The sequence below is a fragment of the Dromiciops gliroides genome, chromosome 3 (genome assembly GCF_019393635.1).
Source record: "Dromiciops gliroides isolate mDroGli1 chromosome 3, mDroGli1.pri, whole genome shotgun sequence".
NCBI lineage: Eukaryota > Metazoa > Chordata > Mammalia > Microbiotheria > Microbiotheriidae > Dromiciops > Dromiciops gliroides.
The window spans coordinates 577,168,440-577,745,155 of NC_057863.1; the positions used below are offsets into that span (position 1 = coordinate 577,168,440).

The 576,716-nt window shown below is 35.8% G+C and overlaps 2 protein-coding genes and 1 pseudogene across 7 annotated transcripts; 2 read left to right on the forward strand and 1 right to left on the reverse strand.

Annotated features, from left to right (window-relative positions):
• The first annotated feature begins 10,558 nt into the window (after window positions 1-10,558).
• TRPC4 (transient receptor potential cation channel subfamily C member 4) lies at window positions 10,559-270,842 on the forward strand. Of its 3 annotated transcripts, none has more exons than XM_043998714.1 (11): window positions 10,559-11,181; window positions 95,922-96,325; window positions 132,916-133,434; window positions 211,181-211,517; window positions 230,140-230,279; window positions 238,629-238,942; window positions 245,476-245,671; window positions 250,176-250,385; window positions 264,577-264,618; window positions 264,744-264,833; window positions 268,567-270,842. In XM_043998714.1, the coding sequence occupies exons 2-11, from the start codon at window positions 95,948-95,950 to the stop codon at window positions 269,281-269,283; spliced, it is 2,943 nt and encodes a 980-aa protein (XP_043854649.1). In that variant the 5' UTR covers window positions 10,559-11,181; window positions 95,922-95,947; the 3' UTR covers window positions 269,284-270,842. The 3 variants fall into 3 exon arrangements, with proteins under 3 accessions (XP_043854649.1, XP_043854648.1, XP_043854650.1); XM_043998713.1 differs by lacking the exon at window positions 10,559-11,181 and adding an exon at window positions 12,245-12,689; XM_043998715.1 differs by lacking the exon at window positions 10,559-11,181 and adding an exon at window positions 12,246-12,689 and having other exon boundaries at window positions 250,176-250,370.
• Window positions 270,843-303,207: 32,365 nt separating this feature from the next.
• Window positions 303,208-304,407, reverse strand: LOC122747975 (annotated as a pseudogene).
• Window positions 304,408-360,085: 55,678 nt separating this feature from the next.
• Window positions 360,086-406,063, forward strand: POSTN (periostin). Of its 4 annotated transcripts, XM_043994985.1 has the most exons (23): window positions 360,086-360,231; window positions 361,691-361,789; window positions 368,843-368,907; window positions 371,189-371,346; window positions 372,136-372,300; window positions 373,293-373,439; window positions 374,212-374,353; window positions 375,708-375,920; window positions 377,206-377,340; window positions 378,911-379,059; window positions 381,906-382,042; window positions 384,287-384,417; window positions 386,428-386,558; window positions 386,705-386,807; window positions 387,290-387,357; window positions 387,969-388,014; window positions 391,636-391,716; window positions 394,933-395,013; window positions 395,792-395,881; window positions 397,045-397,125; window positions 397,459-397,542; window positions 403,396-403,437; window positions 405,136-406,063. In XM_043994985.1, the coding sequence occupies exons 1-23, from the start codon at window positions 360,113-360,115 to the stop codon at window positions 405,171-405,173; spliced, it is 2,505 nt and encodes an 834-aa protein (XP_043850920.1). In that variant the 5' UTR covers window positions 360,086-360,112; the 3' UTR covers window positions 405,174-406,063. The 4 variants fall into 4 exon arrangements, with proteins under 4 accessions (XP_043850920.1, XP_043850922.1, XP_043850921.1 ...); XM_043994987.1 differs by lacking the exon at window positions 397,459-397,542; XM_043994986.1 differs by lacking the exon at window positions 391,636-391,716.
• Window positions 406,064-576,716: the final 170,653 nt, after the last annotated feature.

The window sequence follows — 576,716 nt, forward strand, 5'->3', positions numbered from 1 at the left end:
AAGATTCAATATTCAATAGCATATACTTAAAATGCCTTTGAAAAGTCACTTAGTTTACAAAATCGGGTTTTTAAAGAAAAGCAAAAGAAACAAAAGTAAAAAAAAAAACAAAGCAAAACCAAAAACCAAAAATAAAAGGCAAAAGATTCGCTAAGCACCCTTTTGTGCTCTTAAAGAATTTAAAGGTGTGGTGAATTCCAGGTCTTTTCAGTGCCTTTCAAAAGTCAAAACAAAACAAAAAGCAAAAAGGATAAAAAAAAAAAAATAGGTATAGGGTAGGGAAAAGGGTGGGAGAAATTGAGGTGGGCCAGAAAACTAGGCCATGTGCTTCAGTGCTTTTGCCTGTGGAAGGAAATGCTTGTTAAATTTTAAGGTATTTAAGCTGCTAGAGTTTGGGGTATGCCACATTGTTTTAACTGGTTCCCCAATTCTCTGCATGCCAAAGTGGCAGGGGTTTCTGAATTGTCATTGATCTTTCTAATGCTGTCATAATGTTCTTTATGGTAGAAAATGTGGAGTTCTCTAGCATCAGTTTTGTCTGTGCCACTGATTTTCAATAAAGGCTGATTTAATTGATGAACCACAACATTCAGCTGATGCTGCTTAGCAAATGCTACAATTGAATCATTTCCTCCCCACTTTCCAAATTTCTTTAATTCATCAACATATTCTTCAAAAGGGGAGTCATTTACTATAAAAGACTCAAACTCTTGTCTATGGTTAATCATATAAGAAGCAGCTTCTTGTCTGTGTCTGAGATGATTTCTACAGTGACCTTCTAGCTGGTCTGCTAAAGCCCTAAAAAGGCAATTTCCGTCTCCTGATACTTTACGAAGACTGAGTCCCAAAGCATTTAACTGATCAGTGGGATTATTAAATGGGAACTGCCTTTTTCCTCTGAACTCTCTTTGCTCTTTAACAGTTGCTATCTTTAGGGTTTTTACCTCTTTAGCGTCTACCTCAGGTCTATCTGAAATCTCTTCACCTATGAATGGTGCAGGCTTTATATGAGAGCAATGAATCCATGAGTCTTTTTCACCAATTTTAATGGCAGTAGGAGTTGTCAATAATACCTGAAAAGGTCCTTCCCAGGCAGGTTGAGTTCCACTGGTTTTCTGAAAATTCTTTACATATATTTTATCTCCTGGGTTGAAGTTATGCAATGAAAAGTCTAATGGTCCTGCCTGGACCACAGCTCCTGCCTCATGGAGTTCACGTAGCCTGGTCTGTAATTCCTGTATATAGGAAGCAACAGAAGTATCACCTCCCACCAGTGATGTATAAACTGGGGAAAAAGTTTTAGCTTGGATAGGAGGGTGACCAAAAAGCATTTCATAAGGAGATATATGAAGTTCTCCTCTTGGTCTACTTCGTAGATAGAATAATGCCAATGGTAGAACATCAGGCCATTTCAAATGGGTTTCAGTACATAATTTGCCAATCATACTCTTAAGCTCTTTATTCATACGTTCGACTTGGCCTGAACTTTGTGGATGGTAGGGCGTGTGGAATTTTGGAGTCACTCCCAAGAAAGAGTAGATTTGGGATAAAATCGAATCAGTGAAATGTGTGCCTTTGTCAGAATCGATGCGGGCTGGTGGGCCAAAACGAGGTACTATCTCTTTAAGAAGAATTTTGGCAACAAAGGCAGCTGTGGCTCGGGGGCTGGGAAAGGCCTCCACCCACCGAGTGAGCTGATCAACTATAACAAGGCAAAATTTATAATGTCCTGCTTTTGGCATAGTAATATAATCAATTTGTAAGTGCTCAAAAGGTGTATATGCTAGAGGACGCCCTCCATAAGCTTTGGCCTTAAAAGCATACTGATTATAAGACTGACATGTGGAGCAGCCCGAGCAGATTCGAGATGCTGTATTAGTCACACCTGGTGCTATCCAGGTTCTCTTAATAGAGTCTACAATGCCTTGTGTACCAAAATGGCCTTTTCTGTGAACAGAGAGGCATACCTGGTGGTAGAATTTCCGGGGAAGAAATGGCTTACCTTCCGGAGACACCCAGATGCCATTGATCTGTTTCGCCTTAAATTTCTTTTTCCACTTTTCTACTTCAGAATCGTCATAGGTTAGGTTGGAAGGAATATCCTCAGAAGGTGAAAGGTTAAATACATGTTCAGGAGCTTCTAATGCAGCAAGCTTGGCTGCAGAATCGGCTCGTGCATTTCCCTTTGAAACAGGATCACTATTCCCTGTGTGGGCAGGGCAATGTACAACGGCTAGGGAAGAAGGCAGTTTTAGGGCATCTAAGAGGTCCTTGATAAGGTCCCCATTGGCAATAGCCTTGCCCGAGGATGTTAGAAAGCCTCGTTGACGCCAAATCATACCAATAAAGTGGCATATGCCAAAGCCATATTTCGAGTCAGTAAAAATGGTGGCACTCTTATCTTTAGCTATATTACAGGCCTGTGTAAGAGCCACAAGTTCAGCAGCCTGTGCACTAAAATGGGAAGGCAGAGAAGCTGCCCAGAGGGTGTCATAATCAGAAACTACAGCAGCTCCAGTAAAACGGGTTCCCTCTCTCATAAATGAGGAACCATCTGTATAGAGGACAAGATCAGGATTTTCTAAAGGTGTATCAAAAAGATTGTCACGGGGTTTTTCAGCCATATCAACTAAAGAAGCACAGTCATGCAACGGTTCCCCCGAGAATGGTAAGTTAGGGAGTAGTGTTGCTGGATTAAGAACTGTGCAGCGTTTTAAAGTGATATTCTCATTACCTAACAGGGTTATTTCATACTTAGCCAGCCTTTGATCTGAAAAGGCTTGTGTCCTGTGACGTAGTAAGAGAGCCTCCACTTCGTGAGGGCATTGCACAGTTAGAGGGTTACCTAGGACCAAATCAGAGGCTTTTTCTACCAAAAGCGCTGTGGCCGCCACTGCTCTAAGGCAAGGTGGCGCTCCAGCCGCTACAGGGTCCAGCTGAATTGAATAGTAGGCTATAGGACGTTGGTTAGGCCCCAGTGACTGAGTCAGGACTCCAGAAGCCACCCCCCTTTGTTCATGCACAAAGAGAGTGAAAGGCTTACTATAATCTGGCAGTCCTAGGGCAGGTGCTGATAACAAGGCCCGTTTTAATTCTTTTATGGCTGAGAGATGCTGGGGATCCAACTGTAAACTGTCTGGAACAGAACTTTTTGTAAGAGCTATGAGGGGTTTAGTAATTTCACCAAAAGAGGGTATCCATTGTCTACAGTACCCAGCTGCTCCCAGAATGGCTCTCAACTGCCTCTTAGTAGTGGGGGCAGAGAGTTGTTGAATGGCCTGGACTCTCTTAGAAGAGACAGAGCGAGTTCCAGCAGCCAAAATAAATCCTAAATATTCTACCTGGGGCAAACACCATTGTACCTTTGTCTTGGAAACCTTGTGTCCTCTCTTGTGCAGCTCCAGCAGTAAGTGACGGCTATCTTCCTGACAAATTTCAGCATTAGGAGAGGCCAAAAGTAAGTCATCAACATATTGTACTAGTATGGAGCCCTTAAAGGTAATAGAGGCCAGATCCTGCTGTAAAATTTGGGAAAATAATGTGGGACTGTCTACAAATCCCTGTGGGAGTCTAGTCCAGGTCCACTGTCTATTTTTCCAGGTAAAAGCAAATAAATATTGGAAGTCCTCATGTACTGGTATGGAGAAAAAGGCAGAGCAAAGGTCTACCACTGTGAAACATGTAGATTCATAGGGAATCGATGAAATTATCGTAGCCGGGTTTGGAACTATGGAATGTCTAGGAATAACATAATTATTAATCGCTCTAAGATCTTGCACAAAACGATAAACAGGTTTACCATCTGGCCCAGGCTTGGGTTTTTTAACTGGCAAAATGGGAGTATTGCATGGAGAGTGATGACATGGAATAATAATACCCTGGCTTTTCAAAGCCTCAATTATAGGGGTGATCCCTTCTATTGCTTCCCTAGACAATGGATACTGTGGAATGGAGGGGGGTGGTCCCCCCTTAACTTTAAAGGTAACAGGCATGGCAGACTTAAGGAGCCCCACCTCATTAGGGGATGAGGCCCATAAAGACTCAGGAATGTCAGAGGGGATTTTGGATACCTCCCCTGCTGTTCCTTGAGCTTCTGTAAGTAAAATTGGTAATAAATGAACAGTATCCTCTGGCAATTGTAAGGAGACAGCCCCATCTGGAGCACAAGATATGGTTGCTCTAAGCTTGCAAAGGAGATCACGACCTAATAAATTTACAGGGGCATCAGGCATGAGTAAAAATGAATGTTCCACTGTTAAGGGCCCCATAGATACCATGCGAGGATTCAATTTTGCCACTCTCTGGCTCTTTCCTGAGACTCCCACTACATTCAAAAATCCTACAGGTCTACACCCAGCATCTGGTTTGCTTACTAATACTGATTTAGAGGCTCCTGTGTCTAGCAGACAATCATAATAAGTCTCCCCCACTTTTAAGGTGACATGTGGTTCATTACTCTGGGGAGGTGAATGGACTGGCACAAGTGCATTCAAAAAATCCGGATCTGGGAATATATGGCTTTCATTATCTATGTTCCATTCCTCCCCAAGACACCATCATTCCTGTGTCCTCTTCTGAGGGGGGTCTTGGTTACCATTATTCTGGTACTGCCTTTCTGTATTCCTCCAAAAAGATCTATTTCTATTTTGATTTCGCCTGTAATTAGAATTAGAATTTCTTCTCCAAGTCCTACATTCTCTCAATTCATGCCCCTCCTTACGACAGTAACAACACACCTTAGTGTCCTTGTTCCGGTGTCCACATGGCTGACTAGGAATCGCTGGTGCCAGAATGCTCTGTTTAGGGTGATCTGGATCTTCCTCACGTGAGTCAAAGACATAATTTGCAAGTTCCTTAATTCTATCTACTGAGAGATTTCTCCAGTCTGGACATTGTTTCAGAAAGTATCTGCGTATTTCTGGCAGTGAATTATAAACAAATGTGTTGAGAATGATACAGGAATCTCTTAAATCTACTGGATCCAATCTGGTGTACTGTCTAGCGGCCTCACAAAGTCTATCATAAAATCTGTTTGGTCTTTCATTAGCCTCCTGAGGTAGGCTTAAAAATTTCTGCCAGTTTTCCGGTTTTCTAGAGCAAGATTCCATTCCCTTCAGAAGTGTTTCTCTAGCATCTTTTAATCTTTGGAAATCCCTATCATCATTATAATTCCACTCTGGATCCTTTAGAGGCCATTCCACATCGGCCTTACCTTTCGCAACAAGGGCATTTCCTGCTGAGATAATATCTGTAATCTCAGTTGGGGACAGTAAAGTTTCCAAAAGGCAAGTAACATCAGCCCAACTGGGTTGATATGCATTAAATATAGTCCTTAACTGTGAAATTACAGTGTTTGGATTTTTCTCAAAACTAGGGATGATTGATTTCCATGCGCTCAAGTCACTTGGTCTAAAGGGGCTATATTTTCTGACTTGAATTGGCACTCCCTTCTTACTATGTTCTATAGCTTCCTGCAGAGGGAGTAGTTTCTGCTGATCTGATTCTGAATTTGGATCATCTCTAGTAGAAACAGCCATTTTGAGGTCTCTCTCCATATGTGAGAGTTTCCCCCACATCATAACAATGATAATAACAAAAACAATGATAATAACAAAAACAAAAAAAAAAACAACAAAAAAAAATAAAATCCTTAGTCGTATGAACTATGGATGTGGTATTAAAAGGTATTTCAATTGCAGGCATAAAATTTCTACTTATATTAAACGTATTTTCCCAAAGATTCTCACGTATACTATTATACAAAAAACTTTTTGCTGCCTGAATGAGGAAAAAACCAATAATGTTATGAAGGACCATTGAGTAAACTATTCCTCTAAGTCGGGATGTTATGCTGTCCCAATACATTCCGATGAGAAAAATCAAAGGGATGGTAGAATATTCGAGCATCTTGCCCTTTAAACTGGGCTGGCTTTTCTGTTTAAAGCAAGACTTTTAGAGGCTTAAAGTCTTTAAGGGAGACTAGACAAAGGGAAAGTCCGCGGGGGGGGGGGGGGGGGGGGGGTATTTGGAAAATCCACCGAATTAGCCGGCTTATGGCCAAACTAGGGAGGGTGGGAGGGTCCTTAAGGTCCCTTCGGGGTCGCCAAACTGTGAGATTTAAAATTGGATATTAGATCATAAATCTCCCCTACTTAACCCTTCCCTTAACTCATCTCCCAGACTAGTAAATGGAAGAAGCTTCTGGTTTTCTAGATAGAGCCTTTATTGTATATAAGGTGTTGTTGATTAGAAGGATAGGAAAACAGAAATACAGTACAAATCGTCTTAAATCTAGGCTTAGTCTATATTCCTTATAAAAACTCACCAAACCGATTTAGGCCACCTTTGGAGTGAGTCAGACCGTCTGTGCCGCGCCGCCCGGAGTCCCGCCAAGCCGGCAAAAAAAAAAGCTACTCCCGTTCTCTCCACCCCGGAAGTCAAAAAACCCGGCAGGCAGTCTGACATGCGCAGCAGGCGGACTGTACCCGGCAGGCAGTCTGACATGCGCAGCAGGCGGACTGTACTCGGCAGGCAGTCTGACATGCGCAGCAGGCGGACTGTTCATCTCCTCCCCAAAAGGGTGGTCCTTGAAAAACTGGCGTCTTTCAGTTATCCTAACCGACTGTTAAAAACTTTCATATTTTACCACAAAGGGAAGTAGAATAAACATGTTTAAGCTATTTTCCATCTACCTTTCCCCAAGGGAGACTTTAATTCTTTCTGGGAATGGAAGCAGGAAGTTGGGGCCAGTGGCCAGTCTGCTTCCTCAGAGAGAGGGGGGTACCAAGCTGGAGTTATATCTATCTGTTCCCTTAAATATTATTAGGCTATGTGATATGGTTGGGTTCAATTTAACTTCTGATCACTGTGTCATGATTGGGGGAAAGGAGGACACAGAGCTCTATAACAGATCCATAATAAACACATATAGCAAATAGCAAACAAATTCAGTTATATAAATTATAACAAAACAGAAATTATTGAAAGTATACATGGGTGAATATAAATAAATTAAAATTTAAATAAATTAGAAAAAAGAAAATATATATGGGAGAATACATGCCAGACAATAAAGTGTGATGGAGTTCTCTTATTTGGAGTAAGTAAAGTCAGCTCAACCAAGAGAAAGTTTTCCAGATCTCCAAAGGTAAACTTTCTGAAGTCTCTACTGTAATTAACTAGGATAGGGACATGATGTAGACTGCTAGCTCCTGTCATATCTTCCCAGAGTCTTTTTTCTTTAGCAAACTAAAATGAGGTTGATTTCTTCCATATTCCTTCTTGAAGCTGGAAGCCAGAAGGTCCCAAAGCAACTGGCAACCTCACTCTCACCCACTCCATCCCATCCCTCATGAATGTCAATGCATTCATCTCCCTCAGTGCCATACTAATGGACGTTACACTTATTTTTATAGTTGTTTAACGTTTCCAAATTATTTCCCTCACAACACTTAATTTTGCAATATAGTTCTTCACTTAAAAAAACAAAACCTTTTAATCAAATTATGTTAATGCTTTCTCTTCTGACATTTCCAAATATAGGCTACAAAGGAATTTAGGTTGTTGTTTAGTTATGTCCAACTCTTTGTACCCATTTTGAGGTTTGTTGACAAAATACTGGAGTGGTTTGCCATTTCCTTTTTGAACTCATTTTACAGATGAGGATACTGAAGCAAATACGGTCAAATGAGTTGCCCAGGGCCATATAACTAGTAAGTGTCTGAAGATAGATTTGAATTCAGAAACATGAATCTTTCTGATTTCGGGTCCCATACTCTCTCCACTGTGCCACCCAGCTGCTCATATTAGGTTCATATAGGATTAAACATTTACATGGTATTCTGCTTAATCCTGAACAAAACAATTTGTGGTGAAAACATACTGTCCTCCATAGGATCATAGATTAAGAGTTGGAAGGGGCATTTAAAGTCAATTAGCATAGAACCTCCTGTTTTTAGAGCTAAAGAAATAGCTTGACAGAAATTAAACCAGCATCACACAGTTAGTGAGTAACTGAGGCAGTTGAATTCAGGCCGAACTTAGACCCAAGCCTAATCTCTATTCATTATATCACATAGCTTTCTTTTACTTTGACTTATTTTAGAAAATTTGATTGAAATAGCAAAATTGATTTCCTAAACTACCATATCCTTAATGTTAGACTGAAGAAAGATCCACATTTAAATTTGGGAGGGGCATAATATATGCTTCCATGGGATCCAATGACTGCCTCAAATCAATTGTTTCTTCATACAGTTCTAAATTATATCTGCCCTTTTGTATTTCAACAGTTTTGTCCCTTATTTTCACTTTTCTTTAAATACACTCAAAGCAAGCTCCTCTAAACCTTCTCACAGATCACCCTATCCTTATCATCCTAGGTAGACAATCTTTATTCAAAAAGGTCATGCAATTCCATCTATCACTGATTTTTCTAATGTTAACTGGAAGAACAAACTCTAATTGCCATATCTTGTTTAGATGCTTGCTTCTTCAGTTACTACCATATACTATGCACCAGTCTCTTTGGTTTTATGTGATGGAAATATGGCAGTTATTAATTAATTCATCTTTCTGTTGACCCATGCCTCTCAGCTGGTAAACAACTAGAGAATTTCAAGAGACATCCTTGTTTTCTAATCTGCTATGCATAGATAAATGATAAAGAGATAGAGAGATAGTTACATAGATAGATGATAGATAGGATAGACAGGCAGATAGTATAAATATAGATAAATCAATATAGTGATATAAATCTATCTCTGTAACATATGATTATATGGCATTAATTGAATTAATCAAGGTTATCTAATCATGGCTCACTTAATTTATTCTTTCAAGCATATATTCATTCATTCATACAAAAATATTTATTGAGCATTCTGTAAGGCATTGTGGTACATGTTTCAAATTATAGTGTCTTGCTCTTAGCAAAAGTGTCAATAGTAGAACATGTGAAAAGTGAAAAATTTCAAATTATCCATTATCTTGTGTGACAATGTCTCTAAGGTATTATAGCTATGACAGAAAATGTTTAATTTCTGTTTAAAGAGAGTCCCAGGATGCAAAAAATTTATTAGAATCGTGTTGTAAGTAACTGGAAATAATATTGTGCATGAAGCCAAATACAATGAAATTCTTATAAATATGTCTATGGATAGGTAGATATTCCAGATAATTATTTTATTTCTAATAAAAGCATGCTTCATTTCACATATGTCTTCATCATTTAAAAACCAGCTTTATCATCTCTTTCTAAGGTGGGACTAGAAAAATACTAAGTCACGATGGAAATATTTTATTTTAAATGCATTTTGAAGCTACATTTGAAACTAACCTACCAGTTTGTGAGATGTTCATTGCACCCATTTAATATTTTACAATGTACATTTTTGTTCTCAAGGGCATATCTTAACTTGAAACTTTCTATCCTTTAATTCCAAAACTGCTTCTTTCAGTCTGCAATGACTGATATAATAGTGCTTGCTAGCACTTTCAACAGATTCATAATGAGTTTTACCATCATCGCTAATCATTTTGGGTCCAATATGAAATCAACAGTAGATAACCTCATGAAAACACAGAACATATTTCTACAAGACTCTATATAGCATTCCTCTTACCATAGGGACTGAAGTATTTTCTCTGCTCTTAGACTGGAAATCACATGTACTTTCTTGATTTTTTCCCCTTTATGTTTAATCTTTTAAAAATGTTTTATAAGAATATGCCCTCCCAGTTATTAAAAAAAAATAAATGAAGAAATAGGCAATACAATCTGTCAAACATATGATGGTGCATCTGAATGAGGAAAGAAAAATAATTGTAATGAATGAATAATGGGGACTTTCATGTAAGTATGAAACAACTAAAATGAATCATTTTTCTAATTTAGTAATAAAAATTCAAAAGATTTGACATGAGAATTTATTTTCCTTTGAGGACCATATGGTGGTCTAACTTTTAAGGAAGACAAAAGTCCAGCCATTTACTTCTCTGAAGTAACTATTTGATACATTCTATTCTATTTCATTTAGAGCTTTATTAATTTTAAAATTTAAATTATGTATACTAATTAGGTAACTTGGACATTATGGGAAAACACTCCTTTTTAAAGAAAATGAATTTTTTAAAAAAAAAACAATGTTTTTTCCCACATGTTGGACAATCATATAGGTAGTTTTTTTTCTTATGCTGAAAATGGAACTAAATTTATTGAATGTTATACATACTTTATATGTTTCACTACATATTTTCTAGAGAGGAAAGTTAAATTCTGCATAGAACAATGCATAGGATGTCGTTTTCAGATACACTGGCCATTTATTTTATTTATCTTAAGGAGGGAAGAGAAGTAAGAATCCAATCTTCTTTTTCAAAACCCTTCAGTACAAAGCCACTTTTCTTTTTTGGTCCCAGAATTTTTGAAGCAACATCCTAAAGGTGGCGCTCTTAGAAATTTACCATGGCAGAAAAAGGGGTGTGGGGGTGGGGAATCCCATCAGGAAAGCAATTTAGCGAGGCAATCTGAGGAGATCAAGGAGGAGAAGAGCGAATAAGAAAACTAGCAGAAAAAGGCGGTAGGCGAGTCATTGTATGAGATGCTCTTCAATGACAGACGTCTGTTCTGACCAAAACAAAAACCAAAACAACAAAAAACCACAACAAAAAATTCCAAACCCTCCAAACTATCAGCCCAGGTGTATGAGGCAGGGAGACAGATAATCTGGAGGAGAATTCTCCAACTCTAGGGGTTTTGGTGGTGCACGGCTGCTCTGTTCTTGCCTCTCCACCTTAATTCCAGCAGAACCTATTCCATGGGAAGCGATTGGTACTTCTCGCAGAAGGGATGAGATTCCCAGGAATAATAACGTGTCACGGAAGACCACGAGAGGATAATTGGTCACTCATCTGTTGCACTAGCGCAAAGCCAAGGGAGCCGTCTCCTTGGATGGAAGTGATGAAGATCATTTAGAAGGCTAGGACTTGGAAGGGACGAAGGGCATTAAAGTAGAGGCGGGAAAAGGGGGATGGTCAGAATGATTGCGAACCCAGATCCAGTCTGTAATTCCACATTTGAAAATGGAATTCCAAAAAGATTCTCCTAGGACAAGAATGAGGAACAAAAAGCTTTGCGAATGAATGGCTCAATGGACATCTCCAAGACACCTTTAAAGCCAAGTAAGTTCTTGCCAACTTGGCAAGGTGTGTTCTCTTTCTCATTCGGATATTTAAATTCGGAACCTGTGTGTTAACATAAAAAGGGACTAGCGAGACGAATGGGATAACTTTTTATCTAGGTAGCTCACTATGTGCAGCGCGCACTCACATCTATCTATACACACCCATGTCTCTCTCTCTCTCTCTCTCTCTCTCTCTCTCTCTCTCTCTCTCTCTCTCTCTCTCTCTCTCTCTCTCTCTCTCTCTCTCTCTCAGACACACACACACACACACACACACACACACAATACACAAACATAAACACCATCCTATTCCGGTTTTCACGAGTGGGAGGCAATCCCATGATATTTAAATATCGCACCGGGGAATATAATGCTTTCTTGTACTGTTGTTAGGGGAAAATAGGTTTGAGGAAAATAAGTGGGGATAGGGGAGAGAATGGGTTGGCTGTTTATAATTTATTCATCGAGACCCCTTAAATTGTTGACACTGTGGAAGCTGCTTCCTCGGGGCTTGCTGGTGGTGAAGTCTGACACCTTGAGGACAAGGGAGGGCTTGCTAAAAAACCGGGAGAAGACGGGGTTTGGAGGGGGCTTCTCGAGTTTGCGTTACTAATCTGTATTGCTCTGCGTCCCCTGGAGACCCGGTTCTTTTTGGAAATCTGCTTCTAACTGTTTATCCTGGCTAATGGAAGTTCACTGGGTAGGTGGAGATGCAGCGAACCTGACTATATATGAACCAGATAGCTGCCCCCTAAATGTCTGAATCAGCTACCTGATTCAGGTTCAGGTTCACCCCGGAGTCTGCCCAGCTCTGGATAATGAATGGCGTGGGAATGAATTCAGCTTGGCCACGGCGGGGTGCCTTAGTGCACAGTGGACACTTAATACCTGTTGGTCTAATTGCCTTGAAATGGTTTGGTCGAGAGCCTTTTCAAGATTAGCCAGAGGTGAGAGTGATTGACAAGGGGTGGGGGGTTGGGGCATCAACAGCTCGGGCTATATAGAGAGCATGTGGTTGCCTACTTGGGGTATGGCCAATCCAGTCGGTAGGGCAGGGTCCCGGCTTTCTCCCAACCTTCCAGTCCAAGTATGGGATGTGACGACATTTAGTCAATCACCCATCTAAGTGCAAAGATAGACGAAACCTTCTAATCTGTTTGCTTTGGGAACTGAGATTTTCCCGCTCAGGACTTAATTCGTCCCGTCCCCACACCCTACCCCCATCCCCACCCATTTTGGACTGTTTCCCTCTCCTTTTTTTCCTTGCCACCCATGGCATTGCAGCCTGATAAGCTGTACTACCCTCTGTTCAGTGCCAACTGCGTGGGTTGTGACTTCATGTGTTTTCCTTGGAAAACCGAACACTCAGAAACTCAGCGGAGATTGAGGAAATCCCAAAGGCAGCCGCAGTCGGGGGTGCTTTCACAAGTCACAGCTGCAGACAACGTCGCGCAGCTGGGGATGTGATTCCGCCTGAGAACTGACCCAGGAACAGCAACTTTCCAGGTAAAAGGTGCATTCTCTGACCGCTAACTAGGAGTATGGGGAGAGGCGGCACCTGATAGTCTCTTTATGGAGCACTATTAAGTTTTCCCAGGCTCTCTCCAGAGACTCAGAGGGCTGCAAGCCCCCTCTGACCCCAACCCCAAGCCATCCAAGGAGGTTATGGGCTAAGATGGAATGAGGCTTTCTCCTCCCCCTCCCCACTCTTTCCTCTCTCTCTCTCTCTCTCTCTCTCTCTCTCTCTCTCTCTCTCTCTCTCTCTCTCTCTCTCTCTCTCTCTCTCTCTCTCTTCCCCATCGCTCCAGCCTTCTAACCCCTGGGTGAATCTATTTCAGTACTGTGCTCTCATCAGGGGAAGCTTTGAAGAAGTCAGCCTGCTCCTCCGCCCCTCTTTGCTTGCACTATCGCTGGGCATGCCATCGCATAGGCTAGAGGAGTTTCCTGACTTTTAAAAGAGGGTGGGAGGCAGCCGAAGGCAGAAAACGAGAGGAATGGAGTGCCCAGTGCGACTTATATGGTAAACAAGGAGACTGAAGGAATTCAGCAACGCTTTAGGGGCTTTAAGCTTTTTTCAAAATTTCAGGGTCCATGGGCTGGTTATGGTCCTGCGGGCAGTGTACCTAAAACAGTAGGTATAAAAGAAGTCCAAAAAATTGACGTTGGAGGAGAGAAGAGAGTTAAGTGGCCAATATCTTCTCAGACTTAAACCTTGCGTCATTTTTATTCCCATGTGTCTGTCAGGGAGCAGAAAGCACTCTCTTCTGTTACTGGGACTGGAGCAAGCGGTTTCTCGGTCGCATGGCAACTGGCAGTGAAATTAAACCCGAGACCCTGCCTCCTGCTTCAGCGAATCACTTGGGTTCGTCACCTGTCAATAAGGATTCAAACACAAGGATATTTGGGGTTGGGGGAGATGGAATCATGGCAGTATTCATTACCGAATATTAGGTTCCTACCTAATGAAATGCTAGGGCCATGAAACTTTAAAGTAAAAAGAGAGATGCCCTAAGCAGTGAGGAGGAAAATACTTTAAAGCAACGTTAAATGGTGTTTTGTTTTGTTTTGTTTCTGAAAGATAATCCTGAATAGATGACTCAATGTCCCCTTTTGTTGGCCTTTGGTTTCAAACATGCTCATCAGAAAAAAAAAATAGTACTGGAGAGTTTCTTCATAGTTGTTCAAAGGGAGTAGGATAATCTGGATTTCCCTACTAAAATTAGTCAAGAACATTTCTGTGTGTGCTTAAACACAGAACATAGGATGTACTCTGCTATTGGGATGTAATGCTCTTTGTTTTTGAGTACTCATGTTGAAAACATAGATTATTGAGGTAGCATAGAATATATTGAAAATACTATATTTTCATTAGTTTCATGGTTAATGGAAGAGAGAATGTACTGCCTCCACTTATGTTTCTTTCTATCCTTACCCAGCTTCTAGTATAGTCTTATGCGTTGCAGGTATTCAATGAATATATGATGAATAAATGAACAAATGAATGAATGTGTATGAGATGACAGAATGTTTCTGGGTGAAAGGAGAGACAAGTAATCATTGGGAAAATTGAGTAGATGATGTTGGTACAATGAAGAATTTTTTTAAAGTGTTCTAGTAAAAATAAATGCAAATCAGTGTAACAAGGACTATTAAATGAGAATCACACATAGAATTTCAGGAAAGGGCATGAAAAAATCTAGGAGTATTAGCTGATACCATGGATTAGCATTATACCTCTAGAATTAAAAAAGCACAATTCAAAGGTTCATAAATAGAATATCATTAAGCAACTTGAAGATAATATTCTCATTCTACATAGTCTTCTGGTTAATCTGCTTTGTTGAGTCCTCTTAGAATAACAGACATTTAGAGTGCTGTCCCCAAACTACACTCACACACACACACACACACACACACACACACACACACACACACGTAAATATTAAAGTAGACTCAGAAAAAAGTCAAATAGTGATTAAATGATTAAAATGTTGCAATTAAGTTCTATTTGAAAAGATGAAATAAAAAGATACTTTCATAATTGGGAATTCTTTCTCTCCAAGAATGAAATGGGCCTTAACTATGGTATGGATAATTCGGTTAAAAAGACATAAAGTATAGCTGGATATATGAAAAAATAACAGTTTGCAAAGTCATTTTATTATCCTGTTTTCTTGAGAAGTCTTTAATTAGGATAGTTTTTTTAACTGGAGAAAATTAAGTAGTATTATTTTAGAAAGTATAAGGTTTTTATTAGATATTAAGGTCCCATCAACCTTAGAATTTTATGGTCTAACTACTCCCTTTCCTTCCCCCTATAGAATGGCATACTTTTTTTTGTTTGTTTGTGGGCAAGGAGGGTTAAGTGACTTGCCCAGGGTCACACAGCTAGTAAATGTCAAGTGTCTGAGGCTGGATTTGAACTTGGGTCCTTCTGAATCTAGAGCCAGTGCTGTATCCACTGCACCACATAGCTGCCCCCTAGCATGGTATACTTTTTTAAATTTTTTTTTTAATTAAAATTTTTTTTTTACATATAAGGTATTTTATTTTTTCCGTTACATGTAAAGATAGTTCTCAACTTTTGTTTATACAAGCTTTACAATTTCAGATTTTTTTCCCTCCCTCCCCTCCCTCCCCCCTCCCCTAGACAGCAGGTAATCTGATATAGGTTATATCTATATATCCATATCCATATATATATATATATATATATATATATATATATATATATATATACATAACATTAATCCTATTTCTGCATTAATCCTGTTACAAGAGAAAAAATCAGAGCAGTGATGCAAAACCTCAAAATAGAAAAAAAAAAAACAACAGCATGGTATACTTTTAAGAAATTAAGACTGAGAAATCTGGTTGAATAGCCATTTCATGACTTTTAGCTAAGTTTGTTGGAGTTGAGAAAGTGTTAAGTGACCAAATAATCACATGAGCCAAGAGTAATAAGATCCCCTGTTAGTCATTAGATCCAATTAGAACTTGTTCTGTATAAGAAAGTCTTTATTAGAACATTATTTAAATTTTAAAATAATACTAAAGTAAAGCAATATGGCTGGCTATAAATCAATCAACAGATATTTATTTATGGGCTAGTATGTGTCAGGGATTGAACTAGATGCTTATAATACAAATAAAATACTAAGATACTCCCTGACCTCAAGGACCAAGAAAAACATGAGTATAAGTCTTGCTTCATTGTCACTTAAGTAAATTAATTAACCACTCAGGGCTTCAGCAAGTCTTGAAGTTAGAGAAAAGTGAAGAGACATCATCAAGAGAGATACCCAAGCTAGTAAAATCACAGTTTCAGAATCTGTTTTACTTCACAAATCCTAGAAGTATAAATTTAATATTTCTACTGAGATTAAGAGTATTTAAACCTGTGTTCAAGGTTCAAGCATTCTGTGAATTTGGATGGGAAAAAATTAACACATCTTCATTTTCTCTTACCTCTAATTAAAACTTAACCATTTCCTTCAATCGTGATTAAAAACTAACGGTATTCTGAGAAAGGGTCTAGAGGCTTTATCAGACTACCAAAGAGGTTCTACACACACACACACACACACACACACACACACACACACATGATTGAGAATCTCTGATTTAGAGTAAATATTGCTCATAAATGCCTTAACGTCAGGGATTATATATCTTTCAGAAGTGTACCTTTAGACTTTAGAATAGTTATTGGCACATACTGAGTACTTAGTAAATGCTTTGAAATTTATTAAATATGTTTTCCACTTAGAATAATATTAGAAATGGACTTTGACTTAAAAAAAAAGCCATACCTCTGATTTAATTCAGGAATAGAACTCCTGGTGAGAACACTCCCTCTACTAATGCAGATCAGCAACTATTTTCCAATTTAAAATCTTCAAGAATTGCCTGAGGCTCACCAAAAGGTTAATTATATTCCCAGGATTATACAGTTAGTATGTGTCAGAGCAGGGATTTGAACCTAGCTCTTTGAGAGCCAATGCAAGTTAACTATCCAATATGCCAGCAGTCTTCCTCAATGGTATTAACCTTACCATTTGTTCCAATAACCTCATTTTACGGAACAGTGGCAGAGCTGATATTCAATCATAGGTTCCTGGACTCTACATTCAGTATTATTGTTTTTTCAAAGCTGCAGAGCCATTCATTCAAAATTATTTTTTATAATTTAGCTACCAGTATCTTATTTCCACTTGCTAAATCCAAAGAAACTTAGAAATAAGCCTGAAACAGTCTTGAAAATACCCTGTTGTGTCTACACTTAAATGAAACTGGTGGAGTTTAAAACTTCACTATTTAGAATTTAGACTTTGGAAAAATTATTCAAATTGAGTAGATAAAAAAAAAATGGACTTCTGCACCAGAGATTCTCTCTCTACTTAACTGAAATCAACAGCAAAAGGAGCTCATTATTTACTGAGAAACTGTCAAAGTAAACGCACTATTAAAACCTTGTTGCTGTGCAATAAAGCTTGTTAAGTGGTGGTGATTTTAATAAGGCTATTAGAATAAAACTACTTTGAGAAATAAATTATAAGAAATGTTCCTTGTATGGTTTTTGGTACACATTTGAAATCAACAAAATATACTATGGCAGTTTAGAATATAGAACTAGTGTTTTGAAACTGAGAACCCCAAATCATTTCTCCACATCTAAATAATTCATGTGATAGCAGATGTGCATAATTTGTTTGCCAGATAATGTGGAGAAAGCTAATTATGCAAAGGGATAGATTTCAATAATAAACTAATGAACAGAAAGAAGAGAATTATTTAGGATGTTAAACAATAATGATGCTATATTTTTTAGTCTTTTATGTATGATATTATTTATTTAATTTCAAAGGTAATCTCTAGTTTCTTGTGAAATTTAAATTTCTTAACTTTTGTTTTTAAAATATATTAGAATGTTATTTTAGAGTATATGATACAAACCATTTGAATTAAAATATTCTTCCTTTTGCAATATCTTTGAGACAATATATTTGTCAAATATTGGTAGAAGTTGATTTTACATATATATGTATATGTATACATATACACACACACACACATGCACACACACACACACACAAACACATAACATAAAGTAAAGCCCAGGGAGATTAATTGACTTAAACTTCAGCATCTACATCAAATGATTCTTTTAAATTAAACATTTCCAAAGCATATTGATATTATTCTGTTTTATTTAGAGGTGAAAATGAGTAATTTGAATACATGGTTCCTTAAGTTAGTTAACCTGAAGATGATGCCTACTAATATTGGGTTTTTCTTTCCTCTCTTTTTAAATATTAACTTTGAAATACAATAGTGTGATACAACATTATTCAAATTGCTTCTTGAGAACCTACAGATAATTTTTGGATGCAATTTTAAACATGAAATCTGAAATGTTAGTTAAAACCTTAGTTAAACAACATATCTCAAAATCTTTATCTAGGACATGACATCCTTTTTTTTTTTAAATGGCAAGGACAATAGAATGAATCAAATATGTATTTATTACATTTTGCTCCCTGAAGTTTTGCATTGCATTTATGAAATCTCTTGAAAGTCACTTGATGTGATCTGTGTTAACAAATAACATCAGTGATAAAGTTTATGTAATACCAAATTAGAAATTATTAAGATATTAAAGTCTATAAGGCAAGTATCTTTCCCCTTCAGGTCACCTAAAAACAAAGAAACAATAAAGGTAATCACTATTAAAGAAGAGAAAGTTTTCTTTTTTAGGATTAGCCACAAGAACAGATTTTAACAAGTCCTTTCCACTTCTATCCTGATTACTCATAAATACATGAGCATCATGGATATTGATTCTTTAACCCATTAGTTGTGATAATACCCTAAATAAACATAGACAGCATGAACTACTGGCCAGAACACTGGACTCAGAGTCAGGAATACCTGGATTTAAATCTACTCTCAGAAATTTACTAGATGTTTAATCCTGAGTAAGTCACCTAACTTCACTGTACCTCAGTTTCCTCATCTGTAAAATGAGGCTTGGTGTACTCCATGACTTATAAGGACTCCTTATGTTTCATATCTATGAGCCTATAGGACTTTTCCATCATGAGATTGGCATTTTGTTATATAAACAAATACGAAAGGAACAGAATTTTATTGATACAAAACCTACTAAAGACATCAGCACAATTATGGTACCTCAGAAGGTTCAAAACATTACCTAGAAGTCAAAAAATCAAACCACTACATGTCACCAGAGTAAACTGGACAACAAAGGCTACCTACAAACAGTCTTTAAATTATATTACCGTCAAAAAACAGCTGCATAATCTGTGTGATGCCACCTGTTGAAGCTAATAACTAACTTTGTACAGACCTAAAGCTGATTTATCAACAGATTTATTCTTCAAAAGAATACTCTTTCTTGAGCTTGATGGCAAATAATGTCCATGGAACTAGGAATAGGGTAAAGAGAGAAAGGTGGAGTGAAAATGATCAATCTCTAGTGGAAGAAATTTAATATGTATAATTTCATAATCATGTTAGATATTAGATACTTGCTTCTGAACAGGAGCAATAAGATTTTAAATATTCTGGAATATGAATAAATTTATTAGACATACTTCTCTGCAACACAAGTGGGATTTCTTAAGACCAATAAAATTTTAATGTTATATCTAACTGATGATGTGAGAAAGCTCTGGGTATGTTCATTCTTAATTTGCTACTCAGATTGTTATTGCCTGATTTCACCACACACAGCTATATTGTGGAATATCAGTTTAATCAACTAGTATTTTGATGGCCATTCCATTGGACTGCTTTCTAAAATTAATTTTAAAAGAAATATCCTGGCTCATTTTAGACATATTGGAAATTAGCCATATTATACAAAACAAAACCAAACCCTGATTTGATTATTATTTTTGGTTAATAAATGAATTGCCTTCTATTATCCTCTACCTTAGAAATGGTGAATTTTCTTATTAGTAAAAACTGCAAGTAATCAAATTATTTGTAATAGCATTACAGTGCAGTCTGTACAACTGGAGCAAACGCTAGATGTAATAGAGATAGGGAATTCTAGAACTAGGTATCTGGTTAAAGGATCATTCTACAAACAAACAAAAAACCACAATCAAATACATTACTGATTTGATAACAATTTCATCTTTTTTAAAAAATAATTATTCAAATGCTTATTAATATTTGTCACCTTCCTGAGAGGCAGAGAGGATAAAAAGATGGCCTATAAACAAGTAAAACACAGGTTCAAGGACTGCTTCTGATAAACTGGCAGTGAGACCCTGGGCAAGTCACTTAACTTCTTAGTGTCCTAAGAAATACTCTCTCCCCCTTTCTGTTAATTCATTCATTTATGGCCTACATTAAAAAAATTTTTTTTGAGTTCCACATTCTCTCCTGCTTTCTTACACAACTGCTACCTATTGTGAAATCCAGCAATATTGTATCAATTAAGTATGTGGCCATGCAAATTATGCTTCCATATTAGCTATTTTGCAAAACATAATACACACACACACACACACACACACACACACACACACACAGAAGAAACATCATACAGGAAGTAAAAATAAAAAAGAGCATGCTTCAATCTGCAGTTAGAGTTCGTTAAATCTCTCTCCAGAGGTAGAAAGCAATTTTCATCATGGGTACATTGATATTATCTTTGATCATTTATTAATCAAAATGGCCAGGTCCCTCACTTGGTCTTCTTTACAATATTGCTATTATTGTGTCCAATGTTTTCCTGATTCTGCTCACTTTACTTTGTATCAGTTCATAGAAATTTTCCCAGGATTTTCTAAAACTATCCCCATCATTTCTTATAGTATACTAGTATTCCATCATAATCACAACTGATTAAACCATTCCTCAATTGATAGACATCCTCTCCATTTACATGTGAGATTTAAAATGGGATATTAGATCATAAATCTTCCCTACTTAACCTTTCTTAACAGTCGGTTAGGATAACTGAAAGACGCCAGTTTTTCAGTTATCCTAACCGACTGTTAAAAAACTTTCATATTTTTTTACCACATACAGTTCTTTGTCACTACAAAAAGAGCTGCACTAAATATATTTGTATATATAGGTCCTTTCTCCTTATCTTTGATCTCTTTAGGATACAGAACTAGTGGTGGTATTGCTGTGTGAAAGCATACGCACAATTTGATAGACCTTTGGGCATAGTTCCAAATTGTTCTCCAGAAGAGTTGGACCAGTTCACAACTCCATGAGGAGTATATTAGCGTATCATTTTCCCACAGCCCCTCCAACATTTTTTATTTTCCTTTTCTGTCATCTTAAAAAACCTGATGGGTGTGAGTTCGTATCTCACGGGAGTTGTTTTAATTTGCATTTCTCTAATCAATAGTGATTTAAAGCATTTTTATGTGACTATTGTTAACTTTGATTTCTTCTTCAGAAAACTTCCTGTTCATAACCTCTGGCCATTTATCAACTTTGGAATTGCTCTTATTTTTTTCTACAAATTTGATTCAGTTACCTAGATATTTGAGAAATTAGTTCTTTATCAGAGAAACACTGAAATTTCTTCTCCCCCTCCATTTCCTTCTTTCCTTCTAATTTTGGCAATACTGGTTTTGTTTGTGCAAAAGCTTTTTAATTTAATATGATCAAAATTATTCATTTTACTTAACATGATCATCTCTTCCTCTTTTTTTTTTTGGCCATAAACTCTTCTCATAGATCTTCTCTTCTCATAGATCTGACTGGTAAAATTGTCTAGTTTCCCTAATTTGCTTAGGACTTTACCCTCTATGTCTAAATCATTTACCCATTTTGACCTTATCTTGGTATACTGTGTGAGATGTTGGTCTAGTCTTACTTTCTGCCAAACTGCTTTCCAGTTTTCCTAGCACTTTTTGTCAGATGATGAGTTCATGTTCCAAAAGCTTGGATCTTTGGGTTTATCAAACACTAGATTACTATGGTAATTTACTGTTGTTTATTGTGTATCTAGTCTACCCCATTGAGGAACTACACTATATCTTAGCCAGTGCCATGTCTTTTGTGATTACTACTTTGTAATACAATAAGAAATCTGGTACTGCTAGTGATACTGCTCCTCAGGGCCCTTGCACCCTTGTGATCAAAAGTGTTCTTCCCTGGACCTCTCTGCCTTATGACCCAGAAGTGGATATAGGCAATGGAGTTGCCAAATAGTGCCCTGTCCTGCATCAAGTATCAGCACGTGGATACCCTGTAGTTTCTTTATGACCATTTACCAGAGCTCCCAAAGCTAATGTTGCCACTTCCAAGGTCCTCCACAGTGTTGCTGCCACATGGGTCAGCACCCCCCCCCCTGCCCAGTGTCACAGACCTCTCCTTCTGACCTTCTAAGTTGTCTTGGACTGGAAAAAAAAGTCTTACCCCAATTTTTGTTGGCTATGTCACTCTGGAATTCAGTTGGGGTGGGGGTTATTTCAAAGTTGTTTAGCAGGGAATATTAGAAGAACTCATTTGCCTCCTCTAGTCTGCTATCTTGGCTCTTTCCCTCTAAGTTCCTGATAACAATTTGACTTTTCAGAGTTAGAAGTAATGATGGCAGCAGCTGCTATTTGGTTCTTGATTTTAATCAATAAGGTAAAAATTAATTTGTGAAATTATGGGAACCCTGGAAGGAAAACAAAAAGTGACTATGTCATCTTGGAATTCACAAATCAAAGGGATAGGAAGCCAGGTAGTCCAACACAGAGGTATCAAAGCACAGTGGACAGAGCTAAAAGCTAATCATCACAGGACCTGGATATAATGCCTAACTCGGTTTCCTACTAATTATATTGTGTTGTTCAGTTGATTTTTAGTCATACCTGACTGTGACCTCATTTAAGGTTTGATTGCCAAAGATACTGGAATTGTTTGCCATTTCCTTCTTCAGGTCATTTAGGAAACTGAGTCAAACAAGGCTAAGTCACTTGCCCAGGGTCACACAGGTAGTAAATGTCTGAGACTAGATTTGAACTCAGTAACAGTCTTTAAAAACTATGATAGTGGTAGTGGTAAAAGAAGTCACTTGGTGGAAGATATGTTCAAAAGCATAGAGAAGAACAGTGAATAGGGCATGGTCCACTTTAGACTACAATGGACATGACTGGGAACTTTATGACATAAGGTTAAAAATGAAGTTGCAGAAAATATGTGGTGGGTCATAAATGCTATCATGAGGAATTCATTCCTTATTCAATAGAAAATGTGAAGTCCCCAAGATTAATATCTTGGTAAAAAAAAAGTAAAATGATTTTTGGGCAGTTATGTAAAGAATGAATTGGGGATAGAATAGGTTACAAGCAGAAAGACTAGCTAGGAAGCTAGTATAATAATCTAGAGGAAAAGAGATGAAAAACACCAGGGTTGTTAACAGCAAGGGACATATAGTTTATAAAATTTACTGCAGAGATTGAATCACACTATTTTAGGTAAAGAAGTAAAAATCAAAGATTAATCTGAGAGCATAGTGGTGCTATTAATAGCAAAAAAAAAAAAGTGTTAGGAAGGAGAACTTGTAGGAAGGGAAATGATGACTTCTATTTGGAACAGGTTATATTTGAAGCGTAGGAGACTATCACTAGGTAGAGGTCCAGGAGACAATATATTCAACATTTTACATTAATAATTTCAATCTGGAAAGAATAAAATAATCCCTCAATTATTTAAAAAAAAATGAAGATTTGAATCTCAATATGGGCATGGATTCTGTAAGAAAGTTCCTAACTATTTTAAATGAGTTTGAATAACTAGACCCAGGCAAGCTGTATATGAGACTACTGGCAGTTGTGATCTAGAATCATTATCAAAAATGATAAATCATGGAGAATAAGAAAGGAGGTCATGGAACTTGCTGTGTAGTCAACAACTCTATTCCTCTGGATGCTGCCTCAGGACTTTCCTGGTTCCCTGGCAACATTTGCCCAGAAACCTCTGGGAAATTGTGATAATGCCTGTTGATTCTTTGTGAATGTTTTTTTCCAGCTTAAAAAAAAATCAGTTCTCTTAAATAAACAGAGGATGTGCTGCCCTTCATATGATCAATTTAAAAGGGGCAGCTAGATGGCGCAGTGGATAGAGTACCGGCCCTGGAGTCAGGAGTACCTGAGTTCAAATCCAGCCTCAGACACTTAACACTTACTAGCTGTGTGACCCTGGGCAAGTCACTTAACCCCAATTGCCTCACTAAAAAAAAAAAAAAAGAAAAAAAAAAGAAAGGTACTAGGAGATATCCCCAGGACAGGGGAGAGAGGGAGAGAAGATGGGGGTTGTGGAGGAGGAAAGAAGTTAAAGATCAATAAGTTTAACATTAATTCACAACAAAATTCTGTATCGGAAAAGTTTGAGATAGTTTGGAAAAGAAAAGGCAATTAGTAGGAGCATGAAGAACACTAATCTTATTTTCTTTGGTGATCTTAGATATGTCACTGGAAATGGCTTTCATAATAAGCCTCCATGGTACTACATGGTACAATATAGAGTGTAGTGGACTTGGATTGCAGAAGACCTACCTTTGGATCCCATAACCCCGGGCAAGTCACAATCTTTCTGAATATCACTTTATTTATCTGTAAAATGAAGAGGGGGTAGTAGACTTAATGGCCTCTAACCTTAGTGAGTTAGGTGGCATAGTAGATAGAGTATTTATCCTAGAGTCAGGAAGAACTGACTTAAAATCTGGCCTCAGATTCTAACTAGTTATGTGACACCAGGCAAGTCACTTAGTCTTTGTCTGCCTCAGTTTCCTCAGTTGTGAAATGGGAATTATTGTAGCATCTACTTCGCAGGATTGTTCTGAAGATCAAATGCCATGTTTATAAAGTACTTACACTGCCTGGTACATAGCAGGAACTTAAATACTTATTCCTTTACTCTTCCCCCTTCTAAACTTAAATATATGTTCCTATGATTTTTTATATGTGCACAAGATGATGGAATGATAGTACTTTTAGTATATATTACCTTGTAGCCTCCACTTTTTCACTTTCCATTTATTTTATGTTCCTCTGTATCATGGCTTCAAACACTACCACTAGACAGAAGCTACTCTCTTCAAATTTACTGGTTGTCTCTTTATTGCTATGTAACAGGTATGATCAGGGTAGTCCCTCTAGTCAGCTTTTCTGGACATCCTCCCATTCAGCAAGAAATTTGCTCTCTTGTTCTATGCTTGAAGCTACTGCCAACGGCATGGAGGGGAGAGAAATCTCTTATTTCCTACCTATTGGGAAGTCTGAGGGAAAGTTGTCAGAATCCCAAACAATATGCTCACCTCTATTTCTCTGTCTCTGTGTCTGTATCTGTTTTTCTCTTTCTGTCTCTGTCTGTCTCTCTCTTTCTCTGTGTCTGTGTTTGTCTGTCTGTCTCTCTCTCTAAGTCTCCCTTCTGCACACAGCTACCAAAAGAATCTCCCTCAAACACAAGTCTGCTCAAGAAGCTTTGGTCCCTCACTATGACCTGGAATCAATTATAAAATACAAACCGCTTTATTTAGCACTTGAAACCTTTTACAATCTGGCTCCAGCCTACCTTTACATATTAATTTTGCCTTACTTCCCCTTCACAATCTCTACAATGAAGCCATGTGGTTCTGCTTGGTAATCCCTATCCAATATATTCCATTTTCTGCCCTCATCCTTTTGCATGGGTTATCCCAGTGCTCCTACTTATTGCCATCTCTTGGAATGCATAGCTCCCTTCTAGTCTTAACTCAGCTATATACTTAGCCTCATATATATAGCATTCCCTGATTCTTCTAGTTGTTATTACTCTCATGGCAAAAATCAATTTGTATTTGATTTGTATTCATTGATTTGGGTACAAATTGTATCCAACAGATTTGAATCTCTTTGTCAGTAAGGACTGTTTCATTTTTCTCTGTATTCTCAATGCCTAGCAGAATGCCTTTGCATGCATTAAACACTTAATAAATGCATGCAGAATTGTTCAATTGAATGCATGTATAATAAACTTATAGATGATTCAACGTTGGAGGGAGGGATAGCAAATATAATAAATTATAGAATTAAGATTCAGAATTATCTAGGTAGCCTGAAATAATAAAGCAAAACCATCAAGAGGATGTTTAGCTGGTAAATGTGCTGAATTTTACATTAAGGATTTTTTTTAATGTACAAATAAAAACTATGAGAAACTTGGACTGGTGATATAGTTCAGGATTAAAAAGACCTGGGACTTTCAGTCAACCAAAATTCTATAGGAGTCATCAGTATGATTTAGCTACTGGAAAGCCTAATGAAAAATTAGACCACAATAATAAATCAATCAAACATTTATTAAATTCCTAATATATGACATTCTGGGGATACAATAAGGGTGAAAAGAGTCCTTGCCCTGAAGGAACTTACAATCTAATGGGGGAGAAAACATGCAAACAAATATATAAAAGAGCAAAGAATATACAGGATAAGTACAAAATAATTAAAAGAAGGATAACACTAGGGAAGGCTTACTGAAGAATGTTCTAATCAGGGAAAGCAATAGTCTTATTGCACTCTGTGCAGCATTTGGATTTTTGTATTTATGTCTGGGTAGAGCATTTTACATGGGGCATTTTACAAATTGGAATACATGATCTGCAAATCATATCATTTCAGGAATTTTTGGAGGAATGTTCAACCTGGAGGGAAAAATGAGAGAAAATGAGAATATTTGTTTTTAATTTTTATATTTTAAAGACTTGATGTTCCTATTTTGCCCAGCCTGGAGGTAAAGGGGCTACTCATGGTTACCCCACTCTTACTGCCATAGGAGCTTGGGCCTACTTCATTCCTGACCTGCACAGGTTTGAATTTTGTTCCTCCATAGACAGCCTGGTGGCCTTCTGATCCTGGGGGGCTTTTACCTTATTAATGGCAAACAGTTTGGATACCTGCTTGGCACAAGTTACTACATCTCACAACTCCCAAGAAGAAGAGATCTACCAGTGTCAACTTTCCTAGGAACAAGGAATTCAGACACACCATACCTGTTCTTGTCAGTAGTTTTCAAATATTTGATAATATGTCAGGGAGAAGAATAAAATAGTATTGTTGTAGTATTTGGCATGTAATCAATGAGCCAAAGTTATAAAGATGCACATAACACAAGTGAAAAATACTTCACCATTCAAAGTTGTTCAATAGTGGAATAAAAAGTCAACAACTGAAGTCATGAATTCCTTATCACAGGAAACGTTCAATTAGGAGCTAAAATTGCATATGTGTCTGACCTAGATAACCCTCATGACCGCTCCCAACTCTGTTTCCAAAGGAAAATTAATGGGAAAAATATAATAGTACAAAGTAAATTTATTCTCTTTAAGACTCAAATTTTTGAAGAATATAAGGCAAGGACAATTTGAAGAAAAATAATTTAAAATATATTGCTTAAACCATCATAGTTTTAAATCAAGAGAAGGAAAACACAAAAATTGTCAATATAAATATGTAATTTGTTGTTCATTTGCTTCAGCTGTATCTACCTCTCCATGACCCCATTTCCTTGGAAAAGATACTGGAATGGTTTTCCATTTCCTTCTCTAGCTTATTTTACAGATAAGGAAACTGAGGCAAACAGGGTTAAGTGACCTGCCTAGGGTCATACAGCTTATAAGCATCTGAGGCTAGATTTGAACTCAGGTCTTCCTGACTCCAGGCCCAATGTTCTATACTTCATATCACTTAACTGTCAATAAGTATGTGATACATATATATATATATATATATGATATGTTTATTTTTATTTTATACACACACACACACACACACACACACACAAGCATAGTATTTGGAAAAAATACAAGCACTTCCCAGACACAGAATTTTGAACAGTTTCATAAAACAGATTTTGACAATTTACACTTATTGAGTGCCAACTTCAGAAATCACCTCCAAGCAAAAATTGAAATATGTAAATCAGACATGACTCCCTGAGATAATGTAGGTGACATTCATCAAATGAATGCAAATCCATCTTCTCCCTTGTGTTTCATTGTAATGTGAAGTGTTTCTGAGAGTGCCATAAAAATATTGATTCTAGTGTATTTAGATAATTTTCTTGTCTCTGTAATTAAGTATAAATATTTTATTTCACAGTTCCCTAATAACTTAGTGGGCTGATGTTTGAGCATATTTGTTTATATAATGAAGCCATTTATACTAACTGGTGCTTTACATGTTGATCTTCACATCATTTCCCCATGTAACCAAAGTAATTTTATCCATCAAAATGTGATGGTCATGATCACAGGTCAACTGTGTATTGTATAATGCTTATTTCCATAGAATTATGCAGCCAGTTTATTATGGTTTCTATTTAAGTGGTTCTGCATTGGAATCCTTAAGGGAAGGTATTGTTCCAGTTTACTAAAAATTTACAGATATCACTCAAAGAGGGCAAGTTAACATTTTTCTCAAAAATATGAAACTGAAATAAATGAAGCTCAAGGCACTATTTGCATATTAATTGCCAAGGTATTAGCAACAATTTGGGTGAAAATGAAGAGATTCAAAGTCCCACAACCTCAATAAATAAAGGCAGAACACTTGGGAATGAGATTTCCTATAGTGCAGGCACATGTCTTCAGTTCCACTTCCCTCACCCCTATGGTGCCATAGTCAATATCAGCACTGGCAGAATGACACCCGAGTTACAGATTTCCTGAATGCTTGCTGAAAACAATGTTTTATGTCCCATTTGTCACTATGGAACATATTTTTCAGGTTTTTCCAACAGGGCAAACCTTTCTACTACTGTTAATATTCCACTCCAATCTATACCCCTTCTCTATTTCCTATTCATTCAGTCTTATGATTATAGATGTCAGCAGAGTGTGCCCATATTCTGAGATTCTGTCATATTCTCGTTCCTCTCTCTGTTTTCATTTGCCTGTTTACCAAGCCTTGTCCTCTCAGTCTGATGTATTATCAACTACCATATTATTTTTTGGATACTCTGATTTTTTACTATTTCTTACCTGCTAAACTGAAAAAAATCAGTATGATTTCATCCACTATGAATTCATCATACAAAACTACAAAAGGATTTCTCTGCTCCTTTGAACCTTTTTCCTCATATTAAGACCATCCAAATTCTCTGTCTTTTCATGGGCAAACTTCTTGATTAAATTTTATGTGTTTTCTTGTCCTCCAGTCTTCCAATCCACCTGACTTTTGTTATTGTTGTTTTCCTCCTTTTTCAAGAGGACCAATGACATCATGGGGAGTCTTGAGTTGAACATGAATTAGATTTAAGTGAGACAGAGTTGTGAAAATTCATCAGCATTACTCTCTCCTCCAGAGTCATCAAAGTCCAGTGGCAGAACCAAAGTCAAAATGACTGGGGATGGCCTGGAATGCAGTGAATTACCTTGGTGTCTTCCACATCTGGTCAAGCTCTAAGCAGCCCCCTTCATGGCCATTGGGACAAATTGTTCTGATCTGTACATTCTCCATAGTCATCTCAAATATATTATTTGTCCCTCATTTCATACCCAGTAAATCTTCCCTTAAAAGAAAGAAAAAACTTAAGCAAAAAAAACCAAAAAAACAAAACCCTGGCATATCCAGAGATTTATGCAATATTTTGATGTTCACAATCCCCTACCTCTCCAAGGAAAAGAAGAATGCACATTGTTACCTATTTTCCAGGTTAATTTCTTCATCTAGATTTATCATTATAATGATATATAATTAATTTTGTTTTCTTGTTCTTTTGATCCACATTGTCATTATGCATGTTACTTTTCTTGATTTTTCTTGCTTTATTCTACATCAGTTCACAAATGTCTTCTGATGTTTCTCTAATTTTTTCCTATCTGTAATATCTTATAAGGCAATAATGTTCCACTATCACCCTATAATCCTATGTGCCGGTAGTATTAACTGAATACCTTTCATTCATTACATGGTGCAGCCAAATGACCTATGTATTTTTTAGGCCAACCAGATAGCACAAGGGAAAAACTGCTGGGCCCAAAGTAAGAAGAGGTAAAGTCCAGCCTCAGACATTTAAAACTGTGTGACACTAGTAAAATCACTTCATTTCTGTTGACTTCAATTTCCTCAAATGTAAACTGGAGATAATAGAGTAGTACCTACCTTTCAGGATTTTTGTGAGGATGAAATGAACTACTATTTGTAAAGTACTCAGAATAGTGCCTAGCACATAGGTGCTCAAAAAAAATCTTGTTCCCTTTTTCCTCCCTACCTCCCATTTTTTTTTAGCATTATTTAAAATTGTTTTCTATAATTTTTTTTGGTAAGGCAACTGGGGTTAAGCAACTTGCCCAAGGTCACACAGCTAGTAAGTGTTAAGTGTCTGAGGCTGGATTTGAACTCAGGTCCTCCTGAATCCAGGGCCAGTGCTCTATCCACTGTGCCACTTAGCTGCCCCTGTTTTCTATAATTTGAAAATGGTCCAATTCACAGGACTTTAAATAATTTATTAGTGTGCCTTTCTGCTCATATCCCTTCTAATATTTCTAACTTTTGTCATTTTTACCACTTATTGCCCGTGCAGTAAAATCTGAGTGTTATTTTAATTTTCTTTCTTGATTATTTTTCCTTTGCTATTAGGGATTGGAATATTTTTAAAATTCTTCCTTTGAAAACTTCTTGTATCCTTTGATTATTTGTCATTTAATGAGTGACTCAGTTTTACAAATTTATTAATTCCCTATGCATCTTGTTTAGTAGACCTCCATCATAGATATTTCATATTATTTTTTTTCTGATCTACAGCTTCCACTTTTATCCTAGACTCATGGAATGTGTGCAAAAACATTTTGATTTCTTTTAATCAAAATTGTCTACATATTATTCATTTTATAAAAGATTTCTCCCCTGAGATTCAGTTGTCAAATGTACCTTCTATTTTTTTGTGGACTTTTCAATGATGTGACATTTTATATGTAAGTTTTGTGTGCAATATTTATTTCTTTGCTTGTTTATTATTTACTGTGTTATGTGTTATAAGGTATTGGTCTAATTTCACTTTTTGCTATTTTCCCCATTTTCCCTAGAAGTTCTTAGTGAATAGAGAGTCCCTCCCCTTACTTGTACTATTTTTTTTTATTTTTGCCTTTTTTGTGTGTTCCACTGATGGATGTATTTCTCTATTTTAACTATTACCAAATATAAAAACTGTTGCTTGATAATATAGCTTACAATAATATTACATATAATGCATTCTAAAATATAACAGTTTATATTTATTGAGATCCTAGACCTTTGCTTTCCTCAAATGAATTTTGCTATTATTTTTTGTTGTTCTATAAAGCGACCCCTTTGGCAATTTGATTGATGTAGAATTAAATCTATAAAATAAATTATGCAGTATTGTCCTTTTAATCATGCTGACAAAGTCCCAACATGAGGAATGACATCTACCAATCATTTATCATTATTTCTCTAAAGAGAGGTTTTTCTTTATTAATTGTATTGTAAAGGCTTTAATGATGTCTTGATAGATTGAGTTCCATGAGTAGGTATGATATTATTATGATATTATTCGCATCCCCAACTCCAATCTCCATTTTCCGTCCCTTACCCACCTCCTTTCTCAAGGAATTCAGAACCAGACTTACTCATCTTCCTCTTCTTCCCAACACCTGCCCTTTTACTAGGAGATGTTTACATTCTTGTGGTTGTGTTTCCTCAGACTCCCAACCTCCTATTTCCCTCAACCTCCTTATATTCTATAAACTACTCCTTCAATCCAGCTCAGTCACACAAACTGATAACACACTAAATCTTACTTTACCCACAAGTGCTGCTTCCTTAATAAGAAACTGACATTTTCCTATTTCATCATAACCTCCTGTTATTCCACTTCCCTCTATGTCTTACTCTTCCTAAACCTATTCTTTACCCTCATCCAGACCTCCATTTCTCAGTACTTCTCAAGACATTATCCCTGCCCTTTACTCTCTTCCTTTTCTATCTTTAAACCAATAATTAGCCATTTCAACTCTACATTGTCTTCTGCTCATGACTTGCTATTGCTTTATCTTATAATCACCCTTCTCTTGACAAACCTCAGCCCTGTACTACTTCTACCATCCATCTATAGCTTTCCCCTCCTACTACTAATGAGCCTCTTTATGAGAATCTAGAGCAAATCTGATAAATATAAATAAGTACATTTTCAATTCATCTTAGCCAACCTCAACTAGGCTCTTGCTACAGCAAGGCAGTCCTTTCACCCCTCCTTAATTCATTTCCCATAAAAAATTCTTCATTTTTTCTCTTCCCCCTGAAACCCTGCACACCTTGTCTTCCCCGACATCTCTCTCAAATGAGAACCCAAGATTGTCTCCTACTTATCCTATGCATATCCTGTTTTATGTTGCTGTTTGAATGTTGTCTCTAACTTTAGAATGTGAGCTCTTTTAGAACAGAGACTGTCTGTTGCCTTTCTCTGTATAAACAATGCTTAACACAGTGCCTAGCACTTATTTTGTAGTTGTTCAGTCATCCACAACCCACTTTTGTGGTTTTCTTAGCAAAAGTATTGGAATTGTTTATCATTTCCTTCTCCAGCTCATTTTACATGTGAGGAAATTGAAGCAAGCTGAGTTAAGTGACTTGCCCAGGATCACACAACTGGTAAGTGTCTGAGGCTATATTTGAACCCAATGCTCCCTGACTTCAGGCCCAGAATTTTATCCACTGGCCATCTTGCTGTCAGTAGGTACTACTGAACTATTTTCTACTGAAAAATTAAGGCCATTTGTCATGAATTTCTTCTGACCTCCTCTTAATCTCAAAACCCCTTGATATAATTTCCCTCTCTATCCTTATTTCTTTCAGTAGTTTATTTCTTTCTGTTTCTAACAAACAGTTGGATTTTATCTTTTCCAAGGACAACCCAACTAGTTATAATCTCATCCCCTTTCATTTCCCATCTTCTCTAGCAGATTGCATCCTATAATCTTTTCTGTCTCTCTTTGCTGTCTTTCTCTGTGTATATGTGTATATCTCTCCTCAATATTCAGTAATGATATAGGCCCTAGCCCTCTTTCTTTGCTTTATTACTTGCTGAGTTGAACTAGAATTTTTGCATCAAAGGAGGATGATAGTGTTTTATTTCTCAGATTTTGAGGCTAATTAGTGTAACAGGCATTAAAAATTTGATAGCATTTACTTGTACATTTGTTGCAATCAAGGCTCCATACCTTCTCCTCAATAGTTACTTATGGGTTGTTAGTTCCGCTTCCTAAGGGTGAGTTGTTTAAAATTATTATTTCATATTCTTAAAAATTGGAATATTTTGTAATCTGTAGGTAATCATTCATTTCCTTTAAATTTTGTATTTGCTATCAAGTTTGGATGTTCTGGGCATCTAGGTAGTACAGTAGATAGGGCGCAACACCTAAAGTCAGGAGGATATGAATTCAAACCCTAATTCAGATACTTATTAGCTATGTGACCTGACCAAGTCACTTAACTGCTGTTTTCTTTAGTTATCTCATCTGTAAAATGGGGATAAACATAATACCTACCTCTCAGGGTTGTTTTGATTATCATATGAAATAATCATTATAAAACGTATGGAACCGTGCATGGCAAATAGTAAAAACTACATAAATGTTAGCTATAATTTATCATCTCTGTTTTCCTTCAAAGATATGAAGCTTATGAAGTACCAAATTTGAGCTCCCTCATTTTCCCCATTTCTATGTTAATGCATTTGTAGGTCTTACCTAAATTTTTCTTCCCTTTTATATTCATTCTTTCATTCTTTTTTTTTTTTTAAATTGTTGATGATAGTGAAGTGGGGACTTCTGCTATGCATCACTACTAGAGATGTTATTGTATGAAGTAAACAATAATGGTTGTTATGACTCACTCAGTATCCCAAATCAGGAGGCCAGTTCTCTCTAAATATAATAAGCTGCCCTTTGTTGTGACAATTGTCCAAAGGCCAATAGATCTTTTCCTCAGACCCTTGTTCCCTCCTCACACCCCAAAGACATCCATCCCTTTCTGAGTACTTACTTCCTCCAAGGACACACACACACACACACACACACACACACACACACACACACTAAATAATTAAATAAATGATCAGCTAGCTAGCTAGCTAGAAAAAAAAACAGTCCCTTTACACTGAAGAAAAGAAAAATCTCTTTTTTCTGTAATAAAACACACACATACTCTGTGTTAGTCTATTTATCTGTCCTGAAAATTCTGTGAATTGGGGCAAAGTCAGTTCAGTTGTGAATATGAATACCACTGCCCTATGATTTCTTATAACTGCTTATGTCTTAGAAATTTTAGGCATATATGTGTATATGTGTGTGTATATTTATGTATATACATATGCATATATATCTGTATACACAGACATATATATATGCCTAAAATTCCCAAGACATATATCTATGTCTCTGTCTCTGTCTCATCTCACATGCTTCCTTCCTGAAAGTTGCAATATATTGACATAGATAGCTAGGCATTTTACTGTCTCTCCCCAGGTTCACATAAGGCGAGAATATAATAAATATTAGACAACTAGATTGTATAGTGTATAGACCAATGGACTTGGAATCAAGAAGGCTAGAATTTGTCTCAGACATTAGCTCTTACCCATGAAAGCAAAAATATTTATCAATCTCAGTTTCTTCATTTGAAAAATGTGGATAAGATATGATACACTTAACTCCCCCCTCTCCATATATATGCATATATGCAAAAACACATGCATATACATAAATGTGTATGTATGTATTGTAAAGAATTAGTTGTTATTTGAGGTTTTTATGCCTCAGCATGCACTGGCCTGGGGCTCCGCAAACTGCATGGTGCTCCACCCACTGGTTGTAGCAGTTGCCTGGGCTCTGGCACCTCAAGTCATCACCACTCACCAATGCCTACATGGGCCTGGAAAAATTATAATGATTGCAAGCCTAGTGAGGGCAGTTATGTGACTGTCATAGTGGCCATCCCATTGGCTGGGGCTGTGTGGGGTGTTTCTAGGTCTGGGGAAGGAGAATTGGGCATTCTAGGTAGAAGCTGGGAAGCAATAGATGTTCTGCTGTGTATTTTCAGCTGATTCCTGGGCGGTGGTATTTTTTCAGGTATTACCATTTCCCTTTCCCCATTTTATTTCCTTTCCCTTGATCCTATTTGTGTTTTTCTTTAAGTTTGTTCTTGTTAAGAGCCACTTAGCTAGCACTCCCCAATTAAAAATTGGTCCCCACAGTATGTATACATGCATGTATGCATGTAGCATCTAGGTAGTACAGTAGAAAGAGCAGTAGGCCTAGATTCTGAAAGACCTTAGTTCCAATCCATTCTCTGAAACTTAATTAGTTATGTGACTCTGGGCAAGTTATTTAACTCCATCTGACTCAGTTCTTCACACATAAACTGTGGAGACATTGAAGAAAGAAATGACAAACCACTGTAGTATATTTCCTAAGAAAACCCAATGGATAAATCCTTGGGGTAAGTCATGAGTCAGGCAAGACTGAACAGCAAGTATATATGTGTGTATGTATATATATATATATATATATATATATATATGTATATATATATATATATATATATATATATATATATATATATATATATATATACACACACACACACATATGTATATATTTCTTTTGTAAACCTTAAAGTACTACATAGGTGCTAGCCATTCTTATTTTTATTAATAAAATAGGATAAATAATGATATCCATATAAATGATACTATGTATCATTAGTATTATAATATGTCAAAGTGTGATTCTATGTCAAACATAAAAGGTAATATTTACTTAAGCAATTTCTTCAGTGATATATAAATAAATATTTTAAGTTGATATTGTGAGATTTAAAATTGGATACTAGAGCATTAATATCCCCTCTTTAGCCTTTCCTTTAATTTATCTCCCAAACTAGTAAATGGAAGAAGCCTCTGGTCTCTAGTTAGAGCTTTTATTGTTTGGTAGTTACAAGGTGATGTTTATTAGAGGGATAGGAAAGTAGAAATACAAAACAAATAGTCTTAAGTCTAAGCTTAGTCTATATTCCGTATAAAACTCACCAAAAGCCCAAGGCCACCTTTGGGGGGCGGAGAGCTGAGTCAGGCACGTGCTGCTAATGGCGAGCCGGGCCGAGTCGAACTCCAGTCAGCGTCTGTCTGAGCAGCACAGTCATCGGACCAGGGGAGCAGGAAAGAGACCTCCCACTTCCCTTCTCTCCTTGCCTTTTAAGCTCGCACCCCAGAAGTGGAGTGCTTAGCAGCCAGGCTGGCGTGCGTAGCCCATGCATGGCCATTGGTCTCCTCCCCGAAAGGGTGGTCCTTCAAAAACGGGTGTCTTTCAGTATTCACTAACCGACTATTAAAAACTTTTTACCACAATATTAAGTGAGCATATGGTGAGGTAGAATATACATACCATGAAATTATCCCATATTTATACATAATATAATACTTTAAAAGTTTGCAAAACAATTTACATACTTTATATTCTTTGAACCTCACAACAACCCTGTAAGTGCTATAAGTATTATTACCTCCATTTTACAGATAAGACAACTGAGATGCTCCAGCATTATTGATGTGCTTGTGGTAGGTTACACAGCTATTGTGAAGAGCTTGCATTAACTGAGAAGTGGGTACGCATTATAAAATCACCATTCATAAAGGGAGATTGAAAGGTTATATAATTCATTCCTTTGTTTTCAGGCAAGCTTTCACCTAAACTATCTAATTAAGGCAACGAAACCACTGTCTTTAATGTTTCAAGCAAAAGTATCCTATTATCTCCATTAGTAACACATTCCAGTGTCTCTCAGAGCTGTTTTTCTCATTGTGTAACTTAAATCTTTTCTATTTCATCCTCTCTTATCTTTTTATAATTGGTGATGAAAAATTGGTGAGAAGATGAAAGAAAGATGACTTTAACCTTAAATATTCTTTCATCAAATAGAGAAACAATGTGGTACAGTGGGGGTTGGACAGGAAATGGAACTCAAAGAGAAGACTGTATTCATATCCTGGTATAAACTATTACTAGCTATGTTACCACAGCTAAGTGATGTCAACTCTTTGAGCCTCAGTTTCCTTATGGTAAAACTGGAGTAAGAATGCTTGCCCTATTTTGCAGTCTTTGTTATTATTGTTGATGTCTGGGTCCATTATAAGGCAATTGTGTTAGCTATCCTGGGATGAATATCTTAGCTTTCATTCAATGCAAGTGCTGCCGAATTTCTCTATTCAAAGAGTATACCCAGAATCTGAAGGAAATCCTTAAGTAAAATTAAACTCTTTACAATCTTTCAGAGTAGATTTTGTAGTATTTCTATTGACCATTCATGCCCAAACCCTATAGCTTGCCCATTGTTTATTCAGAAACATTAATTTTCTCTGGGCCACTTAATTACCAAATTGCAATTCCTGTCTGTTGCCTTTCCAGAAGGAAGAAGATAGAAAAAGAAAGTGGAGAAGAGAGAAAGAGAAGTGAAGGAGAGAGAGGGGGAGGAAGGAAGGAAGGAAGGAAGGAAGGAAGGAAGGAAGGAAGGAAGGAAGGAAGGAAGGAAGGAAGGAAGGAAGGAAGGAAGGAAGGAAGGAAGGGAGGGAGGAAGGGAGGGAGGGAGGAAGGGACAGATCAGAAAGTGGAAGCTTTCAAATGTGCCCTTTTTACATGTAGCACAAATAACTGCTAGCAAATGGAACACAGCTGTTTGCTTGCTGGTTCAACTTAACCTGACAGTGAAGTGTTTTGGTTCATAATGTGCAAAACACTTGATTCTGTGAATTAATTTTATTTTGAATCTGTGTCTCCCATATGTTCTTAAAACAGATATAATACCCATATTTCAAATAATGTGGCTCTTACATAAAGAAAAGACAATTTTAATCAATAAATATTTTATTATCGAAAAATTTATGATAAAAACTTCTAGAGGAAAAAATGTCAAAAATTTTACCAGCTTGATCACTCAGTGATGCACAATTATAGCCTAAGTTGAAAGCACAAATTGCTGAGATATATTTAATGATCTTCTTCCATTTGGCCTATTTATATTTTTAAAACATGCTATGAATAATAAAAAAGTAGTTTAGGGGTCTCTTGGTCTTTACCATTAGGGCCCATACCTGTGATTTCATTATTATTAAGAATTCCTAGTATAGGCTCTTCTTCCCTTGATGCAGAGCCCCAACTCATCTGTAACTTTATAGTATTAGAATGCTGTCTGGGATTCTGAGAGTTTGAGTGACTTTGTCTTTTGTTCAGATAGCAAGTAGGTGACAGACATAGGACTGGAACCCACGTTCCTGAGAGACAATCTCTAGGATCACCGCACCATACACTTAGAATTTTAAGAGATCTCAGAGATTTCTGGTCTAACCTTCTAATTTTACAGTATGAGAAACGGGGATCACAGAGATGAAATGACATGTCCACAATCACATTTGTTTTGAGTGACAGAGCTGAGATATGGAGCAAGGTCCTCTGGCTTCAAATATGTATATAGTTTGCTACCTACTAATAATAGTCAAAATACCTAATATCTCAATAGGTTTTAATGACCATTCTGGCTTTATTATTCCAGAGCAAACCTGGCTATATCTCCCTCTCAAGGCTCTGTGGGTTCCCCTCACACATTGGGGTGTTTCTTCTCTAATACCATTAGCTCAAGCCCCTGTTTTTAGTTTATTCTCCCTAATGTTAACTTTTTGGGACTCATGCCCTCTGTTCCATTTAATGAATTAACATTAACTTGCTTTTTCTTTTTACAAAGCCATATTATCTTCTAAAATACAGGAAGGGCAGAAATGTCAATACCCCTTTTCCCCAACATTTCAGGAAGCACACATTCCCCTCTACAACCTCTTCAATCTCTGGGGAGAGTGAGCTCTGACTTAAGGCATTAGTCCCACCAATTGAGGCATCACTATTGAGTAAGTCCTTGTCTTAGGTACCCATGGACTGGGTCCCAAAGTTCACTCCTTCCCTCTTTGGGTATTGATAACTAGGTGACTACAAATCCTGCTATAAATTCCAGTTCCAGACCTCTATTTTGAATTCCCTTCACTGAAAATGACAAAAAATTACCAAGATAAAGAATGGAGATTTGTATATATCTACCTCTTATAAAGAGAGGCCTGAATCTTTTTATCTTACAGCATTGTCTCTCTTCTCTTATCAGAACACTACTAGACAGGAAGAAGTAAAACTAAGAGAAAAGATTTAATTCAACTAGTATGTTTTGATTAACCCCTCCCCCACTCACACTCCAACTTTGGATATGCAGCTAGTCAAAAAAATTTCTCTTCCCCAAGTGGGTAGTAGATTGGAACTAATCATAAAACATCTATTTATTCCCCAAAATCTACATGAGGATTGCATCAGTTGAGTCTTCTATACTGCTCATAAAGGCTGCGATCACTAGCCAGTTACAGTGCATTTCATCTAATTCTCAGAACAAGCCTGCAAAGTAAATGCTTATTATCCTCATTTCCCCAATGAGAAAACTGAACCTAAGAGAAATTAAATGACAAGTTTGAGATAAGATTCAATCCTAGGTCTTTCTACCTCCAAGTTCACCTGTACTACACTGTCTCATTCTTGTTTCTATTTCTTTTTTCCTATCTCTTTATCTGTTTCTGTTTCTTACTCATTTTTAAGATTAAGTATATAAATAGGGAGAGGATAGATCAAGGACACTAAAAAGCTCAGCTTCCTCTACTATACTTTTCAAACTTCTTTTAACGTCAACAACAACAACAAAATGGAATTGGAAATAAGGACCAGGGTCACTTGGATTATATTCAGAATGAGAAAGAATTTATGAGGAATTAAGATAAAGCAGATATATTTGAAATTACACAGGATTATATATATATATGTATGTTTGTATATGTATATGTATATATAATACACGCATATACACAAATATATGTATATAGATAGATAGATGGATAGATACTGAAAGATGACCTGCATTATTATGATATTACTTTTGATTCACTTAAAAGAGAACCCATTAATTTATAGAAGTATAGAATGCAAATTATATAACCATACATTTGGAGACTTAATGACTGCACCCAACTCTGTAGTAAAATATTTAAATTACACAATTTTTTGAGAATGTTACAAAGTAGGGAGCAATTTAGATCCTAGAATAATACAGAATTCAAAAATCTATAAATGCCTTATTTGAAATTCCAAGTATTTAAAATAGCTTCATTGATATCCATATTTAAGAAGCTTTGTCTTCCTACCTCAAATTCAAATTCTCCAAGAATTCATTGAGTGAAAGGCACTATGTTAGGTATCAGGGATAGAAAGATGTCAATTATTTGAAAAACTGTACAATTTCAAAAGTTTTACTATTAACTTCTGTCACTGCCCATTGGCACAGTTTATGTTTTAGCTTTATTTCTTACTCTGGAGGTACTTAAAAAGAATTACAAAGGTGGTTTATCTCCCTTTTTAAAACAGAGATCACGCTTGCTTTTATAGTTTTACCTTAATGTTGAAAAAGCATGTCAGAGTGGTTTTAAAAACAATAAGTTCTTTATCCATCACACATTATGATTGATAAGCAAAAGAAAATATGACTTGGTAGTTTGACATAGAAACTGTAAAGGATTATGAAAACCCTTAAGCTCTTACCATTCTGTCAGTATAGCACTGTTATTTTTGTTCAAGTGCCAAGTCTCTCCTATCCAAAAATCACTTAGTTTAAAGGTGTTTCTGAATTAATTTATAATGACTCCCTAATAGACTTATTACCATAAAATGTTGGCATACAAAGAAAAACTCAAAGAAAAGAGGTTTTTGATTCTGAAGCATGCATGCCACTAACTGATCAATAATGAAAATCATGGTAATAATTAGGTTTGTGACTACAGAAGTAAGGAAATGAAAGCAGTAATAAGTAATAAGAAGATTATTCATTGCAGAGCTGGAGGAAAAGGGTTGAAACCCCAACTGTGCTACTTTCTGTTTATGTTATCTAGGATAGGCTATTTGACCATTAAAGGGTCTTAATATCCATTTAATATAAGAAGTTTAAAGTGAGGTCTCTAAAGTCTCCAAAATTCTATGACCCTATTTTAGTGCTATGGTGTGTGTGTGTGTGTGTGTGTGTGTGTGTGTGTATGTCTGTGTTTGTTATTTCTAGTTTAACTTTATGCAAATTTCTCAACCAAGCCTTGCAATAAGTTTTGATTATACATATATATATACATACACACATGTATATATTTATATGTATATATATGTATATATTTATGTATATATGTATATATGTGTGTGTATGTGTATATATATATAATCACCACAGACAGCAATCTTAACATTGCTATATATTCTGGGGGTGAAGACAAGATGGCGGAAGAAAGGCTGTAACTTTCACGGCTTTCCACTCCTCCAAACAATGCCAGAAGACAATTCCTGGAGTGGCAAAACACAGAAAAGAACAGAATGAGATCATTTTACAGCCAAAGATGGCTTAAAAGGGCAACAGGGAAGCTCTGCTGTACCAGGGTAAGAGAGCACAGCCAAGCCTTGTACATCTAGCCCCAGGCAGGCCACACCTCCAGAGCCTCATAATCATTAGCATCAGTAGCTACTTCTGGAACTCGGCTCACAAACCAGTGAGAGAGTCCAGCAGTTGGCTGGGGGAAAATAGGGGTCCCTGTAGGAGCTGAGGTGGAGTGCCTGTGTTCTGAACCAGAAAGCAGTGGCCCAGTGGGAAAGGAGCACAGGTGCACTGAGCTTACAACCATACTGAATAAGATTTTTGCTTCTGGTTTAAAAAGTAAGCAGGCCCATGGTTACTTACAGGCCAGGTGAGCTGAGAATAAGCCTCTCCTTAAATCATACCAACTGAGACCACCTGAAGCTTGGGACAGTGCATCCTGGAAACAGTGCCCCACTTTTTAAGAGCAGTTACAAGTCAAGAAATAGGCTAGGATAATGATCAGGTGGCAAAAGATTCAGAGCATTGAAAGTTTTTTTGGTGACAAGGTAGAGGAAAATACACCCTCAGAAGATAACAAAGTTAAAGCTCCTACATCCAAAGCTTCCAAGAAAAATATGAATTGGTCTCAGGACATAGAAGCATTCAAAAAGGAATTTGAAGATAAAGTAAGAGAGGTATAGGGAAAAGTAAGAGAGGTAGAGGAAAAAATGGAAAGAGAATTGAGAGTGATGTGGGAGGTTCATGAAAAAAAAAGTAAATAGCTTGAAAAGCCAAATTGGTGAAATGGAAAAGGAGGTACAAAAGCTCTTTGAAGAAAATCACTGCTTAAAAATTAGAATAGAGCAAACAGAAGCTAATGACTTTAATGAGATATCAAGACACAATAAAGAAAATCAAAATGAATAAAAAAAGAGGGCAATGTGAAATATCTCCTTGGAAAAACAGCTGACCTGGAAAATAGATCCAGGACTAATAATTTGAAAATTATTGGCCTACCTGAAAACTATGATCAATCAAAGAACTTAGAAATTGTCTTCCAAGAAATTGTCAGGGAAAATTGCCCTGATATTCTAGAAGCAGAAGGTAAAATAGAAATTGAAAGAAGCCACTGATCACCTCTTGAAAGAAATCACAAAATGAAAACTTCCAGGAATATTATAGCCACATTCCAGAGCTCTCAGGCCAAGGAGAAAATATTGCAAGCAGCTCGAAAGAAACAATTTAAGTACTGTGGAGCTACAGTCAGGATAACACAAGATCCAGCTGCTTCTACATTAAAGGACTGGAGGGCATGGAATATGATATTCCAGAGGGCAAAGGAACAGGGATTGCAACCAAGAATCACCTACCCAGCAAAACTGATCATAATCTTTTAGGGGGAAAATAGGACTTAAATTAAAAAGAGGACTTTCAGACATTTGTGATAAAAAGACCTGAACTTAATAGAAAATTTGAAATTCAAATACAAGACCCTAGAGAAGCATAAAAATATAAGCAGGAAAAAGAAATCATGCGGGATGTTAAAAGGTTAAACTGTTTACATTCCTACTTGGGAAGATGGTACTTCTAACTCATAAGAACTTTCTCAGTAGTAGGGCAACTAAAAGAAATATACTTAGACAGAGGGCACAGGTGTGAATTGGTTATGAAGGGATGAAATCTGTAAAGTATTTATTTTTTGTTTATCCTTTTTTGTGTGTCTGTGTGGAGTAGGCAGGGTGTGGTGGTTTATGTCTGGGGCTTGATTTGTGCTTGGGGCCTCTTGGGGTTTATCCGCTGTCTCACCTAGCTGCCCCATGATAACATCTTTAAAATAAAATGAAGGGGTTAGAGGAATGCACTGGGAGGAAAAGAAAGGGAGAGGTGGAATGGGGTAAAGTAGTTCACATCAAAGAAATAAGAAAAGGCTTATGGAATGGAGGGGAAGATGGGGAAGGAGCAAGAGAGTGAGTGAGCCTTACTCTCATAAGAATTGGTTCAAAGATGGAATAACATACACACGCAAGGCGGTATAGTAAAATATGTTGCCATACAGGGAAGTGGGAGAGGAAGGAAATATGAGGGGAGAGGTGAAGGAAGGGAGGGCAAATTGTAGGAGAGGGGAGTAAAAACAAAACACTTTTGAGGGGGGTTGGGGTGAAAGAAGATAAAGTAAATATCAAGGGGAGGGAATAGGATGGAGGGTAATACAGTTAGCAATAGTAACTGTGAAAGAAATGATGAGCAGGATGCTATCAGAAGGACTTAGAAAAAAGCACATCATCTACAGAGAAAAAATTGATGGTATCTGAATACATATTGAAGTATGTATTTTTTGTTAGTTCTTTTGTCTAAAGTTATTTTGTCTGTTTTCTTTCATAACCTGAATAATAGGGAGATGTTTGGCATGACTACACATGTATAACTTATATTGAATTTCTTGATTTCTTGGGGAGGGGCAGGGAGGAAAGAAGAAAATTTGGAATGCAAAGTTTTAAAAAATCAATGTGAAATTTTTTTTTACTTGTAACTTGGGGAAAATTCTAAATAAATAAATTTATTATTATAAAACATTAACATACATTCTAAACCAACTGACCATACTATCACGTAACAATGAAATTCAGATAAGTTAGCTTCCTGGATATTTTATCTAAAAGAATATCAACAAAAACAGTATTAATTTGGTAGCTAGAATTTTAAATCACAAGTCAGCTGTTTTTCATGTATTGACAGACAACAAATCCCCCAGACTTTAAGATATCCTGGAGAACATAGTCTATTAACTGCCCAGTAATTATATCATTATCACAAATAGAACTATTACCCACAAAAGCCCAGATATAATTGTTCCATCACAATCTAAGAACAATGTTTTAAAATAGATATAGACATAGCAAATACTCAACCTCCATGTTGTTAAGGGTTAAAATTCTAGCTAAATTGTCTAAAATATCTAATGAGTGGTTGCCAATAAATTATAAGCTTTAGCAAGAGTTAGATTTTTAAGCATTTATTAAGGAGAATAAGAATTTGGTAAAGAGAGAGAGAAAGGCCTAGATTCCTATCTATTAAAGGGAGAGCACATTTCTAGCTCCCCTCTCCACCAGAGTCCAAAGGAAAGAGCCCCAGAGTCAGCGCCAGTCTCTTCCTTCCTCCTCCCACTAGTCCGCGTCACTTCCTCCCGCCAAAGAAAAGACTCCTGGTCTTGCCCTCAAAGACCTTCGCTTCATGGGCAGAACTCTTCTACAGTAAGTATCCAGCAGGTGGCGTTATTCCAATTGTTACAATGTTGTGTGTAATGAAAGGTTTTCAAAATATAGTGATCCAGAAGAGGAAAAAAAAATTATTTAGGAAAAGGCGAGGTATATATCATATCCTATCTGCTAGGAGCTGTGCCAACGATGATTCAAGTGAATCTAAAGGTGCACTTGTCCTAATATGTTATCATCATCATTGTATTACATATTCACACATTTTACATTAATTTTAAAATTTTTATTATTAAACTACAAAGAGTATATATTTTAGACCTATATAATATTTATAGAACATCAATTACAAAATAATAGCTGCAAAATAACAATTTTTTCTCGATTCCTCATCAGTAAAATGAGCTGAAGATAGAAATGACAAACCATTTCAGTTTATTTGCCAAGAAAATCCCACAGACACAACTGAAACAACTGAACAACAAGAATAATACATTTTCTCAGGAACATTTTTGCTTGAACCCCATGGAAACTCTGAGAAGATGGTATGATAATAACACATAATAATAACAATAATGAAATACCTCAGCACTGATTGGGATAGCATTCTGGCCAGTGATATGTAGCTGTTTCGATGCATACAAGAATTAGATGGGGTATCAATGTGTTACAGCCTGACCCTGCTTGAATTTTTAAAGGTTATCAACTTGACACAAAGAAGAACAGAGAGAGGGGGCCCTCTATCATGCTCCTATATAACAAGAAGGCAAGATACATCAGATTGAATACGAAACAACAATATTCTATTTCCTGTTCATTTTTTGCTACATGTTGCTGACCACTAAAGGGGGCAAACCACACAAGTACATGAAAATGACATAAAATGTGAATTTATTATTTGAATGCTTTTATCATGTGCCAGTACTACATCATAACAAAGTCAGATTTAATGAGATATTGCCAATGCTGTTTTTGTCAACAGTACTCTTTTCTCCAAGTTATGTAAAAATATTGCAGGTCATTTTAGTGCAATCAAAGAAATAACTTCATTTCTACCCTCTAATTAGATTAAATAAGAGTAGAATTGAAGGAGTGCCTAAATTTTAAGAAATTTCCATTACCTAAAGGAATTAATAAAGCCTCTCAACATAAATAACAGAAGGATTAACTAATAATACAACAAATGACAAAAATAATGGTGAGGTATTGAATGATTTTCAAAATGAGATGGACGTACTTGGAATGAAATTTTGAAGTCTTCTTTTTAATGGTGGCAAAATCTAACTAATCAACTATTCCAAAGCAGAGCAATTTTTAAAAAAGCTAGGATCTACTAAAATTATTATGAATGATTGAATTATTCCCTAGGTTTTGACAGAATGTTAACACATTTCAGGACATAAACATAGCAGTGTATTTTGTGACTATTTCTAGGGTAAGAACAATAGAAGAAAAAAAGTAGAGTTCTCTAAAAATACTTTTATAAACTGGTATCAAATAGTACCATGATAGAAAAGATTTCAAAAAAATGTGAAGATATAGGGAGATTGAATGAGTATTGAGTTTCTACACAGTAGACAACTTTATATAAGTATATTCCTAGTTAAAGGCAATAAAAAAGAAGTGGAAAATAAATAAAAGTAAATGATATATTTATGATAATCTCTAATTAAAACCAAAAGTCAAAATTTTAAGGTGATAGAAAAAGTCAAAGCAGGCAAAAGATTCCCCCCCCCAATAACATATCTGAAATTATACTAAAAAAGCTCAAGAAGCAAAGGAATTAGAGGTGAGAGAAAACCCTCAATGAAGGAAAATGTGGAAAATTTCTGGTCATCTATATGTTGGACAAATGTCTGATATAGTAAAAGCACATGTTGCACTAAAAATAAAAAGTCTTCATAACAATAACATAACCAATTACAGAATGGTTGTGTTAAGGGAATTGTTATAAGCTCAAACACTTCATAGCCATGTAAGAATTAATAGCAAAAATTTTCATCAATTCCCTTTCCAATGTAAAATTGATGTCATGCTTCTTGGTGTCATTTGTTACCAAAACATCAGAACAACAGCAACCCCTTTATATACAAACCAATTACACATTTATATACTTTATACACAATATTAAAAGGTTCATAACTCGAAAGAGTCTATAAATACTTTCAAGAGAGCAATATGTTGACCAAAACAACAAAAAAAGGAAGTATCACAAAATTCCAATGAAAGGAAACATAAATTTAGTAGTCAACAAATCACCCCAAAGCACAGTGATGTTTGTATTGCCACCATTGATAATCACAAATCCTTGAATTCAGTTTGAAGTACACACTTGTGGATAAGTCATGCATGTAAATATTATTGTCAAATAGATCCAAGTATAATGATGTACACCCAGAAAAAATGTTCCCCAATTTAAATACCATTGAATTGAACTGAATGTGGTTTATATTTGATTGAGGATTAGGATGAAATTAAGACTCAAGAGTGAAATCCAAAGACAGTCCATGTACAATATTCATATGAACTCAACCAATAACATATTGACCAAGAAGTATTGAACAAATATCTACGTCATAGAAATGTTTATAGCAATTATGGAGTTGGGGCAGCTAGGTGGCGTAGTCACCTAGTAGTAGTAGCATAGTCCAGAGCACAGGCCCTGGAGTCAGGTGGACCTGAGTTCAAATGTGGCCTCAGACACTTAACACTTACTAGCTGTGTGACCCTAGGCAAGTCACTTAACCCCCATTGCCTCACCAAAAAAAAAAAAAAAAAAAGAAAGGAAAGAAATTATGGGGTTTATGGTACCAATTCAGGATCTGAAATTACAGGTTCATCTTTAAAGAGCCAATATAGATTGGACGATTAAGATATCATCATCATTATTATTCACATTTGCTGTGCATTGATCCTTGGGTATCCAGCTATTCTCTGAAGACTGTGATGTTCCATAACTTACAGTCATACATCATCCATGCACTTATACATTTTGCTTTAAAGTTGCAAAACTCTTCTACAAATATTATCTCATTTCTCCTCACAACAATTCCCACTGGAACAGACAAGTCAAAAAATGTTTTTTAAGGTCACAGCTAAGTATCTGAGGGTGGATTTGAACTCAGATCTTCCTGAATTAAGGTCTAGTATACCACCTAGGTACTCTACCAGTACTGGGAAATATTGAAGCTAAATAACATGACATCCTTTGCAATGTGAAAATATCTAGAGAAAAGTTCCCAGCATATTTGGTATCTTAATATAAGGATAGGAAAATATTTTGATCCTGTACTTTCTTTGGTACAGGGGAATTCTAGATGAGAATATTCCCTTTGCCAATGTAAATCAGAAACTTTTCTATAACCTAGAGGCTTAGAGAATTGTCTAGCATAGTAAGAGATTAAGTGTTTTCCCCAGGGTCACACAATCAATTTAAATCGAAGGAAGGACTAGAACCCAGGTATTTTTATCTCTGAAGAAAGCTCTCAATTCACTATTACATGCTGTTTCTTACCATAAGAATATTTGCTTAGAAATCCAGACAGGCACTTTTGCCATCAAGCTGCTTTGTCTGTATGCCTCTAACTAGAGCAGAGAAATGTGAAGAAAATGCTTTGTAAGCTAGAAATAACTCAGTATCACAAATATTGCAAAAGGAATATATCAATGTCTATTTTTATGTTTTTATTTTATTTCAAATTTAAATTTTCCCAAATTAAATATAAAAACAAATTTTAACATCTATTTAAAAAACTTTTTGTTCTAAATTCTCTTGCTCCCTCTACTCCCCCTTAAGAACTCAAGCAATTCAATATAAGTTATACATGAGTAGTCATGCAAAACATTTCCACATTAGCCAGGTTGAGAAAGAAAACAGACAAAAACAAAACTTCAGATAAAGAAGCTAACAAAATAATTAAGCTTCAATCTCTATTCAGATACCATTAGTTCTTTCTCTGTAGATTGATTTCATTTTTCATAAGTCCTTCAGAGTTGTTTTGGATCATTGTATTGCTGAAAATAACTAAGTCATTCACAGCAGATCATCTTACAATATTGCTGGGTTTTTTGTATACAGTACATTTCACTTTGCATCAGCTCATGTAGGTCTTTCCAGGTTTTTCTCCTAGCATGCTGTTCATCATTTTTTAAAGTAAACTACATTTCTATATAGTAAATTAAAGAGAGATTTTCTTACAATAAACCCATGATGTTGATTATTGCAGCAACAGTAATAGATAACATTTATATAGTACCTTATACCCGACAAAGAATTCTCTTCACAATAGCCCAGCAAAGTAAGTACCATATGTTTCATCATCATCATCATTCAATCCTCATCTTCATCCAATCATCAACACATCAATCATTTAATCATCTTACATTGCTCTTGCCTCTGCTTCAAAAATTTTTTCACAGTTACTATTGTTGTGTTTCTCTCCATCTTTTTCCCTCCCCATGATATTTATTCTTTTTTCTATGTTCTTTCACCCTATCCCTCCTCAAAAGTGTTTTTCCATCAATGCCTATAAACACCACTTTTTTTTCCTATTTAGCCCAAATATGTCCTGTTTGAGTTGGATGGTAATAATTTCTTCCTAACCCTTTACTCTAAAGTCTTTATTTTCCTTCCATGATTATTATTAGGGTTTTTCCTTGACTGATTATTTTACTTTCTTTTCTCTAGTTTCATGATTAAGAGAAAATTACATGTTAAACTCTCTATTTTTGTCTGAGATTTTTTTGCTTTTCTTTAGGTCATGGGCAATTCATGTCAATGCCCTTACGTTGGGTTTCATATGTTTTATCCATCATTACGCCTTGCATTTGAGAAGGCAGGCATTACTAATCTACTTTCATTTTTTTAATCTTTTCATGCAAATTATTCCTTACCCATTGGTTGTTAAAATTTACCTTTTTTCTCCCTCTTCTACTTTCTATAGTATCTTTTTTTATCTATGTCACTATATTTATCTAATAAATTATTATTTTCTAGTCAGCTATTCTTTTTCCTTTCACCAGGTAATCCTAACCACACATTTTCTATTCCTAAAGCTTATGTGAAACTTCTTTTTTCTATGGTTTCTAAATCATTATATAAATATCTCTCAAACTCTACTCCTACTCACACAAAATCAAAATCCCCATGTAACACTCACATTTCTCCTCACAAGTGGTCACTCTATTAACCTTCTTCTACTCATCTTCTCTTTGGGAAACCTCTAGGCAGTTTTTTTGTATTGAAAAAATTCTGGCTTCTGCGTTTATTATATTTTCTTCTGCAGACAAGTTGCTTCAACTTTCTGAGTCTTAGTTTCTTTATCTGTAAAAAGTGGGGGGTACGAATTCTTAAATGACTCCTCTCATAGGGTTGTTGTGATATGAGTCTTTTATAGTCTTCACATGTTTTAAAGGTTGTCATGGAAAATAGATTAGAGTTGTTATGCTTGTTTTCAAAGGGGACATGCATGGGCAGCTTTATACTTTGTGAATACCTTCCATTTTTGCATATAGAACCATGAACTTTTATTTCATATAGATTTTTTTAAAGCATTTATTAAATTTAACACAGAAGTACCCAAACTCCCCATTTAGCTTAGTCTCTTCTGAACTTTTTTGTCCTCTCTCCTTTATTTTCCCCCCTATACATTCCTGGATCTTTTGTTGATGCTATAGAATTTGTATGTTTTATATTACTTTGATGTTTAAATCCATATGGTGTCATGGTAAAGGCAATCAGTTCTGCATATTTCTGAGGATAATGTTAGCTACAATCTTGCTCATGATGGGGAATAGAGAAGTTATATGGTAGTTGCCACACTCAATGCTTCACTTTATTTCTTAAGGATGGTAATAATCATGGCACCCTAGAAATCTTCTAGTTTTCTTCAGGGGTTCCTGTGCTAAACAAAATCTGCACAAAAGTCTAATTGGTCACTGCTCTTTTTTCAGCAGTTTCTGTTCACTTGAGCTCATTTCCCTTCAATAAACTTAAGATTTTAACAGGATTTCTATTATCTTGGAGTTAAGAAATAGCTTCCTAGGGACAGCTAGGTGGCACAGTGGATAAAGTACCTGCCCTGGATTCAGGAGGACCTGAATTCAAATCAGGCTTCAGACACTTGACACACTTACTAGCTGTGTGATCCTGAGCAAGTCACTTTGCCCTCATTGCACAGCACAAAAAAAAACAAAAACCAAAACAATAAAACAAAAACAAAACAAAACAATGAGAAATAGCTTAATAGCTTCCTGGTAATAAAGGTTATCCAAAACAAAGATGAGTTGCCTGAATGGTTGGTGAGCTACCCTTCACTGGGTGATCACTTGTCAGTGAAAATAACCACAAACATGCACTATTTAGAATTCTATGGTACTCTTGGTTTATAAAATACTTTCTTCTTGGTCCAATAGGTGACCTCCAAAGTCCCTTCCAATTCTTACATTCTGCAATTCTGTGATAGAGCTTAAAACAGAGTATAAATGTGAATGGTTATCAACCCTGATCATTCTTATAATTTAATCCTTATTTCTTTGCTGTATATTTCCTTATATGTACCCATTTTCTGATCTGTTTCTTATTTTCTACTTGTATTTCATATTCAGTATGACCATGCCCATTACTAAGGGAAAATATCTTACCATTCTAGTTCTCATTTGGGGCCAGACTATAGCTTCTTTGTATTCAATCTTAGATCTAATCATTTCACCACTTTTCCAGTCTCTATACTGTTTCTCTCTGGCTACCCCTTTTTTATTTAGTTTATTTGTAAAAAATTGGAGGCAATCAGGGTTAAGTAACTTGCGCAGAATCATACAGCCAATAAATCCTCTGAAGCTAAATTTGAACTCAGGCCCTTCTTACTCTAGGATCGGTGTTCTATATACTGCACCACATAGCTACCCCTATTCAGTTTATGTTTTAAAACTTATCTTCTTTCATAAGCAGCAACTCTGCTAAAAAGTTATTATTGTTGTTATTATTCCCTAAAGTCCTTGTAATTTTCCTGTGGAATTGGACAGATATCCTCATTTTAACAATAGATATATAAAGCACACAGAACTTAAATGAACTACTCAAAGTCCCACAGTCCATTACACATATATACCAGGTCATTTGAGTTCCAATATAGTATCATGCCTCTGCCACTCTATTACATCTGGGTAACTTTAGACAGATGGCTGAACCTCTCTCATTCACTACTTTACAGTGGTTCAATGGAACCAGCAATGGTGGAAGAGTCAGAGAGCCTGGTTTCAAATCTTACCTCTGTCTGCATGAACAAGATCCTGGGCCTCCATGTTTTCATCCATAAAATGAGACTATTGGACTACATGGCCTCTGAGGTCTCTTCCAACTTTAGCTATGAGTCTAATGAGAATAGAATGAGAATAAGACTTTCATAACTCATCTCACAGGGTAAATAAAATGGAAAGTATTTTGTAACTATTAAGCTCCATATAAATGTTAGTTCTTCTCCTTCAACTCTTCTTTAGCAGCTTTCTTATGCGTACAATGTTCTCTTTTTAGCCTATTTATGTTCTAAAAAGTCAGCATGAAAACTTAAGATAAAGACAGATAATAATATTCTTAACCAGAAACTTTTGGTTCCTAGGCCAGAATTCTCCTCCTCCTCTTCCTTCTTCCTCTTCTTCCTCCTCCTCTTCTTCTTATTTTATTATTATAATTAACAATAGCATTTATATAACACTTTCCAGTTTAAGAAGCATTTCCCATGCCTTGTTTTATTTGAAACCACAGTGTTACAAGAAAAGAGCTATTATTATTCCTAATTTATAGTTGAGGCAACTGAAGTTTAGAGACCTAAATGATTTGTGCAGTCATATAGTTACTTGGGGGAGCTAGGTGATACAGTAGATAGAGAACTGAGCCTGGAGTCAGGAAGATTCATCTAGCCTCAGACACTTAATAGTTGTGTGACCCTGGCAAGTAAGTCACTTAAGCCTGTTTGCTTCAGTTTCCCCATTTGTAAAAATTAGCTGGAGAAGTACAAAACACTCCAATATCTTTGCCAAGAAAACCCCAAATAGACTCACAAAGTGTCAGACACAATTGAAAAACAACTCAATGAAAAACACACTTACTCAGTTCCTGAGGAAGGATTTAAACCCAGGTGTGCATGATTTCAAATGTAGGATCTTGCCCGTGACTCTAAAAATAATAACCTATAATAATGATGTATATCTTATTTTAATTTTATGGTTTTAAATTAACTTTAAATATTACATTAAAAATTAACTTACTATAAGTCAATTATATTGCTATATATGTTATAAGTCAATTTATCATATAAGTTTGATCTGTCTTGAATACCTGTTTGACAGGAATAAGCTGTTAGAAAATTAAGAGTAACTTCTGGTAAGAAGGTCTCACATTAAAGAAGTTCTTTTACATGGACCCTTATCAGAATGTTAGATGAAGCTCCAATGTACTAGTAGAACATGAAAGGCTCTCTTGGAGATTCTAATTTCAAATTCCCTGTGACTCTGGGGAAAATCCACTTGACAGAAACAATCTGAGAGAATGTTTTATTTGAGTACCTGGATGTCGAAAACAAATCTTTTAAAAATGCAAATTTTCTCTTAAAGTTATTTTATTCTTAAAATCTTTTTTTTAAATAATTGAATGGCAAAGATACAAAAACAACTAATAGCCATTTCCCTACATATACAGTTTCTTGAAGTAATTAATTATAACATTCCCATGAAATCATTACTCGTAACTAACTGAAGATACTTTTTATTACACATTACCAGTTTGTATATAATGCAAAGAAGGTTTTGACATCAAGGCAATTTATTTTTCTTGAATTGAGCCCATTTATTTGGAACACTGACTTTCAAAGATCTATTGCTTGGTAAAGCTGGAAAGGTTTGATTTTGATTTCTTTTAGTGCCAGGTACCTTGCAGCTAAAAAGAATGAAGTCCACTAAATTAATCATTGGGGCTTCTCCAGACCTGAACCTGTATCCTCACTGGATTCAGTTTCTAGCGTTAGAGATTTGAATGGCATAAACTGTCAGCAGAATTTTTCAGGTTGGAGAACAAAAATATCAAAACGCAGAAAAAATTGATATTCAGTTAGTCTAAGGTTAAATTCCTTTTCTATCTGGAAGTTGCATTATTGATAAGACCGAGTCAGTAAAGAAATTACGGTATAGTCTCAAACTAGATACATTTGCATGCATTGCTTTTGAAGTCAGTTTTTGTTAACCAGCATATCTGGAAAATCAGATTTTATGATTAATAGTAAATTCTAATTAATGGAGGCTGAGAAGCAGTAAATACTTGACATTGTATTTTCACAATACCTGGCATAAATATTAATTCTACATGTAGAAGGAAGAAAAGTGTAGGCATCAGCTGTTATTAAATCATATTCAACCAACATTTATTGAAATAATAATACTATCCAGCATTTTATAGTGACTTAAAGTTTATAAAGTATTAAATATATCTCATTTTATGTTCACAACAACCTTGGAAGGATGGTGCTATTATTATCACCATTTTATAAGTGAGGAAACTGAAGCAGATAAAGGTTAAATGACTTACCTAACGTCACACAACAAGCGTCTGAGGCAGAATTTGAACTCATCTTTTCTTGACTCCTAGTCCAGTACTCTATCCACTATGCCACTTATCTGACTCATATATGAAAGCCATGCTACTCTTTGTAAAGCATGTTGCTGCATGTATGTTGTGAAAAATTTCATTTAATTTGACAAAGATTTATTGACACCTATCTGTGTCACATATTAGCTATGTGAACATGGTAAAAAAAAATCACTTAACCTCAGTACCTTCAGGCAACTCTCTCTGTCAGAGAGGAGTTACTTAATGGCCTCTTTGGTGAAGATTCTTACCAAGGGCTCCCTATATTGGTGGAATCGTAGATCTACCTAGCCCATCTACCTCACTTCCCTAACCCAGGCTGACATGTGGCCTGCTTAGACAAGAAAAAACATATTTTTAACAATGTATGATGCTTTGTTTATATAAATGACATTTATGGAAACAGCTTTTCTATTGATCTATTATTCAAAGTTTGAAACTCATTGACTGTCAGTGTATGAATCCCCTTCTTCATCATTCACTTTGTGCAAATAAGTCTCTGACATTATGGGAAGTGTTATAAAGGAAGTAGAATACATGTTTCATGACTTTAGAGATTTCACAATCTTTCAAACTGTTTTCTTAATAGGTTTCAGCTTTCACCTTTTAAGTAAAACTTTAAGCTTCACACTTCTGATCACCTTTAACAGTTTCCTGGTTATAACAAACCCTTACCTTTTGTACATCTCCCAATCCTGACCCATCAGTGTAATATCAAAAATCATTTGTTCTGACTAGCATTTTCTATGAGCTATGATACAGCTCTAAACCAGGAGAATTTTCCAGTCCTAATAAGTCATAACTGTTATATGCGGCTCTTGGCCAAAGGGCACATGGGTTACTCTTCTGTATGCAGTCTGATTTGAGGGCAGGACCAAATATGGGTCAATGGGAGGGAGCTGAATCATCCATTGTCATGGTGATTTTGTCATAGCTTTCCCAAGATGGCCTAGTTGTCTTCAGGTTCCTTCTAGTCATCTTTTCTATATACTAATTTTAACCTCCTTCTTGGTTCCTGCCTCCTCATGAGAAATAGTGTGGATGCAATAGTACTTGAAAAATTCTTTGAAAACTGAATACTAGATGGGTGTAATTTGATCTAACAGTTCAAGGATGGACAGGACTTCAACAGTTGGACTGCAAAAGTGGAAGGAGGTAGGATTAGGAAACAACATGAACAAAAATAAAATGGTTGGATCTGTATGGACAAATTGGAGTTGAGTAGAGAATGGCATGAGTGTTAGAAATAAGCATGATATAAACCTGGAAAATTTAGATGTTACTAAACTGTGTTGGGTCTTAAGTGCCAGTTTAAGCTATTGGGTCTTTAGTCTCTGCTCTATTACTTGGGCGGTTTTCTTCTTTAGAGTTTATGAGACAGTCACATTCAATACTTAGAAACGACGAGAAAATGAATCTCTAAAGTAGAATTTCAAAGACAAAGACATAGGTGCTTCTGAGGTCAGCTAGAATTTGTTCCAATATTTTAATTAACCAGAGAAAGCTTGATAGGAACATGGTGACTCTACTGCTTCCATTTCTTGCCCTTTTTACTCCAATTTAAAGGATCTACAATTCCTGTGCAAAAGTGGCACAAATCTCTACTTTTCTTCCTCCTACCCATTTCCTATCAGCTGCTGCATTCTCTTCTCCAGGGTTTACTCCCTTTTAGCTATGTTATCATAAGATACTTTGGCTATGTATATTTTTATTTTCTATGTGTTCTGGATAGCCAGCTCTGATTTCTGATCTTTCTCTACTATCTGAGGAGACTAAATACTTTTTTAATTCATCAAAGGTTGTCACTCAGGAGTTGCTGATATTTTAACTAAGAAAATTGCTTGTGTTCAAATAATAGATATAATCATATTCACTCTCATTTTAATTTTTAATGTGAAAGTCACAATGGTCACCAGTAATGGCACATAGTATAGTTTTGATGTGTTTGTATTATATATATATATATGTGTGTGTGTGTGTGTGTGTGTATAAAATACAAACACTTAAATTATATATATATATATATATATTCCAGTGGATTGGAAAAGATCAGTTGGTGTCCCAGTCCTAAAGAAAAGCAATGCAAAAGAATGTTCAAATTGCCAAACAGTTGTTCAGCAGGCTGGATTTCAAAAAAGGAAAGGAATTAGAGATCAAATTGCCAACATTTGTTGAATTATGGAGAAAGCAAGGGAGTTCCAGAAAAAAATATTTACTTCTGCTTCATTGACTACACTAAAGCCTTTGTATTTTGTGGATCACAACAAAATGTGGCAAGTTTTCTAAGATTTGGGAGTTGGTGCTTGACTCCTGAGGAACATGTATGTGGTTTAAGATTAGGAAAAGATGATAATGTTGTATATTGTAATTTATTTTTTTTAACATATATGCAGGGTACACCATGAAAAATGCCAGGATGGATGAATCAAAAGCTAGAATTAAGTTTGCCAGCAGTAATATAAACAATCTCAAATATGCTTATTTTGATAGCCAAACGTGAAGAATTAAGAAGCCCTTTTTTGAAATTAAAATTAAAAGAGTGCAAAAGTTTACTTGAAGTTTAAAGTAAAAAAAAAAACTAAGATCATGGCAATTGGTCCCATTACATCTGACAAATAGGAGAGGAAATGGAATCAGTGTTTGATTTTATATACTTGGGCTCAAAGAATAATACAAGGACTTATGAAAAAATGCAATCCATCTACAGAGAAAGAACTGATGGTAGCTGAATACAGATTGAAGTATATATATTTTTTATTTTTTGTTACTTCCTCTTTCTGAAGTTTTTTTGTCTGTTTTCTTTCACAACTTGACCAGTGTGGAAATGTTTTGCATGACTGCACATGTAAAACTTATATTGAATTGCTTGAGTTCTTAACGGGATGGGTGGGGAGGGAGGGAGGAAAGGAGAGAGGGAGGAAGAGAATGTGGAACGCAAAGTTTTAAAAATTGATGTTAAAATTTGTTTTAACCTGTAATTTGGGAAAAACTGAAATTCTAAATAAATGGAAAAAATAAATACAATGAAAGCTGAATGTGAGAGAATTTATGCTTTTGAATTGTGGTTCTGGAGAAGACTTTTGTGAATTCCTTGGACAGCAAAGAGATCAAATCAGTCAATACTTAAAATGAATTAATTTGAACTATTCCCTGGAAGGTTAAATATCGAAGCTGAAGCTTAAATACTTTGGAAACATAATGAAAAGAGAGGATTCTTTGGAAAAGTCCCTGATATTTTGAAAGATTGAAAGCAAAGGGAAAAAAGAACAGGAGAGGATGGATAAAAAGTGTTATATAACAAAGAACATGAGCTTGGACTGACTTCAGGATATAGTGGAGGACAGAAGGTCCTGGTGTGCTATAGCTCATAGGGACACAGAGAGTCAGGCATAACTGAATGACTGAACAACAATACATACACACAAACACACATAAGCTATTGTTCAATTATTTCAGTCATACCTGACTCTTCATGACCCCATTGGGGATTTCTTGGCAAAGATGCTGAAATGGTTCACCATTTTCTTCTCCAGGTCATTTTACAGATAAGGAAACTGAGACAAACAGGATTAAGTGACTTGCCCAGGGTCACACAGCTACTAAGTTTCTGAGGCCACATTTGAACTCAGGTCTTCCTGACTATAGGTCCGACACTTCACTGTACCACCTAGCTGCCCCATATATACATATATACCTACGTACATTTAATTATTTACTATGTTAATCAAAAGGGGGAAGAGGGGTAGCTAGGTAGCACAATGGATAAAGCACTGGCCCTGGATTAAGGAGGACCTGAGTTCAAATATAGCTTCAGACACTGGGCACTTACTAGCTATGTGATCCTGGGCAAATCCCTTAACCCCAATTGCCTCACCAAAAAAAAGGGGGGGGGGAGAAGAGCATTAAATCATTTGCATCTTTTCATTTTTCATTAAATCTCTTAATAATATTTATGATAGCTCAGGTTTATTCTTCTGAGGTAGTAGGCTTGGTACATTCTCTGGATTTTGCTACTTTTAAACATCATCTTGTATTCTAGTAGAAGTGAATGTCCATTGTTGCCAGAGCTAAAGTCATTGAAATAATTAGATATAAACACCTTGAGTGCTAGAATTGTTTTGTTTTCATTTGTAACCCCAGGGTCTGGAACTCCTGAATGTAGCCCAAACCAGATTAAAATATAATTAGGAGGGGCAGCTAGGTGGCAGTGGATAGAGCACCGGCCCTGGATTCAGGAGTACCTGAGTACAAATCTGGCCCCAGACACTTAACACTTACTAGCTGTGTGACCCTGGGCAAGTCACTTAACCCCCATAGCCTCGCCAAAAAGAAAATATATAATTAGGAAATATATAACAAAATAAATAAAATACAATACAATATGGATGACATAATACTTAAAAAACATGTTAATGTGCAGCCTGTAAGGATCCTAATGTATAGTTTAACCATCCCCATTTCTATTTGAGTTTAACAACACTAATGTAAGAAACCCATAGAATTAGCAAATTGGGTGTTTTAATTTTGAGAAGGTTTGGCATTAGGTCTGCTCCTCTAATATGTTCTGATGATAGCTCTAAGATCCTGACTTCAGTCAATGAGTCACCATTTTCATAATTCTAGATGTTACTTTATTAATATTCTGATTCCCAGAATAGCTTGAAGCATAACTACCAAAGGGGCAAACCCATGGCAAGCAAATGGATCTTGTGATTATCAGATCTACTCTATACAGAGCCATATTGTTGTAGGAAGATTAAAAAAAAATTTAAGAAAAATATGATACTAATTCACCATTCTAATAAGACAAGATAATTAGTTTCAATTGCCACATGTGTTTTTATATTTATATCTTAATAATACTAAACACATTTCCTTTGATGTATAAGTAAACATGTATTATGTGTTATTTAGCTTAGAAATTTTAATGTACTATATAATATGAATAACTTAAAGTTCAGAGGTTGTTAGGCAGATTTTTGAATGTAGCACTTGGCCTCAAGTCAAGAAAACCTGAATTCAAATCCAGCATCAGATACTTAATATCTATGTCACCCTGAAAAAGTCACTTGACCACAGCTTTTCTAAGTTTTCTCATCTGCAAATGGGAATAATAATATCACTTAATTTCCAGGGCTGTGTGATAATACTTGTAAAACACTTAGCACAGTCCCTGGAACATAGTAGGTCCTTAATAAATGCTTGTTCCCTCCCTGCCCCCTACTTCCCCTTCATCATCCTTAGTTTATAATATTCTTCAAGGATCATTATTTGAATCTGCAATACCCTAATTGCAAGACAGATTTATGAGCCATATTTGGCTCCATCACATACGAGACACAATAAAATCTATTTGAACCAGATGCCTGAATTAATAAATAAGCAACCGGTTGCTGAAACCCTAGAGCCTCCTACCTCTATTTTTTTCTAAACCAAGAGGCTTAGATTCTATTCAAATAAATAAGCATTTATCAAGTACCACCTATGTGTAAGGTTGGCTTTAATTCTGGGCTTTTAACTTTTTTGATGTCATAGACAGTTTGGTGGCAGTCTAGGGAAACCTAGGGGCCCCTTCTTCCCTTCTCAGAATTAATGTTTAAATTACACAAAATGTATAGGATGACAAAGGAAATCAATTATATTTAAATGTAGTTATCAGAATATTAAAATAATCAGATCAGCCCTAGGTTTTATATAGGTATACACATATATGTCTATAAATAATATATGCATGTATACATACCAACATGCATGTGTAACTGTGTAGCTATACATATATTCATATGTGTCTGTGTATCTACACACATGCATGCATTCTAGACCAGTGACTTTATAGTTAGAGAAACTCTGTTAATGCAAATTGACAACTCTAGTTGGTAACCTTTGGTCCTGGAGAGTTGTTTAGGGTGGCAGCTCTCTCTATACTATGCAAAAGTGCCTCAACTTAATATGAAATATGGTTTCTAATTATTGTAGAATTATAGGAAAGCTTTGGAGTGTTCCCTCAGCCCTTATTTGGTCTCTTTCTTCCTAGTCAAGTCTTCTCCCATCCCCAACAATGAAATCCACAGGACTCAAGTAAAACATACTGTGATTACATGTTTTGTGAAGCATAGTATACTATAAAAATTCAATTATCACTTCTATGCAGATGATTCTCAGATCTATTTTTCCAAACTAACCTTGTTCCTGACCTGCAGTCTTGCATCTCCAACTGCCTATGGGCCATCTTGAATTGGATCTCTTACAGATATCTTTAATTCAAGATATCCCAAACTAAATTCATATCTCTCCCCCACCCCCTCTCTTCTTCCTAACTTCCTTATTAATGTCAAAATTGACAACAACCTTTCAGTCTTCCGGGCTCACAAATTAGCTATCATCCTTGATTCCTCACTCTTTCTCACTTCCTCTATCCAATCATTATCTGCCATTTCTTCATTGCACCTCTCATATAAGGTTTCTTCTCTCCTCTGACATGGCAAGCATCACGGTACAGGTGCTCATTATAGCACCCTGGACAACTATAATAGTTTACTGGCTCATCTTCCTGCTTCAAGTCTCTCCCCACTCTAATCAATTCTCCACTCAGTTGTCAAATTGATCTTCACCAAGAAAATGTCTGATGGGGTCATTTTATCCTATATATCTTACTTGTATCTAGGTATATAATAGTTTATGTGTTGTGTCTCCTATTAGACTTTGCTCTTCTTTAGTTTAGGAAATCTGTGTGTGTGTGTGTGCCTTTTTTGGTATCACTAGGACTTTACATAGTGCCTAACATATAGTAGATGTTTATTAATGTTTATTTACTTGACTTGATATACTCCTCATGGGATAATCAGTTAAACCATCTCCCTTTTTCTGTCTTCACTTTCAGATGGTTTGAGGGGCAATTCTGAGGCAGCTGCCTCACCCTCTTTAGGTCAAACAAAAGATCTACAGAAATGAATTGTGTGTTTGAGGTCTTCCTAGACTGAGCTCTGACTGGTATAATGAAACACAAGGTAATTCAGGGAGATGAATATTTCAAGTTTCTCACCAAACATAGAGGTTTTTTTAAGAGGTTGCCTCCCCTGTTTCACCATTGGATTCGAATTCAGAATAGTTCTACCCTCTCAGGGGTTGACTTCCAGGCCATCCCTATTACACTTTCTAATTCCAGTTTCAGGTTTTAATTAGATTTTTAGCTCACCAACCATAGCTTTCAGGATGGAATGGAGAGACAGCAGCCATTCACTGGACAACCCCAATAAACATATCTTTTATTTTAGCCCTTCCATGGAGAAGAATGTTTCATTGAACATACCTCTAAGTGATAGAAGGGTAACAAAAGGAAGCAGGATCTGGGTAGACTTATGCATGCAATGTACAAATATCATCATCCCCTCCATCCTTTCAAATATAGTTATTACATGAAGTACTCACCTGTCCTCTCCTCTGTTCTCAGATTATCTCCACTCCTAGCCCTAATGTCAGTAGCAGTCTGAATAGATAAAAGACCTACTGTCGACACTAGTTATACTTGAAGAATATATCATGTCACCATTAAATCATGTCTTTGCCTAACATCCTTGGTTCTTTTAGTTGATACTCATCTCTCTGTACCTCATTTACTTCAACTTTCAAAAAGGAGGCATCGTGGTAAAGTAGGAAGAAGATTGGCTTTAAGAATTCAAGGTATGGGTTCAGAACATATATATATATATATATATATATATATATATATATATATATATATATATATATATATATATATATATATATATGGCTCTTATGGGCAAGTCTTTTAACCTCCATGAGTCTGTTTCCTTATTTGTAAAATGTGGGGGTTGTTCCAGATGACTTCTAAGGTTCCTTCCTGCTCTGTATCTATGAGCCTATGAAGGAATTGAATGAGCTAATATTTGTAAAGTGCTTAGAACAGTGCCTGGCACATAATATGTACAATATAAAAGTTGTCATTTCTTATTTTTAAGGACTCCCTTTTAGCTCTAAGCCTATAATCATGATCCTATGACCTCTCATTGGCCTGATCACCATCATATGGAAGGACTAAAGTTTGCCAATATCCTTTCTAAAATTGGGCACTCAGAATTGAGTTCAGTTCATCAGTTCTGATCTGAAAAAGGTATAGTAAAACATTGTTTCCTCATTCTAGACACCCAGATCCTATTAATGTGGCCTAATGTGACATAAGACAGACAAGGGAGGAGGTACCTTACGGGAGGATTGAATGTGATTCACATATCCCTCCCAGGTATAATTTTGTTTCCATTTATGGCAGCCAAGTGTCTTCTGTATAGATATTCCAGGAGTTCCAGAGGCTATTGGGAGTCAAGAATGAAATCTCCCCAAAGTGTGCTCCTGTTTTCTCTTCTCTTCACTCAAATATACCAAACACTTCCACCAGCTTTTTCACTTTCCCCTTTAACAGGAATACCAAGACCTCATTCTATACTCCAAATTTGTCTTTCAATTGGAAATACAAAATAGTATGTCTCTGCAATTTTTGGAAACATTCCTCTTTCCCTTCAGATTTACTGAAGTTGAGATTCTCAGTCCTCTATGGCTTTTGCTGCTAATTGTCATAGCAAATTTTTGGTTCAGTGCACTGAGGGAGTTGTTATCAAGGGCTCCCAAGTGATGGTTTTGTTCTGTTTTGTTCTGTTTTGAATAGCAGGCTTTCTTTGCCTTGTCTTACTTATCAGAAACAGCTTGCCAGGGTAAAATTGATCTGCAGTGCTAATGGGAACTATAGAAATCCAACTTCTAGTCACTCATTCAATGCCTCTCCTTCCTCTCTTCTCCCATCTTCTTCTTTCCCCTTCTCTCCTCTCCCCTCCCCTCCCCTCCCCACCCCTCATTTCCCCTTCCTTCTTTTCCTCTCCTCTCTGCTCCTCCTAATCTCCCCTTTCCTCCTCTGCTTTCTTCTGCTCTCTCTTAACATCCCCTTTCCTCCTCTCTGCATTCAAATGCTATTTCCTGTTTGTAACATTAAATATCACTTTTGAAATAACATTAGTTATTAGAAAGTGTTCCCCCTCACTTTGTATTCTTCTATCTTGTATCTTCCATGGATTAATCTAATCTGCATAAATAACTTTGCATGAGGTCTTACCAACATCTCCAATCTCTATATTATCTTTCTCTGTAAAACTGTGTTTGAAACATGTTAAAACTTGTCTGGTGATTTATTACTTTGGGGATTCATAAAATTAGATACTCAGTCTTCTTCCCTTTTAAATACAATAATTTTCATAAGATTGATTCTGTGATAATGTTAATATTGAATTATAGTTATAAGTGAATACATTAGAGTATTAGCATGTAATTAGCACAAGTTTGTTAACTTGAAATAAAATATATATTGAGCTTCTTTCCCCCATTGATCCCAATAAGATACGGGATATAGAAGAGAGAAAAAACATCTTTTTCTTCTTTTTTTTTATTTCATTCTTTCGGCAACATGTTTCAAGTTTCTAGTGAAATATAAAAATAGTTCTCAAGAAATGTGAATAATGACTTCCTTCTTTGCAACCTGAGAAATATGTACAAAAAATAATTCTTCTATTTCTTATGAAACTTGAAAGATAGTGAATGAAAATCACGTGTCTTGGCCCATTTCTTCAGGAAAACCGGATTTGTTTCTTCCTCCAAATATTTTATTCCCTTGTCCTCTCCAGATATTATAATAATATATTATTTTAAAGGTTAATATATATGAAATCATACAGAAAATATTTGTTTGTACAGTTCATACATACAAATCTTCCCAAATTAATGTCATTATATAATGTAGAAGGTGGGATTTCAGTTGGGACTTAAAAGAAGGCAGGGATGTCAATAGTTGGAGTGGAGGAGGGAGTATGTTCTAGTCATGAGGGATAGTCAGAGAGAATGGTAAGAGCAGTGGTATGGAGTGTCTTAATGGAAAAGCCAGCAATTCAGTGTCACTGAAGAGTGTTTTGAGAAGTAAGATGTAAGAGTACTGAAAAGGTTGCAGAGGGCTAGGTTATAAAAGACTTTAAGTATCAAACAGCATTTTGAATTTGCTCCTGGGTGGGGTAGGGGGGCATTGGAATAATGATAATTTATTCAATTTATGTCATTTTATTCCTTTTTGAATTTTTATGAATTCTCTGCATGTATTTTATTTTAGGTCTTCTCTTGATAAGTTGTGTGTGTGTGTGTGTGTGTGTTTGTAGTAGAAAAGGACTATAATGTACCCTGACCATTAAAGGATACCCAATAGAATCTCTTTCTAGCAATCAGAATGGAATCCTATTGAAAGAATATGATCAAAGGAAGCCACTAATTAGGGGTTTGACGTGATTGGACCTGCATTTTAGGAAAATTACTTTGGTGTCTGAATAGAGGACAAATCCAGGAGAAACTTGAGGCAAGGACACCTGTAAGCAGACTATTGCATTAATCTAGGTGTGAGGTGATGAGGGCCTGCACTAGAGTGATGTCATTATCAAAGCAGAGAAGAGAAGGGAGAGTATGAGACACATATTGCAAATGTAAAATACACAGGTCTTGAAAACATCTTGGATATGGAGGTTGATAGATGGTGAGGAGGATCAGTCTTATATTGTGAGCCTGAGGGACTGGGAGAATGGGATTGTCCTCTACAGTAAAAGGGAAGGGGTGTTATGGTTTATAAAGAGAAATTAGTTCTTGGGATGAAGTATAAAGGCACCCAAGCTATAATTAGATTCCCTAATGTGATATAGGAAGTATCTCTCTTCTTTATCACCACACATAGGGTTGGTGCTATGTATATTTTTCAAGGGGAGATTGGAACAATGGTAGTTTTATTCCAGTAGAGCCTCATATTTCATCCATTTTGAATTCTGATGCTTTATACTGACAATATATTTAGATTAGGTTTTCTTTAAACTAGTTTTTTGTAGTAGAAAAAGACTATAAAGCTCCTAACTGTTAAAGGATATTCAGGAAAATGTTTTATCTGGAAATCAGAATGGCATTCTATTGAAAGATGATAAAACCCAATGAAATCATGATCTCAGATAGTCTGGTAATCATTTAAATGTGACTTTAAAGATGACTTTAGGTCGACAAGGCCAAGGTCTTCCCGACTCCAGGTTCAATTCCCTATCCACTTTGCTACCTAGTTACAAGAAGTGGTCAAATCAGATTTTGTTGAAGAGGCTGCCCGGGGGAGCAGCTAAGTGCTGCAGTGGATAAAGCACTGGCCCTGGATTCAGGAGGACTTGAGTTCAAATCCTGCCTCAGACACTTGACACTTACTAGCTGTGTGACCCTGGGCAAGTCACTTAACCCTCATTGCCCCCCCACCAAAATATATATAGGGGCATGTAGGTGGTGCAGTGGATAAAGCACTGGCCTTGGATTCAGGAGGAACTGAGTTCAAATTTGGCCTCAGACACTTGATACTTATGAGCTGTGTGACCCTGGGCAAGTCATTTCACCCTCATTGCCCCACAGAAACAAAAACAAACAACAAAAAAGAAGAGGCTGCACAGGTATTGGGACTTAAAGGAAGGGAAGTGAATGGATGACTGGGAAAATGCTGATACCATCAAAAAAATAGATAAATAAGGGGAGAACTAGGAAAAGCCCCTTGGAGGAATATATACTAGGAATGAATCTTTTTTTTAAATCCAGGGATTTGGAACTGAGGAAAAAGAACATTTCAGGGATGGGAAACAGTCACAGGAAAATCATGGAGATGGAAGATGGAATGTCATGTGGAGAATCAGCAAGTAGGCTTGAAAGTGAGAAAGGTGTGAGATTATGAAAAAGATTAAATACCAAACAAAGAATTTTATGGATGATAATGGAGGTAATAAGGAGCTATTAGAGAGTTGGCATGATCAGAGCTATGTTTCAGGTAGCAGCTGAGTGAACATTGACTGAAACAAGGAAAGTCTTGAGGCTAGAAGACCAACAGAAAGCTATTTTCTTTTTATTGAATGTTCATTTTTTATTTTATTATTATATTATATTTCTTTAACCGATCTGGTTGATCTGGTTGAGAGGTGATGAGACCACTGTCGGTAATTCATAATCTTAGAAAGATGCCTGGGGCACTGGAAGATTCCATGACTTGCTAGTCATTAAGAAGAAATCAAATAGGTGCTAGAAATAGGACTTGAACCAATGCCCTTCTGACTTCAAAGTTGGCTCTCTATTCATTATGCCATGCTCTCTCTTAATATTCAACTGTGTGTGGGACATAACTTGAACCAGCTCTTGAGAGCTAATTGTTAAACTTTCATTTTGCTTTGGAAATTGGCAAAGGGCATATGTAAATCAGGGTTTGATTTATTGTTTGCTTACTTTCAACAGTTAAAGTGATGTAAAAAATATTAATAATGCCGCTGAAACTTTAAAAATGTCTGTAATACAGAATTTTGAAGAGTTATTGAATTAAGGAGCTGGTTGTTAAACATTTACTAGCACATTCCTGTTCATGTATATAACATATGTCTTTGTGCATATGTGTGTAAGGTAGTGCTGTAGTACAATGTTAATTCATTTTTATTCCCTTTGATTTTCTTAATGTTTTGTTCCTTTTTAGTCCCTGCATTTGTATGCTGCAGTGATTTCTGCAAGGACATTTGGCCTGGAATAATTTTTTGTAATGTTAAACCGTCTAGTAAAAACTGGCTTCTCCTATGCCACTTTTTTGATGCCTGACACAACAGCCATGTGCTTTATCCAGAGATATAATTCAATGCTCAGAATTTAGGACTTTTGTTCCTCCCGGCTGCATTAATTTGCACCTCTTTTTATAAATTCTTTTGTCATTTTCAAGTAACTGTCTTGTATTCCCAATTAGATGATGTAATTTAAATTAATGGTCTGTGTCTCTTTTTCCTTTTGTAATACTACAGCGCCCAGCCTGAGACTGGCATTCAGTGAACTCTCTGGAAATATTCTTTACAGACTCTATCTAAGATGATGCATAGTCATACCCACGGCATAAGCGAAATAGATGAGGATAGGTTGGATTTGGGAGAGGGAAGTGAAGGCTTCTCTGTCAGATTTTCTGTAGACAGTCAGTGTTTCCTCCCACAGACTAGCTTTTGTTTAGGGAAATGGCTATATTCATTCATTTCAAGGGGTTATACTCATTTCATAGTACCCTTCTGATAATAGCTCACACTATGAAGGCCCAGCCTGCTACAGTCTTCCTGTCCACAGAAACAGGTGAATGATGGGAAATGATTACCACTGATATTTTCCCCAGGAGAATAAAGACTGAAAGCTTTGATGGTGCCTCAGTCTCTTTATAGCCACAAATAAAACATTTGCTGCTGCCACCGTGTCTGGAGACATTTTCTTAAAGTTATTTGCTGACAACAGAAAGAAGATGAAATGCTTGACCTGTTGAGGCCTGATCAAATAAAATACTTTGGGTGAAGATATTTTTTTCTTGTAAAATAAATGCTGTCATGTCTTATGACTTCGACATATTTATGTCCCATTTTGTTAATTAAAAATCTTGGTAATGCACAAGTAGATTTTTTTTTCCCCTACAAAGTAGGTGCCGACATTTACTTTAGCCCTGAAAAGTAAGGAAATGCTTCTCCTAGAACTATTAACTTAAGATGTTTCCTAATCAGAAAGTTTAGGTTTATATGTGTATTCATCATTGTAGCAGAGTATAAAATCTGAATTTTTCAATAAGAAGGTAAATTTGTTTTTGTTTCCATGAACTTTCTATTGCACTTGTTTTGGTATACTTTAATTACTATGCCTAAATATACCATATATTCATCATTTTTTATAATATCACATTAGCTACCTTTTTGTTCATGTTTCTTAACAAATATATTTTATTTCGTTCTTTTTTGATATTTTTTTTTTGTGGGGCAATGAGGGTTAAGTGACTTGCCCGGGGTCACACAGCTAGTAAGTGTCAAGTGTCTGAGGCCAGATTTGAACTCAGGTCCTCCTGAATCCAGGGCTGGTGCTTTATCCTTTGCACCACCTAGCTGCCCCTCATTCTTTTTTAACAAATATATTTTAAAGAAGCTTATCATGAGGTGGGGCTCAGAAAGATGAATTTTTCAGTAACAGCAACTATGTGTGACTATCTGCTTCTGTGTTATTAAAGGGTTGTAATATAGTTTTGTAGATAGAGTACTCATTTATAAAATTTTGTTTTCCTATATATTGATAAACTGTATGTTATCTACATTGTATAACTTAGTCATTTCAGTAATTGATATATAATAATTGCTTAATGCATTATTGTTGAACTGGATATGCTTTAACCTCACAGAATATCAAAGCTGAAAAGGACCTGAAAGCCCAGTCCCTTACCCAATACCAAATTCTTTTTATAGTAACCCTGCCATGTGTTCCTTTAACCCATGCTTGAATACCTCTACTGATTGGAACTTATTGTTTCACAAGACAGCCATATACAGTCTTGCACAGCTCTAATTGTTCTTTATTCTTAACTGAAATTTCTCTCCCTGTAATTTCCATTCATTTTCTTCTCTAATGCTACCCAAAATAGGTCCAAGTTCCTTCTCACAAGACAACCCTTCAAATATTTGAAGACAATAAACATGTCCTTCTAAGTTATCTTCTCTCCAAACAAAATATCCCTAGGTAATAGGGCATAGCCATTGTTCTATCACCATACTGGTCTCCTCCAACCAGACATTCTTCAGTCTGTCAACATCTCCTTTAGAAAATCCTGCCCAGGACTCCAAATTGACCTCTACTTTTCTAAAGGTTGTGGAGCACTTTATTTTTATTGCTTATATTGTTTCTCTTTTAATGAGGAAGTATAAACAATGTACTTTTATTTTTCTTAACATAGAAAGTAAGCTGGGAAACTTCATTTGTTTTTTTTTATTCATAACTAGAGGAAATCCTCATTTCTCACTAATTCACCTGAAGGTTTTTTGATTGGTTCAACATATTCTTTGTTTTACCCACTTAGAGTCACATCTTGCTAGAAAGTTTTGTGCTTCCTTAAGGTACTAAAAATTAAAGTTCCTAGAGGTAAATATTGGGATGGGAGTAACCAATTAATATTTAGAGTGTGTAATAATTCTTCACAAGGTGCTAAAATCACAAAATATGAAGAAATAATTAGAGACCCTGATTCTGATTACCATTTTTCAAATACCAAAACTTTTTAACATCAAATTTCAGTTTCCCAAACTTGATTGCTTCTTAATAACATAAAATAAAATTATCCAGATATTTTAAAATTGTGAAAATAGAGTTAAATGAAACACTTTTGCTATTGAATTCCATAATGACAGGTGTGCATGTTATTGTAAGAATATTCCTCTGATTTTATGTATGACTCTTGACATGTTTATACAACAGTTGGACTCCTTGCTACCTCAACCACTGAAAGGTAGCTATAAAATCAGGTGTACACCAACAAAGATGCAGTAAAGTCACTATCATAAAGTCAAGACACTTTGTCAGGGAAACAGTGGAGCCCCACCAATATTCTCATATAGTATTTGACTTGGACAAAGGATAAAATTAAAGTAATTGACTTAATAAGCTTCCAAAATACTATACTTACTGTTGTGCCAATACAGTGTTATAGAAACGCCATTGGATTATGAGTTAAAAGTCCTGGTTTCAAGGCTAACCTCTGTTACTTACTAGCCACGTGGGCATGGACAAATCACTTAACTCATCTAAGCTTTACTTTCCTCATTTGACAAGTGGGGATGAGTGGATTGCAAGGGAAGCAAATTGTAAACCATAAAATTCCAATTTGAATGTGACTTGAGAGAACCATATTTTCAAAGTGCTGCATTCATTTGTATCCCCCATAGTGGCTAGCAGAACTTTGCTGGCCTACATCAGTAGAAACCACTGCAGTCTTATTAGTATAAGGCTCATCAAAGCACCATTGGATTTAAATGCAATGGAAATTGGAGTTTTTTACTGTAGTTGCTAACTGTAGTTTCTGCTAACTGACCACTAAGTAAATTGTATAATAGACATTTGAAGGTTTACAAAGCACTTTCCTTGCATAATCTGTGTTTATCCTACAACTATAACTGTTCCAGCTGAAAGCCTAGCTAGTTGAACATGGGTATATAGGACTGGAGCAAATCACAGCATGAGACAAGCATCTTATCATTCTCCCCCAGGCACACACATTTTTCTTTATTCAGGGGAAATAAGATAAAAAATTGTACAATGAAGTCAGTTTGAGGAACATTGCATAAAAGAGCAGAGTGATGGGGCATGATTTATTTGGAGGAATAAATGGATAGGATGTTGTAAATTCCTCTTCAGATGTGGGTTAGGCTAGATGAATTCTAAAGTCTTTTCTACTCTGAGATTTCTGATTTTCTGTGGCAATTATTATATCTATTTGGAGAGGGGAGGGGGATTGCTATATACGCACTCAGATTTTAGAAGTTGCTCAAATCATTGGGCATAATGAACCCTACAAAGAATATAGTGTATAATTTGGGAAAAGAATATTGTTGCTTTTGATCTGTATAATTGTTTGAACAAAGTATGAGAGTAAACTGGCTTGGTGAATTAAAGATAGATGAAAATGTTGAACAAAAAAAAAAAGGTTCAAATAAAAAAAGATGTAATTTTACCTTTACAGGTTTATAGCCTTTATATTTATATCTTCTGCCAATTTGAAAAGCATGTCATATCTTCCCTTTCAGAATATTAAATAATGACCATTTAGTAGAAGTTTGGGAATAGCAGGGTAGATAGGGAATTGCCCCCAAAGTAATTCCTGATCATTTATAAACTTAGATTTATTTTTTCCATGAACAACTTTATCTTGCTTTTTAAAAATAACAACACCTTATAAAAAGTACATGATCTATCTGTGTTGTAATCATATATAGGGACGAGTAGCAAGTGGGATCTAGGCTATAGGACAGCAGGTGATATGAAGGAAGGCTATAGCCAGGGATCCCGGTAAGACCAGCAAAGCTAGATTAAAATCAGAAGAGTAAAAATGGGAGCAAGGGCAAAGGGGCCTTTATTCCAGTCATGAGTTTGTGTGTGTGTGTGTATTAATATGTATATATGATACAGATTAGTGGTGATGGATAGATAGATATAGAAATGGAAAATACCAATTATATTTATATACATATATAACCACCAATCTGTATGTATGTATACACATACCAATCTGTATATATACACATACATATATGTACACACACACACATATATATATATACATATATATATATACTATGTGTATATATATATATACTATGTGTGTGTGTGTGTGTGTGTGTATATATATATATATATATATATATATATATATATATACTATGTGTATATATATATATATATACTATGTGTATATACATAGTATATGCTGTATATACTGTATGATATAGCAAGTGATGCAGTGATGCTTGGAACCAGAAAGACTCATCTTCATGAGTTTAAATCTGGCCTCAGACACTCGACCGCTGTGTGACCCGGGCAAGTCATTTAAACCTGTTTATGTCATCTGTAAAATAAGCTGGAGAAGAAAATAGCAAACCACTCCAGGAACTCCGTTAAGAAAACCCTAAATTGGGTTGCAGAGAGTTGGACACAAGTGAAAAAGGAGAATAACAAATGAAACATATAAATATATGCATATGTTCCATATATTATATATAACATGTATGCATGCTATAAATTATAGTTATATATACCACATATAAGTATATAAATATAGACATACTATATATAATGCATGTATATATAACATATATAGATATACAAATCATATGAAAACATATATGTCTATTTTATAGAATGCTTTAAGTTTTACAAAAAACAGTTTTCAAATATTATTTCATTTTATCCTCACAACAACCCAGGGAAGTAGGTGTTATTATCTCCATTTTACTGATGAAGAAACTAAGGAAGATAGTAAGTGACTTGCCCTGGGTCAACACAGCTACTAGGTGTTCGAGGCAGGATTTGAACCTAGCTATTCTTGACCCCAAGTTCAGTGTTCTATTCATGGTTCATCTAGCTCCCTAGAAGGTCCCAAAATAGAAGTTTAACTGATAGCATAATGCATGTATAGAATACCAATAAACAAAGTCATAAATGGGTTAAAAAATCCACAGTATTTCCTTTTGTATTGTTATTGAGTCATTTTAGTCATGGTTTGCCATTTCCTTCTCCAGCTCATTTTTACAGATGGGTAAACGGAGGTAAATAGACTTAAGTGACTTGCCCAGGGTCATACAGCTAGTTTGTGTCTGAGGCAAGATTTGAAATCAGGTCCTCCTGTATTTACCTAGATTTTAACAAAAGTATTTGAGAGTGGAATGGAAGACAATTGTTTGTCTCTGTCTCCCTAGCACCCAACACACTGTCTGGCACAGAATAGGCACTAAATCAATGCTAGCTGAGTTTAATTGAATGCCACATTGTATATAAATGCCATAGGACCCCTTCTAGATTCCTTTCTAAGACTAGTCAAGACTGGATGCAGAATTTGGGGTGATGTGGAACCCAAAGCTTAGTTGTGAAGTATATATGCAGAAACTGAAAGAATGCTATATTATCTTCAGAGATTTAACATGAGACTCTTTAAATGGATGGGGGAAGAGGCCTGAGGTTAGAGGAAGGGAGTATTTTCTTAACTTTAGGAACATATATTATCATTGACTCATACCCCCAAAAGGAAGAAATAATTGGGTACAGTGAATAGGTTTTGTTTGTGTTTAAGTTTATGACACTGTTTTGTTTCCCAAAGTGATTGGGAAATATTATAAATAGTTTTATTGTTTGTTTTGTTTTTGAGCAAAAACTAGGCTCTTTAATGGAGGCAAAAGGTTTGCAATCTGGGCTCACCACGTAGCCCAAAAGTTCTGGAGTGCCCAAGTGGGGAAGGGAGAGTCCCATGGGAAACAGCCTCAGAAAACTGCTGTGCAAGTTTTTTTTTAATGTAGTATATTATTTTCCCTAATATAAATACTTTTTTTTTAAAAGGAAGGATATATACATATATATATATGTATATATATATATATATATATATATATATATATATGTATACACACACACATATATATATATAAGCTGCTAGGCATCATCAGGTCAAATGATGTGAGGAATCACAGAGAAATCACTAAGAAATTTACCAGTGCATTAGTTACTAACAGAGCAGCTTCCAGCTGTCAACCATTGCCATGTTTATGGTTATGCTATTTTATAAGAAATAATTCTGAAATTCCAACCCACAGTTACCCAGCACTAGGAGACTGTCAAAAAACAACTTTTCTTTCTGGTAAATCATGAGATTAAGTTCTCTTTCCTGCTTTCAGGTAAGATTTTAGGAATACCAAAGTGCAGTGCAAATGTCTCCATGGATTTAGCCTGTAAGGATAAGGTTTTTTCTTACATTCTATGTCCATAGCACATATCACAGCCTAATTCTGTTTCCATCTTTGCCAATAGCTAGTTCCCTGGGAGTTATGAGGCAAATGACTAGGCTAATCTTGGTCTGTCTCATCAAATTTTAAACTCAGTAATAGCAAAGGACTACAGCTTCTACTTATTTTGCATTATGTCCCAGTGCTATAGAGTGCTATAGTGCTATATGTATAATATAGTATTACACACACACATATACATATACACACATATACATAGACAGAATTATGTGCACATACATATAAATAGGTGTGTATGTATATGTGTTGTTGAAATTTTATATATAGTTTAATCTGCCTGTCTCCTACAAACTAAATTAATAAACAGATCAGAGAAATTATAATATTTTATAATATCCCCTACAATTTATTTCCATACCTGTCCTCCTACAAAAATAATAAACAGGTCAGAGAACATGGCTAAAAACCAGATCAGAGAACTTAATGTCTCCTACAAAATAAACCAGATCAGAGACAGAGAGAAAAAAAAAATACCAATTGAATTTTGTCCCAAGAAGAATCACAATCATGTGGAGACCCTTCCAAAAGGGCTCAGAGACCCCAAGTTTTCTAAGGGTTTTTAAGATTTCTTTGCTCACAGGTTACAGAATAACTTCATTAGCATGATACAGATCAACACAAAGCAAATATTACAAATGTAAATCAATACAAATCTGTTTAGATTATGTGGAGACCAGAAGAGTATTATCAAAGACAAGGAGGTCTAGATAGTTGATCAGGAGAACAATAAGGTTCATTCACTTTCTTGGGGAAGAAGATAATGAATAAGAATTTCAAAGGAACATTTCAATTTATTTATTCTCTTGGAGAAACTAAATAAGGACTGTCTGGTTTCAGTTTGAAGTCTTTGAGCAAAGGGCATTTTGCTCCTATTAATCCAGGGTCTCATAAAATCCATTTGGATAATAAGGCAGATCCATCAAATCCAGGTGATCTATACGTTCATATTAACAGTATATTAGCCAAAATATCGCTCACTGAGAAAACACATGTAAAGTGTTTTGTGAACCAGAATAGGAACAATTTTTACATGTTTAAGAGTTATGAAGTACAAAATTTTTACATCTAGATAAAACAATTAGCAATCTTCTACAAGATGAATACATAATTATAAAATGTATTATTTTATTAATTACATACCTTAGTAAAGGATCATCTCTGGTTTCAATATTGCTATACATCTACCGAATGCATTGTCTTTCTTTATGAAACTTTAAATATTTATTAATGCTTTTTAAAAAATATCACAGGCATTTCTGAATATAGTCATCACTTCTATCCCCCCACTCCCATACCCACCCTCTAATATTTTTTAGTAACAAAGAAAAAGACCAACAATTAAACATAGCCAACCAAATATACTGACCACATTTGACAGTTAACACAATAACCCACACCCATAGCACTCCATCTCACCAAAGAAAGGAGGTTCATTTCTTATGTATTTTATTTAGCTAAGACTTCTTATTGTCATTACATAGCTCTCTGTTAATTTTATAACTCTTTTCATTTATATTTTTATAGTTATTGTGCATATTATTTTCCTCATTCAGTTTAATTAACTCTGCATTCATTCATACAAGCTGTTAACCTGGAAATTAATGAAACAATCAATATAGGAGAAATAAGGTATTTAATCAGGGCAGAAGAGCTATAGCTCTGAGTATCACAAAGTAAGATGCTAGGAATACCCAAAGCTGGGGACTGAGGACAGAGCTTATATGGGGTAACAGAACAGAGGGAGCTATGAGAGTGCCCTTTGGAAAATAAGTTTCTCACTTGTAAATGTACCTTTTTACATAATAACCTAAAGTCCAGGAAGTAAACTTGAGAATCTTTGGGAGGGTTTAGTTTGTTTGGGGGAGATCCATGTCATGGGGTGCAGAGCACCCCAGAAGTTCTCTGGGGTACATCAAGGAACCTTCTCCTTGAGAAACTAAACCAGAGGACAGATAACGCCTAGAGAGATAAGCTGAACCAAATCAGACTGAGCTAGTTTTGGATTCCTACCCTTCATTCTGGTCTCCCTTACCCTGGGGAGATAAATTTGGGTGTGGCTGCGACCTTTGTGTAGCCACCCCTCAACCAATTCTTCTAGTCACTACCAGTGGGGGATGGTCCTCCACTCCTCACCCAATTCCCCCAGCTACCACCAGTGGGAGATGGTCCACCCTCACTAAAGGAACTTTCTACAAGCAGATGGTCCACCCCCATCAGGCCTCTATAAAAGTACCTACCAGCCTCCTGTTCGAGGAGATTTGGTACCTCTGAGCCATGTGCTTTGCGCTAATCTCCCCATGAGAAGTCCAAGGATTTCTTTCATGGTTTCCCTCCCCCCACCCTTCCCTTCCCTTGCTCCTAAATAAACTACCACCTTATTCTAACTACTTTTGTGTGCTAGAGGGTGTAATTCTTTAAAGAGGAATTCTTAAGAACCCCAACCCCGTACCCCATTTTCCCCCATTACATTTACATGTCAATAACCTTCCAAAATAATCATATGCAAAAATTTATTTTATTATACCTCTTTTGATGAACACATACTTATTTCCATTTCTTTACTTCCATAAGAAATCTTACCAAGAAAATTTTGGCATGTATGAGACCTTTTTTTCTGTCTATGACATATTCCTAGCAGAGAGATAGATGCCTGGGTTTAAAATAATTAATGATCTCTCATATTGATGTGGGACATGGGTTTAATTGATCAGATTGTGAGGTGTCCCAAAGAATTACAAGACTAAGTGACTCAGTTTCCCAAGTTTTATTGCAATACTGTGAGTGACCACAGGGAGACCACCAGGGAGGTGTCTTGAATAGGTGGAAGAAGAATAATTTTATAGTGAGAAAAAGGAGGTTATCTCCTCATTATCTTAATCTCCTCCTTGTGGGTTGTTCTTGGGAGGTCTTATCCTAATTTGGACTTCCTGGGGTCCTAAGACAACCCACAGGGTGGGTACCTTTTTCCTTGGAGGTATGTTTTTGGGGTTTACATATCATGAGGTGAACCTAAGGACAAATTTGGCCCTTTATGCACATGTTCCTAAAGACATGCTTAAACTTGTCAGACCCAGTGGGTATATCTGTTGATGGTATCTCTTTACTTAAGATCTGGTTTCTAAGTGCCCTTCATTTAGGAATATTAATAACTATTAATGGTTAATGGTCCCTGGTTCCAAAGGTTGGTCATGCCAGAGTGGTAGTGGGGATAAGCTCCCACTCTCTATAAAATGCTCTAATAGGGTGCATTTCAAATAGCCTCTAACAATCGAAACCCAACTCTTGGCCTTCTCGTGGCAGAACTGTTTCCACTAACAGGAGAAGCGGCGAAGGCAAGTCACTGGCACCTTAAAACCAGTTGCTTCAGGCAGGTGGGGCTTGTTAGCCTTGGCAGGCAACCTGCCTAGGGGAAGGAAACACTGATTTTAAACCTCCGCTCCCTTGCAGCTATACCCATATATGGGAAAGGCTTCAGGAGTTAACCCCAAGGAAAAATCAGGAGTCCAAGTCCCTTAGGCACTTGGATATTAGACATCACATCCCTCTGGCAACTCCTGCGGAGGCACTGGTACCAAACTGTATTGGCTCTGCCTCTCCTTTGGATCCACCAATGTTGCAGAGAGGGAAAACCTGCTGCATGGGCAATAGCTTGTTTTTCATATTGATCCACCCAGGCCAGCACCCTGGAGAGGACACTCCAGCTACTCCTCATGGGGTAGATACAACACGGGATGTGGCAGTTACCAGTTATAAGTCACTCAGGAGCTGTGGCTCCCGTATCAGACTGCACAGCCACACTGTGGCCTGTGGCTCTTCAAGGCGCTGATCCATCCATGGTCATCCGTGACTGGTGGAGGCCTACTAGGTCCCTGGTTACTGTCTCTGTTAATGGTGTTGGTTGATAGGGACAAACCCTCTTGGTTACTGTAAGAACACAAACTTTAATTTCTCTGTTAATCCTTTTAGGTACTATTGATAGGTTATCTGTTAACCCTTTTAGTCTCTTCCATCAACATAATTCCAAATTATTTTCCAGATATATTGGATCATTCCACAGTTCTATCAAATATATTAGTGTTTACCTTACCAGAGCATCTCCAACATTGACTTCCTCATTCTTTGGCTATCTTTGCCAATGTTCTGGGTATGAGGTAAAACTTCAGTGTTATTTTAACTTGATTTTCTTTTATCTTTAGTGATTTGGAACAATCATTCATATTGTCACTTGGAAATAGGTGGTGGGGGTCCTTAGGTATTCCTCCATAAAGAATTACAACTCTCTGTACACAGTCCAATTAGAATAAAATGGTCATTTATTTGGGCACTAGAAAAAGTGCCCTAGAGGGAAGTCTAAGACTTAGCCTCAAGGGAAGGAGATGGCTTAGAAATGTTGTCCTTCTGTAACAGAAGAAAGGCAAAAGCTTTTATAGATAGATGGGGTGACCACCTGGCAATGGAAATTTCCTTTTCAGGGTTGGGAAAGTTTGAATGAGGGGTGGGTTGGAAAGAACTTGAATGAGAGGTGATGGTCCTGACTTCTAGAGTTATCTCTCTCCCCTGGCACAGCTCAGGTAGCATCCATGCCTAATGGGCTTATCTCCACATGGGGTGGGAGAGGCTTGAATGAGGGGTGGTGGAGTTGTCTTTGTCCAGGGCTAGCTTACCTACCCTTACTTCTCAGGTGTGTCTGTCCTTTAGTTTAGCTTGTCAAGGAGAAAATTTCTGAGCTACCCCAGACCCATATCAACATGGTTGTTTAGAATTTTCAGTTCTTTCTTTGGGAATTGTTTTCTCATATCCTATGACCATTTATCTTCTGAGGAATGGCTCTTGAACTTGGTTATGTTCATTGCTTCTATATCTTGGATGCATCAAACATTTATCAGAGATATTTGATGCAAAGATTTCCCCCAACTGATAGTTTCACTTCCTATTCTAATGTTCATTGATTTGATATTACTTATTCAAAAACATTTTCAATTTTATGCAAACAAAATTTCTTATTTTATTGTTTGGGAACATATCAATCCATTCCCTTATTAAAAGAATTCTGCTAACTTTTTTTTTTTTGGTGAAAGTTGGCATCTTCAATTGTTCTGCCTTTTTATGATATGACTGTTTAGAATTTTCTTTGGCTTATGGTTTGGGGGTTGCCTCATTCCCTAAAAATATACATAAAATTTAAAAGAGAGAAGAAAGGGCTATAAATAATAACTTAAGAGGGTTTTTTTCATTACTATTGTAATTTTCTTTTAAAATTTCTCATTCTTTCAAGTGAAACAAAAGCATTTGGAAGTATTCACCCCAGGCTTTTCAATATAATTAGGTAATTTAATTTCACAATAGTGCCCTTAACTCTTCTTAGAAACCCAAATTCGCACTCAGTAAAGAGCCAACTGGTGCATGACAGACTCTTAAGAACAGAGAAAAAAGGAGACCTTTATTCAACTAGCTTGGCTTGAAAAAAAGTAATAATATCATTGGACTCAAAAAGATCTTAAAGACCATGTAGTTAAATGCTTTCATTAAACTACTGTAAGAGTTAGGTGCCTTTCTGAAGGTTGTGAAGAAGCTAATTAATAATATAGTTAGTATAAGAATAATGGTGTTGTGATCCCTAATCCCATCAATAATTCTATCTTTCAGATTTCTATCTCATAGGTACAGCTTTTTTCAATAATTGACAGAATGCTGATTGATAAACCAAGAAAAAGAAAAATGCTTAACTATTCCTTTTTCTCTAACATTTATGATGTGTGTGTGTGTGGGGGGGTGGCTTTAATTGATGGAATTGATCATGAGGTGTAAAAAAGAATTACAAGACTCAGTGACTCACTTTCCCAAGTTTTATTGGAATACTGTGAGGCTACAGGGAGAATCACCCAAGGAGAGAGGTGTCTCAGTTTGGGAGAGAGAAAATAGTTATATTTATAGTTAGAAAAATTTATCTTCTCAGTATCTTAATCTCCTACTTGTGAGAGGTTCATAGGAGGTCTTATCCTAATTTGGACTTCCTATGGTCCTAAGACAACCTCCAAGGTTATTATTATTTGTTATTACCTTTTTCCTGGGAGGTATGTTTTTGTGATTTACTCATTGTAAGGTGAATCTAAGGACACATTTTGTCCTTTCTGTGCATGTTCATGAAGACATGCTTAAACTTGTCAAAGCCAGAGGGTCTCTGTGTTTATGATATCGCTTTGCTTAAAATCTGGTTTCTAGGTATCCTGTCATCTAGGAATATTAATGACTATTAATGGTTAATGGTCCCTACTTACTGTCTCTGTTGATGGTATTGGTCCATAGGAACTGAATTCTCTAGTTATAGTTCTGTTGATAAGAAAATAAACCTTAGTACCTTTTAGGTACTATTGATAAGGACTCAAGCCTTAGGTCATCTGCAAACCCCTTTTAGCTACAGTTGCTAGGTTATCTGTTAACCCTTTCAGGCTCCTCCATAATTTAGATTAAGCTGAACAGTACTCCCACATACAGAAGAGTGTCTTCCTATATTTTAGTTGTTTTTTTATTTGTATTTTTATTTGTTGTTTTATTTGTTTTTGTTTCTTTGTTTTGCGGGACAATGAGGGTTAAATGACTTCCCCAGAGTCACACAACTAGTAGGTGTCAAGTATTTCAGGCCAGATTTAAACACAGGTCCTCCTAAATCCAAGGCCAGTTCTTTATCTACTATGCGACCTAGCTGCCCTCCTTCCTATATTTTAAAATGAGTCTATGTTTATTCTGATTTTCATTTTGCTTTACATTTCTATTTATGTGTCAGATAAGATAGTGGCATCTAATACCTTCCTGCATTCCTATGTATTCTATTATTTCAGTAAGAATAATTTACAGTTATCCTTTTTAAAATTCCGTGGCATTTTTTATTCCTTACCCTCTCATGAATTCTCTAGAATACATTCCCAAGAATGTGAATTTTTGATTAAAACAGCAGGCTGCAGAAGAATATGTTCCATAATTTTTTTTCCCTGGAGGATACTATCTCATTGTCTTTTCCCTGTGTCCCTTTTAGGGTCAAAATACCCTCCCTTTATTTCTTTAAAAAAATGTTTTGATTGCTTTTGTTTTTATATTATTTTACTTTTCTACATTACTAATATCTACAGATTATCCTACCCTTTGACAAGCCTTTTGTAACCAAATAAAACAATTAAGCAAAACTAACTATTCAGTGACCTTCCCCCCATCTGAAAAAACATGCAGAATGTCAAGTCTATAGCACTCCCCATATCTCCAGGTGTGTTGTTGTTGTTGTTTTAATTTACAGAAATCTATTTTTTCTACCAATTCCATTCCTTTGGGAAAACAAAATAAAGAAAAGAAAAACAAATTCCTCATAACCGTTAACCTGGAAATTAAAGAAATAATAAATATAGGAGAACTAAGTTCTTTAATCAGGGCAGAGGAACTATATCTGTGGTATTGCAAAGCAAGACACTAGGAATATGCAAAAATGAGAACCCTGGACAGGGTTTATATGGGGTAACAGAATAAAGGAAACTAAAAGACTGCTCTTGAGTCAGGAACAGAAACTACTTAACTACTTAATGCAAATGAACCTTCTACATAATAACATAAAGTCCAGGGAGTAAGGTAGAGAATCATTGGGAGGCCATAGTTGGCTTGGGGAGAGGTCCATAACTCAATCAAGAGTCTGGAATTGACAAAGATTAGTTAGCCAAAGGCAATTCATTTGCCATGAGAATGGGGAGTAGGTAGGGATCAGTCAGTTCTCAGTAAATTTGTGGTTATCATAACAAATATGCATATAAAATAAAATGAATTTCCTCATTGGTATACAATTTATACTATAAAACCAATATTATAAACCCAAATAGTTTTGAAGAATTTTATAAACAAATAAAAAATGAAATGAAGCAAAATGTGTGTATACTGTTAACCTGGAAATTAATAAAACAATCAATGTAGGAGAAATAAGGTCTTTAATCAGGACAGAAGAGCTATAACACAGAGTATTGCAAAGCAAGAATGCTAAGAATACCCAAAGATGGGAACTGAGGGCAGGGTTTATATGGGGTAACAGAACAAAGAGAACTATGAGACTGCCCTGGTGTTAAGTATAGAAGCTACTTAACTCTAAATAGAAACTATAACTCTAAATAGAAACTATTTAATGTAAATGGACCCTTTTACACAACAACCTAAAGTCCAGGGAGTAAGGTGGGGAATCTTTGGGAGGGTATAGTTTGTTTGGGGGAAGATCCATAAGTCAATCAAGAGTCTGGAATTCGCAAAGTTCAGTTAGTCCCAGGCAATTCATTGGCCTGGGAATGGGGAGTGGATGGGGATCAGTCAGTTCTCAATAAATTTGTGGTTATCAACATACATATGTACATAAACAACATATTTAATATATATTCTGAGAATCTATCAATTAGTGGTACTCTTTTTATTTGAGTTTGATACCACTGCTCCAAAGTTAAAGTCAATATTTAAGGTTGAAACTAAAAGAAGTATGTGGAAGAATTTTATTTTTTTAATCTCTTTATAATAATTATTTGGATTTTCCCCCACTATTTCCCCACTGTCTTTGAGATGAATACTGTGTGCCCTTTAACAAATAGATTCAAATTTGTTTAGATTATCACTTTGTTTCATTTTACATTGTTTGTATCTTTATGTTTTCTTCTAAATCTTGAAAATAAGCATGTAAATAGATGGATGGATACATAGATAAAATTATTAAATATTTAGTATGTGTTTTTCTATCAAAACATTGGGGATATCAATATAAGCAAGAAAGCTTCAGTCCTTAAGGAGTTAATATTCTCTTTTAAAAAGGCAACATATCAAGGGATGCTGTAAATTTGGGAGGGAGCAAGCACCTAGCAAATCTGAGGCAGTTTGAACATGGTAGCTGAGAAGTGATATGGAATCCTGGTCCTGGGCTAGATAAAGTAAAATCTCACCAAGCAGAAATAAGGGTGGTTTCAAGGGCAGAATCCAATGTTCTTGGGAGGAGGAGATGAAGATTGATTATTGAAGGAAGAGGTGAAAGAAATTATTAAAACATTGATCCTACTTTCCCTTGAAGTCTGTATGTACTTATGGGAGAGCATGTCACAGACTTTTGAGGAGATATTTTGTATACCCTGTTATTAATGTTATTAACTATAATAAATACTCTTCTGAAAGCTAGTTAAGGCTGGCTAACTGAAGGACCTGACTGTCAAATTTTTAGATGGAAAACACATATGTGGGGCTTAAACTGATATCATTAAGAGTAACCCTCACCTCCAAGGGGTACTTCTTATACCCTGAGAGAAAGATGTAGGGAGCCAAGCTCTGGAAACCAAACTCATCACTGCAAGTAAGTGTTTTGGTTGAGTGCTCGAGTGCTCTATACATTCAAGTTAGAATAAATTTTTAAAAAAAGAATTGTTAAAGACTGCAAAAATGACAACATATAACTAAAATGTTGTCCTTAAATTTATTGGAAAGTCATATGTAATAAAATAGTTCTAGAAGAATAAGAAGAAATATTTTTAAGACTGATTTCCAGGGTAAGAATAATATACTAAATAATATACACTATGGAGAAGATCACAAAAATGTTCAATAAATGCTATCAAATGAATGGTACTTACATTGATTTTCTTCAGTTAGATTTTTTTTTTACTGCTTTTACCTTTTGGCCAATTGTGATTGTTAAAGTTATTTTTTTCAGTATTTTTTATGCCACCTTTGGAAATCTGTTAATTCTCTTCTCACAATTTTCTTGCACTGCTCTCATTTCTCTTCACAATGTTCCTCTACCATTCTTACTTATTTGATTTTTTAAAACCATTCTAATTTGATTATTAAAATCTTCCCTTCTTCTTTTTATCTCCTTCTTTAGCTCTTCTAGAAATTCTTGTTGGACTTGTATCCAAGCTGCATTGTTTCATTTAGGAGATGTTTTCAAGTCATTTCTTCTTCTGAGTTTGTTTTTGAACTTTCCTTGAATACAATGTCTTCATACATGTTTGACCTATTCTAACTGCTCCTCCCATCTTTGTTTCCCTTAATGGCACTTCTGTTTCTTCATTCAGGTTACAGCCCAATCATGGCAGCTTTATTCTCTTTGATGGAGAACATAGTTTGTCACTGAAATCTTTATAAATATCTTTAATTTTTGTCAGATCATTGTCCTTCCAGTTTCATCCTTGAATACAAATGTTGAATCAAATATTCATATATCTAGACTTGGATGGGGACGTTAAAAGTCATCTTGTTTGTCCCCTCATTTTACAGAGAAAATTTAGACTGTCAAAGGCTAACTGACTTTATCAAGATCACACAGTTCATAATCAGTACAGGTGATATTATAACTAAGGCCCTATAGCTTAATAATAGGCCGCTTTCAATTTTTAACAAATTTTAAACATAAACCCACCGTACCAAAAATCATTTCCATTCACAGAGCACAATACCAAAAAAGGATTTTATATGAAACCATAAATCACTCTTTCTGTTTGCTTTTTTGAAAAATGTCTATAATAAATTTTACATTTTACTTCCAATACTCTTTTTTTTTTTGGTGAGTCAATGAGGGTTAAGTGACTTGCCCAGGGTCACACAGCTGGTAAGTGTTAAGTGTCTGAGGCTGGATTTGAACTCAGGTCCTACTGAATCCAGGGCCAGTGCTTTATCCACTGTACTACCTAGCTGCCCCTACTTCCAATACATTTATTTTCTATTCTTCTGCATTTCCTTTTGTATATTTCTTTTTTTTTTTTTTTTTAGTGAAGCAATTGGGGTTAAGTGACTTGCCCAGGGTCACACAGCTAGTAAGTGTTAAGTGTCTGAGGCCGGATCTGAACTCAGGTACTCCTGACTCCAGGGCTGGAGCTCTATCCACTGTGCCACCTAGCTGCCCCTATCCTTTTGTACATTTCTGACCACTTAAAAATGCTTCAATACCTTCTTTTTTGGAGTATCACTATCATTAACTAATACCTTGTCACCCTCTCCTTCCCCCAATTAATGAAAAGGGGAAAGAAATCAACCTTGAAGCAAATTAACATTGTCAAACAAAATGAATTCTCAGAAAGCCAATGGCCAAAAATATGATTTTGGACCTTATGTTCATCACCTTTCTGTCAGAAGGTGAATGACATGCTTCTTCAAAGGTCCTTGGGAAACATGCTTGAGGGAAAGGGACTGCACTTCTAATTGCATTTATATATGGACTTCCCAATGGGGAATCTCTCAGAAATGTAGTCTTAAAGGATTTCCTTGGGAACTGAAATGGCAAATGACTTGCTCAGAATCACCAGCCAGTACATATTAGAGAAAGAACTTGGACACACATCTTCCTTGCTCTCAGGTCATCACTTTATCATGCTGCATCTCTTCACTCACACGTAATTGTCATTAATATTTCAAAAGTGACACAGCTATCATTAGTAAAAATGTGTTTTTTTCTTTTAAAATATTATACTTAAGTTTTAGGAAAGTAAGTTGTGGAATATTCAAAGGTGGGCCATTTTTCTATGAAAACAATGTGATACCCTAAAAAGTATTCAAATTACAAAATAATTTTGGGTCTGTTCTCCAGGTTGGGGGGGGCACCAAATGCTTGTGGGTAAATAATGGACATTGTTAATATGAAAGAAAGGTAATTTTTAAGAATTCAGTACCTGGGGCAGCTAGGTGGTGCAGTGGATAAAGCACCGACCCTGGATTCAGGAGTACCTGAGTTCAAATCCAGCCTCAGACATTTCACACTTACTAGCTGTGTGATCCTGGGCAAGTCACTTAACCCCCATTTCCCTGCCCCCAAAAAAATTCAGTACCTGTGTGTGTATATATATATATATATATATATATATATATATACACTTTCCTATTGTGCAAAATAATTATGAGAATAATCTATACATATATTCAGGATATGATTTATGAAGGTATGAAAAAGGAATAGGCAAGCTTTCTTTAATGATATTCTAGAGTAGAGAACATTTATACCATCATAGATTGAATAAAATATAAATCCCTCTATGTTTATTATTTGTTAGCTGCAAAAAATCATTTGTTTTAGAAGTGGAAAACCTTGACAAAGGATATCCTCCAACAAGCTATTTTTCATGCATATATTAAAATCATACAACATTATTTATAGACAGCATAATGGCTGTAACTTTGATTAAGTTCTGATTATAAATATCAATTGAGTTGGTTTTTAAAATTTTTTGTTTTTTGGTCAGGCAGTGAGAGTAAAGTGACTTGCCAGGGATCATACAGCTAGTAAGTATTAAGTGTCTGAGGCCAGATTTGAACTCAGTTCAAATTTGTACCACCTAGCTGTCCCCCTCAATTGAGTCTTAAAGCAGGAAAACATATGCTTACCAAAGGCATTTATTTATATCATAAAAAATTTATGAATTTGGTCTACCAACTGCACCAAAGCAGGATTCTCTATAGATAGTGAGGTTCTCCACATATCATGACAGAAACTGATTGCATCAATATCTGGAATATTATAGTTTCCTGTAAGTTAGTTATTCAATCATTTTTTTTTAAAGTTTCATCTAATAAACACACAGAAAAAAGTAGAATGATGAATAATATATTTAAAACTCTGCTCATTATATTACCCCTCCCCCACACAAAAAAACTCTTCTCTTCCAAATCTCCCTAATTTTATCAAAGGTACCACCCTCCTTACAGCTTCAAAAATTCTTCATGATCCTGAACTTTTTACTCTTCTTCACCCAATACATTTAATATGTGGCCAAATCTTGCTATTTCCACCTTCATAACAGCTCTCACATCTGATCTCTTCTCTCCACTCACATAGCTACCAACTTAGTTCAGGCACCCTTCACCTCTCACCTATATTATTATAGCAGTCTTCTAATTAACCCCTAATCCTACTTCCTAATTCCAGTCTATCCTAAAAATTAAAGCCAAAGTAATTTTCCTTAAGCAAAGATATGAACTTTTTACTCCCCTCTATTCAATAAACTCAATTGGCTTTTTAATTTCTCTAGGATAAAATAGAAACTTTGTGCTTTAACTATGAAAACACTATACAACCTGGTCCCAGAGTATGTTTCCAACCTCTTTGGACATTATTCCATCCCCTGTTCTTTGAAAGTCAGTAGGTGCATTCTTTCTGTTCCTCACACACAATACTTCATTTCCTATCTTTGTGTTTTTTAACAGAATGTCCCACAGGGCTGAAAAGTACTTCCCCCTCTCATATGCCTGTATTGTTTAAAATCTAGATTGTGGGTTCTAATCTGCCCCGCCCCAGTTTTGGGGGGAAAGCTGGCTAAAATCACTGATAAATTCAGCAAGAGTTTAGGCTTTTAAGGATTTATTAAAATATATTATATGTTAGTGAAGAGAGAGAGAGAGATTGAGAACAGATTCCTTATAGCATAGAAAATCCTAGCTTGCATCTAATCGGTATAGCCAGAGAGAAAAAAAAAAAAACTTCCTTTCCTAGCAGCCCATGTGAATCAATCCCTCACCATACCAAAAGTCCTGGACAACCAGGGGGACCCTCCTTTTTCTCCCATCTGCCTCCACGCATTTATTCCTCACAAAAAAGAGACTGCTTCAGCCAGAGAGCCTCCACTTCCTAGTTCCTGTCTCCCTCCCCAAAAGAGGAGGTCCTTCAAGCTGATTGGTTGAGAGTGGTCTCTTGCTAATGTCAGTAGTACACCACCTTTGAGAACAATGCATCACTCAGGGCCAGACAGGTGTGGTCTCTATCCAATCACCCTTAAGTAGGTACTTAGTTTCTCAGTCTCACCCAATTCAAACAATACTAAATCAATCCTCAGGTAGGACCCCTGGGCATCTGCCAAATCCCATTATTTTATCACATGCCTGATAGATTCTCTGCAACTCATGTACCAACTTTTACATACTTTCCTAATTCCCAGCCCTCCCCACTGTTATCTATCTCCCTTCCAAATTCCTTAGTGTTAAACTATTTTATACATATTTGTATTTATTCATTTTATGTAAGGATGGAGTAAGTTGGGTAAATCACCTCAGGAATCCCACATTACTTAAAGTAAAGTAAAAGATAAGATAACTTCAGCAGAGGGAGAATTTCTCAATCAAGCAAGCAATAAAATTCTTTAGTCTAGGTATGAAATGTCTTCAAGAAATGATGTTGATGAGAAGCATGCTCCTATTCCATGAGGAAATTAGACATGACCTATGGGTTATCTAAAACCTAGCTTCTTAAACTGTGGATCATGACCTCATATGAGGTAGCATAACTGAATATGGGGATCATGAAAAATTTGGCAACAGTAAAAGGTTATATATACCAATTTTATGTAGCTCTATACCTGGGGTCATGTAAAATTTTCTCAGGCAAAAGGGGGTTGCAGGTGGAAAAAAGTTTAAGGAGCCCTGAGCTAAAAAATGAAAGATTTATACAGATCCAAACTTATTCTAGTTATCTGGCAGAGATTCAGACTCCAGAAAATATTAAAAGAGAATAAAATGTTCCAACTACACTCCTTGAAGAGATTCATTTGAAGATGGGAGAAATGAGAGAAGGAAGGAGCGCATAGTGTCTATTTCTCCTCCACAGGTTACCTAAATGGCAAAGGAGAGATGCATTGTAGATATAAGTTTACTGTAGCACACACACACACACACACATATATATATATATATATATATATATATATATATATATATATAAAACCAGTAAACGCTTGTGCAGGAAAAGCAATGCATAAATAGGATTGAAGGGGGCAGCTAGGTGTGGCACAGTTTATAAAGCACCGGCCCTGGATTCTGGAGGACCTGAGTTCAAATTTGGCCTCAGACACTTGATACTTACTAGCTGTGCAACCCTGGGAAAGTCACTTAACCCCCATTGCCCTGCAAAAAATCAAATTAAAAAATAAATAAATAGTATTGAAAAAATAGAATTCGAAAAGAATGTGAGCTATTAGTGAAAGCAAGTAATAATATATTCCATTGTATCTTATAAAATGTCAAGAGAGGAAACATTTATGGGAGCACATGGAGACCAACAGTGTGAGAATGTATGGATGTGTTGCAAATTGCACCACTGGAAGGAGTACCCACATCACTGAGATCACAAATAGATCAAAGTAGCAACATATTGAATCAAATAGTTATATAAATGTTTCAACTAATATATAATGTTTATTGAACAAATGAATGGATGACCCCTATTCACATACCTTTCCTACATTTATATTTATTTGTTAGCTAGGATAGTTCTGTACAAATTTCCATTTCTAACCATCAATATATGCATCTTACTTACTGTTCTAGGCTTTCTGGCCACATCTGCACCCATGATATATGCTATGGATTAAGGCATGAATTGAAAGGATAATGCTTTTCTCCTACCCTCTTCACAAAGCATAACAATGTTGCAGGGAATAAACCAAAGGAAAAAATATAACACACTGACAATAAAAAGGATTGTATAACAAATATGAGAAGAAATGTTGCTTTTCTAGGGTAACATGTCCATTTTGTATGATAATATGTCAATACTCCTCTAGCATTTAAGCACTAATTTTATGCCAGATAACTATATAGGAATAGTGATGAGTGTCTGAGGCAGCAGCACATGGTATATTGTAATATTAACAGGACCATGTAACAGGCCTCTCCTGGAGTATAATAGTGTGGATCAACTAGCAAATAGCTACACTATCATAAAGAATTCTTAAAAATCAAATTGGTATGTTTTCTTTAGTCACAAATCTTTTATTACCCATCATGGGATGATATATTTAGAGCTGGCAGGGACTTTAGAAGCCATTGAGTCCAACTATGACATGAAGAGATAAGGAAACTGAGGAAATGGAAGGGTTAAGTGATTTACGCGGGGTCACATGGATAATCAATATCTCAGGTGGGATTTGAACCCATCTTTCTGACTCCCATTCCAATTCTCTACTCACTATAGCACACTGCCTAGGATCTAAGGATCCCTGTAATTTCCAGTTATTTTCCACTACAAAGAGACCTACCTTTAAATTAAATTTATATTCAAAGTTATAATTATTATTTGTGAATTTTCCTCCTTACTTTGACTATTTTCCTTCTAAGGCTTTCTTTTTACCCCATCCCAGTTCCCTTATCTTCTCCCTCCCATTCTCCCACTCCCAATCCCACCAAACCCTCCAAGACTGCCCTCCACCCTCTCCCCATCCTCTCAAATCCCAATCTATATATTCCTCTAAAAGTCCCTCTGCAACTCTGACCTCCAAGTTGTCTCACCTCTCTACGTGATCAGAAGGCTTCTACCAGTTTCCATATGTCTATATTGTTTCCTCTTCAATGCAGATGAGAGTAAGGTTAAAATATTACCAGCCCTCCCCTCCCCCAACTACTTCCTTTGTATTCATCCTTTCACCCCCAATTTTTATAATGATTGCTTTCTTTTACCTTTTTGCTACCCAATTCTGTTTTTTAGAAGCAACTCATCATATACTATTCATCCCCAACTTTTCTTTCAAAATAATAGTGATATCATGTTCATATATAGCTCTTTAATCTTAATGAATTCCTTATAATTAGTCTTTAATGTGTTCTTTATATTTCTTAGGGATCTCTTCTATTAAATTTCCATTGAGTTCTGGTCAAACACCTAAAAGTCTTTCGGTTTGTCTAATGTCCATTTTTTTTTTCTCCATTCAGGATTATACTCAGCTCTGTATATTATTCTTGTACGCAACCCAAACTCTTTTGCTTTTCAAAATATAATATTCTAACACCTATGGTCATTTAAAAAGTAGAAGCTGCTATGTTTTGTGAAATCCTGACTGCATTTCCACAGTATTTAAGTTTTTTTCTTGTTCCCAATATTTTTTCCTTGATCTAGGAATTTTGAAAGTCGCCTATGACATTCCTGTAAGTTTTCCTCCGGGACCCTTCTACAAAATCTCCATAAAGAAGAGATTCTTAACCTGGTGCCTGTGATCATTCTGTTTTTCTTTTTTTAATATTTTGATAATTGCTTTCACCAGTCCAACAGAGGGATCCATGATAAACAAACAGTTTAATTATCTCTGACACAAAGAATTTACCCAATGTCCTGCAACTCTTGATTATTTTATAATTCCATTTAAACTAGTTGAACAGATGGGGCAGCATCAGTTGTTCCTTGTAATCTTTATAGTGCAGGTCTACTTTTTCAGTAACAACTGCGTTCAGTGATACTCTTGGATCCAAGACATTGTTTGAAATATGTTGCATCTTGATAAAAACTAGTTGTTATTATTCTTAACATTTATATTCTTTAAAGTTTGCAAAGAATGTTATATATAATCCTTCATTTTTCTACTTACAACAAACCTGTGAGATAGGTACTGTTATTAAACCCACTTTAAAGATGGAAAAGCTGAGTCAGACAAAGTTTCAAGGTCTTGGCCAGGGTCAAACAACTCATAGTATGTGAAACAGGATTAAGTTTGGGGTCTTGTTGACTCCAAGTCCAACAATCTGTCTGTCTCTGATATACGCCCATCATCTTTTCATTCATTTCCCTCATTAAAAATAAATCTTATCAAAATAAGGAGGATGTATTTTTATCTTTTTCATTAATTATATTTACCATTAATTATCCTATTGTTCATCAAACTTTTCAGTTTCTCCTATGCTTATTTCTAGGTTGAAGTCGTTTTCTATTTCATCACATATAGGTAAAACCAATTTTATATTTATAAGAAGTAGAATTTCAAAGATTTGTCCCTATTCCCTTAAAAGACAAACTTCCCTAAAATATTATGGCAATTCTGAAGGCACATCCTATTGAGTGAAGCAATGATTTTGCTTTTTGTCAATTTATCATGAGGAGAGAATAAAAAGAAAAGTTGCAATTCCCTATGGGTGGAATGGAATTTCTTGACCCTTTCTCCTTTCACAAAGTATATCATAAGGCTGCTGACCTGAGAATGATTCTTTTGTTTCCACTTTGTAGGTCAAGCCACTCTGTGTACCAGATGGTTTATTTTTTTTCCTAACTTACCATCCTGTAGAATTTCTGCAATTGCTGATAAGTGAAAGTCAATTTTGGAATCCAATCAACCTTATCAGAACTCTTCACTATATATTATATACTTCTCAGGTTTGAAAACTTCAAATTTGATGTTGTACCCTTTTGATAGTTTAATTCTGAAGATCACTAAAAGATTGCTATATAGCAAGAAGAGGTAAATGATGTAGCTCATAACATTTTTAGTAAGGAATATGATATTCCATTATCAGTAGATATTTATTTTCCATATAATCCTAGTATTTCATCCTTAAACAAAAGTTAAGACCGTATAATATTGTTTGATATAATTGTTTTTAGCATTTCAATTCTTTTTTTTTTTTTTTTGCGGGGCAATGGGGGTTAAGTGACTTGCCCAGGGTCACACAGCTGGTAAGTGTCAAGTGTCTGAGGACGGATTTGAACTCAGGTACTCCTGAATCCAGGGCCGGTGCTTTATCCACTGCGCCACCTAGCCGCCCCCTAGCATTTCAATTCTTACAAGATGTTTTTGCTCAAATCTAGGAGAATAGAAAAAGAAAATTAGTGTTAGATAATCTCAACATTTATTCTTTAAATACTAACCCTTGCCCTTCTGCTTTCATTAATCCTTACCTCTGTTAATGAGTGTTCTTTACTATACTCAGAAAGACAGGCACTGAAAGCTTAAGTGACATGCCCAGCACTTTTGCATTGTCTCTAGCATTGACTAGGATGATGCCAAGTCCTGTGGACTATTTTGTCATACATTCAAAGGCTTACTTGACAAACAATATGATGATGATGTGAAATTACCAAAATCAGGCATGTAGAAGTGGCTTCTGCTTGAGGTTTTCACAAGAGGTATTTCAGTGAATGTTGTGAATGTTGGATAACCTCATGTTGAAGGACTGTAAGAGAGATTATTATATTATAGTCGTTTTAGACTAGGTAGCTATGAGATTCTTTGTTTTGTTTGTTTTGTTTTGTTTTTCCATATCACTTGTGAGATAGCTTTTATTCCATTACTTATTTATTGTATTTCATTGATTGCTTTACCACTACTAAATCCCCTACATTAAAGCTAAGAAGTTTTTGCTGTTGTTGTTCAGTCATTTCAGCTGCATCCAACTTTTTGTGACTTCATTTGGCATTTTCTTGGTAGTGATACTAGAGTTATTTTCCAATTCCTTTTCCAGTTCTTTTTTTTTTAATCTTCTGGGCAATGAGGGTTAAGTGACTTGCCCATGGTCACATACCTAGTAAGTGTCTGAAGCTAGATTTGAACTCAAGAATACGCATCTTCCTGATTCCAACCCCAGTGCTCTATCCATTGCTCCATCTAACTACCACTAAGTTCAGAAGGGGAACCATCTAAATACTTATCTATATTTTACCATATAAAATTGTGCCAATTTCACCTCACAACTTCCCATAATCATATAAAGCAATCAAAGTAAATTATTAAGCATATAATATGGGTCATGGTTTTGGATATATACCCATATGTATGTATATAAATATACTTATACATGCATACATTTATGTGTGTGCATATACAAGTGAAACTATAACTGCACTCAAGGAGCTGAAATTCTATTGTAGAGATACAACATGTTCATAGATATGTAAATACAGTATGTACACAAAATGAATACTAAGAAATTTGGTCAGGGTCCATTAATAACTGGATGAATCAAGAAAAGCCCTTGAAGAAAAAGATGCTTGAAACGAGTAAATCGGGAAAGGAAATAGTGGTTCTAAAACATGATAAGACAGGGAGAAAGTAAATAGATTCCCTGGCCTTTTCTCAACTCTAAGTATGGAAAGCTATTAAATTCATTTCCTTCCTTTATAATCCAATTCAGATGTCACTTCGCTAAAAAAAGTTCAGACTCCTAATCCCCAAGTTAAAATGATTTTTCTCTTTATTTTTTTAAACTGACCCAATCACCTCTTATCTTGTATGTTATCTTCCTCCACCAGGCAGAATTATGTTCATTGAGAACAGGAAATATATCTTACTCTTTTAGTTTTGTATCTCCAGTACTTAATAAATGTGTATTCATTTGTATTCAATAAGAAGCAAAGTACATGCAAATAGACTAAAATGCAAAAAATGAGGGGGAAGGGACATTTTCACCTTCATATAAAGCTGTCTATGCCAACCAACTTCAAAGATTTACTGTGAATGAAGGATTTATTTAGTTAAGGAACCCCAAATTCAAAGATCAAAAGGGACAATATTCAGGATACATATTAATTACAGAAAGAGAACATAAAAATGCAAGAAAGGAATCATTATCTTAGATATCACTGAACATTATTTCAATGTCAGTGAATGATATTACTGAAGATTTTCTTTGTGAAATGCCCTACCTTAAGATCACACTACAGTAATTATGGAAAGTTCAAAACTCCAAAATATTAATGAAATGGGAACACTACCATGACAGTTCAAAGTTTTGCCCCTGGCTATACACAGGTAACTATTTCTAATGCTGCCACTGAAAGGGAAATTATCCCTATTATTCTCTACCATTGCCATATAATTTAGCAATCTGCACAGAATAATTCTGTGAATGCATTTTTCATATCATGGTGATTATATCACATCCTTAATACATCAAATATTGAAATTGTCAGACATTCAAGGATTCACTCTTGTGGGATAAAGGGTGTTCATTTTTAGTTTTATTCAGCATCTCTATGAATCTGCACAAGTCATGTAAACACTCTGTATTTCACTTTCTATATCTATAATCTGTGGGTGGTAATATTTCCATTATCTAATTCATGAGAATGTCCAGAGAAACGCTATAAAAATGTGAATTGTAATTAAAACGAGTCACCGAAATACTGAACTGATTTTGCTTTAACAGAACAAAATTGATATTGGAAAGTCTTTAAATAAAATACATCCTATAATAACCTATAAGAGTGGGGTCGTGGTTCAGAAATATTCTTTCCTGGCCACATGGGTTAGGAGATTTAGTGGAATTTTAGAATAATGCCATATTGTGAGCTGGCTGATGGTGAAGGCAGAACATGACAATCCAAAGTCATAGCAGGAAAAAAGAGTACAGTCAGTTAATCCAAGAGGTACAATATAAAAGTAGAGTTTCAGAAGACAAACAGCAACTGAGTTTCTAAGAAAACTTGACAAGCAAGTCAGGGAGAGGAGATATAAAGGCAAAGTTTGAGAGGCTTGAGAAAATATAACACTAAACCTACCACTGGGACAGCCAGTTATATCAAAGGAGTACTGGTAGGCTTTTCTCTTTTCTTCTTCATAGTCTGTAGCTGCCACTGGCATGTAATGGATAATTCACATATAACCCCATTTGGGGTGGGGATGGTGGGGATACTATATCATCATCCCAATCCGATGTAGGTTCCAACAATTATTTTTCCTGTTAAGATAATGTCATTTTAGAGGCTATTTTAATGGTCTATCACCTTAGCATCTTAAAAGTAATGCACTGAATAAAAAATGTACCTACATTATGCTTAATGTTCCTGTATTTTGATGGATTCATTATGGTCCTGAAGCTAAGAAGATACATCAAGGGATGAAAGGGAAATTTGTCATAATTTACTCTCTATGGATTTGGTCCTTTGCTATCCACTCCCTTCCTTTGGGAAATTAGATTATTTCAATCTTCCTTTAGAAATCATAGATACCTTGCTTTGCTCACTAAGAACATCATGAACAGCAATTTAGCATTTCCTCCTGTGAATTTGCTTGAAAAGAGGAAAAAAATATGACACTAAAAGTTCAGAAAAATGATTAACATCAAAGTTAGATAGCATTGGAAAATGCAGCCAGGGCTGAAGCAAATTGCGTCTTCCAAATTGATTTTTTTATAGGCTTTGGAAAATTATTTTTCTAAAATGATGGTAATCCACAATTTCAAAAGCATCTTAAGAGTATAGAGATTCATCTTCTTTGAACATTATATCACATCTGCACACAGTAGTTAATAAATTTATATTAAATTAGATCGGCTTCATGTCCAAATTAATTATTCAGAAAATTTCTTGATACAATTAACTGTGACCTGGCTTAACTGAGGGACTACATTCAAGATATAGACTCTGGTTCCTTAGAAATTCTGCCAACAAGTAGTTTGCACAAGTATACAGACCCATCTTCTGTTTAATTATGCTACATGAATAACTTTCATATTATATTTCAAATAATTTGTCAGACATCAACCACTTTGCATGCTACTTGGATGATGGCTTTTCAATGTACATTTCTAAATAGCTGAAAATTAATTAGAGTGACAGTTGTGGTATGAATTTGCAATTTCAGACAGTGAAAACATTTAAATTCTTTATTATAATATTTATATTATTTGTTTTAAAAACAAACTTTTATTTGATGTTGGTGTAAAAAAAAGCTTTAGATGATTCCAACAGGGTATCATGCAGCTTATAAGAGCCTTCTTACTAATATTATGGTTTGTGTTGTGTTTTTCATGTGTGATTTCAGATTCAGAGAAATAACATGGCATAAACATGGCTCAGTTCTACTACAAAAGGAACGTCAATGCTCCCTACAGAGATCGCATCCCTCTTCGGATTGTAAGAGCAGAATCTGAACTCTCACCATCAGAGAAAGCCTATTTGAATGCTGTGGAGAAGGGGGATTATGCCAGTGTCAAGAAATCCCTGGAGGAAGCAGAAATTTATTTTAAAATTAATATTAATTGCATTGATCCCCTTGGAAGAACTGCGCTTCTCATTGCAATTGAGAATGAGAACCTAGAGCTTATTGAATTGCTCTTAAGTTTTAATGTTTATGTTGGAGATGCTCTTTTACATGCCATAAGAAAGGAAGTTGTGGGGGCTGTGGAGCTACTATTAAACCACAAGAAACCTAGCGGAGAGAAACAGGTATGTGCAGAATTAACTGTCATTAATCATGAATCTTCCAGATTCTGCAGGTGTTAAAGTACCTATTGATCTTAAGGATGGTCACGAATGAAATATGAGTTATTAGATAAGAAAATGCTTGTATGCATATATGTGTGTGTGTGTGTGAATATAAATGGATCTGTGATTTCATCTTAGTGTGTATGAACACAAAGACTCAGCCTTCCGTGTTTATAGATCACAACTGAAGCACACCTTCTATTCTTTGCCAATCACAGCCACGTTTTCTCATATATACAATACAGGGCATCTATTCAGGGTTCTAGGAGCATTCCTCTTTGACAGTCTCTTGACATTCTATAGGTACAATTGGAGAAGATATGACATATATCAGTTTTCCTTTACATTTGCTTCATTCATTGCCCACCTTCTTTCCTAGTAATTCATCAATGATGACAAACTATATGCCACTTCCTCTGAGTAATTCTACATTGGTAATATATTACAGTTCATTTTTTATTGCCATGAATCACTTTGTTGCCTTTTGAATGACCAAAACTTTTATTCTTCCAAGTTTGCAGCATTCCATGACTCATAGTTTTAGATGATCCCCAAAAGAATATGAGTATTTAAAAGAAAAATGTAGCTTCCAATAAAATGAATACCATTCAAAAGTTAGAGGCTGTTTTTTCATTTTTTTTATTCCCAGGGCCTTGAACATGTGTTCAGTCATTTATAAATGTGTCCTAGTCTTTGTGACCACATCTAGGGTTTTCTTGGCAAAGATACTGGAGTTATTTTCCCTTTCCTTCATTTGCTCATTTTACAGATGAGAAAACTGAGGCACATAGAGATAAATGATATTTCCCAGGGTCTCACAGCTAGTAAGTGTCTGAGGCCAGATTTGAACTTAAGAAGATGAGGCTTCCTGACTCCAGGCCACCTAGCCCCCTCCCATAAAAGATACTGGGGTGGATTGTCCTTTCCTTCTGCAGTGGATTAAGGCAAACAGAGGTTAAGTGACTTGCCCAGGGTCAAATAGCTGTCAAGTGTCTGGAGGCTAGATTTGGACTTAGTTCTTCCTGACTCTAGGCCCAGCATTCTATTCACTGAGCCACCTGGTTGTCTTGCACATACTTAATGCTGAATCAAACAAGGGTATTTGTTTCAAGAAGAAGCATGCAATCATTAAATGTACACATTGCCATTTCCAGGTTTTCCCAATCAATCATTAACTCCTTTGAGATGAATGGTATTGATATTTACAAACATATCACAGTTCTAGTACCTGATGTCTGTAGACTTCCTGGTCATTCCCTTTTCTTCCTCAATGGGTTCAGTACATGGCTCACAATTTTTCTCCCCATACCAACTTCTTACATCATACCAAGAGATTTCACTATACATATTTCACTCTCTCTCTCAAAACTCTAACCTCCTTACTTGCCATGACCTACTCCTTCATCCCACTTCAGTCATACGGAAAGATAGTTATACCTATGATATTGCCATCAACCAAAAATTTACAACCTCACATTCAAGAATTCACATTCAATTGATATAGAAATTGATATCTATATCTACAGATAACCTGTTGGATGTTCATCTCTCCCTTTGCCTTTCCTTACCAAACTCTAATCTTTGTCTGCACCGTGGCCTCTAATCTCTTGAGCCTTAAATGTATTTCCATGTCATACTCCATACACTAGCCAGTCTCTACTTTTTTCTGTCTTGATTCCTTGGTGAACCAATTTAATTCTACACTGTCTTCATTTCTTGAATCCCTAGCCCCCTTATAATTTCACCTATTAAACCCTGCCAAACCTCACCTTTGAATCATTCCAACCATTTGCTACCTTTGTTCCATCATGTATACTTCTGAATAAAAATGGAGAGAATCAGACAACTGTTCTGATAGGGCCCACTACAAATTTACATTACACAACTTCAAATGGGCCCTCACTGGTCCTGGACAATCCTTCTATACTTACCTTATCAACTCACTATCCCACTCTCCACAGTGGCTTTTCATCTCTCCTAAAACTTCTCATGGCTTCTCCTCCAACTTATCCTCTCAGCTGAGATCTCTTCCTTATTTTATAGAAAAGTTGAAGACATTCACCAAGAATGCCCTCTTCTCCATTCTTTCTCATCTTCTATCACTCAGATGTTCTCTACCACTTCCTTGTCCTTTATATATGCCTTAAGTGATGAGGTGGGCTTTCTCCTTACCATGGCTAACCCCTCTACCTACTCAAGTAATCCTATTCCTTCCGGTCCCCTCTGCCAGATTGCTTCCTCTGTCATAGCCACTCTTTTACTTTTTTAAAAAATCTCTCCCTCTTTACTGGCTTGTCCCCCTATTGCCTATAATCATGTTCATGCCTTTCCCTAGCCTGAAAAATATCTTCACTTTACCTTTCCATTCCACTAACCATAGTCCTATATCTCTTCTTCTCTTTATGGATAAATTTCTTGAAAAGGCCATCTATAATAGGCAACTCTACTTTCTATTCTTTAACTCTCTTTTTAACTCCTTATAATCTGACTTATGAAAAATGTTCTGACTGATCTGTTATTCCACCAAAATTGTTCTCCACAAAGTCATCAATAATTTCTTAGGTATTAAAATATATTTTTTTCCTTTTTTTTTTTTTTTGGTGAGGCAATTGGGATTAAGTGACTTGCCCAGGGTCACACAGCTAGTAAGTGTCAAGTGTCTGAGGCTGGATTTGAACTTAAGTCCTCCTGACTCCAGGACCGGTACTCTATCCACTGCGCCACCTAGCTGCCCCTAAAATATATTTTTAAAAGTTTATGGATCAGGGCAGCTAGGTGGCATAGTGGATAGAGCACCGGTCCTGGATTCAGGAGGACCTGAGTTCAAATCTGACCTCCGACACTTAACACTTACTAGCTGTGTGACCCTGGGCAAGTCACTTAAGCCCAATTGCATCAATAAAAAAAAAGTTTATGGATCCAGGGGGCACCTAGGTGGCATGGTGGATACAAAGTTAAGAACGTTTAAGTCTAGGCAATGCTTGTTTTGCTTTATTTTTGTTTTTGGATTACCTCATGTATAATAAGGATAGCTACAAGCTGATTTGAATGAATTGGGAAATGTTTAGACTACTTTTGCCACAGACTTTCCTTCCCCATGCAATATGAGCAATGTCATTTAGTACCATATCTAAGGCATACACTTATGTAGTACTCAAAACTTTCAATATCTTTCCTATCAGCAAAACATAAACAGAGATTATTTTTTCCTAGTAATGGTAATAAAAGTATTGAAAATTTGCTTGTACTATGGTTAACAGGATGTTATTGATTTTCATGGAATAATGGTATATCTTAGGACAACAACCAATATCCAGAGAGAAGAACATTAAACTTAATTTTAATACTTACTACTAATATAATATACAGTCTCTATTTTCCAAAGGATATTAACCTATGGATTTCCATATTGCTTGTAAATGGCTTGTTTCTTTCAATCAAGCCAAAAATCATTTGTGTTTGCTATGGTAATTGGGCATCTGGGAAAGATATTTGCTATTATGTGAGTTTGCCTTGGAAGAAATTCAGCTACTGAGCAAAATTCTGTTCTCAGAAATAAGTGCTGGCACCTTGAAGGCATTTTGTCTGAATCCCTATAATTAATCAAAGACACTAAAGGTTTGGATCTGTCAGGAATCTGAAAGATTCCAGACCATGTGTGTATCTGGCAAATTTCTTTCATGTCTTGCCTGTTAGCCAAGCATTCCTTTTCTATTTGTACATTCTTAGTTTCCATTTAAATGAAGGTATAAGCGGGGAAAAGTATCATGTCTTTTTAGTTGACCTTTGTAATCCTGAAACAGTGATTCACACACTTCACAATTCTTAGTATATTGGTATGGGAATGATAATGTGACAATATGAGTTGCTTTTTGAATAATACACACCATGTTTTCCCAAGGTTTAGGGATACTTTAAGACCCAGTAGAGTGTAACAGCTCATCTATTGATAACAACCTAAGTGAGTTTCTTGCCCTTTTTGTGTGTGTTATGCACCCCTCTGGAAGTTTGGTGAAGCCTATAGACAGACCACTTTTCAAAATATTTACTTGAAATGAACAAAATAAGATATAAAGATTACAAAGGAAACATTCTATCAAAATACAATTATTAAAATATGTTTTAAAAATTATGTAGCCATTTATATATATCCATGGATCCCTTGGGTGTCCATGGAACCCATATATATAGTGAGGGGGCAATGGGGGTTAAGGGACTAGCCCAGGATCACACAGCTAGTAAGTATCAAGTGTCAGTGACCAAATTTGAACTCAAGTCCTCCTGAATCCAGGACCAGCGCTTTATCCACTGTGCCACCTAGCTGTCCCCTGAACCCATATATTCTTAATATCACCTTCCATAAGTACCCTAGGTAGTGTCAGACATACTCTTTCATGATTATTTTTTAGTCATATACTTAGGTGATATTATGTTTTAGGATGCCAAGTCTATCATCCCAGTGTCTCCAGCAGTTCATTTATTTATTCCAAAAGGATTCTGATGTTGGACCCATGCACCCCCCACACCCCTTAAAAATTATATCAAGTATGCTATAAGACTTAGGATAATTTCATAGTCTTTTCAGATGATTCTAGTTCATGTCATTATGACAAAAATTGTATTTATGTCTACCCTGTGAAGCCCTGAAAATGTTTAAGCAGTTCTTTTTGTTGTTAAATTTCATGGGGCCTGCTGATGCCAACAGATGAACACTGAAATCAGTAACTGACATATCTAGAAATAAACATTGCCCAAGAAGCCTCCAAAAAAATAAAATAATCCTATGATAGAATACACACATATGTATGTATACATGCATGATAGGGTCTCTTTAGTAGAAGAAATCATATTCCCTAGGAAGATACCTAATGGGAGAAGAACTCTTTTAGAAAATTATCCCAAGTCAAGGTCCACAATCTTCCTTTTCCCTAATATTCTTTCTCTTCATTGAGAGAGAATAATGTGTTATTCTGAAATCTGTTATTGGTTTTCCTATTTATTATTTAATAAACATTTTTATTTAAAGTTCTGATTTCTAAATTATATCCTGCCCTCATTCCCCTTCCCCCTCACTGAGATGGTAAGCAATCAGATTTAGGCTACACATGTAGAATTATGTAAAACATTTTTATAGTAACAATTGTTTATGAGGACTCAAATAAAAGAAAAAAAAAGAAAGAAAGTGAAAAATAGTTTGTGTTCAATCAATATCATTTCTATACCTGGAGGTGGTTGTATGCTACATCATTAGTCATTTAGGATTGTCTTGGATCATGGCATCGCTAAGAATAGTTAAGTTATTCACATTTCTTCAAGAAACAGTATTGCTGTTATAGTGTACAATGTTTTCCTGTTTCTGTTCCCATCATTATATATCAGCTCATGTAAGTCTTTGTAACGATTGGAATAACGCCACCTGCTGGATACTTACTGTAGAAGAGTTCTGCCCATGAAGGGAAGGTCTTTGAGGGCAAGACCAGGAGTCTTTTCTTCAGGAGTCAGGAAGTGACGCGGACTAGTGGGAGGAGGAAGGAAGAGACTGGCGCTCAGTCTCGGGCTCTTTCCTCTGGACTCTGGTGGAGAGCGGAGCTAGAAATGTGCTCTCCCTTTAATAGATAGGAATCTAGGCCTTTCTCTCTCTCTTTACCAAATTCTTATTCTCCTTAATAAATGCTTAAAAGTCTAACTCTTGCTAAAGCTTATAATTTATTGGCGACCACTCATTGGCTATTTTAGACAGTTTAGCTAGAATTTTAGCCCTTAACATCTTTCCAGATTTTTCTGAAATCATCCAGTTTGCCATTTCTTATAGCACAATAACATTCCATTACAAATTGTTTAGCCATTCCCCAATTGATGGACATCCCTTCAATTTCCAATTCTTAGCCACTACAAGAAGAGATGCTATAAATAGTTTTGTAAAAATAGGTCCTTTTCTTTTTCTTTTTTCTTTTTTGGGATGTCTTTATAATATAAACCTAGCAGTAGTATTGACAGATCCGAGGGTATACACAGTTTTCTATCCCTTTGGGCATAGTTTCAGTTTGCTCTCCAGAATGGTTGGATCAGTTCACACCTTCACCAACAGTGGATTAGTGTCCCAGTTTTCGACATCTCCTGGAACATCCAACATTTTCCTTTTTTTTTTTTTTTTCATATTAGCCATATTAGGTGTGAGACGGTACCTCAGAATTGTTTTAATTTGCATTTCTCTGATCAATAGTGATTCGGAGCATTTTTTTTCATATGATTATATGTAGCTTTGATTGTTTTGTATGAAAACTGCCTGTTCATATGCATTTATTTATCAACTGGGGAATGACTTGTATTTTTATACATTTAACTCAGTTACCTATATTTTTAAGAAAGGAGGCCTTTATCAGAGATACTTGTTGCAAAAGTTCTTTCCCAGTTTTATGCTTTCCTTATGATTTGGCTTACATTGGTTTTGTTTGTGCTAAAACTTTTTAATTTTATGTAACCAAAAGTATCTATTTTATATTTTGTAATGCTCTCTATATATTCTTTAGTCCTAAATTCTTCCCCTGTCCATAAATCTGACAGATAAACTATTCCATGCTTTCTTAATTTACTATTCTAATTCCTTTAATCTTTCTTCTTTTTTTTTGTTTGTTTTTTGAGTGGGGCAACGGGGGTTAAGTGACTTGCCCAGGGTCACACAGCTAGTAAGTGTTAAGTGTCTGAGGCCGGATTTTAACTCAGGTACTCCTGAATCCAGGGCTGGTGCTTTATCCACTGCGCCACCTAGCTGCCCCAATCTTTCTTCTTTTATTGCTATAGCCAACATTTCTAGTACAATATTAAGTAATAGAGGTGATAATGGGCATCCTTGCTTCACCCCTTATTGTATTAGGAAAGCTTTCTAGCTTATCCCCATTAAAGATAGTGGTTTTAGATAACTTTAGATGAATAGTATTTATCATTTTAAGGTAAATTCCATTTATTACTATGCCCTCTAGTGTTTTTAATAAGAATAAATGGTGTATTTTGTCAAAAGCTTTTTCTGCATCTATTGAGATAATCATATGATTTCTGTTGGTTTTGTTATGGATATGGTCAGTTATCCTGATAATTTTCCTAATATTGAACCAGCCCTATGTTCCTGCTATAAATCGTACCTGGTCATAGTGTATGGCCCCTGTGATGTATTACTGTAATCTCTTTGTTAGTCTATTGTTTAAATATTTTGTCTCAATATTTATTAGGGAAATTGATCTAAATTTTTCTTTCTCCATTTTGGCTCTTCCTGGTTTGGGTATCAACACCATATTTATTACATAAATGGAATTTAGTAGTACTCTACCTATCTTCCCAAATAGTTTATTCAGTATTGAGATGAATATAGATATAGACATAGATGTAGATATACATATACTAAATATATAGTGTGTATATATATATATATATATAGTATATATCTAGTGTACATATAGTATATGTGTATATATGATATACACACATATATGATACACATATATATGTGTATACACACATACTTACACGCACATATATATGTATATGTATATGTATATGTATATGTATATGTATATGTATATGTATATGTATATGTATATGTATGTGTGTGTGTGTATACCACTGACTGACCTTGAAGCCTGTGAGAAAATAATTATTAATAATGGATTTCTAGGAGAAACCCAGACATTAATTTTTGCTGCTCTCTCCCCCTCACACCAGAAACCCGCATGGGCTGAGTTTATCTTAACCAAAGGAATGCACATTGATTCTTTTGATTAGCTAGGGAAAGACGTACCTAGAGTAGGACCTTATCCTCTCTAAGACCACCCCTCAATTCCTGTCAATCAATGGAGATAAATGATGCTAATCACTTAGCTTGGATCAATGTATATTAATCCATCTCTACCAAAAGAGGATAAAAAGACTGGACCATGAGAAGCTTGCTCTCTTTTACTCTCCACATACATTCTCATCTCTCTTATGGCTAGCCCTTTTGGCTCCATATGCTGAGTATGTAATTGTTTACGCTTGTAAGCCTGTGGCTAGTGGGGAAGTTGGGGAGCTATGTGGTTAATACTTTAATAATATGTGATATTAATTAATAATAAATGCTTACTGCCAAAACTTGGGCAATAGTCATTATTATATAAATAGCAATTAATGTAGCAGAAATAATAATCTTAGTACACCCAGCCTAGTCCCCAAATAATTTAAATAACACAAGCCCCTCATACTAGTACCAAAAATCATTTTCTACTACCTCCTACATGCAACTTCAAATCTAGTCAAGATCTTTTCAGTCTTCCTGACACTAACTAGAACATTTTGGCCTCACTACCTTTATTTATGCTGCTTCCCTGCCTGGATGGCATACTTTCCTCCCATCTTCCAACACCTATACAAATAATACTCATACAATAAAACCCAGCTCAGGTCCTCCCCATCCCACCACCATGCTATTCATCTCCCCATGAAGCATCACCTAACTGCTTCAGCACCCAGTGATCTCTCCTTTCTCTAGCTACTTATTATATTTAAGGCTTATCATGCCACACCTATTAGCATTTACTCCTATGTAGCCATTTATTATTTGATAAATGTTTTATTTTTGTTATCATGTTATAACCAATTAATTTATGAGTTCATTGAAGACAGAGAAAAAAAGCAATATGACACAGAGTGGATAATAAATTTATCCTACCCATCCTTCAAAATCAAATGCAGCCTTTCCCAGGAGACCCCCCAAATCTGACGCCACCCCTGGCCAAATCAGAAGTGAGTGAATGACCTCCCTACTCTATGCCTCATATCATTTTACTTATAATGGTGATAGCACTTGTAACTAGTATTACATCTATTCATATACATATCTTATCTTGTTCACAAGAACCATATTTGAGTTACATTTTTATCCTCCATAGAACCTAAGACAGTGCTTTGAACATAGGACACACCTATTAAATGATTCACTTCAATTCAATTTGATAAACATTTTTGAAAGTGAAAATGAAATTTAATTTAATTACTAAATGAGTCAAAAAACATTTAAGTACCTTATTTGTGCTAAACCCTGAACTGTTTGCCAGATTTAATGTAATTTAGTAGAAATAACTCATTTTTCATTGGTCAGCTAGTTCAGCCTTATCTGATTACATGTCCCTTTTTTTTTTTCTGAAGACCATATCCTTGGAAATATGACATTTTCAATAATAACTGTGAGTCACTTAGTTACTAAGAGAACTAATCTGAAACAGGGCCATAAAGTGAGGAAACTGAGGATTGTCTCTAACAACCCTGACTTCCCTCTTAGATTTTCTTTCTAAAGCAGCTCTGTGAGATGAAAGTGAGAAAATGCATTCTTCCAACCTTTTCCATGTCAATGAAAGCTTAAATCATGTTCTAATCGTTTCCTGTATGATATACTTTCATCTGGGAAATCAGGCAAAGCTGCAGAAAATTACACCACCTCCTATCATCCAGTAGCAAGTAGAAGACAGCTGTTAAGGTGATCTATGTGGGACCTTCACAGGAAGAAGAGGAATATGCTATAAGGAGTGGCAGTCAATATGAAATTTCCTATAAGTGAGTGCTTGGAAGCTGTCAAAATGACTAATTCCATGCAGCAGCAAATGAGAGCATTTAAAGGCAGCTACAACACAGGTAAGATTGTCAAGGCACAACTTACTGGAAGAACAGCCATTATTGAAACTGCAAAGTATTCTCTCTTGAGAGAGTACATTTTAAAGTAAATGAATATGCTAAATTATTAGTTAGTTTAGGGTGATTTGGTCTTTTGAATAATTAAAGAATGGACTATTATAATCTTTGCATCTTTGCCTCTTTGCTTTCTTACTAAAACCAGCAAATTATATACAAGCAATACCTCCATGCCAATTTTTCTCACTATTACTTTTCAGCATAAAGCCTTTGTTATGAAAATCAAATGTATTGAATTTGCTGAAACCTGTCAGAGTCAAAAGCTATTAGCTCCTTTTGGGAACTTAGCAACACAGATAGGAAACACAAACCATCCCCTCTTTGCATTGATTTGGTGTTTTTCCTTGAAAAAAAAAGCACACACATTAAAATGGTTTACCTGAAAAAGAAAATTATTGTTCCTATTTGATAAGTAGGGACACTGAAGAATGGAGGGGGTTACATATCACTTCACTTTTTGGTAGTCATTACTTTATTTCCTACTACCAAGTAACCTAGATGGCAAAGTGGATAGAATGATGGGCCTGGAGTCATTTCAATTCATCTTCTTCAGTTCAAATCAGAAACCAATTAGCTGTGTGGCCCTGGGCAAGTCACTTAACTTCATTTGCCTCAGTTTACTCATCTATCAAATGATCTGGAGAAGGAAATGACATACCACTCCAGTATCTTTGCCAAGAAAACCCCAAATGGGGCTCACAGAGTCAAACATGACAGAACACATGGCCAAAGGAATAGGTACAATTAGACTATGACAGCAGTGATCATTGAATTACCAAGATGTCTATCCCCATCATCTGTTTCTTTCTCCCTTCCTCCCTCCTTCTCTCTCTCTCTCTCTCTTCACACACATACACATATGCATACAAACATATATATACATAGTCATCTATATATCTCTATCTATCTATCTATGTATCTATCTTTCTATCTGTATTACTAACATGTTGTAAGAGTGAGGTTTATTTTTCTCTATTATTATTTTTCTCCTAATTGGAATTCTTCCATCTTCTAAAACATAGCATTGTTTCACTTCAGATATTTTATCTTACTCTATTTTGAGATGAATCGATCCCCCCAAACCCCCCACCCCCCATTCTCATCTATCTTAAATTAACCCTCAAGTCCTGCCTTCTCCAATTTATTTTTTTCTCCTTTTGGAGCTTTACTTATTTCTTCTTTCTTGCTTTTATGTAGTTAATTATTCACCTTTTCCCCCTCTTTCAATTAAAAAGTCAAGTAGTATCTCCCTGTGTGCGTTTTCTAATTTTAAGGTTGGGTCCTTATTAAGTATGGCTATCACTCAATTCCTTTCTTTAATCCTTAGCAGCTTCACTTTACCTAATCAGGTAGGGAAGACCTATCAAAGCAGTTGGGAGTGGGAGAAAAAAAGCAGGCCTGGAGATTATAGTGGAGACATGACAACAGGGGATGATTATATTCCCTTTTTCTTTCATCATTATATATATCATCTTTAAATGCTTCTTGAGTGGCTTCTATGTATAAAATACTGGGGAGGGGGAAGTGTGAGTACAAAAACAGAGTCCCTGCTGTCAAGAATTTTATAGTCTAGGCCTTGACTGCAGAGAAAGACAAAGTTTTTTTGTTTTCTTTTTTTTAATCAAGCATTAACAGAAAGCTTTCATTCCCACTCCTATTTCTATTAATTTCCCAGTTGTATTTTTATCCACAGTAGGGAGAATAATCCCTGAGATATAAGTTATATTCTATGAGATTTTGAAATACAGGAAACAAGGGTAGGACATCAGGGAGAAAAAGAGAGAGTGAGAAAGTGTGCAAAAGTTTGAGAGAGAATGGGACATTATAAAATTGCACTTTTTTGAAATTAGGTAAAAAGGTAGGATTTGAACCCAATTTTGTTGGCTGAGAACAAATATCATATTTTGGTCCATCAACTTTTTGTTCCCATTGCACTGTGCAGACTTTTCATGTGAACTCCAGGATCTCAAAATTCATGGGATCATTATGAAATTATTTTGACATATATGAATATAAATATTTAGTTCTATCAAAGAAACTTGTGAACATTACCTAATTTATTAATTCCTCTAAGTTAGGAAATTAAGAGTAATGAATTTGATAGGAGGTATCTAAAATGCTCATAATTCATACTTTTGTCACACATTTCACCCAAGTGTATCTAAGCATGTCACATAAATAAGCTTAAGCTTTTATTCTCATCAGAATTGGCCTCACTCTGGGCTGCCTCTCATATCTCTGGGCTCATCTTGAACTTCTAATCTTGGAGCAGAATTTTGAAAATTTGCCTCCTAATAAAGCATGAGATAAAGGGTATTTTTTCATTTCCTCTCTCTTTTTTTTTAATCATTACAACATTTCCAAAACTATTTTGACCCTTATATTTGTTAGCGTACTTGTGCCATTAAGTACCATTATTCTAATAGGAGAAATAGCATATATATATGTATATATATATATATATGTATATGTGTATATATATATGTATATATAATGTGTATATATGTATATATATATGGAGAGAGAGAGAGTACATACATATATATGTGTGTGGAGAGAGAGAGAGAGAGAGAGAAAGAGAAAGTACATGCAAACTATATACAAAGGAACTAGAAGATAATCTCAGAAGGAAGGCAAAGACATTGAATGGGTGGGTGGATAGAGGGAGTGGGAAGGCCTTCTACAGAAGGTGGGATTTGAACTGTTTTGAAGGAAGCCAAGGAAGCAAGGAGGGGAGTAAAGAGAACATATTAAGCCTTGGAGTGAGCTTGTGAAAAGAAAAAAAGCTGGTAAGTCTATGTGAAGACTAAAAACAGTGTCATTTTTTGACAATATATGGAGGAAGTAAAGAATAAGAAAATGGGAGAGCTAGAAAAGGGCAAGATTATAAAAGGCATTTAAAGCCCAAGAGAATGTTTCATATTTGGTTATGGAAATACATGGGAGCCACTGAAGTTAATTGAATGGGAGGAGCAAGGTGGTGACAAAGTAAGACCTACACATTAGGAAAATCATTTTGGCATTGTGGTAAAATAATGGAATTAGGCAGACCCCAGGGGTCTGACTTGATTAATTTAAAAGTTCTTGAATTGGATGTGAATGAGAAACTACTAAGTACCCACTTAAGGTGATTAGATTTTGAGCCACACCTGGCCTGCTCTGTTAAACCTAGTTTAATTTGGCCAACCCTGAGAGGGAGTGTCCTCAGAGGCTATGGACTGTATCAACAGAGGACCAATGTCAGCCACACAACTTGAAGGGCCTCCCTTTTGGGGGAGGGAGAAAAAAGTAGAAAAAGGGACTCCAACAGGAAGCAGCTCACTCTCTGGCCCCGGAGGAGCTTTCGGAGCAGACTGGAGTCTGGCTGCATAGAAATTAGGGAACCCTGTTGGTGAGTTCATAAAATCCAACTCTTTTGAATCAGTTGAGCTGAAAGTGAGTTTGGGTTTTGAGACAACCTTTGCTAGAGCCAGGGAGATTATCCATTTTCCTCTTTCCCTATTCCCTTGTCATTGGCTTAATTACTTTCACCTTTGCTGTGTATTTTATTCCCATTAATAAAACCTGATTTGTTTGTGGAGAAGAGGCTGTTAAGTTTCTTATTGGCCTGGGAGAAATAACTAAAAAGGGCAGTTCAGAGGGGAGGAAACTTTGGACCTAGAGGTCCCTCATTATTTTCTGAAACCCAATATTATGGTGAGCCACCCAATTAACTCTCCCCATATTAAATTTGGCCCCAACAGCATTGAAATGGAGTTTGGATTGAATTGAAGAGAGACTTGAGGCAAGGAGACTAACCAACTTTTATCAACTTTCAAACTACTGTAAGTAGTTTGTTGCTGTTCAGTTGTTTCAGTCACATCTGACTCTTCATGACCCTATTTGGGGTTTTCTTGGCAAAGATACTGGTGTGGTTTTCTGTTTCCTTCCACAGCTCATTTTACAGATGATGAAACTGAGGCAAATGAGGCTAAGTGACTTGCCTAGGGCCACATAGCTGGTAAGCATCTGAGATTTGAACTCAGGAAGATGAGTCTTTCTGACTCTAGACCCAGGACTCTATTCAGTATGCTACCAATCTGCCCCTTCCAGTAGTGTAGGTAAGAGGTAATGTGGATCTATACCAGGATGACAGATGTATCAATGGAGAAGAGGGGATATATTTGAGAGATGTTGCAGAAAATGTGCCAACCTGTATCGTTAGAGGAAGTTTTCTCATCTAGGGAATTTCACATACTAATGAAATCACACTTTCAAGCCACATCTCCTCTATCTGTCCCCTCCTAGCCCATGGGGTATCAACTCCATGTGGGAAAATAGTGAGTGAAGTAGGGGAAACATCCACAGTTGCTTCCATATATTTTGTGTGTGGAATTATATTCCCTAAACTCTATTCTAACATTGAATTATTGCATCAATAATCCAAGAGATCCAGAGAAAGGTTTTCTAGATCACTATGCACAGTAGTGATTCACTGAATCCAAGTATAAGACCTAATATAAAGACAGAAAGTGACAGCAGTAGAAGAGATTTCTTTCCCCTCCATATTTGGAGAGAGTACATTTTAAAATGTATTGTAAATGGTAGAATAGAGCTGTTTTGTTTTTGTCATGTTCAGAGCAGAGTCATCATTCATTTTGGAATTGTGGTTAGGTTCACTTTGAGTTTCCATCTTCCCTGAGCCAGACATCCAAAGAGGTGGAAGGGACATCAGATTTTATCCAGTTCAAACCATAACTATACAAGAATCCTTTCTACTCCATATCCAATTAGTTATTTCATAATCTTTACTTGAAAACTTGAAAGGTATTCAAGTGAAAGAAAACCAATTATCTCTGGAGGCTATATCTATCTATCTATCTATCTATCTATCTATCTATCTATCTATCTATCTATCTATCTATCTATAAATCTATCTATCTATTCATTCATTTATTCATTTATTTATTCATTCATTCATCCATTCATTTATTTATTTGCAGTTCTCATTGTTAGGCAGAAATTACTTCCACAGTGTCAATATCTGCCTTTCTGCAACTTTTTTTCCCCCAACAGTTTAGTTCTGTCTGAGACTGAGGGCCAAGTCTACTTAATCTATTAAAATATTTGTCCCTCCTAAATCTTTTATGTAATGTAAATATCCTCAGTTTGTTCAACAATCCTCACATAGAATGTTCAATAGGTTATTTCCCTTACTGATCACATTCCTAAAGATGCCCTCCAATTCACCACTATCCTCTGCCCTTGGTTTGTCAGTTCTGAGAAATAAATAGCTATATTCCTGCCATTCTACAACTCTTGCTCTACCACGCAACCTCTCAATGAGATTTCCAGCTACCACTAAGGGGCTGGCTGATTAGTAAGGAATTATTACATTTACCTGCCCCAGCAGTTCTGTCATGTTGTCTTCTTGCCATGTCACTCATGACTTCCACCCTCCTCCAAATTTCCACCTCCTGCTTTAGGAAATGTAAGCAAATAATTACTAGCATTGCTTCTGGAAAGCAGAAGGTACTATGAAATATCTCTGGGAATATTTTTATTTTTATTTTATTGCCAGACCCGTCCATGAGCACTGAAAATTCCTCAAGCTATGATTGATTCTGTTTATTTTTCATATGTATTTTAGTAGATTGATTCCCGGATACTTGAAGCATTTTGTACTTATTTGGAATTGCATTATACTTTCTATAATTGACTTTTAATTTTGTTATAATTATACAGAAATATAGTTGCTTTTTGAAGGTTTATTTTATGACTTGCAAATTTGATGAACCTATTATCTTTGTATCTTATCTTTTTCTAGTGTCTTTGCTGCTTCCTTAGGATTTTTCCAAGTAAACATCCTACCAACATAATAGTGGTAGACATAATAGTGGTAATTTTTAACTCTTCTTCCCTTATCTTTACCACATTAATTTCTTTCTTTTTTCATATTACTACTGCTACAATTTCCAGAACTATATCAAATAATACTGGAAAGAATGAGCATCTTTACTATTATATTCACTGGAAAAGTTTCTAATGTGTCTCCATTACATTTTATGCTTCCTTTTAGTTTTCTTTTTTTCACTGTTTAGAATTTTATTTTCCAAATTACATGTAAAAACAAATTTTGACATCAATTTTTTAAAACTTTGTGTTTCAACTTCTCTTCCTCCCTCCCTTCCCACTCCCCACCCCAAGGACTCAAGCAATTCAATATAAGTTATGCATGATTAGTCATGGAAAACATCTCCACATTAGCTAGGTTGTGAGAAAAAACAGATAAAAAGAAAACTTCAGACTAAGGAACTGTCAAAAAATATGCTTCAATCTGTTTTCAGATACTATCAGTTTTTTCTATGTAGATGGATTGCAATTTTCATAAGTCCTTTAGAGTTATATTGGATCATTGCATTGCTGAAAATAACCACATGCTTCCCAGAAGATCATCTTACACTATTGTTGTTCTTTTGTAAACAGTACATTTCACTCTGCTTCAGTTCATGTAGGTCTTTCCAGGTTTTTCTGATAACATCCTGTTCATCATAACCTTTATATAGTATCTTAAACTTGACAAAGAATTTTCTTCACAATAGCCCAGCAAAGTAGGTACCATACATTTTGCCAATATAGTCAATCCTCATAACTATTCCCTCCATCCTATTCCGTTCCCATGATATTTACTCTATTTTCTATCTTCTTTTACCTTATTCCTCCTCAGAAGTGTTTTGCTTCTGACTACCCCCTCCCCTGCTCTGCACTCCCTTTTTTCACTCTTCCTTCCTTATCCTCTTCCCCTCCTACTTTCCTGTAGGATTAAATAGATTACTCCTCCCAATTGGGTGTATATGTTATTCCATCCTTGAGCCCACTCTGATGAGATTAAGGTCTTTGAGCTAATTCTGTTTTCTAATTTTTTCTTCCTCCCTCTCTCCTCAACCCTCCTTATGAAATCAAGCAATTCAATGTAAGTCATACATGTGCAGTTATGAAAAACATCTTCACCTTCCTCAAAAGTGTTTTGCTTTTTACTGCTCTCTTCCCCAATCTGCCCTTCTCTCTTTCCCCTCTTCTCCCTGCTCCCTTTATCTCCCTCCCCTCCCACTCTCCCTCAGGGCAAAATATATTACTATACCCACTTGAGTATGTATGTTATTCCCTCTTTAAGCCAATTCTGATTATAGTAAGGTTCATTCACTCCCCTTCTCCTTCTCCCTCTTCCACTCCCCTCCATAAGTTTTTTCATGTTTCCTTCATGTGAGCTACCTCTCTCCCCAGTCCACTTCTCTCCTTACCCTTCCCACAGTGCATTCCTCCTACCACTTAACCCTGTTTTAAAGATGTCATCATGTGTTAGCTAGGTGGTACAGTGGACAAAGCACCAGCGCTGGACCCAGGAGGCCCTGAGCCCAAATCTGGCCCAACCCTGCCTGCCCCACAGAAAACAAGGATAAAAAAAATGCTTTACAAATATCATGCCTTCATATTCAAATCAGACCTTTGTCCTCTGGCTAAGTGTATTCCTTTCAGCTGCCCTAATAATGAGAAAGTTCTTATGAGTTCAAAGTATGATCTTCCCATGTAGGAATGTAAACAGTTTAATCTTTTAATATCCCTCATGATTTTTTTCCCTCTTTACATTTTTATGCCTCTCTAGGGTCTTGTATTTGAAAGTCAAATTTTCTATTCAGTTTAGGTCTTTTCATCACAAATGCCTGAAAATCCTCTTTTTCGTTGAAATCCCATTTTTTCCTCCGAAAGATTATATGCAGTTTTTCTGGGTACATGATTCTTGGCTGTAGTTGCAGTTCCTTTGCCTTCTGAAATATCATATTCCATGTCCTCCAGTCCTTTAATGTAGATGCTACTAGATATTGTTTTATCCTTATTGTAGCTCTATAGTATTTGAATTCCTTTTTTCTAGCTGCTTTCAATATTTCCTACTTGACCTGGGAGCTCTGGAATACTGCCCTCTATTATTTTATTCATTTCAATTTGTTTTACTGTGTCTTGGTTTCTCATAAAGTCACTAGCTTCCATTTCTTCAATCCTAATTCTTAGGCAATTATTTTCTTCAGAAAGCTTTTGTATCTCCTTTCCTATTTGGCTTTTCAAGCTGTTGATTCTTTCTACATCGCTCTCCTTTCTCTTTCCATTCTTTCCTCCACCTCTCTAAATCCTCCTTCTATGTCTCCTACCAATTCATATTTTTCTTGGAAGCTTTGGATATAGGGGACCTGAGGTCATTATCTTCTTCTGAGGGTGAACCTCAATCTTCATTTTTGCTAAAGAAAATTTCTACAGTTCTCAACTTTCTTTGCTTATTCATCTTGCCATCTTTTACTTGACTTTAACTACCTCTTACAGTGGGGCCCTACTTACAAGCTACACTGTCCCAAGCTTCAGAGGGTCCCAGGTGTTTTGGTTTGGTGGAGGGCAGGTTTTTCTTTCACTTGGCCTGTTCTGTGGCCAGAATATAACCTCAAGCCAATTTGTTAATTAATCAGCCAGCAGAACTTTGTGTGCTGTGGTGCTTCTTAGCTCTGAGGAGTCTGCACTCCTCCCCCACCTGGGCCTCCCACTGTTTAAGCTTTCTTCCTGGTTCCCTGCTGGGGTGGGATAGCCCAATGCCTCCTTAGGTCCCACAGACACCCTTCTATCCTCCACCCCACCCCAGTCAGCCTTTCAGCCCTTTCACCAGACCATTAGCTTAGTTCCAGAAGATGTTGGTGGTGCAGCTGATTAGGAGTCTAGGAGTCTAGAGGGTAAGTTCCTCCACTACAACATGTCTGGGGTCTGTGTCAGCATGATTGCAGGGTTGGACTCTTCTTGCAGGCCAACATGGTCCCCTTTAATCTGTGTTTGGCTGGAAAATAATCTCAGCCTGTCTTTTTGTGGGTTTTGTTGCTCCAGGGACTGTTTTATTGCTTTTGCGGGGGGGGGGGGGGGAATTGTGTCAGGATACTGGGGAGAATTAGCATCCTTACTTTACTCTTATATTCACTGGAAAAGTTTCCAGTGTATCTCCATGACATTTGATGTTTGCTTTTAGTTTTCAATATATACTTTTTAAGATATTCAAAAAGGTCAACTTCTGCATAGGGGGACACAGCTGTCTGTCTCCAGCTGGATGGTGGACACTTTCAGGCTTAGTCAAAGCCACTCTTCCCCCTAAATACCCAATTTCCTTTCCCCAAAGCACAGTGTCCTGTCTCAGTTCTCTCTGTTTCTATTATCTGGCCCAGCTCTGCTGCTGAGCTACTGTTCTTTGTTGCTGTCACATCCTGAGTCAATTTCTGTTGCTATATAATAGAGGTACTTGGGTGTCGGGGGTGGGGGTGGGAGTACAATACAGAAGTGAGTTCTATTGCAAAGTCATCAGTCAGCTTGTACCTCTCTGCTCCTGGGAACATCATGACTGGTAAAAAAGTGAGCATATTAAGGCTTAAGAATTAACAATCTCATTCATGGAACAGACTGACACATTCTGTTTTTCATTTTATTTCATTTTTTTCTTTTAAACAAGTTTTCTTGTACAAAATGACAAATACGGTAATGTTTTACATAATCATACATGTATAACACATAATCTGATTGTTTTCTACCTCAGAGAGGAGGGAGAGGAGGTAGGGAAAGAGGGACAAATTTGGAACTCCAAACTATATATAAAAATATTTATTACAAAATAAAAAGAATTAGCAAGCTTATTTGTGAGTTCATCAAGTTTTTACATTGTTTGGAAATATGTAGAGAGCTGAAATTGTTTAATTTCTGGTGCATAATTCCTATTTTGGTATGGTTTGAGAAGTTATGACAATTGGAGAAAATATCTAGTCCTTCATCTTGTTGGTCATGTGACCTAGAAGTCCATCCCATAGCATCTCACCATCCTACTGACATCACCCATCTCCAGCATCCACTACTCTTTATATTCTTCTTTCCCTTTTGGGATATAAGTTCTTTACAAAGAGGTAAGTGTCTCTCTTTTTTATGTGTATTCCCAGAATTTAGCACAGATCCCAGAATGTAGAAAGCACTTAATAAATGCTCATTAATTCATTCATTTTTCATTTCCAGTTAAGTGTATTCTGTCTATGCCTGGATTAGAGGAGTATTATCTCAGTTGCTCCTCTATGACCTCAAAGGAGAAGTACTAAAAATGTATAAATGTTCTTTTTTTTTTTTAAATTAAGACCAATAAAACTACTGGAGTTTTATTTTTTTTATTATTAATTCTGGAGGCCCATCATCACTAAATGGAGAAAAGAGATATATTTTCTCCCAATAGTTAATGAGAGAAAAGTTTAAAAGTTATTTTAAAAATTCAATTGCAACATTTTACACTAATATATACCAAAACTCCATCTAGTTCAATAATCTGTAGCCAACATTTTTCTGAGAGGGTATGGTATCCTTTCAAATGTTAATGGTGAAAAAAAATTTAAAAAGTTAATGGTGTATCAAAAGTATTCTAAATGCCCTATTTTTTTTCTTTGGTATTTTTAGGTTTCTAGCATTAGCATAGAAACACATACAGTCTAGACTGCTTTTTTTTTTTCTTTTGCTTCCCACATTTATCAGTTGCCAGAATCTGTCCGTAGATTGCCTGATTATCCAGAAATACTTCACTTATGACATTGTATTTTACCCTCCCACATTCCCATGGCCCTAGGGCCTATGTGACAGAATTTGAAATTTTGATTATGATTCAATTCAATAACTATTTGCTAAATTGAAATAAAATTAAAATTATACAAAGTCTTGTGCTAATCCACAGTCGCCAGTTTTTCCTTAATTTTTATTAAAATATAACAACCCCAGCCTGTTCTACCACCTGTTGAAATTAGGTGGCCTGATACCTAATTTTGTTAGAGAAAAAGAGGTAATGCAGTTTAATCAATGAATCTGTACCATTTTTCCCCATGGTGTTCCATGCCCAGAGCACATGCCCAAAGTGTCACATAGCAAATGTTTATTTATACCTATGAGGAGAACAAGCAAGTGAATATAGATAAATCCTTGCATATTAAATGCAATGTTGTAGAAATATCATACATTCTGCAGTTCTCTACTTCATCTATTGATTGATTAGCAATGTAACTTCTTGCACCAATATCTGGTAGAAGAAATTAATGTGAGTCAATAAATATTTGATAGTCATTTCATTATCAATTGTCCATATTACCAAGCCTCATTTAGAAAATGAAAAATAGTTGTTAGCCTAGAAAAGAGAAGACTGGGGAATAGTGATTTAGGAAAGGAATCCTCAAGTATTTTAAGTACTTTCCATGGAAGATAGGCTTAAATTTCTTTTTCTTCTCTGTTCAGCTTCAGATGACAGAACTAGGGACAACTGAAAATTTCAGGAGATTTCAACTTCATTTAAGATAAAAACTATCATTTAAAACTTTCGTAAAGTGGAATTAGTTTCCTCAAGAAGTATTGTGTTTCACTTCTTTTGAGGTCTTCATGTGAATACTGGAGGACCACTTGTTAGGTTGTAGAAGAGATAATTCTTCATTAATAGTTCCCCTTCATCTCTGAGATACCATGTTAATGAATCCTTAGGAAAGAGCTTTTTAGTAGTAAAATAAACTTCTCCCCTATGCTTTTTTTTTTTTTTTGCAGAATAGTGTAGCTTAGAGACAACTTTTACAGCCTGCCTTTCCCTTTATAAAGTGTCAAAGGTTCATAAAATGCCGTTACCTGAGTACTAACTGCACTGATAAAGAATAATGAAAACAGGCTGCAGATCCAGGAAGCTTTCCAACCTGTAGCTATCCAAAACACAACTGGGGAAGACTGGTGAAGGCCGGAGCTCTCTCACCTCTTTAACCCTGCCCATCCCTCATACTGGGAAGGGTGTTCAACTTTACCGATAATGAGAGAGTCCTAGACTAGGGCTTCTTAAAACTTTTCCACTCTTGATCCTTTTTTGTCTGAGAAAGTTTTACCTAACACTAGGTATATACGTATATTAAAGAGATATGCATAACCTTTTACTATTACCAATATTTTTAGGACCCCACATTCAGTTACATGACTCCATATGGATGGGGTCAAGACCCACAGTTTAAGAAGCTCAGTCCTGTCCTAATAAGCTTTGGGACAGAGGTTACACTAAAAACCAATTGAATCTATTGGATTATTGTTAATAGAAAGGATATTGCTGGGGACTTGTGCCCTGTATTTCTAGTAGCAGTCATCCACAGACCTACCCATAAAGTCTATGAAACTAGAGGTCCAGCCTATGAGAGAAAGTGAAATTCACGGGCTATAGTAGATAGACACTGTCTAGTTATATTATTTATAAAATTATAAATTTCTCATTTTAGCATAGTTCTTATTGAAAATAATTTCTTATTACAACTATCATGAATATTCTGTATTCTAAAATAATCAAATCAAAAAGAAAATTATCTAATAACTTTCAAATGTTAATGATATATTTTTAAAAAACTGCACTGAAGATTTTTACTCCTTAGGAATGTCTTGGTTATTCCACAAGTATTGCTTAAAACTATTTGTCACTTGCCTATCATACTTTAGTATAGCTAGCAAATGGGAAGATTCAAGGGAATATTGATTCTACTTAACTTTCAACAACTCTCTGGCAAACAGATTTTTCTTCAGCAAAAAATCCCTCTTCATGCAGAGTATATGGAGCTAGCTTCTCCTTCATCTTTGTTGTTGTTATTTAGTCATTTTTCTTTTTCTTTTTCAGTTTTATACTACTCTGTGACCCCATTTGGGGTTTTCTTAGAAAAGATATTAGAGTGTTTGACATTTCCTTCTCCAGATCATTTTACAGATGAGGAAATTGATGCAAACAGAGTTAAATAACTTTCCCTGGGTCATACAGCCAATAAGTGTTTGATTCCAGATTTAAACTCAGCAAGTTGGGTCTTCCTAAGTTGAGTTCCAGTACTCTATCCACTGTACCACCCAGCTTCCACCATCTTAGTCAATAGTTGCTGAATTTATACTATATGTAAAAAATGTGTAGCTTTCTCTACATCACATAGAAGAATTACCATATATAATTTTTAGGTCTCAAATGAATTGGACAATTGAATCCTAATTTCAATGCTAAGCAACTAGGTTTTGTCCACTTTATCATCCTCATTGTCATCATCTCCTTTCTGCTTGCTCTCCCTGTTAGCAATTTTCATGAATTAGAATAAACTAGGAAAAGTACACTTTTAGTCTACTGTCACTTTGGGGAAATACTTTTCTCTTCTCCAAGAATTTTCTAGCTTCCCTATGCCTGTAATACTCTCCCACTACATCTCTACCTACTGGTTTCTTTGGCTTTATTTAAGTCCCAACTGAAATCCCATCTTCTACAAGAAGGATTGCCCAACTCTGCTTAATTATAGTGTCTCCCCTCTTTTAATTATCTCCTATTTATCCTATGTTTTAGCTTATATGCTTCCTCATTGTCTCTTCCATTAGATTGGGAAGTCCTTAAGAGTAGGGATTATGTTTTTCTTCTTTTTATTAACTTTAGTTGCATTAATTGCAGAGTGTCTGCTGGCACATAGTAGGTACTTCGTAAATGTGTAGTGACTGACTGACTTTTCTTGTATTGTAATGGTGTTTTTTTTCCCTAAAAAAATAAATTAGAGTATAGATAACCAAAGTCACTCCCCTAAATAAAATAAAATTAAAAATAAATAAAATAACTTTTAGACAGAACATATTTGCTCTATTTTCCACATATGAAAAGATTATACTTAGTTATCATTGAACAGCTACTTCTTAACTATATGAAATGTTTGAAAAGCCAAATCATGTTTATCTTTAAAATAAAGCCAAGTATGAAACAAGTTAATGATGAATAATTCGTTCTCAAATTATATCATTGTTTCAAGGTAATCCAAGAGATGAATGATTCAAAATTATTACTTCTACTTTTTTATTTCTTCATGTATGAAGCTAATAACTCATAGGATGTGTAATATATTTGATATCTTTACTAGTATAATATTTGTGAAAATGCCCTAATTTTGGTAGTATATATCATTCTAGAAAATACAAATATAAGTAGATATCAATGTGTTCTAATAACAATGAGATACAACTATTCTAAACTTTGCTTTCTCTTTGAATGAAATTAATGTTTATAAAAATTAACACTTTCATAGAATTTTACATTTGCAAAGTTATTTGCATTGATAATTGAAATATGTATTACCAATATTATCCACATTTAACAGATGAGGAAACTGCATTTCAAAATGATGTGCAAATGATCACATGACTAGTAAGTTGGTGGAACTAGACTTTGATTTCAGGTCTTCTGAGTCCTAGTATAATGTACTGTCCACAATATGTATGCTACCTTAGAGAATCATGGAGTCACAGCATTTTGAGAATTGGAAGGTACCTCAGTGGCCATCTAATCCAACTCATGCTCAAAAGGAACTCTTTTTTTTTTTTTTTGTATTTTTTTTTTTTTTTTTAGTGAGGCAATTGGGGTTAAGCGACTTGCCCAGGGTCACACAGCTAGTAAGTGTTAAGTGTCTGAGGCCGGATTTGAACTCACGTCCTCCTGAATCCAGGGCCGGTGCTCTATCCACTGCGCCACCTAGCTGCCCCTCAAAAGGAACTCTTAATACTTTTAATAGCCTATCCTTCAGCCTCTGCTTGAGAACTTCCAGAAAGGTAGAACTCTGAGATAGCTTCCTGAGACATCCAATTATACCTTTGAACACCTCTAACTGTTAAGGAAGTAGGGCTTTTTTGTTTGTTTTTTCCCCAACATCAAACCTAAATTTGTCCCTTTGCACGTTCTACTTTATGCTATTGGCTCTGCCTTTTGGATCCCAACTGAACAAGATTGTGCTTTTTCTACATAATAGCCATTCAAGTTCTTGAAGATGTTATCACATCTCCCTTATTTCTTCTCTTCTTCAGGCTAACCATCCTCAGTTCCTTCAGTTGTTCACCTCACATTGACTCAAGCCCTTTGAGCATACTAATTTGCCTCTTCTGTGAACTTTCTATCTAGTATCCAGAATGGAATGTAATATTCCCAGTGAAGTCTCCAAAAGACAGAGTACAAGGAGTCTAACATTCAATGTTGTTCCTTGGAATTTATGCATCTTTTACTGGAAGCCTCGTTGAAAACCATTAAGTTCCATTTTGAAGAGTTGAGTAATTCTGCTAGAAGCTTTCATTGTGATCTCTGTATACAAAACATTTCTCCAGAATATCATATAATAACACAAATTGCAAACACAAATTGAGACAAGTGGTAATATTCTTTATAAACTAGTCTGTCCTCAAATGGGTTGTTGATTCTGTTTGTAAATTTGAAATCCCTGAACAATGGTTGCTGTGTTCCCAATAATTACACAAGTCTTTGAAATGCCTTAGGTTTAGGCAAAACAGAGACAGTGAGGCAACTTATTATGGCATGTGCTTGGGCCCAAATAACTGCTAGGAAAAAAAGCACATTTCCTTTCAAGGCCTTCTATTGTTAATGAGAATGATTATAGAAGGAAAATATCTGCACAAGAATGCTAGGAAGTACGTTTCCAATATGGAGGCTAAATTCAGTTGCTTTTCATTGCTACATAAGAATAAGATTAACTTTCCCTATGGGAATTTAGATTTAGTAGTTCCCATTCTTGAGGATTTTTTTAATCGCTATCAATAACCAGTCAAAAATGAGCAAAAGTCAACATTTCTGTATTTTATTGCCTCAGAATCACTTTGCTCAAATCTTGCCCTACCTTTGCTGAGGCATATAAGTAAAAGAACATAAAAGAAACACAAAGCATTAAAAGAAACTTAATGGGAAGAAGGATAATAATGTTATATTAAAATGCCCTTAGGTAAATAAAAGCACTATCCTTACAGATTGCACTTGTTTTATACTGAAATTTTGTATATAGTACCCCTTTCATCATTTTCATGTTTCCTTTAAAAATCTCAGTTTATTCCTTTGTGTTCACATATATTGTTTTAGGTACGTCACTCTTTTTTTCCTTATCATCATAATGATTTATGTCTGAAGTGTTATATGTAACTTCTCATCTTGAGCCATCTTCCTTTTTATAATGTTTGGTCATAGGGTGATAATAATCTTTTCTGTCAACTTTCCAAAATCTACTTTCCTAAAACTACATGGTACATATTTGATTAAGCACAGACTTCTCTTATTAAGTGTTATAATCTTTAAGAGGATGTGTTCAGCTTAATTCAGGGATCTCATTATTTACACTTCAATTTATTGGTCAGGATCCAATCCAAAGGAATCATTTACCTCATTGCTTCCTCAGACTTGTGAGTTATGAAATTGGCATTAAGGCAAGTCATGAGTTTATCAATTGCTCTATTTATAGTAGAATTGGACTTGCTATATTTGGAACTATGCTCATGGGATGATCAAACTGTGCATACTCTTTGACCCAGCAATACCACTACTAGGTCTATTTCCACAGAGACTATAAAAAATGAAAAGGATCCACATGCACAAAAATATTTATAGCAACTCTTTTTGTGGCAGCAAAGAATTGGAAATTGAGGGGATACCCATCAAATGGGAAATAGCTGAAAATATGTGGTTTATGAATGTAATAGGATATTATTGTGCTATAAGAAATGATGAGCAGTCAGATTTAAGAAAAAGAAAACTGGAAAGACCTACATGAATTGGTACTGAACAAATGAGTAGAAACAGGAGGATATTGTACAGAATAACAGCAATTGCATGATGATCAACTGTGATAGATTTAGCTCTTCTCAGCAATACACTGAACCCAGACAATTTAAGAAGATTCATGACAGAAAATGGTCTCCACATCCAGAAAAAGAATGGTGGAATATGAATGAAGATCAAAACACACTATTTTCATCTCCTTTTGTTTTTTTTCTTTCTTGAGGTTTTTATCTTTTGTTCTGAGTCTTCTTTCACAACATGACTGATGTGAAAATATGTTTAACATGATTGTACATATATATATAACCTAAAAAGAAGAATTGGACTTTCTATTCATGGATTTCATTCATAGCTGATGTACAATTCCAAAAATTCAGAAGATCTTCTCTTTTTGTCCTTCTCTCTGGCAGATAAGAGGTACAGTGGATTGAATATTCAGCCTAGAGTGAGAAAGATCTGAGTTTAAACTTCATATCAGCCACTTATTAACTGTGTGAACTTGGGCAAGGCACTTAAAGTTCTATTTGTATTAGTTTCCTCTTCTTTAAAATGGGGATAATGATATCACCTACCACCAAGGCTTATTATAAAGATTAAATGAGATAATAATTGTAATGTACTTAGCATGGTGCCCAATAAGTAGTAAACACTATATAAATACCATCTATTATTATTATTATTAATCATTGTTGCATTCTTCACTTCTCTATCTTCTTGTCATAGGTTCTGTTTCAGTGTTTCTTATAGCTTGAAACATTTGAAACTCAGTTAATCCTACCACAAACAATCTTTAATATCCATATCACCTCATGATTTATATGTTACATTAAGGTTTACAAAGCAAGTTCAAGCATTATTATCCTCATTTGGCATATATGTAAATTGAAAGCAAACTGACATGTTTGGGATCACACAGCTATTAACCGTCAGGGCTAGAATGTGAACATAGATTCATTGGTTCCCATGTAATCTCTGATGTTTTCTTTTATATCACACTCCTTTTTAAATAGATGATAGATAGATAGATAGATGATAGATGGATAGATAGGTATTTGTTAATGTTTGCTCCCACTTTCCCTTTCATTTCAATTCTTACTCTCTTATTTCAGATAAACTTTAGCTTTTTCCTTCTTTTCATTCCATTTTTGAGAGAAAACTACTCTAAAAATATCTTTTTTCAGTGGTAGTTGGAATATAACTTCTTCAAGAATAAAGAAAAAACTTCCATATGATTGAAGTTGAAGGAAAGAAAATAGTACTGTAATTTATATTTCCCACAAATCCCCTTGTGAATTCCATAGAATTCTTCATCTACTTCCTTGATGATACTTGTTTTTCCCAAGTACTTATATTCAAGAACAAAACAAAAAATCTTTATTACTCAATTCTATTGTTGCCCATTTTTGTTACATTACTATTATTTCAACAATATCATTAATCTAATATTTTTTATTGTAAATATTTAGAATTTCAGGCTAGTGTGTGCTGGCTTTTCTTGTATTGATAAATAAATGTGTAATGAATTCCAAACAAATGAATTACAAATTTTCACAACATGAGCCATTAGGATGTTAAGAGGAGAGTGGTGGGTATGTTACTGTTGGCTGGCTACAATTGACAAGTAAAATGATTAGTCTGTTTTGTTCTCTACCCAAGGCAAATTTGGCCCATTTATTTGCATTTCTCATTATACTTTTATTATCGTTATATGTGTAATGTATGCCTTAGAGAATGTTTGATTTAGAACTGGAAGGGACCTTAAAGATTAAGCCCAACTACTCATTTTATAGATGAGGAAACTGAGGCATAAGAAGTTTAAGTGGCTTGCCCAGAGTCACACAACTAAGAAGTGTCTGAAGTAGCATTCAATCCCTGGTATTCCTAAATCCAGTGCCTAATCCAACACCTTTCACCTATTTTACCCTCTAAAATTTTTTATCTCTGGGGCTGTCTTATTCCTCTGTCTAGCTACTTTACAAACTAGCACAGAACTTTATGCTTTGTAGATATTCAATAAGCATTTGTCGACTTTATGAATAAATTTATAATTTCAAGATAAAACAGACAGGGATATGCACTAGGAAAATAGTCACAGCAGAAGAAATGAGGCTATGATTAAATAATTTTGAAAATTTCAAATAAGCATATGGTAACTCTGTTCCCAATCCAAAGTCATACCAAGCAGCTTCTTTTGTAGACCATTTGTTATAGTCTGTTATAAAGAAGGAATTTCATCCATATTTGATTGAAGAGAATAAGCACTCACAAATGGCAAGAATAAATATCTCTCTATAGGAAACAACTCCCTAACATTTTTTGCATCAATGTTCTGGAAGGTACTGTTCTGATGATAAAGAGACTTTTTCTATATTTGGCTAAATTAATATGGCATGAATTTCAAAATGTGTTTCTCAGCCTGGCACTGAGTCACTTCAAGATGAAATACATCGATAAACTATGTGGAAATCAAGCAGCTTGTATATTAATGGACCCCTTATGCAAGTCAATCATTCTAATGCTAGGTTGTTGGAAGCAATGGTTACATTAATGTTTCAGAAACTAATGGCTTGTTAAGATAGCCCTGAGTCTTAAAGCTAATATTAGTTTACTATCTCCAAGCAGAATTAAAGCTTTTAGCTACCATATTCATAATATGTAGGAAGAGCTAGTGAAATCTGGTGTCTTCATACTTTTTTTTTTGATCCTCTATTTCAGCCCTTTTATTTCATTTCCTAATAGCCATGCTGAAGGTGGAATCCAAGGATTTTGACAAGTATTGCCATAAATCATTTTTTGTTTTCTTTTTGTTTATTGGTGTCTTGCACCCCTTTCTTATGATTCATAGGCAACATAGCATTGTAGACATCAAGCTGGATTTGGAGTAAGAAAGATTGGTTTTAATTAGCATCTTAGATGTCTCTCTTTAATTCCCCCCTCTAATGGGGGGAAGGGATAGGGACAAGAATGGTTTTCCTTTGAGTATTTACATCCGTTGTGCCTATTATAGTGGGGCTTAATAAGTGCTTAATGATTAATTGATTGATTGATATTTAGCTATGTGACCATGGACAAGTCACAACCTCACAGTGAGTATTTTTCTCTATTTGCAAAGTGAGGATATTCATGTCTGTATTACCTACCTCACCGGGCTATTTTAAGGTAAAAAATAGATAATGGGTGTAAAAAACATTTTGCAAACCTCAAAATAGTATATAAATGTCAGCTATTGTCATTATTCTTAAACAGGAAGGCTTTGTTCTTCCATATATGTGCCAGAATCTTGTCTTTAGGAATTTATTTGTCATGACTGCTTTTCTCTGATTGTGGTATGGTCTTCATCAGCTAGTTTGTGCATACAACATTTTCCAGCATCTTTAGCTTTGCCAAGGGCTAAATTTGAAAGAAAGAAAAAAAGTCTTTATAAGAACAGGAGAAAGTTTAGTCAAAACTATCATTCTATATAACAGCTATTGAGCACCTACAGTCTCTTAGATATTTCAGAACACAGAAAAAGGCATAATTACATGGTTTTTAATGGAGAATAATGGGGAAATAATTGGACATAGAGTGTTAGATTTAAGATGGGTAATATAGCAGATGGGTACAGCAGGGAGAGCAGAAATGTAAGAATCTGGTTGAAGCAAGATATGAAACATGGAACTGAACTGGGCTGGAGCAGGGGGCAATGAAGACTGTTAAAATGGGGGTCCATATTTAAAGCATATTTAAAGACTGGGAAATTAATAAGGATATGTCGATGTGAGTTAGTAAGTCATCCACATGTGTACATAAATTCGTGATAATATAGTTTGAGTGTGACAGCCTCAATGTACTTTTCGTGACTGGGTGTTGACACCAAAAGCTAAAATCATTCAGTCATTATACATATTTGTCCTAGCTACATAATTAGGCATCATGGCATAGAGTATAAGAGAAACAGACTCACTGACAGGATGACCTGGATGGGTGGGTCACTTAACCTCTGATGAGCATTGGTCAAGGGATTGGATTGGTCTGTCGAGGATTTTAGAAGAATTGGAGATTGAAAGGATTGAACCACAGGCTTGGGAGTACCTGGGGAACACTAGGATCATCCTGTTCATTGGTTAATTGATTTTCTATACTTCTTCCAAATGACAGAAAACAGGAAGGAGTAAAATGTAAAGCAATAAACGAGCACTTCAAAACTTTGTTAATTCTTCTCTTAAAATGCCTGGTTCAACAAGAATAAATCCCAGTTTGGAATAAAATGAAGATTGGAGGGGATCCTCATATTTTCATGGCCAATACTATCTTTGTCCCCTCTTTAATATAATATGACAAAGGAATTTTCCTGGGGTAGTGATGTATTGTAATAGAAAGCAAAAGAACAGTGACCTTGAATCAAATTATTTAGGTCATCTGATAGTTGGTTCTGTCATCTGGAAAAAAAGGAGTTGAACCACATGATCTTCAAAGTTTCTTCCAGCTCCAAAATTCTATGATTCTCCCTAATGTCAGGATCCAATACCCCTGCATGAAGTTTGTAGGTTTTCCTCCTATTTCAACAAAGGGATAAATTTGTACTGTGTGACACCTGAAGTTACTAAGTTAGCTATGAGATGCCCACTCTAGACAAACCAGGACAATTATGTGATGTGGTATTGCACATTTTTATAAAGTTTGATTTAGTCTATCTCTGAAGGATAAGATTTAAAATACAGATTTTCTTTAAATTCCATGATGCACATTTTCTTTTACCATTTTCAAGAGTCTTGCTATTTAGTTTTAAAGTTTGGCTATATATTTTTACATTTAGCTTTTATAAATCTTATATATTGACTATGAAATAAAAATATAGAAAGGAACATAAATTTCCATTGGAAAGCAGTGAGTGATTTATTTAAAAAATTTAAATATTTAAAATGGAGTTCAAACTATGCCTGCCAACTGAGAATATCATTACTCTTACTTGATACTTTTAAACTTCATAGTCTTATAGGATCTTGTATTTCCAGCTAAAAAGGACCTTGGACGTCATTAAGTTCAACCCCTCTTCTGAATATTTATTTTATTATTTTTCATTTAATTAGTATTTATTTTCTCTTCCAGTTTCCCCTTCTCTACAACTGAACAAAATAATATCTTATTCTACATTTTTTCAGAATCTTTTTTTAATTTTTTTTGAGTGTTATTCTACATTTTGAGATTTGTTATAGCCTTTGTCAAGAAATGGGTAGCATGTTGTGTCTTTGTGATGGAATAGTAGTTTATTATTTCACTTAGCAAAGTTTTAAGTCTTTCAAAATTGCTTTTCTTTGTAACACTGTTGTCATGTTTTCCTAGTTTTGTTTAACTTACTCTGTCTCAGTTCATATGTCTTCAAGTTTCCTTTAAAACTGTCCATTTCATAATTTCTTATAACTAAATAATATTCCATTACATTCATATATTATATTTGGTTTAACCATTCCCCAGTAGGTGAGCACCCCCTTGATTTTTATTTTTTATGATGAAGAAAGCTATTATAAGTCTCTTTTTAATATGTCCACCATTTTCATCATTCTTTCATCTCTTTGGGGTATATGTCTAATAGTTCAATTAGTCAAAAGACATGTAGGCTTGAGAGCTGTTTTAAGATTTCTTCATTTTATACTTAAGAAAACTGAGGCCCAGAGGAGTTATTGTTTGCCCAGTGTCACTCATTTAGTATGTATTTGAGACAGGACACAGATATTACTGACTCCAGATCTGCCACCTTCTCTACTCTGTCACACTACCTTTCTTTTCTACCCCATGCTGGTGATGCCAGTCCTGTTTTTGAGCCTTTGATCATACTAATTATTCTCTCTAGAATCTCTCCCTTTTCTCTATCACCATCATTTTCTTTCACCATACAAATTCTACCAAAATTTCAAGTATCAACTATCTCAATTCCATCTTCCCTAATCAATCTGGCCTTGATGTGATCTCTCTTCCATTTCACTCATATTCTATTTAATGTCTATAACTTTTGTCTTAATTCTGAAGCATAGAATTACAGGATCAAAGAATGGAGCTGAAAAGTGTCTCAGAAGCCAACTATTCCAAAGCATTCAGGCTACCTAACTTTGGCCCAAAGATGTTAAATTATTTGCTCAAGGGAATACATTTATTGCCTTATATTTTATTTATTTTGTGTCTAAATTTCCTGTCTCTCCTTGGATGTCAGGAGCTGACTAAGGAATGGCTTTTTAAATAATCTCTTAGTTATTTTCATCCACACAGAGCCATTTCAACAGTAAGTGCTGAAGACTACTTATTTTTATTATTTCTGTAATCCTCTTTCTGCTCCCTCTTTATTATTTCTAGTCAGACAAATATAAGAGATCGGGTACATTTTACTCCTGCTCGCTGTGGCCCTTGGCAATTAATCCTGTAGAAACATAGCTTGAAAGGACATTTGGAAGGAGGGATACAATTCCAGCTTTCTAAATACCTTTTGTTATTATCTAGAGAATAAAATGTGACTGTGATAATAGATAACTATTTTCAAGTTCATTGTATGTTTATGATCAATATGTATTTAAATGTACAATAAGATTTAATTAAATGCTTGGGGTATGAAAGATTTTGATGAATCAAATATTAACTGGGAGAGAGAGGAAATAGCCAAATGAATTAGTGCTCTAGTTTTTGTTTTGTGTTTTGTTTTGTGGGGTTTTTTTGTGTGTGGTGTTTTGTTCTAAAGATATGAGTGATGAGATAGCACCAAGATCACACATAACCCACCTTGCTCCATTGACCCTTAATCCCACTCCACCATAAGACTTCCCAACAGATCTAGAAAGTCGATATAATAGAAAAAGTCCAGATTGAGAATTCCAAGAAAAAAAAGTAGAAGTCATTTGACTTGATATAGGGAGATAACAGCAAGATATTCAGATTCTGGAAATGGGGTTCTAGCTAGAAAAGGAATTCCAGCACAGAGCATTACAGAACAGGCACACCAGGTCAAGAAAACATTCCAAATCCCACAAAACATATCTAACCTTTTGTACAGTACAGGAATAGATGCCACCTGTTCTGTTGCTTATAACTCATTTCTGGGTCACAACTCTAGGGGCTGATTGTAGATGGAAACTGTGCTTATGGATGGAGTTCCAGCATGAGAAACAGTTGTGAGTCTGGGGGCACTGAACAAGGAGCATGTTGAGAAGCAAGAATCAACTATTAGCTTACAAAAACAGGAGTAGAACACTTAATTCTTGCCTCCAGCACAGTATGAGCCCTGCAGTAGGGTAACTAAGGCAGCAATTCCAGATAAAAGGTGAGCCTGAAGCTCTGTTATTCTGAATGAGCAGAGATTTTGAGCTGATATACAGTGGCTGAGTTTAGTAGCAATCTACTGGAACTCCAAGCAAGGAAAAAGCTATAGTTATATTGCTCAGAACCAAACCCAGGTCAGGAATTTACTGAGCCCAGACCAGGAGAGCCACAATCAAATTTTTTCTTTGGTCATGCCACTTTGGGAGTGTTGAATACTTGCAGGTCCCCAGTCAGAGCTAACCCTGAAAATTCAAAATGACAACAATACAACAAAAAAGTAGCAGTAAAACCAGCCTAGACTATCTCTTCAGAAAGGAGAGTTATCCTGGTTATAACATCAAGTCCAAAATCAGGAAATAGGTTCAAGCACTGAACACATAAATCAGGCACCTCACCATAAAAAGGCATAATGGTGATAGGACACAAACCCCAAAGAAGAGAATTACTCCAAAATATCTCCAAGCAAACTCTCAAGGCAAAATATATCTTAAGCACAAGCTCAACTACAATTCCTGCAAGAGTTTAAAGAGGAAAAAAATTAAAAAGAAATATGAGCAATGGAAGAAAGAATTTAAAAGTGAGTTAGCAACTTGGCACAAGAGGTAAAAACCTTACCCAGGCAACAAACCTCCTGACAATTAGAATAGATCAAATAAAATTTAATGACTCCATGAGACAACTTATTAAACAAAGTCAAAAGACTGAAAAATAGAACAAAATGTTAAGTATGTCACAGCAAAACCAATTGACCTAGAAAACATTGAAGAGAGATAATTTAAGAATCATTTAATTAATTTAATCAAATAAGAAAATATTTGTAAAATGTTTAGCACAGGGGGGAAGCTAGGTAACACAGTGGATAAAGCACTGGCCCTGGATTCAGGAGGACCTGAGTTCAAATCCAGCCTCAGACACTTGACACTTACTAGCTGTGTGATCCTGGACAAGTCAACTTATCCCCCTCCCCACCCCCACCCCCAAAATTCTTAGCATAATACCTGGCACAAATTAGGTGCTTGATAAATGGTCATTCCATCCCAATCCACTTACTAATCAATAAAAAAAAGAACTGAGATACCATATTTCAAGAAATCATAAAAATTGCATAGATCTTTTAGAGTCAGAGAAAAAAATCTAAAAATGAAAACTTCTGGGAAATCTAGAGACTCCATGTCAATGAAAAAATACTTCAAGTAGTGAGAAAAAAGTCATGGTTAGGATCTCATGCAGATTATAAATCATGATAGGAAAGGAACTATCTTTCTGCCTATATTTGTATCCCCAATGTTTGGCAAAGTGCCTTGAACATAGTAAGCACCTAATAAATGCTTTGTGAACTGTTGAGTTGACTTGAAGAATCTGACACTGAATATAGTATAGAAAGATATCTAGGGGGAAGCTAGGCAGCTCAGTGGATCAAGCACTGGCCTTGGATTCAGGAGGACCTGAGTTCAAATCCAGCCTCAGACACTTGACACTAGCTGTGTGACCCTGGGCAAGTCACTTAACCCTCATTGTCCTGCAGAAACAAAACAAGACAAAAAAAAGATATCTAATTAAGATTGATAACATTATTATTTCTTAAAAAAAATAAATGGCTATTTCAAATAACTAGCTGACTTTTAAAAAGTCACATATATGGTATTAGTGTTCAATCATTTTTTAGTCACTTCCAACACTGTGTAACCCCTTTTGGAGTTTTCTTGGCAAAGATACCAGAGTGGTTTACCATTTCCTTCTCCAGCTCATTTTACAGTTGAGGAAATGGAGGCAAATAGAGTTGGGCAGTGTCACACAGCATATGAGGCCATATTTGAATTCAGCTCTCTATCGGCTGTGCCACCTCGCTGCCCTTATATATGTAGTAAATCCTTATAACTTTACAATGATTCAACCTTTGATTGAATAACTATCCACATTTTTCAATAAATACTCTTGGGTACTATCAAACTTTGCCATGCCTATCACACATTGCAACAATTTCATTTTTATTATGATCATATAATATCACAATTGTCATATATAGAATTTGGAAATCATGTTTGGTTTCCTAATATTTTGTTTACCTTTATTGAGCATTGTTTTTTCAGCCTTCAGTATCTTTATAATATTGGTGACCAAAATACTAAAACATAAATGTTATTATAACCCTGAGAAAAATTTTAAAATATCAATTGCTGGCATTATTGAACGTGAATATTTTGAAATAACAGCTAATTATAAATAAATCAATTTTGAGTATTTCACCCTGAAAATACATTAGAGAGAGTGAACTGACAATAGTGATGAGGGTCTAATAACATATCACTGATGATTGTTATCTTTCATAATGAGATTGAATGCCAAAAGGAGAGAAGATGACCTGTAAGATGCCCCCCCAAAGGAATATCAAAAAGATTTCAATTTAAAGATTGATCAGGTAAAAACCAGGAACAACTGTATATCCATTCATTGACATATTAGAAATGATTTTCTACTTAAAAAGCAGAGTTGGGGAAGGAGGGAAAGACAAGTGACATGGAGTGTTTAAGGAAAAGTTTTAATGGATAAGTTTCTACTATAATAAACTGTTTTTCAATTAAAACACAATTTCTAAATCCATAGTAAAAATTAAATGTGTCATCATGCAAAGAATCTATTTTTGATGTGATTTTATATTGTATCGGGGAGGGGGGGGGAAATGAAAGCTATATCAATTCTATACAAGAGTTGTGGCAAGTATTTTTAATATCATTTATATTTTCCATAGCAAGTTGTTTCAAATGCCAAGACCTGAATAATATTCATTGTTATTCATTATATTTATTTGTACCCCTAGTCCCTTGAACAATATTTGGCAAATAGTAGATGCTTAATAAATGCTTGTTGATTAATTGTTTTTTCCCCTTTTTTCCAGGTGCCTCCAATACTACTTGATAAGCAGTTCTCTGAATTCACACCAGATATCACACCAATCATTTTGGCAGCCCATACAAATAATTATGAGATAATAAAACTTTTAGTCCAGAAAGGCGTTTCTGTACCTAGGCCCCATGAGGTTCGTTGTAACTGTGTTGAATGTGTCTCCAGTTCAGATGTAGACAGTCTCCGTCATTCTCGTTCCAGACTCAATATCTACAAAGCCTTGGCAAGCCCATCTCTGATTGCATTGTCAAGTGAGGATCCCTTTCTCACAGCTTTTCAACTGAGTTGGGAGCTTCAAGAACTGAGCAAAGTAGAAAATGAATTTAAATCTGAATATGAAGAACTGTCCCGACAGTGCAAACAATTTGCTAAGGACCTTTTGGATCAAACAAGGAGTTCAAGAGAATTGGAAATCATCTTGAATTATCGAGATGATAACAGCTTGATAGAAGAACAAAGTGGCAATGACCTTGCAAGACTCAAGTTGGCTATTAAGTACCGACAAAAGGAGGTGAGTGTTTCTGGACAATATTTAATAACCAGATATTTGCTTTGAGTTCCCTAAAGTTTATTGATAGAAATAAATTGTAATGGAAGACTTTTTAATGAATTTATGGCTTTTCTTTTAAAATTTTTAACTGTCAGACACTATTAAGGTTGATTTGAAAAGTTGGAGAAGTAATTAATTAGCCCTTAAGGTTGGACATTATGTTAGCATTGAAATGTTTCATTCTTTTTATTTTTATTATTACTAGTCTGTGTTAAATGCTGGCATCTACCTTAGGATGGAACTGTTTTCTTTGATAACTGAAAAGCCTTAAATATAGCAAATGAGTCAAGGACCATAGCACCCCTACCATACTTTAGTTTAATTGATCTGTCATGAGAATATAGGTTGGGAAAATTTATAGAAGATGATTGCTCTCTCAAGCCATTTCCACATTTTGGGATGAGGTTTTGATTTTCTATCTATTGTCCAAGTTAACAAGTAATTATCCTTCAGGTTCATTATTTATTTTGATCTACTATCTTCTTCAAAAAAGTATGCCATTCTTCAAAGACCCGCTTATCCCTGTCATATGGCAATGTGATGTTGTTACTGGGTAAACCAATTGGTTAGAATAACATAAATGTAAAATTGAGAATGTTTGAGAAAATAACATAGTTATTCATATAAATTTCTTTTCTTGTTTGTTTGTTTATTTGTTTGGATTTTTTCGTGGGGCAATGAGGGTTAAGTGACTTGCCCAGGGTCACACAGCTAGTAAGCATCAAGTGTCTGAGGCTGGATTTGAACTCAGGTCCTCCTGAATCCAGGGCCAGTGCTCTATCCACTGTGCCACCTAGCTGCCCTTAAATTTCTTTTATGAAACCAAAATTTACAATTGGTTACTTCAATTAACCAAAAATAAACAAATCAACAACCCAACCATTAAGTTAAGCAATGGAAACAAGATTATGCTTTGGTGTATCAAAAAAAAAAAAAGAGGGGGAAAACATCTTTTGACTCTGGTTAACTTGGCTGTGCTCACTCTACATATAACAGTATTTTAATTTTTTATTATCTTATTTATTTTTAAAATTTGACATTAATTTTTTTAAAACCTGGTGTTCCAAATTCTCTTCCTCCCTCCCTCCCCACCTCACCCTCAAGAACTCAAGCAATTCAATATAAGCAATACATTAGCAGTAATGCAAAACATTTCCACATTAGCCAGGTTGCAAAAGAAAATAGACAAAAACAAAACTTCAAATAAAGGAACTAACAAAAAATTATGTTTCAATCTGCATTCAAATACTATCAGTTCTCTCTCTGTACATGGATTGCACTGTTCATAAGACCTTTGGAAATGGCTTGGATCACTGCATTGATGAAAATATCCATATCATTCACAGAAGATCATCTTACAATATTACTGTTATTTTGTATATAGTACATTTTACTTTGCATTAGCTCATGCAGGTCCTTCCAGGTCTTTCTGATAGCATCCTGTTCATCATATTTTTTATAGTAAACTTCATTTATATAGTACTTTAAAGAGAGAGTTCCTTACAATAAACCCATAACTTTGATTATTGCAACAGCAGTAATAGATAGTATTTATTTATTTACTTGACAATTTTCTTCACAGTAGCCCAGCAAAGTAAAAAAGTAAATACCATACATTTTGCCATCATCATCATCCATCAATCTTCATCTTCTTCATTCAATCCTCCTCATCATCAATCAGCCTTTCTCATCAAGCAATCCTCATCAGTCCCTCATCTTCCACCAATCATTATCAATCCATCAATTAATCAATCCATCATCATCATCAATCATCATCTTACATTTCTCTTGCCTCTGCTTCAAAATTTTTTCGCAATTACTATTGTTAACTATTTCCCTCCATCCTATTCCCTTACCATGATATTTACTCTATTTTCTATCTTCTTTTACCATATCACTCCTCAAAAGTGTTTTGCTTCTGACTGACCCCTCCCACACTCTGCCCTCCTTTTTTCACCCCTCCCTCCTTATCCCTTTCCCCTCCTATTTTCCTGCAGGGTTAGATAGATTACCCCACCCAATTGAGTGTGTATATTATTCCCTCCTAGATCCAACTCTGATGAGATTAAGGTCTTTGAGCCAATTCTGATGAGTGTAAGGCTCATTCACTGCCCCACTCCTTGTCCATCTCTCAGCTCCCCTCCCCCCTATAAGCCCTTTCCTACTTCTTTCATGTGAGATTTCACTCCATTCTACCTTTCCCCTTCCTCCTCCCACAGTGCAATCCTATACCCTCTCAGTTTTGGCCTAAAGACATCATCATAGGGTAGCTAGGTGACACAGTGGACAAAACACCCACCCTGGACCCAGGAGGACCTGAGCCCAAATCTGGCCTCAGACACAAGACACTCACCAACTCCACACCCCAGGTATGCCACTCAAACCAAACTGCCCAACAAAAAAAGATAAACAAAACATAAATGCTTTACAGATAGCATCCCTTCATAATCATTTACCACCTGTGCCCCTGTCTAAATTTATTCCTATCAGCTGCCCTAATACTGAGAAAGTTCTTATGCATTAGACATATCACCTTCCCATGTGGGAATGCAAAGAGTTTAACCTTTTAAAATCCCTCATGATTTCTTTTTCCCCATTACCTTTTCTATGCTTCTCTAGGGTCTTGCATTTGAATGTCAAATTTTCTATTCAGTTCAGGTCTTTTCATCACAAATACCTAAAAGTCCTCTTTTTCATTGAAGTCTCATTTTTCCCCTGAAATATTATAATAAGTTTTGCTGAGTAGGGGATTTTTCATTGTAATCCCAATTTCTTTGCCCTCTGGTATATAATATTCCATACCCTCTAATCCTTTAATGTAGAAGCTGCTAGATCCTATGCTATCCTGACTGTGGCTACACAGTATTTGAATTGTTTCTTTCTGGCTGCTTGCAATATTTTCTTCTTGACCAGGAACCTCTGGAATTTGGCTATAATATTCCTGACAGTTTTCATTTGGGGATTTCTTTCAGGAAGTGATGAATGGATTTTTTTCAATGTCTAGTTTACCTTCTGCTTCTAGAATATCATAATAATTTTCCCTGACAGTCTCCTGGAAGATGATGTCTAAGCTATTATTTTGATCATGGTTTTCAGGTAGTCCAATAATTTTCAAATTATCTCTCCTTGATGTATTTTTCAGGTCAGCAGTTTTTCCAAGAAGATATTTCACATTACCCTCTATTCATTTATTCATTTGGATTTGCTTTATTGTGTCTTGGTTCCTCATAAAGTCACAAGCTTCAATTTGTTCAATCCTGATTCTTAGGCAATCATTTTCTTCAGAGAGTTTTTCCATTTGGCTTTTCAAGGTGTTGACTTTTTTCTCATGACTTTCTTGCATTACTCTCATTTCTCTGTCCATTTTTTCTTCTACCTCTCTTACTTTATCTTCAAAGTCCTTTTTGAGCACCTCTATGGCCTCATACCAATTCATATTTTTCTTAGAAGCTTTGGATGTAGGAGCCCTGGTTGCTATCATCTTCTGACAGTGAACCTTGATCGTCCTTGTCACCAAAGAAACTTTCTATGGTCTGGACCTTTTTCTGCTTGTGCATCTTGCCAGCCTATTTCTTGACTTTTGACTCAGTCTTAAAGTGGGACACTGCTTCCTGGATGCACTGTCCAGGGATGCACTGTTTAAGGGGTCACAGGTGGTATGATTCCTTCTTAATGTGGGGACACTGCCTCCAGGACACACTATTCCAGGCTTCAATGGGTCCCAGGTAGTAAGATTTAAGGAGAGGTATGTTCTCAGCTCACTTGGCCTGTGTTCTGGTACATAAGTAAACAAAGGCTGCTTGCTCTTTAACCCAGAAATAAATTGCCTGTGCCCCTCCCCAACCTGCAATGGCCACCCAAGACTGTGTTCTGTATATGAGCAAAACCAAAATGTCAAAATTCCACCTCAGTGCCTGCAGAGACCCCTATAATCTCCCCCTGATTCTCCACTAGAACAGGCAAAAGCAGGCCTTTTGTATGTAACACCCAGGGCGGGAAAACAGCACCTTGAAGCAAAGCATTCTCTGAAAAGGCTAGTTATTCCTCTCTTTTATAATAAAGTTACAGGATGCTATTTGCATCTGTTTTACCTAGTCCTAGTAACACTTTTTAGACTGTTAATGTATTTGACTGTAAATTATTTAGCAAAATGACTGTTTTGTAAACTTCAGGTGCATTTTATGATCAGCTAACATTTATTAAAAATCAGTAAGCTTTTTATTATTAAGTAAATTTAATTTGATATAAAATTTATGTGCATATTTAATGTATAGCTAATATAAATATGATTCCAGGGACAGACATTTTTAAAATAACATTGAATTTAGGTTACGAATAAAGAAACCTCAGTTATCTACAGGAAGCTGGGTGGTTCAATGGATAGAGCACTGACCTGGACTCATGAAGTCTTGAGTCTAAATCCAGCTTACTAGATGTGTAACTATGCAAATTATTTCACTTCTGTTTGTCTCTGTTTCCTCCTCTGTAAAATGGGGATAATAATATTACCTACCTCCCAAGTTCATTATTAGGATAAAATTATATAATATACAGGTTTTTTCTATAAACCTTAAAGTGCCAGATAAATGCTAGCAAGCTTGCTATTCAATTTGAGCCTCTCCCATTAATTCAAGGTTTGAATCTAAATTCACTAAGTCACTTTACCTCCAGAGACCTTACTTTTCTATTCTATAAAATAAGGGGGAAAAATAATAAAAAATAAGGGAGTTGAACTAGATGATATCAAATTTCCAAGCCACCTAAGCAACAAAATGGAAGACTAAAGGTTTTCGTTTATCCATATGAATTCTCAAACTTCTCCAAAATAGAAATTATGCACCAAAAATCGAGCACCACTTAAGGTGTCTCTATGATGTAGGACACCCCAAATCCAAAAGGTCAAAAAAATGAATTGACACTCACTGATCCTGGGCTTACTAGCACCCTCCCCTGCCTCCAGTTCTCCTAGCAGTAAGACTGTGCTAGCAGAATCAAGGACCCAACATAGGTTGTGACAAAGCCCACCTCCATTCGTGGCACTCCCTCCCATTTTCTGGTGCTGTGGAGATCTCAGCTCCAGGCTGCAGAAGTTTGTTCAAGCCATTACAGACAGCCTGGATGACTGCAGCCTTTTAGAAACAAAGGCCTGCTAGGGATACAACTCAGTTGATACCAGCAAAGGACTGATGGTGCCAAAGGGGACAACCCTAGCACAATGCTAAGCTAGAAAGCTAAGGAAGAGAGGGAGTGGGAAAGGATACCAGGGCAAGATTCTGTGTGAGGGGAGTTATGCAGCACTCCAGTAAGCCTGAGGGAAAGAGCACAGCATCCAGTTCTGTCCACACAAAAGTCACCTGGGTCAGAGATCTAGGATGATGAACCATAAATAATTGCTCAATATGGGAATAGGCTGAAACCTTTGAAATCCAACCCCTAAGGAAAATACCATCAGAGGAGACACAGTCAGAAAATTAATAAAGAAAAATCGGGGTTGGAGAGACAAATTATGAAAGATCTCAAGGAGAAGAAACTCAAAGAGCTTAATCATGAGCAGAGAAATCAATAGGGAAAACTAACAGCCGAAGAAAATATGGTCTTTGTTTCTGCTAAACAAGTTCAGGCATCTATGAATAAATATGAAAAAACAAAGGAAAATGATACAAGACTTGATGAGGCAGAGGACACTTTGGAATTTGAGGAGAACATACAAACACTACATGCTGTTTCTGAGTGGTACAAAAGAGAATTATGAGTGCAGAATTTATTTTCTGCACAGCAAAAATAATGGACAAAATAGAAAAATTGTAATGTGTGATAGGGATCACCAAAGAAACAAAAGAGAGAAAATTGATTAGTCATAGAAATGAATAGAAGTGAAGGATAATCTAGAAGAAAGGAAGCAAAACACAATAATATTTAAAGAAAATATGCTCATTGTGAAGAAAAGCACTGATTTTGGAAGACAGGAGTTATAGAGACAACCTAAGGATTCTAGATGTCCCAGAGGAAAGAGACAGGACAAAAAATCTTAACATCATCATAATAGAAGGGAACTGACAAGAATTTCTGAACATAGAAGATGCAGTTTTAATTGAAAAAATTCACAGATGATTTCCAGAATAAAGAATAAAATAAACAATGATGTATACTCCAAGATGCACTAATTAAATTTAACAATTTAATTCAAAAATAACAAATCCTGCAAGTGATCAGGGAAAAGACCTGCAAATATAAAGTAAAACAAGTTGGAGTAAAACAAAACTATTCTGCACCCATTAGAAAACATAGAAGAGAATATAATAATGCATTCCAAATATCAATGACACTTAACATATAGCCCAGGATGACATACTCCATAAAGTTGATACTCATACATAAAAAGATAGATGTTCAATAACATTTTTAGAAAGAAAACCAAAATGAAGGGCTTCTTTGCTTCATAAGCACCAAAACAAAACAAAACACACATACCCAGAAACAATTTGAATGAAGAGATAGGAGAAAACACCCTCAACCCATCCCTTGGAGGTGGGAAGTCCATCCCATACTGCATATGTTTTTTGTTTGTTTGTTTGTTTTGGTTTTTGTTGGGCAATGGAGGTTAAGTGACTTGCCCAGGGTCACACAGCTAGTAAGTGTCAAGGGTCTGAGGCCATATTTGAACTCAGGTCCTCCTGAATCCAGGGTGAGTGCTTTATCCACTGCACCACCTAGCTGCCCCATACTGCATATGTTCTGAGACTTTTTCAATGTATCAATCAGTTTTGCTGATTTTTTTTCCTCTCTAAACATACTATTTATTGTATGAGATAGTTCTCTGGGGAAGGGGTATGTGGGACAATTGCCATAATTTAAGAAACAGAAGATAAATAATAAAAGACTTATTGAAAACTAAATGTTAGATTATGTCTAGGGTCTCTTCTAGTTCTTTCACTGTAGGATTTAGCATTAGTAATATAAGTCAATTTAATCCAACAACCATTTATTAAGCAGGTAACCTGTGCAAAGCACAATGTTGATTCTTGGGAAACTAATGTAAGACAGATACATAGACTATTAGCAAAAGATGATATTCTCATGATGGTGTTGGGAGAGAGTGGACAGGTTGCTGAATGTAGAATAAAACTTTAAGAATGAATATATGAGCTTGAACATTTGGACACAAGTCTTCAAGTAGAAGATTAGCTACTAAATATTATTGTCTCCTTTTAATATAGCGAAGTACTTAAGTGAGTTTGAGTATAGTACTTTGGTTTATTTATATTACATACATGTTATAGTTAAAGGTAGACAAAACAAAACATTAAATAGAGGATACAGAAACAAACTTGATTTCATTGATTATCCCCCAAGCCCTCTCAATGAGCTCACATCGTGGCATGTTGTATGTATCTAATCCTGCCCTCGCTCTGATCCTAGGTCCCTATCTAATTCACCTTCACTGCTTTCATGAAGTGAGTTCAGGAATTATAGAAAGAAAAATTCCATAAACTCTAAGATAACATGGTAATGGTTTTCTAAAAATATGGCTTTGAATTAGGCTCGATTAATTTAAACCCTGAAATACTCTGCAAAAATCTAAGAAAAGCTCTTGACATATTTGAATTTCAGTTGTAAATATAGTATCTAAATAAAGCAATTATGATTTATGTGCTCTTCTCTATTTGAAGAGATCAGAAACCATACAGTTACCTATGTAATTGAGGCATCTGGGTGACTCAATGTATAGAGCACTGGACCTGGAGTCAGAAAGACCTGAGTTCAAATACAGCCTCAGATACTTACTATCTTTGTGACCTGGGCGAGTCACTTAACCTTTATTTGCCTTCATCCACTGGAGAAGGAAATGGCAAATCACTCCAATATCTTTGCAAGAAAACCCCATATATAGCATTGTCATGCTATGGTCTACAGGGTCACAAACAGTTTTATTTGACTGAACAACACCTGTGTAATTAATCACTTTAAGGGCACAAATATTTTGGGTCCCCTCTTTTGAAAAATGTCTCTATTCAGAACTCTACTGGTTTACTTATCTGGGTTCCCAACCTCTTTTCCTTGAGTTCTTTGACTCCCTCACCTCATATGTCCAGTTGCCCACTTTCTACTTCTGCTATAACTTTTATGTTTCCTCCTCTTAATTCATATAACCACAACTCTAGTTCAGGCCCTCATTACTGCTCACCTAGATTATTACAATAACCTTCCAATTGGGCTCCTTGCCTCAATTGTTTCTGCTACTTCAGTTAATCATCTAGATAGCTGCTAAGGTGGTTTTCTTAAAAACAAGTCTGACCATGAAATTCTCCTATTTAATAAATTACACTGGCATTCTATTGCCTGTAAGATCACATATGAACACTTCCAAATATTTGGCTTTTAGAGCCCTACACAACCTGGCTACTCTCTACCATACCAAAATAATCTCTACTCCAATATACACACCACCTTCTTACCTTCTAAACTCCAGGTAGATTGGCTTTCTTGCTATTCCTCACATAATCTCCATGACTTTGCATTGGGTGCTCCCACTCTTATGCCTAAAATGCATGACTTTCTACCTTTATCTTAGAATCTTTTGATTTCTTCAGAACCCAGCTCAAGCTCTACTTTCTTTATAAAGTTTTTCCTAACTAATATCCTACCCAGTTGCTACTTAATTCCCACATATCACCTTGCATTTCCTTATTCTATATATATAACTTTTGTCTTTGTATTCCCATTGTCTAACACATGACCTGACATATAATAGGTGCTTAATAAATGTCTGTTGATTAATTTAGGTGGAGTATATTTCTGTGTACACACATTTATGTATATATACATACATATGTGTGTAAATATGTATTCCTGAATTATACTATTTATATATTAATGAATTCCACCAAGGGCTAGGAATAGGGAGTATTCCTGAGATTTCACTGGGATGGGTAACTCTCAAGTAAGGAAACTTCCTTTACCTAAATACTTTCTGTAACATACAGTCAATAAGTTTTCCAAGACTCTCAGAGGTTAACTAATTTGCCTAATGTGAGCCAATATGTGTCAGAGTCATGATTTTAACCCAGGTTTTTCTGGTTTCAGAGTCAGTACTTATTCATTACACTATACTGCCCCTGTGGAGATCTGGAGCTAGGAAAAGAGCAAAAAAGAATAAAATTCTGAAATTGAGGTAGAATAAGGGCATTTAACATGGGGCAAGGGAGGATGTAATGATCAGAAGGATGTTAGTGAGTTTGTATATCACTTCAGCATTTCCTCTACATCTTGAAGGGGGGAAAGTATTACAGGGATGTAAAATGAAGATGCCCTGTGTTATCTTTCATTCACATCATATTTTCATAATGGGACACATTTTCCTGGGTTGAAAATCTGATCCTAACTTACTGTACAGTCATTTCAAGACAGCTGATACATTTTAAATTCATGTTATTATTCTTATTTGTACTCTTTGAAATAGGAAATCCTTCTTCATGAGTAAAACCTCTAGATTAATTTAGAAAATGCTGGCTTCAATGATTTTGTTTAGGGTATTCTGCTAAATTCATGTATTCTAAATGAAACTTTGATTTAGCACAGCTATCATGCAATATAACTGTTTAATACAAGTTTGCTGAAGTATAGTCTTTAACAAGTTTGAAGTTGTGGAGCCCATTATCTTTTTTAAAAGTCCCCAAAGATTGCTTTGCCTAATTAAATTGCTATATTTTGGTTGATTACCTCTTATAGAGTTCCTGTGAGTTTCTTTAAGAGATTGTAATCATCACAATTGGAATTCTAGAACAACATTGCTACTTCTCAAACATCACAAGCCCCAGAATTAATCCAAGTTAGTTATATACGTGACAGTAAAAATTACTGATAGAAGAATCAGGCTCAGCTGCATTTGAGCCCCAGTGACTGGATTGATAGCAATACACAAGCTTTTATTAAAAATAATGAATCATAATTAGGCTGATTTGGGGGGCTGGGTAGGTACACTGTAGGAAATGCCCTGTAATAAAAATGTAGCATACTCTTCAAATCTAATGACTCCTAATATAATCCAAGTTCCTAATCTTGGTGCAATTGGGTTTATGATTTTACTTGGTATTACAGGTCCTTCCCTGGCTTATTGAAATAATCACTGTAATGCAGTGATGACTTAAGGTAACAGCTTGGCAGAATAGGTGTGATTTTCATTGTATTTTTTTTTTTTGCACAAGAACTCTAAGGAACATTAAGACCCTAGACTTTGTTCAATGAGTATATGAAACTTGATATCATGAAAAGATCTGAGAAACAATGAAATCATTTACTGTCTTAAGAAAAACCACAATTTTGGGATATCTAGGTAGTGCAGTGAATAAAGCACCAGCCCTGAATTTAGGAAGATCTGAGATCAAATCTGGCCTCAGACTCGACACTTACTAGTTGTGTGACTCTGGGCAAGTCACTTAATCCTCATTGCCCCACAAAAAAGAAAGACAAAAACAAACAAGAAAACCACAATTTCATCCCCCCACACAAGTGAAATATTTGTTAGTGTTTACAAAAATAAGCTATAGCAATTAATTCAAAAATTAAATTTGAATTCCAAGAAGAATGTATTGTTCCAAAGGACCATACCTGTTTAAATATTCTATCCAAATTAATAGACTATACCTTGAAAAAAGGAAAACAAGAAAAGTTTGACAGAATGACAGAATAATCATTCGTATGATTCAATCAGTATGATACCCCTTGAACAAAAATCTTTAAAATTATATTACCATTTGGCAGTATGTGCATTCTCTTAGCAAGGCATAGAGGACTTACCCCTGACATTTCTTATTTGATTAATGAATCAACACCTCTTTAATTACCTTTCTCAACTACCATCTAACATAATTGTTGGCTATGATACCTTTTTAATGTTAATACTGTTTGTGGTTTTCTTTTTTAAAAAATTATGAAAGTATTTTATTATTTTCCAATTACATGTAAAGATAGTTTTTAACATTTGTTTTTATAAGATTTCTAGTTTCAAATGTTCCCCCCCTCCCCAAGATAGCAAGTAATCTGATATAGGTTATATATGTACAATTACATTAAACATATTTCCGCATTAGTCATGTTATAAGAGAAGAATCAGAGCAAAAAGGAAAAACCTCAAAAAAGAAAAACCAAAAACAAAAGAAATAGTATGGTTCAATCTGAATCCATATTCCACAGTTCTTTTTTTTTCTGGATTTGGAGAGCCTTTTTCATCATGAGTCCTTTGGAACTATCTTGTACCATGGCATTGCTGAGAAGAATCCAGTCTATCACAGTTGATCAACACATAATGTTGATGATACTATGTACAGTGTTCTACTGGTTCTGCTCATCTCACTCATCATCAGTTCATGCAAGTCCTGCCAGGTGTCTCTGAAATCTGCCTGCTCATCATTTCTTACAGCACAATAGAATTCTATTACATTCATTTATCACAACTCATTCAGCCATTCCCCAGTTATTGGTCAGCCCCTCAATTTCCAATCCCTTGCCACCATAAAAAGAGCAACTATAAATATTTTTGTACATGTGGGTCCTTTTCCCTTTTTTATGATCTCTTTTGGAAAAAGACCCAAGAATGGTATTGCTGGGTCAAAGGGTATACACAGTTTTACATGGCTAACAATCCTGTAAACTAACGAAAGAGAGGGGAAAAACATATATTCTTGTTAATTGAAAAAGAAATAAAGATGATATGAAGGAGTGAGGACAAGGCTTATCAAACATCACAACGGAAAGAATAGTCACTGAAGCGGGAAGTTCAGCTGATTAAAAAAATGCATCTTCATTTTAGAAAAGAAGGATTTCAGCAGCTTTGAAAGGAATGTGGTTTGAGATTCTTTATCTTGCTTGGCCACTGTTTGGATAACACAAGCTAATTAAGTACTCTACACTGGACTCTGGCTTGTGAAGTTCAAAAATTGTGTATTCCATGAAGTGGGAGTAAAAAGGTAGATGAGGAGCCCCTCCCTCATTACCCTTACCAACCATGGTTTTAATGCATCCCAAGATTAAGTAGATATTTCTAAGCCTTATGCTATCAGCTACATAGGCATCTCCTTTTCTCTTAAACTACTTTAAGATCATGCTAACAAGAAATAAATAAACAAGCATTTTAAAAGTACCTACTATAGACCAGACCCTATGCTTGCCACTGGGGACAACAAAACATAAATGAAATAGTCCCTGCCCTCAAGAAACTTACACCTGGGCTGGGGGGAGGAGAAAGGGAGGGACAGTGGGTAGAGATTAATTATATATCAAGTAATAATTTTGTTAGAAATATAAGGAGCTTGGGAGCATCAAAAAAGACTCGTGTAGGAGGTATCCCTTTACCTGAGATAGGGATTCTAAGAGATGGAAGTGAGGAGGCCATGCATTTTGGGCATGGGGAATAGCTTATGGAAAGGGAAGCAGGAAGGGAACAATTATTTGTTGAGTACCTACTATGTGTCAGGCACTGTGCTGAGCACTTTACAAATATTATCCCATTTGGGAGATGGAACAAACAGCAAGAAGGTCAGTTTGGCTAAATGGTAGAGTACGTAAAGGATAATAATGTTAATAAGCCTGAAATGATAGACTGGAGCTGGTTGAGAAGGACTCTAAAACAAGAAAAGTTTACATGTGATCTTAGAGGCAATAGGAAGTTTTCGGATCTAGAGAATGACAAGGTCAAGCCTGTGCTTTTAGAATATCTCTATGGCATCTAAATGGAGAATGGATTTTGGAGAGGACATACTAGATTAAGAGAAACCAATTAGCAAGCCATTGCAATCATATGAGTGAGAAGCAATGAAAAGCTGAAGAAAAAAAAGTTTCCCTAATAACCTGCTAGATTCAGAAACCAGAACAGATATTAACCCTTTTGTAACTCTCTGCAGTCAGAAAGAAGGGTGGACAAAGCCAGGAGCATAAAGAATAGTGCTCTTTGCTGGGACAATCAAGCCTCAGTGAGTGTTGGAATAAGAATGGGAACAGAGGAATCAACCTTTTTTTTTTTTACATTTTTTTCATTACATGTAAACACATTTTTATAATATTTTTTTAAATTTTGAGTTCTAAATTCCTTCTCCTTCCTTTCCATCCATCCTCCCTCCTTAAGAAGGCAAGCAATTTGACATAGATTATATATGTGTAGTCATGCAAAATTTTCTATCATAGCTATGTTGCAAAAGAAAATGAAGACCAAACAAAACAAAACTAAGAAGAATAAGAAAAAATTTAAATTTCCTTTTGATCTTTTTGATCAGATTCCAATTGTTCTTTTTCAGGAAGCAGATAGAATTTTTCATCATATATACTTTGGCATTGTTTTGGATCATCATATTGCCTAGAATAGCTGTCATCCACAGTTGATCATTGTACAGTATTGCTGTTACTGTGTACCATATTCTCCTGATTCTGCTTATTTCACTTTCTATCAATTCATGTGTCTTCCTAAGTTTTTCTGAAAACATCCTACTCATAATTTCTTATAGTATAGTAGTATTCCATCACAATCATTTGCTACAACTTGTTCACCCACTCCCCAATTGATGGACATCCTCTCAATGGCTTTGGCTGCATCCCATAAATTTTGGAGGGTTATCTCATTGTTATTGATTATTTCTATGATTTGCTCTTTGATACACTTCTTTAGGATTAGTTTTAATTTCCAAATAATTTTAATCTGTTTTCAATCCCTTTATTGAATATTATTTTATTGTATTATTTTCTGAGGATCCACTTATAATATTTCTGTTTTTCTGAATTTTATTGTGAGGTTTTTATGTTCTCACAAATGCCCAGGCAACATTTACCCAAGTCATATTACTTATTTAAAATCTTTCTTAGAGCTGTCTCTGGTTCATTTATCTTTCTCTCCTCTTACCATACTTCTTACTTCTTTCTGACCCAGAACTAGCTATCTCACAGCTGGGTTCCCATATTTTCTTGTGAATGGAAAATTCTCCATTATTATGTCTAATTAATTCTAAAGGGTAAAACTACTTTGAAACATTTAAATAATTCATTACTCTTTTTCTCACTTTTCTCATGGAAAGTTGTATATATCTGGCCTGCCATAGTCTCTGTAGGTTATCAGATGAGAGTAGGGAAGAGAAAAAAAATGAGTTTAGGGAAAAGGAGAAAAGGAGAGAATCGTGTGCTACCTTCTTTTCCATAGGTCAGATATCACTTAAAATTAATTTGGTGATTTTCTATTATTAAATTAATTAGTGAATATTTGGGTATAAGTTGCTATAGTAATAAATCCCATTTATATATCACTTCCCTCATAACTGCCCAATGAAGGAGTTTTTCAGGTATTTTTATTCCTATTTCATGGATGAGAATATTGAAACCCATAATAACACAATTATCAATTGTGGAATGGTGCCCTGACTCTGGCTTAGAGTGAAGAACAGCAAAAGAGCAATGGCTTTTGAGCCAAAAGACCAGAACCTCAATTATGGTCATCACTTTTATTCCCTTGGGCAAGTGTTGTCTGAGCCTGACTTTTAAAAAGACAGGGGTTAGAACAGATGATGCCTAAGGTCCATCCCAACACTGATTCCTAGGATTACCAGATTAAAAGTAATTGCTTGAATTTATAAATAATTATGTGAAGCAGGCTACAGAGTAAATGCCATATAATGATACACCTCCTCTCTAGGGAGTTCGCTGACTCTTTTTCTCTGAGTGCTGTGTTTTCCTTGCCTTTTGTACCCCCTTTTGTTCCACCTGTGTGCCCTGTACTCACTGTTGCTAGGTGACAGCAGCATGGATGACAGGGTCCCTAATGACCAACCACTGCACACTTGTGTCCTGAACATTTCAGTGCCTGCTCCTGAATTAGAGACAAAGCAAATGTCTGCTCAGTATTCGTCATCATAGTTGACAGAACCATAACAGGCTATTAGTCATTTAAATGAATATGAAAGTCTCACAGCTTGGGGTTTACTTCCCAAGGAAGTTTCATAGCTAATTGAAAGAGCTGTAACCCTCTTCCCTTAAAGCATACTGGAATTAATGCTTACTTTTCCTCTACAAGTAAACCTTGGAATATATATAGCCGCTAACATTTGTGTAAAATGATCACCGTCCCCCTTAACATCACTGATTAGGAAATTCTGACTTTAAAATTCATAAATAATAGGAAACAAAATAGGTTTTTTAATATTACCTGAGACACAGCTATAGTTTTAATGTAGCTTTAAATGACTGTAACAGAAATAATGAATTTCAAAAAAAGATAAACATCTTGAAAACAGTGAATAATAGTTTTTCCTGCTACTTCTACATGATATAAACTCATACACCTTCTGGGCAATCAGCTCTTTCTGCGGTTACTTTAATCTATCACAGAATAAAAATGAGAATAGAAAAATCACTGTACCAGCACTGGAAAAATCCCATTGTGGATTTGACTGAACTTTCTCTTGGCACCCAGAAGTGCTGTTTTCAGGTCAAAGTCACTGCTTCAGTCCTCCTTTACCTATGTTTGTAACTGAGTAAACTAGAACAGACAACTCTTATGTATTCAAAAAGCTAAATACAAACAAATAAACAAAAATCGGGTGTATTTCCACTCTAGGCCCATGTCTTTGTTGGCCTCCCTTAGGTTTCAGAATCACTTCTATCCAGTGATATCATTTAGTCATCCTCATTTTTCCATTTTATTTCTAAGAGTAACTGAAAAATGCCTTAGGTTGACAATATAGATTTTAAAATTTATCCCCAATTATAAAGTCATCATTTCATTCACTTTTGTCCTGAAAATAAAGATTCTACAATAATATACAAAAGTGAGAGGGTGCACTGTGGTAAGTGCTCAGGATACAAAAAAGAGGTAAAAGATAGTGCTCACCCACAAGGCACTTATAATCTAGTGGGGGAAACAACAGGAAAACTATCTATCCAGATCTATCTGTCTATCTGTCTATCTATCTATCTATCTATCTATCTATCTATCTATCTATCTATCATCATCATCAACATCTATCTGTAGTTTGCAATATATATTCAATATATATTGTTTGTATGTTGCTTATGTATGTATACTTACATACAAACATATATAGCAAGCTATATACAGGATAAATAGGAAATAATTGAAAGAGATAAATCATTGAAATTAAAGGGGGTTAGAGAAGGCTTCTTATAGAAGGTGGGATTTTAGTTGGGGCTTAAAGGAAGTCAGAGAGGTCAGTTGCCACAGCGCAGGAGGGACAGTGTTCTAGGTACAAAGAACAGCCAGAGAAAATGCCCAAGTCAAGGAGGTGGAGTTTCTTGTTTGTGTAACAGTTTCATTTCTCTGGAACTCAGTTTCCTCTTCTTTGAAATGAGGACAATAATATTTGTAGAGGACTATGACAGTTTAGTAGATAGTTAGCTGATTCTAGATCCAAGATCTGGGTTCAATTCCTACCTTTAACATGCTAGCTTTTTTATCCTGGGTAAGTCACTTTACTTCTCAGTGACCCCACTCACCCAGTCACCCCTCTCTCTCTCTCTCTCTCTCTCTCATATATATATATATATATATATATATATATATATATATATATATATATATATATATATATATATATATATATATATATATATATATATATATATATAATCTGTTGCAGATCAGGGTCCTGTGTGCATTGGGAGAAAGGATTGCCTCACTAAGAATACCTAACACTAGTAAAATCCTGAGCCTGGTTCGAAAAAAATTAGTTACAATAATATTTACAGTACTTATTTCAAAGGATTACTTAAAGGAAAAATTTTGTAAACCTTAAAGTCATCTCTAAATATGTGTTCTGGAGTCATAAGAATGAGAAAACGTTGTCTAGGTGCTCCTGCATGTTTCTTCTTTTGCACTGGCCTGAGCAGGGGCTAATCACAGGCCCAGTTTTCAGTTTTCCCATGTCTCTCCAGTTTTACAACAGTATTAACTATGTCCATCTAGGGCCCTAGATGAAAGAGAAGGCCTGTTGCTCTCCATGGGTGGCCCCACGTCCCTCCCTCCACTCCACAGCATCCCCTCACAACCATGCTCCACACACACATGCAGAAAAGCATAAAGATATAAACAAGTAAAAAACACCCAGAGAGCAGCTGCATAGAGCATTGTTCTGCTTAGCTTTGGATGAAGGAAGCAACTGCTCCTTCTAAATAAGACCTTGGAAGGATTATGTGAAAGTGCACTAACTTTTAAAAATTTCTATCTCAATTAAATTCAGAAGTATAACAGAAGTGTATGCAGAACTATTTGTTTGGTTTTTTCTTCTTCCCCAGAACAGCAACTGTTTTCCAACTTGGATAGATTGTACTTCATTTTGCCTCTGTGTGACATCATGCCTATAAACACACTGAATTTCCTCAGACAGACCACACAGCATGTATCAAGGTCCCCTGAAACCTCAGGGAGAAGTCCTCCCTCTGCACCTTTTTCTCATTCTCCACTTGAACTTTTTTATTCCTATTTAAAATAGAAAAAAATATTCATAAGTAGAACATAGAAGTGTTGGTAGACATTGACTGAGGCTTGCAGAGTCACTGAGGAAAATGCTGGCAGGGGAGTGTTAGAAATGCAGTTCTCTATCTGGGAGAAGACCTGCTCATATGCTTACTTGCTCCAATGTCTGCCTTGCTACTGTCCATGCATTGAGTCAGATCTGTGAGGCAGGTTTTTGTAAAGCACCACACCTTTTACTTCCCTCTATATTAAAGCCTAGCTTCTTTGAGGAAATTTGTTTAAACCATCACTTTTTCCCTTTCATGAGAGAATGAAACTCATTAGTTTGTATAAATGTGTCATTGCATCTAACTATCCAAAAACCAAAACCAAAACCTTAAATAATCTGGTTTAAATCATCATTGTTGCCAAGTGACCTAACAGAAACGAAACAATATTAAAAATTAAAAATCGTTTCTATTTATCTAGGCCTTAAGGTAGCTAGGTGGTACACTACATAGAGTGCAATACCTTAAGTCAGGATAGACCTGAGACTGTCCAGTCTCAGGGACTCCCTAGGTATGTGACCCTGGGCAACTCAACTTGTTTGCCTCAGTTACCTCATCTGTGAAATGGGAATTATAATAGACCTACTTCATAGGGTCTTTAAAAAAATATCAAATAAGCTAATATTTCAAAAGCTCATAGCATAGTGCATGGCACTAATGGTAAATTTTATATAAATGTTAGCTATGATGATGTTGAAGGCTTTATTAAGGCTTATAAAGTATTTTCCTTATAGATCCCTATAAGATTGATGGCACATACATTATTTTCCCCATTTTATAGTTATGGAAATTAAGGATAAGAAAGGAAAAGTGACTAGTTTGTGGTCATAAAGCTAGTAAGTGGCAAAACAAATATGAATTCAAGTTTTTTGATTCTAAGATCAATGGTTTTTCCATTAAACCAGGTTGCCCAGTTGAAAGGCCCCAGGGATTACAGTACTTAAATCTAAATCCATCTCTTCACCCTATAATCTATGTGACCTCAGGTGCAACTTTTACCCTGTTACGTCTTGGTTCCTTACTCTGTAAAAAAAAAAAAAAAGTTGGATGAGATGATCTATAATTTCTCCTACAATTTTAAGTCCTTTAAACAAGAAGCCCTGGATTTTGGATATAATGTTCCTGGGAGTTTTTTTGTGAGGTTTGTTTGAGGAGTTGACCAATGGATTCTTTTTAATTTTACATTGTCTTATGTCTCTAAGAGCACTAGACAGTTTCCTTTTAAGATTTCTTAAAACATGAAGTCTAGGCTCTTTTTTGGAAGGGTCAGAGAGTTCAGAATTTAGTCCAATAATCTTAATTGTTTTTTCTCCTTGATCTGTTTCCCAGGTCAGTCATTTTTTCTATGAGATAGCTTACATTTTTTTTCTCCTTCCCCCACCCAAACATTTTTACTTCATTTTAATATTTCTTGTTTTCTCAAGGAGTCATTAGCTTCTATTTCATCCATTTTAATGTTCTGGGAGTTGGTTGTTTGGACAAGGTTTTGTACCTCTTGTGCCAAGCTGTTATTTCCCTTTTTAATTCTTGCTTCCATAATTCTCATTACCATTTTTTTTTAGTTTTATCATTTCAAAGATATTTTGTAATTTTTTTTTAGCTCTTGCTTTATTTCTTCCAGGAATTCTAGCTCAATTTGTGTCCATGTTGTGTTTTACATTAAGGCATTGCTTGTAGGTGCTTTGAAGTTATTCTCTGTTTTTATCTTAAACATTGCTATCAGCATAATAGTTGTGTTTTATGGTGGGATTCTATTTTTGTTTCCTAATTCTTTTACCCTATCTTCTGACTTTGGACTTTCTGTTAGAGCCAGCCTTTTTATACTTCTCAAAGGAATGCCTGGGATGGTCTTACTGCTGCTTTCTTGAGGGATTGAATATTGTGCTGTTCTAGGGCCTTAGGTACAATTCAGGCTGGAGACCTGAATGAATACTTTCCATGCTCTCAGAGTTGTCCTCCTGATCTAAGTTCTTCATGCTCTTGCCTGAATTTGGGTCTGAGCAGCAGTATATAAGTTGCTGCTGAATTCATCTACCATAAGCCAGCTGAAAAGCTCTTCTGGTTTAGTATACAGAAATGTAAACTGCCCTTTTGTCTGGGATTCCTGCCCTGATTATTCCTCAGCAGACTTCACACTGGGTAAAATACTGGAACTGAGACTGCTGCCCAATCCCTGGTGCCCAAACCATACTATTGCTACTTGCTTCTGAACTTTCCCCTGTTATTACAAAACCTACAGCTCATAATCACTCCTTACCTTAGAACACCACTCCTAGGCTCAGTTCATCTCATCAGTCCACCCTGGATCTGTGACCCAGAAAATGGCAGTGGGCAATAAAGCTGCCAGTTGGTACCTATCCCTGAACTCTCCAGAGTTTTAGGCCCCTCTGTACTGATTTGGGGACTTCTTTTTCAGTTACCCTGGAGTGTTTTCCAGTTACTATAGAGTGTTCCTTATCATGTACTGGTCAGAATCTGTCCCTATTGTCCGCAGACCTCTTTGTCTACCTCTCTAGGCTTAGCTGGCCAGGAAAAAGAGGAGCCCATTGTATTTTTTCTGTTTCTCCACCATGTTGACTCTGTCCAATCCAACAAATGTATTTTAATGACTATTCAGTGGCAGTTGTCAACAGAATCACAACAGCTAAACTCTTAGTCTTCAGAAGCCATTTAGTCCAGCACATAGCAAACCAAGAATTCCCCATTCAATGTCCAGTCTTTCCTTGCAGAATCCACTAGCTCTTAGATGAGCACATTCCACTTTTGGATAGATCTAAATGTTAGGGAATATTTCCTTATATCAAGTCTAAATCTATCTCCCTGTAGCTTCTTCCCATTCCCATTGCTTTTGTTTCTGACCTCAGAGGTCAAATCTAATCTCATACAAGGGTGATAATCCTTCAAATATTTGAAAATAGTTCTCAAGTCTTCCCTGAATCTTTTCTTCTCTAAACTCAACATCCTGATTTTCTTCAGAATTTTATAAGGAATTTGTTGAACTTGAGTACTAGTATGACTATATGTTCAATTTAAAAGGGGACAATTAAGAAGCAAAAGGGTTATGTGTGTGTTTTGATGTTTACTCAGTGTTCAAGACAGGAAAGGTATTATAAGTGTTGTTGGGATATGCAAAGGAAATGATCTCTATCAAAAAAACAAAACAAAACACTTAGTACCTACGTAAGCCATACAAAAAAGTATTTAAGTAATTGAAATCAAATTGAACAATTTGTCTGTTTGCTTGTAGTTCTTCATGCTCAACTGAGATATTTCCATTACATGGTTTGGCCCATTATCTCTTCAAGCAACTGTTACTTGAAAATTAATTATGTGGTTATTCATTGATCCTCTGTTTAAATCTTTGCTGCTTAGAAGTTGTATGAGATATTAAAATATAACAAGTTAATGATGCATCAACTAATTTCTTCATTTTCCCCCCTTAGGTCTGTTTTTATTCTCTGCTTAATTCTGTCATATCTTTTCTTAGTTTACTCCATTCCTATTGTTCTCACTTCCATTTCATAATTCTGTTTTGATGGGTGACTGGCAGCTAGCATGTACTCTGCTGGGTATAACCTATCTCAGTGGTTGCTATGCTCTAAAGGCAAAGATTTTTATTTCTGTGACCCTTTTCTCTTTTAAAAAAAATGTTATTATTATTATTTTTTTTTGCGAGGCAATTGGAGGTAAGTGACTTGCCCAGGGTCACACATCTAGTAAGTGTCAAGTGTCTGATCCAGATTTGAACTCAGGTCCTCCTGAATCCAGGGTTGGTGCTCTATCCACTGCTCCACCTAACTGCCGACCCTTTTCTCTTTTAAAGAAAAAAATCTGGGGCAGCTAGATGGCGCAGTGAATAAAGCACTGGCCCTGGATTCAGGAGGACCTGAGTTCAAATCCGGCCTCAGACACTTAACACTTACTAGCTGTGTGACCCTGGGCAAGTCACTTAACCCCAATTGCCTCACCAAAAAAAAAAAAAAAACATAAAAAAAAGAAAAGAAAAAATCAATATTCCTTTAGGATGGAAATAGCATCAGCTGTGAGTTAAAGTACTGAGTCTAGTTTCTATGTCATAATCAGATTTAGAGAGTATCAGCGAATATTTGAAAATGATATCAGCAAATGCAATAAATATGTAGAAATGCCTTATTGGAAGAACTGCAATAAGGCCCTAAATAGCTAACCATGTTACAAATGATATGTTCTACATAAATTGTTTTCCAAATAAGTAAAGCTTCTTCCTTTTTCATATTCCCTCAGTGCTTCCTTTAAATTTTTCAACATTTAACATGTTTCTCTAAAATGTAAAGTTGCCCACCTCCTTAGATAGAGGGTATTTACTTTTGATGTATATACTTTTATCATTATGAACATCATTTTTCATGTCTTGCCACAGAGACATATGATATCCTCAAGGACTGTTGAAATATGTCTAAGGCTGCTTGTGCTAATATCTACCTTAGACTATTTCGGGGGGGGGTACACAGGGGGAGGGAGGGAGGCAGGGCAGACCTTATCTTGCATCTCATTGTTTTCTGTATCCTCTTCTGCTGTCAAGTTGTCTATATTTATATCTTTCTCTGCTTCTCAGAGAGCCTTTTTCTATGACTGCAGGCCTCTATTCTCTAATTTGTCATTTTTAATCTACTGTAGTCTGAAAACTACTTAAAATGGTGAAAATTTCAGCAAAATCAGAGAAAATAGTCTCAGAGTATAAGTAAATCTCAGTAAATCTCAAAAATCACAAAAAACCTCTTTAAGATCCCAAAATATGTATAAAATGATGAGAGTTGTAGAAGCATGCAAAAAATAAAGAACTTTGCTCTAAATCTCTAATGAAATACAAATTAAAACACTGAAAATGTACTTCACACCTATTAAATTAGCAAATATAGTAAAAACAAGGAAATATTTCATGTGGGCAAAACTGTGGTAGGCACAAGAGACACCCCTTTTTTTTTGATGGAGCTGTGAATTACAAAATTATTATCCCATTCACCCAGATTCAAATCCTCAAAGCCACCCTTAACTTTTCCTTTTCCTTGACTCACATATCCAATCAATTGCTACATCTTTTTTACATTAATGATATTACATGCATCTATCTATCTGCTTGTGCCTTCTCACTCAGGTACCATCCTATCTTGATCCTTTATTACCTTTTTTTTTTTTGGTGGGGCAATGGGGATTAAGTGACTTGCCCAGGGTCACATAGCTAGTAAGTGTCAAGTATCTGAATCCGGATTTGAACTCGGGTCTTCCCAATTCCAGGGCCAGTGCTTTATCCACTGTACCACCTAGCTGCCCCCTTTAATACCTTTTATGATTCCTTCTTCACTCTCTAATCCATCACACAGCTACCCAAATCATTTTCCTAAGACACAGGTCTGAATATGCCACTCAATGTTCAATAAAAAGGGACAGACCATTTCATTTTTGTCTTTGGTCATATGTGAATATGAAAAGTGCTATGTTTTTCCCTCTAGCAACATAGATTACAACCAATCCATGACTTAGTAAGTTTTAGAGAGTTTCTAGAAAGACATCAATATTAAATGGTTTGTTTAAGGTCACATAACTAATAAGCATCAAAGATAGCATTAGAACTTAGAACTTTCTGGCATCAAGCCCAACTGTGTCAAGCCCTATAAGCTAATGTATATACTCTTGGTCAGATTATAAGACAGACTTGTTATGAAATTTAAATAATTTATAATGATTTTCTTTTTTTGATGTTAAAGACAAATACATACTTTAATATTTTAATATTCCATGGATCTGTGTAGTGATCTATATGGTTACTTTTAGCAACCTATCTAGACTTTCTGTTCTTTCATGATTCTTATCTATCTCTATCAACAAATCTTCCACAGAGGATGATCTATTCAATATGCTAAGGAACTTTCTCTAGAACTTCTTGGTGTAAGGATATTAGTTGAGCATGTGGACTGTTTTATGGCTCTCCCTCACTCTTTCTCCATAGCTGGCACACTTTTCTTGTCATACAACTCTGATGATATCCTCTATGCCATATCCCGTACATAGTTCTTAAGTATTAATATCTTCTAGTCAATATGCATGCAACTAACATATGCCTTGTCATTGTCATTTGGGTGACCTGTGAATAATTATTCAGAGACAGAAATATTTTTGTGACACCAGAAAAATAATAATGTTAAAAAGGTGGATCTTTGTGGTTTTTTTTAAAGAATGTTGGGGGTTATTGAAAGTTATTAAAAACACTAAACCATTTTCCAAATGCAATTTAGATTGATTTCTTTCTTTTGTGAGAGGGGAACCTTTAAGAGGGTATTTTTATCTACCAAATTATATGTTTTATTATAATCAACAAATGATAAACATTATAAGATTCTATATTCTTTCCATTATTTAATTTATTGCATGACTATGACGATATGGTGTGTCCTAGAATATTGCTTGTGAAAAACTATTTCTTCCCTTCTCATTCCTTTGAGTTTTTGTTATATAAATGAGTAGATTAGTAATGTAAAATGTTTGTAAAGTTCAAAAAGTAGTCTTTGAGTTGGTAGCTATCAATATTCTCTTGTTCAATTTTTTCCAATGATGACATTATTTTTTGTTTGTTTGTTTTTGCGTGCAATGGGAGTTAAGTGACTTGCCCAGGGTCACACAGCTAGTAAGTGTCAAGTGTCTGAGGCTGGATTTGAACTCAGGTACTCCTGAAGCCAGGGCCGGTGCTTTATCCACTGTGACACATAGCTGCCCCTAATGATGACATTATTGAAAAATTATTTAGTATTCTCCCATCTTTCAAATATTTTAAGAATCCATCCACCAGTACCATCAATGTTGTTTCTCTTGTGGCAGAGATATCATCTTGTATACCATATCTATTCTACCTACTCTTGCCATTTTAATTTTCTTTAGTATTGTTTTCCATGTAGCACACAGAAGATTTGATCAGTAAACCAGTTAATAAACATTCATCATGTATCTACTATGTGGCAGGTCCTGTCCAACATTAGAGTCCAAATGTGATAACTTTACTTTCATTGATGGAAAATAGCTTCTCATAGTAATGGTAATATGATGTTTTGTCTGTTTGCTAACCATACAATTTAATCTTTAAATGCTGTTTAGGTAATGTGCCTCAATTGTATTTCTCAACAATTTTTTGTAAGATTATTTTCTTTCTTCTTACACTGCATGAAGTGTTACTGCTCATAGGCTTCCAAAATTCTACTCTCCACAAGATTAACAATTTTCTTCAACATTTGATTAATATATTTTGTTTTTATAATATAATAATTACCCAACATATGCCTCCCTTTCTTCTCTCAGAAAGATTTCTTTCATGAAAAAGCAGTTTTTTTCTTTTTTCTTTTTCTTTTTCTTGTTTTGTTTTGTTTTGTTTTGGCAGGGCAATGAGGGTTAAGTGACTTGCCCAGGGTCACACAGCTGGTTAAGTGTCAAGTGTCCGAGGCTAGATTTGAACTCAGGTCCTACTGAATCCAAGGCCAGTGCTTTATCCACTCTGCCACCTAGCTGCCCCTCCCCCAAACACTTTTTAACTATTTATTATTTTTCAGTTACATGTAAAGATAGTGTTCAACATTTTTTTTTGCAGGGCAAAAAGGGTTAAGTGACTTGCCCTGAGTCATACAGCTGGTTAAATGTCAAGTGTCTGAGGTTGAATTTGAACTCAAGTCCTCCTGAATCCAAGGCCAGTGCTTTATCCACTGTGCCATCTAGCTTCCCCAAAAAGCAGGTTTTAAAAATGTCAATAGTCAACCAACATATCTAACAGCACATACACTATTCCACACTCACATTTGTTTGTATATATTTCTTTGTATATTAATTTGCCCATTAGATTGTGAACTCCTTGAGAACAGGGTATTTCTTTTAAACTTTTCTTTATATCCACAGTACTTAGAACATTGTAAGTGCTTAGAAATGTTTGGTTTTTTTGACATAACTTTTTCATTAAAAAAAAAATTTAGGATACTTGGGTTCTTGGCTTGGTTCTTCTATAACTAATGGGATGATAATAGGCAATACACTTAACCTTCTCTACTTCAAATTTTCAATCTGTTAAATGTAGATAATATTTTTCTACCTTTACATTGGAATTATTTTAAAAATAAAATGATATAATCATAACATGCTTTCTAAAATTAAAGGCTTTATGCAAATATTTAGCATTTAATTGTTTTGAAAAGGGGTAAAAATGATTAACCATAAATCTAATCAAGTATTTAAGGTAACTGGAAATTATCAACATGAAACAAATGTGAATAAGAGCTATAAACATCAGGAGAATAATTAAATTATGAGAATGAAGCTACATAAGCCTCGTAAAGAAACAATTATCCTAAATCAAGTTGATTACTTGCTTTAAACTGAATTGCCAAATTGGGTAATAAAAGGAACATGTTTGATGACACTTATTTGTACTTTAATAAAACTTGTCATAGAATGCTTCAGAACATATATTTGTCTAATATATGGCATTGCTATGGATAGAAAACCTTTTACAGTAGAGATGCTAAAAATGATCTGAAAGATCATCAATAAAGCCGTTCCTAAAATCATTGGGTATATAGGCACCACATTATTATTATAGCCTCCAACAGCCATGCCTCATATAGCTATGGTATTTTCAGATTCCAAGATTGTACCTATAAGTAATTATAAAAACACATTTATGTGTGTTTATGTGTATGTATGTATGTGTATATACATACATACATATATATATATATATATACTGTCAATTCTGTTTTTGAAATGTAAAGCCATTGTTTTTCTTTTTTAATATTTTCTTTTTTATTTTCTTTTATTTTATTGGGGAGGGGCAGGGCAATGAGGGTTAAGTTACTTGCCCAGGGTCACACAGTTAGTAAGTGTCAAGTGTCTGAGTCTGGATTTGAACTCAGGTCCTCCTGAATCCAGGGCCAGTGCTTTATTCACTGTGCCAGCTAGGTGCCCCCAAAGCCATTGTTTTTCTGTGGTATCTATGATTCTGGACAAGACATACATAGAAATCAAAATATATATTATATATAAACACATCCTGAGTTTATAATAATATTAATTTTGGTAATATACTACTAACTCCTACATGAAACAAACCAAATGTTTCTAAATGATAACTTTAATAAATCAAGTTAGAAATAAAGCAAGAGTATTTTAAAACTATAAGGAACTTGGAAATATGATTTTCATTCATTTCATTAAGACAAAGAAAGATAAGTATTACCTTTTTAAAAATAGATCTTATTGATGTATTTTCTCTCTCTACCATCCCTTGTAAAAGAAAGAAAATGAAAAAAAATCAGCAATATTTATCACTTAATAATAGGGGGGGGGAAACTGATATTAGATCTAATTTTCTATGGCTGTAGACATCAAGGAAGGAATGGCAGTTTTCTCATATTTTTTCCTATTGTTTTTACAACATTCAATTTTGATTCTATGGATTTATTTTTCTTTCTATTTATATTGCTATAGCCATAGATATTGTTTTCCTGACTATAATTACTTCACTTTCCATTAGTTTAGCTAAGTTTTTTTGATGTTTCTCTATATTCACCATGTTCATTATTATCTTTATAAATCATAATGTGCCCAGATTAATCTCTAAGGTAAAACTGGAGACAACCTTTATTGAAAGCATTTTGGAATTTTTCTAAGGAATTAACTGAACTATTGGACCCAGAGAGTGTCTTGCTAGTCCAGGTTCATAGATATTATAGAAGAAACAATGGCTCATTAAAAAAACCCTGAATTTAATCAGTAATTTTTAAATAGATACAATGAAATGTAAAAAAAAAATGTATTTTGAAATAGATACAATGCCAGCACTTCTCACTGGTACAACTAATCACACTCTCTGAAACTATCTTTCCTTAGATGACTATCATTCCCTATTGGATGCGTTATCCCTTGTCCAGTTTCTCCAATGATTTGGATAACTGCAGGATGGGGAGAGAGATAGTTTCTTCCTCCTCCCCTGCCCCTTAAGAAGAATAACACTTCTAAAGAACTTGGCTCAAACTTTTTCATGGGAATCTTCAAACTGGAACTCTTGATTGACTGATATGACACTTGTCTCAATAACTCTAAACTTGCTACATATACATATATACAAATACACACATATCTATCTATATTCTAAAAAGTATGACTTGATATTTTCATTTTTTCTGTTTAATATTTTCCCATTACATGTAAAACAATTTAAACATTTTTTTTGAAATTTTGAGTTCCAAACTCTTTCCTTTCCTCAGTCCCATTCCTCATCCTTGAGAAGGTAAGAAATATGATATAGATTATACAAATGCAGTCATGCAAAACATATTTTCATATTATTTGTATTTTAAAAGAAACCAGACAAGAAAACCCAAGAAAAATAAAGTTTTAAAAGCTATGTTTTGATCTTCATTCAGACTCCATAATTCTTTCTCTGGAGCTAGATAGAATTTTTCATCTTAAGTCATATAGGATTGTTTTGGATCATTGTATTGCTGAGAATAGCTGCCATTCACAGCTGATCATTGTATGATGTTTCTGTTCCTGTGTACAATATTCTCCTAGTTCTGTATATTTCATTTTGCATAAGTTCATGTAAATCTTTCCAGGTTTTACAGAGAGCATTCTGCTCATCATTTCTAATAGCATCACAATTAGATACCACAACTCATTCAGCCCAATTAATGGGCATGTCCTCAATTTCAAATTCTTTGCTATAACAAAAAAGAGCTGCCATAAATATTTTTGTATATATTGGTTTTTGTTCCTTTTGTTTTTGTTTATCTTTGGGTAATACAGAACTAGTCGCAGTATTGCTGAGTCAAAGGTTATGCATAGTTTTATAGCTCTTTGGGCATAGTTCCAAATTGCTCTCAAGAATGGTTAAATTAGTTCACAACTCCACCAATAGTGCATTAGTGTTTCAATGTTTCCACATTCCCGCCAATATTTGTAATTTTCTGTTTCTGACATATTATCCAATCTGATAGGTATGAGGTGGTACCTCAGAGTTGCTTTATTTGTCATTTCTTTAATTAATATTGATTTAGATCCTTTTACATTACTATAGGTAACTTGCCTATTCTTATATTTTGACCATTTATCAATTGGAGAATTACTTGTGTTTTTATAAATTTTACTCAATTTGCTATATAGTTGAGAAATGAAGCTTTTATCAGAAAAACTTGTAAATTTTTTTTCACTTTTATGAATACTGTGTATTTCCTTCCATCCTATTTCCCCTTATTTATCATTCTCTCTTTTTCTTCTTTCACCCTGTCCATCCTCAATTATTTTGCTTCTGATTACCACCTCCCCCAATTCTTCCTCCCTTCTATCACTCCCCCTTCTTTTATAACATTCCCCTCCTACTTTCCTATAGGGTAAAATAGATTTCTATACTCAAATGAGTGTCTTTTATTTGCTCTTTAAGCTAATTCTGATAAGCATTATTCAAGTGTTCTCCCTCACATTCCCCATTGTCCCCTCTAATATAAAATGTGCCTCTAATTTAGCTCATTCTACTTCCTTTCCCCTTTTCCCAGTGCATTGCTCTTTCTAACTCCTTAATTTTTTTAGATATCCCATCATTTTGAACTCACACGTTTCAGATTCCAAGATTGTACCTATAAGGCTAGATTTGAACTCAGGTCCTCCGGAATCCAAGGCCAGTGCTTTATCCACTCTGCCACCTAGCTGCCCCTCCCCAAACACGTTTTAACTATTTTATTATTTTTCACTTACATGTAAAGATAGTTTTCAACATTTTTTTTTTTTTGCAGGGCAATGAGGGTTAAGTGACTTGCCCAGAGTCTCACAACTGGTTAAGTGTCAAGTGTCTGAGGCTGGATTTGAACTCAGGTTCACCTGAATCCAAGGCCAGTGCTTTATCCACTCTGCCACCTAGCTTCCCCAAAAAGCAGGTTTTAAAAACGTCAACAGTCAACCAACATATCTAACAGCACATGCAATATTCCACACTAACATTTTTTTGCATATATTTCTTTGTATATTAATTTGCCCATTAGAATGTGAACTCCTTAAGAACCAAGGTACTTCTTTTAAACTTTTCTTTATATCCACAGTACTTGGAACATTGTAGGCGCTTAGAAATGTTTGGTTTTTTTGACATAACTTTTTCAGTGACTCTGCAAGCCTCAGTCAATGTCTACCAACACTTCTATGTCCTACTTATGAATATTTTTTCTATTTTAAATAGGAATAAAAAAGTTCAAGTGGAGAATGAGAAAAAGGTGCAGAGGGAGGACTTCTCCCTGAGGTTTCATGGGACCTTGATACATGCTGTGTGGTCTGTCTGAGGAAATTCAGTGTGTTTATAGGCATGATGTCACAACAGCGGCAAAATGAAGTACAATCTATCCAAGTTGGAAAACAGTTGCTGTTCTGGGGAAGAAGAAAAAACCAAACAAATAGTTCTGCGTACACTTCTGTTATACTTCTGAATTTAATTGAGATAGAAATTTTTAAAAGTTAGTGCACTTTCACAGAATCCTTCCAAGGTCTTATTTAGAAGGAACGGTTGCTTCCTTCATCCAAGTTTCCCAAGAATATAGAATCTTATAATGTTTATCATTTGTTGATTATAATAAAACATTTAATTTGATAGATAAAAATACCCTCTTAAAGGTTCCCCTCTCACAAAAGAAAGAAATGAATCTAAATTGTATTTGGAAAATGGTTTAGTGCTTTTAATAACTTTTAATAACCCCCAACCTTCTTTAAAAAAAACGAAGATCTATGTATATTCCTTCTAACTGCCCTAATGATGATAAAATTCTTAGGAGTTATAACTATCATCTTAGCATGTAGGAAAGTAAAATTTTAATCCTTTATGATTTCTCTTTCCTGTTTACCTTTTTATGCTTCTCTTGAGTCTTGTATTTGAAACTTAAATTTTATAGTTAGCTTATCTCTGGTCTTTTCATCAGGAACTATTAAAAGTCCTATATTTCACTGAATATTAATTTTCCCCCTGAATTATTACACTCAATTTTGCTGGTTGGTGATTCTTGGTTGTAATCCTAGATCCTTTGCCCTTTGAAATATCATATTCCAAGAATTTTGGTCCTTTAATGTAGAAGCTGCTAAATCTTGTGTTATCCTGACTGTGGCTCTATAATATTTGAATTGTTTCCTTCTGGCTATTTTCAATACTTTCTCCTTGACCTTTTTTTTTTTCTATCCACTGTACTACCCAACTAAATACGTTCATATACCGACATCTACATGTGCTTATGTACTTGTACATATATATGCACAGATATACATACATATGCATATGTATGAATGTATATGTATTTTTCTTCCAGTCTCCTAGTTAACCACTTTGCCACTTTGAAGAAAATTCTACCTGGACCTCTGTTTTCTTAATTGGTGATGGTCTGCTTAAACCAGTGTTTCAGGGGGTGTCCCTTTACTACTGACTTCATCCTAGAGTGATTCCACCCTACAGATTCATTCTCTGCCTCTTAAACTTTCTTGCCCAGTCTCAGGTTCATTCTCTCTCTTGCTCTCTCTATTACTCTCTCATTTATTTATCCATCTATCTACCTATCTACAGATATCTATATCAAAATATAGATAGATCTAAAGATATTGTCAGATGACATATATATCTAGATGTATCTCTCTGTAGATTTTTCATTTCTTGTTTTCATTTTATATTTGGTCTGGTAGCACACTAGATAGATTGAAAGATGAATAGAGGAAAAATAAGTCTAAAAGTGGAATGTAGCCAGAAGAGTGGAATCAGGAATAAAGCAGAGCATCAGTAGAGCCCCTCCCAAAATAATGGTCCATGTAGGCAGTCACCATTAAAGAAAAAAGGGCCTCAGGCTGGAAATTTCTCTAGAGTAGAAAAGTGGTTAACCAGGAGATAGGAAAAAATCAGTAGAGCATAGTACTAGGAGTGAAGTGGGGCATGTCAAATAATTTCAAAATTTATTTTTATTCCCTTTATCTTTCAAGCCAATATTTTTCCTCATAATTAGTTTGCTCAAATTCTTTTCATGCAACACTTTCCCCCCAGGATCTCCTCCCACCCCCAATTTCCCATTTGCCAATCCTTTATATAGTTTAGGAGTTTTACTTAAATTATTGATTTTTTAAATTATGTAATTTGTTAACTATTTCTTTCCCTCTTTTTTCTTGCCCCTTTTTCCTCTCTATTAAGTGGATAGTTCAAAATTTCCCCCTACTCTCCAATTTCTTATTTGTGGATTTCCTGTACATTTTCACTAAGATGGTTTTTGCTTCATTCTCTTTTTAATCCTTCTCCATTCCAGTTTATTCTGAAATTTACTTCTCTGCTGCATGGTATAAAACATTATGCATTTCATCTTTTTCTGAGGATAGTATAGTGACAATAAATCATTCAAGCCTGGCCTCTCTTCCACCAGTGGCCCTTCCTTAGTGCTAGAAAGTGCTTGATCTTCACACATACTTTAATCTCTGGAATAATTCTAGTACTCATCTAGCCTAATCATTTATAGATGATTCCTAGGGTCTGCCCAAATTTCCTCAGCCTATTAAAACACAATATTTGTGAAATGTCACTCCATTTCATTCAAGGATTTCTTGAACTTATTCTAAAATCTAGAAGTGGTTGATTGAAACTGGGTGTCCCCTCATTAAGGTGTTAGGGCAGGCATCTTGTCCCTTCCTTCAAATTGCATGAAGCAACTTGGCTAATTGATTTACCTTACAAATATAACAGCCTTATATTTTATCTGAATGTGAGGAATATAAATGGAGTTACTTTCATAACGTAACTTTGAAATAAACACTTAATTTTTATGTACTTAACAAAGGAGTGAAGCTTCAGAAGTAGTGACTTGAGATCCCTCTTATAACCAATTTTATGTTAGTACTTTATTAATTATTCTCATCCTATCATTTTTGTGCCTTACTTTTAGGCATATCAATTTGCGAGTGAAGTAATATTGTTTAAAACAATGCCCTGGGGTCAGTCAGATGGCACAGTGGATAGAGCACCAGCCCTGGAGTCAGGAGTACCTGAGTTCAAATCCGGCCTCAGACACTTAACACTGACTAGCTGTGTGACGCTAGGCAAGTCACTTAACCCCAATTGCCTCACTAAAAAAAAAAAACAAAAAAAACAAAAAACAATGCCCTGTATTTGATATTGCCTTGTTCCCCCAATTTTTCAGTATAATTTTGTTGCTTATCTTCTCCTTTCCATCAGTCATGCTTTATTTTCTCCAGCTTCATATCACCTAATTCTAATGCATTTGTATATGGCCAATTACCCCTAGTAGGCCTCCACCAGTCGCAGATGACCATGGATCAGCACCTTGAAGAGCCACAGGCCACAGTGTGACTGTGCAGTCTGATAAAGAAGCCGCAGCTCCTAGGTGACATAACTGGTAACTGCCGCATCCCGTGTTGTAACTACCCCATGAAGAGTAGCTGGAGTGTCCTCTCCAGGGAGCTGACCTGGGCAACAATTACCCCTAGAGGAACATATATCCACATATCTCTACTACTCTTCCAAGATATTGTCCATGGAGGCATAGAACTTAGAAAAAGTTGTTGCCCACTGCAACATTTTCCCTCATATTAAAATATCATGGGATTCACATTTCCCATTATAAGCATATACCTCTTACATCATGGTATTGCTCTTCATTGGGATTCTGTCCAGCTCACTTGACAGCAACCCCTTTGTTTCAGCCTTGTTCATCTGCTGCCTTTCCTATTGTTCTATAGACTTAATTTATTTATTTTTATTGAGAAACTATAGGAGTCATCATTCCTCAGGAATAAGCTTTCTTTTTTTGTTTTTTTGTTTTTGCTTTTTTTGGTGAGGCAATTGGGGTTAAGTGACTTGCCTAGGGTCACACAGCTAATAAGTGTTAAGTGTCAGAGGCCGGATTTGAACTCAGGTACTCCTGACTCCAAGGCTGGTGCTCTATCCACTGCGCCACCTAGCTGCCCCATGAATAAGCTTTCTTAAAAACTAATGTAACAAATGAAGATGATCAATAGATGCACAATAATTTATATTCTAGAAAATATAACTAAAGATCTATGTTTGTTCAAATCTAATATATAGAATATTATATATCCACTATACTCCATATCTTAGAAAAGAAATGGAGTATAAATGTTTATCTAATGTGATATATTTAAATGTCAAGAGTGATAATGGAGGTGTTCCATGTTATAGAAATCTTACATGTGTAAGAATCAGAGTGCTGCCAACCTGCTGAGAAAGATATTGCAGAGAAGCTCTGCCATGAGGAGAAAGTGTGAGGTGGGTGACCTCTGGAGATTTCAAAGCTTAGACTGGAATTGGGAAGTGTTATCTGCCGCCTGTGGGTCGTGTCAATCAGAGTTACCAGCCAATTAGCTTGGAGCTCTGTGTGTGTGAATGGCCTTGTTTCCTGTTTCACAGGAGGCTTCTGGGAGAAGCTGGGAAGAAGCGAGGGTCATTTTCAGTTCTGGAGTTGGGGCTTGGCAGGAGGATGGAGGCTGGCTCTTAGATAGCTAGACAAAGGCTATTTTACCTCTCTCTCTCCCTCCACTAACTTCTAATACACTTTAATAAATACTTAAAAGGCTAAACTCTTGCTAAAGCTTCTAATTTAAGATGACCATTCATTAGATTTTAGACATCACAGCTAGAATTTTAGACCTTACACATGTATGGACTGAACAAAGATATACTTTATATTCATAGTTTGAAATAAAGTGCTCATTTTCACACAGTCTTTTGGATATAAACTAAGTAAAGGCATTAAAAAAGAATTGGCTCAGCTTGATGTGTTCTTTGATTGAATAAAATTATAGCAATGATAAAATTCAATGATTAATTTTAAAGTGAGGGGAATTTAATGAAGGTGCTAATAATAGTTGACATTTAGATAGTGCCCTATTTACAAAGTTATAAGTCCCAGCCTCTTCAACTCTCTGGGTCTCAGTTTTCTCATGTAGATTAGATGATCACATATTCACAGAATTACATAAGTAATAACTCAGGATGCTACCAGTCCTAACAAGCTATAAATCTATTAAAGAACTTTACCTACATTATCTGGATAATCCATCTTCTTGGATTATGACAGAAGATCTGTGAGGTAGATAAGAAGGGCAGTAGTTTTTTTACAATGAAGAAATTAGGGCTCCTGGAACTTATATGATTCTTCTTAGATATCACAGTTCCAAATTGTGTGATATAATGGAAGAAACCCAGGATTTAATTCAAGAAACACTTATTTAGTAAATCCTATGGTCAGCATTGAAGATCTGAGTTCAAATCCAGCCTCAGACATTTACTAGCTTTGTGACCCTGGGCAAGTCACAAACTCTGATTATCTAGCAAAATGGATCTCCTGGATTTAATGGATCCACTGGAGAAGGAAATGGAAAATAACTCCAGTATTTTGCCAAGAAAACTCCAAATGGGGTCATAACAGGTTGGATACTACCAAAAAACAAAATTGTCAGTGATATATATATATAGTAGAGTGATAATATAGTATTTCCTGGTGATACTAATGCAAAAAAGAAAATATTCCCTGCCTTCAAGGATCTTGTGTTTTATTGGATACAACATTAACACATATAAATATGAACTAATTTGAGGAGTGAACTCTAAATAGCTAAGGGCACCTATAAAGGCTTCTCTTTGCTATTAGGTAGCAGGAGACAGTTAGGTGGATAATGGATAAAGTACTGGACTTTGAGTCAAAATAACAGTTAAAATCTTCCCTCAGACACTTACTTGCTATGTGATCCTGGGCAACTTAACTACTCTAAGATATACTTTCCTCACTCTACAAAAAGTTTGTGTTTGTAAAGAAAAATAATGAGTTCTGTTTTTAACATGCTGAGTTTGAGATGTGTATAAGACATTTACTTCAATTCAGTTTTTAATGACTTTGGTAAGTTAATATAAAAATGATATTCATTTCATACTGTGAATATACTTCTTTGTTCATGTATATATAGAATTTCCACAATTTGAATCATATTTAAAGTCATTATGGACTTAAATATACAACATTGATTAAATGTTTATACTTCATTTTTTAAGCTATGAAGCATAGTAGTTTAAAAATGTTACCTCGTGGATTTGAACAAAAAAAGTCCTTTGTGACTAGAGTTCAGGAGAAAGACAGTGTCTGAATATATATATTTGGATATCATCTGCCCAGAGGTAATACCTGATCCCATGAGAGCTAGTGATATCACCAAGTAAGATAATATTGAGGAAAAAGAGAAAAGTAGCCAGGACAGAACTTTGGGGGACAATCATGTTTAATGGGCAAAGAATAGATGAGAATTTATTCAAAGGAAAATAAGGAATTGAAAGATAGGTAAGTGGAGAACCAGGAGAGAAAAGTATCATGAAAGTCTAGAGAAGAGAGAGTATGCAGGAAGAGATACTGATTAACAATTTCAAAATCTGAAGAAAAGACAAGGAAATTAAGGATTAAGGTCATTATATTTAGCACTAGAGAAATCATTGGTAACTATGAAAATGGTAGTTTCAATGATGTACTACCTTACACCTATCTGACTGACTAATATGACAAAAAAAGAAAATAATAAATGTTGGAGAAGTTTTATGAAATTTGGAACACTAATGCATTGTTGGTGGAGGTGTAAACCAATCCAACCATTCTGGAGAGCAATTTAGAATTATGTACAAAGGGCTATGGGGTCTGTAAAGACTTAAGTGGACTGATTTTGAATGAAGTGAGCAGAGCCAGGAGAACATTGTACATAGTAAAAAAAAAAAAAAAAAAACATTGCATGATGATAAACTGATAGATTTAGCTCTTCTCAGCAATACAACAATCCGAGACAATTCCTAAGGATCCATGATGGAAAATGCTCTCCACAGCCAGAAAAAAATGAACTGTGGGATCTGAATGAAGATTGAACCTTCCCATTTCTATTTTATTTTGTTTTGTGAGGTTTTCCCTTTTTATTCTGGTTCTTCTTTCAAAACATGACTTATGCAGAAATATGTTTAATGCGATTGTACATATATAATCTATATCAGATTGCTGTCTATCTTGAAGATTGGGGAGAGAAGGAAGGGAGCAAGAAAAATTTGGAACTCAAGATATTATAAAAACAAATCTTGAAAATATATTTACATGTAACTGGAAGAAATGCTATTAAGATTTAAAAAATGGTAGTATCATTTGAATTATGAGGCTTGAAGACAAACTACAGAGTGTTTAGAAAAATAAAAAGTGAGAAGAAATGAAATAGAGGCAACAGGTACAAATGGCTTTCTCAAGATGTTTATCCAAGCAGAGATGTAAAGATATAGGATGAGAGCTAGAGAGGATACATGGATTAAGTATAGCATTTTTAAAAATGAAGCATACGTGAAAGAAAACAATGGATAGCAAGAGACTAATGATTTGATAGAGAAGAGAAATCATAGTTGTAGCAATATGCTTAAGAAGACCAGAACAGAGGGCAGCTAGATGGTGCAGTGGATAAAGCACTGGCCCTGGATTCAGGAGGACGTGAGTTCAAATCCGGCCTCAGACACTTGACAAATACGAGCTGTGTGACCCTGGGCAAGTCACTTAACCCTCATTGCCTGACAAAACCAAATAAGAGAGACAACACTTTTTAGAAGTGTTGTTAGTAGGGGCAGCTAGGTGGTGCAGTGGATAGAGCACCGGCCCTGGAGTCAGGAGTACCTGAGTTCAAATCCGGCCTCAGACACTTAATACTTACTGGCTGTGTGAGCCTGGGAAAGTCACTTAACCCCAATTACCTCACTAAAACAAAAACAAAACAAAAAAAAAGTGTTGTTAGTGGGTTAGCTAGCGGATTAAGGCAGAGTAGAAGAATTGCATTGATGCAGTAAGATTCCATTTGATAATAGATTTTTGAAAAAAAGAGCTCTAGGGGGCCAAATTAACATAGTTTTGTTATACTCTCCAGCTCCTCTCAGGATTTCATGACTATGAGTGAAGACAGATAATGAGAGTAATTTAGAGTTGGGTTTAAGCAAGATATGTCATGATATGACAAGGGGGCATGGGATAGAGGTCAATGAAGAGTTATACTGACTCAGCAAGGGGTGAAGATAGGTAAAGAGCATAGCTTAAAGAAGAACTGAGGGGTGTAAAAATGGTGGGATAGAGTAAGGACAAAGAATAAGGTCAGATAAGGCACTTGTTAAGATGAAATGATAAAATATTCCAAACAGATCAAGGGATTTTAAAGGTTATGAACATGGATGTAGAATGTAGGTGATAGCAAGACAAGGATATAGTCCAATACTTGATTGTTTAATACTATTTTGAGATATAAAATTACATGGCATAAACTGTTAGATTAGTCTGCCTATTTGATTGGCTAGTCCTTCTAGACTGCCTCATAGCATTCATGAATTCAAGAGCACTTTAAAGAAATTGCTTTGTGATAGTGTAACAAAAATAGAAATTCACTATGAAGGCCGAAGCCACCTTTTTTGACAGCCATCAAAATTAATGTTTGCCTTCAGTCTTTATTTTGAATCTTACTGTGTAGTACCATCTCTTAGGGACTATTTTAGCTAATTCTTTAAGAAATCAGGGAATGACATTGCTTAAGTGATTTAAAAAATATTATTATACTTCCTTTAATTTTCCTTAAGACATTTTTTTAAAACTATATAAAGAAATTAGAAGTTACTTTGCTGATTTTGTCAGCCAGTGAATATGTCTCTTATGTAAGAAATAGCCAAAAGCAATGAATGTTCAGAGAGCAAATAGAAGAGAGTACCATCCTTAAAATAAAATAAAATCCACTCAAACTGAAAATGTTATATTAGTTTGTTGAGCCAGGAATAAGGTATTCACGTTGAACACTATGTCTCCATAGGTTCCTTTCCTTCAGAAGCTTAGACTTCATTTTTTTAAGCACTTCCAATAAACAATGAACCCAGCAGGGGCATACTTCTCTAAAATAGTCCATCTGTTTGCTTTGTAAATCACTGGCAAAGTCCTTGTGTTTGAAGATTGGTCTCTGCTGATTGCAGAGTAGCATCAATTTTGTGAGTTACCTCTCTGCTTTATGTATCTTTTTTGGCTTTGGTGTAACTGAATATCAAGGCCTAACGACTTATAAATGAATCATAGTATGCACAGGCACAATTTTCCTTAATGATAATGGACGCTATGTTCTCAAATGAAAAATGGCAAAGAATTCAGCTCCCTTTAAGCAATTTCAAAGCATTAAGAGTGAAAAAGGACTAGTCATTAATACTTCTGTGTAGCATTCATTTATTAGTTATAGAAGTCTAAGTGGTTCCTATAAAACTATTCAACATTAATATATTTTACTTATTTTCCGGATTTACACACTACATGACAATAGCTAGAGTTGTATACAATTACTATAACTAACAAAAGTTTTTAAAAAAGAATCATTCCAGATCAATCATCGGTAAATAATTCTTGACTCTACTTTCAAAATAGAAAACTAATTTCAGAAGGAAAACAAGAGAAAAACAAAACCAAATGAAGCAAAAAGTCTTATTAACCAACAATCTCAGGCACAAGTCATGTAAAATAAGGAGTTGGTCATTTCTTCTATGTGAGCTACCAATAAGGTCTTCTAAAATATTAAATAGTAGAAGAAATTTTTTTCCTGAAAATCAATCTGCCCATGTAGCTCTCAAAATTACAGATATCATAGTCTTAGAGTTCATTCTTGCAACTAAGAAGAATAGCAACATCATGAGTTACATGCGGAAATATTTAGAAACTGGCTTAAGAAATATTAATGATGCAAAGCTGCATATTTTTCTATCTATATTGAATTTTATTTTTAGTAATGACAAAAGCCTTTTTCAATGGCAAATTAAAGATATTGATCAACACATAAAGTCTTCTGAGTCAGTAGGGGGATTATTAGGACCTAGACTCAATATTTTCTTTTAAATAGTATTTTCCAGAGGAAACAAAAATTGAAGAAAATTAATGGATCCATGTGTTTATTGCTCCAACAGAGTTTGCTTTCCTAATAGCTAGTAATTTTTTAAAGTACTAATAATGTACATTGCTGCAAAATAATTACATTACCAATTTTGAAAGAATACATCCTTTAGCTTTGAAAGTCAAAGTGGCCATTTTAACAGTTTCTTTTGTTCTTTGTATTTATTCATATTGTTGTAGTTCGGTGTAGTTTAGTTTTGACTCTGCTTTCTTCACCTGCCATCATTTCATAAATTTCTTCCCATGTTTTTTTTCTCCTGAATTTTGCATATTTTAATTCTTGATACAAAAATAAATAGCATTACATTCATACTTATTTATTTAGTTAGTTATTTTGTGAGGCAATGGGGGTTAAGTGACTTGCCCAGGGTCACACAGCTAGTAAGTGTCAAGTGTCTGAGGCCAGATTTGAACTCAGGAACTCTTGAATCCATGGCCAGTGCTTTATCCACTGTTCTACCTAGTTGCCCCCCATTCATACTTATTTAGGCAATCCTCTAGTTATTAGGGATATACCCATTAATGTGTTGATGTTGTAGAAAAGAATGGTAGTCAGACCCAGAAATAGCCTTTCAGAACCTAGAGTTATTGCCATGGCAGAATGAGTCAATAGAGAAGTATACCTTCATTTCTCTCCTACTGAGTTGTCACTAAGGATGTCTGACAGCTATCTATTCTCCTTTGTCCCTAAGTTGTCAGTCTTTCATAGGAAATCCTATTTGAAAATGTGGTGGTCCCATTAGCTATTAACCTATTTCAACAGAAGAGATGAAGCCCTGAGGAATTTCCTACTCTTTCTGGCAGTTATGTTTTCTAATCTCCTGCGTGGAAACTCTTGAAGCGTTTCTAGTTATTTTCAAAATGTCCTCCAGCTCCTAGGCAATGGGGTTAGTGTGAATGTAACTGGGCAAAATGGGTCCTCAAGACTTCACCTATTGACAAGATCCCCCTTTCTCACTGAAATTGCTCTGGTTTATTAGCCTCATTATATAACAGGAATTTCCTCCTCAAATAGCTAATGTGAAGCTCAAATGAGATAAAGGTTGCGAAGCATTTTGCAAACCTTAAAGCCCTGCATAATTGGCAGTTATTGTATTATTTTTAATATTATTATTTTATTATTATCATTAGCATAAAGTTACCAGGCTTCTAGTCTTATGTTTATTTCACTTCCTGAGCTTTCTAGTGCATTTTTGCTGAGCTCAAATGATGTGTATAGAGTAATATTCGGACATGCTATCAAATGTTTAAAACCAGGCTCTCTAGAAAAGGAAAATATAAATATATGTATATATATATGTATTATACATGTATATGTTATACATATACATATAGTATACATGTGTGCATACATACTTTTAAATTTGATATACACAATTTATACTTTCTTAAGTCTAAAAAATCAATAAAAGAATCATGTCTTGATTTGTAGTACTTGGAAATTTCTGAGATGTAAATGCTCACAATAAAAAAATTTAACAACTGGTTCTCACAATTGGTTATAGTTGAATCCAGCACGCCCTTGTGTCCACTGGAACAGGCAGAAAATCCTTAAATATAAACAGTATTTTACAGTCTTCATGGATTTAATCAAAGTCATAGAACACTGTATATAATCCATGACAGTTCAAAGCATCTCTTACACTCTCACTACCCCTATGATAGCAATGGGATTTTTTGAACCCAGGAGTTCTAGGAAAGAGACAGATTCAGTAAGCACTTCAAGAATAATGCATTTTATAAGTAGCCAATGGAACATAAATTGAGAGATTTTTAAAATGACTATTTTAATGTGCTTAATCCAGTCTTATGGAAATATTGAACCCAAAAGTATGAATGCAAATTGTTTTAATGAATTTTATTCTTCAATTCATATTCTGTTCATATGGACTATAAACCTAAACCCGAGTCTTTGTAACCATAATGTTATGCAAATACAATATTTCAAGCATATTTTGATTGTTCCCCTGAGACTTCCATCCCATTAAAGTCTTCTATACCAACCAAAAGGAAAAAATGTTCAAAAAATTAGAACTATGTACTCAACAGAAGCAGCTGTTCAAAAAATAAACCTTGTAGCTACCAACTCACAAAGGACAATTTAAAAATAAAAATTTTTTTCCAGCATCCTAGTTTAAAAATATCAAGCTTGTTGAGACTTGTAAGGATTAAAAATAGAACTTAAATGGATATATTGTGTTTATTTGAGATTTAGTTTATTTGAGAAGTATTTAAGGAAACAAACCTTCATATTTGCTAAATCATATCTTTGAAGACAGAACTTCGTCTCCCGCTCCCCGACTTTCCCACTCCCCAAATGACTTCCTCACTTACTAGAAGAGTACAGTGAGTTCAAGGTTCAACCTTCATTTGTATAAAAAACTTGAAAGTTCAGAAGCTTATCTTTGGAGAACTTGGCTAGGAAGTTAGCTGCATTTGTTTTCCTAAGGTTTTCAGTATTTTCAGATTTATGGTGAGAAAATCCTTACTCATAATACTTTGGCCAAGTGTTTTTAAATGAATGAAATTTTCAAAATAAAAGGTGAATTAATTTTGGCTTTTTAAGAATGTTTCTATTTTGGGGGGCAGCTAGGTGGCACAGTAGATAAAGCATCGTCCTGGATTCAGCAGGACCTGAGTTTAAATCCAGCCTCAGACACTTGACACTTACTAGCTGTGTGACACTGGGCAAATCAATTAACCCTCATTGCCCTGCCAAAAAAGAAAAAAAAGTTTCTATTTTTTCCTCAATTACATGTAAAACGATTTTTAACATTAAAAAAAAATTAAGTTCTAAATTCCCTCCCTCCCTCCTCTTTTCCCTCATTGAGAAGGCAAGTACTTTCATACAGATTATAGATGTGCAGTCATGCAAAGTATATTTCCATACTAGCAATATTGCAAAAGAGAATACGGACCAAGAAAAAAAATAAAGTAAAAGTATGTTTCCATCTGTATTCAGATAGTTATTTCTCTGGAAGTGGTTAGCATTTTTTCATCATAAGTACTTCAGAATTATCTTGTATCATTGTGTTGCTGAGAATAGCTAAGTCATTCACAGTTGCTCATAGTACAATTTTTTGTTACTGTATATAATGATCTCCTGACTCTATTCATTTCATGTTGCATCAGTTCATCAGTCTTCCCAGGTTTTACTGAAACCTTCTCATCATTTCTCATAGCACCATAGTATTCCTCACGATCATATAACAACTTCTTCAGGCATTTCCCACTTAATGGGGAATCCCACAATTTCCAATTCTTTGTCATCACAAAAAGAATTGCTGTAAATATTTTTGTACATATATGTCCTTTTCCTTTTTTATTTATCAGTTTGGACTACAGAGCAACAAGTGGTGTTCTTAAGTCAAAGGTTATGCACAGTTTTATAGCCCTTTGGACATAATTTCTTGTGCTCCAAAATGGTTGGATCAGTCTACAACACAATTAAGAGTGCATAAGTGTCCCAATTTTTCACAACCCCTTCCAACATTTATCATTTTTCCTTCTCTATAATAGTAGTCAATCTGATAGGCATGAGGAGGTACTTCAAAGTTGTTTAAATTTGTATTCCTCTAATCAATAGTGATTTAGAGCATTTTTTTTATTTGACTATAGGTAGATTTGATTTCATCTTTAGAAAACTGCCTGTTCATGTCCTTTGGCCATTTATCAATATACAGTGGGTGAATTCCCTTCACCCTTCATTTAAAACCCTAAAGATGTTATCATCTAGCTAAGTGCAATTTGGGCTATAATATTCCAGGGAGTTTTCCTTTTGGGATCTCTTTCTGGAGGTGAGTGGTGGATTCTTTCAATTTCTATGTTAGCTTCTTCTTCTAGAGTTTCAGGGCAATTTTCCCTGAGAATATCTTGGAAGATGATGTTTAAGCTCTTTCCTTGATCATGGTTTTCAGGTAGACCAATAATTTTCAAATTATCTCTCCTGGACCTATTTTCCAGGTTGGTAGTATTTCCCAGAAGATATTTCACATTGCCCTCTTTTTTTATTCATTTGGATTTGCTTTATTGTGTCTTGGTTTCTCATAAAGTCACTGGCTTCGATTTGTTCAATCGTAATTCTTAGGCAATTATTTTCATCAGAGAGCTTTTGTACCTCCTTTTCCATTTGACTTTTCAAGCTGTTGACTTTTTTCTCATGTCTTTCCTGCATCACCCTCATTTATCTTTCCATTTTTTCCTCTACCTCTCTAATTTTATCTTCAAAGTCCTTTTTTAGCACCTCTATGGCCTGAGACCAATTTGTATTTTTCTTGGAGGCTTTAGATATAGGGGCCCTGATGTTGACATCTTCCTCTGAGGGTGCCCCTTGGACTTCCTTGTTACTGAAGAAACTTTCTATGGTCCTCACCTTTCTCTGTCGGCTCATCTTGCCTTTCTTTTACTAGACTTTTAGCTCCTTAAAGTAGGGCACTGTTTCCAGGCTGCAGTATCCCAAGCTTAAGAAGTCCCAGGTGGTATGGTTTAAGGAGAATCAGGTTCTTCCCTCCTCTGGCCTGTTTCCTGGTCCTAGATGACCCCAGACCAACTTGCAAATCAACCAGCTTTGTGTGTTGTGGTTGTTAGCTCCGACGAGCCTGTGCCCTTCCCCGACCTGGGCCACTTCTACTTGAGCCTACCACCTGGTTCTCAGTAGGGGTGTAAAATCCAAGTTCTGCCTTAGCACCAGCATAGACCCCTGTAGTCTCTCCCCTGCCCAGGGCTCAGCCCACTCACCAGTCTGTGAGCTTAGTTCCAGACGACACTGGCACTTCAGCTGATTCAGAGGCTCTGGGGGTCTCCTTCTCTGGTGAGGACTTCCTGAGACTGGATCTATGTCAGGGTGACTGTGGGTTTGGGTCCGACTCCTGTATCAGCACAGCAGCTCCCTCCTTCTGACCTTCCAAGCTGTTCTTGGTTAGAAGATGATTTCAGCACATTCTTCTGTGAGTTTTGTTGCTCCAGACATTTTCCTATGACCTTATTTGGATGGTTTTGGAGAGATTGTGTCATGAGTTCAGGAGCTCACTGCCTTTCCTTGCCATCTTGGCTCCGCCCCCTGCATTTTTTTCTCAAATAAACTCTTAAAGCTTGTGGGACTTGAAGTGATTTATGCTTATTGATTTATTTTCTGCTTATTGACTATAAGGACAGTTATAGAGAAAATATTAGGCTCATAGAACCATAGATTTAGTATTTAAGGGATTTTAGAAGTTATCAAATTTGATATCCTGATTTTATTATGCGTGTGTGTGTGTGTGCGCGCGCGCGTGTTCTTTCTCTGGATGGACATATCATCTTTGTAGATCCTTTTTAGTTAATTTGAGTACTTATAATAGTCAAATTCATTTATTTGCTTAAAGTTGTTCTTAAAACAATATTTCTATCACTGTATACAATGTCCTCTTGGTTCTGATCATTTCATTCTTCATTCTTTCATGCAAGTCTATTCATGTTTTCTAAGATCATCCAGCTCATATTATATAGCACAGTTGTATTCCACCACAATCATATGCCATTACTTGTTTAGCCATTCCCCAACAATTAGCAGTTCTTTGCCACCACTAAGAGAATCAACATAAATATTTTAGAATATATAGGTCATTTTTCTTTTTCCCTAATCATCTTTGGAATTAAATTTAGTAATGGTATTGATGGGCCAAAGGGTATAGGTAGTTTAATAAATCTTTGAGCATAATTTCATATTGCTCTCCAAAGTGGTTGAATCAGCTCACAATTTCACCAATAATGAATAACATCCCTTCCAACATTTGCTGCTTTCCCTTTCACTTATTTTAGCCAGTCTGATAGGTATAAAATGGTATCTCATAGTTGTTTTAATATGTATTTCTCTAATAAATGATGATTTAGAGCATTTTATAAGTATATGAATTGTTTTCATTTCTTCACTGGAAAACTGCCTGTTTATGTCCTTGGACCATTTCTCAGTCGGGGAATTACCTGTATTATTATAGATTTGACAATGTTCTTTATATATTTGAGATATGAAAAACTGTCCATAAATTTTCCCTCAATATTCTGCTTTCTTTCTAATCTTAGATACATTTGTTTTATTTGTAAAAATCCTTTTTGATTTAATCTAATTGAAATTATCCATTTTGCACCTCATTCTTCTCTCTATCTCTTGTTTATTCATAAATTGTTTGCCTATCCATTAGTCTGCTAAGCAATATGTTCTATGTTCTTCAATTTTTTTTTGTAATAGCACTTTATATCTAGGTCCTGTCTCTGTCTTGACCTTATCTTAGACTTCCTAAAACTCAATGTCTTTGTTTGGACCCTTCTGAGGGTAAAATAGTATAAGTGGAATTTTATATATATATATCACAACATTAAAAATCAAAGTATGGACAGCGAGGTGGCACAGTGGATAAAGCACTGGCCCTGGATTCAGGAGGACCTGAGTTGAAATCCGGCCTCCGACACTTGACACTTACTATCTGTGTGACCTTGGGCAAGTCACTTAACCCTTGTTGCCCTGCAAAAGAAAACAGAGCGCAGCTAGGTGGTGCAGTGGATAGAGCACTGGCCCTGCATTCAGGAGGACCCAAGTTCAAATCCAGCCTCAGACACTTAACAATTACGATCTGTGTGACCCTGGGCAAGTCAGTTAACCCCAATTGCCTCACCAAAAAACAAAACAAAAACAAAAAAAATAATAATCAAAGCAAAGCCCCCAATGCTCCATGTGGCATAAGCAAAGTAGTTCTTAAATGCAACTGAAAAGTTTGTTGACAACATGTTATAGGTTTACCTTGGTAGCAGTGATATAGGTAGAGTAGTCCTCCTACCAGCTAAGATATGACACCATATTCAGTAGTCATTCTTTCTCTTGTAAATAATATATCAGGATTTACAATTCTTTATAAAAATTATTACATTGTTATGTTTCTTTTATGCAGCTAAGCAAAAAAGGTAATGTTCTTTACATGTCATCTGTTATAGAGAAATTACAACACATTCCATGCTGCGACGTACATCTTTGTCCACCCAAGAAGCTGTATCAAACAGCTTTTAACCTTCCTTAATGCCAATGGCACATACAAAATCATAGGCAGCACTGGGCACTGTCACTTGGTCTCCTGAACCTAAAATGGGGCCTTGAGGGACTTCTTGACTTCCCTCTGTCATTTTATTGAATCTAGCTCAGTGTTTACAAAGTATAGCTAAAAGCTAATACCTGGCCTCACACTGAAATCTTTGTTTTTAACAGATATCTTCATGCTCCTCTGTAATAAGGACACACTTTTCCCTCTCATTTGGCAATCACAAATGACTCCACAGGAAAATAAGGACATCATAGATAGAAGGGTGGCTTTGGATTCAGGAAGACCCAGCTTCAAGTTCTACCTCTGACATAGACTAACCATGTAACCATGAGCAAGGCATAACTGCTTACAGTTTCCCAGGCAACTCTAAGATTATAAATTTATTATTACTGATTAGAATTAAATTATTGGGGGCAGCTAGGTGTCGCAATAGATAAAGCACTGGCCCTGGATTCAGGAGTACCTGAGTTCAAATCCGGCCTCAGACACTTGACACTTAAAAGCTGTGCGACCCTGGGCAAGTTACTTAACCCCCATTGCCCCACCAAAAACAAAAACAAAAAAAATTATATTACTGATAATTTACTGATCAGAATTTATGGCAGGCATATCCACACAGGGCACTCCCCATACTGATAAAATGGCAAGTCTGAGAGATAAAAGGATCCTAGAAAGACTTTAAGAAGGTAAGACTAAAGTTGAGCCTTTAAGGAAACCAAGAGGTCAAAGGTGAGGGAAAGCCTTCCAGTTCAATGAAAATGCATGGAGTTGAGAGGGGTGTCTGGCAAAAGGAACAAAAGGGAAGCCAGAGTCAATGGATCTAGAGAAGGTAGAGGGGAGTAAGATATAAGTAGATTGAAAATTTAGGAAGGTGTAAGGTAGTGAAAGCCTTTAAAAGCCAAATAGGGATTTTACATTTGTTCCTAGAGAATCATTTCATTACCTCCTAGAGGCAATAGAGAGGCACTGAGCCTGTTGATTAGGGAGTGACATGATCAGACATGCACTTTAGAAACATCAATTTGACTTTTGAGTGAAAAATGGACTGGAGTGAGGAGAGACTTGAGAAAGGGAGGATAACCAACATGCTAATATAATGTTCTAGGTATGAACTGAAGGCCTGCACCAGGATGGTGAAAATGTCACAATCAAAAGAATACCAAACCAGGAGTCAGCAGACCTTATTTATAAACTTCGTTAAATAAAAACAGTACAAGAAGTCAAAGGAAGAAGCAAAATTTTTATTAATATGGGTACTATGTCTTCATTGAGCTAAAAAGAAATGCATACTGTACGTTTTACATTTATAAATTACAGAGTTCTTAATTATCTTATTTGCCAGGTTATTTACCACAAGAAGAACATAATATTCTGTTACAAACTTTTCTGTGTTTTTCTTCACCATAATAAAAACTTATTGTTCTATTCTATTCTGACTGAAATGCACCTTGTCTTTTTTTTTTTCCCCTGCAGGGCAATGAGAGTTAAGTGACTTGCCCAGGGTCACACAGCTAGTAAGTGTGTCAAGTGTCTGTGGTCGGATTTGAACTCAGGTCCTCCTGAATCCAGAGCCAGTGCTTTATCCACTGTACCACCTAGCTGCCCCCACATTGTCTTTTCAAAGAATAATGACAAAATTTTTTAAAACTGTACTTTCCATAAATAAAAAGGATGCTGTTTTAGGCCTTATAATTTAGTCTTTATTCAAAGAATCTGTCCGTCAAATTTTGAAAATAGTTTCTTATTTTATGAAGTTAAGGAATTATATTTCTTATCCTGACTTTAATATTCTTTTTGAACATTTTAATTTATAGTGACTCACATAGAGGCAGTAGTACCCAACTTATTGGCATCCTTTTATTTGGAACTTTTCTGGTTTTTTTTCTGATGATAATGCCACTCTCTTTACTCAACTTCATGGAATCATCTTTGCCCCTGTCCTTTTGCTAATATCTCTCTCCTGTGAGTTGCCAAGTCCTATTTAGACTCTCCATAATAACTAGTTTCCATTCCTTCCACTGCAGTCACATTCCCACCATCCTAATTCAGAGTCTCACTATCAATTGTTTGGACTATTATAATAGTTTTAGTAGAATTGAGGAATGCATTGTACAACTGACTGTAAACATTATTTGAAAACTGAGTTTTGAAAGAGCATTATGACATTTTCCTGACCACTGGTTATCATCTTTTTGAAGAGGATGTTCAGGCCGTACTGGTTTATAATGCAAAATGCCAAGTCCTTATAGTAGCTGAGGTAATTGTAATGAAGAAGAGAGAATGATTGGAACATGAAGCAATGATTCTCTTGATGTTGAGAGGCATCAATCATAAAATCAGCATAGCTACAAATCAATAGGGTCTTTGTCAAGATAAGTGATCATCTGGGTCCTGCATTTTCATAAGTTTGGACAAAATTGGGTTCTAAATCTGGTAGAAGCTGATATTAAAGGAATGGAGAAAACTTGGAGCTGAAACTGCTTAAAAACTAAATGTTGGGCAGCTAGGTAGCACAGTTGAAAAAGCATTGGCCTTGGAGTCAGCAGGACCTGAGTTCAAATCTGGCCTCAGATACATGACACTTACTAGCTGTGTGACCCTGGGCAAGTCATTTAACCCCAACTGCCCTTCCTTCCCCAAAAAACCCCACTAAATGTTAAAAAATTTAAACAATGAAGTAAAAACCTGAGATTACATGTGATTATGGGGCATAGCCACACACCCGAACTTCAATATGGGGATAGCAATTCAGAGGACAGTGATGTTGGAACAATGGAAAATGTAAAGTACATGAATAGAACAGTTCTTGGCCATAGTAACCTCTATATGAAGTGGAATGGGTAAAGAAACAGAGAGAAACAGTGAGACAGAGAGATACACAAAGACAAAGAGAGATAGGTAAAGTGGGGGTGGGATACACAGAGGCAGACAGATACAGAGAAAGACTTCCCATGAGGTTCAGGTGGACCCAAAGCTAGAACATTAGTGAATTCATGTTAGTAGGTAAATATCAATGGCTTCCCAGTTGGAATACCTGCTTTGGTTTAGTATATTTGATCTGCCATCTCATCATTGTGTCAGATAGCTTAAGAAATTATTTCTCAGGATCCTAAAACATATGCTACCTCCAACATGCAACTCTTCTAAGTCTACAGTTTGTCAGCTCCATCTAATCTTCCTTTCTTCATTTACTTGTAGCATCATGTAGCACATAAGGGCTGGATGGAAGAGGAGGCAAAGAATGTGATATTAGATCACAAATGTACCTGTCATTGATGGTGTAGCAGACAGTAGTTATATAAGTGTTGACAGATTTTTTCCCTTTTTGTGTTTGTTTTTCTTCCTGTTTCATCTTTAAATGCTGCTGATATGATCTGGCCCAATCTTGTCACATGCCAAACTTCATTTTCCTCTCTACCACTTCTTACTGTTTTATATGATATCAGAGCTCCTTATCTTCTGCCATCCTCCTCCATAAAGTTTTGCAGATTAGTTTAGATTCTAAATTGCTCTTGTTCTAGTTGTCAAGTCTCTTTGCTTGGCAGAGATTTCAAGTTTCCGTATGTGTAAAATAAGAAGTTTGGCCTAGATAATCTTCTGGGGTCCCTTCCAGCACTAAATCTATGATCTGATGATCTTATTTCCATCCTTTTACTTTCACCATCTCCCATGCTTAGGATAGATTTGTCTCCTTCCTTCCCTGCCTATTTAAATCTCTCTCTTCTGTCAAAGTCCAATTCACCACTACCTCATCTTTGAAACTTTCCCTGATGACACCAGCTTATAGTGTGCTTTCCCTCCTAAAATAGCTCACAGGACTTTATCTGGATATCTCCTTTTCACTCATATTCTTTGTAACACAATGATTTAAATACATGAGTTATCTCCCTTATTAGATTGTATTTTTCCCTTCAGGGGAGAGTTGCTGCTATAAGGTGTTTATATCCCCAGTTCTTAGCAGTGTAGTGTGCTTAATAAAATATTATTAAATTGCCTTAAATAGGAGACTTTTAAATAGGACAGTATTATTTCAAGTGGCTCTCTGTTGAAATAGGTAAAAAGATATTTTTGAGTACATATTCTTTTCCTTTACCTGTTCTGGTCTGGTTCCCGAAAGGCACACTTGAAATATAGAAATAAGCAGGTCAGTACCCCCTTTATGAATGGTTATTGATTTATGTGTGTGCACATGCATGTGCATTTTATCCTTAGAGGGAAGAGATATCAGTGAGCAAGAGGAGCCTGACAAAATACCAATAAAGGAAATAATAAATTTGTACCACCACATAGTGTCCTCTATAATGGAAGCATGTTGTTGTTTCATTGGCTGGTCACTGGCTGAATTCTAAATGTAAAAAGGGAAGTATAATCAGGAGAAGAGGTATTATCTCTGTAGAGTCAGTTTTGTTAATAGCAACTGAAAGTGTAGCAAAACAACTGTTCTCTCAAGCTCAGAGCTCTATAAACCTCTTGGAATTTCTTATGACACTCCAGGAAGTCTCTACTAAAAATCTGAGGAATGCCAGGCAGGAGAATGAAAATGCTTCTATAATATTGATATGTTCATAGCAAAACTTTTAAGAAATATGTATTGGATTAAATATTGCATTTGTTAGTTTTCAATTTTTGATATTTTACACCATGATTTTTTGGGTTATTTATCTATAGAACAGATATTTCACAATTAGGAATATTTTATATATCAATCCATCCATTGTTACATTAAGGAATCCATGGGATCCAGTAAGCTGCAACCACAGCCATGGAGATGAGGACTGCAAAGCATCTAGCCCACTCGAAGATTGTCTGTAGGAAATGAATAAAGACATGCAGGCACAAAACCTGGTACATGGTATTCATTATACAAAGGAAGGGAGAAAACAAATATTTATTAAACACCTACGATGTGCCAGGCATTATGCTAAGTGCTTACAAATATATTCACATCTGCTCCTCACAACAACAATGGAAGGTAGACACTATTATTAGCCCTATTTCATGTAAGAAAACTGAGATCTTCTCATCTCTGGAAAGGTTGAATGACTTGCCCAAGGTCACACAGCTCATAAGTGTCTGAGAAGGGATTTGGGCATTGTTCTATCTACTGTATCCCCTAGCTATCTCTAACTTATAGATTCAACCCTTATACTCTAGTCACTGAGCCAATTGTCTTAGAGAAAAGGGAAAGAGATACTATAGACTTAGGTGAGACTTCTTTGTGTCAGTACAATGCAGCATTTGTTATAAGATATAGTCACTGTGTGGCATTTCTTATATATCACTCTGTTTCCCTGATATGTGTATATTTCTGAGGTATTCTTGTATGCTTGGACATGCTTTGAGATTAGGTCTTACACAGTGAGGTCATCAACAAGTTTCCACAGTGATAAATCTATTGGATATAAGGTCAGCTACATCCCTGACATCTTCTTAGCTCTATCCTCTTCTGGTATATGCTTAAGTCATATTGGAACTTCAAGTACAAAGGCTATGGGACCCAAACATAATGAATAGAGCACAAATTTTAGAGTCAAGAAGACATAAGTTAAAATACCTTTCTCATTCTGTGTAAATTCAGGCATGTCTTTCACTTTTCTCAGTCATTTTCTTCAATTCTGTAATGGGAATAAAAATAGTTCTTATATTCCATCGCTGTTGTGAAGATCAAATGAGATTATGCATATAGGGTTTTGCAAATTTTAAAGCATTATATAAATTCCAGCTATTATAATTAGTTCAACAAAATTTATGAAGCAGCTATTAGGTTCAGGACACTGTGTAAAAGTACTGGAGGTAAAATGAAAAAATCATAAATTAGTCCCTGCTTCAAAGAGCTTACATTCTCTGGGATATACAATATGTAAACAGATAAATAAATATAAATTTGGGGATAGAGAGAGTACAAAAAACTAGAGGCTCACAAAAGGGCTTTCCATAAGTGACGAACTGAACAGAGCCTTAAGTGACAGGCATGGAGGCTGGTGGTAGAACAGAAATTAGGCCAGCTTGACTGAAAGACAAAGGGCATGAAAGGTAATCATGTGAAATAAAACTTATAAGATAGGCTCCAAGCACATGAGAAAGACTATATTTCCAGGTGATGTGGTTTTATTTTGTCTTAGAGGCAATGGGGAGTCACTGACCATTTATAAACTTAACAGCTTTGTGAAGGATGGGTTGATGTGGGGAGTCATTAGAAGCAGTGAGAAGAACTAGAAAACTATTGTGATATAGACAGCAGGGGACAAGATTCTGAACCAGAATGATAGTCATATGGCTTCAGGGAAGATAATATGATATGTATATGATTTTGTAAATTATGAGAGATGAGCTGAATGAGGGAACAGGAAACCTCAAAGATGATTCTATGGCTATGAAACAGACTGATTGAAAAGTACTTTCAACAATATAGGGAAGTCTGGAGGAAGGGCACATTTATTTAGGGCAAGAAGAATGGGAAGAAGATAAAGAAATTGATTTTGGACATTAGTTTGAGATGTTTCTGGGACATTCTAAATGAGGTATCTTAAAAAGTAATTGACAATGGTCAATTAGAGCTGAGGAGAGAAATAACTAAATATATAGATTGAGTAATTTGCATAGATATGGTATGCTGGGGGTAGTAGAGATGACCAAGTGAGAAACTATACAGGAACAAGAAAGGAGGGTTCCAAACTAAGCACATTAGAAATTCAGTCAAGACATTAAACTGAAAAGCTTTTTCTAAGAACAGAAGGTTGCTGACTGGAAAAAAAAGCAAAGCATGCATCAATGATCTGTGATAATGGTTTTCTATGCAAACTATATAGAAAATTAGCACAATAAAAAATAATAAACCATAAGCCATTACCCAATTAATAGTTTATCAAAAGTTATTAATACAGTTATCAAAGGAAAATTATGATAAATAATGATGTGGAAATAATGAGCAACTAATAATAAGAGAAATCCAAATCAGAACTATCCTGACGTTTCAACCACATACCTAGCAAGCATATTAATAAAAATGACAAAAGAGGGTAATATTCAAAGTTGGTGTGTTATGGAAAGATGGGCACACTAATGCATTGTTGATGGAGCTGTAAATTGGTATAACCATTCTGGAAATCAGTTTGAAATTATGACAATAAAATTAAGAAAATGCCTATATCCTTTGACCCAGAGGTTCTACTGCTATGTATATATCCCAATGAGATGAGGGAAAAAAGAAGGAAAGGTTCAATATATACAAAAATATTTCTAACAGAACTTTTAGAAGTAGCAAATAACTGGAAACAAAGTAGATGTTCATTGATTAAGGAATGGCTAAATATTGTTCTGTTCACTTACATGAAATGATTTGTAATGAAGGAAGCAAATACTTCCCCACCAAAAAAAAAAATCACACAATGGTTAAAACAATGTAATAAAAAAAAACAACACAAAACCAAACCAAATGTGAATTTGTCCCAAAGAGCTACAAGAAGATATATTCCCCTTAAAAAAGAGGAAAGGGGACATAAAGACCAGTGGATTATTGCCACCTCTGAGTGAGGTGCTATACACAGATGGGATGAAATTTAAGGGAGAAAAATAGTAATACAGAATGGATGATCCATGTAGCTAGGAAGAAAGTATCAGAAAAAGCAGAAACGAATCCTTCTTCCTCACTTTGTGTGTGTGTGTGTGTGTGTGTGTGTGTGTGTGTGTAGGGCAGGGTAGGCAATATAGATACATAGAGTAGGAAGATACAGGGGAGACATGATAGAAGGTGCAATCACTACTAGAAAATGTGGCCAGAGGAGGTGCAAAATATTCCAGGGATATCTAAATTTCTTGTGAGTGCATGAAGATGGAAAGGCACTGCATGGCACATCATATAGAGCTAGTTTTAGACCTGGTAAGACCTGGCTTCAAGTCTTGGCAACATGACCATGGAAGAGCCATTTATCCTATCATTTCCAGAGGCAACTCTTTGAGACTTTAAAATTAAAAGTATCTGGTGATCTTACAACATTGGTAGAGGGAGTTCGATCCTAGATCTTCCTATGTTAATGAAATCATATGTTCCTCTCTCCCTCTTAAAAAAGGGAAAGTGTTTATAAACAAGATATATAGAATGAAATGGAGTTTGTTAACACCTGTGTTTGAGGAAGAAGGAAAGTGATACAACAATGTGGGGACCAATTTTTAATTGTGGAGTGCTAGCTAAGCAGCTCCCCGCAATATTGGGGCAAGGAAGGAGACCAGCAGCCTTCTTCAAAACAGAACAAGATTTATTTTAACAAGAACGAACTTAAAAAAAAAAAACACAAACAGGATCAGTAGGATCAAGGGAAAGGAAATAAAATGGGGAAAGAGAAATTATAATACCTGAAAAAATACCACCGCCCAGGAATCAGCTGAAAATATGCAGCAGAACGCCTGTCGCTTTCCAGCTTCCACCAAGAATGCCCAATTCTCCTCCCCCAAACCTAGAAACACCCCACACAGCCCCAGCCAATGGGATGGCTGCTTTGACAGTCACATGACTGCCCTCGCTAGGCTTCCAATCATAATTTTGCCAGGCCCATGTAGGTGTTGGCGAGTGGTGATGATATGAGGTGCCAGAGCCCTGGCAATGGCTACAACCAGTGGGTGGAGCACCATGCGGTTTTCAGAGCCCCAGGCCAGTTCGTGCTGAGGCATAAAAACCTCAAATAACAATTAATTCTTTACAATAGAAAATTTGAGGGAGGAACAAAAGGCCTATGGAAGGCTAGGGTTTAGCTTGATGGTGACGAGGACACAGGGAGAGGTCACAGAGGAAAGTAGTTTTCACATTAGAAAATCTTGACTATGCTGAACCACAGTGATATGGAAATAACATTTGGTTAGGACCCCTATTATTCTTGTGATGATTGAGGACAATGTTGGTGTCAGTAATGCCCTCTAAGCACTGGAGAACTGGAAGTATGAGCAGTAAGGAATACAGGTCAAAGATGTGTGTCAGACCATAGCTAAATATCTGTTCCCCAAAGATTGAGTTTATTATTTTATTCCTTGCATGTAGTCTATTTTCATTCCAAGATGGATGGGTGTGGCACACGCAGTAGTTATCCCTCACTTGAAAAGTATATGTTTGACTACATCAGGCTGTTTGTGTGAGGCTCTGATCCTTTTTTTTTTTTTGTCGTCGGGCAAAGAGGGTTAAATGACTTGCCCAGGGTCATACAGCTAGTGTCAAATGTCAGAGGCCAGATTTGAACTCAGGTCCTCTTGAATCCAGGGCCAGTGCTTTATCCACTGTGCCACCTAGCTGTCCCCCACCCTGCTCTGATCTTTTTGACATTTGTCATTATGTCTGAGGTCGAGGCTGTACTGAACTGGATCTGCCTTAGACCAATGCCCTGATATTTGAGGTTTGATATCAGAAGAAAATGAGATTTTGTTTATTCAGCAGTTAACAAAAGTAAATCTACTTAGGCAAAGCAGAAGAAATATATTCAACAAGGATGGGTGTTGAGGAAACCTCAAGTTGATTTAGGTGAGCAAAGTTCCCTTGCCTGAGTTGTTCATATTGGTCCATCTGAGAGGGGAAGCTAGAGTTCCTCCTGACCACTTTGTACTAAAGTGATTAGGAAGTTTTATCCAGAACAACAACTGTGCTGTGAGTTACCTGAAACAGCCAAGACACAAGAATGTTCTCATTACCTTTTTTTTTTAAGTGAGGCAGTTGGGGTTAAGTGACTTGCCCAAGGTCACACAGCTAGTAAGTGTCAAGTGTCTGAGGCCAGATTTGAACTCAGGTCCTCCTGACTCCAGGGCCGGTTCTCTATCCACTGTGCCACCTAGCTGCCCCTCTCATTACCTTTTAAGGAAAAATAGCCAAGCTTGCATGGGAGGAGAGTGATGAAGGGATGGTTAGACGATTTCTCCTACCACACAGGCCTTTCAGTGTTAGGCATGGGATCCTAGGTCTAATTCACAACATACTTTTACTGAACATCTTTATGAATGACAGTGTTCTAATGGATCCAGGTCTTCAAAGGGCACAAGTTCTAGTAATATTCTTGAAGAAAATCTATTTTAACTATTGCCTGGAACAATTCTAAAATTGGCTGTAGAATGTATTAGGGATGAATAATGAAAATTTAATTAGGAACTTTGGTTATTAGTGCACTTACACAGGGCAGGCAAATGAGAATGACTGAAATTAGTATTAGATAACTAATATAACAATAAATATTGCTTTTTTATTGTTTAGTAGCAATTTTGTCTAAATTAATTCAGTGGGTTTTACATCAAGTCTATGGGTTTGCATTAATTCTGCAGGTTTAGCATTCATCCATCCACAATAGGAGACTTTGCTATATAATGTTTTCCTGAGTAAAAATTAATTTTAGAATATGAATTCCATTTTTACTCAATACAAATAGGAAAGGTTAATTTTATCCTTTCATTTATGGAATTTTATCTTTTCATCACATAATAAATATTGACTTACCTGTTGACTAATTTGATTATATTATCAGAACCTGTGGTTATTTGCTTTCTAATGTAGCATTTTCCCTTTTTTCCCTGTCACAATTAAATCCAAAGGACTTTTTTCATAAAATTTACTTCTGTAAACTTTGCAGCTAAATGAAGGTCTAGGAAACTAGGGGTCCCATATGAAATGTCAGTTTTCAACAGAAGTCATAGTAATCATCAAAGTACCAGGTAAATGACTAGAAATTGGAAATGCATTATTGATTTCAGAGATGGAGTAGATGGAATTCAAAGGGTTTACTATCCTAGTTTTTGTCAGGGCAAAGTAATGCTGTGGAAGGAGCACTGAATTTGTAATCAAAGTCTGTAAGTCCCAGTTTGACTATATATGGGACCTTGGGCATTTAAAATCCACGACCTTAATTTCTTCAGTTTTAAAATTAGGGGATTAGAATTAAGTGGTTCTAAATATCTCTTCTAACTCAAACTTTTTGATTTTCTGTGTCTAAAGCAATAGAATTCACTTTATTTTCAACAGAATACTATATGAATCTTTTATAGAATGCAAAAAGGTAGTATGGAATAGGTGATAGAGAGATTATGGAGTCAGGAGAATTTGAATTTGAATCCTGCCTCTGACACCTACTATATATGTGACCATGGGCAAGCCATTTTATTATTCAGTCCCCAAAATTAATCTCTTGGACTATAAATTGTACTCATCGAAATGCATTTCTGTAGGGATATTCCAGGCCAAGAGTTACCTATACTGATGAAATCACAGGCCTAGAGCGAAAAGAAGTATAGAACTTAAGCTCCTCAAAGGCAGGAGTTTTGTTTTTGTGGAAGCATCTGGTAGACTTGGACAGTGCCTAACAATTGGTTCTTAATTCAAGTTTGTTCCATTTAAAATTAAATGCCAGGGGGCGTCTAGGTGGCACAGTGGATGAAGCACTGGCCCTGGAGTCAGGAGTACCTGAGTTCAAATCTGGCCTCAGACACTTAACACTTACTAGCTGTGTGACCCTGGGCAAGTCACTTAACCCCAATTGCCTCACTAAAAAAAAAAAAAAAAAAAAAAAAAAAATGCCAGAGGGGCAGCTAGATGGCGCAGTGGCCCTGGATTCAGGAGTACCTGAATTCAAATCCGTTCTCAGACACTTGATACTTACTAGCTGTGTGACCCTGGGCAAGTCACTTAACCCACATTGTCTGCAAAAAATAAATAAATAAATAAAATTAAATGCCAGGCAGCTAGGTGGCATAGTGGATCAAGCACTGGCCTTGGATTCAGGAGGATCTGAGTACAAATCCAGCCTCAGACACTTGACACTAGCTGTGTGACCCTGGGCAAGTCACTTAACCCTCATTACCCTGCAATAAAAAAAGGAAAGAAAGAAAAAAGAAACAACTACATTAAAATTAAATGCCCTTGTGGTAGTCACAAGGATCTTAGTCCAACTACTGATTAGTTTCACAATTCCCTTTCATCTGGCTAAGCTAGAAAGAAGCTTTTTTTGCCCCTGTTCCTCAAACATTTACCATGAAAATCAAGTCATGGGTCAGTAACTTGTTTTGTGCAAGTCCTCTGTACAAGCCAGCGATTGACTTGATATCTCAATATTTGCTAGAACTAGATAAACAGAAATGAACAGTTTATGAGGAGTCAGAGATATCAGTCAATTGTTTGTAAAACTACAAAAAGCAAATAGCTTCTTCCTCCTGAATCAAGTTCATGTTTATTCATCAAGGGAAAAAATAATCCTCTCCTTAATGCTTAGGTCCCAGTAGTGAATGCAATAATTGTATCATATTTCATTACAGTCCTTTGAAAACTATTCATTCCCATTTTCAGGTTTCAGTCATTTGTTTAGTACTGGTCTTTTCCTGGACTGATGGACTGTAGTAAAAAGAGATTGGTCCTAAACAAGATGAAATCAAAGATCCAGCTTTGTCACTTGTTTTCAATCCCCCCCACCCCTATGTGAAATGATTCCCTCTCTATTCCTCTAATATTTGCCTTCATGTTTTTTCTCCTCATCTTCTTTTATCTCTATCAAAATCTGCTCTCAGATCTTTCCTCCTTTCATACTGAAGTAAAAATGAATTAAACAGCTTGAAGGATTACCTTGCTCAGAAATATTTTAATTTAAGAATAACTTGAAGGACCAAGCTTTGTCAATTGATGTAGTGCATTTTTATTCATAAAGCAAAGAAAATAGAGACAGTAGGATGAAAACTTTTATTTCCAAGTAAAATATTTGCGTGTATATGTTCATTGATAGACTGGTTTTTAACAAAGGTCAGAACCTTAAGCTCCTAATTCATTTCCTTACAAGTTTCTTCCCAATGTGATCTATCCTCCACACAGGCAACAAAATGACTTGCCTAGGGAGCAGCTAGGTGGCATAGTGGATAGAGCACTAGCCCTGAATTCAGGAGTACCTGAGTTCAAATCTGGCCTCTGACACTTGACACTTACTAGCTGTGAGACCCTGGGAAAGTCAGTTAACTCCCATTTCCCCGAAAAAAAAAAATGACTTGCCTAAAGCTTCCTGTTATCTCTAGTCAGTCAGTCAGTCAGTCTATAAGGATTTATTAAGCACCTACTATGTGCTAAGGCACTGTGCTAAATCAAATATAAATTCCTGTTTTATATTTAAAGATCATCATAACCCATTCTTACCTTTCCAGTCTTAATACTCATTATTTCCCCCACATACTCTACTACCAGGTTCAGTCATCTTGGCCTTCACATTGTTGTTCACACACACAACACTTCACCTCCCATGACCAGGCCTTTACTCTGACTATCTCAAGTACTATAATGGTCTCTCCTTACCTTTGCCTCATGGAATCCCTTGTCTCCTTCAAGATTGAGTATGTGTCTTTTTCTGCAGAAGGCATTTCCTGGTCATTGTAAGGAAATGAATTAGTTCCAATATTATTTTCCATCAGTTTTGTATGTATTACATATATATATGTGTGTGTGTGTATGTTTGTATAGATGTATGTGTGTATATTTCTTTCCCTATTAGAATATCAACTTTTTGCAAACAGGACTATATTTCATTTTTATCTTTGTACCCCCAATATCTAGCACTATGCCAGACATATAGTCAGTGTTTAAGCAATGTTTATTGCTGAAATAATATAGAAATGAAGCTATAAGTATAGAATTTCAGTCATTAGTGATTGGGGCAAGTTATTTGTGCAAAAGGGTATGGTGGAAGTTAGGGGACCTTGAGCATCAGCAAGTGGACTTCTCTTGATGTTTCAAAAACTTTGCCATGTGCATAAGTGCTTATCTTGCCTTACCTGCTAGTCAGTCAATACATGTTTATTAAATTACAGGCCCTGTACTGAGAGCTGGGATAAAACAAAAAGACAGTCCTTTCCATCAAGAAGCCCACAGTCTAATAGAGGAGATGACGTGCCAACAGCTATGTACAGAGAAGATTGATTCAGTTGTTTTTCAGTTGTTTGCAACTCTCTGTGACCCCATTTGGGGTTTTTTTGGAAAAGATATTGCAGTGGTTTACCATTTCCTTCTCTAGCTCAATTTTTTTTTTTACAGATAAACTGAGGCAAACAAGGTTACATGACTTCCCCAGGATCACACAGCTAGTAAGTGTCTGAGGTCAGATTTGAACTCACAAAGATGTGTCTTCCTGACTTCAGGCCAAGCACTCTATCCACTGTCGCACCTAGCTGCTCACAGAAAAGCCATGCTCAGATAAATGGGAAATGTTCAACCAAGACAAGGCACTAGAATGAAGATTTCCTGTAAAAGAAGGTGGGATTTTAGCTGGTACTGGAAGGTGGTTCCTGATTTATTTAATTAATAGTCTAAGTTAGACCCAAAGGTATTAAATGGAAATGCAGTGTTTTATAGACCCCTACAGTTTGACAAAAATTGTAAATATTTCTGAGGAAGGATCTTTGAGTAGGTAAAAAGTGTTTTCATATTGTTCTTTGAGGGTCCTTTCTTTTCCTGGGCTTTCAAAGATCTGCTTTTGCAAAAAGAAAGTGGTTAAGTTTCAGTTCCCTCCCTTCTAGCCTCTGTTGTTTTCTATTGAGGAATGCTTAGTTAGCATTAGTTCGAAGAGGTTCTTAATCTTATGTTGTGTTGTGGAGGCCATGGACCTTTCCTCACAATTTTGTTTTTAAATAATTGAAGGAAATACTAGATTTCAGCAAAAGCTTAGTGGGGAATATATATATATGCATGTAAATGTGTGTTTTGTAGGGGCCAAATTTAATATAGGGAGAATTAATTGGGTGGCTTGCTGTAATATTGGGGTTCAGAAAATAATGAGGGACCTCTAGGTCCACACCTTCCTACCCTCCAGACTGCCTTTTTAGTTATTTCTCCCAGGCCAATAAGAAAGGAATTTAACAGCCTCTTTTCCACAAACAAATCAAGTTTTATTTAATAGGAATATAATACACAGCAAAGGTGAAATTAATAAAGTCAAGAACAAGGGAATGGGGAAAACAGGAAAATGGATAATCTCTTGGGTTCTAGCAAGGGTTGTCTCAAACCCAAACTCACTCTCAGCTCAGCTAATTCAAAGGGCTGGATTTAACTCACCACCAGGGGTCTGTAATTTCTATGGGAGTAAACTGTTCAGCCTGTAGTTGTCTCCGAATGCTCCTCCAAGGCCAGAGAGAGACAGAGAGTGTGTCTGACTCACTTCTTGTTGGGAGGTCCCTTTTTCTACCTTTTTCTCTCTCCCCCAAAAGGGGGGTCCTTCAAATAATGTGGCTGAGACTGGTTCCCTGTTGATGATGCAGTCCACAGCCTCTGAGGATACTCCTTCTAAGGGTTGGCCAAGTTTAAACTAGGTGGTTAACAGGGCAGGCCAGGTGTGGCTAAAATCTAATCACCTTTAAGTGGGTACTTAGTAGTTCCTCATTCACACCTAATTCAAATACTACTAGATCAATCAAGTTGGACCCCTGGGCATCTGCCAAATTCCATTATTTTACCACAGTATATATACATGCATATACATGTTATATCTATACATGTATACATACATACATTTTATTTCCCCATCCATGTTCACAGACCAACAGAAATCAATGTATTGACCTGGTGGGCCCCAGGTGAAAAACACCTGTAGTAGAGAGATTAAGGCAAAAATAAAATAAGCAAACAAGAGTAGGAAGTAAAATCTTGGTAAAAAAGCAACCTTATCTTGGCTTTACTCACTTCCAATTGGCAAGTATATAAAAAACCCAACAATAAGATAGATACATAACTTAAAGATACAACTAGGGGGCAGCTAAGTGGCACAGTGGATAAAGCACCAGTCCTGGATTTAAGACAACCCAAATTCAAATCCAGCCTCAGACACTTGACATTTGCTAGCTGTGTGTATGAGACACTATGCAAGTCAGTTAACCCTCATTGCCCCACAAAAAAAAAAAAAAAAGGGTACACCAAGTCCACAGCAACCAAGTTAAAGTAGAAAAAAAAATCAGGTCCTAAGTCAGAAGATCTGGGTTCAAATGCAGAAACCAGTCTCAGCCACATATTTGTCTGACCTCTAGCAAGTAATTTAATTTCTCTTACCTCAGTTTCTTCACCTGTAAAATAGTTTGGACTGAATGACATCTAAGATGCCTTCCAGTTCCGGATCTATTAAACTATAAACAACAACAGAATTGCTATCTTTTAAAATGAATGTATTAAAAAATAAATAAAATAAAATGAATATATTTATAATGATCCTAATTCTTTCTATTCTCCAACAAACATAATAGCCAAGAATTGGAATTTAGAATTTGGAAAGAATTAGAAATTTCTTAGATGGGGGAATGGAGATTGAAAATGAGAGTTTTTTTTTCTTTTTAAAATGATATGTGCCGCTGTGCATACCCTTTGACCCAGCAATCCCACTTTTAGGTCTTTTGCCCAAGGAAATCATGGAAGGGGGAAAGGGACCCACATGTACAAAAATATTTATAGCTGCTCTTTACGTGGTAGCAAGGAATTGGAAGTTGAGGGGGTGCCCATCAATTGGGGAATGGCTGGACAAGTTGTGGTATATGAAAACAATGGAATACTATTGTGCTGTAAGAAATGATGAGCAGGGAGAGTTCAGAGAAACCTGGAGGGTCTTACGTGAGCTGATGATGAGTGAGATGAGCAGAACCAGAAGAACATTGTACACAGTATCATCAACATTGAGTGTTGACCTACTGTGATGGACTATATTCTTCTCACCAATGCAATGGTACAGAAGAGTTCCAGGGAACTCATGATAGAAGAGGATCTCCAAATCCAAGAAAAAAAAAGAAAGAACGAACTGTGGAGTATAGATGCTGATTGAACCATATTATTTCTTTTGTTTTGGGTGCTGTTGTTTTTTTTTTTCTTTCTATTTTGAGGTTTTGCATCACTGCTCTGATTCTTTCTCTTGTAACAGGATAAATGCAGAAATAGGATTAATGTTATTATGTGTATATATATGTGTGTGTGTATATATATATATATGTATATGTATAGAGATATATAGATATAACCTATATCAGATTACCTGCTGTCTAGGGGAGGGAGGGGAGGGAGGGAGAAAAATCTGAAATTGTAAAGCATGTATAAACAAAAGTTGAGAACTATCTTTACATGTAACAGAAAAAAATAAAATACCTCATACATTAAAAAAAAATAAAAATAAAAAAAAATAAAAAAAATAAAATGATATGTGCCGGGGCAGCTAGATGGCACAGTGGATAAGGCACTGGCCCTGGATTCAGGAGTACCTGAGTTCAAATCCGGCCTCAGATGCGTAACACTTACTAGCTATGTGACCCTGAGGCAAGTTACTTAACCCCAGTTGCCTCACCAAAAAAAATAAATAAATAAAATTGTTATGTGCCTACGGAAGAAGTACCCAAAAGAGGTAGCATGTCCTCAGTAATGTTGATAAGGTCAAGAAGTTCTCATTGTCTTGGGCTTTCAGCACTGTTTAGGGAAGAGTACAATTATCCTGACAGAAAACTAAGTAAATATTTTGACTGCTGCTTTTTTCTCATACACATGATGCACTGAAAATTACAGTATAAATGTTTGGAGGTGGTTAAATAGTTACATGCAGTTGGCAATAATATGTCTAGATGACACAAAACAGGCAAGGTCTGCTTGCCATCAAATTGACTCTAACCCACCACAGAATAAGAATTTAGCAGGATACCCTGGATATTTATAAATCCAAACCTAATACAGGCCCACTTGCCAGCACAAGGTACATATGGAGAAAATACTAAAGACCCATTGAATAGGTTATAATCACAAATATGATGATCAAAGCCATCCTTACAATCAAGGTGAGATAGTCCAGGTCTGCTAGTAACCCAGAATTCCAAGTCCTATCTGTATACATAGAGATTATATTAAAGTCTGAGAATATGGTCAATGAGATAACTGTCTTGGATACTTTTATCTCAACTGTCCAGGATTCTCAGACTAATAAGCAATGTGGAAAGTTATGGATTTCTATAGGTTTTAGCAATTTGTGAGAAAAGGTCATGACTTCATCTTCTCTCTTAATGTCACCAGAGAATAGGAGGAAAGGAGAAGAGAATGATAGACAAGAAGTGCCTACCATTTCTCATTACTTCACCACTTTAGTCCTGGATGAATTTATGCACTGGCCTAGATAAACTGAGTTCTCTGTTTACTTCATTCCAATGAACTGCCTATTTGAGGTTTCTGCCCCATGAGCCAGTATCAGTTTCCTCCTCTCCCCCTAGGGTATCAGCATCCTGAAACCTCTCCCCCATGGCCCAGTGTCAGAGCAGCCTCTCTCTACTTAGCTAGTGTCCTGAGGACTCTCCACTCATGGACCAGTGCCAGTATCCCCTTTCCCTGCTCATGGTTATTGGTATACTATAAGCAGCTATTTCTTGTGGTGGATAGAATGCTGTACTTTGCAAAGATCTGTATTCATATCCTACTTCAGACATTTATTAGTTGCATGACCATAGGCAAATCATTTAACCTCTGGGCCTCAGTCTGCACATCTGTAAAATGAGAAGATTGGGTTCAGTGGCCTCTAAATTTCTTTCCAGCACTAAATGTATGATCCAGCGAGTTAAGGGCACAATATACTGCTGGTTGTCCCGGAGGATGCCAGAATTGTTAGTTCCAGACTCAGAATAAGGAATGGGATCTCCACAACTTGCTGAACATTTGATGCTTCCTTCAACCAGATTTATGATCTATCCCATTTGGAGGTTCACTGCCAACGTGTACTGGGAGCTCAATATTTATGGGTTGTTATGACCACCCTTCTCAATGAATGGTCTCTGAGAATCCTGAAAAAAATATTCTCTCATTTTCACAATCACCAGACAGCTAGTTCCAGAGACCAGGCACAAGTCACTTAGACTGTGCCTCTTACTGGAGATTCCTCCTTTTAGCCCCACAAATGCAGAAAAATGCAATTTTAGAATTTTAATCTCTGGAAATTAAAAAAAATAGTTACTCATTGTTCCTTGGTATCAAAAGGCATTTTTCATGTCAGAGAAGGTTAAATTGAATGTGTTAATGAGCAAAAGGGAATGTAAAATGAGTAACTTCTGCTTGTGCTGGCATATGTAACATGTTAATAATTAATGAACTATTTTTGGACAGCAGGCTTGTTATTGAATCTGTTAAAGTGACTCTTTTGCCCTAATTTGGAATGCATAATTAGACTTTTTGTGCATAACTGACTCCTGAACATTTTGATGAACCTCATTACTTAAGATATTTGAAATAAGAATTGGGACTATTTTAAAGATATATTGAGACTGTAGCTGTATTTTCTTTCTACATTTTCTTTCACCCTGCAGTTGCATAAGGATTTAATACTTATGTATCTATAGATCAATATCTCTAACTCTACCTCTATATCCACATACTCATACACACATGTGTGTATGTCTCTGTATATAACAAGTGGGTACATACATATGTACCCAAACATTATTTACATATATATGTCTACTAAAACATGTTTTAATTAGGGGAATACTGAACTTATACTACGAAGAGCGATCACTTGATTTTCAAAGGTTTTCATAGCTAGGATCAATTTCAAGATTATGAGTTTCTTTGCAGAATAATACGGACTAAGTATTTTTCCCTGCCAGTATGTTAAAAAGCCTCCTGGTGGTTCTCGGTTCAAAGCAGAAAATTCCAGATATTGATTCTGCCCTTTTTAGGACAACATAATTATTCAGAACTCAAAGTGTGCATTTGAATTGTGGACAAAAAAAGTAGAGAGAAACTTTACCATATTCTGTAATTAATGCTAAATAGAATAAAGAAGTAATATCGATCTGAAAATTATGAAATCTCTAGGACCTAAGATCACAGATTTAGAACTGGAAAGAACTTTAGAGATTGTATAATCCAAACGTTTTGCTTTATGGATACATTTCAGAGAATTTAAGTGATTTGGTCATGCCAACAGTAAATTTCAGACCTGGTATTATGAATACAAATCCTCTGTACCAAATCCAGAATTCTTTCCCCAGATGACTTGGCCATAAGACATTCAGACTACGCGGAACTCTATGCATTAAAAGAAAAAAGAACAGAGGCAAAAAATTGTATTCTTTCTGAAAATAAACTGTGGTTAATTTGAAGTATTATTCTCCCCACAATTTACACTTAGTGGTTTCCACTAGGGCTTGCAAAGGGCCATACTAGTCTATTAGCTATATTTGAAGCTGATTCATATCTAGACCAATCAACCTGGCTCAGAGTTCAGTGCAGTTATTTAAACATTAAACCCTGACAACATTGTTTAAGAGGCAAATGCTGTTTTCAAAATTAGTGCTCCCTGTCTCTGTTACTTCCCTACCCTTGCCATGAACTCATATACATATAAACATAGAACTTTCATGTACTATAGAATCATAGCTTTAGAGCTAGAAGGCATCCCAAAGGCAATCGATCCCATTTTATGGATAAGGAACTGAGGAAAACAGAGGTTAAAGAGTCTTGGCCAGGAACACAGTTTGTTAAATGTCTGAGGTAACATCTGAATTCTGGTTTTCCTAACTCCAAGCCTGGTACCATATTCACTTTGCCACAAAAGATAGAAAAAACATTATTAGTTACAAAGGGAAGAGCACACATAAGATTAGGATATGTGTGTCATGAAAGCAAAGAGATGACCAAGTTGTTTCATGAATTTTCTCATTGGTTCAACTAGTTAATGTCAAGAAGCCAGCACAATCAGAGAAAAAACATTTATTACACTCCCCACCAATAATTGATATGAATGTGTCATTCACAGTTCAGTTGGAAATATTTATACAATACGTGAAACAAGCAAAAAAAAAAAAAAGATAGCTGCTCATAGAGTGCAGCTGTTTATACAAAGAATAAGGAGAATATTTAACATTAACTACAGGAAATAGATAAGTAATGTGTCCATGTAGTATAGTTAGTTTCACTAAATTAAAGGTAAACCTATTGAGCAAGATAAGGGAGAGAGACATTCCAGAGACAAAAAGCCTTTTTTTAAAACTAATTAAATCTTTTTGTACCAATTAGGGAAGCAAATAAGACATTGAAGGGAACCAGCTATTGAAGCTGGTATTACAGTTCATGCAGAGGTCATACACGGCAAAATGGTGAAGACAAAACAAAATGGAGTCATTTATGTTCTCCTCAAAATTCACTCTTTTAAAATTTATTTTATTTTTAGCATTCTTTTTAAATTTGAATTCCAAATCTTCTACCTTCCTTCAGTATCCCCCACCCATTAAGAAGGCAAGAAATATGATATTCATTATAAATGTAAAGTTATACAAAACATATTTCCATATTTGGCATATTGCCAAAAATAATCAATACAAAAGTGAAAGAAAAGCACAATATTGTTCTGGTGGGCATAAGTTCATGAGTTCTCTCTCTGAATGTGTATAGCATTTTCATCATGAGGCTCCCAGAATTGTCCAAGTAGCTCAGTCATTCACAGTTGATTATTTTATTCCTATGACATTGCTGTACTGTGAACCGTGTTTTTCTAGTCCTGCTCAATTCACTTTGCATTAATTCACATATATTTCTCCAGTTTTTTTTCTTCTTTTCTAAAACCATCCCCTTTGTCATTTCCTACAGCACATTAGGATTACATAAAAATCATATACCACAACTTGTTCAGTCTTTCCCCAATTGATTAGCATACTTTTAGTTTCTAATTCCTTGCCACCACAGAAAGAGCTGCTATAATTATTTTTATGTATCTAGATCCTTTTCCTTTTTCTTTGATGTCTTTGGAATATAGACCTAGTGGTAGTATTGCTGGGTCAAAAGGTAAACACAACTTTATAGCCCTTTTGGCATAGTTAAAATTATTCTCCAGAATGTTTAAACCAGTTCACAACTCCACCAAGAGCAGTGTATTAGTGTTCTTATTTTTCCACATTTGTCATTTTTCTTTTCTGTCATGTTAGCTAATCTGATAGCTATGAGGTAATACCTTGGAATTGTTTTAATTTGAAGTTTTCTAAGTATTTGTGATTTAGAGCATTTTACATGGCTATTGATAGCTTTAATTTCTTCTTTTGAAAACTGCCTCTTCATATCCCTTGACCATTTATGAATTGAAGAATAGCTCTAATTTTTTTTTATGAATTTGGCTCAATTTCCTATATCCAAAATTTTACTTCCAACAATATCAAGAAAGAAAGGTGATAAACAGTGTCAAATGCTGGAAGGAACTCAAGGTGATGAATGTGGCTTAGTGGAGAAAGCCTTGGACTTGAGTCAGAAATCCTAGGTTTGAATCCTGTTTCAATCTCTTATTCATTGTGTAACCCCGGGCACATCACTTAACTCTTTGTCTTAGTTTCCTCTTCTACAAAATGGGGTTAAAAATACCTTCAATACTTACTTCAAAGAAAGGTTTTCAGGTTCAAATGAGATAATAAAGATAATGTATACAAAGTGCTTTGCAAACCTTGAAGTGCTACTTGACTTAATTTGCTGTGTGAAAGTCAGTTATCATTATGAAAACTGAGTAGAGATCACTGGTTTTTCTAATTAGGATGTTCATAGTATCATAGGTATGGATGTGCACAGACTACAGGCCGCCATGTCTTCCCTTTTCCTATGATGACAGTGATCATAGAATTTAAAGTTAAAATGGGCCATAGGGACCATCTAGTTTAATACCCTTATTTCAAGTCCCTCTTTAGTGCTTGATGTGACTTTCAAAATCAGAATCAAAAAACCTTAGAATCATAAGGGACATCTGCGATCATGGAGTCCAATCTGTACTTGAACAAGAATTCCCTCTACAATGTTCTCATGAAGTATAATCTAAGTTTCACTTAATGATTTCTTATGAGGGAATTCCTACTGCTTCCTGAAGGAACCCATTCCACTTTGAGAGGGTTCTAATCCTTAGAATTTTTTTTTAAACTTATATCAAGCCTAGATTAAGGCTTGATAATTAGAGGAAGCTGGTGATACAGTAGCTAGAGTGTCAGGCCTGGAGTTAGGAAGACCTCATTTCAAATCCAGTCACAGACTCTTATTAGCTGTGAGACCCTGAGTAAATCAATCAACTTCTGCTTACCTTGATTTCCTCAATTATAAAATGATAATAACAACACCTAACTTTCTGGGTTGTTATGAGGATCAGACGAGATGATCTTTTTTAAAAAAATGCTTAGCACAGTGCCTGGCACTGTGGTGCTATAAATTTTTATTTCTTTTCCTTCCCTACCTCCAATCCTCTAAATCTGTCTCTCTGGAATTTATTCTCATTGTTCCTAGCTCTATCTTCTGAATATATAATTAAAACAACAACAACATCTAATTATATATTTTTCACTTGATCTTTCCAAATACTTGAAGACAGATAGCATGTCTCTCATAAGTCTTCTTTTCTTCAGGCTAAATATCTCTAATATCTTCACTCCAATCTTCTTATAGCATTGTACTGAGGTCATCACCATACTTGTTCCACTCTATTTCTCAATGTTCCTCACAAAATGAAATGCTAAGCGTTGAACACAAAACTCCAGATGCAATCTGGATGTCTGTATCTGAACAGACCAGATGCAGATGGCAATGGAATGATTATTAGCCTTGGGCACTATGCTTCTCAGTACCTTGTTAAACTCTAGCAAGGAAGGGCCTTTCCCATAATCACACAGCTAGTACTATACAGAGCTAGATTTCAAAGCCAGATCCATTGTCTTCCAAAATCAGTGCTCTTTCTGCTTCATTATTCTGTCTTCTCTCATAACAATATCTTGAGAAATTCATGGTTCCTCCATATCATATATCACAATGAGGCAGCCAGTTGGGACTTTAGTTAAGTAGGTAGTATGCATGTATAATATAGATAATATATGTACGTGAATATCTGTATATGTGGATACATGTGGAATGCATGCATGTCTATGTATACATAAACAAATGTGTATACACATATGCCTTTTAGACAGAGAGAGGATACATGTACCCACATACACACACAGAAGAGAAGTAACATTGTGGAGTGAATAGAATGCTGGGTTTGCATGGAGGTGCAGACCTGGATTTAAATCCCACTTTTGAAACAAATTAACTGTGCAACTATAGACAAGTCATATAATTTCTCAACTCAGAGACTATTGTTATAGATAAGTTATTGTCTTCATCAGTGGAGAGTATAGAAAATTAGATAGCATTTAATCTGCCTTTCTCTTATAAATAATAATAATAATAATAATAATAATAATAATAATCAGATCAGAGAAATTAATTTTATAATATCTCCTACAAAAAATAAAAACAGATCAGAGACATGTATCCTACAGAACAAAACCAGATCAGAGAACGTAACGTCTCCTGCAGGATAAACCAGATCAGAGACAGACAAGAAAAATGTAATACCAATTTATTTTGTCCCAAGAAGAAAGAACCATGATCATGTGGAGACCCCTTCAAAAAGGAGCTCAGAGACCCCTTCTTTCTGAGGGTTTTTAAGGTTTCTTTCCTCACAGGTTACGGAATGACATCATTAACATGATATGAATCAACCCAAAGCAAATACTAGGAAAGTAAATCAGTTAAACAATACAAATCAGTTTAACTGCTCAACTTAAAGTAGATGCTTTGGTTAGATTATGTGGAGACAGGAAGGGTATTATGAAAGATAAGGAGGTCTAGATAGTTGACCAGGAGAATAATAAGATCTATTCACTTTCTTGGGAAAGAAGATAGTGAATAAGAATTTCAATGGGGCATTTAAATTTGTTTATTCACTTAGGGAAAGTAAATAGGGACTGTCTGATCTAGTGATCTATACATTCATCTTAACAAGAAAATGTCTGCCCTAGGTTTTCCCTACACAAATGATATTAGAATTTTGGTACCTGTTGCCCCTTGTGGGGTCAGGGGGCTAATTAATGGACAACATTTAGGGAGAAAGGAGGGAGAATATTTGGTCTGTCCATATCCTTCTCTATTGTTTCATGAGAATCCTGGATTTTCAAAATTTGCCACTCAAGCCCTGGAAAATCCTACCAAACTGAGAATTCAAGTGTGGTGTCACCAATAGACTTTCTGCTATCTTGTACCAAACTAGCACTTTTCAGAGAGGCTCATCACAAGACTGGTCACAGGGTAATGACATTTTAAACACAACAACTTTCCAAAATGAACTGGAGGTAATACCTAATCAGGTGAGATCCTGTATCCTTGAAGTAAAGCAGTAGGATTTGTTTCAGCATATATCTTGGGATCTTTTCTAAAAGCATCAAACTTGAAAGTATAATTAACCTGTTGTCCTTTTCTAGACCATTTCCTTGTTTGATGGCTTTGAATGTGACAAATTCCTTTTGATTTCTGATGGCTTGATGACTGTCAATACTATTGACAGTCCTGAGTATGATCATAATGTTTGTCATGATGGTGCTAAACTCTTTATAAATATTATTTTATTTAATCCTCACAAAAGCCCTACAAGGTAGGTAATATGATTATCACCTACTTACAGATGAAGAAAACAAAGGTTAAGTGACTCGCTGAATTCAAACTCGGGTCTACCTGACTCCAGGCCCAGGGCTCAATCCACCATTCCACCTAGCTGTTTTGCTATAGAAATATCCACAAAATTTATTCAGCACTACTAGTGTGCCTTTTAATTTAAAAGGAAAGTTTATTAAAAACTTTTACAGCAAACATCATGATTTAAACAGTGATTTAGATTCATCAGTTAATATCCAAAGGGAAAATTTATGGTGAAAATAAATGTGAAATTATTTTTCATTCCTATCTCTTTTTTGGTGGGGGTGGGGAAGGGGGGGAAACAGGGAGAGTGCTTGCTTGGCACATAGTAGAAACTAAAAATGTTATTGATTGATCAAAAAATGATTTAGTAATATTCTTTTTCTCAGGGACATTAATCTAAGAAAAATAATAACTCATTGAAATGTTATAGTTGATAAAAAATTTCATAAAAAGCAAAAAGGAGTCTATTTTAGAAGGACATGTGGAAACATTTAGATTTATTGTGGTTCCTAGAAATAGTTATTGGGAATTTTCAGTTCTGTATTAGATAAAATCACATTTTGCAATTAATGTCAAGACCTTTGGATACTTTTTATACTACCCACATCTGCTCATAAACTTCTCACACTCTCCTTTTGATATTCCAAACCACTGTAGCTTTCTGGTGTATGTGTCAATACATCCTTTACAATAAGTTATAATTTTCTTCTTATGTTCAAACTATTTAAAATGAATAAAATGAATGTTTCCTTGGAATTTTTATGTGTTGTATTCAACACTTTAATACTATTAAGTTATAGGATAAATGATGATCTACATGGGTGGAGGGACTTGTTTCATGGGGCATTGTCCCTAGCAATGAAATTCCAAGTACAAGCAGCACCATTCTATCATAGTGATGGGCAGAGGTAATGGGCAGAAGATATTTTTACTAATTTGGATTGTAGTTTATATTCCTGGAATCATTATTGTTAAAAAGAGTTTGGTAGGGGTGGCTAGGTTGCTCAGTGGCTAGAGCACCAGCCCTGGATTCAGGAGTACCTGAGTTCAAATCCGGCCTCAGACACTTAACACTTACTAGCTGTGTGACCCTGGGCAAGTCACTTAACCCCAATTGCTTCACTAAAAAAAAAAAAAAAAAGAGTTTTGGTAGCCAATATTTGGTGAGGAAGACAGTGTACAACTTTCTTAACAGTTTGTTATTTAAATTATGTGGTCACCAACTGTCTTTTGTGGTTGGCGAATTGTTGTTTTCTAAATTACTGGGGGCTGGGTTGGGTTTTTTAAATTATGTCTTCCTTACATATTAATTGCTATTTATATAATAATGGCTATTGTACCATTTGGGGCAGTAAGCATTTATTATTAATTAATATTACATATTGTTAAAGTATTGACTGCGTGGTAGTTAACAAGGCAAAAAACTCCCAGTACCATGTTTCTAAGAGAGAGCCCATGTCCTAACAGCCTCCCCCATCCTAAGAAGGGAGCACTCACTAGCTGACAGTGCATCCAGACCAAGAGTTCTGTTCCAAGATGGCCCAGGTTATTATACATAGCATTATATATCATACAAAATATATAATATTTTATTATACTTTATATTATATACTTAGAAATAAATATTATGTGTATGATTATATACATGCTCATATATAAAATTATATTATAATTAAATAATTTATTATAACTAAATATTATATATAGTATAAACTAGTATATAATATAAAACATAATAATTGTAATAATTAATACTTTAATGATAAATTATTATTATAACAAACATTTATCTAGTGCTTCTTATATGCCAGTTACTCTGCTTAGTGTTTTAAAATTATCCTATTTGATCCTCACAGAACCCTGGAAAGTAGGTGCTAATATTATCCCCATTTTACAGATAAAGAAACTGAGGCAAACAGGGGTTAAAGTGAGTTGCCTAGGGTCACACAGCTACTAAGAGTATGAGGTCAGATTTGAACTCAGGTCTTAGAATTAATAAAAATCAAAAAATTAAAATCACATGAAAGGCCTATATATTCAAACTCTGTCAGTGAATAGTCTTTAGGTAAAAGTCCTACTTGTCCAGCTAAGTTCTAAATGCTTTAAAATGAAGCTTTTCTATCATTTGGGCCCGAGTTACTGAGAATAATGGCTAAGGTCCTGGCTATTGTTTCTAGTCTTCTAGTTGATAGCTTCAGGAAGGCCCTTGGAAGCTCTTCCCTCATCAATTAGTGCTATGTTTCTTCTCATATCTGTTAGACTGATGTGAATTAATGAGATTATAGCAATTCCTTCTCATATTTTATATCTCTCCTACATTTCCTTGACCCTTTTACTGAAGATTAGCGAAATGCATCAAGGCACGGTAGAGTTCAGATGATTTTACTCTGTGCCAAGGAAGGAGTTTCTAAAAAGGCAGATCAATAGGAAATAAATAGTATTTGACTTAGAAAAAAAAGTAGCTGATGTTACCTAGAAGACATACTTTTTGGACTTGACTTTGCTGAGGTATGACAAATTACTCAAAAGTATGCCATAACTATGCTGTTACTAGCCCCACCTGAGAAAATTGGCAAGGGATATGTCAGGCCAAGCTCATCCTTTGAATAATACAGTTTAACTTTACCATTTAAGGGTTATGGGACTTACTTGAATGGATGACTCATTTAGGCAATAAGGGGAGACCTGACTAACCTAATCAGCCAGGAATGCAGTTTGATCTATATTGAGAATAGTTTTGGGGGTGCTTAATTTCTTATGAATTCATTTTGGTTTAATTTAATTTTAAAAAATGGCTACTATTAAGAACTCTTAAGGGGTCCCCCCGACTTGTCTTTTTGAGTTGCCATATTTTCCATAAACATTGGATTCAGAGCATGCAGGAAGCCTTGAATATGTCAAGGACAAAGCTCCCCCTGAGCTGACAATCTGTTATTGCACCCCAAGTTGGACTTCCTGTGTGTCCTTGGGAGGCAAGCCAATCTGTGCCAGGCTAAGATACTGCTTGTACAACTGGGTTCCTTTGCAGATAAGCAGACCCTCCTATCTTCATAGTCTAGCAGCCCCCAAGGGAAAATAAGGCTTTTACCATCTCCTTTCTCCTCCCCATGGGGAGTGGTCTTGTCTCTTCCCACCTTTGTTGTACCATTCCCCTCTCATGTCACTCCCCTTCTTGGTATTGCCTCCTCCCTTTATCCTGCTATTATAAAATTGTAAACTTCTGTACAATTGGGGAAACCTTTGGTTCTACATGCATGTTCATTTCTCTTGTAATAAACCTAGTTTTTACATAAGTCACATGATGGTATGATTGCCTGTTGACAATGCCCACTAAGCACTGTGTCAGACAATATGGAGAACACAAAAGATAGGCAAGACAAGTCACCTGGCACAGTGCTGAGCACACAGTGAACATCTGTTCTTTAGCTTAGTTGGGGAGACAGCATGCAACATTATTCATATTTGTATAAAGGAAAAATGGAATACAGCCTATTTCTACTACCATTTTTCTAACTCAGATTCTTAATATATAGTTCCTAGCTTATTAAGCTTGCCTTCTAAGCAATTGGCCTCCCTCAGATCCCTATACTCTAATCCACACCCCTAATAAAATCCTTTAAGTGACTTCTGGCTTTAAAGTCAGAGTTTGTTGTTGTTGTTCTTCACTCATTTCAGTCATGTCTGATTCTTTGTGATCCCATTTGGGGTTTTCTTGGCATAGATACAGTTTGCCATTTCCTTCTCCAGCAAAATTTACAGATGAGGAACTGAGGCAAACAGGGTGAAGTGATTTTCCTAGAGTCATATAGCTAGTATGTGTCTGAGGTCAGATTGGAACTCGGGTCTTCCTGACTCCAAGCCTGGCACTCTTTCCATTGTGCCACCTAGTTGAAATTCTGTCCCTGCTACTTACTAGCTGTATGTCTTTGGTCAAATCATTTAACTTCACTAGACCTCATTTTCTCATCTGTGAAAAGAGTAATTTGGATTTTTTAGCCTATGAAGGACCTAGCTCTAGATCTATGTATGATTATATGATCCTCATTAGATTCATGATAAAGTCCAAATTCCTTTCCCTGACATTAAAGGACATCAATTGTCTAGGTCCACTTAACTTTTGAATTTTATTGCCTAATACTATGAAAACCAACATAAAATGTTATGAGGCAAAAATGAATGTTCATTGTACCCTAGGACATACCTTATAATTTCTTACCTCCATGCTTTTGTTCAAATCTTAATTACAGAGGGGGACAAAAAACAAACAACCTGACTCTATAGTCAGAGGAACTGTATTAAAAACCTATCTCTGATGTTTAAAAGCTGCCTGGCCTTGAGAAAGTCACTTAACCTCATTGGACCTCAGTTTCCTCTTATATGAAATGAAAGAATTGAAATAGACTGTCTTTGAGTACCCTTCCAGATCTTATAGCTATGATACTATGACCATTCATGGAATACTTTCCTCCTAGTTTTCTGCTCATCTAAATCTTGCCCTTTCCCCAAATTCCAGTTCAAATGTCACCTTTTATATTAAACTAATCTAGCTAGCATTGATCTAGCCCTTGTATGAATGAACAAACGAATGAATAAATTAATAACTATTTGTTAAATGATTACAGTGTACCAGGTACTGTGTCAAGCACTGGCGATACAAATACAAAAAGAAGAAAGACTCTGTCCCCAAGTATATTACATTCTAATAGGAAAATTAAAAAAGAAACACATATAGGAAAATGATAGCCAGGGAGAAGTATTGTAATCTAGTGATGGAGAAGCTATTGAGTGGAGTTATAGAGCAATTAATTGATGAATGTTTCTAGAAATGATAGTAGCAATTGGATTTCTATTTCCAGAGTGAGAAGGCAGAACAGTATATGTTCCATGTCTATCATAGCAGGATAATGGCTAGGTTGCTTTGTGATGAGCCTAGGCCTGACCTAGGTTTGGTTAATACTCAGTTAAGGGCACAGGACCACAGGTCCACCATTGAAGTGCTTGGTCCAGCCCAAATTGTTTGCTATCTAATATTGCTCATTATCTTTAACAAGATTGAAGTCATTTCCCCAATTGGATTATAAACCCTAGGAGGTAGGTGCAATTATTATCCCCATTTTACAGAGAAATAAACTGAGGCAAACAGGGGTTAAAGTGAGTTGCCTAGGGTCACAGAGCTACCAAGAATTTGAGGCCAAATGTGAACTCAGATCTTAGTGAGAATTCATAGAAACCAAAAAACAAAAATGGCAGGTAAGGCCCACATAATTCACTCTTTGTCCATGAATAGTAGCCACGACGTCTGATACCTCTTTATGTTCTTCTCAACTTCATATATGACAGAAGAACATAAGTTACTTGGGGACACAGTCTTTTTTGTTTATTTTTTGTGTCTTTTTATCCCTACTGTCAAGCATGGCACTTTGTGCAAGTAGATAATTGTTCATTTTTATTTAACTGAAATGAAAGTATACATTTGCCAGAATGAATGACAGTGTTTTAAGCTGCAAAGGGACTCTTGACTTTTGAGCTTGATCAATGATCTAAATGATGAGATAAAAATTATTTCATGTAACACCGACCTTACTTTCTTTTTCCCTCTTTCTCTCCCTCCCTCTCTCTCTCTCTCTCTCCTTTTCTTTCAGTTTGTTGCCCAACCGAACTGTCAGCAGCTCCTTGCATCTCGCTGGTACGATGAGTTTCCAGGCTGGAGGAGAAGACACTGGGCAGTGAAGATGTTGACATGTGTCATCATAGGACTTCTTTTCCCTGTCTTCTCTGTATGCTACCTGATAGCCCCCAAAAGCCCCCTTGGACTCTTCATCAGGAAACCATTTATCAAGTTTATCTGCCATACTGCATCCTATTTGACTTTTTTGTTCCTGCTGCTTCTCGCCTCTCAACATATTGACAGGTCAGATTTGAACAGGCAGGGGCCACCACCAACCATCGTCGAGTGGATGATATTGCCATGGGTCCTGGGTAAATGTATTACTCTAGAAAATATCCTAGAAACGTCTTAATATCCATGATGTTTGCATTGTTCAGGAATGAGGTTCCAGGTAGTCTTGGAGATATTGGAAGATCTAAAATAATGTTTAGCCATTTTAGATCTAAGTTCTATTCAGATATTTCGGAACAAAGTTAAAAAAAAATTTTACGGAGTCCATATCTAGCAATGGAAATATTTGTTCTCTGTGAAGCAGTATCCAAATTAACTCTTTCTGCTTTCACATGGCATGGCATCCTGGAAATGTAAACTAAGGCATTAGAATTGCAAATTAGAATGTTTTTTTTTTTAACCCACAAAAAATTTCTGGTTTTGTTTTGGTTTGTTTTGGTTTCTTACTTTTACCAATTCTAGGATCATACAAGGATCAGTTAAATAATCTTATAAATATTTCCAAACCTTTTGCATTTTAAAAATTATATTAAATATTCCAAAGGGTTATAATGTCACATCTAAAATAATTATATTCATTTGCTTTTTCAGTTAGATCCCCATGAACCTTGTTTTAAATCAGAGACATTCATAGTAATCAGTATCAATCTTCTTCCTTCCTCTGCCTCCCACACCTTCAACAATCTCCCTTATACTTTGTTTCTAAGCACCTTTTATTTTGAAACTGAAGCAACTCATACTAAGGTAGAAAATTTTAAAATAGAAAATGAACACCTTGTTTTTCTTTCTTCTTGTTCATATAATCATGATGGAAATTTACATTTTTGTGATTATATTTCCTTTCGAGGATACTGAAGAACTGTGTTCCTTTTCAGTTTGACTCTATCTCAAAATCTTTCTAGTATTATAAATGTTTGTCTTATCTAGGAAATTTATTATTTGGAAAATATGAAGCTAGTTCATTATTTTTCATGTTCTTTCAGACTTTTTCTAAGATGCTACTTAAAATGTATAAGATAGAGTGAAAGAGGGGAGGGAGAGATAAAGTTATCTAGGTGAACCTGAGTTCATTTACTCAATTCAAGATATCATCAACACTATAATATGAGTCCTATAGATGTAGAAATCATGTTTGACATACAATATGGAACATCCTTCATGCTAAGGACCCTAAAATAGAGTTTTTCTCTCTTGATTTGTTTAAATGTGATTAAATTTGAAGATAGACATAAGGACAGGGTGGTTTTCCAAGGTCCCTGTAAATCTAATAAATGCAACTCAACATTTGCTTCTATGTATAAAATAACTTAAGTACTTCCATTTAAATTATATATGTTGGGATTAAGATTTGTTCTAATATAGGGATTCTTATATTATTGAAATTCTATTATAAAAATGCCTAGCATTTTATTTCCCCCATATGATTTTTTTACATTATATCAATCTGAACTCTTACATATCTTAAAGAGCCATTCTTCACACTGTTGTGTATTTCCACAATGAAGGATAAGAAGTTAGACTGTGTGCAGTTTTATGCTATGAATCTATACCATAAGGATAACTTTGGAGCATACTAAATATGTTTTTATCAAAATATTGTAAGTATTGGGATACAAGAAATAATTTTATAGATAAAAACATTAATTAATTTGTGCAAGTTTCTAGAAAGGAAGATTTACTTGTGATATCTTTAACAGAGGAAATTTGTATTAAGCCCTTGATGGTAACACATCTCCACGTTATAAGTGAGTGTCAAGAGGAATTTAATTTGACTATGGATTCTTGTCCTTGCAAAGCTGACCAGTGCAAGTTATTAAAAGCCTAGAGAAGGGGGGCAGCTAGATGGCGCAGTGGTTAAAGCACCAGCCCTGGATTCAGGAGTACCTGAGTTCAAATCCGGCCTCAGACACTTGACACTTACTAGCTGTGTGACCCTGGGCAAGTCACTTAACCCCCTATTGCCTGAAAAAAAAAAGCCTAGAGAAGCTGCCATCTTCCTTCATGGAGTGAATTCCCATATACTGACAGAACTTCAGAATCTTCAAGTATCCATGTATTATACCATATATTCTTAGGGAAAATGGAAACTTTCTAAAAATCACAATCCTTGGTACTCAAGAATTTTTAATAAAGGAAAGTAAAAGGCACAGGGGAAATGTTTATAATGTAACAGAACTAACTCTATTTATTTTCACCCTAAATGAAACGTAATAACATATGAAAAAGAGTTAAGATGCTGACTTCAAAGTCGCTCTATTTTCCATTTTTATAAAGTGAGTTTGTCATTTATGTTCTAAGGACTAGGGAAAATTTTAGGCAATTTTTAATATAGTGATATTCTGTCATTTGCAAAAATGTCCTAAATTAATAACTTCTATCAATAAAGCATGTCCTGAGAACTATTTTATAACAGGAGGAACAAGGGCTTTTTAAAGAATTATCAAATCCCATGTGATTAAATTCAATACATATTCACCTAGTCTTTGATGCAGTGAACTAGGGATGTAGGATATATAAAGATGACAAGTCTTAACATCTGCCTTCCAATGCTTACAATTTGGAATGGGGTATCTGGCTAATTCAGAAAGGGACATCTAGGTGTTGTAGTGAATAGACCACTGACCCTTGAGACATGATTTGAATTCTTTACTAGCTGTGAAAACTTGGGTAACTCACTTAATCTCTCTGTCCCCCAGTTAAAATTGGGATAATAATAGCACTTATCTCTCAGGGTTACCTTACCTCCCGGAGTTGTTGTGAAGATAAAATAAGATAATATTTTTCAATGTTTAATATGGTTCCTGGCACATGGCAGGTACTATATAAATGCTTCCTTCCTATAGTATTTCAGAATTTATGTCTCTTAAAATGTTGTTGTTGGTCATTCATTCCTGAAGAGGATCATAACATCAGGGTGATGTCATGACTTGCACTAAATTGGATTTAAGTAAGGGAGGGCTATACAAGGTCACCAACCTCTCTCTCTCCTCCAGAGTCATCTAGGTCCAGAGCTAAGATATACATCAGGACAACAGGGGATGGCCCTGGATGTTTTAAGGCAATTGAGGTTAAGTGACTTGCCCAGGGTCACACAGCTAGTAAGTGTTCAAGATGAGATTTGAACTCAGGTCCTCGCAACTTCAGGGCTAATGCTCTATTCATTGTGTCACTTAGTTGCCCTGGGTCTCTTAAAAAAGAAACTGGGGGCACCTAGGTGGCACAGTGGATAGAGCACCTGCCCTGGAGTCAAGAGGACCTGAGTTCAAATCTGGCCTCAGACACTTGACACTAGCTGTGTGACCCTGGGCAAGTCACTTAACCCCAATTGCCTCACCAAAAAAAAAAAAAAAAACTAAACAAGTAACATTTTTACTCTCTCCTATTCACTCCTTTTATGACTAATGTCACATATATGGGAAATAGTTGGTAAGAAGCAAATATGTACTTTATAACCATGAGAATATATAAGAAGTGCTGTATTGGTCTATTTATTCCATTTTATAAATATTTGATTCAATTAAACTCAACAAACACTTATTGAACAAATGCTTTGTAAAAGATTCTGTGTTAGATGCTAGGGATAAAAAAAATAGATGTAACAGTCCCTTACATCAAGGAAATTACAGTCTCATGGGGTTTAGGGACATATAAACAAATGATGATGATACAAAGGATAATGAAATAATTGCAAAGGAGAGATCCAGGCAAAGTGCTTCAAGGAAGTAAAAGAATGGTACTAGGAATCATTTTATTGAGACGCAGTACTGTTAGTTCCTGAGACTACTTTAAAAGATTAGATACATAATCATCATCTTCATCTTTGTCATCACTGCTGTCATCATTGTACCTAACATTTATAAAGCACCTACTATGTGCCAGGAACTCTGCTAAGCCCTTCACAATTATTATCTCATTTGAACCTCACAATGACCGTGTGAGGTAAGTATTATTATTTCCCCCATTTTCAAAATGAGGAAACTGAGACACGTAGAGGTTCAATGACTTGCCCAGGCTCACACAGCTAGTAAGTCACATATAATCCAAAATATACTAAAATTGTCTGAATATTCCAACATTAATCTATATTCCATTAAAATTAATAATCACTTCTTGAACTTATTTCTATTTTTAAGCTGTATAGTCTCTTGGCAGAATCAATTTCTTAATTCCTTAAGGACAGTGCCAACTGGGTAAAACACCCCTTTAAACGACTGTTTAAATTTACTTTTATAAAACATAAAGGGATATTCTCTTAATATCTTAATTTTATGTGGAAAGTCCATGTCCCCTTCATCTATAGCCTTCAATAATTCCATATCATTCATATAAAATGTTAGTATTTTTCCCCAGAATGAAGTTATGTTATCAAGTTTATCCCTATACATTATCTCCTCTATCCCAATTGATGTTTTCTTCAGCTTTTCCATTTCTTTAAGCCTGTGTTGAACTTCAGAATTCCAAACTTAGAATTTGAACTTTGGGCATCCTGTGATTTTGCTTAAGGAAAGTATGTGTTTGTCATTCTTACTACCTTAATATATTTTTGTACTATTAGGTTATATTAGGCTCATATTTTCAGGGAGTTGTATTCAATAACTTTTAGTGTTCTCTTTTTTTATTGAAGCTGTCTTCTGTTAGGTTTAAATAGTTATCCCAGAAATACGGCTTAGTTTTTCCCTCTAAATTAATTAATTTACAGAGAATTTAACTGCTACTCTCATATTTCCTCACAGAACCTTCAATATGTCTTTGCAGCCTTTCTCTGTCAGGATCAACTATATGTAACATTACAAGTTAAATTGGCCCATAGGAGTATTAAAGCTGTATTGGACTTTGGACTTATTAGCACAGAGTTCTAAACAACTGAATTAGCTACCAGTAGATAATAGGTCAGAATGACGAAGAGATTTTTCATTGCCTTGGAGAGAAAGAGGTTTTCCTCTACGTGTTTTGTTTATATAACACATAGAATGAAGATAGTATATTGCACATATGTTGAATGTGGAAAAGCTACATCTTAATTATAGAAGTAGGTTTTCCTAAATTGTATTTCCTTAGGTTCTGGGGTGATAAACCAAACAACTTTCTTTGCATATAATAATGCAAATGCTTTGGAATGTAGGTGGCCTAGAACATTTTTGGGCTTGTTTTTGTTTTTATTTTGTTTTGTTTAGGTTTTGCCCCATCAATAAAAATACATTTGAAATATTCACATCATTTTTCTGACTTATTTAGTTGACTAAAATAACCCATACATGCAGATAAAATCCAGATATGTATTTGACCCAATAATCAAGTAGGTTCTCCTTCCTTCTCTTCTTCACCTCTCAGGTTCCCACCAAGTTTAAATGACTGATATTCCATGGTATCTTACCAAATTTTCCCTCCAACAGCCCCTTCAAATAGTCTCCCCCAACCACAAAAGCCTGGACCTCACATAGGATTTCATGATTCTTTAGTGCTCTTAGAGGAGCAGTCTTCAGAGTTGATAGAAAGCTAGCATGAGAGTCAGAAAGACTTGGGTTCAGCCTATGTAGGCTATGTTGTTGGTTATATGACACTAAGCAAGCCAATTGATATCTCAGTGCCCATATAAACTAACATGAAAAAATGTCGATCTGCATTAATAGAGGGAGGTTTGTTCTTCGTCATTATTCATAACACTGAAATATTATATCTAATCTTCAAAAAATGCACACATTCTTAAACTCTATTATCTTCATCCTTTTCATCTATGCTATAATGATGCAACTCCTATATGAGTATAGCCATCTCTTCTTTCTCTGGGATGACTCATTCATCTAATCTGTTATCATTCCAACTGGTCTGGGGCTCCCAGAGATGGAACATCATCCCTTGATTCCAATTCAAACTCTTTTAGGCTCCTAGTGGTAGCCCATTTATGTGTAAAAGTTTGAATGAGGGTGTAAGGTGGGGTGCAGGAAAATGCTATGAATATCATGCTGATTTGTTGACCAAAGGGTGTTCTTACAGTGAGAGTTGTGCGACTTCCCTTCGGATTTGATCCTAATGGTCTACAAACACTACTGCAAAAAATATTGTTCAGATTAACAATGTGCAATGTGCCCATATATTCAATCTACAATGAGCAGTTTAGGAAATAAAAGGAAAAGTATGAGGAAGAAATGAAGAAGTGTAATGTGATACAACAAGTTTAAGGAAATAAATATGGATTTTCATTAATTATTTATATTTAATGTCAATTTTAAAAGAAAACAAAAACAACTCAATATAAGTAAATTTAGCATTTGCAATTAGGCCTTTGTAATTAGAGATATAAAAATTAAGGCAATATGAAAAATCATTAGGGCCTTATTTGGGGAAAAAGGGGTGGAAATGTGCCCTTTGTGGTAGAGAGAAAAAGAGCCTCTATACAATTTCTTTTGGTCCTGGTGATCAATTTTGTCCCTAGGAGGGGAATGTTCCTAAGGTTAGAAAGTGGAAGTTCCTTGAGACCACTTTTTCTATAGCCACGGCTTTTTGTTGTTGTGCAGTCATTTCAGTCATGTCTGAAGCTTTGTAACCCCATGAACTTTTGCCCAGGCATGGGGTTTTCTTGGGAAAGATACTGGAGTAGTTTGGCATTTTCTTCTTCAGTGGCAAACAGACATTAAGTGACTTGCCCAAGGTCACATAGCTAGGAAGTTCCTGAGGCAATATTTGAACTTAGATCTTCCTGACAACAAGCCTAGCACTCTATCCACTGTGTCATCTATCTGCCTCGTGGCCAGGGCTTAGCCCAGTGGTAATATTCAAAAGACACTTGATGTTGATGTGGGTGTGATGCTCAATACCCAAATTTCCAAAATTGCTTTCAATCCATACAAGCTGCCCAGGCAACTCCTTTTCTCCATTAGCTATAAAGGAAGTATTCCATAAATTAGTTTCTGTTAACTACTTATGTGGTTGACAGTGGCAAGAGGATTTCAAATTTATGGTTGTTTCATGTTTGATTTTTATGAGAAAGCAGACTTTGTGGTTGCTAAGTACATTGTTACCTCTAGAACAGAGCCTTGCTCTTGATTCCATCCATGTAACATCATATTAGATTAATAATTAATATATAAATATTTCATAGCACATCTCTAATTCATTAGGTTAAAATGGTAATAGCTCTTCTGAGAGATAGAGTAACATTGTTGATTTAGGAAGCTGGCTGACTCATATTCTTTTCCAAAAGTTGTAAAGACCAATTATGATTTTTATATGTAATATTTCTACTAACTACAGTGATTGTTAGACTAGAATAGACTTGCTATATAATTGCATTGGGAAAACATAACTAATGTCACAAGGGTATATATAAAAATAGCAACAAGATGTAGATTTTTGTAAAAAAAAGTACTGAACATCATGGAGAGGTTGAATCTTGACTTTAAAAAAATTCATTCATTGTGAAAGCATAGGCAAGTCACTTAACCTCTTGGAACCTCAATTCCTTCCTCTACCAAGTGGGAATAATAATGCTCAAAGGAGGCATCTCATAGTTCTATAGTGAAGATCAACTAAGATAGTGTCTATAAAGTACTTTGCAATCCTTAAAGTGCCATATAAATAAATAACAGCTATTATTATTATTTTGGGAAGTTTAATTCTTGACATTTTTCTGTGACAAATGAAATCATGGTGGCCAAGTGGAACACCAGGATACCAGAATCATAGAATCCCAAATTTGAGTTGGAAGAGATCTCATCATCCATACAGTCCAAAGCATACACCAAAGCAATCCCCACCATAACATACCCAACCTGTGGTCATCTAGTCTTTGCTTTAAGATCTCTAAAAAGATGGAACCCACCACCTCTCACGGCAGCCACATTCTCTACTTTGGCATAGTTCTAATTGTTAATTAGCTTGTGAGTTCCTTGAGGGTGAAGGTTGTTTTTTGCCCCTTTTTGTATGACTAGAACATTGCATAGCACCTGGCACTTAGGCGGTGTTTAATAAATGTTTAATAACTGACTGACTAAGGGAGCTTATCCTGACATCAAGCCTATCTTGGCTTCTTTACAACTTCCACCCATTGGTTCCAGTTTCACCTACATGGTCAGACAGAATCCTAATCCCCATTATAGCCTTTCAAATACTTGAAGACAGACTGCCACCATGCCACCATCCCCCCAGCCCCTGTCTTTAGTCTTCTAGTGTCCAAGCTAAACATGCTCTAACCCTTCAACTCATCTTCATGTTCTACCTACATAATATCTCTCTATGCTTGCATGGCCAACACATTGGTACAGATCCATATAACCTTATCTCTGATGTATTGTGATGTACTCTTGCTTAGTATCCCAGCCTCAAGTCTCTCCCCACTCTAGTCCATCCTACACATAGCAACCAAAATGATTTTCCTAAAGCACAGACCTGACCATGCCACATTTTGACTCAATACACACCAAGGGCTTTCTCTTGGATAATATATAAAATCCTATCTTTGGCTTTTAAAGCCTTCCCAATATGGTCCCTTTTACCTTACCACTTTTCTTTCAATTGACTTCCCTCTACATGTTCTTATCATCCAGCAGTACTGGCTTTCTTGCTATTCCTCATGGTCTATGACACTTGTCTCCCAACTCGGTGCATTTTCATTGGCTGTTTCACATACCTGTAATGCCCTCCCCCTTAACCTTTTTCTCCTGCTATCCTAGGCTTCCTTCAAGACTCAGGTCATATTCTACTTTCTGCAAAGGCCTCCTTGTACACCTTCCCGCTGAAATTCCATCTACACTGAATGAATCTTTCATGTAAATTGTTATTTACATGTTGTCTCTTGTGGTAAAAAGTTTTTAACAGTGATCTAGTATCCAATTTTAAATCTCACACTCTCCCATTAGAATGTGAACTCCCTGAGGGGAGGAATCCTGTTTTTGCCTTTCTCTGTATCTCCCGTGGTTAGTACAGTTCCTGGCATATAGTAAGCACTTCAGAAATGCTTGTTGACTGACTGGTAATGGTATGAGTTCACAATTCTGATTGCTATCTTCTTGACATTCTTCAGTTTTTCAGGTGGGTGTTGCAGCAGATAGAGTCTTGGCCTAGGGTCAGGAAGACCTAAGTTCAAGTATGACCTCATACACTTACTAGCTGTGTGACCTTGGACAAGTCATTTAACCTCTATCTATCTCAGTCACAAATATAAAATGGTGCTAATAATAGCCGGGGCAGCTAGGTGACATAGTGGATAGAGGACCAGCCCTGGAGTTAGGAGGACCTGAGTTCAAATCCAGCCTCAGACACTTAACACTTATTAGCTGTGTGACCCTGGGCAAATCACTTAACCCCAATTGCCAAAAATAATAATAATAATTAATAATAATAATAATAATAGCACCTGCCTCCAAGGATTTTGAAGATGGAATGACATAATATTTGTTAAAAGTTCACACAATGCCTGGCAATAGTAGGTGCTAAGAAATATGCTAGTTATCACCATCATCAATATCCTTACTAATTGTGGGACTATTTAATCTACATCTACCACAGTTACTGCAGCTGATGTCTGACATAGGCAGAGTACAGTGGATCTATCACTTCCCCATTTCTGGGAGCTATGCCTCTTTTAGTGTAGCCCAAGGTCATATTAGCTCTAACAGAAGTCATAACAGAAGTAATCACAGTTTATATTTAAGAGACAGCTAGGTTGGGATGGAATTCTGGGTCTGGAGTCAGGATGACCTAAGCTCAAATCCTTCCTCAGACATCTACTAGCTGTGAGACCCTGAGAAAGTCACTTGGTTTCTGTCTGCCTCAGTTTTTTCAACTATAAAATGGGTATAATGATAACACCTACTTCATGGGGTTGTTGTAAAAAAATTACTTATCACAATGCCTGGTACATACTAGGTCTTTAATAAACACTTATTCCCCTCCCATCTCCTTTATAATCCATTAAAAGAAAAAAAACTATCTTTTTCCAGGAAAAATAAATAGCTCTCTTACCATGCTACCCTTATTTTGAACTTGTGAAGTTAATTTTACATTTATTCCAACTGAATTCCTTCTTATTAGATCCCTATCCTTTCAAGATCCCATTCAAGATCATGATTCTATTGTTCAATATGTGAGCTACAAGTTTAATGAGCAGTCTGCCTATGACTTTCAATAGGTCATTGATAAAAAAAAAATGTTGAAAAGTTTAGGGTCAAGACCAGATACCTGGGTTTCTTTATCCACTGGAGACCTCCTATCAAAGTGGCATTGAGTCCAGCATCCTACCATTCCTGAATCCATCTAAATGTACCATCCCCACATCTTTCCATCTTCTCCCTAATAATGATATGATTGTATCAAAATCTTTGCTAAAAATTAAATATACTATATCCACAGCATTCCCTTCAGCTGGCAATTTCACAATCTTATTTAAAAACTAAATGAAATTAGAATGATGTGACAGACTTCTGATGAAACTGAGTTGACTCTTTGTAATCCACTCTTACATTTTTAGATGTTTGCCGACCATCTCTTTAATTATCACTTCTAAAAATTCCCAGGAACTGAAGTCAAGCTCATTGTATTATCGTTACAGAATCATTTTTTGTCATATTTACCAAACATTGGCTTGTTTGCTATCTTGCTACTTTATGATAGCTCTGTAGTTGGTTTTCTATGATCTTTCAGATATTTCTGATGTAGTTTTCAATGATCTTTCAAATATTTCTGATGATGACTCATCAACCACATTTGCTAGTTCTATAGATAATCTGTTCAAAATGACTTGAAATCATCAGGGTAACCAGGACAACTAAGTCCTCCCTAACAACTTATTTCACTATTGTTAGCTTTTGTTATTGTTCAGTTATGTCCACCCCTTTGTGACCTCATTTGGGGTTTTCTTGTGAAAGATACTAAAGTGATTTGCCATTTCCTTCTCCAGATCATTTTACAGATGAGGAAACTGAGGCAAACAGGGTTAAGTTACTTGCTCAGGGTAATATGGCTGGTGAATGTCTGAGGCCAGATTTGAAATCAAGAAGATGAGTGAGTCTTCCTGACTCCAGGCCCATCACTCTATCCTAACTATATCCTTGATGTTAAACTCCCCATTAATCATTTTCATTCAGTCACATCAAGTACAAATGTCCATTTTTTGGCAAAGAAAACAGAAGCAAAACAAATGAGTAGTCCCACCCTCTTTTTGTCAGTTATCATCATTCCATTCACCCAAACAAAAGACCTACCTATCCTTTGCTACTCCTTTTTTTTTACTCTTCCAACCTGCCTTTTAAACAAAGTTTTGTTATTCTTATCTTCATGCATCCTTCTTGTCTTCTGAATTTCATTCTCATAGATCTTCTTTCTCTACCTGGGCTTACTTCCCCTGTAAGTAATAACTGCATTGAATGCCCTCTATCTTTCCACAGAGTCCTTTAAAAACTGCTTTCCTATAATATAGGGTGCATGTCAGACTCTACAGATTTCCTCGCCATTTCTATTAAAAATCACAAATTGTAGAAGTGATCATCCAAGCCTTCTCCAGGACTCTCATTATTTCTATTCCAACAAGCAATAAGAATCAGATCCAGAACATAATTAAACATATTCCCTTAGTTGGGTCTATCACCTTTTCAAGAATATAATTATCTCTCTGATAAGTTAAGAAGTCATTAGACAGACTGACAGACAGAGACAGATAGAGAGACAGAGATAGACAGAGACAAACTGGGACAGAGACAGACAGCCAAAGACAGAGAGATCGATCCAATGGATATGTGTATGTATGTATGTATGTGTGTGTATGTATGTGTATATATACATATATGTATATATACATATGCATTGTATACACATATACATATGTATGCATACACACACACACACACACACACACACACATATATATATATATATATATATATAAAAATTACCATTTCAGGAGGTCTGGGTATCTCTGTTTCAGAATTGGAGTGAAATGAAATGCTTTTAGGTCATAAGGGACTCAAGAAAAGGGAGTTTACTTAGCCATATCAGGGGGAGCAGTTGCAAAGTAAAGCAATCTTGCTTCACCTAAGCACAGTTCACCTGGTGATGGTTATTCTCTTGGTCTGAACTCATAAACCTGAGGGAGGACCTCTAGCTCGCCATATCCTCACTGGTTTTGTACTTATTTAATGAGGACGTACCAGTGACTTGAGCCTTAATACCTAAGCCAATTAAATCTTTAAAATTATGTCCATTCCTTTTGTTGTTTTTGTTTTATTTTGTTTTGGTTTTGTTTTGTTGGGTTTTTTTGCAGGGCAATGGCGGGTAAGTGACTTGCTCAGGGTCACACAGGTAGTAAGTATCAAGTATCTGCGGCCGGATTAGAACTCAAGTCCTCCTGAATCCAGTGCTGGTGCTTTATCCACTGTGCCACCTTGAGGCCCCTGTCCATTCCTTTTAAGGAAAAACTAGCATGGAGTTAGGACTTCCAGAACTCTCCAAGTTGCCTACATTAGATCTTTCTCCAATTTATTCTGTTCAAATCCATCTTTTTCCTCCTGTTCCTTCTTCTTCAATATCCAGAAACAGGGATTAATCAATGAATCAACAAGTATTGATGTGCCAGGCATAATACTAAATATTGGCACTGGCCATGAAAATACAAAGGATGGATAAGTTCTACTTTCAAGAAGGTGACATTTTATCTAGGGCAGATAACAAAAACATCTATATGTATATACATAATCAATGTAACAACAATAAATACAAGGTAATTAATGAGGCGGGGCACTGGCATTTGGAGAAATCAACAAAGGCTTCCTGTAGAAGGTGGTACTTTAGCTGTGTCTTGATGGAAGGGAGCAATTCTTTGAAAAGGAAGAGAAAATAGGAAGATATCACAAGAATGGGCATAGTTAGTACAAAGACACGGAGATGGAAGTTGGAGTATCATTTGTGAGAAATGCAAAGGCCACTATGACTGAATCAGTGCTTTACTATTGAAAGAATTAATTCTTTCCAAGAACAAGTTCAAGTCAATTATTTGAGGCTCAGGTGACTACTTGTTAGGTTGCTGCAGATTATGTTCAAGAAATAAAATTGAACAGTTTTGCTTCAAAAGATACATTGTTGTGAATAGAAGTTTAAGCAAGAGTAGTTTTTGTAAACATATTTTTTTTTCTTAAGGAAGAAGAAAAATATGAAAGTACTTACACATTTGTACATGAAAATGAACAAAAAAATTACCTAAGTCCTCATAAGTGCTAAATAAATATTTATTGAAAAGAATTGAATCAGGTGGAAATTTGATACTTTCACTGTGAAAAAAAGGCTCTTCTGTAACCATTAATTACCATTTTCCATCTGCAGAAAGAGTCCAGCTGAGCCAATGTTTTCATGGGAATATTGAAATGGCAGAAAACCTGTGACAGCAATCTCAGAAAGAGTGCTTTATTACAACATTGCCATCAGAGTAGTGGGAGTTACATTCTGGGATTTTAAATAAATTTATTTTAAACATCAGACAGAGAATTGGCAGGTGGATAGATTTCAGGTGGCCCAGAGTTTCCAATTCATACTTATTACTAAAACTGACATGACATATTTATTTCTCTCATTTAAAAATAATGCAATTACATAATTATGAAATGATTTACATAGATGATTGCCCAGATCCTTCTTCCCAGAGGTAGCAGTGCTGGTATCACAAATTAGTAATTTCAGGTTTTGGCAAGCCCAACCAACAAATTGTTAGTAGCATTGTATAAATAGCTTTGGCTAGGGAGTCAGAAGACTTGGGTTCAAACTTTGTCTGGGTGACATTTTCATTTGTCCTCTGGGGGCCTCAATTTCCTCAAATTTAAAGTGAGTAAGTTGGAATAGATAGCTTCTGAGGTCCCTTTTACCTCTAGATCTATGATCCTATCTTCAATTACACTTCATACCTCTGAAAAAATAACTTGCCAGTCAATCTAATGAGTGTTGAGTTCTTACTATCTGTGTACTGCTTTAGGCACCAGTAGATGAAATTGTTTCAAGAGAATCTCTTCAAATGGAAATGATAGATTTCCCAGGGTCTCTTTCAACTAACTGTTATAGATCTTTCCGTAGGAAAATAGTCTCTACATATTCATGGATTCAGTAAAATCTATATAGCTCTGCATTGTGTTAGGCAACATTCAAGGTTGGATTCTACACACACACACACACACACACACACACACACACACACACACACACACACACCACACACAAACACATATCTCAGAGTCCTAAAAGACCCATCATAGGGAAAAAAGGTAAATTGATGTCTTGACAAAGAAAAGGATGCTTTTTTAATTTTTGTTTTACTTATGTTTTCTTTTTGTCTTAATCCCATGTGAAGGAGAGAGTGAAAAGCCAAGCTGAGAATTGTGTTTCTGTTTCAAATTTCTCATATGAAATCAAAGGAGCTATTTTTTGAATGGCACATTTGCAAGCTGCTCTCTCATCAAACATCCTTTTATTTTCATAGCTATCCATGACAGAATGCAATGAAAATGAAAATAACACGGAGTAAAAAACCCATTATGGGCAAGGTAGAAAATAAATATTAAAAACAGTCCAGTACCAACTAAAATTGCTGAAAAGCAAGAAGTTCTTTCATTAGACAATATTTACTATCTCTATACTATTGACACTTGACATTATTGTTTTCAACTGGGCCTAACCCCAAACTCTGAAAGTTATAAATTTAGTTCATAAACCATAGGAATCAGTTGTACAAGGGTTATACTAAGGAGACAGTAAAATAATTTATGAATCCCTCCTCACCCTCCCATTGTCTGGTTGTCAGGATAAATTTCCTTTTATATTGCTTCCTCATTTTCTATGAATTTGTTTGAAGCTATTTACCTAAACTAATAAAGGGTATTTCTTCACTTAAGAGTTTCCTACAACAATTAAATTTCAAGACCTTCCCCAACTTTGTTTGAGGAGATACTGAAATAGGCTATTTAGAAGCATTTTCATTGTTCCTTTAATCTCATCATTCTTTTAAATCTGTAAGACTAAACTAGGGAGGAGGTCAATTTTGGTTCCCATAGTGATTTATCCATAGTGGGTACTCAATAACTATGTATCAAATGAATACATTAGTATAGTCAGACTAGGAAAAAGGCAAACTCTGCCATTGTGTGTGCAGGTACAGTGCAAAGAAACATGAACTTAATCTGAAAATCCATTTTCTACTCCTACTCTGCCATTTACCAACTGTATGACTTTGGGCAAGTTCTTTTACCTCTTTAAAGATCAGTTTGCTAATCTCTGAAATAAAAGGAACTGGGTGATATATTGTCTAAGGTCACTTATAAGATTAAATCCCTGTATTTCCAAGATTCACCATCATTGACATCACTATCAATTACCATCTGACAGACACATATGAATTGGAGTCAAATCTGGTGAAGGAAGGATGAAAAATCCTGATACCACTTAAGAATGTTTAGAAACATCAAAGCCAAAATAGAATTAGCCACTTGATTGCAAGAGTATTCAGCCTGAATAATCAATCCTCCTCTCTTTTTCCTTGTGCTAACCCTGCAGATCAGAACTGAGATAAGATGATAGTGTGAAGAGAAGAGAGGATGATCCACATTCAAAGCTTTCATCCCTCAATTAAATTCCAAAGGCACCATTATATTGCAGCCTACAATTTCAATAATGCCTTTGCTAATAATCACTGAATCACAGACTTTTAGAGATCTACGTCTCTCCCAATGATGGAATCCTTTCTAAGTGGTGCCTAACAAATGGTCATCTAGATTCTACTAGAATATTTCCATTTGATTCATCCCTACTTCACTCTGACACAAACTATTGTATTTGGAATGCCCTACTTACTAAAGCATCTTCTTTATATGTCTTTATAACTATATATATATATATACATATATATATATATATATGTCCCTTTATGTCAACATGCATCTATTACCTATCTATGCATATATGAAATATACACAATTTTTTTCCTCTTTAATTGACTCTATTTATTGACCTCTGGAACAAGACAGAAATGTTTTCTCTTCCACATGACTATTCTTTGAAGTATTATAGCCTTTGCTTAGCCATAGTCAATTTGATTTTTATGGGAAGAGACAGTTATTGAGATAATGCAAAAATCACTGATTTCTTACACTGAAATTCAATGTTATATTTATATTTGGGTATTACTGTCTCTGAGGTTAGTGTAGTTGCGAAACCTCAAAGAAAAAAAAAGGAAACCAAACCTTGAATGCCTGTCTCCAGATGAGCTGAAAAACTTTACTTGTCTTTTTTACCTCAAGGCACAGAACTGGAAGTCACAAGATCTCCTCATCATCACTGTCATCACTAGCATTTAGAAAGAGCATTAAGATTTACAAAATATGTTCTTTAAATATATTATCTCATGTTTTAACATTGATGGTAGAGTCTCTCTGTGACTAATAGCATCTTGAGTACTTTTCTTCTCCACACTTTATTTTTGCAGTGATTAAAAAGAGGAAGTAGGATCAGCTTACCTCTAAAAATCCCTCTAACTGTAAAATTCTTTGAACCTATTGATCTCTTCAACTATTTTCTATCTTTCACTTCAGGAAGGAAATGATGAACAGACAACATAATCCCTCAGACATGACCTCTACATTCCTAATCTCCTATATGTTTGCAAGTTCTGAAACCTTCCTCGTAATAGGGTTGAGGAAGGAGTTGTTTCAAAAAAGATGTGAATAGAGAAGGTGAGAGCATCAGTGGAGGAGTGTAGAGCATAGCATGTATCTAGTTCTAGCACCAAGCCTATCCTCCGCTGATGAGTGATTTAATATGTTCTGTAGATGAACTGCAAAGATGATGGATTATATTATATTTTTTATCATAAGAAAGAAAGGAGTCTTGGATTTCTATTTTGATTGTCTGAATTAGAAACCTGACTCAACAACTGCATACCCATGTGACTTTTGGAAAAACTCCCTAAAATTCAGTTTCTTCTTTAAAATGAGAGAATTAGACTAGTTGAATTCAAAGGTCCTTTCAAGCTCTAATAACTACATTTTATATTCTTGAACTATGTTAAAATGTTGAAAAGCATGAAATTTCCATTGATATTTCAAGTAATTATTAGTATTAGACAATTGGGGTCTCTGTTTTTGAAGTGCCACGTTGTCACCTAATTCCTCATATTTAATCATTTTGGTCATGTACAATCCTGTGATTAGACTTCAAATATCTCCTGATTCAAATTTATCTTTAACATTTCTCTGTCTGTTTCTCTATCTCTGTCCTTATCTATTTCTTTGAATTAATAGTTGAAATAGAAATATCTACATGCTATTTGAATTATACTAAAATTATTTGTCAAAAAAAAAGAACCTGCCTATTTTCAATTCTTTTGAAAGAAATCTAAGATTTCTTGTTCATATTTGGTTCATGAAAAAAAATCTGTTTATTTCCTTGGTTATGTTCATTTAATCTACTGCTGAGGATAGGAACTTTTGCTGAATTGATTTACTTTTTTTTTTGTTTTTTGGGGGAGAGGTGACCTAGTACCAAAAACTTTTCCCACAGTACTGTATACATACAGGAGTAAAAAAAATAAAGTCACATATAATTAGGTTAAATATCAGGGTATTCAGGATAGATAGATAGATGATAGCTAGCTGGATGGGTGGATGGATGGATGGATGGATGGATGGATGGATGGATGGATGGATGGATGGGTGGATGGATGAATGGATGGATGGATGGGTGGGTGGATAGATGATAGAGATAGAAAAATATATGCATGCATACGTGTGTGCATATGTTTGTGTCTGTATATCTGTTCTAAATGAGAGAGAGAGGGAGAAAGAGAGAGAGGGTGAGAGAGTGAGAGTGAGAGTGGGGGGGGGAGAATGGGAATGAGAATAAGAGAAGTTTTGTAATGGCCAGTTTTATCCTTAAAAGCATTGGAATATATGTTGTGGTTAACTCAGTTTGGGGGTAATAAATAGAATATGTATATTTGAGGACAGGTTCATACCCTTATCAAAAGGCATTCTTTTTTTTTTTTTTTGGTGGGGCAATTGGGGTTAAGAGACTTGCCCAGGGTCACACATCTAGCAAGTGTCAAGTGTCTGAGGCCAAATTTGAACTCAGGTCCTCCTAAATCCAGGGCCAGTGCTTTATCCACTTCATCACCTAGCTGCTCCCCAAAAGGCATTATTTTAATGGAGGAGTTCCATCCATGGTGAGAAAAATATTGATCTTGGTTTTTCAGATCCTTGCAAGAACTGTCCACTGATGTCAATTTATCTAAAAGATAAAAATGGAAATTAATCTCCCCCAAAAACATATTTTCTACATTGGCTATAATCATAACTTAACATTATACAAACACTTAAACATTTGCAAAGTACTTTATACACATTCATTATCTCCCTTTTTTACCCCTCACAACAAACCATTGAGATAAATGCTAAAGATATTAACTCCATTTTTCAGGTGATAAAATTGAGCCTAAGATAAGTTAAATGACTGGGCAAAGGACATTCAGATGATAAAGTGCCTGAAGCAGAGTCTGAACATATGTTTTTCTCTAATTGCAGTGGTCTATTCATTATGTCATATATGGTATACGAATAGCCTACATGTCCTTTATATCTAATTGCTTTCTAATGTAATAAAACCAATACCTAATGTTACAAAAATAAAATAATGTAAGATTATCTAATCATACTTATAATGAATTTCTTTTTCTATTTCCAGGTTTTATATGGGGTGAAATTAAACAGATGTGGGATGGTGGACTTCAAGATTACATCCATGACTGGTGGAATCTAATGGACTTTGTAATGAATTCCTTGTACTTGGCAACAATCTCTTTGAAAATTGTTGCATTTGTAAAGGTAACTTTTCTATTAGTCTTGGCTAAAGAAAAGGTTCTGATAATTTGCAGTACTCTTAAAATCTGTTATCATAAAGATTTTCATTAATTAAAGCACCTAAACTCTAAATACACTATCAAGATGCTCACAAAAGTCATCTGTAGCAATTTAGAAAGCAATGAATGATTTATAGCCATAAAACTGAATTTTAAGAAGAGAAAAATATCATTACCCAATACCATCCCATCAAATCATGCCTCAGAATTACCTATAAGAAGTGCCCTAATTAGTGTGCTCTTTCAAAGGCTAATGAAATTCCTCCCCTGCTCACATACTGGTTAACATATGGCAACCAAAATATCCATTTTTATCCTTGAGAAAATAACAGATAAAACCTCATAGAGAGATCAAAATATTGCACTTATAAAACACTAAGATCATAATTTCAGCCTAAATTAAGATGGTTTAATATCATTAAAGGGAAATAAAATTTCTTTTTCCCCGATCCCACTCGAGATGACAGTTCTTGAAATCATACACACCCATTACTCCCCCAGGTTTTATACAGCATCAATCTCACACTTAAACTACAGTCATTGCATAAAACAACCTTTGTTCTTCAGTGACTAATGAAATTATTTTGCATTTGATGTAATTCTTCCAACTAAAGTCACAACATCTTGTCTACTCCTCCTCCTCCCCTTTTTCTTTTTTTCTTTTCATCCTTTAAGAGGTGCAGTAATAAAGTGAGAAAAATCCTGAACTTATATATTAAGGAGTTAGAAGCCTCTGCCTGCAGACCTGGATATGTCTTTTTCAGGCTGTGTGAAATTGGACAAATTGGAGAGAATTTAGCTGGAGGGTACTGAAGAGATTCTCTAGTCCAGAGGTGTTAAATATGCTGCTGGGCACAACACTCCAACTGCAGCCTGAATCAGATCAAAAAGTAATTGAGAAATAACAAAATAAGTAAAACCACGATAAAATACAGAGAACATTACACTTTAAAAATAAGTCTTCACACAGCCTGTATGCATGAGAAGTACGACTTGAACCCGGGTCTTCTTGACTACGAAAACAGCTCTCTCCAACACATCACTCTGCCTCCCAAAAAATAAAAATAAAAAGGAAATCATATACTATCTGCCAGGGTTGTGCTGGTAAATATTTAACAATCAGCTCTCTTTGTCTCTCTCTGACTCTCTCTCTCTCTCTCTCTCTCTCTCTCTCTCTCTCTCTCTCTCTCTCTCTCTCTCTCTCCCCCCCTCCCCCTGTCTCTGTGTGTGTCTATCTGTCTCTCCCTCCCTCTCTATATCTGTCTCCTTCTCTCTATATGTATATGTCCATACATGCATATACACATATTCTTATATATTTATAGGCCCATACATGTATACATATAAACATAATGCACTTTTAAGTTTAATTTGAATTATTAACATTTTTCTGTCAGTTTCTTGAATCGAGAAAATCAACAAAATAGGAAATCAAGCCCAGATTTATAGTGTTTTCAGTTTCCAAGGTGAAAATATTTACTAACAATTTAACCATTTCTAGCACCTCCAGCATACCCCCATTATCTACCTTACTAATGTAAAGGGTTTAGATCAAATTGGCATAAAAACAGTTTGTAAATTATTCAAGTCTATACCGGCATAAAGTAGTTTTTCATTATTTGTCCTGAAATGATTAGAGTCTCAATAGGAGTTAAGAAAATATTTAATTTGATTTTGCATGGACAATAAATTCAACTTGGTGATCTAAATGAGCATATATGGGGCGAACAGGCTATTTACTCATTAGTCAAACTCTTATAGTTGCTTGCCAAGCATCCTTGCTATTTTGTAGTATATGCAGATCATATATATGTGATATCACCATTATGTATTATTTGGGTAGTATAGTCATTTATGTTCACTCAACCAGGCAATTCTATTGTTTTAGGTTTTATTTAATTTAAAAATAATGCCAGCACTCATGAGATAATTAGTATAATCAATTGCCATAGTTTTCATGGAAGGCTTAGAGAAACTGACTTTTCCAACATTAAACACCACCAACAATACAATTAGTAATTATGAAAAAAACAACAGCAGAAATCTATATTTTATGACACCAATCCAAGTTATCATTTTTTCCAGTATGGACCCTTCCTCTACACTCATTTTATTCTCTCCCATATAATGACTTGTCTTTTAAGTTATAAGAGGACACTTTTCTTTTTTTTTTAATTGCCAACAAAATGTATAGTTGTTTCTGAATCTGGAAAGTTGACCTAGTCTTAAAATTCAATAAAACATATTTTATAACCCATTTGGGTATTATAAAATTGTATAGAAGAAATATGTGCACTGTAGGATCTGATGAGAACTTCCATGTTTGAGGTCCAGCCATCTATTAAAAAATGTTAAATGCCTTGGTGAAGAAACTTGGTGTGGGGGATGTACAAAGATAATTCTTACTCAGAGAAAGCTTTCTGGAGGACATATCATTTAATTTGGACTTAATATAATGGATAAGATAAAATAGAGAAAAAAGGGAGGAAGGAAGGAAGGAAAGAGAGAAAACAATCCTAGAAACCTAAGTAAAAGCAAGGTTCTCAATTATGTAGTCAATTGTGGTATCATTAAAAGAAATAGAGTTACATAGTAGAATATGGAACTCTCATTTGGAGCCATCTTGATCACTTATTACGTGTGTGACCTTGAATAAGTCACTTGGCCCTCATGGGCCTTAGTTTTCTCACCTATAAAGCAAGAAGGTTGAATCTGGTGACCTTTGAAATCCCTTCCATTTTTAGTTCTATTATACTAAGAAAGGGCTATTTTAGGGGCAAACATTCAATTTGAGGTACTTCCAGGATGTCTATCGGGCATTTGAAAATTTGGATCCAAAGGTTATAAAAGAGATTAGACCTGCAGGTTTTTGTTTGGCAATAAAATTGTCATAAAGTTATAGTTGAAGCCATGATGATGGTTAAGATTGTTGTGATACAGGCTTAACTTATAGAAGAAAAGAGAGGAGCCAATGAAGAAGACAATTAATTTGTAATCAGACTGGGGGGGGCAGATCTTGAAAGTGTAGGAGTGAAGGAAGGAGGGTTTATCAAGGAGATGGAGGTGGCCATCAGTACCAAATTTTGTAGAGAGCTCAAAGGAGAATGAGGGTTACATTTCTGAAGAAAGTTCTTCATCCATCATTCCATACTGCCTATATCTGTCTCTCTGTCTTTTTTTCCTTTTTCTCTGTCTCTGTCTCTCTTTGTCTCTCTGTTTCTTTCTCTTTACATCTTTAGTGCTCTGTCTCTGTTTCTATCTGTGTCTGTCTGCCTATCTGACTTTCTGTCTCTTTCTGTGTCTCTGCCTCCCCGTGTCTCTATCTTCTCTCCTTCTTTTCTCTCTCTCTCTCTCTCTCTCTCTCTCTCTCTCTCTCTCTCTCTCTCTCTCTCTTTCTCTCTCTCTCTCTCTCCAGTGTGTTCAGCATAGTTGTTCTATCTGAGCTATTTCTTACCTCCCAGGCCTCCTTAGGCAACCTAAGGCACTCACTCACAGACGGATCACCATATTGGTGGGACAGAGCACTGACCCAGAGTCAGGAGGACCCAAATTCAAATCCTGCCTTAGATACTTGACACTACTAGCTGTGTGAGCCTGGGCAAGTCACTTAACCTGATTGCCTCAAACATTTGGGGCCATCTCTAGTTGTCCTCATGTACATCTTTTCACTGGACCCAGATTGCTCTGGAGGAGAGTGAGGCTGGTGACTTTGCACAGCCCTGCCTCACTTAAATCCAATTCATGCAAGTCATGACATCACCTCCTGATGTCTTAGTCCTCTTTGAGAATGAAGAACAAATAACAAACAACCATATTGGTGCTTTTGTCATACTGCAGCTCAGAATTCCTGAGCTCATATGATCCACCAGCCTCAGCCTCCACGGGTACACAAATTTAGGCATGCATGATCCACCTGGTAGGAACTGGTTCTCATTTTTGTTAGCTCATTCTACACTTTTCCTTATATCATACCTTCTAAGAGGTAGAAATTATAAAATGAACCCTGATACATTGGTGCATATTGTACTGTACAACATCCAGATGATTTATAGGCAAAGCGTGAGTAAAAAAAAAAAATGCTTCAGGTTTCAATGTGCTTATAAATCTTGGATTGAAGAACTGGTGGGCTTTCTGATGCACGCCAGAATATCTTGATTCATTTGCATTTTGCAGTGCAAGGACTTGTTTTTAAATGTAGTTCTGAGATAGTATTTCTTTCCACAAATGGAACATTTTGCTTATTTGGTCCCCTTTTCCCTGATTTCTGCAGAGGTGTTAGTTAATCCTGAGTTTTGTTATTGCCTTGAGACACTGTTAAACTGTTCATGCATATTTTGTTAACCTTATTATGCTGTTTTCTCTTTGAAGATTATCCTTTTTTATCTTTGAAGTGTTTTTACTCATTACATTTATTTTCAACCTTGTGGGAGACAGAGGATGATAATAATAATTTATATTTATATAGTATATTCCAGTTTGCAAAGCTCTTTTCTCAACAACTTGTATAATAATAATTATTGTTCCCATTCTACATATAAGAAAACCAAGGCTGGGGCAGCTAGGTGGCACAGTGGATAGAACACAGGCCCTGGAGTCAGGAGTACCTGGGTTCAAATCCGGCCTCAGACACTTAACACTTACTAGCTGTGTGACCCTGGGAAAGTCACTTAACCCCAATTGCCTCACTTAAAAATAAAAAAAAAAAAAAGAAAAAGAAAGAAAACCAAGGCTTAGGAACCTGATAGTGTCCCTGTGGTCATACAGCTGATCATACTATCATACAATCTCAGAGCTAGAAGGGATCTCAGAGTGCATATAATTCAAATAAGTAACTTTGGTCCTATTTCTCCTGCCCCAGCTTCTCCTTTCTGGTAGAAAGGTTCATCCTGAACATTATTCTTGCCTTCCTTCCCCTATACATTTTAATTCATCTTTCTAAATTTTAAAAGGAATACTGTTTTTAAAAAGATTGTTTGCTCTAGCAATGATGCTTTGGTTTTATACAGCCTGTTTCTTCTAGAGAACTCTGAACAACTGTGTATCATTAATCCCATAGATTTCAATCATGTAGTTAGAGGGCAAACATTGCTATTTCTGTTTCACAGATGGAGAGACAACTGCATTCTCCCAAATAATGTGATTTTCTAAGATCATCTCTGGGTCTGCAGCAGTCATAGAGATGTGATTTCCAGCTGTTTAATCCAATATGCTCCCCATTTGTCTGTTCCAGATTTGGAAATCTAGATATAAAGTAGCAATAGTAGTACCTAGTATATTCGTTGTACTGATAGGTGAAAGGGGAGAAGGGGTTTTGCCCTTATAGTAAAGGATCATGAATTAGGTCTCATTTAAGGACCACAGGGCAGGGGTTTGACCTACTATAATAAAACATGAATTAATTTAGCATAAAAACCAATGTGATGTCAATTAATCAATGAAGGCAAACAAACAAAACCAAATTAATTTACGAATGTCTACTAAATACAAAGCTCCTAGAAACACACCAAGAAGTAAGAGGTAAGCTCTTCCCTCTGCCCTAGATGAGTGTAAATTCTATGAACAAGATGTGACTTTTTTTGTTTTCATACATCCTCTTTACTCCTTTTTCTCTATCCTTCAATCAAGTCTACAATTTCAAAGTGCAATCAGCAGTATCTTTGAGTGGATATCTTGGCAATGACAGAATCCATCTATCTGAGTTGTCCCTTGAGATAATACTTGGAAAAAATATGGATGCAGATATGGATTAAGAGAGACACAGAAGACGCAGAAGGAAATTGAAGAAGTAAAGACACAAACATGTACACACATGCATACACACACACACACACACACACACACATATACACATCCCAGACTGTATGTGGACTTGGAGAAAAGGCTACACATTTATCACATCTCTCTCCATGGTAACACATGTACCCAGCAACATGTACTACACAGAGATATAGAAATAGAGAAGCAAATTTCAACAAGAGATCCCCTCCCCCTGAAAGGGGAGGAGAATTGAGAGGCTAAGGCATAAAGCCATTCTGTCTTTGTGCAAGGTTAGATAAAACTTATCTTATCCGATGTCCTTTTCATTTTGGATGCTTACAGAAAAACTAAAAGCATTTACTTTTGAAGAGAGAAAGCCACAAGCCCAATTTTGGTGTGTGCAGAGGAAATGCTGGGTGGACCAAGAAAACAAATCATAAGGGTTGTTATTGAGAAAGGCCCCCCAATATGAACCTCCTCCTTTGTATTAGAAGCCAGAGGCCAGATAACATAGGGATTTCATGATACTGGGCAAGCCATTTAACCTCAGTCCATCTCAGTTTTCTCATCTGGAAAATTGGGATAATAATAGCACCAGTAATCCAGTGTTGCTTTGAAGATAAAATAAGGTAATATTTGTAAAACATTTTACAAATCTTGAAACGATATAAATTATAACTATTACTATTATTATTTTGTCAATTGCATAAAGAAGTTGTAAGGATACAAACAGCTTCTGTACACATCATTTCACCCCTGCTTTCTTTGCCCTGGTAGGAATGTAACATGACAGCTACCACTACTTAACCAGCTTCAGTGAGAACTAATTGGCTAATATTGGTAACACCATCTGGTAGGAAATGTACAAAAAGACTGCAGGCTGATCTGAAAATGGGTCTATGTTCATTCTGGCCTCATTACAAACAAGAATCCTATTATTTGGATCTGTTGTTTTTAAATGGTAATTGTGAGCAAAAAGAGAATCCAGTGTCTTTTCTAGTGCTTACTCTAGCTAGCCTCCTCCTATCTCCCTGCCCCTAGCAGTGAAGGACATTGGTGTTGTTCAGGAAAAGAAATTAATTTAAATTAATTTAACTAAACAATGTAGGGGGAATGAGTAGACGATAGTGTAGTTTATTTCTTCACTGTTCTTTTCTGATCAAAATCTTGCTATCACTTTGAGAAAGCACACTCGATTCTGACTTTGCTCTTAATTTGCCAATGCGTTGCTGCTTTTTTAGTCATCATGAATGTCAAACTTTATAATAAAGGCAAAATTGCACTACCCACAAATTCTACTCAGTTGAAGAGTTTCCAGACAAATGTACCTCATCCATCATTCCCACATAGAAATCAACTTGTTTGGACAGTTGTGTAACTCACACAGCAGTTCACTAAGTTTGTTTTTACTTGCTTGCTGCCATACAATTATTAATTTTCAAATATTGTTGATGCCTTTTTTGGACACCATGACCATTTTCTAACATATGTCCATCTTGATCCCCCACCCCTACAAAAAATAAACCCAAAGAGAATCTATCCCATGACAAATACAATATTTCACACCTCTAATTTCCCGTCTATCTACCAAGAGGGGAACAGTATGTTTCATCATCCATTCCCTGAGAAGAAGTTTGTCTATAAGGGGCAGCTAGGTGGTGCAGTGGATAGAGCACCGGCCCTGGAGTCAGGAGTACCTGAGTTCAAATCCGGCCTCAGACACTTAACACTTACTAGTTGTGTGACCCTGGGCAAGTCACTTAACCCCAATTGCCTCACTAAAAAAAAAAAAAAAAAAAAAGATTGTCTATAAATCTGATTGCAATGGATCTGAATGCTGAGCTGTTTTTAGTGTTCTAATGCACAGTATAGTAGTCAATGCGCATTGTGCTCCTGGTTTTCTAACTTTTCTATCAGTTCACTATAAATGCATATTTAGATATATACATATGTGTATATGCATAAGAGTATCATAAGGCCTGTGTCAATCTGGACTATTTCCAAGATGATTGACTTTTTATCTCAAAATTAGAAATATATTTATTCCCTTAAATAATTTTATTCCATATATTATGAAATAATTCATCGAGTTTGCAAAGATATCATTAAAATACTGTGGATATTTTATTTTCTAACACAAATCTTTGCTTTTATGAAATTCCCAGCAATTCCGCATACCCTTAGGCTATCACTATTAGCCAACATCTATAGTCTTACTTTAAAAGAATTAGAAAGCTCCAATGACCTACTCTCGGGGCTTTGTGGGGATTTACACAGTTCACACATGAACAAAGATACTAATACCACAGTCAGATGAGTATAAACCACTATGAGATTCTTTATCCAGATTATAGTGTAGCACAAAGTTAAGTAGGCACTATTTTATTCTGGATCAGATTACTATCATTGCAAATGTGGAGGACTCCTTGAAGTGCAAGATTGTTCCAGAGACGCTAAAATGGAAATATCACAGAGCTGAATCTTACATGTACATATATTTTTGTATATACCCTACACAGATATAGTTTATTTTCTTATTCTTTTCTGTTCTCTCCAGTATAGTGCACTTAACCCCCGAGAATCTTGGGATATGTGGCACCCCACTTTGGTGGCGGAGGCTTTATTTGCTATCGCAAACATCTTCAGTTCCCTGCGTCTGATCTCACTGTTTACTGCCAATTCTCACCTGGGACCTCTGCAGATCTCTCTCGGGAGAATGCTGCTGGACATTTTGAAGTTTCTGTTCATTTACTGTCTTGTATTGCTAGCTTTCGCAAATGGCTTGAATCAGTTGTACTTCTATTACGAAGAAACAAAAGGATCAAATTGCAAAGGGATACGATGTGAGAAACAGAACAATGCCTTTTCCACGTAAGTTCCATAGACATTTCTTTCAGTTGGTGGGTAACTCAGTGCTGTATTGGTACAGTGTCATGTCTGGGAGTTTAAGAACCTACAGCAGCAGTGTCAGGATAGGAACTAGGAGTCAGGAAATGCATCTGGACAGAGGTTCATGTTGTACCAGGTATAGAATGAATGGCAATAAGCAAGTTGCTTAAACTTTGTTGAGATTCAGTTTTATCACTTATCTAAAGAGGAAAAGTTCTGCCTGCCTTTCTCACAGAGCTATTGTGAGATGACAATCCTAAAAGTATTTCACAACTGTAAAGTGGTATATAAGTATAATGTTGCTATTAAAGGGGAATGGCTTTTTTAAAAGAGGCTCAATGTAGAAAATAAGGAAATGTAATTGGGCTCACAATATTATACACACACACACACACATACACATACATATAAATATATACATATATAATTTTAAAACAAAAACAAAGTAATATATCCCTATGCTTTTTAAAAGATTATGACATCTTTTTCTTTAATATCATCTCATAAAAATCAAATGTTTTATCTTTTTAATTATTTGAGAGTTTTGAAATCAAAAGGCAGTTTGAGAATTGAGAAACTTCAAACATGATATTGCACAGTTATTGATGAAATAATTTAAAACAGGACTAGGAAGTTTCGTGCTCAAGATTTTAAACAGAATATAATGTTAAAGCTTTTCTTTGCAACTCAGTTCTTCCCTTGTGAATAAGATTGTGCCACCCCCCAAAAAAATCCATTCAGATTTTAATTCTCAAGGACTCTTGATTTCACTGGATTTGGTGGTGTCTCAACTCTAATACAGATAGTAATTCCTTATTACACAATCTGTGAATTATTGTTTTGGGGGGGAATTACTATTTCTAGGCACTGTGCTAAGTGTTTTACACTGATCTTATTTGATCGCCACAACATTGGAGAGTGATGACTGAAGGGGTAGGGGTAGGTACTATCATTATCTGCATTCTACAGATGGAAAAAATGAGGCTAACAGAGGTCAAGTGACTTACCCAGGGTCACACAGCTAGTAAATGTCTGAACCCATGTCTAACTCACATTTTTCTGACTCCAGACCCAGCACTCCACCCACCGTACCACCTAAATGCCTCAGAGATTTCTTCTGAGACCTTCTTGTCATTCTGACAGTCTGCTAAGTAACTATACCTCTTATTGGCTCATTTGTGGAGCAGGACTGGCTATCCATATAGTTTAAAGTAGTTTATAGTGTATATGCAATTGGAGGAATTGGAAAAGTTATGTAGAAAGTAATGCTTGAGTTATATCTCTAAGGAAGAAAAATCTTTTCAGGGGGAGGTGAGGAGGGAGAGCATTCAAGTGTCCAGTCATCACCTTTAAGAAGGCACAGAAATTGGATTGAAAATAGACAAATTTGTCTTAATCTTTGAAATCAGCCTGGGGAATCAGATTGTGAAAGGCTTGAAAAGCAAAGAAATTTATGCATTTTATTAAAGACAATAAGTAGCCACTAGGCTTTACTGAGTAAGAGAGGCATGGGAGTAAAAACTATTTCATTAAAAAAACAAACTCTATCCCCGACATCCAGAAGAGCCTTTGGCATACAGCAGGTGCCTAATAAATGACTACTTGATTAAAAATGACCAGATCTGTGTTTATGAAATATCACTTTGGTAGCACTATGAAGGATAGAATGAAGGGAGGGAAGATGGGGAAGGGAGATCACTTAGGCCACCATTGCAATAGATCATAGATCATTTTAGAGACAATAAGGGTTTGAACTTTAGTATACTGTATAGAAGTCTGGATTTACAATAAAAAAAGACTGAGCTCAAATCTGGTGTGACCATGGGCAAGTCATTTAATTTTCATCTGCCTCAGTTTCCTCATCTGTAAAATAGGAGTAATAAATAATAGCACCTACTTCATAGGGTTATAGTAAGGATCAAATGAAATAACATGTAGAACACTTTCAAACCTTAAAACACTATATAAATACAAGCCACGTAAAGAAGCATTTAGTTGTGTGAGGAGATGAGATTCATATGTGAGAAATGTTGCAGGGATAAAAACAGAAAGATTTGACAACTCATTGGATATTTGCATTTAAGGAGAACAAGCAATTGAGGATATGAAGGGCCTGGAGAAAGAGTACTGTCTTTGCCAGAAATATGGAAATTTGGACATGGAATGAAATTTTTTTGTGGGGGAAAGATAGAAAGTTCTGTTTGGGATGTGTTGAGTTTTTGATGTCTCGGGGACATCCAATTTGAAATGTCCAACAGGCAATTGGTGTCAGGTTGACACTTAAGGAGTAACTGGGATTGGATAGATTAATCTGTGACTCACTGGCACAAAGATGATAAACCCATGGAAGATGATGAAGCCACCAATAAGGAGAGTGTAGAGAAAGAAGAGGACTTTGGAACATATTTACAATTAAGAGGAATAATATGGATGATTAATTGGCAAAGGAAACTATTCCTGATGTTTGGGGTACTAGAGCTTAAAATGGCACACAATTGAGGATTTTTGCTCTGTGTGTTTCAGTTTTACACACTCTTGGTGTCTGAAGAGTAATACTTTTGTGTCTTTTATGTCATTTTATGTTCTATGGGCTTTGCCATTTCTATTTCATGGGGAACAACCAATAAATTATTTTTTGTCATTTCCCTTAGTGTTTTTTGAACAAGAAAACAAATGAATTGGGGTTTTTTAGAATTTTATTTTCAAAAATATATGTAAAAACAAATTTTTACATCACTTTTTAAAAACTTTGTGTTCCAACTTCTGTTCCTCCCTCCCTTCCCTTCCCCTACCCACAAGAATTCAAGCAATTTAAAATAAGTTATACATGAGTAGTCATGGAAAACATTCCCACATTAGCTAGGTTGTAAGAGAAAACAGTCAAAAAACAAAACTTCAGGTTAAGGAATTGCCAAAGAAAAAAAAATTAAATGTGTTTCCATCTGTTTTCATATACCATCAGGTCTTTCTCTGTAGATGGGTTGCAATTTTCATAAGTCTTTCAGGGTTATATTGGATCATTGCCTTGCTGAAAATAACCACATGTTTCCCAACAGATCATTTTAAACTATTGCTGTTATTTTGTATATAGTACATTTCACTCTGCTTCAGTTCATATAGGTCTTTCCAGGTTTTTCTGATAGTATCCTGTTCATCATAACCTCTATATAGTACCTTAAACTTGACAAAGAATTTTCTTCATAATAGTCCAGCAAAGTAGGCACCATACATTTTGCCATTATAGTCAATCATCATAACTATTTCCCTCCATCCTATTCCCTTCCCATGGTATTTACTCTATTTTCTAACTTCTTTTACCCTATTCTTCCTCAAAAGTGTTTTGCTTCTGACTGTCCCCTCCCCTGCTCTCCACTCCCTTTTTTCACCCTTCCCTCCCTATCCTCTTCCCCTTATAAGTTTCTGTAGGGTTAAATAGATTACTCCTCCCACTTGGGTGTGAATGTTATTACCTTCTTGAGCCCACTCTGATGAGATTAAAGTCTTTGAGCTGATTCTGTGTTCTAAATTTTTCTTCCTCCCTCCCTCCTCAACCTTCCCTATGAAATCAAGCAATTCAATATGTCATACTTATGCAGTTATGCAGAACATCTTCACCTTCCTCAAAAGTGTTTTGCTTTTTACTGCTCTCTTCCCCAATCTGTCCTTCCCTCCTTCACCTCTCCTCCCCCCCCACCTTATCTCCCTCCCCTCCACTTTCCCTCAGGGCAAAACTACATTATTATACCCCCTTGAGTATGTATGTTATTCCCTCTTTGAGTCAATTCTGATGATAGTAAGGTTCACTCACGCCCCCACTCCTTCCCCCTCTTCCCCTCCCCTCCATAAGATTTTTTCTTGTTTTCTTCATGTGAACTACCTCTCCCTAGACCATCTCTCCCCTCCCCCCTCCCCCAGTCTATTCCTCCTACCACTGAATCCTATTTTAAAGATGTCATTATGGGTTAGGTAGATAGCACAGTGGACAAAGCACCAGCTCTGGACCCAGAAGGCCCAGAGCCCAAATCAGGCCCCAGACATAAGACACCCCACCCTGTTTGCCCCATAAAGAACAAAACATAAATACTTTTAAGATATCATCCCTTCATATTCAGTTCAGACCTGTGTCTTCTGTGAATTCCTTACTGAGAAAGTTCTTATGAGTTTGAATTATTATCTTCCCATGTAGGAATGTAAACAGTTTGATCTTTGAATATCCCTCATGAAGTCTTTTTCCTGTTTACCTTTTTATGCTTCTCCAGGGTCTTGTATTTGAATGTCAAATGTTCTCTTCAGTTTAGGTCTTTTCATTACAAATGCCTGAAAGTCGTCTTTTTCATTGAAGTCCCATTTTTTCCTCTGAAAGGTTATACGCAATTTTGCTGGGAACATGATTCTTGGCTGTAGTTGCAGTTCCTTTGCCCTATGGAATATCATATCCCATGCCCTCTGGTCCTTTAATGTAGATGCTGCTAGATCTTGTTTTAGCCTTATTGGAGCTCCACAGCATTTGAATTCCTTTTTGCTAGCTGCTTCCAGTATCTTCTTCTTGGCCTGGGAGCTCTGGAATTTGGCTATAATATTCCTGGAGGTTTTCCTTTTGGGATCTCTTTCAGAAGGTGACTGGTGGATTCTTTCAATTTCTATTTTGCCTTCTTCTTCTAGAATATCAGCGCAATTTTCCCTGACAATCTCTTGGAAGATGCTGTTTAAACTCTTGTTGTATCACAGTTTTCAGGTAGTCCAATGATTTTCAAATTATCTCTCCTGGATCTATTTTCCAGGTCAGTTTTTCCAAGGACATATTTCATATTGCCCTCTATTTTTTTATTCATTTGGATTTGCTTTATTATGTCTTGGTTTCTCATAAAGCCACTAGCTTCCATTTGTTCAGTCCTAGTTCTTAGGCAATAATTTTCCTCTGCCATCCTGGCTCCACCCCTCTCTCCCAATTAACTGTTAACAGACTTTAGGAAATAGTTTCCACAAGAGACAATGGATTAATTTTATGCTATCTTAGTAAGGGGGAAAGTATCTCCTTAAACTTTTATATAAATTCCAGGGTATATTGTTCAAACAAGGATATCAGTTGTTGAAAGATAGTTATGACCTTGTCTGGGAGAGTTTCCTTTCCTTATCACAATGAAATATTAGGAAAGTAATTCTTATGAAAGTAGTTCCATGTGAGGGCAATCTATATTGAGATTTATTACGATCACTCAACTTGTGGGCATTGATTGATTCAGTTAATTTGGAGATGGCATAAGATCCAGTGATGAAGAAAAGCTAGGATGCTGAAATCTTAACTAAATGGTGAGGAGGGTGATCATTTGATTTGACAAAAAATCAGGTTATCATCAGGATCAAAAGACTCAATTCAAGAATCTGCCAAACATCTATAAGGTCAGTGAGATGATATACAAATCTAAAGATTAATTCATCTTGTTAAAACATAGAGGAAAATGAGTGAATGACTCTGGAAGGAAATGTGAGAGAAAGGGATAATGATGAAATTTGAAATTAGTTTCTTTTTTAATTCAAATTAAAAATCCAAATGAATGTTTTGCAGAAGGCTTCTAAATATTCCTGATGTGACAGATGGGAATGCTTTAGGTATGAGTAAATAAATACTTCCCAACCATAACAATAACGTTTATTTTATAACACTGTTTTTATTTGACATTTAAAAACCATTTACTAAAATACTTACATCAGTTGTATTATGGAAGTTTTAGTAGGCAGCATGTTTTATTTAATATCTATCTCCTTCTGAAGTGTTATATGTTGGAGAAACACAAGCTTAGGATTTTTATTTGGCTATTAACAGTGAGAAAACAGTGTTTGTCAAAGGAGAATAAGGAGACCACAGTGGAGATGGGGAAGAGTTCAAATATTGTCCAAATAACACTATTACTTTTAGTCAATAATTATAAAAGTTAATAGGTTCATTTCCAAGGATCAGATTTGCCTCTTTGATGGGAGATGGGAAGGGCAGAGAGAGACAGACAGAGACAAACAGAGACAGAGACAGAGAGATAGAGAAAAGAGACAAACCATCAGCACAGAGAAATTATTCAAAAGTGATCAACTTAATTTCCTCAAATCTATAACTACATAATTCATCACTTTTTTCAAATGGTACTAGATAACTATGTAGTGCTCTATTCAAAGGTTTACTACTAGGGATCAATTTCACCTGTGGAAAAATTAGAATCACTCTTCCAGAAGTTTGACTACAATGTCCTTTCCCTTTCTTATTTCAATTTTAACTTTTACTTGTTTAAAATATGGGATGCTGTTGATAACATTAATTAAATGAACATAACAGAAAGCGTATATACATATGTGTGTAAAAATATATGTGTGTTTATATATAGAAAGAAAGAGAATACATTAATCAAATTAACATAACAGAAAGCATATACATATGTGTGTATATATAAAGAGAAATTGTGTCTTTTATATTATTCTTAAGGTGTTCTAATTAACAATCATTAATGGTCTTTTATCTTCCCCAGGTTATTTGAGACACTTCAGTCTCTATTTTGGTCCATATTTGGGCTCATTAATCTGTATGTGACAAATGTCAAAGCACAGCATGAATTTACAGAATTTGTTGGGGCCACCATGTTTGGAACATACAATGTCATCTCTCTAGTCGTTTTACTCAACATGCTTATTGCTATGATGAATAATTCTTACCAACTCATTGCTGTAAGTTGAATTCTTTACTTTGCTTTTAGTATTTTCCCTGAAATAGTCTCCTTTCTTTTTTTTTTTTTTTTTGGTGAGGAAATTGGGGTTAAGTGACTTGCCCAGGGTCACACAGCTAGTAAGTGTGTAAAGTGTCTGAGGCCGGATTTGAACACTGGTCCTCCTGAATCCAGGGCCGGTGCTCTATCCACTGCACCACCTAGCTGCCCCAATAGTCTCCTTTCTAACTATTCCCATGTTCTATAAAAAGTTTAGGAAATAACTATCAGGAATGGCCAGTTTAAAGAGATAGAGTGAAATTATAGAATTTTGTGAACACTGGTCTAATTTATTTTTCTATTTCCTTCAGTAATTTTCTTTCTTTTAGCGAGTTCATCCACCTATCTACCTATCTGTTTTTCTGTCCATCCATCCATCCATCCATCTGTCTGTCTATCATCTCTCATCGATCATCTGTCTACCTATCTATGTCTTTATTTTTTCTATCTTTTATATAAATGAATAAAAATAATTTAATTGCCTATTATAAACCAAACATGAGATACAAATATAAAAGCAAAGAGCTCTTGGTCTTAAAGATGTTATATTTTCTCAGGAAGGACAGTATGCAAAAGCAAAGGACATAACCCAGCACTTCACACTTATAGCACAAGTTTTGTATGGCATAGCCAAGTAAGACTTTTTTCCCCATCAAATAATGTGCACTTGTGAAGAAAAGATCATAGTAGAACAAAACAAAAAGCAATAACATTCTTCTGTTCCATATATTTCTATCCCATAAAACAATATTTCACAAGTGCAATTCACTCTTAATATTTGATCTACAAGTTTCCAAATTTTCTATGTACATAATTTCAATGGAATGTCAATGTCATTCCCATTCTTTTACCTCTATATTGTTGCCAAAATTATTTGAATGAGATGCCAACTCTGAATTGTATTTGTGGAGACATAATGGTTTCCACAATATACCTATCACAGATGAAATACTATAAAAAATATGTGATTCCTAGACCTAAAGTCTTTCAGAAAGTCACAATGATATAAGACTTCTCAAATATTAGCATTTATGAGAGTTTCTGATTTACCTCTGATATAAAAGATTTTCCAGACAACTATCGTACCTGAAATTTTGAGGGGAATAATAGCTTATTATATTGATGATCTAAACAGTTATATAATGTTCCTCTAGATAGCTCATATTTCCAAAATTCAAATTTTGTTTCTCAGGAGGGAAAAGAGAGATGTAGAAAGCCCTTAATTATCACAGTTTAAGCAGAGAAGCTAGCCCCTATCAAAAAATGTTGATCCAGCAAGCTCCAAAACATCCTTATTCTATACAGAAAGTAAAATTAGACAATAGTAGCATAACATTTGTCATAATGCTGAGCAAATCATTTTCCAAGCTGAAATGCTATTCTTTAGAGGGAGAGAAGATCCTGGAAATGAGAGAATCAGATGAGATAATGTATGCAAAGCATTTTACAAAACTTAAAGTAGTATGTAAATTATAGTTATTAATTCTTCAAACTACTATGAATGGTAATAATAATAATGGTGGTGATGTTGGTGATGATGATGATGAAATTAGCTTAGACCTTATAGAGTTCTCCACATATGCTGCAAACTCACTATACTCAGTAGCCCAAATTGCTGTCTCTCTCTTGACTCAGAAATGTATCAGTAATAATTCCATAATAATCTTGAGTCACTTTTGATTTTCTTCCACCTCCTCAGTCACCAGGAAGGATGGTCAAAGAGAAAGACAATATGACTTAAAAAGAAACTGGCATTGTGAGAGAAGACCTAAACACCCAGGAAATTTGCCATTCTCTCCACTTTCACCTTTTTTCTTTCATTTGTTCCCATCACCCTCTGGTAGTCATTACTATATGTCCTTAACCCAGGACTATAAAAGAAATTAATAAGAAAAAAAGCAAAAAAAAAAAAAGGCAATATTAAAGAAGAGTCCTCACTCCCCATAATCCCTTTTAAAATCACACCTGATGCCTTTCTGGTAACTTGAGGGACAGAAATAGCTTCAAAGCTCTTGGTTAAGTAACTCTAGTCACCTGCACAAATCTCAATGAGGGACCCTCTTAATAACTGTTGCATGACATGTCTCTAATCATTCTAAATATTTTTTAACATTTGGTCAAAATATATAAAGTTGTTTGTCATTTTTTCAAAGAAAAGAAGTATAAGACATGGGATTCGTCACTTGGCCTAGCCCATAGACCATGCTAAGATTTACCTTTCCTGGTTTCTTATAGACAACATGTGAAAGACTCTGGTTGTTTCCTTCCTCATTCCAATCCAACCCAAATGACAAAGGCATAGGGCCTAATTCCCAGCCTTGCAAGACCTTTTTTTCCCTTTGTGAATCTCTCACCATCTGTCATGTGGGGCCACGATCCCTAATGCCCCTGCCTTTCTCACAGGGCAGTCTTTCCTCCTTCTGTAAATGTTACTTCTGCTGCTGGTCATTAACTCTCCAGCAGACTGTGCTACCAATTCCATTTGCGGGTGAGAGGCATCTCTGATGGCTTTGCTAGATTTCCACTTGTCACTGGACAACTGGAGACTGCCACCTCTTTCACCCCAAATCAGGAAAGAATAAGTACAAAAGAAACAAAGGCAATGTGTGCTGGTAGACACTTGGTGTCTGGAGGAAACCTGCCTTCCCACCTGCAGACAGTGCACAGTAGTCTGTCTCACTCAAAAGAGAAAAGTACACAAGGACTTACAGGACGTATAGTAGTCCTTCTACATGTGACCTCAGTTCCAGCTTACTGCCTCCTGAGTCAGCATTTTTTCCCTCACCTCAGATAATCAAAATGTCCCCTGTTACCACATAAAACCAACCCATAGTCACCCATGGCTGAAAGTAGGCGAAGCAAGCATCCACATGTTGGATTGGATTGCACATGTTCTATATAACCCACCAAGAAGGATGAATCTGAGAATACTCTGAGATCCAAGTCTAAATGATCAATCATCCTATTATAGAAATAAGTTATTGTGGCAATGATTCACATTATTTTTCAAGGAAAAAGAATGAGCCTGATTTCTGCATTATAATCTTATTAGAAGATGGTAATATGATAGACTGCTTTCAGCAGTAAACAATAATAATGTATTTGGGAGAAACATCACTGTGACAATGAAATACAGTTTTAGAGTATAAAATATGAATCCTATATTAAATTCAATGATACCTAATGATGTGAGTCTCTGGAATAAATCTTGTAAAGAGACAGCATGACAGATAAAGGACTAACCTCAGTCAGGAAGATGGGTTCAAATCCTACCTTGGATAGATGCTGACTCTGAACAAGTCACTTGACCCTTATGTATGCCAGGCAACTCTCTGTGATTATAACTTATAGAGCAAGTGTTGATCTCTGCTGGTAGAAGGAGTTTCCTCATTGGGAGCTTACTATACCATTGCAATCACAGGTCCAATCCAACAGTATATTAAAATAGAAGTGTACCTGATACTGGGTAACAGATTGTACAGTGGATAGAGCATGGGGCCTGGAGTCAGGAAGACCCATCTTCCTGAGTTCAAATCTTGCCTGAGACATTTACTAGCTGTGTGACCCTGGGCAAATCACTTCAACCTGTTTGCTTCTGTTTTCTCATCTGTAAAACGAACTGGAGAAGAAAATGGCAAACCTCTGCAATATTTTTGCCGAGAAAACCTCAAATGGGGTCATAAAGAGTCGGACAGGACTGAAAGACCAAATAACAACAAAACTGCCTGTACTATAAATTCTCAGCATGTTCTGATCCTCTTGCTCATCTCAAAATGTCTGCTTAATTCTGGTTTATTCTACTTAGGATGAGAGATAACTGGAGGACGGCCTTTGGCTATGATGTTTCTGATGTTACTCAAAAAGTTGCATGGGCAACATTTAAAGAAGACCAAAGTTTGCTGTCGAGACTGCCCCTGGCCATGACCTTATTCAGGATTAATTGGCCAAGGCTATGTTAAAAGTAGCTCTAAGACAGAGAAACCATAAACCAAAAAGGAGCCATAACCTTAGTATACTGTAATTTCCCTAAAAGTAGAGAATATTGATCCCAATGCAAAAGAATAATAATCATAAAAATAAAGTTGTATATGCATAATTGATCACACAGTCCCACTCCCCAAGTCCTACCCCATAGCTATCTATAGTTAGATTACGTTCCCATAGAATGGTAAAACAGGTGACTCTCTTTCTTCAGTTCATACCTTATCACTGCCAACCCTTTAATATTGAATTATTGAGACATCTCTTTCACTTGATTATCAGTATTTTTTTAAACCAGGACTAACAGAGCCCAAGGTGATTCTCAGGAAGGAGTACAAGTCTCTTCCTGGTGGTAAGGGAGAAGGGCAATGAATGTTGGAGTGAAAGATCACCATCTATTGGAATTAGTGGCTGTGTAATAAGGTAGAAATCTCATCCTGGCAATTTGGAGGCCAGTCAGTAATTGTCATGTTCTTTTTGTTTAGGACCACGCAGACATTGAATGGAAATTTGCACGGACAAAGTTATGGATGAGTTATTTTGAAGAAGGGGGTACTCTGCCTACTCCCTTCAATGTCATTCCAAGCCCCAAATCTCTCTGGTACCTTCTCAAATGGATTTGGACACACCTGTGCAAGAAGAAGATTAGACGAAAACCAGAAAGTTTTGGAACAATAGGGGTAAGAATACAGAATGTTAGTATTCCTCTCTCACTTCTTTCACTTGTGTGTATAAGAATCCCCTTTCTTGCTTAAAGGTGCCTTTTTAAGGAACTAAATTAATCTCCTTTGTTCTTATGGTTGACAAACCCACTAGGCATTCCCATTGCCTCTCCAAATATTCCTATCAAACTCCCACTCTCTTGTAAGAATATATATTACTCAAACTCTGATTACATATGTGGTTCAGCAGGTGGTGCCCACCACTGTGACCTAAGTGCATTGTTCCAGTTGCCAGCAGCAATCTCACAGGGTTTTCAATTGCCCAGCAATTTTGTCGAATTACTGCATTTGCTTTGAGCTATATTAGATGCATAATAAATGAGGATGCGGCTACAAAATTGTATTTAGGGTAATTAGAGAGATGGAGAATTGGATTTTTGTTAAAATGTGCTAGAATAATAGAGTTAGAGCACTAGAAGCTACTATCTAGACCATTCTGTACCTGAACAAAAATTTCCTCTATAGCCTAGCCAACAGGTAACCAACAAGCCTTTGCTTTGAGAACTTCTTTGGAAGGGTAACCTACAATCTCCTGAGCTAGCCTATTCTATTTTTGAATGGCTCTAATTATTAGGAATTTTTATTCCAAGCCTAATTTTTTTTAACAATGTACAATCATTGCTTCTATTTCTGCCCTCTAAAGCCAAGCAGACAATATCTAATCACTCCAATTACTTAAAAACAGCCCTCATGCCCCCCCACCCTCACCATCACAAAGTTTTCCTCTGGCTAAGTGCTGGCAGTGTTTCTTTTTGTCTGGTGATCCTCATATGGAATAATTTTGAGGCCCTTGATCAGATATCTAGATGACAAACATGCTCACCATCCTCTTGACGCTCTCCAGGTTTTCAATATCCAACCTCTTTTTGACACTTAGAATCCTTCATAGTCTGGCTACAGCCTTTCTTTCCAATCTCATTATGCATTACTATCCTTTACTCACTCTAAATCACAGTGACCTAATTCTGTTCTTCATGCACGCCATTCCCTTCCTGATCCTCCTACTTCTGCACAGGAGGACCCAATGGTCTTATTACTTCCACTTCTTAGAATGCTAAGCTTCCTTTAAAGATCAGCTGAAGTAACATTTCTTTTAACTTTTTGGTTTTTTATCTCTTTTCAGAAACCAACCTAGTAGTGGTTTTACTAGGTCAAAGAGTGTGCCTGGGTTTTATAGCCCTTTGGCCATAGTCCCAAATTGCTTTACAGAATGTTTGAATCAGCTTACAACTCCACCAACAGTGCATTAATCTATCATTTCCCCACATCCCCTACAACATTTGTCATTTTCCTCTGCTGTCCTATTATCCAATCCAATAGGTATGAGGTAGTACCCCAGAATTGTTTTGATTTGCCTCTTTCTAATCAATAGTGAGTTAGCTATATCAGACTGCTTTCTATCTTGGGGAGGAGGGAGGGAAGGGGAAGGTGGGAGAAAAAATAATTGGAACTAAAAATCCTATGAAAACAAACGTTATATTGGATCATTGCATTGCTGAAAATAACCACGTGCTTCCCAGCAGATCATCTTACACTATTGCTGTTATTTTGTGTATAGTACATTTCACTATGCTTCAGTTCATATAGATCTTTCCAGGTTCTTCTGACAGCATGATGTTCATCATAACTTTTATATAATACATTAAAGTTGACGAAGAATTTTCTTCACAATAAAAAAAAAATAGTGAGTTAGGGCATTTTTTCCATATGGCTATAGAAAGCTTTGATTATTTCATCTGAAAACTGTTCATATCTTTTGATCATTTATCAATTGTGGAATGGCTCTTATTTTAATAAATTTGACTCATTTCTCTATGTGTTTGAGATAGGAAGTCTTTATCAGACAAACTTGCTTCTAATTTTTTTCACAGTCACTATTTCTAACTGTATTTCCCTTCATCCTATTCTCTCCCCATGCCATTTACTCTATTCTCTATCTCCTTTCACCCTGTCCCTCTTCAAAAGTGCAAAAATGGCCCCTGCCCCAATCTTCCCTCCCTTCTATCACACATCCCTCCTATCCCCCTACTTTTCTGCAGGGTAAAATAGATTACTGAGCCTAATTGAGTGTGTATGTTATTCCCTCTTTGAGTCAATTTTGATGCCACTAAAGTTCACTCATTCCCCAGCACCTCCCCCATCTTCCCCTCCACTATATAAACTTTTTCTTACTTCTTTTATGTGAGATACTTTACCCCATTCTACCTCTCACTTTCCCTTTCTCCCTGTGCATTCTTCTCTCACCCCTTAATATAATTTTTTATCAATATCATCCCTTCATATTCACCTCACTCCTAGGCCCTCTGTCTAAATATACTCCATCCACGTGCCCTAATAATGAGGACATTCTTATGAGTTACAAGTATTATCCTCCACCCTCATTTTCTTTCTTTCCATCTCCGTCTTTCACAATAAACTCCCCGGGAGTAGACCTTAGCATCTTTATAAGACTTCCATATTGAAAAACAAAACTGCTAGGAATTCCCACAGGGAATTATGGGACCTAGTTCTATATACTAATTACCTCAACTGTTTTGAGCAGGTTATTTTCTTTCCTTGTGTCTCATATCTCTCTTTTATGAAAAAGGCACATTCTCATCTACTTGATAATAACCCCTTGCCAATTTTCTGAGTATCACTAAGGTAACAATATCTCTACACCACTTTGACCACAATAGGAAAGCTTTTCAGACATACACAATTAATATAGAATAGGGTTGGGAAGTAGCTTTAGATTTTTTTTTTGTCTTAAACTGTTTTTTGACTCCTGGCTAGACTTTCTTTTGATATAATAAATTATCATTTTAATCTATACCTCTATACATCAATAAGCATTATCAATACCTGACATTTTTTCTAAGAGTTCATTAATTTTTCAACTACTTAGCTGATAACATTAATTTTATGGGTGATTTTTGAATGTGCATCTTGTAGTTAGGAGAGGTAGCTAGAATTTGAATGGGTGTCCTATAGTTAGGAGAGGTTGCTAGATTATCTCTGGCCAATTTCCATTTCCCTCCATCATGGATAGCATTGTAAAGGTGGAGGTTGGGAAATCAAAATGAATTTATTCTATGTTATCTCCCAAGGTCAGATTTCACCACATCTTGACTTTATGATTCTTTTTCTCATCAGCAAATTCTATCACTATCCACAGGAAAAGTAACTTCAGTGTCAAATGGTTATTTTGTCATTTTTTAACTATTAAAAAGGTTTTTAAAAGGATGGGTTGAAAAGGAGAGAGAGAAAGAAGCAAGTTGAACAAGAAAACAGGCTGTTGAATAAGAAAAGTTGGAGGAGGCAAAAGAAGGATAAAGGAAAGGAAGACATCTGAAAGCACCAAAGGAAATATAATCAACTCTATTATACATGTTAGTGAAGGCAAGGAGTAATGCATACAATCTAGGATTATAGATAATATAATCAACATTTTACTTGTTTCTTAAAGGTCATTTAAAAAACTTACAATTGAATATAGAGCTCTAAGAATGTGAGCTCAGGGGGTCAGCTAGGTGGCACAGTGGATAGAGCACCGGCCCTGGAGTCAGGAGGACCTCAGTTCAAATCTGGCCTCAGACACTTAACACTTACTAGCAGTGTGACCCTGGGCAAGTCACTTAACCCCCATTGCCTCACCAAAAAAAACAAAAAACAAACAAAACAAAAAAAGAATGTGAGCTCAGGGCTGGGCAAAACTGTAAAGAAGAATATTGATTGAAGCACTAACCAGTCCTCTCTCTCACCTTTTCTTCTTATTCTGTTCTCATCCACCTGGATATCCCATCCTCATTTCTCAGTATATAGTGCTACCCCATATTTTTTAGCATTCTAACATTTGATTCCCCAACCCAGGCTGGTACTTTGTGGAGCTTACTTGTGGTCCGTTTCACCAAATTCTGAAAAAGAAAGCCAATAACACAATTTCTGATAAAATGTTAATGACTAATAGTGTTAAAAATATGTTACTTTTCCCAGATGTCCTTATAATTTAAAATTCTATTCATGGAGTCTCTCAGTACTGCGTCTTATGATTCTCAGATTTGCAAGAACTCAAAACTGTAGGACATGGTTGAAATCCAAAAGGACACTGAACAAGCTAGAATGCTGCACCAGATCTAATAAGAGTAAATTTTGCTTGGGTTCAAAAAAGATGCAATTTCCTCAGTGAAAGATGAGGGAGTCACTGAAGCTTCTTGGGCAGGGGATGTGTAAATAAAGTCTTTGTCTCTATCAACACACCAAGCAGAACAGGTGGGTTGTTTCAATAAGAACTTGAAACTATTGGCTACACACAATGTAGGTCCTCAAGATTTTACCATAATTCAAAATGATTTACATTTGATTTAGAAAGTAAGTGTGGGTGTTTCTGGTATCTTCTGACTCTACTCACAACTAAATAACAACACATCAGGTCAACTAACAAATTTGTACTCCTTATCTTCCCCCAACCCTCAACTCCTGCCTAATCTCCACCAAATACTAATCAAATTAATCCTCTCCCCAAGAGACCTCCCCAGCCTGAAATAAAAGAAGCAATATAAGCAGTTGTCCCCTAACATTTCTGATTTATGATATAAACTTTCAGATATCTGCATGCATGTTTTATCACCCACAGTCTTTTCTTCTCCAAGTTCATCGTGTCATAGATTTAGGATTGAAGGCCAATCAAGGCCAGACTTTGTATTATATTTTTATCAATGTATTTTAAAGAACAAAAATCAATTTTCTCTTCCTTAAACTCCCACCTCAACCACTAGAAAAAAAGAAAGAAAAACAACTCTTGCCACTAATATGTATAGGCAAGGAAAATTAATCCTTGCAATGTCCATATCCAAAATGATATGTCTCATTGTGTATTCTGAGTCCCTCCCCTGCCTCTCTGCTAGGAAATATGCAGCATACTTCATCACCTCTGGCATTATGGAAGGTCATTGGATTGATGAAAGTTCTGAAGGATTTCAACTTTATTTCCTTTAACAGTGTTGTTACTGTGTAAATTATTCTCCCATTTCTGTTTGATTCATCTTGCATCAATTCATACAAGTCTTCACAAGTTTCATCGAAAACATCCCTTTCATCATTTACTATTCACATACTGTAATTTTGTGTTCATTCTTATGAGTTATTCAGCCATTCCCCAATTTATGGACACCACCCTTAGCATACAGATCTTTGCTATTACCAAAGAAACTATTTAAATATTCTTATGTATATAGGTTCCTTTTTCTTCTTTCTTTGATCTTTTTGGCAACTCCTTTATTTTACAGATGCACGAAATGAGTCAAATATAGGCTGAGTGACTTAAATAACTTTAATTTATTTATTTATTCTGTTGTCTCACCCATGCTCTCCAACCTGTTTAAAAAATTGCAGTTTTTGGTTTTGAGTTTTCAACTCCAAAACTAGTGTTTTTTTTTTCCACTATTCTAAGTTCTACCAAGCTAAATACATTTCCTTTGGGGACATGTTTACTCTATTGGTAGAATAGGGGATTGCTGTTCAAAGGGAATGCCCTAAGTTTTAGTAGAGTATTTATTGTCTTTCATGCTATTCTTGTGGAAGTTAGTGGAGAGATAGTGATTTCTATAGGTTAATGATGGTATAGACCCCCTTCCCGACAATAGGAGTGAAATGGTCTGCCTCAGAAAATGGTGGGTTTCCCTTCACTGGCAGTCTTCCAGCAAAGGCTAGATGTCTACTTGTCAGGCATATTGTGGGGGGTCATGGGGAGGTCTTCTTGTTCAAGTCTGGATGGGATTAGATGGCCACTTTGTTCCTTTCCACCACACCTTCCATTCTTGGATTTAATCTAAGATACTTGGTGACCCAAAATCTTGGTTCCAATATTTGCCTGGTTCCTGATTTCTACACTATTAAGTGGTCTTCCTACTGCCTATGGTGGTGGCCCCATTAACCCATATTCATCCAGATTTGACTAGGGCAGGACTGGAAGGTGACCTTTAAGTCATTCTGACTTCCAGCTGCCATTCCTCTTGCTTTCATACTGTCATATATTCACTCTGCTTGCCTAGCCAAGGGTTTAAGCTATAATGGGCATCAATTCACTATTGGTAATTTGGCTATACTCCAGAATGTGATTATTGGAGAGCTTATCTGTCGATTTATGGGTCACAGCTGATACTGTTGAAACTGTACCTAAAAGCCCATTTGCAGTTTGAAGTTGGCCTTCATTTTAGAATCAGAGAGACCTGGCATGTTTTAAAGAGAAAACACTCAATGAAATTCAAACACTTTATTGAAATAAATAGTTATCAGAGGGTGCAAGCCCATTATCCAGACTGGTTTCCCAACCAACAATGAAGGAGATTGTTATTAGGACCTGTAATAAGGAACTAGGGGCAATAAACACATTATAATGTGTGGCTAACTAAAACTCTCTTTGTTCTCTGATTCTGTTTAGTCTTAACTCTTTTTGTTTAAAATAATCACCTTCTCAGTGAACTGAATGAAGTATTTTTGCCTTGCCTGTGTGGAAAACAAAACAAAACAAAACAAAAACCTTTGTTAGTGTTCATCAAGTTTAGATATGATTTTTCTTCCCTTACAGAATCTAGAGAAAGCCTGTATCTATTTATTCAAAATAATAAGGTGTTCACACACTAATTAACCTAAAGGGCCAACTTTATTTGTGGAAGAGAATCTTTAATTAAAATATGCCACATCAGAACATTAACACTTTTGGCCAAAGATCACAGCCATAAAACATAGCCTGTCTAATTTTTAGATTAAGATACAAAATAATACTTGAATGTCTTTAGTTTTACAACAGTACTATCTATCATACAGCTTTGACAATGGAGAGCCAAGAGTATGGGTTTGATTTTCACATGGAAATAATGAGGTCACTTTCCTGTTTGGCCCCAGGCTACACACCAACATCTGTCTAGCCACCTCACAGAGAGAGATGTGCACTATTTTGTTATTAGGGAACTAGAAATTGTGGATGGAAATGCTTAATTCATTATATAGCTATGTGATGGGGGCAGGTGGGGTGGGTGAGTGGGGTGTATGGGAAACCAGGGATTACAGCACATAGCCATTGGATCTCAAATGAATTCAATTTAAGAAAAAAATTTATATATATATATGTGTAATTAGCATAGAGGTGAACAGAGAGAGAGCTGACCTTTAAACTAGGAAGATCTGGGTCTATGCCCCACCTCTGACAAATACTAGCTATACGATACTGAGCCATCACTTAATTTCTCAACATTCTAGGCAGCTCTGTAAAATTTATCATAAGTGTCAGAGAAGGTTCAGGACTGCTTTATAGAAATGGTCTCTTCACTGAAACTTGTCTATGCCAATGAAATCACAGAACTTGTCCCTCTTTCTTCTTCTTCTTTTTTTTTTTGGTGAGGCAATTGGGGTTAAGTGACTTGCCCAGGGTCACACAGCTAGTAAGTGTTAAGTGTCTGAGGCCAGATTTGAACTCAGGTTCTCCTGACTCCAGGGCCGGTGCTTTATCCACTACGCCACCTAGCTGCCCCACCTCTTTCTTATTAAAAGCCTATTTTGCACAGTGCATTATCTTAAGTGATGGAGATACAAAGTCATATATAAAGACCCAAATAAATGAATAAATATATTATAGACAGATAAAGAGTGCCAGCTCTCCAATGTTGATGTAACAATAAGGAATTATTCAAATTTATTGCCCTTTCTACTTCATGACCTTCATTAATTATAAAAATCATGGTGGAAGTGGGGGAAGAGTCGAGGTCAATTACCTTCCTGTTAAACCTTTCTACTCACTGATTCACATAGTCTTTACCATTGCCACCCAAAGGGCCCTAGTTTCAAGTGATGAAATCATAGATTAGTAGGGTTAGAAGGGACCTAAGAGATTCCCTGTCCTACTTCCACAGTAAATAGATTATTTGGTTGGAGAGAAGATTCTGTATTTCATATGCAAATCATCATAAATACTCAGCTTGATAATGCTAAGCCTGGCCATTTGATTTGGAATGCAGCCAAATGTAATGATTGGAATGATGCCACCTACTGGAGACTTGCTGTGGGAAAGCTCCACCATGAGGAAAATGCCTCAGAGACATTGTGGCTTTTCCTTGGCGTCAGGAAATGACGTTTTCTCATGGGTGCTGTCTATCAATGCTACCAGCCAATCAACTTGAGGAGCCTCCTATTTTCTGAGAGGAGACAGGAAGGAGGAAAGGGAGCCTGCGGAGAGCGCTGGGGCTTTTGGGTTCCTGACTTGGTGGTGGTGGCGGCAGAGGACTTCACAGGAAATTTGAGGAAAGATAGGAATGCCAGGCTGTTGGAATTCTGTTCTCAATCTTTTTCTATTTTCCAATAAACCCTTAAAAACCTAAACTCGTTTTATCAGTGATTTTAGTCAGTTTCCCCCAAAACTGGGGGAACAGATTAGAATCCACATTCAGAATCTTAAATTACACACAAGTGAATGGCAATATATAGGTTTTTACCAAATAATCTGCAAAAGATTCAAGCTGGAGAATTTTTATAGCATGTCCACAGCCCTGGCCCCTTTTCCATTATATTTTCTTTTCTTTTTCTTTTTTTTTTTTTCCATTGCTTCATTTGAAAAGCAGAACATTGCAGGCTACATCCCTTGGGGAATGCAGAAAAGAATGAAAAAGCTCAAGGCCTCCACTGGCCCGCAAGAACAGCAGCAGACCAAAACTAGAAAGGAAATGAGAGAGCACTACCCTGAAAATTGACTGCAGGCTACCAGCTGCAAGAAGTGAGACTGACATTCTATATAGTAGACCTGGAGATAACTAGGGATAGAGAAAAAGAGAAAATGTCACAAACTATTCCCTGGAGCCACAGCTCGAGCCCTAACTTTTCGGAAGCCACTTGACACTTTTATCAAAAGCTCTAGGTTATAACACAGAATCACAGGTTTCTGGGCAGTCTGTCTCCACTGAGAAGTTCCCTTTGGAATTAGTTCTGAGATTTAAATCCCTTTGTTCTTTGCTCCCAGATAATCAGGATGAAGCTACAATGCCGCTTATATTCATGAATCTGAGTCCTGACCAAAGTGGATGCCCCTTCCCTTTATAAAGTAATACTATAGGACCATTTTGTACATGGTATTTTAATTAACATGCCATCCAGGCAGCCATTCAACAAATATTTATTTTGTTGACTATTAAGAAGCATAATGAATAGAATACAGGGCCTATATTCAAGAAGAGCTGAATTTAACTACAGCCTTAGCTACTGGCTATGTGACCCTGAGCAAATCACTTAACCTCTGTCTGCCTCAGTTTCCTCATCTGTAAAATGAGGATAATAATGGCACCAACCTTCCAGAGTTGTTGTGAGGATAAATGAAATTATATTTGTAAAGCACTTAGCACAGTGCCTGGAACATAGTAAGCACTATGTAAATAATTTATTATGATTATGATTATAATTTCATATTATAATTATGATTATAATTACACTATGCTAGGTACACAAAGATAAAAATTAGACTTTCCCTGTCCTTAAGGAACTTACATTTGACTTGATGGGACAAAACATCGCAAAAATTAATTATACCTAAGAGAAAAAATTGGGAAGTGAGTCAGCGTTGACAATTAGAGGGATCAAGGAAGATTTCACAGAGGAAGTGACAGCTGAGTTCAGCCTAGAAGGAGGACAAGGATTCTGAAAATCATTGATGAGGAGGGAATTAATTCCAGGAGTAAGAATCCACAAAGGTAAGAGATAGAATATTGATCTTAGCAAAATGGCTACTAATCCAGAAAACATCCTTAACTGTATTATTTCATGCTTTAAAATATGTTGATCACAAAATTTGGGGGCCAAAGGGCTTTTACCCCATCTCTTAGCAAGCCCACATTTAAACCTTCCCAGGTTTATAACAAACTATGTTGCCTTTAAAGAATTTTGGAGAAGGAAAATACAGAAATGAATCCATGTCAGCAGAAGGTAATGCTTGGTAGGTCTCCCTTAACTAAATTTCCATGCATTTAATAATGGTAGCTGAATTTGAATAAGGAACTTAAAGGTTTTAAAAGCACTTTATACATCAAATGAGAAAATAATTATGGAGTGTGTAGAACAGTGCCTGACAACATAAATGTTAGCTATTATCAATATTATTAGTTATTATTATACACCACCTATATATAGGTGGTAGTATTGTATTTTTGTTTGTTTTGTTTTGTTTTGTTTTTTGTATTTTTTTGTAGGGCAGTGAGGATTAAGTGACTTGCCCAGGGTCACATAGCTAGTAAGTGTCAAGTATCTGAGGTCAGATTTGAACTAAGGGCCTCCTGAATCCAGGGCTGGTGCTTTATCCACTGTGCCACCTAGCTGCCCCCATTTGTCGTAGTATTATCCCCATTTTATAGATGAAGAAACTGAGGCTAAGAGAACTCAACTTCCCCCGAGTCACACAGTTAGCAAATATCAGAGGGAAGATTTGAACTTTGGTCTTCCTAACTGTAAATCCAGTGCTTTATCCACTGAACTGAGCTGGATCATGGACTTACTGAGGAATCAAACACAAGCATTCTCTCAAATCAAATTGTTAGTGTTCTTGTCATATGCATTTTATCTATAAAGCCAGTAATTACTTTATTGTTGTTCATTATAATATTTGTTCTTTGCCAGTCAGCCAGACAACAAGCATTTATTAAGTGTTTACTATATACTATATACACTATACCAAGTACTGAGGCTATAAATACAAGCACATAGTAAGTTCCTTTGGGGAGCTTATTGGAGGAATACCATCCATAAGAGTGAAGCAGTGAAGGGCCTGGAAGGGGTAGGGAATGACTAAAGTGAGAGTATCAAGATCCTTCCTGGGCCCTTTCCCAAATGGAGATTGCTGGAAGAACTGCCCAATGGGACAAGAAACTCACAGGAGCTGAGGCATGTTGGTTAAGTCTAGAGAATGTGGGCAATTAAAGATGCAAGACTAGAGGTCAGTAGAGAAGTTAGAGCTGGTTTAATAGAACTGAGAATCATCAGCATTAAGATAGTTGGGAATGGATGCAATCACTATGCAAGAATATAGAGGGAAGAATAGAAGAGGGACAAGGACTGAGCCATGGAAACCATTTATGGTGAGTGGGAATCATCTTCATGAAGATCCAGGCAAGACTGAGAAGGAGCATCCAGACAGATAGGAAGAAGCTGGAAAGCTTAATGTCATGAAAACCTACAAACAAGAGAATATCCAGGAAAAGAGAGTCACTGAGAGTGTCAGAGGCTGCAGAGTAGTCAAGAGTGAGAAAGGACCGTTGGATTGACCATATAATTTATCCCTGCAACATGCTGTAAAACAGAGCTTCTTAGACTTTTTCTACTCATGACCCCTTTTGTCTGAAAAAATTTTACATGACTCTGGGTATATACGTATATAAAATAGGTATACAAATCAAACATTTACTACCAAATTTTTATGACTCCCACATTATTACATGACCCCATGTGGGGTCTCAACCCACAGTTTAGGTTGCTTGAAAATATGGTTTACTTTACTTTCAATGTCTTCAGCCTTCTTCAGCATCATATGAATATTTGCTGTAACTGCCTAATATCAATAGCCTAGGGACCTTTCCTTACTTCATTTTACTAGTTTATCTCCTCCATTTAATATCTAGACAGTAGAAAGGGCTGCTTAACCTTTTTGGTGTGTCAGACTCCTTTGGCAGTCTGATAAAGCCTACACACCTCTTCTCAAAATAATTTTTGTTACCTACATTCATAATTGAAGGAAATGCTCTTGGTTTTTAGCAAACCTTAGTGAAAATAAGAATATATTTTTTCTCCATTCAAGTTCACAGATACTTAGGCAGTCTGTGGATTTCAGATTATGAAATCTTGACCTAGATTGATAATCTTCATTTCCCTATAAGTGGCCTTGACCAGGCCTTTCTGACATAAAGTTGAAGAAAATTGCTTCAACAACCAATATGAATAGTTATAAGGCTATGGTGGAAATAATTTTTAAATGCCATTGTAAATATGGCTTTTCATGAGAAGTGAGTAAAATCTGCTTTAATATTTAAAAGACTATTTCAAAATGTTAATAAAATGGTTTTAAAGCATGTGCCAGAGAATTTAGCCATTCTCATGATCCCTCCCCATTTACATTACTAATAAATGGCAATAAATCCACCTTTTCATTATGTAACAATAAAGCCTTAACTAGGAATTTTATTTTCATATGGGTCAAAATAGTTGATGGGAAGGGGCATTGGCAACACAGCAAAGATTGGTTGTTACTTAGAGACCTCTTTCATTCTCAGTTTCTTTATCTGTAAAACGAGCTGATTAGACTAGATGACTTCTAAGGTCCCATCCAGTTGGATCCCCTATCATGTGAGAAGAATAAAACTTCTTTCTACATTAAATTCACCTTTTCTATGGAAAAGTATAATTATGTGTGTGTGTATATATATGTATATATATAATCTTAAATAGGCCCATAAATATATATAAACATATATGTATGTTATAATGTAGAATGGATACATGTTTTCAGGTGGATATGCACATACATGAATATCATGTCTATATATGTATGTACACACAAGCCCACATGCATAAATGTGTACGTATAAATATATAAATATGCATTTCAGCATTGTACATGTATATACATATGCATGCAGTGGGTATATACCTATACATGTACATGTGCATGTATATGTATATATGAGTGTGTGTGTATGTGTGTGTATATGTATATATATATATATACACACCAATGAAGAGAAGAAAAAAATATGTATATATATCTTTTCTCTTCATTGACATATAAACTCCTTGAAGCCACAGATTGGGGGTTTTTTGTGTTTCTTTGTATTCCCAGCACTTAGCATGGTACGAATACTTTTTAATTAAGCGACCTTTATTTGCAAGAATTGAGTAATAGAACTTGGTATAAAATTAGAGTTATTGTGGTTCTTCAAATTTAACTTGACAAGTAAATCTGGAAGGATCAAGTCCTTTGCCTATTTACACCAAGTACTATTGCTTATGGCATTACTAATTGATTTGGGGCCATCTCATTAAGAGTCCAATAACTCCATCTGGTGGCTCATTTTTAAACACTGCATACTCAATTTACTCAAATTGGTTCTGAATTTATGTGGGCCTTATAGAAGTTATTATCTTTAAAACTCCAGTTTCAGACTGCTTTGGGTTCTAAGTACTCTTAGCACATTTTAAAATCCATGAATTTCATGACAAATTGAATGCTGTTCAAAATAATTAGTGGCTTTCACTCATATGCATTTAGCAAGCCAGATCCTGTCCCATCTGTTCCTTAGAATTATACTAATCATCCTGAATCACAAATGCGTTTTTCATGGCCAGTGGAGAATCATATCCAGCCATTCCACTCAAGGGAATAAAATGTGTATCTTGTGACTATTTTATTGAAGTATGAATCCATGATTGTTCATGTACTTAGTTCTTACTAGAATTCTATTTTACCTGCTTTCACCAGCTTAGTATGAGGAATTAAAACAAAAACAAAACCTTGCTAAAATCAAAATCTTCTTTATTATTAGGAAAATAGGTGGTCATTACTCAATTACAAATGTATAGTCAGAATATTTGAAATGAGTGTTGTCCTGTTTTTTTTTTTAATTCTGTAACCTAAATGTCATTCCTTTTTAAAATGTTTTTGTAAGTATAACAATGTTAATAAGCTTATCTCAGTCTTTGGGTATAACTCCCTCCCTATATTATTATAGGTATTGCCCAATTCCTTCAGTATCTTAAGAAGACATTATCTGGATCATCATGTTTTTACATTGTTAACTCTTTTAAAAGCTCTATCATCAGGGCTTCCCTATCTGGCTTGGTTTCCTATGTTTATGAATAGTTGGGCTTTTTTCTAATCTGTGACTCCCTTTTTGTTCTTGTGAACATGATAATAAATGTTTGCTACTTTCTGTCATCTATTATTCTTTATCCATTATCATCTATTAAATAAACAATGCTTCTTTTATTTTCCTACAGCTCTAACATATTTAAAGAAGTTGTCTCTATTCTAGCTTTCAGTTTTTATTTTATTTCTTGTCTTGGTGCTTATGTTCCTTTACCATTGATCATTTCTCTGTCCTCTTAAAAATCTTGTAAAAAAGCTATGTGAGAAATAAGCAAATGTCTCTTTCCTTTTCAGAGGAGGGCAGCTGATAATTTAAGAAGACATCATCAGTACCAGGTGAGTGACTTACTATAGCTGTATGTTAATTGAAGGGTTTGCAATATTTTTTTTTCAATGGGGACTTCAAGCAGAAACCACAACTGGCTATTTAATATTGGCACTATTGTTGTTAAATATCTTAGGAAGTTATGAGGAACTTGGTGAAGAGATATGTTGCAGCCATGATTAGAGATGCTAAAACTGAAGAAGGCCTTACAGAGGAAAACTTTAAGGTAACCATTTCTATATTCACCAAACGCAAGGGAAACTGAATTCTTTTATTCACCGGACAAAACATGATATGTCCTAATTTTCATAAAATAAGAGCCTGAAATGCAACTAAATCCTTTGTGTCCCATCAGCCTTGAAAGTCTTCATATTTTCAAATGGAAGACTGCCAAAATAATAATAAAGAATAAGTTACATTCTGGATCCCATTTACTGAAATTTAATTACTACCACTTCTCAAAACACTTAAAATACTCACAATACAGAGTGTCTCATGGGGTTCTGATCTGTTTTACTCCAGGTAAAACATCAAGATATTTATTTTCCAAATAAACTCAAATTTATTTTCTCAGACCTGAAATATTGTTATTGAGCACACAATCAAGTCTTCTCTTTATGTGCATACTAAGTGCTTAATAAATATTTGTTGATTGATTGACTTCCCCTAAAGCACTGTATGTAGTAGGTTGTATTAAGAAGGGTAAGGAGGGTGCCTTTAAGAAGTTTTATATGTTGAAGGAAATGGAACAAAGACAGGAAAACATAGGTGTAATCAACAAAACATTTATTAAAGAACTATTGGCAAAAAGAGTTAGAATCCCATCTAAGGTGGGAAAATAATACATGTGAAGAACTGCAAGTGAAAACCTATGAGTCATGAGTAAGAAATTTACTTAACTGAACAGAGAACCTGACTTGGGATGTACTGGGATATGGAAAACATTCAGTAGACAGATGGTCAAGTAGACCCTAAATCATTGGCAGAATTTAGTACTAGACTGTAAGGGGAAAATTAAAGTGAGAGATTAAAGACCACATGAAGATAATAAACCTGGGGACCAAAAGAATAAAAATTAACATTGATGACAACTTGGCAAGGATTGGACTTTAAATTACACTTTAAACAAGATTTGCTTTAGATGAATGTGTATGATCTATACAAACTTTGAAAACATTTTGAGAAATTATGAACCTACAAGTGATTTAATAAGAAATCAACATTGGAAAATAAGATTTTGAAATCTCCTCCATATGGGGTAATATTGTACTGAGAACCTTCTCAAGAGAAGGGGAGGGGGACAATGGAGGAGCTAAAGAATCCTAAGTACCTGATTGGCCTTTTCATATTCATTTTTTTTCCTAAAGTAAAGAGATGATCATATGTCTCATTAATCTCAATAGCATAGGCCCACAAATTTTGGGAGAGGAAAGGGACCTTGGGGTTTAAACAAACTAACATCTTCATTTTGCAGATTAGGAAACTGAGCCACCAAGAGATAAAGTGACTTACCAATTTTCACAGTTTTCATGAGAGCACAGAGTTACTACAAAACAACACACTAGAACTGAAGACATTTCTAAACATTACAAAATTACATGGTTCCATAGTGATTAGAGCTGGGAATCAGGAAGACCTAAGTCTGAATTCTACCTTGGATAGTTTTTAACTGTATAACCCTGGGCAAGTCATGTTGGTATTGTTGTGATTATCAAAGGAGGAAATGTATGGAAAGCCTTAAAGGCTTTGCAAGCTTAAAAATTTTGTTTGTTAACTGTGACCCTCTAAGCCTTCCAACCTTGCTCCACCCATACTCCCTGAGGACCAGGTGTTTTACATTTCACTCCTTCCCCTACCCCCAGGGTTCTTCAATACTCTTAAGAAGGTTTGGGGTCATGTAGTCTCTGCCCCTGGCCCAAGTTCTCAATGGTCCTACCCCTCAATTTTAGAGGGCCCCTGCATTCCACTTTCATCTAATTATTTAACAACTGGATTATCTTTTACAAAGGAATATTTATTTCCAAAGCATAATGAAAGCAAACATAGGAACATACCTCTCAGTGCTTCCAGAGTATAGTTCTCTTTCCCCCATCACCTCAGGCTCTGGGGAGGGTGTGGGGATTAGGTTAACAGTTTAGCTCAGTTTTTAAATAGCAGTAGGTTCCAAGTCCAAAGCACCTTGCTAATCATGTGTTTAGGGACCCTGGCTTCTCATCAGATTCCCCTATGGGCTAGCTTCCAGACCAACCGAGAATCTTCAGCTCCAAAGTGCTGTAAGAATATTTTTTGACTGACTAGGGCTAATTTTGGGGTAATAATCTGACTGGGGTACTTAATCTGGGACTGTTGACTCACTGGCTATCTGACTGCTATCAATTTAATGTGGGCTGTTTATAAAGTTCCACCACACTGCTCCACTCCCAAAATTGATAAGCAAAAGATTAAGAAGCATCTTAACTAAATAATCAAAGCAGAGTTTATTTATGAGATACTATTTAAACATAAAAATACAGGGAAATAAAATGTACAACCTGACTGCGTTTTGGAGCATCTCTTTCCACCTGCTGTGCCTGGAACTTTTTTTTAATACAATAAGGGCTGTTGCCACCTCTTGCCTTAGGGTATGTTCCATTTTCACTGCTCAGCTCCTTTCTTCTAACTCCAAACCCCATTCACTTTGTCAATCCCCCCTGCATCTAACTTTCCTCTCCGCACTGCCACAGCTGAACCCCTGTGTTTCTCTCTCACCGACCTCTCCTTCCCTTCTCCTAGTGCTCCTTTTGTTCTCTTAATCTTCTGGCCTCTCCCAAACTCTGTACATCTGCCTCTTGCTCTAGTCCTTTAGCCTTCTCCTGCATCTTTCTCTGTTCCCTTAATCTTGTCAGTCCCCCTTTCTCACCAACCTCTCAGCGTCTCTAGTCTCCGGAGTCCTCCTTAATCTTGTCCACCCCCCTTCCACTGTCTAACTCTCCAGTTTATATATTGTCCTTCTCTCCACTCAAATCTTAGGGCTTTTTGTGCCCCCCCACACACCAAACTAATCCACCAGCCAGGGCTGCGGCTGGGGGGATGGGACCTTGAGTGTCTCGTGGGTACTACACCCAGGGGTCCAGAGGCCTGTGTCCCCTGCTGTGCACCCAGGGACCTCTGCATGGGCTATGCCAGAGGCTGGCCTGGACAAGCCCGAGATCTCTTGGATAGATCCTCTTAGGGTGGAGGGGGCTGGGGCTCCCCCCCCCCCAGCTGTTTGACCTGGTGTTTCAGCCCACGGGGCTTTTTGGCTCAGCTGAGGAGGAAAAAAAACCTGAGGCCTACGGCTTTCTAATCTCAGCCCAAAGGTAGGGTCCCCAAATCAAAATAAATTTCCACAGTCCAGATGGCCTGAACTCCCAAGTCCAGTGACTCCATCTCTTGTACCTAGAATTGATAAGGATGAACAAAACATAGCAAGAACCTCAATGCCACTTTTCCTGGGACTGCAGAGTCTAAGAAGGAGGGAAAAGTGACTCTTCCTTGTCCAGATTATTGTATGGGTGCCCCTATGGTGAATGAGACACCACTATAAATAATGGGAGACTTTCCCAGTCAGGTAGTTTTAAGGATGTAGGCAGTTCCAACTAAGTGGCCAATGGAAGGAGGCTGTTCCTATCCACATGGTAGGCCAACCTAAGATATCTTCTGCCACCAGTATTTGGAATGGATACCTCAATCTCAGGTGTTCTAGATAGACATGTTGCTTTAGATGTGCTACATATATCAATGTCAGCAATGATAGTAATGATGATTGCTAGGATTTCTGATTTTGATAAAAATAGCATCTAACTTCCTGACAATGGATATAAACATCCCAGTCTCAATTGTGAAATGAATCCAAATTATTTCTCACATTTCTTCATGCAAATCTCAAACTGATTCTATCCCCCTCCCTCTTTTTATTTTTCTTCCTCCAATGACTTTAGGAGCTCAAACAAGACATTTCTAGCTTCCGTTTTGAAGTCCTAGGATTGCTGAAAGGAAGCAAGCTTGCTTCTATACGATCTTCAAAAATTATGAAGGAGCCTCCACTGGAGACCGATGAGAAAAGTGACAGTGAAGGGAGTGACAAGACAAAGAAAAAGAATTTCAGCCTCTTTGATATAACTAGCATGATTCATCCACGGTCAGCAGCTATTGCTTCAGAAAGACATAATGTGAGTAATGGTGCCGCCCTGATGGTTCATGAAATCCCCAAAGAAAAGCAGAAGAAAGTGAACTTTGTGACAGATGTCAAACACTTTGGGCTCTTTCATAAGCGCTCCAAACCACACTCTGCTGAGGCAAACACCAACCAGATCTTCTCGGTTTCAGAGGAAGTTTCACGTCAACAGGCTGATGAAGACCTTGGGAAACATTTTCAACTGGAAGCGAGAGGACTGGCCATCAAAGGTGAACAGAGCATCCTGGGTCTCAGTGAACAGTGCATGTTAGCAGACACAAAAAGAAGGAACAGAGAGACTTTGAATTTAGACTTTGATGAGAGCCTTTGCACCTTGGAATCAGAGAAGTTGGTGGTAGAAGACACTGTTCCTATAATACCAAAGGACATGCATGCCAAGGAAGAGGCCAGTGCTAAAGACTGTGAGTTAAAAATCACAGAAACAGTGATACATGAAGACTATGTAACAACAAGATTGTGATACTTGAAGCAGGAAAAGTATAGAAATATATGTGTATATACATTTTTTTTCCTAGTGTTTGGGGTGGGATGTTTAAAATCTCTATTCTCAAATGATAGCATTTATCTACTGTGTCACATTATCTTGTACCATGAATAAGTAAGGGAAAGGCAATAGAACACCTTTCTGTTTTGTAGCCTGCTTTTGCTTTCACAATTTGATTTACATTTTTAAATAAATTAAAGCAACTTGTATTCTTGTACTGTTGCAATAATCCACAGACACTTTTTAAATCTTTTTTTTCCGATTAAAATGCATCTTCTCTCATATAGTTATTGATTCCAACAATACATATTTTTATATGTAAAATAATGCAGGTAACTTTAAAATATACTACATTTTAATTTCTTAAAGATAATTACTTACTATGACCTTTCCTCTAAATCCTGAAATTTCAAAAATAAATTTAAAACTTAGATGTTCAAATGATTAAGCATAAATATGAACAACTTTAGTACATTTTCTGCAACAATTTAGTGGGTTATAATTTAATTTTTTAAAGAAACATTTCATCTCTTCTTTGTTATAATTATTTTGAAAATAACTCTTCATGGAAAAGTGTTCACAATTAATTTGCAGAATTCTTAGGCTTTTGCCAATGTTTCCTTTCAATGAGTAAAAGAAATGTCTGCGCCTTGAGGATTTCTTAATAACTATTTCTTTCAAAAGATTCAATCAGAAAAACAGTTACCAGTCCAAGAAATTTTTTTTCCCCTAATTACATTACCTGTGTAATATTCAAGGTCTTGTACATGTGACTCATTGTAGAATAGCTATACTTAATAAAAAATATTTTTCCTGAATGCCAGAAAAGAATGATATTCTGTTAGAAATATTTTCTGTATCATAAGTAAATTTCTTTGATACACATAGAAATGAATAAGGAGAACTTTTTATAAAATATTAATTTTTCAAATGCAGTTTTCTAGGGCTTTTGTCTACCAATACAATGTAGAAATGCAGTATTTAAGCTAGCTGTTAAGGTTAATATTTTATGAAAAGTTTAAGAAATCTAAAGGCTTTTTGCTCAGTATTTCCAGGACACAGTCATTTTATGCAATGAACTTAAGCACAGTCAAAAATACAACATTTAAAATTAAAAAGTAGAATTATTGCCTCAAAATAAATATTTTAAAATTAAGCCATATTTTCACTTTGTAATTAGTTACAATTTCAAGCCCTTAAAAATAATTTCATTGTACACTTAAAAGGGGTTCAGGGATCTCTCTCTCTCTGTTTGTCTCTCTCCTTTTCTCTCTCCCTCTTTCTCTCTCTCTTCCCCCTCCCTCTCTTCTTTACCAAATTGCTACATAGTTTGCTTTCAAGATGGTTTCCTCATTACTAACTCATTATATTCTTATTCAGATACCCTAATACATAATGCACATGGTCATTGATCCACATAATGAAGGGTTTTCATCTGCTTTTCACAGTACAGGTGTCTTCTTCAACTCTAAATTACATACTTTGTATTTGACTCCTTAAACCAGCCTTGGAAATAGGTTTATTGAAGAATAACTTGTAATCATCCCACTTAAATTGAAAAAGTATTTGAATGACTTTTTCCATTTTATTAGCAGAATCACAGTCCATGGTATGAAGCTTTGTGTGCACTAATATTTACCATAAAAGATGATTTCATAAGAATTTGAGATTCAGGTTTTGAATATCATCCAGGTTGTGTGTGTGTATGTTCATAAAAGTAGACACCTACTAACTTAAAAAAATAAAAAATAAAAAGAGGCAATTATATATTTTGTTGGGACAGGACAGACATCCAACCCACTTATTCCCCACAAACTAAAATTCCTGAAAAAAAATTTGCAAAGTCATTTATCAGTGACATATTACTTTACATTTTTTAATAGTTTGTAACTTGTTAACAGAAATGAAAACTTTCCTCAAATATTAACTTTAATCCTTTGGTAATATTGTCCACTGTATATAACTTGGGTTTTGGTGCATTTTTGTGTCATTTTCATTTACTTCACTTTGTTATTGTACATATTCTTTTATTTCTTCTGTCTTTTCTTTCCATCTTTTACATACGCCTTCTAGTGTTTCTCTGAATTCTTCACAAGTATCATTCCTTATGAGACAGTACCATCCCATTACATTCATAAACCATAGCTTGATTCAGAGGATGCCTGAAAAAAACTGTGGTCTATCTAGATATGGAGATATTCTTGAACCACAAGGAATGATGAATGTGAAAAATGAAGATAAACATACAAATTAATAAATCAACAAACATTTATTAAGCCCTTCCTATGTAAGCAGATATTACATGAAATGAACAGAGAAGGAGGGTGGGGTATCATATGACACAGTGAAGAACAGGTAATAGAGGTCCAACCTTACATCTTGCTGGTTGTGTGACTGTGGACAAGTCATTTAACCTCTAAATGACCCCAAGACACTCTCTAAGACCTGTAAATTATGGAATAGATGAGAAAATGCATTGGTAGCAAGAATTTCTTCACTGAGTTGGGGAGAGGAGGGAAAAAATAAAACAATGAAGTGCACTGAAAACTGAGCTATCTCTTTGAGTTTTAAAAGATAGAGTTCTTGGGTTTTTGTTTTTTTTCTTGTGGGAAAATCTACAATTTTTTTTTCTACATGGGTTCTTTTTAGACAGTGAAACCTATAGCCAAATCCCTTTAGTTCAGTCAAATATATATGAGTCTAAGCCTCCACATGAATCAAATCCAATGATAAAGACTGATTGCTAGCAACTTAAAATCTGCAAAAAATCCAAAGTACCAAAGTTGACATCAGCAGCCATACTCAATGACCTTTTGGCAATACTTCTCAAGCTATTATTTTACAACCTGTCACAGTGTTATGAAAGAAAGACATTTTCTCCCTTCTTGAAAATTTATAATGTACAAATGTTGAAGAGAATGGTATAATATTTATCAAAAGGTAACAAAGTTGGTAGAAAAATCAGTTTTGATTTTGAAAACCTGCTATACAAATGTACTTAAATGACACCTGCCTCCCAGAGTTGTTGTGATGATCTAATGAGATACCATCTGTAAAATGCCTTGAAAACATTAAAGCACTATGTATATACTAGCTATCATTACTCACTTAACATGATAGATATATTTGTGGAAAAAATGTGTATTAATAAAGTCATATTTGTACATTGTTAGAGTAGTCACGTGCTTTTAGGAAAACTGGTCACTATAGGGTAAATATTAATAGCTGAGTTTATGCATTTTAGGTGACAATTTTATACATCAAATTTTCTTAAAGTAAAATGTACCTCTAGTGTCTGACTTTTGAGATCCTGAAAAAATATACGCTTCATACATATGGAATCTAAAAAAATGACACAGAAACTTTTATAATCAAACAGAGCAAGGATGCATATTAGCCAGAAATGTGCAATGGACCTTTGGATAATGCTTTTTCACCTGCTAAAATGAACATGTCTAAGGATCAAAAAGAACTTACCACAACCAACACTTAGCATAGTTCCCAGTATATAGTATGCACTTATTAAATGCTTATTGAATACAAGAGTTTCTGTCAATCTTCCTAATAAGCAAGGCTGATATTTCAGCTTATATGAAAATGACAAGTCACTAGGAATCAATTATTTCAATAATCATATAATATAATTATTAATATCAATGCTCAGTTAGTAACAGAACACAATTTTTTCACATTTAGAAGGGAGCTCAGTGGCTATCTCGTCTACCACTTCCTAAAAAAGCATACTGCCTCTACTATACAGTACCTGACAAGTGGTCATTCAGACTCTCCTTGAAAACTGCTCATAAGAGGAAATAGACCTTCTAAGGGAACCAAATCCATGCTTGGATAATCTAACAATAAATGTGTTTTCTCCAGGAAGAACCTTTCAAATACTTGAATACTGCTATTATGTCTCACCTAAGTCTTCTTTTCTCCAGATGAAACATCCCTAATTATTTCCAAATGATCTTGACACAGAATTAACTTAAGGTCTTTTGTCACCCTAGTTCTCATCTCTTATAAACTCCAATTTATCCATTTCCTAAAATGTGGCATCCAGAAATAAATATAATCTACCAGATTTGATCTGATCAAGGCTGGATACTGTAAAACTGTTGCATCCTTCTTCCTTGATGGTATGCCTCTCAATGCAGCCCTTTATTACTTAGTCCCTTTCTACCTTTCCTGTTTTCTTACACTCTCTGCCATGTACTCTTCAATCCAGTGACACTGGACTTCTGGCTGTTCCATGAACAAGACATTCCATCTCTCAGTTCCAGGCATTGTTTCTGTCTATTCCAGACTTGGAACACTCTCCTGCCTCAGTTCCACCAACAGATTTCCCTGGCTTCTTTTAAGACCAACTAAAATCCTATCTTTTGCTGGAATTATTCCCAAACCCCTCATTTCTAGCACCTTCCCTCTATTAGTTATTTCCCATTTATCTTTGTAAGCATTTGCTTGTATATTGTTTCCCCTATTAGATTGCAATTTCCTTGAAGGCAAGCACTCTCTTCCCTCTTTTTTGTATCCCAATTACTTAACACAATGCCTGGCACATAGTTGGCTCTTGATAAATGCTAATTGAATGACTGAAGACTGTAGAAAGACTGAAACCTTTCTAATCCTAAACACTTTGTCTCACTTATTTCAGCCAAAAATTGAATTGGCTTTTTAAAATGAACTATTTCTCTAGCCCTACCTCCGCTATCTTCTATTTGTGAAATTGACTTTTTGAATTCTCCTATAAGACTTTCCATCTATTAGATTCACCTCAATATTCTAAGCCATGAGTCAGCAAACTATAGGAAGTAGGCAAAATTTTATCACACTGCCTGTTTTCATACTTTTCAATATAAGGAATATGGGCTAGGGGCCATAATCTATTGATCCCTTTCGAGATTGTTTCTAGACTTTCAGATCTTAACTCTATAACTCAATGTGTTAGTGTTCTCTGTACCACATGTATATTTGATAAGCATACAGTCTATACCTTTATCTAAGCCTTTGATAAAAATGTTATGTATCTCAGGACCATGCACAGATTCCTGGGACACTAAACTTTAAATATCTTTCCATGTTGATGTTACTGACAAAAGTTTGGATATGAGCATCCAATCAGTTCCAAATCTATTTAATTACAGTATAATCTTATCAAATTTTTAATATATTTTTTCAAGAACAAATTTTGGCAAATGCTTTTTAAAACATCTAGATAAGTTATAGCATTTCCTTCATCAATCAGTCTAGGAACTCTATCAAAATAAAAAATAAGGTTAGTTTGATGTAATCTCCTGTTTATGAAGTCACCATTTCTCTTCCTGGGCTTTAACTAAAGGGCATTCCCTTTAATAATATCATCTAAAATTCTCTCAGCAACATAAAATCAAAGCTTGACAGCTTGAAAAGTTTTCTGAGGTCAGTTAGTCCAAGCCTCTCACCTTATAGTAGAGGAAACTAAGGACCAGGGAAGTTCACTGACTTGCCCAAGGTCACAAAGGAAGGGTCACATATGGAATTTGAACTTAGGTCCTCTGATTCTAGAGGCAGTGTTCTTTCTATTTTACCACAGGAATCAGTATCACTTGTTGACACTTTCCTGACTCAATATACTTCCCTTTTTGAAAATCAAGACTTTTCTAATCATGTAACACTAATCATATTCTTTCAGAGTTCTTTCAATAATCATCAAAAATAGCTCAGCAATCATGTGTCAGATCTTTCAGTATCCTGGGATATACATCATCTGAAACTAGTAAATTGATTTCATCGAGGGGAATTATGTTCTTTCTTTACGTATTTCTCTATTTACTTTAGGTTTTAACTCCCTATTAACCATTTCTGTTCTGCCCAATACAAAGATAATTTCCCTTAGCAGAGAAAATAGGAGCAAAATCAATCCTGCCCTGTCTCTATTGGTTGTTATCATCATGCCGTCCAGCTAGGAGATAGTGATGTAACTTCTTTTGATTCCCATTTCCTTATTATGAGCCTAAAAACCTGAAAACAAAAAATCAACTTCATGATCCAGACTTCTAGTGAGAGCCATGTGTGTTTGTATAATCTGTGTAAAAAAATGAATAGAAAAAGGAAAGAAAAAAGATAAACTAAAACAGAAAATATGGCAGTGGAAAGAACATTAGATTGAAGTGATCTGGGCCAAGAATTAATAGATGTAAATTGTTTTAAGACCAGGTTTAGATTGATAATGAGTAAGGAAGAACATATTCCAGAGGAAAGCTATAGCTGTACATTACCCAGGAGGGAGAAGGATGTGAATCCTGTGTAGGAAGTACAATTCCTCTAGAATGATATAAGCTTATTGAAAACAAGAAATGTTTAAATTTTGTTTTTTTATTCCCAGCATGTCTACTGTAGTATCTTGTAACAGCATGGTTAACTAAAAAGATATGTGTATATTAATGTATGTGTATATATCTATATCTACATCTATGTATGTATATATATATATGTATATATATATATAAACACACACACATACATTTGATTAACACCAAATTTAAGAGATGTAACCTTAATCAATTTTTAAAAAAGATAAATATAGCAATAGAATAATTATAAGATATTTTAATATGCTTCATTAAGGGTTAAATATAACAGAAAAATAAATAAGAAGGAAAACAAAAGAGATTTTTTTTCCCAGAAAATAAATTAGAAGTCATGATGACTTCTGAATGAGATTTTAAGAATTTACATAAATCTCAATACTAATGATACATTTCTGAAATGAAATTCTATACCAGGACACAAAAATATAAGTATAAAAACAAAACAAAACCATATAAAAATAATAAAAAATAAAATAAAAAGAATAAAATAAAGAATAAATAAATAAAATATGAATCCAAAAGCAGAAATAGTAATTGCATGAATGAAACATTTTAAGTGCTAATTACATTCCTAAATACTGGGGATTGAAATAGAAAAGCCAGATAGTCATTATTCTCAAAGAATTTATAATCTCTTGTGTGGGTGGGGAAATCAGAGATAACACATATAGCAGGTCTTAGCTGCAAGTCAGAAAGGAAAACCCAGTAGTCCTTAGGCCCCAGCAGATGGTAATGCATCTTCTTTAGTATCTTTATCACTGGTAAAATTAAATCCATCTGATAGTATTAAGGACTTTAGTAGAGAGAATTCTCTTTTTTTGAATCTTGAGGAATTGTGACTGCTAAGGATGCTGCAGTACCTTCAGAGGCAGTAGTTGGGTTACCTTTAGATAAGGGTTGCTCCTCTGAAAAATGGCTGCAGGGACTGAGCTGAAGCAGAAGCTAGCCTAGGAGGAAATATTTGCTTGAGCTTACCTTTACTTTGTTGGTAGTTAGCCAGTGATTGTTGAGGCAAATAGAATATGGATAATTTCTCCACAAGAGATCCGTTTTCTCCACTTATTCTTCTAATAATGACTAGAGTACCTGTTCATTTGAAATCCAGGCTCAGGCACTACTGTTATTCCAGGGCTTTGGGTATATAGTTCTTGACTGTCTTTACCCCCCTTTACCTAAGGGGAAGTGGTCATAAATGTGATGGCAGTGGTGTGACTTTCCCGGCAAAATACTCCTCCTGTCTTTTCCTCAGGGTGTCTTGCTGTTCTAGCCAGTATAAGTTGCCTGTCTGGTTGGTGGGAGTCCATGTGCAGACATTGTGGGGGTGCAAGGAAAATGGTGGGGCCACTTCTCCACAGATGTTACTTCTTTAGACAATGACATTAAAACAAGGATGGAAGGATTACAGGTGAGATGAGGATAGATATTATCGATGAAAGGAAAACAGAAACCAGGAAAACTATAGAGTACACTTCCCTCATTGCCATTACCTCTTAGAATCTGAGAATTAAACCCATACTTTACAATTTCACAATCAAATTAATCATCAAGGAAGAGAACATAAAATATACAGTGTAAAATGAAAATTAAGTAAAATATCCCAAAAAATAAGTCAAAGAAAACTATAAAGATGTCAAAAAGTACTATATGTATAAGATAGTCTACCTAACTATTCCTCCAATAAGAATTAATCAGGAGAATAAAGTATATACCTGAAAACAAACTTTAACAAAATAAAGAGAATTTATGAACTATGCACAATAAAAATACTCCAAAATAAAGACATTGACAATACCAAAATACACACAAAGAAATCTTGAAAATTATAGGAGAAATAAAGACTATTGAATCAGTAAATAAAATTAAGAACTGTTTTAAAGACTAACAATTGACATGTCATTAGGTAATGATTCAAAAAAAGAGGACAATGAAATTACTGATTTTAAAAAAATAAATAAGGTAAATCCATGGTAAATCGACAAGAAATAGAATTATCAGAAATTATAATTTATCTATACTGCCAATTTATTGTTTCTATATAAAAATAGAAAATGCCTAAATTAACAAAATAAGAAATAGAGATCTTAAAAGTAAATCTAAGAAAAAAATCAGAAAGGTTTAAATGAATTGAAAATGGCAGGGGGGGCGGGGGGGGGGTGAGTTGATCTCAGTCCAAATGGATTTACAAGTGATTTCTAACAAATGTTTAAAGAAAAATTAATAACTATTCTATAAATATATTGTAAATAACTAAAAAGGCATTCTACTGAACTTCTGTTGAGACAATTAAGTTCTCAATACCCAATTCATGAAAGTAACAAAGAGTATTATAGAATAATGAATTAAAATTAATGAATACTAATTCAACATTTCTAAATAAAACTTTAACATAGAAAAGCAGGGAAATTTAAAAAGAATCCTTTATTATGATCAAGGTGGATTTATTCCAATGATTCAAAATCTGCATTATAACAAAAATTAACATGATTGATAATTGTTGGGGTTTGGGTTTGGGGGGACAGTGTTTTTTATTTTTTATGAGTCCTGATATTTCTTAAATTGAGGTAACCCCCAATGAGGAACTTCCTCTTCCAATGTCCATTAGCACTGTCTGAAAAATTACAGATATAGAGAATTGCCAACAGCACTAAAAAGTTAAAATTACTTGCCAAGGGTCACATAGTCAATATATATCAAATGTGGGACTTGAACCCTGTTCATCCAGATTCTGAAGTCAATATTCTATCCATTACACCTCTTAATTAACCATGTGTATTGTTATATTGACACAGAGAAAAATCTTTGATAAAATACACTACTCAGTTATATTGTTTTTTCAAAAAAGAAAATACCCTCTACCTGAAAGGAAACATAGAAACTTTCCCTTCTTTCCACTTTTTTTTACATAGTACTAGAATTGCTAGGCAAGGAAGTGGAGAAAAATTAGAAAAATAAATAGCAGTAAAGAGAAAGCAAAATTATTCTTGCTTTTCAGAAGACTTGATAGTTTATTTAGATAATCCCAAAGAATCAATGATGGAACTAATAGATATTTTTATTAACTTTGGTAAATTAGGGGTGTGAGATTTAAAATTGGATATTAGATCATAAATCTCCCCTACTTAACTTTTCCCTTAATTTATCTCCCAGACTAGTAAATGGAAGAAGCTTCTGGTTTTCTAGATAGAGCCTTTATTGTATATAAGGTGTTGTTGATTAGAAGGATAGGAAAATAGAAATACAGTACAAATCGTCTTAAATCTAGGCTTAGTCTATATTCCTTATAAAAACTCACCAAACCAAAAAGGCCACCTTTGGAGTGAGGGAGACCGTCTGTGCCGCGCCGCCAGGAGTCCCGCCAAGCAGGCAAAAAGGCCTACTCTCGTTCTCTCCACCCCGGAAGTCAAAAAACCCGGCAGGCAGTCTCACATGCGCAGCAGGCGGACTGTACCCGGCAGGCAGTCTGACATGCGCAGCAGGCGGACTGTTCATCTCCTCCCCAAAAGGGTGGTCCTTGAAAAACTGGCGTCTTTCAGTTATCCTAACCGACTGTTAAAAACTTTCATATTTTACCACAGGGGAATACAAAAATATATCTACAAAATCATTAGCATTTCTATGCAATATTAACCTTAAGAAATGTTATAAAGGGTTTTATTCAAAATAATCATAAAGTCTATAAAATGTCTGAAAATTAGCTACTAAAATATTCTCAAAACCTACAAACATACAAGTAAAAACATTGCTATGAGGAAAAAAGGAAGATTTAAATAATTATAGAAGCTTCTTCAAGTTTGGGTCATACCAATCTAATAAAAATGATCTTATATTCTAAATTAACTCATAGATTTTGTTCTATGTTAATCAAACTTTTCAGGTGAGAGCTCTAGAGAGTTAGACAAAACAATAATAAAATTCATTGAAATGAAAGACAAAATTGGAAGTTAAAGGAGGAAGGAAGGAAATAAGCATTTATTAAATATTTTCTGAGATAGTGACTGTACTAAGTGCTGGGAATATGATCGCTAGCACAAACAAAGACTGCCCCTTCTCCAAGGGCCTTATGTTCTAAAAGGGGAAGATAATAAACAAAAGTGGGAAAATAAAGGCACTGGGTCGGGGAGGCAGGGAGAACCTGTTTTTGAAGTTCAGAAATCAAGAGGCCAAATAACAAGAGTAACTCACAAATGAGATATGTAAGGTGGGTGTTGTGAAAGTTGTTCTAGGGTAAGGTTAGAGATGTAATTGAGGGGCAGCTAGGTGGCACAGTGGGGACCTGAGTTCAAATTTGACCTCAGACATTTAAACACTTACTAGCTGTGTGACCCTGGGCAAGTCACTTAACCCCAATTGCCCCCCCCAAAAGAGATGTAATTGAATATTCCAGGGTGCAAAGGTGTTAGGAGCTGAAGAAAATTCTATAATGAGATAGCATCAGAGGCTGTTGTTTTTGTCTGGATGGAAAAAGCTGGGAGGGAAATAAATATTGTCTAATCTGGACCCCTTTAAAACATGGTGGTGGCAGGAAGAACTCACCAATGGGGTTAGTGTTATGAGGTCTCAACATATATTATAATGCAGTAATCGTCAAAAATTATTTTGTATTTGTTAAAAAAGTAAAAAAAGAACAGTGTAGAAAAGCAAATTAGACAAGGAAAATCTAGAAATAATTAGATAGAATATCTACATATTTGACAAAACTAAGAACACAAAATTCTGAAGGAAAAGATTTCACAAAATGTTCTGGGAAAATTGGAAAGCTATTTAGCATGAAATGTGTTTAAGTTTGTTCCCAGAGGACAGATAATGAAAGACATTTCCCTCTTCTTGGTATAAGTGAGATACTATGAGTGCAGGATGTTATATACTACATCAGTTTTATTTAACTATTTTTTAAAATACAAATGAGATTCTAAAGGGCATATCAGGAAATGAATTCAATATAGAAAACAAGGGCATCATCATTATTATTTTTAAAATTTTTTTAATAAGCATATTGGATTTGGCAGAAGTGGACCTAGGTTCAAACCCAAACTTTCTTACTTAAGATCTTTCTGATATTAGACAAGTAGTTTAATCCCTTTAGGCCTCATTTTCTTCATATGTAAAATAATGGAATTGGACTGACTTTGACAATGTCTTCCAGATCTGTTTGATCCAATATCTAGCAACTTAATAAATGTATGTTGAATCATTATTGAATTGAATAGAATTTCTAATCTGGAGTAATTGATTATGACCTCGAGTAACATGGGAATTAAAGGTGGTTAGGAAAGGGGTAGTGGGATGTCAACTTTTATAATTTCTTCAATTGCCTAAGCAAGCCCAGTAATCTAATAGCATGTGGAAAGTGGAGCTGTGTTTTATGGTAAGGGATTAAGACTGCTTTTCTTTCAGGGAAGAAAAACAAAGATTCAAAATCATTTTTTGCATTGGTAGACTGCTTTCTGATTTTGAGTGGTATGCAATGGAGTCTTGTAATCACACTTTCTCCAGCTGATTTTCCTTAAAAACAGGCAGGTGAAATGTATCAATGAAGTGGACTAATGGTAATATCAAGCTGAGTATGGTCTCTTCTTTCAAAGAGTTTGCAACCATGTAAGGGAAATAAGACCTGCATGCATATAAATAAGAACTGAAAGAAATATAAAGATCTGGGGAGAAAATTTCAAAACAGGAAAATGAAATGGCAATTCCTGCCCCTAGCTGCTTTCTAAATTCAGAATCCCAAATAACTTAGAAATTAGTTAACATCGTAGAAATTGATTAATATTGAATTTATATTCGAATTGCCAAAATGATCATTTCCACTTGGGTATTTTTCTTTCCTCACTAGTAAAATGAGGAAGTTAGGTTAGTTTTCTCCTAGCTTATAAAAATGCAATATGTTGTGACAGTAAGTGCCTTGCATTTGGAGTCAGAGGACAAGAGCTTAAATCCAAGCTTCCCAGTAAATGACTTAGACCTTCAGCTAATCATGCTCTTGTTTCTGGGCTTTAGTTTCCTCATTTCTAAAGAGAGTATTTGAGATTAATTTATTTTATCTATGATTCTTCCTATTTTTATGTTTGATTAGTTGAGAACTTTTTAAACCAGCAAGTTCATCTCTCTATGCCTTTTTGTTAAAGTAGTCCTCTTGTAAGTTGGAGAAATCTCTACTTTCCCCCCAATTATTGACTTAATTTAACTGGAGAGTTCCTTAATCACTATAAAATGAGAATGTTAACCTTTGCCATTCACAAAAGCCCTTTCACACAGGGATTTTTCTAATTACTAATGTGAAGAAATATTTCATTTTTAACTACATTTTTTAAAAAGGAGTATTTCGATTAAAATCATAATAGGACATTTACATCCTGTGGTGAAGGCTTATTATGGTCTAGAATTTATACAAGAACATTAGAGTCACAGAAATAGATAGTGGTCATACAAGATGCAGGGCATTTTGTGGGTCAATGGGGTTTTACAATTGGAGTGCAATAGGAGTCCAGATGAGATATTGTTGACAAATGATCCAGGAATGTTATAGCCTTTAGCATATTTTATATATATATATATATATATATATATATATATATATATATATATACCCTTCCACTTCTGAGTACTGGAAGTTACACAAGGAATCCCCTTGCTATCCAGAATAATCCTACTAACTTGACAAAAAATTGCCCCCATTTGTTTGAAAACATGAATTAACCGTTAATGTAGCTTAACGTAAAGCGAAGCACTGAAAATGCTTAGACGGGCTTTCACAAGCCCCATAAACACAAAGGTTTGGTCCTAGCCTTACTGTTAATCCTAATTAGACCTACACATGCAAGTTTCCGCTGACGGGTGAGAATGCCCTTAAAAACTATATAAAGTTAAAAGGAGCTGGTATCAGGCACACCCTAGGTAGCCCATTACACCTTGCTTAACCACACCCCCACGGGGCACAGCAGTGACTAACATTAATTAATATGCAACTAAAGTGACTTTAATCTATACTGAACACAGGATAGCTAAAACACAAACTGGGATTAGATACCCCACTATGCTTAGCCCTAAACCCAAATAGTTAAAAAACAAAACTATTCGCCAGGGAACTACTAGCTAATGCTTAAAACTCAAAGGACTTGGTGGTGCCCTAAACCCACCTAGAGGAGCCTGTTCTATAACCGATAAACCCCGATAAACCCCACCTCTTCTTGCCAATACAACCTATATACCGCCATCGTCAGCTCACCCCAATAGGGATCCAAAGTAGGCAAAACTATAAAACCATAAAAACGTTAGGTCAAGATGTAGCATATGGGGGCAGCTAGATGGCTCAGTGGTTAAAGCACCGGCCCTAGATTCAGGAGTACCTGAGTTCAAATCCGGTCTCAGACACTTAACACTTACTAGCTGTGTGACCCTGGGCAAGTCACTTACCCCCATTGCCCCGCAAAAAAAAAAAAAAAAAAAAGATGTAGCATATGAAGAGGGAAGCAATGGGCTACATTTTCTAAACTAGAAAATAACGAACGGTCTTATGAAATCTAAGACCTGAAGGAGGATTTAGTAGTAAATTAAGAATAGAGAGTTTAATTGAAATAGGCAATACGGCGCGCACACAACGCCCGTCACCCTCCTCAATTATATAAACTAAATAAATAATAAATAATAAATGGCTACAGGTGAAGGTTCAAAGAAAAATGCAAATTGGTCTTAGGCCCCCAAAAAATTCCTGGAAGAGTTCAAAAAGAACTTTAAAAAGCAAATTAGAGAAGTAGAATTATAATAGGGGAAAGAAATAAAAGTAATGAAAGAGAACAATGAAAAAAGAAATAAAAAAATTTGCTGAGGAAAATAACTCCCTAAAAACAGATTTAGCCAAATGGAAAAGGAAGTATAAAAGGTTACTGAAGAAAACTATTCTTTAAAAATTACAATTGAATAATTGGAAACTAATGATTCTATGAGAACACCAAGATACAATAAAATAAAATGTGAAAAATATAGAGGAAAATGTGAAATTTCTCATTGGAAAAAAAAAACTGACCTAGAAAATAGATCTAGGATAGATAATATAAGCATTATTGGACTACCTGAAAGCCATGACCAATAATTTAAAAAAAAAAAAAAAGAGAAATGAGGGGAGATCAGTCCACTAGGCATGGCTACTATTTGGCCAGTGCTCTGGGACAGAGATAACTCCAGAAGTCAGGACCACCAACCCTCATTCAAGTTTTCCCCACTCCACCCCAAAAGGAACTTTCCATTGTCAGTCTTTGACTTCCCTCTCAATCACTTTCTCTAGTGGCCAATAAAGGACCATTTAAATTCTAATTGTACTGTGTGAGAGAGTGTAATTCTTTACAGAGGAATACCTAAAGACCCCCACTGCCTATTTCTCCCCTTACAACATCATTGCATTGGCTTCTTTATACTTTTGCCTTTGGAGCAAATATTAACTCAATTATTGCTTTTAAATGTTTTGGCAGTGAACTGGTCTTTAGTGTTCCATAGTAATTTACTGTGCCTATTTGTACAGTTTAGGTCTGCCAAGAAAGCACAATGTAATGTCAGAGCAATCAGTACCTGCAAAGTGAGCTGGAAGGTCAACAGCAATGCTTCTTGTTTGTACAAAAAGCTTCTGTCCAGTTCTGCCTTTTAGATGAAAATCATTCTGTTCAGCAGGAAGATGGAAAGAAGACAACTTTAGCTCTTGAATTAACTACCTTCCAAATGCATGAGTATTTAGCTATCTCTGTGTGTTTGAATGGACACTCTAAGTTATTCTTTCAAATGAATTATGTTTAATTTGAAGCAGAATTTTAAAGCACCCCTTCTTTCATGATAAGCAGTCTGTCTCTGTGTCTCTCTCTCTTTGTCTCTCTCTCACTTTCTGTCTCTCTCTTTCTCTCTCTCTTTCTCTCCCTTCCTCCCACCCTCCCTATCTATTGTGGGGGAGGGGAGAAGTAGGTGGAAACCATTTCCTTTACCCTGTTTCTCAAACCCACTAAAAAACCAGAAAAAGTTAAACTTAGAATATATTCAGAATAGTTCATTTAGAATTATGATCAGAAATTGTGTAAATTTTATACAGCAAGAGGCATATTAAGTGCCAAGTATGTGCCAGGCATTTTGCTAAGGGCTAAGGATACAAAGAAAGGCATGAGTGTTTTACATACTTACACAGTAGCAAGATTATGTAATAATGCTTCCATCAGAGGTATGTGGCCATGAAAATTGAAAATTCACCATACTTAATTACTTCTCCCCATGTAGCGATGATAATAAAAAGGAAAGGCAAGATGTCTACTATGTAAGACTACTCAGAAAACTCATTTTTCTAGGGTAAATATGTCAGTTATATCAGTAACTAGAAAAGTACAAATGAAAAAGTTATGTAAGGAATTTGGGTTTGGGAGTGAGGTGAAGGAGTTGGGATTGAACTGTGTAGCAGCTTTATTTATCTGATTTAAGTAATTTGTTCTACTTTCGAAATAAATAAATTTGGCTTTAATATACAACTATAATAAAGATTTGCTTATGTGGGTTACATGAATTTAGAAATCTTGAAGATTGTATCTAAACTTAGATGAAGTTCAGCTTTGTGTCATACTCAAAGAAAGGGTTCGATGACTGTAAAATGGTTATAAGATTTAAGAAATTGAGACGGAGAAAGAGACTTTAAGGACTTTTTAAGGTTTTAAGGACTTTATTATCAAATGAATTCACTGATTTTATAAGCATTCTCTTCCTCTCATTGACTTTTCCATTGAATAATTTTTAAATGAAAAATAAAACTTTCATATCATTGTATTCATCAGAGTCGTAAAGTCTTTCAAAATTGTTTTTCTTCATAATGTTGTTGTCCATGTATAAACTGTTCTAGTGTCCTCTCTTCATTCTGCATTAGATCATAGACAAAATTTCCTCTGAAACTATTAACTTTGTTATTTCTTATGGAACAAGAATATTCTATTACATTCATATACAATAAATTGTTTAGCAATTCCCAATTAAGTGGGTACCCCCTTCATCTTTGGCTACTATGAAAAAAGTTGCTATAAATATTTTATATGTATAGGTGACTTGAGGACTTTAAAACATGAATGGTTAATAGGCAAATACTATTTTTAAAATAAGCCTTCTATGTGGAATAGAGCTATACCTGAAAATAATAAAATTGCATTTCTCTTCAAATAGTTTCTATTTCAGATTTTTCATTAACTTGGTTTACCTTGTTGACATATTACAATAGTTTCAGTCTTAATTATCTTAAAGTATTTCTATTTTATTTTATTTTCCTTTTTTTCCCAAAGACTGTCTGAATGTTTTACTGAATATGTTGTTAATAAGTCAGGTTCCCCAACTCCTGGAGAATAAGAGGAAGTTACATTTGGAAGCTGCATTAAGCCTACCATAGTTTAAGTATCTGTAATAGCTGTTCAATGCATTTGGAGGAGGAAATTATAGAGCTCTGTGTTTTTGAGTAAAGGCAATAGGCATCTTATCCAATGAAGAATCTCTATCATTCTGGAGTGGGACCCAAAGGCAATAATACTGATTTTGGAGTTAGGAACCTAGGTTCATATCCTACCTCTGCTGTTTATGACCCATAGGACCTTGAAAAAGTTACTGAAAGTCAATTTCCTCATTTCTGAAATGAAGTGATTAGGCTAGAATGATCATTCAACTTGAGATCTATGCTTATGGGAATAATTTCAAAAGCATTTTCTTTTTACCCTTTTGACAATTATACCACCTCAATATGCAAAATTTTACATTAATAACCATTAGGGTGTATTAAAACCCACAAATGTGTTTAATCACTTCTCAGGGAAAATATGACCCTCCAGAAATATTTGGTTTAAAGCTTATTAAGTTTCAAGCCTGAATTAGATATTCAGTGATGCCTACATAATAATTACTTGAGGAATTTGAATTTTGAAATTGACAAATTCTAATTGAAGGAGATAGTAGAGGCTAAAAGGTGAAAAATTAATGGACAATAAAGTACCATTCATAGAAAAGTATATATCACTTTCCTTCCAGTTGTTTTCTCTCTAAGTATATATAGTTTTTGAAGAAAATGTATAAGTCTTTAGGATCAAATAGACAAGAACTGGACCTAGGAGTTCAGTAATATAGCAACCTTCTAAGCAAGAAGATTCCTCCTAGCAATGCAGGTAGACATTGTATTTGCAACTAAGAGGGTTGTTTTGAGTGCTGAGACATCATAACTAAAGTAGTCACACAGCCATTATTGTCAGGAGTAGAATTTGAACCCAAGTATTTTTTCCTTTAAGGGCAGTTCTATCCACTATGAAATACTATATTTTTGTCTATTGTCTATCTATCTATTCATCCATTCATCCATCCATCTATCATCTATCTATCATCTATCTTTCATCTATCTCTAGCTATTCATATATGTGTATATGTTGTTATTTGTCCTTCATACTTGAAGAGGACCAATAGCATCATGATGTTGGTTTTAAGGTATGTTGTTAGACTGTGGCTGGTTATTCTAATACAAACTCAGAAACCTGAGAGGTTGGGCAAAAAATAGTCCATTTAAACATTTGATATGGAGATATCTCTAGATTTGTGCATCTTACATTTCCTTTGTGCTACTAGGATTCTATTTTGTTCATAGAAGACAGCACCTTTGCTGTGGTTATGCCATGATGGGTGTTCCTGTGTCAGCATCTCCCATGTCTCACAATCAGTACTAAAGTTCTTTGGAGAGACCTTTGAGAATGTCCTTGTACTGCTTCTTCTGACCTCCATGTAAGTGCTTGCCTTGTGTATGTTCTCCATAAAATATCCTTCTAGGTAAAGATGTATTTGGCATTAAGGCTATGAAGCTAGCCCATCACAGTTGTGCTCTTCAAAGTAGAATTTGAGAGTTCACGCAAGAGAATACCTCAGTATCCAGTATCTTATCATGCCAGGTAATCTTCTGACTCTTAAGACAATTCAAATGTAAGGGGTTCAATTTTCTGGCATGGCATGTTTTCCAGGTTCCATAGGCATGCAATGAAGTCAGCACAATGTCTCCAAAGACCTTTAGTTTGGTAGGCAGGCTAATCTAATACTTCTTCTTTCTCACACTTTCTTTTGGAACCTCCCAATGCTGAGCTAGCTATGGCAATGCATGCATCAACCTCATAATCTATGTGGACATCCCTGATATCAAACCAAACTCCACTGTATCTCAAGTTCAGAGGCTGCATAAGCACAAAATCATCTGCAAACAAAAAGTTGCAAACCGATTCTCCCTCCACTTTCATTTTATCTTAAAGCCTTTGTAAGTTAGTTATTTTGCCATCAATGTGATAGCTGAACTTGATGGCATTTTAGTCCTTGTTGAAGGCATCTGATAGCATCACAGAAAACGTCATACTTTATCCTTTACAGAGATGCACAATGGAGGCATCCTTGAACCCCTGGGACATAACCCCCTCTTTCCATATAACCCAGAAGATTGTAGTCAGCTTCTATATGAGCAGTGGATCCCCTGCCTTGTAGATCTCTGCTGGGATAGAATTAGCTCCAGGCACTTTGCCACATAAGAGAAGCTGAATGACATTCAATAACTCCTCTTCTGTTGGAAGTTTGGCTAGAGAGGGATTGACTTGAACCTTATGCCTATGGTCAATATAGCCTTAGCATTGGTTGATGGCAGTCTGTTGAATGGGAGTTTTCAGCCCATCTCTACAGAATCATGTCCTTATCACAGATCAGTGTGGCTCCATCAGTGCTGAGTGGTTGAGATGCACTAGAGGTCTTTGGACAATAAATAATCTCCAGGGCATCACAGAAGCACTTTGGATTTTTGCTATTGGTGTAAAACTGAATCTCATCTGCCTTCTGACTGAGCCAAGAAACCTACATCTCTCTAGGCTTCTCTTGTAATTTACTTTTTTAATAGTATGTTTTTCCTAATTACATGTCAAGACAATTTTAGCATTTATTTTTATAATATTTTAAGTTCCAATGTTTTTTCCATCCCTCCCTCCCCCAAGTTTGAAAATGGTAGGCAATTTGATATAGGTTATACATGTGCTACTGTATAAAACATATGTCCATATTAGTCATAGTTGTGAAAGAAAAAACAGAACAAACTAAAAAAAATACAAAAAATATAGTAAGTGATAAAGTATGTTTCATTGCATTCAAATTCCATAAGTTATTTATCTGAATGTGGATAGCATTTTTCTACATGAGTAGTTTGTACTTGTCTTAGATTGCTGTGTTGCTGAAAAGAGGTGAGTCATTCATAGTGAATCATAAGACAATGTTGCTGACACTGTACAATGTTTTCCTGATTCTTCTCATTTCACTTTACGTCGGTTTATGCAAGTCTTTCTAGGTTTTTCTGAAATCCACTTGTTCATTGTTTCTTATTCCACAATAGTTTCCCATGACATTCACATACCACAGTTTGATCAGCCATTCCCCAATTTTGATGGGCATCCCCTCAATTTCCAATTCTTTGTCACCACAAAAAGAGCTGCTATAAATATTTCTGCACATGAATGTCGTTTTTTCTTTTTTTTATGATCTCTATGGGATACAGAACTAGTAGTAGTATTGCTAGAACAAAGGGTATGTGTACTTTGGTTGCCCTTTAGGCATAGTTCCAAATTGCTCTCTAAAATAGTTAAATCAGTTCAGAACTCCACCAACCATGAATTAGTGTTACAATTTTCCCACATCCTTTCCAACATTTATATTTTTTTCTTCTTTGTCATATTAGTCAATCTGATAGGTGTGAGGTGGTACCTCAGAGTTGTTTTAATTTGCATTTCTCTAATCAAAAGTGTTTTAAAGCACTTCTTCATATGCCTATAGATAGCCTTGGTTTATTTATCTGAAAATAGCCTGTTCATATGCTTTTATCATTTATCAATTTGAGAATGGCTTGTATTCTTATAAATTTGCCTTCATTCTCTATATATTTAAGAAATGAGGTCTTTATCAGAGATACTTGCTATAAAGATAATTTCCCAGCTTTCTGCTTTCTTTCTAATCTTAGTTGCATTGGTTTTCTTTGTACAAAACCTTTTTTTTAATTTTAATATAATCAAAATTATCTATTTTACATTTCATAATGTTCTCTATCTCTTGTTTGGTCATGAATTCTTCCCTTGTCCATAGATCTGATGGATAGACTATTCATTCCTCTAATTTGCTTATGGTGTCACCTTTTATGTCTAAATCACACACCCATTTATTTTTCTTCTCTTATTGCTATAGCCAACATTTCTACTAATATATTGAATAATAGGGGTGATACTGGGCATCCTTGTTTCACCCCTAATCTTACTGAAAAGGCTTCTATCTTATACCCATTAAAGATAATGCTTGCTGATGGTTTTAGAAAGATATTGCTTATCATTTTAATGAAAACTCCCTGTGTTCATATTCTATTTTTTAAATCAGGAATGGATGCAATATTTTGTCAAAAGTTTTTTTTCAGCATCTATTGAGATAATCAAATGATTTCTGTTGGTTTTGTTATTGATATGGTCAATTAAGTTGATAGTTTTTCTAATATTGAACCTACCCTGCATTCCTAGTATGAATTACAATTGGTCAAAATATATAATCTTTGTTATATTTTGCTGTAATCACCTTCCTAATATTTTGTTCAAATTTTTTCCATTGATATTCATTAGGGAAATTGGTCTATAATTTTCTTCCTCTGTTTTAGCACTTCCAGATTTAGGTATCTGCACCATATTGGTGGCATTGAAGGAATTGTGTAGTACTCTTTCTTTACCTATTTTTTCAAATAGTTTATATGTTATTGAAATTAATCATTCTTTGAAAGTTTGGTAATTCACCTGTGACCCCATCAGGCCCTGATGATTTTTTCTTAGGGATCTCATTAATGGCTTGCTCAATCTCTATGATAGAGTTATTTAGGCATCCTATTTCCTTATCTGTTAACCTGGGTAATTTGTATTTTCATAAATGTTCATTAATTTTACTCAGATTGTCAGATTTATTGGCACATAATTGAGCAAAATATTTCCTAATGATTGATTTAATTTTTTCTTCACTGGTGATGATTTTACCCTTTTCATTTTTGATACTGGATATTTGTTTTTCTTCTTTCACTTTTTAAATCAAATTAACCAATAGATTATCTATCTTATTGATTTTTTTCACAAAACCTGTAAGGGGCTAAAATTCTAGCTAGTCTGTCTAAAATATCTAATGAGTGGTCACCAATAAATTATAAGCTTTAGTAAGAGTTGGACTTTTAAGCATTTATTAAGGAGAATAAGAATTTGGTAAAGAGAGAGAGAAAGGCCTAGATTCATCTATCAATCAAAGGGAGCATGTATTTCTAGCTCCGCTCTCTGCCAGAGTCCACACGAAAGAGAGAGAGTCAGAGCGCCAGCCTCCCCCTTCTTCCTCTCACAAGCCAACATCTCTTCCTGACACCAAAGAAAAGAAGCATGGTCTTGCCCTCAGAGACCTTCTCCTCATGGTGGAGTTTTCCTACAGTAAGTCTCCAGCAGGTGGTATCATTCCAATCATTACAAACCTACTCCTCAAATAATTTATTAGATCAATGGTTTATTTTCTTTCTTTTTACTTTCAATCTTATTAATCTCAGCCTTGATTTTCAGGATTTCCAACTTGGTGTTCAATTGGGGATTGTTAATTTGTTTTTGTTTTGTTTTTTTCTAGTTTTTTTTTTAGTTCCATGCCTAATTCATTGATCTGTTCTTTTTCTATTTTGTTTCTATAAGAATTTAGAGAAATACATTTTCCCTTGTATTTTTTTTTTTAGTGAGGCGATTGGGTTAAGTGACTTACCCAGGGTCACACAGCTAGTAAGTGTTAAGTGTCTGAGGCCGGATTTGAACTCAGGTACTCCTGACTCCAGGGCTGGTGCTCTATCCACTTCGCCACCTAGCTGCCCTTCCCTTGTATTTTTGATGGAGTTAAAAACTGACTGCTTAGAGACAGATGAACTTTCCCAGTGATAAACCCTGTGGAATTCTTACTTTTCATTTAGTTGCCCATTCTGACAAAAGCAATTTTCACATGCTTGCGTAGATATAACCCTAACTAACTGACAGGTTTGAGGCCTGTTGATTACCCTCAACCTGGCTTAGACTATCTGCCAAGAGGATTTACTGGGGTGTGGCTGCTGTATGTGCTACAGCTTCTTGGAGCCACAGGAGAGAGCTGAATGCCAAGTGGACAACAAAGGTGAATTAGGAAACCTTGAAAAATGCTCAACAAGCTCCCATACCAGAGGTTCTAGTCCTTCCTGAATACCCCCATACACCCCAATACATATATGTATATGTGTGTATCTTTATAAATACATAACACATCACTCTGCCCTAGATATAGATATAAATATACAGTGTATCCCAGAAGACTCGTGTTTTAAGCTATTAAGCTTAATAGCTTAAAACATAAGACTTTTGAGATACACCATATATGGGAAGAAGGAGGGAAGCATAGACAGATGACAGCAGACAGAAAGACCTCAAAACCTAAAATAAAGTGGATGGAACTTTAGATTTGGATTTAAGAAGACCTGAGATCAAATCCTTCCTGCTACCTTTGGTATATGTGTGACATTACACAAGTCATTTAATCTGTCTCATTCTGTTTCCTTATCTGTAAAATGGGAAAAATTCTAGCTGGTGTGAGGAACAAATAAGACAATAAATTAGACAATATGTAAAGTCCTTTATAAACCATAGAGTGCTGTGTAAATGTTAGCTAGTATTACATAGAGAAGAGAAAAAGAAAAGAAAAGAGTTCTGAAGGTTTTGTTTACAACCATCAGATTGGCAGATACACACTCAATAAACAACATGAGACAACCAGATAAAGTTTATCAATTGAGTGAAATAGAAATGAACTTAAGTTTATTAAAAACTTGGGATGAGACTCATCTGGATTCCGAAAGGAAAAAAAAGATATATATATATATATATATATATATATATATATATATATACATATATATACATATATATGTATGTGTATATATATGTATGTTTATGCATGTGTATTTATATATGTATATATGCATATATATGGGTATATATACATATATACATATAAATAAACACATTTAAAATTCTGTTACATTTTCCCAGGATTCTTCATGATATAAAGCCTGGGCCAGAAGGAGAAGTAATGAAATATGAGGAGAAAGAAATGTTGTCCTGAGACTTTGGAACTGGAAATATCCTGAAGCTCATGAGAGCCTTTCTTCATGAGATTCCCAGGCTGTTTGGGGAGAAGCAAAAGAATGGGACTGCACGCATAAGATTTAATTATCTGACCATGTGTTTGTGATTTAAACTACGCCATTAACCTCAAGAGGATGAAGCTATAGGGAGTTTCTTAATTTTTATAAGCCCTAACGTCTTTCTATAAATATCCTTTTTATCTTTGACCAATCTATCAAACAAAGTAATAAAGATAAAAAAAATCTTTTTCATTACTCATTATTAACAATTTTATTTTGTGTCTCAAACCATAATATTCCTGGAACATAAGAAGTGTTTTATAAGTGTGTTTTGTTTTGTTTTTTTACTAAGGAAAAATAGGAAACATTTAAACAAAAGTACACAAATAACTGATCATTTTACATATTTTAAAGAAAAATAAGCATTAAATACTTCAATGAATAGAAGAGCATTTATAAGCCTATAATATGTGTGAGGCAATAAGTGCTAAGCATTGCAATACAAATGTAAAAACAATAAATCCTTCTCTCAAGGAATTTATCATCTAAAAGGGGTAGAGAAAAAACATGGGAAAGTGGTAGTCAGGGGAAATAGTTTTGGTATGGGAAGTCACAAGGATGTGAATGTAATTGTTTGTTGAAATCATTTTCAAAATGTGAACTAAAAGTAGAATAATATCTATTAAAAATCACTAGCCTAAAAGCCAGCTAGATTATTATAATGTAAAATTATTACAGTGATAAATTTACTATTCAATATAGTTTGGCCATTCCAATGGAAATATGATAATTATGCACATCCCTGTGTATCAGAAACCATTATTATTATCTTCCTCTAATTCTCAGAGTTAATTGCTATAGGAAGCACAGACTTAGAAATTTCAATGGAACACAAATTCATATTAGATTCTAATTTCATTCTCCTTTTTTCCCTAAATAAAGATCACCAGAATTAATTAAAATATTGTGGCAGTCACTCTATGAAAGAGCATTTAGATGCCAATGAAAATTCTGGAAAAAGTAGTAAAAAGAATGTTCAACCTCTCCTCATTTAGGAATAGTGGATAGAGTACCACTAGAAGGCAGAAAACCAGCATTCCCATCTAAACCTTGACCTCAACTACTTATTAGTATAACTTTGAGCACACAGCTGTGCACTCTTTAGACTTCATTTGTCTCACGGATAAATAAGGTTGATACCTTGTTGTTGTTGTCCTTTGTATGGGAGTAGGACCAAAATGGCATCACTATGTCAGGGTCAATGTACAGTATGTTCCACTGTGACTGATCAGACCAATAAGAAGCCTGAAGGCTTTACCACAAATCAGGCACAAACAGCTCATTTGAACATTTGGGATGGAAATGTTTCTAAGCTTGTGCATCTCATGTTTCTTTTAAGCTACTGAAATTCTGCTTTACTTATAGAGCATAGCAACTTCTTTGATGCAGGTATGACATGTGGAGTGGTCCTTGTGTGAGTTCTTCATAAAATAGTCTTTTAGGCAAACTTGCATTTAACATTTAAACAATGTGGCCAGAGTTGAGTTCTCTGCAAGAGAGTTTGAATACTTGGCTGTATTCTTCAAGACTGGATTTCAATGTCCTTTACCTTATCTTGGCTGATTATCTTCAGAATCTTCCCAAGACAATTCAAATGGAAGCAATTCAACTTCCCAACATAGCACTGGTTTACTCTCCAGGTTTCCTTTCAAAGGCAAATAATGAGTTCAACAGAATGGCTCTGGAGACCTTCAGTTTGGTAGGCCTTCTAATACCTCTTCTTTCCTACACTTTCCTTCAGAGCCTTCCAAACACTGATGTAGCTCTGGCAAGTAGTGCATCAACCTCATCATCTATGTGTACATCCCTGGAAAGTATACTGCCAAGGAAAGTGAACTTATTACAGCATTCAAAATTTCTACATTTGATGTCACTGATGGTTCCACATGTGAATGGTGCACTGCTGGCTGGTGAAGAACATCTGTTTTCTTGGTGTTAATTGTCAGGCCAACATATTATTTTAACTTATTGAAGGCCCCTTATCTGAAACAAATGATTTCATGAAGTACCTTCATACCCCAAAGGTCTCTAACTTTCAAATATTCCTGTTCTAAAAGGACAAAATATGAAAATAATATGAGTTTATATGCAAATTATAGTATTTGCATAATTATCATTCTCAATAACTATCATTATAGAAGTGTAATTACATTTTCAATTTTGTGAATTTTTCATTCATTCAATGGATAATAATGCCATCATTTTTGTTTTGTTTTGTTTTTCTTGGTGAGGCAATTGGGGTTAAGTGACTTACCCAGGGTCACACAGCTAGTAAGTGTTAAGTGTCTGAGGCCAGATTTGAACTCAGGTCCTCCTGACTCCAGGGCTGGTGCTCTATCCACTGTGCCACCTAGCTGCCCCTATAATGCTATCATGTTAATGAGTTATTTTAGACACTGGGGAAAATGGGAAGATAGATAAGATATGGTACCTACCATTACTATACTATGAATATAGAATACTATCTGGTAATTCAATTCTTGAACTATTTATAAAACTACTACTATGTCCTAGGCATAGTGGCAGGCAGTGGAGAATCTACAAAGATGAAATCATCCCTGTCCTCACTGAGTTTACATTCCAGTCTAGTGGAATTGTGTAGAGAGGAGATATATGAGTACAGTGTAATGCTAGGAATCAGAGTGGGATACAGTGCTGTATAGTAGATAAATAATGCAAAGGAAATTACCAGACAAATAGGTTTAGGAAAATATGAGCACAGAGAGACAATACTTTCAAGGGGTAAGAGAGATTACTAAGTAAATGGCATTGGAAAGAATAGTGGAAAGGGTAATGGATTTCAAGTATGATGGATGACCTTCACAAATGGATGGAGGTAGAAAGTGGAATCTATAAATGATAATTAAATTGAATATTTTCAATTCAGATCTCAAATTAGTTTTGACCTCAGCATACCTCAGATATGCTCCCTATTTAAGGTGGACATAGAAGGAATCACATTGTGTAGGTGAATTATTTGATGAGACAGAAATAATGGAGTGCTGGACTCATAAGGATAGCAGGATTTTGAATAGTCACCCTAAATCTATTACTCTGGCTCCTAGAAAGTTTCCACCCAACCCAGACTTGATCAAATACTTACCAATGTTATTTTGAAACAACGGGGGGGGGGGGGGAGGGGGAGCTGCAGCTAGGTGACACACTGGATAAAGCACTGGCCCTGGATTCAGGAGGACCTGAGTTCAAATTTGACCTCAGACACTTGACTCTTACTAAGTATGTGACCCTAAGCAAGTCACTTAACCCTCATTACCCCATAACAACAACAAAAACAAAAACAAACATAGGAATTGAAAAGAGATTCTATTCCATGAAAGTACTATGTCAAATGTCAGTGCATTTAGGTTTTATTCCTTGCTGTGCTGTTAACTATTTAACCTTGAAAGTATTATTCAATTTCTCTGCCTTAGTTACTATATATTTAATTAGAAGTGAGATATACCCTTCTATCTCAAGTGCATACTTTGATGTTTCATGAGATAATAGGTATAGACATTCTTTAGAGAAAAATAAAGGGTAATATAAATTAATTATTAATATACTAGACACAAATACCTCATATGTAAATAGAAGTACACTTCCTTTTGTTCTATGAAACATAAAACAGGTGGTCACCATTCCCAATAGATTTACAGATGTAGATTTCTGATCCGTAGATTTCTACCATTAAGAAGAATTCTTTATTTGTGATTATGTAATTCCAACCTTAAAGACTGGTGGGTGTTTCAGTCCTACTCTTCTGTACCAGTAAATTCTGTGTTCCAAATAGAGGAACAAAATAATTTACCTAATAAATTTATGAAACCACCAGGTATGAAATTAAGGCTATGACGATGTCATGCTGGTAGTGAAGGAATCCATAATAACAGTAATTTTCTCTTAAATGGCATTCTGTGGTCACAACCATAAATGGGTAAACTTGTAAATGGAATGTAAAGCAAGCACATCACCAATTTATTACTGAATGGAAACTTTGCTGCCGAAGTTGTTGCTATTATTATTTAATTTTAATTTTTGTTACATTTTAAGTATTGAATTATCTCTTTTATTCCCTCCCCACCCCACATTAGAGAAGGCTACCATTTGATGCAGATATAAATACATAGAGAAAAAGATAGATAGAAGTATGGATGGATAGATAAATAGATAGATAGATAGATACATAGATAGATGCATAGATACATAGATAGATAGATAATGTGTGTATGTGTATGTATGTAAAAGCATACTATGAAAAGCTTTATTTATCAGTTCCTTCTCTGGTGGTATATTACATCTACCTTCATAGGTCCTTCATAATTGATTTGAGTACATATAATACTCAGAATAAGTTATTCATTCACATTATTATTCAAATGATATTGCTGTTACGGTATCCAGTGTTCTCATGGTTCTGCTCATTTCACTATTTATTGTTTCATGCAATGTTTCCATGTTGTTGTTTTCTCTTTCCAAAACAACCTGCTCAGAATTTCTTACAGCTCAGTAATATTCCTTCATAATCACATATCACAACTTGGTTAGCCATTCCTCAATTGATACGCATCACCTAAGTTTCCAGGTCTTTGCTCCACAAAGATTGCTGCTATAAATATTTTCATAATTAATTGGAAACTAAATAATCTCATTCTAAAGAATGAATAGGTCAAACATCAAATCATAAATACAATCAATAACTTCATCAAAGAGAATGACAACAATGAAGCAACATACCAAAACTTATGAGATACAGCCAAAGCAGTTCTTAGGGGAAATTTTATATCTCTTAATGCTTACATGAATAAAATAGAGAAAGAAGAGATCAATGAATTGGACATGCAACTAAAAAAAATAGAAAAGGAACAAATTTAAAATCCCCAATCAAATACTAAATTAGGAATTCTGAAAATCAAAGAAGATTAATAAAATTAGAAGAAAGAAAACTATAGAATTAATAAATAAAACTAAGAGCTGGTTTTATGAAAAAATCAACAAAATAGATAAATATTTGGTTAATTTGATATAAAAAAGAAAGAAGAAAAACAAATACCATTATCAAAAATGAAAGGGGTGAATTCATCACCAATGAAGTGGAAATTAAAGCAATAATTAGCAGCTATTATGCCCAATTATATGCCAAAAATGTCATTCTAAAGGAAGTGGATGAATATTTACCAAAAATACAAATTGTGCAGATTAACAGAAGAGGAAATAAAAGACTTGAATAGTTGGATCAGTTTACAATTCCACCAACAATGCACTAGTGTCCCAATTTTTCTACATCCCCTCCAACATTTGTCAATTTCCCCTTCTATCATTTGAGCCAATCTGATATATATGAGATTATACTTCAAAGTTATTTTAACTTTCATTTCTCTAGTCAATAATTATTTATAGCATTTTTCATATGACTATATATAGCTTAGATTTCTTTATCATAAAACTGCCTCTTCACATCCTCTGATCATTTATCATTTGGGGAGTTACTCATTCTTATAAATTTGACAAAGTTCTTTATGTATGTAAATATGAGAGCTTTACCTGAGAAACTTTCTAAAAATGTCTTCCCTATTTTCTACTTTTCTTCTAGTCTTGGATGAATTAGTTTTATTTGTACAAACCCTTTTTAAAAATTTAATGTATTAAAAATTATCTATCGTACATCTCAGAGTGCCCTCTGTATCTTATTTATCAAGAAATTATTCTTCTATACATAAGTTGGTTAGGGAATATGTTCCCTGTTCTAAAATACTCATGCTCTCTCTCTCTCTCTCTCTCTCTCTCTCTCTCTCTCTCTCTCTCTCTCTCTCTCTCGTTGGGGCAATGAGTGACTTGCCCAGGGTCACACAGCTAGTAAGTGTCAAGTGTATGAGGCCGATTTTTAACTCAGGTCTTCCTGAATCCAGGGCTAGTGCTTTATCCACTGTGCCACCTAGCTGCCTCCTGCTATCTCTCTTTATATCTAGGGCATGCATCCATTTTGACTTTATCTTGATAAATGGTGTCAGATGTTTATCTATACTTAGATTTTACAGACTGCTTTCCAGTTTTTTAAAAGTTTAACCAAATAGTGAATTTTTATTCCCAAAACTCAAATCAAATAAAAAATGTAAACATTTGTTAAACACAAGGTTATTATACTCAATTACTACTGTGTATTGCATTTCTACTCTCTCCCACTGATCCACCTTTCTATTTCTTAGCCAGTATCAGAATTTTTTATAATTACCATCTTATTACACAGTTTAAGATCTGGCCCTGATAAACTTCCTTTCTTTACATTTTTTTTCATTAATCCCCTATATATTCTTCAACTTTTGCTTTTCTAAATGCATTTTATTCTTTTTTTCTAGCTTAATGAAATATTTATTTGACTCTGCCCACCCATGAATACTTACTATTTATTAAATTATTTAAATCTGAGTTTATTTGCATGAAAAGTGTTTTATAATTATTCTCATATAGTTTCTGGGTTTGTCTTGGCAGATATACTCCCACATAGTTTATACAGTCTATGGTTCTTTAAAATGGGGTATTTCTTACTCTTTTTTTCTTGTAGGGTTTTGTTGGTGATATATATATATATACTGAATGGTTTATTTTATATCCCATTATTTTGCTGTAATCATTGATTGTTTCAACTAACTTTTTAGTTGAGTCTCTGGGGTTTTCTAAGTACTTTGTCATATCATCTGCAAAAAAGATATTTTTTATTACTTCATTGTCCATTCTTATTCCTTTAATGAATTTTCTCCTTTTATTCCTATTGCTAACATTTCCAATACAATATTGAATAATATTAGTGATTATGGTCATTCTTGTTTCACTGATCTTACGAGAAAGACTTCTAGTTTATCTCCATTACTAATAATCCTTGCTGATGGTTTTAGATAGCTGTTCTTTATAATTTAAAAAATGTCCACTGTCATAAGGTAGCTTCTATTCTGGTGATATTAACTACTTTGTTTTGAAATCTTGTATGGCTTCCTTAGCTCATTTTTATTTCCTAAAATTATTTTCAAATTCCCATGTCACTTCATTGGATATAAAAGAAATTAGTTCTAACTCTAATTCTTTTCCACAACATTAATATTTTTCATAATTTTGAATTAAGAAAAAATTGATAGATTGATTCTTCCTTCTCTTTAGTTCATTATTAAGTATTGTTCAATATTTTAAAATTATTTTCCTTAAATAAATAATGATGGCCATATAAAAATTGAAAACATTCTCTAAATTGATATACTTTGATAAAATAAGAAAAATCACTTTTGAATTCATTGAAATGACATTTCAATGGCTAAGTTATATATACTCTATTCAAATGCAAATGGAGAGGATAATACAGGTTGTTTGGATTTTTCCTTTAAAGCTAAGACATTTTAAGGGAGTACTTTACAGATGTATCACTGCAGTATAAAATTCACATAAAGTCAATTTCACTCATAAATCCATATGGAAATACCAAGTTCAACTTTCACATTTTCTTTTTGAATTAACAATCCATAGTAGCAAAAATCTGACCTTGTAAGATCGTTGCCAAAGTATTGTGTGTCTGCAAATAACATGCAGCAAACTAAACAAGGATTTGGGAAACAGAAAAACATCATTCTCAGAAGAGAATTATTCATAGTTACTAGAATCTATAAACAACTTGTTTGCCTAGCCCATATTTTTCTTTACTAAAAAACTAGGAATCAGTCCATTTTTCCCTCTAGTCTTTATCACAGGCAATATGCCAATTAAAACAAAAATTAAATGATATGATATTTTCATGAATTGTAAACTTATCAAGTTAGTTAAGATGACACAATTAGCTGCCAACTACATCCAATTCAGGTCTCCAACTCTTCCTTCAGAACTTTTTAAATCTTTAAAAAGATAAAATATGTTCAATACTGAATTGGATTTTCATGTTACATAAGAGCAGAACGTGCAAGTATTTACAAAATGTGCTGGTGCAGAGATTTTTTTTATCTTGTTTTGTTTTCGGAGAGCCTCTGACCCTAGTCAGAGTATGCATGGAGTATTGGGGAAATTTGCTGGAAAGTGTTGTTGGCTTTTATTTTTCATTTAGTACCATGCAGAACAATTCCAGTCATTCTTCTAAATCTTCCAACACTGAATGATAACTATCATGACCATTCCTTCAACCATGCTTCAAATAAGACAGGCAGACTGAAAGGTAAAAAAAAAAATTACAATATGCCAGGTATGGGGTAGCTAGGTGGTGTAGTGGATAGAGCACTGGCCCTGGAGTCAGGAGGACCTGAGTTCAAATCTGGCCTCAGACACTTAACACTTACTAGCTGTCTAGGCAAGTCACTTAACCCCAATCCTCACAAAAAAAAAAAAAAAAAAGAATACAATATGCCAGGTACAATGCCAAGTGCTAGTGATACCAATATAGGCAAATATCTGACCTCAAGAAATTCACATTTCAATGGAAGAAGGTAACACATGGAGGGATCCAGAAAGGGGTGGGCATATACCTGAAATGGCATGGAACTCTGCAGGAAGTGGTATGAAGACCTGGGCCAAGAGTAGATGAGACAAAAACTGACCTATCAGAGCCACAGGTTCTAGAGGCAGAGTCCATGTTGCCATGTTGGAGAGAAAAATATTAGTTCAATAAAAATAGTAATGGATGGGGAAGTAGTCCCCAATCATTTCACTGTCCTGGTAAGCTTTCCCTAGGATACATTGAACCTTCTCAATGTTCTTTGTAAAATGTGGTGCCTGGAATTGAACACAACTCTCCATTTGTAGTGTGATTAGAGTAGAGTACAGCAGAACTATCATATTCCATGTTAATGGAGACTAAGCATAAAATCTAATTAATAACTTTCAGTGCTATGGTATACGCTGTTGACTCATCAACTTTGCAGCTCATTAAGCCTCCAGATTTTTTTTTCACAAGATCTTATGTGGAAAAGTTAATTTTAAACATGTCTTTTACTGAGTGAGTCAGCTAAGCTGGTGAGATCATGATGCTAAATAGCCCAGGTTGTGAAATTTTCATCTTTAGCACTCAAAAAATTTGTGGGAGTATTTCAGTGTCCGTGGAAAAGCTCTGTGAAAACTGAGAAAAATACACTCAGAAAAATTCTCCCACCATGAGCTTGATCAGTTATTCAACAAATGTAGCCTATGGATCACAAGGGAAACAGAAGGAAACATTGTGAGGCTTGGTATAACACTTTAACACTTCTAGAAAAACAAACCAAAACACATTTCCTACCTATGTATCAATGTCTTCATGCATGAAGGAAAGAATATTGTAAATGTACCAACAAATATGAGGGTTTTGTTTTCCAAATGTATCTTTAGAAATGCCCTCCTTACATTATCATTTGAATAGACCAAGATAAAGGCTGAGAAATATCTTAGATTAATGGATGGCATACTGTTCTTATAATTGGGTTACAAGAATTAAACTCAAATTCTTATTTCTGATTTGTACTCCCTGTACCATCATTATAATAATGATAATAATAACAATAATATTAACATTTATATAGTACTTATAATGTGCCATGCATTGTACTAAGAATTTTGTAAATATCTCATTTTATTTTCACAACAACCCTGGGAGGTAGTTTTTATTATTATTTCTATTTTATAGATGAAGAAACTGAGGTAAACAAAGGTTAAGTGACTTGGTAGGGTCACATAGACTGTAAGTACCAATAGCCAGATTTGAACTCAGTTTTTCCTGACTCCAGGCTTAAGCTATATCCATTACACTACCTAGCTGCCTAGGTCGTGGACCACAAAATGGATGAGATTTTTTTTTTTTTGGAATAGAGAAGAGACTTTATTGAGCTAAACAATCAAGAAAAAACACAAAAGACTCCCATCCAAGCTCCTGAACAGTCAAGTCTCCTTCCCCCACCCTTTTATTTCTGGGGGCGGGGGGGGGGCAGGGGCAGGTCTTCCCCTGACAGAGCACGGAGAAGGTACAGTAGAGAAGAGAGTGGGATTTCTCTCTGCTGGCAGCTCACTTGATGGGGGGGGGGGTCTCTCAGCACAGCAATTTCTAGGAAGGCTGGAGGATCCATCTTCAATACTTGGGAGTGGGAGTGAGTTCCAGGCAGCTTCAGCTGAGACAGAGGTAGCCCCCAATCACCTCTATCTTCTTAGAGATGGGGTACTTTCAGGGTCAGGTACTTGGACTTCAGGTGGAACAGGGGCTATAAGGAGCCCAGACCACCTCGGTGTAACTGAAGATGTGTCTATTGTTGCAGGAGGCTGCTACCCTATGACTCATGAGAATCCTCAGCTGTTTCCAAATGAGCTGAGATGGTAGGGCATGGGTCTGAGAGAGGGAAGCAGGGAGTGCTGAGGCCTTGAGGCTCTGGGTCCAACTTCCTTGGGTGAGAGGGGGGTGGTCACAGAGAAGTAGCTTCTAAGGGAGCTCACCTGCCTGCCTCCCTCCCCAGCTTCCTCTTCAGCAGCCTCGGTCCTCCCTTCTCCAGTCTCCAGCCCAGGCAAGTCCAACTTGTGATCTCCTGAGTCTGAGGGAACTGGCTTCTGTTCTGGAGCCTCTGATCTCCCAAGGCTCCAATCTAGAGCTTTCCCAGAGTTCAGGCTCCTTTTCTGTGCTTCCAGCTGTCTAGAACTCTTCTCTACATCCTCTCCTGGGTTCAGTCTCATTTGTGCTGCTTCCATTACCTTTGAGCTCCATCTCTGTGTCTCCAAAAGGCCTGAGTTCTCCCTGAATTTCCTCTGCATTAGTCTCTGTTCTGTCCCAGATTCTCTTGAGCTCCCTTTGCCCTCTTCTCCTGGGCTCAGTCTACATTCTCCCATTTCAGAGCCCTTAGAAGGCTGTTCTTGAGGTTCTACTGGATTCACACTTTGTTCTCTAGTTTCCCCAGAGCCTGTCTCCCATTTCTGTGACTCTGATAGTTTTGAACTCCTTTCTTCAGTCTCCCTTGAGCTTTGCCTCCATTCCAAAGCCTCTGCAGGACTAAAGTTCTGCTCTCCAACTTCTACTACCCCCAGCCTCCTCTCTCCAGCCTCCTCCAGGCTCAGCTTCTGTTCTCTTGACTCTCTTCCCACCAGACTCTGTTCCTGAGTCTCTGCTGGGCCCAGTATCTTTCCTTGGTCTTCTTCTACTGCCCCTGAAACATGTCCCTAACCCTCAGGTGGCCTCTGATCAGTGAGCTGCTTGTCTGCACCCTGCTGCCCCTGCTGCTTCCTCTCTTAGTGCATGAAGTGATCCTGCTGGACAGGTCTGATGGACTCCATGAGGACAATAGGCTCATTAGGCTCAGGAGGTGCCTCACTTATAGCCTCATTTCCAAGACCTGGTTCTGCCACTGGCACTCCTGGCTTGGAAGGGAGTCTTTCCAACAATGTCCATTTCTGGACTGGCTTCTGGACCAGTTGGTCCCCCCCTCTCAGCCTGCTCTGGGCACTCAGCAGTGGCCTTCTCCTGGCTGGTATTTGTTGATTCCAATCTGGTGCAGCAGCCATGGTCCCAGTGAGGTAAGATAACTTTTCAATGAGCTGTAGCTTCCCCAAGGATCTATGCAGTCCTCCAGATGTATAATACCATCTTCAGGCTGAGTTCTTCCACATAAAGGGCAAGATTTAGGACTGCTAGAGTCCAGGAGCCCTCTCAAGTGGTAGTTGCTGTCCCATCTTACTTTAGGACTGCACAGTGCCTATAACTCACAGTACCAGTCAAGTGGAAGATCAAGTTTGTTCTCCTCTATCTCTTGTCAGCTCTACTTCTAACTTGATTGAGAAACTCCTCCACTGAGCCTTACTTTAGGAACTTCTCCACTGGAGCTTGGTTCCCTTGAGCTGAGCAGGCTCATGGATGAGATTCTTAATGTCTCCCTGCCCAGAGAAATCTTTAAGACAATAAATTGTGTAGCAAGTATACATTTGTATTAGTGAAAGGAGTTCCTTATCAGAAGTTCTCTACAATGATTAAATCACAAGTATATTAAAAAACGATAATGACTGAGAAAGGACAAAATGACCAAAAATCTAAAGCTTTTCATTGACCTACTTTCTTTTATCTTATAACTAGACCCCGTCTTCTTCTCCATTCCAGTACACATTTCTAACCCTTCTTCCTGAACCTAGCCCATACATCCAGGATGATCTAGACCTCCCAGTTGTCTAGGCTGCAACACTGAACCAGATTCCATACTTGATGTCCCAGACTATCCCATCCAGCATAAGTACAATGGAAAGGGCAAAGGAAGAATGGTGGAATGGGAAGACCAGTGTGTGGTAGAGTAGTGTATTCCAGAAACTATACAGCAAAATAGCTACCAATAGGAGCTCTATCTTGGTAGAGACAAAGAAACTTGTGGTGAATAGTTGAATAATCTTGACAAGAGCAGCAAGAAATCATCATTAGAAAATTTCAGTGGCACTACAGTTAATGGAAATTATTTGCTCCATCATTCATGGGATATGAATGAATGTGTTCCTTGTGCATGTGAATCTCAATACATGTGTTCTGGGCATATATAATACCTATGTGGCTACCTCTCCATGTGTTCCCTACTTATGTTTACTTTTCCTACTCATGGTATATGTATTCATGGGATAATGTGCCCCAGGTTTATAGAGCTCGTGCTTCGTTGATTCATTGCTTATTATGCAGTCACATTTTTATTATACCTAATTTTGTCTTTTAGCTAAATATTAAAAATAAATTAATTGGTTCAATTCAGTGAGCTCTGGCTTTAGTGTTATAGATCTACAGAGTACCTCAAAACTGGGATAGTTAGTCCCTGAAGGAACCAGTTACCTCACACATATACATCTCTGTGTGTCTATGATATAGATCACATCACTTTTCTTTCTCATTTGGTGATTTGGTTAACCAAGTACATGCTTTCTACAAATTAAGTGGATATGAACACATAATTTTCTGAATATTTGCAATTGTAACTTTGAGTGATATGTATAGATAATAATAAAATATAATAAATGGAGATTAATAAAATATATTAACAAATATATAAAACCCATGATTTGCAACAATACAAACTCAACAATACAAGAATCTACCAGTTGACAAGAAATATAAAATCAAACAAAGAACTATAGATGTCATTTTAGTGAGGTGATATTTGATAAATTCCTAGTATGTTAAGTAGTAACAATTCCCAATAAGTATGCGTGTCCTCATCCCACATAATGGAGATGATTTAATTTGTATGATGAATTATATAACAGTGTGGTAATAAAACCTCTTGAACTTTAACTGAACATAAAGGTCAAAATGGGGGGGCGGGGAGGTACACAAGAAGAGTATACAAAAGAAACAGAAGATAAATAGGATCCCTCTTTTCCTTTCTCGCCTCTAATGGATTAACAATATGATATAGTGATCATCTGGGATCTTCCTTCCTTTATTCAGCCACCTGTAAACTTTCCCTTAAAGTTAAGTAGTTATGACAATGTACAATCCAAAAGGTATCATATGTTTGAGGAAAGGAGAGTAGGGTGGGTGTATAGGTGGTAGGAAGCAACTCTCTCATCTTTCCTTCCTACAAAGGGGAAAAAATTCAATCTTCCAACTCTGAAAAATATTAAAGTGTGTATGTGTGTATGTGTTTAATTCCACCTTTCTAGGTCTAAGATTGTGTATCTATAAAATGAAGGTGATGGACTAGAATAATCCTATATGTCTCCAACTCTAAAATTCTAGAAACTCAGGATTCATCTCATAGTCTGTAATAGCCTAAACTCCTATCCAAGGACCAGAGAACAGGGATTCATCCTATAAAACTGTTAATAAAAGTTCAACACATATTTATTTAAAGTTCTCCATGAATAGAGCACCATGTTAGGCACTTGGGGAAGTATCCAGTGTAGATACAGCATAACCCCAATATAATGGCATTATTATTACTATTTTAATTATAACAAAACCAATAATAGTTATTAATAGAGGTGCAAAGACAGTGCAAGGTGAGGTTCAAGTGGACTATATGACTGACTGCAGTCAGGAAAGGCTTCAAGAAGGGAGGTAAAGTTTGAATTAGGTTTAAAAGAAAGGGTGGGAAGTTGAGTCAGAGAAGCCAGGAGGCATTTCCAGAGTTAGCAAACATGCTGAGTTGAGGTTTTAGTTTAAATCTTATTAAAAAATAAAAGTGATGATTATAAATTTTTTTACTCATTCACACTTTTTTTCAGAGAATTAGATTCACTTTATAGACTCTCAAAGGATAATATTTATTGATACACCCAAATCCAGCAGTAAGCAAACCAACTGTAATCACTAAAGAACTATCACTGAACACATTGACAGTTCTAATTTGTGCCATTTTATTTTTGATACATCCTGCATAATGCTCACTGGAGCCACATTTACAAATAGGATAATTCCAACAGCTAAATCAGGTCAGAACTAAACAAACTGGAGATTTCTGACCCTGTTTTCTAGGGATATTTTGGCACAATATTAGAATACTTTCAGAAATTCTAAAACTCTTCTAGTAATGAAGCCATTTAGCTGTTCTGATTATTTTGTGAGAGAAATGAAAAGACAAATTATATATTAAAAGATGGAATTTTAAATTGTATTTCATTTCTACATTTTAGGCTCATTTTAATTACGATATATTGTACTTATAATGAATAGCAAACAAGAGAGGTGTGATTATATACATTAGTAAGATGTTTATAGTTGCACTTAAACTAAGTTTCTCCATCAGCTTCACTTTACCATAATTCGAAAACAAAGCCCACTATAGTATTTCTTGAAACGGGGGGCGGGGGGGGGGGATTCCTAAAAACAAAACAGCCTGAAATTGTGTTTTATATCCTTTTAGACATTTTATTTATTTATTTTCTTTCTTGTCTTTGGTGTTAATGTATGTTGAAAAAAATTATAGAAGCCTCTTTTAATAGGTCATTAATGTGTCCTTAGTAGACAATTAGAGATGAGGAAGCTGGTTAATATTTTTAATTATGCTGTATAAGCTCATATTATAACCATTCTAATAATAGAGTTTTTTACTAATATAATAACAATCCATATAATTTAATGAGTTTTTCAAAATCAAGGCATCTCCTTTCACCTTAGTTGATAAAGTACTAAATGAAAAATTATGTCCAGTTAGTACTATTGTGACAAAAAAAAGTTTGAGAGATATAATTTCTGGATAATCATTTTATTAATTATGTATGGTTAGGGGGTGGCTAGGTGGTGCACTGGATAAAGCACCAGCCCTGGATTCAGGAGGACCTGAGTTCAAATCCAGCCTCAGACACTTGACACTTACCAGCTGTGTGACCCTGGGCAAGTCACTTAACCCCCATTGCCCCGCCAAAAAAAAAATTATGTCTGGTTAATGATTAATAAAAGGATGGTCATTTAACCATCTTGTAAACAAAACACAGATCAGGATGGTCTCTTGATGTTTGTATACCTTTGGAAGAGTGGGTGTTTCTGACAGGAGACATTCAACTCTGATTGGTTAACAATTAACGAGAAGAATGAATATTACAGAATAGGTGGGCCTATTCTAATGATGGACTGGGGGACAGCTAGGGCAATCTAGAAAAAGAATTTGTACCACTCCCCCCCAAAAAAACCTGAGTAGAACAAAATGGGCTTCACCAGTTGTGTGGGGTCTGAACAAGACTGAGAATGTTAAATCCAATTTCATTATCAGCCCTATTCTTTAGGGGCTGATCTGATCTAGAAAGAATGAGGAAATAGGAAGGGAAAAAATCCTGAATCTCCCTAGTAGTAATTGGTCATTAATAGAAAAGAAAAATAATAATTTTTTCTCACTAGGAAGAAGTGGCACTAATACTTCCTAAATCAGTTTCCATCTAGATGATTTGGTTAAATTCAGGGTGCATTGATAAATTGGCACACAGGCCTGGAAAGGAGACAAAACTCTAAGGGTTGCAAAATTTGAATGTGTATAGCATCCCTCCCCCAATCTGCATTAGCAAGCTGTATCCACTTGGATATGACTACCACCAGGTACTCTGTGGGGCCTCACTCCTAAAACTGTAACCAAGAAACTTCAATATGTTCAGTTAACCTTTATTTCATTTTATTTTTTTAGCAGGGCAATGGGGGTTAAGTGACTTGCCCAGGGTCACACAGCTAGTAAGTGTCAAGTGTCTGAGGCTGGATTTGAACTCAGGTACTCCTGAATCCAGGGCCGGTGCTTTATCCACTGCACCACCTAGCCGTCCCCCAGTTAACCTTTAATAGTTAATTGCTAAAATTACTTCAGATAATAGTCCTTTACTAAAATGAATTGTAGTAAAGACAAACAAAAATAAATTCATTCTTTTAACCTGGAGTGAACTCTCCCATGAAAATGCAAAATACAGAGAGTTCATATTAGGGTGGCACACATAGATAAGTCAAATCACACCTCTGCCACTGCAGTGTCTTGATACTGTCTCTTCTTATGATGACATCATACTGTTGCTCAAGGGAACAGCAATGTGGTTGCTTGGCAGGTCACTTAACTGCTCCTCTTCATAGTTCAGCAAGAAAATGAAACTTTCTCTCTCCTGAGCATGATTTTTTTCTATTAGGCAAGTTACTCTTCTTCAGTAATATTTCAGATCACTAATAATTAGAGAAATACATGCAAAAAAACCTCTAAGGTTTCACCTAATACTCATAAAATTTACCAATTAGTCAGCAAGCATTTATTAAGTACCTACTATGTACAAATCACTGAACCAAGTGCTGGGAATATAAGAATAAGGAATTAAACAATCCCTATTTACAAGATTATAAAAGATGAAAAAAATCAATGTAGGGGTTTTTGAATGAGGGGCAAACTAATGTACTATTGTGATTTAGCTGTGATTAGCTGTGATTTAGTTCAACCATTATAGAAATCAATTTGGCATTACCAGTCAATAATCAACTATAATAATTAAGGCCTTATTAGAAGATGTCTTTATAGAAGATATCTCCAAAAAAGCAGGATTATTCCAAAGTTAAGGGATCAGGTTGTCTGCAAAAGGACCACAAACAGGATATATCTATAGCTTCATATTCTGCAGTCAGATAAGTCTTTGATTGGCTTCAGAGTTACTTATTCCCTGTACATCCAACTAGGTTTATTCTCAGTCACACAAAGGCTTGTTGTTGTGTTAGCCAATGCAGCCATCCCTAATTTGGAGGCTCAAGCAAATCAAGGTGTCCTATACATACACACATGTATACATACAACATACATATATACACACATTCGTGCATGTATGCACATTATGTATATGTGCAAATTCATGTATGCACATGTGTGTATACACAAGCGTGTGTGTATATATACATTGTGCATGTGTGGTTGTATATTGTATATTTATTATATATGATATATACATGTGTGCATATACATTATATTCACATATATGCGTGTAATTATTATATTAGAAGCAAAGTTTTCCCCTTTTCTATTTCCTCATCTAGAAATTAACCAGCATAGGAAATTTATCTTAGAGATTTACCCAGGCCAAGATCTAATCAGACAATAAGATAATTTTTAATGTGTGTATTCCTGCTCATTGTATTTGCTCAGACAGGTCCTGGGAAAATGTTGGTCCTCCCTATTATCAATACAGGTGATATAAAAATTGATGTCTCTTTGACCAAGATTTGAGTGACCTAAGTTAAGCACCCCAAGATAGCCCACATAACATATAATGAACTAATCAGAGGTAACTAGGCATACCTCAGGAGTACCTCCTCTTCAAAGAGCATATAAATTGTGACCCCACAGCCATTAGGAGTCTTTGGTCTGAGAGAGATGCCCAAATGACCAACTTTTTATTAATAACTACTTTTCTTATTAATAAAATGATTAAATTACCCAGAAACTTTGTCTCTCATATTTTTAATCATCACAGTTAATAAGGTATCAATATGATTTCAATGAAAGAAATCATTAAAAATGATTATTCCATTTCCCTTAGGTTCATGGTATACCAAAAGATTCATGGTTTTATCCACTCCTACTTTATCAGCTTCTGCAGGCCTCCTCTGTTATTCACATTCAGTATGTTAGGAAAGAAAATTAAATTTTCTGTAAATTTATTGGGAAAATTTTTTAAAGTAACTAAGAGTAAGCTTAAGCCAAAGTCATAGCTTCATCTACATGTTAAAAAATAAAATGTATGTTTAATAGTGATTGAGAGACAACACAAGTCGGTATGACACTGATACGAGGCTAATCGCACATTATCTCCTTTTAGCCACATAATAATTATGTTATGTAGGTAATATAAACATTATTGTTTCCATCTTCTAGACAAACAGCATAAGAGAATTTAAGTGACTTGCCTATTGCTAGGAAGTACTTGAACCCAGATCTAGCCTAATGCCAAATTCAGAGCTCTTTTCACTATACCACACACTGAATTTTGAATTATTTAAACTTGCTTCAAGTTGCAGCTCTGAGACTTACAACTTGTATGTCCTTTGAGGCATGTCACTGAACTTTTTATAGCCTTAGTTTCCTCATTTGGAAAATGATGAGGCTAGACAAGATCATCACAAACTCTCCTCCCAAATAAAATCCTCTGATGCTATATTATTGCATTCAGTAGATGTAGCCAGAGCAATGCCCAAAATGGATGTTTAGTATATAATTGTCCATTTGACTGTCTACTTTGATAGACTTAACTAGCTTTGGACTTACCAGATTGGTTTATGGCCTTAGTCTTTGTTTGTTTTTTGTGTGTGTTTGATTATATAAGAGAAGCTAAACTAATTATACATAATACCAGGCATGTTCTTGACCAGGATTTTCATGTTTAACACAATAATAGAAGGAACTGCCATCTTAACATACTCTCTGCAGACATAAATTGGGTTTTTAGAAGATGAGAATCCCAAATGAAATGAAGTTAGTTGATAAAAATAAAATGTTAAAACATCAGTAATGTAAGACTACCAAGAAATGTGCTTTGAAAAAATTCATGACTTTGCCACAGCCTTTCCTCACTTAAATTCAATTCATTTTAAGTCATGACATCATCATGGTCCTCTTCAAGAATGAAGGACAAACAACAACAATAAATTTGACAAACTGTGATATGGATTATGACCCATGGGGAAAAAGAGATACTTAGAAAGAGCAGTCAGATAGGTAGAAGCAGAACTAAGGAAGAGCAGTATCACAAAAACTCAGAGATGAGAACGTATTCAGGATGAGGTGTGGTCAGTAGTGTCAGTAGATGAATAAAGGCCAAGAAAGATAATGCTTCAGAAATAGCTTTGTTTTCTTCTTTTAGTAGTAGTTTAAAGTGAAAAAAAAAACACCTGTCAGAAAAAGAAAAAAGAAGAAAAGAAAAAAAAAAAGATGGTTGTAGGAGTGGGCATCCAGCCCAGTTTCCTTCCCCAAAGACAGAGAGTACAATGAAAATTTAAGCAAAAGGAAGGCAGAAAGGAGAAATACACTTAGCAGTTTCTCCAAGAGCCACAGTTTATTAATATTAATTTAGTGTGTCCTAAGCATATGATGGCCCGTTTATTTTTATGATGGATTGAAAGGAATAGCACTCTTTATCTGTGACAAATACCTCCATTCCTGCTACACAGAGATTATTGATAGCAATCAAGCATTAATACTATACAATTGTAAAACCAATCTATTACCAAACATCAGGTGGAAAATCATTCTCCTTTAAGTATATGATTATTTCCAACACAAGTATTTGGCTTTGTATCTTTGATTTCCTGGTTGGGAAGTGTTGAAAGGAAAATTCTTCATTTGTGCTTTCACCTTGATTAGCAAGACAAAACTCACAACACAAATAATTAAAAGGATTTTATTATAAGTAAGTCAAGGTAGCAACACATTAACTAGCTGATCACTGAAGATCAGAAATGGCTTCAAGGTAGGGACAGCTTATATAGATAACTTTAAGACAATTCAGATAGGTCCACCTCAGCAAAAGAGATAGGGTCATTGCATCACAGTTACTCCCCAAGGTAGCTTGGATGTGACAATTTGTAGGTAGGGGCATATGACAAAAAGCATATGATACCAAAAAACTGCAGATTTGGTGTCTCCTTCCCCAACATAATCTTTCCCCAACACTGTTTGAGAAGCAGATCTGGAAACAGTGGGTAACTGAGTCAACATAACTTTCAACAGAAATGTTATGTAAAAATGAACAGAAATAAAGAATTTGTCCATGAATTTTCTCCTTGCTGCTCATATGTGTAGTCACTTTTTTTCTCTCTCTCTCTTTTTTTTTTTTAGTGAGGCAATTGGGGTTAAGTGACTTGCTCAGGGTCACACAGCTAGTAAGTGTTAAGTGTCTGAGGCCGGATTTGAACTCAGGTACTCCTGACTCCAGGACTGGTGTTATATCCACTGCGCCATCCAGCTGCCCCTGTGTAGTCACTTTTGAATTCAATAAGAGATGTACCATGAGACTCTTAAAATATGAATCAGTTGCCCTGGCCTCTTATTACACCTCTAATGGATGTCTGAATTATGTGTAATTTCTTAGCCCATGAAGGCTGAGCCACTGAGAGTGAATGAAGTTGCCTGCTGGGATTTTTCTCAAAGCTGTCTTTACAGAGCATCCATACTGTGTTGTGTCATCAGCAATTTAATTACTGGAGAATTTGATCATTTTATTATTATGCCAGGCGTGGATGCAATAGAATCTCCCAGGCAAAAAGCAAAAACAAGCTTTGCTTGCTTAGAAAAGTAGGAACAATACTGGAGGTACTGTCTGTTCAAGGCACTGTCAATTATCATTCAATGATGGTTTATACAAAAAGTAATTGTTTACTAAAGACAAGAAATAGAAATGTTGGGAGTTTGTTTTCTTGTTTATTATTTCCTTTTAAAGTTGGTCTGTAAAAGCCTGCATTTTGAACACTATTTTGAAGAAAACTGATGTGTCTGCTTAATTAGATACACTTGACTCTTTTACCTGTTTCTAAATTCTAATTTAGTCTTGCTTTGTATTACTGTAAACACTTTAAGTTTCAGCTTTTTTCCTGAATTTACTATTGGCTGGTTATGGGAAAGCAGGGAAGAAGGTAAATTGTTCTTAGCTACTCTCCTCAGTTGTTCTCTATATTCATTAGCATGTCTACTTGGGGCCCTGAAGCTGTAGCAATTATGGCTCTCCCTTCCCTCAGATCACTTTTTTAACTTGTCTAGAGAAGAGAAATTCTGGCAATTGTAACACAGCCTGAAAACCTAAACAAGGAACCTCAGGGAAAATAATGCAGATGCAGATGGAGACTGTAATCTTGAATGCAGTGACTGAGCCTGAGATCTTAGTTTTTATACCCTATGCCCTCCCAGCATTCCTTGGTGGGGTAATCAAGCTGAACTCGTGGTTGGGGAGGGGGTACCTCTGAGGATACAGGGCCATGTTCTGCTCTCTATCAAGCTAGAGGCAAGTAGATGGTACAGCTGATAGACGGCTGGGTCTGGAATATCAGAAAGATCTCAATCGAATTCTACTCACAAAAGGACTACCTGTGTAGCCCTGGGTAACTCACTTAACCTCTGGCTGCATTGACCTCCCAGAATTGTAGTGGGAATCAAATGAGATCATATTTGTAAATGACTTGGCACAGTGCCTGGAGCATAGTAGGTGCTTAATCAACATATCTATAGTTGAACAGATTAATCAGGATTATGGTAGTTTCTAGGATCTGCTCTGTGCTACAGGCCTGGGCTAGGGATCACTGAGCTAGGTCCAGGGCTAACCTTCCCTCTGTATGAGAGGGGTCTCTGTGGTGGAAATAACATTCCCTTGCCCCTAATACCCCTCCATAGTCCTGAAGTGGTTGAAGAATTCTGGGACAGAAGTATGGTAGATAGGGAAGAGGAGTTGGGGTCCCTGATTTTTTAACTCTCCCCCTTCCCAGACTTTTGAAGTTAAATAATGGAAAAGCAAAAAGTTTCTTCCTATTAGTCCAACTCCAGAGTGTTATTGTTGTCTTTCTTTTTTTTTTTTTTTAAAAAGTGAACTTTATTGTCAGGGTTATCCCACTGATTAAATTAGATAGATAGATAGATAGATAGATAGATAGATAGATAGATAGATAGATAGATAGATAGATAGATAGATAGATAGATAGATAGATGGATAGATGGATAGATGGATAGATGGGTGGATAGAGATAGATGATAGACAGACAGACAGACAGACAGACAGACAGACAGACAGACAGACAGACAGACAGACAGACAGACAGACAGACAGATAGATAGATAGATAGATAGATAGATAGATAGATAGATAGATAGATAGATAGATAGATAGATAGACAGATAGATAGATATAGATAGATAATGTGAGGTACAATAATAGATTGATATTGTAGTGGACTCTTCTCAGTTAGAGAAAAGCATGCCCATATAAAGAACAGCAAGGCAATATTATCTAGTAAATTATGCAAACTTAAGAATGTGAGAAAAGTTTTTCAAGGTTTGAGACAGAGCTGATAAAACCCGGTTTGAGCTGACTCCTGCTGGTGCCCTAGTTGCTACATTGCTTGCTTAATAGAATTATTAATATTAATTTATCTGCCCCTGCCTAAAATCTCCACTCAGTTTTTAATCATGGGTCACAGGAAGCTCTATGTGGATGGGAGGGGTAACATATCAAGGAGAATTTAAGTAGAACTCTTCTGGGGAGATTGTGAACCTGAGCCTAGCAATGTATAGTGACTCAGAAGAGGGACTTACAGAGTCAGGGCTTAGGATAAATATGGGCTGCACACTCTCAGCACTCGCACTCAAGGATTGTTTTTACTCTGGGTCCCCATTCTCATGAGAATGTAATAAAAAACTTTTTTCATACCAAAGTTGCCTCTGAAGGAACTTGTTTTGAGAAGGTGGTCTGTACCTGTTTCTTGCAGATAGATGATGATGATAGATAAGATAGATAGACACACACACACACACACACACATACACACACACACATATATATATATATATATATCTCACTACTATTTGACAGTTTTATTGGGCATTTGACTGTTGCTGTCTATAGTTCCTGAGTTGGTTCCAAAACACATATTTCAGTAATAGGGGATATTCGGGAATATCTAATACTATACTATTATCTTTATTTGCTTTTAGATATTATGTAACCATTCAGTTTCACTTTTCTATTTTGTGTGTGTGTGTGTGTGTGTGTGTGTGAGGCAATTGGGGTTAAGCGATTTGCCCAGGGTCACACAGCTAGTAAGTATCAATTGTCTGAGGCCGGATCTGAACTCAGGTCCTCCTGACTCCAGGGCCAGTGTTCTATCCACTGTGCCACCCAGCTGCCCCCTCACTTTTCTATTTTTAACCAGTACCATTTAAAAAAAAAGATTATTCCTTTATAGTACAATTTAAAGTGAGGTACTACAAGGCCCCCTTCCATCCTACCATTTAATAATTATTTCCCTTTGGTCTCTTGAGCTTTTGCCCCCAGTGAATTTGTGTGTTAACCACAGAAATGCACAAAATTATTTAGAACTGAAAGGATCTTAGTGTTTATCTAGTACAATGATTCTCAAACATTTTGGTTCTTTGCATTCTTTTTTTTTTTTTTTTTTAGTGAGGCAATTGGGGTTAAGTGACTTGCCCAGGGTCACACAGCTAGTAAGTGTTAAGTGTCTGAGACCAGATTTGAACTCAGGTACTCCTGACTCCAGGGCCAGTGCTCTATCCCCTGTGCCACCTGGCTGCCCCGGTTCTTTGCATTCTTAAAAACTATCAATATCCCAATTGCTGAAAACTTTTATTTATGAGGATTACATCTATTGATATTTACTAGTTTAGAAATTAATACTGATATTTAAAATATTTATTTAAACATTTAAAATTACAATAAACTTATTACATGCTAAGAAAAATGGCATTTTATTAAAAACAATTTGCAAAAAAGCATTATTTTACTTTTTTTCAAATTTCATTATTTATCTAGTTTAATAGAAAGAAATTAGTTTCCATATCTGCTTCTTTATTCAATTTTCTACTATTTGTTGTTTTGACAAAATATATGAAGAAAATTTGGCCTCACACAGATATGTAGTTGGAAAAAGAAGAGTATTTTAATAAGCATAATTATTATATTTTAATTTACTTATAAATTGTGAACGTAGTTTTGACCTTGTAGACCACCTGAAAGAGTGCATTGATCCAGCACAACCAATTCATTTTACAACTCAGTAAACTGAGGCCCAGAGTAATAGACCCATCCAAGGTCACATAGGTTATAAAGAGCTGAGTTGTGAATAAAATGCAGGTCTTCTGACTCAAAATTTGATTCCCTTGCCATTATACCAAAATTCCTTTTTAAGTTGTTGCAGAACATATACCATGCTTCATGGAAAGGAAAAAAAAGATTTCAATGGATATAATTCAAAGACTAATAAACTCAAAAAAAATTTTGAGAAATTAAATAAATAAGTATTTTTAAGCATTTGCAATGTGACAGGGACTCTGTTAATTGCAGAATTTAAGAAATATGAAAAGAATCTATATGTTCTAAAATGTTTATAGCAGCTCTTTGTGGTGTCAAGAACTGGAAATTGCCTAGGTGCCTATCAAATGGGTTATGGCCGAATAAGTCACGGTATGATTTTGATAGATTTTTTTGTAAATTTGAAAGGAATAGCAAGTTGTTCATAGTAGATTTGCAGTTTCATGTGCAGTCATCTTTTTGTTGTACTATTTTACGGGTATGCTTGTTTTATTTCTTAAATTAAAATTAAAATAAATTTAAAAACAGAAAAGCAAAGGCGAAAGCAGGGACCCTGCCCTCAAGGAGCTAGCTCACAGTCTATTGAGGGAAACAACATGCAGTTTGGATAAATTGGGCATAAACTCAGAGGCAAGGCACTAAACTAATTGCTTTCCATATTAAAAAATAAGCATTTTAAGGATAAAAAGTCAAAAAGAAAACTAGCTTTAGCTTACTTTAATCATAACATTTCACCAAAACCCATAATTTCAAACTATAAAGCCATCAGATGCCATTGATGTGGCATTTCCTATGCTTTTTGTGCCTCCGCTTCCCATTGATTTTGAGTTTCATCCTTTCATTTGTAGCAAGATTTTGAAATTCATTCACTTTCTATAGAGTCCAATAGCACATAATCCTAGAACCAACCACTAAATCTGGAGAGGATTTTGAGACTTTCTACCTTCAGTATTTCTCTTCTCTCAGTAACAATCCAATCACAAAAGCCTCAGAACAGTAATGCTAAAAAATATTAGGATCATAGTAGGGAAAGAAACTTGTGTTAAAAAGAGTCATGGAAAGAAACTAGTACTTCAGTGAAAAAATTAACTGCCCAGATTATGGCTCAAATAAATAACTACCACTGGGATCTACAAAATGTGTTTGAGCATCTCTTACCTGTTGATGATTATAGTCCCGACAGATTTGATATGGGTCAATTGCACATTCAGTGAGTTGTTTGAAAGGTAGTCCATTATATGATGGGAAAAAATCATAGTATCTTCTTGTTTCATAGGACATCACCTACTGGTTTTAATCCCAAGGTAGTCCCCAAATCACAGGCAGGGTAGGGGTATTGTAATTGGATCTGGTACTAATAGGCTATGTTTCCATATTTCTGGACCTAGTTATTCCAAGTCTGGTATGAGTGTAGTAGCAGCAAGTCAACAGAGAAAAAAAATTATATACACATATACACACAAATATATATGTATTTGACATATACCCATTTAATATAAATGTATATATACACACATGTATAACTATGTATATATAGATATACTCATATGTACATGTGTTCGTATATATACACATATATTCCCTCTGTGTGCATATGTATGTATATATGCATATATATACACACATATATATACACTCATAAGTTCTGTAAATATATTTTTTTAGTAACAACCACTTTTTCCTCTCCCTCCTACCATCTTATTAAAAAAAAAGGAAAGAAAAACAAAATCCTTGTAACAAATATGCATAATCAAACAAAATAAATTCCCACATTGGCCTGATCCAAAAATGCATGTCTCTTCAGCAAATTTTAGGTGGTAGGTGCCATGATTCATCTTTGGTCAGTGGGAAATTTATGAATAAATTAATGAATAAAATATTTTAAAATCTATTAATATTTACTATGTGCAAATCAAATATAAGGATAACAGCTATCCTTTTTTTTTCTTTTGGTGGGGCAATGAGGGTTAAGTGACTTGCCCAGGGTCACACAGCTAGTGTCAAATGTCCGAGGCCGGATTTGAACTCAGGTCTTCCCAAATCCAGGGCTGGTGCTTTATCCACTGTGCCACCTAGCTGCTCCCAATAGTTATCCTTAAAAGAAGTCACATAGTTAGGGTCCAAGGCAAAATCTCCATGTCTATACTATCTTCATCACAAAGAACTAAACTCCCGGAGTTCCCACACTCCTTAAGCCAGTGGACATTCTACTCACCTTTAATATAGATTGCAAGATTTTTCTTAAAAGACAGATTATTAACCTGAGGTTGGTGGATTATTTTTTTAAGTGTATTTGATATTTCAATATAATGGTTCCTTTGTAATGTTTTATATTTTATTTTATGCATTTAAAAACAAGACATTATTCTGAGAAGGGCTTCAGCAGACTACAGACAGGACCCCTAACCCTCAGATGACTCTAAGGAAATCAAAGGTAGTTGTCATATATACCAAAATATTGATTGCAACATTTTATATAGAAATGAACTGGAAACTATATATGTATGAATAATATAAAGTAGTATTTCAATATGATTGCTTTTCTTTATAATTCCACACATTTTTTTTTCATTTAAAAACATTCTGAGACAGGGTCCAGAGGCTTTGCTAGACTATCAAAGGGGTTCATCACACTCAAAAATGTTAACCCTCAGTTCTAACTGAGAAGCTGCCATGAGCAAAGAGTTGGACAATAGAAAGTCATCTCCTCTCTGAGAAGCATAAAACCTTTGACACTTCTCTGAAATTTCCTCTAGTTTTCGGTGGTAGTATTCTGATGCAGTGGTCAGAAGGTTTAGAGAACTTCCCAAACAAAGCCTGGATCTTATGAATATGATCAGGCTAGTTAGTGGATCTACTGCCACCTAGTGGTTAAATGCAGACAAGAGATTTTTTTTTAATTAAGTGGCCATAGAAAGAAGGGTTATTTATAATATGATTCTTTTAACATTACATATCCAAAACCAATAATTAGCATTGCTTACATTAGGGATACATGTTATCATCTAAGTACAGAGTTAAAGCAAGTGTGGGAGTAAAGCAAGAATTCCCCTTTTCCAACTATTATATGAAATAGTTATGAAACTGCAAGTGACAACAATAAGAAAAAAAAAGAAAGATATGAATGATCATTGGCAAAGAGAAGACAAAATTATTTCTATTTTTGAGAATATGACTTAGAATATTGCAGAGATATAAAACTGTGAATACCCTTTGACCTAGAAATACCACTATTAGTTCTATATCCCAAAGAAATCATAAAAAGGGGGAAAGGACCCACATGTACAAAAATATTTATAGCTTCTCTTTCTGTGGTGGCAAATAATTGGAAATTGAGGGGATGCCCATCAATGGGGGAATGGCTAAACAAGTTCTAGTTATATGAATGTACTGGAATGCTATTGTGCTGTAAGAAATGATAATGTAAAGAATTAATTATTATTTGAGGTTTTTATGCCTCAGTGAGCACTGGCCTGGGGCTCCGCAAACAGCACAGTGCTCCACCCACTGGTTGTAGCCGTTGCCATGGTGCTGGCACCTCAAGTCATCACCACTCACAGATGCCTACATGGACCTGGCAAAATTATAATGATTGGAATCCTAGAGAGGGCAGTCATGTGACTGTCAGAGTGGCCATCCCATTGGCTGGGGCCGTGTGGGGTTTTTCTGGGATTGGGGAAGGAGAATTGGGCATTCTAGCTGGACGCTGGAACCACAGGAGTTCTGCTGCATATTCTCAAGCTGATTCCTGGGCTGTGATATCTTTTGAGGTTGTATAATTTCCCTTTCCCCATTTTATTTCCTTTCCCTTGATCCTACTGATCCTGTTTGTGTTTTTTGTTTGTTTGTTTATTTTTAAGTTCGTTCTTGTTAAAATAAATCCTGTTCTGTTTTGAGGGAGGCTGCCGGTCTCCTTCCTTGCCCCAATATTGCGGTGAGCTGCTTAGCTAACACTCCCCAATTAAAAATTGGTTCCCACAATAAGCAGTTGGATTTCAGAAAAACCTGGAAAGACTTACATGAATTGATGCTGCTTAGCAAAACCAAGAGAATTTTGTACATAGTATCAAAAACTTTGTGTGATGATCAACTGTGATAGACTTAATTCTTCTCAAAAATACAATGCCAAAAGACTCATGGTGGAGAATGCTCTCTACATTTACAAAAAGACCTCTGGAGTCTGAATGCAGATTCAAGCATATTATTTTCATTTTTGTTGTTGTTTTTGTTATTTATTCTTTCTTACATTTGTTTCCTTTTGTTCTGATTCTTCTCTTCCAACATGACTAATATGGAAATGTTTTTAATATGATTGTAATAGGGGGCAGCTAGGTGGCGCAGTGGCTATCACACCGGCCCTGGAGTCAGGAGTACCTGAGTTCAAATCCGGCCTCAGACACTTAAGACTTACTAGCTGTGTGACCCTGGGCAAGTCACTTAACCCCAATTGCCTCACTAAAAATTAAAAAAAATATATGATTGTAATATATAACCTATATCAGATTGCTTGCTGGTTTTGGGAGGCGTAAGGGAAGACACGGTGGGAGAAAAATTCAGAACTCAAAAAATATATATCTTTACATGTAGTTGGATTTTTTTTTAATTTTGAAAAAGAATATTGCAGAAAACCATCAAATAAACCACCAGATAAGTGATAGTTTCACTAAAGTTGGATGGAAAATGATTACACAAATTCAATTACATTTCTTTATAATAATAGCAAAAATCCAGGAGGAAATGCTAGGGAAATTAATCCTATTCAAGACTGTAAAATTCATAGGACAGATGGTATTCAATCTACCATGACACATTTAAGACATAAATATAATTGCAAACATTATTTAAATGAAGATTAAATGATAGAAAGCACATTTATTGCTCCTGGTTAGATTCCAAAGGAATAAAAATGACAATAGTACCTAAACTAATTTACAAATTAAGTGCTATACCATTCAGATTATCATGGGTAGCTTTATATAACTAGATGAAGTCCTTTTTGGAGGAACAGAAATTTGAGAATCCCATAAGAAATAATAACAAAATATAGGAATAAATGGGAACAACCTGTTATGGGGAAAATGGGGTACAGGGTTTGGGTTTGGGTTCTTAGGAATTCCTCTTTAAAGAATTACACCTTGCACACAAAAGCAGTTAGAATAAGGTGGTCGTTTATTTAGGGGCAAGGGAAAGGAAGGGGGTGGGGGGAAGGGAAACCACGAAAGAAATCCTTGGACTTCTCATGGGAAGATAGGCACAAAGCACGTGGCTCAGAGGTACCCATCTTCTTGAGCAGGAGACTGGCAGGTACTTTTATAGAGGGCTGATGGGGGTGGACCATCTGCCTGTAGAAAGTTCCTTTAGTGAGGGAGGACCATCCCCCACTGGTGGTAGCTAGGGGAATTGGGTGAGGGGTGGCTACAGATCTCTCAAACCATCTCTCTCTTCAGGACACAAAAGCCACAGCCACACCCAAAGTTATCTCCCCAGGGGTAAGGGAGATCAGAATGAAGGGTGGAGGTCCTGAAGCTAGCTCAGTCCTATTTGGTTCCTCTTACCTCTCTAGAGGTATTTGTCCTCTGGTTTAGTTTCTCAAGGAGAAGATTCCTCAATGTGCCCCAGAGAACTTCTGGGGGACTTTTGGCCCCACAACAAACCCTTCCAGATCTCAAATTAGATAATTGTCAAAACTATTTGTTACCTTTTTAAGAGAGATTAAAAAAATCAGTCAAACAAACAAGATAAGGAAGAATTATGTATAATTGAGCCTTAATGGAGAGGGAGTCACTTGAGGGAGAAAAGAGGCATAGGACGCCCAGAGACGATTTCAAAATATGAAAGAACATTTACCAAAAGGGGTTTCCCTAATGTTCAGAAGAACTAGGGGAAAGGCTTTTGGCCATGGTAGATTCAAAATATCGATAAACTTTCCAAGCTGAACCTTAATGATCCCAATGATAAGTTCTACCAAACCTGAGGATTAGGGGTGGTAAGCAAAGTGTACATGTTGAAGTACTGGCCAGGAAGCTAATAATTGAGAGACAATTGAACCAGTAAAAGAAGTACCTCAATCAGTGTGAACTTCATTAGGAATTCCCCAGGTGGGAAAAATCTATTCTGATAAGTACTTGGCTACTGCTTGTTGCAGTAGCTTTCCTGCAAGGGAAAGTTTCTACCCAATTGGAGAACATACAAACTCCAGCTTCCAGCTAGAATGGCCAATTCTCCTCCCCCTTCCCAGCAAACCCCAGCAACCTCCAACCAATTAGCTGGCCACTCTGACAGTCACATGACTGCTCTCACTAGGCTTCCAATCATTATAATTTTGCCAGGCTCATGTAGGCATCCGTGAGTGGTGATGACTTTGAGGTGCCAGTGCCATGGTGACGCTACAACCAGTGGGTGGAGCACTGTGCCATTTGTGGAGCCTCAGACGACAGTGCGTATGCCAAAGTTTTTTTTTTTTTAATTCTAGCCTAAAGATGGGGTCATAAAAACCTCAAATAGCAATTAATTCTTTACAATTGTAAGATAAGATAGATATACAATAAAGATATTGATATAATATTATATCTCAACTGTCTTGGAACCTCTTTAGAATATATGCTTGTGAGTGACTCCCTTTGTCAAAAGGTATAGACAGTCTAGTCATATTTTAGTTGATTATTTACATATAGATGTATATGTGTATGTGTGTCTGTAATCAATTTTTCCCAAAATGGCAATAGCAACAGTTTGTTGTTGTAGAAAAAAAATCGAAAAAAAGCAGGTATCCACTGATTAGCAAATACTTAAAGAAATTGTGGCATATCAATTAAGAAGCATTTATGAAGTACCTATATGTTTCAGGAACTGAACTATGGGCTGACAATACAAAACCAAAACCAAAATAGTATCAGCTTTCAAACAGCTGATTTTCAATTAGGGAGACAACAGGTTCTTTTTCAAGTATAAGCAAAATATATTCAAAACAAATATGTGGCACTTTGGGGTAAGAATCACCAGCAGTTGAGGGGATCAAATTTGCCATAAGAAATAATATGACAAAGTCAGTGAAATGTGGGAAGACTTGTGTGAATTATTGGAGAACAATACACATGACTAAAACAACATAAATGTGTTATGGGGGGAAAATGGGGTATGGGGTAGGGGTTGGGGTTCTTAGGAATTCCTCTTTAAAGAATTACACCCTCTTACACACAAAAGCAGTTAGAATAAGATAGTAGTTTAGGGGAATGGGAAGGTGGGGGAGGGAAACAATGAAAGAAATCCTTGGACTTCTCATGGGGAGAGGGGTATGGAACAAAGCAGGTGGCTCTGAGGTTCCAATCGCCTCGAGCAGGAGGCTGGTAGGTACCTTTATAGGGGACTGATGGGGGTGACCGTCTCATGGTGGAAAGTTTCTTTAGTGAGGGCAGACCATCCCCCACTGGTGGTGGCTGGAAGAGTTGGGTGAGGGATGGCTGCTGATCTCTCAAGCCATCTCCTCAAAACATTAAAGAAGCAGCCACACCTAATCTTATCTCCCCAGGGGTAAGGGAGACCAGAATGAAGGGTGGAGGTCCCTAAGCTAGCTCAGTCTGATCTGGTTCCGCTTATCTCTCTAGGCAGATCTGTCCTCTGGTTTAGTTTCTCAAGGAAAAGATTCCTTGATGTGCCACAGAGAACTTGTGGGGTACTCTGGGCCCCATGACAATAAAAAGAAAATAAATAAATAATTATAATGACCAAATTTGGTCCTAGAAATGAGTTGATAAAATGCATCTCTCTATTTCAAAGGTGGGGGCTATAGGTGTGGAATAATATATGTGTGTATGTACATATGTATGTATGTGTGTATATATTTGTGTATCCATATATTGTATATATAAACACATACACACACTGTTAGGTAGTATTGGCCTGTTTCTTTTTATTGAAATGTTTTTTAAAATTTATTTTTAAATTTAAATTTGTTAGAGGAGAAACTTTTCTGGGTAGGTCAGTTGGTAGGGTAGTTTCCAGAAGAAATCAAAGCTATTTATTGTCACGTGAAAAAATGTTCTAAACAAGTATTGATTAGAAAAATGTAAATTAAAACAACTCTGAGGTACCACCCCATATCTAACAGAAATGACAAATGCTAAAGAGAATGTGGAAAAATAGATATGCAAATGAATTGTGGTAAAATTGTAACCAGGTCCAAACGTTCTGGAGAACAATTTGGAACTTTGCCCAAAGGACTATAAAACTGTTCATACCCTTTGACCCAGCAATACCACACCTACCTTCCAAAGAGATCAATGAAAAAGGAAAAAGACCTATATGTTCAAAAAATACTTACAGCAGCATTTTCTTTTTGTGGTGGCAAATAATTAGAAATTGAAGGGATGCCCATCAACTGGAGAATGTTGAAAAAGTTGTGGTTAATGAATGTAATGGAATACTCTTGTGCAGTGAGAAATAACCAAGAGGATGTTTCAGAAAAGCCTGAGAAAACTCATATTAACTGAAACAAAGTGAAGTGAGCAGAACTAGGAGACCTTTATATGCAGTAACAGCAATTTTGTATTTTTGATCAACTGTAAAAGATTTATTTACTTTGATGCATGTAATGATCCAAAATTATTCTGAAGGAATCATGATTAAAAATTCTATCCATTTCCAGAGAGAAAACTGATGAACTCTGAGTGCAAATTGAAATATAATTTTCTCACTGTATTTTTCTTGCTTTTTTTTTGCAACATGGTAAATGTGGAAATATAATTTTTGTGATTTCATATGTATATTTGATATAGTTCTTACCTTTTCAGTGGGTGCAGAGGGGGGCTAATGAGAGGGGAAAAAATTTTTCAAGAGTGTTAAAATATTTTTTAAAGGAAAGCCTGTGAACCTCTTTTACCATACTATTCTGTATGCTTCAATTTCTTTGTCTTCTCTTACCTCTCTCCGTATCTCTTTCCTTACTCTCAGGCTAATCTATTTACCCTTTATTGGATGATTAATCTATTCAAGTTTTCTTCCAAACAATATCACTTACCCCCATAACAGCAAGCTATTTTCTTTTCCTCACTTGAGTGACCCCTGAAATTTCACTTCCTTGTTGAAGCCTTCTTAGGCTTATTTAAAAGTTTTATAACTTCCTCTCTACTTGCCTCTTCTAAAACCGGATGTTTCCACAAACATCCTATATGGATAGTGCAGTTGATGCATTCTTACCATTGACCTACTTAGAAATGGAAACTTAAAAATTAATAATTTTCTACATTTTTCTTATGTTATTTAGACATAGAAATACATATAAGGAGATATATTCATTCATATCTGTGTTCTCTGACTGGAAGGTTAGAGGACAATAATATCTCTATAGCTCCCTGTAAAATTACTACCACATATAATTGGTACAAGTGATTATTATTGATGGTAATGGTTGTGAGGACATGAAGACATCAATAAAACATAGAAGGAATTATATAATAAGGTTTAGAGAGAATATGTCATTCAGTCCAGAATTCACTTTTGCATTAAGTTAAAAGCACCTATTTTTAAATAATTTTATATGTTATTTTAAATAAAATTAAAATAGTTCCTAAGTTTAAAAAAAAAGACATTTCCAAGCCACATGGATATATTACTATGGTAACATAGTCCCCAGTAGAAATAACAGCAATGATTCTGACACAGGATGTTTCCCCATAGATGTATAACATTGGTGTAGAGATATGATCTCTCTGTGTCTCTTAGCCCTAAGCAGAAATCAATGCTTAATGTTATAAAAATTCAAAGAATTTTCAAGACTATTGATCTGAAACAGTGGAAGATAAGAACTCCTTAAAAAGCAGAATTGGAAAAAGAAGTACAAAAATTCATTGAAGAACTCCTTAAAAAGTAGAAGTAAGTGAAAAAAAAAAGAATTTTAAAAAAAGGGCAGCTAGGTAGAGCAGTGGATAAAGCACTGGCCTTGGATTCAGGAGAAGCTGAGTTCAAACAGCCTCAGACACTTGACACTAGCTGTGTGACCCTGAGCAAGTCACTTAACCCTTACTTCCCTGCAAAAAAAAAAAAAAAAGAATAAAAAAAATAGAACTAAATGGAAAAAGAGGTACAAAAGTTCACTCAAGAAAATAATTGCTAAAAAATTGAACAACTCCACTCATAACCACCTGAAAGAGATCCAAAACACAATCTCCTAGAAATAGTATAGCAAAATTCCAGAGCTCCTAGGTCAACATGAAAATATTACAAGCTGTTGTTGGTCCTTCATTCTCAAAGAGAACCCTGACATTGGGGTGATGCCATGACTTGCAGTGAACTGGATTTAAGTGAGGGAGGATTGTGCAAGGTTCCCAACTTCACTTTCTCCTCCAGAGCCATCTACGTCTGGAGATATAAATTAGGATGACCAGAGAGGGTCCCTGAATGTTTTAATGCAATCGGGGTTGAGTGACTTGCCCAGGATCACACAGCTAATAAGTGTCTCAAGTGAAATTTGAACTCAGGGTCCTCCTGACTTGAAGGCCAGTGCTCTATCCACTATATCACCTAGCTGCCCCAGCCAGAGAGGAATAAATCAAATATCATTCAGCCAGAGTCAGGAAAATACAAGATATAGCAGTTTCCCATTAAGGCTTGGAATATGATCTTTCTTTCAGATGGCATGGAAGCTAGGATTACAACCAAGTATAACACAGCAAAACTTAATATCATCCTTCAGGGGAAAATGTACATTTAATGAAATATAGCTCTTTCATGCATTTCTGAGGAAAAGACCCAGAGCTAAATAGAAATTGAGGTATTCAAAATAAAAGACTCAAGAGAAGTATAAAAAGGTTAAACATCAAAGAGAAATCATAAGGGATCCAATAAGGTTAAATTGTTTACATCAATATATGAGAAGATAATACTTGCAACTCCTAAGAACTTTGTCATTGTTAAGACAATTAAAAAGAATATACAAAAAGTGCATGGATGTGAGTTGAATATGATAGGATGATTTAAAAGAAATAAAATTAAGAGGTGAGAAAGAGGGTTGGACTGGAAGAAGGGGGAAGGGAGAGGAAGCATTGGGAAAATCATCTCATGTAAAAAAGGCACAAAAAGAACTTTTACAGTGGAAAAGAAATGGGACAAGGGGTGGCAGGCAACATATAAACCTTACTCTCATCAGAATTATTTCAAAGATTGAATAACATACGCATTCAGTTGGGGATAGAAATCTGTCTTACCCTATAGGGAAGTGGGGGCAGGGGGCTAATAGAAAGGAGAGTGGATTATAGGAGACAGTAATCAGAAATAAAATAGACTTTTGAGGGGGCAGGGGCAGGAGAGACAGACAGAGAAGGATAAACAGGGTAAAATAGAATAGATGGACATACACAGTTAGTCATCATAACCTTGAATGTGAATGGGATAAATTCACCCATAAAATAGAAGCAGATAGAAAAATTAATTAAAAACTAGAATAAAACAATATGGTATTTACAAGAAACATGCTATAAACAAAGACAGTAAAAAAAGAAGGGCTGGAATAATACTTTATCTGAGGTTAAAAAAATAATAAAAGTAGGGATAGCAATCATGATCTCAGACAAAACAAAACAAAAATAGACCCAATTAAAAGAGCTAACCAGGTGGGGGGCAGCTAGGTGGTGCAGTGAATAAAGCACTGGTCCTGGATTCAAAAGGACCTGTATTCAAATCTGACCTCAGACATTTGACACTTACTAGCTGTGTGATGCTGATCAAGTCACTTAACCCCACCAAAAAAAAAAAAAAAAAAGAAAAGAAAAGAAAAAATAGTTAACCAAGGAGACTAGATCTCACTAAAAGGTACCATAGAAAATACTAAATATAGGTGCACCAAATGACATAGTGTCCAAATTCATAAAGGAAAAGTTAAATGGATAGTGGGAGGAAATAGACAGTAACTCAACTTTTCCCTCTCAGACCTAGATAAATCTTACTATAAAATAAATTAGAAATAATGTAAGGATATAACTATTATGTTAGATAGACCTCTGAAGAAAATTGAAAGGGAATAGAAAGGAGTGTACTTTTTATTCAACTGTAAATGGCACCTTTACATAACTTGACCATGTATTAAGGCATAAAAGTCTCACAACCAAATGCAGAAAAGCAGAAATATTAAGTGCATCCTTTAGAGACCATAATGAAATAAAAATTACATTCAATAAAGGCCATGGAAACAGATTAAAAAGGTATTAGAAATTAAATAATCTAATCCCAAAGAATAAGTAGGTCAAAGAACAAATAGAAAATTTAAAAAAAAAAGAAACTAATGCACTGTTGATGGAGCTATTAACTGACCAAACATTTTGGAGATCAATTTAGAACCAGGACATAGTGCTATAAAATTAGTATACCCTTTGACCCAGCAATCCCCTAGATATAAACCCAAAAGATATTTTTAAAAGAGAGAAAAGACCTATAGACTATATGTAGTTTTATGTGGTGGCAAAGAATTGGAAACTGAGGGGATGCCCATCAAATGGGGAAGGACTTAACAAATTGTAGTATGTGATTGTGATGAAAAATTATTGTGCTGTAAGAAATGACAAGTAGGATGGTTTCAGAAAAACCTGGGAAACCTTATATTAATTGATGTAAAATGAAGTGAGTAGAACCAGGGAAACATTGTGCACAATAATAGCAATATTGTACAATGATCAACTGTGAATGACCTAGCTATTGTTAGTAATCCAATGATCTAGGACAATACTGGAGAACTGATTAAAAAATAAAATATCCACCATGAGAGAAAGAACTGATGGAGTCTGAAAAATGATTGAAGCATACTTTTTGAAAAAAATTTTTTTTTTCTTTTGTTGTCACTTTGTGTTTTCTTTCACAGCATGGCTAATATGGAAATATGTATACATGACTTCACATGAATAATCCTTATAATTTCTCTTTGAGGGGGAAATGTAGGGAGGGAGGGAGAATTGAAATACAAAATTAAAAAAAATGTTAAACATTTTTTAATACCTAATTAAGAAAAAATAAAAGATACTCTAAAAAGAAAGAGATGATGAATCCAAGATGCAGAATAAACCATATGTTTAGATATGAACAATGTGTGAATTTTTTTTTTGTTGAGTTTTTTGTTTGTTTGTTTTGCAGGGCAATGAGGGTTAAGTGACTTGCCCAGGGTCACACAGCTAGTAAGTGTCAAATGTAAGAGTTCAGATTTAGACTTAGTCCTCCTGAATTCAGGGCCAGTGCTTTATCCACTGTGCCACCTAGCTGCCCTTGACTGTATATTCTTTTTTTTTTTTTTTTTTGCAGGGCAGTGGGGGTTAAGTGACTTGCCCAGGATCACACAGCTAGTAAGTGTCAAGTGTCTGAGGCCGGATTTGAACTCAGGTACTCCTGAATCCAGGGCCAGTGCTTTATCCACTGTGCCACCTAGCGGCCCTGACTGTATATTGTTGCAAGCGTTTTGTTTCTCTATTTTTTCCTTCAGTGAGAGAAGATGGGAGGAAAATACAATAAATTCTTGTTAATTGAAAAATAAATTTTAATTAAATATTTTAATAATTAAAGTATATATATTTGTTCTCCTAGCTTATGTACAAAAAATTGAGTGATTTTTTTCAAGGAGGGTAAAGTGGATGTTCCAGGGCACTAAAATCATTCCAAGTTATTTTTTGCCTCATTGGCCTAAGCATTTATCCTATGACCTGAGTTTGATTTTATTGGCCACCCCTAATACATACATACATACATACAAGCATATAATATCTAACCACCTATAATATATGTAATAATATTCTTGACCTTTAGTCATCCTCTAAGGCTTCATTTTGTACCTTTTTAATATTTGTATATTTTTTCTCTCCATTGCATCTTTTTCATTTTGAAAAACAGTGCGTCATCCTCTGAAAAGGCATTATATATATAACACTTCGAGGAGATGTTTTTGCCTAATACTGAGGATTGTTGCAGAAAGAATCCAAGCAATTCCAAAAGAAATCCCTGGATGTGAGTTGGTACACCATACAGGATGATGGCAAGAAAACATTTATTTTTCTGACATATTGTAAACCAAAGGAATATGGCAAAAAATAATGAGTGCTGCTGTTTGAGAAGATGAAACTATGAGGAGGAGGAGGGGAGAATGCCATACCCACAGCCAATTTGGTGCCAAAGAGTGAGGAAGAGCATTTAAAGTTTTAGAGACAGTGACTGATGGACCAATCCCTAAAGCATTCTGAACTAAGGGAAGAGATCTGTAGGTAATGCTGTATATATGAGCAGATATAATAGATGCCAAATGGGCAAGACATTTAGAGAAATTCAAAGGCAGAGAGGACTGTGGTTGAGTAGAGACATTATTTCAATACTCATCAAAGAAGCTTCTGTCCTTATGGCAAAGACTTTCCTGTTGATGTCATTTTGTTCCTTGCTACTGGGCTTGGTTCTGAATTCCTTCTATCTCTTTATTTTGTAATATGTTTATGCTCAAAATGCTTATTGGTTGCCTTTGTTGTTAGTAGGGAAGTTGAATTAAATAACTGGAAGTGAGTTACATTCCTAAGTTCCCAGATTGGCTCTCTAGATGAGAAAATAAATGAACATTGGAGAGCATTAATTATTAATAAGCCTTTAAGAGAGAATCTGAGTTCACATGAATCCAGCTTTGCAATTGAGCAATAGTTTCCATAAAAGAAACATCTATGGTGTAAAATAAATTAGAGAACTGAAAAAGTTTCTTGGATAACTCAAAATTTCCCCAAAGCTTTTGTCAAAATAAAATGTACTTTTCAGGTGACAGTGGTTTCAAGTCCAAATCAGCTAGATAATTGCCTCATTATAACTTTCACTTTGTAAGTTTGGACAGTTTTCAGCACTAGAACAAAAGAGCCAAGTCCTGTGAACCTCTCAGAATGATTTTTCCCCGTTAGTAATTGCTTTATGAAAAATCATTTTAGCTTTAATGTTCTGTTGCTCACTTTCTTCCATAAGATTTGAGAGGAATCACTATTGTTTTATATGAAAAATTAGAGTGAAGGCAATAGATATCTTCAGTAGGCTTTTAAAGGAAAAACAAACCACTGAGTTCAGTTTCACTTCCTTTCCATCCTGCTGCATTTTTTCATTCCTCAATATGTCATAGAGGTAAAACTGGCTTCTCAAAGGCTATGCTAGTAAAGGAAAGCATTAAGGTCCAATCAAACTTGAAAGGTTTTATTTGGGGCCCAGCAACAGATTTTTTGTCTGTTGCCTGAAGGCCAGACAGACTAGTTAATATAGAGAATAAATAATAACCATTTACAAAGCTGTGGAGGAGGGTACTTTTATATTCTTGAAATGGTGAAGATATATTTGTTTATGTCTTGCATGTCAATAAATAAGTCTATTTGCATTTATTAAGCACCTACCAATTATCAGGCACTGCTAGGCAATGTTCCTAGTAGAGTATAAGCTCCAATAGAGAATATGTTCTTTAAATGTTGTACTTTTTCCAATACTGAACTCAGGATTCTGGAAATAATAGACCCTGAATTAAATTGAACTGAACTTTTGAAGTTGGTAAACAGTCAATTGAAAAGTATATATTAATCATTTCCTTTGTATCAATCCCTGTCAGAAGTCAGAGAATACAAAGAAATACAAAAATATAGTCGTTGCTCTGAAAGAATTATGATTATCAATTCAATGACTTTGAATTTTTAAATTTTTTTTAAGTGGGGCAATTGGGGTTAAGTGACTTGCCCAGGGTCACACAGCTAGTAAGTGTTAAGTGTCTGAGATCAGATTTGAACTCAGGTACTCCTGACTCCAGGGCCAGTGCTCCATCCACTGCGCCACCTAGCTGCCCTCAATGACTTTTAATTTAAAGCATTTTTAAGTAAACTAAAACAAATAATACTGCAAAAGGGAAAGTACTTTTTCTTTGTTGTTTTAAGTTTTCACTACCTCAATCTAGGCAACCTAGGCAAATCTAGCAATCAAGCAAGCAACAGGTGTTTATTAAGCACCTTCAAAGTAGGACAGCTAGGTAACAAAGTAGATAGAGCACTGTCACTGGAGTCAGAAATACCTGAGTTCAAATCTAATCTCTTAGTAGTTAGATCAACGTAGTAATTGCATGACCCTGGGCAAGTCATTTAACTCTATATGCCTCAGTTTCCTCATCTTTAAAATGAGTTGGAGAAGGAAGTGGCAAACCACTTTTGTATCATTGCCAAGAAAACTCCAAATGGAGTCACAAAGAGTTGGACCCAACTGAACAACAAAACATTCAAAGTTCTATCCTAGATATTGAGAATCAAATATAATGAGTAAAACAATCTATTTAATATGAGTTTGCATCCTGATGATGGAGAAAAGGAGTGCATATAAAAAGAAAAGCTCCTTATTTCTACCTCAATTAGGTGAAGACCCTGAAAATTGTATCAAAGTAACTTATTTTTGCCCAAAGAAATAGAGATAAATTAGATTTTCTCTTTTAACTTATAGTTAACTCTAATGCTAACTCTGCTCTGAAAAAAAAAGAGGATTGAGTAGTGCAGCAAAATTGTGTAATCATGCAATATTAGAAGCTGAAGACACTACTTCAGAGATTTTTTAGTCTCACATCCTTGACAAGTGGTCATTTATCCTCTCAAACAATTCCAGTCATGAGAACCTCATCACCTTTTCAGGAAAAGTCAGTTATCCAATGAATCTGAGTTATGTAAAGAGACAAACAGGATAACTTTCCCCCCACATTCTATCTTCTTTATCCAAGACAATCTCAAAGGACTAATGATAAAGCATACTATCCACCTCCAGAGAAGGAACTGATATTGATTGAACACAGACTGAAGCAGGCTATTTTGTATTTTTTTCCTAGATTCTTTTTATATGAAATGATTAGTATGGTAATGTTTTACATAATTGCACATGTATCTGGTTGCTTATCACCTCAGAGAGGGGAGAGAGGAGGGAAGGAGGGAATGAGAGAAGGATAGAATTTGTAACTCAAAGCTTTAAATAAATTAATAAACCACATTCTATCTTCGATAATTATAGGAAAAGAAAGGAAAGATTTGACTGGAAAAGCTATATATTATGTCACAGAAAACCAAGGCATATCTCCAGCTCTGCTACTTGTTAGCCACATGATCATAGACAAATCAGTTAAACACTCTATGTTTCACCTATAAAATGAAGGCAATGGACTAAATGCTCTCTAAGGTACCTTTTGATAATATCTTTTTTTGATTCTGTGATGATTTCAGTGAATACTTCATTCTACCTTACAGAGACAGTCTGTATTACAGAGATGGGAATCTTCCTTCCCTGATTCTGCTTGCCTTCCATGAGATGGCCATGATGAAATCTCAGTGTCTTCGATCCCGGTACACTACTCAGTCCTCTTACTTAGTAAGTCCCTGTTAATGTGAGATTAGCTACTAATGATAGGGAAAGCTACTGAAATCACTTCTCCCCATTGCCCTATCCATCCTTTCCCAGCTTACCGTTTAGTTTTATCTCCTGCCCAGATAACTAGAGGAAAAAGGAATGCAAGGGGAAGAGGCAGAACCAAATTAGGCCAAAATTTTCACTATATCATAACTCCAAAAAATTCTCATGGAACAATTGGTCACTTCATGGATTCTAGTCAGGCCTCTTCTATTTCCCCCTTTAACTTTCTCACCTTTGTCATTTATACTTAAGTACCTCAGCACTGGAAAATTGTTAGAGTTTTATCATTGTCTGGGTCCACAGGGACAGATAGCTAGGTCTGAGCAGCTACTATGACCTAGTGCTTCTTCCCAGAGTCTCTGATTAAACTTTGGGTTTTCTTTTGTTGTATCTTAGTCTATAACTGGATACATAAATTAATTATCCTGTGGCTAGCTCTTAGATGTGATATTACCATGGTTTGGGGGGAAGGGAGGGAGTATTATTGTTCTTCCCACAATCCTAAGAAGCCCTCTGCTTATTCCCTTTTCTCATCATCTGCAATTTTACCCTTACTAAAACTGCGTACTAGGAATTTCCTCAGAAACACAACTCTATGTCAGTACAACAATTTGTTCTGACGTTTGGAAACTTTTTCCTTGGCAAACTTGATTTCTAGCCTGATAAACAACCAGAAAAATACATTTAAAGAAAACAGGAAACAGCTGATTCACAAGGAAGCATCAAAATAATCATTTGGGCTGCTTTCCCCCAACTAAAACGTAACTTTTGACATTATAAAGAATTTTCATCTATTGACCTTTTCCAGAAATCATTTTTTAAAAATAACTGATGTGGAACTGGACAACAAGTAATAATATACTTCTAATAATACATTTTCTCACTAGAGTCATAAAAGTTGGAAAGAACATAAAAGATCTTCAAGTCCAACTTTGTTTTACAAACTAAGAAATGTCCATGGAGATAACAGGATTTGCCCAAGGTCACGGAACCACTTAGTGGAAAATATGAGTATAGCCAATAGAAATTAAGTTCCTCGAGGGCAGATATTGTTTGTTGTTGTGTCTTTGTCTCTCTCATGCCAAGTACATGGCCTTTGAGCAATCATAGGTATTCAATAAATATTTGTTGAATTTAATTGTTGTGTTGAATTGAATGCAATTCTTCCTGCCCTTATGTCTGGTGGTAGATTCTCTAATGTATCCTAAAGAGTCTAGGGCCTTGCTCTTTCCTTTGAAGCTGTACATTTGGGACCTCAGGGATTTCTAGCTGCCCTGCAGATGGATTCTCCTACCATATATGGTGTCTTTCCCAGTTAGAGTGTAAGTTCTTTGAGAGCAAGGACTCTCTTTTATCTGTTATGCATGATGGGTTTGGCATGATTATTCTTTCCTCCCTTCCTCTCCTTCCTCTCCTTCCTTCCTTCCTTCTTTTCTTTCTTTCTTCTTCCTGGTTCATGACTACAATTGATACATGGACACTTTAATTCATAAACTGCAATCTAATTATTAGGACGGAAACTGGCATTTGGTGAAAGGAGTCACTCATCTCTGTATTAAGAGGAGCAGAAAGAACACTGGATTTCAAGTTAAAAGATTTGGTTTTAGAGTTCTAGCTTTGCCACTTTTCATCATGTATAAAATGAAAAGTTGGCCTTGATCATCTTTAAGATCCCTTCTAGCTCTCAAATCTTAGGATAAGTTTCTCTGGAAAATAATCCTCATTTATTGTCACATTCAGAGTAGGGTAATGTGTTTGGGGAATAAAGCAAGTATACATTCACATCAGCTGGATATGGGCTATTTTTAGGATTATTAGATCCCTCCCTATCTTACTCAGGTTCCCAATCAGGTCAGGAAAACAGAACCTAAGGAGACAAACTTCTCCTAGAGGTCTCTCAACTTCTCCCATAGCCAACATCTTGATTCATGTGTGAAAAATAGACAAAGAGTCTTTCACAAGAGGCCTTATGACCACCAATTCTGCTGCTCTATGACAATGACTATTTTTTGATGTTGGGGAATAGAGTTGAGAGAAGTTGATTTTTGTACTATGCCCATGAGGGGAACTTGCTCTGATGTGTCTGGTAGCAGAGAAAAAAAGGAAAGGTTTCCATCTTGTACCGAAGTTCCTTTCTTCCTTCAAGGCCCAATGCATGTGTAACTGCATTAAGACTTGCCCAGCCATTCCCACTTCCTTCTTCCAAATGTGTTTCTTTATATTTCTGATAGCATTTGGCTTAGCCCTCTAAGTTCAATTCACTTCTTTCTTGTAACATACTTATTTTTATGTTTATCTTTACATCAATTAGGCTATTAGTGACTTATGAAAGTAGGAACTATGTCATATCTATCTTGTATTCCTAGCTCCTAACACAGTAGGCCCATAGTAGGTTTTCTTTTAAACATTTTTATCTAAAGACTTGAATTTGTTCCTCCCTCCTTCCCCATATGCTTTTCTATATATTGCCAACAAAGCCCAGCAACAACAGATAGAAAGAGAAATTCTGTTTAAAATAACTGTGGCCAATATAAAATACTTGGGAATCTGCCTATCAAGACAAACCCAGGAACTATATGACCAGAACTACAAAACACTTTTCACACAAATAAAGTCAGATCTAGATAATTGGAAAAATATTTATTGTTCATGGGTATGCCAAACCAATAAAATAAAAATGACAATCCTACATAAGTTAATTTATTTAGTGCTATACCAAGCAAACTATAAAAAATATTTTATATATCTAGAAAAATAATGACAGAATTCATCTGGAAAAACAAAAGCTCAAGGACATCATGGGAATAAATAAAAAAACACAGAAGAAAGTGGTCTAGCACTACCAGATCTCAAACTATTATAAAGTATTAATTATCAAAACATTCTGGTACTGGCTAAGAAATAGAGAGGTAGATCAGTGGAATAGAATAGGTACAAATTACACTATAGTAAATTATTATAGTAATCTAGTATATGATTAACCCAAGTATCTAAGCTTTTAGAACAAAAATTAATTATTTGACAAAAACTGCTGGGAAAATTTGAAAACATTATGGCATAAACTAGATATAGACCAATATCTCATACTATATACTAAAATAAAGTCAATATGGGTATATGATTTATGCATAAAGGATGATACCATAAGCAAATTAAGAGAGCATGGAATCATTTATCTGTCAGATTTATGGGCAGAGAAAATATTTAGGACCAAAGAAGATATAGAGAGTAAAACAAAATGTATAATAGATCATTTTGATTGTATAAAATTTAAAAGTTTTTGTATAAACAAAACTAATGTAACCAAGATTACAAGGGAAACAGAAAACTGGGAAAGAATATTTGAAACAAATATTTCTGATAAGGATCTCATTTCTATTGAAAAAATCTCTAAATCCTACAAAGAAAAAAAAAACAGCAAAGTTTCCAAGCTAGAAAAAGATAGTTTTATTGAGAGAGGGATCCTGTCTCACAATAAAGGTGGTCACAGGTCTAGGACCCGAAGACCTCAAGGATAGGGATCCTGGGGGTTTTATACCCCTATACAGCTCTAAAGTATTTATATAATACTGTTTTTAGACCAACTCCTCCCATTGCATCCCCATAGCTTACTGCAAATGGTACAGAAATGAAACATTTTAACTTGGTCACCATGCCCAAGTCATGAAAATGGTCTTCAGTGACAATAACAGGGTCAAACAAATACCTGGCAGCCAGCCAATTTGGGGTTCTTCTTAGAACTTTTTGCAGAAGTCTAATGCATAGCATATGGAATGCTGATTGATTCCTTTAGCTTAGGAGATACTATTTTTAGTACCTAAATTGGACATTAAACCACAGTGGAGAGATAATGGCCAAGAAACAAGTTTACTGTTTTTGCTGAAGCCACTAAAGAATATTTAGAGTACATTGAGAACAAGTTACAGAACATCTTTTTTTTACACAATATTTTAAGACACTAGAGAACACTTAAACATGAGTAAATCATCATTTGTAGTCTATTATACCGATTTCTTTCTTTCTTTTTTTTTAGTGAGGCAATTGGGGTTAAGTGACTTGCCCAGGGTCACACAGCTAATACTGATTTCTAACACACTTAAATCACTTATATCTAAAGATTGAGGAAAATTTCATTCACATTTCTCAATTGTATAGAGAACTGAGCCAAATTTATAAAATACAAATCATTCCCCAATTGATAAAAGGTCAAAGGATATAAACAACCACTTTTCAGACAAAGACATTAAAGCTATTTATAATCATATGAAAAATGCTCTAAATCACTATTGATCAGAGAAATGCAAATTAAAACAACTCTGAGGTATACTCTCACACTTATCAGAGTGGCAAATATAACAAAAATGGAAAATATCAGATGTTGGAGGACATGTGGGAAAGTTGGGATGTTAATCCACTATTGGTGGAGTTGTGAAAAGATTCCACCATTCTGGAGAGAAATTTGCAACTATGCCCAAAGAGCTATAGAACTGTGCATACCCTTTTATCCAGCAATACCACTACAAGGTTTATATCCCAAAGATATCCCCTAAAAGATTTAGAGTAGCTCTTTTTTGTGGTGGCTAAGAATTGGAAATCAAAGGAATGCCCATCAATTGGAGAATGGCTAAACAAGCTGTGTTATATGATGGTGTTGGAATATTATTGTGCTATAAGAAATGACAAGCAGGATTATTTCAGAAAGGCCTGGAAAGACTTGTATGAACTGATGTATCATGAAGTGAGCATAACCAAGAGAAAATTGTGCACAGAGACACCAATATTGTTTGATTAACAGTGAATGACTTAACTATTCTTAACAATACAATGATCAAAGAGAATTCCAAAGGACTACTGATGAAGCATACTATCCACCTCCAAAGAAAGAACTGATATTGATGGAACACAGACTGAAGCATACTATTTTTCACTTACTTTCATTTGTTTCTTTTATTCAAGTTTTCTTTTACAAAATGACTAATATGGCAATATTTTACATAATCGTACATGTGTAACCCATATCTGATTGCTTTCTGCCTCAAGGAGGGAGGAGGGGAACTAGGGAAGGATGGATAAAATTGGAACTCAAAACTATACATGAAAATGTTTATTACTTAAAAATAAATGAATAAAATAAAAATTTTAACATAGAAATAATGAGATTTAGCAAGAAGAAAACACCTTCAATTATTGTTAAGGATCTACAGTCCTAGCTTTGCCATAAACTACTTGTATAACCTCTGGTTTAACCTGAACTCTGTGTGCCTCAGTCTCCTCATGGACCAATAATATTACCTCTATCTATCTCAAAGGAACTTTAAAAAACACACAATATAGAGTTTAAAATGTTGTGCTTCATAACAAGGGTGATACTGAAGTATGGCACTCTTCTAATATATAGAATTATGCTCAGTCTACTCTTCTATCCTCATTATATAACATTTGCCTCCTTGACCTCTATGGTCTATCCAAACTGAAACCCTTGCTGTTCCTCACACATAACTCCCTATCCCCTCTCTCTCTGTCTTTGTATAGCCTATTCCACATGTCTGAAATGCTCTTCTTCTTCAGTTCTTCCTTACTTCCTCAGCTCTACCTTTTACTTTCCCTACTTCCTCAGGCACTATCTTCCATGTGAAGTCTTTCCTAATTCTCTTCTCCCTCTTCCCAAATGTTAGTACCTTTTCTACCTAAGCAAGTGTCTATTATATCTATTAACTTATATGTGTCTATATTCTCTCCCAGGATAGAAGGTACACTCCTTGATAGCATGATCCTTTTCTTTTGCCTAGAACCTAGCCCAGTTCCTGTTATTAAGCATTTAGTAAACATTTGATTGCTTGGCTCTTACATCAGTACTTCAAGGTTCAGTGATGTGGTTTATGTCCCTTTTCTTCATAGACACAAATTGCAACCTTTCTGTAAGGTCATTTTCTAGAAGTGATTTGGTCAAAAAAAGATCATCTCCCTGCGACTCCTTGCATCTTGATGAAGGTCCTCTGAATTTAGAGAGACTGGTCTCCACATGGTGATGACGATAATGATAGAGATGGTGATGGTGATAATTATGACATACATTTTAAAACTGATTTCATTGCAACTGTACCTTCAAATAGGGAATATTAACATTATAATACCTATTTTAAAGCTAAGGAAATCAAGGCCCAGGGAAGATGACTTACCTTGATTAATAGTAAAAATCTGAGGCAGGATTCACACTTTAGTATCCCAACTTCAGATCTATCATTTCATTTTACTACCCTAATCCCACTTATAATCAGAGACCTCTCATGTAGTGTTGAATTAAATTTGAAATCTTTCTAGTATAGTGAGACATATTAGAGATTTTACTTTTCTGAAATAACTTCTGCACACCCAGGTCAACTTTGCAACACAATTAGTCCTTTGGTTGTAGTATTATTATTACTGAGGAAGAATTATACAATTATACACTGAAAATACTATCAGAAATAAACTAACAGTTTAGCTGGTGTCACTTAGCAGAGAACTGGTCTCTGAGGAAATATGAAACAGGGTAAATTTTGATAAGAGAGACAAGGCCAAGAAAAAGGCATGGAATGTTATAATAGAAGATCTTGCACAGCCAGGGGCCAAAAATCATATTTCAAGATTCCTGTGGGACATTAGAGATCAAGAGAGAGCTAGAAGGACAGGCAGAGAATACCTGAGCACAAACTTTGCCTATGTGATCTGACCTGCTAATCTGAAGAGGAGATCAAATACTGCAAATATATTGTTAATTGTGACTTTTTTTCTGCTGAGTCAACTAAAATATTGATGGCAAGAAATAGGGAGAATAGTGAAGAATTTTTAATTTTTTATAGTACCAGTTTTATAGATTGACCCAAACTTGCTCATTGTTTCTTTCTTTCTTTTTGTATTGCACATTAGTCCCTTTTATGTGCTTTATGTTGCAGCTAAAGTGGTCTACTTATATCTGTTCTTAAAGATTATAGGACAGCACTGGAATTCAGTGAGTGAGATGGTCAGACTTGTGCTCTAGGAAAATCACATTTGCAGCTAAATGGAGAATAGACTGTAAAGGGGAGGGATTTGAGGTAGAGAGACCAATTAGAAGACAATTACAGTACTCTAGGTATGAGGCGATAAGGGCCTCGACCAAGATAGTGACTGGTGGCACTTATATGAGGAAAGAGAAAGAGATATATTATATAAGAGATGTTGGAAAAATAGAAATAAGACTTGGCAGTGAGATTTGAACGGTGAATGAGAGTAAGGAAATAATCGCATCTAGATTATGATCCTGGGTGACTGGGAGGGTAGTGGTGCCTTCAGGTAATAGGGAATTTGGGATGCAGGGAAGTTTTTGGGGAAAGGTAATGCATTCAGTTTAGACATGATAATTGTCAGATGACTGCTGGATATCTAATTCAAGATGTCTAAACTAATTGGCAATTGGAACTACTAGGCAATTGGAAATGCAAGAGTGGAGGTCAGAAGAGAAGTTAGAGAGGGGCAGCTAGGTGGTGCAGTGGATAAAGCAGTGGTCTTGGATTCAGGAGGACCTGAGTTCAAATCCAGCCTCAGACACTTGACACTTAATTAGTTATGTGACCCTGGACAAGTCACTTAACCCTCATTGTCCTGCAAAAAAAAAAAGAGAGAGAGAGAGAGAGAGAGAAGTTAGAGCTAGATAAATTTATTTGAGGATCATCTGCATAGAGATAATAGTTTAATTCATGATGGGATTACCAAGAGAGATAATTTTTTCCTTTTCATTTTTTTAATCAAAAAAGTATTTTATTATTTTCTAGTTACATGTAGAGATAATTTTCAACATTTGTTTTTATAAGATTTCTGGCTTCAAATTTTTCTGCTTCCCTTCCTTCCCTGCCCCTTCCCCAAGACAGCAAGCAATCTGATATAGGTTATATATGTACAATCACATTAATCATATTTCTGCATTAGTCATCCTGTGAAAGAAAAATTAGAGAAAAAGGGAAAAATCTCAAAAAAGAACAACAAAAAATAGAAATAGTACGGTTCAATCTGCATCAAGATGCCACAGTTCTTTATTCTGGATTTGGAGGGCATTTTCCATCATGAGTCTATCATAGTTGATCAATACACAATGTTGTTGATCCTGTGTACAATGTTCTCCTGGTTCTTATCTCACTCAGCGTCAGCTCATGTAAGTCTTTCCAGGTTTCTCTGAAATCCACCTGTTCATCATTTCTTACAGCACAATAGTATTCCATTACATTCATACACCACAACTTGTTCAGCTATTGCCCAATTGATAGGCATCCCCTCAACCTCCAATTCCTTGCCACCACAAAAAGAGTAGCCATAAATATTTTTGTACATGTGGGTCCTTTTCCCTTTTTATGATCTCTTTGGGAAAAAGACCTAATAGTTGTATTGCTGGGTCAAAGGGTATGCAAAGCTTTATAGCCCTTTGGGCACAGTTCCAAATTGCTCTCCAGAATGGTTGGATTAGTTGACAGCTCCACCAACAATGCATTAGTGTTCCAATTTTTCCAGAGCTTCTCCAACATTTATTATTTTCCTTTTTTGTCATATTAGCCAATCTGATAGGTGTGAGATGGTACCTCAGAGATGTTTTAATTTGCATTTCTCTAATCAATAATGATTTAGAGCATTTTTTCATATGGCAATAGATAGCTTTGACTTCTTCATAAGAAAACTTCCTGTTCATATCCTTTGGCCATTAAGAAATAATTTTTAAAAAGAGAGAGAAGAAGGCCCTGGATAGAGTTTTAGAGTATACTCATGGTTAGCAGGCTGGACCTGGATGAAGATCCAATAAAGGAGACTGAGGAAAGCTAATAGGACAGATATGGGGAGAATTAGGAGGGGCTCTTTGCATCACCTCATGAGACAGCAGACAAACAGTACCTACTAGCTATAACCTTTATAGAATTGTAACTATTTGGAGTAGTCAAATTATGCAATTTATGTAACTCCAACGTGTCCAGGGTGTGACTCAGGAAGGGTTTCAAAGAAAAAGGAGCTTGGATAACAAAATAAATAGCTAAAGTGTTGGAGAGGGGATGTCAAACAACAAGGGAGGTCCCATAGAAAACCTGAAGATAAACAATACTTCTCCTTTCAACTATTCCAATCAAGTATTTGTTAAGGACCAAGTATATGCCAGATTCTGCACTGGGGATGCCAACATACAGTACTATTTCATAGTTCTATTTTGTCAAGTTGTGACTTGCCCATGATATAGAGCTAGTAAGTATCAAAGGAAGCATTTAATTTCATGTTTTCCTGACTCCAACTCCAGAACTCTATCCATTGAAAGATAATGCTCGGGGCAGCTAGGTGGCGCAGTGGATAAAGCACCGGCCCTGGATTCAGGAGTTCCTGAGTTCAAATCCGGCCTCAGACACTTGACACTTACTGGCTGTATGACCCTGGGCAAGTCACTTAACCCCCATTGCCCCGCAAAAAAAAAAAAAAAGATAATGCTCATAATTTTCAAATGGTGTTCTTTAGTTGTATGTTATTCTCTGTTCAACAGAGTTATAAATTAATTAGGGATAGAAACTATGTTTACACTTCTATCTTTCAGATTTCAGAACACAACTTACCTTGTATACGCTGCATAAATGTTTTCTGATTCATTGATCATCAAATCATTCAACATGATAATATTCCTCAATATATGCATCTCTAAGGTGCTAAAAGTATTAGACAAGTAATTTCTACCTATGTTGGAATCTTCCAGCCTCTTGACAATCATCATAGAATAGCTAATAAAAAGCTTCTTAACCTGAAGTCTATAAATGTTTAAAACTATTTTGACAACTTCCTTCCAATATAAGTTTCCTTTGTAATTGCATGTATTTTCTTTGTGCATTTAAAAATATTATTTTTAGAATGTATTCATGAGCTTTAGGACTGCCAGAGAGGTTCATGATACACAAAAAAGCTCAGAACCCTGGAGCATGGAGATTTTGAATTGTAACTTTCACATCACCACCATTCTCTCCGAAATGTATAATTTAAACCAGGCTACATACTTCTTGATGAACCAGTTGTTAAATCCTATTGGTCATTCTGAAAAGAATCCGAAACTAATGGAATATTCCACTTAGGCTCCATTTCAGTCAGGAAGTGAAAGTCTCTAGGGAGAAAACAATCTCATACCTTCTACAAGAGCATCATCTGCTGTCACATCAAAAACTAACCTTAGAATTAGTGATGGTAATAGCTTGTGCTCAAGACAGGCCAAAAAATGAAAAACAAAAACCCAAAAACCTGATTTTCCTGAATTGTTTTTGGAATCTATCTTGTGAAAAAGTTTTATCAATGAAAGAAATAAAGGAATGAAAGTACAAAGAGCTTCCCTAGCTGAGAAAGAGGTAACATTTCCTGACCTACCTTCCATAGTAAAATGCTAAAGGAATGTGAGAAAAATTGTTTTCAAGCTGTTTGGTACAAAAGTACCAATTGTTCCCATAATTTTGTTGTTGTTTTCAATTTCCAGCTTCTTCTGCTGCCAAATTAAATGTCAACTTGGGTGTTTATACATAAATCTTTTTCAACTGCTAAGGGTAGTTTAGTGCACCACTGATCTGAATGATTTTGATATATTCTAAGTGAAGAAATTTTAAGTTTCTCCTGGATCTGAGTCACTCGTACACCTACTTGTAATAGATATATGAACATATTTTTACATTTAGGAATCCATAATAGCAAACTTCAAGAAGAAAGTCAATCAATGAATCAATATACTTTCATTGAGTACTTACGATGAGCATTGGTAGAGAAACAATAGAAAAGATGACCCCTAACAGAGGTGATAAATCCAAGTTGGGTAAAGAAAACTAAAACTTATTAAGTTTGTGAAATTAAGAAAGGCATATGGTTTTAAGTGTTTAAATGATTTATTAAAATCAGATTGTATAATTTAAATAAGATGTAAGGATAGGGACTGAACCTACCATTTATTGGCATAGTGAAACCTCAGGTGAAAGAATTCTACCAATTCAAGTGATCACCTTCTCTGCAACTTACAGTCTTAGAAAATTGCATGCAGCACTGAGAAGTTAAATGATTTTCCCAGGGTCAGATGGCCAGCATGTGTCAGAAGCAGGATTTTACAAGAAAATAATTATTAATAATAGATTTCTTAGGGAGCCTCAAACTTATATATCACAGATTTTTTTTTCAGGAAGGGATTTGGTAAGCAAGACATGTTGTTTTGTCAATTAGTCGTGTCTGACTCTTCATGACCCTATTAAGGATTTTTCTTGGCAAAGATACTGGAGTAGTTTTCCAATTCATTTTACAGGTGAGGAAACTAAGACAAACAGGATTAAGTAATTTGCCCAGGGTCACATAACCAGTAAGTGTCTGAGGCTGGATTTGAACTCAGGTCTTCCTGACTTCAGGCTCTGCACTCTATCCACTGAACCACTTAGCTGCCCTAGGCAATAGACATAGAGAGCGCAAAATTTGTGAATGTATTTAAAGATCTGAAATTTCACTGGCGTAGGGACTATTTGGTGAAGAAATTATCTCTACCAATGTAGCTTAGCAATTGTTCTTCAACTAGAAATTTGTCTTTTGTGCCAAGTGACTTGACTAGGATCATGTAGCAAATGTGTGTCAAAGGCAACATGGCAACTCAGGTCTTCCTGATTCTGAACCAACTCTTTATCCACTATTTAATGGTAGTGATATGAGAAAAAAAATTAAATAATGATAATTTCAAAGTTTGAAAAGTCCCCCACTTGGGTGGGGAGGAACTGGAGGGAAGGAGAGAATTTGGAACTCAAAATAAAAATAATGAATGTATAATCAATTTTTTAAAAAAAGTACTTTACATACATTATCTCATTTGATGATAACAAAGGTACTAAGAGAAAGATAATTTTTTAATCTCCATTTTTATTTTGCACAGGAAAACTGATGCTAAGAAAGTTTAAAGGACTCACCCAGGATTACAGAGTTATAAGAGAGCTGTGATTGGTATAGAGAACTCCTAATGATTGACTTAAATCATTACCTTTTCTGCAACTTATCATCTTAAAGAACACTTAGAGCATTGAGAAACAGTTAAGTGACCTGAGCAAAGGAAAGTTCTCCTGTAAACACTAATGATACTATAAAGTAGCATCTAATCACAGAATCACAGAATTTCAGAGTTGAAAGGACCTTGGAAGTCACCCATTCTATCCTCTAAGTAAAGTCTCCACTGCCTCTGCAACCCACCAAGGAAGTGATCTACATTCTACACTCAAAGGCCTCTAGTGAATTTTGCCTCCTGAAGTAGGCCACTCTGCTTCTGGAGAGCTCAAATTTTTAGTAAATCTTTTCTCATACTGAACTAAAATATCCTTCTATTACTTTCAAATTGTTGCTCAGTTAATGCTCTGGGTAAATTAGAATCAGTCTTTTTATTCTTCTACATGATAACCCTTCAAATACTTAAAGAGAGCTCTACTGCTTCCTTAAGTCTTCTTTTCTCTACATTAAACTTCACCAGTTCTTTCAACTGATCCTCATATATGTGTTCTATAGCCCTCTCATCTCCTTTGTAATTTTCTTATAAATTCAATCCAGCTTCTACATATTTCAGCTAATCTATGATTCCATCAATGTGAAGATTCCCCTAAATGGTCCAGATTTCAGCCTATCCTCATTTTCTCTTTCTCTGAGAATCTTCTCTATGTGTTTCCTCTACTGAGGATACATCCAACATGTTGGACATATACCTCTAAACTTCTTGACACTGTATAGATGGCAAAAGAACATGCAGGTTATCTATTGATTATCATTCACCCTTTTTATATTACCAACCCACCTTATTTCCTGGTACTGCATTTTTTTGTTGATATCCTTTCTAATACTACTTCTGTGAACTTCTTAATTGCTAATATTTTTTCACCATTTTTCTCTATGTACTTTGTCAGTGACCAGTAAAATATATGGGAAATGAGGTGATACAGTGGATAGAACACTGAGCCTGGAGTTAGAAAGACTCAATTTCATGAGTTCAAATTTGGCTTCAGACACCTACTAGCTATGTGACCCTGGGCAAGTCTCTTAACTCTATTTGCCTCAGTTTTCTCATCTATAAAATGATGTGGAAAAGGAAAATGGCAAATCCCTCCAGTATCTTTGCTAAGAAAACCCCAAATGAGGTCATGAAGAGAAGGATATAACTGGAATGACTAACAACAACAAAATAATGTGTGCATATCATTGGAAGGTCTTCAAAGTTCTTAATTGAATTTCTGTAATTTTTCCTACGTAACTGATATTGACACATACTGGCACATAAGTTTCCATTATCTTCATGGGACTTTCAGCTCATCTGAAGCACTATAAAGTGAATGACCAAGTGTCCTCATTATGGGGAAAATTATTTATAACCAACAAAGTATTATACAAATGTGTTATAATGTTTTGTTATACTTCCTATTACAACTGGGCCTGATTTACAGTCTGCAGTGAGTACATATAAACCACTAGAGGTCAGAATTTACATTTGTTCTTAATATCTAGCTCCTTCAGCTTGGGAACTAGGTTCTCCTTTTTCTCAGACTTGGCTCAAATATGTCATGAGAACTACTGCTTGATGGCTTATTAAAATACCATTCCTTTTGGTTTAACAAGCTGAAATAAATATTGGATGGGTTTGACTACAAACAGAATTCTGTATAAAGACAAAGCACAGAAAAAAACCCACAATGAACTTGGGACTTTCAACCAACCTATGGAAATATTATGAGTTGGTCCATGGCAATATGCAACCATCCATGCCAGCCAGAAAACAACCTCTTCTCTTCATCTCCTCTATTTCAATTATCTTGTATCATTTCAGAAAAGGACTAACAAATATGTGTTGCTAATATCTCTGGCAATAAAGATTTTTCATTCTTTTGTATTATCTCCTGAGCCAACAAATCTCTCCATCCTTCTAATGCCAATAGCAAGTAGTCGGTACCTCATGCATTAATCTTTCATATCCTCCCTTTTATAAGTAGATTTTGTATTCACATCACATGTTCGTAGACTGCAAGCTTGTGAGACCAGTGACAGTGTCTTTTTCGTATTCGTATGCCACTACCACTGTTCCCATCACTACCAAAACAACCATTACCACTACCACCAATAGTTACTGTTACTACTACTATTACTACTACTACTAAATATTAACAACAGCTAATATTTATATAGGGCTTTAAAGTTTTCAAAGATTTTCACAAATCGTTCATTTGAGCTTCACAACAGAGACTGGGGTCTGGCACATGGTAAGTGTTTAACAAGTGCTCAGTGAATGAATAAATGAGATATTCTTTTGCAAAGTGTGGATTTACTTATAAACAGACATTGTGGGAGTGTAAGACCCACCTTAACAGGTTGTGAGTTCACCATAACAAAATTAAATAAATGCTATGTTTCTGTTAGAGATCAATGAAAATAAAAATGCATTTTTCCCATCAAAGTCCACGGACCTCCTGAAACCTATTGATGAACCCACCTTCCCCCATGGATTCATGGACCCTAGGTTAAAAATACCCCTACTTGATTAATGTTTGCCAGGGTCTTGCCCACATCCTGATACATCTATGGCAATTTTTTTCTAATTCAAATGACTTTTTCTATGAAAGACAGGAAGCAGAATTTGCCAAGCAAATTGAACCACCATATTGGCATATTGAGGGGCAGCCGGATGGCACAGTGGATAAAGTACAGGCTCTGGATTCATGAGGACCTGAGTTGAAATCTGGCCTCAGACACTTGACACTTACTAGGTGTGTGACCCTGGGCAAATCACTTAACCCTCAGTGCCCCACAAAAAACAAAAAACAAAAAAACAAACAATACCATAGTGACCACCATCTCCCTCTGATTGAAAAAGCCTAGGATCCTAAACTCATGAGCCTTGAGAATAGCAATCCTTCTAGCCCCCTGACCATAACCATTTTTCTTCAAAATCAATCCCTGTGGAGATGCAACCTAGAAACTTCTGTAGCTGCTACAGAAGAAAAAAGAAATTATTGTCATCAAAGTCCTTAGCACTATCAAATAGGTCAACATCAGAAACTGACATGATTTAATCATTGGGAATGGCATAAAGAAGAGGAATTGCCAACTGCTTTCTTATTGGAACCTAAAGACCATGGGACCTTTCCATTTGGCTTAGAGTTGAAAACTTCCATATTTAAAATGTGAGCTCCTTGAAAAAGGGAAATGTTTTAGTTTTCTACTTGTAGTCCTCATACTTAGCATGATGTACTTCACATAGTGAACATTTAATAAATAGTGTATTCATTTATTCATTCATACCTTTTTTTTGGCAGGGCAGTGAGGGTTAAGTGACTTGCCCAGGGTCACACAGCTAGTAAGTGTCAAATGTCTGAGGCTGGATTTGAACTCAGGTCTTCCTGAATCCAGGATCAGCGCTCTATCCACTGCCACCTAGCTGCCCCTCATTCATACCTTCTTAAACTTCTAAATACTTTTTTTAAAAATACCCTGACTTCTCCTCCCTGCATCCTTCTCATCAGATGTGGGTTCCTACCTCCTCAGGTGCTAACACTTCTGGTGCTGGAATCATGCAAGAAAGAGCAGCATGCAATTTATAATTTATATATTTTGCCAGTCCACAGTGTATTTTGATTTAGGGAAATCTTGTGCTTTATATCTTTCTTATAACTCTACCTGGATATGGTCTTCTCGAGGATCTCCACAGTCTTATATGCAGCTCTCCAGAGAGATGGAACTGTATCTCACCCATGGCCTAGACCACTGTAGGACAGAAAGGCGAATTCCCTGCACCAGTTCTCTAGCTCAAGAACTGTTGCTTACACTTTTCAAGTGCCCATTGTCAGTGCTCTCCTGTAAAGTGCCCACACAACTGTGGAACTGGAAAGAAAATATTATGTAGCAGGTAATGTGATAGATTTTAAAATGCCTCTGCAAAGCTCATATATAATAAATGGAACCCCCGAGGGCTTTCAAGTAGGCCTCCAAAGCTAAAGAATTGCTCATTTCACAAACTTCACATTCTCATTTTCCTTTAGCTACCAAATATTAAAACACATTTTGGTTGTATTTATTTTGATGTTTTTAAAGTTCTCTTTGTACCTACATGCTCCCTGAAAACAAAATGATTTCCCTCCCACACATTACCTTTGCTGAGTGCAGGGTTGATCACTGAAGTTGGAGCTAGAAAAGAACTGGTAGAAAATCTAATTCAAAACTTTGTCTTATAAAAGAAGAAATTGAGGCTCCAAAAGGTCATTGAACGATAGATTTTATAACTGGAAGAGATCTCAGAAGCCAACTCCCTCACTTTGCAAATCTGGAAACTCAGGCAGAATTATGTTCAATTACTTGTCTGAAGTCACACAGTTATAAGTGAAAGAACTGTTTGGATCCATATCTTCTGACTCCAAATCCTTTGCTGTGTTATTGTTTGTTCAAGATTACAAAAGTATTAAGAAGCAGACTCAAGGTCATTTGCCTCCATATTTGGTACTCTTTCCTCTATAATGTAAATTAAATAATTAAAAAGCATTAAAGATAAATATATCCACAAGCCATTCTGCTAAGTGCTGGGGTAGATATGAAGAAAAATAAAATATGTTCCCTATCCTCTAGAAGCTTTTAATCTATTATGGATGAAAAGGCACACAATTCATAGATAATTGACCTGTGTTTAACTCCAGCTTAACTGCTTGGCAGCTTTGTAAGACTGGGTAAATCAACTAACTTCCCTGGGCTTCAGTTTCGTCATCTACTGAAGTATATAATAACACTTCCCTTGCCCACCTTACAGAACTGTTATAAGGATCGAATTAGATAATGTATGTGAAAGCATTTGAGAAATTCTGAAACTCAATACAAGTGAGTCATATAATACATGTACACCTCAGAGGGTCCCCAATCAAGTCATCTTGTGGGATCCAAGTTCTGTAGACTTGGATCTGGAAATTGACCACAATGATCATCAGGTCATTTGTTGTGTTTTGTTTTGTTTTGCTTTTTAATGATGAAATTGATCTTCAGCAAAGTTAAATGATTTTTCTAAGGTCACACAGCTACTAAATGACAGAGCCAGGATTTCATCACAGATTGCTGCCTCCAAGGTCAGATCACCTTCCACTGTTTCCAATGTGCACCAAAAAATAGTATATTTTATACAAAATAAAGTGTGATAAATAGAGAAAAGAGCCACAAAGTACAATTCAAAGTCAAGGAAAGAAAGCTCACATTTCAGTGGGAGGAATTAGAAAAGCCTTCCTGGAGGAGATAATATTTGAGCTAGGTCTTTAAAGTTCTTTTAAAAGAAGAAAAGACTTGTTTACTTTATTTAAAATAAAGCAACTTGAAAATGCTTAAGTATTTACTATGTTCTTGGGTTGGTAGGAAAAATACTGTGGTGTAGAGAAACTGAAGAAATCAAGAACTATATAATTTGTATTAAATTTCTACAGGGTTAGAAAGCATTTTCTCAAGTCACAACCAATAAGCCCCATTTCAATGTTCTCTCCAACAAAGCCAAAGCTCTTTCTGTATTTGCCAGCTCCCAGTGCCAATTGTTGATATTTTGCCAAAGCAAGCCTGCATCATGTCTCCACACTTCCACACTAATCCTTTTTTCTTCCCATAGTTCTCTTCCAAATACTGACTTGTTATTGATGCCATCCTCTCTGAATCTTGTCATTTATTACTTACTGGGTATCACTGTGTGAGTCAGAGCCTAAACTTGCAGAGAGTCTGGGGTTACTGGAGTAGATCCCACATAGGATCATAGATTTAGACCTTGAAGGGACCTTATATGCCATCCAGTTCAACGTCTTCATTTTACATAGAATCAAACTAAGGAATTTAAAGGGTAAATCAGCATTACACAGCCAGGAAGTCCCTAAGGCAAAATTTGAGCCTCAGTCTTCCACACTCTAATTTCTATACTTTACTTAATATATCACAGTGCATCACCCAGTACCGGCAATGTTCAATTCTTCTGAGGGGAGGAACGAAACACCTCCTACTTCTGCCCTTCTCCATGCACTGTCCTCCTTACTCACCCTCCTTGTGGATATAGGCTGTCAGTCCTCCAAGATTACTTCCTACCAGGGCAGTGTGGACTGTCCTTAACTCCAAAGATACTAGGACTGGAGACTGTCACAATGGAAACCAAAGATGGATGTGAAATCAGTTGTTGGAGAAGAAGGGGGACTGGGAGAAATCAATGGCAAAGGCTATTTGGCACTAGCCAAAACCTTGGTTCTTCCAGAAAATGTCTTTCCTTGTCCATGATTGTCTTCTGCCCTTCCACTTACTCTAAAAACCATCTGCCTGCTTTTGACTTGTGAAAATTTATGTATTTATCATAGAAGACCTGAATTCAAATCATGACTCAGCATTTAACTACTATTGTGATCTTGAGCAAGTCACTTCACTCCCTTTGGGCTTGGGGTTTGGGATGACTATTCTTTTCTATGCTTTGTCAACACCATTTCCCTATGTTAAGAAATATTTTAGTGGAAAAGTGATGTACCTTGTTCACAATACAAATACAGTATGAATATAACAACAAATATTTAGCATATTTCATTTCTTATCTAAATGTTTATCATTAGGTATACCAGAAGAGAAAGTTCTCTATAAAAATTAGTTATCAATGAATGAAAAATGTGCATATTCAGGTCTAGCTCTTATAGCCAAAAACTTTAGAAATTATGCTAGAACTTCCTCAGTCAAAATCTTACTTATGGAAATGGAATCACTGTAAATAAGATGTTTTCCTACCATTTAAAATATAAACATTTATGCCCCACATTAAGGAAATGCTTTTATGACACCCTCATCACCACTGCCATTTCTTTAATCAAAAATTAAAATGCTTTTCAAAGAAGTCTTCTGTTCTTCTGAAAAAAATTATTTACAGAGTTTTCTCCACTAGATGTCTCCAGAGAAATACAAGTAATATTGTTGGTAATATCATACCAGGGAGCATTAAAGTTTCATCAGTATCTATTCAAGTGCAAATAATTATTTAAATTGTGTTAATAAATCTGTTTGGTCTCATTTGCCTTTTAAAAGGATAAGCACTCTGAACTTTTTACCATCAAAGATGGTATAAAATCCCAAAGTTATCACATTTTCCTTTCTTGATGTATCATTCATCATCATTAAAGAGACTGTTTCATCCTCCATTTTAGGAAGGGAGCAATATTATTTTTCTTGTAAGTTTATTTTGACTAGAAAAATAAAGTAACATGGAAGGAAGGATGAACATTTACAAATTGGGATGTGTAACAGGCTAAAATCCTAGCTAGTCTGTCTAAAATATCTGATGAGAGGTAGCCAATAAATTATAAGCTTTAGCAAGAGTATTTAAGTATTTATTAAAATGCATTAGGATCCAATGATCAGAGAGAAAGGTAAAAATCTAACTATTTCTACAAGACCCCAGCATCTGACCTGCCATGGTGAGGTCAGGAACTGAAAAGGACCCACTGCCTCCTATGAAGCTGGGAACACACACACACACACACACACACACACACACACACACACACACACTCACACCTCCAAGCTAATTGGCTGGCAGCGTTGATAGACAGCACCCATGAGCAAACGTCACTTCCTGACACCAAGGAAAGCCACATGGCTTGCCCTCAGACACCTTCTCCTCATGGAGAAGCTTTCCTACAGTAACTCTCCAGCAGGTGGCATCATTCCAATAGTTACAGATGACTTTCATGAACTCTAGTCTGATGTTCCAGGGACCACGTAGATAGGAAACAATTCAAGGTGGCAACCAGTGGAAAGAATGTAGGGAGACTGACTAGAGGGCCTTCAAAATAAATGTTATTCATATACTTACATTCACTTTGCGTTATCACTAACACGTGTCACCAAGGGACAAGCTGACTGACTTTGAAGAGCCCCCTCCTCTTCTTCTACCTGAATTCCTTCAAGATTTTCATTACCTTTTTGTTATGCATTTTATTATTGGTACCCACGTCCATTTAAATTTATTTCACCTGGATTAAAATGTATGTGTGGAAGGAGGTGAGTAACACAATATGATCTGCTTCATGCTTTATTTCCCCCTCCATCCAGGGATGGTCATAAGGAGAGGACTAATTTCTTCACTACAATAAACACTTTCCTACTCTCACTGAGAGAAGAGGGTTTTGCACCAGGATGCCCAACAAGGGGGAATTCTAAATTCCCAAACTAATAATTTAAAAGTAGTTGAGGAAAGGGGAAAGGGACCCACATGTACAAAAATATTTATAGCTGCTCTTTACCTGGTGGCAAGGAATTGGAAGTTGAGGGGGTACCCATCAATTGGGGAATGGCTGGACAAGTTGTGGTATATGAATACAATGGAATACTATTGTGCTGTAAGAAATGATGAGCAGGAGGAGTTCAGAGAAACCTGGAGGGTCTTGTGTGAGCTGATGATGAGTGAGATGAGCAGAACCAGAAGAACACTGTACACAGTATCATCAACATTGAGTGTTGATCTACTGTGATGGACTATATTCTTCTCACCAGTGCAATGGTACAGAAGAGTTCCAGGGAACTCATAATTGAAGAGGATCTCCAAATCCAAGAAAAAAAAAAAGAACTGCAACCATACTATTTCTTTTGTTTTTGGTGCTGTTGTTTTTTTTTCTATTTTGAGGTTTTTCATCATTGCTCTGATTTTTTCTCTTATAACATGACTAATGCAGAAATAGGATTAATGTTATTATGTGTATGTATGTATGTATGTATATATATATATATATATATATATATATATATATATATATATATATATAACCTATATCACATTACCTGCTGTCTAGGGGAGGGGGGAGGGAGGGGAGGGAGGGAGAAAAATCTGAAATTGTAAAGCTTGTATAAACAAAAGTTGAGAACTATCTTTACATGTAACAGGAAAAAAAAATACTTTATTAATTAAAAAAAAAAAGTAGTTGAGGATTGGTTCAAAGAGCTTAGAGACAAAGTTGCTACCTAGGGCCAGGCAACTAGAACTTTGTCCCAAGGTGATAATTTTAGAGGGTACTGATAACAATTGTATTCCTTTAGTGGAAGAAACAACAGAATTGAGCATATAGAAAGAATTAATTAAAATAGGTTGCTCCCAGATAGTGCATTCCTTTCAGTATCCATCAGATCAGGTGCTTCCTGTGACTGACACTGATTTGCTCCCTTTCCCAACTCTCCCCTCACCCTACAGACTCCCAAGGAGCTTCTCCATCAATGTTCTATTAGTGCCCCAGGATCATTTCCATGTTTTGGCCAGAACATATATTTTCTACCACTTGTTCTACACAGTGTTAGTACTGCACTCTGGACGTGGGAACACAGGAAAGGGCTTTATCTCTAAAATTTATATTACTGACTTTAAACTTTAAAATACTCAGTCACATTTTAAATATCTATGAGTTTTAAATCAGGAAGGATAGAGGGTCTCTGTCTTCCAGAGACCTCCCATCCTGACGTTATAACAGACAGCAATGTAGAACTTCAGGAACTACCAGCACTCCCCTCTGAGTTCTTAAGGCCCAAGATGCCACTGTGGCAGACTCATTTTTCCCCCTCCAATGCAGAGGTAAAGACAAAAAAAAATCCCCTTTGATTTCTGAGTCACTCAGCTTGGATATAACCATAACCCAGGGTCACCAGACAATCATCAACCTTGCACTTGAATTCATATTGTGTGGAGGTAGCTTTAGGTTGTCTATAAGCTGGTAAAGTGAAACCCAGCATGGGAAAAACTCTAAAGGCCACAAGGCTTGCTTAAGATCCAGGAGATAATTGATGGAAATGACATTTGGCTGTTTGGGAAAAAATATTCCTCTCTTTCAGACATTATTCTTCCCTGTTGCATAATAAATAGTTTATTTTTCTTAAGTGGTGAACATCATTGGGCTAGGCTTTTCCAAACCTGGGAGGTCAAAATGTGGTCCCTGAGGACAAAGGGGAATAAAAATGGATTCACTAGTCTCATTATTGAATGAATGAGTAACAGGTTGATTCTCTTTTTCTAAATGGGAGTGCCTTTAATACCTCTTTTCCCCCTAAACAATGGAGAATGTCTTCAAAACTTAGCCAATTAAATTAGTTAATAGTAGTTCAGTATGTTAGAGAAACCAATTACTGGTAACTGTGAACTTTAAACATGTTTTTATGACTTATAAATGCTTGCCCTTTTTAGTGAATATTTTAATAGACAGGACCATGAATTTATCAGCTGTTTCAGAGAGTATGTGATGTGTTTTAAGTGTTTATTCATTTCTGCTAAGACCAGGTAGGAGGCTTTTTTCCAGGCATCTGAAGTTGCCTAGTCACAGATGGGCTTTCCAATGTCAAATAGCCCTGTGGACTTATTCACTATGGATGCCTTAAGTTTCATGTATCACTCACCTTAGTCAAGGCGAGTGTAAGAGACTATAGACATCAAAAAGTTCTGTGAATCCCTTATCTACTGGGAGGAAAAGATAGGGTGGAGACGAAAGGCACTGTTTTCAAAAGGCCAAAGCAGCTATGAATTTTCAGGCACTAGGGATGACTAAGTCAAATCTTGATGTGAAATTTGGTTTTGCAAAATTGCCAGCAGATTTCCCATTTTGCTACTGGTATTGTTATGAACAACCCAAATGACTAAAAATTTCTGAATCTTCTGGCTGCTACATGACAGTAGTCAGTGTGTTGGGCTAGATTGGAAGAAAACTTTATTCTTTCCCTGTCACTTATATATGTATTTTATGATCCAAGATTTCCCTTTTGCCCCTGTTTCTAGTTCCTAATACTTAGGTGTATGAAAGAACTTTCAAACAATTCAGACTAACTATGGAATCAACTGCCTCACAAGGTACTGAGTGCTCCACTGGCAGTGTTCAAGTGGAAGGTTGTACCATCCCCTACTAAGGATGTTGTAGACTGTATTCTTCCATTAGGAAGGAAGTTAGACTAGATGACAACTAGCAAACCTTTCAGTTTGGATTCTATGGCTCTATATTTAAGAAGAATATTTTAGAAACTCCAAGATTATATATGTATTCTACCAAGCATTAACCAAACAGTAAATGTACTGCACATTCATAGTTTTGGTTTGGGGTTGTTTTTTGTTTTTGTTTTTTGTTTTGTTTTGTTTTTTGGTGAGGCAATTTGGGTTAAGTGAATTGCCCAGGGTCATACAGCTAATAAGTGTTAAATGTCTAAGGCCAGATTTGAACTCAGATTCTCCTGACTCCAGGGCCAGTGCTCTATCCACTACACCACCTAGCTGCCCCAATAGTTTTGGTTTTTACAATGCAATCTATTAGTAAGTCATTCAACAGCATTTATTAAGTACCTACTGTTTGCAAAATAGCACATTTGGTTGTGTGGACAGGTATGGAGGAAAAAGGAATGAAATAAGATAGAAAAAAATGGAACAAGGATAGAAATGACAAATGATTCTTAAGAAAGAGAATATATCCACTTAGTGGAAGGACAAAAAACAAAACTAGTATCAAAGTCCTATAGAAATTTAAAAAGGGAAATAATTAAGAATCTTGGATTTAACTGTCCTTGCTCCCTTAACCTGCTGACAATATGGGTTACTAGCCTCATCTTGGCCTTGTATTCTCCTTTGGGTCTTTTAGATGGACAAGACATGAAAGAATGTCTTCTGTAGCATTACATCTTCATTACTGAAGAAACTCATAGCCACAGAAGAAGCAAATACCAAGTGAAAAACAGCAAGGATAATCCTTGTAAGCATATGCTCACACAGAGAAAACATTGAGAAAAATCAGTGAGATTATCATGAACATATCTGGTTGAGGAGGGATGTATTCATAAATTAAGGTTACATAAAAATACATGATTTCAGTAAATTTTGGAACTAAATTTATAGGATAAATAAGGAACAGTCCAAGAAAAATTGCCTGTGGTGAATTTAATGGTATTTAGTGTCTCTTAGCAGGGAGCTGAGTTTACAAAACATGCTTATAAGTATCAGAGTTGACAAACTAAGTGGCAAGGCATATACATATTCCCTTGTTAGGAGCCTAAAAAGGTTAATTTACAAGACCTGTACTGTTGGACACAACCCAAAAGAGAAATGAATTTTTTTATTACTCCCTCTCATATTTTATCCTTCTTTGGCTCACTCTGCTATTTAGATTAGTAATACTTGTGTTAGGTCAGGCCTGATTTTGTCAAGTGATTGTCAGCATGTGTGTTTAGGCTAAATGGTATATATTTTTATGGGAAATAAGTTATAAAACATAATACAAGGTAAAATGTATCTCCCTTTTGCCTCATTTCTTAATTCAGGGGAAAAAATGGCAGACGTGACTACCCTGTTGTTCAGTGATGTCCAACTCTCCATGACCCCATTTGGGTTTTTCTTGGCAAAGACACTGGAGTGATTTGCCATTTTCTTCTCCACTTCATTTTACAGATGAGGAAACTGAGGCAAATAGAGTTAAGTTAATTGCCCAGAGTCACACATCTAGTAAGTGTCTGAGCCTGGATTTCAACTTAGGAAAACAAGTCTACCTGACATCAGTCCCAGTACTCTATCCACTGTGCCACCTAACTGCCCTTGTGGATATTCATTAACTATCTATTCCCTGAAATGTTTAAGTGTATTTTCCTGAGGTAAGTCACATTTGGAGATTTCCCCCATCCCTCTTCCCCTTTCCCTTTTTTTGTTTGTTTTTTGGTTTTTGGTGAGGCAATTGGGGTTAAGTGACATGCCCAGGGTCACACAGCTAGTAAGTGGTAAGTGTCTGAGGCCCTATTTGAACTCAGGTCCTCCTGAATCCAGGGCTGGTGCTCTATCCACTGCACCATCGATTTGTCCCTCCCCTTTCCCTTTTATACCAAATTGAAAAAAAAAATCTTGTATTTGGTTTTCAGTCAACACACACACACATATATATATATATATATACATACATACATACATATACATATATATACATATATGTGTGTGTATAATAGACTGAAAGCATGAGGGGAAATAATTTGAACTTTAGAAATAATTTTCTAAGTATCTTCCAATTAGGATCAAAGGACTTAACACCTATCGTTGATCTCTGCCAGACAACATGGTAAAACATTGCAAGGATGAGGAGTTATCTGGAAGATGAAAGGGATAAAAATACATTTCCATCTCTGGTCTAGTGATCATTCCCTGGAGCATACTCACATATAAAAAAAAATAGAAGGTGGAACAACATCCAGAGTTGCTCTAAATTGTTTTCCCTTAGTAAAATCCCAATACAGTACAAAAATCTGAGCACAGATTTAAACATGCCATCAGACAAAGTTCTGATTGCAAAGAGGAAAACTTCATAGTCACCAGGAGGGGAAAACTGTGCATGGTTAGTGACTGCAGCTAACTTAAGCTGATTGAAGCTGGCAGTTCGAAGTTGCTGATGTTTCTTGGAGACTGTTCAGAGTCTCAGGTTGATACTCTGTTCCCTCCCACAACTCTCTGACATGTATATAAACCCAGAGCTCTCCAAAACTCATTGCCAGTTCTCTTTCTTGACTAACTGAAGCAACAAGGCGACTAAAAATGATACTTCTTTTACCCATATTTTTCACACTCTTATTGTCTGCTCTTGAGTTTGCAGACTCTACTGCTCATTATGACAAGATTTTGCTCCATAGTCGTATCAGGGGTCAGAAGCAAGGGTAAGTCAATATTTGATTATTGTTTGTATTGTTTTATTTTATTCCATGTAAATAAGTAAAGTAGAGGAAGAAAGCAAAATTTCTTTCCTATACTCTATTTTAATTCTTGAAAGGAAAAATGAAAATTTACAACTGTATTTATGGTGTTTAACTTGTACTTTAAAAATTACATCCAGAGACTTTAAGATGAATAAAGTTTTAGGAAATGTTGTATGGCTTTTAAATCTAATTAACAATATATCATGTCTTTCCACTGTAAAAAAAAACAAAACCCACCTACTTTTTAATTATTTCTGAAAATCTTGGATGGAGCATCAAACTAAAATCCTGTGTAAGAATCTTTGATTTTACAAACATCTTTGAAGTTTTGTTTTTTCCACATCATGTTAAGAAATGGTTAAAATAGGACGGAAGGTTTTTTGCCTTGTTTTAGCAGTCTATGTATGTGTAAAGAGAACGGGACAGTGCAATATAACTAGCTGCCTCTGAGTTTTTGCCAGCATTGATTTTAAGAAGTTAAAAATCCCCAGTCCAAGTAAAACAACACAAGTAAGTAATGTTTCCTGCCATGGCATTCAAATTTGACTTGGCTTTCTTTTCAAATTAGGAAGTTTAATGTGACAAGTGAACCAAGAAAATTATGACTCTTTGATTCAAAATGGATTTGTGCATTGCTGACTGTCTCAGAGGGAATTTTCAGAGTGCTCACATGTTCACTAGTCCTGCTGAAGAAATGAAATCAGAGTTTCAGATGAGAAAGCTATTTGGGACAGAAACTAGTGACAGAAAATGTTCTCATCCAATTTATGCATGTCAAAAGGAAATCTTCCCTTTTTTCCTGTTTGACCCAGAAGTGTTATAAAGGTTTTTCCCATTATGAACCTTCTGAATTAAATCTTCCTTTTGGTTTTCCACTAGCTCTTCCATGAATGGTTGACCATTTATTTTGGAATATATGGAATTCCATGTAGAGTCAATAAAAATACCGTCCTAGATCAAGGAACATAATATCTTGGGAGACACTGGAAAAGTTCACCTGTCTTCCTTTGCCCTTTGAGCTCTCTGGTTGTTCCAAAGTCCCAGAATTAAGCATTTGTTTCTTTTAAGCCCAGAAACAGAAGCTGAAATCCTCAGCAATTTGTGTGTCTACACACACACACACACACACACATCATATATGAAAACAAAAAGCATAAGACATGAGGCAACCAGATTGTTCAGAACTGGCAGCCTTTGTAACAGTATTCTGTCTCAGCAGTGAATTTGTCTCCTCCCCTCTGAGAAGGGACAATTCTTCAAGGAATCCAGCAGGATGGTATCAAGAGCTACAACTGTGCTGGGGTGGAAACCTTGTCTGCTCTTGGAAATGAAAGCCACATGTTAGTTTTTAGCACCAGACTTTGAGATGAAATGGATGTCATTGTGACTTTAACTCTCTTTCCTTTCCTTTATCCTCTAGTCCAAATGTCTGTGCCCTTCAACAGATTTTGGGCACTAAAAAGAAATACTTCAGCACTTGCAGAAACTGGTATCAAGGAGCCATCTGTGGGAAGAAAACGTAAGTTGCATGTCTTTCATAATGAGTCTGTCCTGCAGAATACATTTTGATGAAAAGGGATGGAAGGCATACTATACTTTTTAAATATACTGAATGAACCCTAAATGGAAAAATTCACTCCAAAATGGAAAAATCCCTTCCCAAATAAAAAAAAATGCCAGTTTCAGGCAAAAGAACTCTATACAACATTATGAATTATACTAATGGAAGTCAGATTTCTCCCAAAATGGTGATGTAGAGTGACAGAAACAATATGGCATAAGACAAAAAGTACTGGACTCAAGTGTCAGGACACCTGAATTTCCTAATCCTTGAAATTATGGATTGAGACACTGTCAACAACAACAACAACAAAATCCTTTTTGTGCCTCAATTTCCTCACCTCTAAAATGATCGCTAAGTTCTCTTCTACTCTAATATTTTATGATTGAATAATGATACACATATTTGTGTCAGATATCAGTTACCTGAAATAACAGACCAAAGCAAAGGAGATTTAAAGAGATACTTTGGCTTCAAGACCTGTTCTATAAAGAACAAGACTAGTATTAATTTGTGCAATTCTAAAACAAAATGCTGAAGCATTTATACAGATAACTGAGGCAAAATAAAATTGTGATGAGGTTTTATTAGAATTATCCAGAATTATGTTCTATGTTTATATATATATATGTGTGTGTGTGTGTGTGTGTGTACATATAATGTATAGATCTAATTCTATACCATGGATAATTATTTCTTCACTTTACAAACTTTCAAACTAGTAAAAATGAAATGATTCATTGCAGTTCAGTAGAAAGCACACTGACAAAGGATCAGGTTCCAAAGCCAATTTCTACCTGTTATGACCTTGAGGGGTTTTTTTAATATCCCTAGCTCTAAGTACCTAAATCTATAAAATGATGAGATTAAATAAGATGACCAATACAATCCCTCCAAGCCCTGAATCTATTATCCTTGCCTTCTGGAGTATTTTAAGTGTTAGAGATCCTTCAGAAGAAAGTACCAGGAGAGAGGTGCTTATTGATACTTTTGGATGAAACAGTATCATTCTATCAGAGAAGAGATCATAAGAGAATTTGGGCTCTGTGCTAAAGAGAACTGGATTCAATTCCTACATCTCTCCTTTACTACCTTGAGCAAATCTGGACCTCAGTTTTCACATATGTAAAATGAGGAGATTGGACTAGATAAACACTTCTCCAGTCCTGTTTGAATCTAAATCTATGATCCCATGAGCTATTTATGTTAAACTCTGTTGCATTCTTGCCTTGGATCATAGCCCATGTGTGCTGCTATGAAAAATGAAAGAGACTTCCTCTTAGGATTGTATTACAACCCATTCACTCTGAGTATCATGCTGAATAGGACTTAAAGTTATTTCCAAATAGAGAGACTGTCAATATTTTGCCAAGCTTTCTTAAGCTAAATTCTTTACCTTTATAAAACAACTTCTTACTGAATGCTTTAATGTGGTACACAGTAGGTATGAATAGGGCCTACAGAACTCCTTGGGGAGTTAGAACAACTCCAAAGTTCCAAATGGGCTGTACGCTTTCATTAAATTATATATGTATTTATTAAATTCTCCTATGTTTAAGGTGTTAGTACATAGCAATTCATAACTTATTTTAGGGTGTACTTTCAAGTCTAAGAAGTATGGTATAGAAAATACAGAACTGATCTCAGAATTAAGAAGGCCTGGGTTCAAGTAATGCCTCTGACACCTACTAGCTATTTAGCCTGGGGCAAGGAAGTCATTTTACTTTTCACTGGCCTAGGTAAAAACTATAGGTTACAGAGCAGTATTTGATCTACATCGGTATATAGAATTTCATTAATTAGAATCCCCTATACCAATGAAATGTTAAGAGAAAAACCATGGGGGCGGCTAGGTGGCACAGTGGATAAAGCACCGGCCCTGGATTCAGGAGTACCTGAGTTCAAATTCGGCCTCAGACACTTGACACTTACCAGCTGTGTGACCCTGGGCAAATCATTTAACCCCCATTGCCCCACAAAAAAAAAAAAAGAAAGAAAAGAACCAAAAACCTTTCAAATCAACTTTTTAAGTGTTTTTCCATTCACCACATTTCTTAGGCCAAGGATGAGACCTAATTTGTGGTTTAATGATACCCATTACATTTATTATTATGATATGCATACTCATTTATGTTTATTCTATGGAATATTAATAATCACAGTATAATGCTGCTGACAATGAAAATGAGAGTTTGGGGTTTAGAATTGTACTGTCATTTTCTGAGTGGTGACAATCCATTTCTTCCTTTTACCTTTAAAATGGTATCCTACTAAGCACAACTGCAAAAAGTGATCACTTTATTCATTTTTCATTGAATGGCAATATCCCTTAAATTTCAAGAGACTCTCTTCCCCATCCCAACATTCATCCTGAGTGTAATGAACTCTTCTCCATTCCCAGTATTATACTCTATAACAATTCCTGTGGGTCTATTCAAACTATTCAGTACAATTGCATCCAATGGGAAGATGATAATTTGGGCTGAATTTAAAATACTCTAATGAATGTGATATGCATTTATCTGGTTCTTAGTATTACAGTCATAATCTCTGATGTGAATTTCAATTCAGCATCTCTCACACAGAGATAACTGAGATATATTCACACATCCCCAGATGAAGAGGAAAGGTGGATGATGTTTGATTAATATTTAAAAAAAAATCTTTGGATAAGAGCCATGATTTCATGGGTATGGGAAACCCTCATTGATTAAATTCCCTCTACCAGCAGCTGTTCTGCAATTTATAGGGTTAGGGAGCCAGACTATATAAATATTAGTTATTATAAACCTACTTATGTGAAGAAAAAATGACATCAGCTTCTTGATGGCATAGTGTTAAGTGTCTTTTTCATTCTTCAGTGGAAAGAAAATACACATTAGATATAGAAATAAAGCCTAAGACATCACATTTGACAATACACCTGTATTTCACATTATTCCATTGGCCACTTTCTTATTAATAAATTTAAACAGAAAATCAATACAGGTTTTTAAAAATACCAGTAAAAGACTAAATCCTCCACCATAATTGTGATAAATTCATGTCTTATTTTCTATCCTGTCTTCAAAACTCCCAAAGCAAAAATAAGTGTTACATTGATCAGTCAGAAGTTTTCTGTTGCTGTATCACACACAATATAAAATAGAAGACTAAAGTACTGTAGTTATGCTTTGAATATAATAATAAAAATAATTAACATTCATCTAACATTTATCATATTTCAGGCACTGTGCTAATGCTTCACTAATAATATCTCATTTGATCCTCACAACAATCCTGGGAGGCAGGTCCTATTATATACATTTTACAGACAAGGAAAGTAAGGTAAACAGAGGTTAAGTGACTTGTGCAAGGTCACATATCTAGTCTGAGGCCAGATTTTAACTCAGGTCTTCCTGACATTAGGCCCAGAACTCTAATGACTTCACCACCTAGATGCCTCATAAATTCTAATTTTTAAAGTTCAGAGAATATTGCCATAAACCACATTTTAAAAATTAATTGGCCAGAGGGCATTAATAGACACATATCTGTTATAACCAACTAATAGAAATGTACTTTAAATTTCTTAACTTTTTTGAACTTCAAAAGTAAAAGCTGAAAGAACCTAAAATTTATTTCATGTTTTTGTCACCTTCTGATAATATTGTACCTGAATATACATCAAAAAGTTTCCCCAAAAAGTATAGTATAGGGCCAGCTAGGTGGTGCAGTGGATAGAGCATTGGCCCTGGAGTCAGGAAGACCTGAGTTCAGATCTGGCCTCAGACACTTGACAGTGACTAGCTCTGTGACCTTGGGCAAGTCACTTAACCCCAATTGCCTCACCAAAAAAAAAAAAAAAGAAAAAAGAAAAAAAGGAAAGAAAAGTATAGTATATTTTATTCCCTCTTCCCTATGCCTCACATTTCCATGTATATCCCTTCCCAATGGGACAAAAGGCAAATTATAAAGGTTATTTCAAGAGCACTACATTCTTAGGGTTTCAATTGACAGGCCTTTGACATTGGAATTATTCTTGGATCACCAAAGAAATCTAGTCCAGGATCATGAGAAATCAAACATTTTAAATGACTGAATAGAATGAAATTGGCTTTGTTACTACTGGTTAAGGTCCTATTGTCAAACATATTGGGTGTTGGAATCTTCCTTACTCTTTATTCTTTCATGGCATGAACCTTACTTGGAAAGCCCAGCTATTAGATAGGAAATGATATGGCCTGTAGTTCAATGAAGGGAAATCTTTATGATAACCTACCTAGAAGATATGGAGATATGGTGTAGTCTTACTCCTACCATGTAAGTACAACAAAGATGCCAAGATGTGAATAAATTAAATGCAAAAATACAATCTTGCTTTCTATCTAAGGACTACTTAAAAGTCAGGCATTCTTCCAAAATAAAAACAGTATCTTCTTTGTTCATTTTTTTACTCTCTTTCTTCTTGATTATGCCAAGAGCTTCAGAGAATCCACATCTTTTTCATGAGCACGTTAACACCCATGCTTTAATGTACATCCAAATTTACAAAACAGACGAAATAAACAATACTGATAGGAGCGTTTGAGCATTTGATATCTATTTGTTTATGCTCAAGTTTCCAAAGACATCTTTAGAATGTGATACAAAACGCAAGGTGACATAAATAGAAGACTTCTGTTTGAACTCACATTTGGAAAATTTGTGTGTAAAGCTAAACCAACATTTTCCATGTTTTATAATACAGGCAAGATCTTCAAAGGTTTAATACACTCACCTAATATTATATAATGATAAAAAAATTCTATGGAAACTGTGATATGACATAGGTCTTTCAGGAAAATCTCATGATGATTTGTAGAATGTTTAGAAAAATAATAAATATTTCTGGGATCATGGGGTCTTAGATTTAGAAACAGGAGAGAACCTAGAGGCCACCTAGTCTAGGCCCCCTTTTTCTACAAATGAGACCCAGAGAAGTCAAGGTGCCTTTCTATCACCAAGACACATAGATAGTGTCAGAGGACAGATTTGAGCCTACTTTCTCCTGCTAAATCCAATATTCTTTTCACTGTACCTCTTAGATAATGATAAATGAAGTTTGAGGTTGATCTTCCTTATCAATATTGACCTCATTGGCCTCATGTTTTCTGGCAACTCTTTACTCCAAAGACACTGGGATTCTTTTTCCTTTTTCCTTAAACTAGTGACTTGTATATAAGGAGCATTCTATAAAATAGTAATGAACTGACAATGAATCTTAGTTCCTCTGGTTCAACACAAGGGAATTCAAATATAGGGAAAAGAATATGTGTTCATAAATATGTATGTATATATGTATACACATGTATGTATTTATGTCTTTCAAAAGATATTACCATCTTATCACCTTTTTACAATGTTGTACTTTGGTAGAAACTACTTCTTTGAACCTCTAACTCTCCTAACTCTAACCTCCTCTCTTAGAATAGCTTCCCAAGCCACTCAACAGAAAAAACAAAGATTTAATGAGTTGTTTAGTGCAAGGTTAATGAGTGTTTCTTCCAATTATTTGAGGACCACAACAATAATACATTGGGTTTATATATATATATATATATATATATATATATATATATATATGTTGTAGGTTTTCACAGTGTAGTTTAAACTCAGAGAATTCTCAAATTAGAGTTATAGTGTATTCTGGAAATTGCAATGTATTTATTTTTCACCTTCCCTTTTTCACCCATCCACTCAAAGTATCCCAGATGTTTTCCATAAAACAGCTACAGCTAAGAAAAGATAAACACAAAACCAGAGCAAGGGTCAGACAGGGAGCTCTAAATTGCTAGTAGTACCATAATTATCCCTACCCTCTATTTGGAGAACATTAATCTATTGACCCTCTTTATTGCTATTAAAAGAAAACATCTGTTATAGCTGAGATCTGATAACTAAATAAGCTATTACTGTTATGAATGGCATTTTCCTTATTTTATTAAAACTTATTAATAAGAATATTTTTTACAAATTTCTCCCCAAAACTTCAAAAATTTTCATGAAAATGCCATATTAATAGCAATCACTGGAATGTTGTAGGAGAATAATTCAATCAATTAATCAATGAGTAAAGAATGATGAACCTAAAAATGAACAAAGGATGGTTTTATTGATGTAATATTGAACCTAGAAAAACTCTTCTGGATTTAGAGATTATTCTTTTCCTTTCCCAAGAATATTTTTGTATTTCTTCCTTGCATCAACATTCCCTCCTCATCTAATAATGTACTGATGCATCATCTTGCTCATTTACTAATACTTCAAGCTTCTATTCACTGTCAAAAAATATAGTTTTATTTTAATTAAAAGTAAACTTTCTATATTAGGCCCTTAAAATCTCCAGGGGCTTTAGCCGCCAAATATTCATTGATAACCTAAGGGTCAGCTCTACATTAGTAGAAAGAAATGGAGAATTGTAACCACTATTTGAATAATTATAGCAAAATTCATAACTTTACCTGAAAAAATAGAATGTTGCGAGAGAATTAATTGCTCTTGCTTGAATTATGTCTACTACATCATTCTATGAATTCCCTTTAAACCAAGCATAATTTAATGTGTTGATGTTGAAAATCAAAATATTTTCTTAAGTGTTATTGCTCTGTAATCACTTTTAAATTTTATCTGCCACGTGGGTTTCTCACATTTTCTATATAAATACAGCAAAATACAGATACATTCCATGTCTTCCTTTGAGCTAAAAATACCAACAATCGACTTGAATAATTGAAATCAATTAATCCACTTTAGGAACTAAAATAGTCTTCCTCATAACATTTTATTGTTAATGGATGTTCTGCTCTCCTGAAAAGTCAATGTTCTTTCTTAAATTTTAAATGTCCTACTGCAAAGTAATTTATGTACTGGAAAGAGTCAAAAATATCACCTTGCTTGTCAACTAAAACCATAGAGGCAAAAAAAAAAATGCTCATGGAGCTAATTCTAATCTTTCCCCTATTTGATTTCTTTCTTTTCTCTTGCATATAGGACTGTGTTATATGAATGTTGCCCTGGTTACATGAAAATGGAAGGCATGGAAGGCTGCCCAGCAGGTAAAATCACTATTACAGACTTTCAACATGAAGTATATCTTTTGGGAGGAAATGTCACTTGGGGAGGAAAAGCTAGATAGACTTTTCCATGCATAAAAAATAATAGTATGTATTTTAGAACATGAAATCTTTGGAATTTTGTGTATATCAGGTCAATTTTTTCCAGCCTTTGAGTGGAAGCTTTAGCTTTGTTAATTGTATGTATCTGCAATTCCATTTGTATGGTTGTTAGAAATTGTACTTACCATATGCTTCTCATTCTGTATCAAATTATTAATTTTTATTTTGTATTAAATTCATTAAATATAATTTATTAAATCAATACGTATTTGTTAAGCAGACACAAGGTATCAAGTACTATGCTATGGTGTAGGAATACAAAGTCAAAAATGAAACAATGTCTATTCTCAAGGAGCTTACATTCTAACATAAACTTTGTAGGTCATATGGGATAATATATGGAAATCAACTAAAATAATATATCAAACTATAGGACTTCCTGACAATTTTTGACCACATAACAATGACAGAGAATCTATTATTTAATAAAATAGTTTTTTTTCGTTTAGTTGATTAGTTTTTTGTTTTATTTCATTTGGCGGGGGTGGGGGGGGGAGGGGCAATGAGGGTTAAGTGATTTGCCTAGGGTCACAAAGCTAGTAAGTTTCAAGTGTCTGAAACCAGATGTGGACTCAGGTCCTCCTGAATCCAGGGCTGGTGCTTTATCTACTGAGCCACCTAGCTGCCCCTAGCCTATTCTTTTAAAAAATATTTTTATAGTTAAGCTTTGTAAACCCAAAATATATTTCCTTATAGTTGTCATAGGTCATCTAATTCTACTTTCCAGAAGAAAAGAACAAATATAATAAAAAACAAAAACAACCAAATATATCTATTTCATCTTCTATGTATCAGTCCCTCAGTTATTTGAAGATAGTCAAATAATAACAGTATTTAGCACCTAAATAGTGTTTTAAATATTGTAAAGTTAAATACTAACTAATTTTATCCTTGTACCAAACCTTAGAAAGTAGGTGCTATTATTATCCCCATTTTACAGATGTAGAAAGTGAGGCAGTTAAGTGACTTATTAAGGTTCCCAAAATTAGTTGATATCTAAGTCTAGATTTGAATCTGGATCTTCCTGACCCCAAGGCCAGTGCTCTATCCAGTGTACCACCTACTTGCTTGAACCCATACTCATATGTCATGATTTCCAATCTCCTCAGTGTGCTAGTCAGAGTCTTTAGGATAGTCGTTAGTGTGTCAGAGTACCCATTAAAATGTGACAAATGAGGCAGCTAGGTGGCACAGTGGATAGCACTGGCCCTGGAGTTAGGAGGACCTGAGTTCAAATCCGGCCTCAGACACTTAACACTTACTAGCTGTGTGACCCTGGGCAAGTCACTTAACCCGAGTCGACTCACCAAAAAACAAAACAAAACAAAACAAAAAAAAAAACATGACAAACAAACAGATGTGCCGTATGACTAATGAGGAATACAGAGAGACGACTATTTCCCTTGTCCTGGGGACTACGTTTCTATTAAACAAACTGATTGCATTGGGTTTTCTGCAGTTTAGCTGATAACTTTATTTCATGCTGAACTTCTTAGTTAAAAACTAGGACTTTCTTTTTACAAGAATGAATGTTATGTCAGGTCTGCCTCATTTAACACTTGTGTAATTCATTTTTTTAGTGTACTTATGGTCTTGAACTTGATATTAAGGATGGGAGAATGATATGTTTGTTTGTTTGTTTTTTGCTTTTTAATTGGCTTTTGAATCATAGGGTCCACACTTGGACTTGAATCCTGACTTTGAAATGCACTGTCTGTGTCACTTAACCATTCTGGGCCTCAGTTTCTTCATTTGTAACATTAGATGACTTTACTAGATGAGTACTGAAGTCCCTTCAAGTTCTAAATCTATCATTCCTCTCAGGTTTCATTTGGTTGATTTTGATCCCATTATTACATCCCAGTAAGAACTTGTTAATTCTTGAATCTGTCATTGAGTATATTAACTACAGCCCCCAGTTCATGTTGTCCATATGTTTGATACATATGTCGTCTCTGTCTTCATCCAATTCCTGCAGATAGTTCTATATGATTTTTGTTTTTAAATGTAAAGGCAAAATACCAACTTTTACTTCATGTAAAAGTTCATGGATAGAATTAAAAACATTCTGTCATGTGTGTTAAGGTTAAAAACAATAGTAATATAAATGTTATAGGAATACTATCCTAAAGTAAATATTATTATCTTGATTTTTTTTCAGTTTTGCCTATTGACCATGTTTATGGCACCCTGGGCATTGTAGGAGCCACTACAACTCAAGGATATTCAGATGTGTCAAAATTGAGAGAAGAGATTGAAGGAAAAGGATCTTATACTTTCTTTGCACCAAGCAATGAAGCTTGGGACAACTTGGATTCTGTAATTTATTACTACTACTACTACTACTACAACACAAATGTTTCTTTTTGATGTTTACTTTTTATATTTAAAAATGATGGGGGAAGCTAGATAGCACAGTTGATAGAACACCAGCCCTGGAATCAGGTGGACCTGAGTTCCAATCTAGCCTCAGTTACTTACCAGCTACATGACGCTGGGCAAGTCACTTAATCCTGAGTGCCTCCAAACCAAAGTAAAAATAACATATAGACTTGAGGCTAAAAAATATTGAATTTTATATTTTAAAATTTGTGATGTACACATATGTGAACATCCACAAACACATGATTATGTATATAGTCAGAAAGTTGCATATTTTTACAAAGATTTGAAAAAAAGAAAAACAAAAGGTCTGCATACTAAGGGTCTATAGTATATCATGGTAGAGCAAAGAAAAACCCAGGTCTGCTTATTATTCTTTCTGGTTAATTTTTGTGTTTGTTGTCTTGAGGAGAGGAGAAAGAGGTATTCATAGAAGTATATACATTCATTTATTCATTAAGTAGCTATTCCCTTACTGCCTATCATGGGCCAGGCTCTGTAACAAGGCAAACAATTTTAACAAGTTATAAATGCAATTACTAATATTTGCTAATCAAATAATAATGAGCATTCTAATGTAATTTAAGTCATATTCATTTCAATTTTACTTTAACAAATGGATACTGCAATCAAAACTAAAGCACACCACAACTGGTATGATTTACATGACAAAATATTTAATACTTGCTAATAAGCCAAATTTCTACCACTTTGTTCTTCCTCCAGGAAATCCGTAGAGGTTTGGAGAGTAATGTCAATGTTGAATTGTTGAATGCTTTACATAGCCATATGGTGAACAAGAGAATGTTGACCAAAGATTTGAAAAATGGGATGATCGTTCCCTCTATGTACAACAATCTTGGGCTCTTCATTAATCATTATCCTAATGGAGTAAGTTTGATTTAAATGTCTTATGCTTTTGTGGATTATTAGTGCCTAGCCTAGGCATACATTTGGATATATTAAAAGGAATCAGTGTGAGGATATTTGGAGTCATGATTCTTCATCTTAATTTTAATACAAAGACTACATATGATGAAGGCTTGATGTTAACAAATTATTGTAAAGAAGATATTAAGTTGTTAGTTCATACTTCATCTCTTGTCTTCTGGAATGCTATCGATGTGAAACTAGATTACTTTAAACAGGGAACCTACAGCTATTGTAATCAATAGCTCTGAGACTTTACATACACCTAGAAAGATGGCCAGAGATGGAATGTGGTACTTTTCATCCCTACCTTTTCTTCTCCATTCTATGTAATGGAAACTTGTCTGTTTAAAAGGAGTTATTATAAAAAATAAGACATGATGTTGTTCTGGGGGTTCTTCAACAACTACACCTTAAGAAGATTGAGGAGCAGAGAAGCTACTTATTATATTTTCCAGGTTATGGGTTTCCTATCTTAGTGTTTGCTTACCTGTGAATTAAGAGCTACTTCCCACAAAGTACTAAACAAAACGGCATTTCAGAATAGATTGGGACCATATGAATAGTTGGCAAGCAATATAATTAAATTTTTTTGTTTTTGAATCAATGATTGATTCAAAAACAAAAATTTAAATAATAGAATAGTTTATATCTTTGTAAAAAAAAGAATCAAGGCACTTATCTGAATAATTCAATCAAAAATTTTTTTATTTCAATTATATGGAGACTTCAAAACCTGGATTATTTTAAGTTTCCATTATTCACTTTTACATCTATAGACACAGAAGCAAATATGTCTTGATAAATAGACTGAAAGATTTTTTTTTCCTGTAGCATTTTCATTATAATTTGTGAGGTAGTATTTCCTAAGATACATAGGAATTGGCAAAAACCATTCTGTTTAGTGATCAGTGGTGACTCAGAATTCTGTATTTTCAACCAATATATTATAGGTTGTTACTGTTAACTGCGCTCGAATTATCCATGGCAACCAGATTGCAACAAATGGTGTTGTCCATGTCATTGACCGGGTCTTAACACAGATTGGTACTTCAATCCAAGATTTCCTTGAAGCAGAAGATGACCTTTCATCTTTTCGAGTAAGTGCACATATGTGGATGGACAATGGAGGGAAGAGATAAGGAAAAAATAATAAATGAATTATCTTTCATCTTAAATACTTTAAAAAATCCTTTTGGAATTAGGAACATTAACTAAATTTGGTTATTATTCTAATACAATTCTGGAAATTACATCATGTATTTTCTGTTTGAATAGGGATTTTTTCCCTTAATCGAAGTAATTGTCATATTAAATGATCAAATTACAGGAAAAATACTAAAATTTGAATCATCATCAAAATAGCTCACATTTTTATAGTGTTTTAATGTTTTCAAAATGTTTTGTACCATCTTCTTTAGAGTCAGCTCTGACATAATGTGTAGGGATGTGGCCCAGGATCCAGAAAGACCTAGGTTCAAATATAACCTCTGACACACACTGGCTGAATGAACCAGGATAAGTCCCTTAGCTTCTCAGTGTTCTAGGCACTTTAAATTGCAGAGCATGTATTGATCTACATTGATAGAGGGTATTTGCTCATCTGAAGATTACACATACTAATTAAATGATGAGTACCATCTCTATTCTTTGACTTATCTCATTGGATAATAGAACAACTTATAACATCTGGAAGATCAATAATGATGATGATTCAACTCAATTCAGTAAGTATTGATGGAATAATCTGTTACTGAGTGGGATTCAAAATAGGAGGAAGAAAAGAGAAAGGGACAAAAGAGTAGGCATTAGAGAAGGAGGAGAAAGCTCATTTGTTTGGCATAGTAAGTCATACCTACATTTGTGTTTTAGGCAGCTGCCATCACATCAGACCTATTGGAAGCACTTGGAAGGGATGGTCACTTCACGCTCTTTGCTCCCACAAATGAAGCTTTTGAGAAACTCCCAAGGGGTGTGCTGGAAAGGATAATGGGGGATAAAGTAGCTTCTGAAGGTAATGACATTTTTTCCCTTTTTCACATTCTGCTATTCTAGGAAGAAATAGAAAAGAGATGAAAATATACAACCCATAATACTTTGGCTTTGCCATAGGAAGGACCATAAAAAATCATTCTTCTTAAGTAGACTCTTAAGTACATTTTTAAAAGCCTTGAGATGCAGTTCAATTATTAATATTGAATAAAAAGCAAGTTCCGGGATTCACAGTCTTCACAATTATCTTCAAAGAAATAAATCATTAACTATTTTAAAAGGACAAGAAAGAATTTTGAAGAAATGCTATATCATCTCCTATTAATCTTCTAAACAAATGCTAATCACTTAAACATATTTATCAATTTATATTTTTAGTAGAAAAATGAATTTAGCTCTGTAGCTGGTTGCCTAAGGGCTTAAATGAGTAAAGGTTTCTCATTTATTACCAGGGTGTTCCTCAGGTAGTGATGAAAATTTGGTTATCAGTCACTTTCCCTATTTCAGTTTGAATTTAAGACATCTTGTCTGAATGATTTCACTTTTTTTCACTTGACCTCACTGTATTTAATGCAGTAGAAACAAATACTGGGAGACTAGAGGAAAGCTTTGTGGACTACAGGCTTTTTATGTCCTTAAATGGACTGCAGGCTTACACTTGAACTCAAGAAGTGTGCAAATAAGTTGATTTATATTTGCACACGGATATTCACATGCAGAAACTCTAGTCTATAATTCCATTTTTACAGAATACACACACAGACACTCAGACATATATGAATATGACACACTCCCCTAAGTTCTATGACAATTCCCTTGTTGTCTATGAGAAAGTCTCCACATGCAACATTCTGGTGGTCAACTCTGGTCCTTGGGGGAGCTGTGTGCATTCGTAGACAACAATGATCTATTCTCAGTCTCAGCCTTTTCACAGAAGGTCTACAGATGTTGAATATTTCAGCACTGGGATCACTAATTAGTAATTCCACTCTTAAAGGACTCACTCCAAGACAATTTCCCCTGACTTTATATTACTAATTTAGTAATATTTTTACCATGAAATCTGGAATTTTTACTCCTCTTTCCCCACACCACTCCCACACACAAAACATAATATTTCCTGGGACAACCAGTCATTTCCTGAGTCTATATTCTTCCCACTCTTCACTGGGATAGCCTGTCCCTTTGTTCTATTTGATAAAAATAACTATTGAAAAACAGTTAGTCATAATGTGAAAATCTATATTAATCAATATTTACAAATGGCCTGCTGATTTCATCTATTTGATTGATAGCTTCTTTCTTAATAGGAGGTAATTCTTTAGTGTTTTATCCTAGTATTTAAATGTTTCTTCTTTTGCTTGTTTGGCCTCTAGCTCTCCTGAAATACCATATTTTAAACACTCTCCAATGTTCTGAGGCCATCATGGGTGGTGCAGTGTTTGAGACCCTGGAAGGAACAACAGTTGAAATTGGCTGTGATGGTGAAAGTCTGACAGTCAATGGGGTCAAAATGGTAAACCGTAAGGATATTGTCACAAATAATGGGGTCATCCATTTAATCGACCAGGTGCTGATTCCCGATTCTGGTAAGAACTGGTTTTGCATACTATTTTTGTGATTGGAGAGGCAACATGGCATAGTGAAAGGAGCATTAAACTTGCAGTTAGAGGAGACCCAAGTTTAAATTCTGTTTGAATCCAAGCTAGCAATTCAATTAAAAAAATTGTTAAGTATCTACTCTATGCCACTGGGAAGTATGACTACAAAGACAAAAGCAGAAGTCTTACCATTCAGTACAAGCTTTGTGATGATGAACAATTTATTTCACCTATTTTCTTATCTGCAAAATAGAGATAATACTGCTTGTGCAATCAAGCCTATTAGTATGCTGTCAGAAAACCTCTTTAGAGTATTGTATGGTTAAGGTATGGTTAATGAAATGTGAGTTAGGTCAACTGAAAGCAGGGAAAAATGAAAAAGGCAAGATAGCAAAGGAAGAAACCGGAATTTAAAATGATCATAGCTATAATAAAAGCTACAGTTGTAATTACAAGTAATATTAATTAGTAATATTAGAACTCAGGTGAATAAATTGAAGTCATATTTTAGACACTGAATATTTCTCAGGGTTTAAGACACCATCACAGACTTAGAGTGAATAGGACTTTACAAGGACATCTAGTCCAACCCTCTCATTTTATAAATGAGGAATCTTAGCCCCATAGTTGTCTGAATTCACATTAAGTGATAAGGGCAAGATTTGAACCTAGATCCTCTGACTAAAAATCCAACATTCTTTCCACTATTTAATCTGTATCTTTTTTAAAAAATGGCATGTAAAGTATCTGACACAAAGTCAAATAGTTGATCAATCTGTTATGACCTCCATGACTTAAACAGGAAAAGAAATGTTATGGAGACTGTAAATAGGATTCGAGGATATTCCATGTGTGGATATATTATCTGTATAACACAAAACATAAGGATTTAAAACCAGATCCTACTTACTTATGGGAGCTATATTTCATATAGGACAAACATAAAGAGATGGTACAAAGAAATGGTGGGCAGAAGAATAGGAGCACAGCTTGTGTTCAGAAGAAGTATTTATCCATTGCCTACTATGTGCAAGACACTATTCTAGACTCCAAAGAAAGAAACAAAACTGTCTCTTCCCTCAAAGAAGTTCTATTTTCTAGTTCTTTTGCTAGTGACTGTAAACCCCCCCAAAAATAGGACCTACAAATCAGGGTAGGAGGGAGCACTTTGTTATGAGATAAAAGCTAAAACAAATGGCTAGGAATATTAGCCTGAAAACAACTTAGAGGAAGTGTTCAACTTATCTGATGATGGTTATGATTAATATTACAGCCAAACAAGTTATTGAACTTGCTGGGAAACAGCAAACTACTTTTACAGATCTTGTGGCTCAGCTAGGCTTGGCTTCCCATCTAAAGCCTGATGGAGAATACACTTTGTTGGCTCCTACAAATAATGCTTTTACTGGTAAGTATTATGTTGCTTTTCTACCCCATTTGATTACACTCCAATTTGTTTCTTATACTTAAAAAATGATAAAAGTTTAACAAAGGTCTAATTTATTTTCTGTATATTGACTAAGCTTTGGAGTTTATATATGGTGGCTCATTGAAGTTTGATCTTTATTAAATAATCTTTTACATCAGTTTCTTGAATTTTCATTATAAATTGTTCCACCCAGATAAAAAATCTGGATTCAATTACTCTGTGGTTCATCATATCTCAGTGTATATAGTGCAGTGTGATTTTCCTCTGAAATCTATAACCCATGGTGTGGTGTATGTTTCTCTTTACTCCCTGACACCAATATTAAAATTGCATTCATAACTGCATGTTTATTTTGCTTATTTAAATAAAGAGTTCAGAAGAATAAGAGAAATGGATTGTGAGATAGATCTTTTAAGACAATCACAAATGGTCATGTATTTCTCTTTTCCATATGTTATAAGGATAGAAGTATTGCACTTGTTAACTTGTATTCTATGGGAAGTGGGACGGGGACCAAAAGATAAATTTTTATCCATACTATTTTTATCCCAAAGACAACTAGACTACTTTACAAAGAAATTAGTGAAGATCCCATTCTAAATTAATTCTGAGTTCAGGTTTTTTTAAGTTTTATTGATTCATTTTGTTTTTACAATACATACACTCACAGATTAGAGTTGCTTTATAAGAGGTTTCATAAGAAAGTAAAAACAAGTAGGATTAGCAATAGAATGACCTCATCTGAAAATGCATGCAGTATTCCACATCTATAGCAACCCATTCTCTATTATTATTTTTAAAATAATAAGTATATTCTTTCTTCCTACCACTTTCTAACTCATTAAAAGAGAGAGAAGAAAAAGAAATTTGAACAAATATTCATAGTGAAGCAAAATAAATTCCCTCACTGGCTATATTCAAATATATGACATCTGTACAATATAAAGATAATTCAAAAATATGTAGAGGTAGTCAAATATGTAGAGGTTTCTTAGAACTTTCACAATTATTTGTTTTCATAGTGTTGTATTTATTGGGTGTTTTTTCTTTTTTTTGGTTTTTTGTTGTTGTTTTTTTTGGTGAGGCAATTGGGATTAAGTGACTTGCCCAGGGTCACACAGCTAGTAAGTGTTAAGTGTCTGAGTCCAGATTTGAACTCAGGTCCTCCTGACTCCAGGGCCGGTGCTCTATTCATTGTGCCACCCAGCTGCCCCAGTGTTGTATTTATTATATAAATTGGCCTCCTAGTTCTGCCTATTTCATTATTCATCAGTTTATAAAAAACTTTAAAATTGTTCATTTTTATAATATTGATATTGTAGTATAAATTGTTCTTTTGGTTCTGTTCACTTGACCCTTCATCATTGTATACATCTTTCTGTCTCCTTGGAATTCAAATCAACTGAAGTAACATTGTCCATTAGCTGAATCAAAATACTGAGGTGGTGGGAAAAATTAATTATACTCTACATATATATTTGAACTCCAGCCAAGCTTAATATTTTCTGCATGAACTATTTCTTCATTTTCTTAATAAATGTATTTGTAGATGATACCCTGAGCATGGATCAGCGCCTCCTTAAATTAATTCTCCAAAACCACATTTTGAAAGTTAAAGTTGGCCTCAATGAGCTTTACAATGGACAGCATCTAGAGACCTTGGGAGGCAAACAGCTTAGAGTCTTTGTCTATCGCACGGTAAGGGAGATGGTGGTGGGGAAGGGAGCAAATGAAATAAAAATTGGAACCAAAAGTGTTTGATTTCTAATAAATACTTTTTAAAAACAGTGTGGCCCTAACAGATGCAATATTTCCTCAAAAGAACCAAAAATGGAATGTGGGCAAAGAAAAAAGTGTCAATCCAAGATAGTAATGACAAAATAGTGTATTGGGTATGTTTTAGAATATATTTACATTAATATATTTTAGCCCAATTATCTCAGAGATCCCAAGTATAAAATAAATCCAAAAAATATACATAGTCTCTGATTCTTTTAGTACTATAGAACCTAAAACTTGTAGAATGAAAAATGGCTCTATAATGGATTTATAACTCTAAGAAAATTTTGTTGTTTTGATTATTTATTAGACCATCATGATCTATTTGATGTTTATTTTTTTAATTACACATTCACCCATTTTGGGCAAGTTCTTATTTCTGAGGATCATTAAGAAAGTCTGGATGAGAGAATCATGCTTTAGGTATAGGTTGGACCACACAATCTGTTGGAATTCTAATTTTTAAGATTTTTTGAGCCTCTAAAGAAAACCCCTGGATCAAAAAAAAAAAAAAGGAAAAAAAGGGAAACCAATGAGTCCATTTGAGAGAAGTGTGTTGTATTAAAGCCTTCACAAAAGTTTCATTAAGGTCACTCTGATAGCAAATATTTGAAGAGGAACAAGCAAATTGGAAGTGTAGTTATGAGTGTCCTACAAAATTTGGTCTTAAATACGGTATAGTTGAGAGAATTAACAGTGACCTATCTTAAATTTTAACTCCTCAAAGACTGATTATTCATATTCATTGGGAAGAAATGATTGATTTACCCCACTCACCACACTAGAGCTTTACTATACTAATATCCACACATCATGTGATGCAACCACATATAGGTTAAACTCTTTTAGCATAGGTCCTCTTTTGCAACCAAAAATAACTTTTTTTTTTATTCAATTGAAGACGGATCTGTCATGTCAAATTCCTTATTATATTATATAGGGGTTGCTTTACAGACGATCTGGGAAAGAAATTTTAGTCATCTACAACTTCTGAAAAAATATAATATGAGTAAGATAACATAGTTCTAAGCTTTAACAGAGAAGAGGTTTTTCTAAATGATTCTTCACATAATCAAGAACAAATACCTTTAGAACAAGCTGAGCAAGTTTTATTTTAATTAACCACTATTATAAGTGCATAATTTCTTCTATGATACTGTTTTATACTGCCATATAATTTAATAACAAATCAATCTGCAAATACTTATTGTGTGCTTACTCTGTGTCCAGCACTGTGCACAGACCCAATGTCCTCCCTTCTTACCTTCTCTTCCTAAGAATCTCTAGCTTCTGTCAAGACATATTGAAAGACATGTCCTACATAAGCTTTTTCCTGATCCTCTTAGTAGTTATGTCCATATTAATTTGTATTTTGTAAGCATATGGGGTTGAGAAGAAAGTACATTATAAGCATGGAGTAAATACCTTAAGCAAATGTATAGAGGTGGGAGACAAAATGTTGAGTTCAAAGAACATTTATTCAATAGTCTAGTTTGGCTAAAAGATAGAGTGCATGAAAAAGAAGTAATGTGAAAAAGAGCTTGAAAGATAGATTAAAGCTAGAATGTGGAGGCCCTTAAATGCCAACCTGAGAAGCTGTGTGTGTGTGTGTGTGTGTGTGTGTGTGTGTGTATTTTGAGTCAATAGGTACTTACTGAAAAGTTTCAAATGTGGAAGTGGCATGCTCAAACGTGTACTTTAGGAATATTATTTTCACAGCTGTATAGAAGGGCTCTTTAGAGGGGAGAAATTGGAAGGGGGAAACTATTTTGATATTGGCTATTTCAGTATTCTGGGCTAAAAGGTATGTGAACCTGAATTAGTCTGATGTATTTGGAAAGGAATGCAGTAATGGGAGAAAAACTAATGGAGATAGAATGAAAAGTTCACAAATGATTGAATATAGTTATTGGATGAGAAGAGTGTAGCATAACTCTAAACTGAGGAACTTGGGTGACTAAAAGAATGTTGATACCTTCAACAGAAATAGGAATGTGTGAAGAAGGGATAGGAGGAAGATGATGAATTCTTTTGGATGTGTAAGGTTTCAGATAGAGGTATGGAGCATTCAGGTGGAGATATTCAATAGATCCTTGGTGATGCAGAACTAGAGTTCTGGGGAGTCATTAGGTCAGAATATATGAATCTGTATACCTTAGTATAGAGATTATAATTGAGTCTCTGCTAATAAGTGCTCCTGATCAGAGAGAGAAGAGGGGAAAGATGAGTGAAGGCTCATGCCTTCATGTGAATGCTTTATATGATTGATTCTGGAATGTGATATGTTTCTTGAGGAATGATAACTAATTGAATTGGACAGGCAAATTGGAGCTAGTTTGTGGATAACTTAGAAAGTAAGGCATAATGCTCCCTTTTCTTTTTGAAGAAGTAAGAGACCATGGGAGTAGACTATAGAATCATGGGTGTAGAATGTTATATATCCATGATACGAAATGGATATGTTGAGTTTTGCTGACCTTTTCTCCCCATGCCTCTTTCTTTTTAGAGCTTTCTTATTAGAAATGGTTTGCAGGGTAGGGGAGGAAAGAGGCATGCACTTGGAAATGAAGCTCATTTAAAAAGATATGAAATCAAACAAAAATAGTTTTAAAAAAAAAAGGAAATAAGACATAGAATTTTTTTCCTGGTCTTGGTTTTAGGTAACCTTCATGAAAGTTAATCCAGAAATCAAATCATCTTAAATGTTCTTGAACTGAGATTTTCATGAAAGTTTGATTAATACTTGCTTTTCTTTTCATTTTTAGGCCATCTGTATTGAAAATTCATGTATGCTTAGAGGGAGTAAACAGGGAAGGAATGGTGCTATTCATGTATTCCAAGAAATTATCAAACCTGCTGAGAAATCCCTGCATGAAACATTGAAACAGGACAAGCGCTTTAGGTAAGAGGTTATTAACTTTACCTTCTCAAAGGGTGAGTATTCAGCCTTGACATTCATATTGTTACTTAAAAAACCATCATACCCTTATTGAACTGAAATATAACTGAAAGTTAGGAATCTATGAAAATGTTTTCAATATTGAAATAAGTCTTCTCAGGTAATGTTATTTCTCAGGACAGAATGATTTGAAAAGATGAAAAAGAAAACTGACAAATACATTAGCCAAATTATCCTCATTTTCATTATGGTTAAGTCAATAATAGTAGGAAATGTTGCAGAGTATTACTTTCAAAAGAACCACCATATTTTCATCTTGTAAGGGTATTAACTGGCTGAATTCTATAGGGAAATAAGTTAAAAACAACAAAAAATTATAGTGTTTATAGATATTTTCCTTCTTGCAACCAATTAAACATTACCCAATTATTATATGATAAGCATAAAATTGTAAAAAAGACTCTAGTGCTTCTTTTTTTTTTTTCCTTTTTTTTTTTTTTTTTTTTACATTATGAGATAGTTTATTTTTTCCGTTACATGTAAAGATAGTTCTCAACTTTTGTTTATACATGCTTTACAATTTCAGATTTTTCTCCCTCCCTCCCTCCCCTCCCTCCCCCCTCCCCTAGACAGCAGGTAATCTGATATAGGTTATATCTATATATATCTATACATATAGATATATATATACACACACATATATATACACATAATAACATTAATCCTATTTCTGCATTAATCCTGTTACAAGAGAAAGAATCAGAGCAGTGATGCAAAACCTCAAAATAGAAAAAAAAAAAAACAACAGCACCCAAAACAAAAGAAATAATATGGTTCAATCAGCATCTATACTCCACAGTTCTTTCTTTCTTTTTTTTCTTGGATTTGGAGATCCTCTTCTATCATGAGTTCCCTGGAACTCTTCTGTACCATTGCATTGGTGAGAAGAATATAGTCCATCACAGTAGGTCAACACTCAATGTTGATGATACTGTGTACAATGTTCTTCTGGTTCTGCTCATCTCACTCATCATCAGCTCACGTAAGACCCTCCAGGTTTCTCTGAACTCTTCCTGCTCATCATTTCTTACAGCACAATAGTATTCCATTGTATTCATATACCACAACTTGTCCAGCCATTCCCCAATTGATGGGCACCCCCTCAACTTCCAATTCCTTGCTACCACGTAAAGAGCAGCTATAAATATTTTTGTACATGTGGGTCCCTTTCCCCCTTCCATGATTTCTTTGGGCAAAAGACCTAAAAGTGGAATTGCTGGGTCAAAGGGTATGCACAGCTTTATAGCCCTTTGGGCATAATTCCAAATTGCTCTCCAGAATGGTTGGATCAGCTCACAGCTCCACCAACAATGCATTAGTGTTCCAATTTTCCCACAGCCTCTCCAACATTTATTATCTTCCTTTTTTGTCATTTTAGCCAATCTGATAGGTGTCAGGTGGTACCTCAGAGTTGTTTTAATTTGCATCTCTCTAATCATTAGAGATTTAGAGCATTTTTTCATATGGGAATAGATAGCTTTGGTTTCTTCATCAGAAAACTGCCTGTTCATATCCTTTGACCATTTCTCAATTGGGGAATGACTTGGATTCTTATAAATTTGATTTAATTCCCTATATATTTTAGAGATGAGGCCTTTATCAGAAGCACTGGCCTCAAAAATTGTTTCCCAGCTTTCTGCCTCCCTTCTAATTTTGGATGCATTGCTTCTGTTTGTACAAAAATTTTTTAATTTAATATAATCAAAATCATCCACTTTGCATTTTATAATATACTCTATCTCATGTTTGGTCAAAAACTGTTCTCCTTTCCAAAGATCTGATAGGTACACTATTCCTTTCTCTCCTAATTTACCTATGGTATCACCTCTTATGTCTAAATCATGTATCCATTTTGACCTTATTTTAGTATAAGGTGTAAGATGTTGGTCTAAGCCTAATTTCTGCCATACTATCTTCCAGTTTTCCCAGCAGTTTTTGTCAAATACTGAGTTCCTATCCCAGAAGCTGGAGTCTTTGGGTTTATCAAACACTACATTACTAGTGTCATTTACTACTGCATTTCCTGAGCCTAGCCTATTCCATTGATCTACCACTCTATTTTTTAGCCAGTACCAGATTCTAGTGCTTCTTTTAATAAAAGAATCTTACAAATTAATTCATTGTTAACAAACATCACTTAATCTTAGTAAATCATAACTTAAGTCTATGTATTTTCCTCTTACTTAGCATTTTCCTCAACCTACTTGAAGCTGCAGATTTGAAAGATATTCTGATACAACCAGGAGAATGGACATTGTTTGTGCCAACCAATGATGCTTTTAAGGGACTGACAAATGAAGAAAAAGAAATACTGATCCGTGAGTATAAAAATGATCTTTTCATGATAGAGCTTCTCAAGTTTAAGAACTCTACTATTTAACAAATGTTAATTAAAAGTCTAAAGTACAGAAAATATAATGTTTATGACTAATGCAGAAATGTGTTTAATGTGATGGTACATTTATAGCCTATATCAGATTGCTTTATGTCTTGGGGAGGGGAAGGGAATGGAGGTTGGGAGAAGTCACAGCCTTCATGGTGTGTATAGTATACTAAGGGATATAATAATTACACAGATAACTAAATAGTGAGTTGAGTGTGTTAGAGAGTGCAAAACAATGTTGTGGGCAAACAACTATCAGTTTAAAGCTAGAATGAGATGAGAATGTAGCTTAATCCACCACCTCTCATTTTGGAGATGAAGACATTGAGGATCAGAGAAGTATAAAGACTTGTCCACTGTCAGACAAGTTGTTAATGAGTAGAAGATCCAAAGTTCCAAACCAGTTTATTTTATTTTTTTGTTTGTTTGTTTGTTTTGTTTTTTAGTGAGGCAATTGGGGTTAAGTGACTTGCCCAGGGTCACACAGCTAGTAAGTGTCAAGTGTCTGAGGTCAGATTTGAACTCAGGTACTCCTGAATCCAGGGCTGGTGCTCTATCCACTGTGCCACCTAGCTGCCCCTATTAGAAATTCTTTATCTTTCTTTAGTTTGGTTCACAATTTAGTAGAATGGAATTTTAAAGATGGAAAATAGTCTTTCATTCATTCTGCATATAAGGAAATGACCCTGCCCAATGTCAGATAGCCAGGTCTGGGGAGTACTATAACAAGAACCTAGTTCTCTGGACTACTAACCCAGTGTACCCCTTTAAGCATATCATACCTTGTCCTCTCTCTTCATTCACCTGTATTCCAGCCATGTTATCTTTAAGCATTAAATACGATCAGTTTTCAAATGTACAATATTATTAAAATAGATATTATTTGTATAAGAATCCCAAATATTACATCATTTGTGTTCTGTCCAATTTTGAATTTTCATATTATTCTTTAATTTTAAGTGATTTCTTTTTAGTATTTTTGAAAATCAAATGATGTATTAATTTTGCATTTTTCATGTTAATTTCCAGTTTTAGTGTCTTCCTCACCTATAGGAATTCGATTTCATTTATTTGGCTTTAACTTCCTTTTCTCCTTTTACTTTAAAGTAGCAGAGGCTTGAGGAAGAGGACAAAGAAATTAAGAGTAGGAGAGACTATTTTTTTTTCTAATTTACCACAATGGTTCATCAGAGTCGATAATATTCTAAAATTACTGTACAGCATTAAAAATTCAATGAGTATAGGATCTTTTATATTTATGGTATTAGAACTGTTGATTTAATTAGTACCAGAAACTCCTATGTGAAGAAACTATGAATCAATCCTTTTATGGCAACTTAAAATCTTACAGTATTGCCAAGGGAACTGAGAGGTAAATGATATACCTTGGATCATGTTAATTAGTATACATAATAGGCAGGACTTGAACACAGATCTTCTTGGCTTCAAAGCCAATACTCTATCCACTATACTGCCTTTAGAAACACACACACAAATACACATACACACATATATGTGTGTGTGTGTGCCTATATGTAATAGGGTCATATATACATCATATAATGCACATCTGTATATAATACATATGCATATACATAAGTGAATTGAACTCACCTTAACGTCCCTCCAGTAAACCATGTTACTTGACTCTGGTTTAGTATATTATATTATAAATTTGTTTTGGGGAGTATTGACTCATGTTGTGCCCATCCAAATCCAGCACATGGTGTTAACATTTGAGAAAACTATTGTACGGCTACTAACTGGGTTTGAGCATTGATTATGATACAATGGCACTGTACAAAAACACACATACTTGAGCCTCATTTAAAGACCAAAGAAAGTTTCTTTTATGACAGTGGAACTTATGGTGCCACATAAGTTTAGAGTTTAGAAAACAAAACTTACAATTACATTTCCTAAATATATTTAATATTTTTCCTAGGGGACAAAAATGCACTTCAAAACATTATCCTTTATCACTTGACACCTGGAGTTTTCATTGGAAAAGGATTTGAACCTGGCGTCACAAATATTCTTAAGACAACTCAAGGAAGCAAAATCTTCTTAAAAGGCGTAAGTCATTTATTTGTTTGCACTAGTAATTTGAAATAAATTCATATTATAATTATATTTGGAGTTTTCCCATAAAGCTTTCATCAGAAAACAACACTCTGGTTTAACCCCATGGTCTTTTATTTCCCCCCTTTTCACCCTTTTAGGTAAACAACACACTTCTGGTAAATGAAGTAAAATCAAAAGAATCTGATGTCATGACAACCAATGGTGTCATTCATGTTGTAGACAAACTACTCTACCCTGCAGGTTAGTTAGTATATCCACAGCTATGATAAATGGGTTAATCTCATCTATTGAACATAAGCTTTTCAGGGGAAAAGGTGTGCCCTGAAATTTCAGTTATGAGAAAATATTTTAAAATTCTTTGTAAAGTTATCTTCTTGGAATTAATTATATGGATGATCCTTTTCCAATAGAAACTCATGCCATTTAATCTAAGAAATTAGTTAATTGAATCACAGTGAAATGTTTAATTCAGAGGAAATTATTACATTTGATATTTGCCCAAGAAATTAAAATATAATTATTTTCCAGCTAATAATTGATGATTTCAGACCTAAGTTTAATTTATAATTAAATGAAGCAGAAAGTCTTCTTTATGTTAATTTATGATATTTTAATGAAAAAATAATCAGGTTCCCTTTCATTGTGTATTTGAGGATCTTTCATTAAAAACTTCCTATAAATTACTAGATATTTCTGATTCTAAACTGTTTTCTTCCTCATAGACATACCTGTTGGAAATGATCAACTGCTAGAGATCCTCAATAAATTGATTAAATACATTCAAATTAAGGTAAAATAATTGGTTTTAAATGCCTTTTTAATGTTTAGTAAAAAATTAATGATTTAGAAGTCATGCCCCAAAATGTTTGCACGAGTAATCAAAAACCAAGAGTTGGAGTTAACTCTTCAACAATCTCCTATATAGCTGACCATATATGGTCATAGAGTCGATAAGATTTGGTTTTTTCCTAATATTTAACATGTTATTTCTAGAAAGTAGAAAAATACAAATTATTTTCTTACAAAATTTCATATCATCTTGTTTCAGGAAGCAAGTCATTTGACTTTGCTAGTTTCCAGACCCCTTTCTGTAAGAGGTACTAGATAGTGTCTAAGTTCCTTCCAGCCCAAACAATGCTATAAGTATAGAAGCTGTTGATGACCCCATTCCATTTAAACCCTCTCTTTCTGCACTGCATGAAGAATACTTTCGATATGATATGATCTGCCTGGCAGGGAGTTGAGGATACAAGCTCCCTGGGAACCTCCTTCTAATCCTATGAAATATGAGGAGTATTCCCTTCTGTTAGGCTAGTAGGTTAGTGAAAAATGTGGCAATGTTTGATTTTGTTGGCAAAAGTACCATATTTCCTTCTAAATTTAAACATTTATGAATTTTAGTTTGTCCGTGGCAGTACCTTCAAAGAAATCCCTGTGACCGTTTATAGTAAGTACACTGTGAACCTTTTCAAACATAAGGGGAAATATTGATGAAAAAAGAAAATTAGGTCTTATTCATCTAAGCCACAAACCATTAGTAATTTGGTATTTGAACTCTCAAACACTGTCAGGTAAATCACTTCTCAATCACTCCAGGGTTAAGAAGAGTGAGGAGAAAAGTTGTTCTTTCTGATCACATCTTTTAAATCCAGCAACACTCCTCACTCATTTACCACTTTGGGCTTTGAGGGGGAAAATGTAAAGGGTGAAAAAAAAAGTGACAAAAAACTGGGCCCGAGTATGTTAGATTAGGCTCAACAAAACAGAAGGAGCCCAAGAGGACACCCTGAAGCTGTATGTGCTTTCAGGAATAATTATTCTCCAACACTCCTTCCCATCTCAACGCTGAGGTGACCCAAGAATAGGAATAACAAACAAAAACAAATAAAAAACAAACAAAACCAAACAATCCAGTGTTTGACAGTTCTTGCATTATTTGCCATTCCCTACACATTTAGGGAATCTTGGCTGCTACTTCTAAGAATTACTGATTCCCAAATTACAGAATGTTTAATACCAATCTGGCCAAACTGTAAGCATTCTAATAGCTTTTCTCAAAGAAATATACTTCTAGATTTTATTGCTAATGTGTAAGTATAGGTTGTAATGGGAAGGGTTTCTTTTTCTTCTTTCTTATTCTACTTTTTTTCTTCCTTTCACCATAGCTTTTGAGAGCAGAAGATTTTCATTTTGTTTGGCTTTACAAATAAACCCACAAAATACATCTGAAACAAAAACATGAAATTAAATTTGCACATTTATTTTCACTAGAAAAATTACTCCCTTTCCAAGTCCTGATTTTTTCAATGATCTGAACAATGCAACTCTTTCTAAGCTCCTTCAAAATTTTAATGAAATAAATTCAGCATCAGAAGCAAAACAAAATGTCTGCTGCTCTGACTGATTTAATTTTAAAAAGAAATAAAATGGTCATTTATAAGGTTATATAATTCAGTCCAGCTCAGCATTTAAATTCAAGATTCAAAAGGAAGGGTAAAGATTCTAGAATGTTCTGAATCCTGTTTAAAAGGTATTCAGTATTGTTTAATTCATCTTATTAAAAGAAGTCTTTATGGGCTCTATTCATCAGAAATGTTATGTGACCTTTATCCATTAAAAAGATCTGCATGATGTTTCCTCATCTTTATAATTTATTCAATATTAATTCATAAAAAATTCCTAAATTATTCAATACAATATTGCATATAATATAAGCTAAAGAATATACAGCATATAATAGTGTCCTTATTTTCACCTTTTTTTCCATTTGCAAAACTCAATTCCTTAGATCTTGTGCATAAGCTACATTTTCTGGCATCAAACAAACTTAAAACTGGTTAGCCATTCTAAGATCTGTACTTCCTGGGATGTAATCACCCTTAGATGGTGCTTTATAATTTCCAAAATATTTTTGGTTTACCTTTTTTGAATTTCCTAATATCAAGAGGCATACAGAGTAGCCATCAGTATCCTCATTTTAGAAAAGAAGAAAATGATATTCAGTTACTTACTGCACCTCCCACAATAGTACTATGAAACCAAATTGTAATGTACTCAGTCAAAAATTTGAGTAATTAGAATTGAAATGATAAAACATGAGGTTTTTTCATTACTGAATTAGTTCATGTTGATACATTCTATGGAATTTGTACACAGGCATTTTTGTTACAATCTGAATGAGCTATATTTCAAATAATCTTATGAGGCAATGGACCTAAGCCTTTTGGTCCTTAGTCCAATATTCTATCCATTATACAATACTTTTTTTTCCCCATGTCTTCATATGCAATGATGCTACCACTCATAAAATAGGTACACTATTATTCAAGAGCATCATTTCAAATGAAGAGAGGACACAATGGAAAAATTCAAATATAAATACAATTCAAATCAATAATGTATTATCTTTATTATTTTGTAGAACTTTGTTGCTTTTATCTAACAAAACCATCTACTTCTCTCAATTTATCTCATAGATAATTATGCTTTCTCAAATATACCAGGAATCATAAATTGTGTTGAAAACATCTTTTATAGATTCTACCAATTAAGATATATGATTTGAAAAGAAATAAACATTTAATTCACTCTTACTCTCATCATCCATTTTTTTTACATGAGTACTATATACAATATGTAGAGAAGAAAAATTTCTTATTATTTTGTTTTTAAGATGTGGGAATTGGTGTAAAATGATTAACTTATAATGATGAAAATTAATATACAGCTCTGAACATCTGCTCTTTAATTGGAACAAATTCTGTGACCGAACAATGTATATAAGCACAAATGTGATTGATTGTGACATGTGATGAGTTTCATAGCATGTCTTCATGACATAAAAAATGGAATGTGGCTGAATCTAGCTATTAATTAAGACTCCTCCATCCTGCCAACACTCCTTCATCACCTCAACATTACTCTAGAAAGCCTCCCAGTTTGCATAGCCAAACTTTTGGGGAATTAGATTTGAGAATCTGAAAAGTCACCAGACTATGTTAGCAGCTGGATTTTCTAGTGTTGACATGTCTATGCTATGTATACATAGGCAGATTTATTGCAATTATTTGCACATCACTGAATGAAACCATCTTTTTTTATACTCTAATGAGGAAATGGAGGAAACAGTAGCTGGGCTTATGTAGCAGAAAGTAAAAGGTAGAGCTAGTCATTTTCCAGGTTATTTGAGGAAGTCAAACCAGGAAATTTGGGTCAAAATCCAACTTTGGAGCTGGAGATGGGAGTGTTGAACTACTGTATAGCTTGGTTTTCTAATTTGGTAAAATTTACTAGATATTGTATGAATCTCCTACTTCCCATCCCTACTTTGGGTTGCAAAAGTCAAATAGATATATTTGTGTCCTTTTTACTTTTTTTTTACAATGTAAGTTTAGTTCTAGAACCAAGAGAGGAAATATTATTAGAACATGTGAGATTTGTTTGTGAAATTTCTGAAAAATCAAAGATATTGACTTGCAATTTGAAATATTCAACATATAATATTTTGTTGCATAGAGCCCACATCTGGCTGGCTGAAGTTAATTTAGATTCTTAATTATACTGACCTTTTTTCTTGATCTTCTTTCTCTGTCACTATAATTATATGCATGAAAAAATGTTTCATAGCCTTTCTCTTTCATTTTTTATTTCTTTTTAACTGAGAGGGACAAAAAAACAAGAATGCAATTTGAAATATGGTAAATTGCATAAGTCTAATTATGTTTATTTATCTTCTATTACCATGCAGCCCCTATTTTCAAGAAGTACAATTAAAGGTAAAGAGCTCAGTGGTACAATAAAAAAATCTTAGTTCTCTAATGAATATGAAATTAAACTGGAACATAATTAAATCAAGGAAATTCAAAGTCTTCAACATCCGGATTTCTGAAGATACTGAGTATGAGACCATTAACACTGCTTGATTCTAAGTCCCTGGACTTGCACTATACATGATAGTGCAAAAACATTTAAAGGCCATTACTAAAAGGACAATGCTGTTCTGGCTGGGTTTTAGAAAAAAAAAATATATATATAAGTATCATTCATGTTCCACTTTCTATGCTTTCAGCAACTAAAATCATTACAAAAGTTGTGGAACCCAAAATTAAAGTGATTGAAGGCAGTCTTCAGCCTATTGTCAAAAGTGAAGGTAAAAATCAATCTGTTAATAGATGGTTCCTTTTCATTTTGAAAAAAAAAATCTATATAATAGATTGATTTCTGTGAATGTTACTACATTCTTTGAAACTAACATGCTAAATTCCTTTAAACCAATGGCATGCTGCTATGACTGCAGAATGCAACATGTAAAATCTGTAGCATAGTAAATGGATCATATTTGTTCTTAACCCCTTCAGTACATTAACTTGTGCTAAGTTAAGATAAACTGAAGTGACCACTGCCTCTGCTCTGGTAGCCAATCATTAATTAAGCAAACAAATCCTATTCGTTTTTGTAATTCAAGTTTCTTTGATGACCTTCAGTTATTTTTTAAATGTAATTTCTTTGGCTATTTCTTGAAATTCATTACTTTTGACCTTTAGTAGAGGTATTTCTTACATCCCTAGTCCCTTTTATTGAAGAACCTTGAACACCATGATTTTGAGAAAAGAAAGGCAGCATTTGTTGAATGTTAAAGGCTGTACTATGAGCAGTCACTTTTATTTCTTCAATTTCCTCCAGTGATAGAACTGTATCAGACAGGTTCTTGTTATTGCCTGTTTGAATCATCTTCAAGTGTAGCTCTTTTCATTATTTTTCCTTTCCACTATTTTTCTTGTAAAAGCATCATTCCAGGATTTCTGATATTCAAAAGAAAATTCTCCTTTAAGTACTTAAATGTGATAAATCATCTTTTGGAAAAGACAATTTTCTAGAGAGATATTTTACTTGAGGAAGAACAAAATGTAAAATACATAGGTAAGCACAGTCTTCCACAAAACATGCTTTTAACTTCTTGATATTATTTTAAATAGTCTACTATTTTGTACTAGCTAGTTTCCGATCCTCTGAAATTAGGTGAAGAATTGTCTGTTAGCTTTTGTCAATTCCTTTAAATCTTATATTAATTTTTAACATTTATATAAAAGGGGGAAAGTCATATTGTAAAATAATTATCTTCCTTTCCAAGTTATTTTCTATTTACTGAATTTTCTGAGAAAGTGTCTGTTCCTATTCTCTTAAGTTTGTGGGTTGTTGTCTTCTTTCTTGAAGAGGATCAAAATGGCATCACTATGTTGGAGTCAAGGTATAGTGTGCCTGACTAGCTGATCAGGCTAATACAAGGTTGGAAGGTTCTATCAAAGGTCAGGCAGAAATAGTCCATATGAACATTTGGAGCAGAGATGTCTCTAAATTTGCACATCTCACAATTCTCTTAAGTATTCTCACATATTGTGTTGGTGATGGTTTGTTTTCATCTTTTGTCTAAAAAGGAGTATGGGTCTATGTGGTATAAAATTATCTTTCAGAAACCTTTCATTAAGAAAGTCTTACTATTTTCATTGAAAATGTCTATTCAAGCCTTGATCACAAGTTAACATTGATTCCTTATATTATTAAGAAAAAAATTAATTATTCATGACAAAGTTGAAACACATTTCATCATCTTATATCTGAAACTGCACTTTGGAATTCTTTATTTCCTTATGAAGATTCTTCTTCATTCTTCCAATGACCATTCCTTCCATTCGGCTTCCCTGTCCTAGCTCTGCTAGAAATACTCTGAACTGGTACAATTTTTCTTCATGTAGGTTGTGTAGAGCGGGAGTACATATTCATTTTGTAGTTGGTCTGCATTCATGAAATGGGAAAATATATATGGAAACACAGAGCCAAGTGATTTCTTTATCTGACTCATCAGTTCAAAACAACAGCCACTGTCCCTTCAGTGAGATAGAGAAACAAAAACCATGATTAGAAGCGTTATGGATCTTCATAGTGATCTCCTTCTTCTGATGATCTTCCAGTATCATCTTAAATATCACATTTCACACTTCTATAGATCTTATGGATTTCTCTCATGTAATTCATTTATTATAATTTCATAGAACCTTCCAAATAGTAACAATAATTTCCTAACAATGATATTTTATCAAGTTCTAGATTAAAAGAAATTGACATGAAGATTATTTACATGGAAATTATTCTGTCATCTCATTTTGCTCTTTTAAAAACAGCACAGAAATGAGGCCTTGTTTATTTTTTGAAGATTGTTTTTATCTGGAATTGTTTTGATTAATTTTCCTCTTCTGGACATTAAGACATTCAATAATATATTATACCAATTCATAATGTCCATTTCCATATTCCTTAAATTTCTTCCTCTAATTTGAATTTCATAATTGTGTGATTTTAGTTTCTATGGGATTGTACTCCAAAAGTGTTTTAGATCAGCCAGGCAATGATTTGGAATAATTTCTGAAAATAAAATGTGCAAATACAAGAGATGCACATAGACATAATCGCATTTTACTATTGTCAGGTATTTTAGCATGAGTTAAATGTACTGAACCTTCTTCTTCTCTGAGGTATTATCAGTAAACTAATGCAGTAATCAACTTCCTAACATTCAAAATGCTTTGCTTATGAAGCAAAGACATTTTGCAAATAAACTGTACTTGGGGATTTCTTTTGGGATTTTAAAGGGGAATGGGACCATTAATTAATTAGTTAATCTACTTACTACCTTCCTGTAGCAGGTAAATACTTTTACATGTAATTATTTTACAAAACAAAATAGATCACTATAGGTCCAAGACAGGGGTAAATGTGTAATTTTTTACTCAATCCTATGCATGAATAAAAAAAGTAAATGGTCAATGGATTATGAGCCTTTTGCATCATTTAGAAAGAAAAAATGGATCTATGAATATCTACATGTTTATATGTGCATAGATCTAGCACTGGAAATAAACGTCAAAGGCCATCTAGTTCAACATCTTCCTTTTATGGATGGGGAAACTGTGCCATTGGAAAGTTAAGTGACTTGCCTACATTCACAAAGCTAGTAAGCACTCCAGGTGGGTTTTGAGCTCAGGCTGTTTGACATTGTAGTCTTACCACTATAACAAAAAGAAATGCAAATACTAACATATGATTAGTTTGTTCTTTCATTTAATCCCCCAAACTGGGTAAAGAAATGAGTTAACATGGTACCTTAGTCATTTGTCAAAATAAATAAAGTTCAATTTATACAAAATGAATTCTTAGGTCTAATTTCAAAAACTAAAGATTTGAATAATATATATGGAGTTTTGAAATAAATTTTTCCTTCACTTTAGACTAGCAGGCTTTCATATAGTCTTAAAAATAATATAAACAAAAGTTTTTCTGTGGCCATTTATGCATTAAAATAATTTTTCAGGACCTTCAATGACAATTGAAGGTGATTCTGATTTCCAAGTGATTAAGGAGGGTGAAACAATAACTCAAGTGATTCACGGAGGTGAGTGTTTTAAACATGATTTAACATTTTCATTGGGCTTATTTTAGAAACACCTTTGAAGTTCAGAATGATACTATTTCTACTGCTTTTGTTGACCTATTTTAAAGACAACTGGGAATTATTTTTATCAAATGTAGCTTTGTACTTGATCAAAAATATAATTCTTTTGTCCTGATGTAAGAATTCTTGAGGTAATCATAGTGCACAGAAAGTATAGAGTAAGAGAAGCTCTTTAGGGAAAGCAACTCTGACTATGTATATAGTTGAACCAGCTTGGTAATGAAATATAACTGTTTGCTTTGGGTACCAAACTTAATTTTCATTTTGTACCTGTAAATGAAGATTCTAGAATACAAAATAAAAAAAATTAAGATAATTTTAATAATAAATAATAGGGAAATCAGTACCTAAATGGTGCTATTTTTATAAAGACATAACTTTCTCTTGGGCTTATTCTAGGGTTCAAGATATAATCTTGTATAGCTCATTGGAACTCATCAATAGACATTAGTACTCTAACCATCAAAGATTAAAACAAGCGTTTGGCAGTTTAGTTTGGCCTTCACTAGTGCCCAAAATACATAATAAAATGGTCACAATGCAATGCTAAATAGATCTGGACTTACATTAGGGAGAATTCTGGTTCATTAATGAAACTTATTTTTGGATTAAATTTCTAAATGACATTGTTTTCAATGAGAAATTGAAACATTCAGTTGCTTGTGGATAGTATTCTAATAACCACTGAGGAATTTACTCGTTTTTTTATCCATTTCAGAACCAATTATTAAAAAATATACCAAAATTATTGGTGGGAGACCAGTAGAAATAACTGAGAAAGAGACAACAGAGGAAAGAATTATTAAAGGTAAATGATATTTCTATCCATAGCCTATATCTTCACTGCAGAGTGAAATATTTATCATTACAATGTATTTTTGTCAAAGTAGTCCTTAGCTCTAAAATACCTAGTTGAGACAAACAAAATACACTAGCTAGAAAAGTCCTGCTGTATGTATATGTGTGTGTCTTTGTGTGTTTGTATGTCTCCAGACCTGTGAGTTTGTTGGTGAGGAGACCTTCCCAATAAGGAAATTGTCTCCCCATGTAAGCTTTGCAACTCTTATGCAACTTTTAGTCTTAGTTACCTGAAGAAGACTGAGAGTTGAAATGACCTACCCAGGTTCGCACAGCCAATTTGTAGTAGAAGTGGGACTTAATTGAACCACATCATCCTAACTCCAAAGCCAACTCTTTTCACAAATTCATATTGCCTCACTAAATCAGGAAAAAAAACAATAAGTATTTCTTTATATCATAGCAGCAATGGCATAAATCTAGTGTTTGCTATATAAATATTTCCTATTAGATAGAACTTTGTTATATTATTTTGAGTATAGTTATTTTAAAAGTACTGACAATATAAAAAGAAGAGGCTTTATTTTCTCTATGATGAATGACTAGTAGTAACTGAATTATTGAGAGTAGATTCAATTAGTTTTCCAGAGAAATATTTGTGTAGTTACATATTAAATTTTGTGTCATTTGATATTTTTAATCTGAGAAGTTTAATAAATATATTCATAAGTTTCCTAACTGTAGCTACTCCTTGGCCCTTGTTCGTATCTTTCATTAATTTAGTCAACAAGCATATATGAAATGCCTACCATGTTAACACTACCAGGGATGCAAAAACAAATGATGAAATGATCCTTGCTCTCAATGAGTTTTTATTCTTTTAGGGATAAACAAATAGGAACAGAGTGAGGAAAAAAGTCTATAAAGTATAAATATAAAGTAATTAGATTCCCAGAGAAGGATCTCTCTGTTTACATCCTAAGCCATTTGTGCCATGTGTTGTTTTTTTTTAACCTATTATGAGGATTTCCTTATTGTGACCACTCTCAGGCTCCTGTTCTTATCCTGCATTGATGCAGTCAATAAACATATATTAAGTGCATAAATGCTTGCTGAATTGAATGGATTAGTCTAGATATAAAATATTATATTCCAATACTTTCTTTCCTTCAGGGCCTGAAATAAAATATACCCGGATTTCTTCTGGTAATGTTGGAGAGACAGAAGAAACCTTAAAGAAGTTGCTTCAGGAAGGTGTGTATCTCTACACTAATAAGAATATGGGTCCCTCAAGATCACTCATTTTATGAAAATCTTGAAGGCTCTAACAGACCATTCTGTTGCAGTTCTCTTTTTGCTTTAGGTTCCCTCCCAACTTAACAAAAGAGATCACAGATTTGGTCTTCTATCACTTAGCAGTCACATTGGTTTTATTTGTTTGGTAAAACAAAACCATCTTACATTGTCTTGTAACAGAAAAAAAGAATGTTGGTGTCAAGGTTATTACTGTTTAATTGTTGAGGAAATTGACTTTTGTGTGATTATCTTGAATAAACCAATTTCTGCTATGAACATGTATCCTCTCAGAGGTCACCAAGGTCACCAAATTCATTGAAGGTGGTGATTCTCATTTGCTTGAAGATGAAGAAATCAAAAGGCTGCTTCAGGGAGGTTAGTAAATGGGTAATGACTAACCTTTTTAACAGGTACTGGTGACAAGTTCTCATAAAACATTTTTTCTCAGCTTTTTAAAGACTGAATGAGTTTTGAATGAATGTTTGTTTTTATAAGCAGTTCCATGGATCGTTCTAACAGACCAATTGGTTTGCTTTGGATGAATCAAAATAATAACAACCAAATGATGAGCAGTTTCAACAGTCTTTAAAAGGTTTCCTAGAACAAAGCTTGGGGAGCAATGAATACTTTTTTCACTCACATATAAAGAATCTTTTTTTCATCTGAAAACTGTAAAACAGATAAATTTGAACATTTAAAGAGGTCTACAGTCAGTAGAACATACTCTTCAAGCAACCTGAAATGAGTATTCACTGCTTCCAGGGCAGCAAGCATGTTAATGGAATCTTTATATGCATAGAGGTAGCAAGAACTGATGCCTTGATAACTTTCTTTTCCAAAGCTATATTCTTGAGAATGGGGTTATCTATTTCTTCTAACAGCGGGGTAATGATCTGTAGTGGGGAGGGAGGGTAGATGATTCTTGCATATGACATTAATACTGATCTAAAATAATATGGAATGTTTTCTGCTTGTGGCATTAAGCATAACTGTCTGTAATAGCAATATGAGGGGGGGAAAAGGAATTCAAGTTCCATCATAAAAGTTTCCAATAGTGATTAGCTCATAGCAAGATACACAGCCAATATGAGTGCTTCTAATTAGACCAGATGTACTATTTTCATAACCTTTTTAAAATAATGTCTAGATGAAGTCAAAATTATCCATAAAGATTATTTTAAATTGATTCTTTATTAAAAACTAGTACTGAAAATGATTAAGTGATTTTAAAAATATATATGAACAACAACAAAAAAAGAAAAACAAACCTATAAAAATGGAAACAGAAATTAGCCATTGATTTTTTTTTTTGGTGGGGCAATGGGGGTTAAGTGACTTGCCCAAGATCACACAGCTACATTGATTTTATATTAGAAGCAGAACAGCGACTAAACTAATTTCCAGAGAAACTCTGGAACTCCAGGATGAGAAAAATGCCTTTAGAATTCAGGTCAGTATTTTCATTTTAACTTAGAGTCTGTGCCTAGATGCACTGAAAGAATATGTGACAAGGCCAAGGTGACATAGACACTACGTGTTAGAGAGAAGACCTGAACTCAGATCTTCCTGATTTGAAGGCAGGCCCTCTATACACTAGAACATATTGCTCCTCTTACTTAAAATCATCATTCCAAACTGTTTTTAAGTAATGCATATTTTAGTCTTATGATTATCCTTCCCATAGGGTACATTCTTATCTCGCTTGGATGATTTTTGCTAATATTTATCATTTGATCATATGTATTTTCATCCTTACCTTAAAAACTCTGGAATAATCTCTTAAATTTTGTTGACCAGCTTTGAAATATTAAAAAATGAATGTTATTTATTAACTAAATTTGCCCTTAAGATGTGCATAATTTGGAAAAAAAAGATGTGCATAATTCCAATGGTGTAATTTGGGAATTCAGGAAAGTCATCTCCCTGAAAAGAGATGATTATAGAGGATAATTTAGTCCAGGTTTAATAATAATTACAGTCTACTATCTTCAAATATAGAACACTTAATTATATTACATTCTTATACACCTAATAGATATATTGTGAAACATTATTTGAATTCCTTTTTCTTCCATGCCATTACAGGCAACTTTGTAGAATAGTACTGCTTTATTAAAGAATGGATCAATTTGTAGCTGCATCTCATTGTAATGCTTTAATTCATTTTGACTTATTATTGCTTTAATTTCATATATTTTATAAAAATTATGATAAAATTTACTGATAGATCACCATGTAAATGTGAGATTTATTATTTATTGATTTGTTCATATGTTTATTAAGACCAATAACTCACATGGGCCCTCAGTTTTCTTCTCTGTGATAAGGACAAGTGGGTTAGACCAGATGAACCTCTTATTATCTGATGATTTATATGGCATTTATGGTTATAATATACTTTATATATACATTGTCTCATTGGAATTTTAAACTTCTTATCATTTTCTCTTTTCCCCTCCATGTTCACACAGCATCCATCAGTATGTTTAGCCAAGGCAAGATGTGTATATGAGATTTTCTGGACTTCTTTACTAGTTATGATAATGCTCTACTTCTCTCCAGTAGATTGAATCCTTCCCTTAAGGGCCTGACTCTGACTTGAGTCTATTCATCAAAATGTACTTGACCTGTATTTCCATAAAACCTTATTTTTCTATTAGTCTACTCTGTACATTGTCAAACAAATATTTTTTTCTAGGCTGCTTTTTGCTTTTACTGCAAAGTACAATATTCACCTTGCTGATATGCCACTGGATTAATTTTCTGACCATGCAACTGACCATTTTTACACTAAGACACCCATAAACCTTTTCTCATTTTTGAGAGAAACTTTTATGAGATAATTGAAGGAATTAAGGCTGTAAGATTTTGGTTGTAGATAAAAACTAATTGCATACAAACCTAATGAATATCCATAGGCCTTAGTCATACTAGCCTGCCATACTCTGAGTTAGAATTGTATTCAACCCTATATACTTTGATTAACAAAGTACATATCTTTTACTTTTGTGTAAAAATCTCATTACCACACTTGCCTCTTAAATGTCCCCAATCTATCATCGAAGGAAATGTTCTCTCCAAATTGGTATTGAATTATACAACCGTGATCACTTGTTTCTAATGCTTATCTTAGCTGGAACTGAGTACACCAAGGTCACTAAAGTAATTGAGAGTGAACCACAGATTATCGAAACGGAAATCAAGAAAGTCCTCCAGGCAGGTTAGTTTGTCTATGCCTCTAACAATCCTGAGGTTCCTATCTTCAGACAATATCAAAGAGTTTGGTGTTTAGAAATCTCAACAGTACTTCCTTCATTCATCAATACTTCAAGTATCTCTCTTTTCTCTTTCTTGAGTAATGGCTTTCACAAAAGCATATTGCATGCAGCCCCTCTAAAACTTGGTGAATGCTTCTGCTGTAACTGAAGCTAATTTACTGATGGACTTCTCTAATCTTAGCTAGGATGGTCTTCAGAGAAAAGAATGTCTGTCCCCATCATACTGGGATGGTTAGATTTTCCTGAACTCTAGCTCTTTGAGTAGAACCTTTGAGAATTCAGGGTCACTTTTCATGTCAAGATGAGACATCTGGGTAGAAATGTAATGGAGGTTGTCCACATATAGAGAAATAGATTGAATAAAGTCCATTCATTTCAGGACCTTCCAAATGTAAATGCTTCAAACAAAAATATGTTATGGTTGTGAGCATTCAGATAATTTCTTCAATATCCATTCAGTTCACATCTACAAACATGGTTCAACTAATAGTGCTTCATTTCGAATGGCAGATAATATTTTAAAATATTAAATATTTAAATTTTAATAACTAAATATTTAGAAAGAATGTTTAAAATAATATTGTGCCTTTTGGAATGGTTATTTTCATATTTAGACTTCTGAATCATTAATTAATAACTCATTAAACCATTCATTTGGACTTCACGATTTCTTCATCATTATTAATTGGATTAAATTTGGAGGTGAAGTTGGAGTGACTAAGTTCCCTATTAAACATTTTTTTAAAATGCTTAGCCAATAAAAATGAGGCTCCATAGTGAGGCTAAATAGTTGACTCTGAAGACAGGAAAACCTGGGTTCAATTCCTATTTGTGACACTTATTGGTTGTGTAATCAATCATGTGCAAGTCACTTGTGTTACAGGCAATTCTTTAAGATTATAAATTGCAAAAAAAGGTACCAACCTGTCTTGGTAGAAAATGTTCCCTTACCAGGGAGTTCCCAATATCACTGAAATAACAGGTCCAATCTTTATCCTAGAAATATAGTTTAAAAAAAAAGAAAAAAGACTGAAAAAGTCCAGTGATTGGTGGATGTTCCTCCTTGATAGTTTTTGCATGTATAAAGCTAACAAGGAAGTTAAAAATGATGAGGGCAGCCAGAAATATTTTAGAACAAAAAAACTCATCATATATACATACTCCAAAGTAAGTTGCTTCTAATTGAATTTGCACAGAATCACAGAATTTGGGAAGTGGAAGAGACTTCCATGGCTTCTAGTCAAGCCTTTACACCAAAGAAATCCAAATTTTCACTTATCTAACCAATGCTCACCCAGCTCTTCCTGAAGACCTACAAGAAGGAGAAACCCACAACCCCACTAAGCAAACATTTCTTTTTTGGACATCTCTGGGTTGTTAAGTGGTTTTTTCTGACATCAAAACTAATTTGACCTCTTTGTAACATCTACTTATTCCTCGTAACTTGCCCTAAGTCCAAACAGAACAAGTCTGGTCCTGTTTCCATGACAGCCCTTCAGATGATGACCAATCTTCATCAACATCAAGAGTTTAATAAGTTCTTACTGTATGTCAAGAACTGTAATAATCACTGGGATGACAAAGAAAAGAAAAAATGTGATTATTACCCTTTAGGAGCTCATAGCTAATGGGGAAACAACATGCAAACAACTAGGTTCATACAAGATATGTACTAAGAGTTTTTTAGAGATAAAGTTATCTGGTTTAACAAGGTTCTTCCTTGGAAAATTCTATCATTCAGCCTATATTTAAAGCCCTTTTTCTCTGTGGTAGTACCTTCTAGAGCACAGTTCTTAACCTATGGTCAATTATCTTCCAAGAAGATCATGAAGAGATTTCAGGGGGTCCATAAACTTTGATGGGCAACCAAAATAACATCTTTCTTCTTACTAATCTCTAATGAAATTTAACATTTCCTTATTTATAATAATTTATTTATTTATTGTGTCTTCCCATGTTGATTATTTCCCATTTATCCTATAGATTTGTTTGTACATAGCTGCTGCTTGTAATCTAACCCATTACACTAACTTTTACTTTTCTTTTTATCCCCATTGCTTAGCTCAGGGCCTGGTACTTAGTAGGTGCTTAGCAAAATATTAATCATCTAACTGATTGAAATATTATTCAGACAAGGGGGTCCATAGGCTTCACCAGACATTTCAAAAGATTCATGACATGAGTTAAGGCTTGTTATTCACAGACATGGCCTTTCAGAGCCAAGGTCATATCTATGCCATGATGAGGGATCAGAGAACTATAGCAGAAGTTAAAATAGTAAAAATACAAGAATATTTTTAGGGGAAGTGGGGTCAATCATATTGTCTTGAGAAAATATGCATGAGCATAGAGGCATTAAATTATTTATTTGTTTGCTTTTTAATTCCCTTGCTTTTCTACTCCTGAGAATTTCTGGTCAATAGTCAGTCATTGTTATGTACCTTTTAACTTTATCATCAAATCAAGAAATATTACAGAGACTCAAAGAGGAACAATATATTAGCACTGGAATAGAAAATGGTTTTGTATATGAGAATCTCTACTGAATAACTCTGTGATAACTTATTTCTCCTAAACACTGGATACCATTCAGCAGCTATCTCTTCACAACACAAATCAATGTAATCTATAGAAGAGGGCTGGGCGGGTGGGGAATGCTATGTATATAGCCCTTAGGACATTATGATGTGTTATAAATCACATAATAGAACATTGTGGGATTCATATAGTGGACATTTATTTGAATTTGTAAACTGATAGTTTCTTTTTGTGAATGAAAACTTCTTTATTTTAGGTATTCAGATTCACAATTCACCACTATAAAAGAGATCCTGTCAGGAGAGTATATTATATACTTCCAAAGATTTGTATGATCTCATTTAACTATGTACTCCAGTTTGAATCAAAGCACACTTTTGGAGTATATCTAACTATTACTATTTCTTTTTAGACCGACCAATAAGGAAAGTACCAGCCAACAAAAGGACACAAGGTAAAACATATTTAAAATATTTATATCCTTTCAAAATCAAAAGATTTTGGTTTCTCGAAAAATCTTAGTACCTAATGTATAGTAGGTGTTTAATTTTTTTTTTTAGTTGTAAATAGTAAAAGAAATGGAAGCTCTGGCTATGTTAGTCTACTATGCTAGTCTTTCACATAGCAAGGTTAGCACAAATCCTGAAAAGAGCAATTTTGAAATAGAAAATCTCATGTTAAACCCCCCAAAATAATACTAATATTTTCTGTAAAATTAATAGGAATTAAGTATACAAATATCTAAGGAAAAGCAATTGGGTGCCCATTAGCAGGTGACTATATCTAGTCAATGGTATGCTCTTCATTTATTGAGTTCAAATATCAATTCATAAATCTTAAACTAAAGAAGAGACAACAACAAAAAAAATCTAACTTTGCTGAAAGCCTTTAAGAATCTTCTAACTAAGGCAGAAGTTAGGTGGCGCAGTGGATAAAGTACCGGCACTGGATTCAGGAGGACCTGAGTTCAAATTCTGCCTCAGACACTTGACATTTACTAGCTGTGTGACCCTGGGCAAGTCACTTAACCCTCATTGCTCTGAAAAAAAAACTCTTCTAACTATTACATACTATGCTGGTCAATTTCAGAACCTTAGGTATTAGTCATTCAATATGCACAAATAATGAGTCTAAAGGCTATGCATATGCTAAGACAAAGATTGTAATTGTAACTATTGAGAAAGATTATAATTTAATGAAGTGTGCATATATGTATATGTACACATATTAATCTTAAGAATTACCTCCCAACCATGCAAGAAATGTGTATTTTCCAGATTCTCCCTTTCAGCAAACTTTCCCTCTCATTGCTTCATAAATATTAATACTGGAATGGTCAGAGATTAGGGTTGGGAAGGATGGAATAGAAAAGTGAAGCAGGGGGGCAGCTAGGTGGCACAGTGGATAGAGTACTGGCCCTGGAGTCAGGAGTACCTGAGTTCAAATCCGGCCTCAGACACTTGACACTTACTAGCTGTGTGACCCTGGGCAGGTCACTTAAACCCCATTGTCCCGCAACCCCGCCCAAAAAAAAACAAAAACAAAAACAAAAAAAAGTGAAGCAGGGAGAAGCAATGTAATATAATTTTATTTTATTATTATTATTATTTTTTTTAGTGAGGCAGTTGGGGTTAAGTGACTTGCCCAGGGTCACACAGCTAGTAAGTGTTAAGTGTCTGAGGCCGGATTTAAACTCAGGTACTCCTGACGCCAGGGCCGTTGCTCTATCCACTGTGCCACCTAGCTGCCCCTAATGTAATATAATTTTAAAATTTCCAAGAGCTACTTAACCAAACAATCCTGAAGTATAATGTTTATTTGTCCAAGATTAGTATGCCTAATGTAAAAATCGACAATTACTATATACCCAAAAGATTAAATAAAACAGATGTTGGGAGCCTTTATCCAACCAAAGAATTTGTTATAGAATTACTTTTAGTCACCCGTTTCCATCATGTAAGTGAATCAAATTAAGAAAAACATTTATTAAAAAGTTCAAAAACAATGTCCTTACACAAATATATATTCATGCATTTGCTCTGAATAGAATTTCCTGCCATCTTAGAATGATTTGTTACAAACGTGCTATCATATCCTTAGAATTAGTTTGCTTGTATATATTTACAAGTTACCTTTCATTTCCCTCATCCAGGAACAAGAAGAAGGTCAAGAGAAGGCCGTCCTCAGTGATACTCCAAAAAACAGACTTAGTACAACTATAAATCAACAGCTGAATTTTTGATGAAAACCTTGTGAAAGCCACTTTGTTTTTGGAAACCTTTACAAACTGAACCACGAGCCCATGCAGAATAAGCAGGGAACAATCCAGAATTTAAATTTTACTATTTCTTATAAATGAGAAATATAAATGAAATTAGATTTTTTTAAAAAAAGGAATGAATACTTGTGTTTGTGAAAGGATGAGGATAGTGAGAGGGAAATGAGCTGAATGTACTTTGCACATACAGTTCAGCAGAGTTCATCGCATCTTCAAACTTTGCCAATTTTTGTCAGGTCTTAATGCCAACAGCATCCATCATAGTGGGCAGATGCCAATGACACCATCACATTTTTCTATTTCCTGAAAATTTGGCTGATTAGGACATTTTGGCACGACAGGTGAAGTTTCTAAAATTTATTTGGAAATTGAACATGTTGGCTAGCTCTTCATTTCAGGCATTGCTACATGAAGTCAATTCATTTCAATGTAAATCTTAGAATCTTGAAATGTTATCCCTTTACAAAACTTGAGTCATAAATTACATGTAAGGGAGACATTTTACCTCTGCATGGGTAATTAAATTGAAAAAATGGGTGCTTGATATGGAAACTTTTATCAAAAATGCTTTACTCATTTCTGATACTAATGTGGATTTATTTGTAAATGATGTCATTTTTATAACTAGTTTTATACTCATGTACTGTTCGTCATTTGCTTCTTGCAATATATATGTATATTTTTAATCTCAAATGTTGCAATACAGCTATTTGTCAAGTCCAAAGGAAGTTACTTCAAAATGTGTAGTTTTGAAGTTACAAGGATTTAATTTAATAAGTGGTTTGGTGTTGGGAACGTGACTTTATACCTCTATTTGAAATAAATATTCATTAAAGGAAATTTACTAAATTCAGTGTCCCTTGTATTGACAAAGCAGTGATCAGAACAGAGACATTGGGGCAGCTAGGTGGCACAGTGGATAGAGCACTGGCCCTGATTTCAGGAGGTCCTGAGTTCAAATCTGGCCTCAGACACTTGACACTTACTAGCTGTGTGACCCTGGACAAGTCACTTAACCCCAATTTCCCCACCAAAAAAAAAAAAAAAGAATAGAGACATTAGTAGAGTGGATTGAGTCTGGCCACGTGTTTTCATTTTTTATGCATACCTATGGACAGAAAGTAACATGCTGTGGTGGGAAGTGCAATTCAGCAAAAATTAATAGAACAGGGACCTATTCAAAACATTACCACTAAATACTTGAATAGACGAGCAAGTCACTACATGTATCTATACTTCCCTTCTCTCATCATTAAAATGAAGAAGTTGTAGTAGATGTTCTTAAATGTCCCCTCCAGCTTTAAAAAGTTAGAGATTCATTTTACATAAATAATAATAGAATAGTTTTAGGAAAAAAATACCAAATCACCCAATAAATATAGATTAATATATAAAAATCAGTTTACTTTCTGATGTTTTCAAAAAATTGTGTTCTGAATCTCTCACTTTGCCAATTCAACAAAAACTGTTTCTGTAGTGTTCTGTTGTCAAAAATAAAGGTAATAATATCAATTTCTGAGAGATTTCAGGACTTGAATTTTATACCTTTTCATTAATCATCAAGATCCACCTCATAAACCCCACTTCTTATATAAAAATACCCACAGTAGCTAGCATTTATATGGAGCAATAAGGTTCACAAATCAATTTATATACATTATCTCATTTGATCCTCCAAATATCCCTAAAAGTGCTATTATTATTCCTATTTTGCACAGGAAAAGATAGATTGTGAGACTCAGTGACTTGCTCAAGATCAAATAGCTTAACAAGTATCTGAAGTAGTATTTGAACACCTTCCTACCTCCAACTCCAAGACTCTATCCTCTATACCACCTAGCTTCCTCTGTAGGTGTTCTTTTTGTGACTAGTAGGGTAAATTATCATATTGGGTTAGTAAATCTAAATGCATAGGTTTCCTTTGTCACATGTATCAGTAATAGTTAAAATCTGTATCATAATAATTTTGGATAGATATATGGCACTTTAACATTTATAAGGTGCTTGTCCTAATTTGATCATTGCAAGCTCTTTTTTTCCAATATTATTCCTATTTTAGAGATGAAGAAATTGAAGTTCAGAGAAACAAAATGATTTTCCCATGGTCACATAGTTAATAGGTGGAGAAGGTCAGGACTTTAATGGGGGTCTTCTGATTCTATATCATACCATATCCACAGCTCTTTCCACTACCATAGAATCTACTAGTATATATGATACTAATCACAAGAAGCATTAAACACATAATGATCAGTAAAAATGTCACCATTTGTGAAAAACAAAACAAAACAAAATAGATGTAATACTGTCAATGACTTAAGAGCACTGTCTCTATCTCCCTCTCATACAAAAATAAAATAGAGACCACAAAGATCCTTATATTGACAGATATTTAGTGACTGTGTTAATTGGGGAGGGTAAATTTTTCCACTAGGAATTTTCTCAATAATGATCATGGAAAACAATTGTTTTCTTAAAATTCAAGTACCAATCAATTTTGAGACCTTAAAGTGAAAGTCTCTTGAATACCTATTCTTCCCATTGTCCTATGAAGGTATTGAATGGCCTTATGTAATATTAAATAGGTATAATAATAATATCTAGCATCTCTATAGCATTTTAAAGTTTGCAACGCACTTTACATATGTTATCTCATTTGAGCCTCAGGAGAACTACAGGAAGTAGGTCATATTACTATGCCAATTGACAGTGAGAATGGTTAGGGTCACACAGCCAGCAATTGCCTGAGGTGGGATTTGAACTTAAATTTCTTGACTCCAAGTTTGACATTCTGTCTACTATTCCAACCTAGCTGCCTATTTATTGATGAACTTTCTGAATTTAAAACAAAAATAGAAAAAAATTACTAAACTAACTGGGGCTTCAAAAAGAATACTTGTAAAAATGAGGACATAGGAAAATAATTGAGTTGAAATGATCTATACCCTTTGCAATAAAATGGCAAAGTTGGTTAACTCTATCTGCAGTACTCCCCTACCCTTCTAAAGGGTATAGATTTGTAGGTCTTAAAGCAAGACATATGCCTAAATTTTAACACTTTATAAATATTTAAGAAAAGGAAAGAAAATATAAAGTATGTGGTAAGTGATCTTCCTAAAAGATAAAACAAGCCCTAAGGTTACAAATTCAAAAGTAAGACTTTCCCGGCCCTCTAGGAGTTTGCCGCTAATGAGACCAAGAAAGTATGTTTTGGTCTAGGAAGTCATAGGCTTGATCAGTAAAACCATAGGGAATTGATTGAGACTGCCTTTCTAGAAGCAATGGTAGTATTGATGTGATTACAGTTTCCATAGCAAGGGGATCTAGTGCATAACCACTGAAGCAGTATGGATCATAATAAAATGTCCTGGATTGTAGGCTGGACCTGACCACATATAATTGACCAAATGAGTGTGTACTCCCTGAGCAAAAATAAAAAGGAAAATATTTTTTTCTCCCATTTGAGTTCAAATACCACTTGAAATCTTTTCCCAAATTGACACCTACTCTAACTTATCAATATTTGTCATAAAATGCAGTACACAGATATGAACAAAGTATTCTAGATATTTTCTGGAATACCAGAGAAGAGTAATGAAGCTCCATTTCAACTGTGATCTTGGCACAGTCCTCTCCGTGAAGCTAAAAATTGCTTTTCAGGTTTCAATGCCATACTGTTACCTCCTGTGAGATTTAAAATTGGATATTAGATCATAAATCTCCCCTACTTAACCTTTCCCTTAATTTATCTCCCAGACTAGTAAATGGAAGAAGCTTTTGGTTTTCTAGATAGACCTTTTATTGTTATGGTAGTCACAAGGTGATGTTGATTAGAAGGATAGGAAAGTAGAAACACAATACAAATCGTCTTAAGTCTAAGCTTAGTCTATATTCGTTATAAAAACTCACCAAAACCGAAGGCCACCTTTGGAGAGAGAGAGACCGTCTGTGCAGCGCAGTCAGGAGACCAGCAGAGCAGGAAAAAGTCCCACTTCCGTTCTCTCCTTGTCTTTTAAGCTCGCACCCCGGAAGTCGAGTGTGTAGCAGGCAGTCTGACGTGCGCAGCAGGCAGTCTGACGTGCGCAGCAGGCAGACTGGCATGCGTAGCTCATGCCGTTGGTCTCCTCCCCAAAAGGGTGGTCCTTAAAAAAAACTGGCGTCTTTCAGTTATCCTAACCGACTGTTAAAAAACTTTCATATTTTTTTACCACATTTCCCCCCTTTGCTTCCTCAAGAAACAGAATGTTTCCTTGATGGAACAGTAAAAAGAATATAATAACTATTGCTAACTAATAATATGTGACCAATATAGAAAAGGAAGAGAAGAAAGTTTTGTCCAGAGGGGCGATTTTCTTTTCCTCATGAACCGACGCTTTGACATTAGTCTTGCAAAGGGAGAGCCTCTGCAGAGAGTACATGTTACAGATAGTATATATTATAACAGAAAGGAGATAGTAAAACTAATAAAGCAAAACAGTTCATATAAAGTCTCTGAGTTCTCTTGTCTTCTTGAAGTGGTAAGATGTCATCAGGAGGAAACTGGATTCTGGTCTGGAAAACTGGATTCTGGACACTGGTCTGGATTCTGGATTCTGGATTCTGGACTCTGGTCTGGAAAGCTGGATTATCTTCTTTAACTGTTTGAATTGCTGTATTTTTTACTAAACCTTAGCATAGCATTGTCAATGATCAAATTAATAAATTCCATTACATTCCCTCTTTTATATCCTTAGACTTCTAATAGAGGGTTGAGGTAGTTATGCAATCTGTAACACTTTTTACCATCATGTGTCTGGATCAAAGCCAAATTTAGTATGTGTTCATGACACCTGAAAATGTTAAGGAAAGGTTATCATACCATATCTCATGGTTCTGAGACAGCCAGTGATTGTGCTAGGCCACAGATGAGTTCAACTGAGTGAGATAAAAAGATAAATAAGTTCAGTTAAATTAGGTTAAATTAGGAGGGAGAGAGGATGAATACTGGACTGTGCCTAGTAATTGTGCTCTACATAGTCCCCATCATAAGCAAACCATGGACTTACGTATACCTGTCTCTCCTTTTGTTGCACATATATTCTCTCCAGGGCCTGCATCAGAGTTCACAGCAAGTTAGTCTCTGAAATGATAAGTTTCCATACTTCCAAAATCTCATTAATTTCACCAAAGACAGTATGATGGTAAAAATTCATGCTATGCTGCATAACTGAGAGTATATTAGTGATATATACAATAATTCCAAACCATACCTGGAGTATAATGACATATAAATAATAAACGGATGTAAATAGCTGATTATATTAGACATTACATAATCTTCTTTTAGACATTATTACATAATCTTCTTTTAGCAAGTAAACCACATCATCTTATACATGAATTCTCTAGTATAACAGTAGCAGATACTTAAAGTGGTGATTAATTTATCAAAAAGAAGTAAGACTTCAATTAGCAAGATTCAATATTCGATGTTTTCAGTGAGGTATCAAGCAATAGGGTTCAATAACCCTTTCCGGTATTTTTTAGTTAAACAGAACAACATACAAGAGAAAGAAGAAAAAAAGAAAAGAACAAGAAAAAAAAACTTTCATATTTTTTTACCACACTACAATTGACCTTGAGGTCCACTAAATTCAATTCAATGAGGATTTATTAAACAAGATGCTGTGGTGAGGTCTGGGGATTCAAAGAAAAAAAATAGTTCCTATCCTAAAAAAACTAGTCTAATGGAGAGATATGATATGTACACAGATAACTAAATATGAATAATAAAAAATTAATTTCTTAAGAGGAAAAGTATTAATACCTGGAAAGATCAAGGACCTTGTGCAGGCTTTATGCTGCTGAACATTGTTTTTTTTTTTTTTTTTCAGACAAATAGTAAATCACTCACATTTCCTTGTGGGTAGAGACTGCTTTTCTGCTTATATTTGTATTCTCAGCACTTAGCAGAATCCTGGCACATAGTAAAATCTTAATAAATACTCCTTGGCTTGACTTGACACACCTGAAACAAGCATGTAACTTTAAATGATCAAAGAAAGAGAGACAGGTCCCATATGCACCAAAATATTTGTAGTAGCAGAATTCATTGTGGCAAAGAATTGGAAACAAAGTAGGCACCCAGCAACTGAAAAGTAGATGAACAAATTGTACATATGAACATAATGGAACATTTTTGCTCCATAACAAATAAGTACAAGGATAGAGAGAAATAAACTTATGAATATTTTTATGAACTGATGCAAAGTGAAATAAGAAAATTCAGGACAAAATCTATGTAAATATATACACACGTATTATCAAAACATTCAAATATAACAATATATACATATGGTAAATGCAGATAGTATATATGCACATATACATATACACACATGTTGTTAAGGACTTTTAAGAGATCCCCTGAACTTGTCTTTTTGAGTTGCCATATTTTCCAGAAACACTGAACCCAGAGTATGCAGGAGGCCCTAAATGTGTCAAGGATGAAGACCTCCCACCCCCACCCAGCTGACATAATTTGTTGCTTGCATCCCAAACTAGTTTCCCTGTCTTTGGGAGTCAAGACAGGTACCAATCAGTCTGCCCAAGGTTGAGAAACTGCTTGTGTAACCAGGACCCTTGTAGATAAGCAAAGCATCCTATCTTCATACTCTAGCAGTTTCCAAGGGAAAAGAATGTAACTTTTGCAATTGCCTTGCTCCTCCCCTTCAGGAGGGGTTTAGTCTTTTCCCCAGCATTATTGCACTTTTCCCTCTCCCATACCACAAACCTTTAGGTGGAGATCTCTATTTTCTTCTACGTCCTTTGTTGTATTGTCATAAATATACAAACTTCTTTATTGATCATGAAATCTGTGTTCTACATGCATGTTCATTCCTCTTATAATAAAGTAATTTTCATGTAAGTTTTCTGAAGTTGTGATTGCCTGTTGACAATTATATAAAGATATATGAATGTATACATATACATAGAGTATACATATATCTATAGTCTACAAATGTATAGCAAAGATGAATAGAGTATATATAGACAGTATATATGTATACTATACATGCATGTGTATGTACACATACATAAATGAGTATGTATATATGTAAACATGCAGTAGTATTTAATATATATGCATATTGTGAGTGAACTTGTTCCCTTTCCTTACTGATATATATGATTAAGTAAATAGTGACAGGATGAAAAATAGCTAACATTGTTAGAGGCTTACAGATCAAATTGTCTTCTCTACATTTATCATCCTATAAAAGTTACATCTTGTGGATAGAACAGACTTATCAGGATAAATGTCAGATACCCAAAAGAGCTACTCTGGTGTTGCTATGGACCAATCAGAGTTGTTAAAAGAGATGCAAAAGTAACTAAAAAGTAAAAACTCATAAATGATTAGTGTGTCTCAAAAAGCATACTTCTCCTAAGATGTCCATGCTATTTCCACAGATTTGAGGCATTCATATCACAGTTTTATATGTTTTGAGGCATGTTACTTGGCAATGATAATATTTTAGGACCAGTATATGAGGAAATAAATGAATATACAGCTATTTGCTTATCGCACAAATAATGTACTCATTGCATTTGTAACACTTAAATGTTGGGACTATAAAAGTCCTGCCCAGAGAAATTTCCATGGATACTGATGTTTGGGGTCTTTGGGTCTTAGACCTGAGAACAGCTTTATTGTGAGATAGTATCCCTCTCTCAATAAAACTTTTCTTTTGGCTTGGAGACTTCGGTGTTGTAACCCTAAGGCATAGAAATTGTTGTCACAATATGCATTCGTACGAGTACATGTACATACACATTGTAAGGGAAAAAAACTTTCCAAAACTTAAGAATTCTTATCAAAGCAGTGATCAATCATGATTCCAAATGATTGATGATGAAGCATACCTCCCACCTCTTTGCAATAGAAATAAAGGACTATAAGTATAAAATGAGACATCCATTTAAAACATTAATAATGCATGTGTATATATATACACACATATTATATATATGTACATATATATATGTTTTTCTTTATCATACCTATTTGTTATGATTCAGAGCTTTCATATTGGGTTTAGAGAGTTGTATGTGTGGTGTTTAAAATTATATGTGGTCAGGGGCAGCTAAGTGGCACAGTGGATAAAGCACCAGCCCTGGATTCAGGAGTACCTGAGTTCAAATCTGGCCTCAGACACTTGACACTTACTAGCTGTGTGACCCTGGGCAAGTCACTTAATCCTCATTGCCACCCCTCCCCCCCAAAAAATTATATGTGGTCTATTTATTTCTAGCCCAAGCTTGGGGAAAATTAGATGTGGTTTCTAATACATTGCTACTTATAAATTAGAATCTTTAGCACCAGTTTGGGGTATTAAGCATTTATTAAAGCATATAAAATATTAGTAAAGAGAGAACATGTGGCTCAGAAAGTTAAGAAGGCCTATCTAACCTAGAGGAGAGATAGATCTCAGCCTGGCTTCCTTCTTTCTCCAAGTCCCCCACCACAAGCACATCTAAGTGTGTGTGTGTGTGTGTGTGTGTGTGTGTGTGTGTGTGTGTGAGTTTCCTCCGGGTCTGGAAGAGAGGTGGCCCTTTCACACTGCTCAAAGCTAATTGGCTAGCATCATTCAAATCTATTGGTTTACTGGACTTGAGGGTGGTCCATGAGCAGAACATGCAGAGGTCAGAGTTCAGAGAACACACCCTCTGAGGACCAGGCTTTCAGGTAGGTGTGATTTTAATTAAATTAACTTTAAGAGAGTTAATCAGCAAAATAAATCTGATCAGTCTTAATATTATCCCCTCAAAGGGGGTGGGGGGGTCCTCTGGGCATTTCAAAATCCATTATTTTCTCACAACCCCCCCTGTGCTTCGTTAAGAAACATGGTTTCCTAAAATGAAGCAATACTATTACAAATACTTATAAAGGGTTCTATGATGACTAACAATGTAAAGGGGAATGAAAAGAGAGAAGAAAAGAGAAAAAAAATAATCACTTAATTTTGGAGAAACATTCCCCTGAAACCACCCAGTCCCTCTATGCAAATTTTTGTAGGGACCTTCCTACTCTTTGCTGTATCATTATCCTAATAGCTTTTGATTAGGAGAAAGCAGGGGTCTCTACCAGACTTAGGGCATTTCTCCTTCTAAATTGGTTACCAACCATAATCCAGTTTATGGTGCCTTTGCTTTTGTTCTTGACCTTTTAAACACTTTCCTAAAAGAAAGGGGTTAAAACTCAGAGAAATAAGGGAAAGGATTTTCATGAAGGGCATCAATTCCTGAGAAGCTTGAGTAAGTACCAAGAAAATTGCTTTTTGTTTGATAAGTATAAAAAGGACTTAACACTGTACAAATATGCATTTCTTATGTTTTCAGTTGAATATAAAAGAAGGCTTCACTATCACAATGTGAGAAAATAATTCTTAATAATGGATTTTTTGGTGGGGGGGGGTGGAATCCAGAGGTCACTTTCTCAATCCTTTCTCCTCCACAATCCAGAAAGTGGAGTTCACCTTGAGAAACATCATCAAATCTCAACTGGGACAAACCACAAGGAACAAAAAGAATGGAGATAGATTCTTTTGTCTAGATCTGAGAAGGACTGAAGGGATTAAGTCAAACCTAGATAATGGACTTTACCTTAAGCAACTTGATTGAGAGACTTTGGCATTCTTTCCCCCATACCATTTCTAGAGTTAATTTCAATGTAGACCACCTTATAATTATGTCAACCAATGGAATTGAATGATTCTAACCAATTTGCTTTGATCAATGTATAATGATTTATTTATATCAAAAGAAGATAAAAACCCTTGAAGATACCATGAAAGGTCTATTAGGAAAGCATTGGTATTTTTTAGGTGTTTCAGGTCTTCTAGATCTTCTGAGTTCTCTTATGTCTCCCCAAAGACTTTTCTCCTGCTCATGCTAACTGACATGGCTAAAGCTCTCTCCCTGCTATCTCTACCATGTAGCCTGAGACCATGAGAAGTTAGGGAGACAGGTAGTCAATTTTACTGGTATAATATTAATAAATTACTATATGCTTATCCAGACTTTGTGTATATAGCAATACCAATAGCAAAATTAATTTTAAAAACACAACAATTTAAGGGGAAGAGCCAAGATGCAGAAGAAAGGCTGTGACTCCCCCCAGCTCCCAACAAAGCCATCCAAACACTCCAAAAATAATGCCATAAGAAAACTCCTGGAGCAGCCTAACCCAGATAAGAACAGAGCAAGATTATTTTCCAGCCAAAGAATGCTTAATTAGGCAACTGGGATCACCTGCTGTTCGTGCTGAGAGAGGAGCTCAGAACACAGTGCAGACCCAGCCTGGGATAGACATTGCCTCTAGGGCCTCAGAGTCTTTGGCACCAGCAGCTTCTTCTGAAGCTCAGCTTACTGACTGGTGAGAGGGTTCAGCAGTTGGCTGGGGTGAAGTGGCTGTCGTCTCTGCTGTAGTTGGGGTAGAACACCCAGGTTTTGAACCAGTGGGCTAACTGGAATGGTGGAGGCCCAGTGGGGAAGAGCACAGGCACGCCAAGTTTCTGACCATAGATAATCAGATTTAAATCAGACATCTGCTTCCAGGTCAAGATGAGTAGTCAAAGAAAGCAACAGACCATAGAAAGCTTTTTTGGGGGCAAGAATACACCCTCAGAAGAATATAATAACAAAGTCAAAGTGCCACCATCCAAAGCTTCCAAGAAAAATATTAATTGGTCTCAGGCTATGGAAGCTTTCAACAGGGACTTGGAAGAGAAAGTAGGAGAGATAGAAGGAAGATTTAGAAAGGTGAAGGAAAGAATGGAAAGAGAAATGAGAGTAATGCAGGAGAGTCATGAGAAAAAAAGTCAATAGCTTGAAAGGTCTAATGGAAAAGGAGATACAAAAGCTCTCTGAGGAAAATAATTGCCTAAGAATTAGGCTTGAACAAATGGAAGCTGGTGACTTTATGAGAAACCAAGACACAGTAAAGCAAATCCAAATGAATAAACTGAATAGAAAATTTGACTTTCAAATACAAGACCCTAGAGAAGCATAAACAGGTAAACAGGAAAAAGAAATCATGAGGGATATTAAAAGGTTAAACTGTTTACATTCCTACATGGGAAGATAATACTTCTGACTCATAAGAACTTTCTCAGTATTAGGGAAGCTGAAAGAAATATACTTAGACAGAGGGCACAGGTGTGAATTGAATATGAAGGGATGATATCTGCAAAGCATTTATTTTTTTTATCCTTGTTTTTTGTTGTTGTTGTTGTTGTTTTTTTTTTTGTGGGACAGGCAAGGTGGGGTGGCTTATGTCTGGGGCTAGATTTGGGCTCAGAGCTTTCTGGGTCCAGTACTGATGCTTTATTCACTGCACCACCTAGCTGCCCCTCCCAAGTATCTTTCTTGTAAAAACAATATTGTAGGATTCTGGTTTTTAATTTGTTTTACTATCCAATTCTGTTCATTGTCTCCCCAAATCTACCTTTTTAAAATAATCCCTACCCCCAATTTCTCTTGTCCTACTCCCCTTCTACTTCCCTGTAGAATAAAATAGAGTTCTATGCCCAAGTGTGTATATTATTCCCTCTTTGCCTCCACTTTAAAAGCTTTCATGACTCTTTTATGTGAGATAAATCACCCCATTCTATCTCTTCCCTCTCCCTTCTCACAGTGCATCCCTCTTTTTCACCCCTTTAATTTATTTTATTTTGGGATATCATTCCATCATAGTCTACTCACGCTTGAGCCCTCTCTCTATGTATGATTATTCTAACTGCCCTAATAATGATAAAGTTCTTAAGGGTTGGAAGTTTAATCTTCTCACATAGGAATATAAACAGTTTAACCTTATTTAAATCCCTTATGATTTCTCTTTCTTGTTCACTTTTTTATGCTTTTATTGAGTCTTGTGTTTGATAGTCAGATTTTCTATTCACCTGTAGATTCTTCATCAGGAATGCTTAAAAGTTCTCCATTTCATTAAATATGTACTTTCCCCTGAAAGAGTATAATTAGTTTTACTTGATAGTTTATTTGGGGGGTATAATCTTAAATTCTTTTCCTTCCAGAGTATCATATTCCAAGCTCTTTGATCCTTTAATGTAGAAGCTACCAAATTGTGTGTTATCCTGGCTGTGACTCCATGATATTTGAATTGTTTCTTTCTGGCTACTTGGGATAAATTCTCCTTGACCTATGAACTCTGGAATTAGGCTATAATATTCCTGGGAGTTTTTATTTGGTGATCTTTTTCAGGAGCTGGTTGGTAGCTTCTGGTAGTGGAGAGAAACAGAAAAAGGTAAACAGGAAAAAAGAAATCATAAGGGATATTAAAAGGTTAAACTGCTTACATTCCTACAAGGGGAGATAATACTTGTAATTCATAAGAACTTTCTCATTATTAGGGCAGTTAGATGGAGAATATTTAGATAGAAGGCACAGGTGTGAGTTCAATATGAAGGGATGATATCTTCAAAAAATAAAATCAGGGGCAGCTAGGTGACACAGTGGATAAAGCACCAGCCCTGGATTCAGGAGGACCTGAGTTCAAATCCGGCCTCAGACTCTTGACACTTAATTAGCTGTGTGACCCTAGGCAAGTCACTTAACCCTCATTGCCTTGAAAAATAAAATAAAATTAAGGGGTGAGAGAGGAATGCACTGGAAAAAAGGGAAAGGGAGAGGTAAAATGAGGTCACATAAAAGAAGCAAGAAAAGCTTATACACTGGAGGTGTAGATGGGGGAGCTTGAGGGGAGTGAGTGAATGTTACTCTCATGAGAATTGGCTCAAAGAGGGAATAACATGCACACTCAATCGGATATAGAAATATATCTTACCCTGAAGTAAAGTAGTAAGGGAAGGGGATAAAGGTAGGGAGAGATAGAAGAGAGGGTATACTGGGGGAGGAGATGGTCAAAAGCAAAACACTTTTGAGGAGGGACAGGGTTAAAGGAGATAGATATAGAGTAAAAGACAAGTAGAGGGAAATACAGTTACTAATAGTAATTGTGAAAAAATTTTGTAGCATTTGACTGATAAAAGCTTCATTTCTCAAACATATACAGAACTGAGTTAAATTTATTAAAATAAGAGCCATTCCCCAGTTGATAAATTATCAAAGGTTATGGAGTTATCAGATGAAATAATCAAAGCTATCTATAGTCATATGAAAAAAGTATTCTAACTCACTATTGATCAGAAAGATGCAAGTCAAAACAATTTTGGGGCACTACTTCAAATGTATTGGATTGGATAATAGGACAGCAGAAGAAAATGACAAATGTTGTGGGGGGATATGGGAAAAACGAGACATTAATGCACTGTTGGTAGGGTTGTAAACTGATTCAACTATTCTGTAAAGCAATTTGGAACTATAGTCAAAGGGCTATAAAACCATGCATACTCTTTGACTGAGCAATTTCACTACTATTGTTATCCAAAAAGAGATGCAAAATAAAAAGGAAAACGACTTATATGTACAAAAAATATTTCTATTTATAGCAGCTCTTTTCTGGTGGCAAAGAATTCAAAACTGAGGGGATGCCTATCAATTGGGAAATCACTAAACAAATTGTGGTATGTGATTATGATGGAATACTGTTGTTCTATAAGAAATGATGAATAGGATTCTCTCAGAAAAACCTGTGTAATGATTGGAATGATGCCACCTACTGGAGATTTACTATAGGAAAGCTCCACCATGAGGAGAATGCCTCTGAGGGCAAAGCCATGCGGCTTTTTCCTTGGCGTCAGGAAGTGACGTTTGTTTATGGGTACTGTCTATCAAGGCTACCAGCCAATCAACTTGAGGAGCCTCCTATTTTCTGGGAGAGGACAAGAAGGAGGAAGGAGGGCCTGTGCGGAGAGATCTGTGTCTTTTGGGTTCCAGACTTGGTGGTGATAGCAGGAAAAGACAGAGAGGAGTTGAGGAAAGATAGGATTGTGAGGTTGTAAGAATTCTGTTCTCAATCTTTCTATTTCTATATTTCAATAAACCCTTAAAAATCTAAATTTGTTTTATCAATGATTTTAGTCAATTTCCCCCAAAACTGGGGGAACAGATTAGAACCCACATTTAGAATTTTAAACTACACACCTGGAAAGACTTAACATGAGCAGATGCGAAGTGAAATATACTGTATGCAAAGTAACAGCAATATGGTATAATTATCAGATGTGGATGACTTAGCTATTCTCAACAATAAAATTATCCAAGACAAAATCTGAAGCAGTTATTATGAAAAATGTTATCCATCCCCAGAGAAAGAACTGATGGTGTCTGAATATAGATCAAAGCATTTTTAAATTTTATTTTTCATTTTTAAAAATCATAATAGTATTTTATTATTTTCCAATTACATGTAAAAAATGTTTTCAACATTTGGGTTTTTTTTTTTTGTTTGTTTTGTGGAGCAATTAGGGTTGTGACTTGCCCAGGACATTTGTTTTTATAAGATTTCAAGTTCCAAATTTTTCTCCCTCCCTCTCTCCCCTCCCCCCTCCATAAGACAGAAAGTAATCTAATAAAAGGTATATATGTACAATCACGTTAAAAATATTTATGTATTAGTTTTGTTATGAAAGAAGAATCAGAACAAAAGGGAAAAACCTCAAAAAACAAAAACAAAAAACAAACCAAAACAAAAAAAAGTAGAAAAAATAGGGTTCAATCCACATCCAGATTCCCCAGATGTTGTTGTGTATTTTTTCTGGATGTGGAGAGCATTGTCCATCATGAGTCCTTTGGATCATGAGTCTTGGATCATTGTATTGCTGAGAAGAACTAAGTCTATCACAATTGATCATCATACAATGTTGCTATTACTGTGTACAGTGTTCTCCTAGTTCTGCTCACTTCACTCAGCATCAGTCCATTAAATCTTTCCAGGTTTTTCTGAAATCTGCCTTCTCATCATTTCTTATAGCACAATAATATTTCATTACATTCATATACCATAAGTTGTTCAGCCATTTCCCAATTGACGAGCATTCCTTTGATTTCTAATTTTTTGCCACCACAAAGAGAGCTACTATAAACATTTTTGTATATGTGGGTCCTTTTCCATTTTTATGATCTCTTTGGGATACAGACCTAGTAGTGGTATTACTGGGTCAAAGTGTATGCACAAGCCCTAAGACCTTTAGGCATAGCTCCAAATTTCTCTCCAGAATGGTTGGGTCAGATCACAACTCCACCAACAATGCATTAGTGTTCCAATTTTCCCCAGGATTCTTCAATATTTATTATTTCCATTTTTCTCAGCCAATCTGATAGATGGGAGATGATACCTCAGAACTGTTTTAATTTGCATTTCTCTAATCAATAGTGATTTAGAACATTTTTTTTTATATGACAATAGATAGCTTTGATTTCTGCTTCTGAAAACCACCTGTTCATATCCTTTGACCATTTCTCAATTGGGTAATGACTTGCATTCTTATAAATTTGATTTAGTTTCCTATATATTTTAGAAATGAGGCCTTTTTCAGAAACACTGGCTGTAAAAATTGTTCCCCAGCTTTCTGCATCCTTTCTGATATTGGCTGCATTGCTTCTATTTGTACAAAAAATTTTCAATTTAATGCAATAAAAATTATCCATTTTACATTTCATAATATTCTTTATGTCTTGTTTGGTCATAAATTCTCCTCTCCATAGTCTGAGAAGTAAACTATTCCTTCATCTACTAATTTACCTATGGTATCACCCTTTATGTCTAAATCATGTACCCATTTTGACCATATTTTGGTATATGGTATAGGATGTTGGTCTATGCCTGGTTTCTGCCATACTCTCTTCCAGTTTTCACAGAAATTTTTGTCAAATACTGAGTTCCTATCCAAGAAGCTGGAATCTTTGGGTTTGTCACACAGTAGATTACTGTAGTTACATACTACTGTGCTTCCTGTGCCTAACTGATTCCACTCATCCACCATTCTATCTTAGCCAGTACCAAATAGGTTTTTTGTTTTGTTTTGTTTTGTTTTGTTTTGTTTTTTAGTGAGGCAATTGGGGTTAAGTGACTTGCCCAGGGTCACACAGCTAGTAAGTATTAAGTGTCTGAGGCCGGATTTGAACTCAGGTACTCCTGATTCCAGGGCCGGTGCTCTATCCACTGCGCCACCTAGCTGCCCCAGTACCAAATAGTTTTAAGGACTGCTACTTTATAATATAGCTTCAGATTTGGTAGGGCTAGTCCACCTTTCTGTGCATTTTTTTTCATTAGTTCCCTTGACCTTTTGTTCTTCCAGATGAATTTTGTTATTAGTTTTTCTAGCTCTATAAAATATTTTTATGTAGTCTGATTGTTATGGCACTGAATAAGTAAATTAATTTAGGTAGAATTGTCATTTTTATTATATTACCTCAGCCTATCCATGAGCAACTGATATTTTTTCCAATTATTTAGATCTGATTTTATTTGCATGAAAAGTATTCTGTAATTGTGTTCATAGAGTTCCTGGGTTTGTCTTGGCAGGTAGACTCCCAGATATTTTCTATTGTCTACGCTCACTTTAAATGGAATTTCTTTTTCTATCTCTTGATGCTGAGCTTTGTTGGTCACATATAGAAATGCTGATGATTTATGTGGATTTATTTTATATCCTGCAACTTTTCTAAAGTTGTTAATTGTTTCAAGTAGTTGTTTTGTAATCGATTCTCTAGGATTCTCTAAGTTTACCATCATATTGCAAAGAGGGAGGGAGAGTTTTGTTTCCTCCTTGCTTATTCTAATTCTTTTATTTCCTTTTTCTTCTCTTATTGATAAAGCTAACATTTCTAGTACAATAATAAATAATAGAGGTGATAATGGACATCCCTATTTCACCACTCATCTTACTGGGAATGCTTCAAACTTATCCCCATTACATACAATGTTGGATGACGGTTTTAGGTAGATACTGCCTATTATTTTAAGAAAAGCTCTATTTTTTCCTATGTTTTCTAGTGTTTTTAATAGGAATGAGTGCTGTATTTTGTCAAAGGCTGTTTCTACATCTATTGAGATAATTATAGGATTTTGGTCAGTTTTGTTATTGATGTGGTCAATTATCTTGATAGTTTTCCTAATGTTGAACCAGCCCTGTTGAACCAGCCCTGCTTTACTGGTATAAATCCCATGTGGTCATAATATATTATCCTGGAGATAAATTGCTATAATCTCCTTGCTAATATTTTGTTTAAAAAGTTTGCGTTTATATTCATTAGGGAAATTGTTCTATAATTTTCTTTCCCTGTCTTGGCTTTGCCTGGTTTAGGTATCAATGCCATATTTGTGTCATAACAGGAATTTGATAGAACTCCTTCTTCAACTATTTACCAAATAATTTATATAGTATTAGAATTAAATGTTTGGTAGAATTCACTTGTAAATCCATCTGGCCCTGGAGATTTTGTCTTAGGGAGTTCATTGATGGCTTATTCAATTTCCTTTTCTAAAATGGGCTTATTTAAGCATTTTATTTCCTCTTCTTTTAATTTGGGTAGTTAATATTTTTATAAATATTCATTCATTTCATTTATATTGTCAAATTTATTGGCATACAGTTGGCCATAATAGCTCCTAATTATTGCTTTAATTTCCACTTCATTGGTGGTTAATTCATCCCTTTCATTTTTGGTACTGATAATTTGGTTTTCTTCTTTCTTTTTTTAATCAAATTAAGCAAAGATTTTTTTCTATTTTATTCATTTTTTTTTATAAAACCAGCTTAGTTTTATTAATTCTATAGTTTTCTTACTTTCAATTTTATTAATCTCTCCTTTGATTTTCAGAATTTCTAATTTAGTATTTAATTGGGGATTTTTAATTACTCCTTTTCTAGCATTTTTAGTTGAATGTAGAATTCACTCATCTCCTCTTTCTCTATTTTGTTCATGTAAACATTTAGAGGTATAAAATTTTCCCTAAGACTTGCTTTGGCTGCATCCCATAAATTTTGATATGTTGTCTAACTGTTGTCATTCTCCTGGATGAAGTTATTATTTATGTGATTTTTTGTTTGACCCACTCATTATTAAGGATGAGATTATTTACTTTCCAATTAATTTTCAGTCTATCTTTCCATGGTTCTTTATTACCTGCAATTTTTATTGCATCATGATCTGAGAAGGAGGCATTTACTATTTCTGCCTTTCTATATTTGGCTGTGAGATTATTGTGTTCTAATACATGATCAATTGTTGTGTATGTGCCATGTACCATTGTGAAAAAGGTATATTCCTTTCTATCCCCATTAATTTTTCTCCAGATGTCTATCATATCTATTTTTTTTCTAAAATTCTTTTTAACTCTTTAACTTCTTTCTTATTAATTTTGTGGTTAGATTTATCTACTTCTGAAAGGGAAGGTTAATATCCCCCACTAGTGTAATTTTGCTGTCTATTTCCTGTTGTACCTCATTTAATTTCTCTCCTAAGAATTTGGATGCTATACACTTGGTGAATAAATGTTTAGTATTGATATTACTTCATTATCTATGGTACCTTTCAGCAATATGTAGTTTCATTCCTTATCTCCTTTAGTTAGATCTATTTTTGCTTTTGCTTTGTCTAAGATAAGGATTGGACCCCTGCTTTTCTGACTTTGGCTGAAGCATAATATATTCTGCTCCAACATCTTACCTTTATTCTGTGTGTACCTCTGTGCTTCAAATGTTTTTGTTATAATCAGGATATTGTAGGATTCTGAATTTTAATCAACTCTGCTATTCAATTCCATTCTATGGGAGAGTTCAACCTATTCATATTCACAGTTATGATTACTAAATGTCTATTTCCCTCCATCCTATTTTCCCTTTTGTTTGTACTTTTTTTCTTCTTTAACCCTATTCCTCTTCACCAATGTTTTACTTCTGACCTCTGCCTCCCCCAGTTTGCCCTCCCTCATATCAGTGACCCTTCCTTTTCTTTCCCAATACTTCCCTTTATTTCTGTCCTCTCTTCTATCAGTGCACACCTTTTCGCCTTACCCTTTTACTTCCTAAAGGGTAAACTAAGTTTCTTTATCCAAATGAGTGTATATGTTATTCCCTCTTTGAATCAAATATGAGAGTAAAATTGAAACAATGTTCACTCCTCCCCTCTTTCCCTCCATTGTAATAGGTTTTTTGTGCGTCTTCATATGATATAGTTAACCTCATTCTACCTACTCTTTCCTCTTCTCCCCATATACTCCTTTTTTCCCACCCCTTAATTTTTTTATATCATCACATCAAAGTCAATTTATGCTGATACTCTATATGTATACTCTTTCTATCTGTCCAAATAGAGATATAGTTCTCAGAATTATGTCATCTTCCCACATAGGGATGTAAACACTTTAACCTTGTTGAATATTTTTTCCCTGTTTACCTATATGTGAAGACCAAATGTTCAGTTCTGGTCTTTTCATCAGGAAGCCTTGAAAGTACCCTATTTCATTAAATATCCACCTTTCCCCTTGAAAGATGATGCTCAATTTTGCTGGGTAGTTAATTCTTGGTGTCTCATGGAGTCATTAGCTTCCATCTGCCCAATTCTAATTTTTAAGCCATTATTTTCTTTGGTAAGCTTTTTATGCCTCCTTTTCCATTTGGCCAATTTCTTCCTCCCCCATTTGTCCAATTGTATTTTTTCAGCAATTGTCTTCCTCAATCAATTTTTATGCTTCCTTCTCCATTCTTATTTGATTTTTTAAATCCTTTTTTGAGTTCTTCCAAGAAGGCTTTTTGGTCTCAAGACCAATTCATCTTCCCTGTTGAGGCTTCACATGTAAGCATTTTGACAGTATAGTCCTCATCTGAGTTTGTGTTTTGGTCTTCCCTGTCACCATAGAAGTTCTCAATGGTAAGGGTCCTTTTCTGTTTCTAACTCATAATATAGCCTATTTTTTTACTTTTAAAATTGAAGTCTCCTCCTGGGGCATAGGAACCACTGTTGCAAGCTTCTTAATTTTAGACATAGGGGCCTGGCCACTGACTTTCTGCTCTGAGGCCTCTGTGCCTTGTGGATTCCTTACTGCCCTGGGCTTGCTCCATGCACTGGCATGACTTAGCCTAGGTGCACCTGTCCTGTGGGTGGCTCTCTAGCTGGCAATTTGCCTGCTCATCCAGGGTTGGTGGGTCTCACAACTGGCCTGATGAGTCAGGACCAGGTACCTCAGTTGCTGCTCTGTTCTGTGGCAGGAGCCTCCTGCTGACTTTCCCAGACCCCCTCCATGCTGTGCTGAGCTATGCTAAGCTCCCCTTTTGACCAATCTGAAGTCTTCTAAATTATCCCAAGTTGGAAGATTGTCTCTTTTTGTCTTTTTGGAGGTTCTATAGTTCCAGAATCTGTGTAGAGGATTGATTTAATGTTGTTTCTGAGGGAAACTCAGGAGAGCTCAGGCAACTTCCTGGCTTCTCTCTGCCATCTTGGCTCTGCCTCCCTTTACTTTATTTTTCTTGAGTTTTTTCAACTCTTTATTCAACCTGACTAATATGGAAATGTTTTGTGTTACTATGCATATATAACTTACATTTAATTGCTTGCCTTCTTAAAGGGGGTGGGGTAGAAAAAAAGAAGAAGGAAGAGAATTTGTAACACAAAGTTTTAAAAATTGGTGTTAAAATTGGTTTTACATGTTACTGGGGAAAAATAAAATTCTCAATAAACAAATTTTTTTTAATTTAAAAAATAAATCTGTTAAATTTATACAAACACACATTCATTCTCAGTAACTTAGAGATATAAATAATAAAGCCTGTTCCCACCCTCCTTTCTTCCCCTCACTTTTTACAATTGATTGCTAGAACTATAAGTAAGTGGGTAACATCTAGTTTATTTTCCATCAAAACACTTCCTATGCTTGTGCATTATTCACAGCTGACCTTTCAGTCATTGATCTCTATGTGGTTCCTCAATAACTATCCATAGATATGCAGAAGTTGCAGAGGACACCTCTAGGCATTGATCCTATTCAAGGAGAATCTTCCTTCCAGGGCATATTTGTTTATCTTTTATTGGTAGCAGTCTTGGCAATCTCAGAAAGGAAGGTCTCTGGTGTTTTTGTTGTTTTGCCAGAGATGTGTTACTGTTCCCTGTGACTCAAAAATAAACTGAAAACCTCTTCTCACTGAAGCCATTCTCCATTTGTCCTATGGTTTCACATGGGCATGCCTAGTGAATAGGACTGTGTTGCTCTTCATTTTCAAAGAGTCTCTTTCACGAACTCTGATTAAAAATAGTGTTTACAAATTTTCACCCCTGGAAGGCCAGTCTAACACTGTAAGGACTATTCCCTATTTGTTCACAAGATGGTTTAGAAAAAAACTTGGATTTTCCCTTACCGTCTCTTAAGTACCAAGAAAACTCTATGTAGCCAGGGGATGGGCTTTCTTAATCAACAAGCATTTGCTAGGTATTCACTATATACCAAACATTGTACTAAGCCTCTGGGATACAAAGACAAAAGTGAAACAATAACTACCTCCAAAATCTTACTTTCTTTCAGCATAGACAGCATGTGTGTCTGTATATGTATATATGTATACATGTCTGCATTTATGGATGAATGGATGGATGGATGGATGGATGGATGGATGGATGTGTATGAAGGTAGGTAGGTATGTATGCATGTGTGTATGTATGGTATATGTGTGTGTTTGTGTGTGTGTGTGCTAAATGAACACAAGGTAATTTTGAACAAAGAGATTAGAGGCAGAAATATTTTAGAAGGAAATGTTTCAGAGAATGATATAGATCCACCATCTATTCTGCACAACAGATTATAGATGCATGAATCTTATGGTTGGTGCTGTTTCTCAGAATAATCAGCTACCAAAAATGATTATTGAATTTCAGGGGTCTTTTAGAATTAAGACTAATTTGAATCTGCCCAATAGAGTTGAAAAGCAGTTATAGTCATCATTTCAGTCAAGTCTATACTTGAAGGAATTCCCTTTCTAATATAACCAGGAAGTAATCATCCTTTTGATGAACTTACCATCTCCTGAGTCAGCCCATTGCACTTTTGGATAATTCCAATAATTAGGAAGTTGCTTTCCCTTTTCAAGTAATGACTTAATGGAGATCAGAAGAAAATGTGAAGTAAGTGTTTTTCTTCTGGGTGACAATATCCTAATCTTTTTCCCAATGCAGGTAAGGTTAGTTTTTCCTTAATAGGTATTGAAACTATTCTTGGAATTTTGTTAACGTAGGGACTAAAAACATTAGGTGTTGACATCAATTTCTGGTCACTTAATACAAAGCAGCCACAATGAAATGAACAGTTCCAGGCTTGCTTTAATGTTTGACTTGTAGAAAAGATTGGGCAACTTAGGCAAGGGAGTTTCCCTTAGTTGAAACAACTAAAGACATTCTTGGTGCATATTCTTAATAAAAAATATCGTTCTCATATTAAATTTTGGAAATCTTCTGTTAACTGCTGATGACCTATAAGCATCTCATTTAATTCCATTATTGAATATAAAATACCAGGGAAATAGCTTTAGTCAGACTTGTATCCTATCAAGCAGAAGTCAGAATAACCTTGGAGAGATATTGCTAATTATTTCTTTGTAAGTATAAACTTCTTAGAAGAAAATTTGTAAACACTTTATCAACTACAGCAGAGGTCCCACACAGTGAGTTATGATCTACTGGTAGAAAATTCTCATAATCTTAACTGATAAATCTCTAGCCCATTCACTGTTATCTTGTTCCATTCTCTAAGGTTTATAATTATTTCTGATAAGGGGTTGGGACACATCAAGGAATTTGGGACTATTAAAGTTTAAATTAGCCTACTAGCTAAAGGATGAACACACCTTGAGAAGTAAGAGAGATAAGCCCATTTGGCATGGCTGTTGCCTGAACAGCATCAGGGGACAGAGATAACAGCAGAAGTCAGGACCACCACCTCACTCAAGCTTTCCCCACCCTCAAAGGGAACTTTCCATTTTCAGGTGGTGGTCACCCAGCTACAGTCTATAAAAGCTTTTGCCTTTCTCCTGTTCAAGGAGATAGGCATCTCAGAGAATCATGTCTCTGAAACAAGAAAGTTTTTTTTTTCTTGGTTCTTTTCTCTAGTGCCTAAATAAAAAACTATGTTATTCTAATTAGATTTGTGTGCCATAAGTTGTAATTCTTTAAAGAGGAATACCTAAGGACCCACCACCACCAATTTCCCTGTAACATTTCCAACAGAGGCAAATGCTCTTGACACCAACATGCTTAAGGACTCTAATCTTAAAACAATAGTATCTAGATGACACAGTGGGTAGAGCTCTAGGCCTGGAGTCAAAAAAACCTGAGTTCAAAATCTGGCCTCAGATACTTACTAGATGTGTGACCCTGAGGAAGTCACCTAACCTTTGTTTGCCTCAAGTTCCTCAACTGCAAAATGGTGATAATAACAGCACCTTCCCTGCTAGGTTGTTGTAAGGATCAAAGCAGATAATAGTTGTACAGTGCATAGACAGTGTCTCACACATAACAGACTCTTAATACATGCTTATTCCTTTCCTCTTCTCTTTCAATTTTAAGACTTCAGCTCTGCTACCTCCTTCCCATTCCCATTCCCCAGTATTTCAGGGCTACAGAGAAATGAAAAGTATCTTATTTCTTACAAGAAGTTTGTGGACTTCTCCCTGAGAAGACTCCCATGTCATACCTAATTTAAGTCCAGATCCCTTCAGTGTAAGAATCATAAAAGGAGGGAAATTTTTCTAGAAAATACCATTCAATTTGTTTTGGTTGTTCAGTAGTTCAGCCATATTTAACTCTTCGTGACCCTATGGACCATTGCACGCCAGGCTCTTCTAACCTCAACTGTCACCCAAAGTCTGTCCAAGACCATGTTCATTGCTTCTATGAAATTATCTATCCATCTCATCCTCTGTTGTCCACTTCTCCTTTTGGCTTCAGTCTTTCCCACCATTAGGGTCTTTTTCAATGAGTCCTGTTTTATTATGTGGCCAAAGTATTTAAGTTTCAACTTTAGTATCTGTCCTTCCATTCAAGAGGTTTATATAAAATGGGATTTGGGGGGATAAGAAAACAATGTTGGGAGTAAAAGAGAGAGAAGTTTGACTTTAAGATGGGTTTGTTTCACCAAATGTTATCACTTCAAAAACTTCCAGGGGCAGCTAGGTGGCACAGCGGATAGAGTACTGACCCTGGAGTGAGGGGGACCTGAGTTCAAATATGACCTCTGACACTTAACACTTACTAGCTGTGTGACCCTGGGCAAAGTCACTTAACCCCAATTGCCTCACCAAAAAACAAAAAAAAAGAAAAAGAAAAAAAACTTCCAAAAAGCACTTGGGATGTAATTATGCAAACCAAGAAGAAAGCCACATTCTTCTGCTAATTTTGGCCCTAAACCTTCTTGTTATTCAAATATCTGAGGTTAGACTCTTTTAGTTTTTAAGTATCTGGAAAAACCTCTTCATTTTCTCCATTGTCAGGATACCTTTGATAAAGTTAAAACAAAAACAAAACCTATAATATCCAGCCCAAAGAAGCCCCCTCAAATACACAAATTTTGAAGATTGTTTCAGATTGTAGATTAAGGCCATTTTGAGTTCCTCAGGCCCCATAGATCATTCTTTGAGAGATGAGACCAAACAATGACTGGCTTCACTTTGTAGGATGGACCCCAAACTGGGCAAGCTCTTTGTGGTTTAGGCTTGTGTGCAACTCTTGGGTAGACTTCATAATTCCTTCCTGCTGGTTGGAAATGTATATACTGACACATCCTGATTAAATCAGTTCCTCCAACACAGATGTGAGCAGCCCATTAGCATTGAACATCTTCTGTTCTGGTCACTCTCTTTATTTTCACGGCTGGAGTTTCATTGGGAAAATTTGTAAAGGCAATGCTTTTAGCCCTCCAGAAATATGGGGCTGAATATATTAAGAAAAGGTTAATGTTCTATTATTTGTTTATTCTGCTTCTCAGTGAGCCACAGGACACAGTGATTCATCTCAATCCCAGGAACTACCAAAGAATATTTAATATGCCAACAGTGAAAATAAGAGTCATCAGAGACATCAGGGACATCAGGGTATTTTGTGTTTATGTGGGTCATGAAAGCTGACAACATTCAATAATCAAAATATGCAATAATATTATCTCCAAGGGCAGGACTGATGGACAAAAACCTCAAACAGAGCATGAGAATAATTACAAGCTACATCACCACTGGTGTTTGTTGCCTATATATGTTATACAGTCTTTAAAAGATTTGTTTGTTTTTTCATAACTATAAGGTTAATTTCCTTTTTCTTATTAAAGGAAATCCCTATTTAAGTCTGCCCTGCTCCATCCCCATTTCGTAATCTGTAGGAAAATATGTATTTAAAAAACCCTCTAGGGGCAGCTAGGTGGTGCAGTGGATAGAGCACCGGCCCTGGAGTCAGGAGTTCAAATCCGGCCTCAGACACTTAACACTTAACTAGCTGTGTGACCCTTGGCAAGTCACTTAACCCCAATTGCCTCACTAAAAAAAACAAAAAACAAACCCCTCTAATGTTGTGAATCATAATTCTATCAGCTGTTAGTGTGAACTTTCTTTGACAACACAACAAAAGTATTGTCTTGTTTCATTGCTTGCTGCTCCCTCACTACTCCCATGTCATTCTACTTGAACAGATCTTTCTACTCAGAACTAATCTTACTGCTAGGCTCTACCTTCTGTCTTTCTAACCCCAACATTTTATTCACCAGGTAGATTTTCTTCTCTTTATCAAAGGCTTGTCAAAGGCCCCCAAGCATCATAAAACCTTCCTTAAATGGATGTAGACAAGGCTAGCCTCAGGCAAAATTATGAGTTAGCAGAAATATATCTTTCTTTCCTAAGGCTATAAATCTCAGGAATCAAATACAGTAGGTCTCAGCATTTTAATGAGAGAGAGAGAGAGAGAGAGATTGAAATTTCACCCAAGGGGAAGTTCCCTGAAGTTTCTACTTTAGCAAGCTGGGAATGGGGACATAATGCAGACTGCCAACTCCTCTTGTGTCAGCTTCTTCAAAATTTTCTTCCTTGCACAACCTGAGGCAAGGTTGGCATTTTCTGTCTTCAGTGTCTAAAATGGAAGTCAGCATTGCCAAAAGTCCAAAAAGACCTGAAGATCTCAAAATAAGCCTTAAGCACTAAAAGGACTGAAACCCTTCCAGTCTCCCACTTTTTCCAACTCCCCAGATACCACCTCCCTTCCCCCTATGGAGAGCAGGGCATTTATATCCCCTTCTGAGAAGAGTCTCATCCCAATGGACTTTGACATTAGGGTTATACAGATAAAGACCCTCAGTCTCAGAGAGGTTTAGTAACTTTTCCTGTGGTCATAAGCTAATTAGTGTCAGTTAGGATGCAAAGGCCAGTCTCCCTCACTTTAGATCCAGCACTATATCTATCCTGGGACACAATGGGAATTAAATCCAGCACTCTAGGAATATTTGAGGAGGGAGTGAACGTAACCATCTGAATGGATGAAGGATCCCAGAAGGCAGTGGTACTTCAGTTCAGCATAGAAGGTAGTGTTAACCTGGATTAAGGAAACAATCAATATAGGAGAAATAAGGGCTTAAATCAGAGCAGAGGAACTATAGCTCCTGGTATCACAAAGCTTGGAAGCTAGGAATACCCAAAGATGGGAACAGAGAACAGGGCTTTTTTTGTTTTGTTTTGTTTTGTTTTTGGTTTCATTTTGGTTTTTTTGCAGGGCGATGGGGGTTAAGTGACTTGCCCAGGGTCACACAGCTAGTAAGTGTCAAGTGTCTGAGGCCGGATTTGAACTCAGGTACTCCTGAATCCAGGGCCGGTGCTTTATACACTGCACCACCTAGCTGCCCCACAGAGGACAGGGTTTTTAATGGGGTAACAGAACAAAAGGGGAGCCAAAAGATTGCTCCAAAGTGACAAATAGCTAATTAATGTAAAATGAACTTTTGACCAAAGAAATAGAACTGCTCCTAAGTTAAGTATAGGGGTTACTAACTCTGAATAGAAACTACTTAATGTAGGTGGACCCGTTTTACATAATAACATAAAGTCCAGGGACTAAGGTGGGGAACATTGGGAGGAGATAAGTTGCTTGGGGGAAGGTCCATAAGTACATCAAGAGTCTGGAAATGACAAAGACAGTCAACCCCAGGCAATTCATTTGCCTGGGAAAGAGGGGACTGGGTGGGGAATCAGTTCTCAGTAAATTTTGCAGTTCTCAGTAGATAAATGTTCTGAAAATGGAGACAGAGAGGAAACATGTTAAAGAAATGTATGATAGCTTATTTGGGGATTGACTGGCTTATTTGTCTTTAATATAGAGTATGTAAAGAGGAGTTATATGAAAATGACTTCAATGTGGTTTGTTGAGGGTCTTATAATATTTTAAACTCTCCTAAGTATTTATGCCTGATCATTTTTGCTTTGCATTAAAAAAAAAAATTCAAGTTTATTAGTGTCTATTCAGACATTACCCAGGGACTACTTTATAGATAGTTACAAATTTTTAGAAAGAGGGGTATAATAATGTTATGGGGGAAATGGGGTACGGGTTTGGGTAAGGGGTTGGGGTTCTTAGGAATTCCTCTTTAAAGAATTACACCCTCTTGCACACAAAAGTAGTTAGAATAAGGTGGTAGTTTATTTAGGGGCAAGGGAAGGGAAGGAGGGGGGAAGGGAAACCATGAAAGAAATCCTTGGACTTCTCATGGGGAGACAGGCACAAAGCACATGGCTCAGAGGTACCAGTCTCCTTGAGCAGGAGACCGGCAGGTATTTTTAGAGGGGACTGATGGGGGGGAGGGGTGACCATTTGCCTGTGGAAAGTTCCTTTAGTGAGGGAGGACCAACCCCCACTGGTGGTAGCTGGAGGAATTAGGTGAGGGGTGGCTACTGATCTCTCTATCTCTCTTCAGGATACAAAGGCCACAGCCACACCCAAATTTATCCCCCCCCCCCCAACCCCCAAGGGAAACCAGAATGAAGGGTGGAGGTCCCAAAGCTAGCTCAGTCCTCTGGTTTAGTTTCTCAAGGAAAAGATTCCTTGATGTGCCCCAGAGAACTTCTGGAGTGCCCTGCACCCCATGACATTAACAAATTTTCAAACCTTTCTTAGTAAAGGTGCTTTACTCTAGTGCTTGGTAGTACATGACTAACAATTGATAGTGTCCAACATTCATCAGCAATTTATTTGTTACTGTGCTAAGCAATTTGGTATAGTGGATATGGCACTAGATCTGCAATTGGAAGACCTGGGTTCAAATTCTTGCTTTGTCACTGCCTATATGACCTGGGGAAATAATTTACCCTGATTTGAAACTATTTCTTCACATAAATGGAAGGGCATTGGACAACCTCTAAGGTCCTTTTTAACTCTAAATACTATGATCTCTGACCTCTCTTTACCTCTCCCTTCATCACTACGTATTGAAATCCTTCCTATCCTTCAAAATTCAACACATTTGCTGCCAGTTCTATGAAACCCTCTTTATTTCCCAAGCTAGAAATGATATACTCCTCATCTAAATCTCTCAGTATTGTTTGTGCCTTTCCAGTGACAATTTGTACATGGGAGTTTTTAATTGCTATTTGTTTATGTCTTTGCTTTCCTTCAGAGTGTGAGGGGGTAAAATTCTAGCTATACTATCTAAAATCTAATGAGTGGTCACCAGTAAATTATAAGCTTTAGCAAGAGTATTTATTAAAGAGCATTAGGATCAGAGAGAAAGGTAAAAATCTAACTATTTCTAAGAGACCCTATCATCTAACCCACCATGATGAGGTCAGGAACCAAAAGAGGAAGAACCCTTGGGCCAGCATCTGCTTCCTACTTTTTGTCCTTCTCCCAGAAATGGGAGATTCCTCAAGTTGATTGGCTGTCACTTCCTGACACCATGAACTGACCACATGGCTTGCCCTCAGATGCCTTCTCCTCATGGCAGAGCTTTCCTACAGTAGCTCTCCAGCAGGGGGCATCATTCCAATCACTACAAGAGTAAAATCATTACTTGAAGGCAGGCAAATACCATACTCACTTTTCTATGACCCATGGCATCTACTACATTGCCAGAACATGGCACTCTGGTCATCAAGGCTATATATAGGAATTATGCAATAACAAAATCTCAGCGATAGTTGCTGGGCACATGCAAATGTAAGTTTAGACGACCAGCCAGCTATCACAGATTATTCATTGATTATTGTAAATATGCTACTATATTATAAAACCAATAATGAGATAACTGTTATTGATCAGTTTGTGATTTATTGACAGCTGACTGGCCAGTGACATTGGTAGAAAAAGGATAAAAGACTTTCCTTAGTCAACCAAATATATATTAAACACCCACTTCATGGCAGACATTGGGGATAGGCACCAGGGATACAAAGACAAAAATGAAACAATCCCTCCCCCCACCCCACCAAGGCTCTTACATTATTTCATGGGAAACATGTTATATACAAATATATTTTAAATAATGCAAGGTAACTATTAGCTGGGGAACAAAGAGATAAAGCTTTAGATGAACATTATATGTGAGTTGAGCTTTGAAATAAAATCTTAATATAGTAGTCCTAAGCTTTTCATGTCATAAACTCCTTCAGGAATCTGGTGAAGCCTAAGAAAGCCTCCTAAACATGGTTTTACATTAATAAATTAGTCCATAAAGGAAACAAATAGTGTGTTCATTGTTTTTAATTAGTTCATGAACCCCAGGTGAAGAACTCCTCTAAAGCAAAGGCAGAAAAGATAGAACCCTTTAGGCAGATGCTTCATCACTTCCTATAATACTTTGTAAATAATTATGAGAAGATCCTAGAGTCCCCAGATTGCATAATGTCCCCAAATTTTTAAGTGTATGCGCAGAGTTGGCCCTCAATAACTGTTTGTTGAAATAGTGAATCAGCTGACTTCGATTGTTCAATCTGAGTCTGCCCACACCATTTCTCATTCTTTCTTGCTGGCATTCCCCAAGTTAATGGTATGTTGCTTCAAGTTTTGCAGTTTATAGAATAAAGGATTCTCCTATCTATCTAGAATAGAAATAGAGGTTGTTAATATCACACAATTAAATGGTAAACAAGAATTTGTGCGAAGGTTGGCCATGAAAGCTTCACAAGCCCTGGTGCATCTGGATACATCTGGCAGTAGTCATTACTCATGGGGAAATATCTGAGAGTTTACAAGTTTTATTTAGCTTCTCCCTCCAAGTTCCTTCAGATTAGCTAAGCATTACTAGGTCCTTAGTACATAGACAAAGGCCCAGCTCCTTCCCACTCTAAACCCTCCCACTAAGCCTTTGTCACCATCAAAGGGAAAGATTACACAAGGGTGGAAATAATTCTAAGAATTCCAGAGGCACTCTTTACCTTTTCCAACAGAAGAGTTTCTTGGGAAAAGATCATTAAAATGCACCAATTAGGGCGTTTACTCAGAAATCATTTGTTTTTGTTTTAATTTAGAAAATTATTGAACCTTTGCCCCAGAGATGATAACATAGTAGAAAGAACACTGGAGAGAGAATCAGAAGACAAGGATTAGAGTCCCACTCCTGGCACTAACTAAATGTGAGGCTGTGAACAAGTCACTTAACTTATCTGAACTAATATCAGTTTCTTCATATGTAAAAAAGGAAAAAAAGTACATAATTATAACTCTTCTGACTAACCCACAAGCTTGAGGAGATAATATATACTAAATTCCTTTGTAAAGCATGTGTGACTTTTTAAAAGTTTGAGAGATATAATTTCTTGGTAATTAATCATTTTATCATGAATGCTAGCATTTTATTAATAAGAGAGATCAGTGGCACTCTCAAATGCCTAAGACCATCATGCCAGCAGGCTCACAGCTTATATGCCCTTGGAAAAGTGGGTTTTTCAGGGGGTTGCAGTCATTTGGGATTGGTTAGAAATTAATGAGTGAATGTGAGAAAGATGATTCAGTGACAACTCCTACTTAAAATCTAATCAGTATTAGTCCATTATCATTCTATAAGGGGTATTGGTTATTGGCAATTATTTTAATATATTTATCTAGTAATACATGTTTAGTCAGTATTAATCTATATTTTATATAAGTTACATAGGAATATAGATTCTAATTGAAGGGCCCTACATTAGGCGTAAAACTCAAGACTTGTTTTCCAGCTATGGAGCTAACTTGTATAACCACTTTTTATTTACCAGTTATGGAACTAACTTGTATAACCACAAGAATGCTGGCATGGATGTCTCCACTTTGTTTTGCTCAAATTCCATGACCAGGTTAAGCATGGGTAGCATAGTAATGGAAAACCCCAATATATGGAACTCTTCCCCTTCATATGTGTTTGGACCATCTGCTCTTGATCAACCTAAAAAGGAATCCATCCATGTGATCATCTAGTCTCCAGAAACACCCCCTGCTTCACCCAACCCATGAATCTACTGACATACCATTTTTACTTAGTATAACCTATTTGTCATACCAACCAATGGAATTCTGTATTTTGTATAGCAACTTAAGAACATTCAGGTAAAGGATTTGGCATTAAGCCGTCTAAAAATAAGGCACTGGATGGAGGGGTATCTCAGACCACAAGGAAGGTCTGGTATATACTTCATTGGAGGGGCCTGGTCCTTTTAATAAAGTGTTTTGGCTAGGAGCTCTGCCTCAGTTTCCCATTTGGTCCTTCAGGGTTATTTTGTTTTTATCACCACAAATAAATATTACAATGAGAAGTGGGCTCACTCTAATGAAGGGCTGATAGAATGACATTGTCTTGAACAGAGACCATCTCTATATCCAGACTACCCCCAGCTTTGGGCAATGTAGACAAAGGATGTACTTCCACCCAAATTTGCTTGAGTGGAAGAAAATGGGCAGGAATTCATGAGTTCCTTGTAAGGTTGGGTGGGATCTGACAGTGACTGAGGAAAAAATTTTTTCAACCTTCAGAGAATGAGCTCTGAAATGAGGATTTTAATGTATTTTTTTTTATTTTTGTGGGGCAATGGGGGTTAAGTGACTTGCCCAGGGTCACATAGCTAGTAAGTGTCAAGTGTCTGAGGCTGGATTTGAACTCAGGTACTCCTGAATCCAGGGCCAGTGCTTTATCCACTGCGCCACCTAGTCACCCCCCTGAAATGAGGATTTTAAAAGAGGGAAGGAGAACTCTGGATCTCCCCAAATCATTGGTTACTAATAATAAATTTTCTCACATGTAATACTGTGGAAGTGTAAATTTTACTTTTCATGAGAAAGAAAAGACTTACAAAACTTTTACCAAAGATGTCAGTAAACAGAACCAGAATGAAGTTTCAAAGTTGGAAAGTAAATAGCTCTACCACCTTGGAAGACTCCATGGAAAAGGTGGAACTTGAATCAGATATTGAAGTATGATTTGGACATAAAAGGAGGAGAGGGAAGAACATTTCTCAGTTAGCATAAAGTTAGTAACAAATACCCAAGGAAAGGGATGGAAATGGGCTCATGGCAAGGAAACATGATTTATAGCTTTAGAGGCATTGTGACATCAAGGTGACATAGTGGATAGAATGCTACACTTGAAGTGAGGAAGACCCATGTTCAAATCTAGTCTCAGACACTTCCTTAGATGTGTGACCTTGAGCAAGTCACTTAATCTGCATCTATATCAATTTCCTCATTTGTAAAATAGGGATAATAATAGCACCTACCATGAAAGGTTATTGGGAGGACAAAATAAGATTTGTAAAATGCTTTGTAAATCTTAAAACACTATGTAAATAGTCATTATTATTACTTAATAGAGAAAAAGTTAATAACTCTTCAGGGTGTGGGGACCAATTTTTAATTGGGGAGTGCTAGCTAAGCAGCTCACTGCAATATTGGGGCAAGGAAGAAGACCGGCAGCCTCCCTCAAAACAGAACAAGATTTATTTTAACAAGAATGAACTTAAAAAAAAAAAACACAAACAGGGTCAATAGGATCAAGGGAAAGGAAATAAAATGGGAAAAGGGAAATTATAATATCTGAAAAAATACCACCTCACAGGGATCAGCTGAAAATATACAGCAGAATGCCTGTCACTTTCCAGCTTCTACCTAGAATGCCCAATTCTCCTCCCCCAAACCTAGAAACACCCCACACAGCCCCAGCCAATGGGATGGCTGCTCTGACAGTCACATGACTGCCCTCACTAGGCTTCCAATCATTAAAATTTTGCCAGGCCCATGTAGGCATCTGCAAATGGTGATGATGTGAGGTGCCAGAGCCCTGGCAATGGCTACAACCAGTGGGTGGAGCACCGTGCAGTTTGCGGAGCCCCAAGCCAGTACATGCTGAAGCATAAAAACCTCAAATAACAAGTAATTCTTTACAAGGGTATGGCCAAAAGCCTCTATGTTTATATGATATATGTATGTATAGATGGATGGATAGCGTGTGACTGGACTAGCATAATTCATGTGCCCTACCAGCTCATGAGCTCCTGATAGCAATATAGAAATAACACTGAATTAGGAAATAGTAGAAATGGGATTTAGACCTTCCTCTGTAACTGACTAGTCAACTCCTCTTCCAGGACTTCAGTTCCCAAATTAGTAAAATAAGACATTTGGATTAAATCATCTCTAAGATCCTTTACAATTCTAGCATCTAGTTTCACTGTTGCAATATCTCTTTCTAGTTGGTCCTTATCCTAATGCCTCCATTTCTCCATCTTGTTCTATGTTTGAAGACAAGAAATAAAAAGAAAGGAGACATTTTGTTTTTCTGCAATCTTTTTTCTCTTGCAAAATAGGATAAGAGTTCAAATGCTTTGAGAAAGACCAGTCTGACAAAAACAAAATGACCTCTCCTTTTAAAACATTATAACAATGTCAATTATTATTCATTGAGACAGTGTAGTATAATGGAAAATGAGATGGCCTTGAAGCCAGAAATGAATGAATGAATGAATGATGAATGAAGCATTTATAATGAACTTTCTATGTACCAACCACTATATTAAGTACTCAGAATACAAATAGAAATGTGAGACAGTCTCTGCTCTCAATATACTTGCATTACAATGAGGGAAATAACACACACAGAAAATTACATCTGTGAGTCAGATGGAAATGTCCTTTGGTGCTTAGGGTACTGGAAAAAAAAAGCAGCTGGTGATACTTCTTTAATGTCATTTGCATTGATAAAATAATTTCAGTTTATGATGTTTTCCAGGCAACTCTCAATGATCATAATTTGCAGACAAGAGGCCAACCTTCATCAGTTGTTTTTTTGGCTATTTCTTGATGAAGAAACTCCATCTTCTATCTACAGTCATTTTTCCGTGACTGTATTCCCCATGCTCAGAATACTGTCTTTTCTCGTCTCTTCCTCCTTGTTTCCTTGACTTCCTTCAAACTTCAGCTAAAATTCTGCATTCTATAGTGTGAGAAAATAATGGGATTTTGGCAGATACCCAAAGGCTCACCTGGAGATTAATCTAAACTGATTGAATTAAGTGAGAGTGATTGATTTTGCTGATAAGCCTACTTCAAGTTAATTAGATTGTAACCACAACTGGCTGGCCCTGAGTGATTTTGTTCTCTGAGGCAGTGTACTACTGACATCAGCAAGAGACCACTCTCAACCAATGGATTTGAATGATGCCTACCAATCAGCTTGAAGAAGTGTGTAAGGACCACCTCTGCTCCAGACCTATAAAAAGCTTCCACACTCAGTTTGAGGGAAATTCATGGTTGAAGCAGGCTCGTGGTAGAGGACTTGAAGAAGAACCAGACCAGGCTGGAACTCTAGGCTACATAGGCCTTTTCTTAACTGCTCGTGTTCTCTTTTTTTCAATACCTAGTATGCTTTAATAAATGCTTAATGCCCAAAGACTGGTGCTAAAGCTTCTAATTTAAGGCGACCACACATTAGATTTTTTAGACATCACGGTTAGATTTTAAACATCACAATAGGAAATTTTTTCAACTAGCCCTCCTTCATTCTAGCACCTTCCCTCTGTTGATTATTTCCTGTTTATCCTATATATAGCATTCTATACCTTCCTGTTTGTACATTGTTTCCCCTATTAGCCTGTGAGATCCTGTGAGGGCTTCAGGAAACTGTCTTTTGTCTTTCTTTGTAGCCCTAGCACTTAGAAAGGTGTCTGGCACATAGTAGGCATTTCATAAATGTTTGTTAATTGAAGGAATCTTAAGGGGAATTCCCTTATAATTTCTTTATAGAGGAATTTTATCTTTAAAATCACAAGCCCATTCCTTATCTCCTATCCTCTTGTAATAATGGTTCAGGATATGTGGACATAAATAATAAGTATTATTTGTGGCAGAATTTCACGGTGGCAAAGAAGAGATCCCAACCAAATGGTCTAGAAATATTTGAAAAGGGAGGAAAGATGCTTTTCAGATAGGGAGCTCAAGGAAGAATTTGAGGAAGGTGTGGCACTCGAGATAAATTTTAAAGGAAGAAAAGGATTTTAATGGGTTGGGAGGAGGAGTATGTTTCAAGAATTGTGGGGACAATCTGGACAAATTCAGAGAGCTGACAGTGTATGAAGGATCAGACCAGGGAACAGCTATCAGGTCAGTTTGACTAGAACACAGTGAACACAAAGAGAAGTGATATGTAAAATAAGACCTGAAAGATAAGTGCCAGATTGTTAAGGGCCTTAATTACTATAAGAAGTATTTTCTATATTATTCTATAGGCATTAGGGAACCCTTGAAGTTTTTAGAGGAAGGAAGTAATATAGTCAAATTTTACATTAAAAAATTTAAAAGACAGTTGGGAATGAAAATGACAAGTTGGGTCAAAGAAGACACAACTGGTGAAGACAACTGGTCTATTCTAGAAGTATCCTCTACTTCGAGAGTACAAAATACCTTCATTTAAAACAAACATTTGGTTAAGACACTGCGGAAGGTGGAGATTCACTCATTAAAAAAAAAAAAGACTAATATCCAAACTGTACAAATATTTGTTATTGCATAGAAGAAACCCAAGAGCTCCTTCTTTTGGTTGCCCTCCCTAGACACTCACAAAAAATGGAGAATTAAAGTAAAATGGATATTTTAAATTTATTTTAATTCTAGTGCATAATTTTTAATAGGCTCCTGTTTCATTCTTATTGGAGTTTAAATCTCCCTTTGTTAAGGCTATACAAAGCCTCTTTTAGTGCCTTTTTTAAAAATGAATAATCAAGGGCAGCTAGGTGGTGTAGTGGATAAAGTACCAACCCTGGATTCAGAAGGACCTGAGTTCAAATTTGACCTCAGACACTTGACACTTACTAGCTGTGTGTGACTCTGGGCAAGTCACTTAACCCTCATTGCCCTGCAAGAAAAAAAAAGTAATTAAAAATGAATAATCATACCTTATGTTTATATAACATGTTAAGGTATATTTCTCAAAGCAACTCTAAGACATAATATTATGAGTATTATTATCCTCATTTTATATACAAAGAAACTAAGTTTCTGAGAGATTGAATAACTAGTCCATGGTCACTTGTGAGAAAATAATTGTTAATAATCTATTTCTTGGGAGACCCAGGGACCAGTCCCTTCTCCCCTCTACTCCAGAAAGTTGAGTTCTCCTTAAGAGATTTCATCAAATCTCATCTGAGATAAACTCAAAGGGAAAAAAGGAATATAGTCAGATCCTTTGTCTAGATTGCTGAAGGACTGATGGGATTAAACTACACCTAGAAGGAAAACTATTTTGCCCTTCCCCTGCTCCCCCCCCACATATTTCTTTCCCTACCAAGAGTTAAGTGACCTTATATCATCTCGAGTTCATTATAATATAGATCACCTTTAAGTCATTTCAATGAATAGATTTGAATAATGTTAACCAATTAGATTTGTTTGATGTATAATAACCCAAGTATTGATGTATAACAACCTGCCTCTTTTTGAAAAGGGATAAAAAACTTGTCCAGGTAGCTATGCTGTCTCACTTGGTTCTCTGGAACCACATGGTTCCTGTTTCTGTCTCTGTCTGTCTCTGTCTCTCTGTCTGTCTCTGTTGGTTTCTCTGTCTGTCTCTTTCTCTGTCTGTCTCTCTGTCTCTCTATCTCTCTGCCTCTGTCTCTCTGTGTCTGTGTCTGTGTCTGCCTCCCTGTCTGTTTCTCTTTCTCTCTTGTCTCCTTGTGACCACATACTGTCTCTCTGGGAGACCACATGGGTCTCTTGGGGCTTTTCTCCTGCTCATGCTAACTGGCATGCTGAAGCTGTCTACCTCCTCTATTACACAGCCTGGGATCATGGGAAATTAGGGAGACGTGGTCAATCCCTTACTGGTATAATATTGATAAATTAGTAATATGCTTACCCCTAACTGGTGCCTACAGTAATTATTTTCTATGTCATACCCTTTACTAGTAAGCTTCTGATTCAAAAACAGTACTCCTGACTCCACAATCTTTCATTTTATCCACTGTGCCATATTGAACAGTATTTACATTCTTCAGCGCTGAAAATCATTATCAAGAGAGGCAATGATCACAAATTAAAGAGACTTTAAAAAATATCTTACTGTAGTAGTCAAAGTAAACTCCTAGCTGAAGAATAAAAGAATTAAATATATTTTAATTTCTTGAAAGATTAAAAAATTAAATTTTAAAATGTACTCCCACATTCCTATAATGATTATTACTCCCTCAAGTAATCTGATACTTTGCATTCCCCTCCTCATACATACTATTTCATTATCTGTACAACGGTTGCCAACTATCAGGGCAATATGCTGAGAGCAATTATATTTCCTTCTTACAATTTTACTTATGTTCACCTACGAAGATTTTGTTAAACATTTAGTGAACAAAGTTGTTATTTCCTATATGATATTTATTGTGAATGTTAATACAAAATTAATCATAATATACAGGTTATAATGTATATAATACATGTACATGAACATACACATACATATACATGCACATATGCATATACATATATAGTATATGTTGCATTATGAATGTGTATGTTCGTAGGTAGGGATACATGTGTGTATGTATGTATGTATGTGTGTATGTATGTGTGTATGTGTGTGTGTATGTGTGTGTGTATGTGTGTCATATCTAAAGACTTGCCTCCAGGAAAGAACAGCCCCCACTGCCTTCAATTGGCCCTTTCCTCACCTCTGTCTCTTGAATTCTTAATGTCTTCTGTAAGAAAATAATTATTAATCATGTATTTCTTGGGGGGACCCAGAGATCAGTTTCAGTCCTTTCTTCCCCCCACAGCCCCCACCCCTCCATAAAGTCCAGTTCTAGAAGAACTTTAGCAAAGCTTATTTGGGACAAAGCCAAGGGCACAAAAGAAATGGAATTAGACTCTTTTGTCTAGTTTAATGAAGGACTGATAGGATCAAACCACACCTAGTTAATGGACTTTGCCTTGGGTAATTTCAGTGGCCTGTCTTTTTACATTCTTCTCCCTGACAAAATCTGTAGAGTTCATTTAAGTCATTTCAACCAATGGAAGTGAATGATATTAACCAGATTAGCTTTGATCAATACATAATGACCCACCTCTGTCAAAAGAGTATAAAAACTCTTGGAAAAGGCCACAAACTCTCACTCTCTCTGGGTGTGCACTCTCACCTCTCTGTGTTGTAGGTCTTCTGAATACACACACATATATATATATATATGCACCATTATTATTAATTAATAATAAATGCTTACTGCCAAAACTGGTGCAATAGCAATTAATTACAAAAACACACACTTCCAAGGTTCAGATCAAATTCTACTTCCTATACAAAGCCTTTCCTGATTCTCCTAATTATTAATACTCCTACACTCTTTTTTTTTTTTGGTAAGGCAATTGGGGTTAAGTGACTTGCCCAGGGTCACACAGCTAGTAAGTGTTAAGTGTCTGAGGCCAGATTTGAGCTCAGGTACTCCTGAGTCCAGGGCCTGTGCTTTATCCACTGCGCCATTTAGCTGCCCCCAACTCCTATACTCTTGAAAATTACTTTGACTTTATTAAGGTACGTACACTTTGCTTCTCCCCAGTAGAATGTCAGCTCCCTGAGGTTAAGGATTATTTTCAGTTTTGTCTTTGTCTCATCAGTCTTACTCCTCTATCACAGATCCTGGTGCAAATTCATGTTTTTAAAAATACTTGTTGAATTGAATTAAATTGAGCTGAACTAGGAATCTGGCTAAAGTTTTGTCTAAGATAAAGAAGCAAAAAATTAAAGAAATTATTTGTCCAAACCTAATGTTCTCATTTTCCTTTTATTTTTCAACCATTGCTATGCTCATACATGAAAAGAAGGCCTAAGAGAAATCGAAGACAAATGTAACCCCCATATGTGGGAAAGAGCAGTAGTTGGTGTTCTGATTTCCTTTACTTCAGGCTACTTCTGGACTGCTAACTACTAAGCATTACATTCCCCAAGATCTGGAGTGACTATAGAAAGATGCAAAGGAATTGGTATTTTCTCCCTTTCTCTGACCAAAGAACACACATGTCTGGGGAATAAAGAGAACTAAAGTCATTATTTTGTTTATGATGCTGAAATAGTACTTAATTTTTAAAAGACTTTATATAACATATACTAAGAAATACAGATGTATTTTTTGGAACATTTGTGATAACCTACCAAATACCAACTTAATTTGCACACTTATACTAGATAGGGAATTGGGACAAGAGCAAAACCAAACACTAATGATAACCATATTTTTTAAAATGTAGTTTTGGAATAAAATGGTTAAGTAAATTAATCACTTTGAGTTTTGATGTGGAATATGTTCGTGCTTCATATTAAGCAAACACATGAAAATGACTCCTTAGCCACCAGCTAAATCATATAAATGTGATGATTAAAACATCTTTAGTGAAGTCTTACAAGTAAGTTTTTAAAGATTATTTCATCTTTAAAATATGCATTATTCCCATTGAATACTTTGTGGTCACCATCTGAAGTTGCTGTCTGTAAATTCTAGCTAGTCTGTCTAAAAATCTAATAAGTGATCATCAATAAATTAGAAGCTTTAGCAAGAGTTTAGACTTTTAAGTATTTATTAAAGAGCATTAGAATCTAATGATCAGAGAGAAAGGTAAAAATCTAACTATTTCTAAGAGACCCCATCATCCAACCTGGCATGGCGAGGTCAGAAACAAAAAGGACCCAACGCTTCCTTCCTCCTCCCAGAAGCCTCCTGTATAAACTGGAAAGCATCAAACATCACTTCTTGATGCCAAGGAACTGACCTTCCAAGCCACATGACTTGCCCTCAGATGCCTTCTCCTCGTGGTGAAGCATTCCTACAGTAACTCTCCAGCAGGTGGTGTCACTCCAATTGTCACACCATCTACATTTGGAAGTGACATTCCCTAACCTTTCTGGCTTTGCATAGCTGTCTGTTCTTTTTTACCCTCTCCTAGAATATAAAAAGAATAAAAATCACCTATTTAAAGAAAATATAATCTGGATTCTTCCTCAACCATCAATTTCCTTGAAAGTCAAATGCTAAGAGAATAAAAAAGAGAGGCATAGAATATTAATTTTGTCAGTAACTCTGTTGGTTCCATTTTTTTAACTGTGAGACTTAAAGTCCTTGCCTATTTTCAATGCTCAGCCTGCTTGCACTTAATTTTTTGATACCTTTCAAAATCACATCATAGGAAAAAAATTGAACTTAAAACTAGATTCTATTTTGTCTCCAGAATCATGTTACAAAATATTAAGGATTCTTTTTTAAATGATTCAAGAGGGGGGGAAATGTTATTTTATACCTACCTGCTTTCTTCTGTAGGTTCTTGATAATATACTGATAATATTCTACTAAACAACTAAACCATACTGAAGGATTTAAGCAGGCACATCCTTAGAGAAAGTATCAACTGCATTTTGCAGGATATTTTTTTTTTTCTCCCAAGCAGATAAAAGCTAACAGAGAAAAAAAATAGCTCAGAATACTCTGTCAATATAGAGAAATGTAATCTTTCAGGTAATGAAAGAAGAGACAAAAATTTGTCTTATTCACCTTTGAGAGATTATCTTTCTTTGTAAAATTTGTCTCCTGTCACTATTAAGAGACTAGTTGTATGTGTATGTTATCTTTCTTTCTGCGGGGCAATGGGAGTTGTGACTTGCCCAAGGTCACACATCTAGTAAGTGTCAAGTGGGTGAGGCCAGATTTGAACTCAGGTCCTCTTGAATCCAGAGCCAGTGCTTTATCCACTAGGCCACCTAGCTACTCCCTTGTATGTATATGTTATCAAGTGGATTCAGTTAACTATCTAGCAAGCAGAGGGGAGAACTGTGATGAGTACAAATAGTGAAAAGTGAGCTATGGATTTGTTATCAAGCAGACAGAAAGCCAAAGGTTAATTTACAGGATCAGAATATCTAGCCAAAGAGAGGGCACAAGTGTATTCTTTTTTTTTTCTTTTTTTTTTTTTTGCGGGGCAATGGGGGTTAAGTGACTTTCCCAGGGTCACACAGCTAGTAAGTGTCAAGTGTCTGAGGCTGGATTTGAACTCAGGTACTCCTGAATCCAAGGCCGATGCTTTCTCCACTGCGCCACCTAGCTGCCCCTTTTTTTTTCTTTTTTCTTTCTTTTTTTTTTTTTACAAGTGTATTCTTATTCTAGTCTTAGAGAGTACATATCAAGGCAATGCAGTAATTTATATTTCTTTTGATGATGGTGGTGGTGATTATATATAACAACTTATTTAAGGGAACGGATGCAACTATGTGATAAAATAATGGGATTTGGCTGACGCCCAGGGCTCCTATGTAAGGATTGATTTAGTATTGTTGGAATTGGGTGAGACTGAGAAACTGACTAAGTACCTACTTAAGGGTGATTGGATGGAGACCACGCCTGAACAGGAGGGTCCCCCTGGTTGTCCAGGACTTTTGGTGTGGTAAGGGATTTCACTTGATCTGCTAGGAAAGTAAGTTTGTTTCTTTCTCTCTGTTTATACTGAATAGATCTAAGCTAGGATTTCCATGTTATAAGGAATCTGTTCTCAATCTCTCTCTCTCTTCACCAACTTATAATATATTTTAATAAATCCTTAGAAGCCTAAACTCTTGCTGAATTTATCAGTGCTTTTAGCCATCTTGCCCCCCCAAAACTGGGGGGGGGGACAGATTAGGACCTACAATCTAGATTTTAAACAACACAACTATTAGACAGTGTTTTTGTAGTCCGCTATAACATGACACCAACAATTAAGTTTGTTAAATTTTCCATACCTTAGTTTCCTTAGGATAGACTAAATGTAATGTACAGAGTTGATTCCAGTTCTATATCTATCGTATATGATAGGTGATCTATGAATAATAACAAAAATAATGATGCTAGCATTTATTCACTACTGTAAGTTTTGTAAAGCACTTTACTTACTCTTTATCATCTGATCCTCAGAAGAATTTTGTGATGAAGTTGTTATTATCCTTATTTTACAAATAAAGAAACTAAGGCTTAGGGAGCCTAAATGACCTGCACAGGGACTCACGTCCAGTGATGTTGGAGACAGTATGGAATTTTTCTGAATTGAAGTCTAGTGTTCTATCTGTTGAACCACGGGGGGCCCATGAAACATGAAGGCATAATCAGTGTGTGACAATAAACTAGAGCTCATGATGAGACTATTAAGTTCTTGAGGACAGGGACCATGTCTTTGCTAAACATTATATTTTTCACATTACCTAATACACACACACACACATATATATATATTATATACATATATATGAACATAGCAATATTGTGTTTTTGAATGAATAAATTGATGAATGAGTCAGCTAATTGATTGAATTAGAGCACTGAAATCCAGAAAGATCTAAACACATTGGAACTGGACTAAAACTAAAAGAGATGAAATTTAATCAGAATACACAAAAAATCTAATTTGGACGTAAAAGATTGATTGTACAAGACAGAGAGAATGTGTCTGGAAAGCAATTGGTGTAGGTAAAGATCTTGGGCTTTTACTAGTACAAGCTCAGTATGTATCATCATTGTGACATAGACAAAAATACCAACAATTTTTTTTGGCTATATTAACAGAACGATGTTGTATATACTGAGGAAGGTGATGGTTGTAATGTAGTCTGCCTTGGTCAAATATTTCCTGAGTATTATATGTAATTTTTTTTTTTTGGGTGAGGCAATTGGGGTTAAGTGACTTGCCCAGGGTCACACAGCTAGTAAGTGTCAAGTGTCTGAGGCCAGATTTGAACTCAGGTACTCCTGAATCCAGGGCCGGTGCTTTACCACTGTGCCATCTAGCTGCCCCCTTATATCTAATTTTGAGTTCCATATTTTAGAAGGGACATTGTCTTACTAGGATATATTAAAAGGAGATTGATGTGAATATTGAAAGCATTTGTAGATCAGCAGAACAAACTGAGGATGTTTCATCTAAAGGAAAAGTAGGAGGTCACAGAATCTTTATAAAGTTGAAAGGTAGCTTGGAGATCATAGGATTTTAGATTTGGAAGAGACTTTGCTGATCATCTAGTATAGTCTGCATTCTACAGTAGGGAACCTGAGAGCTAAAGAGATTAAATGGTTTGCTCAAGTTAACACACACACACACACACACATTAGTATGAAAGGAAGTGGGCTTGTCATATTACTATCATATTACTAGAATCAGAGACAATAGATGGGTACCCTAAGTCCTATACTGGCATCTTTAAAGAAACTACTGTGCCATGGTTAAGGACATGGTCTAAAGTGAGTGACAACTCCTTAGGTTACTACTTCATGACTATGACAAATGGTGATTCTGGCTGAAGTTAGTGAATTACTATGGGTGTTTAGGAGTAACAAGTATTTTATGGAAGAGGAAGAACGAAGCCTATTCCTGTAATTTTGCTGTGGAGTATTTTTGAAAGATTTGGTCATTTTAGGGTGTCTCTAAGTTTTTTAAAAGGTATTCAGGTGCCACTAAGGCACAGGAAGAAAATGGTGCCACTATTTGATATTTCCAAGAGACTTAATGTGGATTTATTTCTGTGCATCTCTCCTATAATAGGTGGTAAGGCCAAAAAAAAATTGCTCTGGATTATGTTTGTGTTTCCCTTCCCTGATATCTGTGAGTAATAATGACATTTGGTCTCACCCTGGTGGTTGGGTGGTCTGCTTTCCATTACAAAAGAGCCTGTGATGATAAGGCCCTTCTGAGAAATCCCTGGCTGCATGCCTTAGAAGGCAACTATCTGAGATTCTACCCAATCTAACTCAGGACTTCTTTGAAAGACTAACACAGTGGAAGACTTTTAAAATCAGTCCTGGTGGAATGTCTAGAAAAATAAGAGCATACATTTAACAAAGCACTGTATCCCAGGTGTTAGACACACAAAGATGAAATAAATTATACTTCCTGGCTTCAGGAAACTTCTAATCTAACTGGGGTTGGGGGAAAAAGTCAAAATATACACAAATAAATGAAAAGAGTGATGTAGGAGGCAAAGAAGGAGTTAATAGAAAAACCTAAGACTCAAGCTTTAATTCATATATTAGCTCCAAAAGGGAGTTAGACCCCAGTTAATGAATAACTCACAAGTCAGAATGCTAGATTCTCTTACTCACAGAAATCAGTACCCATAACAGGAACAGAGGGAAAGAGGCCTTGAAGGCCTAAAAATATAACTGATAAAATTGATAGGCTATAGAAACTTATACTAGAAATAAAAGAAAAATGAAGATATTTTGAAACTAGTCATGGGAAACAGAAAGAGACATGTGCAAAGAAGGCCAAATTTGTCCTCAGATTCACTTTATGATGTGTAAACCCCAAAAACACACCTCCACGAAAAAGGTCCCCACCTTGGGGGTTGCCTTAGGACCCCAGGAACTCCAAATCAGGACAGACCCTCCCCTATACCTCCCAAGAAGGACAGGTCCTTGCCTGTACCTCCCTAAGGTGGAGATTATTATAATGAGAAGGACAAGCCCTCCCTTGTGCCTCCCCAAGGTGGAGATTATTATAATGAGACTGATAAATCAATTTATCTATACTATAAATATAACTTTCTATTTTTCCTTATTGGAGAGATACCTTTCTGCTATTCTGGTTCTCTCTCTGTGGTCACCCACAGTATTGCAATAAAACTTGGTAAACTGAGTCACTGAGTCTTATAATTCTTTTGGGACAACTCACAATCAATTTGATCCTAATTCCATCCCACATCAAGAGGAGATCCAAAGTTCTGTGAGAAATGTGAAGCAGATGAAATTTATTTCAATGTGAAGTCCATACATAAAGACATTAGGGTTAGGAGAGCAGGATAAGAATGAGAAATGATGAATAATCTAATTTGACAAGAATGTAAAGAGAATATTGGGAAATAAAATTTGAAATGTAGGTCATTCTCTTAAATGTTAGGATGAGGAGTTTATATTTTATTCCATAAGCAATAGGTGAGAGCAGAGAGGCAGTGCAGCATTATGGATGGGGCTCTAGACTTAGGGTCTGAAAGACCTGATTAGAATTCTACCTCTAAAATTTATTAGCTGTCAGGATGTACAAGTCACTTAATTTCATAGCCTCAGTTTCCTCATTTACAAAATGTGGACAATATCAGTATTTACCTCAAATGGTTATTGTGAAGTTCTTCTCTGGATTTTAAAGGGTCTCTACCCTATGACTATAATATGCTCCACCTTCCAAACCCAACAAGGAGTAAGTGACTGGAAGGAGTAAAAGCCACTCAATTAAGAACTCCTCAGGACTATTCTCTTCCATGGCCATTTTCCACCTGCTTTCTTGCTTGCTTCCACAGTACCCTCTGTCCTCTAAACCAGGCCTCCAACCAAGTCTGAGAAGAGGTAAGCCACTTAGCAAGTGATTCTGTGAAACTGCAGACTCCTATTCATTTCTGCCTCATGACTGCTACTCCCCTATACTTTTCAACTCAGCCTAAAAATTGTCATTAAATCAACATTCCTATCGTCTCTGGCAAGGGTATGTAATCAGTCTTCCCTATTATTTCACTCAAAATATTTGGGATTTCTTGTGGGTATACAATGGCACCCCAAGAAACCTAAAGATCCCAACCCATAAGGCCGAGGACAAAACAGCTCTTTCTTCCACCTCAGGTATGAGGTGTAGCAGCACATAGCGCATGACCCCAGTAGCTGAAGCAATTCTAAGGTCTGCAAGAAGATATCCAGGATATGGATGGATACTCTATATCCTACTGATACCCCATTATCAAAGATCCCCTCAGTTATCTGACCCCAGTTTTTGCATTTCCCCTTGCTTTGTAATTCCTTTCCCTTTCTTTGTTTGGTAAAGATACAAAAGACCAGATCTTCTCTTACTCCAGTGGGACAGTCACCATGGTGATCTGTTCCTCAGCCATTATTCCTCTCTCCTAATACATTTCTTTTTATTTTACAAGATTCATGATGAGCCTCCAATTCTTTGGGTGAGCTACCCCACCTCCTCCCATCCAGGTGACAAGTCCCCCAAACATGATTGCCTAGACCTTAATTTTTTTCCATGGCTACTACTTGCTTATTTGTGTTATCTTCTTCATTAGAATATAAGTTCCCTGAAGGCAAGGAATGTCTAACCTTACATTTATCTCCAACTCAGAGCACAGTACTTGGCACATATTAAATGCTTATTAAAGGCTTTTCATTAATTCATATATTTGTAATGTCATAAAACAGTATGCTAATAAGTGCTCAGTTTGAACAAACAGTAAGAGGTTTTAGGAATTCAGAGGAGGAAGGCATGTTCAATGTGCTACTTAAAATACCTAAGTAAGACTTTGAGGAAACAAGACTTTATTTGAACCTTGAAGGATGGATAGGATTTAAAGAAAAGAGGAAGGGGGTTTTCCAGCAGAATTTGAGATAATGTGCAAGAAAATAATTGTTAATAATGAATTTCTTGAGGGGACCCAGAGATCAGTTTCAATCCTTTCTACCCCCACTCCACAAAGTACAGTTCTAGAGGAAGTTCAAATCTTTTCTGGGACAAGCCCAAGGGAACAAAAGAAATGAAGATTGGTTCTTTTGTCTAGCTCAGTGAACTGATGGGATTAAACCACACCTAGATACTGGATTTAGCCTTTGCCGTTTAGTGATAGTCTTTCACATACTTCCCTCTTGTGTTATCAGTACAGTTCATTTTAATTTGGACCACCCTCAAGTCATGTCAACCAATGAAATTGAATGATGTTAAATGTGCGTATCAAATAGCCTCTGACAATCAAAGCCCAAAGCCCAACTCCTGGCCTTCTCGCGGTAGAACTGTTTCCACTAACAGGAGAAGGGGTGAAGGCAAGTGACTGGCACCTTAAAACCAGTCGCTTTGGGCAGGTGGGACTCATTAGCCTTGGCAACCAACCTGCTTAGGGGAAGGAAACCCTGATTTTAAATCTCTGCTGCCTCACGGCTATACCCATATATGGGAAAGGCTTTGGGAATTAACCCTGAGGAAAAATCAGGAGTCTGAGTCCCTTAGGCAGTTGGATGTTGGACATCACATCCCTCTGGCAACTCCTGCGGTGGCACTGGTGCCAAACTGTATTGGCTCTGCCTCTCCTTTGGATCCACCAATGTTGCAGAGAGGGAAAACCTGCTGCATGGGCAACAGCTTGTTTTTCATATTGATCCGCCCAGGCCAGCACCCTGGAGAGGACACTCCAGCTACTCCTCATGGGGTAGATACAACACGAGATGTGGCAGTTACCAGTTATAAGTCACTCAGGAGCTGCGGCTCCAGCCACACTGTGGCCTGTGGCTCTTCAAGGCGCTCATCCATGGTCATCTGTGACTGGTGGAGGCCTACCCACCTGTATCAAAAGAAGATGAAACCCTTGGCCAGTCAAGGCTTCCTCTCTCTTGGCCTCCTCTTGACACATTCCCTTGGCTTGGAACACTGTCTCTTGGTATGTGCTCTTCCTCTTAGGACAGTGCAGGTTTTGTAGGGCTTCTGAACTCTCCTTGAAACCATGTGCTAACTCTCTGAGAAGCAATGTGAGTCTGGGGTTTTTCTCCTGCTTGTGCTAACTGCAATGTGATCAATTCTTTATTGATATATATGATACTAATCAATAATAAATGCTGACTACTAAAACGTGTGCAAGAGCCATTAGTATATAAATGGCAATCAATTAATTTATAAAATACAATATTAGCAAATAATTTTAAAAAACACAAATATTTGCAAAGACATGGGGTAGAGGAGAGGCATGGCAGTTATTGGAGAATTAGCAAAATCAAAAATGTGAATGGGCATGGTGTGTGATGAGCATAATTAGTAGGCTTGTCTAAGGATATAATGTCAGTAAGTAATGAGAAATAAGTTTGGATAGGTGATGCAGATTATTGAATCAAATTAATTCAACAAACATTTATTGAATAATTACTTTGTACAATGTCAAGTATGCTAGACACTAAGGAGAAGAAAATGTTTGGATAAAATAATGTCCCTGGTCCTAATGGATCTTGTTGTCTAAGAAGGAGCTAAAATGAAAGTAGGTAACTATAATGCAGACCACAGTAGGCCTTGAAAGAAACATTAACCAAAGGGTCAGAAGCAGGAGCCCTTAAGAGGGCTGCCTTGGCAAGGATCACCATCACAGTAGATGATGTGGGATGGAATTAGGGTCAAATTCATTGTGAGTAGTCTCAAAAGAATTACAAGACTCAGTGACTCAGTTTCCCAAGTTTTATTGCAATACTGTGGGTGACCACAGAGAGAACCATAGAAAAACCATAGTGGAAAGGTATCTCTCCAATAAGGAAAGATAGAAAGTTATATTTATAGTATGGATAAATTGATCATCAGTGTCATCATAAAAATCTTCACCTTTAGGAGGTACAGAGGAGGTCTTATCTTAATTTGGAGTTCTTGGGGTCCTAAGCCAACCCCCGAGGTGGGTACCTTTTTCAGTGGAGCTGTGTTTTGGGGGTTTACATGTCATAAGGTGAATCTGGGGACAAATTTGGCCTTTTCTGCGCATGTCTCTTTCTGGTTCCCATGCTGAGTTTCAAAACATCTTCATTTATCATTTATTTCTAGTCTCAATTTCTATAGCCTGTCATTTTATCATTGTTATAAGACCTGCCCCTTTATGTTCCCATTATGTGTACTGATTACTGTGGGTACACAAGAAGCTAGGCCCTGACTTATATTAATAAAGAAGTTATCCATTAACTAGGGTGTGAATCCCTTTTAGAGATATCTGAATTAGAGCTTGGATCTTAGGTTTTTCTCTTAACCCCTTTTTGCCTCCTACATCAGTAGACATTGCCACAGACTGTCCAGGTGTCTCATACCAGGAATGGCAGGTTGCATCCCAATATTCACATCCCATACTCAGTCAAAAGATATTTTTTTTCCCTCTCAGTGGCAGAATATTTGACAGCAAAATTCCAGGGCATAAAAAGAGACCCATAGCTGCTTTCTTCTGTGATTTCACATTCTACTCTAATCTTGTGATTCTCACAAGTCATACCTACTACCTAACAAGAAACATGTGTTTATTATATCTGAAGACAGAAATCTGATTCCAAGAGCAGCTTGCTTTGTTCTTAATATTGCCAACAGCAAGTAAAAGTTGGTATCAGCTCTCCTGCAGACCTCAAGTTCCTGTGCTCTTCCCCAACTCCCCTTTGAAATGGAACATTGCCCCCATGGCTGCTGAGTAGTAATATGTACAGAAGAGAGAGAGAGAGAGAAAAAAAAAGACTTCTTCAGAAGTTCTCAGCAAACTGAGGTTTGGGTGTGGTGGTAGAGAACACAGCCTCTTGGAACCTGGAGAAGATCTTATCAAAAAGCCCAGAAGCTGCATTTGGTATATAATCACTCTTACTGGAAAAGGGGTGTGTTCTCCCTAAATTAAATTTGAAAGTCAAAATAAATGCCAATTCAGTTTGTATTTCCCTACATGTTGAAGAAGACACATATAATTTCATTAATGTTTCCACAAGGATGGTAATATACACTTCTATTTTCCTGGATATATATACATTCTCTGTACTTGATATATATGTGTATATATATATATATATATTTATATTTATATGTATGTATGTATGTATGTATACATATATGTATATGTATATGTATATATACATTCTCTGTACTTGATCTAATATACCCTATATCCAAGTGGGATTGTTTTAAAAGGGAGGTTGTCTTACAAGAAAGAAACACCAATGCTGTGATTTTTTTAAAAAGTATAATATAGAGAAATACCTGTAAAAAGGGAGATTCTACCTAGCATTTTCTTATTAAAAAAAAAAAAAGCTATGGGTATAACATGACATGTGAGATTGATTTATTGATCTCAGAATATAATTTATATCCAAGTGAAAAAGTCGAGGCTTGAATTTTGTGAGTGTATAGGTAGCTTAATCACTCACTTCTAGTACATTTCTCTATAACCTACCACTCTAGGCTATGGATGATTGGCAAGTCATGTAAAGTAAAAAGTTCTCAGGAAGAGACTGAAAGGCAATATATGCAGTTAATCAATAAATATTTGTTAAGTACCTACTATATTCTCCAACATTGTTCAAGGTTCTGTGTGGATGCACGTTCGTCCACACACATACACACACACACACACGTTTCACTTGTGAGATGGCTTATATAGGCCATAAAATATGGAGGGTCTCATAGCACTCAAAACATACATCTTTGATAAATTCTCTTGACTCGTATGCTTGCAAATGGAGAACCTTGGGGAAATTCTGTATTGCATTACCCACAACACTAACAATAACTCCTTAATTGCAATCATATCTACTCCAGTGAATATTACCTTATCAATGAAGAATTTAGCTGCAATGATCCACAATCCATCTCGCCATGCCTGATATATTCTGTGCAACTCATATCTATGTCCTTCCTAAAATTCATCACAAAAGAGTATGCTCAATGAGCTGGAGACAATTCTCACATTCCTTAGATGTCATGAGGGCCCTACTGGAACACCTAGACTATCCATTGATTAACCTTTGCTCCTGCCAAATGACCAACACTCCATTTTTTTCTATTGTATAGTTCTATGATGACATTCTCATATGCATGTCCTTATTTGTAGTGTGTTGGTGCCTGTTCATGCCCATCATGGATCTTTCCTTTCCCTTGTGGGTGATCTTTGACTTCAGACATAGCAAATTCTATGTCTCACAGTCATACCATATCACTACTAAAATATTGATGTAAAAAGCTGAGTATTTCTTTCAGGGAAATGTTTAGAGTTATAAAATGTGTTTTACAATTTTGCAAAAGCAATTCAGCTTTCTTCTTTTGTTCATTCTGGGTCTAATTCATCATCTACTTGCAGTATCTGGAGAGGACTTTGGTACAACTATTCCATCACCTAAATATGTTAAGAAATCTCCATAAATAATAGTCCATATGTCTAGGACCTTTAACAGATCTAAAAACACACTTCTTTCTCAGATCTCTACTATTCTACTAAGTCATTTCAATAGATGGGGGGAACGAAGGAAGATAATGTAATGGGTTCTATAAACTCAAGAATGTGAATCTCTTAGCAAACAACAGAACAAACATAGCTATATAGTTATATAATATATGTAATGCATTATGAATATATGTAATATGTACATGTACCTGTGTATATGTATATTTGCATGTATGTGTGTGTGTGTGCCCTCAGAGGGACTTGAACAATGTTGGGGATCATAGTAGGTATACACACACATGCACACATGTACACATGCCAATATATTCTGAGAGGTAAGTTATTTAGGTTGTCTGTCCAAGCCAATCACTTTGGATCTCATCACCATTGTATTAACTCAGCCTTGGATGTTCAATGCCTTCCCACCTCCCTCAGCCTCTTTTCCCCTCTGATTGAAGGGATGTAGATAGAGTACTAAACTTCCAAACCTTCCTTTACAAGAGGGAAAAATTGGACTTCCAGTTCAGTCCACTCTCCATCTGCAGGGGCAGGAACTATTTTTCTTATTTGTATCACCAGTGCTTAGCACAATGCCTGGTACATAGAAAGAGCTGAAATGTTTATGGAATTGAATTGGAGAATAGGCATACTTTTTTCCTATGTGGATAATTAAGGCAATGTCTTCTGAGAACATTTCTAAATGTTCTAGAATAATATTTTCCTAAAATAAAAAAAAAAAAAAACAACACAAAACCCAAAATGCTTGAATGAGCAATCCTTCATCCTCTAAATCTCAGCTAGAAGCACAATCAGAATAAACATGACTAGGACTTTGCCCCAGCACACTAAAATTTAAAGAATAAAAACATTTACAGTGGATCAATTCCTCCTCTGGGCAACAACGTTCTCTGTATTTGAGCTAACACATCCTTTTATCCAACTGGGATTGTTTTAAAAGGGGGCTGTCTTGTAAGACAGAAATACCACAGTTGTGATTTTGTTGTTGTTCATTGTGCTGACCCTTTGTGACCCCATTTGGGTTTTTTTTTGGCAAAGATACTGGGATGGTTTGCCACTCCATTCTTTAGCTCATTTTACAGAGGAGGAAACCGAGGAAACCAGAGGTAAGTAAATTGCCCGGTGTAACACAGCTAGCAAGTGTTTGAGGACAGATTGGAACTCAGGTTTTCCTAACTCCATGTCTGGCACTCTGTAAATTGTGCCACCTAATGCAGAGCAACCCCTGTAAAAAGGGAGGTTCTGTACAGCATTTTCTTGTAAAAAAAAAAAATATAAGCCATAGGTACAAGATAACAGGCAATGTCTTGAATTTTCTCCACTGGGCAATAGCTTCCTCATAAGAGATTAAATGGTGTTCAGAATCTTCTCCCTCATAGATCTAGTTTCTAATAAATGCACATGGACGTACGTACATACACACACACACACACACATACACACACACATACACACACATACACACACATACACACACATGTACACTGCCACACTTGACTTCAGAGTGTCATCTTAGGCTGCTTTTCTCATATCAATATGAAGGTCTCTCAGGCCATGGCCTTTAGTAAAACAACTGCTTTCTTCTGGAGATTCCATGATGTGGCTTCCTCTGTTCCTTCCACCTGTTTCTAGATGGTGACTTTAGGACCTTCTCTCTGTCTTTACTTTGCCCTCAGCTATTTACCTCTTTGCAGATTTCTAATTCACTGACTGGTTTGAGGCCCCTCTGTTACCCTCAACCTGATTTAGCCCATTTGCTGAAGGGGTTTACCAGGGTGTGACCTGGGTATATACTACAGCTTCTTGGAGGCATAGGTAAGAATTGGGTGAATCAGGTGAACATTAAAAATAGGTGAACAGTTCTGAAAAGGACTTGGTAGCTTTCACACCAGAGGTACGGGTCTTCTCTGAAGACCCATACCTCCCAAGTGTATAGAATATAATCCTAGGCAAAATAAAGGGGCAAAGATTAGGTAAAATCTTCCCTTTGTAGTTATAGTTCCTTAAATAAAACAAGCCCTTTTTGCTCCCCTGAACTATAGCTACTTACATAGCTACATCAATTCTAGTAAAAATACTTATTTTTTCTTTCCTTTAATGTCAATTTATCTCATTTTTCCCTTTTCCAATTTCTGGGATTTGAACCTAGAACTCCTAATTCCAAGGCTGGATCTTTATCTACTAAACCATGTTTCCTCTGATATACATACAAGTATATACATATATACATTCATGTATAAAATAGATATGTACATATACACACAGATATAGGGATATATCTATATATTTGTATATGTACACATGCATACTCCCAATATTATATATAAATATATATGTATATGTATATATATATTTGTGTATATACACCTATATATGTAAAGGGAATATACATTCATATATTCACACATATATAGAGAGAATATACCCATGTGTATGTAAATGTGTACATACACATTCAGATAATTTCACCAAAGTCTTTGAGGAAATTAGGGAATAATTGGTAGATTACACGTGGGAGGTAAACACCTATCATTGCTGTCAGAGGGATAAAGAATATGAAGATATTTGATTGCCATACCAGAGACTGAGGGGTTCCAAAATTGTTGATAAGTTAGAGGGGTGTCTACTTCAAGCACGTGTAGATTTCCTATAGCAGAATGGGCAGATGAAGCCAATTTGTTCTAATGACCATGAAGACAGTTGAAACAAGAGCTGTGGAATATTGTAAAGCTTGGTTAGAAATCAAAGACATCATGGTGACCCACTGCATTCAAAGCCACTGCCAGTTGTTTTGACTTTTGTCTTGCCACTGGACTCTAATGACTGAAAGAGAGAGAAAGGCTGACGACTTTGTACAACTCTGTCTCACTTAAATCCATATGAGTATGAGTCAGAAGGCATCATCCACATATCATTTTACCATTTTTACCTACCTTAGTCTTGTGGTCACAGACAAGTGACAAATCAATAGGTGCAGATACTGGGAGGAGCAGTTACAACCCTTTACACAGGTGGCCCCAGCCATAGGGTTGTCTTCTCACTGGGCTGAAGCAGCAATGGTATTTGGTAGCTCCCTGAGTGTATGAAGAGCCATTTTTAAGGACTACTCACTTCCTGGCATGAGGAAGGGGCTAGAAAGTTACACTAAAAATTGACTGCTTCACCCAATCATGGTCTCTTTACCCTGGCAAGCAGAATCCCACCCTGTGGCTGAAACACCAAAAAATGTACAAAAACTTCTGCAAACATGTTTCTACTCATCATCAGTACATGGAATGTGTGGATACTTATGGGGAAAAAAAAGAAATACAGAAGGCCTGAGAAATGAATAGCTCTCATTGCAGGAGATCTCAGCAGGTCTCACATCGAAATAGCAACCCTAAGTAAAACAAGACTGGCAAATGAAGGCCAGCTTACCAAAGATAGACACATATATTTTTTCTGGCATGGCCACAGTAATGGGGAGTACCAAGAAATTGGCGAAAGTTTTGCAATCAAAACTAATCTAATCAACAAGCTTGTATGCCTTCCAAAATGAGTGAATGACAGGCTCATGACAATGTGATTGTCATTTACAGAAAAGCACTATACCACCATCATCAATGTGGATACTACTCCCATCATGATGAAACCTGATGAGATCAAAGAAAGTTTTTATGAAGACCCAGAGACCCTCCTCATCAATGTGCTGAAAGAGGACAAGTTTGTAATTCTGGATGACTTTAACCCCAGAGTGTCCACAGACTAGCAGACATGGCAGGGAGTCCTTGGGAGGAATGAAGTCTAAAATAGCAACAACAGTCACTAGTGAAGACTTGTGTGTCTTATGACCTCATAAGCAACACTGTTTTCCATTTACCTAAATGCTATAAAACTTTGTGAAAGCAACATCACAGCAAACATTGGCATTTAATACACTATCATATTAAAAAGAAGAGAAAGACATAATATGAATGTGACTAAGGCAATATATGGCATAGAGTGATGGATGGATCGTAGATATATCCTCTCCAAGTAAAACATTCATATTCAGCAAAAACATAGGCCCCAAGGCAAGACAAGTACCAGAAGACAATTTCAACAGATTAGAGTATTTCTATGAATGTAAACAGTTTGTTGCTAACTTAGAGGGAATACTGAGCCAACACATGTTTGATAACAGTGAAGGAGAAAAGGAGTGGGCAACGTTCAGAGATTGAGAGTACAGTACCACATTTACTCATCTGTCAACTTGCAAACATTGATTGGTTTGATGAAAATGATGGAGAAATTCAGAAATGTCTAAAGGAAAAATGAGAATTGCACAGGGTTTACCAGCAGGATGATTTATCTGTTTCTAAAAAGTCAGCATTTAACTCCATCGAAAGGAAAATACAAAGCAAAACTTAGAGAGATGCAGCATTCTTGGCTCATTTAGAAGGTAGATGAAATTCAGTTTTATGCTGATAGTAATAATCTAAAATACTTTTATGATTCTCTAAATGCCATTTATGGGTCAAAAACCTATGATACATCTTAAATACTCAGTGCTGTTGGAACCACATTGATTAGTGAAAAGAACATGATCCTGGAGAGACAGGTTGAACACTTCCATGATAGTTTCAACAGACCATCATCCAGAAATACTGAAGCCATTGACCATATACCTCAGGCTGAGGTGCATCTCTCTCTATGCAAACTTCCAATTAATTGATAAAGAGGTTTTTAATGCTATTAGGTTCTTCTCATGTGGCAAATTGCCTGGTGCTAATTTGATTCCAGCTGAGATTTACAAAGCAGGGGTCCACTATTCATATAAATTTTCCAGGTTATATGGCAAGAGGAAGTTATGGCCCAGGAGTTCAAGGATGTCTCCATTGTCCATCTCTATAAAGGAAAGGGAAATAGGCTGTACTGTGACAATCATAGGGGACCCAGTTATTGATGGCAAGGTTCTTGCCAGAGTCCTCCTTAATAGGCTGAGCCTTCACCTGGAACTTGGCCATCTACCTAAAAGACAGTGTGTCTTCAGAAATGTCCAGGGAATGGAAGATATGGTGTTTGTTGCCCCTACAATTCCACATACACACACAAAAGCCAGGAGCATAACAGAGGTTTTTATGCAACATTCATTAATTTGACCAAAACCTTTGATACTGTTAGTCATGAGGACTTATGGAAGATCATGGCAACATTTGGATGCCAAAAGTTCATCAATAGTATAAGCCAGTTTCATGACAGCATGCTTACAGGACTTCTGGAAAATAGATTATGCTTTCATGCTTTCCCAGTCACCAACAGAGTGAAGTAGAGTTGTGTGCTTGCTCCCATGACTTTTTTTTCTTTCCTTTTTTTTTTTTGTGAGGCAATTGGGGTTAAGTGACTTGCCTAGGGTCACACAGCTAGTAAGTGTAAAGTGTCTGAGGCCAGATTTGAACTCAGGTCCTCCTGCATCCAGGGCCAGTGCTCTATCCACTGCACCACCTAGCTGCCCCTCTCCCATGACTTTTAACATATTTTCAGTAATACTGTCAGATGCCTTCAATGAGGATAAAAATGGCATTAAGGTAAGTTACCACACTGATGGTAAATTATTTAACTTGAAAAGGTTGCAAGCCAAGATGAAAATGGAGGGAAAGTTGCCGTGCAGGAGAGAAGTATTAGGTTGGCTACCAAACTTAAGGTCTCCAGAGACATTGTGTTGAATTCATTGTTGTATGTCTGTGAAACCTGGGACAGTATAGCAGTGTCATTACAGGAAACAGAATCACTTCCACTTGAACTGTTTTAAGAAGATTCTGAAGATCACCTGGCAAGATAAGGTACTAGATACTCATGCCCTTTCTCAAACAGAACTGTCAAGCATCCAAACTCTAATGTTGAGAGTGTAACTCTGATGGGCTAGTCACGTTGTTCAAATGAACAACATTTGTTTGCCTAAAAGATTATTTTATGGAAGGGGGCAGCTAGGTGGCACAATGGATAGAGCACTGCCCCTGGATTCAGGAGAACTTGAGTTCAAATCCGGCCTCAGACACTTGACACTTACTAGCTGTGTGACCCTGGGCAAGTCACTTAAGCCTCATTGTCCTGGAAAAAAAGAGATTATTTTATGGAGAACTCACATAAGGGAAGAATTCACATGGAAGTCAGAAGAATTGATACAAGGATACTCTCTAGGTCTCTCTGAAGATCTTTGGAATTGATTTTGAGACATGAGAGACACTACTGCTTCATATATAACAATAATCCATCCTCATGACAAAAATCCATTTAAGTCCAATTATTTACCTCAATATATAATTTTATGATCAACTATGAATATGAAATAATATACACATTGAATGTTTGAAACAGGAATAAATTTTGTTTATTCCTCAAAATCATTCTTTAGCTCTTCTTGAAGAGATGGCATGGTACAGTGGGAAGAGCATTAGATTTCAAGTCAGAAGATTTGGGTTCAGTTTCTGTCAATATCTGCCTTTGTGATTTAGGGCATATCAAAACCTCTCTGGGCTCAGCTCCTCATCTTTGAAAGAAGATGGTTTCTGATGTCCCTTCTGTCTCTAGATCCATGATCATATGATGCCAAAATAAAGCCAGTGTGTTCTACACTCTACATGCCCAAGGCAGAAATCCACAAATATAATGTTAGGCTTTCTCCCAGAGGACTAGAGAATATTCCGTGCTTGGAACACTTTGTCTTTTGCTCTCCATTACCACTTGTGTTTCTTTGGCAGTTAGCAAAGAAGGAATCAAGACTCATTTACTTTGTTTAGCTTGTGGTCAATCACTTCTATCTTCATTTATTTTTTTGTCCTTTTTGTGTTTATGTCTCTTGGGTTGTAATTTAGCTTTTCAAAATTAGTAACAGTTATTTTAGTTATTCTGTTTAATGTTAAATCATAGAGTGATATGATTTCCTATGCTTTATGGATTTAAGAATAATCATGTTTTAAAATTTTGAAAGTGCTCTACCCACAAGGGATTATATAATATTCAAGTGGAAAAAAAGGTAAAATTATATACTTACAATTGGCATTCATGAAGAAGATCATCTCCTGAGCTAAAAGATTATTAGGGTATTCATTGATTTAAGTTTTGAACATACATATCAAATAATGAAATACCTCAATCTGTGACCAAAAAGTTAGGGGCCTCCTTCATTTTAGCAATTCAGTTATGTATTTATTGTCTACAATGTTCAGAACACTTTGCTAAGCATAGGAGGAGATACAAAAGTGGAAAACAATAGTCTGGCTCAAAGAGCTTTTAGCCTAGAGAGGAGAAAAGGCATAAACAAAAATAATTAAAAGAAGTAATATTAAGAATAAATAATAAGGTATGCAATAAGAGATGACAGATTCAGCAAGGAAAGAATAGTCTTTAACTAAGAGAACTGGAACTATTTCATGGAAGAGGAAACACTCAACTAGACCATGGAGGAAGGGACAGATTTCAACTGACAAAGATATGGAGGACCTACATGGCAGTAATGGAGAAACGCTTTATAAATGAAAGGATGCAGGAGCAGACTAGACAAGACCATAGAAAGAATAGTCGTCATGAAATTTAGCTAGAATATAGTGTGGTAGAAAATTTTGTGAAACAAAGCTGAGAAGACAGGAAGGATGCAGGTCTTGGAGAGTCATTGATACCAACTTAAGGAATTTACATTTTATCCTAAGGGCAAAAGGGAGCTGAATTAATGAATGAAAACTCACTTCTGTGTTTATATAATCCAGATAAAGATGATTTCTGAATTGCTCAGTTTCTTTTTATGGAAAGAATTCTGGCTTTTCAGTCAGAGGGAACTGACTCCATTACTGTCTTCATTACTTAATACTATATAACAGCAATTTCTTCTTCTGTAAAATGAGAAGGTTGGAGAACAAGAAAACTTGGGAGCTCAACTGAAAAGGTCTGCCATACCAGGGTAGTTGTCAACCCAGAGTCCAGTGTAGGCCATGCCCCAGCACAACAGTCACTGGAGGCAGATTCAACAGAAGCTTTGGGGGATCTCAACCCACAGATGATAAGGGGGTCGGACAACTATTCAGAAGAAAATTACAGGGGACTATTTTCTGGCACTGGGGGCAGAAGCCCACTCACAGTTCCATGTTTCAGTTCCATGACAACCAGTCCCTTCACCCACAGAGGAGCAAGGAGCATAATGATATTTTCAGGGGAGAGAAGAGTGCTTGTAATTACTCACAATGGAGCAAGGGCCCATGTCTCAGTTCCAAGGCAGAAAAGGGCATAGAGATTATAATAAAAAGAGAGCAGGGGCCTGAGTCATAATTTTGGGGCCAAAAGGAGCAGTAGAATTTGCAGGTCCAGTGGAATAGGGATACTAGTCACAGTTCCAGGATGAAAAAGAATGCCTAAGGTCACTCACAGGGGAGTAGAGGACCTGGTCACAATTCCAGGGCTAAGAGGAATTCTAGAACTTGTGGATACAGGGAACCAAGGTCTCTTTTTCGGTAAAGATGAGAGCACATGCCAGGAGAATAGTGACCACACCTCTCTGTAGATCATACTACTTTGCAAACACTGGAAACTTACAGAATCCCAGAACTAGTTCTGAAAAGAGCAGGACAAAAACTTGAACCTTGAGACAGTGCCCCTCCTTCCCAGGGGCAGAGCCCAACTTTGACATAATGGGTTTTTTTTGGGGGGGGGGTTGCTTTTTAATTTTATTTTATTTTTCATTTATTTATTTATTACTTTTTTTGCAACAAACATTTTATTTTTTCCAGTTACATGTAAGGGTAGTTTTCAACATTCATTTTCATAAGATTTAGAGTTCCAAATTTTTCTCCCTCCCTCCCTCCCTCCCTTTCCTCCCTCCTCCACAAGATCACAACCAGGTTATATATGTACAATCCACAAGTGCTCTTTTTATCCGTTCTTTCTATGGGAGTGGATAGCATGCTTCATCATTAGTCCCTTGGGATCGTCTTGGATCATTGTATTGCTGAGAATAGTTGTCATTCACAATTGCTCATCAAACAATACTTCTGTCACTATGCACTATGTCCTCTGAGTTCTGCTCACTTCACTATGCAGCAGTTCAAATGAGTCTTTCCAGGTTTTTCTGGGATCATTCTGTTTGTCATTTCCTATAGCACAATACCATTCCACTACAATCATGTACCACAGCTTCTTCAGTCATTCCTCAATTGATGGACATTCCCTTGATTCCCAATTCTGAGCCACCACAGAATTGCTATAAATATTTTTTGTACAATTTTTCCTCCTTTTCTCTTTTTCATGATTACTATTGTTAAGTGTTTCCCTCCATCCTATTCCCTTCCCCATGATATTTACTCTATTATCCATCTTCTTTCATCCTATCACTCTTCAAAAGAGATTTGCTTCTGTCTGTCCCCTCTCCCAATCTGCCCTCCCTTCTTTTGCCCCTCTCTCTTTATCCCCTTCCCCTCCAATTTTCCTGCAGGGTTAGATAGATTACTCCACCCAATTGAGGGTGTATGTTATTCCCTCTTTGAGCCAATTCTGATGAGATTGAGGCCTTTGAGCCAGTGCTGATAAGTGTTAGGCTCATTTACTGCTCAGATTAAATAGATTACTCCACCTAATTGGGTGTATGAGTTCATCCTTCCTTGAGGCAATTCCGATGAGTTTTAGGTCCAGTCTTTTCTGATGAGTGTAAAATTCATTTATTGCCCTGTTCCTCCCCATCTCTTCCCCTACTCCATAATCCATTTCCTGTTTCTTTCATGTAGGATTTCACCCCATGCTACCTTTGCCCTTCCCCCTCCCTTAGTACATTCCCCTCACCCCTCAAAGATGTCATCATGGGGCAGCTAGATGACACAGTGGACAAAACATCTACCCTGGACCCAGGGGGATCCCAACCAAAACAGGCCTCAGATACAAGATAGTCACCCACTGCATAACCCCAGGTATATCCCCAAACTCCAATTTTTATGGTTCTCTAGAGTTTTGTTTTTGAAAGTCAAATTTGCCATTCAGTTCATGTCTTTTCATCACAAATACCTGAAAGTCCCCTTTTCATTGAAGTCCAATTTTTTCTTCTGAAAGATTATGATCAGTTTTACTGGATATGTGATTCTTGATTGTAATCCCAATTCCTTTGTCCAACATAAAGGGTTTTTTTTTTGGTATTTTTTTTCAGGGCAATGAGGGTTAAATGACTTGACCAGGGTCACACAGCTAGTAAGTGTCAAGTGTCTGAGGCTGGATTTGAACTCAGGTACTCCTGAATTCAGGACCAGCACTTTATCCACAGTGCCACCTAGCTATCCCCAACATGAAGTTTTAAAAGTCAAGAAATAGGCTGGAAAAAATGGACAAACAACAACAAAAAAGAACCTAACCATGAAAAGTTATTACGGTGACAGGGAGAATTAAGACACAAACTCAGAAGAAGGCAAGTAAAAAAAAAAAAAAACTACAAGCAAAGCCTCAAAGGGGAAAAAAAAGTAAATTGGGCATATACACAAAAAGAATTCCTGAAAGAGCTATAAAAAGCATTTTTGAGATGTAGAGAAAAATAGGAGAAGAGAGATAGGGGAAAATATGGGAACAGAAAATAATGGGAAAGGAAAATTATGAAAAGAGAGTAAGCAGCTTGGTAAAAGAGGCACAAAAACATAATGAAGAAAATACCTTAAAAAAGAGAATTGACAAAATTGTAAGAGACACAAAAATACAACAAAGATAAGAACTCCTTAAAAAGCAGAGTTGGCCAAATGGAAAAAGAAATACAAAAATTTACTTAAGAAAAAACTCCTTTAAAAAAGTAGAATTTATCAAGTGGGAAAAGAGGTACAAAAGTTCACTGAAGAAAATAATTATTTAAAAATAAGAATTAGACAAGTGGAGTCTAATGACTCCATGAGACATCAAGAAAGAAAACTAAATCAAAAGGATGAAAAAATAGAAGAAAATGTGAAATATCTTAGTAGAAAAACAACTGACCAGGAAGATAGATCAAGGAGTGATAACAAGAAAATTATAGAATTTTCTGAAAGTCATGATAAATAAAAAAGATACTAAACATCATATTTCAAAAAATGTTTAAGGAAAACTACTGTACTCTCCTAGAAGCAGAGGGCAAAATAGAAATTGAAAGACTCTACCACTCACCACCTGAGAGAGATTTAAAACAAAAAAGCCAGGAATATTATAACCAAATTCCAGAGCTCCCAGATCAATGAGAAAATACTTCAAGCAGCCAGAAAGAAACGATTCAAATATTATGGAGCAAGAGACAGGATAACACAAGATTGAGCAGCCTCCACATTGAGTGATTGAAAGGATTGGAATATGTTTTGGATGGCAACATAGGAATAAGAGAAAGGGGTATGACATCATAAAAAAAAATATGGGGATTAAGGAAGATAGTGGTCAGAAGCAAAACAAAGTTTTGAGGAGGGATAGAATAAAAAGATAGAAAAGTATAAGGGCAGCTAGGTGGCACAGTGGATAGAGCACCGGCCCTGGAGTCAGGAGTACCTGAGTTCAAATCCGGTCTCAGACACTTAACACTTACTAGCTGTGTGACTCTGGGCAAGTCACTTAACCCCAATTGCCTCACTAAAAAATAAATTAAATAAATAAATATTTTTTAAAACATAGAAAAGTATAAACAGAAGAAAATGGTATGGCTGGAAATACACAGTAAGTAATCATGCCTGTGAATGTGAATGGAATGAGCTCACCCATAAAACAGAAGCAGATAAAAAAAATAGGTTAGGAATTGGAATTCAACAATATGTTTTTGGTATTTTTAGCTTTTTTTTGTTTAAAAGAGACACACTAGAAACAGAGATACACACACACACACAACATATATATATATATATATATATATATATATATAACATATAAATATATATATATATATATATTTTTTTTTTGCAGGGCAATGATTATTAAGTGACTTGCCCAGGATCACACAGCTAGTAAGTGTCAAGTGTCTGAGACCAGATTTGAACTCAGGTGCTCCTGAATACAGAGCCGGTGCTTTATCCACTGTGCCATTAGATGCCCAGAACACACTTAAAATAAAGACTGGAGTGAAGTAAATGCTTCAACTGAAGTAAAAGAAAAGTCAGGATAACAATCATGATCAACTTAGAAAGATTTAGCTGTTCTGATCAATACAATGTCTAAGACAATTCCAAAGGATAAAATCCAAAATGCTGTCCACCTCCTGAGAGAGAACTGATGAACTCCATGTGCAAATTGAAGTATATTTTTTCATTTTATTTTTATTGCTTTTTTGTGATATTGCTAATGCAGAAATATGTTTTGCAAGATTTCAAAGGTATAAGTGACATATTTCTTGCCTTCTCATTGGATGCATAGGGGTAAAAGAAAGGGAGAGAATTTGGAATCCATTTTTAAAAATATTAAGCATAAATAACCAATAAATATATTTAGAAAACAGAGGGGATTGGATCAGATGGTTTTTAAAGTTCCCTACATCTCTAAATGATTTCTCTTATGAAGTTTGGTCAAAAAATAAAGGTTGTGATGTCCCTTGTAAAATGATCTTCTAATTAAATGCCTCAAACCCTAGGTAATTTGTCTTGATAAATAAAAAATTAATGAAAAAATTCAATTTAGATAATATAATTTTTTAAATTTTAAACAATTTTTATTTTTATATTGTAGATGACCTTTTTTTAAATAGAATTTTATTTTCCAAAATATATGCAAAAACAAATTTTAACATCAATTTTTAAAAACTTTGCGTTCCAACTTCTCTTCCTCCCTCCATTCCCACCCCCCACCCACAAGAACTCAAGCAATTCAAAATAAGTTATACATGAATAGTCATGGAAAACATTCCCACATTAGCTAGGTTGTGAGAGAAAACAGTCAAAAACCCCAAAACTTCAGATTAAGGAATTGTCAAAGAGGAAAAAAAAATTTTTAATGTTTTTCCATCTGTTTTCAGATACTATCATTTCTTTCTCTATAGATGGGTTGCAATTTTCCTAAGTTCTTCAGGGTTATATTGGATCATTGCCTTGAAGAAAATAACCACATGCTTCCCAGCTGATCATCTTACATTATTGCTGTTATTTTGTATACAGTACATTTCACTCTGCTTCAGTTCATGTAGGCCTTTCCAGGTTTTTCTGATATGTTAGCCCTTCTTTGAGCCAATTCTGATGATATTAAGGTTCACTCATTCCCCAACCCCTTCCCCTTCTTCCCTTCCCCTCCATAAGCTTTTTTTTTTTTGTTTCCTTCATGTGAACTCCCCAGACCATCTCTCCTCTTCCCCCTCCCCCCGTCTATTCCTCCTACACCTCAACCCTATTTTAAAGATGTCATCATGAGTTAGCTAGATGGCACAGTGGACAAAGCACCAGCCCTGGACCCAGGAGGCCCCAAGCCCAAATCCAGCCCCAAACATAAGACACCCCACCCTGTTAGCCCCACAAAGAACAAAACATAAATGCTTTACAAATATCATCTCTTCATATTCAGTTCAGACCTGTATCTTCTGTGAATTCCTTACTGAGATAGTTTTTATGAATTCAAAGTATTGTCTTCCCAGGTAGGAATATAAACAGTTTGATCTTTTAATATCCCTCATGGAGTCTTTTTCGCATTTACCTTTTTTATGCTTTTCCAGGGTCTTGTATTTGAAAGTCAAATTTTCTATTCAGTTCAGGTCTTTTCATCACAAATGCCTGAAAGACATCTTTTTCATTGAAATCCTATTTTTTCCTCTGAAAGATTATGATTAATTTAGCTGGGTATGTGATTTTTGGCTATAGTCCCCATTCCTTTGCCCTCTGGTATATCATATGCTATGCCCTCCAGTCCTTTAATGTAGAAGCTGCTAGATCTTGCTTTATCCTTATTGTAGCTCCACAGTATTTGAATTCCTTTTTCTAGCTTTTTGCAATATTTTCTCCTTCACCTGAGAGTTCTAGAATTTGGCTATAATAGTCCTGGAAGTTTTCCTTTTGGGATCTCTTTCAGGAGGTGATTGGTGGATTCTTTCAATTTCTATTTTAGCTTTTGCTTCTAGAATATCAGGGCATTTTTCCCTCACAATCTCTTGGAGGATGGTGTCTAAGCTCTTGTTTTGGTCATGGTTTTAAGGTAGTCCAATGATTTTCAAATTAACTCCACTAGATTTATTTTCCAGGTCAGCTGTTTTTCCAAGGAGATATTTATACATTGCCCTCTATTTTTTTCATTCAATTGGATTTGCTTTATTGTGTCTTGGTTTCTCATAACGTCATTATCTTCCATTTGTTCAATCCTAATTCTTAGGCAGTTCTTTTCATCAGACAGTTTTTTAATATTTTTTTGTTTTGTTTTGCGAGGCAGTGAGGGTTAATTGACTTGCCCAGGGTCACACAGCTAGTAAGTGTCAAGTGTCTGAGACCAGATTTGAACTCAGGTCCTCCTGAATCCAGGGCTGGTGCTTTATTCACTGTGCCACCTAGCTGCCCCCATCAGCAGACAGTTTTTTAATCTCCTTTTCCATTTGGCTTTTCAAACTGTTGACTTTTTTCTCATGACTCTCCTGCATCACTCTCATTTCTCTTTCCATTCTTTCCTCTCTCTCTCTACATCTTCCTTCTATCTCTTTTACTTTCTCTTCAAAGTCCCTTTTGAGAGCTTCCATGGCCTGAGACCAGTTCCTATTTTTCTTGGAAGCTTTGGATGTTGGAGCTTTGACCCTGTTATTATCTTCTTCTGAGGTTTTATTGTGGTCTACCTTTCCCCCAAAGAAGTCTTCAATGGTCTTTTGCTTTCTCGGCCTACTCATCCTAGCTTACTACTTCTTGGCTTTTAACTCCTTCTTAAAGTTTAGCGCTGCTTACAGGACACACTGTTCGAGGTACAGCATGGCCTGAGAGGGCTTCTTCTGAGCCTGCCTGGCCTCGATTTTATTTGATTTTAAACTCTCCACTGGGAGGGGGGTGAGGAGGGGACTGTTTCTTGGCTCCACTCCTGTTCCCAGCTTCAGAGGGTACCAGGTGTTTTGGTTTGAGGGGGGGCAGGTTTTAATCTCACCTGGCCTATTCTCTGGTCCAGAGATAACCTCAAGCCTACTTACTAAACACCCAACCAGCAAAGCTTTCTGTGGTGTGGTTTTTAGCTTCAATGAGCCTGTTCCCCTGCTCCCCTCCCCCACCTGGGCCTCCCACTGCTCAGGATTTCTTCCTGGTTCCCTCCAGGGGTGGGACAGTCGAATCCTTCCCCCCCCACCCCCCGAGTCCACTGGTACCCCTGCACTTACCTCCACCCACCCACTCCAGCCAGCTGTTTAACCTGACTGCACACTGAGTTCCAGAAGACGCCAGTGCTGCAACCAATTCAGAGGCTCTGGGGCAAATTCCTCAGGTGGGTGTCTAGTGTGTCGGCCCAACTGCAGAGTTAGGCTTTACTCGTGGCCCAGCATGGCCCCCTAAAATCTATCTATAGCTGGAGAAGATTCTCATCCAGTATTTTTGTGTGTTTTTCTGCTCCAGGGGTTCTTTTATTGCTATTTGGGGGGGGGGGGTTGTATCAGGAACTCTGTGTATTTAATGTCTTTCCTCTGCCATCTTTGCTCTGCCCCCTCCTAGATACTATAAATTTCAATAAAAGTTGGACCTACACATTCAGGAAGTTCAAAATAAATATTAGCTAAATGTTAAAAAAATGAAAAATAAAGTATTCATAGAATGAATTAATGCAGGTTTCACTCACCCTATTAGAGAAGTATAAAATGAGCAATGGGCTTTGGGAGTATGTACAGATCCACAACTAGGGATTGTGAGAAAGAACTTAAATAGTGAGAAAGACAATTAAGTAAGCATTTTTTTGTTTATTTTGGCAAGTACTGGAGGGAATTCCCTATGCAGATACTCCTACCACTGATGAAGATTAATCAATTCATCTATAAACAATGAAACATTGAGCCCTTACTATGTGTTTACCACTGTACTAAGCTTTAATGATACAAACATAAAAGCAAAAACAGTATTTGACTTCCAGGAGTTTATATTCTTTGAGGGAAAGTAGAATACACAAGATAAATAAAGTAAATAGATGTAAGGTCTACAATTCTAGCTGTGATGTCTAAAATCTAATGAGTGGTTGCCTTAAATTAGAAAACATATAGCACCAGTCTTTGGGCATTAAGTATTTTTGTTTTTTAATTTTTTTTTTTTGGTGAGGCAATTGGGGTTAAGTGACTTGACCCAGGGTCACACAGCTAGTAAGTGTCAAGGGTCTTTGGCCGGATTTGAACTCATGTCCTCCTGAATCCAGGGCTGGTGCTCTATCCACTGTGCCACGTAGCTGCCCCAAGTATTTATAAAAGTATATTAGGGGGGCAGCTAGGTGGCACAGTGGATAGAGCATCAGCCTTGGAGTCAGGAGGACCTGAGTTCAAATCTAGCCAAAGACACTTAACACTTACTAGCTGTGTGACCCTGGGCAATTCACTTAACCTCAATTGCCTCACTAAAAAAAAAAAAAAAAAAAAAAAAAAAAAAAAAAGTATATTAGGGTTTAGTAAAGAGAAACATGTGGATAGATTATGAGGTCTGTCTACTCTCCCTATTCTCCCTTTCCTGTCACCAAACCACCGTCCGGAACCCAAAAGACCTCGCCCCTCTGCAGCTTAGCCCAGAAGCCTCCTGTGAAACAGGAAACAGGGCAATCTGCATACACACACAGCTCCAAGCTAATTGGGTGGTAGCTCTGATTGACAGGACCCACTGGCAGCAGTCATCACTTCCTGATGCCGATCTGACCTTAGAAAGCCCAGAAAGGTTTTTTCTGGACCCTGTCACATGTGTTCTTTTCATGTCAGAGCTTCCCTGCAGTATCTTTCTCAACAGGTTGGTAGCACTATAGAAGTTACCCTTATTATAACTGAAACTGAGTGGGTCTTGGGATATGCCAGGAAATACCTAGATGGGGTAAAGTAAAGGTGGTACTTGAGCTAATCATCAACTTTTTTGTAAATTGCAAATTTAGAGAGCTCCCTAGGGGCAATGAGAAGTTAAGCAATGTGTCTATGGTAATACAATATGTATCAGAGATAAGACTTGAACCCATGTCTTCCCTACTCTAAGCTTGTCTTTTATCTACTAGACAAGGATACCTCTAGAACTAAGCATATAATTCCAATCAGCTACATGTTGGCTTTTAATACAGTGCTAATCCTAGTCAAAACAATGAATAAAGTTTGTCTTAGGCATCTCTATCCCAATTCTATCACTTGCTTTTTCTTCCCTAAGTATTCACACATCCAAGTACCTACCACGTGTCTTCTTGCTCTTAGATGACTATAAATACCCACTGAAGTCTTGATAATTAATATTTTACTTCACAATAGTTTTAGGAGGGACTGATTCAAGGAATATGTACATTTTGGAGGAATATACTTGTAGACAGAAAGTCTTCAAGACTCAAAATTATGAAATTAGGATAAGATATAAACAACTTGAGAAGACACATTGTTTTCATTTTCAATCTTTCCCTTTCCAGATAGTTTCTGGCATGATGTAGGCCCTTATTAAATAATTGCGGATTGAATGATGTAGTAATAGATAAGGAGATCAATATCTTGCAAAAGGGGATACTGCCTCCTAATTCCCCAAGCTATACTATATATGTGGCCAGCTATTTATCTGTTGTCTCTACCTCATGCCAGATATATTCTGCCATCCCTTTTTAAAAGCCTCTTCTAATTTTACTCTCATAGCCAGTGTTCCCAATTAATGAAATCCTAGCCTAGTAGGACAAATTCCTGTTTTTCTCAAAATTTCAGCCTCATGATGATTTTTTCCAACCCAGACCTTTCAAATTTACAACACCAAAAACACTGAATAATGCAAAATTAGAAGTGATGAATGCAAAACGTTTACACATTGATATAACATGATCAAAACATAAACTATATATGCAGCAGTACACATTTGAAGACTTTATTGCACAGAGGTATACTAAGTATTATAGGATGCCACAGGACAAGACACGACCCTTTTTTTGAATCAAACAAAGAGCAAGGAAAAACAAGGAACATAGAAAAAGGAGAACTGAATCTTCAAATGATACTGTCCTAGACCTTGGAATAGATATGTCTATCAGACAGATGAAGAGCTTAAAGAACATTCTTATAGACACAGCATATACTTATTGCAGTCAGTATTGTTATACCTGCACTGCCCCCATTACATATATCCTGAACCCCAAGCAACATAGGTAGAAGAATAAGACTGTAGGGGTGTAAACATTTTACCTATCCTGATACTATTTATAAGGGAAAGTGGAACCAGGATACCCTAGAGAATGACTCCTGACTGTGAGCTATTGAGCTATGCCTTACAACCTCATCTGGATCCTCTACTTTTCTTCTCTCTATATATTCTATTAGCCACTACATATCAATGATATAACAATTTTATTTTCCCTCCTTAATTTCCCTAAATACCTGGCTAGCTGTAGTAATGTAGGACCTTATTAAATGTAGGTCCCTTCAATTATCTTTCCATTAGAACCTAATATTCCAAACATTTCCAATATAATGGGGAATTTTTTATATTGCAAAAGGTACAGAGTACAGAAGATATAAATTCAAAACCAGCCTTGGACACTTTCTAGTTGTGTGACCTTGGGCAAGTCACATAATATCTATCTACCTCAGTTTCTTTGATTATAAAATAGAAATAAAAATATTTGTAAAGAGTTTAGCAAAGATTGTAGCAAATAGTAGTCATTAATAAATGATTATTTCTTTCTCTTCCCTTAGTGTGAATGGGGTGAATTTACCCATAAAATAGAAGAGAAAAAATAATTAAACCCCAAAATTCAACAATATGCTTTCCACAAAAAAAGATACTTTAAACATAAAAACATACATTTAACATATGGAGTTGTAGTAGAATCTATTATGCTTCAGGCAAACAGCAGAGATTGTAATCATTAGGGAAAGCTATATGGCATAGTGGATAGAGTTGAGGACCCAGGAATACTCATTGTCCTAAATTCAAATCCCTCAGACACATGATAGCTGTGTTACCTTGGGCTGGTCACTTAACCTTTTTTGCCTCCATTTCCTCATCTTTAAAATGGACTGGAGAGGGAAACAGCAAATGTTTCAGCATCTTTCCTAAGAAAACCCCAAATTGGATCAGAAAGAATCACACTTGGCTGAAATGACAAAACAACCAAGTAATTATTATCTCAGATGAGGCAAAAATATAAACAGACTTGATTAAAAGATGTAATCTTTTAAATTACATTGCATTTTAAAACATCTTAAAATTAATTAATATCTGTAGATATATATTTAGCAGAGTATCACTGCAATACTTAAAAGAAAAAGTTAAATGTATGAGGGAGAAATTAACAGAAAAAATATAAAATATAAAAAATATAATATATAAAAAATATAAAATGAAGGGAACTAATATGCCTCTTTCAGAGGTAGAAAAATCTAACCAAAAATAAATGTTAAGGACCTAAATAGAATTTTAGAAAAGTTAGATATGGTAAATTTTGCTAACAATAAAATGACATTAGAAGGGAGTGTATTTTCTTTTCAGAAGTACACAATACATTTACAATATTAAACAATTATTAGAGCAAAAAAGTCTCACAAAATTTATAAAAGTATACATATTAAATATATCTTCTACTGTTCACAGTATAGTAAAATTTTATTTAATAAAGTAATTCTTAACTAATAACCTTTGAAATTTATAAAGTATTTTGTTACATGTAATTCAATAAAATTTATTTACTTTTGCAGACCTATGTATTTATTTTTATCCATTTAAAACATGATTTTACTATTGTGCTACAAGAAATTATAAAGGAGATGGTTTCAGAAAAACCTGAGAAAACTTTTTAAAGAATTTTATACTTCATTTTCTTAAACTGAATGTGAAAACAATTTTAACATTAAAAAAAAATTGAACAAGCCATAAATGAATTCCCTAAGAAAAATCCCGAGTCAGATAGATTCACAAGTAAATCTACCAAACATTTAAAAAAACAAATAACTCTAATAGTAAATAAAGCATTTGAAAAAATAGGTTAAGTCTTACTAAATTCTTTTTGTTACAAATATGATGCTGAAACATAAACTAAGACAAGCAAAAATGGAGAAAGAAAATTATAGACCAATTTCTGATGAACATTGATGTAAAAGTCATAAATAAAATACTAGCAAGGAGATTGTAGCAATATATCACAAGAATCATACACTATAACTAGGTGGGATTTATAGGAGGAATGCAGGGCTGTTTCAGCATTACAAAAATTATCAGCATAATTGACCATATCACTAACAAAACCAACAAAAATCATATGATTCCAGACTATGCAGTGTGAGACATTTTTTCTTAATTGACGATGTGGGAATTTATTTTGCTCCATTATGAATATTTGTTACAAAGGTTTTGTACAAACATTATCTTATTGCTTCAATGACAGTAGGGAGAAATGGGATGTAGAGGTTGTCAAGTGATAGGTTTCCTCCCCCGCCAAAAAAAATAAAAATAGAAGAGAACAGAAGGAAGTACAGAAGTAATCACAGACAAGCAGCATAGCCTTAAAAGTTACATCTTGGATTTATTATATAGTTAAAAATAAAAGCAAAATCTACATAGAGATTTATTGTTCTGTGTATAAATACCCTCCTGTTCTATAATGTATACAAAAATGCTTTTTAGCCATTAATGTTTATTAACATCAGAATTTTTTAAAATATCAAAACAAAACTTCCTTGAGTCAGAGAGTTTTGAAGTGGGCAGGGGAGAATGTTCCCCCTTTCATAGTATACACTGTGAAGTAGAGACTTTAGAAATTATCCTTATAATTGAGATAAAAATAATCCAACCATACATTCATCTGGAATATCCCAATGATTTAATTGGAATTTTTTTATCCTTACTTGAATTCATATTGCTGATTTCTGAAATACAGTTCTATGTATGCTATATAGTGCTTGGGACTTTATGATCTTTCACCCAACAAAATAAGCTTTCTTATAGTAAGAAATGTGTTTTGAATATGATACTTAACAAAGAAGCCATACACACATGCTGCATATTTCCATGTGGAAGGCCTAATTTCTATCCCCATTTATATTTATTACTACTTATAAGTTCCTTGAGCTAAGTCCTTCATCTTTCTGTGCCTGTTTTCCCATCTATAAAATGAAGTGAATAGACTAGATGACCTCTGAGGTCTTTTCCATCTCTAAATCCTATAAACAATGAAGATCATATTCCATCCAGTAACCTAAAGATTTCAACATATAGATTTTGATATACATTAATAATTTGATACTTCAAATTTCCATTTCCTTTACAATCCAATAATTTATTGCTGCTGCTGGGAGAACAGACATAAACATGTCTTTATTTGTTTTAACTGGCATCCTTTGAATGTTACTAGAGTGACTTTGTTTTATGCCATACTTGATCAACCTTAAACAGGAGTAACCTTTGCAAAGAATTTAGTCATCTATCTTATGATAATACCTAAAAGAATAAACTTCTTTCATAGACATAATTTGTTCCATAGCTCTGTACCATGTTATGCAGAAGTATGAAGAACATTTTCTCCCTGGATGAGGACTAAGCCATGAAATAGGTCTATTTATAAATATTTTAACTTTATTAACACATGTTAATTTTACTCTTCTCCTACAATGTACTCATTTAGACTACCTCTACAGGACAGTAGAAAGTTGGTAAATATCTAATGAGTTGAATCAATATAGATGGATGGATTAGATTATTATGCCAAAAAGAGACAGGCATAGTACAACAGAAAGTTCTTGAATTATATAGTTTATACCACTTTTATTTATCAAATTAATTGGATAACTACCAAATCCCTGATATTTTTGCTGGAAAGTTGTATAACCATTCACTCAACAAAATTGTTCATAAGGGAACTTGTTTTGTTCCCAAATCAAAATTTACATGTTAAGAAATTTTTACATTGTCATTATTTTGTACTAGGAGACACATCCAAAATATTTACAAAAATACCTACCCAAACACATTCTCTTTTGCTGAAGGGTTGGGGAAATTAAATAAGGGAAGTTCTGGGCAATATTAAATCCATAGCACATATAGAAATTGGCTTATAATACTAGGAAAAAATTCTATTAAAATTTCTGGCAAGTGTTACAATATATATATATATATATATATATATATATATATATATATATATATATATATATATATATGAGTCTAGAACAATGTGTTCTAATTGGAGACTGTAGAAATCCAACCAAATTTATTCCTTAAATCTTCCTGTAGAACACTTCATATTGCAAACACTAAGCCAGAATCTCCTTAATAGGACACACCAGTGATATGCTGGAGCCTTCTCAAACTATCTTACAAGTCAATTGTTAAGTTTTCAGTATGATCATTTTCACCTTGGAATTTGGCAAATACTACAAATTACAACTTGATTTATTGTTTTCTTGATTGTCTAAACTTAATATCTTGCTAGGGAAAACATTAATGATACATATTAAACTTTAAAAAATGTGTGTTGTGCATACATTTTTTTCCAGACAGCTGGTTATTAAACATTTACTAGCATGACCCTAAGCATACTTCACTGAAAATATTTAGGCAAACATTTATCAGAAATCTCAAGAGCATTCTCCACTGTTTATAATCATAAGTTAGTGGAAAGAATGCTAGATTTGGAATCAGAAAAATCATATTTGAACCCTTATTCTACCAGTTACTGCCTGAATGACCATGGACCAGTCACATAACTTCTATGGGTTTCTGTTTCCTTATTGATAAAATGAACTTGATGACCTTGGTGACTTTGGAACCATTCCAGGACCAAATATGTGGCCCTATGTGCCCTACAATGATCACAGGTAACGTTCCAATAAAGTCCCCAGATCCCTCCTCCAAACCATCCTGGTTTCAAGAACAACAAAAAAAATTGCTTTCCTTTATTAACTAAGATCAACTTTTATTGATAGGGATAAGTGGTTTGGTCCTAATTTGGCTTGTGGAATACTCTGACCCCTATATTTTTAATAATACTTCTTGTTATCATGGGGAATATATGTTGGTCTTACTCAAATAAACATGTAATTATGGGCCACCTACTCTGTGCTCAGCACATTTTAGATATCATTTATTCAATGAAAATTTCCCTACCAATTAGTTGATAAAGGTCTTCCTTACTCTAGATATCCCATAGGACTTTGCTTGTTCTTGTTTTCTGCATACATCATATATTATTTATTTTATGATAATTATCTGAAAAAATATTTCCATACTACTACTAATAATAGCAATAGTTAGCATTGATAGAACACTTTCAGGTTTGCATAGAACTTTACTTGTGTTATTTATTTATTTATTTATTTTGGCCCTCACAGCAATACTATAAGGTAGGTGATATTATTACCTTCATTTGAGGCTCATAGAGGTTGTATGACTTGCCCATAGTCACACAGCTTGTAGAATTTTAACTCAGACATTCCTAACTGACAATTTTAACACTACTTGTAGCCCCTTGTGGCCTCCAGTTTTACTAGGCTGAAAACTATAAGCAAAAGGATAATATTATATTTTATTATTTAGCCATTTTGGTCATGATACAATCTTTGTGACTTCATTTTGGACTTTTCTTGACATAGATACTGGAGTGATTTGCCATTTCCTTCTCTAGATCATTTTACAGATGAGAAACTGAGGCAAACAGGACCACACAGCTGAGGCCAAAATTGAACTCATGAAGAGTCTTCCTGATTCCATGTCCATATAATATTATATAGTTCATACAAATTAGATAATGCATACAAAATACTTTGCAAAACTTAAAATGCTATCAGTTTCTAAATTTTGTAAAGAACTTAGCACAATGATCTATATATAGTAAGCATTCAATAAATGTCACAATCTAACTTAAAGAACTTCCAATGGCTCCATATTAGCTATCAAACCAAGGCAAATAACCACTGCCGAACTTTAACATTTTCTATCTCTCAAAGAGGGTAAAGAGCATAGAACGCAGCATGGATAAACTGGTTAGGCAGAGTACTGTGCCCAGAACAGTATAAGGCAAATATACGATAATCTGGGTGTCCATAGATTAAGTCTATTTAATCCAAGATTGGGTCCTTAGTTTCAAAGAGGAAATCTAATTACAGATGACCTCAGTGAACAATTTTGGGATTAGACACACCTAACTGTATTCACCCATTTTGTTTCTGCAAAGAAGGTAGGGGGAAGATTCTTTGCCTCCAATTAAACAGCTTGGTCAATGGTATCACTGGAGCATCAAGTCAAGGATCTCTGAGAGATCAAGGTAGGCATTGACATTCCAAAGACATTGACATTCCACTTCAATTCAGAAGTTGATAAAGTGATGCTAGAATAGTGGTCTTTTGGGTTCATGGTTCTCCATGTCAGAACACCAAAGCCAGACTAAATATACTTGTCATTTATGGGCATAGAATATAGTCATAACAACTTTATTATTAGGTAAATACCAGGATAGGGAGAGAGTAGGGGAGAGTATCAATATCCAATATGAAGTTCTAACCAGAAAACTAGGGCCATCAGGCTAGGAAGTTGGAATTTTACTGTGAACCATTGTCAAAAGCAAACTAGGGTTTATGAGTCAAGGTGAAAAGAGTAATCACATGTCAAAAGTCAAGATATGCAATGACTAGAACTGCCAGAGAACAAGTCATTTAAAGCCACAAGAATATTGCTGTCCTCATTTAGAGATAAGGAATTTATATCTGAGAGATATGAAAGGACTTCCTTGTGGTCACAAAGCTAGTAAATGTCAAGTACAGACTATAAGGCTGATCATGATAGTGGGAGGAAAGTAGTTGTTCCTTGCTATTATTGGGATTTTTTCTTTCATATTTTAATCTTTATATAAACTAAGATATCATAGTAATTTGTTTGTTTGTTTGTTTTTGCAAGGCAATTGGGGTTAAGTGACTTGCCCAGGGTCACACAGCTAGTAAGTGTTAAGTGTCTGAGGCTGGATTTGAACTCAGGTACTCCAGAATGCAGGGCCAGTGCTCTATCCACTGCACCACCTAGCTTCCCCATAGTAATATAAATATAGACAATCCCTGCAATATGAATTCTGAAAAAATGTAAACTTATGTATAGAATAGTAATTATACAAACTAGTATAAAAGTATATATAATTATTAAATACATATACATATAGATATATATACAAAAATGTGCTATATATGTATATATACACACAAATATATCTGTGTACATATATATCTATTTATTCATAACATATGTTTAACTATATATGTGTGTGTCTTGTGTATATGTATATATGTGTATATATGTGTGTATATAGATATAAATATATACACATATACATAAACACACTCACATATATATACATGCAGAGAGAGAGATTCATTTGTCTAGGGGTATTTGTATGATCTGGAGACTCAATGTCAAGGTGAGTGGGCCCTGTCATGCGTAGTAGCAGCAGGAAGCAAGTACTGTTGGTAAGTCAGAGGCCTGAGTTTAAATGACACAGTTAAAAAGAGGCTTATAGATGGCCACCAAAAATTTTACAATTAGCTGTAAATTCTTAATTTGAGAAGCTAGAAATGGGGTGATCAGAGGTCAATTAAATGCAATTACATAATAGAAAAGAGACTTTTTAAAGCAATAAAATAAAAATAATAAATTTACTTATTTATTTATAATTTTCCTCAAGTTACATGTAAAAACAAATTTTCACATTTTTTTTTAAACTTTATGTGCCAAATTCTCTTCCTCCCTCCCTCCCTACCTCATCATGATTATTAAATTAACTACTGATTAGATTACTTATACCTAATAGACAAATCAAATATCTAAGATTTGGGGGAAATCTCACTCACATCATCCCTCCTTTGATCCAAAGACAAATATTAAATTTAATTTGCCTCTTGGATCATTAATAATCTAAAAGATGTATACAATTTAATGCATAGAGGAAAGTCCTCTATGGGCAACACTAATTCCCGAGAGGGCACTCCCCTACTGAGGCACAAAAAGTACATAATAATGTGAATGGGTACAACTTATATTAATACAGGTATTTTGATTTAGTTACAACACAATTACAAAATTAGAAAAACAGCAAAACTCTTTAATCCTTACTGTAGAAGGTCCTAACTGCATGTTAACCTGAACATATTTCTTAAATCTGCAAGAATGACAAGTAGCCATTATAAATTCCCATAACATCTAACAGGCATGGAACAATTATTGCCAGTAACTATTGCATCTCAAAAATTCAATTTATAAGCCTATGAGCTCCTCTGCTAACAATGGTGTTCAATGATTGAACAATGTTCATTTTAGGAAAAGTCTTTCATACTCTCATTTAAGGATATAGTAGGCTCAGATGATTCAAAAGCAGGAGTGTCATCTATTGTTTTTTGTTTATCAGAAGCAAAGGAATCAGATACTGGTCCTCGGTTTGGTAGGTGTGTTGTCCTCACCAGAAGAAAGGATTTATTTATTTATTTGAACTTTAGTTCAAACATTATAAGTGAGATGAAGTCCACCAGGGTTAAGATCATTTCAGATGTCAAAAACAGGTTACAGTTTTATACTTGCAAAAGATGGTACACCAGGAATATATAGGATTCAGATTAAGTATAGTATCTGGGAAGAGTTCATGTCTAAGGAAATACACTTAGAAAACATCTCTCATTAACATTTAGGAAATTGAGTGATAGAACAACTCACAATTATTTTAACAAGAATAAAAGCTCCTAAGATAATTAAGATCCATTTTTAAAACAAATTGTCATAAGCCTCCACTTCTGGACCCAGAACCTATCCATGAAAACCATGAAGAAGGGTCCAACCAAGAAGTAGTACACTTTTGTACATTTATGCTGTACTATTTGCGAAGTACTATTCAATGATTTTTAAAAAATCTTCAACCTCATTAATATCACCTGAATAGTGTACATAAAACTGACAGGATTGATTGGTGACAGCACAAACCTCAATATAAACAAAGCTAAATCATATAAAAGTTGTCATATTAACTTCAATTGTAAAATGAATTTAAGAATATTAATTCATGGGGGGGGCAGCTAGGTGACACAGTGGATAGAGCACTGGCCCTGGATTCTAGAAGACCTGAGTTCAAGTCCAGCCTCAGACACATGACACTTACTAGATCTGTGACCCTGGGCAAGTGACTTAAACCCTCATTGCCCCACAAGAAAAAGAAAAAAGAATATTAATTAATGAATTTCACAATAGTATTTATAAATTAACTTATTGAAACAATTTAAACTTTTAGCCATAGCTAAATAATAACATCTAACAAGAACAAATATTTCCTTTAAGGCATAATAAATCAAAAGTTATGTTGACATTTCTTCCTTTAGCATAGGACTAAGGGCAGCTATGTGGCCAGTGGATAAGAGCACTGGCCCTGGAGTCAGGATGACCTGAGTTCAAATACAACCTCAGACACTTAACACTTACTAGCTGTGTGGCCCCAGGCAAGTCACTTAACCCCAATTGCCTCACCAAAACAAAACGAAACAAAAACATAGGACTAAAACAGGTGTGATGTTAATTAACAAACAGATTCACATCCTGATTTCACCACTCCTAATCATCCTCATACCATTATGAGAAAGTAAAAATCTAACATAGCTAATAACAGATGTCAACGCTAAAGTCAATACTGTGTTCATAACATGACATCTAACATGATTATAGGAAGTTACCATAAAAGATTAGGGAGATAAACTACAGAGTACGGAAAGTATTCTTTCCCAATATCCAGAACATTTCCAGGTAAAAGTTATACATATAGCCAAGGGCATTGACTCAGGCTCAAAGTTAGCTAAGTGGGATATTTCTGCTCTATGTGTCACATCTGGGGAAATCAAGTCAGAAGAATCCTACCTCAGCTCTTGCTAAGAGTTGTTCTCTCAACCTTTCCCATGACAGTTCCATCACTGGCAATTCATAGATATAGAACCTTTAGGGTTGTTGGTACCATGACTCATTGGCTGAACAGTATTCCTTGATGATCATACCTGGAGTCAGACTTCAGACTCAGAATAATAAAATTAACAGTCTCAAAATGTCTTAAATAATAACTTCCAATAATCAAAGTCTCACATGGATTTAAATATTGAGGACGATAATGACAACAAAGAATGTGAACTAGGTTTGTTGACTCAGGATATAACGTACAACAATTCTAAATATTACTATAAATATATGATTATAATTGCAAATAAATTTCATTCAACAAAATCAATGAATACCATATTAGAAATTTCCTTATTATTATTATTTTTTTTGGAATTGAAACAGCTCTTCTCCATGGAGTGTAACAATGTTAAATTCCCAAACAGCACAAAATTTAAATGAACTAAGACTAATAGGGAAATCCATAAATAATACGTTAACCTGCTATGTCTAGAAACCAAAAGATGCTGTATTAAGTTATAATTGACGGTCTCAGGATTTAAAGTTGAAATCTCAAAAAAATAAATTCCATTCAATTCTTAAAAAAAATCTTCCAATAATTGAAAGAACTCCCATCAAAAATTCTCATAAATTATAATCTTATCCTATTTTCTTATCCCTCCTTTCAGGACAGTGGTGTTATTATCCTCTTCAATCAACAATTTATAATAAAAGAATCATTCAAAAATCACTCCAATATCAACTCCAACAACTAAATCCTCATAATTCCTTATGAATAACTAAATTATAATACCAGTTCTTTTTTTTTTGCTTTAGAATATTAATACAATATTTCCCAAAGGGAGCTTTTTTGGCATGGTATAATTATATTTACTATAATTTCAGTTAAATAAATTAGGCCACATTTACAGAGTATTTGCAATTTTCACAAAATGTTTTTTGTTTGTTTCTTGTTCAAAATGGAAGGCATGTAGTAGACAAAACATGAACTCTGGTATCATATCTGAAGCCATGAATTAAATACTAGAGTTGCTACTTACTACTTATGTGGACAAGTGCTACTTATTTGGACAAGTCACTTAACTTTCTAGGGCCCGTTTCCTTTTTAATAAGATAAGAAAGCTGGACTCAATGATCTCTAAGTTCCTTTATAACTCTAATCCTATGATGCCTATGTTATGATGGTGCCATAAAGCAGATAGTAGGCTCTCTCAATTTTGGTAGGGTTTCCCCTCTTTTTCTTCTATAAAGACAGTATTTTGTATTTGCAATTATTTTAACAATCTACTTAGGGAAAACTCTATCTCTACTCACTCTCTTTCCCATCATTCTTAACACACGTACCCATCCTGTTTGTTATCCTTTTCCTTAGCTTTGGAGTTTTGCTTAATGTATTAGTTCCCTTTTATTTGTTCCTTTTATCTAGTTACTTAATCCCCGCCCCGCCCCACACTTTTTTCTCTCTCAGTTAAGAAGACAAATAAAATCCTCTCCCCTTCCTCTATTTCTCTTCAACTTGTTTTGTTTTTTCATTGTATTTTCTGCACATTTTTCTAAAAGTGATTACTTTCCCTCATTCTATTATTTATTCTCCCTTTCTATTTCAGGCATTTATTCTTTGATTGATAGCCCTTTTCAATTCTCTACTCTCTATTTTTCATAGTGTGAGAAAATGGGTAGTTGTCTCCTCTCCATGAGGATATAACAGTTAATCATACTCCTCCTGACCTGTTTTTAGGATAAAGGTCTCAGATCCCCCAATCCCCAGGTCCATTCCTGAGTTATGCCCATCTCGGGAAGAGGGATGAGAATACTCTGTTCCAATTGACTAGTTTTTGCCCATAGATTGTAACCATTGAGTAATCGGACCAATGATGAAAAAGAAGAGGGTCCATTCGAGTTAGGGACTAGGGTTTACAACAGGACCTGTGAGCCCCCTTTCCTTGCATCCACTAGTTGCATACTAGGGTGCCTCCTTCTCACAAAAAGAAAATAAACAAGCCTTTGTCACATTACTGAGAATTATTGAGAAGAGGATTGTTTTCCCTCACACATGGTATTAAATTTTCTAAGGTAAACTTCTAAGGGAACTTTTTTTGAATTCCCTCTTCTGAACAGTTTCTGTTCTTGCCTTGTAGATTTTGTCCCCTATTCCCCACCTTCCCCTTTTTTTCTGTTGTATATCACTCTTAGAAATATCAGTGTTCCTGCAGGTGGTAGAAAGAAATATTGGATCATGAATTTATATATATTCCTGATGGCAATTCATAACTGCCTTTTCCTCTACCTCATTATCATGTGCTCATTTGCCATGATAACCCCTCTAGTAAGCTCTCCCATCTTTCAGAATATTAGTTGCCTTTAGGATCTCTGATACACCCTTTCCTGAGGCAGGAGGCATTTGTTGCATCACCTATTCTCCTGTAGAACCTCTTCTTCCTGAAAGACTAAGGGAGTTATTTCCCCTTCATTTTTAACCTTTCAGTTAATTATGGCACATTATATTCCTCTACTTCCTCACTTCTCCTCTTTTATGCACCCTCTCATTTTACATTTTAGTTTTAGTGTGTGTGTGTGTGTGGTGGTGGTGGTGGCGGGGGGGGGACCCAAAACGTTGATTGGTTTACCTATAAGCAAGGTATTATTAGGTTTAGTCCACAATGATTCATACCTGTTCATCCTCCATTATTTCTTTTATTTGATTTCTACCTTTAGTCTAATCCTAACTTTTGAATACTCTTAGACTATCTTAATGGAGTGTTAATTGATATTTTGTTGTTTTGTTAAAGCCATAGCTATCCTAGGTTTCTTTTCAGGTTGTTGTTGTTCTTGGTGTGTGTGTGTGTGTGTGTGTGTGTGTGTGTGTGTGTGTGTGTGTTTTGAGGTGGGGATGTGGTTGTTTAGGTCCAGCTTTCTTTGTAAGAATGCTTTGAACTCCTCTTTTTAAAATTAAATATCCTTTTCCCCCCATTAATGGTTAAGCCCAGGTTTGCAAGGTTTGTCAGTTAAGTTGAATCTTGGACTTTGTTGTTTGAAATGCACTCTGTTCTCTCTTACAGTTTCTGGCAGGTGTAAAATAATCTTTGAGTCATTCAAATTTTCTTTTCTTTATATTTGAAGACCTTTCTCCAAGTTGCTTGAATAATTTGTTATTTGTCACTAGCATTATTAAATTTAATCAATATGTATTTTGGAGTTTAAATATTTTTTTTTTCTGAAGGCAATACTTGAATTTTTTCAATTGGAACTTTGAATCCTGTGTCCAGAAGTTCATGGCAATTTCTTGTATTATTGCTTGTATATAGTATTCAGATTTTCTGACTTGTCATATTTTTTTCCCCTGGGAGTTGATCTAATCCAATCCTCTTATTTTAACAAAGAAGGAACTGAAGTCTAGAGACTTTAAATGATCAGCCCAAAGTTCCCTAGGTTCATATGCTCTTCTAGTTTGCAGAACGCCATTAAAGGTGCTTTTCCAGATCACTTAGGTAGGATTAAGCTAACGTAGTAGGTTAAAAAGATAAAAAAAATACTTTCAGGTATTTGCTGAAATTCTTACCTGGAAAAAAGCATCTCTCTTCTTCATTCTACAGCTGTTTTTCAAATTCCCTGAAAGAAAATCCCTATTTAATAATCTTAATTCTACTTTAAATGGCTCAAAATTATTTCTCTAATCAATAATTATTTAGGACATTTTAAATTACTATAAATTGTTTTCATTGTTTTCATTGGAAAACTGCTTGTTCATAACCTTTGACCATTTATCAATTGGGGAATGACTTGTATTCTTTTAGATTTGGTGACGTTCTTTATATATTTGATCTCTGAGACCTTTATCTGAGAAACTATAAAATTTTCCCCAAAGTTTCTACTTTCCTTCTGATGCTAGCTACATTTCTTTTATCTCTGTAAAACCTCTTTAATTTAATGAAGTTGACATTATTCATCTTATACCTCACATTGCTTTCTGTCTCTTATTTAGTCATAAATTGTTTGACTATCCATAGTAGAGATGGGGAAAAAAGCATTGTTATGTTTGTGATGATCTTATTTGACCTTTTATAGAATAATCTTTTATATCATCTTAGTAGGGTGACATGTTAGCAAAACTAAGGTTATTAGGGGGTCTGCTTAAACTTGCTACCAGACATAGGAACAGAGTTGTAATAGAATGGTACCCAAAGTGAGAAATAAAGAACACATGTATTCACCTTAAGGTCTTAGGGAAAGCATAATGAACCAGATGTTAGAGATAGAGGAGAAACAGGAGAGCATAGTGTCTCAAGAGTCAAGATAAAGTATGCCAATGGAGATGGACAACATTGTCAGATGTTGTAAGGAACAAGAATATTTTATTTGGTGATTAGATCACTGGTCACCTTTAAGAAACCAGCTTCACTATAGTGATGGAAACAGAATCTATAAGTTAAATTTGTATTAAGAAAAACTTTTGTGCTGAGGAAGTAAAAGAATCAGTTGTAGACAACTTTTAAAAAATGGAAGTGAAGAAGGAAATAAAATAGTTGTTGGATAGAAGTTAAAGATCAAGAGAAGTTTGTTGTTGTAAGACTGGAGTTAGGATGAGGAATATACTATGATTGTCATCAGTACAGGGAACTTCTCAGATGAGGAAACTCCTTCTATTAATGACAATTGACACCTTCTCTGAAATTAATGGTCTTAAGGAGTTTTCTATGGAAAAATTAAAGGTTCAATGACTTGCCTAAGGCCAAGTAGCCAATGAATGTGAGAGGTAGAATTTGAATCCAAATCAGTTCCTCTCAGGTTGGTTTTATATACATTATACCATGCTGCTCCTGGAGATGCCTGAATATGCTACAAATGTCAGCCAGCCCCTCCAAGATGTCTGACTTACAATGTACTCAAAGAACAACTTTTATCTGGCCTCTTCTTCTAACACAGTTCCCCAATTCTGCAAGAGGACTATATCAGTACTTCCCTTGTATTTCAGAGTTTCACTGCTCAGAGGAAGGGAAAGATGGGGAGGAAGTAGGAGAGACATTATTCCTTTACCACTACAGAGCTCCAGAAAGAGTCCCTAAGGCCACAGAAAATTGAGCTAGGTCACAAATCTTCATCCTAAAAACAAAAAACAAAACTTTTATAAAGTGCATAGTAAATACAAGACAATGGGCTAAAGGCTAGAAATACCAATAAATAAATAATAAATAAATAAAAAGCAGTTCTTAAGCTTAAGGAACTTGCAGATCTACCAGGATAGGTTGCAATATTTATAAAGTAAAAACAAAATAATTATAAAAGAATAAAAGTACATTAAGAACTAAAGGGCTCAAGAGACACTCTGTAGGCTTCTGGAAAAGAGTCTTGAATGAAAAGCGGGATTTTTAGAGGCAGAGGTAAGGAAGAAATTTGACTATAGAGTTTGGGAAACAGGAAGTAGGTCAGCATGATCATTTTCCCATGCAAAGAGTACAAGGGGATAATGTAAAATAAGTCTGGAAAGGTAGGCTGGAGTCATACTATAAATAACTATAAATGCCAAGATAAGTTTATATTTTACCCTGTACATAGTAGAGAGCCAATTAAATTTCTTGAGGTCAGATCCCTGTAGTTTAGGAAATTTATTTTGGCATTTATGTGAAGATGGATTAGTCTATGGACCATAAGATGGAGACCATTTGTGAGGCTATTTCCATGGTCTACATGTAAAATGATAAAAGGCCTGAACTAGGGTGGTAGTCATATAAGTGGAGCAAAAGTAAAATTAGCAATGTATTGGGAGAGGGAATGGGGAGGAATGTACAATGGAAAGAAAGCTGGATTTAAGATCAGAGGACTTCTGCTCAGACATAGGTTTTGTCACTTAGTAACTGTGTACCTTTGGCCCTCTGTTTCCTCAACTGGAAGATGAGGGCATTAGACTAGAGCAGTGCCTCTTAAACTTTCTCCACTTGTGACCCCTTTTCGCCTGAGAAATTTTTATGCAACCTGGGGTATACAAACCTTTTACTGCTGCCAATTTTTCATGACTCCCACATTCAGTTACACATCCCCATATGTTATTGTGATCCCCAGTTGAAGAAGCTTTGGGGTAAAATATTGTCACGAACTGACCTCTCAGGATCTCTTCCTATCCTAAATCTATAATCCTATGACCACTGTGTTTGTGAAATGCAGATGAAGGTCATCACAGTCAGCATGGTAGATTAGATATTTCTGCCATTATGTAGAAGACAATGTGGATATATTTTCTTTCTCTTTCAGATTTCCAGAGGTCAGTAATTCTTGGAGGAAGCTATTAAACAAAGTAATAGTTTCACTTTTCTCACATGGAAGGAATTGCAGGCTTAACATATAATTAGTAGTCATCATGCTTTCTGATTCAGTCACCATTTTGGCACAGGATCATCCAAAAGCCAATAGGACCTTAGTGGGTGGTATGGGGGGGGGGGGCACAAAACAAAACAGAATCATTTTCTTCTTTTGTTCTTTCCAGTCTATCTTGATTTCACACCTACCAGATTTATAGGTTTTGCTGTTGTAGAATTTTTGAAAACTCATACAGGAGGTATCAGACATATAGAAAGTTTAGCTGGAGAGAATGATAGGAAGTTTCCTTCCTCTTTGTTCGGAATAAGATGACTGATTTTTTCAGAGCAATTATGGGTCTTGATTTCTAGATTAAGCTATCCTATGTATATAAAGATGCATTCCATTCAAATTCAGATCTGTTGTGCTTTTATTCACAAATTAATAATGTTCTCTAGTCGATAGAAATTATTTCCTAATTTCTGTATTTATCTCAATCCATGATTGCCCAACAAGGTCAAGGGAGAGGAGTGGAGAATACACTTTATCCAATAAATTCATTTGTTAAAAGCAAAAATTTGAGATTCTAGACCATTGAGTATCAGAGAGAAAGGACTATTAAATCTCTTTGGTCTTGAAGATACCTCCAAGATGGACTACAAAAATTATTTATAGGATGAAAATAGAAAACAAATTTACAAAGGTGAGAGTTTACAATGGCACTTGGTCACTTGGAAAGTTGTGTTTGGTTCTACAAGTTTACTCTAAAAATTACATCCTTATATAGGAAGAACCTGTGCTATTAGAAAAGTGCAAATCCACTTTAGAGTAAGATAACCTGGGGGGATAAGTATGTGGTAAAATATGAAAGTTTTTACCAGTTGGTTAGGATAACTGAAAGACGCCAGTTTTTGAAGGACCACCCTTTTGGGGAGGAGATGAACAGTCCGCCTGCTGCGCACGTCAGACTGCCTGCGGGGACTCAACTTCCGGGGTGGAGAGAATGGAAGTGAGGCTTTTGCCTGCTTTCTGGGAGCAGCTGGGTACTGTAGACAATGGATACCCTCTTTTGGTGAAATTACTAAACCTCTCATAGCTCTTACAAAAAGTTCTGTTCCAGACATTTTACAGTTGGATCCCCAGCATCTCTCAGCCATAAAAGAATTAAAATGGGCCTTGTTATCAGCACCTGCCCTAGGACTACCAGATTATAGTAAGCCTTTCACTCTCTTTGTGCATTGCCTTAGAGCAGTGGCGGCCACAGCCCTTTTGGTAGAAAAAGCCTCTGATTTGGTCCTAGGTAACCCTCTAACTGTGCAATGCCCTCACGAAGTGGAGGCTCTCTTACTACGTCACAGGACACAAGCCTTTTCAGATCAAAGGCTGGCTAAGTATGAAATAACCCTGTTAGGTAATGAGAATATCACTTTAAAACGCTGCACAGTTCTTAATCCAGCAACACTACTCCCTAATTTACCATTCTCGGGGGAACCGTTGCATGACTGTGCTTCTTTAGTTGATATGGCTGAAAAACCCCGTGATGATCTTTTTGATACACCTTTAGAAAATCCTGATCTTGTCCTCTATACAGATGGTTCCTCATTTATGAGAGAGGGAACCCGTTTTACTGGAGCTGCTGTAGTTTCTGACTATGACACCCTCTGGGCAGCTTCTCTGCCTTGCCATTTTAGTGCACAGGCTGCTGAACTTGTGTCTCTTACACAGGCCTGTAATATAGCCAAAGGTAAGAGTGCCACTATTTTTACTGACTCGAAATATGGCTTTGGCATATGCCACTTTATTGGTATGATTTGGCGTCAACGAGGCTTTCTAACATCCTCGGGCAAGGCTATTGCCAATGGGGACCTTATCAAGGACCTCTTAGATGCCCTGAAACTGCCTTCTTCCCTAGCCGTTGTACATTGCCCTGCCCACACAGGGAATAGTGATCCTGTTTCAAAGGGAAATGCACGAGCCGATTCTGCAGCCAATCTTGCTGCATTAGAAGCTCCTGAACATGTATTTAACCTTTCACCTTCTGAGGATATTCCTTCCAACCTAACCTATGACGATTCTGAAGTAGAAAAGTGGAAAAAGAAATTTAAGGCGAAACAGATCAATGGCATCTGGGTGTCTCCGGAAGGTAAGCCATTTCTTCCCCAGAAATTCTACCACCAGGTATGCCTCTCTGTTCACAGAAAAGGCCATTTTGGTACACAAGGCATCGTAGACTCTATTAAGAGAACCTGGATAGCACCAGGTGTGACTAATACAGCATCTCGAATCTGCTCGGGCTGCTCCACATGTCAGTCTTATAATCAGTATGCTTTTAAGGCCAAAGCTTATGGAGGGCGTCCTCTAGCATATACACCTTTTGAGCACTTACAAATTGATTATATTACTATGCCAAAAGCAGGACATTATAAATTTTGCCTTGTTATAGTTGATCAGCTCACTCGGTGTGTAGAGGCATTTCCCAGCCCCCGAGCCACAGCTGCTTTTGTTGCCAAAATTCTTCTTAAAGAGATAGTACCTCATTTTGGCCCACCAGCCCACATCAATTCTGACAAAGGCACACATTTCACTGATTCGATTTTATCCCAAATCTACTCTTTCTTGGGAGTGACTCCAAAATTCCACACGCCCTACCATCCACAAAGTTCAGGCCAAGTCGAACGTATGAATAAAGAGCTTAAGAGTATGATTGGCAAATTATGTACTGAAACCCATTTGAAATGGCCTGATGTTCTACCATTGGCATTATTCTATCTACGCAGTAGACCAAGAGGAGAACTTCATATATCTCCTTATGAAATGCTTTTTGGTCACCCTCCTATCCTAGCTAAAACTCTTTCCCCAGTTTATACATCACTGGTGGGAGGTGATACTTCTGTTGCCTCCTATATACAGGAATTACAGACCAGGCTACGTGAACTCCATGAGGCAGGAGCTGTGGTCCAGGCAGGCCCATTAGACTTTTCATTGCATAACTTCAACCCAGGAGATAAAATATATGTAAAGAATTTTCAGAGAACCAGTGGAACCCAACCTGCCTGGGAAGGACCTTTTCAGGTATTATTGACAACTCCTACTGCCATTAAAATTGGTGAAAAAGACTCATGGATTCATTGCTCTCATGTAAAGCCTGCACCATTCATAGGTGAAGAGATTTCAGATAGACCTGAGGTAGACGCTAAAGAGGTAAAAACCCTAATGATAGCAACTGTTAAAGAGCAAAAAGAGTTCAGAGGAAATAGACAGTTCCCATTTGATAATCCCACTGATCAGTTAAATGCTTTGGGACTCAGTCTTCGTAAAGTATCAGGAGACGGAAATTGCCTTTTTAGGGCTTTAGCAGACCCGCTAGAAGGTCACTGTAGAAATCATCTCAGACACAGACAAGAAGCTGCTTCTTATATGATTAACCATAGACAAGAGTTTGAGTCTTTTAGAGTAAATGACTCCCCTTTTGAAGAATATGTTGACGAATTAAAGAAATTTGGAAAGTGGGGAGGAAATGATACAATTGTAGCATTTGCTAAGCAGCATCAGCTGAATGTGATGGTTCACCAGTTAAATCGGCCTTTATTGAAAATCAATGGCACAGACAAAACTGATGCTAGAGAACTCCACATTTTCTACCATAAAGAACATTATGACAGCATTAGAAAGATCAATGACAATTCAGAAACCCCTGCCACTTTGGCATGCAGGGAATTGGGGAAACAGTTAAAACAATGTGGCATACCCCAAACTCTAGCAGCTTAAATACCTTATAATTTAACAAGCATTTCCTTCTACAGGCAAACCACTAAAGCACATGGCCTAGTTTTCTGGCCCACCTCAACTATTTTTTTTTATTAATTTTTGTTTTTTTTTGTTTTTGTTTTGACTTTTGAAAGGCACTGAAAAGACCTGGAATTGACCACACCTTTAAGTTCTTTAAGAGCACAAAAGGGTGCTTAGCGAATCTTTTGCTTTTTATTTTTTATTTTTGGTTTTGCTTTGGTTTTTTTTTTTTTTGACTTTTGTTTCTTTTGCTTTTCTTTAAAACCAAATTTTGTAAACTAAGTGATTATTCAAAGACATTTTAAGTATATGCTGTGGGTGAGGCTATCGGGCCTCAGAAGCTACCAGAATTCTTTTTTTTTTTTTTTACTCTTTCTTTTTGAGAGAACCATGAGTTCTAATGAGTTTTGTTTTATTTATTTATTTTTCTCCTTTCTCTTGTATGTTGTTCTGTTTAACTAAAAAATACCAGAAATTGCTTGATACCTCACTGAAAACATTGAATATTGAATCTTGCTAATTGAAGTCTTACTTCTTTTTGATAAATTAATCACCACTTTAAGTATCTGCTACTGTTATACTAGAGAATTCATGTATAAGATGATGGCATTATAGAAACATATGCAATTCACCAGGCAATAGTTTAAAACTTGGACTGTTTAAAACAAGTCCAAGAAAGATTTTTTGTTGTTGTTTCTTTATATATCCTTTGACAATTCAAGAAAACAAATTTCACTATAGAGTTTTTACCATTAGAATGAAATATCCAATGACACACTGCTTTATCAGAAGGCATAGTAAACTGTATCACAAACATCCATTCATTAGTTGATTCTGTAAGTCTTTACAACTCACTATGTCAGGGGTTCATTATTTTGTTTCATTGACCCCTTTGGCAATCTGGAGAAGCCTATGGATTCCTTCTCAGAAACCAATTTTTTTTTTTTTTTAGTGAGGCAATTGGGGTTAAGTGACTTGCCCAGGGTCACACAGCTAGTAAATGTTAAGTGTCTGAGGCCATATTTGAACTCAGGTACTCCTGATTCCAGGGCCGGTGCTCTATCCACTGTGCCATCTAGCTGCCCCAGAAACCTATTTTTAAATGCATAAAATACTATATGTAATATTACAAAGAAAGGCACTTCTGTCAAAATCTCATTATGAATTTTTTAAAGTTCATAGACCCAAGGTTAAGATGACCTTGTGTTACATTCTTGTTATTGTTTGGAGAATAGAAAATGAATAATATATCTCATTCCTGCCCTCAAAGAGTTTTTAATAATAGTTATTGACTTTTAGAACATTTTACATAAACTATCTCATTTCAGACTCATAACATAAGAAAGATCTCAGCTGTGCCTTCTGACCTGAGGTCTTACCCTAATTTCCCTAGTTCTGGCACTGCTCATTGATCATATACCTATTTCTTTCCTCCTGAGACCCAAGGCAACTATTTTTTTCCTCAGACATTTCTTCTTGTGTTTCATTAGGCAAGTCTCTTAATTTTTCTAAGCCTCAGTTTCCACATCTGTAAAGTGAAAAACAAAAATAATGTGTACCTCCTAGGAAGGTTGAATAAGATAAGATATGTAAAGAAACTTTCAAACCTCAAAGCACTAAAAAATGTATGTGATGTTGATGATGATGTCAAACTCAAATTTCCATTAGGAAGCACAGTAACAAGTTTATTTAGACCCTACTAATTCAAAATTTAACGAGTTGGATAGGGATGTGAAGAAAATGTTTCCCTATTATCAATTTACTTTCAAAGATCCTTTTTGGTCCACCTATACTATCTTCTGGCAACTAGGTGGTCCAGTAGATAGACTGGTGGACCTGGCATTAAGAAGATCTTAGTTCAGATCCAATCTCAATTACTACTTTTGCGATTCTAGGCAAGTCATTTAACCTCTCTTGCCTCGGTTATTATAGCTGTAAAATGGAGATAATAATAACTTCCTCCCAGGGTGGTTGTAAAAATAAAAAAATAAAAATAATATTTGTAAAGCTGTTTGCAAAATCTTAAAGTAGTATATGTTATTGTTATTCTTACTGTTATATCTGCAAAAATCATTTGCAAATATAATTTGTAATTATCAGCCTGCTGATCTAACTAGACAAAAAAGGTAAGAGGAATATTTATAGTAGGTGCTAAAAAATGTTGATTGATTGATGTGGGGGAGCAGGAAGGGAGACATAAACAAGAAAAAAAAAATGTGTCACATTCCTCAGATAACTAAATAGAGAAGTACCAGGGCTAGATTTGAGTAATGAAACAAAAGTATCCAGAACTAATCAGTCAGTCAATAATCATGCATTAAGTGCTTACTATGTGCCAGCATTGTGTTAAGTGCTAGGGATACAAAGAAAGAAAAAATCTATTAACATTGCCCTTGAGGAGATCTCAATCTAATGGGGGAGACAAAAAGCAAATATGTATAATCAAGCTATATGCAGAATAAATACAAAATAATTAATAGAAGGGAGACACTAGAATTTAATGGGATTGGGAAAACCTTCTAGAAGAAGGTTTATGATTTTAGTTGGGATTTAAAAGGAAGCCAGAGGAGCCAAGAGTCAGAGATGAGGAAAGAAAGTGTTTCAGGTATGGTGGATGGCCAGAGAAAATGACCAAAGTCAAGAAATAGTGTCTTGTTCCTGAAACAACAGAGGGGACAGTGTCACTGGATTGAAGAATTCATGGGGAGTTGGGGGGAGGTAAGGTAAGAAGACTGGAAAGCTGGGAAAGGGGGGAGACAAGTTGTGAAGGGCTTTGAATGACAAGTAGATTTTCTATTTGATCCTGGAAGTGATACACACTCTAGTTTATTAAATATGGGGGTGATGTGGTCAGTTGAATGATTTGAGGAAATCACTTTAATGGGTATCCCTGCAATGACTGTGATGAAATATTTCTGTGCTATAAGAAATAATGAGCTCAATGATTTTACAAAAAACATGAAAAGACTTGCACAAAATAATGAAGAGTGAAATGGGTAGAGCCAAGAGAACATTGTATTCAATAATAGCAATACTGTTTTAGGAATGACTAAGAGTGAATAAGTTATTTTGACTATTATAAATACCCAAATTAACTATAAAGGACATATGAAGATAGATGCTATCTGCATCCAGAAAAGGAACTGATAAATCGATAAATATAAGTATGTATAGAATAATTTTACATATATGTGTGTGTGCATGTGTGTGTTTGTATGTGTATGTGTGTATATCTATTTGTTTCCAATGTTAGCCATCTCTAGGGTAGGAGGATATATTTTGTTGTATATTTGAAAGAAATAGCAAGTTGTGCATGGTAGATTTGTAGTTTCATGTGTAATCATCTTTTTTTAAAAATATTGTAGTATGTTATAGAAATGCTTGCTTTATTCCATAAATCAAAAACAAAATATTTTTAAAAAGAAAAACAAGAAAATCACTTTGGTGGCTGAATTCTATCATAAGATTCAATTACTAAAAAGGACCCCTATAGAATCTCTATTAATTCTTGGCACTTTTTGTTACTCCCATATGTACAGTCTGTAATAAACATGTAATAAAATTGTCCTAAAATATGCAAGTGCTATTGGTGATGAATAGGATCAGAACCTCAGAACTGGAAAGGTCCACAAAGTTCACAGAATCATAGATCTAGATCAAAGTTCTTGAACCCATGTGGAGTCACATAACTGAATATGGGGGTCACAAAAAATTGGGCAATAGTAAAAGGTTATTAATGCCTGTTTTATATACCTATGTAGCCAAAGTCATGTAAAAATTTCTCAGGTGAAAAGGAGTTATGAATGGAAAAAATTTAAGAAGCCTTGATCTAAATCTATCTGGAAGGGCAGGGCATCTAATTCAATCACTTCATTTCGCAAATAAGAAAATTCACTCCCAGACATGTTAAATGATTTGATCAAGGTCTCGCTGTAAGGACATGATAGAGCTGGGTTTAGAAACCAATTCTTTTGATTACATAGACAATGGTTTTTTCTATTACCCATATCTGAATCCCTTTGCTAATGTCCATTCCCTCTGTGGAATTCACTGAATCCTAAAGAAACACAAGTCACTTTTGGATCCCTCTACTTGTAAGGAAGTTTTCTTTTCCCATGGAGTTGTACTCTGAAGCTCTGTGACACTCTTATTCATAGTTCTTTCTGCCCTTTAAGATCAGGAAAACTATGTCTCATTCTATTTCTTTTTGATGGCCCCTCAGATATGTATTTTTATTTATTTTAAACCATTTTTCTTTCTGCCCTTTGTTTTACACCACATTATTTCTGGAAATACTCCCTTCCACCTTCCAAATTGAACAGTCTCTTGTAAGAAAGGAAAACAGTTTAAGCTAAAACATCTAATACAGTTACTATATCAGACAATATAGACATGATTCTGCCTTAGATTCCTCCTATTTCTTTGCCAAGAAGAGGGGTATATTTTGTTATTTCATTAACTGTTCTCTGGGATCATTATTAGTTTTCAGTTAGTCAGAGTTTGGCTTTCATCTCTGGGACCCCAGCCATGTCCTTTTTTTCAGTGGGAGGCAGACATTTGGGAGAAGCACAGCTCTTAGTTTGGAGAAATGATTCTCATGAACTTTCCAAACCTTCTCCAGCAGAGTGAGTTGTCTGAGACCACTGTTACCCCTTCCTAAGTTTGTGAGATCACTTTGTGGTGTTCCTAGGATTTCCTTTCTGTTGTTGAGACCCAATTCCACTTCTTCTTTTGTGATCTGTCTGGAAATATTCTATTCTGATTCTTTCATTAACCCACAGGCAAGAGGCATTAAAAGAGGCTCATTCTCCTTTCTCAAGTACTGTTCATAACCTCTCCTGTCTCTCCTTACCAAAGATGAATGGTTCTATATCATTCCACAACCATAAATACCGGCTTAGGACTGAGGCAGCAAGCTTTTTGTGTGTCTGAAATAGTAATTCTATTCTTCCTCTTACCTTCTTCTTGATTTCTGCATCCCTCCCCCTTTCCATCCTTAGCTGCTTAGAGTCATTTACTCAGCCCCAGATTTTACCCTTTCTTTGGCTTTACTGCAGCCAGAGCAGAAGCCACATTGTTCTCTCTGGGAATGGCTTTAATCCAAGCACAGCCACACTCTCTCCCTGGCACTATCCTTTCTGAGGGGTGGGGAGAGAAGGAGGGGCTGGGGTAGATGGAAAGTGGTGGCCCAGCTGCAGAACGCTCCCTCTCGGTCTGGCTGCCTTCCAGGGCAGACCACAATATTTCCCCTACTCTGCTTTGTTTGGAACTGGTAGGCCATGTGACCTCATATCCAGTAAGCCTGCCAAACAGGGCCCTAGGAAAAGTACTGATGTGTTCTCTAATTCCATTGTATTTGCATAAATTTCTGTGTTTGTTTCTGTGGGCTTATTGTTAAGAATAATAATTGCGGGGCAGCTGGGTGGCGCAGTGGATAGAGCACCGGCCCTGGAATCAGGAGTACCTGAGTTCAAATCCGGCCTCAGACACTTAACACTTACTAGCTGTGTGACCCTGGGCAAGTCACTTAACCCCAATTGCCTCACTCTAAAAAAAAAAAAAAAGAATAATAATCGCTTATTAGGGAAGTCAGTTTTCATAGATTTGTGTGTTTGTATTGAAGTAGCTATTTCTCCAAGAGTCCATATGCTCATAAGTCCTCATTAAATGCCTTCTATATAGAATGTCTGTATAGAAATGTATCTGTTTTGTCGAATGAGATTCAGTGATACAATGCTCCATTGGATACTTGTTAAAAGGGCTCAACAATTGTTGGTTGGGAAGGGGAAATATTTCCCTCACTGGTGTTCACAGCTGACTGGCAGGATATATAGGAATAATATTAAAAATGACACAGGGAAGCTAGGTGGCACAGTAGATAAAGCACCAGCCTTGGATTCAGGAGGACCTGAGTTCAAATCCAGCCTCAGACACTTGACACTTACTAGCTGTGTGACCCTGGGCAAGTCACTTAACCCTCATTGCCCTGCCAAAGAAAGAAAGAAAGAAAGAAAGAAAGAAAGAAAGAAAGAAAGAAAGAAAGAAAGGAAGGAAGGAAGGAAGGAAGGAAGGAAGGAAGGAAGGAAGGAAGGAAGGAAGGAAGGAAGGAAGGAAGGAAGGAAGGAAGAAATGAAAGAAGAAAAATGACACAAAGCACATAATAGAATACGGTTTCAATAGCCATTAGGTATAGTTCTGTAATGATCTGAAATGGCTAAGGCATGAAACAGAATATTGCCAAGGATTGCTAAGCAAAGAGGCCCCTTTCCTCCTTATATTCCTTAGCTATTTCTTACATGATTGTCTTATTTCCTTTATTCAGACTGAAATTCCTTGAGGGTAGACATTTCAAAATTATGTTTATTTATCATTGACTGATCCTTCATTGTATCTATTCCTATTAAGAAATGCCATAATGCTATGCATATTGGAGATTTAAAACATCTTCAGGAATTTAGTTTCAAGGGAATCCAATATATTCTCAATCATATTTTTATTTCTAAGAGTTAAAATATATGATATGGGGGCTAATTTAAGCTATGATTATTAACTATAGAGTCCCATATAGCCAGAAAATCCTGTCTTGAAAAATAATGAATAAATTCATAGGATCTTAGGGTTTGGGCCTATAATGAAACAATTTCTAGTCCCTAACTCTTGTTTTATAGATGAGGAGACTGCATCTCTGAGGGGGTAAATGGCTTGATCAAAGTCCCAGAACTAATAAACAAAAGAGTTAATATTGAAACCCAGAATCTTCAACTTGAAATCTACTATAGTATACTGGCTTTAATGAAATATACTTGTATATAGTCACTTCAAAGGAAATATGGCAGAGTGGAATGAGAAATAAAGTTGGAGAAAAGACCTGGTTTGGGCAATACACTTAATTTGTCTATCATTTTCCCTATTTTTAAAGTGTAGGAGTTGAACTATGTGACTTCTAAGTTGCCTTCCAACTCTATATCTATGATGCTATGAAAGTATATTCTTCCATTGCAATATTCTAGTCATGTGTTTCATCCTGCTAAGTCTTATTGCTGTCTTCCTATCTTAAGTTTATTTTGTTACCCAATATATGTAAATTGGGTCATAGGATCACAGATTTTTAGCCAGAAAGGACATTAGACATTGTCTAGTTAAGCTCTCTTATTCTACAGATAGGGAAATTGAGTCCTACAGTCACAAAGGTAGTAAATATAGACGAAAATTTAATGAAATTTGTTGTTCAGTTCTTCAGATCCCATGGACCATAGCATGGTCCTTTACAATCACCTGAAGCCTGTCCCAAATTCATGTTTGTTGCTTCCATTAAATAATCATTCTGATCCTCTATTGTCCCCTTCTCCTTTTGCCTTCACTATTTCCCAACATCAAGGTCTATTTAATTTAATTTAATGAAAGCAAAGACACTATCTTACTGTGCTGAAGAAAACAGACATGGGGGGAAGGGACCTCGGAGACCATCTATTCGAACTCCCTCACTTTACAAATGAGAAAACTGAGGCAAACAAAGGTTAAACACCTTGTCAATGGTCATGGAGGTAATAAGTTCCAAAGGCAAAACTTGAAACCAGTCCTCTGACTGTGGAACTAGTGCTCTTTCTATTTTACCACATCATCGCCTCCACTGTGTTATGCTGACCTCTGGTACCTAGAAAAATTCTATGGACACAGTGTGCACATAATTGCTTGCTTAATTAATTAATGAACATTTGAGGGCTTACAGTTTGTTCCTGACCCTTTATCAGTTATTTCTTTCTGTTCAGAAATGGTAGCCTCCTGTATTGATTCACTTCTTTTGATATCACATATCATATTAAGTTTTGTGGTTTCATCCGGGATTTCTTTTTTCTGCCTTGCTTTCTATTTTCAAAAAGAACTTTTCATGTTAACTAGCAGGGAATGACAAGAACTCACACTTATATAGTTTATTATCAAAAGATGGTCTTCACCAACAAAATTGAGAGGGAAGGAGTGCAAGTATGTCTGTGTCCATTTTACAGAGGAGAACTCTGAGAGTCATAGAAGTTAGGGGACTTTTCCCATAACCACTCAGCTAGCAAGTATCAGTGCAAGCATTGAAATTCACTTCCTCCTATTCCAAGTCTAATGTTCTTTTCTCTACTCTCATGGGGGAAATAGGTGGTGCAGGTCCTTAGGTATTCCTCTTTAAAGAATTTCAGCTCCAGGGGGCAGCTAGGTGGCACAGTGGATAAAGCACCGGCCCTGGATTCAGGAGGACCTGAGTTCCAATCCGGCTTGACTGGTACTAGCTATGTGACCCTGGGCAAGTCACTTAACCCCCATTGCCCCACCAAAACCAAAAGAAAACAAAAAGAATTTCAGCTCTAGCACACAATTCAGTTAGAATAAAGATGGTCTTTTAGTTGGGTACTGGAGAAAGTGACCAAGAGGGAAGTCAAAGACTTCACCTTGAGGGGAGGAGATGGCTTAGAGACATCTTTCTCCTTGAATGGAAGAAAGGCCAAAGCTTTTATAGGGAATAGATGGAGTATCCACCTAACAATGGAAAGTTACTTTTGGGGGTGGGAAAAACTTGAATGAGAGGTGGGAAGGGAAAGGCTTGAATGAGGGGTGGTGGTCCTAATTCTAGAGTTATCTCTGTCCCCTGGCACCTGTCAGGCAGCAGCCACATCTAATGGGCTTATCTCCCTTACTTCCATATCATTTAAATGTGGAAAGAGCAGGAAGTAAAAAGTTGAATGTATAAGTAAGAGTGTTGAGATAGGAATTAAGAAATGTAAAAAAAAAAAAAAACTAAAATAGGACCTTAGGTCAATATTTTGAGGTAATCAGATTTCAAGCATGATGATATTTTAACCTGACAATATTTTCTCCCCAATTTTAAAATCCAAAAACAATTTACAAAAAATTTAATCCACATGCACCTAATTTGCTTGTGCTTACTTCACCCTAAGTACTGCCATTAGAGATTTGGGAAATGTCCAAGTTTTTCCTTAAATCAGATGTCCTTTTTTCCTTGAAGAGGAGACATTACGAAGCAAGAGAATTCAAAAGTCAAGGGCCAAAAGTAGAATCTAATTTTCTGGCCCAGTGATTTTTTGAGCTGGTTTTCAAATTTGGCAAGCAATTCTCCCATATCTTTAGCCTCATCTCACACCCAGTCAGACTTTACTGGGTGTGAGAAAGTTCACCCTCCATTAGAGTATGCAATGCAAATTGACTTATCCCAAAGGTATTTTGTGTTTCTAATTTGGGAAATTGCTTTATTTTACTGAGCCTTAACATTTTGCTTGTACCCAAAAAAGGAAGAGGCATTGCAATAGGAATTAGATAAGAGCAGAGAGTCACAATGCTATTAGAAGCATTTTAAAATATATCAGCTTAAAGTAATTTTGGAGATTGAGATTTTCTTTAAGATAACTAGGATGTTTCAGATGTTAAGTATGTAGAATGATGGTTGGAAAAATATTATAATCCAAAATACAATTGAACACAGGGCAATAAAAAATACATTTAAGAACAAATAGGAAAATCTTTGAAAACTAAGAGGCACTGATCACTTCCCTTGCCTGTTTTCCTCTGTCATGGTCTTATTCACTGAATGAAACACTGGATATTTATATATTTATTGATTGTCTACTGAAAGACAATTGGGGGAATACAAATTAATCAACTAACATGTATTTATTAAGTATTGCACTAGGTGCTGGTGATACAAAGACCAAATATATATATATATATATATATATATATATATATATATATATATATATATATATGTGTGTGTGTGTGTGTGTGTATGTATCTATGTATGTGTTATTTATATATATATACATATATATACATATATACATACATATATACATATATACATATACATATATATATATATATATATATATATATATATATATATATACATACATATATATATATATATATATATATATATATATATATATATATATATATATGAAGCAGACCCTCCTTTCAGGAGTATATATTTTATTAAAGGAGACAAGTACATATATAAGTATATACAAAACAAATGCAAGGTAAATGGGGGGAGAGGGAGGGCATGAGTAGTACTTGCTCTGAAGGACATTACATTCAAATTGAAGAGATAATGCATATACATAATAAAAGTAATGTTATGGTCAGTTTATGGGAAGTGTCAAATTGAGTGGGATAGGAAATAATAAGGAAAAGATGGGATTTAAGACAGGTCTTGAATGATGGGTAACATTTAGAGACAGAGACAGAAACAGAGACAGAAAGGCAGAGATAGAGACAGAGAGACAGATACCCACACCTGTTTTTATATATGTATATGTGTGTATGTGTATGTGTGTATAAAATGTTGTGAAAATTTCTAAGTCCCAATGTTAGAGAAAGAAAAAAAAAGTCTCCAAGCTAAAGAAAATAGGTTTATTGATAGAGGAATCATGTCTCACAATAAAGCTGGTCTCAGGTCTAAGACCCAACCACCTTGAGCCACAGGGAAGAGAGGTATTTATTAATTATTAATCCCTGAGATTAAAATAGTATAAATGTTATTAGTTACTTCTGCAATAAGCAAATATATAGTCATGTCTTCTCATCTACTGGTTCTCCATATCATTGTTGTTAAGTTACATAGCTCACAACTTACAGACTTGCAATGTCATACCTCACATTGTAGAAGTAGAAAACCCATCACAACACTTGGAAGTGGCCATCTTGGGCCTGGCTATTACACATTTCTGACACTCTTCAGTCATTTGGCCAACTTTGAATGTCATAATCAGGATTTTACTTTACTATACTCTATTACTGATTGGTCCAGAGCAACTTCTAAATAGCTATTTTGGGACTCTGAACTTTACCCTGATTGGTCCATCCTAACTACAAACTTTAAAGGCTCAAAAGAGAATACTTTAATGTATGAGAAGACAAAGCAGCTATAGTCTATTCTATATGAGAGGAAAGACTGATTCAAGTCTTCACAATCTGATAAGTAAATTATATCTGTAGAGAAGTAAATCATATATATCTAAGGGGTAGGGAAAATCTCACTCACAATAGTCTCTGTATATGTATAAAATAGATATCCAATTTTGGATATCCATCCGTCTGTCTGTCTGTCTATCTATCTATCTATCTACCTGAATGTATAGATTCATAAATCTATCTACATAAATGTTACATACATATATGTTACCCATCTATCTATTCAGATATATACATATATATGGATAACATTATAGATTTATATATAATATATCTTATCATATCATATTATATGGATCTATATATATTTATGTTATCCATCTATACGTAAAATATTTATTATATCTATGTATTTAGGCAGAGGAAGGGGAGAAGGAAAACATTGAAGGTAAGGAGAATGATGTATGCAAAGGAGGCAGTGAGTGATGTACAAGCTATATTTAGGAAAACTTAAGTAAATTAGTGAGCCTGGAATACACAGTCTGTAAAAAGAAGTAGTGGGATTTAGGGTGAGAGGTAGGTAGGAATAGATTATGATGGTGCTTCTTTTAAAAATATATTTTGAGGCAGCTAGGTGGCACAGTGGATAAAGCTCCAGCCCTGGATTCAGGAGGACCTGAGTTCAAATCTGGCCTCAGACACTTGACACTTACTAGCTGTGCGACCCTGGGCAAGTCACTTAACCCTCATTGCCCCACCAAAAAATTTTTTTTTGTTTTCCCCCAATTACATGTTAAAATAATTTTTAACATTTTAAAAAGGTTTTAATTTTAAATTATATCCCTCATTCCTTCTCTCCCATTCCTTCCCCCTCTCTGAGATGGTAAGCAACCCAATATAGGTTATACATGCATAATCATGTAAAATATTTTCATATTATTCATTTTATAAAAAAAGACTCTAATACATAAAAAGGAAGATGAAAAATAGTATTTGTCAGTCTGTATTCAGACAACATGAGTTCATTCTCTGGAGAGAGCATGTTTCATCATGAGTCCCTTGGGACTGTCTTGGATCATTGTATTGCTAAAAATAGCTAAGTCATTCACAGTTCTTCATCATACAATATTTCTGTTGTATGCAATGTTCTCCTGTCTGCTCAATTTACTTTGCATCAGTTCATGTTTTTCTGAAAAATCATCCTGCTTGTCATTTCTTATAGAACAACAATATGCCATCAAAATCATATATGACTGCTTATTCAGCCATTCTCTAATCATTGGGCACCCCCTCAATTTCCCATTCTTAGCCATCACAAAAAGAATTCCCATTCTTAGCCCCCTCTACCTTTTTATCTCTTTGGGATACAGAACTAGCAGTAGTATTGCTTCAATAAAGAGTATGCACAGTTTTATACCCTTTGGGCATCATTCCAAATCCCTCTCCAGAATGGTTGGATCAGCAGAGCACATTAGTGTCCCAGTTTTCCCACATCCCCATCAACATATATCATTTTCCTTTTTTTTATCATAGTAGCCATTCTGATAGGTGTGAGGTGGTACCACAGGGTTGTTTTAATTTGCATTTCTCTAATAAATAGTAATTTAGAGTATTTTTCATATGACTATGGATAGTTTTGATTTCTTTGACTGAAAACTGCCTGTTCATATCCTTTGACCACTTATTTATTAGGGAATGACTTGTATGCTTATAAAGTTTACTCAGTTCTTTATATATTTGAGAAACAAGGCCTTTATTAGGGATATATGTTGAAAATTGTTTTCCCAGATTTCTGCTTCCCTTCTAATTTTGGTTGTATTAGTTTTGTTTGTGCAAATCTTTTAAAATTTTATATATTATTATGGTGCTTCCATACTAGTAGACTAAAGAGCTTCGATTTTATTCTCTGTAGGGGCAATGGTCCCTGATTGCACCATCTTCTCCCCTTAAAAAATATCACCTCATACACTATTCATGGAAATGAATATTCCTTATTTCATGCATTAATATGTTATCAGTTGGGGCAGCTAGGTGGCGCAGTGGATAGAGCACCGGCCTTGGAGTCAGGAGGACCTGAGTTCAATCCGGACTCAGACACTTGACACTTAGTAGCTGTGTGACCCTGGACAAGTCACTTAACCCCAATTGCCTCACCAAAAAATAATGTTATCAGTCCTCTAGTGTTCAAAATGTAAAGTCCAGCATATTCCACCCAGAAAGAATCATCAATGGCACAGATATTTTAAAAATCTAATGATATACAATCACTACCATTCAATGACAGAAATAAAAACTAAGATTTGCAAAAGAGTTTAAAGTTTTCAAAACACTTTTCAATTTTTTTTCTTGATGAGTTTCATCTTTACATTATTTACATTTATATCATTTCTCCACTGACTTTAGGCTGAATGTTACATTGGAACAAAGAAAAAGAATTGAGCAAAAATAACCAATGGAGAGACTTAAACTGACAATATATACAATGTTCCAGATTCCTAATAGTACCTCTCTGCCATGACCCAGGACACTCTTTCCACAACAACCCTGTGAAGTAGATTATACAAATATTCTCATTTTACTTATGAGGTAAATAAAGTTTAGTAGTTTGTTTAAAAAACTTTCAAAGAATCTCAAAAGGTTTTGCCAAAATCTTTAAAGTGCAATAACTTCTGATTAGTTTCTGACAACAACTGATGTTAAGGAAAACTGAAATTTACTAGATAAATCTTTTTTTGTCAATCTGCAAAATTTTGGATAGTATTAAAAATGAGTATCACAACTTTTATTAAATACAGCCCAAGAAGCATTTTTTCAGTGTTGGCTCTAGGCATCTTTGAGAAGTTTCTCTTTCAGCTATAACAAACCTTAAAACAAGTATGGGAAGAAACTGAACTTGGACTGAAACTTTGGAATTGCTTCATTACAAAGTGTTGAATCAATATTTTCAAAATTACTGAAGCATATCTATCATATTTCTCTCAATAAAATATAATAATCATTAATAATTTTGAATGAAGGAGCACCAAGAGGACTACTTTGATGTAAGGGTGTTATAAAACTGATCAAAATTACCCAAACATTTTAAAATTTGTGTTCTACCATGAGGTCTATAGATGTAGTATGCATGGCTTGAGTGGAATAGAAAAGAAACAAATAGGGCAGGGAGACCAAGGAGAACAGAAAGGATAGGCAGAAAGTAGGTATGGTAGACAATGGGGTATATAGAAAGAATACAATATGGAAGCCAAAAATGTGAGAAGAGAAACCCAAGAAAACTAGTACATCATTCCAAGGCCAGAGTCTATCCTAGAAATAAGCCCAGATGGTAATAGCTTACTTCCTTGCTTTCTTTACCTTCTGTCTTCAGTAAAAATGAAAAATTTTGTGACATAACCACAATATAATTTTTAACTTTAAAAATATGTCTTCTTATAGGGCAGCTAGGTTGCATAGTGGATAGAGCACTGGCCCTGGATTCAGGAGGACCTGAGTTCAAATCCAGCCTCAGACTCTTATCACTTACTAGCTGTGTGACCCTAGGCAAGTCACTTAGCCCCAATTGCCTCGCCAAAAACAAAACAAAACAAAACAAAAATATATATCTTCTTATCTCTTGAGGAAAAGATTTTTTTAAAATTCTCAAACTTCTATTCAGTTTTTCTGGGACATTGCTCAGTTTCTTGTTTAAATTAGTCATAAGGCAGGACATTCTTTCTTAACTTTCCTTAGTCTATGATGGTTTACAAAATTGCTTCCTGAAATCTGATCAAAAGGATATTTTTAAATGATATGTTAAATTTGCTTAAAAGTTAATAAATTAGTTATATATGAGTATACATATACCTAGACAATGATACAAATCTAATTTAACGCAGAACTTTAAAGGATCTTAAGATAAAAGGGAAAAGTGAATTCAAGAATTTCATTTAAAAATTTAATATATATTTTCACAGAGCCTTGAAAATCTAATAAAAAAATCTTTAGGAGTGAGGCAGAGCCAAGATAGCAGATTAGGGACAGCCATTCCTCCCTAAATTCTCTCAACATCTTTTTCCAAAAAAACTTCAATATACCACTTCAAATCAAATTTTGGAATGGCAGAAACAACAAAGGTCAGGATGAGACATTTTTCCTTCCTAGTAAAATTTAGAAGGTAATCAGAGGAAGTTGGTGACATCTGAATGGAATGTCATCGAAATGTCATGGAAGTCATGCAAATGGAAGCATGGTAGTGTCAGCAGTGGCCAAATTAGCAGCAGCAGCAGCTTTAGGACTTCTCAATCCAAAGATTGTAGGGTCTTAGATAATTGGTCAGAAAGATATTATAGGGGACCTTTTGCTGTACATTGATACATTTGGCACTGATTGGCAACTCAATTGCCCATATATAGTTCTGGGTCACAGCTCCAGGGAGAAGAGGAGTACTGGGGGTCAGTCACAAGGGAGCAGGCAACTTCTTAACAATTCCAAAGAAAGAGGAGTGCTATCACTTGTAGCTACAGGGAACCAGGGGCCCTTCCTGGGTAAAGAACAGTATGCAGACTTGGAGAGTGGTGACCGTACCTCTCCAAGGATTACCCCAAAAACTTCCAGACCCCAAGAACTAGCTTTGAAAACAGCAGCATGCAAAAGTCTGGAGCTTGGGACAGTTTCCCCAGCTTTAACATAAAGAGCCGAACTTTAACATAAAGTTAAAGTCTAGAAATAGGCTAGAAAATGAGCAAACAACACCCACAACAAAGAATTTGATCATAAAAAACTAGTATGGGGGCGGCTAGGTGGCGCAGTGGATAGAGCACCAGCCCTGGAGTCAGGAGTACCTGAGTTCAAATCCGGCCTCAGACACTTAACACTTACTAGCTGTGTGACCCTGGGCAAGTCACTTAACCCTAATTGCCTCACTAAAAAAACAAAAACAAAAACAAAAACAAAACACTATTATGTTGGCAGGGAAGACCAAGACATAAACTAAGAAGAGTACATCTCTTGACTCTGGGCATTTTCTTTGGCCATCTAGCATGCTTGGAATCCCCTCCTCTTCATATCTATCTGTTGTCTTTGTTATCCTTTTTTTTTTATCCCAACTAAAATTCCAATGTCTACAGGAATACAGGAAACTTTTCCAAAACACTCTTAATTCTAGTGCCTTCCTTCTATTAATTATTTCTCATTTATCTGGCATGTAGTTTGTTTCTATATATTTGTTTTCTTGTTGTCTCTCCCATTTAGATTGTGAGCTCCTTGAGGGCAGGGACTGTCTTTTGCCTCTTTTTGTAACATCAGAGCTTAACACTGTATCTAGCACATAGTAGGTACTTAAGAAATCACTTAACAGATGCGGACTGAATGAATGAGTGAATGTGACCTGAAATTTTCTAATTCGAGCAAACTAGGTATTTGAATACCAATTATAACCCCTAGTTAAATGTTCTCTATGTAATTGATCTAATATTTTCCTATTTCAACATATTTCTGGGCTTTGGAAAAGTCAACTTAAGTTTTACCAGACTTTAGTAAAGAATACATATTATATATTATAGTTCCATATTTGCAAAAGAATGAGGAATAAATCCCTTCCTGTTTTACTATATAATAAAACTAAATAGCTTTTATAGCTCTTGGGAACTTCTCACTTTACTTTGTATCAACACAATAAATTATGGCAGGGGAGAAAATGTGTTCAGTCAGGCATGATTCTTGGATTTTGAAGACTTAAGGAGGATCACTAAGAAAAACAGAAGTCATTCCCAAATTATACCTACCCAAGACAGCTTAAAAGTTGAAAACCCAGACATTTAACTAAAGTGTTTCATCTACCAAATGTCAAACCACCTATGTTGTGGGTTCTTTTTTTTTTTTTTTTTTTTTGCCGGGCAATGGAGGTTAAGTGACTTGCCCAGGGTCACACAGCTATTAAGTGTCAGGTGTCTGAGGCCAGATCTGAACTCAGGTACTCCTGACTCCAGGGCCGGTGCTCCATCCACTGCGCCACCCAGCTGCCCCCATGGGTTCTTTTTTTTTTTTTTTTTTTAGTGAGGCAATTGGGGTTAAGTGACTTGCCCAGGGTCACACAGCTAGTAAGTGTTAAGTGTCTGAGGCCAGATCTGAACTCAGGTACTCCTGACTCCAGGGCCGGTGCTCCATCCACTGCGCCACCCAGCTGCCCCCATGGGTTCTTTTTTAATGGAAAGAAGCAAATGTTTTGATACTCTGTAGATAGTTTCAGTGTAAGAGAAATAAGCCACCTGAGCCAAAGAAGCAGGAAGGCACCCTGATTGGCAGTATATGTGGGACAAATCAGACCACCACCACCAACTACCTTGACTACCACTTCCCTTTAATCTCTGTTTCAGAACCTCAAATCAAGAACTTTGGGAATATGGTCCCCTAGAACACAGACCTTGATTTCTGACTAGATCCCTAAACACAGCTGAAGGGAACAATCATTGTGGAGAAAGAGCCTGCCTTCCTTGCCACCACCACCAACCACCCACATACTGCAATTGATAGGCAAGTAGGCCCAGGAATATCAGCACTCCCAGATCACCAGTCTTATTTCTAGTCTCCACCCCATCTCCCTTATCAGTCATTGTCCAAGAAGAGCAACTCACCTATCAATTGCTTCTTTGTGGCTTAAATCCTGTCTCATCAACAGTTAAAGCTACTAAAGGCCCAGAAAAGAAATTTCCCAACAGAAAACTCCTTGGCTCTGTCAAGTGGTTCAACATCAGGAAAAGATAAGGTCTTGTCAGTGGAAATGACATTTTAAAAGATGTATTATCAACTGTTTTTCTGCATCATATTAAATACCACTGGTACCTTCCAGCTGACATAGCTGAAACCTTCTGTATGTGTTGTCTCCCCCATTAGAATATGAGTCTCTTGAGAGCAGGGACTGTTTTACCTTTTTACTCTAATTCTTTATGCATAGTGATGTTTAAGAAATGCTGGTACATCCGTTCATTCATAAAGACATCAACACAGTTAATGCCCAATAAGCAATATGATAAAGTGTCTGACTTAAATCAGTTGAAGTGAATCACTAACAGAAAATTCCCCCTTCCAAGTTAACCATCAACCATAGTGTTGTTTATTCAGCTTTAACACGCATTGGCCACCTTTCTTCACCCAGAAACACACATACACATACACACATGGATGCATACTCACATGCATATATACATACATATATACATACATTGTGTTCACATAAACATGAGTGGTAATTCTAGTATGTTTGTAATCTTGCTAATATGAAAATAGGAATTTGAGTTGGAAAAATAAGTTGCAAATTCCAGAAATATCTCCATCAACCATTGCTAATTTACTCTAGTATATTAAAAATGAAGTCAAGGGCAAGCTAGGTGGCACAGTGGATAGAGCACTGGCCCTGGATTCAGGAGGACCTGAGTTCAAATCCAGCCTCAGACACTTGACACTTACTAGCTGTGTGACCCTGGGCAAGTCACTTAACCCCAATTGCCTCACCAAAAAAAAAAAAATGAAGTCAAATACAGGTTAACCTGAAGCAGGAGTCTTTAACTTTTTCTGTGCCATGGGCCCTTTTGACATTTTAGTAAGACCTATGAACCCCATCATATAATTTTTATCTCTATTCATAATTAAAGGAAATTCTACATTTCATTTAGGGGTTTGTGAAAATAAAAATGTATTTTTTCCATCAAAATTCATGAACCCCATGAAATCTACATATGGACAATTTAAGCAACCCTGATGTAAAGGTAGCTAAGACAGATTTTGAACTGCAGACTGTGAATAAGGTGATGTCCTCCAGGGATACTGGCAAATGAATAAGAAAAGGCCATTCATTTATCCAAGGCTAAAATTGCAGATGACCCCTTAGCAAGCACTTTAACAAACTGTTGTTTTATTTTCAGGTTTTTCTGAAATCTGCCTGCTCATCATTTCTTACAACACAATAGTATTCCCTTACATTCATATACCACAACTTGTTCAGCCATTCCCCAATTGATGGGCATTCCCTTGATTTCCAATTCTTTGCCACCACATGTACTTGTGGGCCCTTTCCCCTGTTCTATGATCTTTTGGGGATGCAGGCCTAGTAGTTTTATTACAGGATCAAAGGGTATGCAGAGTCCCATAGCCCTTTGGACATATAAACTGTTGTTTTCGAACTTAAAAGTAATATGATGTGGTAGAAAGAATATCAGATTTGGAGTCAGAAGGATTTGATGCAATACCTGGTTCTACTACATATATAATTTGAAGGTACTTGTGTGACCATCAGTAAATCACTTTCCTCTCCTTCATTTCCACATTTGAAAAATGAGAGGATAGGACAAGATGCTCTCTAAGGTGCTCTAAATCTTGTGAGCCCACATCTACAGTTTCCTCCTTATGTCTAATTTTCCTTTTAAAAAATTCTAGTTGTTCTATTTCAATTCTAGTTCATGGGAATTTCATATAAGCAACTAGAACTTATGGCCTCCATTACTACTTATCTGGGCCCAGATTCTTCTCCTAGCTCATGACAAGGTCATTTAAAAATACAGATGATATGAACTTGATCCATCTTAAATGGGAAATTAATAGAGTTGCAAAAGATCTTAGCATGTTGTATGAATCCAGCTTCTATTTAGCAGATGATGGTTCAGCTGGTCAACACATCAGGGAAACTTAGAATCTATACTTCTTACAAGTGGTGATCGGTTTTGTTTTGTTTTTTTTTTCTAATTCTGAGCTTTCACCCTTTTATGGTCATAATAGTATTATATCCTTAGGAGAAGAGTTAAACCTAAGTAGGAAAACATCTGTAAACATCCTTTAGTACTATCTTGACACTTCAGAGAGCTAATATAACAGAACCATCCAGTCATAAAGGAATCACATGATTTTTTTTTCTTAAGCTCCAGCCACAATAAACATTCACTAGAGTAGTCATTTGTCTGTGCCTAAAACAAAATCAAGATGTATAGTTATCATTGGGAGCCAAGAAATGGGATGATAGTCATTTGTCACTGCCCAGAGTGATCACACTTTGTTCATTTCTTATTTCGTTAAACTAAGCTCCTCTAGAGTTTCAGGCTATTTCTATATCTCATTCATGGCTTGCTTCTACCTCCACCCTGCCATCCCCCTCTAATTTATTTTTCCTTCATGACTTATTTTCAGAGTACTCTGATTCTCTCTGTTCTCCATAACTGGACTGTCACTAACACAAACTCAAAAGGACATGGAAAATTTTACAGCATCTGACTGAAGCTGTAAATCCTTAGATGGAAAAGTCTCTTTACACTCACTGAAGATGGGACCCAGCAAATGTCATGTACATCTAGGAACTCAATAAGTATTTTAGAGAATGTAGATTATTTTTTTCTTCCATGTGTTTGTTAAGTTGGAATTTGGAGAGCATAGCTTTGTTTTTGGATGGCATTGCTGAGAGACAGCTTTGTGGAAATTTATTTTGATTTAGGGACCCTGCCTTTGGGCTGAGATTAAAAAGCCTTAGGCCCTCAGGTTTTTTTTTTTTTCTGTGTAAGAGGAGCCAGGGCCTCTCACACTCCACTTCAGCTTTGGGGGCGGTGGGGGGGGAGGGGGGGCCCTCTGAGCTGGGGTAAGCTGTGCAGACGAAAAACCCCAGGCCACAGCGCTGCCTGTGCACACAGCGGGGAGGTGCACAAAAACCCTCAGAGACAATGGGGTTTTCTTCACCCATCCCCCAGCTCTGCCCAGGGAGCACGGGCTCGGCTGGCCCTGGGGGTGGCCAGCTCTGGATTTCACCTGAGAGATAGAGTTAATAAAAAAGGGACACTAGAGACGCTGAGGGGGGCAGACGTGTGGAGGTTGGGAGAGGCCAGAAGATTGAGAGAACAGAAAAGACCATACAGGAGGGAGAAAGCGAGGAAAGGCTATGATACAGAGATGCTAGAGATGCCAAGGGGTTGGCAACAGAGGTGAGGATGCTAAGGGACTTTTCAGGGGGGTCGATAAGGTGTAAGGGGCTTGGAGTTAGAAGAAAGGAGCAGAGCAGTAAAATCGAAGCAGGGAAGCTGGAGTGAAGGAGAAAGAGAGTGAAAGTTGGAGAAAGCTGGAGCATACCCAAAGGCAAGGGGCAGCAAAGGCCCTTATTATATTAAAAGCAGACAGGTTGTATAATTTGCATTTCTTAACCCTTTTCTCTTACATTGATTTTTATAAATAAATTCTGCTTTGATTATTTAATTATGGGGCTTCTTAATCTTTTGCTTATCAATTTAGGAGCAGTGTGGAGAAATTTTTAAATGGCCCATATTAAATTAATAGCAGTCAGATAACCAGCCAGTCAAACATCCACAGATTAGTCAAAAAGTCCCCACATTAGTCCTCCAGTAAGATTAGGCCCTGCAATCAGATTAGTTCCCCCTAAACTAGTTAAAAATATTTTTACAGCTTGGTGTAGTGGAATGTACCCTAAACATAGACTCAGAAGACCTGGCTTTGTAGTCCAACTCTGCTACTTGTATGTGAATTTAGACAAATTATTTCACCCCTCCTAGCATCAGTTTCCTCATCAGTAAAATGGGTATAATACTTGTACTCACTAACTGGGTTGTTTGAAAAGAAAGGTTTTTTGGTTTTTTTTTGTTTTGAAAACCTTAAAAAAAATTATAAACCATACTTAGAGGTCAGAGGAACCATTTTTAAAAAATACAATACTAGTATGTATTTATTATATCATTTCATGAAGGAAAAAAGAGAGAGAAATATATATTTTCAGATATTAAATTTAACACCAAAGAGGTCAAAAGACTTCTTGGATAGCCTTCAACACCTAGCATCTTCATTCTTCAGTGACAGTTAGCAAATGTGGGCCTTCTTTTATAGTGTGACAGTTAAAGATGAGATATGTAATTTGAGAGATATAATTTCTAGATAGTCATTTTATTAATAATGCTAGCATGTTACTAATAAAATGGATCAGTGACACTTAAATGTCAAAGATAAATCATGGTGGTGGGCGCACAGTTTATATGCCCTTGGAAGAGTGGGTATTCCTGGGGGTGGCAATCAACTGTGATTGGCTAACAATGAGAGAGTAATTATTATAATTAGAGGTGGACCTATTCTAATGAGGAGCTAGGGGACATAATTTTAATCATGTCATTTACTTCTAGATTACCCCCCAGAATCCATATCCCCAACCAAAGCCACACAATGGGCAAGAAGTTTCACCTAAAATTCCTTGTAAGGTTGGGTGGGGTAACAATACCTAGATTGAGGAAAATGTTAACCCTATTTGCTATCATCAATCCTGTCCTTCAGAGACTGGGCCTTGAAATGAGGGCTTAAGAAAAAAAAGAGAGGAGCTTTGAAACTCTCCAAATGACTGGTTATTAAAAATCATTTCTCTGTGTAGCATACCTTTAATAGCATATTCATTGTTGACTCTGGTTATCTAGTCCCTTTCCAAAAAGTCTCCATAGGAAAATAGAATGAACTTTAGCATCTACAGAATACACAAGACCCAGGATAAAATAGGAAAAAAAATTCACTAGTCCTACTCACAGACTCTTCGGGTTGAATGCGACATCAAAGGCCATCTAGATTGCTCCATTACTGCATTGTTTTATCATGGCCTGATGATGACCCTGAGCTCTGAAAAGTTATTCCAGAACTATTTAAATTCCAGAAGGTCCTGCTAAGATGGGAATACTCAAAGTATAGACTATACAATGGGCTGTTATCTGTTATATGAAGCCCAATCTACCTAAGTTCAGAGAGACTCATTTTCACTAGGTTGTCCCCTAGGTGATACATTTATTTTGGCCACAACTACTCATTAAATCTTCTAGGAAGGCACAGAAGGTTTCTGATCTGTATCATGAAAGGGAGTAACCCTCCAGATGAGATTATACCTCTCTGAAGTATTGAAATCATTAGAATGATGGTAATAGCTAGTGATTTAAGGTTTAGAAAGCCCTGTCTACACAACATCCTAACAATTTGGAGAGGAATTAAATGTTAAGCCAGGATCCTGTTAGACTGATACTTCTCTCCTGAAAAAAGAGTACATAATCTTCTACCTTGAAAGGAACAGAACTACATAAGACTAAAAGAATGGAGAAAAACCATACCACTCACCTCCAAACGGAGAAGTGACAAATTAAAGATGAAGAAAGAGATGTAAATTTTCAGAAATGGATAATGTAAGAATGTATTTTGCTGGACTGTGAAGCTTTGTATTGAGGACTTAATTTTTTATTTTATTTATTTATTTATTTATTTTTTGTGAGGCAATTGGGGTTAAGTGACTTGCCCAGGGTCACACAGCTAGTAAGTGTTAAGTGTCTAAGGCCAGATTTGAACTCAGGTCCTCCTGACTCCAGGGCCAGTGCTCTATCCACTTCGCCACCTAGCTGCCCCCTTAATTTTATTTTTAAAGTTTGCTCGGTTGGGGAGAGTAAGAGGGATAGATTAATAAATCAGGAAAAAGAATTACATAGGAAACCTTAAACATAAGAACTCCCCCTTATTTCCAAATCATCTTCCCCTTCTCCCTCTCTCACCCAAGCATATAATGTTTCCTGGAATAAGTTGTTTTCACTTTAAGTAAGGAAGAATTTCTGGAGAAAAAGAAAATCATTATCTATAGGTACCACACATCTTTGCAAAGTGCAACTAGGAGAATTACTATTCTTTAGTAAATGGGGAGGAGACACTTAAAAACTAGCCAATGTTTTCAAGGATGGCAGCAGACCAGGGCCCAGGTGCTATTTTAATTGTTCCCTTTGTTTCCATTCTCCATCTCTTACCAATTTAGGGTGAAGATAATCAGGGAAAGTATGTGAACAAATATGGCATGATGTTTTAAAACTAATTATTCAGTCTCACCTCAAAGGACAAATAAGCCAGTCAAAAGTGTCATTGTTTTTGCTTCTTTCCCCAAGAGTACCAATTGTTTCCACTATATATCCAGTGAAGACATAATTTCTCCAGGCCTCATTACTTTCACTGGAGTTTCACTAATTGATTTTTGTTCTTATTTTATTTTAGAAGTCCCTAATTGACTAGAATTAGGCCCTTGGCCATTTGTGGAGAAAGGTCCTATCTTTTCACAAGTAAATTTGTTTCCTGATGAAAACTCTACTTTCCCCCAGCAGGGTAAACATTATATTCTACCACATGCTGTTTATTGCAAGCTGACCCTCATTAGGAACTCATACAACTGATCAATATAGAAGCATTTAATAAATGCTTAATAAGTTCTTACTGTATTCCTGGCATTATACTAGCTTGTTTTTCAGTTGTTTTGTTTTGTTTTTTTTCTTAATAGTGTACAACTCTTTGTGACCTCGTTTGTGGTTTTCTTGGAAAATATATTTGAGTGGTTTGCCATTTACATCTCCAGCTTATTTTACATATGAGGCAAACAGGGTTAGATGACTTACCCAGGGTCACCCAGGCTAGTAATTGTCTGAGATTTAAACTCATGAAGATGAGTCTTCCTCACTTCATGCCCCTTGTTTATCCACTCACTGTGCCACCCAGATTCTCCATTATGCTAATTAGTAGGAAAACAAAGATATAGCAAAACAATCCTTGCCCAAAAGAAACTTACATTTTTATTGGGCAGAAGTAACATTTTTGCTGAAAAAGTAAATACATATTTTATAATTATAAAAAACAAATAAAACAAATAAAATGTAATGTTGGTGGGTGGTGGAGAGAGTAGGTACTAACCACTGAGGGAGTCAGGAAAGGCCTGTTAAAGAATACCATACTTAAAAGCTGAAAGGATCTAGAGGTTCAAGAGTCAGAGGAGAGGAGGAAGAACATTACAAATATGGAGAACAGTTTCCCCAAAGCAAGAATAGGTAGGGAATGTAGAGTTGTGCACGCGTAACAGCACAAAGACTAATCTGGCTATAGGATACAATGGAACAAAGGAGACTAATGTATATATCAACTTGGAAATATCTCAAACAGAAGGATTTATACAATCTATTATCCAGGAGGTAAAAAGATCAATCAAAGCTCCTTGAGGAAGGGAATGACATAGTGAGACATGTTCTGGGATATCAATTTTGAAAGTGAGTGAAAGAATGTATCAGAGATGGGAAAGACATGAGGTAACCAATTAAAAGGCTATTTCAAGTTTCCAAGTAAACTCTCATTCTTGATCCTTGGGTAAGAGATGGTAGAGTTAATCATGTAGTGAATGGAAAGAAAAGGATAGATATAAAAGATATTGAAGAATTAGAATAAAAAATATAAATGATTGGATGAGGGGAGGTGAAAAAAAGAAAATTTGAGTATTATTCTAAGATTTCTAATATAGATGACTTAAAGAATGCTGATGCCCTTAACAGAAATAGGGAAATGCAGAATAAGAGGACTTAGAAGGAAGAAAAGGGGAAGGAAGATGAATTCTGCTTTGATTGTCTCTGGAATATACATATAGAGGTGTTCAGAAGGCTGAAGATTTAGAATTGGAAAACATTGCAAATTATTGGGAATTGGATAGGAAGTGAGAAAGTGAAGGCAATTAGGACAGGCAGCTTTTTATAGTTGTCTGTGAAAAACATGGAACATATAGGATGATCAGAGGAACAGTGTCCCAGAAAAGAAAGGAAGCTATAGGATCAGATCAGGGCAGAAACATGGTGTTTGATGTTAGCAAGTAAAAAAAGGCCTATTCTTTTCTAGAGACTGGAGCAAAGGAGGAAAGAATGGAAGTTGATGTTAAGCCGATTTGAAATGGGAAAACAGGAATGGAGAGAGGAACTAAAAGTTGTGGTGATGACAGAGAATTCATTTCGCAGGAATGAAGTATTTCTTATGTGCAAGGCATGGTGTTTAGTGCTGGGGAAAATAAAAAACTACAAGAAAAACTCCAATGCAGTTCCTGCTTTCAAGGAATGGATATTCTAATGGGGGAGGCACAGGGAGAATCGAAGTGGAAAGAAGGCTGTGAGCCTGGTACTGTATTCCTTGAGCCAGAATGATCCAGGGGCCAGCAGATAAGAAGTGACAGGATTTAGCTAGGGAGATAATGCCTGTATGTATGAACCTGAAAGTAGGAAAGGTTTGCTAAATTAAGGTGATAGTAAGGGAAAGCCTAGAAGAGACAGTGAGGAGTAAGAAACTGGCTTATTTCATAACCACTAAATTGTTTAAAGGTAGGGAGAACATACAGTATACTTACTATTCCACAGTTACAGCTAGGATTCACCATATGGCTTTTATTTATTAATACAAGGCTTTTTAAAAACCATTGGGTTAGAAAAAAAGCAATTCAAGCTTGTCATTTATGTTTACAATGTAGAGTCTTTCTTGGTAGATGCTCTGAAAATATGACATTTCTAATAACAAAACTTCCCTTGTAGCAGTAGCTACAGACATAACACTGTCTGCTTACCTAAAGGAAAGGGATGCTTTTAAGACTGGTTTCACCCCATAGACCAACCCTCCCATCCATTTGTTCAAGGGAAATGGTCAATTGAACTTTGGACCTGGTCCTAGGGCAGAGCTACCCCACCTATTGATTGAAGGGTACATAAAAGTAGCTATAACTCTATATCACATAGGAAAAGTCACAACTGGGACTGGTACCCAGTTCTCTCATAATATCATCTAGAGCCCTTTCTATTACAACACATTGCCTTTATCTAGCAAAAAAACTAAATAAATATATACTATGTATGAATTGCAAATATAAATAGTGATGGGAAATCATAACTGGATGGGATATATGGATGCAGTGAGCTGTGAGCAAAGTATTGATGCAAATATAAGAGGAGACTGGCAAATGGGACTAACACAGCCTGTACATACAAGATTAATAATAAACTTCTAGGCATTTTCAGCAAAATAAACTCTGACTTGAACATGCAAATAGCTTTACTTCATAATCCTATCAAAATTCACTTCTTGCAATTCCCTGTTTTCAGCATCTACTCTTCTTAGCATCCCTCCCTTCAGAGTTCAGCAACATGAAGACCCCCACTACATTAAATTGGTTACAATTCAGTTCAGGACTGTGCTCATAATAACTTCACAGACAGCAAAAGTCTTCCCCAAAATATCTGATCTTCTAGACTTAATTCCTACTTAAAAGTTGTAGCTTTATAAAGCTGTAATGAAAGGAAAACAGAGTTCTAGGATTGTGATGATAAAGGAAACTTTGTCTGATACAATGAGCACATAAGGCCATCTTCCCTTAAGCATATGGAAGGGAACAGAGGTATTTTTTTTTCCTTCTTGCTGAAAAGTGTATCTTAAAAGCAAAGGATATAAGCCAAACCATCATCTCTCTCCAAGAGAACAGTAGCACCTTACCTGGGATGACACTTTATTTATTTATTTTTGCAGGGCATTGAGGGAAAGAAAGCCCCTTCCCTCAAAGAGCTTACAATCTTTTTTGTTTGTTTGTTTTTCAGGGCAATAAGGGTTAAGTGACTTGCCCAGGGTCACATAGCTAGTAAATGTCAAGTGTCTGAGGCCGGGTTTGAACTCAGGTCCTCCTAAATCCAGGGCCGGTGCTTTATCTACTGTGCTACCTACATTCCCCAACACTTTATTCTTTTTTAAAAGTACTTTCATACAAAATATTCGTCTTTATTTCCACATTGCTACTGCTGCTACCACAGTGGGATCAACAAAGTCAAGAAACCCAGCAGAGTACTAACCATGAACTATGAACTTTAGGCTCTGGGGCTTTCAGTAGGCAGAGGCATCTCATACAAATGTTTCAATACTCCTTCTTCTCCAGGCTGCAAATAGTTATCCATACTGTCTTTCTTAAAGAAACTTGCCTTCAAGCTCTTTGCCTTGGAAAAGCTTGTCATGGTCATTCTATTATCTCAGTCACCAAAGCTCAGGGAGGAGAATTCTGTGTCTGTCATATACAGGATTTCAAATGATAAACCCAGGCTGACCAGATAAAATGAAAGATGTAGGGTGGTTGTATATTACACATTTTTTTTTCTGCTAAAAATGGCTTCTTGGGGGCAGCTAGGTGGCGCAGTGGATAGAGCACCCGCCCTGGATTCAGGAGGACCTGAGTTCAAATCTTGCCTCAGTCACTTAACACTTACTAGCTGTGTGACCCTGGGCAACTCACTTAACCCCAATTGCCTCACTTAAAAAAAAAAAAAAGGCTTCTTAGGAAACTCAAATAGCATGAGTTACACAAAATTTTTGTCACTGCTTCCAATACCTGGGTGATCCTTTGCCATATATCTTAATTGCCTTCATTTTTCCACACTCTCATTATCACCACCTACCGAAAACACTAAGTGTTTACTCATTTTTTACTGCCAACACCTGTACCTTTTTCTTCATTTATTCATTTTGAGTAATTTCAGTCTCATTCATTGGAAGTAATATTAGTCAGAAGGATCAGGGGGATCCTCTCTCACTTTTGAGAGTCATAGACTCTCTCTCTTTTTTTTTTTTTTTTTTGGTGAGGCAATTGGGGTTAAGTGACTTGCCCAGGGTCACACAGCTAATAAGTGTCAAGTGTCTGAGGCTGGATTTGAACTCAGGTCCTCCTGACTCCAGGGCCAGTGCTCTATCTACTGTGCCACCTAGCTGCCCACTCCTCTCTCACTTTTAATGATACTTTGCCTTTTAAAGATTAAGGTAAAGGAATAACTGTTAGCATATAGTCCTTTTTTCTTAATCATTTTTCAAAATTTAGATCTTATCACTCTGAATTTTATAAAAGGATTCATTTAAGATACCATCATTTGTATAAATTTAAAATTTAAATGTACCTTTAATTCACACAGTGTTAGAATTCTATGGCAATTAGTACAACTACTGAGAAAAATTAAAACTGAAATCACAGTAAGCAAGAGGTGAACAAATATCCAAAGAGAAACCAAATATCAAAGACCATAATTCTCGTGGTCATCAAGGTTCAAAAAATCATAGAGACTTTTGAGCTCCTCTGTTTTACTCTCTCAGCCATCCTAACATTCCATTACCAAACACTACATACAGACTCTTCCTTTTAATCTCTTCAATCTAGGCCTTAATTTCTAATTTATTGTGTCTGGTTGTAGGCCTCCATCATCTCTCATAAGATTAGATTTCTGCAATAGCTTCTTCACTGATCTGCCTAATTCATTCTCATCCTCTTCCACTCCATTTTACAAATAGGCACCATATGAATTTTCCTGAAACATTACTTTTCATACAATGTCACCAATTTAAAATCCTTCCTATATGGTAAAATTCAATTCTTTTTTTCAACCTGGCATTCATGTTCCTCCAAAATCTGATGCCAGATTAACTTTCCAAACTTTCCTCCTACTAATTCCTTATACCTGTTAATTACCCCAGTCAAACTAGCTTATTCATTGTTATTGAAACATGCAATATTCATGTTTTCATTAATTTATTTATTTTGTTCCTCCTGCATACAATGCTTGATAGTATTACATGACCTAAATTCCATGTACCTTTAAGGTCTCTCCTCTGTCCTACATAGCATTGTTGAAACTATTTAATGCTCTAACAGGATCATAGATTTAGAGTGGGAGAAACTTAGAGTTCATCTGGTCCAATATCCTCTTTATCACAGATGAGGAATCTGAATAGAGGCTAGCTCAAAAAGGTTAGATGCCTTGCCATAAGTCACACATGTATTGAGTAATAGTGCTAGGATGCATCTGTAAAATGGGGATAATAATAGTAGCTACCTCCCGGGGTTGTTGTGAGAATAAAATAAGGTAATATTTGTAAAGCCTTTTGCAAATCTTAAAGTACTCTATAAATGATGACGATGATAATGACTGTTATTCTGATCCTCTGATTCCAGATTCAATACTCTTTTCACCATTTCTTACTACTAATTGTGTGCATTTGGTATCCCTTATGAGACCATAAGCTCTATGGGAACAAGGATGATGACATCCATCTTCTCATCTCATATTGCCTAACATAGAGGTATGTACATAGGGGATGCTTCATAAAGTTTTTTTAGAAATCCAGCTCAAGATGAACCTTCTTTAGGAAGTGTTCCTTGCCTAACCCAGGCACTATCATCTCTCTCTCCTCTGAGCTCCTATCATATTAATTGCCAGAATACTTTTAAAGCAATGATCACATACTGCCTTCTAGTAATCCACAGTTTAACACACACACAAATATGAACACATGTGTGTACACACATATATACCCATGTATGTAGTATGTATGATCACTTTTCCCATCAAGACTGGTAAGCACCATAAGATCAGGGACCGTGACCTATGTTTCTTTATATTATTAGTACATAATACAGTATCTTGTGCCTAATGGGGAGAAGTTAAAAATGGTTTTGCTGATGACAACTATAATATCTACTATGTGGCAAGTAAAACTATATGTGGTCACCCTATTTTTGTCCCAAGTGTAGCGAATTTTAGCCAGGGTTTATCATATATATGTTATTTAGAAATTAGAAGCTTTAGCACCAGTTTTGGGCATTAAGCATTTATTAAAGTATATTAGATATTAGAAAAGAGAGAACACATGGAGTTCAGAAAGTTCAGAAGCCCTACATACCTAGAGCCAGTCACATGCCCACCACCTCCAAGTCTCAGGCCAAAAAGAGGAAGTTCCTGTGCCTGTGAGAGTGGAAGCTACCTGCAGGTCCGGAAGAGAGGCTTTCCCTACACAGTGCTCCAAGCTAATTGGCCAGCATCACCCAAATCCATAGTTCACTGGATTTGAGGGTGGTCCATGAGTAGAACATGCTGAGGTCAGAGTTCAGATACTCTGGCAGGAACAAAGCTTTCAGGTAGGTGTGGTTTTGAGTAAGGTAACTTCCTGACTCTGGGCTGACCTTAAGAAAAGTTAGGACCAACTCTATTATTAATAATTTTCTCACAACTAGTAAAAAATTTCAGGAATTAGAGACCAAAATTATTATAAACTTATATAAAGTGTCCAAAACATATGAACAAAGAGTTCTCAAAAGGATTACAAGCTATTAACAACCATATGAAAGAATGATTCAAATACTAATACAAGAAATAAAGATCAAAATAACTCTGAGATTTTATCCCCACACCCAAAAAACTGATCAAACTGATAAAAAATGGGAATAGTCAATGTTAGAAGGATTTTGGAAAGATGGGTACCCTATTGCTTTGTTGTTAGACTGTTTGGTCATTACTTAGCAAACACTACCAAGGGGGTCCTTAATAAGAAGAAAGCCCCTATATGCATCAACATGTTTATAGCAGCACTTGCTTTTTGTTTGTTTGTTTTTTTGCGGGGCAATGAGGGTTAAGTGACTTGCCAGGGTCACACAGCTAGTAAGTGTCAAGTGTCTGAGGCAAGATTAGAACTCAGGTCCTCCTGACTCTAGGGCCGGTGCTTTATACACTGTTCCACCTAGCTGCCCCCTATCGCAGCAATTTCTTTTTTTAAGTGAGGCAATTGGGGTTAAGTGACTTGCCCAGGGTCACACAGCTAGTAAGTGTTAAGTGTCTGAGGCCGGATTTGAACTCAGGTACTCCTGACTCCAGGGCCAGTGCTCTATCCACTGTGCCACCTAGCTGCCCCTATAGCAGCAATATCAATGCAAGCAAAGACTAGAAACAAATTAGGTGCCCACAACTGGGGAATAGCTAAAGAAAGTAATGGAATATTACTGTATTAAAAGAAAGGATGAACATGATTAATTTATGGGAGAATTTACATGTTCTGATGCAGAATGAGGTGTATTCAACCATTTGAAGTAAAATCCAACTTTTTGTGACCCTATTTGGCTACTGGAGTGGTTTGCTGTTTCCTTCTCTAGCTCATTTTACAGATGAGGAAACTGAGGAAATTGTAAAGAACAAGTTTGATTTCAAAGAAGCAACATGAAAAGACATCCTCCCCTCAATGTCTTGCCTCTTTCAAAATGGGTATAGAACATTGCTTCTATCGTCATATTTTTTCAATATATTGGTTTTAATTTGTTTTGCTCATTCTATCACTTTAAAAATTATCATAAATCTAGGTCTCTATGGAGTAGAGACATGAGATACAGGAGGAAATCTAAATGATGTAAAGACAAATAATATCAATAAAATCTATCTGAATTATTGTAAAAGGTTTTGTTTCCCTCTCAATAGCTCATTTAAATGGTTTGAATATGTTCATCTACATGGAGATATCTCAGCTATATGCCTACTTCATGACTCATCTCATAAATGAACAAAAAGGGTGTGCCTCCATTACTTAACATGAATGAATTGAATTGGAAAATTTTGGTACCATGCTCTCAAAGTTAAAGCACACATCCTTCCTTTCTGGGAATAATCAGCAGACTTCAAAGGTGAAAAGTGACATGGACTGTCAGTCATGATCATGATACTTGGTAGTTCAGCTTAAATTTTCCAGCAATGTACTTTGTAGAGGGTCTGTTTTGGAACTTGCTGGAAATTATCTGTTGGGTCAAAAAAAATGTATCTACAACAACAAAATAAAATTAATGTATTCAAATGCCTACACAAGAAGACCAAAGTGAACATTTCTATCAGTTAAGGAAGCTCTTGTATAGCAAGTTATGTCTCCATAACCAAAATGTTATAAAAGATTGTACAATTTCTAGGTGACTTTTTGAAGTAGGCTCTGAATATGGGGTTCTCAGTCTAGTCTTCATCAATAGTTCTCCACCATTGTCAATAAGGGAGACTTTTCTAGAAAACATTTCTCGGAACCCCAGGTATTAGAAGTGGTATATCACATGTGTGCTGTACTGGAAGCCTTGCTATAGAAGTAAGGGAGAGCCTCAGTGTGTTTGGGGAAGACCCCTATAAACTTTTGGGAAGACATGGATAAAAGAGGGATAGGATAGACAGGCATGATAGCTTATAATTCATATAATTAGAGTCAACAAATTCATTTAAGCATTTGAGTACATTTATGTTTACTTTTCTATGCAAGTCAATGGTATTACATATTACCATATTTATCTCAATAGGATATAAGTTTTTTGAGGACAGGGATTGTTTCATTTTTAGTTTTCTATCTTTAGCACCTGGTAAAGCACCTGGCACATTGTAAGGATTTAATAAATACTTATTTAATTAAAAATAATAGTATACACATAACCTCAATTTTTCTGTCTGCTACTGGAGTTGGACAAAGGATGCTTTCAAGAAGCCTACAGAAGATCATTTTACATTCTAATACTTTGACTCAACTACAAAAAAGCAGCTATTTATTCCTCATGCGATAGTTGGTAGAATATAATATACAGGATAATTACTTGGCCTTAGACCATGGCTATTTGAACTCATTGAGAGATGTTGATAATAATGATAATTTATACAATATGAGAAAGCAAGTAGGAAGACATGGGAATTGAAAATGTTACCCACTAAAAAGTTGCTGCTCTTCTTTTTAGAATAATAATTCTCAGATGATCCTTTCCTGGTACAGGTAGCAATGTAGAGGAAGTATATATAGAAGTTATAAGTATATATAGAAGTTATAAGGAGACAAATTTAGTATTGAAGTAAAGACAGACTTCCTGGTAATTAGAGCTATCTCAGGATAGAAATGATGACCTGGAGGTCTCCCCTACTAGAGGTCTTCAGGTACAGGTTGTACAAAATCTAGAAGGGCTTTTTGTTCAGGTATGAGTTGAGCAAGGTAGCTGCAAAGGACCTTCTAACTCTGCGATTCTGTGATTCTTAGAGAACCTTGCAATTTATATAAACTCTTGAGGCTGCTATGCTTTATTCTGGGCATTATACTCATGTAGACCTTGTCTTTACAAGTAGGCGTTACAGTGTTTAGAGCACTATACCAGAATCAGGAAAACATGTGTTCATATTCCCCCTCAGACAGTTATTAGCTGTGTGACCTTGAGTAATTAATCTCTGTATGCCTTGATTTCTTCTTTATCTATAAAATGGAGATAAGAATAACACCTACTGGGGGCAGCTAGGTGGTGCAGTGGCCAAAGCACCGGCCCTGGATTCAGGAGGACCTGAGTTCAAATCTGGCCTCAGACACTTGACACTTACTAGCTGTGTGACCCTGGGCAAGTCACTTAACCCCCACTGCCTTGCAAAAATAAAAAAATAAGAATAACACCTACCCTCTGAGGGTTGTTGTGAAAATAAAATGAGATAATTTTTGGAAAGATTTTTAAGATTTCTAAAATGGTTTACAAAAATAATCTCATTTTATACTCACAACAACCCTCAGAGGGTAGTTATTTGAAGATTTGGGTGTATATCATCTTAAGCAGGATTTTTTTTTAATAATCAACTTGTATGGTTATAGTTTTGAGTTCCAAATTTTATCCCTCCTTCTCTTCCTCCTCTTTCCCTTCCCTGAGGTGGTAAGCAATCAGATATGGGTTATACATTTGTAGTTATATAAAACATTACCATATTAGTCATTTTGTACAAGAAAACTTGGATAAAAGAAAAAAATGAAAGAAACTGAAAACTGCATGCTTCCATCTGTTTTATCAATATTAGCTCTTTTTTTTGAAGGTGGATAGTATGTTTCATCATTAGTCCTTTGAGATTGTCTTAGATCATTCTATTGCTGAGAATTAAGTCATTCACAGTTCTTCACCAAACAGTATTGCTATGTCTGTGCACAATATGCTCTTGGTTCTGCTTACTTCACTATATATCAGTTCATACAAGTTTTTCTGGGCCTGTCTGAAATCATCCTTAAGCAGGAATTTTTAACCTGGTGTCCATGGTTTTTCATTTAAAAAATTAATAACTAAGTCAATATAATTTGTATGCAATATTAATAATTCCAATTCATTTTATTTTATGCATTTAAAGACATTATTTTGAGACTTCATTAGACTGTCAGAGGAGTCCATGACACAAAAATGTTAAGAATCTTTGACCCAGAGTGAATTTCTAACTGTTTTAAATTTACAAGCTAAAGAGTTATGCTAGGCCTTGGGTTTACCAAGACAGGAAACTTCTTGGTATCCAAAACATTACATTGGAATGGGGTTAGCAAATACCCAACAGCCTAGAAGTTAAGCCAAGGAAGTTAAGCCAAGGCAGGCAGCAGAAGGCAGGTGTCAAAGGTCCTGACTGATATCATAAGTACAGTCATTGAAGAATTCAAGTACAAGGAAGTTAAGCAAAGCAGGGAGGAACAGGCAGCTACCATAGGCAAAAGTGAGCTCCACTTTCTCTTTCCTTCTCTTCATCTCAAAATACCTTGGCCTCACCTTTCCACACATTCTCTCCTTCTTTCCCGTAATTTCTGTGGTGTCTTTTTTCTTTGCCAAGACCAATACCTTTATAGTGTCCTTGATACTATTGCCTTCCATCTTTTCTACCAGAATGCAACTTCAATCATTCTGTCTCTGTCTCTTACTTTATCTCTGTCTCTCTGTCTGTCTGTCTCAGTCTCTCTGTCTCTATCTCTCTGACTCTGTCTCTCTCTGTCTGTCTATCTCTGTCTCTCTCTTTCTTACTCCATCTTATCTTCAGTTTCTCCATGATTCTGTTTCTTGACCAAAGTACAAGATAAAATTATCTACTCTTGTTGTCTTGACTCCTCTCACTTTTCCTCCATTTTCCATCAGTGAGTGAATGAATGACAAAGCATCTGTTAAGTACTTACTATGTGCCAAATACTATATTAAGCACTGGAGATACAAATGGGAAAAGTGAAACAGCCTTTCCTCTCAAGGACATGGCAATCTAATTCATTGAGACAGCCCATAAAATGAATATCAGGTAGGTAGAAGGGCCATCAGGTTGTAAGGGTGTAGCGATGGGGCTCATAGGAAGGTCCAAAAGTACATCAGTAGGTCCATGACAGCAATGGAAGACTACAGGACATAGAGACAGGGTAGATACTAAGACATGGAAGACTTTAGAATACAATAGGAGGGCAGATGGTAAAGGCTGGTAGCATCCCATATAATTGCAAGGAATGGACGTTACTCTCCTCTCATCTCATGCAGCCCAGGGAAAGCAAAGGGAATAGCGAATCAGAGTTTACCAACCCACTGTTCTGGGTGGGTCTTCTAACCACTCTGCTGTCCTGATTTGTCTCTCATATGGCCTAGCATTGGGGGATGAGACAAAGGGAGATGGCAAAGAAGGTAAGGTGGGTAGGGTACCCCTACTGGTAGCAGGTCTTTGTGTATATCTCAGCCATCCATATAGGTTCAGAGATGGCTTCTAACCTCATCACTCAACTTAAACTGTATTTCCAAAGTAAATAGATAGTCTTTTCAGAGTCTCCATCCTTCTTGACTACTTTACAGCACTTGATACTGTTACCTAGCTTCTCTTCTAGGTTTTCATGACACTACTCATCCCCAAATCTCCTACCCATCACACCACTCCTCAGTCTCTTCTGCTGAATCTTCATTCATATATCTGCAGTGATTGTGCCCTAAAGTCTTATCTTGGGTCCTCTTTCCTTCTTTCTACATATATTCTCTCTAGGTGATCAGATCACATGGTTTTAATTGTTATCTTTATTCAGAGAATCCACAGAGCTATATATCTAGCCTCAGCTTCTCTCCTGAGTTCCTAGTCTTCCTGACTCATTTCTCCCCATTCCAAGACCATCACCTTCCACAATACTGCAATCAAAGTGATTTTCCTTAAGCATAACTCTGGGCATTTCACTCTCCTTTTCAGTAGAATCCAGGGACTCCTTATTACCTCAGAAATAAAAAAATAAACTCATGTTTTTTCATATAAAACTGTTCACAACTTGATCTACACCAATCTGTCCAGATTAATTATATATTACTCCCTCTTCTTCCCTCTACCACCCTTCCTCATACATTGTACTTCCCTCTTTGGGCTTTTGCACTCATTTCTCCATCCTGGAATCCACTCCCTACTCACCTCCACCTCATTAAATATTTCACCTCCTTATGCATCTCAAACACTGGCTTCAATAAGGAGCCCTTCCTGATTTCCCCAGCTATCAGTGTCCTCCTTTATCTACCTTATATTTATTCTATATGTACACTACATATGTACATATTATCCCATCCTATAGAAGGTAAGCTCCTTGAGAATAAGAATTGTTCAATTTTGTTGTTGTTTTTTGTTTGTTTGTTTTTATCCCTAGCATCTAGCATAGTACCTGGTGTATAGTAGATGGTTAATGAATACTTATTGATACCTTGATAGGTTCAGACTGAAAACATCTAGAGGCCAGTGATTCACAGGGTTGGGATCAAGTATCCAGGCTAAGGAAGCTTGAAAATGGAGGAAAAACAAACCAGACACCCTGTCTGGTCAACAAAGTGTTAGCATACCAGCATCAGGAAGGATAGAGACTGCAGTTGAGCCAAATTACTTTTGAGATAGTGACTTCTTATGTGATTTCTGCTCAGAGCTAGAAATTTTGGGCAGACTTCCTTGGTCCACAGGTAGAGACAAGTAGGTTCACCTGACAAGAATACCAGAATGAGGTGGGGGAAGGGAGGAAAGGGGAGGAAACCAGGCAATCACTGACAAAGGGCATTATGAAATTGCTGCATTTGCAGAAAAATCAGTGAATCAGAAATATATGAAAACATGAAAATAATAGGGAAGAGAAACAGCTCATTTAGGACAGTTTTCTCAAATCCTTCAGTGCATAGAAGTCTTGCAACAAGCAGAGTAGTACTCCCTATTCCTTTACTAACAATATTTCCCCTAGGTAATAAATAGTCATAAATTTTTCACCCATCTCTTTTCCCCATTTTTCTTCTATAATATTTATTTCCCCCTTCTTTAGTGTGACCAAAATTCAGAATATTTTTATCTGTTTCTGCCATTGACCAACTGGCCATTTATAAATGCAGAAAGCCAAAAAAAACCCCTTTCACTCCAGTTCTATTTCCTCACTATGTAGATATATTAGAATCCAAAGGTTACCCAACTGGCTCTCTACAGGCTCTGTTGGAAGTGTGAGGACTGGATAGAAGTAATTGATTTGGGGTTTTTTTTTTGACATTTTAAAATATTAAACGATAAGAATTTTTTTTATTTCAAACTCAAAGAAGTTGTCTATAGCAGAGTGTCAGTAAATAATAAAAAAGTAATATTTTTTCTCTTAAGCCCCCCAAATCACTAATAATCTAGTATATAACAGCTCCTGGAGAACTTTCAAAACTAAAAAGGAATCTCCCAGGTACCACATTAAAGAAAAAACACTTAAACAAATTTTGGTTCAGTTTCTTCCTGTCCTAGCTTTGTTCTCCCTTCCCTCATCACATGAACACTCAAATAAACTAAAGTTGCCAAATTCTTTTCTAAGTAAATCAGCCTTAAGAAATTTAAGAAAGTCATACATTTTCTAGGTATTGGTCATTATCTACTTAGGATTTTTCTTCCTCCCATTTAAGGATAGTACTTTTCAGAAGAGCCTTTCATAAAGTAGGGAAAGGCTGAGCAATTGTTTCTCTTCAACTCCATTCCACTAGATGAAATTAGAGAATGTTGAGGATAAATGACAGAGAGAACAAGGTGATGGTGAAAATACAGAATGTCAGGCACATGAGAGAGCCACAATGGAAATGGATCTTGAAGAGTACATTTTCTTACTACTTTGAAAAGAGTAAGCTCTTTAATCAATTAATGAAATTTTAGGGTTGTAAACCATCTGATGGCCACACAAGGAAGTTAGTTGAAGCTGGACACCCTTTGTTTTGCCACCATACACCTCCATTCACACGCACTTTTCAGCTTCCTTTTTGTGTTATCTTCCCACATTAGAATGTAAGATCCTTGAGGGTAGGGACTATTCTTTTTGCTTGTATTTGTATACCCAGTTCTTAGCACAATGCCTGGCATATAGTAAGCATTTAATAAATGCTTGTTGATTTCCTGGCTCCACTTGATGAAAGAGGCAGACTTTTTTCTTCCCCATCATCCTCAGTTCCACTAACCTTGTTATCTTGAAGCAGAACTACTTTCCCTGTAGGATACAGTGAATCCAACAAAGAACATGAGAAGGAAGTCTGGTGAAGCAATATGATCTGCAGTGATACTGAACCCAAGGTAAATAGAACAGAGATACCATGAAAGGAGAAAAATAATGCAAGAAGCTTAAGCATCAGTGATGTGAATCACCTTGACTATATATACATTTTCCTGGTGCATATCATTCTAGAATATATGTCCAGTTTTCTATTGGCACTGTGTATATTTGCCAGACAGTGCACCTCAGGTTGTGGGCAGTGTTGTTTAGTTACTATTTTTATTATGCTATCTCAGTAAATGCCTTTTCTTTGAGCTAATTATGTCTTCTGGTTGAAAGGCAAAACTAAATAAGAACTATAGTTTTTAAGTTTTAAGAATGTAAGCAGATTTAAAAACATGCAAATGCAAGTCCATAGGGGGATGTGATATAGCCAGACAGGAAATGCAACAATAAAATCATCAATTTAGAGTTACTACAAATGATCATGGAAAAATCCAGTCCTTTATATGTGTGACATCTGGTCTCAGAATTATGAAGTTGAATTCAACGATTTCTTTGCTAACTAACTGCTCCTGAGTTTGACATCTGTCTTCTAACCTCATCACTCAAGTAAAAAAGTTCCCTCCAAAATTACCAATAATCACATAACTGCTAAAGCTGATGTCTTTTAATAAGTACCAGACATTTTGCTAGGTTACATGAATTCAAAGACAAAAATGAAGTAATGCTTGCCCTCAAGAAGCACTTATTCTACTAGGGAAAACAAGATATAAAGTAAAAGTTGTCTTTTGGGAGGGAAAAACATCTTTATGTAATTTATTCTGTAAAGAGTTTCAATTAGATTTGTTCATTAATAATAATAACCATAACAAGCATTTATATAGCACCATAAGGTTTGTAAAACAGTTTACAAATATGAGGTCATTTGACACTTGCTATATAACTTTGGACCATACTATCACTATGCCCATTTTAACAAGTAATGAAACTAAGGCAGAAAGATATTAAGTGACTTTCCCAGGACCATATTAGCGTCTGAGGCCAGATTTGACTTCAAGTCTTCCTGACTCAAGGTGCTGAGTTCTACCTACTGTGCCACCTATGTGTTCTCAACTTCAGTAATTATTTTATTATACATATGTACATAAGGGCAATGATAAATTTATATGGTCAATGATCGTATTCACTGTTTCCTCATGGAAAAGTTATTTAAACCCTTGTAGGTCCAGTTTTCTCATATGTAAAATAGGGATAATAATGCCCATAGAATCCATTGGGCCATTTCTAAGAGCCTCAAATCAGAACAAAGTACTCACATGTGAGAAAATAGGTAGTTGTCTCCTCTCAATGTGGATATAACAGTCAGTCATACTCCTTCTGACCTGTTTGTAGGACAAAGGTCTCAGATCCCCTCCTCCCCTTCAGGCTAGCAAGGTCACATGGTTCAAGGAGCCCTGGTCTCAATAAAGTCCCCTCCAGAGCTGTGTCCATATAAGGAAGTATAAGGTCCACTCCTGAGTTATGCCCATACAAGTAAGAGGGGTGAGAATACTGCGTTCCGATTAGATAGTTTTTGTGCGTAGATTGTAACCCTTGAGTAATCGGACCAATGATGAAAAAAAGGAGGGTTCATTCATGTTAGGGACTAGGGTATAAAACAGGGCCTGCAAGCCCCCTTTCTTTGCACCCACTATCTGCACACTAGGGTGCCTCCTTCTTATGAGAAGGAAATAAAGAGCCTTTGTCACATTCCAGTTGAATTCCTGAGAATTATTGAGAAGAGGATGTTTTTTCCCTCACATCACAGTATCATGGAAACTTTGAAATGTTATTTAAATTATGGCTATTATTAAATCATTTTACAAATCATATATATATTATTTCACTCCAGGATTAAGTCTACAGGTTAAATAGTGAGCAAACCAAAACCAGTCTTTGATAATATCAGAAATTGTTACTACAGGTAAATAGTTATATAATAGACTTTGCATAGTAAATCTATATAATCTGAATTGACTGGTAAAACATTTTTAACATGTTGGAGTCTTGCTAAAACATGACCTGTTTAAAAATAAATGAACTGAGTTAATTTAACAAGGTCTTGGAATCCAAATAAGCTTAGTTGTGAGATATAGTGAAAGGACTTCATTTATTGTCATATCAGGCACAACATGTCCTTAGGATATGGACCATATAGTTCTACAAGGTGTCAAAATATTAACATTGAAATTTAGATATTATTACATGAAAAAGGGAGTACCATGTAATGGATAAAGTGTTGGGCTTGAAATCAGAAAGACCTGGGATACAAACAAAACAAAGCAAAACAAACAAAAAAAACAACAGCACTCTATCCCCAGATTCTGGGCATTTGCACTGACTGAATCTTATGCATGTATGAAAAGCCCAACCCCTCCCTCCCAACACTGTCTTTTGCCTTCCCTGCCTTCCTTCAAACAATTCAACTACCACATTCTACAGGCGACCTTTCCTGGACCATTCCATAGCTAAAATCCTTCAATCTAACCCTACTTTCTATCCACCATACATGTATCTTCTATGTGCTAAATAATTTACATAGTATCTGCCACACTAGAAGATAAATTGAGTGAGGTCAGGGGCTGTTTTTGCCCCTTTTTTGTATCCCCAGAACTTAGCATAGTGCAGATCACATAGTAAATGTTCTATAAATACTTTTGGATTGATCATTTGACCCTAAGCATACAAAACTAGTATAATATATAATAATAGTATAATATAGTATAATAATCCTGATGAGTACAAATAATCAAAGACTAAAGTCATTAGTTCTTTATAAATAGTATTTATTGCTTTGAAATAGCATAAAGGAACATATGCATAGATATATGCATATTCCATATGACATAAAGTCATTTTTTCCTAGTAAAGCAGCTAAATTGAATATGAAAACATATTTGACCAAAAAAAAAAAACCTTTTATGTTTTCAAAAATTTGGCCCGGGATTCTTGCCCAAAATATATCCAGTTGCATGTCTATAACCTTTGCTCAGACTTAATGTTCCCTGAAACTGATGAAAGATATTTCCATTAACAAACAAAAATATTCAACTAGTCATAGATGACAAGAACTTTTTAAGGTTTCACAATTTATGGTTAACAAACATATGCTTTCTAACTATGGCTACTGATGAAATAAAGTTATGGAAAATGAGTTACAGAGAATGTCACTTGTAAATGCTCAAGTGAAGTTCTAGCTTAGTAGCCAGTCTTCAGAAAGAGTCAATAAAGTCAATAAAGAGGGCAAACAGCCCACTTGAGGTGGAGTAGTTGGGACAGTTATTCCAGAGTGACTTTAAGCCAAGTGCTTTCCAACTATATCTACAGGAACCTTAGAAAAACTTCATTTTATTTACAACTGAACAACATACTGGCAGTGGAAGTGATTCCCCTTTTTAACATTAAGCACTTATTCATAATGTACCAATGTGTCTTCTTTTAGATTGGGAAAAAGGTACAAAAAGGTACAAAAGGTATAAAACCAGCACTCGGGGAAGCATTTCCTTTGCTCCCTGGAAAGGAACTGAGTAAAAAATCCATTCTCTTTTTCTTTTTTTCTTGCTTTCTTTTTTTTTTCTTTGCAGGGCAATGAGGGTTAAGTGACTTGCCAAGGGGCACAGAGCTACTTGTGACAAGTGTCTAAGGCTAGATTTGAACTTAGGTCCTCCTGAATCCAGGGCCAGTGCTTTATCCACTGTGCCACCTGGTTGCCCCAAAATTCCATTTTCTCTTGTGATAATCCTAATAGTTTTTAGAATTATGAATAGTTAAGAGATCTTGTCAGGAATAAGTCTCTGAGAAAAATTATTTCAAGTATACACATTCCTGAGAAAAGATGCCAACACTGTCTTGAATTGAAAAAAAGGACATCCTGGGAGTCATCAGTTCAGTTAGAAAGCATTTCAAAGATCTGGAAGGAAGAAGGTCACACAGAAAAGGGGCTTTAGAAGTTCTTCTAAATTATGTGTTCCTATTTCATCATGAAATAGCCTTATAATTCCAGTTCTTTGACATGGTTCCTTATATATTCCTTGTTCTCATTCAATTTGGCCCACATTTAATAAATGCATACTATGTCAAAAAACACAGTGATGTATCCTAGAAATAGAAACTCCTTGTTCTTGAGGAAATTGGAATTTCATAGCAGAGGATTTAGTGAGTACACAAGTAATTATACACAGTAGAATATGATAAGGCCAAAGGAGAAAGTCAGATAAAGTCCTCTAGGATAGGGTTTCTTAACTTAGAGTACACAGACTCTCAATGGATCCAAAGATAGATTACACAGAGTTCATGAACTTGGGTGGGGGAAAAGTGTATCTTGATTTCAGTATTATTGGTTTCTTTCACAAGACTACGTTTTTCACTTTAAACTTTTCAAAACGTTATCCTGAGAAAGGGTCCACAGGCATCACTAGACTGCCATAGTGGTCAATGATACCAAAAAGGGGTTAAGAACCCCTGTCTGAAGAAGATTTGAATACTTTCAGCTATGGGAATCAAGAAAGCCTTCCTGGTGGAGATTGGTTACACCTGAGTTGGACCGTGAATTATTTTTTAAGGCTTTCTAACATGTAAGGATGATGAGGAAGTGCTTTGCAAAGATGAAACTCAGCTTATGGTTGGAAAGTAATAGAACGAGTCAAGAAGCATGGGTTTTAGCATTGGTTCTACTACTGATTACCTGTGGTTTGTGACACTTTGTCCCTTTGCCTCTTTGGGACCCACTCTCTTCATATGTGAAATAAGGGGGTCCATTTATGGCTTCAGGGAAAGATGATTTCTGAGATCCCTTCCAGCCCTAAATCTGTGATCCTATGATCTTTCAAAAGAAAATTATTTTATTTGATCATTTTTTAAAGTTAGTTAGTTTATTGCAAAAACAGTGAAAAATATTTTGCAATATTACTTTTTTCAGCTTTTATTTTGTTCTTCTTTTGAAAAGGACAGTCATCATTTTGCTTCATTGCATCCCTAAGGGAAACTATGCCCTTGTATATTAAAGATTCTAATTTAAAGATTCTGTCCGGTTTTTCCAGCTGACTGATTTAGAAAATGGGTTGCAATTTACAGTGAGTCTACAATCACCATTTTTTTTCAGGATTGCACAATTGCTTTAATCAAGAAATCATCTTGGCTTTCCTCCTAAACTCTGACTGGCAAAGGCTTGTAAAGAGCAAAGCAGCAATAGTAAGAAATCATAAATGGTAGAATCTGACAAACAAATAGGCTTAGCACACACTCCTGCAGAGTTGGAGAGGGGAGATACCTCTGAGCTTGTTTACAAAAAGGGAGAGAAGCTTTAATTTGGGGTGATTTGAAAGGCACTCAAGACCATATTATTTACCTAGCAGCTGTGCTAAAATTGAGGGTCATTGGAAACAAAAATTGGCTTCCATCCCAATTCTATGGACTGTAAAACTCAAAACTCTTTAAGAGGAGTGTGGGCTACTTTTATTCACATGGCACTAAACCCGAGCCCCAATTTTTCTTGAAAGTGTCATTGGACACTTGCATGGTCATTATTTCTAGTTAGATCCATAAAAAGAAATTGTATGCTAAAACAACTACATAAACAATTCTGGAAAGGTGTTCTCTGTGTGGATATTTGTATACACATACACTTTTCATTTAAGCTTCTATTTAATATAAACAGATGCAGGAAAAGTGAAATTTACATGCATGATATATGTATGCAAATGTTCCTTTAGAGTTAAACCAATTTTTGCACTTTTTACTTTTTTGGCGGGGCAATGAGGGTTAAGTGACTTGCCCAGGGTCACACAGCTAGTAAGTGTGAAGTGTCCAAGGCTGGATTTGAACTCAGGTCCTCTATCCACTGTGCCACCTAGCTGCCCCAACTTTTGCAATTTTAAGCTACCTCTGTGGCACAGTGGATAAAGCACTGAATATGGAGTCAAGAGGATCTGAGTTCAAATCTAACTTCAAACACTAACTGGTGTGATGAAATAATGGGATTTTAGCAGATACTCAAAGACCCACCTGTAAATTAATCTATACTGATTGAATCAAGTGAGAGTGATTGACTGCTGATTAAACCTACTTCGAGTTAATTGGATTGTATCAAGTTAACTGGATTGTAATCACACCTGGCTATCCCTTAAGAAGGTATTGTTCTCAGAAACTAGACTTGTGAACTCAACTTGAGAACACCTTCAAAGACAATGGATTTGGATGACGCCAACCAATCACCTTGACGCAGGGTGTAAGGACCGCCTCTGTTCCAGATGTATAAAAAAGCTTCCACAAACAGCTTGCGAAAGGGTGTTCCTGATTAAAGCAGGCTTGTGGAGGAGGACTTCAGAAAGAACCCAACCAGGCTGGAACTCTAGGCTAGACTGGAGCTGAAGCTTCTGATTTAAGGTGACCACAATTTAGATTTTAAACATCACAGTTTGGCTGACCACGAAGAGGAAAACCGAACAATCATCTTCTGATCTTCTGATTGGGTAAGATTTACAGTTTAGATTTTATACATCACAATGCCATATAAAGCTTAAAAGCATGTAAATTCCTTTCTATTCTCATTCTATAATTGTCCAAGATCTATTACCTCTAATTTTTCTAAAGTCCTATTATGGTCCTTAACTTTTTTGTTTATCTATTCTTTAGATTTGTACAGACTTTAAAAGGATACATTGAGATCCTCCACTATTGTGGTTTTACTATTTATACCTTTCTCCAAATTCAATTAACTTTTTCCTTTTAAGTATTTGATACTTAGCTATTTGATAGGTGTATATTCAGTATTGATTTTGATTTGTTATCTATGGTGCCTTTAAGTGTAATGTTATTTCCCTGCTTATCTCTTTTTAATCTTGCCTATATTTTAACATGTCTATATTTTCTATACCCTTATCTGAAATCATGATTGTTACCCCTGCTTTTTTGAATTCGTGATAAATTTTGCTCCAATCACTCATTTAATTTTAAGTGAATCTTTATCTTGAATGTTCATAATCCTGTAGTTTTTTGTCTCTTCTTTCTTTCTCCATTATCTTTTTCAACACATTTCTAGGTTCTATAGATTCCTTTTCAATAATATCTAGCAAGCCGTCCCCTCCTTTCTATCTTCATTGCCTCTATTCTAGAATGAGAAGGAACCCTGTTACCTCGAAGAAGTGTTTTGCCACCATTATTGTGTCCAAAGTAGCCTCTTTGTAGGTGTTGCTATCTCCACTCTCCTCATTCTAATCTAACACACAAACACACACACACACACACACACACACACATTTCATGCATAGATCTTGTGGTATCATTCCTTTGCTCAAAAATCATCAGTGGCTCCCTAGTGCCTTCTGAGTAGTTCATACAATGTGGCCCCTGAAACTGAAGAAACAACAAGGGATTCTAAGTCATAATATGAAGAAGCATAGATTTTGACCTCCACTATTATCATAGCTATTCACATTCAATGGGGGTTGGAGGGTATCCAGTAATCCCAAATATATTTCCCTTCTTAGGAAAGTCCAAGTACCCTAAAATGCCAGGGCATTGTCTGTCTGGCTACCTCGTTTGTTTCTCATTAGAGGAGAGACCAAACCCCAGGGTTGTACTATGAATCAGGAATATTAGAGGGCCCTAGGGAAAGGTAGGACTCACCATAAGGGTAGCAGAATTTGTATGAATTGTTATGTGTCTTCTAAATGTTCTATGGAGTTGAATAAAGGATGTCCAGTACCAAATATATACATTATTAAATTGAGCACTGGATCTGTGGATTCTTTTACTCACACCTGTAGAGACCTAGATGAGTTATTTTTAGAGATTACCCAAGGGAAAATCTGAGTGAGGTTTAATGGACAGGACACCAGAAAATATGATAAATATTGCCTTCTATAGCCTCCATACTCTGAAAAAAGCAGGGCCACATCATGGAGATCACTTGTACTGTTCTGGGGCTGACTGGCTACAAAGAACATACTTTTCTGGAAAAGAATTGGAAATCGAGGGATGGAGAATGGCTGAACAAGTTGTGGTTTATGAATGTCATGGAATATTATTGTGCTGTAAGAAATAATGAGCAGACTGATTTCAGAAAAACCTGGAAAGACTTAAGTGGACTGATGCTGAGCGAAGTGAGCAGACTTGGGAGTACATTGTACACAGCAACAGCAACATTGTGTTGATGGTCAGCTGTGATAGGCTTAGCTCTTCTCAGCGGTGCAATGATCCAAGACAATTCCAAAAGATTCATGATGGAAAATGCTCTCCACATCCAGAAAAAAAAAGAACTGTGGATTCTGAATGCAGATTGAACCATACTGTTTCTACTTTTTTTTTCTTTTTTGAGGTTTTTCCCTTTTGTTCTGATTCTTCTTTCACAACATGACTAATGCAGATATATGTTTAATGTGATTGTATGTATATAACCTATATCAGATTTCTTTCTGTCTTGGGGAGGGGGGTGGGAAGGGAAGGAGGGAGAATAATTTGGAACTAAAAATCTTATGAAAACAAATTATGAAAACTATCTTGAAATGTAACTGGAAAATAATAAAAATACTTTTGTGATGGTAAGAAGTGTTATAGATTGCATAACTACCTCAACTCTCTATTATATAAAGGAGGGAATGTAATGGAATGTACTAAATTTGATCATTGACAAAGCTATGCTAAGGTTTAGTAAAAAATCCAGCAATTCTGTTAAAGAAGAAGAATCCAGCTTTCCAGACCAGAATCCAGCTTCCTCCTGATGACATCTTACCACTCCAAGAAGACAAAAGAACTGAGAAAAGACTTACAAAGACTTAATTATTTTTTTTTTACTGTTTCATCTAGGAATGCCTCTTCCTAGAAGAAACAAAGGGGGGAATGTGATGAAATAATGGGATTTTAGCAGATACTCAAAGACCCACCTGTAGATTAATCTATACTGATTGAATCAAGTGAGAGTGATTGACTGCTGATTAAACCTACTTCAAGTTAATTGGATTGTTTCAAGTTAATTGGATTGTAATCACATCTGGCTATCCCTTAAGAAGGTATTGTTCTCAGAAACTAGACTGTGAACTCAACTTGAGAACACCTTCAAAGACAATGGATTTGGATGACGCCAACCAATCACCTTGACGCAGGGTGTAAGGACCGCCTCTGTTCCAGATGTATAAAAAAGCTTCCACAAACAGCTTGCGAAAGGGTGTTCCTGATTAAAGCAGGCTTGTGGAGGAGGACTTCAGAAAGAACCCAACCAGGCTGGAACTCTAGGCTAGACTGGAGCTGAAGCTTCTGATTTAAGGTGACCATAATTTAGATTTTAAACATCACACTGGGTAACCCTGGGCAAGTCACTTAACCATGCTTTCCTCAGTTTCTCCCTCTGTAAAATGACCTGGAGAAGAAAATGGCAGATCACTCCAGCATCTTTGCCAAGAAAACCCCAAATAGGGTCACAAAGAGTCAGACATGACTGAAAAGACTAAACAGCAACATACAATTTAGTACCCTCACTATCAGCAATATTATTTTAGAAAAAGGTAATCCAATTTACCTAATTCACTTTCAAGATACAGCTAAGCTGGCTGAATTACAGATATGATAACCCTCAGAAGTTTGACCATCACAAAATCCTCACAACTCCCATAAGGGCATATTTTTTATCATTGTTTTACACAATCACTCCCACTGTTCCTGCCTACCACCATTCCTGTGGTTTGTAAAATAATTTCATATTCCAATAAAAAAGGCCTAAGTTTCTTGGATGTTCTTGTACTGTAGCTACATACACATCCTAAGTTTTCAGACAGGAAATGGTATGGAACAATGGAAGGTTTAGATAAATTAAGATTTAAACTACATTCCTAATCCTTGAGGATGTCATCAAGAGTTACCACTCACTCCGCCAGGAAGCCCCTCATGTTTTACTATCAATACCAGAATTCTGAGCTTGGTGAATCATTAGTTTTATCCATCACTCTCTAAAGTTGAACAGACATATGAAGAGAAAATGAAGAAATATAATAAAGTATTGAGAAAGGAGTGGAATAATGCAATGAGGAATGAACTGGAAATCTGGAAGCCTAATTTCTGGAATCATAGGATAATTGAGCTTATAGAGATCTTAGAGGGCATTAATTGAATCACAAAGATTTTTTGGATGAGAAAATCAAGGCTCAAATTTTGGATTTTAAGTGATTTTCCCAAAGTCACACAGATAATAAGGTCACACATATATTTACAGGATTTGAATCAGTCATAGGACAACAAGGTAGGGGTTCATTCCACTATGCCATCCTGTCTTTACCACGCTTTTGCTCACTATATAGCCTTAAACAAGTCACTTTGACTCTCTAGGTCTCTTCATATGAAAGATTAAAGGGTTGTACCAAAGTATATCTGAGATTCCTTCCAGTTTTAATAGTCTATGACTGCTAAAGGAATAGCAAGCCCTATCAGGTTGATGTCACAGTGGATAGAGCACTGGGCCTAGAATCAGGAAGACTTGACTTCAAATCTAGCCTCAGACACAACTCTGTGATTTTGGAAAAGTCGCTTAACCTTTGCCTGCCTAGTTTCCTCATCTACAAAATTAGGATAATAATAACAACTACCTCATAAGGTTGTGGTGAGGAACCAATGAGGTAATATTTGTAAAGCACTTACTACTATGCCTGGTACAAGTACGCAATTAATGCTTATTTCCTTCTTCTGAGTTAATTGGTGACAAATTTGGCCTCCTTTTTAAAGTGTCATTGTTTTATTTGGAGTCACTGTATGGCACTTTTACTTCAATATTTTTCCTTTCTTTTCTTCATCCTTTAAAAATTATTCCTTGATCTTACTTACCATGAGCTACTGTTGATGTTTCCACTTTCTTCTTCCTTCCTCAGTGAGTTCAATGTCTTTTTTTAGTCTTTCCTCCCCAACTTTTGCCCTCATACCAGTGTACTACAATATACACATTGATACTTCACACTTGCCAGTTCTTGTCTACTTATTCAATCACCATGAACTACCCCAACCTGACTACACATAGAGATGATTGTAACTTTGATCTTGCCATCACCCACAAATATCCCACCTCCATGTTCATGAACTCCAAAATTCCTTTGTCTAATAATAGACTATATTCCATTTTCCCCTGTGCCGTATGACCACTAATGCTATTCTTTCTCCTCATCATGATCTCCATTCACTCTACCTTTAATTTTTTCCCAGGCTAGGACCCCTTCCAAGGCCATTCCTCCCTTCCCTATTTTGATCCCCCAGTTAATCAATTAAAATATGCACTTTCTTCCTCTCTCAAATCCTTTGCCTCCTTTTCCTATCACAGATCAAGTTGCCAAATCGCAATCCTAGATTACCCCAATCTTGAACCTTCTTGGCTCCTCTTTATGTGCTATTGAACTGAGCTGGAAGAAATCACAAAACCATGCTGATGGGGTTCACAACAAATTGAGATTAACTGATCTCTCCTAGGTTCTCACTGTAACACAGAAATCATTCTAGTTCTTCCTCATCAAATTCCCTATCTTACTCTTCAAAGAAATGCTCCAATTCTTCTTCTCTTTCCTGAAACCTCCCACAGCAGCCCATTTTTCCACCTTCTCTGCTGAGGGCTTTTCTTTATATTGTGTTGAAAAAAAAGTTGAGACTATTAGTCAAGAGGTCTCCTTCTCATCTCTCAGTACAGTGTTTTCTAAAATGATTGCTAATACTGTGCTTTATACATTAATTGCTATTGCCCCCATTTTGGCAGTGAGCATTTATTATTCATTAATATCATGTTTACCAGTAAAAAACTGACCCCATGTCGTTCTAAGTTATCATAGTCTCAGGCCTTCATGCCTATATAGTTCTAAGAGAAAGAGCACACACCAAGTGGGACCAAGGCTAGAGAGAGGGACAGGAGAGGGCAAAAAGAGAGAGCCTAACCCTGGGATGGCCAAGGGTTTTTATCTTCCTTATATAGAAGTGGATCACTACCCATTGAACTAAGCCAGTTGGTTATAGCATCATTTAGTTCCAAATTCCAGTGTTTAGGTGTGCTTCTTCACTTAGCTAAACAAAAGAATCAATCTCCATTTCCTTTGTTCCCTTGGACTCATCCCAGATAATAACTGACCTGGGGTGAGAGAGAGAGAGGATTGAAACTGATCTCTTGGTCTCCCCTAGAAATACATGATTAATAATTATTTTCTCACAGTACTCATATCTTCCCCCAATAGCTAATTGTTCATTCCTGCTTTGAACAAAGAAGACTTTCTCCTCCAAAGAAGAGGCCCACCCCTGTATGTGCACTTGATTTCCCCCCTTCTGTCTTCTCCAGTCAATTGCCCCTACCATAATTCACAATATCTCCTATTTTCAAACTCTCCCTTTCTACTGGCTCCTTCCTTCCCTGTTGCCTAAAGGCAAGCCCATTCCTCTCCTATCTTTAAAATTCAACTACTATTACTACATATTACCTTAAAGTTCTCCCTAAACTCTTTGACAAAGCCAACTTCTCAGAACCTTCACTTCCTTTTCTCTCATTCTCTGTTAAACCCTCTGCAATTGGGTTTCTAAACCACTTTATTCAACTGGAACTTCTTTCTGCAAAGTTAAAAATGATTTCATATTTCCCAAATGTAATAGACTTTCCCCCTATCTTGATCATTCTTGACTTCTCTTCAGAATTTGATACTGTCAATCACATTCTCCTCACAGATATGCTCTCCTTCCTTTAGTTCTCCTATCTGACAGACTGCTGTTTCTTAGTCCCCTTTGCTGGTTCTTTTTCCAAGGAGCAGTGGGTCTAATAGTGAGTCTATCATTCAAGGATCTGTCTTGGACCCTCTTTTCCTTTCCCTATATACTATCTTGCTTGGGGATCTCATCAGTTCCCACAAGTTTAATTATTTTCATGTAAAATTCCCAGATCTATATCTCCCTTCAAACTCTGTCTCCTGATCTGCAGCCTCATACAAACGACTGCTTTTTTAGATATCTCAAACTATATGTCCTATAGGCATCTCTAACTCAACATGTCAAAACTTAATTCATTATCTTTACCACCCAAAATTCTGTTGTCTTCTGAACTTTCATATTTCTGCAGAAATTACTACCACCTTCCTAGTCACCTTGGTATTATCCTTAACAACTCACTCATTCACCTAACATAGCTTATATGTTGCTAAATCTTGTTATTTCTACCTTCATAACATCCTTTTTACATGCCCACTTCTTTCTGCAAGACCACCATTTTAGTTCTGACCCTCTTCATCTCATACCTGGACTATTTCAATAACTGTCTAATTAGTTTCTGTCTCAAGTCTCTATTCTATCTATTTTATCACTTTATTCTCTAGTCTATCAGTTTATTCTCCATTCAGCTACCAAAGTGATTAAAGTAGAGTGCCTAAAGTAGAGCTCTGATCATATTGTCCCTTCCCATCTCCTATCCACACACACAACAAACTCCAACGGCTCCAGGATCAGAGTCCTCTGACATTTGAGACCTTTAAAAAATCTCACCCCTTTCTCTCTTTGCAGTCTTCCTATATCTTAGTCCTCTCTATGCACTCTACAATACAGTTATACTTGCCTAATAGTAGATGATACTCCATGTCTCATCTCTGTACCACCTTTGCACTACCTGAAATGTTCTGCCTCCTCACCATCACTTCTTAGCTTCTTTAGCTTCTTTCATGACTCAGACCATCAGACCAAATCCTCCTGCCTTCTTCAGAATGCTTTTTTCTGTTGTCTCAACTAGTAGTGCTTTCCCCCTTTGAAATCTTATTATCACCTTCTCTCTCTCTCTCTCTCTCTCTCTCTCTCTCTCTCTCTTTCTCTCTCTCTCTCTCTCTCTCTCTCTTTCTCTCTCTCTTCCTGCATATGATGCCACCTGCTGGAGAGTTACTGGAGGAAAGCTCTACCATGAGAAGGTGTCTAAGGGCAAGCCATGGAGCTTTCCTTCACATCAGGAAGTGACGTTTGCTTGTGGGTACTGTCAATCAAGGCTACCAGCCAATTAGCTTGGAGATGTGTGTGCATGTGGATAAGATTTTGCCAGTTTCACAGGAGGCTTGTGGGATGAAGGAGGTGTGGCTCACTCTCTTTCGTGAAGACTCTTGTGGAGAGTAGAGCTAAAATGCACTCTCCCTTTGATAGATAGATGAATCTAGGCCTTTCTCTCTCTCTTCACCAAATTCTTATTCTCCTTAACAAATGCTTAAAAGTCTAAACTCTTGTTAAAGCTTATAATTTATAGGCGACCACTCATTAGATATTTTAGACAGACTAGCTAGAATTTTAGCCTCTTACACACATATATATGTATGCATATATACATTATATACATATGCATACACACAGACATACACATATACATGCATACATACCTTGTATACATTTATTTATTTAAATGTTTCTCCACCCAGGATGTGAGCTCCTTGAGGGTAGAGACTGTTTTATTTTCTTTGTAATACTAGCACTTAACACAGTGCCTAGCACATAGAAAACAGTTTTGAAAAAATGCTTGTTGACTTGCCTTGACTTGAAAAGGAAATCCTTTTCAGTTTAACTCATTAAAAGAGCTTTTATTTAAAAATCACACAATACTTAATTGAGTTTCCTGATCATATCATCAAGTAAAATGCCTATGGTCAACTCCCCCTGCCAAAGGCTTGCTGCCTAATGTAACAAGGAATGGGGATCATTATTCAGCTTTAGCTCATGTTGGTCTCTGTCTGCACTGATATTCTACCATGAGGACATTTTCTTCACTTAAAATAACTGCTTTACCACAGCTAAATAAATCCATATGACGTGTCATCTAAGCTCTCTCTACTATATAAAAATGACCAAATGAATTATTATGAAATTTAACAAGAACATGAATACTGACTTCACATGAATATCATATTGCTTTATTTCTCAATGGGTGAGGGAGGGGTTGAAAAGAGGGAGAAAATTTGGATCTCTAAAAAAAGAATATTAAATTTTATTAAGAACATGGATATACACTTTTAAAAGAAAATGTCTGGAGCATTTGTCTCACTGACAGAATTGCTTAAGTGGGAAGAGTGGCTAGGTGGTGTGGTGGATAGAGCACTGGTCCTGAAGTTGGGGGGACCTGAGTTCAAATCTCACTTGAGACATGTTCTAGCTATGTGATCTTGGACAAGTTACTTAATCTCAATTACCTTAAACATTTGGGGCCATCTCCAGTCATCCTGATATATATCTTGCCATTGGATCTAGATGGATCTAGAGGAAAGCATGAGGCCAATGACTTTGTACAGCTCTACCTCACTTAAATCCAATTCTCTGCAAGTCATGACATCACCCTGATGTCATGGTTCTCTTTGAAAACGAAGGATAAATAACAGCTTAAGTGGATGGTGGTCCAATTCATCTAATTTAACTTTAAGATACTACATAGGGGTTGAGGTTATTGATATAAGACTTCTTAGAAATTTTAACATAAAACAATACTCATATCCTAATATGGTCAAGTTTTTATCATAGCCTTATACTTTAATTCCTACTGTTCCCACCCGACTCAATCCAAGTATCTCTTGATCCCTAATACCAAAACTTTTCAAGTGTCAACCATCCATGCTAGCACCAAGCTTTTTTGATTCAATGGTGGCAGGGAATTGTCTCAGTAGAAGGCTCTGGACAGTGTTTAGGGCTACCCTAGTAGACAGACAAAAGTTCTGAACAGAGAATAAGGTTTTTGTTTCCTGGGTGAAGTTTTAGCATTTCTGAACTAAAACCAGAACCAAAATCTCCTGAATGCTAGTCTGGCACTATTCCTTCTCTCATACTACTGTTTTGTTTTGTTTTTGTTTTTGTTTTAAAAAGGTGCTATACAAGGAACAGAAAATAATTCAGGGGAAATCATTTGACCTCCTCTTTATTTCTCCTAACTCTTTCTCTAGTTCCTCTTTGAATTCCTGATACACTCTCCACTTATCAGCCCTTAGTCCCCAAAAGAGCAGCTAGGTGGCACAATGGTTAAAATTCTGGGCCTGGAGTCAGGAAATCCTGAGTTCAGATTTGATCTGACACTTCCTAGCTGGGCAAGTCACTTAACTTTTGTTTTCCTCAGCTTTCCTATAAAATGGAGATAATAACAGTAGCTACCTTCCAGGGTTGTTGTGAAGATCTAGAGATAATATTTGTAAAGTGCTTGGCACATCACAGATTCTTATTTGTTTGTTTCCCAAACATCTTGTCCAAATTAAAATCGTTTTCTCTGTCATTAAAAGTCTCATCTTTCTCCTCTTACATTTCTCCAAATGAGTCAAGATTATAAATAAATCACTTGAGTCTCCATGATTTTATTTTTCATGAGTTATTCCAAATTTAGGCTTAGAAAGGCTCTGCATGTCATTTTCTAGTGTTCTTAAATGGTACTTAATTGAGTAAAACTTAAAGGTCTTTGTCAAGAAGACCTGGGATCAAATACTGTCTTGATACTGGGCAAGTCACTTAACCTCTGTGCACTTCAAATTCCCAGCTGTAAAATGCGGATAATAATAGGACCTACTCCCAAAGTTGTGAGGAGGAAGTGAGATTTGTATAAAGCACTTAGCACAGTGTCTGGGACATAGTAGGTACTTAATAAGTACTTATCCCCTTCTCCTCCCTCCCTTCCTTCCCTTTTCCTTCCTTCCTTCCTTCCTTCCTTCCTTCCTTCCTTCCTTCCTTCCTTCCTTCCTTCCTTCCTTCCTTCCTTCCTTCCTTCCTTCCTTCCTTCCTTCCTTCCTTCCTTCCTTCCTTCCTTTTATAACATTAAAAAAGAAGTCTCTACCCTTCTAGAGGCTGCCACTGAGGTAAATTTACTTGAAGAATATAGTCAAATAGTATTATTTTCACCAAAACATGTCTTCTCTTCCATGATAATTGTTTATATACCATGCACTAAAAAGTTGTGAGAATGGCCCTGCCATTTGCTTGAGTGGTCTGGTCTTAATGACTAAATCATATAGATTAGTTCATGAGCAACATTGCTCAAATTCTCAGCAAGATTTAGGTCATTTGTGATCAAGCTTACGAAACTTCCAGATAGATAAAGGAATAGTGGGGATATCAGAAAATAATGAAAAACAAAATGTTGAACTTGAGACACAGACAAGGTCAGACTATTGCACAGAGCTTGACTAGATTTCCATGATTTTTCCCTAGGCAAATTTATTAAATAAACAAAGTTTATATGTCATTGGCACACCTCCAGTTTCCCTTTTGGAGCCCCTCTTCCCTTCTGATTACTCTGAGCCCAGGTTTCTGGTGCCTTCATGAGTGTTCAGAATTCATTCCCCTATTCCTTACTGTAAGAATACACTTTCATAACCACAGCTTCCTCTTGCCATTAAAACTTCCCAAACATGTTCCTTTCCATCAGAGTGCTGCTGATGTAGTACTAATGGGTTAATATTAGATAAAATAATGCCTTACTTCAGCACCTTATAAAACATAATGTTGAGATTTCCTCCACTAATGATAGATTTCAATGGCAAATATCACATTTAGTTGCTGTGGCTTAAAAAGGTCATCATCTGGTGCCCAGGCTTCTATTGATGAGTCTATCCAAATTTAGCCAAGCTTTTTTTTTTGGAATGCAGACAAACAGGCTGTTGTTGTAGGGACCCATACACAATTGCTTCCTAGCTGGGGAAGAAATTCTGGAACTTGAATTCAGATAGTCTGAACTTAGAGACCCTAAGATTATCTCCATATCACTATGTAGCAAAGAAGGAGTATGTGAATAGATTAACATGATATCTTAAACCACTTAAAATTCACAGCTGCATAAGTTCTTTAAAGAGTAATGCTAGGGGCAGCTAGGTGGCACAGTGGATAGAGCACTGGCCCTGGAGTCAGGAGGACCTGAGTTCAAATACGGTCTCAGACACTTAACACTTACTAGCTGTGTGATCCTGAGCAAGTCACTTAACCCCAATTGCCTCACTAAAAAAAAAAAAAAAGAGTAACACTGATATTGGGTATTTCAAGAATTGGGATAGAAAAGTATATGGAACCACCTTATTATAAAATCAAATGATGCATGGTATAATGGATAAATATTGGATCTCAATGCCAGAAGGATCTGAGTTTAAGACTAACCACCTGCATATACTGGATGTGTGGTTCCAACAAGTCATATACTCTAAGACTATCAATTAGAGAGCAGTTGCTACTCTGCAGTGGTAGAGAAAACATCTAATTGGGTGTTCCCCATTGCATCAAAATCACAAATTTGGAGCACAACTATAGACTCACAGAATCTCAAGGTCGTAAGTGACCTTAGGGGCTCATCTATTCCATCTCAGACCAGAAGAGGGATTCCTTCCATAATATCCAGTCTCTGAGAAACTCTAGTGTTTGGAAAACTGCTGCTTCCTAAAAGCATCCCATTTCACTGGTGACAATTGTAATAGTTGTTACCACAGGGAACCCAAATTTGTCTCTCTGAAGCAAACTACTCCTCATGGATGTGAATTATGGGGAACAACAGAACAAGTTCAAATTCTCTTCAAAATTACATTCACTTTCAAATCCAGCCTCAGACACTTGACACTTACTAGCTGTGTGACCCTGGGCAAGTTACTTAACCCCAATTGCCTCACTAAAAAAAATATATCACATTCACATTATGGTGGTTGGATCATATATTTAAAGCAAGGAAGGACTTTGGACATCATCTAGTCCAATTCTCTCATTTTAAAGATGAGAAAACTCAGAAATGTTCAGTTCTTTGCCTGAGGTTACACAGGTGCTAAGACATCACCATTATGTTCCTTCTAAATCATTCTTTTCCCAAGACAAACAGCCCTTGTTCTACAGTCTTTGCATGGCATCATTTCAAGCCTCTCACCAAACACACAGTACTTCTAATGTTCTTCCTAAAATGTGTCAAAGATATTTTTTGTTTCTCACTTAGTTATGCTTCAAATCAAAATATCATTCCATTCAAATCCAGCCTCAGACACTTACTTATTAGCTGTGTGACTCTGGGCAAGTCACTTAACCTCAATTGCCTCACAAAAACATTTAAAAAATATGTCATTCCATATACCTAGAGGGCCTATCTGGATGCTTACTCACCTGGTGATTTCTAAAGTCTGTCAACCACTATTATTTTTCCCTTCATAAAAATCATAACTCAAAAACACCCCAGAGGACAGCTATTCCAAGTTTCCTACCAGTGGAGGACTCCACTTTAAAGCATTCCAGCAAGATAATCCTATATGCTCAAAAACAGAGTGAAAGAGGCCTTCACCTTGGGAGGCAGCCCCTTCTATTTTTGTTGTTTTTAACTTTATGAATAACATTTCCCAATTATATGTAAAAACATTTTTTTTTATTTTGAAACATTTTTCTGTTCCCAAATCTCTTCCTTTCTTCCCACCCTCCTTGAGATGGTAGGCAATTTGAAATAGGCTATATGTGTGCAACCATATGAAACATTTTCACATTAGTTATGCTGTAAAAAAATAGACAAATGACAGCTGGTGGCACAGTGGATAAAGCAATGGCCCTGGATTCAGGGGAACCTGAGTTCAAATCCGGTCTCAGACACTTGACACTTACTAGCTGTGTGACCCCGGGCAAATCACTTAACTTTCATTGGCCTGCAAAAAAAAGACAAAAACCCCAAAAATAAAGTGAAAAATAGTATGCTTCAATCTGCATTCATATTCCATCAATTCTTTCTCTGGAAGTGGATAGAATTTTTAATGATAAGTCCTTTGGAATTATCTTGGATTTATTGCATTGCTGTAAATGGCTAAGGTATTCATAGTTGATCATTGCACAATATTGCTGTTACTATATACAATGTTCTCCTGGTTCTGTTCACTTTACTCAGCATCAGTTCATGTAAGTCTTTCCAGATTTTTCTGAAATTATCCTGCTCATCATTTCTTATAACATAATAGTATTCCATCACAATCACATACCACAACTTGTTTAGTAACTCCCCAATTGATGAAGCCCATTCTATTTTTTTCAGCAACTCTGTTAGGAAATTAATTACATTGAACCAAAACCTGTCTTCTAAAAATTTCCTTCCTTTGGTTCTGCTTCTGCTCTCTGAGGCAACAAAAAAGATCTCTCTTCTCCATAACATCCCTTACAATATTTGAAGATAGAAACCACTCTTTATCTGACATTGTTTCCAAATTCTCTGATATCCTGAACACTCCCCTCTAGAAACATTCTATCAATGTCCTTTTGAATGCCTGCCGCCCAAAACTAAACAAAATCTACATGTGATGTGACTAATTTTAAAATACAGATTAAGCTAGAGGACAGCATGCCGATGTCCTCAAAAGATGATCATGTTAGACTCAAGGAAAGTTTTATTAACATAGCCATGATGTTTTCATATTTCAATCACTTCCTTTGCCTTTCTATTCAAGTTCAGTCTCTTATGTAAAACCCACCCTTCTTTTTTTCTTGGCCCCCATAGAAGATTTTTATTAGCTATTAAATTTGGGTATGCCCAGGAACCACTTTCTTTTTATGAGTAACTAGTAAAATTCTCTCACATCAAATTTACATTTTAATAAGTTCAGTCAACAGATGAACTATTTGGAATGATACTCCCCAAATACATATATATGACCAAAGAAATATTCAAACATAACTTTGGCCTGAAACAGAATTCCAAGGCAAATTTGTTCTTCAGTTTGGGAAATTCTATCCAAACCTAGATGTGATGGTCCATTAATTTTCTGAGACACAGATAATGTACAGGGAGAAACATTTTAGTTGATAGCACCTTTACACATCTGTGTGACATATATGAGTGTAAAAGGCTTTATTTGCAATGATCCTTGGAGGTACTCAGTATACTCATTTTACCTAAAGCAAAATTAGGAATCAGAAAGGGGGAAATAAGCTTTCCAAGTTATTCAACTATTAAGAGGTAGGACTTGGACTTGAAAAAGTGGCCCAGTAAAAAACCAACAGCTTTCATTTAAAGATAATAATGACAGTAATCATCATCATCTCATTTATATAGTGCTTTGAGTGCTTTGCATAGGCGATCCCATTTCATCCTTACAACAACTCTGGTAGGTCGGTGTTATTATTATTCTCATTTTATAGATAAGGAACTTGAGGCAGACAAAGATTAAGTGATTTGCCTGGGGTCCCATAGACAGTATCTTAAGCAAAATTTGAACTCACATCTTCTCCACTCCAGGTCCATTGCTCAATCTCCTGAGTCACCTAGCCACTTCAATTATGACATTTCCAAAATATTCTCAATAAAATTTACACAAGAAACAGTGATTCTTCCCAATTTGCACAGCAAATACTGACTGACATAGACAATTGTATTCTTCAACTTTTGTTTCTTTTTCTTTCTTTTTTTCCTAACAAAGATTTCTCTAAATCTTGCTTTATCTAACTATGAAACTGCTTTATGTCCTTAAAGGGTGTGTAGAGGGGGAAATAGTGTATTTTTTTTTGTAGGGCAGTGAGGGTTAAGTGACTTGCCCAGGGTCACACAGCTAGTAAGTGTCAAGTGTCTGAGGCCTCATTTGAACTCAGGTCCTCCTGAATCCAGGGCCACTGCTTTATCCACTGTGCCATCTAGCTTCCCCTATTAAGTACATTCTAAACCTGATGTCTCTCACTACTGTACATTTATTTCTCACAGTCAAACTCCAGGAAGAGATGATTCTATTTTCCTCTTGCTGTAAGTCCTAAGCACTTAAGAGCTCCCTGCACAGCTCCCTTTGCTGTTGACAGCTGTGTCAACTTTCCAAAATCAGCCATCTTTGCTAGCCAAAGTTTCAAAGCCAAATGAAAAAATAAAATAAGAGAAGAAGGAAGGAAGGAAGGGAAAAAAGGAAATTGCTTAGGGGAAACATTTTTATTGGATATTTTCCATTCTCAGAGTGGAAATGAGATTATAAGGAAGAAAAATACATGAAAAAATTCAATAATTTTCAAATCATTTGTACAAACTAATGTAAAGCCGTAAATAAAATTTGCTAAAAGTAAAATATTACATGAATGCTCTGTTCATGATCAATGTATGTGAAAATTTACTTTTACTAATCATTGGTATTTTCACTTCTAATTTGCTAAACCATTATTATGATACTTTGGATTTACCCATTTGGGCACTCCATGATGATATTTATCCTATTACTTCTCCCCTATTAGTAATTATTCTAATGTTACAACATATTTCTATCCATTATATGTCTTTCTATTGAATTTTGATTCTTCAGGGATTATGGTGCATCATTATTTCCAAAATCAGGAATATCGCCTAAAGCAGAATGATATTAAAAACAAGGGCTCTGGACACTCAACGCAGGTTAAAAATTCTATCTAGCATATTCTCCAATACAATTTCAGTCACAGCTCATCATTCATCTGCATTGCCTTTACATGACATATATTGATGGATTAATTTTCATTTAGCTTCCCATTTACTTTTAGGTCAGAAGCTGAACAATATGGTCTCTTCTTCCACTTGGTTTATGCTGTGCAGACTACAGTGTATATGAATGGCTTAATTAGTAAAGAAAAGGGTAACCAAGAAGATATAAGTAATTAAGTACTCACATACTTTCTCATTTCTGGAAAATTTGTATAAGAATTTTCACTAACTTTATCAAGGTTATTCTTGTAGAAAATATGAGAAGGCAATAGAAAGAGTTTCATTGTTAGTTTTCTAAGACAGATGACATCTTCCATATTAACTTAGAGTTAATACAGAGGACTACTGTGTTTGTTGTTTGTTTATTCATTTAAAAAAGCATATGACTTCATGGAACAAGACAAACTCTCTCATGCTTCTGTTATCAAATGAGGCACCAAACAGAAAGATGGTGGTAACAGGATCCCAGAATTTCAGAAGTAGAGCAGAAGGGACCTCACAAACCATCAAATTCAAATGTTCTACTTTAAAGATGAGGAAACAGAGTAAAATAAAATTTAAGTACCATGCCCAATCTCACATAGTATTCACCAGATTCATTGAAGATGTACTGTGCAGAGTCCAGTCAATCAGCCAATAAGTACACTAGAGTGCCTAGCACATACTAAAGACTATTGTAATGGAATTTACTAATTTGATCACTGACAATGCTATGCTAAGGTTTGGTAAAAAATCCAGCAATTCAAACAGTTAAAGAAGAGAATCCAGCTTTCCAGTCCAGAGTACAGAGCCCAGTTTTCCAGACCAGAATTCAGCTTCCTTCTGATGACATCTTACCATTTCAAGAGGACAAGAGAACTCAGTGACTTTATATGAACAGCTTTGTTTTGTTGTTTTTGTTATCTCCTTCTGTTATTATATACCATCTGTAACATGTGCTCTCTGCAGAGGACCTCCCTCTGCAAGACCAATGTCAAAGCATCACGTTCATGAGGGACTGCCCCTCTGGATAAAGCTTTTCTCTCTCCCTTTTCTATATTGATATTAACATATTGTTAGTTAGCATAGGATATTATTTTTGGCTGTCTCATTGAGCAAACTCATTTGTTTTTCAAATGAAACAAGGGGGGAATGAGGTAAAATTATTTTTGGTAAAGATTAGTATCAGAAGTTTTAGCTGAATCATTTGAGAGATTGCGCATGCTACTGAAGCGGCTTTTGAAGGACCTCCCTTTTGGGGAGGAGAACATGAGGAACATCCAGGACTCCAACTTAAAAGTGAGGGCAGGAACGGAAGTTCTCTCTCTCTGGTGGCAAACTTAGTAGCGACAAAGCGGGATTGAAAGGAGTGCACATGGTTTGGTGTTCGATCTTTTCAGGGGTTCGTGGTCTGGTGGGCAGTTTCAGATTCGATGAGTTTTATTAAGAAATAGACTAAGCTTAGATCTAAGATTATCCATTTGTATTTCTCTTTCCTTATTTCCCTAATTGGTTTCAGGTCTTGTCTAATTAATTCCCAAGCAATAAAAAAAAACAAAAAACTGATCCCTCACAGATTAAAGCTCAGTGGCTCTTTTTTCTTATTGGTCTGTGATATATATATTCTTATTGGTCTATGAGATATACATATATGGCAAAGTTTAAAGGGGGAGATTAATGCTCCATGTATCCAATTTGGCTCTCACACTATACTAATATATTATGAGGTAAAAAGAAAGTACCAGCTCTCAAGGAGCTCACAGTCTACTTAAGGGTGTAAGGAGAGGATGGGAGGACAACATGCTATGTAAAAACAGGATATTCACAGAATAAATAAAAAATAAGCAACATAAGGAAGGCCCTAGAATTGGGAAGATCCTTTAGAGGGTGTGGCTCACTAAATAACCATGTTAGACTATTGTTCTATGTATTGATCTATTTAGTAAAATCCACATAGACTCAAAAATAGGTCTACAAAAATAGTTATCCTCATAGTTACACAGGAATTATTGGCAAAGTAATTTGGAATTTGGGCTCTTTCATATGCCCTCATCCTGTGAGCATCTCCTTATTCCTAAATCTCTGCTTAGAAGATATCTGCCATTCTGGGTCAGAACTGACTCAATACAGTTCAAATTACTTAGGCTTAGAGTTAGAGTGCATTGAGATATTCATGAATCATAAAATGCAATAAAATGATTTTTTATTAGTAGCAAAGTATTTTAAAAAGATATAATTACTAAGATCCAAAAAAAGGAATAATTCACATAAAATAGCAACTTCCCTCTGCTTCCAAATTTAGCACCAATGGCAACACTAGGTCACAATATTGCTCCCATAAGAGTAGTGGAAATTCCACTAAACCCAGTGACAAGGAATTCAAACCAATGAAAATCCCAGAAATATCCTCCTCATCTGCTTTAAAGGAAAATCAGTCCAATGTATATAAAATAGGTGCTATGGTATTGATAGCTGTTTATACAATGTTGCTTTTGTGCCTCTGAGAAAATCAGAAAGTGGGGCTGGGGGAAATTTACATAAATGTATATATATATATATATATATATATTTTTTTTTTTTTTTTTTTTTTTTTGCAGGGCAATGAGGGTTAAGTGACTTGCCCAGGGTCACAGAGCTAATAAGTATCAAGAGTCTGAGGCCAAATTTGAACTCAGGTCCTCCTGAATCCAGGGCTGGTGCTTTATCCACTGTGCCACCTAGCTGCACAATTTACATAAATATTGATAGGTAAGACTTAATCTTATACTACTTATTTTTAAGTTACATGTTTGAAATGCATCTGCTTTGAATATATGTTATCCTACATCACCACTTATGTCTCTCCAGAGGAATAGAGGAGTATTTAGAGATAGAACAGTTCTACATCCTTAGCCTCAGAGATTAGGAGTGAGATTAGTGGTAGCTATTCAGGGATAAATGATAGCTCACATCTTCCTTTACTCCAGCAACCTGAGGTTTTAGTTTAACCCTTTGTCTATAATAACCAAGATTCTTCTCTCAAAAAAGAGATTTGAGTAGGTACCTCCCTTGCTTACTTCTGCAGATAGGAGAACTGTGGGAGTGGAACACTTAATGTCAGAGATTTTTTTTTGGTGTGTTCTTTAATTCTGCTGAAGTGTTCCCCTCTTTTTCCTTTTTTGTTATATGAGATTTCTCTCTGGAAGGGGAAGGAAGTAGAAATTGTGACAAAAATAAAAGACAATATGGTTTCTTTTTTAAAAAAATACAATATTTTGTCTTCCTTGGCATGGAAAAAAATTTATTCAATTTAAAGAAGTCTCTAGCCTAGTGGGAAGAAAAGTTATTTCAAAGTAGGAAAGAAGATGGTATGAAAAGTTGTGCTGTAATGGAAAAGATTGAGAAATGAACAGAGTATGGATAAATGCAAATAACTGTAGTCTAAAATCATTTTCCATTAAAATAACCTCAACATACAATGATCCAATAAAAAATATTAAAACAGCTATTATAGAGAAAAAGAACGTTAAATTTGGTGTAGACAGATGGTTTAAATCTTACCATTGGTTTATAACTGGTCATTTGTTTCTTGATAAACCAATTGCCCCCTTTTTGATACTCACAGAATCTTAGGTGAGGAGGTAGGGTGGGGGAGTATGATGCAGAAGTAATTGTTCCTCCTTTACCTGAATAAGAATGTGCTCTCCAACATATTCTCTGAGACTTATTTTTCTTATCTGTAAGATAGAAATAACAATACTTATATAACCTACCTGATAGAGCTGTGGTCATGATGCTTTATAAACCTTCAACTGGATTTAATGGATCCATGATCTCATCTATGTGGGTATTTTCTCTAGTCATGCCAAATCACCAATAATCTATATTTCCTCATGCTGTGTGACTCATGCCAGTGTTCCCCCATAAGTCATCCATAAAGTTCTGCCAAAAGCACACGACACATTCCTTAATATTTTTCATCATTTTCTGGGTGCCAAAGAAACACTCTCACTATCCAATTAATCCATCTCCTTTTCTGATCATACATTTCCTAAACAGTATTTTTTTACCACTTCTTATATATGTCTTCTTTGAAAATATGCTAGTTTACTTAAGCACATATTTTTTTCTACTAGCCTTTGAGTCACTGTAAAGTTGCTGTCTAGCTATACTGTCTAAAATATCGAATGAGTGGTCACTAATAAATTATAAGCTTTAGCAAGATTTTAGACTTTTAAGCATTTATTAAGGAGCATAAGAATTTGGTGAAGAGAAAGAAAGAGGCCTAGATTCATCTATCTATCTCAGGGAGCCAGTGTCTCCTGCTCTGCTCCCCGCTGAGATCCTCGTGAAAGAGCGAAAGAGCAAGCCTTACCCCTTCTTCTTCCCACAAGCCTCCTGTGAAACTGGGAACATCCCATCCACACACACACACACACACACACACACAGCTCCAAGCTAATTGGCTGATAGCTTTGATAGACAGTACCCACGAGCAAACGTCACTTCCTGACGCCAAGGAACTGACCACATGGCTTGCCCTCATATGCCTTCTCCTCATGGTGGAGCTTTCCTACAGTAACTCTCCAGCAGGTGGCTTCACTGCAATTGTTACATCACCCATAAATTGGTTCTGCAGTGATAACAGTGTTCTCTGATTTATGAGCATTTAGCATCACTAGATTAAAATTGATATTAAAAATTTTTTGTCAAAGAGGAACTTTGGCTTATTTAAGGTGCTAAGCAATTTTCCACATACATTCTAGTTCACTCTATTTCTCCTATTCATTTCTGGGCTCAGTTTACTACCCATTTGCTGTGTTTGGTGAATATATATACATTGATATACTAAGTCAACAAGATACTCATCCAGAGTATTTCATAATCTAAACAGGAGGCATACTTCATGTGTTTGGCTTTTTCTTTGTGTATTGCTAAATAGATCTTTTCTGAGTGGTTGTGACTATCATTAAAGCTTTGTGGAATTATGATGGAAGACCTCACCATCTAAAGGAAATGTTTCTCCCAGTTGGACTCTGCTCTGGAAATCATACAGTACTTGCATACATGTTTGGTGAACACTTCCCTCCCCTTAGCCTTAGTTTTATAGGCATGAGAGCAAAAGAAATGAAGCATTATTGAACAATCATCTTTTTATCTATCATGGAACTGATTTTTTTTCCATTTCATGAACCACAATTAGTTTATCCATTCCGCAGTTGGAGAGCATTTGCTTTGTTTTACTTCTTTTCTACCAAAAAATGTGCTGCTATGAATATTTGGTATATTATGAACCTTTCTTTCTGTCTTTGAATTCCTTGGTATATATATTTAGCAATAGGATCACTGAGATAAACAGTATACGTATTTCCATCATTTTTTAGCATAATTCTAATTTAACATAATATGGGCTGTTCTTGATGAAGCCATGTTTCCTTTTCTCGTTGTTCACTCACCTCTTTGGAAAAACATTAACGAATTTTTCCAAGAATCATTCATGGCATATAATCTGCAGATTCTACTCTCTTCTTCTTTTTTTTTTTTTCCAAAACTTGGACATCTACTCCTGTGGCACCATTCCCATTCTCCATGATCTTTCAAAGATCTGACAGCAACTCCAGAATCACATCTGCCAATCCTTTTAGTATTTTAGGATGTAGCTTGTTTAGACTTGTTAACTTGAACTCACTGATGGAAATTAGGTTTACTCTTATCACATGTGTTCTCACTTATCTTTCTTTGGATTTAACTCCTATTTGTTTTAACGTTTCCAGAAAAAAAAAGATAAAGAAAAACAAAAATCAGGATTGAAAAATTCATTCTTTTTATCATTATACCCTCTCATCATCACATCCATCCAGTATAATGACTCTATTCCTTATTTGAACTATCACCCCAAAGATAGCTTAAAAACTAATTCCCCTGTTGCCTTAATATTCATCACCAGTCTCACCTCATGCTCCACTATCTTAGTATATATTTACCTCAGAGTGGTCCTGCTCAGAAGACAATTTTTCTACCCCCAAGTCTTAAAACAGACACATCTAAACCAATCTTAATTATATTGATCATGAATACAGAAATAGACTATCTTTAGTAGGTTTTAGGTATTGGCATAAATTCTGTCTGAGATACCTCTGCCACCTTAGGAGATTCACAAAAGGGAATACAGGTCTAGATAAGGAAAGACTACTAGAATCTATTTCAGAATATCTGAGTACATTTTCAGTCTTGACGACTTATTAGCTATGTGACTCATAACAAGTCAATTCATCTCTCCTAGTCTTTGGTTGTATTCTCACTTGTAAAATAGAGATACCAATACCTATATTCTCCATGAGGCTGAGAGAATCATATTAGAAATTGCATAAGAAAATGCACTGTAACCATAATATAAGCTATTATTACTAAAGATCTCAAAATTTTAGCAAAGGCCCCCTCACACTCTGGAGAAGTATGTCATGTGTAGAACCAGATGATAGTTCCAGAACTCATAGGGGAATTGTAGACTAAGGCCAGGCCAAATAAGCAGATAGAAGCTTCCTAAATAAACAAATAAACAAATAGCTAACATTTACATGGAGCTTTAAAGTTTATGGTTATAAGTCATCTAAAGTTGCTATCTAGCTATACTGTCTAAAATTATCTAATGAGTGGTCGCTAATAAATTATAAGCTTTAGCAGAGTTTAGACTTTTAAGCATTTATTAAGGAGAATAAGAATTTGGTGAAGAGAGAGAGAAAGAGGCCTAGATTCAGCTATCTATATCAGGGAGCCAGTGTCTCCTGCTCTGCTCCCCCATGAGATCCACTTGAAAGAGCGTGAGAGAGCTCAAGCCATGCCCCTTCTTCGACCCACAAGCCTCCTGTGAAACTGGGAACATCCCATCCACACACACACACAGCTCCAAGCTAATTGGCTGATAGCTTTGATAGATAGTACCCACGAGCAAACGTCACTTCCTGACGCCAAGGAACTGACCACATGGCTTGCCCTCAGATGCCTTCTCCTCATGGTGGAGTTTTCCTACAGTAACTCTCCAGCAGGTGGCATCACTCCAATTGTTACAGTCATTCATGTAGAGTTTTAAGGGTTTATCAATATTTCATTTTTTCCCTTATGTCAAACATTTTAATCCTCATCTTACAGATAAGGAAACTAAGGCAGGCAGAAATAAAATGACTTGTCCAGGGTCAGAAAGCTCAAGGGTCTGAGGCTGGATTCAAACTCATATCTTCCTGATTCTAGGTACAGCACTCTGTCCCCTAGGTCACCTAAAAATAATGCTTCCAAAAACATTGAAGAAGAGATAGAAACTGTTTTGGGGTGTTTTGTTTTGTTGTTGTTGTTGTTGTTGTTGAAGGGTCATATTGAAGAAGAGAGACTATGAAATTTCTTTGCAGAGAGTTCAAATTTTGAAGTTACACATTAAAGTTACATTTATAAAATAAATTTTTTGAGTTTTACAAAAAGGCAGCTCTAGTTTTGCAGTCATACTCATGGAATGCTTTTCAAGTGACCTAAAGCAAGACTTGGAGCATATTACAAATGTGCAATGGATGCTTTGTAAAAAGACATAGACAAGAATTATATAAGATGAGAAGGAAATTACCCATACTAAGATCAAAGATTGATTGAAGTGCTTAAATACAGAATGTTAGCACTGGAAGAGACCTCAGAGAGCCCTTAGTCCAGTGCATTCAGTTTATTGATGAGAAATCTGAGGTTGAGTGATTTTCCCAAGGTCACACAGGTATTAAGTGTCGGAGGGAGGATTCAAAGAAACCCAGAACTTTGTGGTTCCAAATCCACTGACATAAATAAGTATAGAAAGTTCTCACTAGAAAAGGTCTTAGGGATCATTTAATACAGTTGATTCATTTTAAATATCTGGAAATGAAACTTGGAGAAGCTAAGGTCACAAAACTTTTTAATTTATGGTAGGGTTGAAATTACAATCCAAGTTTTTGGACACCTGGTCATGTGTTCAAGACAATAATCACCCAAACATAGATAGATATAGATAGATATCTACATATATATACATACACACATGTGTGTATGTGTATATATATGCACACATGTGTGTATATGTGCACATGCATGTATATGCATACACATATATGTGTGTGCACACACATATGTTTTTCCCCCCATGGGTTGCCTCTACAATTGGTTGGCCCATTTTTTAATAGAGGCAGTGAAACATTTAAAAGGATTTTTACTTAATTTCATTATTATTTAATTCAAATAGTTTTGGGGGGGGTTGTTTTTGTTTTTAATTTCAGTGCAGCTAAGTGGCTCAGTGGATAGAGTCAGGAAGACCTGAGTTCAAATCCAACTTTAGACACTCACTAGCTGTGTGACCCTGGGCACTTCACATTATTTGCCTCAGTTTCCTCATCTATAAAATGAGCTGGAGAAGGACATGGCAAACCACTCTGGTAACTCTGCCAAGAAAATCCCAAATGTGTTCCCAAAGATCCAGACACAACTCAACAATACAATATTTCTTATTATATTATCATTATTTATTGTTTTAATGAATTTCATTATTATTGTTCTAAGTAGTTCTGAGTATACTCCTAATGAATCACTTCTTTTATTATTAAGCTTCATATTCTCATATTCTTTTTCAGCTTCTTTCTTTCTTTTTTTTTTTTGGTTCTTTCTGAAGACTGAGCTTTTTTGTCTTTTTATTCACTATCTATTCAAGTACCCTGCTAAGAAGACATCAGACTAAGCCCAGGAAACTTGGCAGTTTCTAATCATGGGCCTGGTGCCATGCTTCATGAATGTGTAAACTGTTAAATCATTAGATCAAAGAATGGAAAAGAAGCTGTCATATCCCTCAGTGTTCCTCACAAGCAAGTATACAGAAATGGCAATCACTGACACAAAGACTTGCCTCCTCAAATCATTTCATAAAAGCATGATGTGCCACCACTGTGGATTAATTTCATTATTTCCTTTTATGGAATCATGGAATCTTGAAGTCAGCAAGGTCCTCAGAGGTCAGAGTCATAAAGCTGGGGTGTGTCTTCTGTATCACCCAGTGCAATCCCTTCATTTTATAGAGTAGCGATTTTGCCCAATTATGTGCCAGTAAAATTGACAATCTAAGTGAAATGGATGGATTTTTACAAAAATATAATTTGCCCATGTTAACAGAAGAGTAAATAGAAGACTTAAGTAACCTGAAGTTAGAAAAATAAATTAAACAAGCCATAAATAATTTCCCTGACAAAAATTTACTAATGTCAGTTGGATTTACAAGTGATTTCTACAAAACATTTAACTATCTGAAAAAATGAAGTAAAGAAAGATTCCTATCAAATTCCTTTTATGACACAAATACAGTTTTGATATTGAAACCAAAGTGAACAAAAATAGAGAAACAGAACTATAGGCCAATTTCCTTAATGAATACTAATGCAAAAATTTTATGTAATATACCAGCATAGAGATTACAAGCAATATAGCACAAACATCATACACTATTACCAGCTGAGATTTATACCAAGAATGCAGGGCTAAATCCATATTGGGGAAACCATCAGAATAAATGACCCACTAACAAAAACAACACAAATAATATTATTTCAATACATGCAAAAAATGTTTTGGACGAAATATATTACTCAAACTTATTTAAAACATAAAACACTAGAAAGCATAGGAGTAAGTGGAACTTTCCTTAAAATGATGAGTAGTGTCAATCTAAAATCAAGAGCAAGCATTATTCATAATGAGGATGTTAGAAGCTTTCTCAATAAGATCAGGGGCAAAGCAAGGCTGCCCATTATCACCTCTATTTTCAATATTATATTAGAAATGTTAGCTATGGCAATATGACAAGAAAAATAAACTGAAGGAATAAAAATAGGCAATGAAGAAAAAAAGACCATCCCTCTCTCTAGATGATATGATGGTATACTCAAAGACCCCTAAAGCATCAACTAAAAAAACTAGTTGAAACAATTAATAACTTCAGCAAGTTTGCAGGTTATAAAATAATCCCACATAAATCATTATCATTTCTATATGTTATCAATAAAGCACAGCAGGAAGAGATAAGAAGAGAATTTCCATTCAATATAACTGCAGACATCGTAAAAGATGTGGGAGTCTACCTGCCAAGTCACTGTATGAACACAATTACAGAACAGTTTTCACACAAAGACATCTCTAAGCAATTGGAGAAATATTTAATTGCTCATGGGTAGCTTATTCAGTAACATGCCAATCAAACCACAAAAGAATTATTTTATAGATCTAGAAAAAATAATAACAAAATTCATCTGGAATAACAAAAGTTCAAGACTATCCATGCAACAATTGATGGTCAAAGGATATAAACAGGCAATTTTCAGAAGAAATTAAAGCTGTCTTTACTCATATAAAAATGCTCTATATCACTACTAATTAGATAAATTCATATTAAACCAACTCTGAGTTACAACCTGACACCTATCAGATTGGATAAAATGACAAAAAAGGAAAATGACAAATGTTGGAGGGAATGTAGAAAAATTGGGACACTAATACACTGTAGGTGGAGCTGTGAACTGGTCTAACCATTCTGAAGAGAGATTTGGAAGCATGCCCCAAAGGCTATAAAATTTGTGCACACCCTTTGATCCAGTAATACCACTACTAAGTCTGTATCCCAAAGAGATCAAAGAAAATGGAAAATGACCAATTTGTTCCCACAACTCCCAGTTAAGCAAGAAATGGTAGATATTGATTCTCATAAGTTGCATATGAAGAAAAACATCAGAGGAATGGAAACACATATTGGAAAAGTACAGAATACATGCTAAATGTACTCAAAGTCATAGGTTGAAGGGAAATCACTTCAGACATGAAAAAAAATGGGGCCAAAAATGCATCTATGGCCAGTACTCCCCCAAGAAGTTACTCAAAGTCTGAATCTTGCCAAAATAACCTCTGCTCTGTCCCAACATAAAGACATTAAATTTACCCATCAAACTAATATAGGGAATCAAGCAAATAAAATGATAGAGGGAATCCTAAAATTAGAAAAGAATGAAATTGTCAAAAAAAAAACACTAAAGCTCTTTAAACAAATAAAATATGAAGGAAAATGAAACACTCAGGCAGTGAAATAAATTATGGATTCCTCACAAATCAATCACAACAATAAGATATGTCAGTATCATAAAAAGAAAACTCTTAAAAGAAGAAATTAGAAATCAGCTTAGGATGGAAATCAGATATGTCAAATAAGAACTTTTTTTAAAGCAGCCTAAGAAAAATTAAATGTTATAAAGAAGCTTTCCAAAGAAGAAAATAAAAAACTGAGGGAGAGAATTGGAACACAGGAAAGTCAAATCAAGTCAACTCATCTTTACTAAACTCTTATTATGAGTCAGTGAGGGGCAGCTAGATGGCTCAATGGCTACAGTGCTGGACCTGGAGTCAGGAAGAAAAATTCAAATACAGTCTAAGCCACTCACTAGCTTTGTATCCCTGGCAAGTCATTTAATATCTGTTTGCCTTAACCAACTGGTAAAGGAAATGGGAAACCACTCCAGTATCTTTGCCAAGAAAACCCCATGGATAATATGATCCACAGAATGAGGAAGAGTAAGACATGACTAAACAACAACAATAATATGCCAGGCAATGTGTATAAGGCACTATATGGTAAGTACTGAGGATACATTATAAAAACAGAAAAACACTCTCTGCCCTCAAGAAGCTTACATGGTAAAGGGGGTGGGGAGAGGGAAAATAACACATAAAAGGAAGCCAAAAAGGGAAGGTGGTGAGGAGTCAAAGTACTTGGCCAGGGAATGGTCAAGAAAGTGTCAGCAACAACAGCATTCATTCTCAAAGATAGATGCTCACAAAAAGAAAGATATTTTTATCCTTTTGCCTCCTCAAAACCCATCTGAGGCATATTATTCAACTTGAAAATATCCAAACAATAGAAGCAGAAGAAAAATAAGTGCATTATTCAAGAAAAGACTAAGTAATGAAATTAATTCTCTCCTGTTGATATTTATTTATTTAGTTGTTTTTCCCCCCAGGGCAATGGGGTTTAAGCGACTTGCCCAGAGTCACACAGCTAGTAAGTGTCAAGTGTCTAAGGCCAGATTTGAACTCAGGTTCTGCTGAATACAGGGCCAGTGCTTTATTTACTGCACCACCTAGCTGCCCCCTCTCCTGTTGATATTTAAAGAAATCAGGAAAAGAGAAATTGGCAAAGTTGAGTTGCTATATCACAGACTCACATTATGTGAACAGGAAAAAAAGAATAACAAAAGAAGTGGAGGAAAAGATTACTTAATAAAAAAAACTAGAAATTAACAATTTATGTAAATTAGCATAACTTGGAATAGGGTGGGCAAATTAAAGGGGGTGGAGAAACCTCTGGGTATTAAACTAAGGAGAGTTAATCATAAGGACAATGTATATTACCTTAAAAGAGGAAGGGGATTTAAAAATCAATACAAAATAAATTAATTAGAGGGCTATTTTCAATGACTTTGGTAATGTTTGGCCACTAGCTAAGCAGACAGTGGTGCTGTGAGCTCAGCAGCATAAAAAGAATGTCTGGAGGAGGAGTAGGCAATGTGAAGTGAGAGTACAGAGGAACTGTGAGTCATTTTGACAAGGCAAATGTGTGAGTATGGGGGCTTAGGGCCCACACACATTTTGGCCATAATGAGAAAGAAAATGTGATCATACATTCAGGAGTGATAAATGGAGAACAGAAACAATTTGGAGTTTATTATGGAATTCCTTTCCCTGTGTGGTTTGCCATAGGTATATAGTAGGGAAGGGCTAGAAAGAGTTAAAGGGGCCAGGACATGGGGTTGTTGATATGATCAAATGACCTGGTTGTTAGTACAACCCAACATACACACATAGCACGAGCTAATATGGAATGGAACATGATGAAAATTATAATATAGTACAGTAAATAGAACTTGTGGGCACATCTGAGCTTACCTCCAACTTTTTATTTCCAAAAAATAGTGTATAGGTGAAGAGATGGAGGTAGGGAGAGGGAAGGAAAGGGGGCAGGAAGCAACCTAATACTCAGGTCTTTTGCTGAATAGTCTACTAAAAGTAATCATTTCTCTCTATGTTCTCCTTCCCCCCCCCCAACCCTCTTTCTCTCACACACACAACCTCCATGTTTGCTCTTTGGCAGGATTGCTTAAAACAAAGTATAAGACTTGCTATTGTCCTTATTAAATTTCATCTTCACACCTTTGTGGATCTTTCAAGGAGAGCAGGAGGCATGTGGACAAGTAGTGCTGAAAAGAAAATTCTTTGTTCAGGCTTTAAACCTGATTAAGGAGGCAAAACTCAGAATAAAGAATTTTAAAAACTTTATTAAAATTACTTCAAAGTAGCAACATATGGGGGGCAGCTAGATGGTGTAGTAGATAAAGCACCGGCCCTGGATTTAGGAGGACCTGAGCTCAAATATGGCCTGACACTTAACACTTACTAGCTATAACCCTGGGCAAGTCATTTAACCCTCATTGCCCTGCCAAAAAAAAAAAAATAGCAACATGTAGATGCACTGATCACTGGAGATCAGCAAGGGCTTCAAGATGGAGTCAGATTTTATTTATAACTTTCATAATTAGATAAAGACAATTCAGAGAGGTCCAAATCAGCAAAAGGAAATGGGCCATTGAATCTCAATTCCTCCTCATTTGCCTTTATGTGATGTTTATCAGGGACAAACAGTAAGGGAGTAACTTGCTAAGTAACAAATAGCAAGTAACACAAATCTACAGCCTGAGTGATGCCTCCTCCAACACTGACAATCAAGGCTGGAAAAAAGGAATCACTGACTCAATATAACTTTGAATTACAGGAGTAACTAAATTAGAACTAAACACATAAATTGATCTACAACTTGAAAAGTATGAAAATACAAATTTAGGAAATACAGTTAATTCAAAATGAATATACTACCTAATTTATACAGACCAAAGAGAATGTGAAAATGGGCTACAAGGTTATCATTAATTGTAATTTAAAATTCCTGCGGCTGTTTTGTTGTTGTTTTCCTTCTTAAATACTGAAAAATTTATGTTTAAATCAAATAATGACCAAAAAAAGATAGAATACTGGACCTATACTTTTGAGGACCTGAGTTTGAGTTCAGTCTCAAGCACTTCCTAACTATGTTACTTTAAGCAAGTCATTTGGCTTCTAGTTGCCTCAGTTTCTTCATATGTAAAATAATAGCACCTATCTCTCAGGATTGTTGTGAGGATTAAATTTGTAAAGATCATGTTTGTAAATGGCAAAGCACAGTGCCTGGGATTTAGTAGGTGCTATACAAATACTCATTATTATTGCTATTATTATTTAAATGGAGATAATGATAGCACTCACCACCCAGGTTTGTTGTGGGTATAAAATGAGATATTTGTAAAACACTGCAAGCCTTTAAATCACTATGTAAATGCTGGATGTTATTATTAGCAACTCAAGACATCATTCACAGAATCACAGAGTTTCAGACCTGGAAAGGACCACTGAGCTTTTCTGAAGGCAGAGAGTCAAACTCCTTAATTTTACAGGAGAGAACTGAAGCCCTGAGAAATTTATAATAAAGAATTGCCCTGAGATTACATAGGCAGCAAATAACCTAACCAGGATTAGAACCCAAGTCCCCTCATGCTAGTCCAGTGTACTTATAGATGCATTGTGTTATCTCTGTTATTGGATTACTTGACTATTGGATCATATGTGATCTATCAAATTCAAGGAATAGAGAAGCATGTCTTAATATGTTTTCATGAAATTAGGTATGAGAGTGATATAAATCATTTTTGATATGTGATGATTATAAAATCCTCTTCCTCTTTTTCCCTGTTCTCTCCTATCCAAACAACTGTGGAAAGACAAGCCAAAAATGTACAAACAGTTTATACTAGGATGCTTGAAGGGCAATTCTTTTAATGTTAGTTGCATGTGTTTTAATTGGCTTCATGAAATCCAATCAGTATTGTTGATGGTTGTTCATTTGGATTCATATGAGTTGAAAGAATCATATGTGTTTGCACTGTTTAAGTCTGTTTGGCCTGTAGGTATAATTAGCTTTTCTCATTTGATATATATGCAGTATTTTAGCAAGCCAAATAAACCACTGTGAGCAATCATCACTGACTACAGAAAATATTGCTTGCTAATGAGACACTTATTTATTCAAATACCATATTCTATCCAAGTGTGTTCACAATCACCTTTTTTTTTTCTGGTCAAAGACTGAGAAACTTTGAAGTGGCTCCAAAATCATTAGAGTCCCAGGGATTATCTGCCATATTCTTATATTTTTACATCAGATTTGACAATAATAGCATTTATATAACACTTTAAGACTTGCCAAGTGCCTTACAAATATTATCTCATTTTATCCTCATGACAACCCTGTGAGGTAGATGCTATTATTTTACATTTTACAAATGAGGAAACTGAGGCAGATAGAAGTTAAATGATTTGACCAGGATCACACCCTGATGCAGAATTTGAACTCATTTCTTCCTGACTCCAGGTTCAGTGCTCAATCTACTAAGCCACCTAGCTACATATAATCTTCAAACTGTGCATACTCAGAATCAAGCTTGCACTATTTAGCATCTCCAAATCTACTCTTTCGACCTTAAATTGTGTTTACAAAAAAGACATCCGTTAAATTTGGTACATTTCTCAGAATTTGTCTGTCATTAGCATTTCATCCACATCGTGATTCTACTCATTTTCTCCAGGTTGTGCAATAGAAAAGGCCCCTCATTAAAATATAGCCAAATATAAGTAAAATTAAAATATAACCAAATTCCTGTCTATGGTGTTTCTATGAACAAAGTTAATCTCAACTTCTGACTTTCCAGAAAATTAGCCTAGTAATTCCAACCAACATTAAACTCTTCCCTTCTTGGTTTCCCATAGTATGTGGGGCATTGAGGTGGAACAGTGGATAAAGCACTGGCCCTGAAATTGGGAGGACCTGAGTTCAAATCTCATCTGAGTTAAAATTTCAAAATCTCACCTCAGATACTTACTAATTGTGTTACCCTGGACAAGTCACTTAATCCCACTTGCCTTAAATATCTGGGGCCATCTCTAGTCATCCAGTTCTATATCTTGTCACTGGAACCAGATGACTCTAGAGGAATGAGGCTGGTGACCTTGCACAGCACTCCCTCACTTAAATCAAATTGAGTGCAAGTCATGACATTATCCTCATGTAATGAACAGTCCTCTTTAATAATGAAGGACAAATAACACCTGTAGCATGTAATATGGCCATCAAATTGGCACTTCAGTACATTCAATTTAGCACATATTGTTTTATACATCTCACCTGGGCAGCTAGATGACATAGTGGATAGAGCAATTGGACCTGAAATCAGTAACACCTGAGTTCAAACATGGCCTTAAAGACTTACCTGTTGGTTTACCCTAGGCAAGTTATTTAACCTCAATCTGATTCTGTTTCCTTATATGTAAAATAGGGATAATAATACTTCCTGAAATTGATGTGAAGATAAAATGAGATAAAATTTGTAAGGTGGTTTGAAAACCTTAACACAATATATAAATGTGAGTTATTATTAATTATTGTTATCATTATATTATTATAAGTCAAATTTCCAAAATAACTCTAAGTTATTGATATAGAGACCATGTTGTGATGTTTGTAAAACCCTCACTCCCTTCACAATGCCTTGCACAATGCCTTATACATCATAAGATGAATAATAGTTGAATTAGCAAAATGATCTTTCAGCACAAGATCAGACTCTATTTATCCCTGTGGGCTTGATCAACACAGATTTATGCTGTATGATAAAGAATCATTAGAATGGTTCAAAATCTTCTATCCCTATATTCACCTAAAGGATTATGTGGCTCACGTGAATCAATAGGCCCATTAAAGACTGTTTCTAGAGCATCTCATATACGGTTCTAGGTACTCTGCACACCTGGAATTTCTGCCAGTCACACAGCTATTACCATTGCACTAACCCAGTATTAGCATTTGTATACTACTATTCAAGCAAAATGAATTAACTATAGGTCTATGACTAAAGAAAAAAATTAGCTCTGGAGAACTGATTTCCTACCCTGAGATGGACCAAGCTTCATGTAAAAAGATGAGAAGAAAGAGAGGAGTAATTTTCCCATCCAACCCAAAGAATTTAGATTACTTGGATTTTAAGAACATATACTAGAAGCTTTAAGGGGATATTGGGGGCCAACTTCAACTCTGTGATTCTAAAGCTATATTTACCTAATACCAAATTATCAGAAGAAAAATGTTGCAGAGTGGGAGAGACTTGAAGAATAAGTTTGTCATTCAAAATTTTTGTTATGCCAGACATCAATTTTTTAAAAAATATCTGGATGTGTTCAATGTTCATGAAATGTTCAAGTTCATGAACAAATAGATCAAGTTTAAGGCCCAGATGTGCAAACAATAGCAAGTGAAATCACAAATCTACTTGCCCTATGTAGTAACATTAAGTTTTGGGGGACTGTGGTAATATTAAGATTTAGAGGAGTGTAGTAATATGTTTTAGAGAATGTTTCAATGTTTTTGTTTATATTATATGTTTCATGTGTAACAACTAAGATTCTGAATTCCCTTAGGCATGTTTTTAAGAACTCTCATTGTTTGATTTGATTATTGACAAAGCTATTTTAAAGTTGTGTTAAGCTCAGTTTTGTAGGAAATTTGCCTGACTGATTACCAGAATCCAAACATCTGAAGAGACTTCCATTCCACAACTATACCCAGAGGACATCCCAAGAATCATTTGAGAAAAGACTTCCAAAGACTTAAATGGACATTTTCATGTTTTTTTTCTTTTTCACATTGTATACACTGTTTACAATGTCCACTTACTAAAGGGGAGTTCCCCCTCTAGTTTTTCTGCTTGTGATATCTAGCTGCTAATAGGGGAGTGTCCCCTTTAGCCTTTATCAATGCATCACTCAATTTCTTTTTCTCTCTTTTCATTCCCTTTACTTAGTTAGTCATAAGCATCTGTAGTGTTATTGCTTTTTCCTCACATGGGGGGACTGTGACAGTTGGAGTGATGCCACCTGCTGGAGAGTTAGGAAAGCTGAGCCATGAGGAGAAGGCATCTGAGGGCAAGCCATGTGGCTTGGAAGGTCAGTTCCTTGGCGTCAGGAAGTGACGTTTAATGTTTCTGCTTTAGACAGGAGGCTTCTGGGAGGAGGAAGGAAGCATTGGGTCCTTTTTGTTCCTGACCTTACTATGGCAGGTCGGATGATGGGGTCTCTTAGATATAGTTAGATTTTTACCTTTCTCTCTGATCATTAGATCCTAATGCTCTTTAATAAATGCTTAAAAGTCTTTTGCTAAAGCTTCTAATTTATTGGTGACCACTCATTAAATTTTAAGACAGTATAGCTAGATAGCAACCATTCACCTATAAAGAGTGGTCATATCATCAAATGGGTACTTGGCCCTATACAAGTCTTTTCACATACACCTGCACATAGATGTAGCAATCACATGATTGTATATGATTGCATGCAAAGGACAGAGACACCAACTCTGGAAGCAAAGGGATCTCAATATCCCTTAGATAAAACATATTTGAAAATGCAAAAAAGAGGGGAAAGGCGTTGGGGGACATAGGGAGTATGAAGTACTTAGCAGGATGTATTTGAGTAATACACACATACAAACCTATCCACAAAGGAAGAAGGAGCTCCCTAATTTAAGTGGGTCATTGTTGCTTCACCCTGTATTTTGTGGGAGTTTTTTCTTGCCTTTGGGTGCATTTCGCTTCCCAAAGTTACCGCAGTACACAGCCTGCTGTTGCCCTCCTCTGCTGCCCCCCAAATCAAGATCAGCTTGAAAACAAAGAAACTAAAGTCAAAGGATTTAAGTGGTCTCCCTTTCTTTCCACTTTATCCTGAAATCTTTAAAACTATAAAGAAAAATAACTATGAAGAATTTTGAGATGTAAAATGCCAGTGCAGGAGGTGGAGGATGAAAATCATCTGGGCCTAATATTTCAAGCCTTTTATTTTTCAAAAACATCTTTCCATCCTCAAACTCAGAAGCTTCATTTTTTAAAAGAAAAAAAAAGGTTCTTGGTAGAATGTGAGCTCTTTAACAGCAGACACAATGTTTCTCTTGTCTTTGTATCTCCTATGCCTAGCACAGTGCAAGGACATAGGAGTATATATGGATATATAGGAAGATATAGATATAGATATAGATATAGATATATAGATATATATATATACATGTGTATATATATATGTATATATATAATGCCTATTGAACTGATCTTAGATTAGAAATAAATTTTTGAAAATTGTTTCAATTACATGAATATCTCATTTAACAAGTGGTAAAGCTTTTCCTTTTTCATTTGAAAATATTTCAGATTTTTTCTCTTACATTATCAAAATGCTTATTGGAGAGGCTAGTCTAGTATTAATGTTAAAATCTATTTAAAATCATTATAAAATTAATGTGAAGAAAGCAATTCCTTAGTTACTCATGTAGAATGTAGACATTAGCTATCTAAGATAAAAGAGCCTTTCCTTGAAGAATTAGTCATTACAGCGGGGCAGGAAGTTGTTGCTATTTTTAAGTTAATGAAGACAAGAGACAGAGACTTGTACTGTTTTACATTACTTACTGTTCTACTAATCCATCTTAAAATTCACTTTATTTTATCAAATGGAAATTCTGCACCGAATTTTGTGGTTAATTGTCTTTTGTTTTCTGTTAAACTATCATTGCTTAAATACTGTGGTTGTAAACAATCTAGAAGGCATGTGCTTTGCCATTCAAAATTTTATTTTCCCAAATTACTACTAAAACATCAAAACCCTTGAGAAGAAAATGCACTTTTTATCATCAGTAACTACATGACAACTGCCTAAATAAATATAAATGATAGACACATATGAAAAAGCTCCACGAATTTCCTAATAGGAACCTTTTTGATAAACCGATTCGTTTTACAATACCTGTCAAGCATCATGCTTTTATTCCATTGAGAATCACAAGGACTAAGAACATTAAGAAAGAGCAGCCTAGTTCTGTCCTCTGTATCCCTAGAACATTGGTGGCTAGAGGAGTCTAATTCATTATTCTACCTCTATCTTCTTCAATTAAAGTTGTTGCAGCAAACAAAGTTAAAACTACAGTAGTCATACCCTGTAGCCTATTAATGGGTAATGAGTCAGAAAGAGGAGAAAGAGGCCACCATTATTCCGGAGAGAACAGAAATCAGTGTATACAGTCCCCTTGACCCCTATCATATCCCATAGTATTTGTGCCTTTCCATCCACATAAAATCATATAAATTACAGCTGGAAAGGATCTTAGAACTCCAATTCAATGAAATTCAGCAAAATCTTTATTACGCACTTCCTATATTCAAGGTTTTGGGAAAACAAAGACAAAATCAAAAATAGTCCCTGACCTCAAAAAGTTTAAACTGTATTGGGAGATAATATAGTACAATCTCTTCATAATTCAGATGAGGAAACTGTCATGGTTCTCCCTCCTGTAAAACAGACAAACTAGGAATGGTTGCAAATGCCTGAAATTCCAGTTACTAGCAAGGATAATGCTAGAACTCCTCTTTAGGTGTTATGAGATGTCATGGATGACGAAGATTGGGTGTCTGAACTCAATTCACCATCAGTATGGTGAACCCAGGGGAGCAATAGGAGGTTGCCTAATGAGTAGCAAATTGGACCATGGAAAATTGGAAACAGCAGTGTAAGGGGCTAAAATTCTATCTAGTCTGTCTAAAATATCTAATGAGTGGTCACCAATAAATTATAAGCTTTAGCAAGAGTTTAGACTTTTAAGCATTTATTCAGAATAAGAATTTGGTGAAGAGGGAGA

Excerpts from the sequence above, each read along its gene's own strand:
- POSTN (XM_043994985.1), top strand. The coding sequence starts at position 360,113 with ATGATACTTCTTTTACCCATATTTTTCACACTCTTATTGTCTGCTCTT. Across the intron at positions 372,301-373,292 it reads TTAATCATTATCCTAATGGA|GTTGTTACTGTTAACTGCGC; the intron begins GTAAGTTTGATT and ends AATATATTATAG. Across the intron at positions 379,060-381,905 it reads GAGTCTTTGTCTATCGCACG|GCCATCTGTATTGAAAATTC; the intron begins GTAAGGGAGATG and ends TTTCATTTTTAG.
- TRPC4 (XM_043998714.1), top strand. The coding sequence starts at position 95,948 with ATGGCTCAGTTCTACTACAAAAGGAACGTCAATGCTCCCTACAGAGAT. Across the intron at positions 211,518-230,139 it reads GATATTGCCATGGGTCCTGG|GTTTTATATGGGGTGAAATT; the intron begins GTAAATGTATTA and ends TTCTATTTCCAG. Across the intron at positions 245,672-250,175 it reads ATTCTTACCAACTCATTGCT|GACCACGCAGACATTGAATG; the intron begins GTAAGTTGAATT and ends CTTTTTGTTTAG.